Consider the following 559295-nt stretch of genomic DNA (forward strand, 5'->3'; position numbering starts at 1 on the left):
CAAATATCAGGTGTTTTGTTTTTGGGTTTCTTTCTTCCATTCTCTTTCTTCTTGTTATATTTATTTATTTTGATATTCATTTATTCATTGAGTAATATTAAAAAGACTCATATCACCTGTTCTGCATCAAGCCACTGGGAGGCGAACGTGTCTCTATTTTTAGCCGCCATTATTCTGAGGTAATGAGGTTCAGAAAATGCTGTTTGGTTATGACATGTAACCTGTTTTGTGTGGTTATGTTGTTAAGTAAAAATCAAGGTATGTGATTACTGTGTCTTGAAAGATGTGCAGAATGACTGAGCAGTGTGCATTTGATCACATTACCTCATTATATTTTCCATCATGTCTCATTATTCCTCTGATCAAATTATAATATAACTGGAGGCTAGTGTGATTATGTGTGTGATCAATGCATGCTATGTTTGAAGCACACACACGAGCAGACACGCATGTTTGGTATATGTTTTTATGGTGTGTAGGCTGTGTGTGTATGTGTGATGTGGTTTTGTTGAGGGAGGAGAGTCTAAAAGAAGGGCCCACAGTCTTCCAGGCCTTTACAAGAAGAAAATGAGAGAGTGAGGCAGGGACTGGGAGGAAAACAACATGTAACTACACCACAGTTTTCTCTGTGTGCACTGCACCCTAAGGTCTCCTCCTGTCCAATGTGTTAATTATGTTGACTAAAAGTTATGGTCTTAGTTTTCATTGACAATTTTTTTAAGTGACAATAGACTATGACTAATTAAAAAAAAAAAGTACATGTGAATGAAAACAAAATCACAATATATCTATTTGTTTTGTTGACGAATAAAAATTTAACTATAATGTTCACATTACACACGAAATCCAATAGCAACTAACGTGGGTCTGTCCAGTGTGTGCTGAATGTGCGCATATGTATATGTCGCATCATAATCTGTGTACCCTTCGTTCTTTGGTTTTTCCGTTTTTAAAACCAAATCAAAATAACAAATAGACAGTGTGGTTATCTTTGTTTTACACAAATTCATCATATTCTCCTTAAAATAAGTTTTTATACTTATTTATATAACAGTGTGGCACCATTAACATGTCAAAGTTAAAATAATAATAGTAATAACAACATGCCAGTGACACTTTTTTCCCCATCTGGTTATAGTTTGTTACAGTGAAAACAACTGATTTAAAGCCATATTTTTTGTCAAATTAAAAACATATTGCACTGTAATAATTTAAATAAAACAACTAGATGCTTTTTTTAATCACTCACACAATTCCAAGTCTTACTCTTTGTTAAATGTTACAGAATGGTTGTTCAATGTGATGGATGTGACAATTGTCCTGTTTATTTTCATGGACAGAAGCTGTTTTTTTCTGTGTGGATGTTATTTTCCACTACAGTAAATATTAACAGTGTTTAGGTATTGGCTAGGACAGGGGTCTGCAACCTGCAGGTCTGGAGCCTCATGTGGCTCTTTGACTCTTTTTGTGATGGCTCCCTATAGTTTTCAAAAATATATTAAAATAAGGAATTGTTATTTCTTACAGTAGGTATTGATGATTCAAATATAAATATGATAAAACCATTTGTTAACCTAAAGATAAATCATATTGTGCAATAAGTCTGCCACCTTCCTACTTCACCTCCTGCAACATCTACAGACCATCAACTTTTCTTGCACCTGTGGCTAAGCTTAAGTTTTAAATCCCTTGTAATAAAACTAAACTAACAAAAAGGCTAATCTGGAAGAAAATAGAGATTTTATGTGTGTGTGAAAAGTTTTATTTACAGTAACTGCCAACATGTCGGCTTTAAATGCATGCTTGACATGTTGCAATAAATTAGGAATTAGCATGTGTTGACCGACATGATCATGTGTTATCTAATTCAAGTTATTTTTTGTAGCCCTTCAAATACATTAACTCAAAAAAATGTTGTCCATGTAACATTATTCGATATAATCGTAACTGTAGAATTTTACACACACTTTTGTTTTAATTGAGATGGTATTTTTTTTGGCTCCGGAAGGATTTTAATCCAGGTGAGATTAGACAAAATGGCTCCTTTAAGAGTAAAGGTTGCAGACCACTGGGCTATAGGAGGTTCATGTCTATTCACTTCTGTGTGTCTATAAATCAATGTCTGTCAAAGAAAACATGGTGAAGATACTTTGTGAATCTCACAGAAATGAAGAGGATATAATCACTGTGCTTGTTCAGCAGCACTGATATGTGTCCATGTTTACAGAGAAGTTGATAATACCAGCACTGATAATTAGTATTTTCTGCATTCATTTTGTTTTTAATGATTTGAAGTTAATTTGCACAAACATTAACAATATTTTGGTGAAGCAATATTTTGTTTCAGTCTTTCCTTAAAGACTTAAACATAACACAAGGACATGTGACTAGTTGTGGTCAGTGCGTGTTCAGAAGAGTCGCTGTTGCAGCGATATTGCACACGCTCATTTTAACCATGCCATGAAACTGCATTCAGACTTCTTATACTGTGCTGTATACACGTGGCTGTCATTCAAGTGAAATTGATTGACAATGTTTTGTAATTCTTGTGAAATGGATTCAGTGCATTAGATACATTCTGAATTTCTTCAGTGACAGTTATTGTGATGTATCATGGATTTATTGATTATTTATTGATTATTGCGATAATATCGTTATCGCGGGCAAAAAAAAAACATCGTGATATATCGCATCGCAAGGTACTGGCGATACCCAACCCTGTAATTCAGTATGCTTTATGTACGTCTGCTATATGTTGCCACCTCTAAAAAATTCCTGCCCCCCACTTGCCACCCCATTGAATTCTTTCTAGATCCGCCCCATGTCAAATGTAACATATGTACCCCCCTCTTCAACCCCAGGTTGGAGCGTGCCCCAGAATTTCACTGATGACACACAAACTCACTCCAGTCATCAAAGCTGAGTGTTTCAGGAAGATGAAAACACACACATGCAGCCACTTGACGCCACATAAACCCAGTGGAGCACCACAAATGTATGCACACTCACACCACAGAGGCTCTTGTCCTAACAGGCAGCCGGCCTCATCTGCTAAGAGACAGACGCACTTTCATCATTCCAAGCCTTTGATTCCTTCCTTGCCTCTTCCTTCGGCCGTGCTTTTGAACCAGTTCCCCCAACATGACGATGGAGTCTGTCATTTCAGACAGAGGACTGGGTGGGACCAGATAAACTCCGACACTCACTTCTCCCTCCTCCAGTCACGCACATCATCTTTTATCCTTCCACTTTCTCCACATATCCCTTTACCTTCTCCTTTTCTCTTCCACAGGTTCAAATATTATTCTAATCCGCAGTGGGAGGCATTGAGTGTGAGTCACAGATTCCAGTGTAAAGATTCATAAGGTAACATCTGGTTCTGGATGCTAGAGGCAGCTGTTAATATCCTGCTGGCAATGACTCAATGCTACATCCCAGTGTGTGTGTGTGTGTGTGTGTGTGTGTATCAGCCCACCTAAGTGTGCCTTTGGACACACTGAGCACAGTCCATTGAAACCCTTTTAAGAAATCAAAAACAGGCAGACAAGCTAAAAACATGATTTGGCTTCAGTCGGAAATTAAGGAGAATGCTTTTCCCTTCTTCCATAAATGCTCTGACTACAATGCATCAATTTTATGGATGCCTTGGCGCTGTGAGTACAGAAGCAAAGGTGGTTTCTAACTGCTGTTTTATCTGTCATTTCTAAAGATGAATATGCTGTAACTGAAACCTTGTGGTCTATTAGGCTTTAAAAGTAGAATTGGCTTCAATGCAGGAAATAAATAAAAAGCCAGACATGGGAGACATGTGCATCCCACCCCCAAAGTAAATAAAGAAATTGAGAAATATACACAAATGGACAACAAAAACATCAGTAGCATACAGTATATAAAATCAAAACACAAAGACAAAATCACAGGAAAATACAGATAAATGTATAAAATGAAATGATAGCAGAAATACACAAACTTAACCAAAAGTTGCACAAGATGACTACAAATGCACAAAAATAACAGAAAAACAATTAAAACCATAACAAAATCACACAAAGTTGCTCTGAAAACAAACAAGAGAAGAACCAAAACACACAAAAACTCTTCCCAAATTAATGCTCAGATCGGTCATTCTTCAAAATGCGAACATGAATGTTAATAATCACATGTTTGGGGCTCCACTGTGATAAAACTTGCTCCTCAGTTTTGGAGGGTTTGGATGCAAAGTAAAGGCCCTGCATCTGGATACAAGTGATAAGAAAGACTCAGCAGATACTTGTGCAAGGGGTTTTTGTGCATTAGTGACAAAATCTGAAATTGTATTCACTGTGATGAATTAACAAAGGATCTCATCGATGAGTTGAAGGCTTTTTCTAAGTACTGTATTCTGGTCCCAGGAAAAGCCAAGAAAGCATCTAAAAACATAAAGGTAGAACTGTTGCAAATCTTTCCTCAAACAAGCTGGTGGTTTAATATCAATGTGTCAAAATTGTATTTGGCAAGATACACTCTCAGGCTGGGTGAATATGCTTCTTTTGGTCTTGATTTGATCACTATACCAATTTTGATATACTGTATATATATATCTATATATATAGATATATATATAGCGATTCTACAATCGATATTTTTTTCCCCACCCCTAACAAATTCCATGGACCCTAATGAAGGGCTGGTGCTTTGCATGGCAGCTCTGCAGCTTTTGGTCTTTGGTGTGTGAGGAGAATGCTGAGCTTCTACAGGCAACCTCAACTTACAATATCATTATACAGAGGTGAAAAAAGAGAAGATGATGCTGGATCGCTCATACGCTCACGATGTAGCAATGTGCAATTCCCGCATATTCCCACATAAAGATCCAGAGTACGGCCTACAGAGAGTTGGCGACAGAGAGTCAGTAGAGAGAAACGAGAAGAGATTCAAATTCCAATGTAGCTGGTAAGGATTTACAGTCCGCATAAACAGGACTGAGTCATAACCTAACCTAACCGCTAGAGCGGATATGGGCTCGTCTGTGAACGGTCGCATTTACAGACCTTGAGTCGCTGTTAGTTTACCAATAAACGGGAAGAGATTCGACACCTTTATTATAAGTGTTGACCAGGCCACTGGGAGTGAGGCCCAAGGCCAAGGCAGGCTGACTTAATAATACTGTATCGTGTTTTTCTGCAGTCAGTGCCTTCTCCTCGCTCTTTTCTCTCTGCTCTGTTTCAGGTGTCGTGAAGCTGGAGATGGCGGTTCCTGATCTGTGGTTCACGGCTCAACTAGTCAGGGACACTCTGATGTTCTATTTCTCTATCCTGTTCTGTTGGTCCTTCTGTCCACTAACCCCAACCAGTCGAGGCAGATGGCTGCCACCTCTGAACCTGGTTCTGCTGGAGATTTATCCCTGTTAAAAGGGAGTTGTTTTTTCCCACTGTTGCTAAATGGATCTTTTGGGGTTTTTTCTTTCTTAAGGGGACATATCATGGTTTTAAATCCTTCCTTTTTAGATATAAATCATACAGTTGTGGTCTATATAAAGCGGAACTGCACTGCTTGGGTCTGAATTCCTCATTATTGTAGCTCCACAGGCCCCTTTTCTACCCCTTTTCTGATGTGCTTCTGAGAGCAACTCGTTTCGGTGCGGTCTCTTTAAATGCAAATGAGACACTTCATACCCCGCCCCCTCTCCAGGTTCAACTCCACCCTGCTCGGCCATTTTTGTAGTTTGATAGAAGAGCTATGGCTATGTAGCGGCGCAGAAAAAATTTATTCACACGTTATTTACACAATGTCAACAACGGAAGACTTGTCCATCCAGCCTTACATGTTTGAGCCAGAGTCTGACCCAGCGGAGCGAGATGAAAATGAAGATGATGAACCTGCAGAACCCTAACAAGTGAGCTAACACAAGCACCGAGCTAACGCTAGCGCCAAGCTAACGTCACGAAATGCATTTTAATAGTCTTTTCAAAGACAAAAACGGCAAAATGAAATGACTAATGAAAACTTTAGACTTAAATTAAATCACGTAGGCCATATCATCAAGGATCTAAAACGAGCACACAGCGCTAACATATGAAGACGGTGCAACTGCTAATGCTAACAAAACAATGACAGTGTTATCTGACAATGTCTTATCATCACACTTTTTAGCGTTATTTACAGCTTACCAAAGTGCTCTGTTCCTCGTCCCCAAAGATAGAAGGAATTGAACCCTCAATCAGACCAAGTCTTTCGGCAAATCCCTCTTTATACTGGCGGAGGTTGCTGAAGCAGTCATCCTTGAAGTGCTTCGCGCACACAAAAATGACCTTACCCACAGACGTCGGTACATTTCCGTGAAAAATAAAACTCAACCAGGCACTTTGAAAAGGTTCTGATGCTGGGAGATGTTGTAATGAAGCGTGTGGGTTACTACATCCAACAAACCGAACATTTTGACTTATCCTCTCGTAACTTCTGCATCCTTGAGCTTGGACTACAAAATAAAAGCGAGAAATAAAAATGGCGGATTGCTCGAAGTGTTGGGCCTGGAGTCGATGTCCTAATTTGGCAGTTCCGCTGACGTTATTGTTCAAAAAACGTAATAGAGAATCGAAAAATCGAAACAGATTGAAAAATATGACCAAAACAGAATATAAAATTATCAACGGAGCACCTGAAGAGATTAATTTGAACTTTTCTGTGCTTCTAAACAATCTAAATATACATCAAAATGCATTTAAGGGCTAAAAAAGTGGATTTAGCATGATATGTCCCCTTTAAGAATTTTATATTTTGATAAGCGCATTGAGATGACTTTGTTGTAAATTGCACTATACAAATAAAATTGAATTGAATTGAATATACAAAACCAATAGATGAAACAGTATGTTTCTCCCCAAAATTAGATTACATTATCATTTATAAATTATAGAAACTCAAAGAACACTGTCTCAAAATGTTGTGTGAGTTTAGATGGTATCCTAAAAACTTGAAATCACTTGTCACTGTGGAGAGAAAGGAGAGAATCTGTCAGGGTTTGGTGTCGGTGTGGACCTAAATGCAGAGAGAGATGGAGGACGCAGGCAGGTGTAGCATCAGTAGCAGTCCTTTTTTTAATAATGAAACCAAAAATTCCAAAAAAACAGAAGGGCAGCACAAATACACCAGGGAATAAACGCAGCAGGACATGAGGAGGGTAGACATTGACATAAGACAATGAGCTAAATAGTGAGGGATGCTTTAATGGCAATGGGCCACACCTGGATGGAAAACATGAGGTAGCTAATCAGTCAGAAACCAAGCACACAGACATCACTGGGGTACAGCCACAAGCAGGAATACCTGAAACACAAAGGTAAGAGTTAAAGAGTTAAACACAAGAGGCCAGACTCAAACAGAATAAACAAAGACACAGAATTACTGAAAGAGGACCACAAAGCACTAAACAACAAAACTAAACAGAACTTGACAGCATCTCTACCTTTGACTCCTTTTGTTTCCCGTGCGTCTTCACTGCAGCCATCACTGTGTGTCTCGCTATGACTGTTATGACCTAGCTTTGGGACATGCTAAATACTACAATAATGTATTCATATTTTCACCTCCCAATATTTAGCGCTCCACAGCTGAGCCGCCCACATATGCATTTTCACACTCTCGGAAATCTCACTCTGGTTCAGTTCTCGCATGAGGTCAAAGGTCAAGAGGTGTAAACTCGCCATGGCTGACAGTGCAGGCAGGGAGTCTGACAGAGATCTAGATTATTTTTCCCTTTGGAGCGTTGATTTCTTGAAAGATTTTTTTGCGGAAACGTGGTATCGGTCTCCAACGCAGTCAGGCAGAGTTAGCTGCCAAAGCTTATTCTGCACACAAGCTGAAAATTCAGATTTTCCCTGACTTTTCAAACAGTGACCGGGTGGTTAGTCCAATTTTGTAAACATGAAGCAGCTGATCAGTGCTGTTTCGCTTATCGGCCTGTCCATCTTGTACACTTCCTTCAAATTTGTAAATTGAAAAAAAAATATAGATAAAATAAAATAATAGCTTCTCCCATCGATTTTTAAAAGTGCTTGGATCAAGAGAAATTCATACCTAACCCTCCCCCACCCCTGAGTACAAATACAGTATGTGCATCGTTCCCGGCTAGAGTCCAAATTGGAGGCCCTCTGTGTTTTCGGCGACCAGGGCTAACCTGTGTGGAAGCAAGGGGACTGCCGTTGCTTCGATACTGCTGCTCCCATCGGTTTTCAAAAGTGCTCGGAAGGGGCCGAAAGTGGTATCAGCGGAAAGCCGTGGTCCCCCACGAGTCTGAATATGTGTAATATGAATAATATAAACACTTTTAAAACACTAAAGATCTCTGGACTAAGATGGCAAAAGCCATTCGATGGAAATGTCAACAGACCGACCGAGTTTGTTGACGTTTTTACACCTCTCGATCCTGCAAGTCACGCATGCGCAGTTCCAGAATGTGAAAAGGCTTATTGCGTCATCATCCGAAACAAACACGCTAAATGAATTGTGTTTTATATTGCGTGTTTGACGAACATGTAGATGCCTTACAGCATCTATCAACATGCGTAGTGATGTTTGCACACATTTTTACAGGCGCAAACCTCTGGTTGGTCTGCCCCTTGGTGCTTTAACAGGAAGCAGATGCTATGCTAAGCCTCAGAAAGCCTTGGTCATGTTTTCATCTAGTAAATAAACTGAGAGGCCGCTACGCCAAACTTTATCCCATAACAATTATTATTGTTCCTTCCTTCTGGTAATTCATTGTTTTATATTATTTCTTTGTAAATGTCTCATACAGCAGACTAATAAAGAAAAGTGCAACGTGATGCAGCGATGAAAGGGTCAGCAATTAGCTAATGCAACTTGACTCGTGTTTTAGAAGGAAGCGACGCTGCAGAGCAGTTACTTATAAATGATGATGCAGCACTTTTTCACCCCAGTGCTTAGTTTGTCTTCTGGCACAGTCTCACTGACTTGGCAAGGATGGTAACAGACATGCACCCACACACACTCCCACAGAGTCAACGTATCAGTAGGTTTACCTATAGGTAAATATAGATCAAACTACGCTAATCCAAAAATTAGAGTGCAGGAGAGCCTATGGGAAATTTATGGAAATTAAATTTCTCTTTGACATTGAGTTTCTGTAGTTTAAAAAGCTTTTTTCGCAGAGGTGTGGAACCAAAAGTATGTGCTCATCACTTTCATTACAAAATCTATCTTCCTAAAAAAATATTTTTAGCCCAAGATTTACAATATCAGACACAAACAAGGTGGCGCAGTTCATAAGTAGTGAATCAGAATAGTCAGTTTCACAATAAAATAGGAGCTCTGGCTGACGAGAACAGAATACAGAATCAGCTGAGCAGCAGCGGCTCAATCACCCAACATCAGACAGGGTTAGATCTCGCTATTCATCTACAGCCGACTCATTTCCTAATGGATTCTGGTGAGCACCTGCCAAAGAAAATGCTGGGAATAAATGAACGACTTCCATTAGACAAAATGGTAAAAGGCAGGCACTTTGCATAAAGAAACTTAGCTGGGGCTGGATCAGACGCAGATGGATGGAGAGGTCTTATAAATAGCTAATGGAAGCAGCAGAACTATAACTCAGTGCTTTACTTTTGCCATTCTGGTCAGTGAACAGTTAGCAACTGGATTTAAAAATCAGCTTGAGAATCTCCTGATTTTAAAGATCATGGTTTATTACACCAATATTGGACTGTGGCTTACTGGCAAGACGCCAAGGTATGGTACTTAAAAGTGTGTTAAATGGCTGGTTCATGGCTGGTGAGGCAGTGAGTGTTTCATAATCTGATTTACAAAAATATGAACACAACAGAGTAGCTAGCTAACTCACTATAAGATTGGTGTAATGAACAAAAAAAAACATGTTAAGGTTTTACCCTTATAATTGAAGTCCATGTGCCAAACTTTCTGGACAAGAATACCTGTGACAAAAATAAAATTGATGGCAATAGACTAAAACCTTGTTTGAAATGACACACTAACGTACCATAAACTACAAACTCAACGAGTATATACTGTAGTGTCTCCTATATATTATAAGTATGATTAGGACAATGACCATCCTCATTGCAGTATACTTCCAAGTTTCCCAAGCCTCAAACCTACAACTACAAAAACCTGAAGCACACTAAATATCTCCATTGATTTGCCACTTTTGAAAGTTCAGAAAGCATTTAACCCGAGAAAGTGACCAAGTAGAATATCAACATTTGATGCATAAAACTTGTGTATACACATTTCATTCTGACATTTTGGAGATTCCATATTACCCGCCATTATTCTACTAACGAAAGTAACTTTAAAACAAGAGCCCTATTTACAAAAGCGTTGAAAAACTAATGGAAGACAAGAAGAGATGCTTTTATTTTGAAAAGGGGATGTTTGATATTTAGTTGGAAGCCGGGCCCAGGACAATCTTACACACTGCTTGCAATGCATCATGGGCCGGTTGGTTGAAAAAATGTCCCAATTAGTATGCATAGGGGTATTTCTTGCACACTCAATGTTTTCATACTATTTAATGTGAACACACTACGTACTAATTTTAACGTCAAACTTAGTATGAGTAGTACGTTAGTATGACATTTACAACCATGCCTAAGATCGTAGCTTGCTTACTCTGAGGTGGTATAGTAGAAGAAGAATTATTGGGCTCAAAAGTGTTCTTACTGGCTTTTTATGGTGAATATAAGTTATTCTTTCATTATTTGTTTTTGGTTAGATGTAATCTGCAAATAGTCTCAATATTACATGGGAGTTAGAAAATAGATCATGGTTAGGACTACAGGGTGCATTCAGCAAAGTAAATCACTTGTCCGTCTTTTTTGTGTTGGGTTGATTTTCAACCGTTTTCAATGGGCTGTGGCTTTCTTGGGTTTGGGAATGGCTGGTAAAGTCATTATATCACTGTTATAAGCATGAGAAATACTATTTAAAATCTAACTGATGGTTTCTTGACTGGAAGGGCAGGATTCTAGGTAAGGATTAAAATTGAATAAAAGTAGGGTGTGATATGTTTCTGTTTGGTGAAACTATACATGGAGATTAGCACAACAATATACGTTATGGAGACTTTAATACAAAAGTCAGAAAACTTCTTCCTGTCCTCAGTTTGCAATGCTTTATTTATCATTTTATCAGAACAAGGTAAAAGAAGAAAAGAAAAGAAAAACAAATGTGTAAAATATACAAAGTGACCAGGCAAAAATGTAACAATTTCAAATCAACATAGAGAATCATACCTTGAAAATCCCTTAGAAATATGCAAAGATAGTGCCAATAGGTTTAATAGCAGAATGGGAAGGATAGACTACATCTGTACTGAAACATAGGAAGTAGAATCTATGCTTTTTTGTCATTTCACTGCAACTTATCCGAAATGTCTCATGTCATCATGCTTAATTTGAAGTTACATTTCTGAAGGTTAAGGAGTGTTTTTACTTCAATCTTAACTTGATTTCATGTGTTTGCACACCAGACAAGAAAGACAGTGGTTAGTTTGTTGATAGTGTTCACTGTTATCATTAAATTCTGGCAGTTTTTGGGTGTTCCTGTGGAAAGCGGAAAACCACAATATCGATATCCGCCATGGTTTTGGGCTGGCACTACTTTCAATCTGTAAAAACACCATAAATGTGTCACTTTGGCAAAGTTTAGAGGCAAACTGGCATCAATATTAGATGAGAAGAACTTTTGGATGAAATACACGTATGGTTTAAAAATGTTAGGGATCGTCGGCAGCTTTAAGTCCATTTACCTGGTGTTCCTCAATGACACTACTTTATCTTGTCTCTTCTCTGGCTTATCTACAGCAATTCACTGAGATAAGATAATAATGCAATGGGAAACCTGTGAACACAACCGTATCTGCTGTGTTTGAAATAAATACTTGGAGTGGTAATTTGTTGCTTTGCATCAGGAAGTGAACAGAAATGAAAGTGGTTGGTTAGAAACTCCACATTTCAAATAAACAGCTATTTACGAATGTTCAAAACTCTACACATTTAAAAAGTAGACCACTGAAGAAAAAAAACACTCGTTAAATGTATCTTACATTGCAGTTCAATGGAGAGGGTAAAACCAGGTGTGAAGACACTGTTCCTGTTTAGACTTGACAGGAGAAGAAAGAGCCATCTGGAAAATTACCTGTTACCTGCTCTGGCTTCTCTACATCATGCTGTGTTGGGAAAGTATAGCTGATAATAAAATAAATGTTTAAAAAAATGACTTTGCTACCGTACTCAAAATGCCACTCACTTTGTTGTTGTTTTCTTCTTCTTGTCGCTACTTCTCTGTTATTTGTGAACGGATCGGGCTGAAATTGGGTAGGTATAATCTATGGATGTGTACGCATCTACTACTCCTTCGTTAGTTCTCGTTAGATCGGAATGCAGTTTGGTATGAATACTCTATGAATGAATATGATGAGACGCTCAGAGACCTTTTTTGAAATGGTAATTTCCAAATTATGGGAACATAATCGTATGATATATCATTTCAAAGGTAATTCAACGTAGATTACGATTATACCTCGCACAATTCGATTAGGGCCCTCTACCCCCCTTTTTTCGTCAATTTCCATTAAAGTAGTATACTCCTTTATTTGTGAGTCAAATATTACTACAGTTGGTGGTACTGAATCATTGATGCATACCATTATATGAATGGGGGCCATTAACCTTTATGTGCCAAGGGGGTGCCAGGTTTTCAAATGACTTCTCCTCCATTAATGCTTGTTGAATCAGGCTAAAATTTTACATGGATATTCTATGAGCGGATATCAAGAGCCTCTTGGAGACCTTTTTTTACTTGGTGGAACCAAGTTATTTGACTGAATTCTCAGGAACGTGGTACACGCTATTCGGCACAGAGACGTTCTGTGGGCCCGGCCGTAGTTCATCCAAACTTGTTTTACATAGAATGAAGCACTGGGCTTAACTGTTTGTAAACAAACTTTATCGTAAGTCAATGTCGTGGTCAAACATCTTCAGTGAAGCTTGGATTTGAAAGCCAGACGCTACTACTTTGATGTTCCAATGGCAAATGTTAAACATTGCATACCAATCTGTGATGTATCGATTCCGAAAAACTCAATTCATCCTCTGTTGTATTTGCTGTGTTTCATCGGTCGCGACAGTAATACCTTTGATCAAGACCTTTGATCAATCAGTCCCATTTCAGCTGCCTCTGATGGACCAATAAAAGACCGACATTCAACACTGGAAACAACGAAACATATTAAACATGGGTCAAAGATGTAAGTTTCCAAGAATTAAACAGTTTATATAACTCCAAACAATGCAGCAGTTTAACACTCTTGCCTCAATATAAGAAGGCATTGAGTTCATGTAAGAGACACTTGGAACCTGGATCACATCATTAAAAGTGCTTTAAAACACTCAAAAACACTTTACAGCATAAAAACAACAAGTACAGTAATTAAAAAAAATATGAAGCCCTCAGTCTAATTTTGTGCACAAAATGACTCTAAAAACACAAAAAAGAACAAAAACACACAAAACAACAAAAATACATACAGTATATATGACAAAAACTACATATATAAAAAATAGATAGAATGACAGAAATAGCAGAAGACCACCAACAAAACCCACCTCGTACCCTAGTGGTTAAGGACAGCGGGCTTGTAATACGAGGGTAGCTGGTTGGAGTCTCATCTGGGCCAACACTGTGGGATGCTGAGCAAGTCCCCCAACCCCCAACCGCTCCCCGGGTGCCACACCATGGCTGCCCACTACCCCCCAGGAATGGGCCAAATGCAGGGAACAAATTTCGTATATGTGTGGAAACATGACAATAAATAAAGGCAAAAGCTCTGATTCTTCTTCTTTTTAAATACACAAAATGACTGAAAAATAGACAATAGAAATACACAAAATGACTCCACACAGAACAACAAAAACTACCAAAAAAACAAGAAAAATAACTGAAAATGACAGGAAAACATGGAAAATGACAACAAAAACACACAAACCCTTTATTCTTTCCTGTATGAATGCCCTTGTTTGTTCATTATCCTAAATACTGACATGAAAGTCAACATCAAAGTGTCTTTATTTGTGTCTCTTGGCAGAAATTTGTCTTGGGCAGAGGGTTCTGCTACACAGACAACACCTTTAATACCTTTCACACATCATAATAGATATACACAAGTATAAAATGTAGCCCTTGGATCAGAGAATTCCTTTATGTGTGATACAAGTTGCCTCTGTTTGGTATAACTCTTAAAAATAAATTAAAAAGCAAAAAAAAAACCAAGACGCCGTTGTTTACTTGATCAATTATTGAAGAACTCCCTTGTCAATTAAACAGGACCATTGTAAAGATTTGCCCTCATTTGTCATTTACAGTATCAGATTTCCGGCATGTATTATGAATGAAACAGTGTAACCTGATCACTAGTTCAGCCACATACTCGCATCAAAGAGCAGATATCCTGCAAGGCTCCAATATTGTTCTCATAAAGACTTGTGTTTGCTTCCATTTGTCCATACACATATACTGTAGGTTAACAGGCTCCACTCATGTTTCTTATGGTAAGTGCACAATAAGATGAACAGCTCGCAGACAGCTCCACAACACCAGGAGACGGCAATGATAGGTGGAGCACAGCGCGGGAAAATCAACACCTAGTCAGTACTCTCAGCCAGAGAGATGACCAGCGGCTGAGACACCAGTCTCCAGGCTGATACCTGATAAAAACCAGTGGGTGTGTCCTAAAGGAAAACAGAAGAGCCACAGCTTCTTTGATAACACTGGAATGTCTCAGTGACTTGCATTTGATGATAATACTAAGTGTTTCTCTGCCTGCGTTTAGTCTCAGAGGGTGATGCAAAACATGGCACTACTGAGAGGAAGGGGTGTAAAGAGTACTGATATATCCTACTCAAGTAGAAGTACTGTTACTGGGTTGAAATTGTGCTCAAGTGCAAGTAAGCCATACATAAAATAAAAAGGAAGAGACCAAATCTTGCACAATTGGAACTTAATTTATTTTCCACAAAGGCATCTGTATAAAATAAAAGGTTTGTCAAAATGTACAATTCTTTTTTTTTAAATGAAATAACACCAACGAATTCAATTTACAATAAAAACATTTCTCAGGCTCTAAGTATAGCTACATTTATGAACTCTAAAACTGAGAAAACAACCAGCGATCAATGCTGTTTTGGTGTGGTGCATTACGTTTAATCTATTCTATTCTATTCTATCATATTCTATGATGGAATAGAATAGAATCAGCTTTATTGGCCATGTAATGTATGTTATACACATGAGAAATTTGACTTGGTGAACTGCGCTGTCTCTAATAATGTAAACATTAAATAATAACAATTAACTAGAAAAAAAAATATAAACATAAATACAAACAGTAGTTAGACTAATATGTGCAAAACTAAATAAAATAATATAACAAGATAACAAGATAATAATAATAATAATAATAATAATAATAAGAAGAAGAAGAAGAAGAAGAAGAAGAAGAAGAAGAAGAAGAAGAAGAAGAAGAAGAAGAAGATAATAGTGCAGTAGTGCAGTGATGATGTGATGCATTTGATTTTTGTCTGATCATTTCATTTTTTGTAATTTCACAATGTCCGTTGATCATTTTAAAACAAAAAAACAAAAATTTGCTCAATAACGGTTGGGTGTAGAAATCTAACAAATGACTTTATTTCTTTGAAAACGTATTTCAGTACAAGTAAAACTACTGATTTAGAAATACACTCAAAAAAGTACAAGTACCCATTAAAGCAACTCAATTACAGTAACATGAGTACTTACAATCTGTTACTTTTACATCCGCTGAGAGGCAATGAGCTCAACAGACAGAATAACTTCATCAGGCGTGGTGCATTATTTATACAGTACACACTGTGTGATATCACTTACATGAACACAACCCAAGCCCAGAGGTGACACTGATGTGTTCAATACAGCACTAGTATACACAGCTCTGAGGTTCGGTGCAGCCGTGCAGCTGCTTCCTTGTCCAAAGCAGCCCCTGGGCTCTTTGGCTGCTAACGTCACATCTCCAGTTACACTCTTTTCTTTCCAGTGACACACGCCTGAATGAGGAGTGGACTCTTTCCAGCTGCAGCAATTCCTCTGTGTGGGTCATCAACTGGGGGAGAACTGATGAAAATAGACTTTAATGAGAGGCTTCATCTGCAGCAGTTACAGTATTATGTGTCAGGATCAATGAGGTAAAAACCCACCTGCTAAGACTTTATGGAAATAAGGACATTTACGGTTTTAACTTCCCTCAAATTCACTTTAAAACTGACAATCCAGCTTTTCACTAACAGCCAATAATAAGTACTCTTTTAGATCTCCTAACACGCAGTGATTTCACACTTTAAATGCACAGAAATGTGCCTGGGTCATGGGATTTAGCGTTAGCTCACTGATTGTTCTGCCTCCATGGAAATCTTTTCTAGTGACTTGTGTGTCCTACACCTGGAAAAACATCCGTCCACCTTATTTCTACTCAGAAATCACTTTGAACACTAATTTCCTCTTTCGCCTGGCAAATAAACATATTATTTTCAGATGTTTAAATTAATTCTGGACTTATCAGTGGCTTTTAAATACATACAAGGATCTACTTTTTGCAATAATTTAGTTGAACAATGTTGTTAAGATTTGAGATTTTTGCATGTTGTGTTTTGAAAGAGTTGCAGACTTCTGGGCCAAATGCGGCCCACGGTCAAATATCATGTAAAATGTATAAAATGGCTCTAAAAAACAGAAAATCACAGAAATGTACACAAAAGGACAACAAAAATAAAAGACACGTACATAAAATAAAATACACAAAATGGCAACAAAATACTCAAAATAAAAATAAAAAAACATACTAAATTACAGAAAAATGGACAAAAATTACACAAAAATGTATGAAATAACAACAAAACTAGACAAAATCAATGACTAAAAAGACAAAAAATGCACAAAATTATTCCAAAAACACACAAGACTAGAAAAAACCCAGAGAAAAGTAAATAAAACAACAATACAAACACACAAAAATGACTCCAAAAACAAAAAAGCTCAGATTGGTCATTATTCTAAATGCTGACATTAAAGTTGCTAATGTGGCCCTCAGATCAGACAATCACATGTCTGTGGCTCCACTGTGATAAAGATCGCCCTTCCTATGGTCAATAGAAATCTGTGTGTTGAGGAACAGCTGTCAGATTGTATCCTGATTTTTTCAATGATGTCCTTTGTTAGATTAAAAGGTAATTAATCTTTACTAAGTGTTGTTTTAACTGTATGAAGAGATGTTACCCATAATTGAATCACAAGCAATTGTGTAAGTTTTGTTTTATACTAAAAGTAAGGGGAAATTATTTTGTCATTTGACACGTTTGCCTTGTCCAAACTAAACAGTCCCTGCTGAGAGGTACAGTATTTTGACAAATACAGTATCTGCCTATCCGCTGCATGACCAAGCCTGTCATTTTCCCGCCTAGAATAGAAGGCTAGTAAAAATTATAGCCTGGATGGAGTGGAAATTTACGCACTCTGTTCTTTTCAGAGAAACTCCAATAAAACAAGCGTATGGCTTCCTTCACTGATTCAAACATGAGATGTTTGCTTTTCCAAGAGGATCCTTGAATGAAATACGACACACGGAGTGTTTCACCTCCATTTAATCCCAGTTTTATGAAGTTGTTAACTCATGTAGTTACAAATCATTACCATGGGTAAGGACAAATGTCAGATCAGAGATGATGATGTTTAAAACTAAGCAGGTTTTTCCTGAAAATACCAAAAGTCATAGCAGCTGTTATTAAATACGATGATCAACAGAAGCATCTGTTTCAGGATAAGATACTTATTTTTGTTTTTGTGGGGGGGATGAAAATGTCTTCAAAGAAAAGAATAAAGCAGACAGATTAAAAGAATAACTATGAAAGACTTTAATGCCAGTAAGTTACCGGTCAGTTACCAGAAAATCTATTTCTGTAAGTTATTATACTGTAATGTCCACTTGTGTTTTAATGCTTAAGTTAACACATTTGATTCGGATTTATTTTTTAAACTATGTCATGCTGCGACACTATAGTCCCCTGTTTCAGTGGCATCATTTGCATGTCGATAAAGTCTGATTTACATTTTTTTTTTAATAAAATAAGAATATTTAAATAAAAAAAACAGTAAACTATTTTAAAGTGCTGTCACAATTTTTTATTATCAATGTATGAGGACCATCTGTGCGCGAGGAATAATTTGCCCTATAATGGTAGTTCTTTAGTTTGACAAATGTTTCTGTGTACCCCAAAGGCAGTGTTTTTCAACCTTAGGGTCGTGACCCAACGTGGGGTCGGACGAGGTTGCCTGAAATGTCTAGTAATTCATACAAAAAAATGACTGATTACATTTTTTTTTTAACTTTATTAAAATTATTATTATGCAAAATCTTAAAACAACAGGAGTCTATACTTTTACTTCCTAAAATATAAATACAGTTCAAATACAGTATAAAAAATATGAGTCCGACGCATCTTGTCACTTTGTGCACTAATCCAGGCACAAACATGATCAAAAAGAATTCTAGAAGAAAAAATTGTCGGGAATCACTGCCTTAGGGCACACACATACATTACATACCCCAGGTTGAGAACCGCTGGCTTGGTTCAGTGGTTCTCATACTTCTTTGGCTCAAGTAAACCCTTTCTCTTACTTTTGAATGCAAGTACACCCTTATTAGAGGTCGACCAATATGGGCTTTTCAAAACACCAATTTAAAAAAAAAAATTCCAGCCAATGGCCGATATCTTAAACCAATTTTGGAAGCCAATATTTGAGGCCAATATACTTTTTTTTTTTTAAACAACATTGATTATGAAAGACAATTTAAATTTATATATTAAAAATTAAATTAAATACACCAATAGAACTCAAGTAAAACAAAAAGTACAGGACGGTGAGTAGCAGTAAAGCATGACAACAATATACAATGTGCAATGTGCAAGTAGTCGGTTTAAACTAAATACCTGTTTTTGGTATTACCACTCACTCCTTCCCTCTGTTCACACACACCACCATTATACCTAAGCTTCACACTTGTCACCATATGCACAACTAGAACATCACATCTCACTCTCACTTTAAAATAATCAACTCTTCCCCACCCTTTCCATTTCCTTCCTTGATTCTCTCTCCCTGTTCCCTTCCCCCTCACTTAGGTGTAACACTGCCCTCTCTTTTTACATCCCTCCTATGATACAGTGTTTCTTACCCTTCCTTAGGGAGGGCTGGTGATGGTAAAAAAATAAATAATAAAAAAAAAAATATATATATTTTTATTTATTTATTTTTTTTTTAATTTTTTTTTTTTTGGCAGATGGCCAATCTTGAATAAAAAGTCCATAAATCAGCCTGATATATCGGCCAGCCTACCTCTAACCCTTTTGTCCTACTACTACAATTTGCTCAAAATTCTATAAAAAAACAACAACTATAGAGCAGAATGATGGAATGAATGAGTGATTACATTTTGTAAATGGCCGATCTTGAAAAAAGTGGAAAGAAAGCGTATTTAGTGTTTTCTGAATAAATGTATTTCTATAGTTTTTATCATTTCCTGTCATCTCCCTCCTGATGTGGGACCAAAACTGACTGACTATGTTCTAATCAAGATCATTTCTATCATCTTTTTGTGTGTTTTTGGTGTCATTTGATTGTTGTTTGTCGGTTCATTTTATTATTCGGTATATTTTTCTCTTATTTTGTGCGTTTTTGTTGTCGTTTTGTGAGTTCCTGGTAATATTCAGTGTGATGATCATTTTAACTAAAAATAAGCATGATGAAACTCCATAATTGCAATGTTTTCATTTGTTAGTTTTCCCCTCTCTCTCTCAACTACCCCCTGTAGTACCAGCACGAACCCCTAGGGGTACACGTACCCAGGGCCGGCCTTCCCGACAGGCAACACAGGCGGCCGCCTTGGGTGCCTGCTGGAGGAGCACCAAATTGCACCCTCCATGTATTTTAAATTTTTTAAATAATAATTTAAAAAGGTATAATAAACGTGAAACACGCCCGTTACAATCACTGTACATGTTTTGTCTTAATTAAACATTAATATTAAAAGTCTGTAACTATACCTGCTGATCTTCTGCCAATACTAATATTTGTTTTATTTTAATTCTTGTTTTATTCTATATAATTCTATTGTGTTGTTTGCACATTGTGTTCTTTGGTTTAAAGATTTGTGTTACTGACTAGTAAAACCAAACTGGAAAGTAGAAATGTCCTTATACTGAAGTGTTTACATTTTATTTTAACTTTTGATTGCACTGTTTTGCATTGCTTTTGGATTTTGCACCATTTTTGCTATTGTTCCCTCGAGACATTTGCACTATACCTGTAGGAATTATATTGTATTATAATGCATTATTCTAATTTTTAAATAGGTTGTATTTTTTTTAATGGTTTGTTGTGTCACAGAATAATGTGTACACACTGTGTATTAGGAGTGTGACAATATCTCGATATGATCGATTATCAATATGCTCGCGCTAAGTATCAATTTTAAAAACCTTTTCTGTTTTTTTACTAAAATGTGCAGGTAGGTCTTCACAGACATTTTGTCACTGTTTGTTGAAGGAACCAATATATTGTTTACTGGAATATTGCACTATAATGGTGTCACTGGTAAGAAAGACCCTATTTTTGGTTTACAGAAAGCACTATTGGAGATACTTATTCATTTACATTGGTATGTTGACACTTATTTACAGAAATGTTGCACTAAAATAGTGCGACTGTTCATAGGACACTTTTTCTTTTTATTGTCTTTCAGAGTAATGAAATAAAAATTTTATTTATTCACTTCATCTTTTTTTCTTGATATGTCATAGATTATCATAGATTGATTTCTGACCAATATATCGATAATCGCAGTATCGTAAGAAAAAACTTTATCTATTTATATTCATTCATGGTGGTGGGGTGGGGTCAAAGTCCACTCTTGCCTAGGGCACTGAATGACCTAAAGCCGGCCCTGCTCGTATCCCCTTTTGAGAAATACTGGCTAGTTTATCAGGTGATGGATTCCGCTGACTGGGAACAGCTGGAGATGCAACATCTGTCCAAATGGGGGCGACATTGGACAGCGTGTTTCCCTCCTCTCACCCCCACTTTACTCAAATCTTCCTCACTGTGTGTGTGTGTGTGTGTGTGTGTGTGTGTGTGTGTGTGTGTGTGTGTGGGGGGGGGGGGTAGTTACATTCCTGGGAGAGAGAGAGCTCTCCCTCTCTTTCCTCCTGGTGTTCTCGCTCGCGGCGGCAGTGCGGGGATTTTGAACCCGGGTTGTAGATGCGAGGAGCCGGCCTGGCACCCTGAGGAAGAGTCGCTGCTCAGCACACACCGGGGGAAGTTGCACCGGAGCCCCCTCAGCCTTCAGTCACACAGTAGAGAGTTTGGAGTCACCCAGCGGACCCTCTTCATTCACATCTGAATCAGGGGGGAACTTTTGGTGGTCATGGGATCCCAGCGGACACTGCTGCTCTGCTGGCCGGCTCTGCTGCTGCTGCTGGCGGCGCTGAGCGCCGCGAGCTGCCCGGAGAAAGAGTTGGAGGACCGGGAGGAAGAGGCCAACATAGTCCTGACCGGCACCGTGGACGAAATCATTAACGTGGACCCGGTGCATCACACCTATTCCTGCAAGGTGAGGAAATCCACCTGCTGGTAACATGTGAGGATACTTTGACTCACTGAGCTCTGATCCTAGTTAGACACTAATGGAACTTTTTCTGTTGTTCAACTTAGCAATGATTGAACTAAACATGTAGTCATTCAGAACCGGGTCCCTCTCTGACTGCTTGCAATTATCATAAACTTTAATACAAATTAATTAAATTAATATTATCTTGGCTATTACTATTTGTATTGATGAGGTTCTTAAAATGTAATCACCACACATACTGTATGCACTACTGAAGAGAAACAGCAATTCCACAAAAAATTAAATAAATATATATATATATTAATAACATTAATTTACAATTTAATCCCAAAGTGTTAAAAGCATGTAGTGATGCCTTACATCAGACATGCAGAATTCAGTCTAATCTGCCCTGCATGGATTACTGGGGAAATGTTGACCATTAGGCCGATGAATGTTCTGTAAATATTAATCTACATGTGTAGGTCACCTAGGTTAAGCTATAGTGGTGAAAATGCATTTTGTAATAAGAAGAAATAAAAAATAAATAAAAAAATGCTAGAATTACTATTAATCACAAAATGTGACAACATTCATTAAACTGAACTGAACTTTCAGATTTTCCTGCCACATTCCAACTCATGTCTGATTATAGGACATCATTTGTTACAATAACTCAATCCTCACACACATACATCATGTAGAGGAAGCAGACGTCCTCCATTCACCTCCTTGCAGTCATTCACTGTGAAAGTCACTTTTTGCACAGGCTTGTGGTAGACCGCTCTATAATCTGTGAAAAATAAACAAGTGATGTTTGGTCAGCTCTGGATCTGCCCTCTTCCTTCAGCGCCCACTGGCTTCCCGTTTCCCCCTGCACTGCACTGACGAAGGAGGACTAGATTAAGATTAAAGGCACACACAAGATACCCCCCCCCCCACCCATTCTACTCAGCCCCACCACCAGCCAAGGCTGACAGTAGTCCAGACAGCAAACATGGAGCGGAAGAGCCAAGCTTTCCCATGACTGTGCAAAATGCTGCCTGTGTGTTATTAGTGCATCTGTTATTATTATGCAGAAGTCTTACTGGGAAACAACGAAACAAGTCTGCATTAAAGGAAATCACCAAATGGGTGTATAACACACTCATTTTGGAACAAGAGAAGTTTTAGAAAGTTCTGAAAGCAATTTCAACATTGTTGTGCCCTACAGTTTGCATAATAAACTGTATATAATGATAATCTATCATTTAGAACAGCCCTTGCCCTGCAGTTCTAACTGAACCGTTTACAGATGTCCACTGCTGGTTTAGTAAAAGTTAAAAAGGTGAATTTGTCTTCCTGTCTGAATTGCCTTTCACATCAGGAGCCATTGAGTTCAAGTCCATAACTCCTGTATAACAGTAATTCCTGTTTACTGTCACAACATGATAATATAGCTTAGCTTACATACTATACAGAATCACATTTACCCCCCAAAAATGCAGTAATTTCTTAGTTATTTATTGTTACGTCTTCTATCAGGGTTCCCGCGGATCTTTAAAAAGTCTTAAAAGGAATTAAATTCATGAATCTAAAAATAAGGCCTTAATTGTCATTAAAATGTCTAAAATCCTTTTTTCAAAAAGATAAAATTTTAACACATAAGTATGATTTTTATGATTGTAATTAGTCTCACATTTCAAAATAAATGGTGACATTTGTTTGTAAAAAAATATATAACTACAAAACAGTGACGGCCTTGGAGCGGGACTGTGCAGATGCTTCAATGGGAAATGTAAACTAAGATTTTTTTTTTTTTTTTTAATGATTTTTAGTTTAGTTTTTGTTGTTTTATGGATTTCTGGCTGATTTTGTAGTCATCTTGTGTGTTGGAATGATTTTGTTTATTTTAGTCAGTGTTTTTGTGTATTTACTTACGTCTGCATTAGACCCTGGAAAAAATTGACCCTAACCCTATGTAAATGATGTGGCATTTTTTTTCTCCCTCATTTGTGTTTACTGTGAAGTTGGTCTTGAATTTAATTTGAAATGGCATTAAAAAGTCTTAAAAAGTCTTGAATTTAATTTGACTGAAGCTGTCGGGACCCTATCTTTTCTGTCGTAGCATTAAATAGCAGTGCTTTAGTGTCTTCGTTGCTTTTACTGTACAAGCTCTACTAGGTGTGATTCGGTGCAGCCTTTTACACACTCACATGCCTTAAATCAGCACATTTTGTGACTCTCCTTCCTAAAGGTCAGAGTGTGGCGCTACTTGAAAGGGAAGTCCAACGTCAACCGAGAAATTCTCCTGGACGGCGGCAACAAGGTGATGATCGGAGGCTTCGGCAACCCTGGTATTTGTGACAACCAGGTATCCACAGGCGACACTCGCATTTTCTTCCTTAACCATCCCTCGGAGCCCATGGGAACAGAACACAAGAACGAACTCATGCTCAACTCGAGCCTGATGAGGATTACCCTGCGCAACCTGGAGGACGTGGAGCACTGCGTCGAAGGTAAGCAGCCACACTGATTCCCCAATAGAATATCTTTATATATTGTGTGTGGAAGGTTCCATTAAGTGCAGAACTCGTGCTGTGGTGTGATTACAGTGGAATCATGGAAATCATTCAGCCCCAGGTTACAAAAATGTCTAAATTCTGTGTCTTTTCCAGTCATTTCCAGTTCTATTTAGGGTGTGCGTGTGTGTTTGCACGTGTGTAAAGGACTGGAATTTAGTTGTTCAGGAATTATTTCTGACCTTTGCACTATGAAGGAGGTCATTTTAGTAGAGCAGTGAGGAATCATAGGAGTGATACAAGATCTCACAAGTTCCCACATTATTATTGTTATCATTATTTAAATAAGGAACTCTCACTATGTCAATGTTATAACATCTGCTATTTGTCATTTATTCTCCAAATCTCTTTAGTCGACATTTTAAGACCCGACTTAAACTTTTTCCTGAAAACAGCAGAGTTATGCATTTATCCTAAAATATTTTAAGGAATGTTTATTGTTGCAGATTGTTTTTTTTGAAGGCATGTAATAATCTGATTGCTCTCTGTTTCAATCAAAAAAAGAAATACATTCTTCAGTGATATGCATTTTTTTAAAAAATCCAAGTATTACATTTTTTTTTTTGATAAATAATTTGACGTGGAATATGATCTTTATCCTTGAGTTTTTCAAATAAAACAATGTATTTACACAGTGTTTGTTCTTATGAATCTGAATAAGGTTGAGAAGTTCTTTGTCAGGTTTGTATGAGATGAAGCACTAAGCCATGACTAATAAATGTCAGCGTCAACTGTGACTGTAACACTGTAGCACCCTGTGCCCCCATACCAGCAATCAGCAAGCTGTCTCCTTGTTTAACTTCTACTGGTGCTTGACAATGTTGGCAGCCATTCAAAGCCTGACTCCAACACTTTCATTAGGGGAAGTAAATCAGAGAATTCCTCTTTTAAAGTGTTTTCAGAGGCAGATAAGATTTTTTCAGTCGTATGTTCTTAGGCCGGATTTCTGGGGACTGTTCTGGATGGAGTGATGTTTCAATGGATAGATCTTGTTTGCAGTGTTAAGTTGCTTTTGGCACACACATAAAAACTTCTTCTGTTTGTCTGTCCAGGCACGAAACACTGCACTGCTAACCTTTTCATTCAGAAACCCTTTTCTTCTTCGTGGACTCATGTTGAGGAGAGAAGAGTTTCTTGCGTCTGACAAATAGTCAAGAATCTGCACTTTTTTTTTCTGGAGTTATTTAATAATAATGAAATCAAAATGTCCACATATTGCACCACAGTTAAACAAATGTTTTGAGCATCTCTTTAAAAGTAGTTAGAAATCTGTTAGAAATAAATCTGAAAGATGTTGATCTGTTCAGATATTGGTCATCTTATACGTATTAGTAACTGCAACCTTCACCGTATACACCTCCATCCAAAGCACAAAGCAAGCTGTGAGGCAAGGGTTTTAATTAAGACCAGTCAAGTCCGATCCCATCCATTCCTTTACAACATCTACCCCTGGAGATTTTGGGATGTTATAGCGCAGTCGGACAAGACTCTGCCTGCCACAGTTCTCATTGCAACGTCCTCTCTTTTCTAGTCATTCTTGACATTTTCGATAGCTAGGATAGACTCAGGAATGCCTGGCAAGAGTGCAAGGTGAGAAGGCTCATTGTTTGAGGTGGAAAAAAAGAGCCTTTTGCGAGTTTGGAAAAAGAAGGACTAAATGGAGAAAATTAGATCAGTGATGTTGACGTTTTTTTTTTTCCGAGTGGCAGAATTATGAAGTGGAATCTGGGCTGCTTGGGTGCCTTCAGGCATTGCCTTTTCATACTTTTTCTACGTCTCGGATCTTTGCTTAGGTGGGGCCGCATTAAGCTGCTTGATCCCTGTGTGCGATTAGGTTCTGACTTTGATCTACTATTGGGCGGCCCTCCCTCGAGTGTGCCAACAAGACTTCCTAAAACACATATAGAGCTGAGAGGCTTGTTGACATTGGTTGATCTTGTTTTGTATTTTCTTGTTGCTTGAGGTATTTCTCATCAATAGGAAGTACAATACTAAAAAGCACTACGTCTGTATTTAGGTCATTTGTGCCTCGTTACTGGAGATAAGTATCTCAGTCTTTCTTTGGTCTTCCGTTTGCCGTTTTGTAAATTTACCACTGTCTCAGTCAATGTTTTAAGGTAGAGGAAAGGAGATAGTTCAAACAGCTCATTAATCCTCCTGAGTCCATTAGGTTTTCTGCTATGTTTCTGTCATGTTTTTCCATTGAATAAGGCAGCGATGTTGGTGATTTAGAATTGGAAGCCCCCCAATGGAGAGGTGTTGAGTGTACAGGAAGATCTTATCTGCCTCATGCTGTTCATCAGGTGCTTTTGTTTCAGATTTTGGTGACTCTGTGCCAAAGTCATTCCCTAAATTTCCAGACAAAGTGCATCGACAAAAAGCTGTTTCTTCCTTCAGTCATGATGTCTTCATTTCCGTCTCCCTAATATTTTAAAGCTCTTATTTATTCACGGATGAATGTGTGTTTGTTTGGGGAGGGGTTAGGAAGGCAAAAGGCAATGCACAGTCATGTAAAAGCTGCATCAAAGATGGTGTCTTTGTTCCTTTGTGTTGAATCTATTCAAATGCTTGGTTGCTCAGTGCAGTCAGTGTGCACCGTGCCCTTGCAGGATGGTAATGAGCAGCGTTTTAATGCTCAACATACCACTGAGTCTTTATGATCTGTATGCAAGCAGCAGTCCAGAGCCCAGCCGCTAATGGGAGTTAGCCGGGCTTGTTGAGAACATGATGGGGGTCTCTGATTTGCCAGCAGGTGGTCTTGCCTAATGATGGGCGAACATGCAGTTTTGTGGAATGCACTTCGGGGTGGGTGGGATTGACCATGATGCCCCCCCCACCCCTTTACCTTCTCGTCTCCATTTTCTCTTCTCTTAAGTTAATGAGGTCGAACCTTTGGAGAAAACTTTGTGTCTTTCCCGCCTTCTGTTTGTCCAAGGAGGAGGCTTCAGAATAGCCCGGAATTTCTAACCTGGGAGCCTCAGCTCTCCCTCCTCACCTTCATGATATGTGAGTAGATAACGGACAGGGAGATAAGTGATAGGGTAGAGGGTACATTTTTAGTTTTGACTTGCAACTTCATAATGCTCCTGCCAATCACCTACAGGACATTTGACTCCCTTGTTTCAAAGAACAATTTCAAACTTCCTGAAAAGTCTTTTCCTAACTGCTGTTAATCAGTGAGTGATGGCCCCTTTAAGATTGGGAGTTGATGAAATTCTAGCTCATTTTCTATTGGCAGGTATTCCTTTGAAATTATTAGAATTAGTTGTAGGGTCGACACGGTCATGAAATTCCTGAAAAAGTTATGGAATATGAAAAAAAGATTTTCCAGTCTTGAAAAGTCATGGAATATTTGAACTACTTTGTAAATATAGCCTCTTTTATTTTAATGTTTAAAATATGGTAAACCCCAAAGATGTTAAGCGTTACTTCAAAGTGAACGTGCCCGGCAGCATAATTGAGCGAGAATCACGAGATCTCACAAATTCAGTCAAATTCACTTTCCACCCTATTTATAAAACTGTACGTAGGTAAGATCACTTCAGCTGGTGTAGGCTATAAACCAGGAAATGCATCTGCGAAAAAAAGATCCTCGCGCTTCAGAGCTAAGTCATGGAAATTTGGTAAAATGTTTTGGAAAAGTTTTGAAAAATCATTGTGAAAAAAAAGTGTGGGAACCCTATAGTTGTCATTGGCAACCTCCATCATCACAAGTATGAAGTCAAAAAGCCATGGATGCACTTTTTCAGCCATTAATCGATGACCCTAGAAAGTTAAAGAAAAATACTAGTTCACCCTTTTTTATCATCTGTTAGTAAAACAGATACATTTAGCAGAGAGTGACATTTTGGCTTTAAATATAATGTGTTAGAAGAAGTTAAAGTGCCAAGCAGAATGATTTAAGCGAGTTTGCCAAGGGCTAAATGACTAAATCAATAGTTCAAAGCATTTCTATGTCTGCAATGATCACTATCTTTGAAAAGTGATCTAGGGATGGAATATCAACCTGATCCAAGGTAATTTGCACTCTTGGCTAAATACTGTGAGGTAAGGCTGACTTATAAGCACTAAAAATCTCTGAATATGTGGTAACATCTGGCATAATACTCAGCAAGTGGTCATAATGAATTACATTGATAAGTTAATGAGGATTTGACTAGAACTTTTTTAGAGCCTCAGAATTTTCGTTTCAAAGTTCACCCATTTCCTTGTAATCTCTGCGTCAGTTTTATTATTATTAGAAGTCATTAAAGGTTATTAAACTGAAATTGTGCCAAACAAACTTAATATGATTAATGGAGTTAACTATTGTCATTGTCACAAGCTTTGACATCCAGCCGTCTTCTTTACTTGCTTAAGCCAGAGTTTAGACCAACTGTTTTATAGTGAAATATATTGGCAAAATGTGTGATATTATGTCTTGAAGGGTTTAGTCCGTGTCATATTGCTATTTCCATTTCAGTATGTAAAGTCAGTCGACTCGAGAGAATTGGATTTTGTTTCTCTGGCCACCCGTTTACAAATGTGAGCATATATTCAGTGTCAATTTACGAATAATTTAGTTTAAAGAATAATTATAAAATTAAATAATAATAATAGCAAATATTGCCATTTTTGTTTCAGGAAGTAAATTCCTTCATTTTCCTTTATTTTCTGCCATCATTTTACTTGGTTTATTACGGTATAATGGATATAATAATAAATACATTTAACAAACTTGAATAAAATTTAGAAAAAATCTAGCCCTTACATGCTGGGATTTAACCCCCCCCCCCACTTCCTCAATTTAACACATCATAGACATTTCATGCATTTACTGAATGAATAATTTCTCACTTCAGAGATAAACAGCCTCCCTAAAGTTGGCCTCAGAGCAAGAAGGTCCTGGGTTCAAGCGCTGGGGTAGACGCTTGAGTCCTTTCTGTGTGGAGTTTGCATGCGCTCCACACAGAAATGAATGTGAGTGTGAGTGATTGTCCGTCTGTGTGTGTTGCCCTGCGATGGACTGGCGCCCTGTCCAGGGTGTATTCCTGCCTGAAGCCCTTTGAGAGCTAGACATATAGCAGACCCTAAAATAAGGAGCAAGTTGGTCTGAAATTTGAGAAATGGATGGAAGTGGCTTCACAATTCTAAAAATCTGCAACAATATCATGACTCATAATTATTGAATTTTCCCAGCAGCACCTGCTTCGGTCGTCCTCTTATCAAGAAACTCCCTGTTTCACAGTAAAACATTACTACCTTCTACTTTCCCAGACAGGTAGACAAACATACGGCATTTGGGTAATTCCAACGCAGAGGTGGAATTTATTTTATTGTGGCTTTGGAAAGTGTGTGAGAACACAACACAGCCGCACCCAAGTGACTGAACCTAATGCGCTGGGGTCTTTATCCAGTCCATGTCTGCACAAGCAGCCTTTTGTCTCCCGGGAGTCATGGGAAGTCAAGAAGAGTGACTTTGAGGATTGGCTTTTTCTCAGGGTTCTTGAATGGATTAGGCCGTGGTCTAAGAGTGAGAGTTCATTTTCTAGCCGTTGAGCTATTCTCCAGAGGTGTACCCCTGGTAAATCTGTGTACCCTGTGTGGCTTATGTCAAATACTCAATTCACTGAAGTGAAGTGAATAGAACAAATGGAGATGCCTTTTGTTTGGCTTTGATTGAGTAAAAAACAAAAGCTAGAATGGGACAAACACCAACAGATCTGTTTTGTAGATGTCACTGACCCACTAGAGTTGTTACATATTTTACATTTTAATTAAGAATGTGGAAGCGGAGAGCCTCCTTGGCATGGCAATAAACGAGTGCGAGAAATGAAAAAGCAATGAAAGATGGAGGACAGCAAAGGAGGGATGGACCACTTAACCACAGCCGGCTCACCTTGGCTTTCCTCCCAGCCTGAATCAGTAGTGTATCACTCCACTGCTGATAATGATCACAGATGGTGCTGATAGTACAGGCATGTAGTGACATGCCTGTCACTTCATGTGCTAAATTAACATGACCAGAGTTTACACACAGACATACTGTGCCATATTCAGTCATCATTAAGAAAAAAAAAAAAATGCCTCCGGCCTCGCTCAACATAACGATTACATGCATTCTTTTGTTTAGTGAAACCCTGTATAATTTCATGCTCTGCTTTAAAACACCCTTTTTTTTACTAGCCTGAAGGTACATTTCTTCCAAAATATGTTCATACTTGTCATAAACCAGTAATTGCCCACAACCTACTGAGTTTTAAAAAGCCTTGCATTGAAGAGCTGAAGATCTTTGCCCGAACCCGACGGGACTAAACAGGCCAGGTCAGGTATGGGGGGGCGCTGCGCAGTAAATGAGCGGTCAGGTAATGTGTTTCGATTAGCATGAGAAAGATGTGCAACTGGATGCTAAGAAGGTGAATCAATGGTTGGCTTCTGGAAAATGAATACATGTATAAATGGTTCTTCAGCTGTGTGTGTGTGTGTGTGTAATTGTCTTTTGATCCATATCGGTTCCCTTTGGAGAAATCAGCAACAATAAAAACATTGTAGCAGAAACATTATTTGAACTTGCACTTGCTACTGATGATGCAGTATTGTGAATAATTGTTGACCTGCATATTTTTAAAGAGTAGAAATGCCAATTTCCTTTTCTTCGTCTTTGCCAATTTAGATGACTTTAATGGATATTAAATCTCCCAAAATTGTACCAAACATGCTAAATAGGTTCAATCGAATCAACTAATGTTTTACATTTAGTATATTTATAAATTATTTCATATTTTTATGCTTCAGATGAACAATGCTGAAATGATACAAGATTACGTTGCAAGAATTGTCCATTTGCTGCAATTGTGATATAATCCCAAAACATGTAAGTGAGGGTTTGGTCCATGTCATATAACTTTTTCCTTTTCATTTTGCACAAAATCAAACATGTTATTACGTAGCGTGAGATTTTGAATTAGATCCTGAGCAAAATTTGACATATATCTGTTTGCTTACTTACACTTCTTGCTAGACATTCAGTCTCTCATTTTCTGTGGAAAATGACCGTGTAAATGTGTGACATTGCCTTAAAACACTTCTTTTTGTGTGAAAGTGTGGGCCTGATTTTAAATCGAGGAAAAAATAAACCCCAATCAGATTGTTTTTTACTTTTCAGAAAGTGAATTATGTGTTTTCTGTTAGTTTTTGTGTCCCTAAAAATGTATTTTTCAAAATTAAACCTCTGAAAATGAAATGCATCTAATTTTTGAAAAAATCCTGCAATTTTTTTTTCAAATTATTCCACGAAGTTTCTTCAAAATAAAAACTAGAAATAAAAACTGGTCAATAAATCAATAGAGATTTATTATCTGTGCAATAGATATTTTACATATTATTTATATTTATACTCTACGTGGACGTGCAAATTACAGCACATTGGTTATAAAATTGCTCATTTTCCTCGCCTATAATCTGTGGCCCGCTTGAGATCAAACGAGTCAGTTTTGTCTCCTGAACTAAAATGCGCATTATGCCCTCAGTGAGGGATATCATTGTAAAAATTCAGTCTTTAACAAACTGCTGTTTTGCTGCTAATGAAACTGCAAAAAAGATGTAAAGTTCTCTGGTGTCAAAGTCCCAGTTAAGCAGTTCTTTAGTTGTGGGACCAGGGAAGTTAAATTGACCCATGGGGCTCTGAAAAGGGGCTTGGACGTACAGTGACCCGGAAAAACTTGCGCCTCTATCTCCAGTATAAAGAGCTCAGGGCAGCAGTCTGATGAGATCTGGACGCTCTCCAGGGAGTGGGGGCGGAGAGGGAGGAGCTGGAGCCGTGACAAAATTCCTGCTACCAAGGCCGCATTTCTCGAGCAGGGCATCTGTTGTGGCGAGTATGGCTGTTTGCTGTCAACACGCCAAAAACATCAGGTTTAGTAAAGGAGGCATTTGGTGAGAGGAAAGAGGGTTGATTAAGCTTGATTGTATGTTGTATTTAGGTCAAGGAAGAGCCTCTTAGTTGGTGGAAAGGAAAGAAAAACATTTATTCCACACGCTAGGGCCTGGGTTTTAGGTTTGACTTTATTTACATGCAAACAAATGAAGAAATGACTCAAACCAAATCATGCAAAACAGAACGTAACACGTCTGTTAAATTATCCAGTAGTCTGCATGCAAAACAAGTCTTGACCCAACCCTTTGATATTAGAAAAGTCATGTCTATTGGTAAACACCTGGTAAAGACCTACTGACTGTGTACCTGTCATTGGAGCTGCTATAAACCTCCAACCTGTCATAACTTTATACCTTTACACGGTTACTTTTTGTTTGCGTAATTTTTTGGATTGACATTAGTTTGTCCTGTTTATGTTTGATCAGACAAAAGCCAAAATGCACTTGGGTGCCGAATTGATATACAGTAGTCCCTTCGCGGCTTCGGTGTTTCGCTGATTTTTTTTACAGTGCAACTTTAGATGCATTTTTTTTTTACAGCGTATGAACGTGCATTGTGTTCTGCGTTCTGATTGGCTAATGCTTCGTTCACCCACCAGTTGTACATCCAACTCGGTGAGTTTCACTGCCTGCTGAAGCGAGGAGCTGCGCTCTTTTTTATCCTCTCACAAACATAAACCACCAGTGAAAAAAGCCGGTGTGCCTGGCGGCTAGCTCAGTGCTACAGAGAGAACTTTTACCTGCTACTACCACCTCCTCGCTGATTCTTCTCCACGCCTATTCCTTCCTAGTCCGGTCCCGGTTATGAAGGCAGTGTCATACAGCTCCAGGTGGTCACACACAGCTTCTACTCCATGGTTGAATAGGTGAACAGACCGGTGTCCGTGTTGACGGCCTGATGTCATCGTCAACAAAGACTCTGAATGCGTTCGGCATCGATGTCTGATTGCTGGCAGTGTGACTCTGAAGTGCTGTATGTTTTAAAACAGGTTTATGTTTTAAAATCTATGATGGTTTGAACTTCGAGAGTGTTTAAACAAGAGTAATGTTAATTCCTGTCTGAGAAAAGTGTATAAAGTGTGTGGTGAGGGGTTTTACAGCCTTAAAACATGTATAATAATTACTACTTCATGGATTTCGCCTATTGCGGGTTATTTTTAGAACGTAACCCCTGCGATAAATGAGGGACTACTGTATTGCGATTTTGCTTTTTTGAAATTTGATAGTAATGATTATTGCAATTTTAGTTTTCTTAATTTCCACATCCAAAAACAAAAGTTGAATCAGACACTTCTAGAAACAGTATATGAGTCATAGTTCCCCAAAAAAACGCGTCAGTCACGCTGACATTGGTTTCAATGACAATTCACTACACTATGGGGCTGATTCATTAAGATCTGAAATAATGAATTAACTAAGATAGCGGCGCAAAGTACACGTGGTTGAGACTTTCCTAATTAAATGAACATTTTGCTTGTTCAACGTGGAGAGGTGAGTGCACAAAAGCACAAAACGACATTAGAAGAAGTTAAATTTGAGGCAGGTGTGCTGCACAAACATTCAGTAATGTAGAAATCAACAAATACAAGTGTTGTTTAATGAAGTTTAAAACCTAATGTTATTTTTCCCCCCTAATTTAATGTGGCTGCTCCATCAGGTCCTGTAACTTTGCTCTTATCACTCAATGGAAAACAGGAGCAGCTTTGGACAGAAACCATCCTATTGATCTGTTGATGCTGTTGATCTGAGTTAATGCAGCAACAGAGAAATCAGTCTGCAGCACTTGAAGATGATCTGCTGAGCATCGTCCAGCAGGTCTGACCTCCTGAGTAGGGCTTTGTCTTGCACATGCCCAGATGGGAACCATGTGCCATAGCTGCGTAAATTACGCAGCTGGTCAGCTGATTTTGGCCTGACACTCCTTACCATTTACGCGACACAAGAGTCAAAACATAGAGAGGAAGACACAGCTCAGGTGTGTCTGGAGCGTCATCCATTGAGCTCCGTGCACAGCATCCTCTGTTTCCCAGCCATCTCAGGCTCCACACGGGCTGCCTCAGGAGTTCAGCTCAGGAGTTCAGCTGTTTCTCTCCCTCACAAACAGCCCTTTTTTCATCTCCGCTGTGTATTGTGTCAAAATTCACAGCAGCTATGATGTCTGTGTGTAAAGCTGTTAATTTGCACCTGAATGTGGGTCGTACTATCTTCCAGCGAGGAAACGTCACCTCAGACAGTTCCATATTTGATAAATTGCATTGTGTCCACTGCATGAATTTATTTGCATTTCCTCCTCCCATTTTTTTGCTTTCCTTATGAGATCTGCCTACATTACATATTCATCAGAGGGAAACGCGCTACATGAACTTTGGGCGCATTGTGACGTGCTGAACACACGCAGACCTGATTCCATGGGGTTTGTACCTTTTTTTGGCACGTGGAGTGACGTGTGCACACGTTTTAATACCCGGAAACCTTCAGTGAATCCGTCCCTATATGTGGTGTTAATCGATGGCGATATTTGCATATATGCTAAAAAAAAAAAAAAAAAAAAAGATTCTGGGTATAAATATTAATATTTGATATCATCACAAAGAATAAAAAAATATTGCCAAACTGTATTAACACGTTAGTTTGATATAAAGTGAATAGGTGAAAAATGTACGTTTTGTGCTTGATTAGTTAGACTTATCCTCTGAGATGATCCTCTTTTCATTCATCAATTGAATAATTGGACCAAAAGTGGCCTTCCTTTGCCATTTTCTTCCTCGGACCACACTTTCTTCCTTCCTCTCATCCATCCTTCAGAGTTGTTATAGTGCCTTGTCCACTGCACTTCCTTCTGTGTTTGCCATTATCTGTTCATATGTGCATTCTACTTTTAGTCTTCAGTCATCTCTCCACATTCCTTTGCAGACACGCACGTGTCTGTTTGTCTTCATGTCTGTCCAACGTTTCCATGTCGCACCCCTGTGACAGACGTGGTTGATATGTGGCCTATCATGTTTTAGGTTTTATGTCCCCACTCTTTCCCTGGACCACCACATGTTTAAGTCTTCTGTCACCCCCCTCTTATCCAGACCTCTTTCTTCTGTATTCTCACAGTTGTCATCTCCCTCCTCCCAGTGTTCCTATCTCGCTTCACTTCCACCTGTAATTAGACTGGAATCCCAAGCCCTGTAAAGCTGTCACAATCCTAACAACCAGGTGCACTTTGCTCAGCCTCTGACCGAATTCCACACACTACTATCTTTCGCTCCCTACCTGTTCATGGAGCAACAGAGAATTTACAAAGTTACCTAAAGGATTTTGCGAGTTGCCTCTGAAAATATGAAAAACACTCCACAAAGATAATTTTTGTAGTTTCAGAGGAAATTGTTTGGAATTCGCCTTCAGTTGGCTCTCATTTGAAACTTTGCCAACAGGTGGTAAGAGACATACAGCTAGGAAAACATTAGCTTCTTCTATGAGCCGTGCACTACAGTTTACATAGACATAGCTTTAACTGCAAGATTATCAAACTCCATTCAGTTTAATAGCCAACCAAGGCCAGGTTTGCTCTCTTCAGGGCCAAACTGGAGTAAATAAACACATTTCTAAAGTTGTGACACATTAGGCCATTTTACAGTGAAAAATTGGTGAACTCTGTAATATTGCGCCATCTTACATCATATTTAGTGTCTTTTTATGTGTGCTAAATTAGTATGTTCCCTCACATGCATGCACATGTTGCCATTTTTGCTTCAGGAAGTGAATACCGTTTGATTGTATTTTTTCTGCAGTCACAGAAAAACGAAGCTCCTACCTGTGACTGTAGGCTTTCTCCTTTCAATGAAAAGCTGTTTACAGAAATAGACTTTGGGGGCTCATCTATGATGCAAATTCTTAACTAGGGTGATCACTCAAATGCATAATTCAGAAATCAATGGACCACAGAAGCAGAAAAGCGTAAAACAACAGTGTGCGTCAATGAAGCTACAGATTGACCCCTACCGATGGTCGGTGTGGGATGTTGAGCTAGTACCTTAACCTAACAGCTTGTGTTGTACGTTGCATTGGATAAAAGCATCTGCTAAATAAAATTGTAATTCAGAAACACATTTTGGACATGTCAAGACTATATAATGCCAATGATATTTAATCAGTGATTCTTTTTCAACCTCATGTACTAAACCTTTTATTATGTGCTCCAGTCTTGCCTACTTTTTGTTAGCCATTGAGAATAACTTCTATTGAAGTAGGGATTACACACTCACAAAAAATTTTGCTTAGAGAAGATGTCATCAGGGTGTTTTACATTTTTAACTCCAATAACTTTTTCATGCCCCAGGTACCTTGGGATTTACGGTATTGAGGACCACAATCTTGGTATGACATAAAAGGTGCAGATGCTTCTCCGCAACGTCCAATTATAAAGGTTACTATATATAGAAATTAAACCAAAACAAAATGTATTGCCAACTTTGTCTTTCTTAGTTTAGGATTTGTTTAAGCTGCGTTCCCTTACAAACCTCCACAGATGACAGCTCCCCTGGGAGATTAACCCTCTCATCCCTTCCCCCGCTCTCCCTCTTTGCCCACCTTCCAGGCTGACAGATTTGTATTTGTCTGACTGGAGGGAGGTGTTCCCTTTGCCCATGTTGTTTTAGCCAACAGTGGCAAGGACGTGATGGCTCTCTGAGACAAACGAAGCATATCTCACATGCTTGAGCTTGTATCTGTAAACACACACATGCACACACACACACTTGCCTATCTGAATGAAACATAAACATAGGGCTATATTTTGGTTTTTATCACAATTTTATTGTGATTAGCTTAGTCAATGATTAGTTTTCCATGTTTTTAGAACTGTAGAATCCAGACTTTACAGCGTTAGTGCAATCAGTCTCCCAGAGATTGTCCCAAAGGGCTCGTCAGCTTTTGCATTATGTCATAAACTTATCAACAAGCTCAAGAGATTTTACGAGTAACTACTCCAGAAATATACTCTGGGGTGTATCGAATGCCTTGCCCCTGAGACACGTTATTTCAGTATTTCTATCATCTCTTGTGTTCATATGCTAGAATATTTATTAATAGGAAGCGCATGATTGGGCATGTTAACGGCGGACTTAGTGCATTAGAATGAAGGTAAATAGTATAGCATTCTTACTGTAGTCATACAGTGAGATAAAATGCTTGGGGACCTTATACAAAACCTAAGGTTACAGATGAAGCCGATATTCACACAGTCCTAAAATGCATGCATTCAGAAGTCATTTTGTGTGTGTGTGTGTGTGTGTGTGATGCTAAATCATTTAATTATTGTTAATTTTTGGGAAAAACTTTATTTTATTTTATCATTATTAGTTTATTTATTTATGTATTTATTATTGTTCTTATTTTTTATTTTGTTCCTTTTATTCTACTTTCTTCTTAGTGGTCTTAAGCCTTGGCTGGATTCTGTATTGATGCATGGGAGGGTGTGGGGTGGAATGGGATGATATGTACAGGAACAATGGCTTCTCAATGTGACCAACCACATGCATGGGTAAGAACCCAGTATGTAAAGAACTGCTTTCCTGTACCCATTGTATAAAATATAAAAAACAAAAATAAAATATTGATCACAGAAAAAAAAAAGTAATTTTTTATTCTTGCTGAAATGCAAATTTTTAGTGAAAGTCTGCTTTGGATGAAACCATCTGCTAAATGAATTTGTTCAATCACCAACACCAGCATTCAGTATAGTTAGAAGAAGTTGGTAGGCAATCCTTAGTATTTGGCTGCTGTCCCATGTAATGCCTGAAGGAACATCACTCAGTACTGAGATTGGGTTTGGCTGATTTTTAGGTAATGAATTGGTTTTAATCTGGTACCACCCTCACCCAACAAAAGGGAAGCAAATGGCATGAAGCAGTTTTTTGGCCTTTATCAGCAGAAGCCTGGCGCCTAATAGAAGCATGGCCTTAGGTAACAAGTTTTATCAAGGATTTTGAGCGGTGCCAAAGGTATGCCAAATTCTTTCATGTAGTTGTCACACTTCAGGCCCTCATATGGTAAATCACAGACATTGTGGAAGTGTTGTTTGCCAGTTTGCAAAGAAGTCTATCAAGCCGGCAACTATAACTGCAGCAATTTACAGACAAAAGTTTGTCCTTCCATCATTTGGAAAGACGATTCTCTCTCTGCTCAGTGAGTGGGTAGAATGTGCTTTGTAAGAGCAGTTGAAGCAGACATATTTGAAAGAGCTCTTTGAGAAATGTATGCGCGCTGAGATGGATGGAGACACGAAGAGTGGAGAATCTGGGTCTATGCTTTTAGAGTTGTTGAACAGTCAAATCCAGTCTTCCTTTTGGGGCTGTGTTGCACAGGCCAGACTTATATTAGTATGTAAGACCTGTGCAGTGTTTGATGATCATGAAGCCTTGGCCTAAGTAATTACCTTGGTTGTCTGAGCAGAAAAAGGTGGGAACAGAAGTGCCAAATCTCAGGAGTCTAGGGACTTTTCCATTTAAGAATTTAGGCCATTTCTGTTTAATTTCCGTTTCATCATCTTTCCCGAACTGTACAAAACATGTTAAGTAAGGTTAATCAAGTTGACGACTGTGAAATTATTTTTCTTCAAAAGATTTACGGAAGCCAGGAGCGTTATGCTGAAATAACGCAAGATTACATCGCGATAAATTTGACTTGTATGTTTGCTACACTTGCAGACATTCTGATGCCACCTGATTTATGGGGACAATGCAATGGAAATACCTGGTAGTGTGACAACATTTTTCTTTTTTTTATGGTTCTGTTTTTATTCATGCAATTTGTCTTTATGCTGTGTGTTTTTTAATGTTGCCTTACCAGTTTTAACACACTTTGGTCACCTGAGGCTGTTTAAAAGTGCTTTATAAATAAAAAGAACAAAGGAAATACTTTGGACACTACTTTATATATAATACTATTTCAAACCTGACATTTTTTATTTCTACTGCAAGTTGGTGTTCAAATGAACATTATTTAGCAAACCTAACTTCAGCTTAAACCAGACAAACTCTGATTACTGTAGTTTGATGTTTGAGGTTGAATTGACAAATTCCTTTCTATCTGAGTTAATACCATACAAGTCAAAAGCCAAATATGTGCTGAAAAAAATCTGGGAAAAGGTTTGAACTCAACGTGTACAGGTGAAGAAGTAGCAAACCTATAAGATACATGATATGCACAGTTTTGGGGTCAAAAAATACATTCAAGATCCCACAAGTCTTTGACTTTTTGAAGTTTTTTACCTTGAGGTGTCCTGCCTGCTACATTACTCATCAGGAATAGGACATGCTTCGGCAGGTCAGTCCAATGAATTCAGAAAAGGGGAAAATTGTGAAATGTCTTGTCTTTTATGGACTGCCTGCAAATATTTGCTTTGGCTATGTCTCCGTTGAATGATGTGAATTTGCAAAGGTGCTCCAAAGGTCGCACGGATCCATCTATGTGGTTGTTTAAGACGTGCATCATTAATGAATCTGATTATTATGAGCTGGAAAGGGTTATAATGTTGATTAGAGGTACTTAGTAAAGTAGATAAAGTCACCTGGTATTTAGCGGGGAAGGATTTTCTTGGTTGAACTTTATCATTGCACTTATGCCAAGTTCTTACTAGAATTCCCCCATGGTTTCCCTTTCACTCTCTGACTTCCCAGCCTGAGTGAAAGGCAAAAGGTTACTCTCAAGTTAGCCTTTACCTGAGGCCAAAGGGAGTGTTGATCTCAATATTTGCAGAAACTCGTCACATGTTCCCACTATAAAGATTGGAATTATCCAACCTGGGTTTACTTTTCTTCTTTTAGGTTAATGAAAAGTTCTTAGGTTTTCACATTTTTGGCACATTGTCTTACCAAAATCAATTTTAAAAATATTTTTAATTGACTTTTGTTGATTGGCTCCACCCACTTCTTTTTTTTTTTAGTTCTGAAGTGTTTCTTCTACTTAGGCCAATCTCTCTGCTTTTGTCCCTTTTTGTGTTACTTCATGTCTGTTCGTATGTGAGTCACTCGTCTCACACTGTAGCTGTTCACGTTTCACTTTCTCTCTCTCTCTCCCCCTCACTCTGTTTGTCTCTTGCTCTCTCTCTCAGCATGCTGGTGGAATCTTGATCAGCTTCAATTTACATGAAGACAAAGGCTAAAGTTGAGCGGAGATTTCTCTCGTTTTCTGCCTCCGTTTTCCCATCATTCAGCATCCCATCCCTCGCTTTCTGTCGTCCACTCTGCTTCTGTGTGTCTGCCAAACACCGCCCATCCCTCCTCCCTAATTGTGTTTTTTCTAACATGGGAAAGAAAAGGATAGAGAGGAACCTACTTGACAGTAGACTAAACTGAATGCTTCGATACTTCATCTGTGCTCCTGAGAACACAACACTCTAGATAATGAACTGCACACACTTATCACAGAGCACCCTAACACACACACACACACACTCGTGTTAGTTTTAAACCAACCTTTCAAGACCGTGTCACCTTTTATGCTGAGCCATCTGCCTGTAATTACTAAGTGACATTGTACGTATTGGACATGACATTGCAGGGCTGTCAGTTAGCATTAGCTAACATTGGACTCTATTCTAGCATAGTCTTTGGAGATTGCAATTCCATTACTAATTATTATTGTCATAATATGCCCTTACAAACCACAAGCTGTTCTTTGGACAGGCAGGAGGAACATTCCAAAGTAACGTAAACTGTAACCACCTTGGCTAAGTTATCTTCATTATATCAATTGTCCTTTATTGTAGACAGCCACATAGAAATACTTTCATATTTTCATACTAGACGTATGCATAGTATTGACTAAGCTTAACAATTGGGACAACCCTATATGTAGAGATGTATGATATAAGCTTTTTGCCGATATCTGGAATCGGATATTGTCCAACAGTTAATTTATCAATATATACAGTACATAGACCACTTCCCCCCATCCTTATTTTAGGTTACAATGTATTAGGGATGCACCGAAATGAAAATTATTGGTCGAAACTGAAAACAGAAAATTAGAAAACCAAGGCCGAAAACCGAAATGCCAAAAGAAATAATATTAGTACCAACTACCATACACACTAGAGGTGTGTCAAGATGGCACCAGTGTGTTTTGCCCACTGTCTGTCACTGCCTGCACTTTTTTGTTAGTTATTTTGTTGTTTCTGTCAACTGTCACTTAGAATGTTTCATCAGTATTGGTTTATGATCGTCAGATATTTCTGGATTTGCGATTTGCAACCAACTATACTTTGAACTTTCATCAGGATGGGCAAAATACTTCGCAAGCCTCATTCTTACGTTGAGTCCCATCCTACCTGCTCCGTACCCTGGCTCCACCTCCGCGCAGAAGGCGGCGTGCGCATCGTGAAAGACGCAGCGGTCGGCTGGTAAAGCTAAAGGCTAGCCTGGTACGCTCTCCTCTGCGGGCCTCGGAGCATGCTTTCGTGGCGAGCCCTGCATACAATCGCCCCGTGCCTTGTTCCTGTTGTCGGCTTGGTAGAAGGACCCGTGCGACGTCGCCTCCCGTCCCCGCGCGGGCAGTGGATCACCATAATCTCCAGCCGCTTGTCTGGTTGGCGAGTGCTCCTGCTAACTCTTCAGCTCCAAATGCTAGTATCAGAATAGCTGTGGTGAATGCTTGATTGCTTGGAAATAAAACCTTTATTGTCAAGGACTTCTTTACGTCCCATGGATTTGATTTTCTATGCTTGACTGAAACCTGGATATACGTGGGTGAGTCCAGTGTTCTCTGAACTTTTACCATCCGCTTGTTCATTCTCCAATTCCCTGAGGCAGTCGTTTACAGACCTCCTAAATACAATAAGGATTTTATTAATGACTTTTCTGATTTTCTTGCTGATGTAACGTCAAAATATGACAAGCTATTGATTGTTGGAGATTTCAACATCATTGTCAAAGGACTTTTTAAGTCTTGTTGTGACTTTTGATTTAGTGCAGCGTGTGTCTGGCCATAAGCAGGAGCGTGGGCACACACTAGACCTTGTTTTAACTTTTGGTCTGTCTGTTGAGAATCTTCACATACGTACTTGTTGCTTTATTCTCTGACCATATGCCTGTGATTTTTGACATTAAATTGCTGTGCCTAATGGCCAAACCGTGCGCCCCAGTGCTCCGCTGTCGGGTTCTTAACCCTTCCACTACTGTTCAGTTTGCTGCAGCTTTTACTATCAACTGCTGTTCAGTCAATTTTAAACAGCAGCTTGTCAAGCAGTGCTGTCCCTGTACATTTTAAACATGCAGTAGTGCATCCCTTGCTTAAAAAACCTGGATTTGATTCTGCAACTCTTTCAAACTTCAGGCCTAGAGAAAATTGTTTTTACTCAATTTAAATAATTTTTTAGAGGAACATGATATTTTAGAAACATTTCAGTCTGGTTTTAAAAGTCTTCACAGCACAGAGTCTGCTTTTTTACAGGTTTTTAATGACATTTTTATCTCAATCGATGTTGGACATTCTGTTGTTCTGGTGCTGCTTGACCTGACAGCTGACTTCAATATGGTTGACCATGGGATCCTCCTCTCCCGGTTAGAGCACTGTGTGGGGATTCATGGTTCAGCCCTGGACTGGTTCAGCTCATATTTGACTGGGAAATCATTCTGTGTTGGTCTTGGTGAATACGTTTCCTTCTCGGCCCCATTGTCATGTTTGGTACCACAAGGATCCATTCTTGGACCTTTGCTGTTTTCCCTCAGTTGCTCCCTCTACGATCCATCGCGAGTAAACAAGGCATTGCGTTCCACTTTTACATTGATGACAGTCAGATTTTGTCATAGTTTGAGAAGCCAGTCATGTCAAATTTGGGTGTGAAAATAGATCCTGATCTTATATTCGATAAACACATTTCTAGTGTTGTCAAATCTAGTTTCTTCCACTTAAGACAACTTGCAAGAATCAAGCCTATCTTGTCTAGGCCTCATTTTGAAACTGTGGTTCACGCTTTTGTTACGACTTGACTCGACTATTTTAACGGCATTTACGCTGGTTTGAGTGAAAATGCACTTTCACAACTGCAGTGCGTTTAGAACGCTGCAGCTCGGTTTTTAACAGGAACACAGAAACATGAACACATCTCACCAGTTTTAGCTTCACTTCATTGGCTGCCAGTGCGTTATAGAGTTGAATTTAAAATTATTTTATTTACTTTTAAATGCTTGAATGGCTCGGCCCCCTCCTGCCTGTCTGACCTGATATGCCCCTATGCCCCTTCTCGTGCTCTCAGGTCAGCAGATCAGCTGCACCTTGTGGTCCCAAAAACCAAAAGGAAGCTTTGTGGGGACTGTGCTTTTTCTGTTGCTGCCCCTAAGCTGTGGAACACGTTGCCTCCAGGCTCAGTCTCTGCCTGTGTTTAAATTATTTTTAAAACAAACCTTTTCTTGCAGGCTTTCAGTCATTAAGTGAGATGTGGTTTCAGTTTTCCAGTTGTTTTCATAACTTTTTTTTTTTTTTTGTTTTTTTTTTTTGTTGTTTTCATAACTAAAATTGTCTTTGTTTTATTTATGGCTGTATTTGTTGTATTTACCTGAAAGTTTTGTGTACGGCACTTTGGCCAACTGTAAAGTTTTTAAAGTGCTTCATAAATAAAGTTGGTATGGTATGGTAACTTGACCCCATTCCTATGTACATTAATAATAATGAACAGGCCTTTTACTGACTGGGCTGCTGAAAGATATTTATTAAATATGTTCTCTCATCAAAACACAAAGTGTATGTTGTTGATGAAAAGCAGTTTCTCTGCTTTATCACAGTGGTCTGTTCCTGACAGTCTCTCACTGTCTCTGATCTGATCTTCTCTCCGTCTCAAAACGGCTTCTCCGCCTCCATCGTGCTGTGGATCATTTCTTGTGCAGGCTGCTTATTCCCACATTCAAGCAATGATTTTTCCAACGCAGATCAAGTACAGTGGCAATGAAGTATAGAGGATTTGAATAGATTAGGGCGAAACGTGCGCTGGCTGACATTGAAGCAGAATTTATGCTTCTGATGTGTTGTTTGGATTCTTTGGCAGCGCATGTCAACCTCTGCTTATAAGAAGCTTTAGGGTTCAGATTTGTTGAAATGTGCCCACTCCGCTTCGTGTCCGTATCCAGACACGGCACGCTGACTGGGATGTCGCGTTTTGGCAGCGTTTTTTCTGTGAAAATAGTGTTTTGTTTTGTTTTTCCCAAATTTTCGGTTCATCACTACAATATACAGTATATACCGTATATACGTACCTCTCCAAGGAATTGATAGGTTAAGCCTACTTTTACACTTTTAATGCTACGCGCCACTGGATGTTTTCCACAAAAACATTATCCGTGCAAAATAAGAAAACAAATTAAACTCCAGTTTTTACATCTTGTCTCAACAGCACAATAAAGAAAAGCTGAGAGGAGGGAGGAGGGTTTCCTCCAATTACAGCCCTCAGTCAGCATTGATTGACAGTTTTATTGAGGAAGTCTAATGTTCCATGTGTCGCGGTGTTGTTTTTGACTCTGTGCTTCTTCAAAGAGCAGATTCTGCGCTAATCAGAGGGTTCATCAAGCTATGTGTATATGTACAGAAGACATAGTGTGCATATCCCCGTCTGTCTCTGTGTGTGTGTGTGTGTGTGTGTGTGTGTGTGTGTGTGTGTGTGTGTGTGTGTGTGTGTGTGTGTGTGTGTGTGTGTGTGTGTGTGTGTGTGTGTGTGTGTGTGTGTGTGTGTGTGTGTGTGTGTGTGAGAGAGAGGCCGTGGTGTTCTGAGGTTCATGGCGAGAGTAGTGCAGGGACAGTTTGTGAGTAATATATATTGCTTGTGGGGCTGTGTGTGCTGTGTGGTTATGCTTGTGAGCTGTGTATTAAATTATATATAGTAGTTGAGCAGGCAGCGGTCTGTCACTGTCAGCACTGACCTGGCTGTCCGAGTGGGTGTGTCTTACTGTGTCTTAATGGCAAGTCAGCAGAAAACAGGGGTTTAGTTACTCTTTAAGTATTTTCCCCAATTAAAGTTTTTCATAAAAGAGAGCTGGTAGTGTTTTAGTTTTGTCGTTTTTGAAAGTAAAAACATGCATATTTGTCAAAAACAGATTGCACTACATGTACTGTCAACCTAAGACAACAAATGCATAAATAGGAATACAATAATTACCTTTTTTTATCTGTGAAAAAACTAATACCAAAGTCAACCGATATAACATTTTATGGGAAATATTGGCCGATAATGTCATTCACCTCTACTTGGTTTAAATTGTATGGATTGAGTTCTTTTGCGCTTCACCACTGATTGTAAAAGCATTGCAAGATATTATCTCTTCAAATAGTTTTTAGCCACTTCCTCAGATTTAGGGAACAAAGCAAATTTAGGATAGATATTTAGGCAAGCTTTTGTAATCAGGTAAATAATAGTTGGTTTGATTTGTATATTTTGTTTCTCTGTAGGTTCACACTTTCTAAATTCTGTTTTTTCAGAATCAGAAATACTTTATTGATCCCAGGGGGAAATTACTAAACTGAGTTGTGCTCTACAAGATACTGTAACTTGTAATGTGCAAAACAGATTTAGATTTTTTTTTTCTTTAAGGTTTCAATCATTAACATGCTTAACACTTGCATGACATGCATTATCCCACTGTTGAAATCAATAGCTGTACTAACTCAGGACATTAGATCTTTGGGGTAGGAGATGTACTTCCCGGAAGTTTACACTTGGTGGATTACCTCCAGTCAGTCACGGCTGCTGTATTTTGGATTCGCTTACTTTAACCCTGCAGTCATTTTGCTGAAAAGTTAAAATGAGATCCATCATGCAAATCAAACCCGCCTGATGTGAGATGAAATGCTGATAAAGAGTGAAGCTTCATCGCCTCCCCATTCCAGACAATCGATGGAGTGTGTGGTTTATTAAAAAGTCTCGTTCCCGAGAGTTCCCTTTTTCAATTTTTCAATTTTAGCTTTAATAACAGAGATGTGCCGATGGGTGATGATGCTGAATTATGTGTGTGGGCATAATGTGCTGCTATCTGAGTATATGATTGTGTATATTGTGTGAGTGGTTTGTGCATTTGCATATACACACACAGATAAAGGTTATGGGAGAGAAAGTGTAGCTGGGTTCTCTCCAGCATTGGGGAGAGAAATAAGTGATATTTAATCTTGGCTCGTTTCACCAAACTGAATTAAGAGGAATAGAAATGTGAAGACATTCCCAGACTTCCCATGCAGCATTATCAGACTCTTGTACAGTATTTATTGGGCATTAAGAAGGAGGTCGACTTCAGCTATTGAAGAAACGGATGGGAGTGCCGTTATTGTATGTGCGGGTGTGGCACTTAAAAGCTGCCGTACTCTCAGTGTCGGAGCAGATTGTAAATTACAAGCCTCTAGACTCTGCCGGGGATTCTCCTTTGTAGATCACTGTTGACAAAAGCTCTGAATCAGGCTTCTGGTGGGGTGTGGATGCTTTGGGGTCGGGATGAGGGGTAGCCTTTGTTGTTGATTCCTTGTCTGTTTGAACCCTCCTCTTCCAACCACCTGTCTTCTATGGTAGCAGATTATCAAACCACCAAAGACTGGGAACATCAACTCACCTACCCACCCTGGAAACTTTGAATAACTTCAGATTTTATGCAAAAAGTGGATTGTTGTCATGCCTCACATGGAGCTAACGTACTCAGATTTGTAAGGGGCGATACTGTTAGAAGGCCAAAGGCTGAAGTTTGAAGAAACCATGGTGCCTACCTATCAGGGTATTGGGTCTTTTTTCAAAAAAAAAAAAAAAAAAAAAAAAAAAAACACTTTAAAGCTAGAATAGAAGATATTTAGAAGTTATTGTCACACATTATTATGAAACGCAAAGCTGGAAGTTCTATTACTTTTAATATTATTAATATTTGGTCAAGACCCTTTTGTCAATGTTTGACTCTGTTTTTAAACCTTCTAATTTTGTAATAGTAATTTGAAAGATGTAACATACAGTATCTAAATACGGTACTAATTAAGCCTTTTAATGCATGCTCATGAACAGATTTACCTCCTTTGTCTCTCAAGAAAAGCAGTTTAAACAATTTAATGTTAAACTTTACATTAAAATAATTAAAAGAAGAAGGAATTAAACAAACATCCTTTTTCGATTTTCTGGATTCCTAATCCTGGCACTGGAACGAGCATCCATTGTATTAGCTAAGCTTACTGATAGCAAACCAGCAGTAGCTGTGTTTCTATTACACCTTGGAAATGCGCAAAATCTAAAAAAGTTTTGAAGCTTTTGTGAAGATGGTTTTCAGACGTGTCGATATTGAAATGTATCGCAAAAGCGCAATAAAACACTTTGCACTATTACATGTCACAGGGCGTGACTTACCTGGTCCCATGACCACTTCTCTCTGATAAAACATGGCGCACTGCATGTAAACAGAAGAGGAGACTGAGACATTCCTTAACATTATGTTAAAAAAATATTACTGACACATCAGACAGCAAACAACAAAGGATTGCTGTTAAAAGACTCATAAGGAGGTTTAGAGCGTCCATCTTGCTGCAGCGAAGTTTGGCGGGATGAGATTTCATGGGAGTTATGAGGCTCCAAAACAACCTTCAATGGAAGGCACAATTATACTTTGTTGAACTTTTTGAAATATCGCTATTGCTAGTGATACATTTTTCCCCAAAATATTGTCATTAGCTACTATATGGTTGAAATATTATCCAGTTAGGGATTGTAAGGGATGCACCGAATATTCAGCCACCGAATATATTCGGCCGAACATTGTAAAAAAAAGCAACATTCGGCCTTCGGTTTTGTGAGTTAAAATCAAGGCTGAATAGTAGCGTGTGACGCAATGACGCAATCAAACAACGTGCAGTGATTTTGAGTTGAAAAAGTGTGTGCACGTTGCTGCAGGAGCACAGCAGCAGGAGCAACATCTCCTCCTTTTCACACACAGCAACACAGCACGACTCTCTCCTTACCGCTCTCCATCGTATGTCACCGCATAATAGTTGGAAACCATCCAATTCCACAACCGAGTCCGTTGTTAGCGCTGTGAGCCACGAATCCGTAAACATCCCCATCGTTTTGTCCTTGCACTACAATGGGTCTCGCTGCATAAACTGGTGTAGCATTAGCACGGAGTGCTAACAGCTGATGTGTGTAAACAATGGGTCCGTGGCTCCAAGCAGTGACTTTCAACACGATCGACAGCAGAAAAAGTAGTACAGTTTGCATTTACATATATGGAAATAAAGTATTATACATATTTTATATTAAACAGCAGTGTTGTTTTAGCTGTTAGATAGTTGGAGAGGGAGGAGCTCACATTCTAGGAGTCGTGTTAGGTGACGTCACCTGCCAACGTGGGCAAAATCCAACTCGCCCATTTGGAGCTGACTTTTTACAAAATGTAGAATAACAAGGGAGGGAGGAAACAACTTTTTCCACTTTGGCCCTCTGAAGAATGAGGCTAAAGGGATGTATATCACTGTAGCAAAACCATTATAAAGTGTTTTTTTTCATCATACCTCCCCTTATTTCACTTTAGCTTTTTTTTTGGAATGCATGTTTTGTTTTATTTGAAAGGCTAATATAAATGGAAAACTTTGTTGTGCTTTTTATGAAAAGCAAAGGCTACTGGAATATTTAATGTAATTAAATGTCATAATATTCAATAAACATTTACTTTCTTTAAACAAAACATGTTATGCACTATTTGAAAACATAGTGAAAAAATCAACAACCGCATTTGATATTCGGTATTTGGCCAAGCGTTTATATTTCATTCTGCTTCAGCCTCAAAGTTTCATTTCGGTGCATCCCTACTCGTGTATACATTGACATTTTTTTTTAACAAAATGCAAGGGTATAGAGAACATTTGGATATTAAAAGCTAACTTTGAAAATAGTGAAGAAACCTGTAAATAGTGAATTAAACCCAGAGAGGAACTGTGACTATATTTTGAGCCACAAAGCAACTCCTATTTGATCTATTCATTTACAAAGAGCTTAAAAACACAGGTATGACTGTCACTCAGAGCATTAATGTGAGCGGCAGCTACACCATACAGGGCAAGTTGAGACGTGTTTCAAAGGAAGCAGCAGGGTGGGCGACTTTAACATCTTTAAATCTAGCTGAGAATCCTGGATCTTTAGAGCATCCGATTTTTCATTTGAAAATTTCCCCAGAGTTCACCCATTCCTATTAAAGACATACAAAACATGCTTGATATGTTTAATGGAGGTAAATATTAAAATTTCCTATTTATACATAGCAGAAATGCATCAAAACAAGCACACGCTGAGATTCTGTCTGATTTTTTAGGTTATTTGACATCCAGCCAATTACTACTTGACATTCCTACCTAGACATTAGACCACCTTACAGGGAATGATATTGTGGACATTTGTGATGTTGTCCCAAAACATGTCAGTAAGGGTTTATTCTGTGTCACATAGTCTGTCATATCATATTTGGTCACAATTTGCGTAATGATGATAAAAAAAACTACTTTTCTCTGAAGTGAATTTTCTATTTTTATGTCCATTTTACGTGAAAAATCTGAGGCTGTAGATCTTCCACCACACTATTTTTTGTTAAACACACAATAAAATTCAGCGGTAAACAAAAACAAAACACCAACCACTAAACTTTAGCTGAGTGGCTAGCAGCATATGCTAACAATGATGGCAGTGACATTGTTGCTTTTTGTCTCTGTTGCCTCATTAGTGCAAACTAATAATGCCTTTATGTCTAAATACAACCGTTTTCTGTGAAATTTCAAACTAATGTGTTATTCTACATAACTACTGATGGTTGTTAGCATCAACAAACATCCAATGTTCATCTGAATCAGTCATACATATGATAAACAGTGTGCAATCATTTTAGAAGCTTATGCTGCGTTCACACCGGATGCGTCACAAAATGTCCATACGTCCAGAATACATACAAAATCAATGGATAGATGCGTCCCGAATGCCAAATCTTTCCTGTGCGGCGGTGTGGTCCGATCCGCATGTCAAGTGTGTTGGCCGTGCGAGCACGCTCCCGATTTTATGCATATCCGCGCATTCGCAAGAGTTGAAAATATTGAAGTCCTGCGACTGTTTCGCATGACGAAAGCCAATCAGAGTCTTTGTTGACGATGACGTCAGCCCGTCAACACAGACACCGGTCTGTTCACCTATTCAACCATGGAGTAGAAGCTGTGTGTGACCACCTGGAGCTGTATGACACGGCCTTTATAACCGGGACCGGACTAGGAAGGATTAGGCGTGGAAGAGAATCAGCGAGGAGGTGGTAGTAGCAGGTAAAAGTTCTCTCTGTAGATTTCATCTTTGGAAGTCGGCACTGAGCTAGGATAGCATTAGCCGCTGATCACACCGGCTTGGATGTGTCGCTGGTGGGCAGAGCTTCGCTTCAGACGTGTGTATGATCCTGCGGACCCTGCGGTACGTTTCGTGTGGCAGATGCGTTCGGTGCCGCAGAAGACGCATTCGGTGTGAATGCAGCATTATTCTATAAGTTCATGTCACGTAATTATTCAAATGATGAAATACAGGTATTTTAGATCATTTTTAAAGGAATTTTGCTGCATTTAATATCTTTGACATCATAGCATTCATTTATCTGCATCATGGATTGAATTTTATTGGTTGATTTGTTGGGTTTTGGCACAGATCATCCTATGAAAGTGCTCCCTAAACACTTGTGCTTTATTCTGCTTACTTTGGCACAGAGGAGACAGGTTTCCATGTCTGCTGATGACTCACTGGCACTTTGTTCTAAATGAGGTGAAATTATTGCTCCTTGTAACCAGGAGTCACTGCCACAGCTGCTGGTGCTCATTCTTTTTGTTCCCGCTTACCTTTGTTGGTCTCTGCAGTGGAGTAACCTGATCCCCAGACTTGACAAGAGGAAAAAAAAGGCTTTGCCTATGAGTATCTTTTGTGATGATTTGGTAAAAATGCATCCTTGAGAATATGCAAACAGTTACATGAGAGCTTTAATTCCCCTTTAATTCAGAATAAAAATAAAGTCATCTTTAAAGTGACCTTGTAAACACTGAATTCCAAATGAAAATGGCTATTCCAAATTAAACTTAAATTTGAATTAAGTGGCTGTTTTTTTCTGCTTAAAATTAATTACGATTGTTCTGAAACAGGCTTCATCAAAGCATATCACTTAAATTCTGAATTATTTGATTTGAAATAACTAGGTCAAATAACTAGGTTCAAATAAAAAAAAAAAAAAACATCATGTAAAGCTTCTCCTTCAAAACTACAAAAAAAAAATACAAATAGTAATTATTATGTGCTCTTCTTTTATGTTGTGGCAGAAAAAAAGGGATTGTTTTGTGTTTTTTTCCGGTAGATGTGACACGTTTTCACCCCCTGTCCAATCAGAACCCTTCCCAACCCCCAGACCTAAAGCGGAATTGAATAAAGGCGAATATACGTGTTTTCCACCGAAACCTGTTACTGTTACCTGTTACTGTTTCCATGCAAACACGAAGCAAAACACTTTAATTCCGAATTAAAAAACATCCTTTAACTGTGGCCATTGTTAAATTGAAACAGGAAATAAAGAAATCTTAAACCAAAATAATGACATTTCTCCTTTGTGCACACCTTAACAATTACTTCTCAGTGCCTTTGAGTAAAGAGTTTGCATGTCGCGCTCTTTTACTTGATGCTGCAGGCTTGACTTACTGCTGTGTGAATGTATTTCTGCTACTGTAAAAAGCAACTATGATGGCTCAACCATCGATTTATACAAACATTGAAAAAGGGGTCGACTCAACAAGCATGGGACTCTGCATTTCTTTGTGCACTTGCAGCATATCATTAGGGACGCAAACACACGACGCACACACACTCAGCGCTTCCTCCCACTTCTCAAACACTTCTTCCAATCATCCGGCCTCCCAGTCATCTGCAAACATCGTTAACGCAGTTGATGCTATGGCTGTCGGCCCTCTCCCAGATGGCACTGGTGGATGTTTGCGCAACACGATTATCGGCTCCAGCACACATAAATATTCCCGTTACTTTACCAATACAGATTTATCTGCTTGCTTCCTTTCATTCCAACCTGTGAGAGTCTTGTTTCATCTGATTCGCACAGACAACTGCAGTGTGATGTTTGTTTGGCTGAGCCAGGCTAACTCATGGGTCTTTCTCTGGTTTGGGAGCATTGGTGGTGGTGGTGGTAGGGGTCGGGGGGGGGGTGATTACTGCTAGTTGGGGGTGTACTCCTGCTATTTGCCCTGCCCTTTTGTCTTCCTAATGACCCGACCGCGTAAAGTTAGCTGGTCTATTCAGGAGGCATTAAGGGTCATTTTACCTGATGACGACTGTTTCTCCGGTCACCACCCTGGGGGATGGGAAAGGTTTTACAAGTGCTTCTGCAGCAGGGAAGCCTTGGTGTTGTTTTAAAGACAGTAGACAGGATAGTTTTGAAACTTCGGCTCTGCCACTATGACTTTTTTTTTTTTAAACTTGTCCTCATTTTAAAAGTTTTACTAAATGGTTTCCATTTCGTTTTCATAATATCGAAGGTTTGTCTCTTCTTCCTGTTCTTTTCTTTGAGATCAAAGGTCAGGGTTTATTTAAACATGGCAGAGATTTACCATGTACTTAACAGGACTTCAATGGGACAGACACTTACTGACCCAGAACTTTCCACAGTGGTCAAACCAGTAACAAGACAAAATCCCAATCCTTTATGACAAAAATGGACAAGACCCTAATCTCATTTTTACATATAAATTAATGAAATTAATTAAAAATTATTTTATTATTCATTAAATTAGAGTTATAGGTCGGTGTGGGCTTATAATAGAATAGAAAAATATGAAAACTTAGATTTTATCCTTTTTTTCTGTTTGATTTTGGCCTGGATTCGAACACTAATGCCCAGGATTCAGTATTGTGTCCATTTCAAGAAAGATTCCCTTTCTCTAATGCAAAACAGGTGAGTGCAGTTAGTCAGTAAAGACGATTCTAATTCTATAGTCCAATGAGTCCATAAGAATACGCATATTTTTTCCAACTCACTGAATTACGTTCTTGAAACCTTAATGTGGGAAAATACCAGGTTTTTGAAAATCCTCGCAGGAGTTTAAAGCAGATTGAAATCATTGAAGCAGACAACTTAGACTTATTGATTCACACTGAATATTGCTTTGAAACAATTTAAAGTTACTCTTGAGATAAATTCAGATAGTGAGGGAAAGTGCAGCTCCTCTCGTTGAATTAATAATCAGCATTTTAGTGTTGATAACAAACGAAGATGGGCTAATTGTCAAAGTCTTCAACATATTTATTTTAAGAGCTTCCTATGTATGTGAGTGTGTGTGTAGAATCTTGTGATGAAGGAGGTACTGTGTCCATGATTTGTATTGCTCAACATACATTTACAACCCAAGCTCAGATGTTAGCACGGCGGCGCTTGCGTCGGCCTCCTCATTAACATTCAAAGAGCTCACGTACCTGCTCGGTTGCTACGGAGTTAGCACTTATGTAATGAGATGTGCTAGCTGACACTGGCACTTGATTGTACTCAGGCTGAGAGTGGGGGGCCAAGGGAGAGGGGGGTGGGCGTTTCGAACAAGGGATAGAGCCTAGGAGGATGATCTGAAATGAACATCAATCTCACCATTAGATGAGAGGTTTGATTTCACTGACCACAAATCAGCTATAAAAATATAGCATTAAATGTAACACCAACCTGCATTTCACCCTCCTGGTGAAACAGAGCAGGAGAGATGGAGACGAGCTTAGAGGAGAGACTGGCAGACGAGCTATGACAGTAGCGACACCTTCAAAACACGTCCCAGGAGTACAAGGGCTACAGAGAAGCGCTAAGAATCACGGGACATGTAGGATTTTAATGGATACCACTACGCTTTGGTGCGCTCAAGTATGTAAGCCCTGAGAACGGACACTCTGAGCAGGTGAAACAGGTCATGTTTTCACGGAGCGCCGCTTCACGAGAAACGGGCAGAGACACATTAAAGTTAAGCGGGCACTGGTGGCGCCGTATTTTAGAGTGAGTGATGAGTTACGTAGTTTTTTGGCAGTTTACATGGTGTTTAGTACGGTTTAGACGGTGTTTGAAGCAGCCAGGACTGGATGGGGGGGCCTGCGGTGCACCTAATGAGTAGTCCCCAGAAACATTTCCCCATAAATTCGATTTTCATTAGTCGATTTCGTGATTCCGTTTGCAATTTCGCTAACATAAATTTTATAGGGCCCTACGTAGGACACAGGATAAATTGGTGATATAAAAATCAAAAGAACTTTAAAGATCAAGAGGAGTCCATGTTTCGATGGGTCAGGCCGGTTTTGGCTGCAAAAATATGACCTAGATTGTAGGTTCCCAAAGTGAGGTACGGGTACCCCCAGGGGTAAGTAAGTAAGCAGTAAGTAATGTTTATTTATGTAGTACCTTTCACAGACAGAGGTCACAAAGGGCTTTACATATCAGCTCATTCACACTGCCATGCAAGGTGCTAGTCAACCACTGGGAGCAACTTCAGTGTCTTGCCCAAGGACACTTCAACACATAGAGCGGTATAGACATTTCACAGAATTCTGAGCAAATTGTAGTAGTCGGACGTAAGGGGGTACTTGGATTCAAAAGTTAGAAAAAGGGGTACTTAAGCTAAAAAGGTTTGAGAACTGCTGAGTTAGAAAATAATGTCATTTTAGCAGGTGACACATTGTTTCTACCACTTCCTTAGTTCAGTTTTCTTCTATTTATTTGTGATTACTGAGGCTTTCCTCATGTTTCTCTCTTTTTCTTTTCCTCTCTTTCTGTTTCACTTCTACCCGTTCATCCCCTGCCCGTTTATCTTGTTCCCCTTTCACCCACTGACAGCTCCAATCTTTCTTACAACCTCAATACTGTCCACGCTCACCTGAGTGTGAAAAACGCACACATGCTCATTATCTCATTATCTTATGGAGCTTCCGCACCATTAAGGTCAGGCCTCTCACAATCCTACATGGCTTATATTTTCTCACCCTTGTTCCTTACATTGACCACTAGTACTATACCAAAGGCAACAGGATGCATTGATGCACTCAAGCTTAACAAAATAGACACAGCAGGACATTTTATGTGTGAGTGAACTGCTTTTTTTTGGGAGCCGGAGTCATGCGATTTTTGATTCTGTTGCAGCAATAAGTAACGGTTTAAGTTAACAATGAAACCAGGGTCTGCCATTTAGTTGAGCATTTGCACCTCTGTTGACTTTTGGACATTTCTCAAATTCCTTCCCTCATTCATGTTGTGTGTGTGTGTGTGCGCGCGTGTGTGTGTGCTTGCATGTGTGTCGTCACATGTCGGTGCTTCCCCGGCCTTGTTCTGGTGGAACTTCAAACGACACAGCGTGTCTTGCACTCAGGTATAAGTGAGGCCATTGTCCTGCTCTCACCCATCATTTCCAACATGGTGTTGGGGAATCCTTGGAATTCTCTTTGAATTGTGACAGTCAGATACTTCATGGTCATTCGTCATATGAACTAAACTTAACTAGAACTTTTCTGTTGATTTATTTATCAAAGAAAAGAGATAAAAAATCTGATTATATTCCATTTTTAGTTCAAAGTTGCTTCGAGCATAATGGCCATGTTTACATGGGAGTTTTAATTCAGAATAAAAGTTAAATCATTTTTAAACTGACCTAGTTAACACTTAAAGCTGCAGTTTGTCAGTTTTTCTGGCCTCATTTGGTCAAAAATCCATAATCATGTTTGAGCATATTGTAATCAAAGTGTTCCGAGTGGACAGTGACTTTATTCTCCTTCTCTTGGCGTTGTAAATGAAGTTTCTAAATCAAGGAATCTGGATGTCAGCCAATCAGAGATCTTTCTACATGTGCTCCATGAGCTGTTTTAGGCATTTTTATTGGCCGTTCAATTAAAGTCAGGCGTGTTCAATTACTCTCGGTAGCAAAAGTGTAATGACGGACGTAGTTAACGTGCATTAAGGACGTTCCAGCAGAAGTCTTCATAACCGCGTAAGGCACAACAGTTAGACGGAAAATCAAGCAGAAAAATGTAGACCGAGGCGGAGAAGCAACAGAATAAAGTCACAAACACTGAGGAGGAACGGACCACTTTTGCTTTGCCTCCTCTGTGTGTGCTTGTAGCGGGGACGAGCAGCTGCTGCTCGGGACAGTAACAGAGTACAGAGTGATACATGCGTTCATGTCAGAGTCTCTGGAACACCAGAAAAATCTCCACTAATACAGGATAACATCCTTACCTTTGTCACTAGTCTCTATTGAGAAAAAAGTCACTAAAAACGTTCACAAAATTTACTGGTAAGGGAGGTTGGATTCTACAAATTGCAGCTTTAATTCTGATTGCAAATGTAATTCCGAATTAAACTTAAATCCAAATTAGGTGGCTGGTTTATTCCGATTTTAAGTCCAAGTTTACAATTCCTCTATCTTGTAAACGTTTAAGTCTGCTTTAAGTTAATTACGGTTTTTCTGTGCATTCCCGTCCAGTCGCAATGACACGCGGTGATGACTTAATCCAAGATGGCGGCCCGGACTAGAGCCAATATTTATTCTTGGTTATTGTTTTCCGGAGTTTTTCTGGCCTTTATTTACCGGCGATTAATTCCTGTTTACCTTCTATTGCTTAGCGGACCAAAGTGAAACAGTACAGTATGTTATTGTCCAGCTGCTGTATTCAAAATTACAATCAAAATAAAAGTGAAAGCAGTTCTCTTGTAGTTTTCTATGTTGTAGCCAAAAATAAAAGGTTTGTTGTGCGTTTTTTCCCGATAGAGTTGATAGGTCACGTTCGTCGACGTCCAATCAGAGCCCTTCCCAACCCCCAGACCTAAAGTGGAATTGAATAAAGCCTGATATACCTGTTTTCCACGTAAACCTCAATTCAGAATGACTATTTCTATGTCAACACGAAGCAGAACGCTTTAATTCTGAATAATTTTATTCGGAATAACTAATTCAGAATTTAAAAAAACGTCATGTACAGTAACTGTGGCCATTGACTGATGAAACTGACGCCTTCAACCACATGGCCAGAGCACATGTTTCTCCTCCTCACTTCAAACATCAGGGGTGAACTGATAAATTGCTACCTGTACCACGCAGGTGTGAATACAATGCTGAGGTTGGTACGCAGGTGTGTTCTTTTTTGCGGAGGACAAGGAGTGGGTATAAAGGAGAGAGTCTGAGAGTGACATTCCTAGTACTATTTATATGTCGAATCGGATTAGTCGCTTTGAAGAAGACACGTGGATAGAAATCTGGAAAAATATTATATCTGATTTTGTACTGTTTGGATTGCCTTTTACAGAAGGATGTGTCCACCCTTCACTCAATATACGTAACTCCAAACATGTCAACCAAATTCTTTCGCTGTACCCAAATTACTATCATTGGCTGTCATTGGTCTATCAGCTTTCCTTTTTTCCTCTATCGGCCTCATCAACACATATCTGGATATTTCTCAGGTTTTCATTTTCATGCAGTTTTCCCTCTGCTGTGTATGTTAGGGTTTAAAAACTGTTCTTAGATATCAGGATATATGCGAATGACACCTTTTTTAGACATTAGTCCAGATTAGTAGAAGAAATAACATTGTTGCAATAAGTCACAGTTATTGAAGGTTAAGAAATGCAGGTGCAGTGACTCAGTTTGCTCATTTGGATTTGTTGATTGGTGGTGATAAGAAGAAAGGAAAGCTGGAATGAGAAAAAAAGAGTGGAAGAAAGAGGGAACAGAACTGCCTGTTTATTAATGATTTACCAGTGCACAAGAAACACTTGCAGTCAAGTGGGCAAAGTAAAACAAGGATCACAGTGTTGAATAAAAGCTGCCCTGTTTGTTCAATGTCAACTTCCTACACAGAAGAACCTGGATGTTACACCAAGGTTATAATACTATATCACTCTCATGTTACTGTGTGGCAGTGACCAATGGTGTTTGATTGTGGTGAAAGCGTTACAGATCTTCCCATACCAGTAACTCTACAGAATCTATATCAGCCTGTAATTGAACCCCAGTCTTCTCATTTGATAGATTATGATAAGAGGACTTGATTTATTTAACACTTTTATAGGGACTCTGATTTTCCATTTTAAAATATCTGAAATTCAGTTTACTCTTTTCCACATCAGATTATGCAAATCCATTTTGTTTTGGTTTATTCGTCTTTCCCTGTTTAGATGACTTTACTGTAGTAGTGCAAAGATACACTCAACCGACGATTTGATTCGAATCCCAATATTGGGTCCACGATTCGATTTTAATTTCAATTTCATTTTTTTTTTTTTTTTAAAGAAACTCAAATCAAAGATGTAATGATGCACCTAACTCCTTTCAATTTGAATACATAGATATGATATTTTGGAGGAAAAAAACTGATTAGACAAAATAAAAATTGTAATTCTTTTATTTAAATTGTCAATATTTTTTTTCATTATTTTCTTCTTATAACTAGGGGTGTCCCGATCCGATCTGAGGCTGACTGGGAGCCAGTGTAAAGATTTTAAAACTGGAGTAATGGAGCAACGCTGACGATTAACAAAACAACTGTTATTCATGGCCAGTATTCAAAGACAATGCTTTTTTTCAAGTTCACATTTATAACTGTTTGTGCCGTTGTCATTGCCTATTCATTGCATGAACAGGGGAGACCGTAACATTTGGTTTATTCTTCACTGGTTTATCTTGTCCAAATCAATGTTACAGAAAATGTATGTAGTGTAGTAGCTTTTCATTTTCATGTTTTTCATACAACAGGGCTGCAAGAAATACGTTTTTTAGAGTTTGTCGGAAAATGTAGTTAGGGGACTATTTATGCAATAATTGTTTGTTCTTGGGGAATGGACTACAATGATTTTAACACCTTAAACAATACTCTGTCATGTACATACTGACGATGTTATGGACAATCTTGGACAAAATTACTCCCAAAGCCAAAATATTTTTTACCGCTATTTTGTCACTTTTTATTATCTGATGGCCAAATTAGATTAAGAAGTTACCCAAATTGATTTGTTGAAGATGTGTCTCGTCTTTGTGGACATTTTGGTACCAAATATGACAAACAGATGTTTTAAAGTAAATTGATTTGACAATTACATGTTTTCTATACATCGCAGAAATCTTCCTCAGGGTATTTCATCAGCTTTAGCCGATGACCGATACGGACTGCCAATTTTCTTGAGCCGATATTTGGAGCCGATACTACTTTTACTCCCTCACGTTGCGTCATAGAACTTACACAATGATGATAAATGGTACGAGTCACAATTAAAAAAATAAAGAATAAGAACATTTATTGAAATTAACAAAGGTGAGGTAGAACGAAGTAAAAAATATTTAACAAATATTAAAAACAGGTGATGTAGAACAAGAACAAGTAATAAATATTTAACAAATATTGCTGCCGATACATGCCGATACATGTAAAAAACACAAAAATCGGCCGATAATCATCTACGTCTATGGAATAAATCATTTTCTTTGGAAATACTGCAGTGACACAGGTGGACTCAGATTTCACCTGGGAGGAAAGCTCTCCCAACTCGTGTTGTAATCTCTCCCTTCTGGATTTGGATGCTCTAACCACAGCCGCACACATCTGGCTATATTTTAAACAACATTTCAAATTGCATAATAGGATTAGCCTGAGCCAGCAGCGAGTCCAGGGGCTCATATTGATGAAACTGGATTTCTGAGCCTGTAGTGGGCAGAGAATCCCTCCTGACTTTCCCAGGGCTCATGGAGCAAACTCTACTTGTCCTCTGTGTGGTAATGAGCAGCTGCAGAGCACAGGTTCAACCATGGGAGCGAGTCTCCAGAACCACCACTGGCCTGGACTGGAGCCCAAACCGTGGAGCACTAAGTCCAGTAAGCTCCGGGGTTACACTATGAATACAAACCAATAGAAAACCAAACTCGCAAAACAAAAACTTTTCCAATCTCTTGCAGAACCCTTTGGTTACAGTTTCGCTTTAGTGTGAATACAGATAGTCTCCTCTTCTATCAATTCATCACCAATCATTCCATGTCAGGTCATTGTGACACATTGTGGTTATCTCTTTATGGCACATTTTCTCAATGACAAGTAGCTTTTGTGTTGTCACAGATTTTAAAGATACACACTAGTGGACAATGACTGTACAAAAAGCATTTGCGGTAAATGACACAACTGATAGTCAGGCCAAATTGAGTTTTTATCCTTTTTCTAAACGCTTGCTGAATTCCGTTTCAGAGTTAAGCCATTTCTGTGTAATATCCTCATCAGTTTACCCATTTCTATTTCTGAAATCATATAAAGCAAACACTACTGTTATTAATTTATTTTACATTTATCTTCTTTAGATACAGTAACTCCTTTACTTTACTTTGTTACCCACAAGTCACTCAAGATTGCAAGAAATTTGACGTGTCTGTTCGCTACACTTGATAGGCACTCAGTCACACGTTTTAAGGGAAAACACCAAAGAATTCCATGATATGGTCCCAACACATGCATGTCATATAGCTTTCCCAATTCCATTTCACGGGAATTCCCACACAGTGTGTCACCTTGTGATTATGTTGTACAAGATTTTGAACAAGATAATGAGATTATGAGCAAAATTTGACATTGTTGTACGTTTGCTACAATTCTTGCTCGACTTGCAGTCGCCCGTTTTCGAGTGTGTAATTAGTGATATTGTCACAAAACATGCATGTGAGGTATTTCCGTGTTATATTAGGTCCTGATCTGAAATAAAGAGGATAGTAAAAAGATAAATACAAATTTTTCAGGCTACTTTTTCTGTTTCCGAACGTGATTTCTGTGATCACTGAAAATCGGCATCCTTTATATTTCAAGAATTGTCATGAATTTTATAGCAATTTATTTACTACCGAAGTAGCTCCTAAGTCCTTTTTCAGTATCAGACACTTTCACATTTACACACAAATGGTAAGAGAGTTTTGCTAATCTACAACTCGGAAGCGAACCATCAGTGTCTTGCTTCGGGGCACTTCGACACATAGACATTTATAGCCTTGGGATTGAACCAACATTCGAGAACCATCTAAGGCTGCACAATAAATTGCTTGAGCATTGTCATGTGCAATGTTTTTGCTCACACAAACACTGCACACATTTGTCCAGTGAACCGACCATCCCTTGCCGGATAACTGACCCAGCGCAGCCACTGGACATCTCCGTGAACCAAGCGTTCAAAAACAATCATAGGAAGTTGTGGGAAGTGTGATGGACTCAGGCAATCAAAGTTTTAGTAACATAGGACTGAAAAGAACACAAAACATCTGCAGAAACATCGGAAGCATATACAGTATAAAATGACAACAAAATTACACAAAATGACTAAAAACATGCACAATTACAAAAGATTACGCAAAAAGATGACAGAAATACACACAATTTATTGCACAAAACTAGGAAAACACAAAGATAACAGAAACACGAAACACAAAACCCTTTGTTCTTTCCTGTATTAATGCTCAGATTGGTGATTAAATCCTGACATGAATGTTGATAATGTGGCCCTCGGATGAAAAAAACAAAGGTAATTCCCAGCGATAACAATTGCTTTCACTCGATTAGTAGCTTCCTTTTATGAGTAACTTGTGCTTGTAATAATATCCTGTTCATTGTAATCTGACTTCAGCTATCTATCATCCAAGCTCTTTGTAGAAATGCATCTCATTTTGCTTTTTCATTAATGGAAAGACTTCGTGATGAAGAATCTCTGCTCATAATGGCTCCTACGGAATTAGCTGAAATGATGAGCGCACATTGTATCTCATCAATTGAACCCTTCTTCAATGATCTCCCAAGTTTCAGCTCTCCCATCTAGAAAGACTTGATTTTGATCTTGATTGAGGCCTTGGGTGACATCGACAATTACCATTAGAACAAAGATAGCCAAGGCTTGTCATTCCTCATTGTGTCGAGGTCATGTCCTTGGTGGAAGCCATAAAGCAGCTCTTTATTCAGTGGACGATCCATTGGGAACCTCCTACGTGAGTTTGACCATTCCTTAATGACTGTTTGAGTCTAATTTCATTATATCGTAAATATTTTTGTAAGCATTAAGAAGTGTTTAAGTTAAACATGGGCAACTGGGGCCACATGTAGCCCTGAGGCTTAATTATGTGTGCCCCCCCAAAATGCCACAACATTACAAAAGGAGACATAAAAAGACACAAAATGACTCTTTAAAAAAGGAGCCTAAAAATGTACAAAAAAACAAAGTAAATACACAGAATTACTATAAAAACACTAAACGACATTGCAAATACACAGAGATGCCTCCAAAAACATAAAATAAGAAAAAACCTCAAATTGAATGCAGAATAACAACAAAAATACTCTAAAACCATAAAAGGGGCAACAAAAATGTGCACAATGTGTCCATAGATGCACAAAATGGAGCTTCTTTTCATGTTCAAATTAGTAATTATTCTAAATGTTGATAATGTGGCCCAAATTCATATTTTCCGGGCTCCCACTGTGATATAAGTTCCACAACGCTGGTTTAAGTAATAGCACCTTAAGGTAACTGGTTAAGGAGAACAGAAACATGCTGTGTTTATGCCACACTAACTGTGTGAATAAAGTAAAGTCTTTCAGCTCTTACACCTAATGAAACATATGGGTCTATAGGATAAACTCCCAAGAGAGCAAAAAGGAAATGTTGTATTTCTAAGTAATACCAGTGGTTATGAAGCACTTGTTAGGTTGTTATTTTTCCATTTGAGCTGCTTTAATTACATTACACTGAAACCACTGCTGTGACAGACAGCTGTATACATTGAACTTCACTAGTTCCCTTTAGCTCTTTATACTGCCGTATGTTTCTGATTATAGGGAGGTAACCTACATGCATGTCACATTTAACACACACATGCTCTGAATTACAGGGCTGTCAGTGAGACAAAGTCTAGCCACTTAAACATTGAATGAACTACAGAGAGCGCTCGTAAAAAGTTACACCTTCCATATTCATGTTAATAAACTCACGCTCACTGTTTAAAAACTGATCAGAGAAATCCAGCCGTATCATTTTTGGAGAAATAAAAATCCCTTGTGGTAAGTGGGTCCAATTTACAGCCCTGTCACATTGGCTTATACAATTTCTAATTGAAATAGCAATCCTAGCTCGATCTGTTAATACGAAATGTCATTGTAATGCATTTTTAATGAAACACATTTGACGATTACAACTAAGTCAGATCATTACCAAAGGATCGAGAATCAGTGTAACAGGAAAGACACAAATAAGAGGGGATGTCAATGCCTCGTAGTAGTTATTATAATATTATCAATCAAGCTTTATTCTGTTTGTCACCTAGTGTGTTTCGGGAGTCATTCTGTATACTTTTGTTGTCATTTGGTGGGTTTATGGAGTAATTTCTGCACATGTGCCACATGTGTTCCCCCTGGCTGCCAGTTAAAGCATTGCTGACACACTACCTAGGGTCTGGTCTTTCTGGGTTTAGAAAATGAATGGATGGATGGATGGATTAAGGAAAACTGCATTGCTAGATTACGTTTGAAATCATTGTGTGTTTTAAAGTGTGATGTTTTGCCATAGCTTGTGAACTTACATTTCACAATTGTTGGTGGGTAAAGAGATCACTCAGGCTGGGCAGCCTGTGTCAAACTCAAGGCCCGTGGGCCAAATCTGGCCCTTTAGAGCATCTGATTCACCCCATAGGAGAAAGTGAAAATTACCGAGAAAGCGTGAATCATTGTGTAGATTTCCATATCATTTAGTTGTAAATTGTTGTTGAAAGAACTCAAAATATTTCCAAAATCCTGCAATTTTTCTCCATTTATTCCCCAAAATCCAAATTAAAATCTCAAATTAAATAGAAATTGGTCAAAAAATAAATCAATCAAAGGTCATTGAAGTGTCTGTCACTTACTACTTAGATATTGTTGATGCCTTCCATTCTTTATGTCTAATTTATAACTGGAAGTGCAAACTTGGGCACATTCATGTTGAAATTTTTAGTTTTAAAACCTGCAGCCCACACTATGATGAGTTTGACACCCCTGCCTCAGACCATCGATGGAAAATCAAATACCGGCACTTTTTCCTGTGAAATACAGTCTGTATTTATGAATATTTCTTATGATCTATAAGTTCTGTGAAACCGTGCATCCAATAGACTTTTCTATTCAGAGTAAAGGACTCATTGCAGCTGTTATCTACTTTTAGCCATGGCTGGATCTACAGGAACATCTAACTGCTCTTGGGTCAAAAAGGCAGATGAGGGAAGACAACGTCTGTGATTAAGAGTAGACGTCTTTGGGTCAGACGTGCTCTCTGTCTGTCTGGTAAACTTAATAATAACGGTATCTGGAGTTATTTGGAGTTTTACTTGACAGTTATCAGAGTGAGTGATTTTGTTGCTGTTGGTTGATTGCCAAGACCTACAGCAATGCAGAGATTCTTCTCATTTCCCTCATTGGATTTTGCTCATCCAACCATTGTTTGGAGGTTGATGAAATACACAGAACTGAAGAACAAATGACCAAGATTGTCCTCAGTGGAAATGCTTTGAAGCCAATGATCCGGCAGCATCTATAAAGTTGGTTTTATTATGACCTTCATTGTCTTATGAAAATCCCCTATTTGCATAACATAAGCTTACATGATGCTAATGATTTTAGAAATGTGCACTGTTGTAGGCATCAGGGAAACATTGGTTAACGTTTGTTAATTTTTCTTTTTCTAATCTGCACACATGAATTACAGTGTACAATGTAATGCTGTAGACTTGAATCTATAAGAAAGCCAACTTGCTTTGATTAAATTGTCCTTGATTGTGTTTGGCTGCCTGATTAATACCTAAAATCTACTCATTTCACACAATTTGGAAACTCTAAATGATGAGAAGTGTGTATGTAATCATATCCAGCCTTATCCCGACTCAGTGAGATGTAAACCGACCATCCCTTTACGGGATAACTGACCTAGCGCAGCCACTGGACATCTCCGTGAACCAAACGTTCAAAAACAAACATAGGAAGTCGTGGGAAGTGTGATGGACTCAGGCAATCAAAGTTTTAGTGACATAGGACTGAAAAGAACACAAAACCTCAACAGAAACATCGGAAGCATATACAGTATAAAATGACAACAAAATTACACAAAATGACTAAAAAACATGCACAATTACAAAAGATTACGCAAAAAGACGACAAAAATGCACAAAATAAACAGGAAATTAGATTGAATGACAACAGAAATACACACAATTTACTGCACAAAACTAGGAAAACACAAAGATAACAGAAACACGAAACACAAAACCCTTTGTTTTTTCCTGTATTAATGATCAGATTGGTGATTAAATCCTGACATGAATGTTAATAATGTGGCCCTCGGATGAAAAAAACAAAGGTAATTCCCAGCGATAACAATTGCTTTCACTCGATTAGTAGCTTCCTTTTATGAGTAACTTGTGCTTGTAATAATATCCTGTTCATTCTACTCTGACTGCAGCTATCTATCATCCAAGCTCTTTGTAGAAATGCATCTCATTTTGCTTTTTCATTAATGGAAAGACTTAGTGATGAAGAATCTCTGCTCATAATGGCTCCTACGGAATTTTTCTAATCTGCACACGTGAATTACAGTGTACAATATAATGCTGTAGACTTGAATCTGTAAGAAAGCCAACTTGCTTTGATTAAATTGTCCTTGATTGTGTTTGGCTGCCTGATTAATACCTAAAATCTACTCATTTCACACAATTTGGAAACTCTAAATGTCACTTTAGTAGTGGAAGTGTGTATGTAATCATATCCAGCCTTATCCCGACTCAGTGAGATGTAATTGGATAACCAGTGCTGGTCTAATGGGAACACTTGAATCAGCGCTCAAGCATTCTTGTCCACGTTTTGAACAACTTTATGCTGGAGACCAAACTATTTCTTGACAGCCATTGTTAGTTTGTTCAACCGATCTTCAGAGAAATACTGTAAAATTTCGACACGGGCTGACAGATTAATTACAACTTTGACTACTTGTTAATTCAAAAGCATGACATTGTTTCTGGCTCAAGAATGAAAATGATTTACACGGCTGATGAGATGTAAATACTTTTGAATCCCTAATGAGAGCGATTCTCACGCACACCGTCTGTTGGAGGCCACTGTAATTAATTCTGTCAACTGTAATTGTACCTGAAAGTTCATTACCTCCAAACAGAATCTTGGAAGCAGTACAATAACTCATGTTGACAGTGTGTCAAGAGGTGTTTAAATGCATGTGTGAGACTCTCCTTGACAAAGCATAACTGAGGATCTCCCCTATGTGCCCCACAAACATCAAACTGGGCGAAGCCATTCGGATCGGTAACGCCAGGACCAACACAGGCCATTAATTAGCTTTGAACAACTGTACCCATTTTCTGTCTGTGGCTTGACTGTTTCAAAGGCACCATAGCAACCATGTGGACAATAGTGGTGCCGGTCACGGCTACAAACAGTGGGACAGTGTGTGTGTGGTCCTGCCTCTCGTTGTAAGAACAGGCAAAGACAAAGCAGCCAGTAAGTACTAGCATTAGTGTGGGCAGGTCAAGCTGTGTCTTAAAGGTGAATGTATGAGAAGCAAGTGAGAGGAATGCAGCCACAGTGACTATGACTCGGACATAGTCACAGTTGTGTATGGTGAGGCTTGTTACTGTCTCTCTGACATGTGATCAATGTCTGACCTTTGGCATCAGCCTGGCCTGAGGCGAGCCCCTTCCTGTCTGGTCATGGAAAAAGTCAATGGGTCATCTGTGACCACTAAATACCAAAGCACCTTTTTGTCTTCAGGAAATAGTTCAACTAATGCACACGTTTGATCGTAAATTTATATCCACAGGCAGGGTATGAAATTATGAAAATATCATGGGGACAATTTTGGCCCCCGTAATCTAAAAAATGGAGGCATTTTTAAAATGATTGCGGGCCATGGAAAAAAAAAATTGCTGCAGCTTGGCTATTTTTATAGATTAACATGCACAGTAGCTTGAAAAACACCCTTTCCTTTTCAGAGAGAACCCTGGAGCCCACGTGGACAGTGTTCCACAACCTTTTGCGGAGCGGCGAATAATAAGTTGATGACAAAAAACTTAAGGGCAATTTTGGCCCGTGGAACAAGGTTTTGGGGGCCTCCTTGGCTAAATTGAGGGCCAAATGGCTCCTGACCTTTGCTAATTTCCGACGCAGGTTTTTTCATTTAACTTTGTTATAGTCAGTGTTCATTTTGGTGACTAATCATTTTCATCAGTTTTTGTCGACTAATTTTTTTAACTGACAAAAAAAAAAGGTTAAGAAAAACTGTATCAAAATATATTTATATTTTTATCGACTAATAAAAACAAAAAATTTCAGCACATGGGACAAAATACAATCAGAGCTCATGTGATCATGTGTTCTTATGCATTGATTACATCAAATCTGTAATTAATATCATTCAATATCAGGTTAATTAAAGGTCCCATATCATGCTATTTTTCACCCATTTCCATTTGTTCCACACCAAAAACATAGTATTTGAAGTTTATTTTCCCAAACTCGCCTGTTTTCCAGAGTTTTCGCCTCTGAAAAGTCTTTTTCTGAGCAACTCTACACAAACAGGCTGATTTGCGGCCTGCTTTTGCATATTCATGAGTGGGCGTGTCTATAGACGGGACACTGACTTCCTCCTCCCCGCACGGTGACGTAGGGCCAGAGGACGGCCCACCCTCCTCCCACCCACCCCGTATCCGAGCTCATGCTGCTTTATAAACACGAGACAGAGCGTGGGGGCGGGGCGTTCACTGGTACATACATAGATTGTAGAAAATACATACATAGCACTGCACGAAGGACGCTGAAATGCTCACCTTTGTGGGCGTGTCTGTTTACATGTCAATCACGGCAGAGAGCTTCCTGGAGGTGCCTCGTCAAATTCGTCATCAAAGTGGGAATGCGTCATCAAATTGTAGCGAGGTGTTTGTGCTCACCCTGCAGTAAGAAAGGAGCAAATCACCCTCTAACTAACGATTGAGGGGATCAATGATAAAAACACTGTGGGCATGTGTATGAAGTCCAAATAGCACTTTATGATGTTTAAAGCACAGAAAAGTTGATTTAGCGTCATGGTAATTTAATTAATTTAATTGACTAAAACTATACCATAACTGAAATAGTCCTTATGACTACATTTGGACTAAAACTAAATTGTATTTTAGTCAAAAGACTATGACTAAGACTAAATTAAAGTTTGCCATCAAAATGAACACTGGTAATTATAGTTACGTACAGTTCTAAAGGAGGGAGGCCATCCAATGCTGATGGAGATCAGTCGTTTAACATTCTGGTTGCTCAGTTAATGTATGAGCTGCTCTTTCTATTCAGAAGAGGAATAGTCCCATCAAGCTGTGCTCAAAGAGACAACTTCATTTCTCCACTTGTAAAGGGATCACCGCTGCTCAGAAAAGCTCATTGAATCCCCAGTAATGAGTCAATGCTACTGAACATCTGATAAAGAGAATGGAAAGGCATTGAATGGAAAGGCTGCTCTTATTTTCACATGTCAGTTTGTATGAGAGTTTCCATAAAATGTTCACTTTGTTTATTTTCTCAGCGATATCTAAAGTGCAGGAAGTGACCTCTTTTTCACCCACCGTCCTCATTCCTTTAATCTTTCAAGTTCATATTTTTCCTTCACAAACCGACCCATTATATTAACCCATCAGTAATAGCCACTAACTGATTTTAGGCAGGGGTGTACGTCAGTAAATGGTAAATGGATTTGATTTTATATAGCGCTTTATCCCCACACTGAAGCAGTCTCAAAGCGCTTTACATATCAGCTCATTCACCCAATCACTCTCATATTCACACACCAGTGGGACAGGACTGCCATGCAAGGCGCTAGTCGACCACTGGGAGCAACTTAGGGTTCAGTGTCTTGCCCAAGGACACTTCAACACATGGTCAGGTACTGGGATCGAACCCCCAACCTCTCGATCAGAAGACGACCCACAACCACCTGAGCCACGGTCGCCCCAGTATAAAAAACAATACAATTATTCTCAAAAATACCTAGCACGAAAGCTTTTTACACTTTTTGCACTTCCACGTATGTCAGTATATAAGACGCAGACAACATCCGAACAATAAGTGACAAAAATCAATGCTGGAACTTCTCTTCCAAAAAACATGATATTATTATTATTATTATTATTTATTTCTGTAATTCTTTGACCATTTCTGTGTAATTTAGGGCAGTGTTTTTCAACCTTTTGTCAACCAAGGTACATTTGTTCATTGAAAAAAATCCCAAGGCACAGCACCAACCAAAAATGTAAAAAAAGAAACTTTGTAGCCTATATGCAGTCAACATGGGACTGAACTACATCCTGCATCACATCGACTCCCCAGGGACCTACGCTAGGAACCGGTTTGTGGATTTCAGCTCTGCGTTTAACATCATCATCCCGGACATCCTCAGCTCACAGTGCCGGCCTCCACCTGTCAGTGGATCACCAACTTCCTGACTGACAGGAAGCAGCAGGTGAGGCTGGGGAGCATCACAACCAGCACCCGGTCACTCAGCACTGGCGCCCCCCAGGGGTGTGTTCTCCCCCCACTGTTTTTCTCTCTCTACACCAATGACTGCACCTCAGGGGACCCTTTTGTGAAACTCTTGAAGTTTGCAGACGACACCACCGTCATCGGTCTCGTCTAGGACGGTGACAAGTCTGCTTTCAGATGGGAGGTGGAACAGTTGTCGCTCTGGTGCCATAAGAACCATCTGGAGCTGAACCCACTCAAGACTGTGAAAATGACAGTGGACTTCAGGAGAAGCCCCCCCTCACGCCCCCACTCTCACCTGAACATCACAGTGTCTCCTGTGGACTCTTGCAGGTTTCTGGGATCCACAATCTCACGGGACCTGAAGTGGTCCTCCCACAAAGACACAATCAGACAGAAGGCACAGCAGAGGATGTACTTTGTGCGTCAGCTGGGGAAGTTCAACCTGCCCCAGGAGCTGCTGATCATGTCCTCCATCATTCAGACTGTTCTGTGCTCCTCCATCACTGTCTGGTTTGGATCTACAACCAAACTGGACAGACAACGGACAATCAGGACTGCAGAAAAGATCATCGGGGTCAAACTGCCCCCCATCCAGGACTTATATTGGTCCAGGGTCAGGAAACAAACAGGTAACATCACTGTAGACCCCTCACACCCTGGACACATATTGTTCAAACTCCTCCCCTCCGGCAGATGTTACAGATCACTGTACGCCAAAACAATTCGCCATAGAACAGTTTCGTCCCACAGGCTGTCACTCTGATCAACACTAAACAGTCCAAGAGTCTCAGACCTGTTGCTGTGAAATAACTCTGGAACTAAACTAACACTGTGAATGTACATATATGTATATTATTTAATGTAAATTCTGGAAAAGAAATTGCCTCATGTTTACTTCATCATCCTTTTTCACTATTATCCTATTATATTATCTTATTATATTATCCTATTTAGTCTTGTACTTATTAGTCTTTAATTGCTGTTTCTAATTTAGTTGATTGTTATTATTATTGTTTACATTGTTCATTGTTCAGAGAGAGCACAGTCTACCAAAGTCAAATTCATCTTCATTTTAATAATACATAAATAATACATTTATATTAATCAGGCTCTCTCTGTTCAAGAATGAACTGACTCTAGTTTATTAACATGAACGAGGAGAACTGAGTGGTAGTTGTGTTCCGTTTTTTTCCCCATGATTTTATTCTTTATGGCTGTGTTTCACACAGAGGCAAACATAAGCTCCTAATCTGTTCCTCCTCAGAGTGAGAGCTGTCCTAAAGTGCACCAAAGTACACACACACTGCTTATAGTGAGCAAATATCACAAGTTATTAAAGTTTTAGCTTTATTTGCACACATCCACGGTGATGTGGGTCTCCTCACCGCTCTGACCTGTAGCTGGTGTCGGGAGCTGCTGTGAAGTTGACAGTCAGTCTGTCTGGGATGGGGAGGGGCTCACGGCAGCACAATGGCATATTTGCAGACAATAATTCATATTTTTTTTCCAAAAATGTTTTTCATACCAGTTAGGTGAAATTGAATAATTTCCTACGACGGACCTGACGATCTCTCATGAAGCACAAGTGCGCCAAGGCACAGTGGTTGAAAAAGGGTAGTTTTGAGGGATTGTTTGTAAGGATTTAAGAAGACTGGAGTGTTGTTTTGACGGTTGTGATTGAAACATTGCAGTCGTGATTGAAGCTAGGGTAGGCGATTTTCTCCAGATACGCTTTTTAAGTTTTTGGTTGAAATTGTCTTTATATCCTGACAGAAATTAAGATCTTATGTGCTCTGAAAAAGGAACGAAGAAAATCTGTCATTTGTAGAAGCTGTAAACCTGTAATAACTTAACCAATCACGTCTCCCTGCTCGTTCTCCTCCCCCTCTCGCATGCACAAGCTCACACTGAAAGCGCATCACCGCTGACAGAGTTAAAACAGAGTTTTTGGTCACGTTTTTTAACATATATAATGGTAAAGTTTATTGTTTGCTTACTGCTGAATGAGACAACGACAGCTTCTCTTCTGCAGCAGCTGTGTGCATGCATATGAGTGAGACGGAGCACAGAGGGGAGGGGCAAGGGGGGTAAAGGCGGAGCCATCAGGGAGGCTACATTCAAAATCATGCCAGCTTTTGAAAATCGCCTACCCTACCTTTAAGGTGTTGGAAAATTGAGAGCCCTTGAGAATACTGTTGTGTTTCAATGACTTTGTTAATGTGAAGGGACAAATATCTACATTTGAATTATTTGGTAAGTTCCAAAATGTTTTCGCTGTCATTTCTATTTTCTCCTGAAGGCAGATTTTAAAACTCTAAGTAGTAAGTTGGTTTTTTATATGTGAACTTAGGGCTGGGCAAAAAATCGATTTAATCGATTTATTGAATTTGTAGATAAAAACCATTTTTATTTTGCAAATTCGAGTTTTAAAAATTTTTTTTTTTCCCCATCAGTTTTTTCAGACTTTTTCCATCCTTGTGGGTTACCGTAGCATGATGTGAGCCAGCCCCCCTCTTTGTTTACATTTGTTTAAACCTGGGTTAAAGCTTGAAATTGTTGAATGACAGTCTCATTTACTTTTTATTTTGGGATTGTTCTATGCATTTTAAGGACAATCACAGTAATAAAGTTGCACTTTTGACAATATATCTGATGACTGCAGTTATTTTTAAGTGCATTGAAAAAAAATCAAAAATCGAATCAAGACTCAAATTTTTCTTAAAAAAATCAGAGATTTTTTTTTTTTTTAGGCAAAATTGCCCAGGCCTACGTGAACTCCTATTTTAGTAAAAGAAGAAAATGGTAAATGGCTTTCAGGATGCCATGTGGACTACTTAGGAAATACTGTTTCTCAGGACAAAAGTTTTGGGTTTAATTGGATTGCTGTAAAGGACCAGATTTGGCCCCTGGGACTTGAGTTTGACACAGGAGTAAATGTGTGTGACTGATTCTCAAACTAAGGTGCACCCTGCCTTGTGCTCTTTGAGAGGCTCACTAACCATGTGAAAGTGATCAAAGGTGGATGCTGATGGCCACATGCGCATAGCTTAATCTAAGCATCCTTGAGGATCAAAAGCTCCTGCAGGAAGCAGATTACCCAAAGCGTATCTTCCCCAGTGCACTGGGACTTGGAGGAGCTTTCACAGCAGTCTTGTCTTAAAGGGTTCAAGCTGGATATTCAGCGGTCATGGGGTCAAACTCCACCGACTGTGCCAAGGTCAAAATCCAAGCAGTTGTTTGAAGGCCTGCGTGGCTTCCCCCTCTTTTTTGGTCTATTTTTGTGTGCCAATGTGAAGCTCCATGTGCACAATGCTGGCCTTCTTTTGCAGAATACCTGTGCCAGGGTGCCTCTGCACTCTTATTCCTTTGCAACAATGGGATCCTTTCTCATTCCACTCCCTCCTCCTTCCGTTTGTTTCCCACAAAGAGCCCTGGCCTGCAGACAGGCTATGCAGTTGACACATTCAATGCAACCGATTCATTACTGTAGGTCAATGTCATTTTGGGCTTGATATCTGCACAACTTTGACTTAAATAATACAATTCTTTGTGAATAGATGCTTTTAGAATATTCATTCTAAATTTGACGAAGGGGCCAAATGGCTGCTGCTGTTATTACAGTAATTGCTGCTGACAGATGGAACAAGGCCGTATACAAGTTAAAGACACAGAGACAGCCAATCACATTCACACAGCAATCACTCCTCGGAGTGATGTAAAGACTCAAGTTTAACCACAATGTATGTTTTGGGTACTGGGAGGAAACTGGAGTACTTGTTGATGACCCAGTTAGTACAAACTCAACATATTCAATGGCATTTCTGACGTTCGGAATATTTTGTTGAAAACAACAAAAACATATTGATTGACAACAGCTAATGAAGTGATCAGAGAAAATACATGGGCTGAATATTAGTATCACATATAGAGTATCAGTTTAAAAATATTGCCAATTCTGTTTCTGAGTCGATCCATTTCCGCCTCAGTTTACAATGTTTCCGTTTCACCGTCTTTCTCTCACCAGATGTTAGTACTGGCTTTTAAATGTCCCAAAAAACATGCTAACCATGCTTCATACTAAATTTAGTTAACTATTGTAAACTGTATGAGTGTGTTGAATGCACAAGCTGAAATCACACAAGATAATATCTGTCGCTATTGTTATTACACATTAGGCCACCCATTTTATGGTATAAAATTGTGATATTGTCTCAAAACGTGTAGGTTAGGGCTTAGTCTGTGTCATGTAGATATTTACATTTTAAGAGGTAAACTCTGGCATTTTGCGTCATATTATGTCAGATGTTGCACAAATATTGACTTTTCTGTCTCCTTGTCCACCTGTTTATTATGGAAAAATGTGTATATATATATACATATATATATATATATATATATATATGTATATATATATAATGTATTGTCCCAAAACATGCATGAGGATATGTTTCCTGTTATATTGCAATTTCTGGTGGATTAGGTTTGAAATAAATAGATGAATAAAAATAACGATATTGTCATTTTTTGTACGTTTAATGCGATCAGGAAAAAATTAGAAGCCTTACACAAAGTGTTGAGTTATTATTGCAGATTTTGTAAGAAATAGTGTTAACGCTGTCACGTTTTGTGTCCTACTTTCAACGTATAGGTCATTGAATTGAAGTTTGTGGAAATCCTTTTGCCAAAGGTTTCCTGACCTCAATTCAGTTGATCCCTCAGCCTGAAAGGGATAGTCCTTGTTAGAGGAACCTTCTCATCTCATTGGGTGTTCAAGGGTTCTGCTGCTGCTCTGATCAGCCACTCTGAGCTGTGTGTATAGGGTTGAAAGAGTTGGTCTGAATAATGCATAGCAGCAAGCCTGTGTGTGTGTGTGTGTACGTGCCTCCCTCTGTGTGTGCGTGCGTTCCTGTGGGTTCATTGAAGAGGACGTACGAGCCAACCGTCCCAACTTGACCCAATTTGGCTTGATCACGTGATTACAGATTCAACATACCACTACTTACGGCGAAGTGACTGGTGGGTGTTGGCTAAATGAAAGAGTTATAACCCCCCTCCCGCCACACACACACACACCCCACATAAACCCTTCCTTTTCATGTATAGACACACCATCAAAAAAAAACACTTTTATGTGGTTGTCTTGAAACTTGGAAAACAGCCTTGGGATGTGGTGTATAAAGCTTCTGCGTGAAATTTTATTTTGAAAAACACAAATAAAAATTAAGTCAAGATGAGAAGGAAATCAGTGATTTGTGAAATTCTGTTTATAAAGGTTTCTGTCTTTAACACATTTGCCAAGTTAGAGATACAAAAGGGATTGAATACAGAAATGATCATGGTAAATACCCCCCCCCCCAAAAAAAAAATATAAATAAATAAATAATTGTAATAAACACAAAAGGAAAACTTATAGCACAGCACCTGATACCAAGTCTCTTGGCTCGATATCCTAATCAGACAAGGCTCGGTTGGTTAAGGTACAACAATGGTGCGTTTTGAGTCAGATTGCCAGAGACAATTCTCAGCGTGTGAGAGAGGGGAACAAGAGAGAAGCAAGTTCAGAGAGCCATGAAAGTTCTTACTGGTAGAGGTCAAATGTTAGAGCCTTGAAGGGGTGTGGATGGAAGGCATGGGGCCTCAACTCAGGTATTCCCAAAGGCTACCAGTCTGTGGGAATAGACAGCACAGACACACACTGATGCTATTCGCCAACACATTGCTCTGATTCAAATTAATTTCCTGTTAATAACCAGAACTGTAGCTAGTGCCACTACCTAGTAACCGTTGGTTCTTCACTGGAGTCTAAACCTACAATGTTTCAAACGGTAACCTAAGTATTTTTTTTTCACATTTATTTTTTATTGAAGAGTCAAATAGTTACAGATTTTCTTTCAACAAAGGCATGTGATTTTGCTTTTCCAATGAAACTTAAAACAAAACAAAACCAAAAAAAGAAAAAAAAAACAATAGAGAAATAGGTGGGGCGCCTTTTTGGTTTACATAGCATTATCAACAGTAGCAATTATCAGTATTTATATTTCAACATTACATGAAATCAGATCTTGTTGGCTTAACATATTCTGTCCATTTTGACCATATTCTATAAGTCCACTTTTAACTGAAGTGAAATTTTTTCCATGATGTAGATGTCTTGTACAATGTTGATCCAGTCATCGCTCATTGGTTTTTCAGGCTTGAGCCATCTTCTGGTGATGGCCTTTTTACTTGCTGCCAAGAGATTGTACAGTAGTTTCTTGTCTCCCTTGTCAAGTCCATCCGATTCTACGCTCCCAAGATAGATTGCTTCAAATGTTACGGGGAAAACAATTGAAAATACATTCTGTATATGTTGATGAATCTCTACCCAATATTCTTGAATAATTTGGCAGCTCCAACAAACATGGAAATGATTCGCCCCTGCACTACCACATCTCCAAAATGCGTCTCCAGTTCCCTGATATCTTTTTTGTGCTGGTGTGATGAAAAATCGCATTGTGTTTTTCCACCAGAATTGACGCCATGTATTTGACCCAGTTGAAACCTAAGTATTAAATTACTGTCACCAAGACTACCAGTTTACAAATTTGGTTGTGTATGACGTCAAATAGCCAAGTTGGGGATTCACTCCCACAGCGAATTCAGAGAGCAAAGCCTCACTGTTCTTGGTTTTTCCTGAATGTACATCAATTTTCTAGCTAATGTGTTTCCAGATACGTTTTAATTATTTCGTCTACGATTACGTGAACTGAAGAAAAGCTAACACTTATTACAGAAGCCATCCAAACTGGTACCCCTTAACAACTCCGTGCCTCCCCCATCGCCTCAGCTTCAATTTTTGGCCACAGCATTCCCCTCTCTCCCTCCATTACCAACCTTGGGGTGAAGTTTGACCCCCACCTCTCCTTCGACAACCATGTCACCCACATATGCAAAACCTCGTTCTTTCACCTCCGTAACATCTCAAAACTCCATCCTTTCCTCTCCCTTTCGGCTGCAGAGAGGCTCGTCCATGCGTTTGTCTCCTCCAGGTTGGACTACTGTAACGCACTCCTCATCGGGATCCCTGGCAGGAACATCCAAAAACTCCAGTATGTCCAAAACAGCGCTGCCAGGGTCCTGAGGAGGGTACGGAAATACGATCACATCACCCCCATACTCCGCACTCTCCACTGGCTCCCCATCTCCGCCCGCATAGAGTGCAAGGTCCTCCTGCACACCCACCACTGTCTGCACGGTGATGCCCCCACCTACCTCACTGACCTCCTCACACCACACACCTCAACCAGGACCCGGTCAGGCCAACAGCACCGTCTGCTCACGCCCAGGACGCGGCTCATGACCATGGGGGACAGGGCTTTCGAAGCTGCCGCTCCTCGTCTGTGGAACGCCCTTCCTGACCACCTTAGGTCTCCACAGACGGTGGATGCTTTTAAAAAAGGACTAAAGACCTTCCTATATAAAAAAGCCTATAGCTAATTTTAACTTGTCCTCCTTTTATTGTTGTATTGTATTGAATTTTTATCCTGTTTTACTATGGAGCACTTTGAGATTTTATTTGAAATGTAAAGTGCATTATAAATAAAATTCATTATTATTATTATTATTAGTAAATTAAATCACACTTTTAAAACCTATACTGTAAAGCCGTGTGGACTAAGTTACGCAATATTGAAATATTGAAAGCAGAGCAGATATCGTCATTAATGGAGTTATTAAAGAAACCTGACGAAGTGACAAATTTGTTAGTCTCTTCTCGGTACATCAATTTTCTTTGTCTTAAGAAAGCATTAGCTTATAATGCTAGCATTTCAGTTAGCTAAAGCGACTTCTGTTTTGACTGGAATTACTTCCATAATTATTAAGCTTCACAAGGAGTGTTTAAAAAAAAAAAAAAAAAAAAAAAAAAGTCTTTTCAAGCATTTTCCTAATGTATAGCATCAGTCAGATAACACAAATAATTTTTTTTAAAACAGTTGATCGCGTCAAAAAAATTTCTTTCTAAATTCTGCGATGGCAAAAAGCTGTAACTGATTACAGGCAATTGCTGAATATTTGCTGAATCATCATCAGACTCATCCTAACATTTTTCTGCACAATCCTGAAATGCACCAAGTTCGTCAGGGTGTTTTATTTCGGTGGAAGAAGTCAGGAAATTGCAATCTTTCAGTTTATCTGTGTAGGGAAGAGTTCAGTGAGTCATAGCTGTCACACTAAGACAGTGAATTGGTCATAAAATGAAAAGATGAGCTCATCTCTAATGTCAGCTGTGGGAACTTTTAAAGTTAATTCAGGTAACATACATAAATCTGTCAGTGCAAGTTAGGAAAAAGCTTTCTTTTTGTCAGCTCCTTCGTCCTATTTTATGGACCAGTAGATCTACACTCACTGGGGTGGATGAATTAGATACGGCACATAAAATACATCACAGCAGCAGACAGCATCCGGCAGCACTATATCCGTGACACCATTTGTTTTTTTTTTTAGAACCAAACATTTACCTTCAGAAGACGAAGGCGATGTTTTTTTCCCTAGCATTACTAAGCCTCAGTATTGCACATGAATCCAATAAGTTGGCCCTTTGACAATTCATTTAACAGTACAGAGATCAATCTAATTTAATCCAGTCTGTCCATAGCTTTTAAATTACATCACTAAGAAACCCTTTTCCCTACATGATAGATACCCTGCTGTTCCAATTGCTTTTATTCTAAGCTATTCTATTTACTGTATAGGCAACTAACTGCAGCAATGAAGATCACAACCTGAATCATTAGGTAGAGGCCAATTCATCCCTACCCTGTGATTCTTCTCTGCTTAAGGGTTGGGAGTTTGAATCTTGGATTTAGTTCTTTTGAAGTGTTGAATTTTAAGGTTTTTCTAGATTGTAGGGGAAATTTCATCTGAGCTGAGGTACGGGCAATGTTATCGGCCGATACTCGGCATAAAATGTAATATCGGTTGAAATCTGTATCTGTTTTTTCCACCGATATTGAAAAACCGATATGTGCTTTTGTTTGAGTCAACATATTAAATATGAATATGGCACTTTTTTCTAATTGCTAAAGTTGATTAAGTGTTTTTATTTGGCACAGATGATGTTTATTGGTAGAATACATCCAGATGGAGATATTTATAATGTGTTCTAAAATTTGATTGGGGTAGAGGGAATCTATGCATCTATCTGTATCGATTAAAATCGGAAATTTTGTGTTGGACAATATCGGCACATTGGATATCAGCAAAAAGCTAGTATGGAACTTCTGTAATCGGCACTCCTGACAGATCTGTCCATGGCCGATTTTCTCTATTGTTAACATTGTGGTTACTATGGCCACAAGATGTCTCTGCCTCCCCTGTGAGAGACAAGAAGATAAACTCCTTTCTTTAGGTTTTTAAAAGGCCAGTTGTGAGCCATGATGTCCACCTGTTACATCGACTACAAAATTTCTAGCAATCTTCGGCACCCAAGCATTCCGTTTTGAGTTATTGTCGATAAGCATCTAAAACTTGTTGGAAGTAGTAAACTTACCTCCCAGACCTGCTCAATACCAGCAATTGTAATTTCTTCCTAGATTTACACTCTCTTAAGGCAACTGCTGTTAGTTCATTAATGAGAATGAAAGTCTGTGATAAACCTATTTGATGGTTTTTGCTCACTTAGCTTAAATCACATGACATACTAGAGTTGAGTTTAAAGGTATTCACTGCATAAACCAATAGAGTTCAGTTGACATTTAGTAACAAAAATCAAAAGTGGATTAAATCACGGCACACGCAGAGCTATATTTTCTCACACTGTAACTCTACGCGTGTCCTCTGTGCAATGTAGGCTAATCTGTGCTTTACTTTATTGTTTGGGGTTGAAATACTCGTGCCGCTCCAGAAAAGGAAGGCTTCAGTATCCCGTTTCTCTGCTGCTTGTTCTCTTGTCTTCTTTTCATCTGATGTGCTTCTTTCCCTCTCGAGCTTAATTCCTCCATTGTATGATTCCTATTTAAGAGCTCTTTGGGTCATTGAACCCAAGCAAACTGCTGTCCAATCAAAGCTCTCCGCTCTTTAAATATGTTAAATGACCCTTTGCTTTTGTAATTCTGTTATTATCCAGAACACAGGCTTAGTTTATGATAACAACTGCTACTACTTTTTTTTTTCCTCCGCTCTTCTGCTACCTTTCATCTTTTAATCTTGTCACAAAGAATGTAATTTATCATGTTCTCTTTTGTCCAAGTATGTGTCCCGTTTCACTCTGTTGCTTCTAAAAAGGCATTGCAGAACATAAACTGTGGTGACAATCCATGTCTTCCACAACACAAATACTGTGTGTCTTGTGTGTAAGTGATAACATATCAGGGCACTGACCCCAAAACATCAGACGGGTTTACACCTGGGGCGCGATAAGCCTGGCTTACTGTGTTGTGATCCGAAGGCGGTTGCGTTCGTTCATAACTCAGAGGGAACTTACTTACCTGAACACCTGTTCGCAAAGAAAGAACAAATCATCTCAGTATGTGCTCAACGCTCACATACATCAGTTAGGTTTGTCACACACTTAGTGATTCACTGCTCCTCCATTCATATCCACTCGGCACATAGATCTCAAGAGTGTGTCAGCCATAGGTCAATATGTTCCCAACAGCCACATCAGCTCTGACAAACGCCGAAGCAGCCAAGTGTGCTGCCACTGCAGTGAAGAAGAAACAATACATATTACATGACCATCCTTTGGAATAATGGAATGAAATGCACACATGGTGTTTGTATCCAGTATGGCGATGCCATGAACGTCATGAGTTCAGCCTCTGTCGTGTCATCGCCGCGTTCGTATATACATTTCTGTTTCCTTTCCGTTTCATTGGCTTTCCCTAATCTCTTATTTACATCTTCAGCACTTAAAGTCCAACGTATGAGCTAAGACCTTTCACAGCCAATGTTTTTACCTGAAATTAATTGCATGGTCAAATCTTTTCTTTTTGCAACAGTGACCACGTTTACATGATGTTGTTGAATTCGGAATTGATTATTCTGAATGAAATAATTTGGAATTAAAGTATTCTGGCTCGTGTTTACATGGGAATAGTAATTCCGAATTGAAGTTTACATGGAAATATGTTTATTTGCCTTTATTCAATTCCGCTTTGGGTCTGGGTGTTGGGAAGGCTTCTGATTGGACAGGGGGCAAAAGCAACGTATTCTTGTCTACTGGGAAAAAAACACAACAAACCATTTATTTTCTACTACAACATAGAAGACCACGCAATAAGAACTATTTTCACTTTTATTTTGATTGTAGTTTTGAAACAGCAGCTCGACAATAACATACCTCTTCACTTTTGTCCTCTGAGGAGGAGAAGAAAGACAGAGTAACAGAGAAGGGAGGTGGACAACCATACTTTGGCATATCAAAGCCAATGGTATGCAATGGCTGATTTACCTCCATCTACAGGATGGAGAACTTTTGGATGACTCGCGCATCATTTGTGAAGCTCTAGTGGCCTGGTGCAGGGCTTTACATCCCCGATGAAGCCTGGTTTGTTCACCGATGTCCGTGTGTGTAATATGTTCGTATGTTTATGCTTCCGTCCATCCGCTCTTTTCATTATATCATTATCCATATATTCTAAGTCTCTTATTAAATAAATAGTCTTGGCTCGAGTCCAACAATTGATAGCAGATTGAACATATAAAAGTTTGAGAACTTATTCAATTCGGTATTAAAATTGCAATAAACCAGCCACTTACTTCAGATTAAAGTTTAAATTGGAATGGCCATTTTCTTTCGGAATTAGGTGTTTAAAGGGCCCATGTTACACTAAATCAACTTTTCTGTGCTTTAAACATCATAAAGTGCTATATGGGCTTCATACACATGCCCAAAGTGTTTTTTCATTGATTTCCTCAATCGTTAGTTAGAGGACGATTTGCTCCTTTCTTACTGCAGGGTGAGCCCAAACACCTCGCTCCAATTTGATGACGCGTTCCCACTTTGATGACGGCAGAGAGCCTCCAGGAAGCTCTCTGCCGTGATTGACATGTAAACAGACACGCCCACAAAGGTGAGCATTTCAGCGTCCTTCGCGCAGTGCTATGTATGTATTTTCTACAGTCTATGTATGTACGGGTATAGCCCCGCCCCCACGCTCTGTCTCGTGTTTATGAAGCAGCATGAGCTTGGCTACGGAGTGGGTGGGAGGAGGGCGGGGCCGTCCTCTGGCCCTACGTCACCGTGCGGGGAGGAGGAAGTCAGTGTCCCGCCTATAGTCACGCCCACTCATGAATATGGATAAGTGGGACACAAATCAGCCTGTTTGTGTAGAGTTGCTCAGAAAGTGACTTTTTCAGAGGCTAAAACTCTGCAAAACAGGCGAGTTTGGGAAAATAAACCTCAAATACTATGTTTTTGGGGTTCTTAGAACAAATGGAGATGAGTGAAAAAAAAAATGATAGGGGACCTTTAAAAGGTCAGATTAAAGAGGATTTAATTTTTATTCTGAATTAAAGGGGAATTAAAGCTCTCATGGAAACATAGCCAATGTTGAAACTCTAATAATTTTCTTTGACAGATTGTAGAAAACACAGAGATCAAAAGAGTAATGTGATGTTTTTTTCGCTCTTTGTCAGGCCAATTTTCTTCATTTGCTCAAGTCTCCATGGTCTTTACACAGGTGTCGGAGGGGGAATTGAAGTCAATATGGCTCCAGAGAGCAGCACACAGTATTTATGGCCCTGACCCAACAAGTAGAAGGTCAGCGAGGGGACGAGCAGGGGTTGTTTCAGAGGTGGACGTTTAAGGGTTAGAAGAGACGACAGAGGTGTCGGTGAGTGTCGTCTGGTTGTGGAAGCAGAGCAAACACCTGGAACACATGGCCTGTGACAACAGCAGCTTTGACCCAGCTCTTATTAACTGTGTGTGTGTGCTTGGTAATCTCCCTCTCCCTGGGTTTGGAGGGGGCCTTGAATCAGCTGCCCTACAATAAGAAAAAGAGGTGATTCATGTGTGAGAAATGGGCAAACACTTCTCCAGCATAAAGTGTCAACACTTGGATTTACTGAGCAGCAGCGTACTGTATGTTTCCTCTAATCAGTCATTAATCGATGACAAACTGTTGCTTCTTCACATCATCATAAAATGAGTTTATTGCCACTGTATTACTTACAACTTTGTTGAAGATCACTTTTCATCAAATATTAAGTTAAAAATATATATATGTACAAGTTGTATACAAAGCCTCTGATTTTTTGTGATCATGGAAAACAGATGGAAATTATGGAATTCACATCCTGAAGCGGAAAAGGCTTATTGTCAGTATTGTTATTATTATTTTTAATTTTAAATTGTTATTTAATCTAAATATCCAGCTGAAATTGCAAAAAAAAAAAACACTGAATAAACCTTCACATTCTTGTTTTGGTAAAACATCACACATTTACACAGTTTCTCTTCGAAAACTGGAGGTCAATGAGAAAATTCAATTCTCGTGCAAAACCTGGTCTAATGTGTAGCTTTAGCAAGTGTAATTTCAGCGTGTGCTTGTTTTGGCAAATTTCTGCTGTGCATTGATTTAAAATGGACATATCATGCTAAATCCACTTTTTTAGCCCTTAAATGCATTTTGTTGTATATTTAGAGTGTTTAGAAGTACAGAAAAGTTCAAATTAGTCTCTCTTAGTATCTTTATATTCTGTTTTGGTCATATCTTTAAATCTGTTTCGATTTTTCGATTCTCTATTACATTTTTTGAACAATGACATCACAGTATTTGCAGCAGAACTGCCAAATTTGGACATCGACTCCAGGCCCAATACTTCGAGCAATCCGCCATTTTTATTTCTCGCTTTTATTTTGTAGTCCAAGCTCAAGGATGCAGAAGTTACGAGAGGATAAGTCAAAATGTTCGGTTGTTGGATGTAGTAACCCACACGCTTCATTACACCGTCTCCCAGCATCAGAACCTTTTCGAAGTGCCTGGTTGAGTTTTATTTTTCACAGAAATGTACCGACGTCTGTGGGTAAGGTCATTTTTGTGTGCGCGAAGCACTTCAAGGATGACTGCTTCTGCAACCTCCGCCAGTATAAAGAAGGATTTGCCAAAGACTTTGTCTGATTGAGGGTTCAATTCCTTCTATCTTTGGAGACGACGAACAGAGCACTTCGGTAAGCTGTAAATAACGCTAAAAAGTGCAATGATAAGACGTCCCTGTCATTGTTTTGTTAGCATTAGCAGTTGCACCGTCTTCATATGTTAGTGCTGTGTGCTCGTTTTAGATCCTTGATGATATGGCCTACGTGATTTAATTTAAGTCTAAAGTTTTCCTTAGTCATTTCATTTTGCCGTTTTAGACTGTATTAAAATGCATTTTGTGACGTTAGCTTGGCGCTAGCGTTAGCTCGGTGCTTGTGTTAGCTCACTTGTTAAAATTCTGCAGGTTCATCATCTTCATTTTCATCTCACTCCGCTGGGTCCGACTCTGGCTCAAACATGTAAGGCTGGATGGACAAGTCTTCTGTTGTTGACATTTTGTAAATAACGTGTAAATAAAAAGTTTCTGCGCCGCAAGACAATCGTATCTCTTCTATCAAACTACAAAAATGGCCGAACTGGGTGGAGTTGAACCAAGTGTCACCGCTGCAACCTGGAGAGGGGGCGGGGTATGAAGTGTCTCATTTGCATTTAAAGAGACCGCACCAAAACGAGTTGCTCTTAGAAGCACATCAGAAAAGGGGTAGAAAAGGGGCCTGTGGAGCTATAATAATGAGGAATTCAGACCCAAGCATTGCAGTTCCGCTTTATATAGACCACAACTGTATGATTAATATGTAAAAAGGAAGGATTTAAAAGCATATATCTCCTTTAAAATTTATGACAGCAGTTAGCTTCATTAATCGTATTACGCATGTTTGGCACAATTCCAGGAAGTTCTATAACCTGTGATGACAGCTACGGTAATTAGGGAAAGCTGATGAAACAGAATCAAAACAGAAACGTCTAACCTTACAGGTATGACAGAAAAACTGGCTAAACTGTAAAGGGATTGGTTAAAATGTCTTTGAAGTAGAGCTCTCCTGAAGGCCTGATTGGTGTTAATATTCCGTGTCAGATTTAAAGGTTGCTGTCAGTGTCAGGATTGTGTGTTTGGTGTCAGCTTGTCTTTTTGTGCTCACCCCTACATTTTGCTTTTCCGAGACCCCCTCCCCTCTCTATTTCCCCACTGAGCCCATACAGCATGACTGTAAAGAAAAATCTAATGAAATTGTTGCTCTGGATCCTGTATGCTTATTGCATTAAGTGCAATCAATAAATCCTTTCTGTATAGCTAGAAACCTCCCTCACCCTGAATCTCAATAAAGCTGAGTGCTCTCTGTATAATGAAGATTGCTCAGGAACTTGATTACTGTTGGTGCTATTGAGCTAAAAGGGGTTTGGCTTGGCAATGTCCCTAATAAAGCTCAGGCATCGCTGTGCTTTAAAATATGGGTATGGCTATTAAAGACAAGATGCTGTTTCATTGTAGGCTGTGTGCGCTGAGTCAAGCTGTGTCATGGTTGCGTTATAGCCAGAGGATGGGAGGTCTCTTACACCGCATCTTAACAAGATCCAGTACTTTCAATGGGAAGCCAACACTGTGTGCCACCATGAATCATACAAGACTTCCAGAGCATTGCTATGCGTACTAAAATCAATGTTTTACACCTTCATGCTAGGCTGGTGATTAGTGAACCTGCTTTAATGTGAACTGTGTCCTGTAAAACAAATAAGACATAAAGTGTAAAGTCCAATGGCAGCAGTTATCAACAGTTATCAGTTTCTGCTTTAATATCAATTTTAAGTAAATAAATAACAGGTGAGATTATTAACTCAGACGTGAAAATCCTGCATTTAAAAAAAAAAAAAAATGATAATATGCTGTTTTGAATCTTATCTATTAATGCAAGAGTTTGCACACTTTCCTGCACAAATGTCAAAACGTTTTCAACACTCACGTTAATAAAATATTTTACAGCTTTTATTTTTAACTAAACATTTTATCAAGCAGTGGTACAGTGATGTATTTAGTCAGTTCATTGGTGGGATAAAATATTATTCTTTGTGACAGTCAATCATCAACTCCAGTACCAGTGCACTAAGTCATAATATCCTTAAATTAAAAGCATATTCATTCTCTTTTGTGAGTTGTTTTTTAATAGTTCCCTGCTCAGAACTCAATGCAATTAAAATGCTACAAGAGCGAAAGTCAGACATGGGCCTGGGTCTAATTTTGTTCGGCCCCCAAAAATTGTAATTTATCAAGTTGGAAGGATTAGGAAGTCCAACATAACAGTCAAAATCACTCAAAATAACAGCATAATGCCCAAAATGCCAGCAAAAGTACAAAGTAATAACATTAATAATTAAAAAAAAATCCCAAAATGGCTCATAAAACACACAAAATGTCAACGAAGACACACAAAACCACCCCTTTAACACATATACAAAATAGCAAAAAAGATCCACAAAATGCCAAAAAAATCACACCAAAAGACTCCACAGAACACACGTAACGACTCCAAACTTATAAAACAACAACCAAACCTCACAAAATGACAATAAACAAAAACCAAACCCTTTATTCTTTCCTATACTATATTAATGCTCAGATTAATAATTATTCTAAATGCAGTCATGAATGTTGATAATGTGACCCTTGGAACAGATACAATCACATTTTTGTGATTAAAGTCGCCTCTCCCCTCCCCAAACTCTGCCTTGTTGTGTGATTAAGGGTCTTTTTCTCTTCACATCTGCGTTCTGATCACTCTGCCTACTTGGAACGTGCTAGCTTTACCTGCTGCTCTCGTGACCCACAATAGATGGATAGGACCGGATACCGCTTTTGCCTGGAGAAAAGAGTGACAACACAGAAAAGAAGGCAGAGTTGTTTTGTCTAGAGCTCTTTTCCTACCGCGGGGTATCTTCCCATCAAGGCACCAGTCTGTGTGATAAACTGAGAGCTCTTCTTATGCCCTCTCTTTCTTCTTTCTGTCATTCCACAGTTTTTATAATTCAGGGCAGATGGGAAGCTTCTTTCTGAAAAAATAAATAAATAAAAATACAGTTTTGTCCTCATGTCACTGTTTTAGGCTTGTGTATCTTTAGAAGACTGGGACAATGTTTTATCCAAGCTAAGTGTGTATTTCTTGATCAGTTCATTGTGGAGGATTCTCAGTGTTCATGTTACAGGCTCCCCTCGGCTGCATCCCCTTTATCTTTCAACATGACTATGAAACGTGGATGAAAAATGAAGGAGACCTGCGTAGCGTGATCCAGGGCGACTGATTCTCAGGCTCTAAATTTTTCATCACTTGTCACAGAGCTGAAAAATAGCCGTCAAAGACAGGAAGGAGTATAACAAGGACAGTTTCCTTCTAGGGACCTCTAGTTGTAATTTATTGTCTGTGACACTGTACAAGGTATTAGTCAAGGCAAGAAACCACTTTGTTACTCTCAACATGCACATTTTGCTCAACAATAGATAGTTTTGTTTATTCAATTTATTCATGAGAATATTTCTTCATATGGGTAATTTTTATATATAGGTATATGTTTAATTTTTATTGATTTTTAGGGATGTAACGATTAATCGTAAGGCAGTTAAAAATCGATTCATAGGTATCACGGTTGATATCGATTTTCTGAAAATTGAATCGCAGTACTTTTTTTAACCAGCAGAGGGCGCTATCCACAAGTGTAGGCGGCGGGCGGAGTCTGCTAATACTTTCTTTCTGGCCGCCTTCTACTCTTAAATAAGTTAATAAATGATTCATTACCCCTTAAGCACCGAGAGAATATCTGTAATATTACTTGAATATCTGTAAAAGTCACGTTTTTCTATTAGGTCTGTCTGCTAGCATAGCATTTCTTCTTCACTGCAAGATATCTGTATGCCAACCGACCACTGTGTTACCAGCGCCCTCTGCTGGTCCAAACAAATATGACGTAAATCAGTGTAATCACGGTTTGTTTTGTTTTTTAAGTCCAATTGTTAAGGCACTAAATACATTTTCAGTTGCACTTTTAAAAGAAAAAGGACTATTTTGCAGTTTTGCATTGTTTATTATAGAACCAGAATTTAAATTAATAGGCTTCACTTTCATTTGTATTATTCCTTTATTTATTTCATTCAAGATTTATTTTTAGTTAAATTGCATTGTTTTGAATTGTTTATCAAGGGATTCTTTTGACAATGAAATATAAAAGGAAAATAATAACAGTATTTTTGTCTACAGTTCCATTTTGTAAAATAAATCGTGAGAGAATCGTATCGTGAACCCAGTATCGTGAATCGAATCGTATCGGGAGTTGAGTGAATCGTTACATCCCTATTGATTTTTAATGCAGCTGGATGCTGGTACATAAATACAATGTATCGTACTGTATATAATTGTGTGTGTGTAAAACTGTCGGTTATTCAAAAAGTTCACGAGACAAACTGATGCCCACACAAATGTTTAATCTTCACAGAAGAATTGAAGGGTGGAGCACCGTGAAAACTGAAATAACAAGACAATTCACAGTTTGAAAGAAATTACTGTATAAAATGTCACACATACATTTTAAAACACTCATAAGCATCAATAAACAATTTTTACCGTGTTCGCCTGATGACCAACAGAAAAAAAGAACAAAATAAGACATCGGATGTATATTTTTATTGTTGAAACTCTCGTAAATCTCTGAATCCTTTCCGGTAAATCTCTGGTTGCACAATTACATCACTCCCAATAGACTTTAATAACAGGACGAATATCATGGACAAAAGAAATACAATAATACCTTGACATTGAAAAGACAGTACCAATGCAGACATTTTTTAATTGAGTACAAAATTAAATAATCTGACAACCGTGAATTAAAATGTGGGTATCTCAACCTCTCATGTTGTCATGGCAACTTAAACAGACTGACAGTGTCAGCTACAGTGTGTGAAAAAGAATCTTGAATAACAAATTATCATACATATTCTTCTTAGATAAGGTACGTCAGATACAGTAAAGTGGGTTCCTGCATTCGTAAATTTAAAATACAACCTCTTGCCACATTATGAAAAGAAGCTTTTTAGCTGGTGTCTATCTGTCTTTATTTCTCTCCAGGACATTGCCATAAATAACACAAAACCTTTTAGAGACACTAACGCTGACTTCTAATAACGTTAGATAAGCTAAATCTATCCGTCCACTACAGAAAAGGATCAATACGTATTTGGTTACAACTTCCAACTCTGTTGTCACGATGCTTTTTGTTGGATTCAAGTCAGTGGTTCAACTTTGGATACAAGTACTGTAAAGACTTTGAACCCAAAAATGGCAATGATGGATGGTTTCTGCCATTGAGTGCCTCACAATGGTAGCAGATGGAACCTATTTATTGCAAGTTCTCCATTATGGGACAGTTAAAAAAGCCCATTGGTGCTGCTGCCTCGACAGCACTGATTGTACACTCAGTAAATCTACTGCTATGTGACTTAAAGCTTGGTAAACACTGATGTTTTTTCTTTTTTCTCCTTTATGTGCTGCCTCCCTTTTTGTTGTGCCTACGCCCACCAGGTAAGACCACTCCTTTTCTTTATTTTTGCCTTGTAGCGGCTCATTCCCACCAACCACATCTCCTACCCCACTCCCAACACAAGATCCATAAAAATTCAAGTTTTTACTTATTTTTTGATAAATGTTTACGTCACGATCTTTCTTTGCTTTCCATGTCCTTCAAATAAGCCTATATTTACCTGTGTTAAGTCCCTGCCATTTCCATGTATCATAGTGTTGCTCTACACTTCTCCAACTGTTCTCTGCACTAAGTGCTGTAAGTTTTTATGCTGTTCTGGTGGCTTTGTGTTGATTTAGTCATTTTTCAGTATGTTGTGTCAAGCCTGTGTTGGTTTCCAGGGCAGAGAAGTAGGCATGTCCCGATACAACTTTTTCACTTCCGATATGATACCAATCTTGCGGCCTTGCGTATTGGCTGATACCAATATTGATCCGATACGGTATCAGCACAAATCAATCATACATACTTTTATTACTTATTTTGTACTGTGAATTGTTAGAAAAGGCTTGATCAAGTGATGTTACTCAGAACAATAGTCAGCAACAGTAGGTTACTTTGTTGGAGTGTGAACCACAGTCATCTATGGATAGAAGTGCTGGAGTGGAAAAGTTTATCGGAGAGCTTATATCGGTGATTTTAGATGCAGTCTGATAAAATCTGATAGTTGTTTTCTGGCCAATATCTGATATCAATATCGGATTGGGACACCTCTACAGACAAGTAATCAAAAAAGAAGTATCGAGTAAAAAGCCTATTGGGATGCAGTTGCAGCTTCTTAGAAACAGAACGGTTGCACTTGTAGTTTTGAGCGTAATGTGCTTAAAAAGCACGGACTTCAAGTGTCTCCAAAGGGCCGGGGAGAAGGGGACCTGCTTTGAAGGAGCCTTGACCACCATCATGATGACAAGAAAAACAACAGGAGATTGTCAACATCAGGAGATCCAAAAAGGGAAGCCTGGTGCCATGCATATTAAAAGAACTCTTCAGTCATTACAAGCATAGCTGCTTGGGTCTGTCATTAAAGCTTCCAGATGACGAAGTCGTCCTTTCATGTGCTCCCCGCACACAGGGCCCTCTCTTCCTGTTCAAGCATCCTTTCCAGCACAGTGGCTTTATGAACCCACTGGTTCTGGGCTGAAGGAATAAAAGAGGTGGACTAAACTCAAAGAGGCTGGAGCTTAAAGCTGCTGGAGACAAGTTATTTTAATCAAGCATTGTGTAGGCCTCATATAACAGTAAATTGAAGATTGTTTGCTCAAAAACAAAAATTCAAATTCAAATTGCTGCTTAAAAGTTCATTGTCATCGCAATGGTAAAGACTCTCTATTGAAATTTTCTAAAAAGCTTCACAAATTGCATGTATACGTAATATGTATATGTAATTGCATTTTTGTAATTGCATTTTTTTCTACTTCATTCTTTCCTTGATTTCTTGTGTTTCTTCACCAGACAAGATTGACTTCAAACCATTGTTGTTCTAGTTTGTTCCTGGTATATCTCGTAATATCACGTTACTTTGTGAGATTTAGAATTTTGGCCGGATTTGGATCTTTCCGGAAATAAACATCTGACATTTTTCTGCCACAACCTTCAGTGAAAACACCAGAAATGTGTTATTATTATGAAGTCACTTAGGTTTTTGGGGCATACACAAGATATTACGATAAAAATGAAGTCAAAACGCTTCTATGTATCCGTCGACGGGACTCCACATCCCACAATGCAATGGACAAACATTTTCAGACGATGCCATTAAGAGAGCGTTTGCATTGGAGATTAAAACAAACTTTTGAGTGACACTTTCAACCTTTTTTTTTTTTGAGCAAATGATTTATGATGTATTGATCTATGAGGCCTACGCTTTGTGTATGTGAATGTTATTTTCCTCCAGCAGCTTTAATTTAAAAGTAGATCTGCAGATATTGATTTGCTCTTTTTCCTCTGAATGGACTCACTCAAGTAATTACAGTTGTCAATATCAACCAAATAGGACCTGACTTGTTGGATTTTTAGACTTTAACAGAGAAGGCAGTGCTGCTGGTACCAGTAAGCATTAGTCTTTAAGGATCTTACAGTGTTCTGGACATAGCTGGGAAACAGTAGAGGCTTTGTGCATGCTAATAGGATTTTAATGCCTTCCTTTTATGGCTCACAGAAGATTTCTGCTGATTAAATTCCAGACCAGCCTGATCAACCAAACTCACTTTTCAGAACACACACCTGAAAACCCCAGAAGTGCAGACCCGTCACGGTGCGCCTTTGATGTGCTCCCTTTCAGAGCTGTTTGCACCTCTTTATTGTCACAGTGGCTCACAGGTTGATTGATGAGTGAATTTTATGTGGACTGCAGTTTAAAAGTCTAAAAAGGACTGTGTGCAGAGTGACTCCTCAGAGCTTTCAGTGGAGGTAGCCACCACAATGTCCAAACCGTGTTGCTCTCAGCGCCACAAAACACCTGTCAGCAGGAGTCACGCCTCATCAGGGCGCCTGTAGAAGTGGGAGGTCCTCCTGTCACTCACTGATGTACCCTCATCCTTCCTTTCAGACTGTGTTTTGGAGGAGGAAGCTTTTGAAAAGCACTCTTCCTCTTTTGTAGCCTCTGATTTATATTCATCTTTCTCCGTCTACTGTTGACTTGCTGAGCTCTGGTTCAAACGTGTGTCCTGTCTGTGGACGGACATTGAGTTAGATAGCCTCAGCCTCAGCCCGTCATCATGTCATGCACAGAGAGATTCCTTTGAAATGAACTATGCGTGTGTGTAGAGGCAGGAATGCAGATTTCATATCCTTTCAGATAATGAGATTAAAGACGTGCCATCAGAGGAAGGAATTCCAGCTATCCTCCTTCCTGGAGACCTGTACGGTACCAACAAGGAGGCCGAGTGGAGGCTCTTGGTTCCCCATGTTCACCCCCAAATATCAGTTCTCACCCAAATCTAACTTTTTAATATCATCAATTAATCAAATCCATGTTTAAACACATTGTGATAGCATTTTTATTGAAAAAAGACTCTGAAACTAACTCTGAAGAGAAAGAAAACTAACATGTTAGGATGCATTATTGAATGTACAAGTGACATAGTAATAATAGTAGTATTTTACACATTCTACCACACACCAGATTGTTATGGATTGTCTCTATTTTATATATTCCCATTGAGTTAATAAAGGTCACACCCAGAGTAAGTATGTCCAGAGTTAAAGTCAATAAAAAACATGGTTTTTTTTCCGACTAATTTTTTTTCAAATTTTGTCTTTTTCCCTGTCAAAAAATACTGTATTGTTACTAGGGCTGTTGAAAAAAATCAATTCGACGATGTATCACGATATTACGTTGCGCGATTCAAAATGCCTCAATATCAAATTTTTTTTTAAATCTTTTTTTAACCAGGAATGTCTCGTTGAGATTAATCTCTTTTTCAAGAGAGTCCTGGAAGCAATTAGGCCCAGGGGACTTCCTTAAGGTCCCACAGTGAATTTGAACCTGCAACCCTCCGGTTACAAGCCCACTTGTGTAACCACTAGGCCACCACTGCCTAATGCTTACATTTTTGGCCGAAATATGCAATGCAGCGTCGTACTTTTGTGCTGCGCTTGCGCTCCCGCTCACTAGCCCAGCCCGTCAAAGAAACAATGCTGAAGATGAAGTGAAGATGTTCAGGATGGAGTCCCCTTTGCCCCTGAATGGTGATCCTCTCACTTGGTGGAGGGAACATAAGGGAGCCTATCCTCATATTTCCTCTGTAATCCGTCGATTCCTCTGCATCCCAGGCACAAGCGTCTCAGCAGAGCGAGTCTTTTCTACTGCAGGAGACACTGTAACTGCACAAAGAAGTGCGCTGAAACCTGGGCATGTTGACCAGCTTGTGTTTTTTCAATAAAATCTAAAAAGAAAGTACTAACTTTCTGCATTTATTTGTTGTTCTAGGCATATAGTTCAGTTAAGTTGCACTAAAGAAAGTCATGTTGCTCTAAAGTCATGTTGGTTTAAAAGCCACAGGCAGATTATATGTAATTTTTTTTATTTTAAGTTGTTGGCACATGGCCAATAAAACATATTTCATACATAATGTTCTCATGAAGGTGTACAAATTTACAGATTAGTTGTTTCTTAAGTCATATCAATAAAAAAATTACAATAATCGCCTTATACTTTTATATCGGGATATATCGCACCTATGTATCGGGATGCAAATCGTATCGCCAGATGCCAGGCAATACACACCCTTAATAGTTACCATAAGCCCATTATCGTCAACTCGATGTATAGTGTCATCCCAACTAATGAGTAGGGATGTCCCGTTACAACTTTTTCATTTCCGATATGATACTGAAATTGCAGCCTTGCGTATCGGCCGAAACCGATATTTAGTCGATATCAGCATGAGTCATACATTCTTTTTTTTTCTCTCTCTCTCTCTTTTCTTTAATTAAAAAAAACAACAAAAACTTATTTTGTAATGTGAAGTCTTGATCAAGTGACGTTACTCAAACAGAGAACAATAGTCAGCAACAGTAGGTATGAGAAAAAACTGACCCATTTATTATTAACCAATTGTTTGCATAATTTTTAACCTTCAACATAATATCTACAGTATTCTACAATTGAATAAAATAAATAAAAAATTATTTGAAAATAAAGAAAATGAAAAAAAATCCGGAACTTTGAATCCGATATTTGTTTTCAGGCTAATATCGGACCGATATCCGATATCTATATTGGATCGCTACACCCTTACGAATGAGTTTAACAAACATTCAGTCTTTTCCCACCCAGTGAGTGTCCTGAAAGTGATATTCGCACCTCCCATTGAATGCTCATGATTTGTTGTGAAAAGAAGAATACAATTTTCTTACTCATTTTTGTCAGATATGTCTTGGGAGCAGTGTTAATTTGGTTGGCAAAACGTTTTCGTCATAGTTTTTTGTCTACTACATTTTTAAGTGACAATAACTAAACTATACCGGTGTTCAAAATCGCAACTCAATGAGTATATACTGTATACTACAAGTATAATTAGGATGATTGTTCCCACTAAAGTATACATCCAAGTTTCCCAAGATGCATTTCGAACCTACAACAACAAAAAACGGAAGTACACTGAGTCTAAATATCTCTGTTGATTCGCCACCTTTAAAAGTTCTGAAAACATTTTAAGCGAGAAAGTGACCAAGTAGAATATCAACATGTGCTTTTTTGAGTTTTGAAACCCGAAGCACATTTCATTCCGACATTTCAGAGATGTTCCATCATTGTGAAACCATCATTGTGTTATTATTATTATTATTATTATTATTATTATGAAGGCTTATTAATTGAAACAAAATAGTCAGATAAGTCAAACTTTATTCAACTCATTAACAATAACTCTCAACATTGTTCAGGTTTAACACATAAAATACAGAACAATACACTCACTTTTTCAGTTCAGTATGTTGAAGCACAGTACAGGTATATATCACTCCGCGAGGCGCCTGACTACGGTAGCCCTGAAGCGCCAAAAATCCATCAAGCGGTGCAGCTTCATAGTTTACCAAAGTTGTACTAAAACATTTTGACTTATTAATTTCATACATAAGGCGAACCTGATTAAAAGGCGCACTGTCGATTTTTGAGAAAATTAAAGGATTTTAAGTGCGCCTTATAGTTCGAAAAATACGGTAACTTCAAAACAAGAGCCCTATTTACAAAAGCGTTAAAAACTAATGGACACAAGACGAGATGCCTTTATTTTGCAAAGACGATGTTTGATTTTCAGCTTGAAGCCGGTCCCAGGACGATTTAACAATCAGCTTGCAATGCATCATGGGACGGTTGAGTCTAACTACTTAAAAAATGTCCCCACATGGTGTACATCTGGTTATTTCTCAAGTACTCAATCTTTTCATACTATCTCATGTGTACGCACTACACAATAATTTTGACGTCAGAGTCGACTTAGGACTGAGTAGAAGGCTAGTATCCAATTTCCAACATGGCCAATGACTTATTAAAAAAAATAAAAATATGAACCAAAACTAAATACAAATATGCTATTTTTGTTGACTCATAAAAAATACTTGTGTTACGTGGAAGGCGGGACAAGCCTCAATTTCAAATTCAACCATGTCAGGTTAATCAATGTTAATTGAAGTTTATTCTTATGCTTTATATTTTAGTTGACTATAGGGGTGTGTATTGCCTGGCATCTGGCGATACGATTCATATTCCGATACATACAGTAGGTCACGATACGATACAGTATATCCCGATAATAAAGTTTAAGGCGATTATTGCGATTTTTTGTTTTATATATGACTTAAGAAACAACTAATCTGTAAATGTGTTTCTGGGTTAAATAAAGGTTTTAAAAAAAGATTATTATTTTTTGTTTTTAATTTTAAAAAAATTGAGCAACGTACTTTTGTGATATATCGCCAAATCGATTTTTTTTTTGGATCTGAAAATTTCTCTTTTTGTGCGTACTTTGAAGAGCAACATTTTTTAATTACAATAAAATTTGTATCGAAAAATAAGCAGTGTTTTTATTTTTTTTTTATATAAGGAGCTACTTCCGAGTTAATTATCCAAATGGAAAAAAGAAACGTTGCAATACTTATACTTAATACTAAAACCAGTTAATGGAAAGCACAATCTGGTTCACAAGTTCATTAAAGGAAAGGAGTTCTATCCCTATGGGTAGTCGTTGCTCTGACATGACTGCTGTTGTGTTGGAATACATGCTCGTGTGTGTGAGGTGCAGCATGGTACGGGACACCCACACTGTGACTGGCACGGGACACCGACACACCCCGGTTTAGCAGAATGTGTGGGGACTTTAGCTTTTCCACGTGACGAGTCCAGTCCCATCCTGCCTGTTCACTCATAGTGAGAAGGTTCCCACACGCATGCATGCACACACACGTAAGATGAGTGACTTCTGACATGCTGCATTTTTTTTTGTTGTCCCGAGTGGAAAAAAAAGAACGATGTATGGCCGTGTGTGTTTTAGTGAGGCGCGTCTCAGCAAAGATGTCATGTAGGAGTCGTGCAGCTCTTAGAGACCTTTGCAGAAAAACCTGGCAAGTTCTCACATGTATGAAGCTTATCTTGTGCCGACCTGCACCTACATTCCTCTCCCTCTCCCCTTCTGTTTCACTAATTGTGTGTTTGCAGGAGTGTAAAGGCTCCCTCCTCCATGATTTGTTTGGTGGACTGTCTTTTTTTGTTCTAATGCTGTGCGAAAAGAATTAGTGCCTAATGTCCTTTTAACGACGCAGTAATATTGTGATAATGAGTCGCCAATAATCATCATTTGCCTAATGGGCAAAGCTTCGCAGCTAATGACTTGGACATGGATTTGGATTTTAGGCTTTTGGGATATTCCTCCCCCTGTAATTCTCCTCTTTGCTAAACACTACAGTAACATCAGATGTCTTCAACCTCTTCAAACCAGTTGGCGATTGATGATCGCTTGAAGGAATAGGACAGTTTTATCTGCTTGGTGTGTTTGATGTTCTCATTCAGGTTTTCAAGCTTCTGATGGTCAGGAACCAGTTTTGCACAGTTGCACCATTAGGGGTGTGAAAAACAAATTATTTTAGGTGCTGATTTGAAATCGATTTTTTTTGTTATATATATATATATATATATATACAGTATATATATCGATAAAAAAAAAATTCTGATATTTAATCAATATTTTTCTGATTTTATTTTTCACAATTTTGTGGACGTGTGTTTTCTACTCCTGGAGACATTGTCACTTCTCAGCGGAGCAGCTGAACTACTGGGCATGTTGACCAGCTCCTGTTCCTACACAAAAACCTTGAAAATTGTGCCGCTTCCGCACCTCCACTGCGGTAGATGGCGCCGTAGAGCCACTTTGCTGTGCGGCGCAGCACCATTTCTGTAGTCGAGGCAGTCACAGTGGCAGAAGCAGACTGACTCCAATCCCAACATGGCTAATAATATAACAACACCTCCACAGTGCAAAGCTGACGTTTGGAAGTACTTTGGCTTCTAACTTATCATGAGCAACTTCCGACCCATCTCCAACCTCCCCTTCCTGTCAAAAGTTCTGGAACGCGTTGTTGCCTCACAAATCACATCCCATCTCAACAATAATCAACTTTTCGAACAATTCCAATCTGGATTACGCACCAAACACAACACTGAAACAACCCTTCTCAAAGTGACCAACGACCTCCTCCTCTCATCTGACTCCGGCTTACTCTCAATTCTCGTTCTTCTTGATCTCACTGCTGCTTTCGAAACCATCAACCACTTCATCCGACTTTCCCGCTTAAAATCTCTCCTTAATATCACTGGCGATGCCCTCACCTGGTTACAGTCCTACCTCACTAACAGAAAACAATTTATCTTCATCAAAAACTGCTCCTCCTCCACTGCCCCCCTGTCCCAAGGAGTCCCCCAGGGCTCTGTGCTTGGTCCTCTCCTCTTCACCATCTACCTCCTCCCCCTCGGTCAAATCATTCGTCGTCATGGTCTCCGTTTTCACTGTTACGCCGACGACGTCCAATTATGCATCTCCACCAAGTCTATCACCCATGAAACCCACTCCACACTCAGACTGTCTTTCTGATATCAAAACATGGCTCCAAGAAAACTTCCTGGTCTTAAACAGTAACAAATCAGACATACTCCTCATTGGTCCAAACTCCCTCACCCAAACAGCCTCTGACTTTCACCTCACCATTGATAACTCTACCCTGTGTCCGGCCTCTCAGTGCCGTAACCTTGGTATCATTTTTGATAATAACCTTTCCTTCGACCACCACATCAAACAAATCATGAAAACCGCTTTTTTCCACCTCAAAAACATCTCTCGCCTTCGTCCTTCACTTTCCTTCTCCGCCGCTGAAACTCTAATTCACGCCTTTATCACATCCCGCCTTGACTACTGCAATAGCATCCTCTTTGGTACAACCTCCACACTCCTAAATAAACTCCAATACATCCAAATTGAAGCTGCCCGCCTCCTCACCCACACCCGCTCCCGTGACCACATCACCCCTGTCCTCCAAAACCTCCACTGGCTCCCCGTTCCTCAGCGCATCGAATTCAAACTCCTCCTTCTCACCTATAAAGCCCTCAATAATCCGGCCCCCTCCTACCTCACAGATCTGCTCCACCACTATACTCCCTCCCACAGCCTCTGCTCCTCAGATGCAAACCTTCTCACTGTCCCCGGGACCAAGCCACATCCACAACTGCACCAACCTCTCATCCTTCAAATCATTTCTCAAACTCACCTGTTTCACTCAGCTTTTAATGTTTAAACCACCCACCCACTCACTTCTTTTCGCTGTCATATTTTCTTGTTGTTATTATGCTGTAAAGTGTCTTTGAGTGTCTTGAAAAGCGCTTTAAATAAAATGTATCATTATTATTATTATTATTAAAAGGACTTCGATAAGGACAACGCCATCTTCAAGATTTGCCTCGTTCTCGTGAAATATTGTGGGAACACGACAAACTTACAAGCTCACCTAGCAAGACATCATGCCAAGGTGTTAGCAGAGCCGCATCTCTATGTTTAATTTTGATATTAACTGGGTAGAATATGACAATATATTGTGATACGTTTTGTATTGTGACATCCTTGCCAATACTCACCCCGACTGATGCTGATCATGGGAATACTTTGAAAGCAATGTAAAGGGACAACATAAAATCTGTTGAATGGATGGGTTGCCAGATTGTTTTATTGAAACTGAGATGATTTTTTGTTGATGCCTTGGATGCCAAACAGTCTTTTCAGGCACTTCTTCTTCTGAGATGTTAGTCAGGTATGAATCCAGCAGGTCTCTCAGATCTATGGACACAGGTCAGATAGTGGAGCCCAGAGTTCACAGCAAACATGGTGAAGCAGCTTTTAGTTGTTATGCTGCAAATAAGTGAGAACATTTTTAAACCTAAGTTAAAACTTCTCCTTTCCTCTGTTGTTTATGACTGAGAAGGATATTTTCCAATCATTTTGTTGTTGATTTCAAACTTTGTTTAATGTTGTAATTGCTGTTCAGCGTTTTCTGTTGCACTTTCTTATCATGTACTTATTGCAGGATTAGTTAGTCATTCTAATTAATCCCACAACAAATATAACCCGTGACTAGTTTACCATTAATTCAGACACTCATAGGTAAATCACTTTAGGAGATATACAAAGATATATATCTGCTCTTTTTTCCTGGTGTCCAATAGTTTCGAACTTTGCGTCATTGTAGTGTATGCCTTTTTATTCATTGATGAGTTTGGATGATGTTTCCCGGTTTAATAAGTCTAGGAATTTGGCTCCACCCACACTCCAAGACGAATATATGTTAAAATTCAAGACAAATGTAATAGTGTTAAATTCCATCTGTGCGTGAGGCCCTGGGATGAACTGGTAGCTTGTTCAGATTGATCTAAATCCAACTTTATAGTATTGTCTTTGGGGTCTCTAGAAATTAGTGACATATAAAAATGGAGTCACAATCCAAAAAAAGGTTGGGAAAGTCCTGCTTTAGAAGCAAATGATTGAAATATATGTGGCCTGTGTTTGTATTCCTTGTAGGACTTACTGTAATGGCTAATGCTGTGGTAATCTTGGTAAGAAAGAAACTTTTATGAACGGCCAAGATTTAAAACTTGAAGACCTTGAAGACGTGCCCTTGAATGAGTATCTCTTTAACTTACTTCTCTGTGACAGATTTTGATTCTTAACCTTTTGAAAACCCTGCCTGTTGATGTTTTCTCTTGTGCGTAGTCAGGTTGTTTTCACATGCTTCCGTTCCATGTCTCTCACATCACATCGTCCCTCAGCTCCCAGAATGATAAAGCAGATGGCTTGAGCAGATTGTTCCTGCCTTTGGCATCCAGTATATCCCCATTCCTCACACTGTATGTCAAAGACACGAACGCTGTAACAAACCTGAAAATCTCAGAAAACCCCAGCGCAGACATAAAGGTGTGATTATTTGCACTCTTTATTGTGGCCAGTCTATAAAACATGTCTCACCTCATGAAAGACGACATGAGGAGGGAACTGTGACTGTGGAAGTAGACCGTTATATTGTGTATGTGTGTGTGTGTATGTGTGTGTGTGTGTATGCATAGAGGCATCCCATACTCTCTCTGTGGGAACATAGGTGACCATTGTTTGGTGCACAGGCCGACTGGCAGATGAGGGTTAGTTGCTGACGTAAAACTGGACGAAAGCCCAATTATTCTGGGCCAGTGTGTGTGTCTGTGTGTGTGTGTGTGTGTGTGTGTGTGTGTGAGTAATCTTTGGGGTGATTTAGTAAACCAACACACACCGCACCCCAACCATCATCTAGTTACGCATATACTGCCTTCTGTGTTGACTAGTTAAATTGTCTAGGTGGAGAAAATGTTGTTGGCAATCCCTTAAAAGTAGGGTAGGTGATTTTCAAAAGCTAGCATGATTTTGAATGTGGCCTCCCTGATGGCTCCGCCTTTACCCCCTCACCCCTCCCCTTTGTGCTCCGTCTCACTCACAGGCAGAAGCAGAGCTCAGCTTATCGCTTGTATTGTGTTGAAACTTTGTTGTCTCATGTCTCATTCAGCAGTAAATAAACAATAAACTTTACCATTATATATGTTAAAAAACGTGACCAAAAACTCTGTTTTAACTTTGTCAGCAGTGACGCGTTTTCAGTGTGAGCTTGTGCATGCGAGGGGTCGAGAACGAGCAGGGAGACAGGGAGACGTGATTGGTTAAAAAAAATGGTTCCTTTTTTTTCCATTCGTCGAAGTTATTACAGGTTTACAGCTGCTACAGATGACAGATTTTCTTCGTTCCTTTTTCAGAGCACATAACATCTTAATTTCTGTCAGGACATAAAGACAATTTCAACCAAAATCTTAAAAAGTGTATCTGGAGTAAATTACCTCCCCTAGCTTTAAACAAGTATGTTAAGTTGAGGTTTTGTTCAGACAAGGTTTTTCAGGAAATGTTTTATTTCCTGACATGTTTCGACTGTCAACTGCCAGTCTTCGTCAGAGGAGCTCTGCTGGTTGCCTTTGATGGTTCCTTTGAATTTTCACTTGACTTCTATGATAGAACCCTCAAACAAGGCTGGGTGCAAGCAATGGATTATGGGAAACGTCATCAGCATCCATGTCTAAACACATTTTTCGTTTTCTGACACTACAAATATCACATTACCAAGAAACTCCTCTTTCTCTCTGTGGTTGATGTATGTCATGACAGCTCCTACGAAGAAGTCTGACATTGTGGGAAAAGATACTCAGTGCATCCACAGATGGTAAAAGACTTGGGATAATGCCCACGAGCGTTTCTTTTCCTACTTTCTCCCGCTTGTCAAACAGCTGGAAGTCTGGCCGGTGCTCATCCTGGGCCATCTGCTGCTGCTGCTGCTGCTGCTGCACAAAGTGAAGAAGCTAGTGAAGGTTAAATAAAGATTGGACTGACCAACACTGAGGTCAGCACTGAAAGTTCTCCCACATCATTTTTCAGTCATTTAGAACTCAGCTGTTTCTCCATCAGTAGAAACCTTGGCCTGAGTGGAAGGGAAGCTGTCATTTAAAATAATTAGTTCTTTTAATCAGGATAGTTTAAAAACGTTCTTACTTGGTTGATTAAGATACTCAAAATACAGTAATGGATGAGTGTGTGATTGACAAAAATACAACTTTTTTACAGTTTAATTACACACACAAGGCAACAGCAACTTTTATTACAGTGGGAGTCAAAAACTGTGATCAGAAGGTCACATTATCAACATTAATGTCAACATTTAGAATAATGACCAATCTGAACATTAACATATAGAACAAATAAATATAATATTATATATATATATATATATATATTTTTTTTTTTTTTTTCTCAGTAGATTTTTGGTATATTTTTTCATTCACAGTTTGTGTATTTTTGTTGTCATTTTCTATAGTTTTTGTCATTTGTGGGTCTTTTCTTTGTTGTTTGCCTGTTTTGATTAGTTTGTGTATTTCTGTTGTTATTTTGTGTATTTTTTTGACAATTTGTGTGAACTTTATGTCAACATTTAAAATAATGACCAATCTGAGCATTAACACATAAAACAAGAGTTTTTAAAAAATATATTTTTTCAGTAGATTTTTGGTATATTTTTCTCACAATTTGTGTATTTTTGTTGTGATTTTGTATAGTTTTCTGTCATTTTAGATTATTTTCTTTGTTGTTTTACCTGTTTTTGAGTCAGTTTGTGTATTTTTGTTGTCATTTTGTATATTTTTTGCTTGTTACTTGATAAACAATTAGTAGGGTAAATGAGAAAGAGCAGACAGTGATTTATTAACCACTGTTGGAAAACGATAATCAGAAGTCATTCATTAGTCAGACTTGATCTAAAGCTCATCTGCTGTTAGCAGTGCTCAGTCTCCACATCCAATGGGAGCTCTGTGCACACCTGCTCCAGCCCCTCATGCCACTGCTGCTGAGAGTTGGACGCACACACATACTGTACACACACATCATCGTCATCATCATCATCTCAGAGTCTCATCGCCCACGCCCTTATCGTCCTAGCCCTCAGGCGTGGTTTTTGGAACGCAGCATCAGAGGCGCAGTATATGAGGCAGGATGTTGATCAGAGCATTTAATTCTTGGTTCGTGACACGGCTATTCTGTGATGCTATTAAATCCACCCAGAAGCAATTAGTTTGATTATACACCCTTCTCCTGCTGCATTATACAAGAGGCTGGGGGTGTTTGCCAATGCAGCGGTCTGTTGTTTCGGGGACTGAAACCTCGAGGGGAGATTGCTTCATTTTTTTTTAGCCTTGGGTTTCACAGTATGAAAAGCAATTATCATTTGAATCGAGCTTTAGTTCAAACGAGCACAGTGGTGAACGCAAGTCCCAGACAGATGTTAAAATGTGAAAATAAACAACTTAAAGGGACACGTATTTTAATGAGTAACTGTGAATTACTTATTCAGTTACATCTATTTTGCTACATTCATTTTATGTCTGATTGATTTACCACTGGGAGACAATTCAACAGTGACGTGCCGTGACCACTAGGGCTGGGTAGGCACGATGCAAATCGAGACCACCAATGACAATTTCATACGTTTCTGCTGTCAAGTGTTAATTCAATTCAAATCAATTTTATTTGTATAAAGCAATTTCCAAAGTCATCTCAATGCGCTTATCAAAATATAAAATTCATAATAAGAAAGAAAAAACCCAATAAGATCCACATGAACATGTGTTTAGCCATCTAACAAAATCAACATCATAAAACACCATTAAAGAAACTTAAACAATTATTTAATATAGCCTCCATACTCTCCAACAAGATATATCTCATGACACGACAGCACATCTGTTGTTTGTATTGGAAACACAGAGAAAATGACAACTTAGAACAGTCTCAGTGAGGAGCATCCACAAAGCCAATCCTTCCTTTTGTACCATTCACTGTGAAAAGTATGAAACATGTTCTGACCTTACCTTTGCTGAAGGTCTGGTAGCTCAGGTGTTGGTCTCCATCTTTTAAAAGCTGTCGTTTTTCCTCAAAACAAAGTTTCTCTATCGTCTCTAGCGCTGTCACCCGCCCACTAGTTAAAGAACGTAGCAGCAGCAGTCACGTGTCATCTATTCACTAATGTGCTGTGAACTTACGTATAGCATTTAGCATAGCGCAGTTACGTGCAAAGGCAGCTCTCTACGCTGCCTTTACGCGTAAATTGATGTCACATTGGGGACCTGACTGCGCATGCGCAAACACATAAAATCACGCAATGGGAACGGAGGCAGAGGAGCGACGTGCCTTTGGGAGGGGGCGTGGCCTCCCTCTGCCTTACAGCGGAGCGAAAAAAAAAAAAAAAAGACTGTGCAGCTGTTCCAGGAAATAGCGCTGTTTAGTAATTTGGGCTATGAAACGCACAAAATGCGGACACTTTCAAACTTATAGGTACTGTAGGCTGTTGGAAATGGAAAAATAAATAATTTATAATTAAAAAATAAAAAAAAATAAAAAAATATATATATATATAATTAAATAATCAAAATATCAATTCACCCTTGGGTAGGCACTGTCTACCTTGCCTACCCTGACAGCACGTCACTGCAATTCAACATATGTTTTGCATTAAATTATTATTATTAGTACTATTATTCGTATTATAAGTACTCAGTGTGGTTTGCAAATACAAAACATCATTGACAAACTGATGCATTTTGTTTTGCAAATAAGAAACGTACCTATCAAACATATACAGCATGTTTTACACCTAAACGATTTGTTTTTGTCATTTTTTTGTGTAGTTTTGGAGTCATTGTGTGTTTTTTTTATTATCTATTGTGTATTATTACATGTGTGTGTCATTTTGTTCATCTTTGTTGCCGTTTTGCCTATATTTTTTTCATTGGCAGTTTCTGTATTTCTGTTTTAATTTTGTACATTTTTGTTGTTTTGTGTATTCATTTGCTATTTTTCTTTATTTTTGAAGTCAAATTCTGTCTTCTGTATATTTTTTTGTATGATTTTCTCAAGTCAAGTCTCACTAAAATAACTTGTTGATATCACACCTTCTGAGGGCCAGTGGGGTCCATGGCTTGAAGGTTCAGGACTGTTTTGGCAGCAGAGCCGGAACTTTCCCAAGTGGTCCTAATGTTATGGCTCGTCGGTGTGCATCAGTCAAACACAATTCACTCATTTGAGTTGATTTCCTCTGTGGCTGTCATTATGGTGGGCCAGTTCGAGACTGAAGGCTTCAGATCACACTCGATCTGAGAAAGAAGTTCATACACAGTGGACACATTATTTGCTGTCTCCAACTGGCACGATTTCTGACTCCTCTGGGGTTACTGGGGCTTCGTTTGAGAAACAGATTCCATCAGCTATCCACAACATTACCGGTTTTTGCATAAAGCTGACCGTGCAACAAACATAAAAGTTGTATATTGCAGATATCGATGCTCAGGGCCGAAAAAAGTATCCGAACAATCATAATGGACAGAAAATGCTGACTTGCAAGACATTTTAAAACTGTCTAAAGAGGACCATGAATAAATCCTCCAGTAGACCATATAGAGGATGTGTGATGCAGTGTTTGAAGGCCTAAAAGATTTTCTCTTTTCAATCTTTTACACATTAGAGAAATATGTTGAGGATATTCCACAGGATCCCAAAGAATGTTGTAGTAAATCCTATTCAAATCCAGTTTCAGTTTCATTTTAGTTTATTTCAATAGGGGACAGTGCATTTTAATAAAACACGATTAAACATGAGTAAAAAAAAGCCAGAATTAGCCGAGGAGGCTTTTCTTCATCTGTAGTCCCCTGTCCATGATGTTACAAAAGCAAAAAACATGACAAACACAAATGATGGAATAAACAAATCAGGACAACAGTAACAACAAGTTGACACATTAGACAACATGAATTTTAAAAGAAAAAAAAAAAAAACACTTCACAGGATAAACAAAGCATACAAACATGACAGTTCACAGTTAATGATGGCTCACCAGTCATTCCCTCAGGTGGTTTGTAAAGCCCTGTATGTAATGGGCTCTGCTGTTTAACAGTCTCTGGTTGTGAGTTCCACTCCCTGGCTCCTCTAACTGAAGGTTCTGTTACGCAGAGGGATGACACAGTCACCTCTCACAGAGCCTCTAGTGACCCGCTCACTACTGTTCCTCTGACTAATGAGACCTGCACGGAGGACAGGAGCTAAATTATGTGTTGCTTTGTACATCAAGCATAGATTTGCAAATTTGTGAAGATCTGGCCAACTTAAAAAACAGTACTTTTCAAGAATCAAGTAGTGATGATAATATTTTGGTTTTTTGGCTTCTAATGGCCTTAAAGGTCCCATATCATGCTATTTTTCTCTATCTCCATTTGTTCTAAGATCCCCAAAAACATAGTATTTGAGGTTTATTTTCCCAAACTCGCCTGTTTTACAGAGTTTTAGCCTCTGAAAAGTCGCTTTCTGAGCAACTCTACACAAACAGGCTGATTTGCGGCCTACTTATGCATATTCATGAGTGGGCGTATCTATAGATGGGACACAGACTTCCTCCTCCCCGCACGGTGACATAGGGCCAGAGGACGGCCCGCCCTCCTCCCACCCACTCTGTAGCCGAGCTCATGCTGCTTTATAAACATGAGACAGAGCGTGGGGGCGGGGCGTTCACCGGTACATACATAGACTGTAGAAAATACATACAGGACGCTGAAATGCTCACCTTTGTTTACATGTCAATCACGGCAGAGAGCTTCCTGGAGGCGTGGCTTCTCCAGCTCAGTGCCGCGTCAAATTCTTCATCAAAGTGGGAACGCGTCATTAAATTGGAGCGAGATGTTTGAAAGGAGCAAATCACCCTCTCACTAACAATTGAGGGAATCAATGAAAAAGACACTTTGAACATGTGTATGAAGCCCATATAGCACTTTATGACGTTTAAAGCACAGAAAAGTTCATTTAGGGTAACATGGGCCTTTTAAAGTACTCTGATTAGCTTGGGACCAGCTGGTTAGACAATAATTAAAATCTGCTCATTAGATTCAGATTTCCTAAAATCCCTAGTTATATGACCGTAATGGCTTTTAAACTTCCCAAAATCATGTCGAACTTGCTAAATAGGGTCAATAGAGTCAACTACTGTTTCAGATGATTTACAGGTTACACTGAAATCAAGCAAGATTAGTCGAGAAATTCCACGTTCGTTTGCTTCTTGCTGGACACTCAGTCGCCCGTTTTACAGGAAAAATACCATAAAAAATGCATATCATTGTCCCAAAACATTCAAGTGAGGATTTAGTTTGTGTCATGTAGCTATTTCCGCTTCAATTTCAGCTAAATTTTGTCTTGCAAGTATTTGTTTTTTAAAATTCAACACACAATTCTAAACGTCTGTTCATAGGTGGCGGTAATACACCAAAACGCTCGATGCCAACGGCTGTTGAACAAGAAGAAAAGTGCCAGAATTTGAACTAAATTATGAACAAACTTTGAAAAATGTGTCCATTTGCGACAATTGCTATACATTCAGTCAGCCATTTTCTTTGATAAAACAGCATAATATAATAATAAAAATTATGTAAAAATAAAAATTGTCCCAAAACATGCGTGTGAGGTATTCCCGTGTCATATTGGAGCCTGCTTTTAAATAAAAGGAGAAAAAAGGTTTATGCTTTGTCCATTTCAGAACATGAATTTTGCATTTTCTGTCCGTTTTCCATAATTATGGAAAAGTGGAGGCCCTTTCGTTCTTCATAGTGGTAGTAATGTCATAGTAATGTCCTTTTTTTTTTTTTTTTGCTTGCATTATTGCCTACATTTTATTAAATGCTGAGTCATTTCTCATCGGTGACACTCATTGAATTGCAATATTGAAGGAAGCAGGATCAATGAGTTGATGAGTTATTGTCGGCCTCAGTGCGCCTACAGGCGTTTAGTGGTCGTTTAATGACCTGAGTCACTGCCAGAGGAAACGGCGCTCAGAGGATCTCTAAGTACGAAAAAGTTCATCGAGTTACAGCTGTCAAGATTTTACACGTGTCACGTGCTTTGCCAACAATCGTTGTCAGTGAGGGTGTTATTCTGGCACTGTGTTGGGTGGGTGGGCTGTGCATGGGCTTGTCAGAAGGCCAAATCATGTTTGGAGCAGCTTGAAGGCTGAAGAAAAAAAAGTCCTGCCCGCAAGTGTTTTTTTTTTAAACTTTCGACAGCTGGTTTTGGAAAGATGGATAAGGACAGGTGGTTTATCAATATCATGTAAATCAATCATCAGAGAGCTAAACAGTCCTCTGGCTGCTTTCTACGTCTTCGGTGGAAACACATTGATTGATTTTTTTTTCCTTTATAAATCAAACAGCTGAACCAGCATCTCATGCTGAGGTGGTCGAGGGAAACATCTGCCAAGTCAGCTATAGGTGACCTCTGTGGCTTATATCATATGTAACAACCTCCATAAGACCCACTAGAAAAAGATTGGGTTGACATTGAGTGGACCATGACCTTCAGCATGGGAGCAGATTCCTCACATTTTAGTGACGCACCAGCAGAAATGGTGATGCTGCCTTTCAACTTCAGACCTCATTGTTGCTAGACGTCGGTGGAATGACGTATGTGAGTGAATTAGAGAGCAAACATTTGGTCCCATTAGGGACTCTAATTGACCTAGACATGTTTCTGGAAGCAGGGTACATTAGAAACGTACACAAGCACTGGGAGAGCGAGCAAACTCCTCTTACGTTCTGATGTCCCTCATATCCAAAGAAACATTAAACCCACATGTTATCATCATAAACATCCAGCTTTTCACAGGTGTATCAAAAGCTGAGCCTTGTGTAACACAAGTCATATTTAACATCTAAAATGTGGGATCATTTAATGATTCATTTTGATTAATATTTGTATGCTTTATTCGTGTTAAAATGCAATTATTAAGGCTTTATTAATGTTACTAAGCAATAGTAAGGCTTTATAACTAGTAATAAGCATTAATAAGGTTTTGTTTATGTTAAAAGGCATTATTCAGGCTTTAATTATGATAATAAGCATTAATAAGGCCTTATAACTAGTAATAAACATTACTGTTGTGTTAAAAAGCATTATTAAGGCTTTATTATTGTTTATATGCATTAATAATGCTTTAAAAATGAATGACTATGAATGAATAAGGCTTATTTAATGTTAATAAGGATAAATTACTAGAATTATTCAGTAGCATTAAGAATTTGTAGCATAATAAGGCCTTACCTTTATGTTTCCTAAAATCCTTAAACACTTCCACATTCACTCTGTATTTTACCTTCATATTCAATGCATATAACCAACTGTTTTTTTCACCATCTTTAAAGGAATATATTTACTTTATATTACAGCCTAATGGTGCTACCTACTGCCACCAACTGACATGAAGGAACATTTATTTACTCATAATAAATGTGTTGATTGTATAGATAAAAATCCATAACATAGATATATAATAAAGGTGGGATGATGTGTGGTGCAATAAGATATATCGCAATATCAAAACTTCACAAGATGTTTCATGGCGGATTTAAGTCATATCTCAAATATATCTTTTTTCCTTTCCCAAAAAATATTGTATCGTCATCACAAGCATAGTATTGTCTATTGTATCGTATTGTGAAGTCGGTGTGTCGCCCCACCACTAGGGATGGGCGATATAGACTAAAGCAATTATCCCGAGAATTTCTGGTGTTTATCACAATACTCTGCACTGGCTTCCAGTCAAGTTTCGAATCGATTATGGTGGATGGAAACTTCAACCATAAATGATAAGAACAGAGTGGGCAGAGGAGATCTGGCCAACACGAGCAGGACGGTTTCTGATCTGCGCTCATCGTCAGTCACAACACTTAAGACGATTGCTTCCCCGGTGATCTGAAATGTGTGGGAGGTTGAGATCAAAGCATGTGGAGAGAAAAAAGACGGGGTGCAGAGGAGACTGAGCAGAAAGGACAAAATAGGTAAGACCACGGTGATGGTGGGGAGAGAACTACGATCTCCAACTGCTCCACATCAGTTATGCTCAGATGTTGTTCAATTTATATTCATTGGAAAGTCAAAGTCCTCAATCCATTTTTTCTAACCACCTTCATTTGGTGGAGGACGAAAGGTGGACACGCTTCATCAACCTCCGCAGCACTTACAAAGCATGTACACACCAGCACGCACACACAAGGAGAGCAGAGAAAGACACGGGCTACATGGAGGGCGGAAGTGGCTAAAGCACATGGCAGTTGGATGAAGATGGATGGCAACCTTTTCACGGGGGGCTTTATCGTGGCCCACACAAGGCAAACATGGCAGCTTTGTTCTCCTCCTCCTTGGGTTTTCTGTAAAGGAATAGGATGACAATGTCTACCAAATGAAGGCTTGACTTTTATGGATATTAATGACACAGTGCTTGTTGCTTCAGGTGTGGGCGGCAATTTGTTTTTTTTGGAAGCTTGAACAATGTGACAGCTCAGAATAGCTTTGGGGGGGCCCTGTAAATTTAAGTGTGGTTGCATGTTCTCCAAGGGTGTCTTGATCTGATATTGAATTTGTCGGATATAAGCAAAATATCATTTCATCAGCCTGCGTCTAAAATCTCAGATAAATGCTGTCCATTCGAGACTCTTCTTCGGCACTTCTGTCCAGAAGCTGACAGAACAAAGTACTGACTACAAAGTAACTGTTATTTTTGCGGTTTAAAAGTACAATTTTTTTCAGTGTGACATCAAATTTTGCTTTAGTTTTAGTCATAGTCTTTTGACTTAGTGTGAGAAAACATTTAGTCATCAGGACTCTTTTAGTTGCAGTCTAGTTTTATTCAGCTAAATGACATTGAGATTTTAGTGGACTTACGGTTACAGATATAGTGTATAAAATATAATGCTGCGTTCAAACCGGATGCGTCACAAAATGTCCGTACGTCCAGATTACATACAAAGTCAATGGATAGATGCGTCCCGGATGCGAAATTTTTCCTGTGCGGTCCGATCCGTGCGTCGTGTGTTGGCTGTGCGAGCGCACTCCCAATTTTTTACGTATATTCGCAAGAGTTGAAAATGTTGAACTCCTGCGACCGTTTCGCATGACAAAAGCCAATCAGAGTCTTTGTTGACGATGACGTCAGCTCCTCGCTTCAGCAGACAGTGAAGCTCACCAGTTGGATGTGTCGCTGGTGGGCGGTGCTTCGCTTCAGACGTGCATATGAAGCGAATGGGGACATCTTTTGATCCTGCGGACCCTGCGGTACGTTTTGTACGGCAGATGCTTCCGCAAAAGATGCATTCAGTATGAACGCAGCATTAGGCATAAGAGTTTATGCATTTGTTCAAAAGATTAAATTACCAATGATCAACCTGATATTTGATGGTATTAATATTTGGAAATACACTGACACATTTGATGTTGTCAGTGCGTAAGAGCACATGATCATGAGTTCTCGATGGATTTTGTCCCATGTGACAAAATTATAGTTTTGTTTTTAATAGTTGATGAAAATATGAATATATTTATAAAGTTTTCTCATACATGTGTTTTCCTTAAAGAGTAGCTAAACCCTTGATTTCTGCTGACCTGCCACTCGGAGGGAAATTCAAAAAAATGCCTTGATTATGGGCGTTATTGCAATAGCAGTACGACACGCCCACTTAAACAACCCATAGCGCTGTGCGCAGACACAGATGGTAATACACAAAATGATCTCTGTACACACACACACAATCACAAAGTGAAACTCACACAGCCCTGCTCTCCCACTACCTCACGCACACAGTGATAAGACGTACACACGTCTGCGCACACACAGAGACAGACGGGAATACACACATAGCATAGACGTGTCTGTAAATACACACATAGCATGGACGTGTCTGTAAATACACACATAGCATAGACGTGTCTGTAAATACACACACAGCATAGACGTGTCTGTAAATACACACATACCCTGATGAACCCTCTGATTAGTGCAGAATCTGCTTTTTATAGAAGCAAAAAAATTCACCACTACAGCAGGTTGTTTCACACGGAACACAGTGGAGTTCCTTATTTAGGCTGTCAATCAATGCTCACTGAGGGCTGTGATTGGAGAAAACCCTCCTCCCTCCTCTCAGCTTTTAGTGGAGAGGCGGGGCCAACAGTGAAAATTGATGACACAGGGGAATCCAAAGATTCCTTTTCAGCCAATAGCAAAATTGAATTGTAATAACCCTTAGAGGCCAGTAACTCTGACATTTTACAACTAAATATGCAAAATTATTAAAAATTAAATACTTTTACTAAAATGTGAAGAGTGGGACTAGGATTAATAAACAGCACTACTTAATACCCAAATACATATGCATTCAGCAGAAAAAAGTGGGTTTGGGGTTTAGTTACTCTTTAGATTAGTCAAAGTCTAGTTATTGTCACTTTAAAAAATGTAGTCGACGAATAGTTTTTGTCGATAGAATTATGTTTTTATTGGTTTTAAGGATTAGGGTTTGTCTTTGTACTATATCTTTTATTTGTTTTATTCAATGGTAGAACATTGCTATGTTGAAGGTTGAAATGTCTGTAACCCATTGGTTAATAATAAATGTGTCAGTTTTTCTCATCCCTGCTGTTGCTGACAATTGTTCTCCGTTTGAGTAATGTTACTTGATCGAGACTTTTCTAACATTACAACAATGTCCACTTGTTTATGTTAAAATAATTATAATATTAATATAACTATATTGTCATTAGAGTTTCGGGAGGTGAATTTCGTATTTTCCGTCTGTTTTCCGCGATCACGGAACATTGGAGGCTCTATTAGTATTTAGAATTCCGATTGCAACATCCGAACAATCCTCTTGAGCAAAATGAATGCATAGGTCATGACCAGTCCACTGTTCTCTCTGCTCATGAATCAAATTGTAATATTGTCCGAGCCCTTTCGCAGTCAATGACGTTTCTCTTCTTGATTACAGACCTCGGCTCATCCTCAGACTGCTGTCTAATCACTTCAGCTTGCATCCATCATCTGTTTAATCTCTCGCCCCTCATGTGTGGGTCCAACTTGGTTTGATTCCAGCTGGTTTTAATCGTGACACAACTCTAGAGCTTCTGCACTAGATTGTGGTTAGCTGGTGTTTTCCATATCCACTCATCTAAATAATTTATTTCACAAACTTCTAACTCTAGTGATAAAATGCTTGGGAATCTGCCAAACTAAAAGCCATTTTTTGTTTAAGTGAGCACTTTCCGAGAGAATTACAGAAACAAAAAGACACCATGTGCTGAAGTGGGACAAGGATAGATGATTCACTGGTTTCACTGGCGAGCATGGATGCACTGAGTGCTGCGTGAGGGGTTTTGATGCATGAATTAGCCGTTCTGACCTTGACTGAGGTCAACATTACCTTTTGGATTGAATAACGAGAACCATCAGATGGCACAGCCATGCCAAGACTGTACTTAATAGTCCACTTATGATTGCGATGGCTTTGATGAATGTGTCTGAGTATAGAACGTCAGTGCTCAGCTGTCAACGAAGGCCTGAGAGCTTCTTATGAGTATGCACTTTTTGGAGTGTGTCTTCTACTTTTTCCACAGTCAGAGTCCTTTTTTTCAACCTATAGTTCATCAGAGGTATTTATTCATTGCACTTTCCTGCACTGTTCACAAATATGTTGGTATCTGTTATTATTAGTCAAATAAGTAGGTTTTAAAAAAGTGTTTAATATTAAAATTCACTCAAAAAGAAGCGACTTTCCTCTAAAACTGGCACCCTTCACTGCAATTTCTTCATGTGTTAATTTTCATCGCTTTTTACCTGACTAAAGCTAGACTGAATACAAATAAAGCCAGGATGACTAAATCTATGACTACGTTGCAAGTCAATTAAATGAAGAAATGTATGGTAGATAAAGCATCTTATCTTCAAGATGGAGGATCTTTATCCTCTGAAACAGACATGGGCAACTGGCGGCTCGTCGACCACCTTTATAATTTTGTGTGGCCCCCAAAGTAAGCACACAAAATGGCAGTGAAATGCACAAAATGACTCTAGAAAACATACAAAATGACAAGAAAATGCACAAAACAACAACAAAGACTGACGATGACTCATAACACAAAAAACAACAACAAATATACACAGAATTACTGAAAAATATAAAAAAAATATTTCCTAATGCTGACATTAATGTTGATACATTGGCACTCAGATCAGACAATCACATTTTTGGGGCCCGTGCTGTGATAGAAGTTGTCCATCTCTGCTGTACAAGGTCACATGGGTCTGTAGGAACCTATCCCACCATGGTCAGGAGGCCAATCTGTCACGGTAACACTAACTAAACACTAACTTGTGTGTTCTTTGTCTGTGTGAAGAAACCAGACTGCCTAGAAGAAAGCAGGTAGATGAGCACATTTAGACCACACAGAAAGGTCTCAGGTACTCCTAGAAGTAGGACTTTCTTGCTTTGTAGCTAACGTGCTAACAACTACAACACTGTGCTGCTTCATTTAATAACGTCTTTCAATAACTAAGCACGTTAGTAACTGCACACAGTGAATATGTGTTACGCTTTGAAACTTTTGCACTGATACGTCCATAACCTAGTCCAACAGAGGGCACATTGTGGCATTTAAACCATTATTTTGCATCTAAGTGCAATATCTTCAAAGAACGTTTACAATGTTTGCCAGTAAGTCTCACATTCCTTTTCACTTTATTCAGTGCTTTTGAGTAACAGATGAGACGTGTTCAGGCTACTCCACCTGTGTGTCATCATTTACACAAAGTTGTGTTATAATGCATTCGAAGTTGTAATTATCCTTTTTATTTTCATGTTGTTGTTTTTTCAGAGTTGCTGAGTGAATATTCAGCTGGTATTTGCTGTAATAGCTAGCTGTTGACTGCAGCCAGCAGTCAATGATGTGTTTTTCAGATGTAGCTGTAAAAATGGTAGTTTGAGGATTCGGCCACATTTCACTATAGCTGGAATGTGAGGAACGCCGTGCCTGTCAGCCTCACACCTCGTCATAATGTCATCAGCTGCAGCAGGGCTAAATGTACAGCCTGGGAGTGGGAGCCTCCTGCTTAGGATGCAGATAACACTGCTCAACCTAACAAGGAGACGAGTTTGAGCTATCGTCGTGATGAGTTGTTAAAATGATCTCGTTGGGATCTAGAGAGTTAGATGATTTAATGAATCCAGAAACTTTCTGCAAAGAGCACACTCTGCTCACAGATAAACATACCAAAAGTTTAAATTACTTGAGGCAGTAACTAACATTTTTTTAATTGTACCTGCATGTCATCCAAAAGTTGTTTCCATAAATCCTCTGACCAACAAATGTCTAAGGTTGAAATTGGTGCTTGAAAGGTCATTTTTGACTGTAATGCAAACCTTGGGTTTGTTCGTCAATGCTCATGTGACTTGAACTTTAGAAAGGTTTTTGCGTATTGCATCGTGGGATTGGGAACAATGAAGATTGCAAAGAAAAAGTAACATTTCTTTAAGAAGTGTTTTAGTTGTGTTGTTTTCGTGTTTTTTCATCAGACAAGTGATTTCTTTGATGCCGTTTTTGTTTTGTGTTTCCTTTTGACGTATTCGGGAGTTTACTTGAAAAGCCAAAATATCAACATCCGCCATCGTTTCTTCTTCTTTCAATCAGTGAAAACACCAGAAATGTCTCTTTGACAGAGATTTTGGGATGATACTGACATCAGTAGTGCATGAGAACAACTCTTGGATTAAATAAAGCAGGTACATTTTACTGATCAGGTCAGTCATAGTGCTGAACATCCAAATGGTTTATGATGACTGAAAAATAGATTAAGTCATACCAAAGCAAACAAATGTTAGAACAAAAGCAGTCACACTCCTAATACGGAGACACATGGTTTGCAGTCTCGACTCGCTGGTTGTACTGAACGTTGCAGGCTTATTACAAAAATAAACAGAAGGCATGAGTACAAGCAGTGATTATTCTACCCACTTGGTGTGACTTCATCAAGTTCAGGCTCGTATCTCCTCAGCTGGAGCAAATCTATCACAGTAAAAATAAGCAATGTCAGCACGCCGCTGTTTTTCTCCCTCTCCGGGCCAGCAGTTGTTTGGTAAAGTCCACCAGGGCCACGTAAATTGGGGCGACATGAAGGATGTGTTGCATGAGGTAAACAAGTACCAAAGGAACCTTCCCTCCTCTTTTTGTCTTCTTCTCTTTCCCCTCCAGCACATTTCTCAGCCTTTATTTATTCAAGTGCTAAAGAAAAGGAGGGACAGTGAAAGGGTTGTATACACCTCACAGCTGGACCCTGATAGGACTTTTTATAACCCACAGTGTCCTGTCTGTGAGAAAATGCTGCAGAGGGTCCAAGTCCCCTAAAAAGCCCCCTTATGTTCCCAGTTGTTGGCCCTGTTTGTGGCTGACCCAAAGGCGCTCTGGTCCACACTCACATATGTTGTCTGGACTTCCAATGTTTAAGCATATGAAAGGATCGCTTTCACTCCTTAATGACCACATTCACCTCAAGCTTATAGGAATGAATGAAAGTAAAAGCTTAATGGCATAATTTGACAGCAGCGTTGAAATAATATCTGTAGGGGCTCTGATTTTCCTAACTAAATTAAGTGTAAATTCTAATATGATGTAATATAGCATCACATGCATGTGTTGGGAAAATATCATGCATTTACACACAATTTTTCAATGTAAACTGGTTGGAAAAGAGAAGTAAATATGACGTACAGAGTTCACCTCCTGAAATGGTAATAGCTAGAGGACGCGACCCGTGCAAAATCTATTGTGTGTTTTGTGTGATTTCAATGCCTGCACTCGTAGCAAATTCAGCAGTGAAATAAGATATTAAAAACAATAGTTAACTCCATTAACCATATTCAGCATGCTTGGCACACATTTTGTGAAGTTTAAATGTGTAAAGATGATGAAAAGAAAATGGTACACGGACACAGATATTAGGCGGAATAGGATAAACTCTGAAAAGGAATATGGGAAAGTTTTGAAACAAAAATGTATCCGTATCAGCTACTTACCAACTGGTCACTTTATCTGCTAAACTTAAAAGTACCAGGATGGACCCAGTGTTGCATTCACATCTGTTGTTGGGGTATAAATTCAACAAAGCAATGGGATTCTTGGCTTTTGATAACTGTCAAATTATCGTTGTTTGGATTTGGATAACCGCTTTCTTGACATTATTCCTACTCGTTATAGTGATGAAGGTAAGCTACATCAGTAGCTGCTGTTGCCCTTGGGCATTGTGAATGTACTGTGGCTGCTAATTTTAACCAATAGCCATCCTGACATTCATTGGCAGTCATTGAAGGAGAGGTTGGTACAGCGCTTTGCTCAAGGAGACAATGACAATGGCTGGGTTGGAGCAATCCTCCAAGCCTTTGGTTGTTAAACCTGCGTCCTCCCCCCCAGGGAAGGCTCCTTCAACCAGAGGAGGGGTGACGTCCTGGCTCCCAATGTACCATTGATCCAGGGCAGGACTTAAGGATGGATGAGATTCACCAGGACCAGGCAATGCTTGTAAGATTTTGTTGAGCCTCTGGTTTTGTTGGAACTCTCTCCAAACCAAGAGACGGTTGTGGGTGAAAACAAATCATTGGTTTTTGAAAAGCCTCAGACCAGCCTGTTTGGCACCAACAACCCTAAAGGTTTACAAGCACTGAAATCTCATCATCAGCATCATCATCAGTTTAAACATTAGCAGGTCACCCTGAATGGTCTACATTAAGTACATGTATATGGTGCCATGTGCGGATTCGCTGTCAGGTTTAACTAACAGTTTTATTTGTGTAATTGATAAAGTCATAGAGGAAGTGACAGCTTTAATTCTTTTGCCAGTTTAAAAAAACATCTTGAATGTCTTTAAAGTTGAACTTGATCTCCAGAACTTGTTGGTGTCGCTTTAGTACTGTACTGAACTAGTGATTTGACCTCTTCCCCCGCCCTTTATTTTTCTTTTACAAGCAAACCAGAAGGTTTTTGAACACGTACAATGGAGTTGAAGAAGGGGAGGGAGGGGTGACACATATTTCTTCCTGTCTGTAAAATCCTTTCTTTTTGAGGGAGGGGAAGTCTTTGGACAGGGACCATATTCTTTAGATCTGTGTGTGTGTGTGTGTGTGTGTGTAGTCTCTTTTAATGGATACAGTTGAGTGACAAGGACAACCCCCTTCACCCTTTGCAAACATGCTGACTTTAGATCTCACACATAGTGTATTTAACTTGAGGAGAAACAGCTCAATACACAAGTGTTATGTTATCTACAGGCATTATTTATAAAGCATCATATAATAAACAAACCCACAGCAGTAGCATTTTTAGATGATCACTGTTTGGTAATCTTGAACATATACATGCACGTACTTGCATGAAGCTGAGGACAGTGGGTGAAACGGAAAGAGCGAGAAAGCTAGCACCGTCCGGAATTATTTGGAATCAAACATCAGAAAAGTTTTTTGCAAACTGCCCATTCATTCTGAAATTCAACCTGGTCAAAGCAGGACCAGGACGTCAGCCAGCATGCTCACTTGACGTTAGCAACAACAGGATAACCTTAGCATTGTCATCGTTGTGTAGAAACAATGTAAGGATCTAAGGGCAGAGAAGTTGTATCTGTGGAAAAAAATAACTGAAGTAATTACTTTACGAGGCAAAAACTATCGCTCTAGAATTAATCTCTTTGATCTGTTCTTGACGGTTTGTGTGTTCAAGCTAGATTTCCTCTTATCGTGCTAACTTCCGGGATTTAATTGGTGTGTGCTATATTACAAAGCTGGCTAATGTCTTATGGGACTAAATCACCATGGTAACAGGCTGAACAGCTAACCTGATCGGGACCAGGTTTTGTTCTGGCTAGGATCTTTTTTTTTTTTTTCAGCAGAGCCCCCCCCACCCACGGAGACCACCCCCAATCACCCCAGCGCCGACATGAGACACCCCCAACGCCAGCACAGCCCGGAGGACAGCAGGCCCCAGCCAACAGCCCGACCCCGCCCAAGGCGGCGCGGCACCTTGCCGAGCCGCAGCCCGTCCCCGGGCAGACGGTGGGAGGGCGCTAGGATCTGAGCTAGTACTAAAGCCCTGCCTCCTCACCAATCAGTTGTCTTAGAAACTGACCTGCCCACTAAAAGGTGGAGGATCATATTGTGAACATGTCTCTGTGGATCTGATGTGACGTCTACAGGAGAGAGAATATTTAGACATTGATGCAATGCATGCGTCGAACACATTCAGATCAATAAATGAATTAATTCATTCATGCATTCTGTGGTGACGCAGAGAGCCTCAGTCCTGTACGATAATATAAAATATAAATATATTCCACCTTATGAGCATCAGAGCTACAGACAAGGTAAAAGTGAAAGTGAAACTCACCAGAGTGTGTGTTTATTCCTTTATAATCTCACTAATTTAAGCATTAACACTCGTCAATTTCTGCATTCATCCCTTGCTGCTTTCATTGCAGCAACAGTCTTGTTTTTGTTCTGAATTATGGATTTTAATTAGTGATATTTTAAAATAATTATTCCTCAAATGTGATGTAAATTGCTCACCACAGTTTATCTGTGTTTGTGATTGGTCTGACGCTGTAATCTCCACCCATCACAAGAGCGCGCACTTAGCCAGACTCAAATCAACTTGGTTTGGTTAGCGTGTTGATATCGAGATTCGTAGGACAGTTTCACTCTGACGGAAAATGTTTGGTCAGGTGAAGCCCGCTAACGGAGATAAATCCAGGATATAATTATCTAGCTTTGTAGTATAGGCCCTTAATGATTACATTGCTGCTTTTTTGTATAATTAAGTAGTCAGAAATAGGTGGATATCCCCTTCTTCTGTGTCTTCTTTCATCTGCCGGTTGATGCTAAATTCGAGGCCTAAAGGCTGTTTTATTTGTTGCCTTTAGTGAGTTGCCATCGTTTAATGTGAATGTTGATCACATTGATTATTGATCAATAATATCACTACTGTTAGGACTATTTGTTACTCAAATGTTTGTTGTTCAGTGCTTTGTTTAAACTACAGAAGTGCTTGGATATGTCACACTTTGATTCCAGTGTGGTTTCTTTTCTTTGATTCACCACTGAGGTGATATCTTCATGTTCAGCTGTACATAACTGCACATTTCATAGTATTTGAACCAATAACTTTGTATGAAGAAGACGGTTTTGGATAGATTTCAGTATTTTTTAGGACAACATCTTGCCGTTGTCGAAGATTTTGTGCTAAAGTCAAACTATTTTATTAAAACCTTGTGTAACAAAGGTAGTCGACTGAGAAAACATTAGCGTAGAAAACTAATTGTTGAGGCCTTTCCTGCTGATTCCGGTCTAGGTGTTTAGGGTTTGGGTTCATGGGGACTCAGCCCACCCAATTACCTCCAACTGAACATATAACTCTTTACTGGGTGTGTTCAGGTGAATAGACATTAATCTTATTTCCATTGGCATCACAGATATCAAATTCTAGTACCCTTCTACGGAAGGGCACCTACATGCTTTTTCCTGACAATTTCAAGTTTGCGGTTCAAGAAATCCACAGAAATTGGGTGCAGGTTCAACTTCCGGTATTAGAATATATGCCAGTTTAAAAGCAAAGCTCAGTCTTAAGCACAGAATGTGTGTGTGTGAGAGTCCCAGGATGTCCTGTGACTGCCCGTATCCTTCCTTCGCCTCCCCCAAAACGAATCACTCAGTGCCGACCCACACTCTGAACTAAATGAACTCTCCCTCTCGCTCACCCCTAATCACATTAGCCTAAGTGATATGGGAACGCTCGGCCAGACACACACTCCCTCCCTCCCGCTCCGTCTTTCAAGCCAAATAAATAGCCACTCCTCCAGAGCTTTAAGTTGCCTTGAGCTCCATCTTTGGATAATAGAGCGTTTGCTCCCCCATAGACCCCAGTGTGGAATAATGAGGATCAAGGCAAGTGCAGAGAAAGCAGGATAAGAGAAATGCAAGAGGGTTTAACAGAGGAGGAGAGTTGACACTCGGCTAATACCGTCGCTGAGACAAAATACATCCAAACACAAGGGGCTGAGTTTGTTATAGAGCTGACTGCTATCAGGATGCTGTTTGAATCAGATTTGATGTCAGAAGATGCCCTGCACAGTGGATCAAACACAGTGTTCATAGGAGGACTGCTGTTCTTCATCTGCTTTAGTTTTACTTTACACACACGTCTAAGTGCTGATGACATATTTTAAAGCATCTCACATTTTGGGAGACGTTTACGAAACATGCCTACAAGGTTATATTCACTGCCGCATTGCCATTTCTGTTTGATATTGTTTAAGAAAAATACAAGCACAAATTGTTTTGCCATTGCTTTAGTTACCAGGGTAACAAAGCTTTCAGTAACTCACAGGATAGATAATCTAAAAGATGTGTTAAAAAAACCCCAAAACAAATAAAAAACATTACATTCGTCAAAAGTACAAACTGAGCCAAAGTTTTAAACTGTGTCAAAAACTTGGGCTATAAACTACCCAAAAAATTAGCAAATATAAAATGTGACAGTGCTAATTGGGTTGTTTATTTATTTACTAAAGATCTTTAATTTATCAGAACTGATGGGACTGTAACCTGGCAAGAGCCAGATTGATGTGTAGTGGTGAAAACTTTCTTTTGGGATAGTAATGCTGCGGTCATTACGTCGTTGAGTGACTTTTGCCGTGTTTGCAACACGAGTATGTGAGTTAAGGGTACGTTAACCATCCTCCTGCGTTGACATCTTTCTATTTTGATTCAGAGTTATGTTAATTGCGGTAGCCCAGCTAGTTCCTCCCCCCGCAACTGTCCATGTGCCAGTTTTGCTTCGGCGCTTCTGCCTTTGTCACACCTGGATATCCCGCCCTAAACCACAGTACTGCCTCATGATTGGTTCTAACCGGTCCGGGTTGGATTCGAAAGGCAAAGGCGGGAGCAGCATAAGATGGATTCTGGTGTTTGTGAACACCAGGAAAATCCATCTTGCTGGCAAGGTTAATGGGACTGTACTGGTGTTGGAGTTTTTAGATCCCTCTGTGTTACAGTAGCTGCCTGGGTTTGGCTCAGTTTATCACTGGTCAGCAGGATTTTGAGGTTTAATGCTAGCGTAATGCTTTAAGGTTTTTTTTTTTAAATCATAATCTGACCTTATTTAAAAAATACTAATAATATAATAATACTTTGCCAATAGCAAAGGTGGCAACAAAGTGTGTTTGGTGTTTGTTCTTATTTCTGCCTTAAGCTTCTTCACCATCATCTTCATCAGCTCCTGTCACTCATCCATCCCTGTCTTAACTATTCATATTTCACTTTTTGTGCAAAAAACCCTAAAATTCTGTTTGTGTACCAGTTTGTGTGTTCTGCTGTCTAATTTTATATTTTCTCCTTGTTTTCCTCTTCTTCCTTGCTTACCTAAGATCGCAAATACATAGTTGCTGGTAAGTATGTGAACTTTACTTTCTTATGAGGAAAAAGTGAAAATATTGGCAAATGTTAAAATGAGTTTGTGTTAAGGTGAAAGACTCCATCCCTTCTTAACACAACGGTTGAAGTGTGAGCATCTTTGCCACACACAGACGCACATAAAAGCACACTCTTCCCCAGGAGGTCTGTGTGTGTTTACAGCCTCTGCTGGGAGAGGAGTTGAGACTTGGCTGAATGGCTGTGAGGATTCCTATCAGTCAAAAGGACAGACAAAGAGCATCTGAGTGTGTCTGCGTTGTATGTGCCGGCTTTAATTCACCAAGGGCTTGTTAAGTCTTCCCTTTGAACGACTTAAACACCTGAGGCATGAATAAAAAAGAAACATTCCCTCAAATATGCCCTCCTGTGCTCGCTACCTGTGTGTGCTGACAGAATTAAAGGTTGCAGTCTTTAATTTACATGCATGCCAGATGTATGTAATTTGGTGAGCCATAGGGGCTGCGGGGCTGGGCGGGGGTCCTATTTACACCACAGTGTTTCACAGACTTCTGCAACACAGAAAGTCACCTTTAACTGATTTCCTGGGCTTTGTTTTGCAATTATTGTGTAAAAGCCCAACTTTAAAAATATCAGTAAAGCACACTTCATTCACATTCAGCACCAACTTAAACAACTCAACAAGGCCAGGCATTTAAATATTCCATATAAACAGTTACCATTCATAAGATTCCCCTTATGATTGTTAGCGTAAATACGAGCTTAAACAGGCATGAAATAAATAAATAAATGATTGAATTCATGAATAAACTCATAGTGTGACATACTAGTACATTTTCTATCTTTAAGGCTAATTGAATGACAAATCAAAGGAGAAAAGTATTGGTTGTGTTGCAACATTTATTAATTCAATGCAAAAAAAAATAAAGTCACAATTTCAACAACACATTTGCCAGTTAGTACGACACACCTCCGATTTTCCGTGATCGCAGAAAATAGACGGAAAATATGAAATCCACGTCCTGAAACGGAAATGTAAAAAAAAAAAACAAATTTTAGCCTCACATGAACGTTTCGGGAAAATATCAAACAAATAAACACAATTTGTCTTCATAAACGGAAACGCCAATTCTTGCGCAAACTCTGTCATAATGCGACGCAATATGATGGACTTGACCTTCTGAAATAGAAATGACTTTATGACACAGACTAAACACTTACAAACACATTTTTGGACAACATCACACATTTCTACAATAATTTTCGCTGTAAAACGGGTGTTCTCATGTGTAGCATTAGCACGTGTTGCAAACAGCTAGACGTCAGATGGCTGAGATTACGCAAAATCTTGCGATATCTCAGCGCTTTCTTGTTTCGTCGCATTTCTGCGGCGTATAAATATAAAATGAAAGACAATAGTTAAATTGGTTATCCGTATTGAGCTTGTTTGGCACAATTTCAGGAAGTTGTATAGCCTGTAATGGAAACAGAAACAGGGAAACTCTGACATGGAATTTGGGAAAAATTTGAAATGGGAAGTTGTCTTACAGCAGGGTAGTGTGTCACGGCAGTGTTTTATCAAATCTGTCTAATATTATAATGAATGGATGGGACTTACAGATACATTTTTTGCACTTAAAAACAAAAAAGAGGTACTTGCTATTTGTTGGATTTATTGTTTTCCTACTCCTAATGAACACCCCTATAAATGTGTGTTGTCTCTTCTGTAAACAAACACACCCATTAACAGTTCACATCATGTAGACACTGATAACTTATCGTCATTATGCGTAGTAGACTACAACTACACAAGCGTTTGCATCACGATGTGTGGTAACATTACTCAAGCCGAGCCAAGACTAACTGCTGTGACAAGGCAGAGAAGGGATGAGGTCAAAGGTTAAGCATGGCGGGGTTATGAATGCTGTGGCGCTTGCGTCAGACCGTGACCTGCTTAGCGCTAGGTTTCCATGGGGATCTCATTAAGAGTGGTACACGCTCACACACCTGCAGGAGGCTGAAAGTGGTTTCCCACACCTCGCCTGTGGCTTTTGTGTTTGTGTTTCCTGTCCTGCTTCGCTGGTGTCACCCAAGCATGTTGTCGCTCAGCCAGAGGGTGGCAGGTTGGATTAAAACCTCGTCTTGGAGTAGTTTGCGTGTTCTTCCTAAGTGTGCTGGGTTTCTCTCTGGCTACTCGGGTTTAAAGAAGTCCAAAACAAATCCTGTACTGTATATAAAGTGGAATTTACTGATTAACCCTCAGGAGTGAATGCAAGTTGTTATAATTTTACAAAAATCGACTGTACTGAACATGGAAATACATCTGTCATGCTCATATATAGGAAACAACTGAATATTCTATGAATAAATATTTTTATTATTATTAGATGTACGGTATTATTATTATTATTATTATTAATATTATTATTATTATGTATGAATATATTATATTTTAAGATTAATAAATCTCTCACAATGAAGGTACTGTTAAGGTTGCTTGCATGCGGCCCTTTAAATTGTGTGCAGCCCCCCCAAGTTAATTGCACAAAATTACAGTAAAAAAATATTTGAAAAGCAACAGCAAAAATGCACACAATTACTCAAATGCAAGACAAATACAAATATACACAAAAATATACAAAACGACAACAGAATTCCACAATAACAGACAAAATGATGACAAAAATACGCAAAATCTGACAGAATTGTTGTTATTTTTGACCCTCGGATAAGATAATCACAGTTTTCTTTCCCCTGCTGCGATAAAAGTTGATCAAATTTGACACCAAATTACAAACAAACAATATAAAAGTATTACCAAGAAACAAATACATGTGATTAAACCAAAAAAATAAATAAAAAGCAGACTGAGTGGAGCGGGGAATAGTGGAACAAGATAGGAATAATGGAACCAGGAAATGAGGGACACCTGAGTGGAGACAGGAAGGAGAATTTTTTTAGAAAACCCACTTGTTAGCCTTAGCATTTAGCTTGTCTAGAATGTTGACTATAATCACACATTAGGTGTATGCATTCCTCTTGTAATATTTATTTTCAGTTTGCAATCTTCATAATTCATTATTTATAAATAATATATATTTACAATATTTATATGTATATAAGTAATACTCTTTATTAATGATTTTCTTTTTATTATTATTTTGCCATACTTTTTTCTGCACGACTTGACTCCTTCAGCATGTGTCCGATGTTTACAAATGGGGTATCAAAATGTTCAGAAAATTCATTGCTTCTGCGTTAGCTAAAAAGGTTCCCATTCAATCCTTTTGAGACTTCAGCTTCTCCTAATTAATTTTTAACACCTTTGAATGATTTTATTGACTCAGAGCGATTACAATATACATTATATTACTTATGCTATATTACAGTACAATATATTATAATATATTACATTATACTACATTACATTATGTACACACAGCATTTTTACTGGCTTTTTCTCTGTGAATTCAGATTTCTAGTTATGATTCATTCCCATAGTTTCTGTACCGTTTAATTTGAATTCAGGTTGGTAGAACCTTGTCACGGCAAATTTGCGGTTGACCTCATTTGGAGACATGATTTATTGCTCTGGTTGAATGATGGAGTCCAGGCGAGGCATTGATGATTTTATAAAAAAGGTTTATTATAAAACTAAATAAAAAGGAGTACAAAGATGGGCAAAATTAGTGACCGCCCCGGGCGGACGTCCGATGACAGAGTGGCACAGTTCTAACTCATCACGTATATTCCCCCTCAGTCCCCCTCCCTCCTCCCCCCAGGAGATAAAGAGGACAGGGTGGAGTGAAAAGAGGGTGAAAAGAGACAGTTTCTTCTTTAGGTCAAAACAACCAGTTCTCTGGTATCTCCTGATTGTCGTGAGTGTTGGAGGTGTGTGCATGTATGGTGTTTGTGTGTATGAATGGATGTGTATTGGGTGTGTATGTGTGACTATGTGAGTGTGTGTAGGCATGTGAGTGTGTGATGCCTCTGTGTCTGAGGAATAAGATGTGTTTTGGGAAGCTGACCTTGAGAAGAGAGCAGAAAACATGAGACAGCAGAAATGAAAAGTCTCAACTTAAAGCCTTAAAAAGAATAAGGTCTATGAGTAAATATGTTAATAAACATAACTAACAATTTTGCCCTGACAACCTCAACCCTATTTGTTATCTCGCTCCTATCTATCACTGGTATCTCCCCTCGTCACCTCCCTCTCACTCCCTTTTCCCTGTTTGGCTTCCTCTCTGTCTGAGGTCAGACTGGGGCCCTCAGACTCCTGCATGAGCCCCAGTTTGCATGGAAGACCTTGTCTATCAGTTAGATAAAACTTGCAGCCTTCGACCATCCTGACCCTCCTTGTCAGCCCTCCCTAAGATAAGGAGTTAATGGTTTGATATACTGGAGCCTGAGCAGAAAGCAGCAGCACAAGTGTTTCTCCATGTTTAGCTCAGTCTGTTTTACATTGTACTTAACCCAGGGGTGTTACTGTAAGTACAGTAACTCATTTTTTCTCAGGGCTCAAATACAAAGCAGTTTGATCTCAGCTGGACCCTAGTTTGCACTTCCACTTATAATTGATATATAAAGTATGCAAGACTTTCTGGATTTCTACTCGATGCGTAACTACTCCGTAACGTTTCCGCTGCTGTCCGTCAACTTTCACCTCCTCTGTCTGTGATGCGTATCTGTTGCAGCAAGGAATCCGGAGATCTCCCTAATTCACATGTAATCGCGCGATATAACGAGTTGTAGTCAATACAAAAAGAACCACAAAGCCATACAAACAGTCAGTGTCCTTCGAAAGGAGCAGAAGGAAATCGGCTCGGTCCTGCCCTGTTGATCTTCTGCTTTTGTGGAGATTATTGTGATTCATATGTGCAATATCTATATGTGAAATGCGATCCACTGAAGAAAGCTGGAGATCGGCACCAGCAGAAAAGAGGCAAGAGGGACGGAAAATGGATGGAAATATGATCTGCCTTTGAAAATAAACCAGATATTTTATTCTATGTGTGTGCACTACTTCCTGTCCCGCACGGGCTTATCTTTGCTGGATTTGTGCAGCATTGCTGCGGCGCTAGCAAAAATAGAAGGTCTGCGTATCGGTTGTGGAAGGCTCCGGCATGAAGGAGTCGTTACGTGGCTGTGCTGGACCGCATGCGCATACAGTGGAAATTGACACATTAACTTTAATGGAAAAGTATCAGCTCTGTTGCTGTTATGCAGCAGTTATGCATCCAGTGGAAATTGGGGGTAAGGGTGCATTAACACAGAAGAATTTTCGTTTTGCCTCGTTTGGCTGGTGTGAACATGCCAACAAATTCTTGGGCGGACCAGGCAAACAAATTCTCGAGCGATTGTTTTCGCTGGAATCGGAGCGCTGCTGATCAAAGTCTGCTCGGAGCAAACACAGGGAGTGTTAAAGATGTAGAACACACAGCTTTGTGGGTAGACTGGATAGTGGCTACAGCGTGAAACAAAGCATCAAAACCACCAAAATCACTGGACTTAGGCCTTGTTTACGCAACAACATTTTGTTTCTGTTTCCAAAAAGTTTCACATTCACACGCCAATGTTTTCAAAATGACCTCTGTTTGCATTAGACCGCAGGAAACATCAGAAACAATGTAGTATACATATCAAGCCAATAAATGGTGGTGTGATTTTGCAATGAACCACAATAAGCACATGTGCAGAGACGCTTCCTCTAAACTCAAGTAAGAGTAGAGCTTTAATCAGACCCACAAAGTTAGACCCAACCCGGCCTGAGGTTGACAGAATACGCCCCGAACCTGAATAATCTCTCTTTAAGCACGAACCCATTGCTGTCCAATACTATTCTAATCCATGTGCAGCGGGCACATATAGAAATATCTGAGGTGAGTTTATTTGTGGTAATACTGCTGTAACACACAACTCTGCAACCTGCTCTTTATATATGTGACAGCACACAGCTCCCCAACGTGTCAAGAATGAGTCGTTTATGCATTTTTTACGTGTCTGAGCCGAGTCCAACCAGAGTCTGTTAAAAAGATTCGGGTTTGGACAAATATTTACAGCTCTGAGTAGGAGTGTAGCACTGTGATTGTCGTCAGAATCTGGTGCAGGAATGAAATACGTCTGATCCAAGCGATGGTGAAGTCACTCAACACTTTGTTACCCGGCCGTGACATAGAAAGTGCCGGTTCCTTCTTTATATAGAGACGGAGAGGCAACCATTTTCAAAAATATCCACTCTGGAGTCCATTTTTAAAAAGTTACGTTTTAAAGCACCAAAAAGTGCTGTTGCCATGTGAACGGACAGACAAAACGCAACAAATGTTGAGGTTTTGTTTATTCAGACAAGGTTTTTCTCGCTGGAACTATTACGTGGAAGTCAAGTGAAACTTCAAAGGAACCATCAAAGGCGATCAGCAGAACTCCTCTGACGTTCCTCTGACAGCTCCCTGATGTTTCGACTGGCAGTTGACAGTCGAAACATGTCAGGAGATAAACATTTCTTGAAAAACCTTGTCTGAATAAACAAAACCTCAGCTTACCATACTGTTCAAAAAGAAAACAAAATGAATCTCGCTGGAACTAAAACGCAACAAAACTTTTGTGTTCTCACTTAAAAATGTTGTTGTGTGTAAACAGGGCCTTAACCCAACTTTTTTGTTTCTGAAGGTCTTTTCCTTTTTAGTTCTCATATTTTGTATCATTTGCAAACGGTTTTGGGAAGAAGCTTGAGTTTGTGTGAAAGGAAAATTTCAGCTGCATTATCTGCTTATATTCACATCTCACTGTTTATCCCGGCCTTAAACATTTCTGCTCGTTGGTAAACATCACCTTTACCTTTGTGCACACACTGTATTCTTTTTAAGGTGTCGAGAACTATTACTTGTTCGCTCTTGCCTACTGGCATGCGTGAGCATATACTTCCAAAGGATTGCCAGACTGTTTATTTTCACACACAGACAAGCACTCAAGACTGTTTATTTCCTGCTACATCTAAGAGCGCATTTCCCAAACTGTCTGAAGAAACCCAGTTCCCATCTATGCAACAGATGTTTGGCAGTGTGAAAAAAGGCTTTGGCTTGAAGGAGAAATAGTGGGATGTTGCACAAGAAGAATCCGTCACAACCTGTAAATTGTGCATGATATTACTAAGTTGGCTGCTTGCACGGTGCTCTTTATGAAGCAATGGGATAATATTTGGACTTCTGCACAGCTTGGATCTTGAGAAAGTGCAGAGTTTAAATAGGGAGCACATATAGTCAGTGGTGAGGAATGAGGTTTTGCTTTTCTATTGGAGTCATAGTCTGTGACTTCCTGGGCCATTGGCCGCTGCAGCCCATCCCGTAACACTGATTACCACGGCTCATAAAATCAGTTTCACACGGCTTAACTTGACAAATCTCCATCCTTTCTCTGGCTGCTACCTCATGTAACTTCATGTGCAATACATTGATGGAGGTGAAAAAGTTTGTATAGCTTCTGCAACAGTTGCTTAACACCCACATTCCCCTTCTGGCCTTTCACAACAAGAGCTCAGCAAATATATTTACAATTCTTCACAATTATAATTGAATAGGGCTCTGATTGCTTTCATTTGTTTTTAAAAAAAGCAAAACAACCACTGACAATTTCCACTGGATGCGGCTCCGCTGCGTTACGTCTCCGCAGCGCCAGCGGAGCTGATAGGTTTCCACTTTAGTCTTTGTGTTATTTTCCACCAGGTCTGCTGTGCTGCTTGTCCTTCGCCTTTACCATCACAACACGATTTAGTTGGGGAAGGTGAGGAAAAAGTATTAATTCACAATATATCAACAAAAAAATCTTTAGAATCAATATAAAGATATATATGTAACTTTTGCGTATATCCGGGTACTCCCGCTTTCTTCCCACAATCCAAAAACATGACAGTTAGGTTGATGGAGTCTCTAAATTGCCAGTAGGAGTGAATGTGTGTGTGAGTGGCTGTGTGTGTACGCTGTGATGGACTGGCTCATTGAGAGGTGGAGATAGGTGACAGCAGACCCCCGTGACCCTGAAAACAGGAACAATGATGGGAGGGGTTCTCAAACTTTTTCTGGTAAATCCTCCCTTTGAAAGAGGAAAAATGTCAGCAAAATTGGTAAAAAAATAAAAATAAAAAAAAATAATGTAACCTTCATTGAAATAAGTAAAAAATGTGCCTATTCTTCCTCATAAATAAAACATGCACATCCACTCTCTAAATAACCAACACACACCATAGACACCAGCATCATCACTACTGATATATGAAAATGAAATACTGTCTCTTTTTAAATTTTTACTGTCTCTTTTTAGATTTTATACTATGCACTTTTATACCGATGAACTCTATATACCCATGCACTTTATACGGATGAACTTTTATACTGATAACATTTTTATTCCGACAGACTTTTACCGTACTTCATGTTGTTTTTATGATTACTGTGTCTGTCTGGCTTGAATCTTTGAAGTGTACTTGAATGTTGTTGGGAGAGGCATGTGCAACTTTGTTGTACTTTGTGCAATGACAATAAAAAATGATTCTAAATGAGTTCAGAACAGAAAACAAAAATGTATTTGAATCCAAAGAAAAAAATATCTTTAAGCAAGGCTGTTCTTGGTGGCGCGACCCCGAGTTTGGGAACCACTGGGTTAATTGGAGTCTCTAAATAAATTGAAGAATGGTTCTGTTTGTGTTTTGCCCAGTGATGGACTTGCACCCCCCACCCGTCTAGTGCCCGTCAGTGCTAGAGATAGACACCAGTTGACCTCTGACCCTGAACAGGAATGAGTGAGTCGGATGAGGATTGAATAAGTGATATTTGGAACGATCTCCTGAGTGTAAAGTTGATGATGAGTTCATTCATTGGATTTTTAGTTAGACTTACCACTTCAAAGTGTGTTTACAGAGTTTTTTTCCCTGAGGTCATAATCCTGTTCTTATCGTTTCTGGAACAGAGTTTGTCTCACACGCACAAACACACACAGCTGAAACTTCCCCGACAGGCCTGGAACGTAGGGATGGGAATCAAAAACCAGTTCTTTCTGAGAACCAGTTACCAGTAAGCCAATTCCTAGAAATCGTTTGTTTGCTTGCCTGTCAATTCCGCTTATCGGTTCCTCTTACGTCACAAATACGTAACGTAAACTCCTCCAGGTCCTGTATATTGTGTGTTTATGCTAGCACCAAGTGAAGCTCCTCCCACCATATAGTTCTTTGCTGTCCACTGTGAAGAATCCACCTCCTCCACCCGCAGCTGTGCTCTCCTCTGTTCTGTGTTTGTAGCGTCTCTGTTGCTACCAACAGAGCAAACAAAGTTACGGGTTCTGTACACTCGCGCTAAAGTTGCTTCTTGCACGGACTTTTCTTCCGAAAACAACAAACTTCAGCAAAAACTCAAACCTCGTCACCAGTTTATGTCCTCATAACAAGTAATCAGACACAGGAGGCGGACTGGTACTGATCGTTGTCTTTAGTCTGCTCTTTCACACACAGCGCTGATGACGTCACATGAAACAATAATAATAATAATAACAATAATAATAATAATTAATCAATTTTATATAGCGCTTTTGTATATATTATTATCCAGTGAAAACAATCTATACCTGTGATTAAAAGAGCTGATATTCCTGCAGGAAATTAAAGAGACAAAGATAAAATAATAAAGAGTTAAAGCAAACAAATCCATTTGTATTATTTCATTTCCTCACCCAGTGAGAATCGATGAGAGAATTGAACCGATAAGCAGTATCGATAATGGCATTGGAATCGCTAAATTCTTATGAATTCCCATCCCTACTGGAACGTGACCGAGGTCCCTTTTCTCCTCATCGTCTCCCATACCCACAGAAAGCTCCTTGGCTGTGAGTTCCTGCTCTGCAGGTGTCTGACCCACCTGCAAACTCTTCTTATCTTCAAGGCCCTAGTGAACTTTGTGTGTGTGTGTACGTGCACTATTACCTCAGACTGTTTTGGTTCTGACCTGTGTCACTAAAAACTTGAGTGCACCTCGTACAATATGATGTGTGCACAGTGGTTAAAGTAGATTTATGGTTTCCTGATAGTACTAGTGAACAGTTAGGGTGCAAAGAGACATGTACACTATGATAATCTGTCATTTACTAAAGTGATTATTCATGCAATAGGTGAAATGTGTCGTGGATTTTTCTGAAAGATGAAAGTTGATGAGCAGCTTTGGTTTATGGTTTTATAAATATGTTGATGCTGGTAAGGTGATACTGTGATGAACTCCTTTTTGTCTATGAGGGGATCAGAAGCAGGATGGACTGCTCTTTGGATTTGCTGCCATCTATTGGCTGCAGCCAGCCTGTGTTCACAAACACACACAAACTGTTCATTTCATTTTAGTTCAGGGGCCAAACACGGAGCAGCTTTTAGGCAGGAAAACAAGTAATTGCAGTATTAATGTGCCCTGGTTTGCACTTCCATGTGTAAATATTACGTAAGGTATGTAAGGCACCGAGCATCCATGCAAAATAGTAGAAGTCTTAGAATCTTGTTTTTTAGGAAAACATTTAAACATTGAAAAAGTGATTTCAATTCAATACCTTTATAACTGTAGGGGGCGTGGCCTCTACACCCCCACAGTAAGCAGCTGTATTAGTGTTAGTAGTGTGGTTAGTGGAGTGTTAGTTAGGGTGTTAGTGTGACAGGAATAGCAGAGATAGCAACCTTAGTTGCTATAGTATTGTAGATTAAGAGATTTTCCTTATAATGAACTTTTTTGTGACTCACTTGTACCCGAGACTTAATTTGGGTTTATTTTATTTATTTATCTAATTATTTTGTTTATATTGTCCATGCTGTCGAAGGTCAACACTATACATAGTACAATCTTTTTGTGACAGCAAGGCATGTTTTATTATTGCAATTAAACAAAAGATTTTATGTCATTGCATATTAAACAAAAGATTTTATGTCATTGCATATTTGTGCCAAAATGTCGATACAATATACCACGATATTTTGTCTTGCGGTACATTATTGATTCACTAGCGCTGAATATCGATTTTTTTTTTTTTTTTTCTTTTTACACAAGTCAAGTACTAAGCAGAAGTTAAATGTTCTCAGGTTTTCAGGTTCATGAAGAACAAATTGATATGACTATTAGCACTGAAATGTATGCTCAGTCTGCAGTGCAGGTTTAAGTAAAAGTTAAGTATAAGTTCAAATGTGTGCCCAGGTTTTCATAGACCACCCAGTTGTTTATATTATAATGCACTGACTGAAGCGTTTATTTTTCATATGCTGTGAAATGTTCCAGTTGTGTCCATGTTTACAGTAAAGTTGATAATACTAGCACTGCAATGAGTATTTTCTGCATTCATTTTGATTCATTTTTCATTATTTTCTATCAGTCTACCCTTAAAGAAGACACAAGAACATGTGACTAGTTGTGGTCAGTGTGCGTTAAGAAGATACACTTAGTTTTACTTGGCTGTCATTCATTTGAAATTGATTGACAATGTTTTGTAATTCCTGTGAAATGAATTCAGTGCAGTCAATACATTCTGAATTTCTTCAGTGACACAGATATTGTAATGTATTGGGAATTAAATTTTCCACCATATATCAATTATTGCAGAATCGCTGAATTGTGATATTGTTATTGTGGGCAAAAATATCACGATTTATTGTATCGCGAGGTACCTGGCGATACCCAGCCCTAATTGTGACCATCACCAGCACTCCCTAAGGAAGGGTAATGACTAATATATATAAAGTGAGAACAGTGTTACACCGAGGTGAGGGGGAAGGGAACAAGGAAGAGGGAGTCAGGGTAGGACAATGTAAAGGGTGGGGAAGAGTAGAATATTTTTTAGATGCAATGTGATGTTACAGTTGTGCATGTTATCTATTTATTTTCATAAATTTCTCTTTCCTGTCTAGCTAGGTTTTGGCTGCATAACTTTGTGTATATCCCTTCTTTTTAATGTTTTATTTGTTTATTGAACGTTTTGTAGTATTTGATTGATCTATTATTTTGGCTTTTTTCTGAGCAACCTGGCTTTATTTTTTACTGTCAATAAGAAAAGGGGTAATATGTGGGATAACTTATGTGTCCACTATTGATATCCCAACCAAAAAAGATTAATAATAATGAAAAAGATAATACATAAAGACGTTAGGTTGATTGGAGTTTCTAAATTGCCCATTGGATTGAATGTGAGTGTGAGCGGTTTGTTTGTGTGTTGCCCTGTGATGGACTGGCACCCTGTCCAGGGTGTACCCCCACCTACCGGCCATTGAGGGCTGGAGATAGGCACCAGCAGACCCCTGCAACCCTGGAAAATGTGTCACATGTCAGAGTTGAGGATGAGGACCCAAGCGCAGAGGGAGAATCAGGCAGAAGGCAGGAGTGATGTTCAAAATAAGAGTCCATTTTAAATCTTACAAAAACTCCAATCCAAAAAGGCACAAGGAGACCAAAGAGGACATTGTTTGCACTGTCCTCTTCAGCCGGACACAAAGAGGGTAACATAGACATTCACAATGACCCAGCTATCATTCTGTGTCCAAACACAAGGCAGCTACTCAGTCACAACCCAAACACACCCAAAACAATACCTGGAAACACAAAGACAAGAGTTTCTACATAAAACTAGAACTATAATGGAAACTAAACAGAACCAACAAAGACTTACAGAACAAAAACTAAACAGAACCTGACAAAAAGGAGCAAGCAGGTCAGAAAATGGATTGATGGATAAATAAAAGAGAACTTTTATTTTTACCCTAACATGCGAAAGAAAATTCTTCAGTGGTTTGTTACTACCGTAGGTTATAAAGAGTGAAAAGGGCTTTTATTTGATTCCTAACCTTTTTCTCTCCTTTAGTTTCCTACTTGTATATTTGTGTATTCTGCTGTTTTAAAATCTGTCACCACTAGGGGGCACTCATAGTCCAGCCCTGAGTTCACGCTTCCATCCGCTTGCCTTCTTCATCCAGAAGTACAAGTCCAAAAGCTCTGGAACCCCCCCCCCCTACTCTCAGGTGTCACACTCATCAGCTGCTCACATCATAACAGTCACAGCAGAGCACTGCATGAATGATTATTCTAATACACACGTTTTACACACGGATCTCCAAAATAAATGTGCTGTCACTGAGGTATTGCAGTTGTATTGCTCTTCACAATGAGAAACACAGGCGAGAGTGACGTGAGTGAGCAATGAGGGGGAGGGTGGTCGGGGGAGGCCAAGAGGTGGTCGCTCATAATCAGCAACGCCCCCGATCGTTAAAAGAAGGAGGAAAAGCTGTGGCAGGAGGAGGGCGTTGGTTCGTGCACGTTTCATGTTTCATTAATCAGTGAAGCTGATGTGGCCGAGATGTCTGCTGCTCTTTGGCCTCTGCTGGGGTTGTTGTGTATTGTGCAGCCGAGCGAATGTAACCCAGTAGGTCGCAGGGGGTGAGGGGGGATGTGGGTGAGCTTTGGAATATCTGGGTTATGGTAATACAATCTTTTTCACTCATGATCGCACTTACTGTATGTGAACGGAGGGGCAGGAGTCATGCACGCACAGTGAAGGCAGTTGGTCCCATCTGGTCGTCATGGGTGTCGACCCCCCCCCTCGTATCTAAACCCCACCCATGTCCATCTTCAGATTAAGTTGCCAGTGTTGACCCAGAATTCCTGCCACCACAACAACCAGCACCTCAGTTTCCACCTCCACCACAGACAGCTCGCCTCATGGGAGAGAGGAGTCCATTAGCAGGTTCAGCCCGGCAGGGGTCCCGGGTGTGTTGCATCATGGGATACACACTCAAGGAAAAGGAGTGTTAAAAAGGACAGTGGCATCTGCGGATTTGGGTAAAGAGGCTTAACACATGAGAAGGGGGAGGGGGGAAGGGGGGGGGATTGCTCATCGACCACGGTTTAGGATTCGCTAACAATCACAGGCGATTCTTTGGTTTGAAAGCGAGAAAATATGATTTCACGTTTTTTTTTTAAAAGCTATTTAGACTTTTGCATATGTTTGATGTGATCTTGATCCACTCGGACTGATTGTCGTCCTGGACCAGTGTTGTTGTGCTTTTTTCTTTAGATGGCTGCCAGGGTATTCTGATTTCCACTGAGCAATAACACAGATTCCTACACCCCCTTCTGAGCCTCATATATGTGGGTCTGGGATCAGATAGTACTTGTCAGTCTAGCATGCTTCACTTTTTATTAAGCTACCGCTAACACTGTATTTTACCTCATAAATATATATTCACCAAATAAATCATGTGCTTTGTATTTAACACTTTTCTATTGAACCCTTTCACAATTGTGATTTGCAGATGCACTGATTTTCTTGATGTCACAGGGTCATTTGTGATCAAAATAAAAGAGTACGGCCTCCAATTTCCCGTTATAGCAAAAAACGCACGGAAAAAACAGAATGCACGTCCTGAAACACGAAAAGCAATCTGACCCGTTTCTTTTTTTAAAAAGACAAAAAATTGACCCCTCTTTATTTCAAATTGAGCCCCACATGCATTTTCTGGGACAATGTCACATGTTTACACATTCCTTTTCACTAGAAAACAGGCGATTGAATGTCTAGAATAGATAGTGTGACAAAAAGACTAATATGTACAATTCTGCCCATAATCCCATTCAAAATGTCTTGCTACATGTTACTGTTTGAACGGTGATCATGTTATCCCGTGATCGAAATTGAATGCACATCTGAAGTGTGTTTTTAATGTACTGTGATGAACAAGCGCTTCAGATTATTACGACTGAATTCAAATTTGAAAAGGCTCTGGTACAAAGACAGGTTCAGCTGTTGGTGTATTAGCTGAGCTGGTGATGAGTTTACCTGGTGACACGTGTCTAACATCGTCTTTGTGACTGTAATCTCGCGCGGTTTCAGCGTAACAATTCTGTTTGTGTTTTTAATACAGGATCCCCATTAGCTGGTACCGTAGTAACCAGCTAGTCTTCCTGGGGTCCACAGAGACAACAATAAGATACAAACACAGTCGCATCAACTTCGATATTTCAAATTACAAATACAATAATAATATACTCAATAAGAAATTTGAAGACACACATTTGATAATTCTCATGAATAAAATAGATACAAATCAAAACAGAACCACTCAACATAAAGCCATTCTAAAATGTGATGTAAGTTTATTTTTAAATTTCTGTTTACGAGGCAGATAGTAAGGTAGACCATTCCAAATAGTTAATGCTCTGTAGATAAAAGATCAAAATATGGCACTTGTTTTTGGGTTAGGCACGTTCGTCTGACCATTGCTGGACCCCCGAGTGCATATGTGTCAAACTCAAGGCCCGGGGGCCAAATTCGGCCCCTTGGAGCATCAAATTCGGCTCGCAGGAAAAAGTATAACTGACAGACAAAACATGAATCATTGTGTAAATGAAACTCAACAATATTTGCAGGTGATCACAGTTTTCCTGGTGCTTATATCACATGTTGGCAGTGCTTTTTAATGTTAGACTATTGAAAAAAACCTCAAATCTAACAAAATCTTTTAATTCCCGTCAAATTATTACATTTTCCTTAATTAAATAGAAATTGGTCACAAATCTATAGGCCATTTTAAGTGAAGATCCTGTTGATATCTGTCACTTATTGCTTGGATATTTTCTTACATATTTTGTATTTTATGTATACGTACAAGTGCACACTAAGGCACAATAACGTTGAAATCACTCGTTTTATCACATAAAACCGGTCCTCTTGAGATCAAACTGCTTCGTGTTCGGCCCCTGAACTAAAATGAGTTGACACCCCTGCTCTATTGCCATAGTCATGGACAGTGTTTTAAAAAACTATTTGTTTGAATAAGAAGTCATGTGTTTTTCCGATTAACTCATTCACTGCATAATTTTGTTTCTAGCTTGTTTCGTTCTTTTGTAATCAGCTGTTGAATGGAGGCAAGTTTCACACAAATTGCCAGTTTGTGACAAAAAGCTGAGAAAAACTGTTTTTTTTTGCCTATTTGTGACTTTGAAGCAATTTTTTTTTTTTTGCTTTAGTGACACCTCATCATTTTGGTGGCAAAATTATTATTATTTTGCTATCCAGGTCAGAATTGAATGGATTTCTTACTGTATTTTGGCATTCCTCCAAGTCTCTCCCCCCGTCATTCTCCCCACATGCAACTTCCTCCTTCTCCCGGACATGCCAAGTCTCACCGCTTTCCATGTTTTCTCTCACATCACGACACTTTCAATAGTCCACTTAGTTCTACACATGCTCTGGGCTGAGCTGCTGTGCGCTGCTGGGAGCTTCAGCATTAACTCTCGTAGCGCCATTTTCTGTCTTGCAAACTCCTTTCCTCTGCCTCTGATCTCTGTCCATCACGGGTGAGCTCTCATCCAAAGGTGTGCTGCTGCCACCTACATGTCACCAGTTGGTCACTACATTATTGTACAAGCTCAATATTCACAGGAGAGCTTTGTCACACTGTCTCCTAGCAACCCCAGCCGAAAAACACAATTAATGTCTTTCGACGTCTTTGGCAGTCAACTTTACAAAACCAAAAGACGTCTGTAGACATCTTTTCGCAGTCAATGAATTAACACTGATTTAAACATTACAGCTGTGCTTTAGACTAACCAACTTCCTATCATCAGCCATGAGGGAGATTCATGCATACGCTTAATGTTTGATTATGTAGAACAGCCCAACAACACCAAACGTGCAGCCTTTCAGCTATCTGCACTTTTTTAAGCTGACGTTTGATGACGGATTCCCAAACCACAGAACAATAATCAAGGTGACATAACCAATCTGACACAAGAGAGGTCGAGCAACAATGGATGCACATTTTCTTAGGCTACAAGACCACCTACTATATACAGTATCTCAAACCTATTAAACTGCAATAAATTTAATAGTGATTAAAGTAACCTTAACAGAGAAGGAAGATGATTCACTTTTATACTGATGAACTTTGTATTCCGACAGACTTTTACAATACCTTAGGTCGTTTTTATGATAACTGTGTCTGTCCTGGCTTGAATCTTTAAAGTGTACTTGAATGTTGTGGGAGGGGCATGTGCAATTTTGTTGTACTTTTGTACAATGACAATGAAAGGATTCTGTTCTATTCTAAACGGAAAAGTGTGAAGTGACGCAGACTTGACACACAAATGGGTACACCTTGAAATGGAGCTCCGAAATTTTGAAAGAGAAAATCGGAGCCCAGTATCATCTATTCAAATCAGGAACTCAGTGCATCACCCCACCCTAACTGTTAGTGTCAACCAGGGCTTGGCAATATGTTAACATAATGATACATGTAATGAGGTTTTCTTATACCCGATACAGAATAAGACCATTGAATTGATATCGATAAAGCTTAATTTGAAAGCTTATTTTGCAACAAAATCTTAGTTTAAAAAGTCACTCACTCACTCACTCACTCACTCACTCACTCACTCACTCACTCACTCACTCACTCACTCACTTGATTTTATAGAATGTAAATAAATTGAATAATGAAAATAGCTTTAATGGTTTTCTAGATTTAAATATCTGAACTCATATTATACTTCATTCTCAATTATTATGATCACCTGCATTATATTGTGGTGGTTCTCTTTCTCTTCTTGGGGCAAACAGTAAACATATACTATGTATTCTGTCAGTTTCTACATCAAAATCAGCTCTTATGACTCTAGAAAAAAAAAGGTTTTGTCAGCTCATCTGTTGGATCAAACCACACAGCCAGCATTTGCTCCCAGCATGCACCGATGAGCTTCCTCCAGCTGTACACGTGTTGACAGCTTTTCTCAGTATCCATGATGCTCTCATGCTTGGTGCTTTTGGTGCATTTAGGGACTTCACGATTGTGCAGAAGTAAGATCCAAAAAACTTGTATAAAACTTGTTGAAAATGCACAATTTTTGCTTTTGGTGTAATGGTGTTTTCGGGCTAATATGTTCAAGAATGGAGTGTACCATTTTTAGTGTACATTTATAGAGCTTCCCATTTTCCTTTTCAAAATTTCCCCAATGCCGTTTCAGAGTTTATCCATTTTACACATATTTCTGTTTTGTTTTCATTTCAGTACAGTTCCTACAGTCATTACAGGCTGTTTGACCTCCCTAAATCATGCCAAACATGCCAAATATGGTTATTGGAGTAAACTACTGCAAAATGGTGCCTAAACAAGCAAGCGCTGAGATCACGTAACATTTTTTGTGAGATTTGACGTCCAGCCTTGCTAAAGTTGCTACACATTATATCAAGCATTTTACGACCAAAAATATGGTGGAAATGTGAGATATTGTCCCAAAACATGTCCGTGTTAGATTTAGTAGGTTCAGTCCATGTCATAGCTTTTTCTGTTTCAGCTGGGGAGGTCTGTCAAATTGAGCCACATTATCGTACATCTCTTTTTGCGTGAGAATCGGACTATTAATGTACAAAAACAAATTGCATATAAATGTGAGAACATGCATGTGAGGCTAGATTTAGTGTCATGTTCCAATTTCCGCTTGATTTTGTTGGAAAAAATATTCAAAAACTTGAATTCCGCGATATTTTTAGTGATCATGGAAAATCGGAGGCCCTACATTTCTTATTCATTTTCAAATTTAATGTTTCACACTTGTTTCATTGCTTGATTACTGACAGTCCCTGACATTTAATTTTTCAGCATTGGTAACATTTAATTAAAAGGGGTTTTAAAAAGAGAGTCAACGCTATATGTCAGATTGACTTCACCCAGTGCCCTTAAGCGTCAGTTATAATAAAAGCAGTGACACATTTCTTTGACCCACTCCAGGCTTTGTATGAATCCAGGCCACACCCAGCCTAAAGATCCAGTTTTGTCTTGTTTTTTAATGACATTGCTTAAGGCCCTGGTCCTTCACAATCACCTATTCAGCATCTACTCATGCTCCAGTACTCAGTGAGCACTGTAAAAACAGCGTGCGATGGTTGAATGTTGACATCTAGATGCATAGATGTCCCAATTGATAAGGAAGAGAAAAGAAAGCTTCCCCTAGCATGCGTGATGCCTTTAATCATCCCAGTGGAAGGAAGTAGGGAATATGGCTTCCTTTGCTTCCTCAGCAGCAATTAGCATCATCAACTGTGATGGCTTTCTACCTCGACGGGTTGGATTTTCAAGCGCCCCACACTGCTGCACCCGGGGGGCTTGTTTACGATGGAATCAGGAAAATAGCAACAAAACATGTGGGGCTTCATCATCAAACCTTAGGCATCCAAAATACTTTAATGGAAAGCATGGTCCATCAAGTAGGGTGTGGGAGGCGGCACGTAAAAGCCATTATCGGCCAGGCTTCCACTGAATCCTTAATGACGACGGCTGGAAAAACATCTTGTCCAGAACTGTGTCAGAGCGGGAACGATTGTTGATCAAGCTGTAGAAATGGCAAACTGTGCCCTTTAGCTCCCACTCAGTTATTGAACTTTGTCCGAACGACTGTGATTCTTTGCATAATCTCTGCTTATGTCTCTCTTTGGAAGTGACTTGCTTAAAGTTCGTTTTTTTCCCCTTTTGTGTCTACTCTCATTATCGCCCCAATTAGACTATAATTTATTGTGTAATAAATGAAATACATTTGGTTTAGGGAGTTATTTATGAGGTAATTTCTCTGTGTGTTTTTGGGGAAAAAAGATACAGTTCCTTAATTGATAAGATAAACAGGGTATTACTCTGTTTCGTTCCAAATCCCATTGCAAAAGGGAGCATTTTCCTTACACATCATGTAACACTAGCCAATCCCCACATTTCCTAATGCAACACATGTATCAAGGCAACATTCTTATCACACCCCTTCAATTATAATGTTTACTCCAGGCTACATAATTATCCCAGTGCAGAAAGAAGACGTCTATTGCAGTGTTTGCACTGTCGTATTAAACTAAAAGCTATTAAAGATTCATCTTTGGTATCATACTTGCAATGTAACTGAGGAAAATAGGAATCCTTGAAGAGAAAGACTGGCAGGGAATATCAAAAAGAACATTTCGGTGAAGAAAGTGGGAAAACATTGGGAGGTGGTTTTAATGGGGGACGGAAGAGAAGAGACATGTCGCAGAGGTAGATGGGCATATTTGGCCTTTTGGACTGCCTTGTCACACACCTGCTTAATTGGCCTATCTCGAGGGTCGGTGTGGAAAATCCATGCTGGGGCTCAGGGTGTGGGATTCTCTTTGTATGCATGGTGGTTCTATCAGGGTGCATCTTTCTGGGAATCAGAGATACAAACAGTGTCATCTTATCAGCACAAAGACATTAAACATTTACACTGACCTACAAATGCTGACAATCCATGGCTTCATTCAGTCACACCCATCACGGCTCTGCCTTCCCCTTCCTATCGTCTGTTCTCATCTCCTGGTCCCCACTTCCACACGCTCGCACTCCGAGGCTGCATATCCGCTCGATTTTCTTTGATTCATAATGAACATCCTGCAGAAAAACACTCGGGAAATGAAAATGGAAGAGTGTTGTGTGTCTGTGCTGTTAATAATTTAAAAGACACAAGACTTTAGTCAAGCGCGAATCTTTGCACTACAGAACTAGAGGACTCAGTTACTCCTCATTTTCTGTTAAATATCTTGTTAAATGAACATCTTGTTTTTTTATTTGTGTGTTTGTGTTGTACCAAGGAAATACTTAAAGACATTGTCTGTCCCGTGGTTACGTGTTGGTGTTTATAGGAAATTAGGACTGGCCTAAATTTGACCAAAATTGGTTGTGATTACTGTAAACTTTAATGTGTTATTGCTTTTTAGTGTGTTTTTTCTCCCGTTACAGAATTTTGTAGCATTTCAACTCCTTCAGCGTTTGACGGATTTTGACAATTAAGATATCAAAACGTGTCAAAAATTAAGCAGAGGGGTGTTTGTACTTTTGTGATTTGTTACTTTTATCAATTTTTTAAATATTTGTTTTGTTCCATTCATTTCCATTTGGAATTTCAGCGTTTTAAGATTTAACGGCTACGTATTTCAACCATTCAACTTTTAATATATTCAGCTGTCTGATGGCTAATGCTAGGCTAATGCTATTGCTAGGTTAATGCTAGGCTAATGCTAATGTTAGGCTTTTGTTAATGCTAGGGTAATGCTAATATTAGGCCAATGTTAATGTTGATGTTAATATTAGGTTAATGCTAATGATAGTTTAATGCTAGGTTAATGCTAATGTTAATGCTAGGTTAAAGCTAGTGCTAGCTTATACTAGGCTAATAGTAGTGCTAGGCTAGTGCTAATACAGTGTTCAATGATGCGGGCCATTATCTGCATCCTCACTTTCTTCTGCAAAATGCAAATATTCTAGTTGTTATTCGTCTTTAACAAAATGGCCTCAAAAATTAAAAATCAGTAATCCTTGATAGAAAGAGGTGCATTAGCACTGGTTTCAACCTGATTTTAGTTATCGTGCATTTGTTATTATTTATGAATCATTCATATAAGAAAAGTCTGTCATTGTGTTTAAAATTGATTACTTATCAAACCAATTGATGTTACAGCACATTAACATTTAGAAAGTGTATTCACCTCTGTGAGATAAGATTCACCAAAGAAGTAAACGCTAAGATTAGAGTATGTTTATGGTATTTGGCTTTATTTGCAAAGGCCTGTGTTTATACAAATGCAGTAATTTATCTGCTGTGAATGAAGTTATTCACCTAAGAAATGTATAGCTATTCTGCACAATCTGTAATCTCTCTACCCAAACAAAAAGCTACAAGCTGTAATAGTAGGACTCTGTAATCAAATATGGGCTACCCTAAATGAGGCAGAATACACCTTAGCTTTATTAGGATTAGGGATGGGAATTGATGAGAATTTAGCGATTCCGATTCCATTATTGATACTGCTTATCAATTCGATTTCTTACCGATTCTCTTGTCGATTCTCATTGGGTGAGGGAATGAAATAATACAAATTGATTTGTTTGTTTTAACTCTATTATTTTATATTTGTATCTTTAATTTCCTGCAGGGATATTAATATATACAATATTAGATACTTTGGCTACAAACATTTGAGAATATTTATAGTGCTCCTTTTGAACTTGAACAACCTGATCCAAAACTAATTCAGTAATAAAACAAATAATTCTTCTGTAAAAAAAGAACATATTAATCAAAACTACAGCTGCACTTATCAACTGTGCTAGATTAACTATTTTTGTGCAGAAAAAAAAAGCATGTTTGCCTTGTCAGGAAGGATACAAGATCGTTCTGGACTTAGGGTGTCTCCAGCTGTGGTGAACACCCTTTCAGATGGTGATGAGGATTGTTGGACAGAGAGATATTTCTCAGCTAAAGCTGACACTATTGGCAATGTGGTCCTCTTCATCCACCACCAGAGGGTGGCGCTGTCTTTGGTTGGGATGGGAGGAAGGCTTCTATATAGTTGGACTTCTTCATCCACTCTTTGGACTATGTAGGGCCCTATAAAATCCACGGTAACGGAATTGCGGACAGAATCAAGGAATCAACCAATGAAAACGTAATTCACTGTTGAACGCGGAAATGAATAGAATCGGCATGAAACGCTGTCATCGGAATGTTTTATTTTTTATGGGAAAATGTCTCCGGGGGGACTGCTCATCAGGTGCACCACCGCCCCCCTCCCATCAAACACGTTCAAACAGTGCCGAAAAACCACCCAAAACACTGTTTAAACTGCCAAAAAACGACGCAAATCATCACTGACTCCTAAATACGGAGCCAACAGTGCCCGTTTAACTTTACGGTGTCTGTGAATCTCTGTCCGTCCAACTTTAGCAAATGGACGGATGTGATTTCAACGTGTGCATTTCTTTAGCGTAAAGAAATCTGTAAATATAAAGCATTTCATGATGATTATATGAATAAAATAAAACAATACTTTTGTGACTTAAGTAAAACTGGAGTTAACACAATCTGAACTCTTTCCTGACAGATTGAATAACTCTTCACTGCCACCTAACTTAACAGAAGTAGTACTCCAACACCATGCTTTCTATATCACAGGAAATCTTTTTCACAAGTAATAGAGCTGCTTTGTTATATGCTATTAAAGAAACATTATCTCTTTACGTCATTGACGTCTAACAGAAGCCACCTGTTTCTAGCTCTCTCCAAAATCTTCTGACCGATCTGTCATGTTTTATTTTCTACTCATAAATAAAACCAAATTTTGAAATACAGTTTGTCTTGTCATTGTAATTAATGACATAAGTGCATTTGCTGCTGAGCTGCCCAAGAGGTATAACACCAGTGTTTCCATTTCCAAGTTTCTACTTCTTACATCACGATTGGTCGTGTATAGCAGTTCATCAAGGGCATGCAGCTGTGGCTGTAACTCATGCTGTTCATTGGTTTTAAAGGAAACAAAGAGTGAGACACCGACTGTTTGTCATGATCGACTGCAGTTGTGCTCCTGTAGCAGTGCCCGGCTGGGGAAATGGTTTAGGCTGCGATGGAGGGAAAAAAAAACACAGCCAGAATTAAAAAGTGGGAAATGAAAGAGCGCTCTTTGTCTTCTCATTTGCTTTTCTTCCCCAGCCCATTCCAGGTCTGTAATATTGATGGATATTGATTTCCTGGTGATTTATTTCACGAGTGTATCAGAGTTGCTCAGATTATATTCTACAATGGCTACTGCTCGGTTCTTCTCTGTTATCCATCCTTCAAGAGACGCCTGCCCCAATTGTTAGTTTCAATATTCTCGACTGTGCTCTCAGTAACTCTTTCACCTTAAGCCTTTGCTTTCGGTATTGAGCACTACCGGCCTATTAGGCAGCAGACTGGCTGAGGTGGGGGTGGGGAGGTTAGAAACAGAACAAAGTTCGGCTACGTAACGTATGTATATACCATTATGCCCTTAAATAATGATAATAAATGTAATAAATACACCAGAGAAAACATATACATTATGTACAATTTCACAGCAGCATTAGTAGTTTGTACTTAGTTCGAGAGCCACAGATTTTATTTTCTTATTTTTTTTATTTTTATGCCCTAGTTCAGTGGTTCTCGAACTTTTTTGGCTCAAGTACCCCCTTTCTCTTATTTCTGAATCCAAGTCCCCCCTTTATCCGACAATAATATTTTGCTCAAAACACTGAAAAAACAACTATAGGTCTTAATGATGGAGGGCAGTATTCTCCCATGTACGTAAGTCCAAAAAACCGCGCAGCTGCAGTGCTATTCTCCCCCTGTACTTAAGTCAGCTGCGATCACTCAGCTGCTGCTGAGTTAAATCTCTGACAGACACAGACTTCTGTCCACGTTGGTCAAAGTGATTTAACTATTTTCATACTATGTCCAACGTAAAGTCACAGTTTTGATCCACTACAGAGTGAAACCAGCTGTCATATGCAAATGAGGATTGACCACAAACTGTTCCCACACATATTTTAATGAGGCTCAGCTCAGGTCACTTTAAACAATTTATATTTAAAACTGCGTATTATGGAAGATAATAGTTCTGTTTCACTGCAAACATCCCTCTGTATTAAAGCAGGACGCTCTGCGGCCGCGTTATTTCCTCATATCTCCAGCATCTAACTCTGTCCCCCTTATAGCGATGACGAAGATGATGATAATGAAGGTGATGATGATCAAGGAAAGAGATTTTAACGGTGAATCAGTCACACTGCAATAATCTATTCAATGATATGATCAAATCAACCTGTTACATTGTTATCAATCAAGGCGTTTCAAATTAAAAGTGAAATTTATCATTTTCACGAATTTTAATGACATTTACAAGCGTTGGGAAAACGCCACGTTCCGTGATTTCTAGACAGCCCAAAAATAATGACATCACCGCCTCCTTTCCTTCAGCCCACCTTCATTCACACATATACGGTGGCTGGGAAGTGTCAGGTGAATGCATTTACAGAAACGAACACAAATGCAAACAGGTCACAACACGAATGCAAACCGGCCACAACGGAAGTGTTTCCGACGGACCGGTATTACAGTCGGACGGGTATTTTGATATGATAGCCTGATACGAAAAATATGAGTATCCTAATCAACTTTCACTTACTTTCATACGCATTTCGATGTCTTGTTCTTGTTCTTCTCTGTTCTAGTGGGTTAAAAACATCCGCCAGAAACGTGTCCGTCTGTAATACCGGTCCGTCGGAAACACTTCCGTTGTGGGCATTTTGCATTCGTGTTGTGACCTTTTTGCATTTGTGTTCGTTTCTGTAAATGCATTCACCTGACACTTCCCAGCCACCGTACACATACGTGCTTTTGGTCTCCTTACATGCGGTGGGCGTGTCAGCAGCCTGGACCGGAGAATACGCGTAGGAGAGTAGCGCGTAACTGCAGGCGCGTAAAAAAACACTTAAGTCCAGACGGAGGAATAGACCCCTATATGAATCCTTAACATATTAAAGGTAGGAAATGTTTCAACTTGAAACACTTTATTTCATTACTTTTTATAAAAAATCCACCTTGTGTTTTTATAAATATATCTTATAATGTCTATATCATGTTATATATAAAACATACCACTGACCATACACCAGATCCGCAACATTTAAAAACATTTGTCACAATGTTTCAGTGACAATAAACATTTAAAGATGGTTAATTTGATACTAAAACTTTATCAGCAGTATTTAACTCTACTAAGTACTAACTACATACATCTCTCAGATGTATTCATCTTTGTGATTTACAATCCTGGAAAGTAAATAAAATTTTAGATGGAGCTCATTGGTGACTAGAGCTTCTGAGGGCCCCTTACATGGTTCATGCGGGCTACCTGGTGCCCATGGGCACCATGTTTTGGGCCCTATAAAATCAGTTTTCCTTTTTTCCAAGTTCTGTGTTTTCCACTTAAATTTTTTAAAATTCCTTTTTTTTTTTTTTTAGAAAATAATAGTTTTTAACTCCTGTGAGGAAACAAAATAAATACTAATGAATAAAAAAAAAAACATAATTAAACAAAAATGTATGTAAAAAATAAAGTAAGATACAATTATAAGGTAGATTTAAGTTGTAGTGACATGGATTATTCTGACTGCTCCTTTTTAATTTTTTATGTCATGTGAACAGCATTAATGTCACAGTCACCCAATTTTAGACAGTGTTTGATGTGTTTTAGGCAGTGCTTAATGCAGCCAGGACAGGAGGGTGGAGAGTAGGGCTGCTCAATTAATCGAAATTTGATTACGATTTTGATTATTACACCCAACGATTACAAAAATAACATAATTGAGAAAAAACTATTATTGGAAAAAAAAAAGAAAACACATGTTTAAAGAATACATTTTATGTTTTTTTGCACAAAAAAATAAATTACTTTAACAAATAATGATTTGAATAATCGTGATTATAATTTTTTTTATAATCGAACAGCCCTAGTGGAGAGCGGTGTACCTAATGACCATCCCCGGAACATTTCCCCATAAAAAAAAAAAACGTTCCTTGCCTCACGGTGATGGTGTTTCATGTTGATTCGGTCCATTTCCGCATTTAACCGTTTTAATTGGTCGATCCCGTGATTCCGCCCGCGGCCCAACATGTTGGGATCCCTGCTTTAAAGGGCCAGATCTCATGTGGTCTAACAGCTTCAGGACGTTAGCTGTTCCTAATTCTGGTGGTCCTGATTTTAAAGTTTAACCCTGCATGCCATTTCATTCTATCTCCTATCCAACACATTGTCTTTTACTGCTAATGCACAAGGGGGAAAGCTTGATTTTTGTGAGTATTTGAAATATAAAAGAAAGAAAATCCACCCCAGAGTGCATGAAACGTTATCATCAGCATCACCCCCCCCCCCCCCCACCTTGATCAGTCATTTGCTTTGTTTCTTTTTTCTGAGCCAAAGGAGAAGCTGAAAGGCTCAAGTGTGCTTTAATCGACAAAAGAGGAGAGAGGTGGTCGATGAGTCAACATTATTGACCTGGGGATATGGGACTAAGCAAAGATAAACTCTGCTGAACGGATGATCAAGCTTACTCTAAGTTATGTCTTGCATCATCAGCTGTTTGAGCTTTGAAGTCAAATCCTTGCTTTCAGTCACGGTCCAAAAAATCAGAGCTTCTCAGGTTCTGCGGTGTTGCCCGTACACCGCTCAGGTATAGACGAAAACAGATCATAAAGTTTATTTTCGTTTGTTAAACCACTAAATGTACATAAAAACCTTCTTTTTTATCACATCGTCAACATGTAGACGGTCCCTATCTGAATCAACTTTCTGCTGAACCCTCAGGACAGTCCTCAAAGGAGAAGAAGGATTGTTTCTTACCTACATTTTTTATCCCCCTCATGTTCATCTGAGCCAGCACTGCTGTAGATGAGCAATTTTCAGTCGTGGGGTTATCCTGTCTCGGCTCCTAAGTCACGAATCATTGTTAATACTCCCGTCTGGACAGCACACATTTCAGGAGGAAAAAGGAAGGTACTGGTGGATAAAGGTCAGCACAGTGCAACACTGGGATTTATATTTTCGTTTTTTTTTGTGCTGTGTGGTGTTTAATCAAACGAAAGTTTTTTTTTTATTTTGAAATGTCTGAGACTAATCATTATTATGGTGGTGTTACTAGATCCAGCCTTATCTTTATGAGTGCTGAGGATGCTAGTTTGTACTTCCTGATTTAATCCTCTCATTAATTCACAGGTCAGACTTAGTTCAAGTTTGAGCAAAACATTACCTAAATCAAACTGATGTTAAAGTGTACTCTACATTTGATAACGCAGCATGATGCTGTTTTTCCTGTTCTTGTGCTCTTTTACTCAAGGCCAGTGAGAACCAAGTATATATCACACCAAAGGAGTTAGCAGGTGTTAGTATAGAGGGTTTTCACGGCGCGTCAACCCGGAAGTCGCCATTTTGGAGATATGCAGCAGGTTTACACACAGCACAGACACAAGCAAATCCCGAATTTTGAGAGGAAATGGTGAAATATTGCCGTGTTTTTGGCTGTAGTAATCGCTCAGAACGTGAAAAACATAGTGACATGAGACTAGCTCACTGCCCCTGTCCGACTGAAACAGTGTTAGCCCCTCAACACTAACCGCCTCATCAGCCACGTTTCTGTGAGAAATATAGCACAGCAGTCCCTCATCTCCTGTCTTTCATTTAAATCCAGCTTCAGGCAGTCCAGTGTGTTCTCCAGGGAGCGGACATTATAACGCAGGATGGAAGGAAGCAGCGTTGTCTGAGGATTAGCTTTTAGCTTTGGTTGCTAGCCCCGCTCCTGCTTCTGATCACACCGCTTACGTCTCCTCCGCTGGTACGATGCTCCACTGCTTCACAGGCCGCTAGCTGGAGTAACAATCCGAGGCTTGAGGTCCAGAGTATCTAACGGACTATAACTGTTTGACATGCCTAAATCTAAGATTGCCTGGCGGTCGTATACCCTTTTAGAGTAACTACGCTGCAGGTTCACTGTGAAATTATTAGAACTGACTGAGTTATCTGTCGATATACAGTATATCCGTTGCTAACGTGAGCTTCTGCAGCCGACCTCCAAACTTCTATAAGATTTAAGATCTTTCGCTGTGTATGGGGTTGGTGAAATCCAGGTTAGTTGACGATATCAGGATACATAATAGACCGAAGACTCTCCGGGTCGTCATTGATCCAAGACGAGGAAGCCGACTCGCATGGATCTGCACCACCAATAACCCATATCTTTTCCAAATATCGTGTCCTTTCCTATGGACCAAGTCCTTCCCTGTATGCCTTTGTATTCATCACATATATTTTGAGGAGCTTTTAGTGATTTATCCATGCAGAGTACATCTCCGTGCGCCTCCACTATGTAGTGTCAACATCCGCTTACCTCCAACATGGCCGCGCATCCAGGTTACTGCCTAGAAAGTGACGTCGGTGAAAACCCTCTATAGTGCAGGGATACCCAAATTCTTTTCAATGAAGGGCCATTGGGCCATCATTGGGCTTCAGCTTTAGATTTTTTTTTTTCTTCTTATAAATCAATGTACTGTATCAATTTTGGTTGAAATATTAACTACAGAGAGCAGAACGTGCTCCAACCTGACAATTGGTGCATGGAGAAACATGAAATCCAAAATGACCTTATGGGGACAAAATGCTACATTCATCACTCCAAGGAACAATCATTTACACTTACAGGCACACAATACTCTGTGCACCTGCATAAGGCTGTTTAGTAGGAGACATGATGCCTGTCCTTGGTTTTTAAAAGTCTCTCAGTATCAGGCTCCAACTGAGTTAATGACAAAGTGAGAATGTCATGCAGGTGAGAGTCAGACAGTACATTTCTCAAGTGTAGATTTACAATTGAGATTCAACAGGCTGAAAACCTGCTGACAGACATATACAGTATCACTGCCAAAGAGGATCAGCATAACCTGCATGTTTGCAGATGTTGGCACACCTGTGTGCAGGAACACATGTGTAGAAGTCCTGTAAGGGGAGCTCTGAAGGCCTGAATCAGCAGTTCCATTTGAAGCTCCACTGACTACATCCACATGTACAGAAAACGGCTGCGCTAACAACTCAAATGCTGTTGCATTTTCTAGAAAATGTTGGACTCGTGCTCCATCTCAGATCTGACGAGAAGCCCCTGACTGCAGCCTGCAGTTCAGGGTGGCGCTCAACGGTCAATAAACCAATTGCGTTCAGACTAACTCTAACCCTAACCCATATCTATTTTGTATGCCTATAGAATTATGTAAAATATAAAATTGTTTATATGGCACAATGTATTTATTTTAAGGTTGATTACTTTTAATTGTGTAAGAACCACACAGCACAATAGCACGCCGCATTGAGCTCCGCCCCGAACTGCGGACTGCAGTCAGGGGTACTTCGATCTGATCCCCAACATCCTCTCACTCTCTAGTCATAAACTTACAGATCTGAGCTGACGAAAGCTTAACAGCGCCCGCCTACCCCTAATGTAAACCAATGGCACTTTGTGGTGATGAGAGGAAGTGCAACAAAAAATACATTCAGACTGCTGTTAACGGGGGAAAATTAAAAAAATAATAAAATAAAAAGTTAAAATTTAGGCAAAGGACCAATACCAATCGCTCGCGGGCCAACTTTGGCCCACGGGCCCCAAACTGGACAACCCTGGTATAGTGGATAGTGTATCAAGGGCGACCGTGGCTCAGGTGGTAGAAGGTCGTCTTCTGATCGAGAGGTTGGGCGTTCGATCCCAGCACCTGACTATGTGTTGAAGTGTCCTTGGGCAAGACACAGAACCCTAATTTGCTCCCAGTGGTCGACTAGCGCCTTGCATGGCAGTCCTGTCCCATTGGTGTGTGAATGTGAGAGTGATTGGGTGAATGAGCTGATATGTAAAGCGCTTTGAGACTGCTTCAGTGTGGTGATAAAGCGCTATATAAATCAAGTCCATTTACCATGTATCTATTGGTGCATTGACATGAAGGAGTGGTAAAAAAAATCAATCACGATTTAATTATCGATGATTATGAATCCATTTCTAAATTTTGAGAAATCGATATCTATATTTTTCCAATTGTAATAAAAACTAGGCTAGTCCTCCTAATTTAGATGTTTTACATATATTACACTATGCTCCTCAAAAGACTAACAATAATTCAGCAGCTGACGGATGTTTGTAATTGAATCAAGACAAAATTGAATAATTTTTTTTCTGATAAACCACCCCCTTTGACAGCGGCGAATCCTAGGGCTGTTAAAATGATTTAGCTTTGTTTGGGCTGGAGTGAACATGCTAGCGAAGTCTAGGGTGGATCAGACAGGCCTTTTCTAGAGCCTTTGTTTTAGCCAAAATCTGAGCTTTTTTAGTCAAAGTCTAGAGTGATTCAGGTGAGCAGCAGACACAAACGCTCTCAGCTCAGATTAAACTTAGGAAGTAATAATAATAATAATCCATTGGATTTCATATAGAGCTTCATCATTGACACTCAAAGCGTATTAGAGGTTGACAGAGGGCTCAGCATTGTGGGTGGGCTGGAGAACCGGCAATGTCGGGAAACAAGAAAACAACATTTATTGAGTTGGAAATGGTGCGCGGCAAAAACTTTGAGCTACGAGTAAATTAAGGCACTCAACAATATGTGATCTCATGGAGCTGATATGATGTTTCTGTTTGTCTGCTCAGAGAAGTCTCCAAGCGACCAACTAATGCCTCTGCGCCAGAGGCTGTTTGAAGCGAATCAAGAAGTGCACTGTGAATACAAACCGAGCCAAATCAAGGTGATAAAATGATCAGCTGTTCTTCACCCATTCGGCCAGAGTCCGGAACTATTCTGCACCCTTAATCCTCTGGTGACCCTAACTCATGTGATGTCAGAAGACAGCTGTTTGTGCTTCCTGTGAAGTTTTGGATGGATCGCAACTTTGAGCAGTGTTCCACATTACAGAGGAAAGGACACCCTAACATGCACTAAAAGGTTGCTAGGTCTCGTCTAGGAATCAAACACAGTTGTGCAGTACAGTATTTCCCAAGCAGGGCTGCACAGACCCCTAGGGGTGCATGGGAATATTCATCAGTCAATGTTGAATTAATCAATAAATGGACTTGATTTATGGAGTGCCTATATAACCGTCCATTATTCCAACATTTACCTTTACACACTGATAGGGAAAGACTTCCTGTAATAATAATAATATAATAATAATAATAATTTTCCATTGGGAGCGATGGAGGGTTAGGTTTTCTGCTTGAAGGCATTGCGGCACTTGTAGGGTTAAAGCCTTGGGATCGAACCTTGATCAGGAGACGACCCCTTTACTACCTGAAGCACAAGCACCTATAACATAACTTTCTTATGGATTTTATGATATTCATGGCTGTGTGGAATTTTACAAAACATTTTGGTACAACTATTTAAAAACATGAATAAATGGGTTAATATGCTGGTTAGTGTTTCTCAAATGGGGGTACATATAACCCTTTTGGTATGCAATGACACTATAGGGGGTACTTGAGAGAAAGAAAGTGGAAAATTAACCAACAAAATTATAAAAAATAAAATATAAATAATAATAAAATATTGGGTTTCTAATGTTTATTTTTAGTTAAAAATGATAATCATAATAATGATGATTGAAATGATCTTGATTAGAACATGAACTGAAAATACAAATATCTGTCTTGATCCCACACCAGGCGGGAAACGGGGTGTCAACCAAAATTGATTATGAGCATGAATGCGCGTGAATGCGCACTACCGGAAACTGAATTTTTGCTTAAACAAAAATTCAGTTTTGTTTATTTTTGTTTTCACAGTGAACGAACATGTTTTATTAGTTTTTGGATTAGGTTAGGGTTAGGGTTGCATGCACATGTGCATTTATACTCGATTATAATCGATCTCAGTAAGAGGTAAACTCAGTCCGTGACACAGTGCATCTTCCCGGTGGGCCATCGAGCCGAAGTTTGCCAGTCCAGTGCCCCCGGTCCACTACGTTTTTTTTTGACGAGCGAGTGGAAGCAGACATGGTATCAAGTGGCCAAAAATAGTGCAAAAGTGGTAAAAACATGGCAAGAAAAAAGTGTAAAGTGACTAAAATGGGCCAAAAGCAGTCAACCGTGGCCAAAAAATGGGCAAAAAGAGAAGAATTATGTTACGTAAAGTCAAAGGGTAGCTTAAATGGGCAAAAAGTGGCAAACATTAGTGAAAAAGGGCAAAATGGGGAACAAAAAGAGGCAAAATGTAAGGGGAAAATGAATCAAGTGGTATTTATTGGTATGTATAGCTTATTTGGATGAAAAGTGGCCAAAAACATTAAAGAAAGGACAAAAATTGGACAAAAGTGTCAAAAAGAACTTGAAAAAATAGACAAAAAATGGGATAAAAACAGGATATTTATTGGCAAAATGTAGCTAAAATCCAAAAAAAGTGGTAAAAGGGTTAAAAGGTTTCCCCTTTTAAGGTTTTCTGGGAGAATAATAATTTCATTTAGAACATAAAGAGCCACATGTAATGAAGAACAGATTCTACGTAGTGTAGCTGATAATGTGGTGAACTGGTCTGGACACAAATGACCAGAAATGATAAAAAACTATAACAATAAATCCATTCAGGAGTTACTAAGTACTGTTTCGTTCCACTTATTGACAAAGTTAGATTATTACAAATGTGTGTTATCGCTCATTCATTCCATTATGATGCTCTAAAGTTGTGTTTTCATTTTATTCTGAGCAAAACGTTGGAGTTGTGCAAAGGGGGATTCAGAAATAAGAGAAGTACTTGGGCCAGTTTGGAAACCACTGTTCTAGACTAAGGACAGTCTTTTTGAGCCGACTGACACATGCAAACCGTATAAAACCAATATGACAGGGTATTTACTAAGGTTAGGGAGCACAGCTGTAGAAGCTTCAAACCTCAGTGGTTCAGGCAGGCCTTGTTTTCCTGAATTCTTTCAGTTGCTTCACATTTCTTCCTGTGTATGAGAACACTGCCTTAGGATGCGCTGACTGCTGACTCCATACTCCAGGCCTTGAGACTGTGTTCATCCAGCTGCCTCTCACTCAGAGAGTGGAGGCAGCAGGTTGGGTAAGCAGGCAGGAAAATGCACCGTCTCCCCCCCCAGCATAAGGAGCTCCCCTGGGGAGGCATTGCTCTTACAAGCCCTCCCTCCCGATATTAAGCATGAACAAGGCAAGGAGCTCTGACACCAGTGCTCAGACCTGCCAGAGCAGCGTTGCAATATAGACTCACACATGCTCGCAGCGACGCACACACAAACACACATTTATATTGCACCCTTTTCGGCAGACAGCAGGGTCACGGAGGTTACGCTGCTCAATTCCTCTCACTCGCCTCTCTCTCCTGTTCCTCTACTATCTTGGCAGCAGCTGCTCGTGCCTCTCCCACCAGCCATTACCCTCTCTGTCTCTCTCCTCGCTGTCATTCCAGCTCCCTTGTGTTTTGTTTCCTCCCTGTGCTCGTTCACCCTTTTTAAACCCTTAACATCTAATCCCTCTTGCTTCTTAACTTGCTGCACCTGAATCTTTTCCATAGATCGCTCCCGTTTTTTTTTAGTTTTTTTTTTTTACCCCTCACACCTCTCCATCCGTTTGTTATCTTCAGAGCTCATACGAATCCTCACTCCACACTTGAAGCAGACAATCTGCTCCCTCCCGTCTGCCCTCCTCTTACACCCACCCCCCCTCTGAGACTTGTGCCTCATTCTCAGTCTACCACTCTGCTCTCTCAACTCAGCTCTAATATGGCTCCTACTTCTCAGAGCTCAGGCCTGACTCGGGAGATGTGATTGCCTTCACAGTGTTGGTGTGTGTGTGTGTGTGTGTGTGTATGTGTGGGTGCAGCTTGGATTTTAAGAACACTATACAATAATGTAGGTGCTGGGAGTCAAATAATTCAGCATCTGACTCTTCAAATGGAAGATCAATGAGACTTCAATAGTCAGATTTCAAACTAGGAACTTGGGCTGATTAATCCTCTCTATTAGGGGTGGGGGGAAAAATCGATTCATCGTCATTTTTCTTTTAACCAGGACGTTCTAATTGAGATTAAGGATCTTTTTTACAAGAGAGTCCTGAAAGCAGTTTGGTTCAAGGGTCTTGCTCAAGGTCTCACAGTGAATTCAAACCAGCAACCCTCCGCTTACAAGCTGGCTTCCTTAACCATTAGGCCCCACTGTCCCATAGTAATCAACAATAGATTCCCAATCATCAGTTATTTAAATGGTAGGTAAAGCACTATACGGCTGAGCTGCTGATTTAGTTGAAGGTGGGACTCGATTAAAAAAAAAAAAAAAAAAAAAAAAAAAAAAATCTTTTTAATTAGATAATCTGTAATTATTTATCTCGATTAATCTGACTTTTTCTCATAACAAGCAACATTTTTCCAATTAATGGATTTTGGTATTTGACTGAATCAATGAAAACAATAAATAAGTTTATAACAACTAAATTGTGTTTTTTTTTTTTTCTTTTTTTCTCATCATTGAGTGCTAACGTAATGTACAATATGAATAAAGAATATTATGATTGCATTGTTCACAAAGCACAAACTAAAATTTAGGTATATTCATGGTTTTGTGGATTTTTTTGTTTTTGTGTATTAAAATAAAATAATTTAAAAAAACAGACAATTACAGAATATCTATGGCATGAAATAAATTGCCAACCGATGAAGCTGATGAATTGTGTTTGAAATGATCTTTCCACCTAGTAGTTCATAAGTTTTTAACAGATGACTCTATCTGTAGCACCACATCCTCTACCACAGAGAGTAGTTGTTTATTTAGCCATTGAGTTTGTTCATTTTTCAGTCATGGATTTACTCCAGGGTTCTACACTAACTTTTCCAGTGGTGGCACATACAGGTGAAATTATATAGAATAATGTTTGATTTAATTTGACTTGATTTTTATTGATCATGTAAATGGAAACTACATATAAAATACATTTACATCAAGAATTAAAACAGTATCTTGTATTTTCAAATTCTTATGCATCTTAGGTTACATGAACACAATGTTATATAAAGAAGATTTTTTTTAGTTAATGTATTTGAAAGACTACAAAAATAACTTGAATTTGATAACATGATCATGTGGTCAACACATGCTAATTGCTCATTTCTTGCCACACATAAAGCATGAATATTAAACCTGCACATTAGCGGTTAAATGAATCTGTTCCCACACAAATAAAATCTCTATTTTCTTCCAGAATAGTGTTTTTGTTGGTTTAATTATCTTACCAGGGATTTAAAACTTAAGGTTAGCCACATGTGCAGGAAAGTTGTAGGTCTGTAGATGTTGCAGTAGGTGAAGTAGGAAGGTGCTGAGTTATTGCACAACGTAATATATATTTTAGGTTAACAAATTGTTATATCTTGATTTTATTTGTCATCAATCATTAATAGCCTCTGTATAAATAACTATTTATTTTGATAGTTTTTTTTTTTAAAGCTATAGGGAGCCATTGCATAAGAGTCAAAGGGCCACATTAGGCCCCAAAGCCGCAGGTTGCAGACCCCTGCCTTGGGAGAATCACAGCTGAACAGCCTGACATCATAGTCCATCAGTCTAGTTCCTCCATGCTAGTTCTGATGAGGTCCTCCTCTTTGGTGTGGAATCGTGTATGCACTGCACGTGTACGCTCTCCGCTCGGCGCCCCACATGCACTCCGTCACTATGCCCGGTGAGCTCAGCGCGCTCTCCCACTCCACTACCATCATTAGCATTAGAGGTTGTAAATGAACAGATTAGTGCACTAGAGCCCCTTAAAATTAAGGTCAGGTGTAATTTCTGGTATACACAATTGTGCCATTGTCATTTATTTACAAAGTCTTGCGGCCCATGAGCGCGATCGACACAAATTGCCTCGCCGATCGACGCGTTGGGCACCTCTGTCTTAAAATGATTCCTAATCGAATGGCAGTCCCAGTACTCGTATTCGAATGGAAACGTGAGCCTCCTAAAGATTCCCAGCCCTAGTTTGTGTGTGTTTTCAATGACCTATTCTTTACCCGTGTATTGGAAATGATTGCGCTAGCAGCACATGTGCATCTTGAAAATGATTGCGTTAGCAGCACATGTGCCAAGGGACCTTGATAGAAGTTAGCCACAGGTTAAATGAGCATCTCTCCTCGTCTACCACACACATACACACACGTACAGCTCTACTGCTACCCTCGGGGCAACTCACCAGATAGCAAATCATTTATCACACAGTAATGGTTCTGATGATCCCCCCCTGTGCACCCCCCCCCCAATCTCTCTCTCTCCCTCGCTGTTCTTAAGGGGTTTGTCCTAGATTCTCAATCACGACTTCTGCCGCCCCTACACACATGTATGTTCCCAGAGCATTTGCACACACCAAAAACATTACACATGCAGCTCAAGGCCCAGTTCCTGCCAAAAAAACATGCCTGTCAAATCAGCCCCAGTGCTTAAATCCATGCTTTCATGCAAGAGCCGTTTGCCAAAATGAGCCGAGCGCTTTCAGATGTGTAAATCAGTGCTGGGATGAGTAATAGTGAGGAAATGATTACTTGCTTGATGGAGCAGCAGAGGCAAACATTCATCAACAGTTTTTGACTATCATTCTTTATCATTAAAATCACAGTAACTGGTTTGATAAAGTCATTTTCATTCTAAGCCAAATGTAATTAAAGTGACCTTGTCATTAAAATGATCTGTAAGGTTATTGAGCCACACTCTGTGACACTAATGAAGGGAAAAAAAAAAAAAAATGAAATTTCTATTAAATTATTAAAAAAAAAAAGTTAGTTTAATGATTTGTGTGGTAACCATGTTCAAAACTTTTTTTTTTTTTTTTTAATCACAAAATGAACTTCAGACTCACGGTGGTTCTTAGAACACTCTTTGTTTAATGACAACCAGCAGAAACCATACAGAGAAATCTGTGTCTTCAATGATTTCCATCTACAAATTTAAAGATGAATACATTAATCAAAACATGCATTTCAAGATAAAATGTAAATCTAATTTTCTGAATATTGAGGTAAAGACCAAATACAATTTTGCTTAAAACAAAAATGAAATGAAATCACTCCCAGCATTAATAAAGAAAATCAATCAAATAAATAATGGTTCCCTCAGATATTAATGGGTCATATCCACTATTAAGTCTTTCTGACTTTCTGGAGTCTCCATTGCTGTCCTGTATTGCAGGGAACATTTAGCGGTTTGTTTGTTTTTCCAGATTATATATCAATACTTTTCTTTATATCAATTCAAGATCGCAACCTGTAGATCCGAGCAGCATATCCATGGATTTTTCACTGGTCAGCACCATCTATTGAGTAATAATGCGTATTGTATGTCTCTATGAATGCATAGTGATTGGATGATGGATTAATGTGAATGGATAAGATGCATGAATACATGAGATCTCCAATGAAGTATCCAAACCACTACCGGTACATTATAACCAATGAGTTTTTGTCTAATTGTGTAACCTGACTTAGGGGCGGAGCTAAAAAGCAGACTATGGTCTCGACTAAGGATGTAACGATTAATCGGAAGGCAGTTAAAAATCGATTCCTAGGTATCACAATTGATATCGATACTCTGAAAATTGAATCGCAGTACTTTTTTTTAAACAGCAGAGGGCCTATTTATCTATTTATCCTTCTCTTGTCCAGAAGCGAAGGCGGAATCGCCTACTACTCTTAAACATGTTCATAAATGATTCCTTACCCCTTTAGCACCGAAAGAATATCTGTAATATTACGTGAATATCTGTAAAACTCACGTTTTTCTATTAGCTCTGTCTGCTAGCGCATAGCATCTCTTCTTCACTGCTGCGTGCCAACCGACCACTGGGTTACCAGCGCCCTCTGCTGGTCCAAATAAATATCTGACTTAAATACAGTACAATGACTGGTTTTTTAAAGTCCAATTGTTAAGGCACAAAACACATTTTCAGTTGCACTTTAAAAAAAAAAAAGCTATTATGCAGTTTTGCATTGTTTACTATAGAACCTATTAAATTAATAGGCTTCTTCTTCATTTGTATTATTCCTTTATTTATTTCATTCAGGATTTATTTTTAGGTAAACTGCATTGTTTTGAATAGTTCATCAAGAGATTCTTTTGACAATGAAAAATAAAAGGAAAATAGTACAGTGTTTTCTAGTTTTTCCCCGAAAAAAAAATCATAATAATGTCATCATTTGTCTATACAGTCCCATTTTGTAAAATAAATTGTCAGAGAATCATAACGTGAACCCAGTATCGTGAATCGAATCATATTGGGAGTTGAGTGAATAGTTACATCCCTAGTCTCTACCTTTCAAAATAAAGCTGAAGGACTGATAGTGGAGCAACATTTGTAGATACTTAGAATAGAGTGAACCTATGTTCCTCACATGGGATTGGTTCATAAAACAGGCTGCTTCCAGGCATGCTCTGATTGGCTGAGTTGTTTGATTGGCTTTTCTTAATAGTTTAGTAAGATCTCGACATAGATTTAAGGGCTTGTTATTTCCCATTAGATGATTTATAACTACACTTGCCACATCTGGAAGAAAAAAAACAAACAAAAAAAAACAACTAAACAAAAAAACTACCTGTAATTTCACATTAGCTTCATCGTGTATAAAACTTAATGATTTCCCCTTATGTGCACAGCTGCTGGCCAGCTGTGCTGTAGTGCGCCAGCAATGCTTTTATAAGAAAGACCTGATTCCCTGTGGAGCCATAAATAGGGTTTGTGCAGATCTGGTGACGACCTATCCCTTGAGTTATTGAGCTCCTGCTTCATTTGTTTCTGTGGAAATATGGAGACATGGAATCTGGCCGACAGCCTCCCATGGGGAGTCACCAGAGCTTGCAAGGGCTTGTAGGGGTCAGATGGCAAAGATCTGGATTTGATCACAAGGTGGAAGAGATTGTTGCTGTAAACCTGAGTGGTGCAGTGGGATTTGAGGTAAAGCGAGAAGAGAAAGAAAATGGAGATGGGGATTAAATGTGTCCCCCCTACTGATTTGATTGCACTCTGTGTTGCGTCCTGGCTAGGACTGCCAGTGAATTATTATTCAGCAAATGCAGAGGCAATGTGGAGAAATGAAAGGAAGTGGTAAAAGTGACAGAATGCAAATAAATTGCAGGTGTTGGAATGGAAATGGGTGGAATGGCAGTTGATGTGTTTATGCTCATTTATATTAAAGATACTGTGACCCATATAATCTAAACCACTGCAGTGAATATCTGAAAGTCAAGCTTGGCTGCAGGCTGTATCTGAGCATCTGTTTTCTCAATCTTCACCCCCCCCCCTGTAACATGTGAACTTCCCCACTGTGGGATAAAATAAAGGAAATCTAAATCTATCACCAAAATCATGTGGGATAGTTTTTGAATACAACAGTAATAATACAATATCTCTACATTGTGTTTACTGCATTGTGCAGTGTTCCCCACAGGACCAGAGTTTATTTGTGGTGGTGGTCAACATCCTGTCTGGGCTGTGTAGAACGTTTTCTTCTTCCGTGCTGTCACAAATAAATGAAAGTGTGGGAAACACTGCAATGTGTTACCGTAGCAACAGGGCAATTATTAATCCCCCTGTTGTGTCTTAAAGATCATGCTACATTCATTGAATACGACATGTATGTATGGCTTCCTGCTTTTACCTGTGCAAGTAGCCTGAGGCAGCTGTTCCATAAAGATTTGTAGTCTCTGTTGGCAGACTGACATTAGGACTTTCAGAAGGTGTTGGGGGCGCTTGCAGATGTCACCCAACATACTGTAAGTCATTTTGATATTGAACAGTAGTGAATTAATCCTATCTTTTCCCGACCCTGTGTCCAGATCTCGTTGTTTACTCTCCATATTATTTGCCTCAGGAAACCACTGTTGGTGCTGCTTTCCAAATGTCTCCTTTGGTAGTTGTTCCTCTTCACTTAGCTTGTTTATCAGTTTGTTGCCCAGATGAATAATTAATGAGTATGTTGTTACATGCCAAGCTCATCAATGTCAAGTGCCATGTTTAAAAACTAGGTTTGTGTCCTTCCAACCCTATACCTCCTCAAGTGAAGAAGAAGTAACTCAACGAACCCCCAAAGCCATTTTTTTCCTGCTGAATACAAATGTATTTGGTTATGAAGTCGTGCTGTTGATTGATCCTGGTCCAACTCTCAACATTTTAGTCAAAATATTTCCGTTTGGTATATTTTATTGTAAAATAAATAGAGTGACTGCCCTCTATGGGTTGAAACCAGGCTATTACAATTGATTTTTGCTATTGGCTGAGAACAAGATCATGTGATGTTTTGGGACCATCTTGCAAACAACTGTTAACCCCGCCCCTTTTATAAAAACTATCACCTGTGGGCTCTACAATCTGTGGTGAGTAGGTTGGATTGAGAGAAGAGTGAATATAGAGGTATATTGAGTAATGCGTAGCTAATTAACATAGCATAGATTGTTCATTGGAGATTTTATAGTATAGACTAGGCATGTCTTATTAGCTCCAGGAGCCCCGCCCATAATCAAGGCATTTTTTGAATTTCCCTCCTAGTGGCAGGTCAGGAGAATGCAGGGGTTTAGTTACTTTTTAAAGCTGCATAAATCCTCTGATAATGGTTTCGACACAAACAAATCTCAAACAGAAATTGCAGCTTGATGACTGGTTTGTTGACAAATGGTCATCATGTGACTTGAACTTTGGAAAGGTTTCGCACATTGCATTTTGGAATTTGAAGTACCCTAGTAGAATTTAATGATTTCTTTAAAAATGTTTTTTTTCTTCATTTTAATTGTGATTTCTTTGCCGGGCAAGGAAGACATTTTTTGTTTGGTTTGGTTTGTTTATCGTGTTCTCTTTATGTAAGCCACAATATCAATGTCGTCATTATTTTGTCACAGCTTTCAATCCGTGAAAACAGCAGAAATGTGGCTGTGGCAGAGTTTTTTTGTCTCACGCTGACATCAGTAGTGAATGGCAACAACTTTTGGATGAAATACAGGTACAGTTTAAAAAATGTTCGTTATGTGGTTAAGTACTGTAGGTAAAGGATTTTCCAATGTGTGTCCAAACACACACATTTGTCAAAATATGTCAAAATTGTGATCGCAGACTTTTCTGCATATTGAACCAATTCTTCAGATTTTTAGGTGGCCTCACAATTTTATCCAATCGCCTCAACTCTCTCGCACTTTTCTCGCTCACTTTGTGTTTTGCCATGCAGCAGGCAGATTTAACAAGTAATATCGCCACCTTAAGTGGAAATAATCCACATTGCATCATTTCAAATGTTAGCAAGAGTGCCAGTCTTACACAAAGAAGAGCTTTTATTAGCCAGAGTGATGTTGGTGTCATAATAAAGCCCTACGGTTCCCTCAGACTGTCTTTCGTCACCTTTCAGCACTATGACTACATCTGTTGTCTATTCACTTTAAATGTCTCAAGACTCTGTGTCCTGGATACTTTAGTCATGGTAGCTCGAGTTTAGGATTATATGATAAGAACAACTCTTTTCATGTCATGATGACAAATCTGTACAGTTCCTTTGCATTACAATAATCAAGAACAACATGTTAGCTGTTTGGTCCAAAGTTTTTGCAGTCATATTTGAAGTGAGAACAAACAATGAATATCAATGACGTGCTCACAGACACTTACCAACAAGACTAATGGAAGCCAGGTCAAAGTTGAATATAGATCACTGCAAGGCTTTTCAAATGGCTGCTTCTCCACCTTTGTCGACACCAGTTAGAGGCTAAAATTGGATCGAAACGTTAACAATGATTAAAGTTTTTCTGCCGTGATCCAGAATCAGAAAGAATGATGCTTCATTGATCCTTTAAACCAAAAACTCGTATTTTACCTTTCTTTTTGGAGATTGTGGTCAGAGGTCACCCACAACCTCGAACAACGCTCAGAAGTTGGGTATAATTCACAGTTGAACTTGGGAACTTTTCTATGAATCAAGATGTCAAAGTCACAAGTTTTGGGATGTGTACTTAAAGATAATTCCTTTTTGAGCAGTTAGAGTAAGCACATGAGATATAGATATTTACCACATAGTTGTTTTTCACCTAACAAAAAGAGGTTTAAAGATATGGAACAATGTGGTTACTTCCATCATGTTCCCGTATTCTCTTTGGTTCCACATTTAGCAGTCCATTTGTTTTACCCTTTCGCTCCTCGTGACATTTGAGGAAAGATATGTGTCTCTCTATGTGTGTAATTACCGAGACATTGTGCTCTTGACTGTGTGACATTTGTTTGAGAGGATCATTGTGTTACTACTGGAAAACATGTGGCTCACATTTTGATCCCAGGGTTATACCATTTGTGTAGTCAGATTGTTGTCTGGGTTTTCTGTGGTTTACTTACCCTCTACACTGACCAGTGTCGATTCATAAAAAGGGTCTACTGTCTACACCAGGGGTCATCAACATGGTGCCCGTGCTCGTAACCAATGAGCTTTGTCGAAAATCTGATTTACTTGCCAGGCTTCAAACTCTCAAAGATAAATAAAGGGGACGGATGTAGTCAGATCTTTAATTGTGAAGTTTGCCTCCAATATACCTTTTTTATGACAATCGGAAGTAGCGCCTCCTGGTGCCGAGTAACTCCTTGTTATTGCGGGTTTAAGGGAAAATGGCTCTTGTTTTTTCAACAGTGTTGCTCAACTTGCCAGCTTTTTGGTTCGCTGATGCGGAGGCATAGGGTATAAGTTCTTCCACGAAGAATATATCCACATCTATCAAGATAAGAAAAGAAGTAGCTTTGTGAACTAACCGCGTTCTACAACATATGAAGTATAAACATTGTAATAAAGAAACCTAATTTAGTCTGCTAAAATATTCGGAATGTTTAAAGAGGGGCATGTTATAGACTTCTAAATTAAATTTTAACATTCTGATATGCACCTGGGTCCTTTCTGTGTAGAGTTTGCATGTTCTCCCTGCTGCGTGGGTTTCCTCCGGGTACTCCGGCTTCCTCCCACAATCCAAACACATGACTGTAAGGTTGATTGGAATCTCTAAATTGCCCATAGGAGTGAATGAGAGTGAGTGGTTGTCTGTCTGTGTTGCCCTGCGATGGACTGGCGCCCTGTCCAGGGTGTACCCCCGCCCAGCGCCCAATGAGAGCTGGAGATTGGCACCGGCAGACCCCCGCGACCCTGACAAACAGGAATAAGTGGGTCTGAAAATGGATGGATATATGGATGGATGGCATTCTGATATGTGTTTGTCTTATTCACCTGTGGGTGGATGTACCATAACAGCATTAGCCTGGCTAGCTTGCTGTGAGAGGACAAGATGCCGTTTCTGAGCCCTCTCGAAGGCTTTACGGTGGTGCGATAAAGTTATTCCAGGGAAAGAGAGATGAAACAGCTCCACTTTTAAGGCGGTTGATGGTGACTGGATTCGCTGACAAAAACCTCCTGAGTGAAGTGCCGGTGTAGGGTAGAATGCAGGTTCCGGACCCTCATCCCTCCTAACTGCTAAGATCCGCTGCCTGCTTTGGTCTGGGTCCGTCGGAAAAGCATGGTTGGACAGGTATGGCTGTTTTCTTGCCCCACAAGAGCAACCAGGAACAGAACAAGAGCAGCCACGCCAAGACTGAGCATTGTTGTCCCCGTCTAACGCTAAAGCTATAGCCACAGAAAGATGTTGCACACCACTTCCGGTTTAAAATGCGGAAGTGTGAAAAAGGTCTATTGGAGAGTCTGTCACTTGATACCAGCGACAACTTTTGGTTTCTAGCGCTATTGCACAAGATACAAGTATTAAAATGTTACAGATCGTATTTTCCAAATGTCCCGTGCACAGAGACGGCCAATAGCATGTCCCGGTTTGATGACCCACGCATACGGATGTTAATACAGACACACAGATTGGATTACACACAAACAGCTTCATTTACAAATCCTAATTTCAGTGTCATGTTAGGGCCCAGTTTTAAATAAAGAAAGAGTTAGGGAGGGAAATAAAGCTTCAAATTGTAAAATATTTTTTTTTTGTGCAATCATGCAAAATCAGAGGACCTACAGATGCAAAGAAGAGAACAATACTTTGACAAGCTTAGACCAGAGAAACCCAAGAATTTGATTTGTTAAGTGAGGAAAAAAAAACAAGTTTTAAAGTGAAGTCACATCAGAGTAGGACTTTAATGAGTTAAGAAGAAGTCAAACATGAGTATGTAAGATTCTGATCCAAGAATAAAAAGTAGCTGCCTGCTGGGGTGAAAACCCAAAGTAGGTTATTTATTTTTTTACATCCTATATGTATAAATGTATGTTCACCCCTCTACTCTGAAATGACTTTGAAGTTTGATATAGCCTCAGTCTTCTCTTGAATATTGCAGAATACACAAAATTGCAGTTTGCAGCTGAAGTTTTCTTCAATAGCTTATAGACCCCTTAATGGGCTGGAGGCAAAAACATTATAGGACAAAAACGAAGACAATTGTGGTTTGGCCTCCAGGCTAAGCTCCGCCCAACACAATACATCACAATGTTTCCAAACAATCAAAGGGTCTATAGGAAGCCAAATATTTTTGGCTGATTTGATGTCTTAACTGCCTCAGGTTCTTTAAACTGCACAGAGATAATTACGTAAAATTATCAGAACTGTGTTTTATTTAGATTAAAGATACAACTTCAAACTGCGAGGTTGGCACTAAAATGATTCTCACTTGGGGTGTTATAGGTTATAGGAAAAGTGTTTGTCTGATGGTATGAAGTCAAAATAATTTATTTGGAATTACAAGTCAAATCTATTACAGTGATCCGGCACTTAAACATAAAATTAAAGGTAGGGTTGGTAACTATCTCCAGATACACTTTTCAAGTTTTTGGTTGGAAATGTTCATTATGTCCGGACAGATGTGAAGATCTTATGTATTCTGAAAAAGGTATGAAGAAAATCTGTCAACTGTAGCGTCTGTAAATCTGCAATAACTGCGACGAATGGGATTTTCACGGTTCGTTTTTTTTCAACCAATCACGTCTCCTGGTCTTCCTGCTCGTTCACGGCCCCGTGGAAGCAATTCAAGCTATCATGTCATATTAGCCAGATGTTAACGTTAGCGATGCATGTCGCAAAGTATTTCTATTTTTGGATTAGCCCGATGCTACTGTTGATTCTCTGTTAGTGCGAGCTAGTTTAGCAGCTACAGTGTGTACAGTATACATGTGTGCGTGTTTGAGCGTGTGTGTTGTGTTTGCTTTCAGCAGGGCGGTCAACAGCTGTAATGTAGGATATTTGTGATTCTTTTTAGCTATAACTGTGCTCCGTCGACTTCAACGCCGTGGAAGGACTCACTTGTGAGACTACCTAACCCCGCTGTGTCAACTGTTGCTCCCGAGTCACTGTCTGAGAGGTGCGTGTAACTTTAGGCTGATAATGTCGCCCTCTTTCTAAACGCTTTACTACCGGGTAACCTAATGCTAACATGCTAGCTTGGCCGCCACCGTTGTTAGTAAATTAGTCACTTTTTTAACATATAAAATGATAAAGTATATCTTACCGCTGAATGCGACATCATACGCTTGGCTGAGGTCTGCTTCTGCGTGCGCGTTCATGTGAGTGAGGGGGGATGGCTTCAGAGGAAGCACAGGGGGGAGGGGGAGTCGGAAGGCGGCGCTGTCGGAGCATGCTACATCGAAATCAAGCTAGGTTTAGAAAGTTACCGACCCTACCTTTAATCCAAAACCAAAAATGAACCAGAGAAAGACTAACTAATGAAACTAAACACAAAATCAAAACTAATCTCACTAACTAAAGTACAAGCAAAAACACGAGGTTCCTTCAGTCCTCAGGCAAACTGCAGGCAGCTGTAGATCAGCACCACCTCAGTACAAACAAAGGTCCGCTCACACGACAGAGCGCTCACTCCACTCCTAAACAACGATACAAAAAAACAGAAGTTCCAATCCTTTTTACAGTCAATCGTTTTCATGCACTGGAGGCTCAATGTTTGATGAATCAAAATTTTTTTTAAATCGTTTGTGTGGAACAGTCATCACGTTTGATGTCAATTGAGCAAAAATTGTGGGAGGAGACAGAGTGATGAGTGACTTTATAATTTGCAGTAGGTTTAAGTGAACAAAGGTTTCTTTCAGTATTGGGGCTACATTTTGGAAATCTACAGTGGTTCCCAAACTTTCCTCAGACCCGTATTCCTTCAGAAATTTAACCTGAACTCCTGCACACTTAAAAAAAAACACAATAATGTCATTATTAAGTAGTAAGTAATGTCATATACAATGTTATATTTGTCCCTCTCCTGTTGAAAAATAATATATAATAAGAAAGACTAATAATCTGTAATCACAGATCACAAGAAAACATCTTATTCAGAATTAACAATTAGTTTATTATTTATGGCATTTTCAATGAGAAACCATTTTCTTTTGTTTTGGAAAAATAAATCTACCAAACATTTGTTGATTGAACATACACCAGTAATACAACATATTTTTCACCCTGAAACTGTGAAATACAGCTAACTACAACTTTAATGAGAAGGTTGAGATGATGCCCATAACTCTGTAATGTTTGACTAATTTGTGGAGGCTCCTGACTGCTGGTCGATTTATATTGTAGTTTCCAATGTTGTCATGCTGTTTTAAATTTGTATTGATGACAATTTTCATACCCCGGAACCTACACTCTAAAATATGTAGTAAGTAAGTAAGTTTTATTTATAAAGTGCTTTTTGCAGATAAAATCACAAAGTGCTGTACAGAGTTGTGGGAAAAGTACAAGTGCAACACAATAGAATAATAAAACAAGAGTGCATACACATCATAAGAACAGCAACATTAAAGGATAAATAAAAATTAAAATCCAGTTAACTAGAAGCTTTACTGTAAAGTGTAGTCTTCAGCAGTTTTTTAAAAGTGTCCACACAGTTGAGCTCTCTGAAAGACTGGTGCAGGTTATTCCAGAGTCTGGGAGCTACAGCCTGGAACGCCAGGTCTCCTCTGGTTTTAAATTTAGTTTTTGGGGTCTTTAGGAGATCCTGACCTGAAGAGCGAAGGCATCGCCCTGATGAGTAGGGGCACAACAAGTCCGAGATATATTTAGGGGCCTGACCATGTAATGCTTGGAACGTGAGAACTAATATTTTATATTCTACGTGAAACTTAACTAGAAGCCAGTGCAGAGTAGCAAGAATGGGGGTGATGTGGGATGTTCTAGAAGCACCAGTTAAAAGTCTGGCAGCAGCGTTCTGAACGATCTGGAGTCTGTTTCGGGTCGACTTATTAAAACAAGTAAAAACAGAATTACAATAGTCAATACGAGATGATATAAATGCGTGTATGATCGGTTCCAGATCTGATTTTGATAATAGATATTTCTCAGGTGGTAAAAACAGTTTTTAGTCAATTGACGACAATGTCCCTCCAAAGACATGGACTGATCAAAAACAACCCCGAGGTTTCTCAGGCTGGTTTTAACAGATGAGCCCAGATCATAATGGCGCATACACACCAAACGCGTCGAAAGTGTCAAAAGCAACAGGTGTACATTCACAATATATGGTGGATGCGCTTCTAGGGAGCGTCAGAGGTCCCGCTGCGCGTCCCGCGCCTCCTTTGCGGCGCGTTTTGAAGATTTTTGCGCGGCGTACGCTTTTGACGTGCGTCCGGCGCCTCCAACGCGGCCGACGCTGGAGTTGGGATTGTTGAACACTCATGATAGGTTCATCGACCTATCATGAGCGTTCCTCAACCGTGACATATTCAGAATAATGAAGGAAAAAAAAAACAGATGGACAGGCGCGCTTCTGCTGGCATAGAGCACCTGTAGTTGGTGTGCTGGTAGGAGATTTGAGCGCCGATGCAGGTCAGCAGGTCGTCAAACTTCAGTAAGGAACTCCAAACTTGATTTTCCATTCAGCCACACTTCTCTATAGCCCTTTAACATCACAGTCACACCAAAATACATCCGACCGGAAACGCCGCCTTCTCAACACAATGTTTCCCACCACTTCACAGTCACTGGGTGAATTATGAACGTAACCGATCGCCAAAATATCATTCATTGTATGAACACCACCATCAACAGAGAAGCCCCTCCCCTAAACGAGCTGGGCGCGTGTCCTGAGCATCTTCGATGCTGGTGATAAGCATCTGTATTCAATGAGCACGAGCGTCCAACTACGCGTGTGAGGCACGATTTTGACGCCCGAAACGTGTTTGGTGTGAACGCACCATACGGTTGATTTGTTGGGGATTTTCCAAATTTAGAGGCTTGCTGTGGCGCCACCTTTAGGACAAATGGCCTGTTTTTGCAGCTGTGGCAATCTGGGATGGGACTGGACATTTGTGCAAAATTGGGGGATTTTTCACTCAGGGGAAGTAGGATTTTCTTGGAAGAAGAAGAAGAACATGCAGGATAACAATAGGTTGGTGGCAGCCTTAACTGACTGGCCCCTAAAATCCAACATATACAGTTGTAGGCAGTTGTCTTTTAAAAAGAGCTTCGTATTCACATGACATATCAAACTTCATTTGGACCTGCTGGTGAGGGGCTTAGTTTATGCAAGCCGCTCGATTTGTCCACATTGTCTGCTTGGATTTGTTCCTGCTGAGTATTCTCTGCACTCCACGGATCAGTCTCATTTCATTCACGTACGTATGGTTACACCGTGCACCCTTTTGCTTTTACTCGCAAACTTTGTCTGTCTGTTAGTCTCTGTTGATGAATTCCAAACACTAGATGCATTTCAATACCTGCTGCTAAGCGGCTCATTCATTTAGCCGATGGTGATTGCAGGCAGAAAACAGTTATTTCGTCACCACTGCACCATATTTTCATTAGACTTTTTCTTTTTTTTTTACTTTGAGCACAAAGCCTCGTCTGACGGCGCTCCCATCAAAGGGAGCAAGATTTATATAACGGGAGGAGAAAAACAGCGATGGCACCCAGAAATCCTGGTCCACAGTCTAACTTAAGCACACGCTGTCTGATCAGATGTATAAATAATTTATAGTCGTTTCATTTATGGGCTGCGTCTCAACAAGGAGCTATTGCTCGCCAATTAGTTTCCCCCCGTGCCCTGTGTCTGAATAAATCCTGCTTGATGGTGACGGGCGAGAAAGGAGAAGAAAGGGATACCATGAAAAGGTTTTTTTTTTTTTTTTTTTAAACAACACAATACATACAAATGAAAAGGCTTTACTGTATAATTTCCTGTCACTGCAAGCTCGGCTCGGGGGAAAGCCAATCAGGTGACTCTGCATGTAAATCTATATGTCACAGTATTGTGAGCTGAAATGGGATACTACAGTTAGAGGGAAGGTAATGGTTAGAGTAATTATACGTTCATGAAAAAAAAAAAAACAGAAATACGAGTAATCTGCAGCATCAGGATCATGAGCTGGAATCTAAAATACAGAAATATATTCAAAGTGAATGTCATGGAGCGTAAAGCCAATGTTTCACATCAGAAGGTATCTCCATCCATCCATCCATCCATCCATCCATCCATAGGGTGGTTAATCAGCCATCGATTCGTTTCCGATTATTGAAGTCTCGATTCAAACCTGATTTTCAATTATTAACAATTATCATTTCAATATCCAATATTGATCTTCCATTTAACATTAGTCTGCTGCTGAATTATTTGACTTCTCTTTTAAATAACACCTCACACTCCATCATTGTACAGTGTAATTTAAATATCCAAATTAGGAGGACCAATGGTTTTCATTACATATTGAAAAATGTAGATAATCGATCCTTGGAAATGTACAATTGCATTACAATTAATTGAAGCTTGAGGAAAGTATCGTTAGTATGAAATGAAAAGTTCATACAACATGTACTCAGTATTTTGAACCACATTTTAGTGATTCATGTTTGCAACATTGCATCAATGGACAGACTAAACATATTAGATGCAGTTTATCATTTACATAGCTGCTGTTAAACATCTCTGAGCCATAAACAAACATTAAATACAAGATGGCTGATTATGATTATGTGTTTTTCCTCCACCTCCTGCTGGCTTTTTTATGCCAGGAATTGAAAGATTGTGGGGCTGCATCACACATTCGACTCTAGAAAAGAAAAAATATTGAAAGATGAGTTCATTACAGAATAAAAGTCAATCTTCAGGTTTGTTTGTGAATATCAAAGTGAATTGGTTACCATAGTGTTAATATAAAATACAAGCCTTTCCTACTACCAAACTCGTCATTTGGTACAATTGTGTGTGTGTCATTGTGCTAATATGAGTGTCCGTGCTGCATGCTAAGCAGACATTAGTAGATGCAAATATACCGAGTGTGAATTACAGAGAAGACATGCTTCTGCATGTTAAAATCCTTGAAACTTGACCGAGATGAGAAAAAAACATTTTGATCGAAATCCGTCATTATCCGCTCTCTTTGTTCCAGTCATTGGGAAAAAGGCTGGGAATCACAAGCATCCTGTCACCTTCTGTGTGTCAGCGTGCTGCTGTGGTTTGGCCTCTTTCTCCTGACAGATGGGTGACTTGGCTTGAGACGGACATCTGCATTGTCCCTCAGCAACGTCGGCCCTGCCTATTCCTGTGTCACTGCTACGATTGGCTCCGTATGCCCGACACATGGAGAGGTGTCGCTCTCTGCTAGCTCTGCACGCAGCAGCCAAAGCCGCAGGCTGCTTTTTCTCTGCTTTTCCCATTTTGCCATCTTCTCTCTCTGTCACTCTCAGTTTTGCCCATTCCAGTTAGCTGCTCATTATTTCCTGTGCCCATTCGTTTGTGTAATTTCCTACTTGATTATTAGGGGGACATTTTGCTGTTGAAGACTTGAATAGACGGGGCAAGGCAGTGGAGCAGAGAGGGTATTACATCCCTGTAATCATTGTTGTTGTAGATGTTGATGTGCTGGAGGGGGCTGGCTTTCAAATCAGAGGTGGTTAACAACAACTTCCTCACTGCAGATTAAAGTCTTCTTCAATTAGAGGAGGAACAGTTTGAGAACATCGACCCCTGCAGCTACAAAAACCTCAACATGGCTACAGGCAAAGACTGCCCCCCCATGCTGAGGGAGAGGACTGAGTGTCCATCAGGTGGACAGGTCCTGGTTTGGGCCTCAGGCTAAGAGCAGGTCGGATTGGATGGAAGTGGAGAAAGCAGCTAATGCAGCCAGCAGTGTGCCAAATGGATCCCATTATCTGTGAATGGCTCACGAGCATTAGGTAGAGGGAAAGCTGGGAGTCCAAACACTGTTTTAGCTCATTTTAGACTTAAATTAGTTAATACGTCTGATTTCAGGGTAACTCCTAGTTATCTGACGGGGTTAAAAAAAATCTCAGGAATTTTCCTATTACAGTTGTTTTTTGTTATTGGCTGAGAACAAGATGGGACCTTCTTGTGTCACAAACAAGCAGTTAGCCCCGCCCCTTTTATAAAAACTAGCACCTGTGGGCTCTACAATCTGTGGTGAGTAGGTTGGATTGAGAGAAGAGTAAATAGAGTAATGAGTAGCTAGTTAACATAGCATATGTTCATTGGAGATTTTATAGTATAGACTGGGCGTGTCTTAACTGCTCCAGGTGCCCTGCCTATAATCAAGGCTTTTTTTTGGATTTCCCTCCTCGTGGCAGTTCTGAAGAAGGTGGAGATTTTGTTACTGTTAAATAAATACAGTTTGGAATCTATATTTCAGCATCATCTTGACTTAAACAACCAGATTTCATGCCAGTATACTTAAGAATATGTTTCTTACTCAATAACATGCACATGGCTCACTGCTGACTGCTGACTGCGGAGGAATCGAGGCCACGCCCCCCCTCATCAGGACATCAGGGAGGTCAGGCAGATGAGTAATATTTGACTCATCTTTGATGTCTTTGTTGTGAAAGAATTGATTGTTCACTCAAATCATTTTAAACAGTGCAGTTTGTGCTTGCAGAGCAGTTATTGTTATCAGTGCTGCTGTTTGTGCCACTTCGATTTTTGGTTATAAAGGTGTTGAGATGGTATCACATTTGTTACATTTGAGATCATATTATTTTCTGCGTCCTGAAAAACAAGATGCTGATGAAATAAAAGTAAAATAAACTTCAAAACCACTTTTTTTGGGCTGAAAACAAACACGTTTGGGTATGAAGTAGTGTTTATTCTGTGACATGTTGTTGTAAAAATGTAAGAGTGACTGTAAGTGACTGCCCAAGCCTCAGGGTTTAGTTACTAGATTTTTGATTGGATCATTTTGCGCAGATGCTATAATTAATGTTTGCATATGATACAGTTATTTAGAATTTTAACAATTTCCAGTTAATTTCAACAGATAATTCCAATGAAGTTTCTATTTTTAAATAATCCCAGAATTCCAGAGTTTATGTTCTCATTGAAATGTCTCGCCCCTTTGCAACTATTTGCTCCGATCCAAGAATCTGAATGACATCAATTCATGGTTATCTTACATTGTGTGATGCAAGTGTTCTCCTCCATCTAGGTCAAATGTTTTTTTTTCATTACCTAATGACTGTTGCATAGATTGGCTGTTGCCATTACAGTGTAGAGGACAGGAGTTCTCAGTGAACTCATCGTTTGGTCAGCACAGCCATCAGCTTAGAATCCAAATAAATGATAAATGACACACACCTCCCTCATGCATTTGGCCTAAGGACGCACACATTCCCTCTACTAATGGAATCATTTTGCAAAAAAAAAAAACAGCTTTTATATCAAACAGTCAGTTTTTTTCTGCTAAAATGTAAGTAAACTGGAAACTGAAAACGACTCCTCACAGAAACTTAGTAGTGATGTATTATTAGCTTCATATGTATGATTGTTTTTCAGTGTTTTCTCCTGAACAATGATATTTGTCATTAACACTTAAATGCACATTTACTATTCCATTATTTTATTTTAGGAAAGTCCCAGTTAGATTCCAGTTGTGCAGCTGTTGGACCTCATAGCCTCTTCTTTTTTTTTTGACTAAATGGGCTACTGGGAGGTCTGGGAATGATTTTGATATGATACGCAACCCACCACATGATCGCATGATGTATGAATTTGTGAAAGTACGTATCACACATTCATGAAGAGTTTTCCACCGTAAAACGTAGCAACTTTAGCAAACGCGTCAAATCTCACGCAAGATCTTCCTTTATTTCAGCGTGTGCATTCGGAGAAAATATAGCAGAGAAATCTGAAATAATAACAGCAGTTAGCTCAGGTAACCTTATTAAGAATGTTTGGCACAATTTCGGAAGTTCAAGAGCCAGTAATGAGATCTTATTAAAGCTGATATCCGGAGTATCTGAGAAATCTATCTTTATGTATGATTCTTTTGAAATGCGAAAAAATACCTAACTAGTCTTTTACTATGGTGTAGTGTGAGTGGTCATTCATATACATTAACGTATACAAGTCCCTCCTTCGTCCTATAGACCCCTATACAAATGGAAACAATTGCCAATAGGCTTTGACTTCCTGTTTTTGGGACTGTCAATCAAAGTGAATGTGGAACTGTGCACGGAAACACAACAACAAACAGGTAAATATGATTTTGGCTCTTACCTGACCCATAGACCTATATCAATGCGACCCGATGTGACCTTGTTATGTTCCGCGATGTGCATGCAGAAAAGTAGAGGCGTGGCTTCAGGTAGATTGCAGGGGGAGGAGGAAGAGCTGTTGAGGGCGGGACATCAAGACGTCCTCTCAGAAACTTCTGATATCAGCTTTAAGGAAAGCCGATGTAACGGAAGCAAAAGGGAAAAGGGTAAACTCTGCAACTGATTGTGGGAAATTTTGAAATGAAAAATCTGTGCTACTACCTTTGTATGTGGGCGGCATTTGCATATCATGTTGTTGTATTTTTTCACTGTTACTCTATGTTCTATGGCTGAGCTTTGTGACAGAATGATTTGACTGCTTATACACATGCACACGCTGCAAAGCTAGATAAACACCGAATCACAAATACAGCAGGAAGTTATTATGGATTGGAGGCTGGCACAGATTGTTAAATTGTAGAGGCTGACCAGGAGGCAAGCTTTAATGTCAGCAATTACTTAATTGGTTGTCAAATTTTTGCCAAGCATTATTTTTTGCATCAACATCATTAAAATGCTCGTTTACAATGAACAGCAGGAAAGGACCATCGATAATGCCATTAGTGAGGGGAGCAGCATTGCTTTTGATAGCATCGGCTTTGTAAAGTGGCCTGAATCCCACTCTAATGGGGTGCTGGTGTATTCTTTTATACAAACACTCGTATGGACAGAGCTGATGTTGATGCATTTGGCGGTAGATTGTTGGACTGTTTTTTTTTTCTTCTCCTCTCTGTCTTTCACTGACATATTATTCAATGAAGGACTCAGCCAAAAACTCCTCCATGGATACTAGGTTTGTGTGAGTAAGCTCTGAAAAGTAATGCGGTGATAAATAGAGCCATAGGTTGGGTGATTTCTGTTCACTATCTAACAAAACTTGGACTTGAGTGGAATTGCCTGGTGATCATCATCTACCTTTGAAACGACTCTCTTAGAAAACATACAGAATACATGCTGTGCATAGTTGTTTCAAGTTGTCCCCATTTACGAATCAGATTATACATTTCCGTTTCATCAGCTTTCCCTAATCCGATGTCATTAACGGCTATTAAACTTCTCGGAATCAAGCCAAACATGCTTATAATGGGAAATGGAGAATTGATTATTATCATATCATATCATACTCATACACATGAGAAATGCACCGAAACAAGCACTACACTACGCAAGATACTGCGCGACCGCTTTCTACCCTTGCTAAAGCTAAAATGTAGACCACCCATTGGTTTAAGGGGGAATAATATCTTGGAAATGTGTGATATTGTCCTAAAAATGACAATAAGGGTTTATTCCATGTCATATACAGTAGCTATTTCCTTGAAGTCTGTCCTATCACATATTACATCATATTTTTTTAGATAATTGACATTTCTCTCTCTCTGACCCCTCGTTCAATGCCTGATATTTTACCAAAACATGAATGTGAGGCTTTATTAAGTCGAATATTACAACTTTCGCTTGGTTTTGTTAAAAAATGTAAATAGATAAACAACAATTATATGATAATAATATTGTAATTTCCTTTTTGGAAGTATATTCCGCTTTTTCCGTTGGTTTTCTGCGTTCACGGAAAATCATAGGTGTTATCCTTGCATACAATAGATGTGTTTTAATTATAGTAAACCTTGAATGTTTGCTCTAAACTACAGAACCAGGGTTACATCCATGCTATGGCAGCTTCCATTAGGAGGTCTAAGGATCTGTGCACGTGTTTAGCACTGGAGCAGGTTGGAAACCTGAAATGAATTTGTGTGTATGTGTCTGTGTGTGTGTGTGTGTGTGTGTGTGTGTGTGTGTGTGTGTGTGTGTGTGTGTGTAACCCGTCTACGACTACGAGCAGTGTGGGTGATGTTCTCCAGAGGTGACCATTTGCAATAAGTGCATTAAAGCTTCCATTCGTCACTCAGTTTATCGCTTATAAAAATATAAAGAATAGAAAACTGATTTGGAAGAATAGGTGATTTGAAAAAATCATTTGGGATGATTTAATTTCAGACACTGTTCATCATAGTGTCATAAACTTTAATGTTATGTTTGCCTGATTATCAGTGTTTTAAGTGGCCTTCTTGCATTTAGGAATAGATACAGTATGGGACCTGTATTTTGACTACAAGCAGATAATAAGTTATAAAAAATAACACAAAAGAACCAGGACGTAGACGGTGTTTAGGGTTAGAATCCCACTTTCATCTAACATAGTTTTAACCTGAGCCCATTATTCTCTAACTATGCTTTTTGACATCGTGTAGAGTTTGACATTTGTTCAAAATATGGCAATTACGCTAACAATGCAAGTCTGGATGTCTGAAGTGACTCATGGCGTAACCTATTGTTAACAAAATATCACATTATTCTCTTTGTCACACAGTTACTTCACACCAACTATTGATTTATTGGTCAAACTGTTTTGGGTTTTAGGAATTTCAGTGGGGTTTTCTCTTAAAAATGTATCACACTCTATGTTACTTTAATAAACACTGGTTATTGTTACAACATTCATTGATTTATGCTATTATTTTTTTCTAAACCTAAACTCTGCTGTGATCATTAGTTATTATCACCCTACATTGTGTTCAAGTGCTCATTTTTTTGTGAACTTTGTTTTTAATTAAGTTATTTGAGGTTGAAATTTGAAGTCATAGATGACGATGATTGACAACCTCGGATCTTGCGTAGCTCTGTTTGTGAATAGCGTAAGCAGTTACGTCGTGAAGGAAAGCCGAGACACCATTAAACTTTTCCGTTGAGTTTTTTCATCTTTTTTGAGCTACTAGAACTAGTTTTAACCTCTATGATCTGATCATCTGAACAAGACGTTGGTAGAATTTCCAGTGGGAAAGATACTTAAGTTTGTTGCTGCGTAAGTCATCAGGGCAGTACACTAATTAGGCGGAGCGTGTTACTAGGGCTCCTCCCTTCTGACCCTACTGCACAGACTCTGGCTCTTAAATGATGTCAAATTTGCAAGATGGAAGGGCCCCTAAGCGCCATATTTTGGCTTCAAGAACGTTGAGTGGGAACAGCTACAATGCGCGCCCACTGGACTTTACCCGCTATTACGCCCTCTACAGGTTGGGATGAGGTTCAGCGCCCTGTGATCGTTATTATGACTCATTGTCCCCAACCCACGAGTCCTAACAAATCTCCATCTCTTTATTTTAGGTAGATAAAAAAAGAGGAATTGAGTTGTTTGCTGTGGTGACCCCAGTGAAAAATGGATACGCTGTCCACGTCTTTAAAAAATAACTAATGCAGAGAAAAAAAAAAATACACCTTTTTAAGTTCCAATTAAGTCCTCCCTCCCCCCATTTTTTCTCTTTTCTATTCATTAAGTAATCCTTTTGGCTTTTGTTGGAAACATTGTTATTCTACAAATGCAACAACTGTTTTCTCTAAGATTAGCTGGAGGAAGGTGGCCCGGCCAGAAGACCGGGATGTGCGCTGACTGGTCTTACACACACACACACACACACACACACACTAAATGAAGCATAACCGTGAAGGAGTTATTGAACAAGACAAATATCTCAGCCTTTGCATAAAGCGCACCACACACACACACACACACACACACACACACACACACGCACACACACAAATTCATTTCAGGTTCCCTCCTAATGGAAGCTGCCATTTCAAAGCCCTCTGAGAAAGATGTTAACCTTGTGTGATACTTGCAGCATCAAATATGAATCAAAGCAGCTCATCTTTGATGTCAATGAAAGAGTTTCTCCAGGTCGAAGCAGTGGAAGAGGCTCCTTTGCCGCCCTCTGTTGGAGAGACATGGCATTTGTTTCATAATTGCATGTTGAAGCTGTGGGAACTCTTTTTGAAAGTTTGCAGCATTTGAAAATCCCTGCTGGCGATAAGCGTAGCGATAAAGATGAGAAGTGAAAGGAGTGAGAACGCAGCCGTCTGCTTTTACCTTTTCACTCAGCCCATCAATCAGGCTTCTGTTATGTAATATGAGATGTGATGTGGACTGTCTGGAGTATCATGTTTGGAAGAGCAGAGAGGGACAGGTACCTCGGGGATGGCGGGGCTGCTCATTATGTTTTGGGAGGGGGTGAACTTTTGACCCTCAGCAGGTGGTCCTAAAACCTCAAGCTCCAATCGTGCTCGAAGTCTCGTCTCCTTACAACAGAGCAGAGCTTATGTCTGGGACTTACTTTTTAAAAAGGATAAATGACTTCCAAAGGGCAGTGGGGAAGGCAAGCTCAATTACTTACAGGTTTGTTTGTTTATGTGAGTGTGAGCCAGATTGCACTTAAAGTTGTGCACATTTCTGTAACAGAAAAGCCAAAAAATAACTATTCTTTTTTCGCTTCTTTGTGTATGTGCCACTGACAGACAGTGTGTGCAATCATGCAATTCTTCCCCGGACGCACCCGACATACGCATTCCTGTCAGTGCGCAGTCTTGTGTAAAGCAAAAAGAGAGACTGTGTGTGTGTGTGTGTGTGTGTGTGTGTGTGTGTGTGTGTGTGTGTGTGTGTGTGTGTGTGTGTGTGTGTGTGTGTGTGTGTGTGTGTGTGTGTGTGTGGACTAAAGATGGAGTAGAAAACAGAAAAGAAGTGAATAGAAAAGATAAATAATTAATGATAGATACCGCCTTGCATCTGCCGCCTGATGCCGGCTGCTGTGGTGCTGCTTTCTTCAAAGTGGATATTGATGCCGGCTTTGGCTAAAACACAACCTAACGAACTATTCATTCTGGTCTCATTATTATTACATTAGCTTCAAATTGCTGCATCGCTTTAATAAAAAATTACAGCACATGAAATGGGTGCAGATGTTTCAAATCCTTTGCCAAACGTGCTGAATATTCACCATTTGGCGTGTTGGAGCATAGTGGAAATTAAATTCTAATTGTCATTCAAGTGAGCCAAGAAGGGTACAAAATCTAAACGGGCTCGTTGATTAAGTGAATATTAGCTGATTAGTGGGGGACGCATGTGGAGTTTCTCAGGCTTATTTGTGCACCGGTTGCACGTAACAAACAAGTGGCTTTTTTGAGAGTCTCAATATGTGATTGACTTTAATGTGTTTACGTTTGGCGCCCTTTCCCTCGTTCCATCCACCCACAGGCCTGTTCTTTCCTCTGTTTGCCTCATTAAATCTTTGTAGAAATTCAGCCGCTCTTGTGCGGGAGACTTTCCTTTTGATTAGGCGATAAACACATGGAGAAGTTGGTTGACATCTCCCAAGACTGTGGCCCTCTTTTGTTGGGCTGTTGCTGCCCTTCTCCTTGCTTTGACACAACTGAGTATAATTCCCTAAAGCCTTTATTCTTGCCCGTTCCCTCCCCCTCTGCCTTTGTTAAAGACGGCCCCTCTTCCACTCCCTCTCTCCTTCTCTCTCACTTTCTCATTATGTGCTCATGTGTTTCACCGGCTGAGGGCTGGGAGAGCGGCGCTCACACGGAGAGCGTTCTTTCGGTAGACCCACGACATGCCGTTGAGGGAAACACAACTGGGCGGATTTAAGTGACAGGGACAGCGTTTTTCCTCCCTCTCCTTCTCTCTGTCATTCTCCACCACTCTTCCATCTCCACCTCTCCCTCTATCGTTCTCTCTCTCTCTCTCCTGCCTGCCCACTGACTTCTGTCATTGACTCACACCTCCTTGCTTCAGCTGACTGCCTGAGTGCGCTGACACCGGGGCTACTACTACCTGCTGCTTTGGGATTACGGGCTCCATGAATGAGCACAGTTTGCACCCTGGACCCGGCTCGGAAACAGGACTCTATACTATCTTCGTGGCCAGGATAGCAGGAATGCCTCTGGACTGACTGACACATCCCTATAGAACTGGAGGAGAACTGGATGCTTGACGAAGCTGGGGAAAGAAAGACAGGAAACATCCAGGAATCAACTTTCTCAAAATGCTATTCCTGAGCTAAATTAGCCTTTAACGAGTGAGGGCTACAAAAGAAATAAGAAGCTATTTTTTCTCATTATTTGGTTGGAATTCTTCTTCTCTAGTTGCTGACACGAGAGAATACAGCTCGACGAATTTTTGCCTGGAGCAGTTTGCTTTATTTGTGATACAGAGGCTTTGGTTCTTTTATCCCCGTGGAGAGTTGATTTCATTCAGAGTATTTCAGCGTTTTGCTGCTCATCCACCACAGCTGCTAGAGGCGAGCCAGCAGCTGTGGACTGACAGGTCGAGAGAGGATCACCACTGTTCGTAGCTCAAACTTTTCTCTGCCACTTCTTCTGACCTGCTTTCGGCTCACTGGGAGTATGACAAGGGGGGCATGTGCAAACCCTCTTCCATCAGATGGGAATTAAAGGTTTGGAAGCAAAGAAACGCGTCGGAGAGGGGCATCAGATCAACGAACCAGGCTGTGAGCGTCAGTTTTGTTGAAGGGTCATTGGGCTGCTTTGAAGACACCAGTCCGAGCGCTCTACGAAGAAAACAAGTTTTCAGGGACAACCGTGGCTTTGGAATTATTTTGGGAACAACACTTCACCTTCTTCATATCCAAAAACTACAGTGTTGTTTGGAGATAAGGAAGTTGTTTTGAGTAAAAGGAGAAAGTACAAGGATTTACTTGTGACTTGTTGGTGGATCAGTTCTAGATTCAAATTGTAACATTAGCAAGAAAAGCAGGAGGGAAAGAAGGAGGAGCTCTGCTGGAGACGTCACCTTTGACCTCCTTCACAAATCACTAATGACCATTTGGGGTCACGGGGAAAAAAGAATGGATTCCTGATATGTGGATTTACTCTTCTGGAGGCTTTCTTTTGTGAATCTTTTTTGTAGATGTCTGACAGCCTGAAACCACCTACGTCTAATCAGAAATATCTGGCATACAGGTGGATCTCACACACATCAATTCCCAAAGTGCACTAATACACATTTCCAAACAAATTATCACCACCCACTTAAAAGCTCACACATGTCTACACTGTAAGTATAAACCACTTTGCACACACTTGCACATTAAAATCCCATTAGTTTGTTTTTTTTTTTTTCCTCCCAGCTGGCCCTGACAGAAATGGAGGATGTGTGGACAGGCGGAGGGCTTTAGGAGTCCAACACAACCCCACGTCCATCCCTTTTCCTGCCCAAATGGATGTTATTATCTCTAAAAATGTGTTGCTTGGAAACCGTTGATAGCCTGCCGCCGCGATTCCCTGACAGAAACAGTCACAGAGTCCCTGTCACAGCACACAGCTGGAACCACAGCTGAAACACCAACCGTCTACTTAAGCCATTTATTTCCTCACTTTCATCGTTGGCTCCCACCCCTACCGCCATCATTTTCTCCAACGGGTCTTTGGGGGCCCCTCGGCGTGCTCCACGTCCCGTCGTCTCCTCCGCCTTGGAGGGGAGAGGGTCGCTGGAGTGGAGCATGAACGGGTGCCACTATCCCTCCACGCCGCCACAGGAGCAGGAGCGCAGGTACCAGCACAAAGTGTCGCTGGTGGTGCGCTACTTCATGATCCCATGCAACATCTGCCTGATCCTGCTGGCAACGTCTACACTGGGCTTCGCTGTGCTCCTCTTCCTTAACAACTGTACGTTCACCTTCGCTCTCCTCACTCTCACTTTACTGCTCATTGACTCATCTAATGGCCACAGATTGGTCAATACATCAAAGTCTGAGAAAGTTTTGGTTTCCTCTTCATATTAATGTTTCAATTCTTACATAAGAGTTTAAGACGTAGAGCACATTAAATGTGTTTCACAAAACTTTAATTTCTGTTTTAAAGTGTGCAAGACACTGGAAATCTCATTTAACCACTTATGACATATCCCCCTTCCTGCAAAATTCTCTCCTCACTGTGTGTTGGCAGTGTTGATAGAAGTGTAGCTGCCTGTGTGCATGTGCGTGCGTGATTTTGAGAGAATGTTGTTTGCTGGCATGTGCCTGCTCTAAGAAGCAACTTAATTGCTGTTGTTTATCCTCTATTAACCTCCAAGCTGGGTGTCACACACACGTACTCGGCCTTTCACTAATCTGAGATCCCAGTTTTCCATGGTCCTGACCTGCAGAGACCATATTTTGAAAGGCTTTGAATTTAAATATACATGTTAAAAAATGCTCTTATTTCAAAGTGTTATGCGGTCATTTTGTGCATGCTGTGTGGTGGCAGTAAATAGATCCTTGCAAAGCTGATGTGACTAAAAAGCACGAGTGAGCAGTCAGTTTATTTAATCATGATTTAGCCTTTAAAAATCTGAGATTTAACACTCTTTTCATAACCAATGCTATACAGTTTACTTGTTCTCAGTAAGATTTTTATGAATATTAGTTCATTCGAGAATGCTGCTTGCTGCATGCATCAAAAACAAGTTCTCCTAAACCCTCATAAATAAGTATAGATAGAGAAAGTACAGTGTATATAGAATAAACAACTGTAAAATGCAGTAACATTTGAATTAATTGAATTTAATACTAATATTTAAAAGACAGTGTTCTTTTGTGGTTTTTTGATCATACTAGAAATTTAAAATTCCAGTAAAAATGCAGTGATTTATGGGCAATTAATTGCATGATTCCAGTGTTAGAAGATACAATTACCTTGATAAATGCTGTAAGAAATATGAAAAATATCATATAGTGAAGTACTTTAACAGATGGCCAAACTCTCCAGATAAAAACTTTGACTTCCAAGCTTTGAAAGCAAGCATCTATACTTACATGCTGTGTAGTGGTTTTTAATAGATAGCTAATGACTCAACATAATGAAAGCACTTGATTAATTTAAAATAAGCATAAGCATATGGAGTGATAATATTTTTCTAAAAGTCACCTTTGGTTTTGATTTTTCTACTCAGTTTTTGCTACTTCTACTCTGATTAACTCTGGTCCAAATCATATGGACAGTTGTGTGAAAAAGAATAAGCAATATTGTCATTCTAAACTAAATGTTAATGCCTTGTTTTAGACTATCACTTGTTCTGAGACCTAAAAACCTAAAGCTACAGATTTTTCGTTTAAAAATTTCCTCAATTCCATTTCAGATTTTCCTTAATTCCATGTAATTTTCTTTTCGTTTAATCGGCATGTCATTACATGCTATTAAAGTAAATATGGTAACTTAATAGCTCTATATATTGTCTTTAATATCATACTTTTACACATAAATGCACTGAAGCAAGCACAAGATATGGCAATATTTGGTCTTGTTTGGTCTTGTTTTACAGCAAGAAATATTGTGTAAATCTGTTATACTGTCATTTAGCTATTTGGAAGTGAGGTCCGTCATATCTCACATTTCATTACGTTGCATGAGAATGGACATTTTTGTCTCTCTGACCACACAAAAGACAAATTGCATATAAATACTTCATGTAAGGCTATATTCAATATCATATTGCAATTCCCACTTGATTTTTCCTGAAAAACTACCGTTAATACAAAATAATTTTGATATTAATATTAACAATATTTTAATTTGATTTTGAGAAGGTGAATTCCATTCTCCACAATCACAGAAAATCAGAGACTCTATAAACCACAAAATGTAATGGTCAATGAATGCTGTACAACGTTCTATCTATTATTTATCATACCTAATGAGTAACACCACAAAAAACCCCAAAAAGAAACGCGTAGTCTTCAATGCCAGTTATTACCCGTTAAAAAATATCTGAAGGTCGTTTTTCATTATTCAGATTTCCATTAGAATTGATTTTTTTAAAAGTCCTTACAGTATTTTCAACTGTTTTCCTTTAAGACTTAAAATAAACACTCATTAGTCACCTTCTCTAAACACTAGTAATTCCACATGATCAGATGTTCCATCTTTATAACTTGTCAAGGCGCTTACTCATCTCTGAGCGACGTGCACTCATCTATTCCTGAAAGCTTTGCCAAAATAAACTGTTATTTTCTCAATCACCTCAAGACGCCAGTAAATTATGCAACACTTGCACTTCATTATCAGTTTTGTCTCATAAGTAAGAAAAAATGTTTAATAAACAGAATTTATTAATGGTTCGACTTTTCCAGTGCTAGACTTTATTCACACTGTTTTCATCCTGAAGTAAAACTTTGCCTGGATTTCTTCCAGATTCTCATCAGGATACTGGCTTCTCAACCACGCATGCAAAGTTTTTAAAAAAGCATTTGTAGCTTGGTTTGTTTCTTTCACAGTCGATTCCTCTGAATGCGGGGCATTGGTGCATTGGTACGGCCATTGTCAGTTTCCGTGAGTGCTCAGGTGTGCGTTTCCCTTTAAATGTTGTCACCGCAAGGAATTGTGGGTCAGCATTATCTCGTCTGCTAGGCTAGAGGAGGTGAAAAGCGAAGCATTGAACCTCTTTTCCTGACCTTAAAGAGAACTCGGACGTTCTTTATCACGGCCGCCATTTAAATACTTCCGGGGGTGAAGGAACAGTGGATAGGATAGGAGATAGGAGGGACTATTCGGATGCAGCCTCGGTCATTGCCCGGCACTTCATTTAAAACCTTTCGGTGTTACCAAATCCAATTTGAGCATGACAGATTTCATCACATTTAATAAAACCTCGGTCAAATCCAGCCAATCCTCACCTCTCAAGAACCAGAGTGAGAAAAGAGAACACGTGATAGAGAAATAGATGAGCTGAAAGAGGCTCTCTTATTCTTCCAGAAGGCTTTGCTATGCGGTCACAAGGACGGTTGGATGGCATCGTGATGCTGCTGGTAGTGAGTACTGTGTAGAGCTGGAGGAGGGGTGTTACAAGAATCACACATCCTCCGTTTTTTTCATTTCTGCTGTGACCATACGGGGTGAGGTTTGTCCACACAACCCCCCCAACACAAGCTTCACCAGCTCCGTCCCACAAAGTTCTCCGGCCTCATCATAAAGCCGGACTCATACATCAGCCCCGATAAAAGACGCAAGGTGACACACATACAAAGATACATCCACACGTCCACCTTCTGCAGTACGTGGCTAAATGTCACAGGACGACACGTATTGATTGGCTTAGGATATCTTGTGAATGATGGTCTTGTAGTGACATTCAAACAGGCTTTGCCAGCCTCGGGAGGAGATTGGAACAGCTGATACGGTCACGGGGAGACCTTATCTTGTCCCTCTGTTCTGGAAATGGAAATAAATTGTTGCCCTTACTAGTGCAGCTGCTTCCAATTTCAAAGTGGTACAATAGGCATTCATCAACATAAAAGAAATAAAAGTGCAGGATTATAAAAATAGCTTATTTTTAACCCTAGTCCCCTGGCCGATCAACGCAATTACTTAAAACATTAAAAAATAATTCACATCACGGTAATGGGCATGCCAAAACAATATGATATTTTTGGAAAGGAAAAATAAAGATAAAAAAATCATGCTTCTGTTTGACTCTAACTCTGGACAAACTTACTGTACATACTCTAGGTGTGACCCTCGTCGATACATCTTGTGACGTTTTGATATTGCGATATCTTTAGCCGCGCGATGTATCGTTCAAGCTTTTTCACTAATATGCTTGTCGTGGCAGTGGGAGGAACTTACTAATGTTTGTTTGTACCTGTGCCGTAGAGCCCGATTGATAACAGCGTTTTTGAGCTGATGCCGATATTGTTTTTTGTTGCAGCTTATAATTCAGAAAGTACAGCACAGCCACAGAATCTACACGCAGCAAAAAAGTAAATACATCAGTTACATGTTATTGCACAACTGATTTATCACCCAGGCTATTGACCAATGTTGATTAATCGATAGCTAAAATTGAACGGTGGGGCTCAAAGTGTGAGATACCATGTGTGTTTGTGCTACATTGGACTGTTAGGAGAATATGTTCTGTTTTCTCCAAAATCCTTTCTCTTTACTTCCCTCCCACCCAGATGGAAATCAGTTATCGTCATGACTGACTGGGAAACACTTTCAGCAGACACTTCATTATACACCCCGAGCACCGACACTTCCCCCATCACATTTTTCTTTGCTTTTGTCCTTCACATATTCACATATTCACCGACTATTTTCCTTCACTCTGTCTCCAAGCTTTGCTGTTGATGAGGTGTCTTGAGCGAACCCAAATCGAAATCTCAGTTGCATCTTGGGATGCAAAGGAAGTCCTAGAAAGCCCTTGACGTAGCAGCTTGATGGTAACCCAAGTAAAAATGTCTGTGGGGGTAATTGATGCACTGGGTTTTATCTCCCTCATTATCCTCACAGCACAGACATGTAGGAGGGATGGCTGGGCGGTCCCACAAGCCCTGCTAGAATGTGAGCACGTTGCTGTGTTTGTTTAGTGCAGGCAGCTCTGACAACTCACTGGGGCTTTGCTTTACTGAGTCAGACAAGCTGGAGCTGACTGCTAGAGTGCAGATGGTGGGTTAGTTGGACTGTGCTCGGTGCTCCAGTGTTCTGGTACACTGGGACACGTGCGTCATGGTCACAGGTTGAATATTAAGTTGGACAAGGCTCCTGCCAACCCTCCTACTGGTAGAAAGTGAAGTGAAAGCAGCCCAGGATATAAAAAAAAAAGTGTTTCCTTACTGTGGTTGCAACAATCACCTGTAAATATTCAGCAGGGAAGAGCCATTGTCACATGGTCACCTGATTCAATCACTGTGTATTTCTCAAGCTGTCAGTTTTGCAGGTTTCATTATGCTTTTTTTCCCAGCTGCAGCCATTACTGTATGTCAGTGGGTCGTCTGCAAGTCAATATGGCTCCTCAGCAAAACTTACTGCCCTGAATGCCTTCAGGCGGATAGATCTTGTTGCAGACCGAAGAATGTGTCAATGAGCTAATTATTTACTCACATGCTGCATATTTTTTTTTATCATGTTGGCCCGCTGGTAAATGCAGAGATAAGTAAAATGTGATAATGATGTAACATCATTAATCATTACTTGTGCAAAATAAGAAAAATACTTTACCTTGTGCTCCTTAAAACCATATTTAATCATGACAATTGAGTTTAAACAAAACAATAAAAATACTTGCAACCTATTTTTAAAAACATCCAAGCATTTTGTGTCATAGCAATATATGAAAATTTTTTTTTAAAGTGTTTGGAAATTGATAAATTAAATGAATTATTCCACGATGACATTGTTGAGTGTCTCTTACCTTCGTTGATTTACAAGCGTTCTTTCCGTCTGCTGCACACACACAAGATGGCAGGGTGTAGTCATGCCTCTCTACGGGTGATGAGGCGCCTACGCATAAGATGTCAATGGGTTCATCAAGGACGCAAAGCCTGTTACTTTATCCATCCATTCATTTCTTAACCCAGGTGTTCCTGTTTTCAGGGACGTGGGGGTCTGCATGTGCCTATCCACCTGTTACTTTATCAGTTATTTATATCGGCGGAATGGCCGATTCCGATGCTTAATTTTAAAGCCAATATTGGCCGATACTAGCTATGTTACCATTACCTTTGGAAATGCGCAAAATCTAAATAGCACAAGAAAAACTGGTAATGGACACACCTGAATTTTGAAAAAAACGTTTTTACGCTTTCATGAGGGATTTCAGACGTTTCAATATTGAAATGTGTCGCAAAAGTGCTGTGGAAACACTTTTTCCGCAAATACACGTAACAGAACGTGACATACATGGTCACACTTCTCGCCGAGAAAATATGGCGCGGTACGTGTAAACAGAAGACTGAATGCTGCTACATTAGATGAGAAATAACAAAGGAATACAGAGTTTCATAAGAAGATTTGGAGCGTCCGTCTTCCTGCAGCGAAGTCTGGTGGGATGAGATTTCACAGGAGTTACAAGGCTCCTGCTCAAAACCACCTTCACGTTCAAAGCGCAATTATACCTGGTCGAGATTTAGAAATATCGCTTTTATTTTGCAAAAATCTGTAATGGAAAAGCAGTTATGATAACTTGCCAATAATATTGTGCATCACTACTACATCATCAAATACTGCTTGTGAAGTTCTGCATTTTCTATGAAGAAAAAGGCGAGCATACCTCAGCAGTCTGTCTAGCTTTGTAACCTTTGTCAGTCTTTAAAAATGTCTGCCTTTTCTCACTTCTGATTCGGTTCACTTGTTCAACACATTAGTCACGCTAAACTTTTCACTTCTTTTTCACTCATGATTAACTTCCTGTTACAAATGGAAAGCTTTCAAACACTCAAGCTCGAACAGGTCACATTAAAATGTTATTTCCACTTTTCCTAAAATACCGCTTTCATCAGCAATGACAGTCATTATATAGTAAAGTGCCATCCCGGTTTTGCAAAACTTACTAAAATGCAAAACATAAAATCATTTTTCCAAATTTCCAAACAGCAGTATTGTTTTTTTGCAGCTTTATAAACAAGCCGAGCCTTGCGTTCATTTTGGTACACAGCGCCGCTGCCATATGTTCGTGGTGTCACTTGATTAGCTCGCTTGATGGGTTGTGTTCACTGCAGACAGGATCGGTTGTTTAATCAGCAACTCAACCCACAAAGGACTAATCTATCATGTCTCCATTAAGTCATTGCTTTGTGAAAACACTGCGTCAAAATGAAAACTAGCTTAATGTTTGAAATTAAATATTTGGTGTGTTTTTTTTAAGCTTTTTGTACATGAATAACAACAATTATCATAAATCTTCCGAGGTTGTTAGAAATCAATTTAAATATTATCATATTTTGTTAATCATTGAAATAGAAGTTGATACCTTATACTAACTCTTTTTATTTGTATCTTTTGTTTTGACTTTTATTTTGTCAAATCTGGTGTCTTCAGATTTCACCATTAATAGCAAATAACAAGACACAATCAGTGAAACACATTAAAAGTGATTGTGTTGAACATATTGATGAACAGATTCATATGTCAAGGAGTTAGACTGCATTGCAAATCGATTAGGATCATTTTGTTTAAGCCGTTTAAATGTGCGACAAAGCAGATAGTCATTTGTCCAAAAAGAAAGTTTAGATGTCACTACTGGTACTTAGTTAATCAATAACCTCTGCTTTGCTGATCAGCTTACAGAGCATGTTCTACTATGTCTACTTCTGCAGACGTTATGGCATTAAAACAGCAGAAGTATTAGATTGCATCAGATATTTTCTGCCTTGGTTTTCTTCCACGTTTGGTAACTTGACGCTTGTTTTACGGATCCCATGAAACTGCAAGCCTTAAGTCATCGTCTGCTGGGTGTTGACCAGTTCAGCAGCATTACATCATCCAAAGCATGAGGCGAACAGATCAGTTCTGTGTGTGGTTGAACAGGAGAGCTCTGGGTTAGCTCTATGTACTGTAATGTCTTTTTTTCATGGAACCCAGTTAGATCCCTTTCATCCTACAAATCTCCCGTTAGGGCTGCTCGATTATAGAAAAAATAATAATCACGATTATTCAAACGATTATTTGACATCAAAAAGTTATTTATTTTTTGTACAAAACAACGTAAAATATATTCTTTAAACATAAGTAAAATCCTTCAAACACTAAAATCAAGTATGTTCACTTTTGCACAAAACAAAACACTTCATACATGCTTGAGGTCAGTGATTACCAAACTTGGGTACATTTACCCCTAGGGGTAATTGAACACCCCTCAGGAGGTACACAGAAACATTTGTTTGTTTTTTAACATTATACATTATTTTTTTTATATGCACACAGACTTTTTTTCTCATCCATCAAGAATAATTAGTGGCACAACTGTTTAAAATACACCAAAAGGTGAAGTTCAAATTCCAAAACGAGCAAAACATCAGAAATGAATAAATAAAAAAGGCCTGAAGTCAAAGTTAATGTTGGACGAGACACGAGAAATAATGTATGACATGAGCTAAGGGGTTACTTGCGGTAAGAAATAAAGGCTAAGGGCTACATGGGGCAATAAAGTTTTGGAAACACAGCTCTCGGTCTTCATTATCAAACCCAAAGTGTTCCCATATCAGAGAACTTGACTTGCCTTGTTGTTTTTGCTGCGTTTCTCCTGCCATGTTTCAAGACCACGAGCAACAACTTTCCTCGTGTTGGCCTGCAGGCTAGCTATAGCTTTGGCGTTGATAGGGGCGGGGCGGAGGGGAGGAGCTTGCATGCGTGTTCATTAAACAACTTAAAGTTACGACTACTTATAATTGTTGTTTTCTCGTGTGTGTCATGCTTTATTCTTTGTAGACAATCTAAATCGTTGAAGTTTGTTTTATTTAGCAAATTAAACATATTTACAATATATGATTTATTCATTTTTAAGTAATTATTTTTCCCGATTGTGTTATTTTTGTAATCGTTGAGTGTAATAATCAAAATTTGGATTAGTTTCATAGCCTTATCTCCCAGTTACTAAATCCCATGATACAAAAAGAACCACCATGTGGTTTGGGACCAGAGGACGGTGGAGGTGATGAATGACAACACGGTGGTGATACCGCTGTCACTGAACGGGCTTCTGTCGATTAGCTCAGCTGGAGTCCCGCGGGGCCCGTTCACTCCATTAGAATGTGTTAGATAGAAAACCAAAGCCCGCAGACACAAAGTGTCTCTTTTTAGGAGCAACTCAATTACTTGGCTTTGCCCCCTCTGGAAGCGTCTGAATCTAAAACTAAAAACCTATTTCTGTCTTTTTTTTATCTCTTTCAGACAAACCACCTCACTTCACACCGGTCCAGCCTCCTGATGGTAAGTCCTCTGTGCTTTCTTTCCTTCTCTTTGCTCGCCTTTGCTGACCGCTGAGGTTTCTGGGGAAGGTGCTAGCGAATTACGACCGCAGACATCAGATCTCCTGCCTTTGATGTGGGCAGCCGCGGTATGGCAGGAACAAGTCTATGTCTATCAGGGCTTTGATGTAAGATGGATTTTTTGATGACTTGATTTGATCACACTGCTTGTTGGGCTAATGTTCAGTAACTGTAGCCACAGCGGCGCTCACATCCTTCTGACAGGACCTAATAAGATAATACCCCTCCTGTTTCCTGTCCCTATGCCACATTATTAAAGGCTGCTGTGGCTTTTGCAGACTACACCCCTGCAAAAGACCCTATTACATCTCCTTGTTACATCTCCTTGTTATCCATACCCTCCCGTCAAAGCCGTCATATAAATCTTTTGCAAAGAGCGCTTGGTTGTTTTTACGGCTTTCTGGCCCACTAACAACTAATTAATTTAAAAAGTAACAATTTATTTTCAAAACAGCAAATATCTGGAAGTGCTAATTGGAGGAAAACAGCTGGTTTTCATGCTGCCGTCATGAATATTTATCAGAAGCTGCACACCCAGGCAGATTTTGGTCGACTTTGCTGGGATTCTTTCGTCTTTGCTGCATTGCCTGACAGCCGTGGATGGACTCCCACGCGTTCTGAAGGTGTCGTATCATCCGAGCTTTTTTTGCCAGCTTCAAAGGCAAATGGTTCTATTGAGAGAAAAAGAAGAAAAAATGTTTCTAATCATCGTGGGGCCGGCAAACGTCTGGGACAAAAGGCCACAGTGTGAGCTCGCCGACCCTGATTCTGATAATTGGTCAGTCGCCCACTGTTGTATGCTATCTTTGGAAAAAAAAAGTCAGAGTCAAAATTAAAATAGGTTGAAGTGTTAAGGAGGTTTGTGATAAATGTGATTACCTGGTAAAGTTTGAACAGTAGGCGATGTAAGTGTCTCCCTGACTGTGAAGATAATGCATATTCACAGCACTGCTTTGTTTCTTCTTTAATGACAGAAAAAAATGTAATTGACGAAGAGGTTTTGTCTCACCGAGAGGTCTTTTTTTAAAGAAATGGCACTATAGGTTTTAGTCTCTGAAAATGAGGAGGTAAAGCATTCCATTTTTTACTGAAAAGTCTCCTTACGAAAAGAAATAACATCTTGCTTATCGATTGTGAGAGTCATTTCCCATGTGGTAAAGTTTTTGCTGTCTGAGGGGCACAGTTTGTTTCTGTGCTAGTCAACCATTTAAAAGCTGCTGCTTCCTGTTAATTACATTTCCAATAGTTCTGTCGGCTTTCCATCAGCTGCTCATGCTGTTTTTTTTTTTTTTTTGTTTTTTTTGTTATGCCAAGCAAAACAAAAAAGCCAAGTCTCCAATCAGCACTTTAAGCCTGTCCTGTGGGAACCAGTTTCTCTGGGTCATTAAACGCTACAGATTAGTGAGACAATTAGTGTTGGGCCAAATATGGCAGTGTCCCACTACAATAGAAGGGTGATTTAGAAGATGCTGCAGTTCAGCAAAGGGCTAATATAGCTCCGTCATTAGTCAAATCTTCTCAAAAAGCACAGGACTTGTTCTACTGAACCTCTGCTCAACGTCAAGGACACACTGCTTTCCCAGAGCCTAATTACAGGATATCAGAAAAGATATATACAGTAGGAGCTGGATTCCCAGACCAGTCCAGTTCATCTCTGAAACTCCCTTGATGAGGCGTTCTTATTAACATTAACGAATTATAAGTTTACAGAAAAGGCGAGGTATTTACGGTGTACGCCACACTCAAATAGCTGGTAAATCCTCCCCAGTGGACGACCTATAATCACTAGTCAAAAAAGTGACAAAAGTCACAAAGCTGGCTTTAATTAGCCTCTTTCTGGGAGATTTCAAAGCAGCCACTGCTTGGCTTGGGCGACACTCATTATTGGCCATCGTCTGCCGATAATAAGACAGTTGTTATGCATTTGGCCAAAGCTGGAGAGCCAGTAGAATTTGCAGCTTGACAGATTAGTATTGAGAAATGAGGGCTGACTGAGAGAAATGTTGGATGAAAGAGAGTCTTTCCTACAAGCTGTGAGTTTCATCACCCAGAGAAAACAGATCAAATGGTTGTCTTCTGGTGGAGCTATCAGCAGGAGGTTAAAGTACAGAATAGATTATGAACTTTTTCCAAAGAAAACACTGTTTTAAAAAGATGATTTCAAATCCAAGACTGTTAATTGCAAAAGCAAAGCCTTGGAGATTCTGTTTGGCTTTCTTGTTTGAAGCTCTCCACACACAGAGCGGATTCTGTCGGAACGGACAGGACCAAACATTCTGGGATGTTCACTGCAGTCCTAATCACACGCCAGGTCCTGGACCAGGTTGCCACACACAGAGGATAGGACTGTTTAGTATTTATTTCAGCTGGTATTCCACATCATTTCTACCAGCAGTTTGCAAGTACCGCTTCTGTTTTCATGCAGTCTGTTTGTTTCAGCTCGTACAAAGCCACCCCACATTAGCTTTGTTTTGCAGTGCGATGGTCCAAGTAATAACCAAACAAAATCACTCAGATAGCACCAAGCTCTGCCAAGTGTCAAATCTCCTCTGCTAGATATTGGCAGTTATCTGGATCAGTGATCCTGATCATAATACTACGATCAGGATCATTTCTATCCATTAATAACAATACTGTAGGTCCAAATGTATGGACATCACCCAGTTTTTCAAAAGATCGCGATGAAATATGCAATCTGGATCCGATCAGGATGAAATTCATTGGGGTAATTGAGTAACCACCTCGATGTAATCAGGTCCTCGGTCATTACGAACCAAATTATGGATTTATTATTATTATGTGACACACCATGAGAAAACCAGGGTTAATTTGTTATGAGAGAAAAGGAAAAAAAGGACAAAAACCAAAATATGGTAGTTATATTACCTCCTTGGTAGAGGTAATAACCTGCTGTGTTGCTGGTGCGAGGCTAACAATAGATGAATTGAAGAAATTTACAATTAAAGATTTTTACAAGGATCAGTTCTGAAATATCCAACTTTTTGGATACGGCCAGGATTTGCACATGCAGCATGCTTAAGTCTTTCACTCTCTCTCCAGAGGACCGCTCTCACTGAAACTCCGAACAACCTCTGGAGTGAAATGATCAGAACTCATAGATAGTGACGGTGAGCTCACTTCCACTGCAAAAAGACTTGCTTTAATATCTTAGCAGTCGGTCAGCTCTGGGGCTGCACTACACACCAGTCACTCCACCCATTTTGTCGAGGCATGATGGCAGACATTCAAAGACAACCCTCTTGCAATTTATTCCACCGAAGCCTTTGCTGGTTCTCCTGACTGTAAGCCCGATTAGAAGAGAAGCAGAATTAATTAAGACTCCTCGATCTATCTTAATTAAATCTTTTCACATCATAGGTTTCACACAATGGAGCAAAATATCCTCCTCATCTTTTTGCCATGGCGGGGGACACCAGCTGACAATGTCTCACATCCAGATATCAAAGGTGCCCTGTAAAGTTCCTGCTCCAGGATTAGGATTTCACAGACGAGCGGTGCTGTTTGTCCAACTTTAGCACTGCGCAGCTTGTTAGCCTGCCACTGCCGCGGGCCAGGCAACCTTGACTTTATCAACACAAAGTTTGTTGCACTTTGAGAGCACACACAGCTCTCAGAATTGTATCTTCACCTTGGCCTGTCTCTGATCCATGTCTGTGTATCCACCAGGTCTGTGTAAGCCCCTCTACAGGGAGCATGTTTACTCGATCAATGCATTCTGACCTTCTTTTAGTACTTATTGAAATGTTTAAGTCAGAAATGGGCATTTTTTTATCACAGCGGGAGCTTTCAAAACTGCCCCTAAGCAAATATTTTGTTTAATGACGAAATAGTTTATTGTATTTTTGCTTAAAGCAGTTATTCTAACAAATAAATCATCCTTAATAACCATGTTTTATTTTCCAGCTTCAGTCAATTTCACTGTCATAAGAGACGGAAGCAAAGCAGGTTATTTTGTACTCCATTGAAGGGTCACTATTATTTTTCAGCAAAATTGTTCTGTTGCTTACTACGATAGATGTGTCATGAAATTTAAAATGAAATAAAACAGACTTGACTCTCTGTGTTTTAAAAATACACACTTAGAGTGCCTCGTTTTGGCGGTGTGACAAATTCTAGAGCAATTTTTTTTGTTGGTCTCGGTGCGTTTGCAATCGAAGCCTTGAGCGATTAGGAGCACAGCCGCTCTCAGAGTGGATCCAACACAGGAAGTATCGGCGATGACGTAGGGAGCACGGCATTGTGGGTGATCAGCAGAACCGGCGACGGCGCAGAACAGGGCTTTAAAACCAGCAAAAGCAGGGCAACTTGTTGTTTCTGCAATCTCTTAAGTTAGGGTGACCTGACCAGATCAAAACAGGGACAGTAATTTAACCAAAAGAGACAGATTTTCAAAAGAAGCTACTTGCATATGCTTTTGTTTGTAATAAAAAATGAATTACATTTCTTATTTCTTTAGTTTGGAGGAAATGGATTATTGCAACGGCTGAACCAGATTTAAAGTGGCCATCAGTCAAAAAAAGTGCAACATTTTAAGTTAACATAAAATTGTGTTGAAGGAGAAAGCATGAGGAAGTGAAACGAGCATTCATGTCATTGCCATCGACCAATGAGCATCGAGCTGCAAACGCGTGGCAGACTTTTGCACTTTTGAATTGGTTTATATTGCAAGCGCTACTATGGCAACTGCTCTGATTGACAGCTGACAGTCCACAGAGATCACGTTTTTAAGAAAAATGTGCTGCTGCTTTCAGGATCTTCTCTGTCAGAGGCAAAAGACGTTCATTTCTTAATAAACGAGACAAACGGGACTGAGATTGTGAAAAACCGGGACAAATCAATGGTTTGGGGAAAATCGACCAGGACGTAACTCTGAAAACCGGTACTGTCCCTAACTTACAGTATGTGCTCACTCTGACCCATTGTTGAGAGCCTCTTCTTCAGGTTTCTATTTTTCTGCCTCAATAAAAGTCTCAACTCCAATAGCTGAAGCGGTTAGCTCATGCCACTTTCACCAGATGCTGTTTGGAGTGAATCAGAAGTTGCGCTCTGAACGCAAACAATTACCGAAAAAATGATCACCTGTCCTCCTCCGCCCATAAGGACCCAGTCCGGGACTAAACCGGTGTGAAAGCACCTTTAGAGAACCACAATGTCTGTTCTTGTCTTTTACAACAAGAGCCCTACAATAACGTGACATGACGTGGGTCACAAACGCTTGACCTTTGAGCTAGCCGGTAGCATGCTAACCTTTGTGAATCCATGCAATAGTGTCTACTGTATTTGCTTATTACAGCTTTGTCAACATCGAATGACGCTGCAGCAGAGTTGTTGAAAGGCCACCCCTCCCACTCAGTGCTTTAACACATATTGAGGTAATTAGTATGTAAAATTGATTCATGTCACTTTGACCAAGTAGTCAATGTTCTCTGCATAAGTGCATATAGAAAGCAACGCTTGCCGCTCGGCAGCAGCAGAGGCCGCTCCCTTCGTTCTGTCTCATTAACACTGTGGCAGGGTGTTTTTAAATTAAGACGGAGCCATCGTTTCTCTTTAGGCCATGATAGGCAGGTGCTAATTTAATTGTTGAGTGGCTATGGCAGAAAATCACCCTGCTGAGCGCACACAACCGCCGCAACAAATTTTATTGTCAGGCTGTTAATTAGAGGAAAATACATGGCTGGCTGTGTCAACCTGCTTTGAAACGATTCAAAGCTGTTAAATTCCTTTCATGAGCAGAGCCCTGCGTCACAGTAAGTTTTACAATTAAACAAAAATTGTTTTTTTTTTTTTCCCTGCTGGCTTGCCTACAATTAGTTTATCAATCAATCCGATAACTCAATATAGTTGGTCACGTACAATATTAATTTGTGCTTCTATTGTTTTTGTGCTGCTTATATTTTTGGAATAAATTGCAACATATTTAATAAAATCTGTATTTCTCAGAACACACACACACGCGCGCGAGTAACATTTCCTCACTTTTAAAGCAGTCACTGTTTGTTTTATTGGTCACACAACAGCTCATATATTGAATGTTGCTATGGCAACCTTGCACAGCCAGTGTGTTGACTGTGTGGTCAGAGTAAAACAGCTGATTGATGATTTCCTGTCGTATGGCGTCTCCATCTGTAGTGTGTAGAGAACGTCACCTCCCCTGCTATCGCACACATAAATAGAGCAAACACTAACACACTAAGTGCTTTTTGACGCCATGGTGACAGCGTTGAAGAAGACTCTCCAATTTGACGCTGATCCCAAACTTGTGTAGGTTTGTGTGATTTCATGTGTGTGTGTGTGTGTGTGTGTGGTTAGCTTCACTGAACACAATTACAACACATGGCCACAGCAGCATGTCAGTGACAGCGTTTCAATCTTTTTTCACAGTAAATACTCACACACTCGCAGACACATTCTTTGCAGAAACGGGGATATCATTAAGTCAGGCTTTGGTTTGCGGCTCACTGATCGCTGCCCTCTCACTGAGCTTTAATAAGATTTATGATAGCCGCGAGCCTGACGCAGGCCCCAAGACATTGAGACAAAGAGAGAAACGAAACGAGAAAGACTGTGGATCATCGTTACTCAAATGTTTCTGTTTACTCCACTATTCCAGTGGTATAGAATGTTGAAATAGGACCTAGATGTTCTTATGCTTCCTAAGCAGCAGAATCCAATCACAGGATCAGCTGCAGGTGTTCTGTTCATCAGCTGCAGGACATCCTCAGACAGAGGCCGAAGTCGCATACTAACGTACTATACACTACAAACTCAATGAGTATATACTATCTACTACTGTATATATTAGGGATGTGGCGATACACTCATACATTGGGTTTGCGAGAACAAGACGAGACGAGATTTTAAGAAAACTACAATGACAAAATATATGACTGGACCAACGGACTTTTATTTAACCGAGTTGCACATGCATATTGAAATGTTTTATTATAAGTCTTTACATGCATGATGTAAACATGAGCTTTGAATAAACTTCTTCCACAAATTGAAACTAAACCAAACATTTCTAAAAGTTAAAATAAAATGAATTAAAAAATAAATTTCTCTCTTTTTTCAAATGCAAACAATATTATGTGCAAAACCAAATCAAAGTTCTACTCTGTCAATACAGAGTGCAAATAGTGCAAACAGAGCCTGACCAAGTGTGTCATTAACAACATGCTGCAACTACACAGCCATGCTCTTTTTAAAACTGTTAATAAACTTCTTCTTCCACAAATTGAAGCTCGAACTAAAATTTACACTTCTTCTCTTCTTTTCTTTCTTCTGCTTTAGGTTCTGGTAGGCTAGACGTAGAAAAGGAGCATTACTGCCCCCACAGGTCACAAATAGAAGTATGGATAGCTCACAAAAAAATAAATCTCGTGGTACGAGATCTCGTCACACCCCTAGTATTTACGATTATACTATTATATTACTATTAGGATGATTAGGATGGTGACCGTTCCCACTGCAGCATACTTCCAAGTTTCCCAAGATGCATTTCGAACAACGACAAAAACCAGAAGCACACTGAGACTAAATATTTCTGTTGATTTACCATCTTTGAAAGTTCTGAAAGTATTTTCAGCGAGAAAGTGACCAAGTAGATTATCAACACATTTGATCCATAAAACTCACGGGAAGCGCATTTACTTCCGACATTTCAGGGATTTTCGGAGCCATTATGCTACTGACTAAACTTCCGTTTAACTTCAAAACTAGAGCCCTAAAAGCATTACAAACTAATGTAAGAGAAAAAGAGATGATTTTATTTTGAAAAGGGAATGTTTGACATTTAGCTTGAAGCCGGTGTCATATACTGAGTTTACATCGTACTGACAATGTATATGCGCATGCGTGCACATGCGCACTACCAAAAATGAATTTTTGCTGAAAAAAATTAATTCATTTTTGTTTATTTTTGTTTCCAAAGTGAACGGACATGTGTTTTATTTGTTTATTGGATTATGTTTGGGTTAGGTTAGGGTTAGGTTTATAATCTCAGTACGGAGGTAAACTCAGACCGTGACAGCGGTCCCAGGATGAGTGTACATTCTGCTCACAATCCATCATGCTGTGGTTGAGTAAAAATTAAAAATGTCTCGATATAGTATTCATCTGGGTATTTCTCGCATACTCAATCTATACTATCTAATTGGAATGCACTACATACTCATTTTGACGTCAGAATCAGTATGAGTAGTATGTTAGTATGCAATTTTGAAGGCAGCCAGACTTTCAGAAAGAGCAGGAAGTAGAGGAACGAAAGGTTATCCTTACATAAAATGTACCATCAGAATACATTAAACCCCCATTCATTCACATCCTGTTAATATATTTATTGACGAGTATGTTTTTGTGATATTTATGTGCATTACTTTCTCACATGACAACTATGATGGAAATGCATGGAATCTGTGTAGCAACAAATAGTAAGAAGACTTCTGCGAATGGAGTTTTCTTAGTTAAACTAGCTCCGTAGTCTAGGGCTGGGCAATATCGACCAAAGCTCATATCTCAATATTTGTTCTCAAAAAGGCGATATACGATATAACGCAATATTTTTAACTGAATAAAGTCGAACTAAAAACACAATCATGAAATCTGCAGCAAACCTGAAACTGGATGCTGGGCAGCAGTGAAACTTACGACATTTAATTGAAAGATTACAGACAAACCAAGCTTTGTTTGGCTCTTTTATTACCCGATATCTGAAATTGAATGAATTGTATTTCATACCATTTTGTACTTAAAGATGAGATTTGTGATTATTGATATGGCAAGGTATATCATATTATTTAGTATTAGAATATATCATATTGTGACATGGAATTCGTGAATCATATTGTATCGTCAGATTAATGGTAATGCACACCCCTCGTGGACATGTTCTTCTTCCACAAATATATTAGCATGTCTGTATATTTTGGCAACAATTGAAACCTTTGGGCATTAACTTTGTGTGCTGCAGTTAAAAATTGTGATGCATCGTCGCCCTTTTTATCGTCCCAGCTTTTTATCGTCCCAGTGTCTACAGACTAACCCCCGATTTCCACCGGATGCGGCTCCGCTGCGTTATGTCACCGCCACGCCACCGGAGCCGATAGGTTTCCACTTTAGTCTTTGTGTTAATTTCCACAGGGAATTAACAGGAATTAAGCACTTAATCCGCAATAAAATATCCGGTTACTTTTCAAAATAAAACACTTCAGAATATATTTCAAGTAACTACATCACCAAAATGTCATAATATGTAAAAACAAAATCACATTCACTATTTTGTTTCCTCTCATACTGTAACTGCACTGTAAACTGCAGCAACTTTGATTTAGTTCATGTTTTACTGTTGCAGTTTTATCTCCTTCGTTAGGAACACTGACCTGTTTATCTGTTTATTGTTGCGTTTAGAGGCAAAGAAGGCAAGGCAAATTTATTTGTATAGCGCATTTCATACACAAGGCAACTCAATGTGCTTTACATGATAAAACATCCAACAGCTTAAAATCAATAAGAACATTCATAATCATCAGTAAAAACAATTAAAATCATCAACAAACACATTACATCAACAATATGACCAAAAATCTCCCTCTCAGTAATACGCAGTAGAGAAAAAAAAGTGCCTTTAACTTTGATTTAAACCATTAGATGCTGACTTCAGCATGTAATGGTTTTTTTTTTTTTTTTTACTTGTCTGCACATGCTGTCAAAGGTCAACACCACAGGAAGTGCAATCATTATGAGACAGCAATGCATATTTTGTTATTGCAATAAAATACATTGATTTATTTTATTGCTTACCCTAAGGAAGGGTAAGAAATCTTTTATTATAGGGAGGATATAAAAAGGGAGAGCAGTGTTACACCTAAGTCGAGGGGAAGGGGGAAGGGGAGGGGAAAGGGAGCAGGGAGGAGAGACTCAAGGCAGGAAATAGAAAAGGTGGGAAAGAATAGACTGTTTTGCAGTGAGGGTGAGATGTGAGGTTGTAGAATGTATTGTGCTTATTATGTTGTGTAATCCAGCCAGTATGGTGACAAGTGTGAAGCTTAGCTATAATGGTGGTGGCTGTGGACAGGGGGAATGAGTGAATGGTAGTACCTAAAGCAGGTATTTGGGATTAACGTGTCTAAGGTTAAGCCCAGTATGAGTTTTATCCCACATCCCAAGGCGTGCCAGTGCATCGTATACCAGTATATGTGCAAAAACAAAACCGCTACTGCAAGCCCAGGAACTGCCCTGGGCCCGCAGTTGCAGCCAGGCCAGCAGAAAGAGCGGAGGCCAGGGAGCCCCAGGCAACCCCCCCGCGGCCGTGCAACCCCCCAGATGCCCCCAAGATCCCAGGCCGAGAGGCAGCCACCGCTCCCCATACAGACATCCGAGGAAGCCCCAAGCAGCCGAGCACCCAGCGCATCCCCCACCGACCCCAACCCCCAACCCCAAACCCTCAAAACGCAACCGGTGGGGATTACCGGACGGCGGACAGCGGGGCAAAACCGGATCGGTGCCGTGGCGCAGCGGAGACGTATCCAGTGGAAACCCCCAGTACGAGTCAGAGCTGTTTTGGTATTAAAACGATGTCCTAAACAATGTTAGACAGTGATCATAAGGAGACTTTGGTCCGATACTTTTAGCTCTTACTAATTACTAAATTTTAGCAGCAGGTTCTGCGTTCCTTACAAGCTCCAACCAGCAGTCATAATTCACAACTAATGAGGCTAATGAGAATGTGCTCTACACTTGGAGGTGCATATGGTCCAAGTTAATTTACACCACTTAGACTCTCCTGATTATGCACAAAACGTAAGTCATGCTGCCAAAAGGCTTAAGTGGACAGCACCCGAGCTGCTGCCTGTCATCTGGTTTGTTGTCATTGGAAATCGTCGTCTTTCTCAGTCGGTTGTTTGCATATTATCTGTTTACTTCTTCCACCTTCTACTTGTCGTCGCTTCTCCCTCTCAGGTTTGTAGCCTTGCACCTTAGAGATTGACACGCTCAGGGAAGAACAAACCGAATGTGCTCAGCATTTCAGCAGCCTCTCATCTCCACTGGATTGCTCATTTTCATAATGAGACAGAAAGAAAGCAAGGAAAACAGGAAGTAGAATAAGAAATTGAGGATAATGTGTACAATTGATGTGTTGTGTTTATTTTTTCGAGACGGGAAGAACGTTATTGTGTGTGTTTACTGATTATACACAGTGAACAAGCTGTGTGTGCCACTCAATAATTTGGTTATTTAAATACAATTTGGTTTGAGCAGTAAAGTTTCTCAGAGAATGCCAAAAGGTTCCTCATAATAAGCCGACAGGCAGGCTGATATTTCTGTGTTTGCATGTGTGCATTTCTACTCGGCACGCTTTCAGTCGGGCTTGTTTTCGCTTCACAGTTTCCTACAGCCCGGTACAGGCTGTATCTCCATAATTAGGGGTTATTGTCATGGATGGCAAACAGTGTTTGGAAGAGACTGTGGATAATGTGTCTTTTTCTCAAATGTTCTTCCTTCTAGAATAAGTAAATCTTCTTTTAATCTTCCTTTGCCTTGGGTTAGGTTACAATTTTTTTTTAAAGATTTTAAAGAGGCAATTTTTATTCAATTTATTTTCAATGAAATGTTGAATGTTTTGCAGCTTTGGACCTTGAACCTCACATCAAGGTCTTCAGCAGTGTCCTGACTGCATTATGGGTCGTTTGTAGGGCCTGAGCGCAACGATGCGTATGAGCTTTTCATTATTATTTTTCTTATCGAGGAAATGACTGCATTTTTGTGGGCCTAAACACGTTCAAAAACTCGTGAAAAATTGTAGGCATATTAGGACTGGCAAAAAATGTGATATTTTGCGGGCATTGCACATGTGAATGGTAAAATGACTCAATAGCGCCCCCTTGAAAATTATATTGTAATTCTGACATCATCACTGTAGAGAGTGATGATGTCAGAATTCCTCAGTGTACTGAAGAAATATTACTTCAGTACACTGAGGTAATTACAGCTGTTTCTTTCTACCACACTACCACAACAGGGTTCTCATCAGGAATTTTTCACAGTATAGGTGAATCGCTTGGTGCGCGAGCGAGCGCAAAGCTTATGGTATTTGTTAAGAGTTTGCCAAAAAAATTAGTTATGGTTTAACCCAACCATCATTCATAGTCATAGCACCACCTATTGGTAAAAGGAAATCATAGGCTTTATATTTTCACAGAACATTGCAGGAAAGTTTGTGATATAAACACCTCAACGTACGCCACATCCCGACATGCGTGTGCCCGTTCAGCGCTGCTTGCAGCTTCTATTTATGTTTATGTTTTTCTATCTGTTGAAGCGTCAGTGTATGTTTTGGTCATTGAATTTTCTGTTCAGAAAAGGAAATAAAAAAACAAAAAAAATATTGGTTATTTGATTTTCGGATTTTCAAATCAAAAAAACTAAAACAGAAATTTAAGGCATATTTCAAAATAAGAGGACATATATGAGAACGCTGCTGTTTTTTTGGTGCCAAAATATATGAATTATCTCTATATTTTCCCTGCTGTTTAAAAGACTTTAGAACCGTACTCCCAAATCATCTGAAGTGGCAAAGCAAGGATTGGTAATTAATTACAATTATGACGTAATTATAAATCACAGTTGAAAAAAAAACATGTTGCTGTTGTAATTGTAATTGAGTCCAGATAATTGACTTTATAATTAAAAACTGTCATTTCCAATGTAATTACTGTAAATCTATGGGTATAATGGCAGAAAAAAAGCTCAGACGCCTACACTAGAACTATTAATACCATTATTTTTATTGTTTAGGAACAAGACAACCAAGAGATGAGAAACAAATTGGACAATATTTTTAGTGTGTTTTACAGCTGATTTAAGACACAATTCTAACTGACTCATAAGAGATGCAAACACAAAAGGAATGTTAAGTTTTATGGGGTTATTTATTAAAGGCTCAGTAATTGAACTTTAGTAATTGAGAACGTAATTGTAATTTACTTTCAGGGGAAAAATAATAATTGTAATTTGAAAAACACAGGTCAACATAATTAAGTTGTAATTGAAGACATAGTTGTAATTGTAAAATGTAATGTAATTCACCCCAACCCTGGCTTCATCTTACATTTAGTCAAGCTCTTGAGTCTTTAGACTCTGAATGTAGCCTGTTATTTGTCAGTTATAATTTTTAAGATACCACTATTTTCTCTTGTTTATGTGGTCTGACCATCCAATGTATTTGTATAATAGCTAGACGGTTGTGTCTTAATCCAAATTTATTAATAAAACATCTCTCGTACTGTTTTTTACGTTAGACTACATGTGCCGGCACTGCTGATTCTGAAGGTCTCAAGGCTTTGTTTTTACTCTGGCTGCTCAAGATGGCTTACATATTATTTAATAAAACCTGTAACCTATACTGATTAGGGTTGCACAGCAAGGATAAGAACCATTATTCATTACATATTAATTTGAAATATAATTAAAACAAGAAGAGCCAGTGGTTCTGATAGTAATTAGTTCAACCTTACATTACATTGCCTGACAAGCAAATCAATGGTAGTGAAAGCAAAATTCAACATGAATGCAGGTATGATTACTAATTTATTCTCTTTAGACTTCCCAGAAATGAGAAATCTCAAGGTAATTCATGTGCCTGTTAAGTTGACAGCAGCAGTAGGCCTATGGGTTGTTACTGTTCTCCCATTCTTTGCTTAAAGGTCCCATATCGTGCTATTTTTCACCATCTCCATTTGTTCTAAAAAACCCAAAAACATAGTATTTCAGGTTTATTTTCCCAAACTGGCTTCTCCAGCTCAGTGCCGCGTCAAATTCGTCATCAAAGTGGGAACGCGTCATCAAATTGTAGCGACGTGTTTGGGCTCCCCCTGCAGTAAGAAAGGAGAAAATCATCCTCTTATAATTGTATTATTAAAAATCTGTTGCTGTCCTAATTGTAATTGACTTGTAATTGAGTTTAGATAATTGACTTTGTAATTGTAATTGCCATGAAAATTCTATAAAAATTGTCAATTATAATTTAACGCAAAACTGGGGAACTATGTTCTATGTACAGTTATGCACATATGTTACCGTTTTCAAAAATTGAAATCGAGGGGTATACTGAGACACCCACACCAAAATAAACACATTATTCCATTGATTAGGAAGCCTATTAGTTACCAAGGTTGGATGAGAAATAATGATAGATGACATATATTTGTTTTTAGTGTATTTTACAGCTTATTGAGGACCCGCTATCATAAGAGATGCTAACAGAAAGCTAAGACAAAAGGAAGGCAAACTTTTATTAGGTTATTTATTTCAAGCTCAGCAATTGTGTTTAATTGTAATTGAACTTTTGTAATTGAGATTGTAGTTGTAATTGACTTTTTGTGTTGAAATACAAACAAAATTCAAAGTAAAAGATTTACATGAACATAACAGAAAGATAATGAAATAATACATGTTTAAAAGAAGCTTGCTTCACTAGCCGAATACTGTTTAGTTCAATGACAGATGTTGAGTGGATCTTTAGATTTTCTTTTCAACACGGTTTGTTTTTTTTTTGCATTCTGTTGCGTTGAAGGGAACAAAAAAATGTGCGTGCAATCTTCTGTGAAGATGTAAAATGAAATCACGTCAGATATATGATTGTTGCTTTTCCCACACATGAACAACTGCTAACACTGAACTGACAAAATGAAATGTGACTGAGTTAACTATTATAGCATTATACAGAAGGAAGAAAGAATAATAAACAAAGTATACCGACATCTGTTTTGCTGGAATATCATTGAAATACGTTGCAGTCTTTCTGATTACTGAGAGCCACTGGGGGTGGAGCCTCTCCCTGAACACGCATGGCTTGTGTACAGCTTGTTTAGTTTCCTTCCACAATAGTATAATGGGTTGACCCTTGGAGTGCATGTGTGTCTCAGTTTGTTAGTTCAGTGTTAGACTGCAATACACCCATCACCCAGTTACCATAACCAGCATAATCAGGTATCAACGATGGATGGATGCATGAACAACACACTCACTCACACAGATGGATGTGGCACTCGGGAAAAAAGCCATTTTGTCCTTCATGATACATGCTGGAGCAGGCTGCGCGTCCAATAAGGATTGAAATTCATGAGGAACGCGCTCGCACATGCACTCAGCATGTGCTGCACATTGAGCTTACGTCTCTGTCTCACACACAGGCCTCTACATGTGATATGTGTAGATGAGCGATGGTGTTTTCTACCAGTGTCCACCTGTTATTGTGTCACTACGTCACAAATGATCCTTACCTCCAAAAAATAACCAGTCTTAAAGGCCCATGTTAAGCTAAATCAACTTTTCTGTGCTTTAAACATCATAAAGTGCTATATGGGCTTCATACACATGTCCAAAGTGTTTTGTTCATTGATTCCCTCAGTCGTTAGTTAGAGGGTGATTTGCTCCTTTCTTACTGCAGGGTGAGCCCAAACACCTCGCTACAATTTGATGACGCGTTCCCACTTTGATGACGAATTTGACGCGGCACTGAGCTGGAGAAGCCACGTCTCCAGGAAGCTCTCTGCCGTGATTGACATGTAAATAGACACGCCCACAAAGGTGAGCATGTCAGCGTCCTTCGTGCAGTGCTATGTATGTATTTTCTAAAGTCTATGTATGTAGCGGCGAACGCCCCGCCCCCACGCTCTGTCTCGTGTTTATAAAGCAGCATGAGCTCGGATACGGGGTGGGTGGGAGGAGGGTGGGCCGTCCTCTGGCCCTACGTCACCGTGTGGGGAGGAGGAAGTCAGTGTCCCGTCTATAGACACGCCAACCCATGAATATGCATAAGTAGGCCACAAATCAGCCTGTTTGTGTAGAGTTGCTCAGAAAGTGACTTTTCAGAGGCTAAAACTCTGGAAAACAGGCGAGTTAAGTAAAATAAACCTGAAATACTATGTTTTTGGGGTTCTTAGAACAAATGGAGATGGGTGAAAAATAGCATGATATGGGACCTTTGATATGTAATACTTAGGTTTTTACTTAGCTTGTTGTTGCATATTGGCTGAGGTGAAAGTAATTAATGACAACTACTCACGTTACTGTAACTGAGTTGCTTTTATGGGTACTTGTACTTTTTTGAGTATATTTCTCAAATTTTACTTGTACGTTTTAAAAGAATTAAAGTAGTTAGTTCAGTTTCTACACCCAACCGTTACTCAGTGAATTATTATTTTTTGTTTTAAAATGATCAACGGACATTGTGAAACTCCTAAAAATGAAATGACCAGACAACAATCAAACACATCACATCATAGCCGACCAATCAGATTAAACGTAATGCACTGTGTCAAAACAGCATTGAATGCAATTTTTTTTTTTTTCTTTTCATTTTTAGAGTTCATAAATGTAGCTATACTTTTTTGTAAATTTAATTTATTGGTGTTATTTTATTTAAAAAAAAAATAATAATAATAATAATAATTGTACATTTTGACATACCTTTTAGTTTATACAAATGCCTTTTGTGGAAAATAAATTAAGTTCTAATTATGCAAGATTTGGTCTCTTCCTTTTTAAGTTCATACATGAGATGTTTACTGTAGGGAACCGTGGAAAAATGTATTACCAAACATAAACATGGGGGGGTGAAAGTAACTAGTAACTTTTACTTTGAGTACTATTGAATTGAACTACTTTGTACTTATACTTGAGTATTTTATGTATGACTTATTTGTCCTTGCGTACAATTTAAATCAAGTAACCGTACTTCTACTTGAGTAGTATATATCAGTACTCTTTATACCTGTGCATATTGGCCACCTAATTAGAATAATGGTGTTGGTCCTTATTTAAATTCAAAGTGTGCATCAAGGTGTTGGTGATCTAAAAAGTTTCATTCAGTGACTCATCATTTCACTTTTGCTTAATACAATAAAAACTTTGTTTCCCAATTCAAGGACAGATTGTGTGAGTGCAAGAATCAGGTTGTTTTGGCGTCAGCTACAAGGATAAACACGTGTCCCAAATGTGACAAACTCCTGCTTTTAGAGCAAATATGTCTCTAACCAACTGTAAACCATAAGGGATTTACATGTGAGGGTTATTTTTTTCTTTGAACTCTGCATCCTTTAATACCAAGACAGGCAGAAAGACAAGCACCACTGCAGACTGGCGTCAAACCCAAAGCTAAACACACACAAACCTCCAGCTGTGACTAAAACTCTCCTCTGTGTGTTTGGCTGCAGTAAAAGCTGCCCATTGAATATGTATGCATGGCCTGGTCTTTTAAATATAAGGAGTGTGTTTAATCTAGTCCATTAGCCAAGGACGAAAATCATGCACTATATTCTAGGGAAGGGAATGATGGAATAAAGAGAGTGGCAAGACTGATTTACTGTAGCTGTGGTTCGTGAAATGCATTTAAACATTTATGTCATGTGTGTTTGTCTTCTCTTATTACTGTTTGGCCATCGCCCTTGAATAGCAGCTTTTTGATAAATAGGGGAATTTATTACAGACATTGGTTTAAGGCAGTGGTTCTCAAACTTTTTCTGCTCAAGTACCCCCTTTCTCTTTTTTCTGAATACCAGTACCCCCTTTGTCCAACTACAATATTTTGCTCAGAATACAGTGAAAAACAACTATAGACCATCATGATGGAATAAATGAGAGATAACACATTTTAAAGGTCCCATATCATGCTATTTTTCTCTATCTCCATTTGTTCTTAGAACCCCAAAAACATAGTATTTCAGGTTTATTTTCCCACACTTGCCTGTTTTCCAGAGTTTTAGCCTCTGAAAAGTCACTTTCTGAGCAACTCTACACAAACAGGCTGATTTGCGTCCTACTTATGCACATTCATGAGTGGGCGTGTCTATAGACGGGACACTGACTTCCTCCTCACGGCACGGTGACGTAGGGCCAGAGGACGGCCCACCCACTCCGTAGCCGAGCTCATGCTGCTTTATAAACACGAGACAGAGCGTGGGGGCGGGGCGTTCACCGCTATATACATAGACCGAAGAAAATACATACATAGCACTACGCAAAGGATGCTGAAATGCTCACCTTTCTGGGCGTGTCTGTTTACATGTCAATCACGGCAGAGAGCTTCCTGGAGGCGTGGCTTCTCCAGCTCAGTGCCTCGTCAAATTTGTCATCAAAGTGGGAACGCGTCATCAAATTGTAGTGAGGTGTTTGGGCTCACCCTGCAGTAAGAAAGGAGCAAATCACCCTCTAACTAACGACTGAGGGAATCAATGAAAAAAACACTTTGGACATGTGTATGAAGCCCATATAGCACTTTATGATGTTTAAAGCACAGAAAAGTTAATTTAGCTTAACATGGGACCTTTTAAAGAATCTCATTTTGTAAATAAGTGGATGAAACAGAATTTAGTGGCTCCTGAAGAGATGTACTTTAGTTTCTTTAGTTTTTATTGTTTCTGGTAATCTCCTTGTATTTTCAGTTTATGTTCTAATCAAGATAATTTCAATCATTATTATTATTATGATTAGCATTTTTAACTCAAAATTAACATTATGAAACCCCATATTTTTAATGCTTTCATTTGTTAATTTTCCTCTTTCTCCGTCTCTCTCTCTCTCTCTCTCTCTCTCTCTAAAGTACCCCCAGTAGTGCCATCGCTTACCCCCGGTTTAAGAAACACTGGGTTTAGGTATTGGTAATAAAGTGAATTTTAGGAATGGGACGATGGGCAAAGGTCAATAAAACACGATCCAATAGACAATAATGATAGAATATTCATGCAATACTCAAAGTTTACTTGTTTTTTCAACTCAATGGGAATATAAAAAGCAAGTGGCAACAAGTGCTACACTACTTTGTTTTTTTTTTCTTTTTTTTTTCTCTGCAAATAAACCACAAAAACAGAAACAGAAACAATCCATGTCAGTCTAATTTTAAGATATACACATATCAACAACGATATATAGCAATACCACTGGTACAATAGATGATAGATCTAGTGACGTTTTAATATAGCGATGCATTGTTGGACGATACTGTATATCGTTCCACCTTTAGTGACTTCATAAAGCTATGCTACCAAAGCTAACACCTTTTCCCAGATAACATACGCTTTTGCACATGTAAATAATCTGGACAACTATTAAATCCATTACATTAAATAACCATTTTGTGAGATTTAGCAATATGCAAGACTTCTGATGTATTAGTAAATAAAAGACAAGTGTCTAGTTGTTTTATTTACATAATTATAGTTTGATATTTATTTTATATTGTGAAAAAACACAATCAAAAGAAATGGTGTTTATCTATATAGTCAAATATATTAGAAAAGGTTAATATTATGTACTATGGGATGGGCCCTCTAGGGAGGGTCATGACATCATGACCGTATTATTATTACTTATTTATTATTCTTGTAAAATATGTTATAGTTGCAATTTTTACCTTTTTCCAAAATTTTTTTTTAACACATTTTGTTCACATTTACTTGGGATTATTATTATTATTATTATTATTATTATTATTAATAATAATAATAATAATAATAATAATGTATTATTGTATAGTTAGTTATAGTATTATATATAATGTATACTATATATTATAAATTACATACTGTTATAATGTTATAACAGTATATATTATAATAGCACTAAAGTAATTTTTGTATTTAACTATATAACAGTGTTTGTTTGATCTAGTTACAGATATACAGTGAAGACCACTGCTTTGGATGCCGTTTATCTTCAATATTAAATGAATATTACACTATAATATGGCACTAGACACTTAGATTCACACTTTAAAACTCAGCTTTGAATGGAAGACTCCCATGCACCTTTAATATGTGTATCAGTGAAAGGTTGTGTGTATTTGTTAGTGGCAGATAGGAAATTGTAATTAAAGCAGCGTCTCACAATGCTAGTATTCTCTGTGTTTGGGTGAAGCTCAGCTGTTATATCAAAGACAAACATTCAGCAATGACTTTTAATAAAGGATGAAAACGAGGCTCCATCAGGCCTATCATAGCACCCTAAGTGAACAATCATTGAAGTGTGCTCCTACTGGGGCTTTAACTCAGCATGTGCTCTTTGCATTTACTCTTTCTGAGGGGGGTCGGAGTTTAATTTGGCAACGTGGAGCCATCCTGCACTCATCAGTCGTCCCTGAGAGGCAATACATTGCTCAAAATGAGAATTTTATGAGGAAGCTGAAGCACCAAAAAGAAAGGAGTCTGCAATTACTTTCACCGCCATGCTGGGCTGATCTGATGCCATGCCATGATTCAATCACTCCCCCCCCACCATCTTCCAGACTGGCTCCATTGTAGCTGAGAGGACCAGGCTTTGGTTCAGGTGATGATGTCCTCCTCCCTCCTCCACATTTGTGTCTGTCAATCACATGGAGGAGCGCTGCCTTTTTTATTCACCCTGTCGAGCCGTGTCTCGAGTGTGTCTGAACTGGAGATTGTTAGCGATGGCAGTTGGGTTTAGCCGTCCTGTTAGAAGGTTGGGCAGGTCATGAAGAGTTACCACAGTGAGGAAGGTTGGCAGAGACGAGGGCAGATGGCAGCCAATGCGCACGCACGCACGCACGCACACGCACACTGTGCTCCTGGGGCAACGTTAGATTGGTCACACTGGTTCGCCTGCATAAGATGAGATAGGGAAGGACACCTTGAGGGGATAAATGTGCTAACACACATACACACCTGCATTTGAAATCATTAATTAGTATTCTCAGATGGAAATAGAGATTGCTGTTTGTCAGAGGATGAGTTTCTCTGACATCTTCAATGCTGAATCCCAACAGCTGACAACGGACTTCTCCCTCTTCACCAGGGTTGGGCTCAATTACATTTTTCAGTTACAGTTACATTTTCAATGATCGATGTTCAATTACAATTAAATTACGATTACAGTGACCACCAGTGGTGGACCCCTTTTTACCTCTTTCCTTTGGCCATTTTGCAACTTCCCTTGTCCCATTTTTGACCCTTTTCAAAAAATTCCGAAACTTCTTTCAGATTTTAGCGCCTTTTGCTAATAAATCTAATTTATTTTTCCTATTTTTTTGTCCATTTTTGTGAGTTCTTTTTGACACTTGTATCCAATTTTTGTCCTTTTTTGATTTTCTTTTGGCCACTTTTCATCCAAACTTTTGCCCAATAAATACTTGTTTATTTTTGAACCTATATTTTGCCTTTTTTTGTTTCACCTTTTTCACTATTTCTTCCCACATTTTGCCCATTTAAGCTACCTTTAGCCATTATATACCACCTGGTTCCTCTTTATTTGCCCATTTTTTGGGCACTCGACTGCTTTTGGCCCATTTTAGACACTTTACATTCTTCTTTCCATCAATAACTCATCAAACAAAACAAAACGTAGAAGACTGGACTGGCCCACTGGGAAGAACCCCCTGTATGGCAGATGGCCAGTCCACCCCTGGTGACCACCATTTTTTAACAATTACAATTGAATTACAATTATTTTTTATCCTCAGAAAGTCAATTGCGATGAAGTTCTCGATTACTAGAGTTCAATCACAGTTACTGAGCATGACATAAATTACCTAATAAAAGTTAACCTTCCTCTCGTGTTAGCATGATAACGGGTCCTTAATCAGCTGTAAAATACACTAAAAGCAAATATCTATCATCTAATCTATTGGTTACCATGTTAGGCTTCCTAATCAATGAAAATATAGCCTTTTTTGTGTCAGTATACCACTCGATTTCAATTTGTTTTAAATGGTAAAATGTGGGAAAGCTTGACATGAAACATGTTTTAATAAATGTTTTGTACATATGTGTAGAACTGTACATAGAACTATAACATGGTTCCCCAGTAGGGCTGTACAATTTTGACTAAAAAACCTTAGTCAAAATTTTTCGGACCAATATTGCGATTGCGGTTCGATTTGCGATTTTTATATTTGACACGTTTAAATGCTAAAATGATGAGTGAAGGAAGTAATGTTACTTGTAGGCTGTCAAACTACGTATTCTTGCTGAAATTGCCCCAACATTAGAACAAAACATATTAATTTACTTTCAAAAATATTTGGTTTTATGTGGACACAATCACAAATAAAAGAACAAAACGTTTAACAAAGACGGAAGAACGTTAAATACGTGCATAATTAAGTAAAAGACTGTTAAAAAATAAGGATCAGATACACACACATTACAGTAGTAAAAAATAAAGTAGGATTAATAATAATAATAATAATTATAATAATAATAATAATAATAGAAATATACAAATTATATCTGTTCCAGCTGAATCTGAGATTGCAAGCCTCCACCATTCTGATTGGTGAACATCACTCAAACGCCAGAGACAGAAGAAAAAACCTCAGCGTCTTGAGGTTACGTTATTGCAGTCGTCAAAACCTCGATTGTGATTCGATATCGATAAACCTTGCAGCCCTATTCACAGTTTTGCGTTAAATTATAATTGACAGTTTTTATAGAATTTTCATGGCAATCACAAAGTCAGTTATCTTAACTCCATTACAAGTGAATTCCGATCACGACAGCAACAATTCCAATTCCAATTATGCCATAACTGTAATTAATTATCAATTACAATTATAATTGGCCCCAACCCTGCTCTTCTCTCCGTCCCACATGGAGCGACCTGTGATATATGCTAAATAGAACGACAATCAAAGGCGTTATTTTTATTGGAGGATTCAGAACATCAGATGCTGTTTTTGAAGGGCAACAGTCATGCATATTTAACCAACACAGATGCACATTTGAGAGAAACACTTTAAAATTTTAAAAGCGACAATCTGCTGCATTTTTGATGTCATATACTCCTCGTGTAGATGGTTTTCTTGCGCTCCATGATGTTCCTGTGTTGTATTGTTCAGTTTATATTCTCATCAGAAAAGGGTTTTCATTTGCGAGTGGCAAGACTCTGTATTTAGTGTTACTGTGCAGCATACTCCACATGGTTATGGTTCTCGTGTGAATATATATATATATTTTTAAAAGCCAGAGAATCAAAATGAAGAAAACCATTGACTTGAAGGAAAATGAAAATAATCTATCATTTTATGATTGATGGTGCTATACTGAGACCCTGTATGTACACACCACAGTCCTTTGAAAAGACCCTTTTATTATTATTATTATTATTATTATGAATATTATGATTATTATTATTATTATTATTAATAATATCATTATTATTTTTATTATTATTATTATTATTATTATTATTATTAATATTATTATTATTATTATTATTGATAATAAAGGCACACTGTTTAACCTTTGGCCACTAGGGGTGCTAGACCTGTAACTTTCACGTTAAGCGCCGCAGCACTTTCGCAAAAATCAACAAACTGTCAGTCGGGCCAGCCTCCCTTCGTCTTTTGATTGTGTATGCAGACAGTAGTTGACCTGTAACTTTGGAATAAGGATTGGCTCTAAGGGCTGGGGTGGTCGGGCTGGGGTGTGAAGCAGGGCTGGGCTCACGCCGCCCTCCTCTCCCCATCGTCGGAGGCCAGGCGTTTGGAACTCCTCACCACGTAGGTGACCAGGATTTGAACAGGTGCAAACATAGTAGCAAAAGCCTTAAGCTTGTGGTCACATGACTGCCGTAAAGTGATACCAGGCGTTCTCCAGGTCACATGACCTGGCCAAAGACGGTCCGTCGGAGCCTCCGCTCGGAGCATTGATACTGTCAAGCGCTGTATATTGGCCTGAGGAATCATTTAAAGTAACTCATATGGGTCAACTCTTTAGGTCAAAAAGTCAGCGATGTGCCTTTAGGTAAATGGCAATAACTGTAATTCAAGTAATAATACCAAAAACAAGTGCTATTATTTATCAAACTGTCAAATTAAATTTTTTAAAAAAGTTAAATTTTTGCTTCTCCAACAGATTCTGATTCTTTTAAGTTCTTAAATTAAAAAAAAAAAAAAAGTATCCACACGTCTATAAAAGTGTCCAGTATGTTTTATGAAAATAAACTTCCAAGCTAAAATGCATTGAGAAGTGAGGTAGTGGATGAATATGATAATAGCGCAGTGAAATATTGCGACATATCGCCCAATCGATTTTTTTCAATAGCTGAGCTTCCCTTTTAGTTTTTTTTACAGTATATAATACATTATATATCAGAAGTCACTATGACCTGTATAGTTTGAGTTGTCGTGCATAAAAACAAGCATTGTGAACGCACACCTAGACAAACCCAGGTGATACAATATCAGCTGCTCTCTGGCCTTTTGGCCCCACCCACTTCTTCCATGTGACATTGTACAAATGCGATCTTATCATAAAATTTGGTTTTGCCACATATTTTACCTTCATTGATGTAACGGTGGTGTAAATGAATAATGGTTTCTGTCTGCGCTTTAGGTTTCTTCTTGAAAATGTAAGCCCAATACGTCACTACTATCCATCCTTCGCTCCATTGTGAGGCAGTGGAAGTGATCCCAGGTGATTTAGTGAGCAGGGCCGACCGTTGACACCTCACCTGAGCTGACTTTGAGAAATAATGTCTAAGTTATGATGGCTTTCAAAGAGCTTAACGGCTGCTATCTTCTTCGTCTCAATCTCACCCATTTCCAACGCCGAACACATCATGCTAATGGACACAGGCAAAGCCTCCCCTGTTAAAGAGCTGGCTGCTGCTGCTGCTGCTTTTAGAGGGAGTGTTCAGCTTTTTCAAGTTTTAATGAGCCGTGAGAAAAATCGTGGGAGATACGAGCAAAGTCAGTGAACACCCGGGCACATCTTTTCCCCTGAAACTACAAACAGCACTCAAGAAAGGCAGCGCTGTCAGCCATTTAGGATTTCTGCAGCTGTCATATTTATTTAGGGACTTTAGCTTTTAACCTAGATTACACATTTCATAGTGCACATAATTGCTAACAAATTCATCTTAGTAACGCATTATGTTCTGTTGAAGAAAAGCTGTGTGATTGCAATGCAAAACTGAAGCTTTTAACTAAGTTTTCATTGGGAGTGTTTGTCCTGAAAAACTAGTCTGGACAAAGCAGGTACAGTATTGGCCTAATGCCACAGTTATTTCTGGTAAAGTGTTTGGATTGTTCCTTCAGGACTGTTTTTGTTCTTTGTAAACCATGGCACAAGCTACATTTTCTTAAAGGGAACTGTAAGTTAGATATATTTGATTGGCGTGGTGTAGATTTCAGATAAGATAGGGTTATTATTAGGGTCATTTTTGCAGCAGTGTAGACAAACAGCAAATAGAAACCTTCAAAGATAAATGACCACAAAGCTCACAGGTCGGTTTGATGATTGCTGTGGCTTGTTATCAATCTCTTTGTTAGAAATCGCCTTGATGTCATTTTCTAACGCTCAATTTAACCCTTTATCTCTAATCGTCAAGCATATTGGTCATGTTGTAGAGGCAGGTGCTGCAGTTTTCTCCCTTCATGTATTGTTTTTTTAATACACAAAGCTCAGCACCTAAATACCACCTATTTCCATCTTCATAAGCTAATTGTTTCCTTTATAATTGGTTTACATTCACACACAAACGCCACAATGAAGACTGTGATGTATTTTAAAGCAGAAGAAACAGAAAACAGTAAAAGTAAAGGTTTCACTTAAAAAAAAAAATTAAAAAAAATGTATAAATCAGTGAAGTGATAAAAACTATTTGAAAACACAAGTCGGTAAAAGATGTAACATTAATTTTAACGTGGCAATTACAATAGCGTACGAAATAGAGAAAATCAATAATTGACCAGTGTCTAGGCGTATTTTTCTTTTGAAGAACATTTATTTTTCTTTGCTAGTTTTTTTCTTCTTCTTCATTTAAAATCAGCCATTATTTTCAGTACACACAACCAAGACAAGCGAGGACAGTTGTTTATATATATATGTACTGTATTATATACGGTTTGTATTTGTGATTTGTGTCAGTGCAGCATCAACAGAGGCGTTGATCCAGCTTTACTGTATCCAAACACAAACACGTGTCAGCTCGAGTGGAAAAGTAAAGCCATTACTCAGGTTGTGTCATCTCTGTGAGTTGCACCCACCTTTGAGGAGACTGTGGAGAAGTATTATCCTCTTTACAACGGCGCTCACACAGTATGAGCTTTACTGGCACTGTACGACCGGAGGCAATATCAGTAAGCAGAGTTAAAACTCAGGATTGGGATTTCTCCGCCTCATTGCCTTGAGGCACACACACGCACTAAATGAGCCGTGCACACCATTGGTATTCACATTGTGGGCTTGTGCTATTTGATATTAGGTGCATTGTTGCCAAGAAGATTGTATCTCACATAGATATATAGATTGTCATGTTGTACAACAGAAAAGTACTTGTTAGAACATTCTGGGCTTCCCCTTGTGTCTCTGAATGAGTCGCTTTCTAGTAATCTGTCTTTATCGTGCCTCAAAAGTGAAAATGAACATTAAGATGAAACTTATATATGAACAGCACGCAGTTTTACGTGACCGCTTTAAAGTTCTAAACAAGCACATCGGTACATACATTATGTTACATTGAAGTGATGCTGGTGTTGCACCCTAATATGTTACCCATCACATTCTGTGACTGCTGGTGCCAAATGATCAACATGTCTTTGTGTGGGTGGACAACATATAACAACAGCAGCATGACATAAAAAAATGTAATTTAAAAAATGCACATTTTGTGTCAATTTGGGTGTTCCGTAATTTTCTCTGTGTTGAGTATCATTTTTCAGTTTTCCACAGTTCCTTGTAGTTTCTATAGACAGAGGAAACTGTTACCAACTCCAAAACACCACAACCTGTTTTTCCCTTTGTGTTGATGGTGCAGCTGTTATTCCAGTTTTGGATGAATAAGTAGAGACAGAGTCAAGCTTTAGAGTTGGTTGGTTTAGTATTTCTAGGTCAAGGTAAATTGATGTTGATTCAATTTACATTCTTTGGACAAGACAAACCATGAAACTTATCGCGACAAAAATTGGCACGGTGCTCTGAAACCCTAAAGCGGTTAATACACTCTAGGATTTGCTTTCTTGGGCAGCATGAACACATAAATGAAGTCTAGAGCGGATCAGACAAGGTGAATACTAGAGCATTTGTTTTGGCCGGACTCAGAGTGATTTCAGTCAAAGTCTAGAATGATTCTGGTGAGCTGTAAACACCAACGCCCTCGGCTAGGACCAATCACAAGAAGTATCTAGATGACATGGAGTGCAAAGCATTGTGGGTGTGCAGAAGAACCGGCTATGGTGCGTAACAAGAATGTATTGATGTATTGAAAGTTGGAAATGCTGGAATAACTTAAGACGGCTATTCACCGTCTATTTGGACCGAGACGGTGTAAAAGTGGCCTGAAGAAATGTATAAAACTACTGTTAAAAAGTGATGGATAAAAACAATATAAGCTGAGTGAACCATTTCGATGGCTGAGCTTACCACCCTGGCTCGGAAGGTCAGGGCTGCCAATCTGTGAAGAAATCTAATATTTGCAGCTTGTCTCTGTAATTTCATTCTTTAGGCCTGACATATTTAGCCAGCCCTGTCCAGTCCAGTGAAGGCCTTGCCGTAACTATGGGACAAATGTTTAAGCTTTTTAATATGCAAGGTGTGACATTGTAGTCCTAAACATAGTTATTCTAATTTCTTTCTCCTGCAGTGTGTCAATGATTAAAGACAGTGTGTGTCTTGAATCAATGTATATTCCTTATTGAACACTTCCATCCAGAGTTGTGGACAATGTGAAGAAAAGCTACTTGTGAGGATGTATATAGTGAGACTAAGACGTGAGGAGAATAAACTACCTTTACTGAGAAGAATCTTGGGAAATGTGTTAATTATTAAAGCTTGTGCGTATGTGTGTAAATGCTTGTGCTAGGCAATCGGGGAAACCTTTCGGTTGAAGAGGAATGTGGTGTAAAGATGAATATTGAAAAGGTACGGTGTCAGCAAAAGCAGAGAGAATAAAGGCGGAAAGACTAGTAATGGGGTTGATGATCACACAGTGGAGAGGTTGAGCGTGTAAGTGGACAAAGTGTTCTCGCACTTTGGATTGAATGCTTCTTAGTGCTGACACTTGCCTGGCGCTTAATATTGAAAATAGTATTTGACTCTTGTAGCTTTTTCTGGAAAATATCTTGTTTGCCTGTTTTGGAAAACCAATTCGTTTTTGGTTGATTTTGATTAAATAATTTTAAATTTGAACACAAACAACATCATTTTTGGGGTTCACCTAAACCCAGACTAATTATCCGAGCAGTTAAACAGTTGTAAGAACTCCACAACAAACAAGGAATCATTGATGTTTATTGTGAAAATGTAACAGAACAGAATAACCCTTCAATATAGTGTAACATTTCTATATAGTATGTGGTACAAGTCGATGAAAATAGCTAGCGAGTTAGCATTAGCTTGGTGGTTAGCAATGAGCTGGTTAAAGATGTACAAAACCAAGAACAACAATCTATATTACAGCGTAAAAAGACTGAAACATATCATAAACAGTGTCCACCAGCTGAAAACACTTACAGACATTGTTTTAGCCACAGATTGAAGGTTAACAAGACTTTTCGACGTTCCAGGCTTGGACAGGAAATAACTTCTATTGAAAGGTCAGGATGGGAAACCCAAATAATATTATTTTCCACCATTAGTTAACACTGTTTTACCATAAACAAAGCAAATTCAGTAACACAAAGCTTGAGGAAGAACAACAGCACACATTCATTTTTCAATCTCGGTGGAAAAACGGATACCGTTGCCGAGCATTTTATGGAAAATATTGTCCGTTTATATTGGTGGGCTAATAAGATCGCCCATTTCTCAATCTAAATTTGAAAAGTAATTGTTTCTTGTGCTTATATAACTGAAGTGGGACGTTGATGCACATACTGTATAAACTGTTCTTGGACGTAGGACTGAAGTCCATCCCACTCAGATCGAAGGCTTTTGGAAATATTCCTTTGTCTGGTAATAAACCACTATTCAAGTCATTCCCTGATTAAAAGTTGCTCACATTTAAATTTTCCTTGGATGACGACAGTTTTACATTTTTCCATGTGTAAAATTTACAAATGATTTACACTGGATATCCTTGTATATACTATATAACTTGATAGAAAAAAAAGTTGTTTTGGCTTAAAAGGGTTCACACCACCTCGATTTCCCTTTTTTAAGGTCGAAGGTGTCTCTGGTGTTTGAACCACACTGCAACACTGACTTTTGTAATGCATTCTGAGGACCTTATCTACGGTATGCCAAACAATCAGAGTTGCTCTTTCGATTTATCTTCAAGCTTGGGGGATTCGTCTTAAAGCACAGCGAGATAAGGCTTGGTTTGAGAGGCTAGGAGTGTTTTCTTCGCCTGGAAAGTAAGTTTTTTTCATTTGACAACTTTGAGAAAACCTTATAAAGGTCGTCTACATGTTGGTCTTCAAAATCAACCCAATCGTTGAGGTGAAGAGAAAACCTAAGCCTATTTTCGCAGCCTTGACTGAGGTCCAATAGAGGTGCTGAGGACTTGATGCAGCTGTGTTCCCTCAGTCCAACAGCCTCCTTGCATTTAATAAATCAACCTGACAGAATGAAAACATTGGCATGACCCTTAAATATCTTCTTAAATGTTCTTGTATTCTCTTTTTGAAACACCTTTCTAAATACCTACCAAAGAAACAAAGGGATAGCGTACTTCGAATTGGTTTTGCACATTGACATGGATACAAAATAAAGATGGAAACATTCATAGAGACTGAACATTAAAAATGTGGTCCTTGGTTTCTCTCTTGCTCTATTTATTGTTTGAAAAACCCTCAAAATAATGTTATTTTGGTTTCAAACACCTACTCTAATACATTTGAAACAATTATAATTATATTGTTGGTTCTTCTTTGGTCCCGAATAGCATAATTTTACCAGTGGATGAGATGATGTACACTGCTGTAACAGTTATGAAAAAGGCATTAAGGGCAACAAATTGACAAAACTGTTACTATTTTTGACACTTTCTGCTTTCAAATATACAAAGGACTGAGGGAGAACAAATTGGCCAGGCGGCAGTGGGAATAACGTTTTCATTGACACCATCTGGGTAGTATTCATGTTAATGAGACTTCAGATAAACCCACCTACTCCCAATCAAGACTCTTTTATCCAGCCCTTCCCCCTCATACTCACATATGCAGGAAAAGTGAGGGTCGAAGGTCACACCCTTAACCGCACGTCTCCTCCCATTATTTCCAGTCCAATTTCCAGGAAGTAAAGGGTCTCCTGTGGTGCAGAATACAAATGGGAATGGTCCAAGCATGAATATGGAAGAGATTGCCACTATTGGACTTACTAATATGCACACAGACATCCACAGACCCACTGCTAGGACTGACCCATCCCACACACCTAATCTAAACCAGCTGGAGATAATCTGCAGGAGTGTGATAGACACTGAATGCCCTGACCTCAGCCACCCCGATGTTCTATTCATGATGACCTTTTTACCGGCGCCTCCCACATCCCCCAACAGGCACGCTTATGTGCACACAGCCATCATGGAGTCCGCCAACCTGTGGCCCCAGGCTAGGTGGGTGTGTAGCAGTTATTGTGTGTTTTTTATTCAAGGTGAGGGAGAGATAGATGGGTGGGTAGATATTAAGACTGATGGATGTGAGCGTTTGCTGGATTTAGCTCTATAGTGTGAATTTTTCTCACATGATGTCAAAACGCAGGAGCTCAAAGGGAATGAATGGCACAAGGTGCCCTTAAAGCAGGCAGCAGCTCAAGGAATGTGTGGGATGGAATAATTGTGAATGATTGAAGTCAGAGTGGAGAGAGGAAACCTGCAATCAACCTACAATCAGTATAAATAATGATTAGACTAAAGACAGGTGAAGGTTAACTCTACACTGTGCTGTATCAAAAAGCATTAGCTGAGTTAGACTTCCACGTGGTTTATTTGATGCGACTCTATGATCTGCCCAGCACAAAACATGTTTCTTTACAGCCTCGGTGAAGAAGACAAGATGATGCTTTACAAGCAGAGTCTACGTGGGCCGTGTGCTCATGCATCCATATTGAATTACTGGTGAGGTTTACTGGGCGCTGTAGCACTGGGAAAGAAGTAAGGAAGAAATATGTGTTAGTTACTGTATAGGAGAGCGTTGTGACCTTATAGCTTCAGTTGTACGGCTATAAACTGCATTACTAATGAATATTTTCTTAGTTATAGGTTTCTAAGTAAAGTAATTTTAGTTCAAAATGTGGAGCTGATGGAAACCGTATATTATACTATACTCCCTTTATCAAACAAGCATTCCTTTTAAAAATAATATATATCATTTTTTTTTTTTTGCTGGGCACATATTATAAGCTAAATTCCTGTATTTTTGAACACTATATTGAATTCTTAGTTTTCTATGATTTAAATTGAAACTTGCACTTCTTAAGCAACACTATTAACTGAGTTCTGTTTTTCTACTAGGGTTTTATAAAGTACCTTTCATTGCAGCTTAAGCCTTTCATGGGAATAGTTCTTGTGAAATGATAGATATTAAAGTAGAAATTGTCAGTGGGCCTTAACAATGGTAAATAGTCCCAGCGGGGTTTTGCTATAACGCGTTGAAAAAGCTCATCATTTTATGCATATTGTTTAATTAAACTATTCAGTGTGTGTGTGTACACATACAAACATGCACACATACATACACACACACACTGACTTATTTCTCCCTGCAAATGAAAACACTGCATACATAATGGACAGCAAGGTCTTTGGGTCTGTCTCTTTTTCTGCGTAATATTTCCCAATGAGGCAGCAGTTGTTACTTTTCATATCTTTACACTGCAGATATCCATAAATTCAAGCCAGAAAAATGACACACCTTACTTCACTTACCATATGAATGGGCTTACATTTAGCGTAAGTGATTCACTCTGGCAGACCATTAAATGGAAAGAGAATCTGATGCAATCTCAATTTCAAGGCTGCATGTATAAAATGTTCTGGCTTCTTTTTCAATGAAAATCTCTCCAAACATTTGCTTGGTTAAGCAGTAACCTAAGCTGTCGCCCTTTCCAGGGTTTCAGGTCTATGGGAGCTATCGTGATTCCCATTTTGAGCCAATCAATTTTGTTACTATGAGTTGGGTTGATTTCAAAACCTCCGATTCCCAACTTCATGAATTTGAAACTTGAGAAGCATTTTAACTAATCCTGCTCTCCCAACAAAGCATTTCATCTTATAGACTCAAAGTCAGTCCCTAAAAGTGATTTATTTCTTTTACATTTATTTCATTTTTTTTACCTGGGTAAGTTTTCACATTTGTAATGTTGAAGTTATAAATCATCTGGTTTTCAACCCCCATCATTTTTTTTTTTTTTTTTTTTACAACAAAATTCGTCAGATTTTAATACTTTGACTAAAATGTCAAGAGTTTTACAAGAATCAATCAACAACACTACGTCATACCCAAAGACATTTGTTTTCATCAGGAAAAGAGTGGTTTTGTAGTTTAGTTACTCTTTAAGAAGTGTTTTATACCAAATATATTCTTTTGACGATGATATTGTCGGCTATCTCAGTAAAATTTATACTTCATATTAATTTTTCAAATTTTTTAAAATGTATTAATGTTTATTAATGTTTGTTTATTTATTCATTTATGCAATGTCTGCATATGTCCTCAAAGGTAAACACTACATGTGGTGCAATCTTCTTGCGACAGCTACACCTGTTTTATTTTTGCAAAAAAAAATATTTTTCTACATTTATTATATTGCCATTTTATAATCGGGAGGACAGCACAAAGAAGGATGAGAGCCTGTTGTTACTATAACTTGATTCCACTATTGTGCAAAGGAGTGAATTCTGCTGTGAAAGTGTCGTGACATATGTAGAGAGAATATTAGGGTTAAACATCCCGATGCTCAGACACACTATGCAGATCAGAGTGAACAAGGGGAGTGAGTGTGGGCTTGAAGTTGAGTGAAGTTAACACTTTATTTTATCAATGACACTTGTGCAGTCGATGCAGATCTATGGAGGTCATTTTTAGATACTTATTTGTACAAGGCTATTTCACTTGTATTGTACAACAAAATGACAACAAACTGTCCAGTGCAGTCGTCGAATTGATTTATTTTTATTTTTTTCCACTCATGGGCGAAATACGAACCAACATGGTTGGACTTCCACATGTAAATAATATATGCAGTGTGTAAAGCACCAATGTCTTTCAAACAATAAATGATTGATATCAGTCTCTGCAGGATCTTCATTTTAAAAAGTATTGATTTTGTGATCAATGTTGGTGTAATTTAGCGGAATTTTGTGGGATTGTTTGTGGGAAATTGCAGGATTCTGTCCATGTGTTACGGTTAAAAATGATTGCAGTCACGTGATAAAGGCAATGTACATGTGTGATCCCTGCAAATATTGTCCAGTTTAATTGGATTTATGTGTTTGGATGGAAATGCATTTCTACGACTAAATTATTTTATAATTCACACAATGATTTATTTCATTTTCATGTCATTATTTTCTCCCGCAGGCCTTATTTGGAGTTGAACATGTGCCATAATCCATTGTTTACTTATTACAGCATGATCCCAAAAGTAAAGCCATTCTATTGTGATCAACGGTTTCATTTATCTCTTATTCCCCCTTAAAGTGTTATCAATGGCTTCATTATTATTCACAAGTTCAAAACTATTTTAGGAAATCTTAGTCCTCCATTGGCATTGATTAATCTCTTGCTAGCTGTTATCTCTGCTACACTTGAATAAATATATTATGATTAAAAAGCTCAGTTAATTTTGTTGATTTGAGACTTCAAACAGTGACAAGTCCGATTTACAGTTAGTTTGGAATGAACTCATAAGCAAAAGAGTCAGAGAGTGAGGCACTATCACTCAAAAGGCTGGCATGGAAGAACACATGCTGGAATGTTTGTCTGAGCCAAGCATATCTTCTATCAAAGCCCAAAAGATGATTTTGTGGGATATTGCACAGTGACCCACAGGCCAGAATACCACACAAAACTCCAGCATGTCTGCAATCACAAAAACCGAGTCAACCATCCAGGCTCATTGCCGTATGAGATGATCCATAAAGTCAAAGCTCTGATGCAATTCCACTTGTCTCACTGCCAAAAACTTGCGTGCAGCCCACCTAAGCGGAGCTGAACTAATTCAGGCTGACACGTTCCCTGATGATCTGTTGTCAGGATTTGGTGTCTGTAATCGGCCTGGAAGGCAAGTCATTCAGGCTGAGGATCGTGAGCGTGCCCTCCAGGGGGAACATCAGGGAAGGGAATACTTTCCAAATGCTCACTCATCCCACCTCTTCAAACAAATGGTGTGAAACCGAGTGATCGTTATTCTGATGATGACACAAAGAGCAATATTTATCTGTACCTACATGTATGTGTGCGTCTCTCAGCCAAAGTGACTTGAATTTGGAGCGTGTCGATTGCAGGCAGGGTGTTTGAACGAAACTGACAGATTGTCCGTGGGTCACATTATCAACGTTCATGTCAGCATTTAGAATTACCAATCTGAAGATTAACACAGGAAAGAACAAAGTTTTTTTTTTGTATTTCTGATGTTTTGTGTGGTTTTATTTGGTGTCATTTTGTATATTTTTCTTTCCTTCTATGTGCTTTTGTTGTTGTCTTGTATATTATTCAGTTATTTGTGTCTATTTTGTGTATTTTTCTTTAATTCCGTATGTTTTTTGGAGTAATTATGTATATTTCTGTAGTAGTTTTGTGCATTTCTGAAGCTCCCAGAAGTGGCTGCACGCCCACGTCCCCCAGCGGCTGGAAATCCTCTCCTCCTCTCCGCCCTGGCCCCAGCCCCCAACACCCCTCTCCCAGACCCACCACCCACCCACCCGCCCACGTGCTATGGTCTTGAGCTCTTTGTGACTGTGTTTTGCTTTGTGCATGTACGTCGAGGAGGTTTTCTCCTAGTTTTATACTGTCCTCCGCAATAGGGAATTCAGTTTAAAACCTGCCTTTTCCCCTCACCTCTCCTCCCATTTTTTAAATCTAAATACGGGGCGCCGCCCTTGTGGCGGACCACAGTCCTCCTACTCCTGTTCTCTCATGTTATAAGATATAAAAATATGAAGCTGAAATGAAATCTTGTTGCTCTGTAACGAGCAATGACAAATAAAGCCGATCATTCATTCATTCATTTTGTATTTTTTTTTTACAGTCAATCTGTGTATTTCAGTTATGGTTTGTGAGTCATTGTATGTGTTTTTGATATATTTGGTTATTTTCTTTTGGTGGCCGCATAAAATTTGCCCAAAGGTCGTATGTGGCCCCAGGGCTGTCAGTTGCCCATCTGTGGTGCAGAACATGATAGATAAGCCTAAGGAACAGAACAAGGCACCAAGTTGGCATAGGAGCACCACAGTATCTGTGAGCCATGTACAGCTTTACTAATGTAGCATTTAAATCTAGGGCGAGTCACTGCATTGTCAAAAGAAACGCTACTTTCAAAAAAAAAAAAAAAACACACATTTGTCTTGTCGCACTGTCTTGGTACCATTTGTCATCTTTCTCCATGTGTTGTGACACGACCCAACATATTGTCGAATAATCCCTAAAAACAGGTGGCACACACCTGCAGGTGATCATGCGTGACTTCTGTATAGCAGAGAAAACGTCCAGGTTGGTTGATTTTCATTCTGTTACAATGACTGAAAAGCCCACTTGAACACACGCTTGTGCACACACCCACACGTATAAAGAGTGAAATGCCATCACACACACAGACGCACATTTGCTGCTACAGAAACAACAAACGGAGACTAACGTGGCCTTCCTGCTTTTCACCCTGCAGCAGGGCACAGTGAAAAAGTGTTACAGTGATGTGTATGCTTTGGTCATATCAGAGAGAATTATAGCACTCATAAAGGCGTTAAGGTTGCACTAGTATCCCTGATTGTGCTCCAATGTTTGAAATCCCCAGTGATAAAATTCTTGCCTTGGTGCAATAAATCCAAACTATTGGGTTGATGCAAGCGATAAGGTTTGGATTTTCTCCCACTATTTCTCACAAAAAAGTGTCAAATTTGTATGACTTTTAATGTTCCATCACTTGGAGCTGGTGCTGACACCTAATCTCCGATCACCTGCGCTGTTTTCTGAAAATGGATGAGGGTAATTGTTTGAGTCACCCCAATTTATGAGGAATCCAAGCTTTTACTCTGCAAACTCAGCCCAGCACTCCGTTTGGCCTTTTGGTCCTTTGCTCGAGTCTGAATCCAGATCCACTCTATCGCCTTTTGTTGAGTGCAGGTGATTTGCTGAATATAAGGTTCTGTTGAATGAGTACAACAGGCCTTTTAAAGTCACACACTGTGGCTGGCTTCATTTGGCTCAGCTCTGCTTTTACTTTCATTTCAGCGGCTATAGGGAAGGCATTAAATGAACTTTTGGTTTAGTTTGCTACATCACTGCTTTTGTCTGGAGGTGAAATTGGGAGAGGGACCCCAGATGTTATGAAGGACTAACTGAGTAGTGAAATGACGGCAGATGGAAAAACAGATTGTGAATGACGAATAAAAAAAAAAGTGCTTTACCGGTTAACGAAACATGCAACAATAGTCTAAACATTCATGCTTTACTGTCCTTTTCTTGCTTTTCGGATTATCTGTTCCCATTCCACAACAAACTATTTCTATTTTCTACTTACCGTTGATTACTTTTCATATCAAATATTGTCATGACTCAGCGACTAACCTCCACGGAATGTATTGTGGTTGTAAAAAGTCTTATTTGCTGCTTGCCCCTGAATCTGCTGCAGAGCTGTAACCAAAGGCAAAGACTTATCGGGTTTTGGCCTCATTACTATTTATAATTCAGCGGTATAATAACCTCGTAAACTTGCAACACTACAGGGTCAACGGTAAACTGCATACCTGCCTGAAGCAGACGTTAATATTTGCTTTTTAATGATGGCCAGTAAAGAGAGTGTGATTAGTTGGTTATTGAAGCATTTTATAGTCTCAGTGTGCAACGGAGTGCAACTAGAGTTTGAGTCATACCCTTGAGTCAGTGTTACGATGCTTTATTATTTTTGGCTTTTTCAATGAAGCTGCTGTGCTTGAGCTGCCTTTTCAAGTTTAATCTATGCTGTTAGATATTGAGTAAACTAGATGTTGGTCAGTGTGCCATAGTCAATTGTATGTTCTGCTGTTTGTGAGCCTGTGGATAACTTATATCAATCATTAATGAGTAACTGGACCCTGAGATTTTGGCTGACATGCATCTAGGCTGGGGAAAAAAAAAAGCTTGATCGTCGGCATGGCTTCTGGAGCTGCTGAGACACGCCCATTCTTTGCTATAAAACACACATAGACAACTGGCAACACGGGGGACACATGGGACCATCAGTCTAATGTCTGGTTGCCACCAAAGCAAATCCCCAAAAATTGTAATTCAAGAAGTTGGAAGGAATGTGAAGCCCAACGTAAAACACAAAATAACTCCCAAAACACACAAATCAGCAGCAAAATGCACAAAGTAAAATGGTAAATGGACTTGATTTTATATAGTACTTTATCACCACACTGAAGCAGTCTCAAAGCGCTTTACATATCAGCTCATTCACCCAATCACTCTCACATTCACACACCAGTGGGACAGGACTGCCATGCAAGGACTGCCATTTTAGAAGCTATCAAAACGTCACAAATCACCAAGTTCAGCCAATAGAAGGATTCAAATGTAATAGCCAGGTTTCAACCAATAGAGGGCAGTCACTCTTACATTTTTACAACAAAATATGCCAAATTTGTAATATGAAAATATCAATAGTTGGACAAGAATCAATCAACAATTTTACTTTATACCCAAATATCCAAATTTGTTTTAGAGTTTAGTTACTCTTTAACACAAGTAGTGTTTAAAAATAATCCAATATAATCATGCAACCCTTATAACTGCCTAACCACACATTTAACGTTTGTTAAACTCTACCTGTGTTTTATCCAAAAGTTGTTCTCAATCTACTAATACCAGTGTGACCCCAAAAACACTGCCATGGTGTCATTTCTGTGGTTTTCATGGATTGAACGTTGTTCACAAAACAATGGCAGAAACATTGGAGATATTGGAGTGTCGTCCTTTCACAGAGTTAGGGAAAGCAGGACAACGACATCAAGGAATGCAAATAGCAGTGAGAATATAATAAAAACACTTTTTAAAGAAACTTTTTCTGCTTCAGCAACATTTTTCTATGTTTAATTTTCTTATGTGGGACTCGAAATCCCAGAATGCAATTGGTGAACATTTCCAAATCCCAAATCACATGATTGTTTGTCAACAACCTGTTTGTCTATTGTGGGGAGCAAAAAAAACTTCCAAGCGGCCATTTCTACCTTCAACATTTTATCTGTGAGTTTATGGAGGATTTATGATAAAAACTTTTGGGTTTGAAACATTTAAATCATTGGTAGAGGGTTTATTGATTGTAATGATTTAATCCTCAACTTAGTCAATCAATAGACCAAAAAACGAAAGCTACGAATGTAACTACATTTCTATGAATCTCGAATGACCGCCAGAGGCGGTGCTTAACGCACTGAATTTTTTTTTAGAACTATTTATCATTTTTTAACAAAAAATATTAGTTTTTAACTCCTGTAAGTCAACAAAATAAATACCAATAAATAAAAAAACACATAATTAAACAAACATGTATGTAAAAAATAAAGTAAGTAGATATAAGTTGTAGTGACATGGTGACTGCTCCTTTTTAATTATTTATATGTCATAAAAAGTTGTATGAAAATAGCAATAATGTCACCCAATTTCATCAATGGTTTACTGAATCTGAGCAGGTTTATTGATTAAGTTTTGATCAACTTACTTTAAATTAATCTAAATTAAATTATCCTATCTTCTGTAGCTCTGATGAGATGTTGTTCGAATGTAACATTCTAATAACGATGCTCCAACGGACTTTTATTTTGTAAACTGGAAGTTCTCACTGAAACGGTTGTACTTGAGGTAGCTTGCTGAATGTTGCTGTGATGCTGTGAATGTGTACCTATGAGCACGGACAAAAGGCTGGAATAAAAAGAATTAAAGGACAACACGGACTGAGTTGTTCTTAGTTAGAATAGAATAGAAGTGCGCAACATCACTACCTTCACCAGCTACCATTAAACCTCCAGTCAAGAGAAATAGAGACAGATAGCAAGACCAATAAGCCTGGGGAAGAGGTAGACTGTAATCTACAAACACGCGTTAGCATCGAGCAGTGCAGTGCTAACACCAGGCTAACCGGGCCCTCACTCCAAAGTGGGTTTACGGGTCACTACGGCGCCATAAACATACAGAAAAAGGGTTGCGGGAAGCAACACTGCCGTCACCGTCTTACCAGTAAACTGAGGTAATGTGATCCTCGGGAGAAGAAAGCGCAACCAGTGTCTACCCGACAAATCACAACTTAAAAACCATTCATCAAAACTTATAAACAAATTGCTAACCTTCTTGTGCACCGGGTGAGGTTAGAGCGTTGTCAGACCGGGTCTCAAACCAAAATAAACACTGCAGGGGCATTAAACGAGAATAGAGCAAGATACTACCGTTGCAGCCTCTGGAGGGCGAAAATCCGCTGCTCCGACCTACATGGTTACAAGGCTCCCAGCGACAGAGTGATAGAGCTGTAGGCAATTCCTTTGAGCTTCTTCTGTAGCAGTATACACAGCGGTATGCGTGGTACGCAAGAAGAAAAAAGGAAACAAACCTCGGGTGACACCGGAAACCTTTCTTTGGTCACCCAGGGGTCACAGGTGACTTTGGTGGTGTGCATACTCTGCGCATGCGCGAAGGGAACATTAAGTGTTTTAAGCACCGCCTCTGGCGGTCAGCAGGGATGAAATAGAACTATAGCTTTAAGCTGTGATTCAACACAATTAGTCATTTTGTGGTGATTTTTTCATACTTTACCCATTGGTTATTTTATTCTACCATGGGAACTAAGTTTGCAAGATCCTATTGCTTCTGGATAACGATGCTACCTGATGGTCAGTTGGTACACTGCTGTGGAAAAGACTTTCTTTAGTGTTGTAAAGTTTGCCGTACAAGGACACATTTACAAAGCCAAGCATGAAACAGGCCGGCAGTGAAAAAGGTTTAGGGACCACTTATTCAAACCTTATCATTACAGCCTTAGTTAAGGATTCAAGCGAGTAAGTCATTGATTAAACAGACTCACAATACCTCACTGCCTCTATTTTTTATTGTGTGTTTCTTATCCACTATCCGCTCCTTCTTTTCTTTCTTTCGCTGCTTTTATGGAAAACGTCAAAGCTACTGCCGTTAGCTTTTAATCCAATCAGTCAAGGAATCTGTATAATTTGCACATTATGCATTTATCTGCAGCATGTTCTGCAGATGAGATGTGGTTTGTTAAATTTACCAGGTATTGTTCATGGCCGTCATCAAACAAGAGCCAAAAAAAGAGAAAGAAGAATAATAGTCCATATACTTATCAAAACAAAGATACTGTACGTCACACATTCTTCAGTTAGTTGGACTGTGTGCATATACACATACATTTGTAAAAGTGTGTGTGCTCTGGAGTTTATTTGCACATGCACAGTTTCTGCTCATTTCCCCACCAACGAATGGTTTCCTTCAACACCAAGACTTTTGATTAGAGTTAATCTTGCAACAGTGGGCACATTTTCACACGGCTGTTGGTTCCTCCATCCAGTATTGGTGTTAGTGATTTGTGAGGTTCCCTTCAGGCTATACTGAACAAATGCAATGAGAAGCTAAGGCTTGGCCGTACCATTCAGCACTGAGGTTTTATGCAGAAACGGGCACTTTTCATGCAGAAAATTAGTGGGTAAAAAATGGTCTCCATATATAACTTCTGTGCCAGGGCTTATTGGATTTAAATGTAGTTTAAAGGTTGTGACGGAAGAGTCTTTGTTTGAATCCCCACACCAGCCAGAGAGCGGAGTTAGGTCGGAGAGAAGCAGCCCTTACCCATATTCTAAAATCACTTAAATACAGAACTTCATTTGCATGAAGGATGAAAAGGCATTTTACAAGTTCTTAATACTGGCACAACACCATCATTTCAAATGATATCCAACCAATGTAAGGTAGCTGTGCCTTTAATCATAAAATAGTTCCCTTGGCAGTCCCTGACACATTAGTAGTTCCTATAGTGGCCCTGTGCTGGTGATATGATACAAAGCTAAGCTAGCCCAGGTTAACAAGCCCAGTGATGTGTAACCTATTAGAACAGCAACCCTCTTTTACCCAACAGAGATTTCCACATAATCTTTTTCCTCTCTCCATACATCCCCCTTCTTTGTCCCTGAGCAAAACCATTTCAGCTCGAGGCTTTGGCTCGAGCCAAGAGACCTGCCCAATAGGGAGCGATTAGGTTATAACATTACTGAGGTGACAGAGAGTGATTGAGAGTTAACCTTGTAGAGAGTGGATGTCCCAGCATGACCACAGAGCTCTTAGACTCCATGGACCTATATTCTCGTATCCACTATGTTGTAGTACTCAAGACCAGTATTGGACTTGAGACCACATTTTTAAGATCCTGGTCTTTTCACAGCCTCAAGCTGGTTGGATTTAAGATTATCTGTTAAAACAAGTGACCAGCACTGACCTGCTATTCTTCAACTTCATCAATGTGACAATAAAGAAAAGAAATTGGAGCATTCATGTTGTAATTTGACTTCAAGCATTTAGCAATAGCTCACTGAATGGAAATGTTTTCCAGTGCCTCATGTGTCAGACACCTGCAAAAACTCAGACATCAAGGGACACACGGATAAAGTATCAAAGAGAACAAAGTCATCATACAGTGAATATAGTGTTTGAACTGTTCTAATGTTCTTACTCATGTAGTATAAATGCATGGAGACTATTAATATCCATATTTACCTTTATATCGTTCAAGTTTCTGATATCTGTGAAGGTTACGTATTCTTCAGTTGAGCAATAAAAATTGTGAAAAGGTGTACCACACTTTACTGACATTATATTGACTCACTTATTGGTAGATATGTTCAAAATGACAATAGGAACAAGGAAATATGCGACCTGGCAAAATTTGGAAAACTTTTACGTATATACCATCATATTGTGAACCACCATAATGGCTTTGGACAGCAGCGAGGAGTCGGATGCAGAGCCCCCTAATACAGCCTCAAACAGAAGAACAATCTCATCAAAAAAACGCAAATATGAAATTCAGCCAAACATTGCAGAGTAATGTGCATCCTCTCAACCTCACCCTTTCCATTAAAGTTGTAGCGAGTCATATTACAGGCTGATGAATATGTTGTATTACTGGTTTATGTTCAAGCAACAAATGTTTGGCAGATTTCTTTTTCCAGAAACAGAGATTTGTTTCTCACTGAAAATGCCAGTAGGCTAATTAATTAATTTAATTTAGCAAGTGATGATTCTGAATAAGATGTTTTCTTGTGTGCTTGTAGATTATTGTTTTTTTCTAAATTATATATTAATACTCAACAGAATAGGTAACATTCAGGAGAAAACTTCACTGTAGCGCTACATTGTGTATGATGTTTCATTATTATGTTTTTTTTTTAAGTCTGCAAGAGTAGGGGTACATGAGTTAAGGTTAAATGTATGAAGGGGTACAGGACTGTGAAAAGTTTGTGTACCACTGCTTTAGGCCTCATTCACCTGAGAAAAAAAACATCTTATTTTCAAATATTTAAGATAATTATGCATTTATCAGTGTATTTTGTGAACAAAAATTTCAAGATTTGAGATTTTATCATGTTGTGCTTTGAAAGAGTTGCAGACTCCTCGTTTTGTCTGTTAAATGTATGAAAAAGAAAACTTAAATTAGAGAGTGAATATCTTTAACTGTTCAACCTCGTGATGGTTTTAAAATAGATTTTGATGGTCTTGGTCTTGTCTTGGTATCACCTTGGTGGCCTAATGGTTGAGGAAGTATACTTGTAACCACAGGGTCACTGGTTCTAATCCACTGGCCTTGAGAGTGGCCCTTAACCCTTATGACTCCCCCAGATGTCTCCCAATGCCAGCCCACTGCTACCTCTCAGGGAAAATGAATAACACACAGATGCTAATTTCACTACGGTAATCAGTAAAGTATGCATTATTGTTTTGGTCTTGGTTCAGTGTCGACTCCTAAAAGTCTTGGCCTTGTCTTGGTCTCGATGCATTCTGTTCTTGGTCTCGGATAGTGTGGTCTTGAGTACAACATTAGTCCTCACATACAAGGAAAGAACCAGTTTGTCCATATGCTGGTACTGTTGCTTATTATTGTTTTGTTAACTTTTTTATGTTCAGAACATCTGAATGTCCTTGAACTAGACGGTGAAGCCCTGCCAGCTGCTCTCCAGTGCTCAGCTTGAGAGCTTTCCAGAAGACGCGACAGTGAAACAAACGAGAATGAATCATGATGAAAATCATGGGCCTACACAGAATGCTTAAGATCACACCATTAATTGTATTGCATTACTACATCGTGTGGTGCCACACATGTACACACATACATACCTAAATTATATTCTTGATGATTTCATTAGACTACGTCTCTTCCATTCTGTGCATGTTCAGACCCCCAGGAACTGAGCCTTATTAAAGTGCTGTGCACATTACTCACTCTTGTTTTTTGTGCATACATTAAATTAATGAAAATATGGATTTGCATTTTTTATTATTTATTTTTTTACTTTCTCGAAAGAATTATGTGGATTTCTCCACATACGTACAAGCATTTTTAGACAACAAAACAGATGGGTGTTTCAGGGGCTTATTCCTTACACTGATTAAAAAGTCTTCTTCATCTTTTCCCCTCAATCCTCCCACAGTTTCCTTTCATTTTAGAGCTTCTTCACGCATTTGCAACCCTCAGTTTTTAATAGGCAAAGCTTGCAGTAGTGTGTGTGCAGGTATTGGTAGGGCACAATGTTCCACAATGTGGGCTTGCAGGGGGGGAAATGTGATAAGCACATCCACCGACATGCCAAGGCATATTCAAAGACATAGAGGAATGGAGAAAAAGATGACGTGTGAGCAGCTCTACGGTAACAGTTGAGCGGTTGCTCGGGGTAACCGCATTGAACTGCTCACTACTTTGTGTTAGGCTGTGCAAGACCATTTTTTTTTTTTTTTTTTGCAGAAATGCCTACGGTTGCCTTTAGTTGGTGTCTTAGACCTGGAAGAATGAGAAGTATTGTTGTTAAGTAGCAGACTTCCCATGATCCTCTAGCTGGGAAAGCAGCACCGTTATCTTCTTTGTCAATCAAGCAGTTTTATCTATAGAAAATATTGATATGAATTAGTTTGGCAAAAATCATTTACTATGTGATGTAAAGCCTTTTCTCTTTTAATTGTTCCTTGCTAGAAGCGAAATTCATTTTTCAATAGGAGGAAAAGAGAAGTAAATCATAGAATAATTTAACACACATTGCTACAAATTTAATAGTAAAATAGTTTAATGTGTATCTGACTTTTGACCAAAAAAATAATAATTTTGTGATTAAATATGTGATGTACAAAATACCACATTTGCTTTTTTCTTGTGAAAATAGAGCAATAAAGTTACTATTCCTACATGTTAGAGAGATTCGAGATAAGTTTTTTCCCGATGTCAACTAACACTTAATTTCTGATTTCCGATATTAACTTAGACTGATTTTAGGTCACATTATATATATCTTCATAGAAATAACACATTAAGCCTATTTTTAATGTGTGTTGTCAAATAAGCACCATCTGTGCCAAATAACAATATTTTTTCAACTTCAGTAATAGGAAAAATGCCATAGTGGGTTTTGTGAATCTGTCTCGTCCTCAGTAGTCACCCAGACTTTATTACCCAAGCAGTTAAACAATTGTAAGAACTCGACAACAAACATGGTGTCCTTGGTTTATACTGTGAAACTGTAAAACACTTTTACCGAAAAGAGGGGATACGCCTGTGATTTGGTTACATTTTGGGTTCAAGAGGTTCGACACGGAGCAGAAGACAGTCATATGTAAACTTTGCTACAAGACTGTTCCCTCCCCCGACGCCAACACAACAAACCTCTTCTCTCCGACAGGGCCACGGCGGTGTTTGCCACGGTACCAACGGTAAGAGACCACCGTCCACCCGCCCTCATATCCCCGTCTATCCATAATAGGAGTAAAACAGCCAAAAGGAAGAAAAAGCAAGCTGAGAACGCGACATTTCAGTCTTTAAAAGGACCTTCAAGCAGGCTTGCTTGCTAATACACGTTTAAAAACATTCAAGAACAAAGTGTAATAGATGCGTCTCTCTGATCATGGAGGGAGGAATGATAATCTTTGATTTGAAGGGGACAAGACATTTATTTGAGGGGGCGCTGTCCCTCTTGCCCCTGCCGAGAGCCGGCCCCTGGCCAGAGAGGGACTGTTATTGACCACCTGTGTCATGTTTGGGGGTGTCATTGTCATAAACATGCTTGCTGTAAGCGCTAGCAAAGCATGCACCTTGTTGTGTGTACACGTGCACAGCTGTTATGTAGCATAGTCACAGAAATGCGGGTCACGATGCACTAAGCATTCCTACGCGACCAAATGAAGATAAATGAACAAAAATCAGCGAACCACTTCTCCAGTCTCTACATATTATTTATCACCAGCCTTCCTTCCTCCTCCGCTGCCTCCTGCTATTTTCCACCTCTCCCCACCCCCCCTACAACAATACTACAAAGGCACACAAAAAGACTCCCAGCACGGTAATAAAAAGTGCAAAAGCGTGGCACTTTTTGCTACTTGTGTGTCACCGGTAATTAATTCTTCAGTGGTGGCTGGCTGGGGCTAAGGTGCTATAATACCAACATTAAAGCTGCCGGTGCATTGCCTATAAATCTGAATATACGTCAGGCACTTCTTTTTCCAACTCATTCCTTCACTTTTGCCCATTTGCTCCGTGGGTAACATTGTACATTACATGAGCTGACGGCCTGCCTGGGACCTCAGAGTAAATTTTGTGCTTGAAGAATGGGCAGTTGGTGACGGCCTTTGATTTTATTGAAAATAACACAATCGTATGCTACATTCACCCTTCAGGGCTTTAACGGAGTGCAGGTGTGTAGGTGGGTGAAAATATTGAGAAATTACAATGAGCTGAACTGTTCTGAAATACAGACCTCAAGCAAGCAAATTAGAAGAGTAGTAGAAGAAGGAAGAGGAGGATGAGGTCATCATTACAATGGCTCCACTTTGATAATTTGACTTTTCTTTTAGTTGAATGGGAAAGGAAAAGAAAATGAAGTGATCCGTGCCCCATATTGATCTACAGGCCAGGCCTATTGATCAGAGGGAGGGGGAAACGGTGTCGTCTTTCTCTGGCCACAAGGAAAAGCAGCCTATGGATGCCTGGAAAGGCCTGTGGGGTTCATTATTGGTGTGCAAAAGTAGGACACGCATGCCTCATCCGGCTCCTTTCATCAAATCCTCGTGAAGTGAAAGTAGCTTGGCGCTCAATATCCCTGGCAGGAGCGTTTCAGCTGAGAGCATCAATTGAGAGCATCAATATCAATCTATATTCCTTAGTGAAAGAAAATGCCCTTCACCTTCTGGATCAAATTTAAGCTCTGAATAAATACATCAAGAAGCATTTCCTTATTTTGTTACCAGTCCGAACCAGATGGTAACACTAATGTGAACTGGCAAAGTCTAGCTTGTTTAAATCACTGTTTCATGTTTTTTTTTTTATTTTGCAAAATGCTTATCTTTTATCCCCAACTGTCCTTCCATCAGGTTACAATGGCAGCCATTCTTCGTTGTGATGAGGCGTAGCAACAAAAAGCATATGGAAAAGCCCACCTTTCTTTTTATCCAGCACTGAGCTGCTCTGCGCTTCAGAGCAGCCGCTTCCTGGCTCGCCTTCCAAGCTCTCCCCAGGTTGTCTCTGAGTCTCATCCTGCTGCCATCTGCCACTAACTTGGGTTCCCTCCAGAAATTCTTGGGGGGAAAAAATCCAGTGCCTCCTCATTATAGAAAACCAGCATGAAGGCCCAGTTTTCTCTGGAGCTTTTTAAAAGAAATAAAGATATAGAGATTTCCATATCTGTTGGGATCTAGTGACTGGGAGAGTTATTCAAAGTTTCAAATGTGTAACGTGATGTGGTTGAATGTCTGTAGTTACATTCAAGAAACACTAAAGGTTGTGTTGTTGCTGCCAAAAGAACATTAATAGAGATATTTAATGTGTTCTAATCAAATAACCTGATTGTAATATTTTCACTGGCGTTTATAGCAGGATTACGTCAAAGTTACTTAAGAAATTTTGTCGAAGATTTTTACCAAAGACAGACCTTGTGCCATGGAAGGTTCCATTAAATTCTGGAGGGTATAAAGATCAATATACTGATTCTGGATCAGTTTGGAAAAAAAAAAAAAAAACAGAAAAATGGCCATTTCTTATCTTTGGCAAAATTTAAAAAAAAAAAGTAATATCTCAGAATCAGAATCAGAATCAGAAATGTTTTAATGGCAAGTACAGTTTTAAGGTCAGTACAAGGAATTTGTCTTGGTAGTTGGTGCACGAAACAAAAAACAAAGAAAGAACAAAGAACAACCCAGCAACAATAATAATAATAATAATGATAAATATAAAGGATGAGGGATAAATAAATAAATAATATCTTGATTTGTAAGTGACCGATCGTCATCAGCATTATTTATCCTGGAGAAATTTTTTTTTTTTTACATAGAAGAGATTTGGTGCTTCACATACATTAGTTACATACTCTGTTTGCACACATACACTTTATCCATATCGCACTGATTGTCCTGCATTGTTTACTGTGCCTTTTTACTTTATTTATTATTCCCCTTTACTTCAGTTTTTCATCTTATTTCTCTAAATATATTTATACTTTTTTTATTGATTGTGAATGCATTTCCTTGGTGGTGTACCGTCCTATTGATCGGAGGATGACGAGCAAACAAAGTGCGTTTGCCAATTTCACTCTGTGACTTTGGTTTAGAGACCTGTACACAATTAGAGGAGTCCAATCTATAGACGTGTTTACAACTGACCTATAGATCCCGCTGTGTTGGTTCTATATGCTTTTTGTTCATTCCCGCTGGAGGCTGAGGGAAGTGAAGCTGCCAATATGTTCCCAACCAGCGGTAAATTAATTTATACATTTACATTAATGCAGCAATGGAACTGAAAGTGAAGTGTCTCACTGATTGTAAATGATTGGATATTGGAATGGAGTGGGATTCAGTTATTGGATAACTAACTTCGGAGGCTGATATTTCCTACAGTCACACACCTGATATGAAGTGTTTGCCAATACAGTACAGAACCTTCTCTCTAAATGAGCAATGTTTATACACCATTAAGACAGGCAGATCACATACAGGCCCTCGTGTGTATTTAAGGCTCGGGTAAAGTAATTAGCTCAATCAATAACATCTTGTTAACGCTAATTCAATTTCATCCATTGACCTCAGAAATGCTATTATTGGTCTTCTTTAACTGCGACTTGGGCTTTGAGATGATGTCACTAAGTTGTTGGATTTTCTCAGACAAAACGTGAACGGTGTGTGGCACTAATGAAGTGTAGAAAATGGGTAACAAAGTTATCTCTCTGTGTATTCTCAACTTCATGGTGTGTGTGTTTGTCAGTGGTTTTTAATGTACTATGAAGTGATGGGAAATGCAACACTGATGAAACATTTGATGAGAGATGGAGTGAAAAACAGGCGGGCGTGTAGAGGGAAAAGTGACGTGGGCTTTGTGCTCGACATGAAGCATCATGTGCCGTGCGTGGCTGTACATCCATTCCCTTTTACACCCTCATGGGGATTTATTATAAGAAACACAATAGTCTTCCATATGGCCAAACAATACCTCCCAGCAATTAGAAAGCTTGTGTTTTTTGTGTGAAAACTAACAGGTTTTTTTCCCAAGAAAAGGAGTCAATGACAAATCTCTGAGAAATGAATTTCAGCTCGGCCGCTAAACCGTGGATATGAACAAAAACAGAGTCCTCCTTTCCTCATAATTCTGGTTTTGGTGAATAATTAAATTGCAGGCTGGTTTTTCTTCATGCATATTGCACTGGTGCCGTAATCTTTTCTGGGAGAGAGTTTCTGTCTCCCGCTGCTAAGCTTGTGGAGGAGATGTGAGGTGACAGAATCGGGCTCTGTCACCAAGGCCTCCATTATTGATAAGCTTGAATAAAGGAAAGCTTAGAGAAAGTCAGAAAGGAATGGAAACACTGAGGAGAGAAAAGCACACAGTAGCTTCACTGTGGCCCATGTGACTCTAAAGGAAGAGATGCAGCCGATGTGGTTGGAGGTTGAGTTCCTGTAAAACACTTTGGTTGAGTGAAACACCATTGGTGGTTTAGGATAAAACTGTAACCAGGGTTTAGAGTTCTGCATCTCTATTCTCTACAGGTAGATTTTCCATTTCAACAATTCCCCAATTTCCATTTTAGTTTAACCCATTTCTACATCAGTTTGTGTCCATTTCATCATCTTTTCCTAATTACATCTCATTACCGGCTTTTAAATGTCCCGAAATCGTGCCAAACAGGCTTAATAGGGTTGATTCAGCTCATTATGAATATTAATTTGACATTTGTCCTCAATATTTTGAGTTTGAGATTGGACGTCTGTTCGTCTGCCTAGGTTGCTACACATTAGTGGGTATGGGTTTGTTCTGTGTCATACAGCTATTTTCATTGCAGAAGGTAAAGTCCATCATATTGTGTCATATTACATCAGATTTTGAACGTGAATTTATGTTTTTTTTCTTTTCCCACCATCTGTTTATTGTGAAAATATATATTACCAAAATGTGCATGTGAGTTATTCTTTGTTACATTGCAATGTATTGATTTTGTTTAAAAAACAAAAAAAAAAACAAAAAAAACAATTTAGCCATTTCTTTTTCAGGAATATTATTAATTCTGTCCACTTTTTGTGATCATGGAAAGTCTGAGCCTCCATTAGCTACATTAGCATTCGTCTAAAAAGACTGGTACAACTAAAATATGTTCCATCTCTGCCACTGTCACTAGTTCAGGGCACTTATTTTCCATTCATCCATTTTCAGAACTGCTTTGTCCTATTTCAGGGTCGTGGGGGTCTGCCAGTGCCTATCTTGGGTAACGCTGGGTGCTAGACAGGGGTACACCCTGGACAGGGCGCCAGTCCATTGTAGAACACTTATTGTAAATTATTGTATATTTTTCCCCGTCTCTATGTATTGGTTGTTGCTCCTTCTGGTTTATTGCCCATCTGTCTTGTTAGTGTGTTGGTGCAGACACCATTAGTAGTGTTCCCTCTGTCGCTCAGGTCTCTTAGAGGTGAAAGCCATTTTCCTGATTACCCTCCCTTCTTAGGGGGTGATACTGTTTGTTAGTTCGCAATAAGCACAAAACATATTTTTGGCCTGCCATTTTCAGAGCAGCCAACCCCTAATTGCCAGGCGTTTTAGATGATTTTCACTGATTTTTTTTAAGACCCACAGAATATTTTGTACTATGACAATCTGAAATCTAATCTCCGAATTCTGAAATAATAGACTCTCTACTTTCATCAGAAAACATAATTTAGTTTCTAGCTTGTTTCGTTCTTCTGTAATCAGCAGTTGAATAGCGGCAAGTTTCACACAAATCGCCAGTTTGTGACAAAAAGGTGAGAAAAAAAGCATTTTTCTGAAAAAACCCATTCGTGACTTTGAAGCATTTTTCCTCTGCTGTTTTATCTTTAGCCGCTTATTATTACAAAGTTTGAACAACAGAGACACATCACACCAGCTTGTGTTACAAAATGACATGAAAACACAGATTACAGTAAATTGGAGGATATAGTAATTGTAAACTAAAGTAATCACGGGAATCTGATTGAAACAATGTGGTGATTTTAGAGTTTTTGTTCACTGTGGATCTGAAATTAGATTATTAGAAGAATGATTCAATTTTTGATTTTCTATAATAAGAAATTTGGAAATTTGATATTTCTTTTCACTTGATTTCCAATCAGTTTGTCATTGTTGTTTGTTAAAATCTTGATGAGAGATGAGAATGTTGTGTGTGTGTGTGTGTGTGTGTGTGTGTGTGGCATGTGTAACACCTATTACTCTGTCACTCTCAGGACTTCTCATAAACTTACTGCTCCAAGCGCTTTTTGATCTGCTGCACTGTTGATACATTGTTCCGTGTCTGATTCATCATTGTTTTCTGTCTTCACTCTTGCTTCTGCCTCATCAAGACAAACAACTACGCATTGTTCATATGGCCGTCATGTTCCTCCTCCAATAACAAGCGTGATTAGGCAGATGTTCACGACTGTCACGAGCTGTCGTATTTCAGACCTGATTTATGAAGATGTTGCATCTGCCTAAGTCAGAGATAAAAAAAAAAAAAAAGACAGTGAGAGTGAAAGGGAAAGGGTAATAGACTCATCAGGTTTAAATATATCACCGCTGGTCATTTTAGGTGATAAATATCAAGATTTTTTCGATACCCACTTTGTATTCACCATGTTACACTTATTGATAAACGTGTCCATTGTGGTTGCAGAATTTCAAGTGAATCGTCACTGATCCATACCTCTTATTGAGGCTTTTATTGATTCCATATAGGGCTGGGCGATATATCGAATATACTCGATATATCGCAGCTTGTAGTCTGTGCGGTGTTGAAAATGACCATACCGTTAAACTCGCGGACTTTTTTTTGTTTTTTTTTTTTTTTTTTTTTTTTTGAAATGTCATCTTAATGACAACATGCACAAAAGGGCACTATTTGTTTTAAAATATTGTAGTGGCATTATGTACAAAAAGTGCACTTTAATTTTGTGTTTTGAAATGCCATGTGAGTTGCATCCTGCACTAATGTCTTGTTTTGAAATGTCTCTGTGACAATTTTGCACAGAACGTGCACTTTCTGTTGACAATTTTATGTTTGAGCCACTCACTGTTTAATAAATACAGTTATGTCAACTTTGACTTAGTTGTGATATCCCCTTTTTTGCATGAAAGTTTAAAATTGGCATATATTAATGCAGTATGATCAAGAATGTTTTAATGTAGACATATAGAATCATCATACTGGTGTGATTTTGTGCATCAAAGTGTTAATTCAAGGGTAATGCAAAATATCGAGATATATATCGTGTATCGTGACATGGCCTAAAAATATCGCGGTATTTATAAAAGGCCATATCGCCCAGCCCTAATTCCATACTGTACAAAATGACCCCAAAAAGCAGAAAATACACGAAATGACAGAAAATACACAAAATTAATCCAAAAAACATATAAAATGACAGAAAATACACAAAATGAATCCAAAAAACATACAAAATGACAGAAAATACACAAAAAACAGCAAAATACACAAAATGACTCCAAAAAAACATACAAAATGACAGAAAATACACAAAAAACTGCAAAATACACAAAATGACTCCATAAAACATACCGATTGAAAGAAAATATACAAAAAGGACAACAAAAACACACAAAAAGGAAAACAAAATTTCTCCAAACTCACAAAGAAGGATAGCACACAAAACAGCAATAATATATGGATTGACAAAATATGACAGAAGTATGCAAAATGAATGAAAATATACAAAACAACAAATGAAATAGACCAGGCGACAACAAAATAAATACAGAAATGACAGAAAAACACACAAAACAACAACAAAATAGTCAAAAAATAACAAGAGCATAAAGACAAAACAACAAAAATTACAGAAAATACATAAGACAAGCAGAAAAATAAACAATACAACAAAAATACACTTGTAGATAACAAAAAATATGGAAATGACACAAGAACACGCAAAACAACAGCAGAAATTGAAAAGAAACAACAAAAAAATTATGGAAAATTACATAAGACAACAACAAAAACACACAAAAACCTGTATTCATGTACAGATTGGTCATTATTCCAGATGTTTCCACGTTACGCTTGGCTCTGAACATATTTTTCAGTGTTCTCTAAACAAGGTTTCTGTTTAAACGCGTTGGCAAGCGTGGAGCACATTTATAGCCAAATGTAGAGAACAGAAGCATAGAAAGGCTCCGGGATTTGAAATGACTTCTCACATCCAAATAGGTGTGAAAAAGACATTTGCTCTGTTTGAATGCCAACGCAGTGGGATTAAGTGGAAGAATGGAGCCTCAGTGAACAAGGTCAAAGGAGTAAGGCGGCAAGACGTGAATAGACATTTTTATAATAAGCAAAGCTCGCTAATGAGTTTTTAGTTGTTTTGTTTTAAAGGCTTTATTTGAATGAAAATGTTGTACCTTGTTACAAATGTAGGAAATGTTTAAAAGATATGTTGTGTGTTTGTCCTTATTGTACCAAAGCATAAATATGTGTAACTTAAACCATCCATCCATCCATCAAGTATTTTTTTTTTTTTTGTATAATGACAATGTACATCTCTAAAATGAAAAAAAAAAACCAAAAACAAAACATGAATTCCTTAACATTGCAATATATGTTTATTGCTCTTCAACTCAAAATAAAGTTCAAGAATTTAAAAGTACGAAATAATCAAAGGTAGTATTCAATAAAAAATGATGCGTGTACGCATGCTGCTGCCACTGATGGTGGGTGTTTCCTCCTGCCGCCCTGTCACACCCGCTATAAAGGTCGAGGGTTACGGGGAACAGCTACCTTCAACGAACGAGTGCGTGCCTTCACTGCCTTGCACTTTTGAATCTCGGCGTTAGTTATTCTCCGGCGCCGCCATCTTTATTATGGTCGGATGACGCATTGCCGAGCACTTTTTGCGTCGACGTATGTCATTGATGAAGTCGACGCTTCGTCCCGGCCCTACTGTATATATATCCTACTTTAAACATGCGCCTTGGTATTTATTTTTACTGATTCAGGGGTGATCTCCCTGTTTAATTTCACCATCTTTGATTATCTGTATTTTTTATCTTTGCATAAAAATGTAAAGATGTTTGATTAAGTTTGGTATTTTCCTGCAGAAGAAAGGAAATATTAGTTTCACCCCAAGTAGCACACTGGATTACATTTAGCGTCAATATAACAATGTTATTACTTAACAGTGGCATGTTTCTATGGTACGCACAAAAGGTACAGTCTACATTTTTTTTTTTTTTTTTTTTTTAAAGGCAGGGTCAGTGTAGAGACTGGTAGATCTAGTTATCTATCACTTAGGATGTTGGTGGTTTGATTGAAATTGATTTCCATTTTGTTTAGGTCAGATAATGGCAGCTCGATATGAATAAATGTAGGTAGGCAATGCATGGAAAATAATACAATTATTGGGAAAGCAATCAAAGCAAAGGCTTTCAAATCATCACACAATGTATTTGAGAACGTTTCACAATAATGTAATATATTTATTTATTAAAAAAAAAAAATAGAGCAATACTTACCTTTTGAATTTTTGTAAGACATTTCATTTTCACATTGTTTTTTGTATTACTCCTATAATGAAGCTGAACCATGTGTTCTCACTGTAGCTTTTTTTTTTTTTCCATGGCTTGTTTATTTACACTTATTACCACTGGGACGTCATTAAAATAGAAAAAAAAAGGTAACCATAGCCAAGGGAGAGCAGAAATAGCACCGACAAAGTCTCAGATCCGGAATTACAAAAGTGGTAGCTGAGGTGACTGAGCTCCAAAGCCAGCAGGGAAACATCTGAGGATCTGCAAGCTGTTTGATTTGTTCTGAATATGAAAATCTCCTCTTAATAAGAGAAGCCATTCTATATTCAGAGTGTGACCTATTGCTGTCCCACTGAGATACAAATAGGGACAAAAGACAGACCCAACAAAGCCGTTCCCGGAGACCAATTGTCTTTGTACTTGTATTCATGCGATGATGGGAGTGAAATAAAAAGTTTTTTTTGCCTCAATTATGGACAACTTTTCCAAGTTTATAGTGAATAAAGCATGCATGCTGAACATAAAAAAAAAAGATATTAGCTTGTAGGTATTCTCCGTTTGATGCTTGTATTTTTTTCTTTTCCCTGTGTTCTCTCTCCATTAAAACAAACTGTTTTTTTTCCTTTTTGCACATCATGGCCGAGAGATTTGATAAATAATTTCATCAAATGCGTCAGATTAGGTCAAGGCACGGGCGTCCGTCTGGTTGAGAGGCGCCGGTTTCAGTCTGTGAATAGGAAAATGGATTTCCCTCCATCTGTGAGAGAAAGAGAAAGTACCGTATGGAAGCAGAGTCTGTTCCAGTATATTTAAAGAAAAGGAACACAAAATATCAGCTATTGCCCTGCACATTATCTCCTATATCTACCTAAAAGAAATAAAGGCAAGCAAGATTGTTCTTTGTTTGAGCTACTTACTTACTTCTTTGCATGAAAAAATAAATTCTAAATAAACTGAACCTAATTTATTCAACTAGATTGAACATAACTAAACTTTGTGTGAATTACACAAAGTTTTCAATTCAGAAAACATTATTTTCAAGTACACACAAATTGATTTCATGAAGTAGATGAAACAAAACTAATTTTTGTAAGAATTACTTAATTTGTTGACAATACATAATGACATTTTTAAGTAAAATCACCAAAATTATGTCATGTGCATTAAGCATTACTATTTATATGTGTTTTTGTGTTTGTTTGTATGGTTTTTATGGACCCCAAGTCTGAAATACAGCTAGCTATCTATATATCTGTCCATCTATCAACCAATCAATCAATCTGTCTGTCTGTCTGTCTGTCTACCTGACTATTTGTTGTATTATTACAGCTTATAGATATTAAAAAGCCAAATTTAAACTGAGCACAAATAGACTTTTTAATTGCATTTTCTGTTAAGCAAGTATTCCTTCTAAAACATCTGAATGGTATTTATTAGTTTATTTACTTTAGAAAATTATCCTCTGACCAACTACTTTGTTGCAGTGATAATTGGATTTAGTTAAAATGAGTCATCAGGACTATTTCAGTTATAGTTTAGTTTTAGTCAACTAAATGACATTAAGAGTCTAGCCAACCAAATCTGTTACAGATATAATCGACTAAAATATATAAAGCAAAAATAGTTCATGCAGTTTTTAAAGGTTCAACTCATTGATCAACTTGATAGTAATGGTATTAGGGTCAATGATATACTGTGTAAAGATTTCACCGCATGATATTTCATAAAATGGGCATCATCGGGGAAGGTTTACATGAATATTATGATGGAAATAAAAATAGAAACACTTTGAAATCTAATGAAGGACTATAATATACGGTCGGGGTGTGTATTGTCTGACATCTGGCTATACGATTCGATAAGACGAATATTGGGATTTTTTTTTTAAATACATGACTTAAGAAATAACTAATCTGTAAATGTGTACACCTTCACGAGAACATTATGTATGAAATATATTTTATTGGTATATTTTACACTCAAAACATTGGCTTTAACATTCCATGTGCCGACAACTTAAAATAAAAAATATATATCATACAATCTGTCTGTGGCTTTTAAACCAACTTTGACTTTAGTGCAACATGACTTTAGTGCAACTTAACTGAGGTATATGCCTAGAACAACAAATAAATGCAGAAAGTTAGTATTTTCTTGTTAGATTTTATTGAAAAAACTTTATTTGTGCAGTTACAGTGTCCAGAAAAGACTTTCCTGGTTAAATAAAGGTTAAAAAAATATATTATTAAATAATAATATATATATATATATATATATATTATTTTTAATTAAAAAGGAAATCGATATGGATGCATTTGGAATCGGTCCGAGACACGCACGACGTAATTTCGCGATATATCGCCAAATCGATTTTATACTAATAATGTAAGATTTTTTCAAAACAGCAGCCATAGCCACAGACAGTCGCACCACATGATATTTTGACACTTTGAATAACAGAATAAATTACAGAAGTCATTTAGTAAGAAACAGAAAAACATCAAAGTGAGCACATTTATATGAAGTTACTACATATTTGGTGTATTTATATGCATTTAAACTTCTTTTAACTAAAAAAAAATAATGCAGTTGGACAGCGCTTTGAGATGACTTTGGTGTATTTTGCACTATATAAATAAAGTTGAATTGAAATGAATATTAAGGTGTCACAATAATGTTAAATGAATTGACGTGATCAATGCGTTCATTAAACCACATGATCACATGAGTTCTGATTTCATTTCACCCCTTGTTTAGTTTATTTATTTATTTATTTATTTATTTTTTTGTTGACAGTTTTAATACACGTGTTTATTAGTCATAGTTTTGGGTATTTGGACATTTAGAATGATGTAGTCCACAAAACCTATGAGGGAAATCTTAAATTCGACAAAATAAACACTGCTTTGCTTTTTTCCTTTTTAAAGCCCAGCCCATAGTAACCAAGCTGTTCCCCATACTGGCGCGCTCCATAGTGAGCAGCTGTTTTCTTCGTTTCTCTCCGGTTGTTGTATGATTGCGTCTCGATCAATAATTGACTGAATTGGTCCCCTGAGGACCGCTAACCAGAGATCAATAATAGCCCGCCCTCCCCTCACCTGTTATAACAGGTAGGTATAGCTCCCGGCTACCTCCAGCCTTCATTGATTCATGATAACACTGTTTATTGTAGACCAATGCTCCTTCATGTCAACGACAGGTTTATAGGTTCTCAAAAGTTGAGTTTTTTACCAAAGCACTGAACGAAACGGGTGTTTTCAGACACACGTTACTGTATATGAGTTGCTTCTATGGGTACTTGTACTTTTTTTTGTATTTTTCTAAAACAGTAATATTACTTGTACTCAAGTACATTTTAAAAGAAGTAGAGTAATTCATTACATTTCTACACCCTATAGTTACTGAGTGAATTATTATTTTCGAAGTGCCTAGAGTTAAGGACCTGGAGCTCAGACAAACCTAACTATAGTTCCGGCACTTCCTGTGCGCATGCATGCGCACAGGAAGTACCGGAACTATAGTTAGGTTTGTCTGAGGTCCGGGTCTGGACCAATAGCAACAGCCTATTATTTTTGTGATTTTTTTTTTTTATTTTTTATTTCCGTTTCATGGTCTCTGGCACATTGAACATAATCCATATGTTCTTCATCCAGCCATTTTTTGATCAACACCCACCCACTTTCTTCAGTTCAGGTTGTGGTTTCTACCAATTATGTTGTGCCACATGGTACATTTGGCATGGCCCTGTTTTAGAGTTCATGAATGTAGCTATACTTAGAGCCTGATAATTATTTATTGTTAATCTAATTTATTATCTATTATCTATTTTATTTTTTAAAAAATACATTGTAAACCTTTTATTTCATTAGATGCTTTCGTGGGAAATGAATGAAGTTCCAATTGTGCAAGATTTGGTCTCTTCCTTTTTAAGTTTATACATGAGATGTTTACTGTATGCAAGGGAACCGTGGCAAGATTTATTACCAAAAATAAAAGGGGGGGTGAAAGTAACTAGTAACTTTTACTTTGAGTGCTATTTTATTTAGCTGCTTTTTATTTGTACTTGAGTATGACTTACTTGTACTTGTATTTTAGTAGAATTTCAATCAAGTAACAGTACATGTAGTTGGATAGGATATATGAGTAGTCTTTACACCTTTGCTTATTTTACATCCGTGTGTGCGTGCGTGTGTAAACAACGTATGTTCAGGATGGAAACTTTCCTCTCTCAGCCGGATGATAGCGGCTCCCCTGCGCCAGTTGCATCATTGCCGGTTGCCATAGTAACCAGTCCCCTCTGGAAGGTCCTAGGGTGATGGAGGGACCGGAGCCCTCTCACGGAGAGCAGGAGAGCGCGCTGCTTAAAGCCGCCACAGCAGAGGAGCACATCTGTATCACTTAGTGTCAGCTGAGAACAGAGGCTCCTTTTATTCATCAGGCGTCCCCCCCGGGAGCGCTCAGTGTAATGAATTTGAACTCATCCTAACGTTTACGCCACGATTGCTCGGATGCAGCCGCGCCTTTTCTTTCTCTTCCCGTCAACTTCCCCTCCATTCTTCCGTCGGCGTGTCATTAGTCAAGCCGCCGCGTGCGCGTTTGATTCATCAAGGCAGGCGTGTAAAGTTCAAGGTAGCCAATAATTCATGAATAACTCCTTTCACCTGCCAACTACGGCCATTGTCTTATGTAACAGGACAAAAGGTGTCAAATAATGAATAGTATGAACAGTTATCACCTTGTGGGGGATAGATCTCCTACCTTAAGCGCTCATTTAGTTTCTTCAAGACAGCTGTGGTCGAGCCTTATTGGGTCTGATCATGTCCATTGTCTCCACGATTGCACATTTCGCCCCTTTTTTTCATTTTCTTTGATATGAGTAAACGAGGCAGCAGAAGAATGAGAGTGATTTCAGTATTGCAGTGGAAGGAGTTTTTATCTCAGTCTCAGAGTAATGGACTCTTTGGTTTTGCAGCTTTTGTATTTAATCAGTGTCGACTAGAATCTGTGTCAGAAAGTCAATTAATAGAACACACGCACATGCACACACACGCACACTCACAGGTATTTTACTGATGAGTAAATGTGTTGCTTTTCCTACGTTTCTTGGCTTGTGACAGTATTTTAAAACATATTGTCCGGCTGTTCCTTAGCCCATAGCAAACAGTGTGGGCAAAAATAAAAATGAATGTGAGTGTGTGAGAACTCTGAGAGTCTGAGAACTACTGAACACTTTCACCTTCTAAACTATTGTGTCCTCGGTGAATTTGATCAGAACAGCATTCTCTTTTTTCCCGTCACGAGCAGCTGATGTGCTGAGAGCATCCTTAAGGCTCTGACACTACATCGTATTTAATAGATGAGTCATCCAAATGTTCGCTGCTACCTGGAATCGACTTCAGGCTTTGAAAGGCATGAGCTGGTCATGCTGCCTTTTCTTCCCAAAGGGATCATGTACACCCATCCTCTGCCTTGGATATGAGGGAGAAAACTTCATGTGAGGGAGATTTTTAATGCCGCAGGGCTGCACAGAGATTGCAGAGTTGGGGAAATTTTCCGTTTCAAAAATTGCCCCATTTCCTTTTCAGAGATTATAATTTCCATGATAGTTTGCGCATTTCCAGTTCATTGGCTTTCCCTTGTCAGATGTCAGGAAAGGATCAAGCACAAGCTGAGAACACACAAGATTTTGCGCGAGATTTTGGCATGTTTGCTACTAGGGATGTCACTCAAATCCTGATACTGGGTTCACGATGCGATTCTCTCATGATTTATTTTACAAAATGAGACTGTAGACAAATGATGACTGAAAAATATAATTTGTTTTTTCTTTGAAAATAAAAATAAATATACTGTACTATTTTTTTTCTGCATTGTCAAAAGAATCCCTTGATAAACTATGCAAATTAATTAAAAATAAATCCTGAATGAAATAAATAAAGAAATAGTTCCAATGAAGAAGAAGCCTAATCATTTAAATTCTGGCTCTACAGTAAACTATGCAAAACTGCATAATTGTTCCTTTTCTTTTTAAAAGTGCAACTAAAAATGTATTTTGTGCCTTAACAATTGGACTTTAAAACAAATTCCATATCAAAGAAATAATATAAATAAACAAACTATGGCTTTCATTCTCTCTCTTGTTTCTCCTTTTCCTCTCTGTGCTCCTCTTACCTTGGATTTCACATGTTCTTTCTTTCTCACCTCTTTCATTTTGTCTTGGAGAAGTCAAAATGCTTCCACACTTGTGATTTAAAACATGGTGGTGCGTCCTGAATTTCAAATTCTAAAAAAATAGCACCCTCTGCTGTAAAAAAAAATAATAATAATTATAATAAATATATATATATATACATTTTTTTTTAGTATTGCGATTCAATTTCAGAGTATCGTTGTGAACCGTGACACCTTTGAATCGATTTTTAACTGCCTCACGATTAATCTTTACATTCCTATTTGCTGCACTTGCTAAAGCCACACATTACATTATTGGTTCTTAAGATATCATATAACTGTGTGATATTGTCCCAAAACACGTAGACGGAGGTGTAGTCCCTCAAATTGAGGCTCTAGTGGTTTGTTTGCCGAGTCTGAAAGGTTGGCCTATCACTGAGTGGTAAGCATCGTACATGTTATACATACTTTGTACATACATTTGTATAATTTGTTATGTTTAGTTGACGAGTCACACAAACCAAACAGAACCTTGTCTTTCTTCATTTTAGAGAACTGTAATTACCTCCACCAAGGAGGTCATATTGTTTCTGGCATTTATTTATTGAAATGCTTGTTTGTTTGTCTTTTAGCAGGATTATGTAAAACATACTTTTGACAAACTTTTAATCAAAGCTAGACCCTACACAATAGAAAATTCCATCAAATTTTGGACGGGATTTGGATCAGTTCCAAGAATCAAATAATCCTCATCTCTCATCATTGGCAAAAGGTGAAAAATTCATATTTCATTGACAGATCTTTATGGTATTTGACTCAGTTACAGTATGCCAGGCTGCTTTCTCGATTTCCCTACAGAGTTTCATCTAGATTGGATTTCCATTGCACGTTACATTACAATTTTTCTAAAAAACGAAGAAAAAAAATGGGGGTGCCCATTAATTTGGACCTACTGTATAGTTAATATTGATTATTTCAAACATGTAAAATGATAACAGAACAACAGTGTGAATGATCATGGTTCCATGATCAGGATCAGTGATCCAGATAACTGAATATCTGGCATAGAGAATATTTGGCACTTGGTGGAGGTTTGTTTTTGTTTATCACAATTAATGAGCTTCTCATTTTCTTAATAGCAGCTCATTCTTTATTTATCAGTTAGTCTTAAGTCATATTAGTGTCATCCTCTTTAGCATTTCTTTACCTGAATGATTGATGAATGTAAAGATTGCAAGTCAAAACCAATCTACCAATCTCCACCGAGGAGATATTCATCATCGGGAAAATATGAAGTCTTTGGTATAGTATGTTGAGGTTCTATTTGTGATGAAAGGGCAATTTTTCCAGGATATAAATAACTTAGGGTCAGGGTCACCTTGCTAGAAATTCTATTCATGCTCTTTTCCTTTGAGCTCCACCAGGAGATGTAGCTCATTCCATCCAAGAAGTTCTTCTTCCAAAGATATTGTGTGTGTGTGTCAAATCTATTCTCCCTGGTTGGACTTTTCACTTCACATGTGCACCATTGCATCCAAACTCCACGGTTTGAACTTGATACCTTGACTCGGAGACTGGCCTCAGCTCTGCTGTCAGTCTTGTTAGTCAGCTTAGCTTGGAGCTAGTGGGAGATTTATAGAGCTAGAAAAACATAGAGTAGGAGGCTGCCTACTGCTCACTGTAGCTTCCATTCAGACTGTCATTTTTCTGCTCTTTTTTGATGACGACGATGATGCATTCACTACCTCTCTTTTCAGTCTGCCATTTTCAAACCAATGACAAGTTGAGATTTCAATTATAGCAGCATGGAGATAGTAATGCTGCCATTTGAGTACTTCACCCTCTTGAATTGGTCTGTTTTTATGAACATTCACTCTTTGTTCTACCTCTCACAGCATGAAGGTCCTGGGTGCTGAGATCTGTGTGTGTGTTAGAGGTAGCAGAATGTTTATTCATGCAGGCAAACAGTTAGGAACAAGTTCACCAAGGCAGCCTGACAAAAACAATGGTACTTGGAGGAAACGAGAGAAAAAAACATCTACCTAAGTATGTCATTTTTCATAGTTGTAGAGGGTTTGCTGCACGCAGTTAAATTCACTAATGCAATTACATCGTCCAAGTAGTGTATAATAAATGAAAGACAGATGGAGGAAAAAAGAGAGAGGAAGGAAGATGTGGAAAAAGAGTGAATTGGGGGGAGCACGATGAGCTGGATGAATGGGTAATGATGAGATTGGTGATGGGTGTGTGTGTAATGTGTGAGTGGGAGGCAATTAAGAGCTTCGGCAGCCAGTTATGATCTGTTGAAGATTATGAGTGATGTGAATACAGGGAGTTTAGGGATGCAATAATAACAATACACTGCAGCGACTCAAAAGGCGTTAACGCCAAAGGCAGAGCAAGAGGGAGGGAGGAGAAATAAAGCTGTTTGTTAAGCAGGGTAAAGGAAGTCAGTAATGATGTAGGTGTCACGAGATGTTCACAGTAGAGAAAACAGCTCAAAAGTTTCATTAGAATGCAGTAAAGACTTCTAAAGGTACAATTGTTTCAGTGTTTGTGATGCACAGATACCTTTTGTTTTAATGGGTAAAGGAACTTGATGTCTGTATGTTGGATTGATTACCACAGAAGTAGTCCCAAACCACCCAACAAGATCAACACATTCACCCTACTTTCACACACTAATGGGACAGAACTTCAATACAAGGTGCTAGTCGACCATTGGGAACAATTTAGGCTTCAGTGTGTCCGCGTAGAACTTTCCATGCTGGTGTTTCCAATGACCTCTTTCTTTCATCACCTCAGACAGATGACTAGCTTTATTAATGTCATCAACAATAATCCTGATACATGTAAAGCTACAAGCTCATCGAGGTCCTCTGCTTCTTTCACAGCAGGCTGCTGTAGATGCTTCTAGATTAATCTTTCAGACTCCATCTCCATCTTTCCACCTACAGTTCAGAGTCCAGGGGTTGGGGTATGACCCCCCCCAGGTCCTCCAGGACCCTTTGCTTCCTGCTCCAAGAATCAATATTTTCTACGTCCTTGCATGGACTCTTTTTTACAATGCTGTGTGTGGGGGGGTTTATATATTTACCAAATCTAGTTCCACCAATAATGATTCTACTCTAGCATTCTGACAATATTTAAGCTTAGCTTCTAGAATCATTGTACAGAATCTGACAAGTGCCTTGCCCAAGGATTTTTCAACGAATAGCCAGGTACAGTTTTTGGGATTGAACCCTCAACCTCTCGCTCAGAAGATGACGCCTCTACCACCTAAGCTACCTAAGCCATAGAAAAATGCCTTTCGTCAAACAAAGTTTAAGAGTGAGTGTTGTAATGCAGAGAGACTGGCTGACTGAATAGAAGTCCCCATACAACTTTCTATAATGATACAAATCTTTTAGCCCTCAGTATAAGTCAATACCCATATTATTTCGATGCAATATCAGCATGAATCATACATACTTTTATGATTTATTTTGTATTGTGGAATGTTAGAATAGACTTGATCAAGTGATATTATTCAAACAGTGAACAATAGTCAGCAACAGGTATGAGGAAAAACTGACCCATTTATTAATAACCAATAGGTTACGGACATGTAAACCTTAAACAGAAGAATATTCTACAATTTAATAAAATCAAAATAATGAATTAGATGACACTGGAAAAATAACTTAAATAAATCAATTTAAAACAATATAGATCAGAGATTTTAGTTGCAGCCCGATATAATCTGATATTCTTTTTTTTTTTTTTTGCTAATATCAGACCAATATCCAATATCAGTTTTGGAAGATTGAACATCAATGATATAGTTTAAGAAAGGGAATGGCCCTGTGATTAAGCTCTGATGCAAACCTGTAGGGCCTGAATTGACATCTTTTTAGCTAACTACTTTGTTTTTTAACAACTTTTCTCTCCACGCTTCATCAACTCGTCTGTTTTTGATTAAAACACTTTTTATACATATTTTTTATTGCTTGTTTCCCTTATGGGAGACCACAGGAGCTGGTGTCATTACTGAGAAGAGACAGGTTTTCTCTGGTGACCTCACTACTTAATGTGTGTATGTTTTTTTTTTTTTTTTTTTTTTACCCATCTCACTATCAGACACCTTTTTCCTCTCTCTTGTACACATCTGACACAGTTCGATTGAATTTCACCTCTTGTCACTCCTCTTGCTTCCCCTCTGAGCCACAGGCAGACACTCACAGGTACACACTCATACACACACACGTACACACACACACACACACTTCATCTCGCTTGATACTAAAGAAAGTAAGCCCAGGTTGCTGTCAGCCAATCCCCTACAGGGAACAGTGGGCAAGTCAAAATCTTCCTTCTCGCCTGCCACTCGAAATGAACACACACACACACACAGCAACTGCATGCACGCACACACTTCAGTGTGAGAAGTGAGACAGAATGAGATGCTTTAGGCAGATGGTGGACAGGTTTTTTTTCTTCTTCTGAGCCACACATGAGCAACTGTGTGTGTAAGTGCCTAAGCCTGTGTATGTGTGAGAGTCAACAAATCCACCTGCTCGCTGCCAGCACGTCCAAAAGGACATGCCTCCTCCCATTTATTCTGGAAGCCAGCGATAAGAATTAGTCACATGTGGGGGTATTTCTGTGCGTTTGTACCGGTATATTAGCACTCACGCCACACAACCATGAAGGGTTTATTTTTTTCTCTCTCTTTTTGAGTTAACTCGAATTTTTGGTTTGTTTCATGCATTCGGGAAGTCGGGCTCATGGCACAGATGACGTTTGCGGTAGTAAATAAATGGTTGCTATCTTAAAATGTGGGAAAACAACTTGTTCGCCTCCTGTTTGTCCGATGACAAAAACGTCTTTATTTCAATACAGGAGCGATTTATATCCCGGTATGGCATACAACTATCAAGAAACACTACCAGAAGAGGTCAGATGACAATAAAAGGCTAAATTATCAGTGCTAGGGATATCTGAAGTGTTTATACAAAGTCCCAGCCAACACTTGGATGAACAATCCAAAACATTGGCCCAATTTCACCGACCCAGATCTTTACAATTACTTAATAAATGAACCCTGTGAGTAACCCACACGGTTAAAATGAATCCCAGTGTACTTTATAACGGAGCTACAACAGATATAAATAATATATTGCCATCTAGAATGAAAACTAAAGCCACCGAGATGCCTCTAAAATCCTCAATTCTCATTTCAGATCTTAACTGTTCACTTACCGGTTATGAAATCTACAGAGCACAAGTAGAAATGGGATGTTTTTGGAGACCAGATTTTACCCATTTGTCCTACGTAGGAAAGCCAGCGTTTTTTTCTTTTTTTTTCTTTTGGGATGATAGAGAAAATGATATCTGTGTTATTTTTTACATTGGACAAACAGCCAAACACAGCTCTTTGGCATGGTGAAACCTTTTCTGTTACAATGGGAGTCAATGTGTTGTTATTGTTGTTTTACTCCCAAACAAATATGTCGACTGGCGTTGCTGGGCAGAAACGTCACAACTTACCCGGATGCCTGACTTCCCGAATCGATTTATTTTCAGTTGGCTACCTGTGAGCGCCTGGAATATCTTCTAACACACACACACACGCACACACACACTTGTAGACGTGCCGTCTTATGGGTCAATTAGTTGCCTCGCTGTTGTACAGACACTTCCTCCCTGCTTTTTTGGTGCATACAGCCTATTAAACCTTTTTGGTTTGCTGTTTAATGCTTGATCAAAGCTCACCAGTCAGTGGGTGGTTTGGGATCAAAGTCATAGGAGTTGTTAATACTTGGCTTGTGGAGTCTTAGCTTGTATTTAACCCATCTTGTTGTTGCTCTCTTTCTCTGTGATTTTCTTTTTGATATATTGTTTGACATGTCATAGTTGGAAAGACTCAGCCTATGGAGCACCTGTCCATTTAATGCACGGATCACTTTACACCCCTTTAAAAATCAATGTCTGACATAAAATATGCAGGATTGTGCACAATTTTCCAAAATTATTCAATACAGGTGTCTTCCAATTATAGGGGTGAGTATTGGCAAGGATGTTGCAATACAATACATATTACGATTCTTGGGTCACAATGCAATATTATCGCGATATATCACAATATTCTACCCAGTTAATATCAAAATTAAATGTGGAGATGAAAAATCAAGTTGCTGTATATGTCCATCAGAAGATATTGATCATTCAGAGGACAAATTGAGGTAAAACTGTTTGCTTCAAAACATCCTATTTGTTATTTATTATTAGTGTTTTTGTACATTTTCACTGAAAAAAAGGCAGTGCAGTGTTACACACTGCCATCATAAAATAAAGTACATCAAGTAACCATTGTAGCACATTGAAAGCATTGTAACTACTGAAATATTGCACAAATACACAAAAATATTGATTAAAAAATGACATATATAAGTATATATATATATATAGATACAGTATATATATATATATATATATAAGTATATATATATATAGATACAGTATATATGTATATATACAGTATATATATAAATATTTATTTTTTATTTTTTAAATAAAAAAAATAGATTTAAAATTGGCACCCAAAAAATCACGAGATATCGTGAAATTTATTTATTTTTTAACACCCCTATTCAATTCAGTAGATAATTTTCTGTTGTTGGTCCCTAAATGTGTGAATCTTCTGTGTCACAGGCTGTCGAGGGATGCTGTGCGGCTTCGGTGCCATGTGTGAGCGTGACCCGACTGACCCGGCGAAGGCGGAGTGTGTCTGTAAGAGAATGGAGTGTCCGTCCTTGGTGGCGCCCGTTTGCGGCTCGGATTCATCCACCTACTCCAACGAGTGTGAGCTGGAGAAAGCTCAGTGCAACACTCAGAGACGCATCAAGGTGCTGCGCAAAGGACCGTGCTGTAAGTACTGATCAATGAACTCATCCTGCTCTGGTTTCAATCTTTGAGCTGATGTTACCATCAACACATAGTGGAATACCATTATTTTTAATTGTGGAAACTCATGAGAATACTTGCATAGCATAACTTCTAGCAGGGGCCACAGAAATGTGATTGTCTGATCCGAGGGCCTCATCATTCATGTCAGTGTTTAGAATAATGATCGATCTGAGCATTAATATACAAAAGAAAGGGTTTGTGTGTTTTTGCTGTCATATTGTGCATTTTTGTGTGTTTTTTTAATTATTTTTATGTGTTTTTTTAAATATTTTTGTGTAATCATTTGTGGTTTTGTTTCTGGAGTCATTTTTGTGTATTTTTTATGTCTTTTCATGCATTTTTCAGTAAGTTTGTGCACTTTTGCTGTCAATTTTCTTTTATTTAAAATTATCTTTGTGTGTTCTTGTAGTCCTTTTTATGTATTTTTCTGTCATTGTGTGTGTTTTTGGAGTCATTTTGGAGTATTTTTGTTCTCCTTTTGTGTATTATGTGTGTTTTCGTTGTCATTTTGGGTTTTTTGTGTATTTGTGTGTTTTGTTGTTGGAGTCATTTTTGTGTTTTGTTTTTGTTCTTCCTTCATGTGTTTTTTTAGTCATTTTGGTTTTTTTTTAATTTATTGTTTTATTTTTTGTATTCTTGTAGTTCTTTTTATATATTTTTCTGACATTGTGTGTCATTTTGTGTGTTTTTGCAGTCTCTTTGTGCATTTTGTTGTCATTTTAAGCTTTTTTCCTGTCATTTGTGCATTTTTTGAATCATTTTATGATTGTTTTTATCATGTTTTTATGCTTTTTTTTGTCATTTATGTGCTTTTGAAGTAATTCCTGGGCATTTACATTGGATCGAGGGCTGCATGTGGCCCCCGGGCCTCCAGTAGCCCATGTCTGGTCTAGACTTAAACTGGCTCAGGCAATGGCTGTAGTAATACCTAAATTGGAAAGCTATCAGGCTGTCCCAAACTGCAGCTTTCAGCTTTCAAGTAATGTCTATGCACATTTGTTTTTATTTTCGTTTTTTTTTTTAATTGTAGCTCTGATTCTTGTGGTGACTTTTTCAATGTGCTTTGGAATTAAAACACCTGACTAGTTAAACCCTTGAATGGATTACAGTGTGCTGCTGGATGTGCACTGACTGTGGTTTGGAAATTTGCTTTTCAATAAGAGTAGATGGCCCTTAGAGGTCAGGTCAGCTAAAGCTTTAAACCCCTGAGTGACACTAAATGCCTTGTTATTCTGGAGTAAATGGACACCCTGGCCTAATTCAACTGCCTCTGCTTTTCTATCTTTATCCCTCAAAAGCCAATCTGGTTCCCATTTTGCCTGATCTATTGTCTTTCCAATGTGGCTTTGCTCCCAGTGCTTAAGCACCACCTGTCACCTAGCAAACACAAAGTGTGCCATTCTGTGGTCCCGTTGGTAGCCATCCAGTGTGGGTTTTATCCCTTAGCTGCTGGTGAGGGCCTGCGCTCCCCTTGAGCAGAGCCCGTCACAATCCAAGGCTCTGGAGCGACGGATTCCTGCCAAAGCTGCAACATCGTAACCACTTCAATAACAGCCATCGTGTTCTGTCAGCAGCAAAGCCGCTGCTAATTCCAGGGGTCTGATTACAGTGTAGGCTTTAACATGGCACTAATAGCAAAGTTGGTGACTGCCTGAAACTGGCAGTGAGGAAGTGAAAAGATAGAAAGGACATGGATAAGACAAGAAGAAGAGCTGCTATCAGAGTTTACAGCTGAGCACACAGCATCTTAAGAGGAGAGAGTGAGTGCTAGAGTCAGTGTGTGATTGACTGAGTGAATGATTGAATCAATTACAGGTTGTAGGATTCAATCCACAATGTGAGAGCAACACGGCAAGTGCTTAGTGTTGGTTTATGACTGGCCAAGAAAGTGGACTGGACCGAACATTTACCCCTGACAATGACTGGCACTGAAAAACATCATTGCTGATGCCAACGAATGCATTCATGATCCAAACAATAGCAACATATTATTTTAATTTTAGACTGCAATTGTGTATTTTCATCTGAATTTTTCATGCTCTTTGATTGATGCCAACATAATAGGTAGGTTGAGTTCTTTTCTTACTAAAACAGCAAACACAATGGCATCGTACAAAGGGAAGGATTTTAAAAGGATGTAAAATAGAGGTAATTGTCCTAATGACTTTCAAACCAATTGATTAAAGAATCAACAAAATATGAAGCTCAGCTTGTTGTTCAAGTAATTGGGTGATGTGTAAAACTACCAACCGAGTTCAACACTAAACCAAAGAAATGACTTAATCATTTTCAACCTCATGATGATGTGTTGACTCAACATTGGTCAATGAAATAAATTCATTTATTTAATTGCAATAATAAAATATGCATTGCTGTTAAAAGATTGCACTTCTTGTAGTGTTAACCTTCAACAGCATGTGCAAACAAGGTGAAAAAAAAAAAAAAAAAAAAAAAAAAAAAACATTGGTCAACCCTTGACTGTGACAAACTTTTAACTTCTGACAAACGTAGTTATAAATTATACTCACACTTTATTTTCTCATTCAGTAGCTGTTAATATTGACTATTGTCTTATTTGAATTATTTTCTTATACTTAACTGAAGCCTTTTTTTCCATCGCCGCTGTTTTTTGTGTAAATATGTCATTTACTGCAACTGCTTGTCAGTCGTACTATTTTCCTGTGCTAAAACAATCACCGCAAACAGTTCCAGATTTGATGAATTGCGTTTTGCCCATTTGCATTAATTTATTTACAAGTCCTCCTCCCGTTTATTTGCTCCCCTTGTGAGCTCCGCCTACTATACATATTCATTAGAGGGAAACGCGCTAAATGGATTGAGCGCGCATTGCGACGTGCAGCAGCCGCGCACTCCTGATTCCCTGGGGTTTGTACGGGTTATTAGCGCGTGGAGTGACGTTTGCACACATTTTAAACATTTAGTAAATCCGCCCATGAGAGTAAAATAAGACATTTCTGTAAGTATCTACTTTAGGGCCACAATGTTTATGTGATCGCGGAAAATACAAAACACAATTTCTGAAACAGAAATGGAAATATTTTAAAAAAATTATATTTTAAAACAAAACCAAGCCAAAATTTAGCCTCACATGCATGTTTTAGTAAAATTTGACGCAATTTGTCTTTATAAGTAGGTAGTCAGATAGGAATCTAATGTAATTTGATGTGAGATGACAGACTTCACCTTCTAAAATGGAAATAACTATGAAACAGACTAAACATGGGACAAAATCACACATTTTGTCCCGTAAAACGGGTGGTCTATTGATTAGCTTTAGCAAGTGTAGCAAATGGCTGGATGTCAAATCTCGAGCAAAATCATGTGATCTCAGTTTGTTAGTTATCAATATGTTTGATTAAAAAAAAAGATAGTCCTTGAAATGTCCTCTTTCAATCAGAAGACGAATAAAAACAGACCAGAGTATATTGTATTCAGGATAGAACTACAGCAAAGTCATCTGAGTTTTTCAGAACAAAACCAACTTTTTTACTCACCTCATTTGCCCATAATGTCGTATTTTTAAGTGGAGATAATTGTGTGTTACCATAATGCGTTGTTTTGTAAAAGGCATAAATTACCTACAGTGTCTATTTAGTTTGCTATCTTTCCTGTCATATTTTTTCCTTGTTTCCAACCAGTCAGCCAAAGTGTCATGCCCTATTATTATTATTATTATTATTATTATTTTTTTTTTTTTCCACAGCCTTGTTTAGGGCAGATCAAGTATATGTCATTTCTTGCCATTGACTATGGCTGTATTGGATGTACTCAAACCTATATTGTAATCAATCGGTTAGGTTGTGAGAAAGCATTGTCAGCAATACTACAGTAGTTTTAAATATTTAGTTGGAGTTGGATTTTCTAGTTTTGTGCATGTTTTCATTACTAATATCTAATTGTCGAGTAAGATTTGAGAAAGGAGTTTTGGTACAACGACTTTGGTCGTGGCGGATTTTCTATCATCCATTGATGCTGTAGTTATTTTTGTAGCATTGAGACTGATGTGAAAGAATATTACATAATGAATATAATAACACTTGTTGAGAAAGCTCTGAAGAGCCTCTTTATACTGTGTCAAATTATCAAGAGATATTATTCATAATTAGATTTCATAGCGGTACAGACAAGGCATACTTTGAATACATTGTTATTAGAAGAAATCTTGAAGGGAATTTGAAGTGTGGTGGTTATCAGCCTTTTTTCTCTGTATAGCTAAAATCAATAAAAAAGATTAAAAAAATCAGGTTATTTGTGTTTGATTGCGTTGTGTTCAGTGCACATACGTACATGTGTTTTACGCCATGTGTGAAAATGAGATGAGGTCAGAAGGAGGCCAGTGGAAGCCAAGTGAGAGACTCTCATTCTTTTCCCGGCTTCAGTAAATTCAGCCGCTATCGAAGGTCCACACGGGTCACTCTACCTGAGATTATGGAGCCGTCAGAGCTGATGGAGGAGGAGAGAGCAGGCAAATGGAGCAAATGGAGAGAGTCAAAGGAAGAGCACGAGTAAGAATGATGTGGGTGGAATGGATGAGCGCATGCTTTGACTAATTTGATATGGTGAGAGGATAGATTACCTTTCTGGAGAAGCTATAATGTCTAATTCTAATTAAATCTGAAGTCTCGTCCTGCACAGAGGAGTACAGCCATAAAACATGGATGATATTAAGATAATATGCGGTTTTATTCACACATGTATTCAATGATGACAGGTTTGGATTAATCAGGGTAACTTTAATGCTTTTTAGTTTCTGCTTTACGCCGATTGACAATGATAATGAACTAACCATTTTATCAAAGATGTGAATACACTGCTAAAGGTTAACTTAATGTAGAAAATGACGTCTTTTTTACGCTTAGCCTCTTTGTCTCATGCACTACTTGCACCTTTGTCTTGTTGACACATTTTTGTTCGTTACTGACTCAGAGACAAGAATTCCAATGCACCTTTTTTAACTTGTTTTTAACTCGTACAAATGGCAATAAATTCTATTCTACCCATTAGCATTTCTCCGATTAGCATAAAATTGTCTATGACTCGTAAACCAACAATGCTTTCCCACATGCTGACTGAGTACGGTACACTTAAAATATTTTTGATTGAATAAGAGTGTAACAATAATAGTAGAGACTTTACATTGTCTTTACTACTGTGACACGGTTATGTTCCTATGCGTTTGATTGGCCAGTGTAGCTCAGCACTGTTTGCATGTTTGGGGTCAATTACATTTTTCAATTACATTTGTGTCTTCAATTATCCATGTTCAATTACATCTCAATTATGATTACAGTGACCAGCAGTTTTTCCAATTACAATTAAATTTACGATATTTATTTTTACCCTGAAAGTCAATTATAATTACATTCTCAATTACTAAAGTTCAATTAGAATGAATCACAATTACTGAGTCCTCTTGTGTTAGCATCTCTTATGATAACGGGTCAGTTTGACCCATTATCTTAAATCAACACATTCTCACTCCCAACTCGTCACATATCGACGTTCGGGAGGGTACCTTTGGCGTCACTATGTGACACTAAGGGTTGGTCCGTGGAAACAATTGTTTTTATGACATTACTAGTGAGAACTTTACCCATAACTTATGGTTAGGGTTATGTTGGGGTTTGGTCAGGTTAGGGGTAGGGTTAGAAGTCTTATTTTGAAAAGTTGTGGTGAAAAAAAGCTTACGTACCATTAGCGTCACATCGTCATTCCGGAACGTCGATATGTGACGAGTTGGGAGTGAACTGGGTTGCTTAAATCAGCTGTAAAATACACTAAAACATATGATCTATCATTTAATTTGTTTTTCATCTCTTGGTTACCTTGTTAGGTTTTCTTATCAATGAAAAATATTGTTTTTTTTTTGGTGTGAGTGTCTGAGCCTTTTTTGTCAGTAAAGCCCTTATATTTCTCTTTTCTTTTTTAATGGTAATATGATGCTCAAGAGAACTGACAGGTAAACCATTTTAATCACTGTTAACTATGTACAGTATGTGTAAGCCATAGAACTGTAACATTGTTTAATTAATTTGTAATCGACAGTTTTTATATCATTTCCATGCCAATTACAATTACAGTCAATTATCTGAACTCAGTCACAATTCAAGTATGATTACAACAGCAACAGATTTTTTCAGTTACAATTACAATTATAATTATGTCATAATTGTAATGAATTATCAATTACAATTGTAATTTACCCCAACCCTGACCATTTGTGTTGAGAATGAAAAAAGTTCTGCTTTTCTAACACCTTCATTAGTTCATTTAATGTGTTACTTACTCTTCACTTGGTATTCTACTGTTGGAGTTGTAAGGTAACAGTGTTAATGCTCACATGGGGGCAGGATGAAATGAGGCATTTTAGCTTTAGCTTCCCTTGTATACTCATATCTGAGTAACCTGCCCATTCCCAGTCCAGGCAGTGTCCATACTGGCTCATTATTGCCCTTTTATTCTTCGTGGATCATTAGATGGTTTTAAATGAGTTGGGTTGTATTTGCCGTGGTCAAGCAGGCAGGTGGTGAGCGCATAATGGCGTCAGCTATCGTGTAAATTATGAGACAAAGACGCATTTGAAGTTGTCCCTGCAGGAGGGAATGTTAACAGCACAGGGCGTGAAAAACAGGAGAGCTGTTGCAAAGAAAGAGCTCATAGAAGTGGGAAAAAAAAACAAAAAATGAAGAAACTACTTGAGAGGAGACATTTGGAAGCCTCCGCATTGGTGTGGTGTGCGTACGTGCACACTCAACAAATGGCTGAGGAGCGTGCTCATAGTTAGCTCTCCTTATCTTGAACTTGGAGAGTGGTAAACAAACTCCCTCTCATCTCACCAATATGAACTTTTCCCCTTTTTTTTCTTCTTGGAGAAGTACAACAACTAACACAAAAACGAGAAGAGGAGAGCGTGTGTGTGAAGTGACTGAGTGTGTCGCAGTGATCGATGGAGATTGATTCTGTGCGTGTGTACGTGTGCTTGAGAGCGAGCTATCAGCACAGCCTCCTGCCTCGCACTCCGGCAGTTCTTTCTCACTCTCGCTCTCGCAGGGATTTGGAGGGAACTTTATCTCTCCAGCACCGACACTCTTATGTCCTCACAGTGAAAGGGGAAAGGCATCAGTGTCCCACACCTGCTGCTCTTACTGCAGGCAGTCACACTCATCACTCGCAGGCTGGGTCACGACTATGAAATGTGATGATTACATAAGCAGACCCCAGGAAGGGAATTTCTATTATCACAGATTCTAGATATTTTTAAACTGAGAGTGAGAATTGAAATTGGTCGGAAAGGTTGTCTTTATTTTAAACAGTGCAGTGCCCGTCGGAAGAAAGTATTCATATAGTGCAGGGGTCTGCATCCCTGGATTAAAGTCCTTCCGGAGCCAAAAAATATATATTTTAATGAAAATAACATAGTCTATAAAATTATATCTGATAAAGTTTTGTAAAGAATATTTCTTTTAGATAATGTATTTGAAAGGCTAACACACAATGTCAGTCAACACGTGCTAATTGCTAACTTCTTGCCACATATCAAGCATGCATATTTAGCAGTTAAATTAATCCGTCCCCACATAATTAAAATGTATATTTACTTCCAGAATAGTCTTTTAGTTAATAATAATCATAATGGTTTGGATTTATATAGCGCTTTCTTCAAGGAGACTCAAAGGGCGCTACAGAAACTATTATTCATTCACACCAGTCACTTATACGGTCATACCAGTGGTGGTAAGCTACAATGTAGCCACAGCTGCCCTAGGGCAAACTGACAGAGGCGTGGCTGCTATTTCGCGCCTACGGCCCCTCTGACCACCACCAACATTCATGCACAATTCATACAAAGCAATGTGGGTAAAGTGCCTTGCCCAAGGACACAACAACAATGACTCGGTTTGGAGCGGGATTTGAACCCCCAGCCCTTCGGTTGCTCGACAACCCACTCTACCACTGAGCCATGGTTGCCCACTTTAATTTAGTTGTCTTACCAGGGATTTAAAGGTAATGGTCTGTAGATGTTACAGTAGGAAGGTGGCTGAGTTATTGCACATTGTGATTTATTTTTAGTTTGACAAATCATTATATCGTGATTTTATTTGGTGTTAAAATCATTAATCATTAATACCGTCTATGAAAGGTTCACTTCTCCGACACCCAAAGTTCCATATTACACCTTTTAGGCATTGTTACAGCATTATTATTTTACCCTTTTAATGCAATCAACTAAAATAAAAACTATTTAAAGAAACATGAATGCTTAAATCTATTCCTTGGCACTCATAATGTAGTTTATTTTCAACTGAAAAAAAATGTGGCTGGTGGAAAATGTGGTTGGCTGGTAACTTTAAAAATCTACTAGCCATGTTGGCTGGTGATCTAAAAAGTTCATTTAAAGCCCTGATGGTGATGATGATGATTTGGCTAATTTAGCTTTTTTGTGTGTAATGAGTTGTTTTTGTGTATTGTTATCATTTTTTTTCTTCTGTATTTTTATATGTTTATGTATTTGTGTGTTTTTCTGTCATTTTATTTATTTTTTTAATTTGGGAGCTGCACATTTTAAAAGGTCTGGTGACCGTAATGAGGTAGAATTTAAAAACCAAAGAAAAATGAACTATATCTGTATGTTTTTCTGTTGTTTACTGTGTGTTAATGAAATGATGTCAATTAAAAAAAAGAATAAATATTGTTGGACGTTTATCCACAGCAAACAACAAGCGCGCAGCAGGTCGTTTGTCACCAGGTAACACGTGCACAGACTGAGACGTAACACGGGTCCTATCTTACTTCTACTCTCTGGGTAAATCTGAGAAATCACCAGCCTGAGAATATATATTGTTTGTATGAACTTCAATAGCTTCCACACACGTAGGTTGTCTAAAGATGCTGTTAATATCGGGGTGGAGTGTTTGACCGTCTGTGGGCTGGAGGAGTTAGAGGTTGTAAATGAACAGATCGGTGCGCTAGCGACCCCTCACACTGAGGTTTCATTTCTGTTGAACATGAATGTGCCGTCCGGGCTAAATAAAATTAGAATAAACGTTTTGCAACACCAAATAAGTCCAAAATAACAAATGCACGTGCTCGGGGTATGTGGAATATGTTAAAAACTGCAGCGGGGCAAAATTTGCTCCACAAACACACACACTCACGCACGCAGAACTTCCTTGATTTATTAGAGAAGATAGGTGTTTAATTTTTCTTTTTACCTCTTTGAGTTTCTCTAATCTGAATTTCTTTAAATGGAGAATTATAATGTCTGTATTGTTTGGGCATGTGTGAATGGGTTCAATGTGGCTGACATAGTTATGGAAGTATTCTGAAAATGCTGGATAAGTGTAAAGCAGTGTTCATTTTGACGGCACATTTGGATTTAGTTTTAGGCTGCGTCTGAAAGGTTTCCTTAACCCCGTGGATGACATCACAGGGTTATGGAAAGGAGTTAGGAGACGTCCTAAAGGAGTTTGGAAAAGGCCTACATGTTTGTTTTGACAATCAGACACACTAGATGACGTAATCATCCAACGGTGGCGAAGGTTAGTGATGTCTGCCGTGGTGAAAAAACTGCAAGTTTTCGAAAATGGACGACTAAACGCACATTTATAACATTTTCTGCTGATATAATCTCAAATATCACAAGGTTTCAATGTAAATCAAAGGAAAAGAGGCTACCAGCCTACAAGGAACAAAAGTGCTCAGACTCACCTTCCACTCAGAAATCAAGATTAATCTAAAAATATGAAAATTGTTACATTTATGCAAGATATAGGCCTACATAACGTCGTAGGCATACACTTGTACAACTGCACAAAAGCGTTCCACGGGGAATGAAATAAAAATATGAATAAAACATAATGTGGCCAAAAATGTCACTGATCCCTTTTTCTTGAACGACAGAGTGCTCTGTTTTATGTCAGTTATAATCTGATAATACGGCTTGCATACCATCAAATATGGGTTTCAGATTATTTAAAGTTGTTCAAGACATATTATTGCATTGGTAACTTACATGATCTTTGTCCCTTGAAGCATTGAGCACCCTTTCCTTAGCTTTAAGAGAATTAGAACGCTCCTTATCATGGCCGCCACTCAAACACTTCCGGGGGTTAAGGAAAAGTGGATAGGAAAGGAGATAGGAGGGACTATTAGTCTTTTGACTAAAACACAACTAGATTTTTTCCGTTATCATCTAGTTTTAGCAACTTAACCTGATTCGGGGTGGTATTAATGACGTTTGTAAATACACACACAGATTTGATGTGATCAATGCATACTTTGTTTTTTTATGTATTGTATTTATGCAATGCAATTCAACATACAGTAGATACAAAATATAGCTAGTGCTAGTTTACAACTCCTGTCTTTGGTTGGGCCTTTCTACACCCCAGTGAAATAGAGTCAAAACAATAAAACTTACCCACCCAGAATACAAAGATTATAAAACATTCTCCCGCACACACACACACAGCTATTTATAAATGGGTACATATTTGTAAATAGGTGTGTGAGTGTGTGTGCGTGCGTGAGAATGTTAATAGGACCACAAGCTCTGACTGTCCCATTCGACAAAATTATAGTTTTGTTTTATTAGTCGATAATATCAATGTATTAATATTATCATCCCTACTTGAAAGAAATTTAGTTGAGGAAAACTATGACAAGGATTTTTCTCCATCATTTTTCACTAAAATCCAATAAAATGTCATACATGTGGAGAAAATATTTCAAAATGCTATCACAAACAATTACATGTACACAGGCGTGCCAAGAATAAATAGACTTCCTTCCTTGTAGAATAAACAAAGATGTTTATTTACTTTACGCATGTGTATTCACATGGTCACTCTTTAGTTTTTAGGCACTCATTCAAGACATCTCTTTGTTTATTCTCAGATAAGCCAAATCAAGAATCTTTTTTTCTTATTTAAATGTCAGGAAAATTAGTTTGTTGGATTTTGCCATTTTGTTTAGACCAATGGTTCCCAAACTGGGGTACATGTACCCGTAGGGGTACTTGAATATCTCTCAGAAGGTACACAGAAACATTTTTCAGTTCATTTCTTAACTTTATAGATTTTTTTTTTTACATGCACGTAGACTTTTTTTTTCCTCATCCATCAATAACAATTTCTTTTTAACTCTTTAAAATACAGCAAAAGGTGAAGTTCAAATTGTAAAATGAGCAAAACATTAGAAATAAATGAATAAAAAATACCTAAATTCAAGGTTAATGTTGGACAAGACACAGGCAGGAGTTTAGAAGAGCCTGCAGACACAAATAAATAATGTGTAACATGAGCTAAGGGGTACATGACAATACAGTTTGGGAAACACTGGTTTAGACCTTATACACTGTAAAAAAAAGTGTGACATTAATGCTACTCAAATCTTTTTTTTGGCAACATCTATCCATTTTCCAACCTGCTAGCTCCTTTTCAGGGTCATAAGGGTCTGTTGGTGCCAATTCCAGCTGCCATCGAACAGTAGGCGGGGTACACCCTGGACAGGGCTTTTAGGCACCATTTTCCAATTATGTTTTTTTTTAATTTTGGGGTTTTTTTTCTCAAATTTGTTAAAACCGTTTACCAAATATATACCAAGTGATTAGGTAGAATTTACAAAATTACAGAAATGAAATTTGACAGAAAGTAATAGTTAAAATCAAAACAAAAGAAAAGTTATTTTCAACAGTTTTTAAGTTGTGCTTAATATTAAATATTAATTCACCTTGAAACATGTATTAAACACAATGGAAAGAAATAGTATCAAGATATGTACATATTGTCCTGAAAACATTTGACTGTTTTTTTGGGTTGTTTTTTTTTTTTTTCAATTTTATTTTCAAGATAATTGGACATGTCTCTAAAAGCGTTACACATTAACACATCACTGTCGTGTAAAGTAATGCAACATGAATTAGTATTAGTATGTTTAAAATGCCGGCTTCCAAATTCCTCAGATCTCAGTATCTCCAGGAGTCTGTGGGATGTGGTGACAGAGACTCAGTCATTCATGGGTTTACTTTGCGTGTGATCAAATAAAAAAGAAAGAAAGAAAGAAAGAAAGAAAGAAAGCAATGGCATATATAGGATAAAACATGCAAAAACATATAAGTGACCCTTGTGCGTCATCAATCCTCGACTGTGTGGAGCATTGCTTGGAAAGGTCTTCATCAGGCATCAGAAATGTTATCCTAAAACCATAAAATGTTTCAATAATACATATTGTTTGTATAACTCTTGTAATAGCACCAAATTCTACTTAAATATTGAATCATGTCTACAATCATCAGATCGGTGTTTCTCTTTACTAAATTAAGTCATAGACGTCTTTTCTACCAACCTGTAAGTGATGCTGTGGATATGTGCAGTCAGGGCTTTAAATTCACTTTTTAGATCACCAGCCAGCATGGCGAGTAGATTCTTAAAGTTAACAGCCAACCAGATTTTCCACCAGCGAAAATAAATTACATTATGAGTGCCACGGAATAGATTTAAGCTTTCATGTTTCTTTAAATAGTTTGTAATTTAGTTGATTGCAGAAATACATTAAAATGATAAAAATATATACATTTAATTTAAAAACAATGTTGTGCAATATGGAACTTTGGGTGTGTCGGAGAAGGAAACATTTAATAAAGTATATTCTCATCACTTGATAAACAAACTTAACTGGAACACTGTTTGAAAATAGAAGTAATCAAATACTAACTTCTCTTTTATCTTCATTTTTCCCTGTGTTGGCAGCAGCCTTCCTTTTTTGCAGTTTAGGTTTTTCAACACCTGATAAAGATATTTACATGTTTGTTTGTTTGTTTGTTCCAAACTAACTTTACATCATCATTCTGTCCGACTCCTCCGATGACGAACCATAACAGTCGCGCAAACGTAAGCACGTAGCCAATTGTTGAATGACACGTCACGACGTAGTGTTCATGAGAAATGTAGGATTAGTACAACCAGCAGGGTTGCCAGATACACATTACGTTTTAAAGTCTAAAGACAGAAAAAACCCTCAAGTTTCTTGGTGGAAAACAGCTCAATCTGGCAACAATGTTGCAACGTCGTTTCTGCCGATTCAAACAGAAGCAGTGGTATTTGTTTCATTCTTCACCAGCCAAAATGGCTAGTTACACTACAATTATACCCGCCTAAGTTCATTTTTACCCGCATTTGGTGGGTTGGCGGGTGTTAATTTAAAGCCCTGTTTGCTGTGTAAAGCATTGACTTTCAGTTCAGGCGTGAACACATTCTGTCTTTAAGGTGGACAGGCTTTTTTATCTGAAGATGACTTGGCATTCCAGTCAGATGCCACACTCCCCTCTGGTTCCCTTTGGTTCATTTTTATTTATTTCTTTGTCCTGTTTTGTTGTAAGGGAGGGCTCTCTTGTGGCTGAAGTCTTGAAAGTAGCCTGAGCTTGTTACCGCTGCCCTTTGTGTGGCGATGGGCTGGCTGTAGTTAAGGTGTCTGGGCCGAGCAGATTAAAGCACTAATTTATCACATCGTAGAAGCCAAAGGCGGTTGGTGGGAATGGTTTTAGAAAGTGTTCCAGCCCTTGTGTTGGAAAGATGCAGACTTACCCTCGGGTGACCTAAGCTGCCCTCAGGAATCAGCCTTTTCCCTTTAAATATCCTCTGTCTCTATTTACAGGGAGAATGACGAGATGAGGAATACAGTACAGTGTATCAATTCTAACATGCACTTTATTTTTAATATTTTACTTTCCATATTAATGTAGTTTGTAAAAAATAGTAGTTGTATAATCATAGTTGAATTTTGTTTTTTTTTTTAAATAGTCAGTAAATATCTTTGATGTGCTTAAAAATACTGAAATGTTTTCAAATTCATGTTAAAGATTTGAAGCCTGTCAAAGTCAAAGTGTGAGAATTATTCCCTGAAGGCTGAGATTGACTCAAGTGCCCAGATGATGGATGGATGGATGGATGGATGGATGGATGGATGCATGGAAGGATCAGAAGCTGACTCAGTGAATACAGTGTTAAACATGAAAACAAGGGGCATATTCAAATTTGGGACAAATTGCTTTATGAATCAATGAAGCATGATTTTGATCGTTCCACTGACAGCCAGAAACTGATCATTAAATGTGTTTCTGGTTCCATGTAAACCACAGTAGTTTTGGTAATGAGGATCGGTGTCTTGCCCATGGACCTTCAACACAATAAATAGCATAGCTGGTAATTCCTGACCATTAGCCATTGGTGTTGTATCACAACATCTCCCATGCTGCGTTCACACCGAATGCAATTCGTATCATACGTGCGTCTGAAGCGAAGCCCCGCCCACCAGCGACACATCCAACTCATAAACATAAACCACCAGTGAAAAAAGCCGGTGTGATTCCTCGTCTGGTCTCGGTTATAAAGGCCGTGTCCTACAGCTCCAGGTGGTCACACAGCTTCTACTCCATGGTTGAATGGGTGAACAGACCAGATTCCGTGTTGACGGCCTGACATCATCGTCAACAAAGACTCTGATTGGCTTTCGTAAAGCGAAAGAGCTGCAGGAGTTCAATATTTTGCATCTGGGACGCATCTATCCATTGACTTTGTATATGTAATCTGGACGTATGGACATTTTGTGACGCCTCCAGTGTGAACACAGCATTACCAAATGTATGCAGAAGTTACGTTTATATTTCAGTGTCATTGCACAACTAGAGTTCCTTACTCTCTCTAATGTAGCAGAGGCATGCGCACTTAGGCACATGCACACATGCAGCTTCAGAGCTTTCAATGTATTTCTTATCCATTTACACCATAACTAACACCAGAGCGCTACTGTTTACATTCCTATTTAGAAGTGCAACCATGAAAAGGGTCCTGACTGATATATATACTGGTATGAACCAGTATACCGCCCAGCCCTACGCGGAGCCTACATGCCAAACGTTAAAAACAATCAGTATTGAACCGTGGATGTAGGGCTGGGCAAAACATTATAGATAAAAATGATTTTTAATTTGCAAATTTGAGTTTAAAAAAATAAAATAAAAAAAATATTATGATTATCATTATTTATTTTTTTATTTTTTTAAATTCCCACCACTGTTTTTTCTGACAATTCATTATATTATTGAGAATTGTCAGGTTTAGTGTGTACCGTGCTTGAATCTGCCTATTAGCAGATGAAACAAAGGTTTTCTGTCCAAACCAAATGTTCATGCTTTTGTTTTCAGCAGATTAGATTACTGTTATTGTGTGCTTGCAGGTCTAAACAGGAAATCAATCAGGCAGCTGCAGCTGGTCCAGAGACCTTGGTAACACGAAGACGATAAACCACATTACCTCGGTCCCCTGTCCAGCCATGTTTAAAGGTGCAGGCTGCACATTTTTTGCTGCTTCTACCCGAGCTCAAGGCACAGGGTACACTTGTTAGGTTGTCGGTTCAGTCACTGGGCCAACACACTTCGATGTACTTAGACATCCATATTCCACACTCACACCACTTCTTTCTGTTTCCTTTAAGCTCTGACAGAAATGCGTTAGTCACACTCGGCTTTTTCTCTCTCACTTGTTTTCATTCAGTTCCTTCTTCTTTTCCATTTAAAGGCAAAAGCTCTCTCGGGCCCTTGGTGCTGTTTTCATCACAAATAACAGTGGTATATAGACTCATAAATGTACAAAGTAATCAAATTTCTTTCTGTGATCACCAAACAGGTTTTTTACCACGCGTGTGCAAAGACGGGCCCTGACACTCTAACACACACATTGGGCGAGAGAGAGGTCATTGGAAATATCTCAGATTCCTTGCTTTCATTTCCCCAGGGCGCCGACTCAAGCTTGGTATTCATAACAACACCGTGCGAGACCTGAAGGACTGTGTGTGCATGCTTGCTGATGGTGTATTAATGCCCCCGCGCACACACGCACACACACACACACACACACCCTCCAGCTTAGTAAAAGATACACGCACTGCAGGCACTTTGCAAACAGCTAGATTGAAAAATATACATTCTTGTTATCTTACTGCAACGCGCGCACACACACACACACACACACATAGAGTGATAATGGGTCTCTCTGCTTTCCCATATCCATCTTTACTTGTTGTTCAGCTCGCCTGCAACCACTGATACTTGTAAGACAAATCCTATCTCTCTCTTCTTCATCTCTTTCTCCCCGCTGTCCTCATCCTTCAAAAACCTGTAGGCACCACAACAACTGCACAAACACACACACATCCGCATCCACTCACACACCTGCCTTATCCCGCAGAACGGGTTTTGTTTTGAAGATTCTTCAAAAAAATGCATTTATGCATTTGGCTTTTTTTTCTACACAATGTGTTGTTTTTTGGGGGTTTTTTTTTTTCTTTAGTATACACAAATACTGAGAGCAGAGCATGTAGGAAATAGGACGATAACGTCCAACTTTACAGATGTTTTATTTTGTTTTAGTAAATATGGAAGAAAAAACAAGCGTCACAGATATTGTCAATGAATTCTGAGGATAACTTGTTAAGTCAAGATGTGTACTGGTAATCAGGTATAAATTAGGGGTGTCCCGATCCGATATCAGACAGAAAACGAATATCGGATTTTATCGGACTGCATCTACAATCTCCGATATAAGCGCTCCAATAAGTTTCTGTTGTTTTTGTCCCCGCCCTCAGTTGTTCCCATCATATACTGACGTAAACTGGAAGTGAACTTGAATTGTTGACAATTGTTCTCTGATTGAGTAACATCATGTGATCAAGCCTTTTCTAACATTACTACAAAATAAGTAATAAAAGTATGCATGATTCATGCTGATATCATATCGGGTCGATATCGGTATCGACCAACACGTAAAGCTGAAATATCGGCATCGTATCGGAAGTGAAAAAGTTGTATCGGGACATCCCGAGTATAAATAGTGCATGTCTGCTCAACCGCAACCTTCCTTAGCTTTTGTTAGCTTCAGTTTCTTCTTTCTTCAAATGTAGGAGATTGAGAAATTCCATTAAGTGTATTAATCAAATTAGATCAGAGTGGTGATCCGCAAGTAGTCCTGCTTATCCAAGGAGTTTGTTATAATCAAAATCACTGATGCTCAAAAAAAGCTACATAATTGCGTAAATAACGGCTATTAACTGAGCAGGACTGTTTAACGCAGAACACCTATGGATTTCTCACTTCCCAATAAAGGCTGATTAAAGTTACAATATTCAATTGGAAAAAACAAACATCTAGAATTCACAACACAACACAACCATTACTCTTTTTGATGTCAAAGAGGTCCATGCAGGACTCACTATTGTGTGGGTGTTATTTTTGTTTTTGTTGTTGTTGTTGTGTTCATTGAAATCAGGAACGCTGTAGGAAAAGAAACTAACAAAAAAAAAAACTTATCTGATATTATTTCAGTGTTAATTATGATGAATAATAAACACCAGAAACAGAAAGTGTTGATCAGCTGGTGGTCGGTGTAGAAAACAAGTTTACATGTTTAATTGCCATAGTTGTGGTTTATTTCAAAGTTTCTAATGAGACATCTGATTAGTGTGTGTTTTATTGTTTTAACTTAACACCTTCTTACAAGGAGACTCCATTATCTTACACTCACTCCTGCTTTGATAGTGATTTCGGGCTCAGCCATTGACTCCCTTTACTCCCCAGGGTAATGCTGTGTTCACATTGTAGCAGTAAAGGGCAAAAGAGACTGTGCTGGTTTTCTCTGAGAGATTGATTGTAAATCATGTACTACGGGTGATAAATGAGCAAATGGATGTCCGACTCTCCAAAGTTCTCCTCAAACAGGGTCTTAAGATTGTGGGCCTCTTAAAAAAAAGGTCATGACTTCATTTTGTGTGTGTGTGTGTGCGTGTGTGTGTGTGTGTGTCATCTCAATGAAAACAGAGCTATCATTATTGACCGTCGTCCTAACTAGAGCAGCGAGGGTTTAAATTGGAGCTTCTTAATTTGTCTCAGTTTACATTTGAGTGGGAATCTAAATGTTGTTCACTGGTTGGCAAATGAAAGGCAAGCAGTTTCTGAAAAACCAGAATCGTACAGAGAGAGAGAGAGTTGCGACAACGGGAGTCCAAAATCCTTCACCGTCACGTGATTCATGTAAGACTGAATTTGTCACTGGTGGCGAGTGTTGGGAACGTTACTTTAAAAAATGTAATTAGTTATAGTCACTCACTACTTAATCCAAAAAGTAACTGAGTTAGTTATTGAATTACTCGATAATGAAAGTAACTCATTACCAAGGAAGGTAACTTTATGCATTACTGTTTTTAAAAAAAAGTTCCTATATGTCAAAGAATTCAGATTTTTTAGATGCTTGTCATTGTGAGGTGCTTCATTAAATTTGAGTTGCTTACAACGGATGTCGATAAAGTTTTCACTCCTGGATATAATGAACACTTCACATGCACGTTCTTGCCTTTGACCACAATTCATTTAAAGTAGTGTTTGTATCGCCACCTTAAAAATGCCAACTTTTCATCGGACTGCTCCAAATCTGTAGTGGTTGTGTGTGTGGCGCGTGTGCTGGCACATGTGTAAAAACACTGGTTCTGATTGGCTACCATGAAACATGACGCCGCCTTAGCCAATCATAATCGCTCACCTTGTTTCTAACCCACCTCCTCACTACAGCTGCGTATGAAGCCAGGGGTGCTTTTGGATAACAGTTTATTCAATCAATGCATGTAACGCACCGCATTTAATGTTCAGTAATGTTAACGGTGTTGTAACGCCGTAAAAAGTAATTCGTAAGATTACCCCGTTACTAAAAAAAAAAAACGCTGTTACCTAACGCCGTTATTTTAAACGCCGTTATTCCAAGCACTGATGGCGGCCCATTCAAATCAATTGACATCACTGGAATTTTCAGTAATTTAGCGTCAATAATTGCATCATTGACAATATTTTCAACATTGTTGGCCAATTTCAAACTTCTGTGTGTTTTCAATCTCACTTAGGGCTTCTAACTTCCCTTTCCCTCTGCCATGATCATAATTAGCGGAGTTTTTACATAATATTTACAGCTAGGAGAAACTCAAAGCTTAAAAATTCAATCCATAAGTTACCTCTTCAGCTTGCTGTTTAGAAATCTCAAATATTCAGTATAAATTCATAGCAATATCACAAAAATAGCTTTCTTCATTGTTGTTTAATGTTAAATTTATCTTCCTAGCTCGTACTCCAAAAATCGTTTCCTCATTTTTCACTCATCACTGTACAATAATATGTCCTGAAGTTATATTTAATTCATTAATTTGATTTCCTACAGCAAAATAAAAAAAAAGTTTACATTTTTTTATTCATTTTATTCTATTTATTTATTTCAAACTTATTTTCTCTAATTCCACATCATTGGATGAATTGGCATTATTATAATTGAACCTTGAGGTTAATGCTATGTGTTACTTTATACAGTAACGTGAGTGTATCTTTACCTGTTATCTGCTATTTATCCCTTAATCTACTAGTTTAGCGGGGGGATAATCCACTAACATGCTTTAATGCACACGTTAATGAGTTTATATACGTTGATAATGATAATATCCATTATGATTATTTAAATGTCTTACCGTTCAAAACTGCATCACAAACTCTCTCTCTGCTGTGGCTTCAGTAGGCGTCATCAGTGAACTGCTTACTTCCGGGGTACGAATGCGAGTCTGCATGAACCGCCATTGCTGTGAAAAAACTGAACCAATGGAGTGAACGGAGTTGACGCAACTTTCTTTCTCTATGGCTCTGTGAAAAACAATAAACCCTTACATAACCTTTCTCAGGGTGGTTAGGTGTTCAATGACTAAGACACAGAGCTAATGAAGGCTCCGAGCAGGCAAAAGGGAATGTTTACTCAGACGAAAACCAAAATGCAAAAATCTAAATAACAAAGGTCAAAGAAAATACAATAGAAAATAAAGTAGTTACTGAAAAACTAAAAAAAAACTCAAAGGTAAATCAACAGTAAACCATTGATCCCTGAGAGGAAATTGAGTGACATCAATGCAGTTCTCATACATCTTTATATAATATATGAATAATTAAAAAGAAGCAGTCAGAATAATCCATGTTACTACAACTTATATCTACCTTTGAATTGTATCTTACTTTATTTTTTTATTTATTCGTTAGTATTTATTTTGTTTCCTCACAGGAGTTAAAAACTAATATTTTCTTTTAAAAAAAAAAAAAAAAAAGATAAATATTTCTAAAAAAAAAAAAATAAAACAGATTTTATAGAGCCCTAGTAAAGGCTAAGTCCTTGCCTGTCAGCTCTGTGTCATTGGTGTGTGAATGTGAATGTGAAAGAGTGACTGAGCTGACATTGTAAAGCTCTTTGGGACTATCTCGTTAGTAATAATATATATATATATATTAAAAAAGCACTATATAAGTCTACCATTTACCATAAAGAATGATATTGGTGACATCATTTTATGAAACAGATAAAAGAGGAGAAGAAACTGAGAAGAAAGTTCTTGGTAATGGTTCATATGAAGGGGTTTAAAATCACCTTTGCCAATGAACTCAATCCAATAGATTGCTTACTTGAATATAATGAGTATCTTATTACTACACCTTCAGCAGAGCTGCCTAACTACACTTCATTATATCCAGGTGTGTTGGACTCTGCTGAGCAAGCTGCTTAATGTTTCGAATGAGGATATTGGAAATTGATGTCATGACAAAAGCAGATGATCAAGCTTTACATGGGCATGTTGTAATATTTTAAGAGTTGACATTTTTCAAATCGGGCAAGCATGAATAAAATCTTTAGTGATGTTAGTAATCAGACATTTTGTACATCCATGGGTTCATTGTGGGTAGCAGAAAGGGGGAAAAACAAGCAACCTAAGAAAACCTATAGTCTTTGCAGAACAACAGAGGCTGGATCCCCCACACAGACTCCTAAAAATAGCTTCTACTCAAATAAAAACGTGTTTTTCTTACTGGGAGGTGACGGTGCTGCAATTACAAAGAAAAGCAATAACAATCAAGACACTGTGAAGTGTTTCACTGCTGTGAAAAAGAGTTTTTACAGCACTTCAGAGATGAAACAGGGGCATTGTTAAAGCAATCTCATTTTTTGGCTGAGCTATTATACGAACTTGTTCAGTCATACTGAACAGGTATGGAAATTTACACTTTTGTAACCGACCAGCCTCATAAGCCTTCTGGTTCAACAAAAAATCAATATGAATGCAATACAGAGCAGAGATTCTCAAATTTATGTCAGCATCCAAAAGCTAGTGCAGACAAATACTTGATGAAAACCACCCTAAATATTGTTTAAATTGTGCTTTTGTTTTGAAGGGTGTGTATTTGTGCAGCAAAGTACAACCTGTCTTTATACTTTGTAGATGGTAGTAATAATTTTCTGTTTTCTTACTGATAAGAAGAACGATTACATTTTTATTGTTTTTTTTTTCTTCAATATTTTCATTTAAAGTTGTGGAAAGATTTGTTGGTAAACAATGGAGAGAGTAACCATTCTAAAAGCATCAATATGCCAGCAAATGTATTTATTTATTTTGAATAAAATAAGAGGACAACACTAAAAACTAAAACAGCTTAGCAAAAACTGCTGCTCCTCGTAGCATGTTGCAAAGAAGTCAGTCACCTGTTAATAAGGATGGGAATTGATAAGAATTGAGTGATTCCGATTCCATTACCGATACTGATTATTGATTCGATTCCTTACCGATTCTCATTGGGTGAGGGAATGAAATAATACAAATGGATTTGTTTGCTTTAACTCTTTATTATATTATCTTTCTCTCTTTAATTTCCTGCAGGAATATCAGCTCTCTTTTAATCCACCAGGTATAGACGGTTTTCACTGGATAATAATATATACAAAAGCACTATATAAAATTGATGAATTATTATTATTATTATTATTATTATTACAACATATTGACACATTTTGGCTACAAACATTTGAGAATATTTACAGTGCTCCTTTTGAACTTGAACAACTTGATCCAAAACTAATAATGTAAAAAGAACATATTAACCAAAAGTACAGCTGCACTTATTGTTATGTATATAAACGGTAAATCTTTAATTTAGCATTTGTTTACATTTCTATATATGGACCTTCAGAGACGCCGTCCCCTTTGTTACATGTGATGTCATCAGCGCTGTGTGTGAACGTGTGTGAAAGAGCAAATTAAAGACAACGATCAGTACCAGTCCGTCTCCTGTGTCTGATTACTTGTTATGAGGACATAAACTGATGATGAGGTGTGTGTTCATGCTGAAGGTTGTTGTTTTCGGAAGAAAAGTGCAACAGAGATGCTAAAAACACAGCACAGCTGTGGGTGGAGGAGGTGGATTCTCTGCGGTGGACAGCAAACAACTATATGGTGGGAGGAGCTTCACTTGGTGCTAGCATAAACACAATATACAGGACCTGGAGGAGTTTATTGTTACGTATTTGTGACGTAAGAGGAACCGATAAGCGGAATCGACAGGCAAGCAAACAAACGATTCCTAGGAATTGGATTACTGGGAGCCGGGTCTCAGAAAGAACCGATTTTCGATTCCCATCCCTACTTGTTAACGTGGGTACCAGCTGAAGCAGAACAGCGGTGCCATATCTACACGTTAGTCAATTAATTTCAGGGAATTCGATGTATGGAATTCAAACTGTTAGTGACGTTGTACAACAAAGTAATCCATATTTTGTGAGGTACTTTGGCAAATCGGTAATGGAGAAAACGAATAAAGGTGTTCGTTTTCCGTTTTTTGTTTTCTGTACCGAAGCAAAAGAGCTTGAATTTGAAAAAACAAGGTGTTTTAATTTTTTGATTTTGGTTTGGAAACAAATATCAAATAATGAGTGTTTTTTTTTTTGTTGTTTTTCATGTTTTTGTTACATAATGAAAAACAAATGAAGGAATGATACACGGATTCAGGCCATTAAACACAAATTATTTATTTCTTTTCATTAGTGTTAGTGGAAGCCAAATGCTGTTATAATAAACTCAAAAATGTTTTTTAGGCTGCCCCATAAACGTCACATTCTACATTTCGTAGTTACACTTTTCTGTGTTTCACTAAATCGCAGTTGTGTCAGAACATTTTTTTCTCCTGCCTGTGCTTCAGCTCAGCATTTTAGTGAAATCATAACGCAAAAAGTTCTACTTCAAAGCAGCTTCTCTGCAGACTGGATAGGTCATTTCTTTTAGTATTAACATCATGGGAGTAATTTGAGCCATAACTCCCCATGTGAATTCTTTACTTAGTGTGACTTTAACCACGACGTCCTCTATGGAAAAATCTCATGAGCTTTAGGGAGGTAGAGTACCGGCAGAGACCCACTTTTCTGCCTCTCAGCCAAAAGTGCAACAACAAAATCTGCACGAAAAAACGTCAGATTGAAATGCAGAGCCGATACCTCCAGTGGAAACCCAACATATAAGGGAACATTACTTGTGAGCTCATATAAACGACTCCAAAGACGTTTCTGATGCAAATTATTAACAAAGTTTTATTATTCAGCTTTAGGGCGATTCATTGGCCCTCTGGGACAAATTAAGGTTTTGAATCTTGACTCTACTTATGTGATGGGATGTGTATTGCTTTAACTGGATCTGTTTTTGTTTACACTGGTGAAAGACTTCATTTTCAGACAGTGTTTGTCACAACAAAGTGTCACAATAACTCTTGCTAAGTCCCTGTAGATTTGAAGTCATCGGCTTTAAAAAGAAAGAAAGTTACAAGTTGATAATACGATACATTTCAACCTTACATGTGAAACAGAAATATTCTGTTCCTTTACAGTTTCATTCAAACTTCTTATTTATTTTCATTCTTCACCACTTTATCAGAGTAGATGGAAATTATGGCAATGGTGAGGGTTTGTTCACGCACACTCTGGATGAGTACTGCTGATTTTAAAGTGCTGTAAAGATATTGTGCGGAAGCCTCAGTATCACTTTGTGATAGGAGACTACTGTAGAGTGCGATAAAGTAGAGTGCATTATCTACCCATTGTGCATTCACCCTGGGAGTGTGTTGCTGCTGTGTGTCCTCACACAGATACAGCGGTGTTTGTGTGATGGGTATCAATGCAACAAACTACTGTAGCTGACTTTTTAGCACCTCGGAGCAGCCTGTTGTGCCCAGCGGATAGCGCTCATTAGCAAGCACTCAGATGGCAAAGGCCAACAATGATTAGCTAACGCTCTGCTGCACATCATTGCTGATTTTGCCTCCCCCGCCACAGACTCTCGTTAATCAGAACCTAATGGGATGAAATCTGCAGCCTCCAAAATACTTGGTCCACATCAGCTCTTGTATGTCTTGCAGAGCCTTAAAGGTGTTTTTGCACACTTAATATATTCAGCTTTTAAATTAAACTGCATGCAAAAATATTTCTTCCTGTTTGTTGCTCGTGGTAAAGTTTCTGTTGAAAAAAGTAATGAATCTGTGAACTGTAGCCGCAGTGTAAATATGTGCTTTCAGGCTGTCTGCTATAACTGGATTTAACCTGTTTCATCCCGCTGCCTTTTATCCAGCGGTGCCTTCTGGAGTACAACTTAAGACAACGTAAATGCATTGATCTTAGCCTTAAAGAAGTCAACAAAAAAGTCTGGTAAAAGCATCTCTGATTGCGTTTGACGTGTGTGTTGCTACAGAGCTGTTCTTTGTCGCTTTCAAAAGACGCCAGTTCAAGAGTCGCAGGAGCTGGTACAAGCACTGACAGTTTTCCAATAGGTAGTAGCCACTGGGTCCCATAGGCTATTAAAGTGACAGGGAGGATGTGGGGTTAAAGACACTGTCCATCAGACAGTCCTTTCTTTCTGCCATATATCTCTTACAGCTTGTTTATCTAAACCACAGGTCTGAAATAAAGTAACTTGTCACACTTGAGCTGTCTGAAGTGCATGATGTGCCCTGTGTGGCCAGCCCATTGTTCACGAAAGGCATTTGGAGTGTTTTGGTCAAAATTAATGAAGAAGTGCAGTCATATACATGGTTTATTTAACACAATTATTTCACAGACCTCAACTGCACAAAATGACCTAAATAATTTGTGTATTCTTGTTTTCTTCACTTCTACTGTATATTTAAAAACATGAATCACTAAAAACATTAATAATGTATTGCACTACAATGATGAAAACATGCCGCAACATAAGAAGAGGCTATAACCCCTAACCAGACAAAGAGACTGGGAGGAAAACAAATGAACAAAACATGAAATCTGGAACTACGAAAAAAACAAAACCCTAACTGGGCAGCCAAACCAACAAGAGCACAAAGACTATTGTATTTTGAATGTAACTCCAATGACAGCTTCATAAGGAGCTCCAACACACATCATTGTGTTGTCCATAGTTACAGATAGAGCGATAGTAAAGAAAATATAGAGAAAAACCTAAAAAAGAAGGAAAATCAGAGATATCTGGTAGTAGTTAACGGAAACACTGCACCGTAAACATGGAAGCTCCACATGGATTGTAGACATTTTCTTAGAAAGGCGTTTTTAAATACATGTACACATATTGTGTTTATTGGTAATGGAATAAACACATTTTGTTATATACATGACGAGTACAGCTACCCTATAAAACCCAGTGCTTCTTCGTCTCTGTTTTGTTATGAACGCCCCATCCAGACAAGCTAATCCCAGCCTGCCTCCGCAGAATAAATGGGCCCCGTGTTGACATTTCAGCAGTTTTCCTGTGCTTTGATATATTGCTCAAGCACAAGAATCTGCAGCCAAAAAATGACACCAAAAATGAACACGTCTTCGCTAGATTTTATTTTAGTTTTTTGACACTGTGCAACAACATACAGTTGCTTTGTAAAAGCATCACATACTAAAACAAATAATGCTGATCATTTTCTTATTCTAGTTATAAGGTAAAGGCAACATAAGAAAGAAAACACAACTGATGTTTTCAGGGTCTGTGTCCAGTCATAGTATATAAACCTGGAGAGTGTGCCTGCAATAAATTGCATTGTGGCACAACATGCCAATCAGCAGATTTGGAATACATATAAACCCTTTCAGTGCTGACATCACAAGGATTTCCCAGAGTAAACACAGTGCAAAGTATAGGAAAGTTGGAAAATTCCCAGCCATAAGAGCAGAATAGTCAACTCCATAAGGGAAAAAAAAATGATGTTTGGTGTCAAAATATGACCAGAAGTTGCAAAATAAAGTGGTAGTCTAGCATGGCACAATTTGAAAGCGTACAGGACAAGGGGGAGCAGTGAAAAGCAACTATAAGCAAGAAAAAGTTGCAAGATTTGTTGCTAGTTGCTATTTTACGAGAGTCACTTGGAGGCAGTGCTTATTTTGTAAATCATGAGGTCCCTGAACAAATGGCGGGTGTTGACAGTAACAGGGAGACAAATATGTCACGGAATACATTTTTTAAAGCGTCTTTTGCTAACTAAATGGGTCAATAATATCACAAACAGCCAATTAACGTAAATGTTTAATAAAAGAATGATGAATCAGCGTTAAAGAACCACGGACAACAGAGCGCATCGTCTCTCACTCTGAGCGACAGCTGTCAAATCTGCCATGTTTTAGAGACAAGGACAGTGCAAAATCGGCGCTAATCTAGCCACTCATCACAAAGGTCACTATATTTTCAGAACACAAAACCCACAAATACAAACTTTTACGCCATAACTGAAAATGACATGCGTGCTTACCTTTTATTTGTCAAAAACAGCCATGGAGAACTTTGTATTATCGCAACTTTCTTTCCATATTTCACAGCCAAGGCCTGCCTTGTCTTTCAGAAGCCTAGAGTTGCAGCTCATCTTGGCTTTAAAATTAGCTTCTTTTCAAACCTCCCTGGTCTCAATGTCCATGGCAGAACTTTAATGGTCGTGTCCTTCTCTTCTCTCTGTCCCTGAGTCCTCCTCATGTCCCTGGATAGCTCTCCCGTGTCCTGTTTGTTGCTCCTGCATTAGCATCTTCGCAACAGGTGCTGCTACTGCTGCTGCTCACCTCCGCAATTTCCACAAAAACAACCTTGGACTTCTGAACCTCAGGCTTAGCTTCACATATTGGCTTAAAACAGCTCTTTGAATCCAACTGCTTTTTTTATTTCAGCCATTATCTACCATCTTCCAAGCTGAAAGAGAATCTATTTTTGCGCAAAATCACGTAGCGTGGGCGTGGCTTGACTTTGTTCTCTCTCACTTGGGCTCAGTTTTTACCTTCAATTTTGTGTGTACATACAATGACATTAAAAAATAGTAATAATAATAGTAATAATGTGTAAGATCCAATCAAATAAGTGCCGGTTAAAATCTGGGAGGTTCCGGATCCTGCTCCGGCAAGATCCGGCCCAAATTAAGCTCTGCTTGGAGGACCTGAAAAGTTGCTATTTGTAACGTCAATGTTGCTAAGTTGGTAACATTGTCGACTGACTAAGCTATTGACTGCAAGTAAACCTAACTTGTGGCTAAGGAACCTCTTGTCTTCATGCATGAGAGACAATCTAAATATTTAAATGCTCTGTATGACTCGGCCTCAATAGGTGGCGCTGTATCTCATTGACCCAAATAAAATAAGGAAAATCTGTCTCTGCATTTTTCTCCTGTCCATGTATTTAAGATGTTTAGCTCCTTTAGCTATAAGAGCATGATATTGGTTCCCTTATCCATTCAAAAGTGTGTCTTGTTTCAACTATCATACCAAAAATGGAGGTTATTGGCACAATAACAAAATGCACCAAATTCAAAGCATGGATTTAACTTTTTTTTTTACTGGTATTTGGTTGGGGGAAATGTAGACATGCACAACAATAGGCAGCATCTTTGTGTTGGGAATACTGGAGTCATGGATGAAGTGTATACCAGCAGTGTATAATTTTTCTGTTGCCTTGCTTGGTTCAAGGAAATAACTTTAGATGAGGCTTTGTGGGCCCTGTTGCTCTTGACCCTGAAATAATTTCATTATAGCGACGTGTAGCATAGGCGATCAAAAGATTAGCGTATGCTGTAATTTAAAGCCATCTTTATTTGCATTGTGATATAGTTGTTAGAAAAGCAAACCACTTGTTTTAAAAACTGAAAGAAATGGTAGGAAAAAAAAAAAACATCCAAGATTGTTCAAGAAACCAACAACTTCACCTTTAAAATATTTTACTTTACTTTTGGGGCATATCGTGGCACGTCAACCAATCAGGAGCTTTCCCCAACTGTGACGTATTCAGAATAAAAAAAAACTACTAACCGGAGACTTGGTGTCCTGGTAGGAGATGCAAGCGCTGATGCAGGTCAGCAGGTCGTCAAACTGGGGATGAGATGGAAGTAGCGTTAAAAGCGACTCTTGTCCGACTGCAGCTCTGGTGAATCCAGAAATGATGACGTTGTAAGCCACTCTCTCGATAATGTAGAGCCGATGAACGGGAGTCGGAGGCGGCGTGTTCAACAAGGAACTCCAAACTTTATTATCCATTCAACCACACTTCTCTATAGCCCTCTGACATCACAGTGCACACACTGAGTCACACCAAAATACAGCCGACCCGAAACACCACCTTCTCAACACAATGTTCCCACCACTTCACAGTCACTGCGTGAATTATGAACGTAACTGATCGCCACAATATCATTCATTGTATGAACACCACCGACAACAGAGTAGCCCCTCCCCTAAACACGCTCAATAAGCTCTCCTCCCAACTTGTTTGGACGCGCGTCCAGAGCGTCTTCAACGCTGGTGACAAGTGTACTGATTAAATGAGCGCAAGCGTCCAACTAGGAGGCACGATTTTGACGCCCGAAATGTGTTTGGTGTGAACGCACCATAATTGCGCTTTGAACGTGTTTTCATTGATTCCATTGTTTTGGGCAGGAGCCTCGTAACTCCCATGCAATCTCATCCCGCTGGAGAAAGACAGACGCTCAGAAAAGAACCTCCTTATAAAACTCTGTATTCCTTTGTTTCAAGTTTATTGTGGCTGTAATAATTTTAAAGTATAATGCTAAGAAATGTCAGAGGTCATGTGACCAGGTACTTTACGTCATGTGACGTGTATTTGCAAAAATGTTTCCATGACGCTTTTGCGACACAGTTCAATATCGAGTGCTTTTTCAAAATTCAAGTGTTTTTTGCACTATTTAGATTTTGCACATTTTCAAGGGTAATGGAAAAGCAGCTTGAGTGAGTGCCGTAGACTTTTTTGTTTTTGTTTAAATTAATTTTCTTCGCTCACGGATTAACCAACATTAGCATAATTCCAGGGTGAAAGGATTTGCCACCAGCTAAACTCTGTTGGCTGAAGTGTAGAGATGTTGGATTAGAAGAACAAAGTTGACCAAAGTGGAGCAAAGGAAGATGGAAGGAAGTGTATCTTCTTTTTGTGAGGTGGTTCAGACAAAAAAAAAAAAAACTTTGAGACTTCTGCTGCCCAATGATACAAGCCGACTTCTTTGTGAGTGCGACCCGCTACTGAAGGATGATGAGGGCTTTTTGTGGCTATTTCTCATTCTCAAGGGTATAACAGCAAAGCGTGTAAAAAGAGAGCAACAGCTGCAGTTCAGTGTGGCTCTTTGAAGAGCTACATCAAACACAGGAAACTTGCTGTAGAAAAATGATGGCGCTATGTATCTGTGTGTGCGTGTCTGAGCATGCAGTTGGAGAGGTGTGTGTGGGACTGTTAATCCTTTGGCTTTTCTTCAGCCCTTGCCTCCTGCTCTTCATCACTTGGTTGGGATATCTGGCTGCTTTTTCTCATCCATATTTATTTGCTGGATTTTGTAGTTTGTTGATTTTGTTTGTTGATTTTTTTTCTTCTCCTTTTTTCTCCCCCCTGACCATTCCATATGGCGGTCTTGTGCTCCCGCTGCGACCCAGTTTCTTATCTCACCTCCACACGCCTCTATCGTACCAGTTACAAAGCTATGCTTCATCTGCTATCTATCATTTTTTTCTGCTACTTATCGTACCTTTTTTTTTTTTTTTTTTTTTTTTTTTTTTTTTGCCTCTTTACTCCTTAATCTATGGCAAGTGCCCAATGTAGTCATCCTGCATTTCACACACAGATACTTCCCATCACTCCACTGTTCAGCACGTTGTAAGTTTTTTGATGAAAAGTAGCAACTAAATAATTTCTTATTAATCCATCACATCTATGAATTGAATACAAAGGTCTGTCACTGACTGAATGACTTATTGACTGCTTTTATTTTAGATTAGTTAAATGTCACAAGTTCCTTGTGGCTATTTCTAGAAAAAGCTTTCCTAAATACCAATCATAGTGCTGAATACCCAGCAGTCACATAGACAGGAACATGTATTAGTAACCTAAACACCTGCTGACCTACATAAAATCGTACTGAAGGGGATCTGAATTTCAAAGCACTAAAGTTAACGTACATGAAGAAAACCTGCACACGCTCTGACTGTCAGACTCAAGGTCTACCCTTTAGAACATCTAATTCGACCTCCAGGAGAATTAAAGAAAAAGACAGAGAACGCAATTATTATTGTGTAAATTCCAAACAAATTCAGTGGTAGATACCTCAGTCTTTCCAAATACACAAACTCTATGAAACTCCACTGTGTGTGAGATCTTCCTGTTTTCCTATGCTTATATTACATCAAGTACCTCCTTTCTCTAACTTTTGAATCTAAGTAACCCCTTTGTCCGACAACTACATTTTGCTCAGAATTCTGTGAAAAAACAACTATAGAACATAATGAGTGATAACATATTGGAAAGAATCTCATTTTGTAAATAAGTGGAATGAAACAGTATTTAGTGCCTCCTGAATAGATTTATTTCTAAAGGGACCTTCCAGTCACGTGACGCCGAGCCAAGTGTGAGCCATTTTGACGGTCAACGACTGAGCGGAACGTCATGTCGTCGCACTGTTTATCATCCAAAAAAAGCTAATCACAAGAAAAAAGATAAATGACTTTTGGTTTTAGAATAAAAAATCAACCGGTTTTTAATTGTTTGTTTATCCCGTTTTGACCCTGATGAAGAAATATGCCTTGAATTTGAAAAACGGAAATCATATAACCACTTGTATTTTGGTTTTCAGTTTCCTTTTCTGAACGGAAAATTCAATGACCAAAGCATACACTGACTTACCAGTAGTGACTCTGTAGCTAACTGAGCTGTTCCACGGCTCTCTTCTCTATGCTTTATTCTGTTTCTAACTAGTTGGTCAGTTTTTTTCACTGCTACCGTTAGAACCGTGACAAAACTCACAATCTTTTTATCATAAAAGGCGACAGCTAAACGTTTGATTAACAATTGATTTTATGTTTAAATAAAAGAAAATAGATTAAAAAAAATTGGGACCATGATGTGTCTGGCTAACGACAAGCTAACGTTATGTTGAATGTTTGATACGGCACACAAAGATTGCTGATTTCTATGGTATCAGTGAATTTATAGCATTAAATCCCAAACTCACAGAGAAATCATTCATGAGGGGGCCACTTACAGTGCCTGACCCAAAATAAAGACTGGAAAGCCATGAGTGTTGAGTTGGAAGCCAAACACCGCCATCAGCGTTTTGCCTGTTTATTGCCGCCAGCCACTTGCTTCTCTGTTTTGTTTCTTTTGGGATACGGTATAAAGATATTCCTTTAGTAGGATCACGAATCTGATAGCATCCAACAGCACAACATCGCTCCGGCATGATAGCGACTACCTGTAGACGGTCAAAATGGCTGCTCCAAATGGTGTGACGTTACGCGGGATATCCCTATAGATTTTATCATTTACGGTCATCTAACTCCTGATGTGGGACCAAGACTGATCCTTTGTATTTTCAGTTCATGTTCTAATCAAGTTTTTCCTGTCATTTTGTGTGTTTTTGTTGTCGTTTTTGTGTTGTTGGTATTATTCAAATTATTCTCTCTCAGTGTGTGTGTTTTTGGTGTGGATTTGTTGTTGTTTGTCTGTCTTTTTATTATTATTCAGTATATAAATATTTTAAAACCCCATTTTGTTAATTCTTCTCTCTCTCTCTCTCTCTCTCTCTACCCCCTGTAGTGCAATTGCGTACTCTGAGTACATTGTATTACATGATGGCAGTCATTTGGAAAAAAAAACACTTCAATATCGCTCAAATTATTAAACAATATGTCCCCCAAATAAAAAAATGAAGGAAATTTAAGTGAATATTCTGCAGGGAATGATATCTTCTACTTATTGTTTGTATATTGTCAGTGCATTACATAATATATCATCTATACATAGAAGTGCAAATTATAAGCCGTTACTGTTGAAATCACTTGTTTGCTTGCCTAAAATCTGCACCCCATTTGTGAGCTGTTCTTCTTGCTACAAGTGATACATTCAATCAGTTTTTAATTATTTCTTCTATTATCCCTAGGGCGGCTACTTATTCATCATGGGTGTAAATTCCTTAACTATAGTTTCATCAGGAATAACAAAGGAAATGCTTATGCTTCAATAGGTTGAACTCAACTCTTTGTCTAGCACTGGAAGTACTGTGTACATTAGTATCAACATTATTTCATCTTTTTTACATCTTTTTTGTTTTTTGTTTTTAAAGATAGAGCATCCACCATTATTGGGTAAAGGGTTCTCCCATAATCATATCTACTACCACTACAACCTTATGAATAAGACAGGATAATATAAAATTAGACTATGTATGGCACAACCTGTTCAAGGGCTTCATTCTGTATAAATCATCTTTATAAGTGCATCACATTACGATGTACGCGCACACACACACAAGCGCACACGTTCTCTCCATCCGCCTCCTCAGTGGTGGCATTTCTTTGGTGGTGGGGGTGGTGGTGTGGGGGGGGGTTGGGGGGGGTTGTCATTGGTCTCTTTTGATTAGAACACACACTGCCAAGTCTCCCCACATTGCATCATTGGATTTGATTAGCTTTCAACCCTCTGCTCTCTCCTTTATCTCCAGCAGCACAGCAGGAGAGGCTGCACACACACACACACACACACACACATACACTCCAATAAATATTGCTAACTTACTGTCTCACTCTGCCGATGAATATGAATATGCACTTGCATAGTGCATCGAGTGCAAACAGTGAAGTGAAATGTCCACATGGTGCTGACAGCTTACTGTCACTAATGAAGTGTTAATAAACCGATGCACTTAGCAGGGGAGTGAGACACACCTAATCAGCATCCTCCTCTGTTTTATAACCTGCATTTCACTATGACACTTTAGATCAGTCCAGTTTTAAAGGGAAGCTCAATAAAAGAGGGATGATTAAACTTCTACGAAGCCCCATTCTGCACATTCTGTGCCTTAGCATGCCTGGTGATATGGGTTTGGATTTATTGAGTGTAATTTCAGTGTCGAAATTCAGACTTTTAGGCTTAATTGCTCATATTCGCAATTCTCTGCAGCTTTTTTTCCTCCTTCCTGCAGCTCACATCTCAGCGCTGATTTCCTTGGTTTTTGTATCGCTGTAGATCTGATTACAGCGTGTCTTAGTGTTCGCACAGAATTTTCATGATTACTTAAAGTCCCATATTATACTGTTTCTCACTAATTTCACACTGCTGTCAAAGGTCCAACAACACTGTATTCGATATGCATTGCCCCAAACCCATCCATGGTCCTGAATTTCAGCTGTATTAAAGTTTCTCAAATAAGCTCTGCTGAGAACAGGCTGTTTCTGTGCCTGCACCTTTAAATGCTAATGTGCTCTGTCTGTCTTTTACCACTTTTAGAGCCCTGCTGTAGCTGGGACAGAATATAGGCACTTATGTTGATTTGTACAACCAACAACAGAGCAATTTGCATGTCTAGCTCTGAGTGACGACATTGCGAAACACTACTGCTATCTAGTAACATGCCGTGACCACTAGGGTTGGGTAGGCACGTTGCAAATCGAGACCACCAATGACAATTTTATATATGTTTCTGCTGGCAAGTGTTAATTCAATTCAATAGAACTTTATTTGTATAAAGCAATTTACAACAAAGCCATCTCAATGCCCTTATCAAAATATAAAATCATAATAAGAAAGAAAAAACCCAACAAGATCCACATGAACAAGCATTTAGCCATCTAACAAAATCAAGATCTTAAAACACCAATAAAGAAACATAAACAATTATTTAATATAGCCTCCATACTTTCCCAACAAGATATATATCATTACACGGCAGGGCATCCGTTGTTTGTGTTGGAAACACAGAAACACGGAGAAAATGACAACAACAACAACTCAGAACAGCCTCAGTGAGGCACATCCACAAAGCCTGTCCTTCCTTTCGTACCATTTGCTGTAGAAAGTATGAAACATTTTCTGACCTTACCTTTGCTGAAGGTCTGGTAGCTCAGGTGTTGGTCTCCCATCTTTTAAAAGCTGTCGTTTTTCCTCAAAACAAAGTTTCTCTATCGTCTCTAGCGCTGTCATCCTGCCTGTAGTGTGATCCCGCCCACTCGCTAGAGCGAGAGAGAACGTAGCAGCAGCGGTCACATGGGATCAATTCACTAATGCACTGTGAACTTACGTATAGCATTTAGCATAGCGCGGTTACGCCCAAAGGCAGCTTAGAGAGCTGCTTTTTTACGTAAATGGTTGTCATCTTGGGGAACTGACTGTACATGCGCAAGCACATAAAAAACGCTATGGGAATAGAGGCAGAGCAGCCGTGTGCTTTTGGGAGGGGGTGTGGCCTCCCTCTGCCTTACAGCGGAGAGAGACTGCAGCTGTTCCAGGAAATAGCAATGCTTAGTAATTTGGGCTATGAAATGCACAAAATGCTGACACTTTGAAACTTATAGGTACTGTAGGCTATTGGAAATGGAAAAATAAATCATTTATAATTATATTATAATTAAAATAAATAATCAAAATATCAATTCACCCTTGGGTAGGCACTGCCTACCTTGCCTAACCTGACTGCACGTCACTGCTGCTATCTCACTGTTGGACACACCAAACTTCACCTCAGGGATGAACGCCTCCCTCTCGGATGTCTCCTATCAACACTCAGAGGAGGTCGGCCTATGAAAATGACTCCTTTGGTTACGTAACCACAGGAGCTGAATCTGAACAGCCTGTAGGAGTGCTGTTTTACCAGTGGGTGGGCTGCAGAGACCATGCAGGAATCACTTGTTTTCCTCATTCTGGGAGTTGGCAGGCTCAGGGAGGACCAGTTTAGAGATGTAGAGACCAGGAAAAAATGTGTTTTTCATAATATGGGACTTTTAAAATGCATCAACTCATTACTATTCACCCTGTAATTGTAAGTCATCACTGCAAGAAACCGTGAAAGCAACAACCACAAAATGTCTTAAAGAAATGTACATTTATAATGAAACCAATTACATAGATAGTATTTTATATAAACATCAAACAAGTCAATTGACGTCAATAAACAATATTTTCAGTCTTCAAATTTGTATAAAATCAGAAAAAAATACTGTAGCTAATAAATTTTTTAAGAAAAAACCTATATTTATGGATTTATTGTTGTAAGCTAAAAGAAGACATTGACATTCTGTCATTTTTTTCTATCACAATAAATGTCCATTGTGACCAGAAGCTAATAATACATTTTGCTCATTCATTATAGAAAGATTTGCTGATTGAGGAAAATTGTAATTGATTATTTTTTCAAATCAAAACTAAGGGTGATCTGATTCGATATTGATATGGATTTGGTATCGGCCTGCATCTAAAATAACAAAATAATAAAAGCACTCTGCTGTTTTAGATTGAAGAATGCAAATTATGCTTATGTTGTTTTTTCGGGGTCTTCTAATATTTTTGTTTTAATCAATTGTAGAATTTTTTTTTTTTTAATGTTAATATGTATGTATGTGATTAATACATTGTTTCGTTTTTTCTCATACCTACTCTGTTCTCTGTTTGACTAATATCACTTGATCAAGTCTTTTCTAACCTTCCACACTACAAGATAACTAATAAAAGTATGTATGATTTGTGCTGATATCGTATCGTATGAATATTGGTATCGACCAACATGAAAGGAAGCAATATGTGAAAAAGTTGCACCCTAAAAAACCATGAATGGATTAATCATAATTACATTTCTACTTTCAATCAATAAAATCCACTCCAAATAAACATTGTAGGCTTATGACACTCCTTCTTAAATTCCAGTATTCCCACTTATTCTCTCCTGAAATCCTGAATCTAGGACACCGTAACAAACAACTTAGCCAGATTGCCAGTTTTACTTGGCGACACAGTTTGTGTTGCATTCATGTTCCAGTATTTATTTGTGGTTTATGGAAGCCCAAAGTCAAGGTTTGCACAACACATGAATTCCCAATTAGGCCCATAGTTAGCGGTATCTCTCTGACTGGCAGACAAAGGCCAGCCTCTGATTCCAATAAAGCAAAGCTGCACAGTGCAGATATATGAAGGAGTGCTGCACATTCACAGTCTGTGTGCTCGTGATTAGATGAACTGGAGCAATTGCTCAGTGAATGCAGAATCTCAAATCAACTCATTTGCAAGTATCAAAAAAATAAATGAAATAAAATATATATATATTTTTTTTACTTTAGGGTCGAAAACCACCTATAGAATCAATTTAAATAATAACTTTGAATTAAGCCGTCACAACAGTGTTCTCTCCTTCTGTGATAAAAATCATCAAACAGCATTTCTGTCTATCTGCCTGTGCTGTGCTGCACTGTAGATTCACGTCTTTATCTCCCAGTCTATCTGTGGCCTTATCTTTACTTTTCCCCCCTCATTATCTTTGCCGTCTAAACCTCGCCGTGCATTATTCCAGCAAAGGGGGACTGATCTAATTGGCAGTGAGGATCGTTCTAATTTAGCAAAGCAAGCTCTGCTCCCTACTCCCTGTCACCTTTCACATGATGATAACAAGAAACTTTGGGCTATAATTCCCGGAAGTTTTGCTGTGGTGAGCACATTTTGTTCCTTGTGTGTGTGTGTGTGTGTGTGCATGTGTGTGTGTGTGGATCACACGATCCAATCCAATATTTAGATTTTGAGTATCTACCAATCCTAATTTTTTTCTGTGGTTGTGTTTTTGTATATATAGATTTGCAATGCATATTTTAAAAAATGTTCTTTGAGTAAACAAGCTACTATTAAATGATTCCAGATCTTATATTGATATCGACCCAACATCAGCCAAGTATCGTATCGAGTATTGTAGAGTAACGGCTTGCATCTAAAATCTCAGTTTTTTTCAGGGTCCTATAATTTCTTCATTTATTCTGCATTTTTTTTATTGTTTTCATTGGATTCATTGAGGTTATTATTTAGGGTCTTCTAATTTATTATTTTATACATTTCATTCATTTGTAGAATGTGCTTATGTTTAAGGTTAAACTGTAAACCGTTGGTTAATAGTTAATGTGTCGGTTTTTTCATACTATGTATGATTCCAACAGACTATTGGACATGCACTTGGATCAGAGCTACAAACTCACACTTCACCTGTCACAGTTTATCCATCACCAATCCCTGAAATTTGCAAAAAAAATCAGCGCTGATTTGATCTAGCAGGACATCCTTGTGTGTGTGTGTGTGTACAGTATATAGATTTTTTTCTCATTTGCACTCATCATATGAATGAAATTTTCCCTGGGAATTCACCTGCTTATCTGGGTTCATGACTAGAGGGTTATTGCTTCCTATTCTGATTTGCTTCTTTTAGCAATCAAATCAATGCCCCTCTAAGTGCAGCTAACATGCTATTTGCCCGCTCTCATCCCCAGTCTATATGATGGGTTCACTCGCAGGAGAGAGCAGAGCTGTTATTCAATACGATCAAGAAGTGTAAAGAGGATCCTGTTCTTTGTCACAAAGCAAACAGGCTTTCCTCTCTGCTTCAAAGGGTCGATCAGTGACTTCTCTGCTTCATTCGCTGATAATGAAGATAACAATGTTTTCATTGCTGTAGAATGAATAAGGAAAAACCACACAACCCACGCCATGTAAAAGGCTTGTTGTTAATTTGGTAGTAGTAGGTAGTTTAAAGCTGAAGCTTTATTCAAGAAGAACCAACTATAACCTAATAATATCTGATTCTACTCTTGTTTTAAAGGTCCAACTAAATTTAGGAAATCTATGACTGTCTTTATTTTGATTGGCACACACTGCAGCCAACCACTTTTCAGTAGAGACCCATTGGTCCAAATTGGAAACTGATATTTACACTATGGGATTTCCCAAACTACTTTGCACTAAAGGAACATGACGTTATTGGGACTTTAAACATGTGTCGAGTGACTTGAGGGACATACAGCGTAAGTGCAGCAATCTTGTAATTTATCGTTGTTATTTTGGATTATTATAACCAGCGAGATGGAAACATAAGCTTCTAGTTGTGTGGCAACATTGCTACCCACTGGTCTGCAGCGAAGCATTGACAGATAATGTGTTTTTTAAAAAAGCTTTTTGACTAGAAATTGGCAGAGGGGAAAAAATAAGTTTGGATGGAAAATGTGTCATGAAGATGAAGGACGTAACATACAGAGATGTTCTTTGATCAAGAGCACTCCTCGTAGCACTCCTGTCTCCTTGCACATCCATAATACATCTTGGCACGCTCCAGGCTCTGTTTAACAAGGCACTATCATTCCATTCTGCGGGCAGATATTAAAGAAAGACAACTGAAAATACTTTCTACTTTTGTCTTCTCCTTGAATCAAGTACTTGGGAATGAAAAGCATTGGTTTGTGATGAAATCTACACTCTTTTATTCAATTAATTGATGTTGCTCATAACGAAAGCCGGTTATCAAACAACTCTATTAGAAGTTTTTAATTCCAATATCGCAGCCTTGATTATCGTCAATACTGCTATCGGGACGATGCAATACCAGCACGGCTCATACATACTTTTATTTTGTATTTTGTAGTGTGGAACAATAGAAAAGGCTTAATCAAAACCCTAAAAAATAATCTCAATAATCCAAGTTTAGAGGCAAAAAGTCACAAGTAGGTGGTGCTATTTATTTATTTTTTGTCTGCACATGCTGTGGAAGGTCAACACTTCATGTAGTGCAATGTTTTTGCAACAGCAATGCATGTTTTATTACTGCAATTAAATAAAATTATTTATTTTATTGCACAAATTTCATTTAAATCCTTTGATAACTTTTTGAAATGTCCTTGCTCAGAAATTTCTTCTGGACAATGTATCTACAATACCATTTGGATCATCTCCAAAATTGAACTCGCTCCTTCTTTTGACATGGTCTATCAGATCACCAAGTTTCATTTAAATTCATTCAGAACTTTTTGTGATATCCTGCTAACAAACATCTACTTTAACAGAAAATGGAAGGAAGGACAACATTCCCTGCTTGGCGATAACAATATATTGATTTATATATAGATTTTAGATGCAAGTCGATATGACACAATACTTTTTTTGTCTTTGTTGATATCGGACCGACCTTTGGGACACCTCTTGGACACCTTTGATGACATTTGTATAAAAATACTCATTGATAATGTTTGTAATCCCATCCCTACCTCTTGTCAAGCTCCTGAATAAACTCAATCCTTCTGTCTTGAAGACAACAGCTAGCAAAGCTGTATGATGTGGGTTTCTACATCTCCAATCTAAATGTGATAGGAGTTGTTTGTACAAGGAAGGGCTTCTTCAATGTGAGATGACAAGTCGTTCTTTTAAAGCAGAATAACTGTGCAGTGCCTCTGGAAGTGTGTTTGCTCTCACCTAAATATAATGGCCTGTCATCCCTGATGATATATTAGCACTGCTGCTTGACGGGTGGAATACTATTTAGCAGTGCCTGGAACACTTGGAGATCATACATCTTCTCTAAAATGGTGTTAAGGGATAGCCTTGTGTGGTAGTAACTCAAGAGATTGAGAATGATGTTTAATAGTGTCCTTGGGCAAGGCACTTGATCTACATTTCTTAGCATGATTGGGAAATAGTGAAAAATAAGCACTAGTGGTCATAGGCTGTGGCTACAGATTTAGCTTACCTGTTTTGTGAAAGAATGTTGCCAAGGTTTTCTGCACCACTAAAACGTAGTAGTGCATTTAGGGACTGTTTGCTGGTCCTTAATTAGTCTTTTCTGATCATATAGTTCTTACAGAGTAACTTAACCCTGAGGTTTTGGCTGACAAGTGTCTAGGCTGGAGATTAATGCACTGATTGTGGGCGGGGCTCCTTCAGCAATTAAGACAATTAAGTCTATGCTATAAAATCTCCAATGAACAATGTTTTGCTAACTTCCTACTCAATGCTCCCTATAGCTCTCTATTCACAATTCTCTCAATCCAACCTACTCACCACAGATTGCAGAGTCCACAGGTGCTAGCTCTTATAGAAGGGGCGGGGGCAACAGTGATGATTCATGATCTAAGAAGCCACCAAACCCAACAAACCTCCATTCTCAGGCAATAGCAAAATGTGATTAAAATATCCGGGTTTCAATCCATAGAGGGCAGTCACTTTTACATTTTTACAACAAAACACATCAAATTTTAATAATTTGACTAAAAGAGTTGGACAAGAATCCATCAAGAACACAAAACATGCAAAAGTGAAAACTGTGTAACATCTGTTCTTATAGATCAATGTCAATAAGTTGCAATGCAGACTTTGTCTTTCAAACTTTGATATAAACATTTTACTTTAGATAACTGTCCCAATCTAGCTTCAACTCAAGTTCAGTTTAAATATAATCTTATATTCATTGGCATGCCTTTACATCAGTGTTTCATTCTGCTTTGCTTTTTATGTCCATCAGCTCTCAAAGACCCCTGCACGGAGATAACCTGCAGCTACGGCAGCACCTGCGTCCAGTCGTCTGACGGCATGTCGGCCAAATGCATGTGTCCCCTCGGCTGCGTCGGCAAACCCTCGCAGACGGTCTGCGGCAGCGACGGGAAGGACTACCGCAATGAGTGTGAGCTTCATCAGTACGCCTGCAAGAACCAAAAGAACATACGTGTGCAGTACCCGGGACGCTGCGGTAAGAGCTCTTCTCATGTACTCACTGAGTTTCAACTGTTGGGAAACCGTCACTTTGAGAGGTTAACGTGGCCTTTATGAAGCAAAGCAATAGATGTGTTTTATGTTTCCCTGAACCCATTATGCTGTAATTTTAATCACATACTTTATTTGCCTTTTTCTTTGTGTTCGTCACACACCACACTTTTACAGCAAGGCTCCTTTAATTCTCATTTTCCTTTCTGCTTATTTTGTTTCATGAAGGTACTCCTGCAGTGCCAATTGTTGTTTTGTCTAACTAACTAAGTCTTGAGAGCTATTGTTTCTCTCTCTTTTCTTCTCCTTGTAATAATCGGCCAATAATTGTTTACTCCCAAGGCGCTCAACTTTACTGTTCTTCTTACTGGCAAAGCAGATATTCAGATAGGTGTTTAGCAGCAGAAGCTGAAAGGAAAAAGAACAGAGTGGCGAGCGAGGAGATGAATGCGATGATCCACAAGTGGAAGGTTGGACACATAAATCCAGGGAGACTGACCTTAGTTGCCCTGCTGTTCCAAGGCCCTGGGAACGAGGCAGACCTGATGGTCCCCTAAATCTTCCCAGGGCACTTTCATCAAAAGCATTGGGCGTTTCAAGTTCCAAGCCAGACAATAGCAGTTGATTTATCCACAGTGTTCCGTTTTTGAAGAAAAATAGACCCTCTTTTGAAAACATCTTACTCGCTAAGCGCAAGAAAAGCTGGAAGCTGTTCTTCTGTTAATGGGAAGTAATGGTTTCTCTCTTAGATAATGGTGTTGCTGGCGGGTGAGGCATTGCATCATGTGTAGATGCTGTATGCATTACGCTAACACCCCTGTTTCATTGTGCTAATGGAAAAGGGCCGTGCACTTGATCAGTGGTCAGCCTAAGCACGCCCTCCACTTCACGTCCCTGTCGTCTCACTCTTTGTTTCCCTGCCAGAAGTCCTTTTGAACAGCTCCCTCGTATTCTCCTCACCTTGTTCTTCTTCTCTACCCTTTCCTGGTGATAGTGTTCTTCATCCTTGGTGTGTTCTGAATGACTTGCCAGCAGCTTGGCAGTGATTCCATATGTCACTGTGCCACATAAATCCTTTGTCTTCCAACACGCTGAAAGCGTGGCAAACAGGATAAAGCCAAGCTCCTGTTTCAGGAAGCAACACGCCCATCTCCACGCGCATCAAAAAACCAATTTCAAACTGGTAGAGCCGGGCGTGTTTGACCAATGCTCCTCTGGAAGGAGAGGAAGACTGTGAGAGCAAATCAAATCAACACGCTCTTCCTCTGTTTCCTCGTCGCGCCTTCACAACCACAGTCCCACGCTGAGCCACTGTTCCACTCATAACATCTGGGAAGCTATTCTTGGTAACAGGACATTAAAGTTTACTTTGAAAAGAGTTGAACACACAGCCAACATAAGGCAATTAGCATGCATCACAACTTGATATATTGTCATGTCTTTTTTTCTTTTTGGCAAAGTACTGTTCCTCCATGCTGCAGTCCAGTCCTCAAGTGTCAAATTAGCACCAACTGAGTATTCCTACATCCTTTTATCAAATGCTTTATCTTGTTGTACTTTTAAGCAGTAGCTAATGGTGAATATCTGTTTCCACAGACCCCTGTAAAGACAGCGAGAACAGTCTGAGCACGTTGTGCCGTGTGGAGGCCCTCACCCGTCAGCCGCTCATCTTCAGTTTGCCAGAGTCGTGTCCTCCAAGCAATGAGCCCCTGTGCGCCAGCGACGGCCGCACATATGCCAGCGAGTGCAACATGATGGCAACAGGCATGCAGAAAGGTGTCAAGCTCAGGATGGTCCATGCTGGACCATGCAGGAGACGGGGTAAGGATCAAGTCAGCAAGTTTTCTTAAAGAGTAACTAAACCCTGAGATTTAACATTTGTCCACGCTGGATTTTTTTTTTTAATGGCCTTGATTATGGGAGGGGCTTCTGGAGCAGTTAAGACTGTCTATACTATAAAAGTCTATTCCATAAAATCTCCAGAAATCTCTGCTATGCTAACTAAATTGTAAGAACATCTCAAAGCATCGCAAATGTGATTGTAATTGCCAGGTTTTTCAAATACATTCTTCTTGAAGAGAAAAACTATTAAACATATACCGTAGTTCAGTATTTGGAACACAAGTTTTGAAGTACATCGTAACAATTAATCTTTTCTTTTTCGATACACTTTTTTAAAATTGCCTGAGACATTGCTTGCATTTCACTGTAAATAACTATGTTTTTTGATACATCTGTACATCAGTTTTTGAAATATATAGTTTAGATTTGCTATACAAGCAATAAAAATGATTCGTTAAAAATGTTTGTGACTTCTATAGTAAAAAAACCTAACTTTTTCCCACTCGAATTTTTGTTTTTATCGTGGTTTTAGATCCACTGTGTTAATACAGTATGCCATATTAAAGAAAAAAATGATACCAAACAAGCAAGGTTTATGGATTTCCTTATATGAAATATAAAGGTAAAATCAAACACAATGAAAAAACAGCAAAAAACGCCTTAGGCCCCAGAGGGTTAACTGACATTTGTTAAACTGTATTTGTATTTCACCCCAAAGTTGTTCTCATCCACTAAAAGTGACAACCGTGGTGTTTTTCATGTTTAATAAGTTGTGACAAAACAATGACGGATGTTGATATTTTGGCTTGCCACAAATGGATAAAGATGACATGAAGTGAATCACTATCTTCCTTGTCTGGCGGAGAAACACAAGAAATCACTCTTGCGTCTTTGCGTTCCTCTCTAAATCAACTTTGCCAAAGTTGAGGTCCCCTGACCAGTCATCAATACATTTGAGCGGCAAGTTCTACCTTTGACATTTATTTGTGAGTCAATCTCTATCAGATAACAATTGGATGAAGGTGAGTTATGTGGTTAAACAGCTTTAAGACTCCAATGTTGAAAGCGCTGTTCAAAATGACTGGATGATTTGATTAGATGCTTTGTTCTTTAAACCAGATTTTTTTTTTTTATTTAATTTTCTGTTTATCACAGTGGTGGATATAAAGGGACCTATTGAGGTAAAGGCAATTCTAGCTATACTGTAGCTCTTTTATAGACAAAATGGCGAGTGAAGTGGAGCTTTTTGTGTATGTACTGTGCCCATGCTGGCATGAGCCTCCTCCAGCCTGATAAAAGTCACGACGACTGTTATCTTTGCTATTAGAAAACAGGGTTTAAGCTTTAGTCAACAAAGAGCTGACAGCTTCTCCTATACACCTGATAACCATCGGTGGAAATCCAATTTTCCTGCTGTGATGTTGGCGGGGGTCCTACACAGGCACAGCTGTGCTGGTTTACTACAGAGATGTACATACACCCCCCAACAATGTTGTCACACGTCAGCGGTAAAGCCAGGAAAAGGTCTTAGCCCTGCAGCCAGCAAAAACAGCTGATGCTCCGTTGTTTCTATTGAAGAGTAGCGCGAGAAGCTTTGCGTCCCAGTCTGATGATCATCTCAGAGGTTTTTTATTGTAATATAGTTAAGTAAATGTACTCGATCGTCACTCGCTCCCATTTTAAACAGAAAAAATATTGATATTCATAATGTAAATCCGTGAAGTCCTATCCCCAAAGCAAGTTCCAAATTGGAAACTAATGAAAATGTCCATTTCAACTTGTAAGCATGCCATCAAACTCCCTCACTCTTTTCAGTCTGATTTAGCAGCAATGCAATTAAATGTGGCATGACAGACTTTTAAAGAAAAGAGAAGATGAAATTAAATTGCTGTTCAAATTTGATCCAATTCTGGGTCTAGTGAGCGCCTTTAGAACAGCGGGCTGCCTCAAATTGAATTTTCCCACTTCAGTGGCGAATGTCCACTCTTTCGTTCAAACACAAATTCTGCCTATTGTGTAAGAATGTTCCAGTTATCAGAGTTTTGATCATAACTTTAGCCATTGAAATAAAGTTTATTTTATCGAAGTGAGTTGTCAGGAATAAACTTAGTAAAGATGTAATTTGTTAAAGGAAGTGAGAGCTGAGCAAAACTCCCAAACTGCGGTGCAAATGCTAACTTTAGTTGTTTTTCCATGAGATGCTTGATCTGTTTTTTTTTTTTTGCTGCTCAGAGCCATTTCATGAGTCTCTGGCAAGCAAAGAGCAAAAATAATGTTTCTAAAACAAAACGGGCTGATTAACAGCGTCAGGTAAATGGAAGAAGCAGAAAAACAAGAGGCTATGAAAACAGTACAGCTCAGGGACAATCAGGGTTTACTTAGTTTTTCTCCATAATTTGGTTGAATTGAAAGTCTATGGCACCCACTGGTCTGCAATCGCTGCTTTTATTTGTAAGAATGTTTTTATGTCAGCCTTAATCTGTAAGTAGCTACTACTCTTTGTTTAGTTGTGGTAAATTGCAACAAAACATACAACCTGTTTACAGATAAGCCAGAATCCAGTATTAAAGGCTATTTGTTGGTCATTTTTCTTGAACGTGCACAAAGCCTGTAATGACCTTGACCATTTTGTGAGCAATAATATTGTAAATATAGCTATTTAGTATCCGCGTAAAACCATGTATTTCATTGAGTTTCTCTCCACAACCACCTTGATGCAACATGGAAATATATTTAAATGTTGAAAAATTGGGGTATCTTGTAGTTGAGGAGTTTCTTTGTGATGTTGAAGATAGCTACTGTATGATATATATATATATATTTTTTTTTTTTATCCCATTTCATCCTATTAATGGATTACTGTAAACATGTAATTATCTAGACTTTCAAATAGCTTTAAGCCTGATATATTTTACTGTAAGTTGCTAGCATCATGTTGCTAAAGCACCCAATAGTATTTTTATTCATTTATTGTTTTCAAATTAATTTTAACTATTAATCAGGCAAGTACAAGAAAACCTGGTTACCAATTAACATGGACACTAGTTAAAGCTAAACAAAAGCCTTTTGATAATATTATTATTATTATTATTTAGAACAGGGGTCTTCAACGTTTTCCAGGCCAAGGACCCCCAAACTGATGGAGAGATGGAGCGGGGACCCCCTACTTATATATATTGTATAAAATTGTGTTTTATATTAAACTGGTCCTATAGTGCCATGTATAAATGTACTATTGTACATTCAATACTAAGATATTCAAATAACACACAGGTTTATATATTCTTGTTTTTAGTTTAAACATGTGCAAGGTACAGTGAGTAGGGTGGCCATGCCACTGCCATTCATACACATAACATAACATAATAAACTGATACCTGCCAAGATCAACAATGTCTGTCAAATTGCATGTAACAACATTTTGCATAAAAGCTGTTCAAATGGACATTTTTGTTCAACATAAATGTGGAAACGAAAATTATTGATGCTTGTTAGTGCCACTGGCATGCATAAACATACCTGTTATCTTGCATACAATACTGAACTATTAACATAATTGACAGATTCATGTCAGCATTGCTGACTGAAAGACATCTTCTGCCTCCATTTATCTGTTCATCTGTTGGATTCATGTTAATGTGTATTTAAAGACATTTCAAAATTGCGGGGGGGGGGAATATAAAAAAATGTCTCATCAACCAAAACTTTCGCGACCCCCCTGCAGTTGAAGACCTCTGATTTAGAATATATAAGGACACAACATTTCTGAGAGTGTGACAATCTTTTAAAAAGCTAACTAACTCTGACACTGTAGGCTATATTAAGCGAATGCTACCTATTCACACACTGAATGATTGGGCGGGACTATCTACCATACAAGGCTCATATAATTACAATTTAAGACAAACAAAAAAGCACTCAAAAATATTGCCTTTAAACTGAAAGTAAATAAAACTTCAGATTGGCAATGCTGTCAACCAAGCCTAGCCCACTGTGCTAGCTAGCGGGTAGCTAGCAGGTAGCTAGCTCAAAAACAATGATGTTATTTACAACTTGATTGCATTATGAACATAAACTATGATGATAATCATGTTTAAAACTATTATACAGTTTAATGTTATTAATCGTACCAAAGAGATTAAACACCATTCAAACAAAGTGAGCTCAGATGCTTGTGATTAGCTGTGCCATTTAGCATCTTTACGTGGATTCATATTCTTTAGCACAGAAAAAAAACTTTTTAATGCAATTTTTTTTTTTCAGACTTCTTCTAATAATTATTTATTAACAAAGCAATCAACAAAGTGTTTGTTCTTATGGCTTGTTGCCTGATCTCAAAGTCACAACTTTTAATTTAAACAGAATTCATTCTTGTTTATGTTTTTTTTTAGGTTGGATTGTACTTTATTAGTCCCATTATCACATATTTACGTATATTACCTTAACCTCTGATGAGAGAAATATAAAAAAAGGTTTTAACTCACTTCAACTAATAATTACCATTTGGGTAAAGTAGATATACCAGCAGTGTTACATGCAGCAAAAACAGTTTTAACCTCTATTGAGCCTCCTATTGAGGACTTCTACTGTTCCATATTATGATAAGGTCTGTCTGGCTGTTATAATATCTGCTGTTGGTCTGTAAAGCCTAATCAGTGCCTGTAAAGAATGTTGAAAATTAAAGAAAGGCTCCACTAACGGGTGGATGTTCAGTTTTTGTAAAGAGCTTTTGCTGAAAGATTTCTGAAAACAGTTTGAGGTTAAGGTGAGGTTATTCCTCTCTGCTTCAATTCACAGCCGATCAATTCCTTTTTCTCTTCCAGACGATTGCAAGGAGGAGTGTCTCTTCAACGGTGTGTGTCTGGTGGAACTGCTCAACGCTCACTGCTCCTGTGAGCCCATCGAGTGCGACGGCACCTACAAACCTCTGTGTGGCAAGGACGGACGCACCTACACCAATGATTGCACGAGGCGCAAGGCGGAATGCATGAGCAGGAGCCTCATCCCCATCAAGCACCAAGGGCCGTGTGGTGAGTGAAGAGAAACGACTGCTCATGTTGAATCTTTCTTTGGTCAGTGTCATTTTTATTCAGTGTGCTTTTACTTCCACTTTGCAGGCTAAGTGTGTTCCTAAAATATCCTGAAACATGTTTCAAACTGTTTGATGGTACTTTCTATATGGCGGTTATGGGGTTTATTCAAAGAAAAGTTGCCTTCACTTCTTCACTTCTTCACCTCCATCCATCTCCTCATGCCTTCACGCCACAATCTGCATCACCAACACAAACGTCATGTTTCATTCACCCTCCCTCCGTCTTCAATTCTTCCACCTTGAAGGATTGTGTGTTATGTGTATTTCCGTCTCTCTGTCCCTTATGTCTCGTATGCTCTACTTGGATTTAAAAAAAGCTGTTCTTTCTTGTTTCAGTGTGTCAGTCCGTGTGTCTGTCTGTCTGTATCCGTGTGGCCGCCTTCCTCCCGGCAGTTTGGGCTGCAGGTGGAAAAGTGGGGTCACCCTGTGGGCGACCTCATCAAAGCGGACTCTGAGGGGTGAAGGCCCTTCCACCTGCCCTCGTGTGGACCTAACAGAAGGGGTCTTGTACTGCTGTCTTTTTCCTTTCCCTGCTGTGTCTCTCTGTGTCATTAATGTCTTTTCCTTTGTGTTTACCTTCCTGCAAAGACGTGATGTGTGAGGTTGGAGAAGTCTCCCTCTCTTCTTGCTTTTCTGTCTCTTATTTTTGTGTCTAACAAAACAAAGCCAAGCGTCCTCCCTACCTCACCACTGCTCACCTCTGACTCTCTTCTCACTGCATGGTGTAGTGCACGTCAAATCCTAACCCATAGCTCTTCTTTCTACCAGGGCTGTCTCATGAAATACTTTCCACTGCCCGATCACTGATGGAAGCCTCCTTTTCTATCGATGACAGCCTTCAGCTGTACTTTAAGTTGTTTGGTTGCTCCTTGAGTTTTAAAAGCATCAATCCATGCTTCTGTAGCTGCTCGTGATAATCTTGGTTTTGTTGCACCAAATTCCACCTCAGCTCCTGGTTTTAAAGCACATCAATAACCTAGCTCCAACATTTGCTTTGTAGATTGATCGGATTTATCTGCTTGGAAGATGAAGAAGAAAAGCCTGTACACATTATATGCTGGCTACACAAACAGGTAGATATCATAAATATATAATACATCCCTTGAAAAAATATCAAGGATTTTAGGTGTGGAAACAAAAAAAAATGTATATATATATATATATATTTATAAAGAGAGAAAAATATTCAATATGACAACAAAATTGCATTTAATGAACGAAAATTGTACAAAATTACACCAAAACCACCAAAAGGGCACAAAATGACAACAGAAATACCTGGAAATAAGTTCAAAAACACAATATATGAAGAAAATCTATACAAAATGACAACACAAATATATAAAATGAGATAAACATACACAAAATGACAATAAAAATACACAAAATGACAACATAAACACACAAGCGCTTTATCTGCTGGATAAACAAACAGGTGGATATTATTAATAAATATGTAATACATTCCTTGAAAACAGGTGAAGAAGTTTATGTGGGGAAACTTAATATCAAGTTGTCTATCAAACATTTGTAGCCATTACCATTTCCATGTCTCAATGTCTTTACTGGCTGTTCGAGTTCCTGAAATTGTACCAAATTAATAGTCAACAACTGGTACTTTTCTTAATTTTATATATGTAAATGCTTGAAATGACTTACTGGGAGAGTTACGCTGAAATCATGAAATCAGTCACGTGTTAGCTACACTGCTCGACACTCAGCTATCCGTTTTTAATGGAAAAATATAATACAAGCAAGTTTACTCTACATGATAAATAAACCCTCATCTTTGTCTTATAACTATTTACATTTCATTGTGCACAAAATCATGTGCAGCAGTCATTAAGTAGTGCAAGATTTTGAGCAAAGCTGACATTCAGTCACACGGGGAAAGAAGAGCATGTAATGTGTGATATTCTCCCAAAACAAGTCTTGGTGGTATTTACTGTAAGTCCATTATTAAGGGCATAATTTTAATGCAAAAAACCCAAAACAGAACAATAACATTAAGGCAGTGGCTATCCGTACGGTTTCCGTATTAATATTCCAACATTCTATCCATGCGCAGCGCCCTTATTTGGCCAGTTTTGGTCACGTGACTAAGACTAAACTTTACCCTAACCCCTAACTCTAACCCTAACCCTAACCTTAAACATTGTTGCGATATTGGGTTATAACCTAACCCTAAATCTAAGCCTAACCCTAACCCTAACCGTAAGACGCTACGTACTTCGGTAACCCTACCAATAGCACGGGGGGTTGTTTGTACGGCAATCGTACAAATAGACATTTTCTAATATTAATTGGTTCAGTTTGATTTTTCCATATCAGAACAGCAACACCGTGATATCCTCATGTTTTCCACAATCACAGAAAATCAGAGTTCCTACTTTAGTATGTACAACATGAGGAAAAGGTAAGATGAATTGATGAATGAAATTACAAACCAAAATATGCAATGAACTAAGCCGTGCACCTCCACCTGTGGCTGACCTTGAGCTACGTCCCTATCCTACATGTTGTGATGGTGGAGAAGCCAGATATGACCCATGCAAGCACAGGGAGAGCATGCAAACTCCACATGGAACAGACCTCCTTTTTAACTGAACAGGACCTTCTGTCTGTGACACAAGTAGGTTTTAAAGTTTACAAGGCTGTAGCGTCTTCACTCAATGTTTTATAGTTAAATGTAGCCTTCCTCCTTAAACAATCATTCAAGGCTTTCTCAGCTGTTTCAGCAGCTTTCATTCTTTTTAGAATGTGTTCAAGCTGTGCTCTTTTCATGGTTTTGGTTTGAGTTTTATTCTTGTAGGAAAGATATGACTTTTTTTTTCACTGGTTCAGATTTGTGACGTTTCTTTGAATTACATGCTTTTAAAGGCAGTTGGTTATAGGTTCCTCTACATTCCATGGTAACTGTCTGTTACAAGTGAAGTAAGGAAGCTTACTTCAAATACATAAAATGACAAAAATGACTAAAAACATAAAACAACAACAAAAGTACACACAAAAAACACAGAAAGGAGTCCAAAAACACAATATATGAAAGAAAATTTTACAAAATGACAACAAAAAATATATAACATAAAAGCAAGATGTACAAAATGACAACAAAAATATACAAGACAACAATAAAAACACCAAAAACAATTAAAAACATTCAACAAAAATACATGGAAATGAGTTCAAAAGCACAATATATGAGATAAAATTATATATGACAGCAAAAATATATAAAATGTGAGAAAGATTTGCAAAAGTATACAAAGTTAAACAGAATGACAACATACAGTAAATGCACAAAAATGACAAAACTACTACAGAAATTCACAAAACAACTCCACTCACATAAAATGAGAGAAATACACAAAAAGACAACATAAATATATCAAAGGACTCTAGAAACACAGTAAATGAGAGAAAAATATACAAAATGACTAAAATAATACACAAAACTAAAAATATATACCACAAAAAAACACTCACAAAATGACTCATAAAATGCACAAACTCCTCTTTGTTGTTCCCTGTATTAATGCTCAGATTGGCCATTATTCTAAATGCTGACATGAATGTTGATAATGTGGCCCTCGGATCAGAAAATTACATTTTTGTGGCCCCCGCTGTGATTAAAGTCTTCCATTTCTGTTCCCAACAAATACATAAGCTATTGCCCCAAAGAAAAATAGAGAACATGAGAAACATTAAGGAAATTGTTATCATTATCAAAAGTTTGGTGACAAGCATTAGCAAAGAGAACAAACTGCAATTTTCCATCATAGACAAGAGTTCCCCTTGTTTATAGGACATTAAAGGAAAGGGATCTTTTCCTTGATAAAAGTAACACGTTTTTATGAAATTTGTGTTGCATAATAATAGGTCCGGCTCAATCATTCATTATCAATAACTTGGTCAACCTTTTGACGTAGGAGGCCACATTTGATCAATTGCTCTGGTCTGTTGTTTGTCCAGCTAAAGTGCAACTCAAGACAAAATGCACATTCCTCTTCAGTTTATTTCAGTGACCATAACTGCCTTCTACTTTCTATTATACAATGTCTCACTTGGATCAAGACCTCATTGCTATAATATATATATATATATATATATATATATATATATATATATATATACAGTATATTGCAATAATCTCATGTAATTAGAGTACAAGTATACATGTTTTCAAACAGTATTGCAGCGTAGGATCTTAGTGCATCACACTTAATGTCATCAAAAGAGGTCGAGTGTTAAAAACCTTGCCAGCTCAATCAATTATAAATCGCTCTTTGCTAATAAAAGGGAAATGGATGGAAACAAAAGACTCAGCAGGAGATTTGCTGGCCTATGAGCTGTAGTGAACCAGCCTGAGGCTGCGCACGCTTCAGTCAAAGCACAGTGTGAGAGCGAGTTGGCAGTCTTTCCACTGATATCATCAAAAGTTCAAGACCCTCTCCGCTCGGCTACGCTCACATCCACATTATTCCCCGTTTTAGAGGTTTGACTGAAAGGTTTCTAGGTTCAATCCAATCAGTGCAAAGCCACTTTAGATTCTGAAATCCATAAGATATAAATGCTGCTGTTAGTTTGTCCTGGTACTCATCTAAAGCTTTCTACATGGGCGTGTTGTGTTCAGGTGCAACAGAAGGTGTATAAGGGATCCGACAATCCTCTGGCTGTTAGCTGAATCCCAAAGTTATCTCTCAACGTCAAGAAACCCGTTTGCTGTGTTATTTTGTGAATAAATTAATTTGTAGAAAAGGCAGCGTGAACGATTGTGTGTTTGTTCTGTTATTATTTCTGGCAGAATGTGTTTCAGTCCCCCTCCCCCTTCCCCCCAATTTGATCTTCATTCCAGCTCTGCATCCTTCCTCTCGTTCCCTTTGCGTCGCATCCGTCAGCAACTGGTTGTATGTTGTTTTTTTAATGCATTTTAATCTGCATTTGCATATTTTTCAAAACAGAGTGCTACAAACAGCACCGCCCCCCGACACGGTTTTAATTAAACATCAAAAGACGCAAACATAGGTGCCCATTGAGAGCGTTTGGTTCAGCCAGCCAGGAAAGAGCGTGCAAGTGTTTGTGTTTCTACATTCTTCCACTTTCTTTCTTTCTTTCTTGCTCTCGTTTGTCATCCTTTATTTATTCCCTATTTAAATCAATCACCCACAGCCTAAAAATTGTCTTTTCAGTTGCTTACAAGGGTTTTCCTCAGAAAAGCATGTATTACCACCAGTGCCTACCACAGTGCAAACCACTTTCTACAGCAGCCCGTTAAACTCATTTTTGTTTTTTGCTTTTTTTTTACCCTCAAAAATAGAATTACCGTATGACATTAAGGACAGAAAAAAATGAAGTTTTGTTTGTTTAATGCCAGGAAACCTGTGTGATATGCATTCAATGAAAGAAAAATGTATAAAATGACAAGAACATTTCACAAAATTCCACAAATTTGACTTAAAAACACAAAACAACAATAAAAACGCCAAAACACATAAAAAGATAGTTATGTCAAATATAGATGAAAGGTTTAGAGCATTTTTGTCCAAAATACTGAATTGTATCAGTCTCTTTAGTCTATGATTTTTTACATTTTAAAAACAAACAAAACTTGTGCAACAACTTACACTGCAGACCTGTTTTGAGCTATTTCCGAAAAAGTGCACAGCAGTATTTTGGTTTTACAAATAAAGAAAATCACACGGTTTGAAGTAGATGATAAAATAATCTGTAGGAAAAACTAAACATCTTAAACCACCAATAAAGTGTCCTGAGTTTTAGGTTTGCTTGTAGAGCAAAAATAAATAATGTCCAAATGCAGCAGCTTTGTGTTAGTGTGGAAGCTCGAACAGCGCTCTGCTCCCGCTAGCTTTAGCTTTAGCATTATTGATTGCTAGCTTCAAATGCGCAATACTCAGTGTTGCAGTGGTTTCTGAAATGGCAAAAAAAAAAGGTTTGTTGTAACGTTTTGTTTGCAGCATCACCACGACTTAGTTCGAAATTACGAATTGCGATCCTTTGTGCTCTTTTCTTGTGTAATACTGCCGAACTGCTTACACGCTAGGTTGACCATACTCCGGGTGACGGTTGTTGTTAACCCGTGTAGCAGAAGCATGCGCACATGATCTGGTGGGCGGGGCCTTTCAGTCATCTTACAGCAGAAGGGGACACTGGCTGACTTTAAGACCTTTGCAGAGGTAGAAAAGATCAGTGGAAAATATCAATTTCATATGCAAGGATTGGCCGATCACCGATCCCCCACAGTTAAGAAAAATCGGCACCGATCGACCAGAGCATCCTTAACTCAAAGTGCTAACCGCTACACCAATATTCCACCAACTTTTGATAGCATGCATTGCTTTCCTAAAGCACTGCTTACTGCCCATTATTCTTTGAAGCAATGTTAGTTAGGTAAAGGATTCAATAATTTGAAAAGTATTAACTAGGAGAATTAATAATTAATTATAAAAGTACATCACCATTCATTTTGTTTACACCAATATTTTATTATTATTGTACTATTTTACATTAAAGGATTTCATTTATTTTGTCAAAAAACATGAATAGAAAAAGTGAATTCATATAAGTTCATACTTTCACTTTTTAACTTCAATTGTTGCTTCATGTCATTTATATTAAGTGTTTTTTCAGCTTCAGCCACACATTCAGAAATATTGAATTATCTTGAATAAATAAATAATGATCTCTTTTCTCATTTCACTGGTCGAGTGCTGCGTGGGTCGCTGTGATCAATCACCGTGCCAGCTGTCCAATTGATCAAATTCTCCACTTGTGACTCAGTCATAAATCTCCTGTCACATGGATGACAGTGTCATCCTCCCCCCCAGCCAGTGTTCACCTTCACAGGGCATAGTCATTCCGAGCTGCTTCATACGTCTGCGATGCTCTTAAGAGCTGTCGTCCCTCAGGAAAAACAAGTTGATTGATATCTTAAGCTCTTTAATTTAAAGATGCAGACGCAACGACACGTTTAGCTAATTAACTTTTGTCCGGGCCAAGTCGCAAATCTTACCCGCGCATCTGAGACGACAAAAGCTTTTGAAGGACTTGCAGGAAGTGAGTCGACACAGGCTGCTGGGAAGAGGCTGAGTCGACCTGTGGCCTTAGATTCTGGGATGGAGTTTAAAGAACCTGTGTTACCGTTGACGTCCGTCGTCATCAGTTGATAGGAAAACAAGGTGACACACCTACTTTATTATACAGTTTTATACATGGTAAACAGATCAGATTTAACAAAATAGACATCCAAGTCTATAGTCAATAATTACGGTAAGTGAAACATGTTTGAAATTAGCAGAATGGACAAAATAGCAAATAATGCGTGACGATGAGTTCCTATCTTAATTTAGGTGGGAACAAAAAAATCTTATTTTTTCGATACAAAGTCATTCAAAATGGTGCCCTGTTGATTAGGGATGTACAGTAACGATATCTAAAGCTCACGGTTCGGTATTAACCTCACAGTACGATAATTATTGCAGTATTGTAGGAAAAGCTCACGGTTTTACAGGAAGGCACACAGTTTACAGCAATACCAACAATAACAAGAATGATGACTATTTTGACAGTATTTATTGTCATACGTTTACATTTTTGTCCAACTCATTTTGTTCAAAGTATTTCAAATTTGTCGTATGTTGTTAAAAACGTGAGAGTGACTGCCCTCTATGGATTAAAACCCAGCTATTACAATCTAATGTTGCCATTGGCTGAGGATGGTGGTTTGTGAGTTTTGGTGGCTTCTTATGTCACGGACCACCATTGTTGGCCCCGCCCCTCCTATCAAAACTAGCACCTGTGAAATCTGCGAATCTCTGGCGAGCAGGTTGGATTGGGAGAATTGTGAATAGAGAGCTAAAGTGACCATTGAGTAGCTAGTTAGCATAGCATAGACTGTTCTTTAAATATTTTATAACATAGACTGAGTGTGTCTGAACTGCTCCACAAACCTCCGTTTGCCTGGTCTCCACTATTACTGCATTATGAATACAGATTTCAACATAATAATGTATTGCCTGCTAATATTCCTCTTAATTACATGCGTAGCCTGCTCAGGGTCATTGGTTGCAGGAGCCTTTCACAGCTTGGTGAGCAACACTCAATACACCATAGCTAAATGCCTAGGTAAAAAAAAAGCAAAAAGAAATGTAAAGGCATTTCAAATTTAAAAACTGGCCAACAAACAATGATTAAAACAAAAATTCTGCCCAGCATAATCTTTAATCCAAATCCATACAAATGGATTGGATTTCACATTTCACTGTGACAGAGCACCCACACAGAGAGACAAGCTTACTTTTAGTCTGAAGGAAGGAAATCCTGTTTTTTCCATTCCTCTCCATGGGATGTCAGCACAGCAGGGAACCAGCACTGAGGATACAAAGCAGTGTCCATGCAGCGCAGGCTATTGTTACTGAATTTGTTGTTGTTGTGATTGTTTGGAATGGGCCACAGTGTTGTGTTGACTCCCCAAGGATTACAGGACTTTGTAGTCTTTCGGATTTGGATTGTGTGAAAAGTAACCATAGTTATAGCAAACCTGCTAAAGATTTGAGTTTTGCTGGGATTGATCTACAATATAAAATTAAAAACCGACAATTTAATAAAAGTATTTTGTCTTTAAAAAGAGTGAAATGTATGAAATTAAAAACAAGGCCAAATCAGACAATGATTATTCCTGACAACCGCCAGTATTTTATCCAAAAAACCGTTTTTGCGAGTTGAAACCAGTCTTTTTCAAAAGATAGTTCAAGTTAGGTGATGAGTAGCGGTGGGACGATACACTGAGTTCACCAAATGATAGACAATAATGGGCTCACAATAACAATACAATGTTTTTTTAAAAGGACAACAAATACTTACCTACTTAATAATGGCTCCATTCATGTTGCGTTCTTTGGGGTGATTGTGCGTTTCTCGTCTTAGTTTGTAAGTGATTCCCAACCAGGAATCCTGGTGTACCCTCCGGAGTATGTGAAAACAATGTTGGGTCTGTGACAACATCTCTCATTGATTTTTAAACACATTACGACAAATGTCTTGGCCAATGTTAGTACGTAATTTAAACAAGCTATGTGTCCACCCAACAGATATTCTGCTGTGTTTGTCATAGATTGTGGCAAAAGTATTTAAAGACACACTACACCAGGTTTCCACTGGATGTGTAACTACTCCCTAACATCGCCGTTGCTTAACTGCGGCGTAATCCATCAATCCCCACCACCTTCATCTGTGATGAGTAACTGTTGCAGCAAGGACTCAGGATATCTTGCTAATTCATTCGCAATCACACGATATAGCGAGTTGTAGAGAACCACAAAGCCATACAAACATTTCATTCTGTCCTAGGAGAGGAGCTGAAGGAAATCGAGATTATTGTGGTTCAACAATATATAAGTACAATATTCATATGTGAAATACGATCCACCCTGTCCAGGTTGTAGCCCCGCCCAGCAAATGAAGAAATCTGGAGATAGGCAGCAGCAGACCGCTGTGAACGAGCGAGAGGGTCGGAAAATGGATGGAAATACAATCCGCCTTGAACACGAAGTATTTTTTTTTTGAGTAGAGTCTGAATTCTACCCGCTGGAGACCCAGATAGTCAGTGTTTTTGTGCACCAGGTGTAATCTGCATAGAAACGAGGACTGCCTTGCTTCAATACTGCTGAGCTGCTTCCATCGGTTTTTAAAAGTGCTCGGATCGGCTGAAAGTGGCTTCAGCAGAAGTCCCTGGTCACCCCTTGAGTCCGAATATTTGTAATATTAATAATATAAACACTATTAAAACACTAAAGATCTCAGGAATAACATTACAAACGCTGTTTGGTTGGAATCATCAACTTTTTTACGTTTATATCCCTCTCGACCTATGACCCCCCCGGGTCGCGCATGCGCAGTTCCAGAGTGCGAAAAGGCTTATCCACAAAGCCTTTTGATGAACGTGAATTCAAACGGCCCCGTCTAAGTGATCACTGCAGCGAGGAGTATAAGTCATGGCCCTGAGCTCTCCGTCTCCTCACTAAATCAATCCGCTCTCTACTCACTTTATCAATCTTGGAAAATTGAAATACGAAGAGTGAAATGCTCTGCAGCTTTGGGCATCCGGTCCAGATGAATATCCAAGAAGAAAGCACGGCCAACAAAGGCCGTAGGAGTTAAGACATTCCAGCTTTAAAAGTGTCAGAGCAAAGTCTTTCAGTGCTGTTTTGGTCCTTCTAAAAAATATCCTCAACACTTTTTTTTTTTTTTTTTAAGTAGAAACCTGTAGTTCCAAATCACTTTACATTATCAGCCACGTTTGTGCAAAGACACAGACATTCACCAATACAACATCAGAATCTATCCAGCTTTATTGCAGTTCATCAATGTAATTCAGATCAATAATTTATACTCATAAAACTTATATATTACGACTTTGATTTTATGCCTTTAATTAACTCAACTTTGGAAATGTTATGTCAAGTTCATGTCATGCCATTATTATGTCTCCCACTGGCTTTAAAGTACACCTGTAATCAGTTTATTTGCACACAAAAAATAACTTTGCTTGAAGGAAGAGTTTCCTGCAGTTTGTGTGATCAGTAAAAGTTTAGAGACCCATATGCAGCCCACAGTAGGATTTTGTGCACCCCCTAAAATGGAATGAACAAACTGACTCCTAAAACACAATGACAGATACAAAGTTGACAACATAAATACATGAAAACAAGAGCAGTCAGAGGGAGAACAATATCTATAAAATGCCAAATCTCTTTGCCAGCTGTTGGCAGTTACTGTATATGGATCAGTGATCCTGATCATGGTGCTTTAAAGGCTTGGAATAAATATATATACGCCATTAAGAACAATACAGTAAGTATTAATGTTTTGAACTTTTGAAATTTGGCTCATGATGAGAGATAGGGATATTTAGATTTTTGAAATTGATCCAGAATTAGTATATTGAGCCAAATCCCCTCCAAAATGTAATGGAATCTTCCATAATGTAAGATCTATCATTGCTTAAAACTTTGTTAGGTTAAAAGACAAACAAACAAATAAACGCCAGTGAAAATATGACTTCCTTTGTAGAGGTTTCAATACAAACAGCAGAAAAACACAAGCAACAAACAAATGACTAAAAATGCACAAAATGACAGAAAATATTATAAATTATTATTATAAATCATTTATTATAATAAAAGGATTATCAATGTATAATATAATGATGTATTATATCTGTGTATTATAATATTGATGATATAATAAATGACATCGAAAACGCTTAAAATGGGAGAAACATATAATCAACGATCACAGAAGCCTGCAAAATGACATCAAAAACACATACAATGAGAGTCGAAATACCTTAAATGATACCAAAAACACACAAACAACAACAAAAACGCACAAAACGACAACAAAAGTATACAAAAACGCCCAATAATAATAATGGTCAGATGGTTATATTCTAAATGCTGACTTTAGATTCTTGATTCTACTTTACATGTGATTCTCGCTGACATCATTGTTGATTTTGTAACCCTCAGATAAGAAAATCACATTTTTGTGGCTCCTACTGTGATAAAAGTTGTCCATCTCCATCATAATAGCTAATGGTTTGATCTCATTAGATATACTTGCAATCTAAGGAGACCAAAGTCTATTTATTATAACACAGTCATTTATTACAAATGCCTGACTTTGAATAAAACAGGCCTTAAATGACCATCATTCATTCTGTCTTAATGGCCTTTCCTAATTACAAATACAAAGTGTTTTAATGATTTGTTAGGAATACAATGGCAAACAAGCCAAGGAGGAAGAACGAAAACAAAAATGTATTTTTTTTGCAAGCGTTTTATTCTGCTTAAATGCTGCTGTCTTTGGTTCTGATGCGACTCAGCAGAGCTCGTGTGTGTCACATCATAGTTCACGGCACAAAAAACTCATGCAAGTGCCTCTGAGCTGCATGAAGATGTACTGTCTCATGCCTCGGGAGGTTAACAGGAAATCACTCAGAAGAAGACATATTGTCATTGACAAAGAGCTCTGCAAGGCTGCAAAGAAACATCAGTCACAGAAGGAGTCGAGGCAGAATATTTTATCATTTGCATGTTTATTTGATGAGCATCTCTGCCGGCGTGTCTTTGATTGGATTTACAAACAGTTGTGTAGCTCGGATAAACTAGCCTAACATCAGCAGCGCACTTACTGCTAATCAAGTTAATTAGAGGAAGTGCCACGGGAGCTGGATTGACGGCAGCCAGGGAGCTCCGGTCCATTTAGCGCCGACCGCAGGCTGTCGCTGAGCGCAAACTTTGTGAGGTAGGTCAACAGGGTGTCAGAACAAAACTTGAAACACGTGGCCTTCGTGTGTTACCAGACGGCAATCATTCATGCACAAGTATTCCAACTTTCAACGCCTCATTTTGTTAGCAATCTTTGCAATCATCTTTGACGCCCCCCTGATGATAAGATCTGTTGACATCTCCCACCTTCTGCTTAACACGTGTCACAAGTTCAGGCAGCAGCTCTCGTTTTTTTGATTTTCTCCCCCTCATGCTGTGTCTGCATGACTTTATTTTGAAAGAAGAGCACGTTCGTCGTTGCAAATGCACAAAGAAGCTTTGCCTCCTGCCTGTGATAAGTATTCAGTGGTAGACAGACACAGCCTGCAGGTATGCCCTTGCTGTATGCTAATATTGCCTTTCCCCTGCACATTCCTTACCTTTGTCTAATCAGGTACATAAATGTCTTTAATGCATTAAAGGCCCTTCAGGTGAAGGCACTGAGATGAGGTTTGTTGCTATAAAAGTGGAACTTTGGCTTTGTCGATTTTAGAGTGGAATCATCACAGACGCTGAACAGAATCCTTGATGAGAAACATCTTCATTCCTCACTGATTTTGCTCTCCACTGACTGCCACAGCACGTCAAATCGGCCGCACCTGCTCAGCCAGTGCAACAATGCTTTGGCGCGCTCGGCCCTGCAGATGTTCCCATTTGACTGTCGAGCACATTTTCACACATAAATAGATCGGTTTAAGCCGAGCACCTTTGCTGCTTTCTGTACCTGCCTGACAGAAACACTGATCGGGGCGTGAAGAAAAGGATTTTGGAGGTTGAAGGAAGAAGCAGGCCTGGAAAAGGAACGTGAGCACCTTCCTACAAGGGATGACAGGCTGGCATTTGGGTGTAGTTTGCGCCTCCATCCATGAAAGAGCAGAGATGGTGTTTTTATCATTTGAAGGAAATTCTCTACTCTTTTTAAACAACACCCCATTCAATGAATTCATTTAAATTAAATAATGATGCAGATAATACTGTCATTTAGAGGTGAGTACTTCCATCATTAGAATTGTAAGCAAAGGCCTTATCGGAGGCTACAGCCGTGTTTTAGGGTCTCGTCCTTGAAAAGTGGTAAACTTTCCCAGAAAACAAGGTTCCACGGTCAAAACCTGGATTACAAGCTTACTGCAGTTAGGCTCGTAAACACATGCGTGCACCTGAAGGCACACGCAGGGTATTGAAATAAGATCATAGTGAAAGAATTGTTTTAGAGGTGGAACCAAATTAGGCTAGAAATGAGCTTCTCTACGTTTTCAAATCACGCCTCGTAGCACTTTTGAAATGCCATCTTGGCACCAAAACACAGGATTCAACAGCAGTGTGTTGGAAAGTCACAGTGTCCTTGTAAAAAGAGACATCCACCAAAACAACTTTCTGCATTACAGTCAAACGTTAGTATGAAAACTTCAGGAGAAACTGCCAATCCTGCAGCTATAATATCACATTATGCCTAGAATTCAGCCTATTGGAGGTTAAAACGGAATGAAAGAACTGCATACCCTAATCCTTCTAGAAATAGGTGATAAGGGTTGGACGATATCAGATATCGGCAAAAAGCTCATTTCGAACATATCTAATCCTTACCATGTTAACATGATATCGTAGAAGTTGTGAGTTGTATTTGTGTGGGGAATTGTGCAAGTTTGAGGCAAATAGCAATTTTCCCCACATGAATACTAGCTACACTAGTATTTTGTTGTTAGGAATGCACTTACTGTACACTGGTTATTTAGGGTGTTTCCTGGTCCCACAGTTTCCTCCTAAAGTCCAAAAATGCATATGTTTAGTATTTGGAGGGAATATTTGTATCAAGGAGAAACCGTTTAACTCTGAGAGTTATGTTTTAGTGGTGTCTTGTCGTGAAAAAAAAAAAAACCTTGAAAAATGTTTCAAAAACGGCTAAAAAGACTTAATTATCTTAAATACCAGAGCACTAAAGGCCTTTGTGCTCAAAAGGAAGCACTTGCTAACGGAGCCATTTGCTATTAAAAAGAGTGATGAGAATATAATTTCATTGCACTGAAGGCAATTCTGGCGATTCTGGATTAGTTAAAAAATAAACCAATGGCAAAATTTCAAAAATTCATATCACTTTATAAAATTTAACTCCGTTACATTGTGTTGGTGCCCATACATTTTGACCTACTGAATGATGGATGATGAAGATAGAAACCGTTTCCAAGCCTTTAAAATGTGAATGTTCATGATCAAGACAACTGACAGTATCTGACACCAATATTTTACTTTTGCTGAAATTTATAAATACGAATTTATGTAAATGTTTTGCTGGTGTCATCAACTGTGATGACGCTAGCTTAGGCTAACCTATCAAAGGCACATTAAACTGTATTAATCAGCTCAGAGGGCCTACAGCGGTGATGGAACCATGTGACTTTGATAATAACTGTGCTATCTCTCACTCTCCTGCTAATGCTTTAATCAGAGAGAAACTATAGCTAATTGCCGCTGCCTGTGTCATCACATGTTCATTTACAAACACATTAGCGTTACAAGTGAAACTTCTGTCTGCCTTTAAGCCTGTAAATGAATCACGGGGCTCCGAGTATATCAAGTCAGTCATTACCGCCCTCGCTGTTGCCATCTAATCACATAATGCTCTCCATAATGATGGATTCATGGGTGGTGTCATAACGAAGGGTAGCTTTTACTTTAATGCCTTCACCCTAAAGATCACATTTAGAATCAACAGAAACTTTTAGCATTTCTCATTAAAAGTAGGTACTTGATCCATCTTTAATGACTCAGTGAGAACCACTATAAAGCTTCTACTCCTTTGCCCCTAGGATTATGTAACACCTTCAGTGTTAAGCCAAGCCCACAGTGTTTATTTTATTAATAGTGACAAATGAACCTCAATAGATTTTAATGAATAACGGAGGAACTCGATGACAGAACATCCCACTTCTGCATAGCAAGGCCAAAGCTTGCAGTCATAGCCCGGTTTTTTCTGGCTCAGAGGAAGTGTAGCTAAGCTCAAACAATGTCAGAGAGAATCACAGGAGCAAAATCCAGTCCTCCTTTTAATGAAGTCATGCCGGAGTTAGAGACTGGCGCAGACACCTCTCTGATGTTCACATTTCATATCTGCCTCTGCCCAGGAGCTTGCTGTTTTTGAATTATTAATCAGTTGGATCTTTCTTCTCTTCACTCGTCTCTTTCTCCCTCTATTTTTTCCTCCCTGTCGTGCGAGTCGGTCCCTTTACTCCTCCTCCTCCTTTCGCTCTTCCATGTGAGTTCAGTCAGCTTCGGCTGAAGCTGTGGCTCTCACCGAGATGCAAATGGCAGCCTTTGAAGGGGCACACTGGGAACGTCAATTAATCCAGTCGTTTACTCTTCAAAAAAATGAGGGAGGGGGTGCTTTCTAGCTATTGTTGGTGAGCTGTTTCATCTCTATTGTGCAACCTGACCATGTTTCTATTCTGTCTTGTGCCGCTGAACTCAGTAGACTTTATAGAGGTTCAGCATACATAAGAATAGGGACAAAGCAAGGAAATGACATAGAAAGCAGAAGTGTCACAGGAGTAATGCATATTTCACCATAACTTATCCTTTCTAACACAAAACGCTACAGTTCATGCTGTGGTTTCATTCTATTTTGTGTCCCTTTCACCTGTGCCCTCTCCTGCCTCAGACCTTTCTCCAACCCTTGCTTTTTTATGACCCACATTTCCTCCAATATAAGCTGTGTGTCTTCGCTCTAACTCCATCTCTGTGTTCCCTTTGGGTGACAACTTTCAGATCTCAACATACCCAGCCCCTGCATGGAGATGGAGAAGGAGTGTGACTACGGGGCGGTGTGCGTGGTGAAGAACGACGAACCGGTGTGCGAGTGCCCCGAGGCCTGCCCGCAAACGTCCGACCCAGTGTGTGGGTCGGACGGACACAGCTACGGCAGCCCCTGTGAGATGCGGGCGATGGGATGTGCCCTGCAGAAGGCGATCCACTTACAGCACAAAGGGCCCTGTGGTAAGTCATATTACTGCAAACTCACTACAACCTCGACAAACATACATAAAACAAATGTTTGAACCCAGTATGTGGCAAATATTGAGCCCCTCTGGATATTTCACCTGAATTATTGCATCACCTACAGGCTAGGTTCCCAAAGTGGGGTACACAAATTGTCATAGGGGGTATGTGAATAAAAATTAAAAACAGTGTGACAACATTGGAAACTAGAACATAAATTGACCAGCAGTCAGGAGCCTCCATGCTGTCCTTCCACATGGCCTACTACCTCTATTCAGCCCACAGTTGAAGTGTCATCTGCCAGCAACAGCAATACGCAATAGGGCTTGAACGACTACATAATTTTAAAGGTCGACTCCATGTGCATACGAGTCGAGTCGACGTTGACTAGTCGATAAGTGCCGAGCCGAGTGCCGGTGTTGTGCCAAAATCTGTCACCCAAAAAAATCTGACTGCAGGTGGCGACAGTTCCAACCCCTGCGGCTTCTCGCCGGACATTTACTCCCCCTTAAACAGATTTATAATTCTTCTCCAGTCTGCATTTACTTCATCCACCGGAGTGTCATGTTTAGGGGGAGTAAATAGCTCCTTAATAGCTACGAAGAGGTTTAGCACTCTTTTTCTCTACCGCCGAGAAGCCGCAGTGGTCACAGATTTTTTTGGGTCACAGACTTTGGCACAATACCACCAGTCCCAGCAACACGGGACATGCTATAGAAGCTAGGGAAACATAGGAACACTGCTGCTTTGTGCCGGGCGTTTAGACTTTGTTTAGGCTGTTTTTACAGTAGCTTCGTAGCAATTAAGGAGCTATTTACTCCCCCTTAAACATGACGCTCCATTGGGTGAAGTAACTGCAGACTGGAGAAGAATTACAAACATGTTTAAGGAGGAGTAAATGTCTGCCGAGAAGCCGCAGGGGTTGGAATAGTTGCTACTTCCGGTCACAGATTTTTTCGGGTCACAGATTTTGGCACAACAGCGGTCTTATCCTGCTAACGGAGCCTCCATCCTGCGCTGCTGATGTTTTCCAGATCTGCTTAATACACAGACATGTTACCACTACAGCTAACGTTAGCATGTATATTAGCCGTAGAATCTGCCTACCAGCTGCAGTTGAAGAAATGCTTGATGTTGTGCTGTCTTGCCTGCAGGGGTACTAGGACCCTTATTTGCTGTGTTGCATCGCCATCTTGGGAAAAGTCAGGTACTGCGACTTGTCGACGTCACGTAGACAGACTCGCGAGACAACACTAAAGTCGACTGGTCTGTTTTACCCCTAATACGCAATATTCAGGGCGGACCAAGATGCTAGCAGTGCTACACTTGTTGATAGCAGAACTACTAGCATAGCCATGAACAGCAGCGAGAAGTCGGATGCAGAACCCCCTTCATGCCTCCTCAGACAGAAGAACAATCTCATCAAAAAAGCACAAATATAAAATTCAGCCAAACACTGCAGAGTTCTGTGCATCCTCTCAACCTCACCCTTCTCATTAAAGTTGTAGTGATTTGTTTTTCACAGTTTCAGGGTGATAAATATGTTGTATTACTGCTATTTATCCAATTAACAAATGTTTGTTAGAGCTCATTCAAAAAAAAAAAGAAATTGATTGGTTTTTCACTGAAAATGACTTTAGGCTAATTAATTAAATAAAGCAAACAAGTGATAATTCTGAACAAGATGTTATGTTCTTGATTATTATTCTTTTTTTATTATATATAATTCCTCAACTGGATTTCAGGAACACATTTCACTGTTGAACAACATTGTACATTATATTGTTATGTTTTTAAGTGTGCTATAGTAGGGGGTACATGGCTTCAGGTTAAATGTCTGACAGGGTACGGGACTGTGAAAAGCTTGGGAACCATCGACCGAAAATGTTAAAATGTATAACTCTCTGAGGGCCAAATTTTGTAAAGTAAAGCTAAAGTTGTTCTGTTTGTTTAATCTTTGTTACTGCCTTACTTGAAAGTAGGTGAATTGGTAAATACTCGTGATAAATGGAGTTAGAGAGCTACTCATGCTTGGTGTAGGTCTTCGACAAACAAATACTCAGAGAAAATGTATAGACAAGAAATTACATTTTATTCAAAAGACTGATTCGGGGTCCTCAGGTGAAGACGGGAGCATCCGAGCAAGTCGCTTGTATTAAATAGACGGTGCAGCTGATGTATCTGTTTCTAGGTTATGCAGATTGAAAAGAGAGTCCTTTTTGTGTCCCGGTGTGCAACAATTATTACGACGGTGCCGATTACAAAAGGGAAAAACAACAGAAAAGCCACCAACGCTGGTTGAAACACAGCGTAGGGGATCAAAATCACACCGTAGGAGGCCCCTACACTCAACAGCGCTGGCGAGAACCTTGACCTACTACAATGTTTTACAAGAACCATTGAAATGTGCACAAAAGGATGACAGCAGCAGTTTTTTTTTGATACAGTCGTGCATTTAGCGGCAGCTGTAGCCTTAGGTTTGTGTGTACACTACTGGGTTAGCTCCTTATTTACTCTTCGAATTCAGCCAGGTTGCAGGGAGATAAGGCACAAGCCACACGCTCTGTTGGATGGTGGTGCCGCTTTCATTTTATGGTTCAGCTTGTTTTCTTATAGGGAAAGTTAATCTTCCCCCAGGGAGCAGCTCTATCAAATGAAGTTGTCCATTTGTACCTACGTATCATTTGGAGGATTTATTGTATCTGTCAAAGCAAGAAGTCTTCCAGAAACTTCCGCTCTGAAGCAGCCAGGAGGTCATGATGGTACTGTGCTCTCCAAAGCAACGTTTTAAATTTTTTTTTTTTAATCTCTGATTTGAGAGAGGAAGCATAAACTTTTGAGACACAATGTATTCGGGTGAGCTCACTAACATTCAGTAATAGCTAGCAGTGAGACGATACACAACAATGCAACAATAATGGGCTCAAGATCACGATACGATATTTTTGTAAGTGAAAAAGACTACTATAAAAAAAAACGACTGCTTTTATTTGACTTTACTTTAGCTCTGGAAATGTTAACATAATTACTCTGGCAGGGATGTCCAGAAGCATAGGCGGCGGGCGGATTCAACTACTACTCTCTTTCAGGCCACCTTCTGCTCTTAAATATGTTCATAAATGATTCCTTACCCCTTTAGCATCGAATGATAATCTGTAATATTACGTGAATATCTGTAAAAGTCACGTTGTTCTATTAGCTAGCGCATAGCATATCTTCTTCACTGCCTTCTGCTGGTCAAAACAAATATCTGGCGGCTGCAACTTAAGGAAAATAAAATTCTCTCTAAACATTTCCCCAATAATATAACACATTTAGTTTGTTTTTGGAGACATTTGGGACATTTACTAAATTAAAACATGGGCCCCTTATGGCCCCCGGGTCACCAGTTGACCATGTGACTTTTTTGAGTAAAGGAATTCAGGTTTTCTGAGCTTGAATTTAAAAAATGGCAATTTATTTTTTTATTTTTATTTTTATGCTTTTATGAGTGTTTGTCAGCAAATGCATTTTTGTTTATATCGGCTGTTTTTATAGAACCAATCTTTTTTTCAGACGAAAGACAATACCATTATTAGTGAAAAATATTAACAAAACAGTCCAATGTCAGTTTATAAGACATGAAGGGATCTCTCATAATTAAATAAAACTGGCTAAAATGTATCAATAGATTTTCATTTCTGTAAGGAAAATTATGACCCACAGATTATCATAATAAATATTACCCTTCATCCCCAGGAGACATTTACAGTCCACCAGAGTCAATACTACTTCAGACACAGAAATGTTTTAATGCCTAATCTATTACTCCTTGTTCCCTAATGCTCTTTCAGCACTCAGGACCAGCACATAGATGCCCAATTTGTTAGTCTTGACCTTTAAGGCCTGATAAAATGAGCATGTGGTGAACACTTGTCTCTAATTGGCTGCGTGAGTTGCTTAGCTTTGTCTCAAAGTGTCTCAGCTAATCATTAGTACACTAGCAACAGGAGAGCTTCAAATGATAAAAATATCCACATGCAGGCTCAAAGCTACACTCAGAGAAAGACCTAATATTATCCATCAATGCCAGTTTTCCTGTAGACTTTAATTGGTGATGGACTAAATATGTTGGCCACTTTCACTTTGCACACTCTGCAGAGGTTCAACAGTAATTAGCCTCTTAGCTTGACACTCGGCTAACACAGTCATGCTATGTGACTATTGTCATGTGACTATTTTATTTATAGACTAAAATTCAAAATGACTTTCTCTTAGTGACTTTGTATGTATATAAAAGCTAAACATTCAGCTGAATGAAAATATTGCAGATCTTTATAACTTGAAGAAACGGTTTGGTACAGATATTCACTGTTAGGTGAAGAGGAGGCAGACAATAGCAGAATTCCTTTTCATTGTGCATAGTAGGGATGTAACGATTAATCGTAAGGCAGTTAAAAATCGATTCATAGGTACCACGGTTCACATTGATGCGCTGAAAATTGAATCGCAGTACTTTTTTTAAACAGCAGAGGGCGCTATATATTAATCCTTCCAGAAGCGGACGTAGCGGGCGGAATCTGCTACTACTTTCTTTCTGGCCGCCATTTACTGTTAAACATTCTCATAAATGATTCTTTACATCTTTAGCACCAAAAGAATATCTGTAATATTACGTAAATATCTGTAAAAATCACGTTTTTCTATTAGCTCTGTCTGCTAGCATAGCATCTCTTCTTCACTGGTGGAATATCTGCATGCCAACCGACCACTGGGTTACCAGCGCCCTCTGCTGGTCCAAACAAATATTTGACGTCAACACAGTAAAATGACTGTTTTTTTTTTGTTTTTTTTTAAAGTCTAATTGTTACGGCACAAAATACATTTTCAGTTGCACTTTTAAAAAGAAAAAGAACTATTATGTAGTTTTGAATTGAACCAGAATTTAAATTAATAAGCTTCTTCTTCATTTGTATTATTCCTTTATTTATTTCATTCAAGATTTATTTTTAGTTAAATTGCATTGTTTTGAATAGTTTATCAAGGGATTATTTTGACAATGAAAAATAAAAGGAAAATAGTACAGTATTTTCCCCCCAAAAAAAGGAATATTTTTCAGTCATCATTTGTCTACAGTCCCATTTTGTAAAATAAATCGTGAGAAAATCGTATCGTGAACCCAGTATCGTGAATCGAATCGTATCGGGAGTTGAGTGAATCGTTACATCCCTAGTGCATAGTGATCATTTCTTCTACAGATAAAGACAGTGTAGGCCTCATACATCAATAAGGTAAAGATAATTTACTCCCAAACAAATAAACAAAATCTGTTTTTATATTCACCGTAAACAGAAGCGTTTTGTGCATTGCATTGTGGGACGTGGAGTCCCGTAGACGGATGCATAGAAGTGTTTTATTTTATTTGTATGATTTATTTATTCAGCTTCGTAGTCTTGGCCCTTTGTTTTTTTTGTTTCGTTCATTTGTGTGTTCTTGCAGGTATTTTGTGTAATGTTGTTGTAATTTCGTGATTTTAGAGTCATTTTTGTTATCATTTTTTAACGTTCCCCCCGGGCCTCCAATTGCCCACATCTGGTGTAAGAGGCTGGGAAATAAGTAACCGACCCGTGCATGTTCACATAACTGTGTTTCCACATGGTGTGTGTGTGTGTGTGTGTGTGTGTAAATCTCTCTTGAGTCCAGTCATAATTTCATTTTCTTCCTCCTTTGCTGGAAGAATAATGGTTATCTAAAGGCACAGGTGCAACCTGATCACAATATGAGTGACGTTTGTTATTATCCTGATTGAGGGTTGAAATGGTAAGGTGGACCTGGAGAGTTGGGCTCAGCGTATTGAGTATTGACTGCTATGGCACACACACATGCACACATGCAGACGCCTTAAAAACACCAACCAGGCTAATCCTTCAGTTTATCCCTAAAGTACCCAAAGCCCCTGAGATACTGCTGGGGGGGAGGTCTTTTTGACTTCAGCCACTGATATGTTCAAGGACATTTTTATATAAACTCTCACATAACCTGGTGGGAAATGTGAGTGTCTTTGATGCATTTTGATGCAAAAATGACAGATTACGATGAAGCAACTTCATTGCATAGAAAAAAAAAAAACATTGTCCCCAAATTTTATTTGACTTACAACCCTGGAAAAAAATAATTTCCCCTCCTCCTAATAAAAACTCAGTCAAAAAGTAATGGGGCTCATTGATCTTAGCTAAGCTTTCAGAACATTCATTGAGGATCTAGAGCAGGGGTCTGCAACCTGCGGCTGTGGAGCCTCATGTGGCTTTTTGACTCTTTTGCAATGGCTCCCTATAAAGGGAGTTTGCTTGATTTTGCATTAATAGTTGCGATCGCAACATCTCAAAATCCTGGAGGGACTGTTTCATTGGGCTCATGTTCTTTGATGGAAGCACCAACAAACACAAACTAGAGTACCATATAAGCCTGTCATTGTCCAATCACATTAGATCTTGGAAGCTAAGCAGATCTGGGCCTGGTTAGTAGTTGAGAATTCCAGGTGCCACAGTGGGGTGGCAGTCGCTCTAGTAGTATCTGTCATTGTGTCTTTTCCTCACGGTGATGGCGTTTCATGCCGATTCTGTTCATATCCATTTTCAACAGTGGATTCCGTTTTTATTGGTCGATCCGTACTTCAGTCTGATTCTGTTAACATGGATTTTATAGGGCACTAAATAATAATGTATGGTTGTTGTCCCAAAATCCCACGGCACACCTACGGCTCACCCACATTGCCTCGTATGAATGTTGTGTGAGTGAGTGTTGGTAGTGGTCAGAGGGGCCGATGGTGCACTATGGCAGCCTCGCTTCCGTCAGTCTGCCCCAGGGCAGCTGTGGCTACAATAGTAGCTTACCACCACTAAGTACGGCGTGAAAGAATAATGCCTTAATCCTGTAAAGCGCTTTGAGCGTCTATGAGAAAGCGCTATATAAAATCCAATGCATTATTATTATTATTATTATAGATACACAATATGTCTGACACACCACAAATGTATGCTTTTTAACTTCTATTCAAGCTTTTTACCCAAACAACCCTGCTCCCAACTATTATTGTAGCATACCAGACAGGGTATGTCAAAATAAATGACCCAAAAAAGCCCTTGAAATAGCTTTTTTGATCAAAGAATGCTACAGTAGAGCATGATATGAAAGTCAAATCACAGTAATCGTAAACATATCATCCTTTCTTTTTTCAACACGTCTTCGTGTCATCATTTCTACTTGGTCCTCCTTCTTTTCTTATGAATTTTTTTATTTTTTATTTAGTCATGTCACACTGTGTGATGTGATTGAATCAGAAATCCCAAAAACAAGGACTGGAACCAAAGAGGCAAGTTTTCGTTTTCTCCACTTGATTTTGAAATGAAGCACTTCTCCTTTTCGGCCCATGAATGCTGTCTAGAGGAACGGGCAATGTGCAGAGCCAGGTGCTGATAAAGAAGCAAAGCTACTATCGGTACACGGGGCCTGATAAAAGACACTACTCAACACAACTACTTTCTGATTTATAGCTGATACAACAGAAAAGCTGTTAACCTTAGCTTTCTCACCTTACTCAGACTTTATATGTTTATTTGCTTTTGTCACAAAAACACTGCGGATGATTGATCATGCAGTTAGTTTTTCAGTCAAAGTAACCAAGTGAGATAGATAAAACAATGAAAATGTTTGTTTTTAGTCTGAATATCCAACTTAAATCATCAACAATGTGGTAGAAACACAAAAACCATTTGTACAATTGTATAATTTACATTATCATAGTTTTTTTGGGGAGGGGTTTACATCTATCAATAAAATAACTTTATCTCACACAATATGTAATTGTTATACATCTTCAACTTAATGCTGCTATCTGGAGTTTCAGAGAAACGTCTCGATGTCCCGCCCTAAACAACCTCACTTCCTCCCACTGCCTCTCCCAATCTAATAGAAGCCACGCCTCTACTTTCCTGCACGCGCATTGTGGAACATAACAAGGTCGCATCGGGTCGCATTGTTATAGGTCTATGGGTCAGGTAAGAGCCAAAATCATATTTACCTGCTGTTGTGACGCGCGGCCTTGTTTTCGTGCACAGTTCCACATTCACGTTGATTGACACTCTCAAAAACAGGAAGTCGAAGCCTATTGGGCGCAGTCTGCGATCACTTTTGTATAGGGGTCTATAGGACGAAGGAAGGACTTATATACATTAATGTATATGAATGACCACTGGCAGTAGACCATAGTAAAAGACTAGTTAGGTATAATTTTGCATTTCAAAAGAATCATAAATAAACATAGATTTCTCAGAAACTCCAATTATCAGCTTTAAGGTCTTCATACTGCAATTTTTGGTAATCTCTGAAGTGAAGTTTCCATCATGATTGTCTCTAATTCAAACAATACGGAACACTTGTAATTTGACACCAGCCTCACTTTCTGGTGGGCTGCTGCTGAGATCAAAGTTAACCAGAAAAAAAGATGAAAAAAAAGAGAATCTGATGAATTTTTTCAGAGTTCAAAAGATTTTGAAACATAAAGTCCTGGACTTGTGTACAGAGACAAACATTTAACTGTAGAATTTAAGGCTTACTTATAACACTGGGTGACAAATCTAAAAGTGGTAACTTTAAAAAATCATTCCTAAACCCAAAGTGTGAATAAACACTTCAAAAGACCGCCAATTATTTATAATTGTGGAAGTTTCCTCACATTGGGTGCAGAAGTTTCCTCCTGCAACACTAGATTGACTGTTTTAATGCGTTTGTATTGGTTCAGCCTGTGTTAAATGGCTCTGTAAGTTGTGCCTTTGATGAATAATGATACAAATGTGCACTGACTGTTAGAGAGTCGAAGGTATAAAGATAAATGCTAAATGCCCTTGGATGCTTCACGATTAAGATTTTTCCTTATTAAAACTGAGAGCGACTCATAAAATAACCATCTCACACACCCTCGTCATACGAGGAAATGTTTTTACTACTGCAATGCTCTTTCAATTGAACACATTTTACTGAAATAGAATGACACATTTACTGCAATGAACATAAATCACAAGTCATGCCACATTCAAGATTGTAAAGCTAAGAAATGAGGAGATGCTTCAATTAGATGAAGGAAATGAAAGACTAATAAACAGATTAATAATGTGGAAGGTCCCGGTGGGTTGGCCTCGCCTCTCTCAATTAGTGCTAAATCAGCAGCTGTTATTAGCCTGCCATTAATTGAATGTGGTAGTGGCTATGCTAATGCAATCTTTCTGGTGTGATTACTGTCAGTGGTAAAGGTGTCGACAAGACCTCACAATTAGCTTCTGATTTATTCGCTGAACTCGTGTGACATCAGTGGCTCCGACGTGTTCTGTCACACCAGCTTTCTCTGTCAGGAGAACCTTTGGCTCCAGATGAAGATGAAGCCTCAAGAGACGATTCAAACAATTGAGATTCTATAGAGTTTGGTCACTTTTAGATGTAAAGAATCTACCTTTGGTAGGGCTGTCCCATTGCAACTTTTTCACTTCTGATACAATACTAATAATGATATTGATCTGATACAATACTGGCATGTATCATACATACATTCATTATTTATTCTGTAGTGTGGAATGTTAGAAATGGCTTCATTAAGTGATATTACTTTAACTGAAATAAATTGTAGGTATGAGGAAATAGTAACTCTTAACTTGCCGACGTTACGTTGTCGTTATCTGTTATTAGCATGAATAAGGTGTCATAACAGCTGTCATTAAGTGCCTTCACTAAATTATGACACCTTTGGAGCTATGTTGGCATTTTTGGGGCTAGGTGGAGGGATCTAGTGAGGTTAGGTAGAGTTAGGGATTAGGGTTAGGGGTTAGGGTAACGAATGATGCTTAATGACGGCCTTCAATTATTTATTTATTTTTTTTCTTTGTTTGCACATGCTGTCGAAGGTCAACACTATAAGAAGTGAAATCTTTTTAAGACAGCAATGCATGTTTTGTTATTGCAATTAAATAAATGACTCTATTTTAATTTATTGCATAATTGTGACAATCCCCAGCCCTCCCTAAGGTGGGTAAGAAACACTTTATTAAAGTGATAATCAAATTAAATGTATTCTTCCATGTAATCCTGCTCACAATATTAGCATTATAATTGACAGTCAGTACTTTTCACATGTCAGAATAGGTGCATGTTAATATAAAAAGAGAGGGCAGTGTTGCACCTAGATGAGGGGGAAGGGAACAGGGAAGAGGGAGTCAGGGTAGGAAAATGGAAGGGTTGGGGAAGAGTTGACTGTTTTGAGGTGAGTGCAATGTGTATAGTTGTGCAGATTGTGCTTGTTGTGTTATGTAATCAGTTCAGCCAGTCTGGTGACAAGTGTGAAGAAACTGAAGCGGGTGTCGCAGCACCCAGCTCAAGTATAATGATGGTGGCTGTGAACACCTTTATCATGCTAATGACTGGTGTCATGTCATAATAATGTCAGCCTTATGTATAAAACTTCAAGTAAAGTGGTATTGAGGAATTTAACCAATGTGTTACAGACATTTAAACATTAAACAGAAAAATATTTTGCAAGTGAATAAAATAAATTCTAAATAAATTACAAAACCCTAAAAAATAACCTCAATGAATTCATCACATATTTCAGATGCAGACTGATACAATCCAATTCCCTTAACCTTCGCGATGCAATAATTTGCTCTAGTAGGTGAAAGCAATCCGTTGTCGTCTAATCAGAGACAGGTACAGTTTGTAGAGCGCTAGTGCGAGTAGACCTGGACTGTTTGTCAGTCCATCACAGGGTGAGAACATAGAGATGGGCAAACATGTTTGCCGGGTGCAGTCAGGTCTCAAGGAGGATGGGGCCGGGCTCCTTGGGTCCTCTTGGGGGCCGTCCGCCTTCACTGGTCTTTGTGTCCAGACCTGTACAGGCATGTCTCAGGGTTTGTGACAGTGTACGTTGTAGTGATGTACCGAATATTCAGTAAAAGAATATATTTGGCCGAATATTGCAAAAAAAGCCACATTCGGCTTTTGGTGGAGTGAGTTAAAAGCAAGGCCGAATAGTGGTGTGTGACGCAATTACGCAATCAAACAACGTGCAGTGACACAATGACCTCTCCCCTTCGGGAAAACATTGGTGGTGTGGAGATATTTAAAAGTGTTGGAGAGCGAAATGCATTTTTTTGTTGGAATGCCTACAGTAGGGGTCAGCATAGGTTCAATCATGGACCAGATTTCTTAAGCATTTTATTTGGGGCTTGACATACAGACACAGGTGTTAATGTTTGTGTCTGTATAAAACTATTTTAAGATGTCTCAGATGTCATAGTTTTCTTCTTTTTATTTTGAAGCTGAAGTACTGGGATATGTTGTGTACGTGTATAAGTGTATGACGTTACAAGCACACACTTATTGAGATTTACTTGAGCCTTTGGTTTACATTATTAGCCTATTATTATTTATTGCGGCTAAGCAGACTTGTGCCAAAAGGACAATAATTCATTTTTTGTGGGTTTGTTTATCCACTTTAATGCACTTTAGTGTTTTTTGGAATGCATGTTTTGTGTTGTTTGAAGGGCTAATATAAATGAAAAACTTTGTTGTGCTTTTTTTGAAAAGCAAAGGCTACTGGAATATTTAACAAGTGTCAGAATATTCACTAAACATTTACTTTCTTTAAAAAACATGTCTAAAAATGTATTCTAGGCTATTTATGCACTATTTAAAAAAATAGTGAAAAACCACATTCGGTATTCGACCAAGCGTTTATATTTTATTCGGCTTCGGCCTGTCACGGCAAATTTGCGGTTGACCTCATTTGGAGACATGATTTATTGCTCTGGTTGAATGATGGAGTCCAGGCGAGGCATTGATGATTTTATAAAAAAGGTTTATTATAAAACTAAATAAAAAGGAGTACAAAGATGGACAAAATTAGTGACCGCCCCGGGCGGACGTCCGATGACAGAGTGGCACAGTTCTAACTCATCACGTATATTCCCCCCTCCCTCCTCCCCCCAGGAGATAAAGAGGACAGGGTGGAGGTGAAAGAAGAGGGTGAAAAGAGACAGTTTCTTCTTTAGGTCAAAACAACCAGTTCTCTGGTATCTCCTGATTGTCATGAGTGTTGGAGGTGTGTGCGTGTATGGTGTTTGTGTGTATGAATGGATGTGTATTGGGTGTGTATGTGTGACTATGTGAGTGTGTGTAGGCATGTGAGTGTGTCATGCCTCTGTGTCTGAGGGATAAGATGTGTTTTGGGAAGCTGACCTCGAGAAGAGAGCAGAAAACATGAGACAGCAGAAATGAAAAGTCTCAACTTAAAGCCTTTAAAAGAATAAGGTCTATGAGTAAATATGTTAATAAACATAACTAACAAATTTTCATTTCGGTGCATCCCCAGTACGTTGTGATATAAAGATGGATTTAGTGTCATATTTAAACACTGCAACACATAGCACCCTTTGCATTATTGTTAGCAAACAAGTTGGACTGACATCAAACTGTAGTTGGCAGTGAATGGACTTTGGTTTTTTCCATATAAAACTAAGATTTGAGTGTAAGAAACGTATCAGTCACAGGTAAAGGCATCTGTTCTCCTGTCCGGGGATTCGAACCAGCTTCTCCAACCTTTAGGTCACGACGAGTTGAACAAATTTGTTATTTGAATAAACTTTTAAAACAATCCATTTGTAATTTAAGAACTATTTGTCTTTGCTGCACAGAAGTTTCAAATTAAGCTTCGAAACGCTTTGCTTTAAGATAATGGTACACAATAAGTTTTTGTTGATGCAACGATTACCATTAGGACAAGAGAGATCTAGCCACCTGCCTCATCGATGCAGAGAATTGGTTTCCTCGGGCTTTCAGAATACGTAACGTGTTGATCAGCCTCAGCATACTGATTAAGATAAAATACAAAAACTAATGTTTCAAATAGCAAAATACAGCTGGTCATTTTTACACTTTCTCCATCAGTCGTTGTTGTACCTAAAACTTTAAATTGTCTATCATATATAAGGTGAATCTAAGACTAACGATGTTCACATGATTTTAGTCATACTGATCCATTTAAATAGTGTGTTTACCTACAAAGTATTTTGTATCACACACAACAACTACAAGGTGCTTCAAATGAAACCATAAAACACATCCTTTACCTGCATTCATTTAGAATAGAATGGAAAGGAATTGAATGGAATTGAATGGAATAAAATAAAATAGAATAGAATGGAATGGAATGGAATGGAATAAAATAGAACGGAATGGAATGCTTTTATTGTCATTATACACAAGGTACAACGAAATTAAGAGACAACGCTCGTGGTGCAAGATACAGAGAAAAATAAAAAGAAAGATAAATAAGTATATTTACATGGGGAGCCACTTAGATGGTAAATAAACAAATAAATAAACAGTGAGAACAACAAGGATAAATAAATTGCATAGTTAAAAAAAATGTCTAAAATGATTTTGGGGGTTTTCTTAGACTGTTTAGGCTTTGTAATGTTGGAAAAAAAGTCATTTAATTCTACCTGATAAAAATGGCTTAACCCAATGGTTCCCAAACTTTTTCTTTTTTTGCACCCCCATTTGAAGAATGAAAACATTTCATAAAAATGAGTAAACGAATAATTGTGATATCACCATGAGAAAATTCTGATTTTACAATTTTTATTCAATGCGATTTACAATGACCCAACTCGATTCAATTTGCGATTCAATTCAATTCGGTAAAGGATGTTTCAGTCACTGTAGCAATTTTAGTTGAATATGGAAGATATTCTTCCAGAACTAATGATGTAAATAGTAGAACGTAACTCTGACTTGGTGCAGTATTAAAGGTCCCTTGTCATGCTCTCCATTTGTTCTAAGAACCCCAAAAACATAGTATTTGAGGTTTATTTTCCCAAACTCGCCTGTTTTCCAGAGTTTTAGCCTCTGAAAAGTCACTTTCTGAGCAACTCTACACAAACAGGCTGATTTGTGGCCTACTTATGCATATTCATAAGTGGGCATGTCTATAGACGGGACACTGACTTCCTCCACCCCGCACGGTGACGTAGGGCCAGAGGACGGCCCACCCTCCTCCCATCCACTCTTTAGCCGAGCTCATGCTGCTTTATAAACATGACAGAGCGTGGGGGCGGGGCGTTCACCGGCACATACATAGACTGTAGAAAATACATACATAGCACTGCGAGAAGTATGCTGAAATGCTCACCTTCATGGGCGTGGTGTCTGTTTACATGTCAATCACGGCAGAGAACTTCCTGGAGGCGCGGCTTCTCCAGCTCAGTGCCACATCAAATTCGTCATCAAAGTGGGAACACGTCATCAAATTGGAGCGAGGTGTTTGGGCTCACCCTGCAGTAAGAAAGGAGCAAATCACCCTCTAACTAACGATTGAGGGAATCAATGAAAAAAACATGTGTATGAAGCCCGTATAGCACTTTGATGATGTTTAAAGCACAGAAAAGTAAATTTAGCGTAATATGGGACCTTTAAAAAGTAAGTCAATAATGTTTAAATGAAGAATTAAGCTGAGCACTGCTGAAAAGACGCATTAAACCATGGATTTTTGGATTTAATTAATTGATTTCGAGCCAAAGGCAAATTGATTTAAATTGATTAGTCAATAATTTTTTTTACCTACCCCAAATGGGAACTGTTCAGTCACACAAGGCTCTGCTTGTAGTTGCCTCCGCTTGTGTCTTCATACCATTTGACGAGGAACACCTAAATACAAGACTAATAATATTATTACAACCAATAGAATATGCTTTCAATTTTTCTCTTTTTTAATCAATTTCTTGCTGCAAATTGTTGTGTCGACTGCGAAGTTGCTCCTTTATGACACGCGTAACTATATTTAGGCTTTACTTTAGCTGTCGTTAAGCCATCTCTATGGAAATGTCTTCAGCTTTCTGCATTCACAGAGCAGTCACTTCAGAAAATGCCATCTTTCTCATTTATATCGTCACTTTCAAAGCCTGGCTGCATGGGAAATAAAATGTAAACAACAAAGGCAAGAGATAGAATGAAAAATATCAACGCATCCATCAGAAAAAAAGCTTTAGTTATTTCAACCATTTGGAGACAACGTGCCATATGGTAAGGTAGCATTCTTGAAGTGGGCAACTGGCAACCAAAGTAAACAGACAAAATGACGGAGAAATACACAAAACGACCAGGGAAAACACACGCAATTGAACAAAAAAAACACACAAAAGGTATGTACAAAAAGACAACACAAATGCAGATATTCACTCCTAGACAACTACAAATAAATACACCAAAAATATTCAAAACAACAACAAAAATAGACATAAAGGATGAATATTAGACACAAAACCAACACTCAAAATTACAGAAAAATACACAAAACAACAACAAAAAACTATTAATGCTCAGATTAGTCATTATTCTCAATGATTGTGTGGCCTTAAGAACTGACAAACACATTGTTGTGCCTTTGGTCTGCAGAGATGCTCATGCCACTACTTTAACCACAGGGAAGCCCACTGTGATGTAGATGGGCAATGTTCCAACAAACTCAAAGGCTAGTGTCCAAATACACATTTGTGAGCACATTCAAAGGACTGCAGACTCCAGTTTACATAAATATGAGCAAACATTTACACATTATATTAATCGGATGGTGCTGCTGCAACCAGATGCACTGTAGATAAGAGATAAACCCATGGATAAACGTGAATATAAACCCACAGATAAACGTGAATCCAGTCATAAGCCAACCTGAAAACATTTCCATCCACACACACACACGCACAGAAACCCCTCACTGACCCTTCACCCTCTTTTTTATCTCCATCTAGACGAAGCATGTACCAACTGCTCTTTCGGAGCGATCTGCGATGCCCAGAGCAAACTGTGTGTGTGTCCATCCGAGTGCGTGGACTCGCACCATCCTGTGTGCGGCAGTGACGGCGCTACCTACCACAATGAGTGTGAGCTGCATGTGCGAGCTTGCAAGGAGCAGATGGACCTCCGTGTGGTCAGCCAAGGAGAATGCAGTGAGTAACATGCAGCATGTGGACACTCACACAATCCATGTTGTGAAATCTTGGTCATTTACCTGATTTTGGTCCAAACAAGGGATTCAGTTTGCATTATAAACCAAAGGAAAGTCTTTGTCCAGTCAGATGTAGCGATCTAGCCTGACCTTCAACTCTTGACAGTCTCCTTACCAACAATGACAAGCTGAACTCGTACTATTATTTTTTTCTGGCCTGCTGATGGATGAGTGACACTTAGAGCCTCTCACCTAATTGGCTCCATGATTTGTCACTGAATCTGGAAAGCCGTAGTCTCACATTTATTAAGCTCACTCCTAACGCATTTCTCACTTTGACTCTTTTTACGATCAAGGTCAATAATGGAAGAATAAATTCACACCAGTAAGCAGCACAGGGTTTACTTCCTCAGAAGTGCCACATTAAATGTGGAAAATAAGAAAATATGAAAGTGCAGCTGAGCAGAGACGTTATGGGGGAGTGTATACAGGCAGCTCAGACACTAACAAACGACCAGACTGGAGGATGGCTCAGCGACTCTAATGTATTCTGAAACGTATTAGCATTTTAATATAGGAAGAATGAAAGCTCTTTTTAGGCTCTGACCTGTCCCTCGGCTGTTTGTGTAACACAGAAACATGCGGCAGCACCGTGTGCGCCTGGGGAGCCCGCTGTGTCCAGAATAAGTGCGAGTGCCCGGAGTGTTTGGACGAGCCATACTCCCTTGTGTGCGGCAGCGACGGCAGTACGTACAACAATGAGTGCGAGCTCCGCCTCGTCTCCTGCATGCTGCAGAAGAGAATCGACGTGACCAAGTCTGGCAGCTGTGACGAAGGTGAGAAATAAAACCCAAAAAGGATTTGATCATGGTAGCCAATCAGCCACTGAAGTGGTTCAATTATCTTTATCAACTGACCTCAGCTAAAGTGTTCAGTCATCTGTGGAGTTTCCTAATGGAGTCGGATGCCACCCGCTGCATGCCAACTGAGGGACTTTACATAAAGGGAAGCAAAAGTCCACAAACAAATCTGTTGAGGGACAGAGTTACTTTTGTGGGATTACACTCAGGTCAGCTGGGTTTTTTTTTTACATTTTTATTTTAAATCAGTTTGTTACAATAGTGGGTTTTTTATGCCTACAATAAACAAATGAAAAGAATTTATTGATAAAGGAATTGATTATACAAATTCAGTTTATATTCATCCTTTATGTGCAACTACAGGGAAAAAATGGGCTTTGGGTTTTATGTCCATATTATCCAAATTTTCTCTGATGGATAATATTAAATGTATTTACTATAATATTTTTAAACAGCCAGACGGATGAGAATTTGATTAGTATTTCATATGTACTTAAAAATGCTATATTTCACATGTTGGTAAAAAAAAATTGTGATGTTTATGAAGTGAATGAGAAAATGGGCCTCATGCATCAGTATTCTCTTACTTTTCTCCTACTTTTACCGCCGCCAAGGAAAAATATTCAGCTGTGTTTATGAATTTGTTTCAGTGTTAGGCCATGGAAGATTCCATTACACTTTGGAGGGGATCTGGATCAGTTTGAAAAATCAAACGATGCCTGTTCCTCGTCATTGGTAAAATTTAGAAAATTCATATATCGATATGTAATTGATTGATCTTTAGAAAATTTAACTTAGTTTTGTTGGGTTGGTTTGTGAATTTCTTCACCGAGTTTTATCCGTATCAGATTTGGATTGTCCATTTCATCGCAGTGTTTTGAAAAAAATGAGGTTGCTAATACATTTGGAACAACTGTATTGTTATTAATGAGGATTTAAATTGTGAATCTCATGGTACCGTGATCAGGATCACTGATGCAGATAATTGACAAATCTGGCAAAGAGGAGATGGAGGTTTGCGTCTATGAATACTCTCGTTAATTTATTTTATTTTATTTTTTGTTAAGAGGAAGAAAAAAACTAAACCAACACCAAATACATCAAACATTCTTAACCTCCAAATCCACACAAACCCATTTGTGCTTAATCTTAAACCCCACTTGATCGTACAAAACAGATTAGCATAATATGACACCCACTTCACACAAAATAAGGTGTTGTGCCGTGTGCAAACAGCTGACAGGCTGAGAGATATCACCAAAGAATGAAGTGAGGAAAAAATAACTTTAGCAGAAGTCAAATGAAATACTTTGGAAACAGAAAATGTTTGTGACAAAAAGATGAGAAAAATGACTTTTTCTGAAAAAACCTATTAGTGACTTTTGCTTTAGTGACACCTTGGTTTCCTTCTATAAAACTACAAAAACAACACTGAGACTGGGCTTGTGATGGCAAAATTATTATTATTATGCTATCTGGGTCAGAATTTAATGGTTTGCGTACTGTATTTTGGCCTTCCTCCAAGTCTTTCCCCCTTCATTCTCCCCACACGCAACTTCCTCCTCATCCCAGACATGCCGAATGTGACCGCTTTCCTCGTTTTTTGATCGTTTTATCTCACCATCGCCACACTCTCAATAGTCCACTTTGTTCCACTCATGCTCTGGTCGAGTGTGAGCTGCTGGGAACTTCAGCATCAACTCTTGTAGCGCCATTTTCTGTCTCGTAAACTCCTTTTCTCTCCCTCTGAGCTCTGCCCATCACTGGTGATCTCTCATCCAAAGGTGCGCTGCTGCCACCTACATGTCACCAGTTGGTCACTACATCATGATACAAGTTCGGGAGACCTTCGTCACACTGTCTCCTAGCAACCCCAGCCGAAAAACACAATTCACGTCTATAGACGTGAATGGCACTCAGTGAGTTAAGATTCCCATAAAATAAAAATTAATGTAAGTTAAACCATATTATGTTTTTTTTTCTTCATGTTTCAAATATTAAATATGCTGTGATGTTTTGTCTTATCTTTGTTCAAGCCCTCATGGACACTTGTTGAATTTTCTCTTACTTAAGATAATTTGAAGGGTAAGAAAACTCGAATCCCAAAAATCAATGAATACAAACACAATCCGAGATACAAACAGTATTTCTCTTATTTTCATTGTTATATAGCTTTTTGTTGCATGAGGAGAATTGACTTCTGCCGGTCAATTTAGACACTCAAGCATCTGAGAAATCCTAGAAAGCTAGTACGCAAGTAGTAATAAGGATTTGAACACGTTAAGCGATATGTTTGAGTGAAGTTGCACTTTATACTCACATAGTGATGGGTTAAAAAGAAAATGCATTACATGGCCAGTGGCCCTGCTCTCACATAGACTTGCATGAATGTCATTGATTGATTTACACCTATGACTGACTTTAATGGATCTTATCTTCATAACAACAGAAGGCTGATGGTTGTTGCATGTACATTTTTAAATCTGCGTTCTGATTTGTGATAACAGCAGCCTTGTTATGCAGCAACAATAGCCGCGCACAAACCTTTCTCTCTAATTAGGCTCTTAAAAGCGTGACCAATGCAACTTGAACTGTCACCGATTTCCATGGCTGCAGCAGTGTTCTTACCTCACCTCCTGAATAAATCCATTCATTGCTCACCATCTTTCCTTATAAAGCACTGACAAAGCAGGGCTGGATATCACCGGTCCCTTATGCACACAACGTTGAGGTTGACAGCTCTGCTGAGCCACCCTCCAACCTGTGCTTGTAAAGCAGACGATGGGATGCCGTTTCCCTCGTGGCCACTGGGACATCATGACAAACACAAGCATTCGCTGACAAGGTGTGAAGGAGAGCAGATTACAGCTGCCAGCAGGAGGGATGGCTGGAGAGAACGCGGGTGGGTGGAAAGGTGGAGGAGAGGGCAAATGAGATGAGGGGAAATCCACTTTCATCCTGATTGCTTCCCAGGGGTGTTTTTCTTTTCATTTTTCCTCTTTTTTTCTGACCACTGGCTAGCACATTAGCCCAAGGCCTGCGATCGGCAACCTGACCGAGCTACAGAAGCTTCTTGTGCTCAATTTGACATGGTTTTACTCACTAAGACAAGTGACATTATTTGTGTTTAGAGCATAAAGAAGTCAGAGGCTGTTCGCCCTGGGTGCAGATTTGCTTTCACCACCTATTCATTTTTGTTATTATTATTATTATTGTCTTGTAACAGGTAGAAATGTTCTCTTCTGCCTCAGCAAGGGTATTGCTTTGCTCCTGGCAGCTGATGTCTTAGTTTTTCTGCAGGGTTCTCTTTCTCTCTCTCTACTTTTTTCATCTCTGGCTCATTTTTACTTCGAAGGAAATGAATAGATTCCTTTCTGTTGGTTTCCCTCCAATCACAGCGTTTCCAACCCACTCATGTCTCTCCATTCTGCACTCTTCTACTTCCAAATTGTGTCTTTTGACAAAAGAGGCAGCGGTGCTTGCACAGATGGAGTGGGGCCAGACGTGCAGTAAATCAATAAATTTCAGCCATGTCAGTTCAATCTTCTTCTTCCACCTCCCCCATTTCTTCAAATTCGACCCAGACAGGTAGACGTAACTGTAAAACTGTCACAGACATTGTGCTGGTTTTGTCCCCTAAACGTTTGCTACTCTTTGGTCACCATTTCTTTGCCTCCGTAGACGTACCCTGTTTTATATGTAGAGCTGTGTTTTCTTACTTTGCTTAGAGAAGCAGACTTAGCAGAGGAGCTCTTCATCACTTGTAAGCAGAAAACCCTTAAAGTCTAAGATAAGCCTAGAGAGATGATGTGGACACGTGATTTATTTGCTTGCTCAGACCTGCTTTAAAAACCTCCCTCATTAGTCTTGTGAGGAGGAGGAAAGCATGCTGCATAAAAATGGAAGTTGTTTCCTCCCGCCTTTTATTTAGCAGTAATGAGAAATGACAGCGGTCCCACTGTTGCCCATACAGGGAAATTTATCACCTGTTTAATTTCACACTCGGGTAGTCCTGGCCTCAGCTCCATTTCTCGACACTGACAAAGCGGCATCTGAGAGTAAGTGCATCAGCTACGGGGGTCCAGGCTCCCCCTTTTTTAATTGAATAGACATTTAATAAACAAGATTATGAACATGACATCACGCTGCGGCGCATGGCCTGTTTTTTGTTCTTCTGGATTGAATGATCGTATGGACCTTAGAACGCCACCAAGGACAAAAGCTAAATAGGTGCAAAACAGGTGATTGAAATCAGCAAATTTCTTTTTCTTCTAGTCAAATCTATCACAGAGCTCCAAACTGTCTTAAATCCCTTTGCCGTTTTTTAAAAAAGCACTCCGTCCTCTGACCAAGTTTGACACTCTCATCACTCTTTCTTCAACTGATCTTTATTTGGACTGTCAACAACAGTCAGAGGCAGAGAGAGTGAGCAATGATGAATGGAGCAAAAACAAAGAAGAGCTATGGCTAATGTCAAAGGGATGTTTAGTTTTTACTTCCACTCTTCTAGACCTCGAGATGATTTATTATGGAGCAACTCTCAGGCTCTAATGTCAGAATAATGATAAAGTCATCAGCCCTGCTACAAGTCACATCGAAAGTGCAAAGGGTTTTAATTTTGAGTTCCAAGCTCACCCATGAAATCCTTGGTCCACTAAATCTAACTCAGCTCTCCACCAACATCACATGGACTGCACTTCTCTTCATGTTTACTCCAACCACATCCCAAATGTCTCTATGCAGGTTGGACCAGTTTCTCTACTTCCACTAGATAAAAACTGATTTTTGAAAAAGAAAAAAAAAACACTCCAATACAGTAGTCCCTTGTTATATCGCGGTACACCTTTCATGGTACACCTTTCGTGGATTTTTTTACAGTACAATTTCACAGTACATTGTGTTCTGCATCCTGATTGGCTAATGCTTCGTTCACCCACCAGCGACACATCCAACTCGGTGAGTTGGATGTGTCGCGAGGAGCTGCGCTCCTTTTTCTCCTCTCACAAACATAAACCACCAGTGAAAAAAGCCGGTGTGATTAGCGGCTAATGCTATCCTAGCTCAGTGTCGACTTTCAAAGATGAAAACTGCAGAGAGAACTTTTACCTGTTACCACCACCTCCTCGCTGATTCTCCTCCACGCAAATCCTTCCTAGTCTGGTCCCGGTTATAAAGACCATGTCATACAGCTCCAGGTGGTCACACACAGCTTCTACTCCATCGTTGAATAGGTGAACAGACCAGTGTCCGTGTTGACGGTCTGACGTCATCGTCAACAAAGATTGAATGCATTCGGCATCAATGTCTGATCGCTAACAGTGTGACTCTGAAGTGCTGTATGTTTTAAAATCTACGAAGGTTTGAACTTTGAGAATGTTTAAACAAGAGAGAAATGTTAATTCCTGTCTGAGAAAAAGTGTAGAAAGTGTGTCGTGAGGGGTTTTATAGCCTTAAAACATGTATAATAATTGTAAAAAATAAAGCTGACTGGTTATTTTTAGAACATAAGCGAGGGACGACTGTATTACTGTATGCTTTCATGAGGAGGTTTTTCGATATTGAAATGTTTCGCCAAAGTGCAATGGAAACACTTTTTTTGCAATAACACATCAGAAGACAAGTCGTACCTGGTCATATGACGTGACGTACCTGGTCAATTGACCGCTTCTCTGCAAGAAAACATGGCACGGTACTTGTGGAGAGAAGAGGAGACTGAGGCATTTCTTGGCATTATACTGAATCATTACTGCCACATTAGCCAACAAAATTATATTTTGTGGACATTTACAAATATTGCTTTTATTTTGCAAAAAACTGTCAAGGAAACACAGCTATTGTCTCCTGTCAAATGCTCTATGTCTTTCTCAGACATTCTTCTTGCAATTTTTACCAAGGATGTCCCAATCTGATATTGATACCAAATATTGGGCCGATATTAGCAAAAAACGAGTATCAGTATCTGCCTGCTCCTAAAATCTCCGTCATAAACAGTCCGATACATACTTTGAGGTTATGCTTCAGGGTCTTCTCATGTTTTTTTTCATTGTTTTATTAAATTGTAGAATATCCTTTTGTTTAAGGTCAAAATGTTTGTAACCCACTGGTTCATAATTAATGGGTCAGTTTTTTTCATACCTACTGTTGCTGACTATTGTTCTCTGTTTGAGTAATATTACTTGATCAAGTCTTTTCTGAGTCAAAGGGAAGAACGTGTCAGAGCTCATGCACTCAGCTGGTCATTTATTAATTAAAGGTTCACATTCAGCACTGACGGTTGCTGCATCAAAGAACAACTACTAATTAGGACCCCCCCCCGCCCATCCCTTTACTTTTATTTACTGAGTTCCAAAGTCTCACGTGTTTGTTTATTTATCTGGTCTCTGTGGGAAGCTTGAGGGGTGTATGATTCCACTCTTTGTGACTTTCTCATTTATTGTGTCTTGCTGGGCTAGCGTACAGTAAACAGATGGAGGAGGCCTGCCAGCTCGTGTTTTCGTCTTCTGATCTATTTTGGGCTCAGCTGATTCTCTCCGCTGAAGCCAAACACCTGCAATAATGTCTTCACTAGACAAGATCCATTAAGCGATAACCGCCGTCACAAAATGTTACGTTTAACCCAGACTGCGAAACTCAATCAATACGCTGCCTCAACAGCAACCTCAAGTGAAAGGATTAGGGTCAGAGTTCGCACTGTTGTTAAATGGAGACCCAGTGTGTTCCTAATGAGTTCTGATTTTAGCTCCAACCGCTAATGAAGTGAAGGCTCCTCCACCGTATCGACCACTTTGAGATTTCACAGTCCAGCACAGTGACCGACTCCATAATCTTCCCCAGAACACTGCTTATGCTAAGTAGTACTTCCATCTCCACATCATTGATTCAAACATTAAAAGAGCCACATTTCGACTCTCGGTTGAATGAATCAGTGAAGCATCCTCCAAGTTGCAGGAGTACCTTCATTACCTGATGTTTGGCTGCACTTAGAGCTTTGAGTTTGCGGGGTTTTTTTTTTTTTTGTTTTGAATAACAAATTTGTTCCGAATGAACTTTCTGCTAGCCCCCTGCGGTGCCTTTCTTGCTCTGTTTGATTTTTTCTCTTTCCTTTAATGTTGACTGAGTTCATTCCCTGCTTTCACACACATTCACCTTAACTCCTTGAGGAGTATGATTCCAGCTAAAACTCATAGCTATAGATGTTGCAGACACTTCTTTCCATTAGCCACTGATTTATTCCTTTAAGTGAAACTCATAAAAACTCATTCCCATTTTCTTCAATTTGCATTTTTTTTTATACATTTTGCAATGCTACATTTCAAAGGTAATGACTTCAGGGATTTTGAGAGTTCTTACTAACCTGTTTTACAAATGACTTAAGGTCATCATGACATGGAGCTTGAGCTACAAGTTCCTATCGAGTAACCAGAGGGCCACTAAGATTTATCTGAGGAATATCTTTGAAGATTGAATTTTAAATTTCACAAAACCCTCTTGATTATTCCATCTCTGTTTTCTAAAGGATCATCGTCACAATCGTTCCCATTTCCCTCCTCAGCACATTACATTCAGAATGTTATTTTAACCTTACGGTGAGGCAAACAAAAACCCTTCTAAACAAGAGCTCTTCCAGGCTCTTAACAACCAAAGCCAAATTAGACTTTTTGAAATACTGTATCTATAGGGATGGGGCGATACACTGAGACGGCTTTCTGTGAAGATGTACCTGCACATTTTAGTGAAAAAGAAGAAAAAGTTTTGAAAAAATAAATAAATAAAAAAAAAAACAATAAAATAATTAAAAAGAATTGCTTAGCGCAAGCTTTTTTCGCGCTAATTATGAGAGAAAAGAATTTTTTTTTAACTGATCCAGAATCAGAATATTAATCTGGATCCCCTCCAAAATGTATTTGAATCTTTCATGACGTAAGGTCCATATTTGGTTAAAATTTTGTCAAAATCCATTAGAACTTTTGATGTAATCCTGCTATCAGACAAAGAAAGTGCCTATGGTATAAACAAACCATGCCGACCCTGAAATACGCCTGTAACATCTTGTGTTTTTGCACAATATATGTTGTCCTACCTTTAGTAACTACTTTTATTCTTCTAACATTCACCTTCTCTCATCTCATCAATAACTTCAGATTCCATTGTCCGTGTCTTAGCCTCCTCCATCAGTGTCACTAACACTTTGTAAGGTATTGCCAGATTTGTGAACATGAATGGTCGCTCAGGCAGTGTGTAACAAAGTGTGTCATCGCAGGCTGTTGTGCCTCCCCCTCACTGACCTATTACCTACTCGTGTTTAATGATGCTAATCAATGGCATGATAATAGCAGGTCTTTGCACTGATAAAGTGGACTTTTCTTCATGCTGTGCACTTGGAATCTGAAGTTAATACTCCTTACCCTGATCTCACTTCCTCTTTGTGTCTAGTAAGGAATGGCTCGCTGAACGTGGCAGTGTTGATGTATAATTTACTTCGTCGATGTCTAGTCTTCGTTACAGTTGCTCATTATCTTGCACTACCAGCGGCGCCTTTGGTGTCCTCTTTACTCAAACCGTGTGAAGCAGATATAAACCATCCATACTCCAAAGACACTTTCCCTAAGTTGTAAACGTTGTGTGGAGTGAAAGAGAAATAAATCCACAGCTGAATTTTCCCCCATGCATCGATAAAATGTTTCACGGCTTGTGTGTGCTTTTTATTAACCACGGTGTGCCTTCTTCACGGTGTTTATGTGCAGACTGTGGTTCAGGGGGGTCGGGCTCAGGCGTAGAGAGCTGTGAGCAGGACCGCTGTCGCACGTTCGGAGGCTCATGGGACGAGGACGCAGAGGACGAGCGCTGTATCTGTGATTTCACCTGCCAGAGCGTGCCTCACAGCCAGGTAGGAGCCAGTCATTTCAATTGGAAAAGTGTCGTCCAATGAAAAACAATTACACATTCATCTGACTTCAAATGTACTTTTTTCCATTGTCCAAACCACACATCATAACCATTACTTTTTGGATTTAAGGTATTTAACTTTTACCATTAAATTCTGATTTTGGTGGATCTAAATCTTAGCTTCACAAATAAAAAGATCAAGAAAAGTCTGTTTGGTGTTAGTGATGATATTTTACCCAAATCTCTAAAGCTAAACTTCCAACCACGTTATCGTGTAGCATTACGGCTAATATTTTTCTCATCATCAGCAGCTTTTTTATATTAGCAGGGTTGGGGTCAATTATAATTGTAATTGCGTAACTGATAATTAATTACAATTCTGGTGTAATTATATTTGTAATTGTAATTTTAAGTAATGTGTTGATGTTGTAATCATAATTAAATTGTAATTGAGTTCAGATAGTTAACTTTGTAATTGTAATTGCCATGGAAAATTATAAAAATTGTCAATTATAATTTAAAGCAAAACTGGGGAACCGTGTTACAGTTCCATGTACAGTTCTACACATATGTAGGTAACAATTATTAAAATATATATTTGTTTTTAGTGTATTTTACAGCTGATTTAAGACCCGTTATGATAAGAGATGCTAACAGGAAGCTAACACAAGAGGAAGGTTCACTTTTTATTATGTTATTTATTTCATTCTCGGTAATTGGGAACGAAATTGTAATTAATTATCTGAGGATACAATATTTCTGTAATTTAATTGTAATTGTAAAAAATGGAAGTCACTGTAATTGTAATTGAATTGTAATTGAACATGGGTAATTGAAAATGTAATTGTAACTGAAAAATGTATTGTATATTCGTGTCTTGAGCTTTTTAAACCCACTGCTGAAAAACGACTAACCAAAGTCAGTGACGTGACTTCATTTTGACGGAAAGTGAAAAGTTACATTTGTAACCAGAATTGACCAATCAGAAGTTTACTTTCATGATGTGGGTTTTATACTTGGCTGAAAGAACAAAACTACTCGCAAGTCAGCAGGAAGTACAGTTTGTGTTGGCGAGTAATTGTGTGAGAGCAGTAGATTCAACACCGTGCTGTGTCATGGAGCACCAGTCATCAGTTTTGTAAAAGCCAGAGGGGCACGTGGGAAGGTTTTAGAATTGTGGCGGACTAAAAGAAATACATCAAACTGATCGAGAGGTTGGCGGTTCGATCCAAGTCAATCTCTGTCTATGTGTCGAAGTGTCCTTGGGCAAGACACTGAACCCTGAGTTGCCCCCCAGTGGTCGCCTTGCATGGCAGCTCTGTCCCATTGGTGTGTGAATGGGTTAATGTAAAGCGCTTTGGGACTAGTTCAGTGTAGGAATAAAGCGCTATATCAATCAAGTCCATTTACCATGTTGTTTTTGAATACCAACTTATTTACCACACACACATTCTACCTAATGTAATTTGTGTGTAAAACCCAAACAGATAAAAACATCTCGTAGGCCTTGTCGAACATAAATATCAAAGATAATTTACTCACAAACAAATGTAGAAGTTAAATTGCTGCTCCAAGTTCTGTTTTTTTCTACATCTACGCTATTACACTATAAACAATTGCATTGTGGGATGTAGAGTCCCTTAGACGGGTGCGTAGAATTTTCTTTTTACTGCATTCCTACCGTATATTTATTAAACACATTTCTGGTGTTTTCACTGAATTTGGCCGAATTTGAATGTGTGGCAGAGTAAAGTGATTTTACGTGGAATACTGGGAACAAACAACAACAAAAATGGAGTCAAGCGAATAAGAATAAAATGAAAAGACTCAGGAACTGCACATCCCACAATGCAATGCAAGAAACATCAAAACAGACTTTTGGGCAGCATTTTCAGCCTTCTACATTTGTTTGTGATTAAATGATTTTTGTCTTTATTGATCTATGAGGCCTACACCATGCCTTTATCTGTTAAGAATTATCATCTCGAGCAGTCTTGATACAATAATTCATAATATTTGTCAAAAGTGTAGAATTTTAATAATAACCTGAAACACTGTTTCACTGAATGGTGAGGCTTCAGTTTGTGACCTCAGCTGAAAATCCCATTCTACATAGAAATGTACATGCTGTAACCACGCCCTATCCTAGCTGATGATGTGTTGATGCTGATCAGAAGGTTTTGTGCTTCTGCTTCAAACAGAGAAAATAGTACTTCTCCTTCCTCTCATCCCACAGGTTTGTGGCTCAGACGGCAAAAACTACAGCAACGAGTGTGAGCTGAAGAAAGCCAAGTGTGAGAAACAGGAGCACTTGTTGATTCAGAATCAGGGACCCTGTGCAGGTCTGTATGTTAAAGTCATTCCAGTCAGGGCGCATTATCACCAACATCTCATTCTTCCTCTCATTCCACCCATTGATGGGGCTGTAATTGCCTTTAAGAGCAATCTAATTTTGATAACACCACTGTTGTCTCCTTCCGACATGACCATTGTAGCCTCGGGCAAGCAACAAAACCAAGGTCAACGTTTAACAAGATGTTCATGTTTGCATAATCAGCTCAGGGACGGTTGACTCAACGCTTTTTTAACATTGTTCTCAAGTCTGGAAACTGGCCAATCCTCCTGAGGCCAGGCTAAACTCCACTAACCCCAACAATGGTTCACTTTCTTCACCCAGACAGTTTGAACCATTTAACCTCTACACCCAGTGTTGCCTCTTAACCCCAGGATGCCCATCTGCCCACTTCATTTGAATATAAATCAAATCTTTGCTTGTAATGGAAAGCCTTTGAAATCCTGGATGGTAGGGATGTAACGATTCACTCAACTCCCGATACGATTCGATTCACGATACTGGCTTCACGATACGATTCTCTCACGATTTTTTCATTTGCAAAATGGGACTGGAGACAAATTTTTTTTTTGGGAAAAAAACTAGAAAATACTGTATTATTTTCCTTTTATTTTTCATTGTCAAAAGAATTCCTTGATAAACTATTCAAAACAATGCAATTTAACTAAAAATAAATCTTGAATTAAATAAATAAAGGAATAATACAAATGAAAATGAAGCCTATTAATTTAAATTCTGGTTCTATAATAAACAATGCAAAACTGCATAATAGTTGTTTTTCTTTTAAAAGTGCAACTGAAAATGTATTTTGTGCCTTAACAATTGGACTTAAAAAAAAAAAAAAAAAAACCGTCATTGCACTGATTTACGTCATATTTGTTTGGACCAGCAGAGGGCGCTGGTAACACAGTGGTCGGTTGGCATGCAGATATTCTAGCAGTGAAGAAGAGAAGCTATGCTAGCAGACAGAGCTAATAGAAAAACGTGACTTTTACAGATATTCAATAATATTACAGATATTCTTTCGGTGCTAAAGGGGTAATGAATCATTTATTAACATATTTAAGAGTAGAAGGCAGCCAGAAAGAAAGTATTAGCAGACTCCGCCCGCCGCCAACACTACCGGATAGCGCCCTCTGCTGGTTAAAACAGTACTGCGATTCAGTTGTCAGAAAATCGATATCAACCGTGATACCTATGAATCGATTTTTAACTGCCTTACGATTAATCGTTACATACCTACTGGATGGCTGTGAGATCTTTGGCTCGATGGTGAAGGTATGCATTGGCCAAACGAGGGACTTTTGCTGCGTTTCGTGTGATGATTTCAGCCTGTTTGATTCCCCTTGGGTCTGAAACGTTGCATGGAGGACAGTGATGGTGTGAAGCTACCAGTGTTTTCACACACACATATCCCTGCAGATTTTCCTTCTTCCTAAGCTGGCCTCCTTGGGCACTGACTGTCACGCTTCTCTGCCATCCATGGATAATCAATGCTTTTTAGAAGAACCCTCCATGGACACCAAACCTCTGGGCTCCTGCTTCCTATTGGCTGATAAGAAAAAAACTCGGATCTTAGGGAATTTAGTTGTGTGAGGAGAAACCACATTTGACCTTAACTTCAAAACTTTTCACCAGTTCAGTTCATACGAGTGGAATATGAACGCAACTTTCTTTATTTTTCTTTCAACAATACATACCCAGTTTAGACGCGCACACACACACACACACACACACACACACACACACACACACACACACACACACACACACACACACACACACACACACACACACAGTATTTATAATAAAAATTTACTAAATGAGTAAAACAAAACAAAAAACTAAACAATATTTATGCAAAATGTACTCAAAACGACAACAGAAATGCACAAAAATATACAAAAAGGCTCCAAAAACACACAAAATGACAACAGAAATGCACAAAACTACACCAAAAAAGATACAAAATGACACAAAATGACTCCAGAATCACACTACAATGGCAAAAATAAAACAATAATTATACAAAAAATGCACAAAAAGACAACAGAAAGATACAAAAATACACATAATGACTCCAAAAAACATACATTACAGAAAAATACACTACACAAAAAATATATAAAAACGAGTAAAAAAAAACAAACACATTCATCATGTGCATGTCCCATAGAAATAAACCAGGCAGATTGCACACACTATTTTACTTTGCACCCGCAAATATACCCCTGTATAACACTACAGAGTACAGAGTATGTACACCTCTTTGTATGTCCAACCTTCAAACACATACTCATTTGGGCATAATTGACAACTCTACTTATGCTCCCACATGAATACATAATTACGACGGGCACTGTACTAATATTAATAATTTCACACGTTCCAAAGAATAGGACTATTTGCCTATTAAGTAATTAACTGCGTTTACACCGAGGAAAAGCCACCAGTTCATTTTACAGCTAAAATTAATTTAAATTCACACAAACATTTACTCTACTGGTCTCAAACTCCATTGAAGGTGCAGTCCACAATGTTGGAAAGCTAGCATGATTTAATCTTGCAAAACCTCCTGTAGACTCCACCTTTTCCTCTCCCTCCCGTGTGCTTTTGTCACAACAATGTCCAAAACCCCGCCCCCAAAAACTTGAACGCGCATCTGATATCAAGACATCAAGCAAGCAAAATCATTAAGTATCTGTCCAAAAGAAAATTGTGCTCGATATTTCCGAGTGTGCCGGCAGGATGAGACATGAAGGCATCTGATTGGTTCTTTACATTCGGACCGAATGGTAGGGATTGATCAGAAGTTTTTACAGGATTACGGCTGCTACACAGGTCTGACTCTTGTATATATTATTAACAAGGGGTGTTGAAAAAAATTGATTTGGCAATACTGTTATACTGCTATATTACATCGCGCAATTCTCGGATCGATTCTAAATGCATTCATATTGATTTTTTTTTTTATAGAAAAAATGAAAAAATGAAAGCCTTTATTTAACCAGGAAAGTCTTTTCAACTGCACTAAACATTGTAACTGCACAAAGAAGTGCACTGAAACCTGGGCATGTTGACCAGCTTGTGTTTTTTCAATAAAATCTAAAAAGAAAATACTAACTTTCTGCATTTATTTGTTGTTCTAGGCATATACCTCAGTTAAGTTGCACTAAAGTCATGTTGCACTAAAGTCAAAGTTGGTTTAAAAGCCACAGGCAGATTGTATGATATTTGTTTTATTCTAAGTTGTTGACACATGGCATGTTAAAGTCAATGTTTTGAGTGTAAAACATGCCAATAAAATATATTTCATACATAATGTTCTCATGAAGGTGTACACATTTACAGATTAGTTGTTTCTTAAGTCATATATATAAAAATAAATTGCAATAATCACCTTATACTTTAATATCGGGATATATCGTGTCGTGACCTATGTATCGGGATACAAATCGTATCGCCAGATGCCAGACAGTACACACCCCTATTATTAACTATCTTGAGGATGGAACGATCATTTCACCTCAATAACAAATTTTTTTTCTGAGAACAGAAATGCAGACTCACCTTTAAAAGATCTGACATCTTTGAGTACAACAACTCCACTCATTACCTTAGAACTGAGAAGCAGGAGCTAAAAAGGGGTTTTTAGCCTGCAGGTTTACTTGAGGAAATAGAAGGTAACTTTTTCTTCTCCTACTTTCTGAAGCTCTAAGAAGACACAGACCGACTCATTTAAACCCTGGATTTCAAAGCAAGTCAAATTCACTCGAAAGCCTTTTAAGGGATTAAAACAGATGTGATACCATTCCCCTTCCAGACATCTGTGCTATATTTTCACATCTCTGAGAAAACACACTGCAGACTGACGCTGAAGATTCAAAGAAAACTTGCTCTTCTTCCTCTGTGATTTTGACTTTGTTCTGTCACACCATCTGCAGTGGAATACAGCAGCCTGTGCTATTTAAAACAAAGGCTTAATAAATCATTTTTCAATTGATTTTAGTGGAGTTAATCAGTCTTTGGAATGCCAAACTATGAAGAATAATGAAAAAAATGCAGCCAGGTAAACAAATATCAGCTCTGCCAAATGCAAAGCAAATATCACACATCAGCTCATTGTGCCAGTCAGCTGCCACTTAGGAGTAAAAAACAAGTGAAATTAAAAGTTCTCATCCTGATCGTTGGAATCTGGCACGTTAAGTGAACTGTGTTCGAAGCCCGTCTCCTGAGTGGGGAAAGCACCGGAAACAGAGCGAGTCAAGTGATCACCATCAGGCTCCCACAGTAACAGTGTGATTTATGACCTGCTGTATCTGAGGCCTCCGAAATCCCAACAAGATTTGGAAATACACAAGAGACTTAGAAAAAAGTGGAGAGTTTCAATTTTTCATTCTGAGGAGCAGTGAGTGTCTGAAAGTTATCATTTTGGCTACTGCCGACAGCTTCTCCTCCTTCTTCTCCACCCACTGTATGTTTTGTTGTTTTCCTCCATTGTATTGCTGAGCTCCAGATTTAGGAACACATTTTGTTTTTATTCTGGGAAACGCCGCTCTGCTCCCGGTGCTGTAATACCAGTTTAGAGGCAGCTTCGTCTTCCGACAAAGGAGCCCCCCGCACACAGTGGAGCCTGGTGCATTCCTTCACACTGTGCAGCACCCTTCTTTTGTCTCTCTTTCTTTTTATGAGGTTGTAGGGCAGCTGTGCAATTCTGTAATATTAGACAAGAACAAATGAATACAACATGCCTCCTGGTTGGTGGTTAAAAATGTGAGCTGCCGCACATTCACCACCAATACCATTGTTTGTTTACACTGGATGTAATAGCATCATTTCCCCCTGATTTTGTGCCATTGTGGGCAAAGTAGCTAATAGAATTGTTATCTTGCAGCCTCCTGCCAGCCTCCGCACCTCCAGCCAATCTTGTTGCTGGCAAAAAAAAAGTTCCTTGTTGCTCTGAGATTGTCTAATTCTCATCCCTCTGCCCTATCCACCGTACCCTGCAGTAATCACTCAAACGCTGGTGTTTTTCTGTCTCTTCTTCTCTGACCACTTCAGTGATTCCTCAGTCCGAGCTGGCGGCGCCTCAGCACTGCAGCCTGTCTGTGTACGGCTGCTGCTCCGACAACGTGACGGCCGCCTTAGGAGTCGGATTGGCCGGATGTCCCAGTAAGTCTGATGTCCCATTTTGACTTGAATGTCTCCTCATTTTGTAACAAAACAAAAAGGAAGAACCCATCAGAGATACTATCAGGCTGCTGCAGCATACGGAGCTTATTGTCTTCTACTGCAATTACAGAACTGTCGTTTGGGAAGCAGAAAACGATTCATGTTAATCCAAGGAATAACTACGATAATACTGCAGACGATCTGCAGAAAGATCTTGTAATCTGATGATCTTGACAAATGGAAGCTTGCACGTGGAGAGGAAAAATGCTCTATTCAGCTGTTAGCCAGAAAATGTAGGATAAAGGCAAGATTTTACAAGAACGTGTTCAAAGTACCGCTTTATCCACGTTTCTATTAGTCTTTATAATTTCTACCCCAAAACCCCAAATATCAGAGCCAGCACTACCGGCTTTCTAAAGTTATAAATGCTCACAGTAAACATAGTGCTGTGAGTGCACAGTTGTATCTTTAAAGTCGGATTCAGGTTATTTTTCATTTCCGAGGTGAACCTCGGTTCCTTTAGTTTGCGAAAGAGAAATATGTGCTGCCACAAGTCTGTAGGTTTTTTTTTTTTTTTTTATGAGGTAGCAGGAGATGGTTCTAAATAGTCATCAAAGAATAAATGATGAAAGGTCTTCACTTATAAAACACTTCATCACCACCAAAGTGCTCGGGAAGTGTTTTACACACGCTCGTTCATACACGGACGGCAGCGGAGCCGCCATGTGAGCAGTTAAGCATCTGTTTGGGTTCAGTCGCTTACACAGGGAAGGTTAAAGGACAGGAATCAAACCACCGACCTCTGGAACAAAAAACACTAGTCTGGCATTTTTCTTCCACGCTTCTAATAATAAAACTAAGAACACTAATCCTCTGCTGTCTTCTGAAGAAATAAAAATGATTTGATAAAAATTAAAGTCATGAGATGAAAACAGTCTCATGCTTATTGGCTTATTGCTCACATTTTTTAAATTATAATTAGATAAATTAAAATAGGACATCTGCCCAACTAATTTATATGCAATATATCCCAGATTATTACAATTATTTGTGTAAGAATGTAAAGTATTGCACTTTATTTCATGAAGTGGTAGAAAATCGGATATATTCATTGATTTAAATTTAGATTAGAGATTTAGATGAACACAATTAGCATGTTTTCCTAATTACTCTGCCAAAGAGTTTGTTTTTTCTTAAATCTGAGATACAGTAATTGGCTACAGCAGATTTTCTGGGTTTCATCTGTGCCTCTTATCTCCAGTAAAGGGCTGTCTCCATATTTCAGCATACCAACACATTCTGGACAAAGTTATGCTTCCACATTTGTGGGAACTGTGATATGTTCTTACAGAACTCTCTCCTGGTCATTTCTGGTCAGACTGCCCTAAGCAGGCCAGATACCAACGTACACTGAGAGCACACACCTAGGCCTCTGCTTGAGGAGGCTCCACTATGTTATGACTACAGCAATATGCATAACCCTGAGAGCACTGAACAGCAGCAGATTCACACACACGCTGATGGCTGGTTAACCTCTGAATCCCAGAATAGTCTGTTCACCACCAAATCATTTGACATATTAAGCCCTGAGTCAGCATCTGACCAGCAACCCTAAATTGACTCCTTCTCGTTCATCAAAACCGCTTCAATAGACTGTTTGTGGGAAGAGCCTTTTTATTCCAACATAACTGTTTCCCAGGAGCAAACAGACATAGGAGGATTAGTTTGGATTTTTTCCTGGTATTTTTAGACATTGCCAGTACTTATAGTTAAAGTGGAGTTACTAGAAACCTTCTCAACTGTAAACTTTACTGTTCCTATGGAAGGATTCCGTAAATTATTTCACTTTCTTGCAGGTTTTTTTAGGGAAACTTTCTCGACTGCCGCCCACGTCCCCTTCACACTGGGTAGAGTTTCACAATCACTTCCACGCTTCTCTTCTCTCCTCAGGTATCTGTCAGTGTAACGTCTACGGCTCCTACAAAAGGACCTGCGATCCCAACACTGGACAGTGTTCTTGCAAGCCGGGAGTCGGGGGGCAGAAGTGCGACCGCTGCGAGCCGGGCTTCTGGAACTTCCGTGGCATTGTGACAGAAAACATGAGCGGCTGCACACGTAAGAAGGGACATGTCTGCTTTTCATGTGGGGAATGCATGACAATCACTATTATGAAGAAGTGCATATCTTTGATGCTGTCAGTGTCACGCAGCCATGCAGAGAGGCTGTATTTAGCTTGGAGATAGCTTGGAGCAGAGTCCTTATTACTCTCACATCAGGGCTTCCCAGTCTTGACTCTGTTTGACTCCTGCCTGCTTGTTTTGAACAGCTCCCCGCTGCAACCACACCTGATTCATATGAATGAGTCATATCAGTGTAGTGAAATATGTGAGACATTATCTACGGCCCTCGAGGACCGAGATTGGGAAATGCTGCTTTGAATAATCAACAGAATCCAGCGCTAATGGTTTTCATACATTTAGGTTCTATTTTTTGGAGCTGAATAAGAAAAAAAAATCCCCCTTTTTTTCCTCTTATGCGCTTGTTATTTTTCTTTCCTATTTATTTTTTACGATATGTCTTAATGGGGAGGTTGGGAGTCCTACAAAAGCGATATAATTAAACATTTTTGTTTGAAGCATATGAGCGGAGCTTGATGGAGGTCTGACTAAACTCTAAAGAATCCCGTCTAATAGAGGAGAATCATCTGAAAAAAACTCTAACCTTATTACATTTCCAGCTCTACCAGATAGAGCATGACCTGGATGATCAATGGCCTTTACAGACATATTTCAGATATTTCCTTGTAGTTCAGGCTGTGCAGAGTAAAATAGATTTTTAGTAGAGAAACCTGAGGTCTTATGTCCTTCATTTCTATCAGAACCATAAGGATCGGGCATTTCTCATTTGTATTCAAGCAAGTAGTGAGGTTAGGACCCCGTGTTTGTCCTGCTGTAAAGCAATATGGTGACCAGCTTGTTTCCTGCCACTGAGGTATCATTGGACAGTACGCTCCTAAAGCCATGGACGGAGCCCTTTCAGTCAACAGCAGGCACCTCACACGTGGCCTGACCTTAACAAGGTTTACTTAAAGCAAGCGCTGCCATTGCTTGCCTTGGGTACGGCAGGTCAAAACCAGGTTCAGCAAGAAAAAGAAGCAAATCATTGATTCCAGGAACATGATGGGCTTGATGTCCTTCCCTGGGGTTGTTTTTTCTCTCCTTCGAGTTTCTGACACATCCTCCTCCTCTGTGGCCCCTGAGGCCATTAGATAAATTCAACATTCAGCGTCTCAGGTTGCCTCAAACACACATTGCCCATTAGAAAGACTTTCTATTCTTGTCCATCCTCCTTTCATCAAACCTAATTGACTTGCTTTTTTTCCCATCAATCTCTCCACGATAGCGTGTAACTGCGACGCCACAGGCTCGGTACGAGACGATTGTGAGCAGATGTCGGGACTGTGCTCCTGCAAGACGGGAGTGAAGGGCATGAAGTGCAACGTGTGTCCAGATGGAAGCGAGATGGGCATGAACGGCTGCGACAAAGGTAATGAGAGGGACTGGCGAGGAGGCACATTGTCCCTCTGCCGTCATAACGTCATCTGTTAATCTAAAGTGGTTTTCTGTCACTTATCTGAAATGCAGATTGGCCGCTTCTTCTTCTTCACATCCATCAGGTTTATTGGCAAGAGAAGAAGTGGCTTTAAGATGGCTAATCGATATAGATTAGGAAAATACCGTAGTGTACAAACAGCGTCGAACACCAGCCAGTTATTTTTCTATTTTCTTTAAATCATTCTCTCTATTGTTGTGCTCCATCAGTTGCATTTATGTCTATACCACCGTTTAATTAAAGGTTATTGATTGCATTCACCCTGAGTGGATGTACCGGCTAAACGGCGGTTTAGGCAAATGTCGGTCCCTGCTGTGGTGCCCTGCAGCTCTTTGATTAAGATGCACCGTCAGATATTGACAGGAAGTCAAATGTCTAATGAAGCACAGTGGTTGGGCATCCTGCCACACACACCCTCCGAGATAAAAAAGAAGAGTTGCTCACAGGGTGCACCACACAAAAGCAAAAGCCAAAGTGTCGGGGGTGGCACTCTGAGCCTCTGTGATGTAGCAGCAATGCAAAGACCACACGCTTGGAGCCCTGCGGGTGGATTGAGAGGCACCCTGGTTGCGTCTCCCACTGAGGCAACTTCAAGGACTCAAACAAGCTTTGGCAGTTATCTGTTGGCAGAGGAATAGGTAGAGCCCCAGTACACACTGTCGAAGAATTCAAAATGTGCTTAAATGAACAGTTTTGTGGTTGCATTTCCACGGTTGCTCTGAGAAGAAAAGGCAGCTTAAAACAAGAGTGTCCCTTAGGACAGAAACAGTAGCTGAACAAAGATTCAGCTTTTGTTACCAATAATATTGGACCACCCAGAGAGACAGGAATGATGTCATGCTTCTTGGGCACAGCACTGCCTGATATTCATAGACTAAGATGATCATCACCATTTCATAAAAAGCAAAGTGTTCTAAAATCAGGGGGTGTCAAACTCATTTTACCGCAGGGGCCGCATTACAATTTGATTCAAAATAATGATCTAAAAATAAATTTCACTCTAAATGTGATAAAGTATTTTGACATTATTCAACTATCTTTTTACAACATATATTACATGTCAAATTACAACTGAGAGACCCCAAATGATTTTTACTTCATTTATTTAACCAAGAAAGAAAGATTAAAATGAAAACATTGCGTTTTACCTCTTCTCTCACGATAACAACAGTGCATCCACTGTTACTTTCTCATATCTGGCAACTTCACCTGGCCCACGGGCCGCATGTTTGACACCCGTGCTTTAAATGAATAAGACTGCTAGTTCATGACCTTGAGAATTTTCTCATATGCACACACACACATACACACACACACAAAATTTGCCTATTGGAATTTCAAAGCTACCTAATTTATTTCAGATAAAACTCATTTTCTTTAGCCTAAGGGCTCAAAGTCAGTGTCTGGAGAACCGCAGACCTCCGAGTTTATAACGTCTCGACGCTTCAACCCACCTGAATAATAATCATATTGTCACCGAGCTCTGCAGAAGGCCTGATAATGAGTTATTCGTGAATGTTAGAGCTGCAGGTCATCGGCCCTTGAGGACTCTAGTTTGACACTCGTGTCTGTGTCTCTTCTAATTGTGGATATTAGAATCTGAATGATTATTGTTGATATGATTCAGAAGCCCAGAGTTGAAAATTTGAGAGATCTTTTTTGTTATTTTGTTTAATTAGCTACAGCCTCACTGTTTGAGATTGCAGCAGTGAAAAGAAATCTCGTCTAATATCTTTCAGTTTAGCCCTTGGCAGAACAGTTAAGAATCATAATAAAGCAAATTTCCCTCCAGGATTGTGTAAAGAGTTGGCCCAGACTAATGCTTTATCTATACTTCATAACATACTTTAAACATTGTAAATGAACTAATGCTCCTATTACACAGCCCCTCATGCTATCTGTAGCATAACTTATCTTAATTATTTCTGAAGCGTGTGATGTAAAATCCCACTCCCTCTTCCACAGGTCCTGATACACCAACCTCCTGTGATGAGTTGGTGTGCAGTTTTGGTGCTGATTGCATAGAGTTGAATGGCCAAGCTCATTGTGAGTGCCCGTCACCTGACTGCGATCTGAAGGACAAAACCAAGGTGTGTCAGTCAAACTCAGGAAATGGGATATTTTTGTTGTTTTTTCTTCAGAGAGTTTGAGCTCAGTAGCCCTGTGGAGAGTTTTGATGTGTCTCTGACTTTCTGTTTGTGTCGCGGCGGAGCAGGTGTGTGGCTCTGATGGGGTGACCTACGCCGACCAGTGCCAGCTGAGGACCATAGCCTGCAGACAGGACAAGGACATCAGCGTGCAGTATTTTGGACAGTGCACAGGTGAGCATGCTCAATGGCTCCATGCATCATGTGTCATACTGATGGCCCTTCTACCAAAAGATAATGAGCAGTGCTGCTGGGGTGAATTATACCCACTGTCGTGCTGCTCCCTCTGTTATCCATCACTGTCTCACATTTGAAAGTCACAGACTCTTTGAACTGAGCTGTTTAAACACTCCACACACACACAGCAGATTCACTCCTGTGTAGTCCACTTCAACCCTTTTCCCTCCCCAGGTCTTGGACCAGGTTGAGGATAGGATTTATTTCAGCTGGTATCCCACATGATTTCTACCAGCAGTTTTCTGGTACCACTCCTGTTTTCATCCACTCTGTAGCTGAGTTTCCATTACAGATTTTTGCAAAACAAAAGCGATATCTCTAAATGTCGACAAAGTATAATTGTGCTTTGAACATGTTTCCATTGAAGGTTGTTTTTGGCAGGAGCCTCATAACTCCCATGAAATCGCATCCTGCGAGTCTTCGCTGCAGGAAGACGGATGCTCCAACTTCTTTATAAACCTCTGTATTCCTTTGTTGTTTGCTAATGTGGCAGTAATATTTTTTTTTTTGTATAATGCTAAGAAATGTCTCGGTCTTCTCTTCTGTCCCATTGTTTTCTCGTAGAGGAGTGGTCATGTGACCAGATATGTCACATTCTGTGACGTGTATTTGTGGAAAAAGTTTCCATAGCGCTTTTGTGACACATTTCAATATCAAAACATCTTAAAAATTCTTTCTCATGAAAGCGTAAAAACTTTTTATCGATATTTGAGTGTTTTTTTTTTTCGAAATTCAGGTGTTTCCATTACCAGTTTTTATTGCGCTATTTAGATTTTGTGCATAGGGTAATGGAAACGCAGCTTGTGTGGTTTCCGCTCATTAAAAATCCTGCTCACGTCAGTTTTGTTTTGTGGTGTTATGGTACAAGAAGTATCCAAAGGAACTGGTGACTGATGTCAACTGTGTTCCTGGTGCAAGGCAGACAATAGATGTTAGAACAATTACGATTAGAGACTTTAAAAACAATCAATTACTCAACATTTTCTATGTTCTAATACTGAGCGCTAACAACAGGCTTCAACACACACACACAGTCGATCACAAGAAATGAGGGGCACCAGTAGATACTTAACACCAACTCGCGTTCCTTTAATTAGATATGCTAAAGTGTTTTCCGTAATTTACACATTTTAGTTTAGATTTATTTATGTATTCACCGGTCATGTGACTTTATGCTTCGCTATTAGCCATCGTGCTATTCTGGAAAATGAGTCCCTCCAAAGTGTATCTACACCAATGCAAACAGGCAGGATCAGTTCTGAAATAAAAAAAAATATATATACAGTATATATGGCCAGGAAAGTTACAGACTTGATGCAGCACCAGTTAATATTATCCGCTTACATCACAAACAGAGCGAACCGGGATGGATTTCTTGTCCAGGACAAAAAAAATAAATCTGTCCTGGTCCGATCTGTGTGAACCACGTTTACTACAAAACATTGGTTAGAAAAGGACTGATGAGAGTAGAACATGCCCCACATTAGACCAGTGTCTGATCAAACCCAAGAGGTGCACTGCTGGAAGGGCTATGAGCTGTCTGATGAATACTCATGTGACCATCAAAGGTTAAACTATTGCTGCTCGGTGCAGATGCTGGTTGAGCGTTGTTCTGATCAAGGCTGGGAGCTGCTCTGAGGCCATAGCTTCCCTGTAACCATGCTGCAGCCTGCCAGCTTGCATCACAACCCCATTCCAGCTTTGCTACTGGCAAGCACAGTGGGGTGGAGCTGGGGGGGGGAAATGGTCGCGGCTCCAGCTGTGGAGTTGTGTCCATGAGCCACTGCCAGGTGCCACTTGTGCATACGAATATATTTCCTCAGCTCATCCCTTAGTGGGCATGAACACCAGTTGCCTTTGATTCATCCCAGTGGATTGGGTTTACTCACACCTGCAGGTTTTATCCTACAGGGGGTGCTGTCTGCTGATTTGCAGCTGCAGGTGAAACGATTAAAATAAGAGATATTCTCAGCTAAAGATTAAGAAGGCTTTGATAAGTCCCACAACATCTGTTGACAACAAATTTACTGCCGTGGGTTACCAGCAAAAGGCGAACCAAAAATCCGTTCCTCTGTAAATGTGTTTGTTTGTAATCCCTCACCTTGCATTTCTGCACACAGACGGCAGGAAGTGGCCTCACAGCAGACTCCTCTCTATCTACACCTCAGGGGAGAAGCAGACGAGACAGGCGCTCCCTTCGACCCCACCAACAGCAAAACGGGATCTTTTAATTTCTTTTCCCGAATGCTGTTGCTCCACGGGTAGCTGTAGCGCCGCGGCTGATGACTCCAGGGTTAGATCTGGAGCTCATTTCACGTGTGGCTGGGTACAAATTAGCATTTGATTTGCCTCCACCCCTTGCCGAGCTACAGGCTTGCCCGCTTCTTCACGCCCTGCCCTCTGCACCGTGGCATGCTAATGCTCACCAAGCTGAAGCCTGGTTTTCATCAGAGAGCAGAGCCAAAGGGCTTCACTAAATGAGCCATTATTGATCTTTTTGAATGCCATTGATCCTTGCAACTCTTTATCATACCACAAGAGTTAAAGCTGCTGTACCCTCTGGTACGGATGTGGAAGGCTTAGAACAAAATCACAGCCCTGCAGGAAAAGTTCTTCAGATCTTTTCCACTTGTGACAGGAAACTTGCAACTAACTCTGATGTTTGTCAGTTTGGAAATACTTTTTCCAGGCGATTTTTCCCTCAATTCTCAGCAAAAGATAAAGCATTACCTTGGGAGAGTGAAAACAACTGCCATTGGTGGAAAGTTTATTTAATAGGTGAATAGTTAGGGAAACTTGTTCCCCAAAGTCAACAACAAAAGTACTTGATATGATAGACAGAGTAAGAACTGTTTTAGATGCATACCTGTATGTATTAACTGATCTCCCTGGACTTGTTATAGTTCACTCTACTAACTCTGAAGTACAGACATTCACATGCAAATCAGTAATTTGAATTTAAAGCAGCAGGCGACGATCCCCAACATTTGTATAACTCAGATAAAAACATAGTGTATGCCTCAATCGATCAATTTCTTCCAAAAATTTAAAAATGTACTCAAAAGTGAATGTTTAATTGCAGCTCAAAATATTCTTTTGTTGACAAATGGTCACATGTATTAAACCTCAGAAAAGTTTCACGCATTGCATTGTGGGATTGTGAATTGGCAAAGACAGACCCGAAGCTCAAAAGTTTTGTTAAGAAGTGTATATAAGCATTTCATTCTTATCGTGATTTGTTTTGTTTCATGGTCAGACTAGGAAGACAGCGACTTCTTTCTCTGGTTTGTTGTCTGTCTGTTCAATGTGATATGATGTAATTTTGCGTTTTCATGTAAAGTCACAAAATCAACATCTGCCATTGTTTTGGCACAACTTTCAATTTGTGAAAAAGGGGATTGTCCCCAGCAGCATCAGTGAAGCATTAATACTATATATATATATATATATATATATATATATATATTTATTTTTTTTTTGTGTAAAATCCAGCTCACCTAATAATTGTTTGGGTTAAATTCAGACATTTTTTATAATGGATGGCATGTTAAACCTATCAACTTTCAACCTTTGTTTCCCATCTGCTTTGCCATCACACGTCACGTTTTTTTTGTTAGTAGGGGAGAGCTGGTATGGAAGTAACATGGGACAAAATTAACACAGCCATTTACTCAGACCCAGCTGAACATCGACGTCCGTATTAACATCAACACTCTACCGAGCCAGGAAAAAGTTAGTGATAGCTATGGCTAAGTTTCATCTGAAAGAATGTTTTTGGGGAGTAAATTCATTCAAGTGGTGAACTTTTTTGATTAAAAGGTTTTCTTCAATGTCTTATGTTTAATGAAAAAATAACAGATCCTTTAGTCTTTTAACACATTCTGTAATTTGAAATAGCAGTCATTTTAGTTTGGAAACAATCCTGTTATCATTGCCATGAGTGACTGTCTCTGCAAATGAGGATGCATTTTTCATTAAATGTTTAAATGTTGAAAATCATTATCTGTTGAGGAGCATGCTAAAATAATACATTCATTAAAAAAAAAATAAATAAAAAAAAAAAATAGTACAAATAATCCAAGTTTATACTATACGTTACTTTTTCAACATTTAAAGCAATTAAAAATCAAAAATATTTTTTTTTTATTGTTGAGATACTGTATGGATTATTAGCTAGGGCATTGTTATTGTTCTTTATTAATTTATTTTTTTTAAACTAAAATTAAGTAATTTTTTACAAACTATAGAGTTAATTTTGTCCTACCCCTGTGGTACTTTGCGTCCTGACTGCTTATTACACATTTGATCAATATAGCAGCTGGTATTGACAAACCACACATTTAAGTAGTTTATCTCAATTAATTGTGTGATGTTGTCTTTTGAAACAACGCTTGGTTACTTTTATAGCAGCTCTGATCTTGGTTTCAGTTCACAGGAAAGAGAAAACACAGACGGTAGATGTCACTGTAATATATTAAACAAATGACGACAGCGCTACATGTGGTGTAGGTCAGAGGTAGATCCCATCTACAGCCCTGTCCCACTTTACCTGATGGATGTCCTTGTTGACAATGACTTGTCTGTAAGTCAAGGTCGTCTTCATGGAGCTTTGATGGCCTGGATTGCAGGTGCTGCAGATGAAATTTCTTTAGCCCAGGGGTGTTTCTTTTCCTGTATTTCCTGAATGTTCTCCATGTCTCCATGCACCTCCAACACACTTGAGTTTAAATAAAGTGAAATCAGCCTTTTCTGCACAAGGCCTGATAATCAGCTACTCCTCCCGATGCTGCGTTCACACCGGATGCATCACGAAATGTTCGTGCATCCAGATTACATACAAAGTCAATGGATAGACACAGCCCAGAGGCTAAATCTTTCCTGTGCGGCGGTGCGGTCCGATCTGCGTGTCAAAAGTGTTGGACGTGCAAGCACTCTGCCAATTTTTTTGTCATATTCGCGCATTTGCTCGAGTTGAAAATATTGAACTCCTGCGACTGTTTCGCATGACGAAAGCCAATCAGAGTCTTTGTTGGCGATGACGTCAGACCGTCAACACGGACACCGGTCTCTTCACCCATTCAACCATGGAGTAGAAGCTGTGTGTGACCACCTGGAGCTGTATTACACTGCCTTTATCGCCAGGACTAGGAAGGATAGGGCGTGGTGGAGAATCAGCGAGGAAGGTGGTAGTAACAGGTAAAAGTTCTCTCTGTAGCACTGAGCTATGATAGTATTAGCCACTAATCACACCGGCTTTTTTCACTGGTGGTTTATGTTTATGAGAGGGAAAAAAGGAGTGCAGCTCCTCGCTTCAGCAGGCAGTGAAACTCAACGAGTTGGATGTGTCGCTGGTGGGCTGTGCGAATGGGGACATTCTTTGATCCTGCAAAACCTGCGAAACGTTTTGTGCGGCAGACGTGTCCGGTGCCACAGAAGACGCATTCGGTGTGAACGCAGGATAAGGCAGGAAGAAATCTAAAACAAGCATAAACTCCTTCCAGGAATAAGGACACATTCCTCACTCATCTTCTAGATTCCAAACAGGACTATGAAGGAAACAACAGAGAAACTGTTTGTAGCACATTCTGGCACTGGGAGAAAGTGACCATGTTGGCAATTACCCTCCTTTCCCATATGTCAATTTTACCTGTAGGTTTGCAGCAAATTGGCACCAAGTGCTTCCATATGGCACGGCCATCCGCCCCACACACACCCTTTCTCACACACTTTTGCCTCACCATCTTGTCTCACTGCTTCTTGGTTATTAACCTTTTTTCACACTGAATAACGTCCTTTTTATATTCTGTTGTTTTATTAGCAAGCCTTCTTTATTAACTCGAAGCAGCTTGTGCCAGAAACGACCTTAAACACTACCTTTTAACAATAACTACATAGCTGAGAAAAGTCCAGGGGATAATGGTATTTTTTTTTTTTTGCTCTTTCTACACTAATGGTACTGCTCACTGCTCCACTGAGAAAAATGGACCATAGTTAAACTACATTAAGAGAAGCATCAGCCTAACAGAGAGTGTTGCCAGTCCTTTTTTCACACCGACAAGTCTGTTTTTCCTTTACTTCTTATCCCATGTAACAGAGCTAAAGATATTCACGCACAACTGGATTAGAACGCATTAGACACTTCCAGGGAGCGAGGGGCTTGACACAAAGCTTGCTACCTGATTGGCAGGTGCAGCCAAGAGGAAACGGGAAGCACGTGATACCATCACCTCTGTACGCTCTCAATCCTAATCGCTTTTTATATATACAAAATCTCCGCTGAGCCTTAAGCTGATACTTTGTCTCCGGGGGTTTTTGCCGTCTCGGTAGGTAACACATTTCATACCTCAATGAGTAATTGCCGATTAGCTAAATCATTGTAGCCATGTAATTAAGACATACAAATAATGTTGGGTAAAGCCTAATGAAGCGCACACGTATGGTATCTCCTATATATATTTTGTTCACCCTTCACTCATCTATACTCATTGAACGGAAAGCAGTGAAAAGAGAAAGATGTTAGTCCCACGTTGGAGCTTTTTGTCCCACTTTCAGTTTTTTTGTTGACACCAGCTGGCCCTTTTTGAATCAGTAACGACCATCTCTTATCTCTCCTATCACGCTTTCTCATTTGGATGCAGTTGTTTTTTCATGTGTGTGTGTGTGTGTGTGTGCTCGTGTGTATGTGGTGACAGCTTTGTGTTAATGGCATCGTTGATAGATCCTCGTGCTCCCTGCCTTCAGCAGGCTGCTGCTGCTGCTGCTGCTGCTGTTTGAAGGCGGGAGTTAAAACCAGCTTTTTCTTTGCCCCATTTCTATCAGTCATTCATCACTAGAGGCCTCACTGTTGGTGATCAAAGCTTCACTACTGGAGTGCAGCATTTGAATATCGATTTATAATTCATAGGCTCTTGCTTACACAACACCAATAAGTTGCATGGAAATGTATACTGCTTGAGAGGCCTATATGCAGTTTGCCAACAACTGTAATGTAACAATTTTGCTGGAAAAGAATTAGCTTCTAGCTCTGTGAAATAAAGTAAAAGTTATCTCATCCTCTGCACCATTTTAAACAGAGGCTGCTTCGGTAAACAGGAGCCCATGTATAGTAGGTTTTTAATGAGATTAGAGTAATGGCTCTATTGTAGGTTTTTATAATCAGGCAAGTAGCTTAACTATGTGTAGGTGGCATTTAAAAATGTTGTATTTAATTTTTTTAAGGTTCCCACTATGGTTAGATGGGTTGTGTCTGGTTGTTTGGTGGTTTAAGAACTAGTTTTGCTTGACAAGTTCTCTTAAGGTTGCTTTGTTGCCATTTTTGTTTATGTAAATGTTACTAACAGTAATTGTTGACTACAAAGGCAATAATAAAGCAGTTTTTTAGTACTCCTACATATGCTTAGCATTTTTGCTACTATTAATGTAAAGATTTCTGAACCAGCTGTAGCTGTTTGATGCTCTTTTGGGGGATTCCTGTTAGACTACCACTACAATAGTCCAGTCTGCTGGAGATAAAACCATGGACCAGTTTCTCCTGATCTTTCTGAGTCACTAAAACTTTAACTCTGGAGATGTTCTTTAGGTGGTAGAAGCTGTTTTTGTGATAGATTTGATCTGACTGCTGAATGTCAGGTCTGAGTCAATCAGAACACTAAGGTTTTTGACTTGGTCTTTAGCTTTTAAAGATTGAGACTTAAGGTACCTTTTTCCCCCCTCTTTTCCTTGTTACCAAAGACAATCACCTCCATCTTGTCATGATTTAGTTGAAGGAAGTTTTCACTCATCCAGCAGTTTACTTTTTCTAAGCAGACACACAACATCTCTATGTGACCATAGTCATCTGGGTTCAGTGATAGATATAGTTGTGTGTCATCTGCGTAGCTCTGATAATCAACCTTACAGTTCTGTAAAATTTGTCCTAGAGGGTGCATATAAAGGCTAAACAGAAAGGGTCGAAGAACAGATCCCTGAGGAACCCCACAGGACATTGGTAATCTGTCAGATTCAAAGTTTCCAATGCTTACAAAATAACTTTGCTTCTCCAAGTAGGACTTAAACCATTGCATTACTTTTTCATTTAGTCTAAACCATGTTTGCAATCTGTGCAACAAAATTGTATGATCTACAGTGTCAAATGCAGCACTTAGATCCAATAGAATGAGAACTTTTCCTGAATCAGTGTTCAACCTTATGTCATTGATCACTTTGATAACAGCTGTTTCTGTGCTGTGATGAGCCTGACTGAAATTTATCATATATTTCAGTATAATCAGAAATGAAATATTATAGCAAGATAATTTTTATTTTTATTATATTGCATCCATGCCATTATTTGTAACATTGTACATGTATGTAGATCTACTGCTCATTGGGTTCCATTCTCATTTCTTTGATCAAGTGGATTCTGTTCGATCAATGTAAATCAAACATTTCCATCTTTGCTCAGTCATTCATCCATTCCTTGCTTCCTCCCCTTCCCTCCACCAGAAATTACCTCCGAGCCGACCGACCGACCAACCCCCAACCCCGCCACCGCCAGCCCAACCGCTGCTCCCATCACCACCGCCGCCCCATTCCACCCTAACATGGTTTGGGCCATCCCGCCGCCAAAGACAGAGACGGTGGAGCAGCCAGTGGGCACAACCCATTTTCCCACCCTCATCCACAACCACGCACGCAACCACCACCGCCCCATCCACCGCCAGCTGCAGCCCACCGATGCTGTCATCGCTGCCACAGCGTCCTCATCTCAAAGCAGTCCCTCCCCCTCCAGCGCCAGTACCTCCTTCGATGGTTCGGGCAGTGGAGATCCGAGTGGTGACGACCAGCCTGAAGAAGAAGAGGAAGAGCAGGAAGAAGACGGGGGGAGCGGCATCCCAGCAGAGGCCAATGGGGGAGACGAGCCTGTTGGTAAATCCTTGCTTATTCATTTCATTCTCCATTCTGCTCTGGCAAAGCCTCTTGTACACAAAGAGGTTTGATGATCAGTAGACATCATACCACACTCATATCATAATCAGCGGTTTCTCTATACATAATGCTTCTACGAAACAAACGTCAAGCACACACAGAAAGGAAAGACGGGTCTTTGTAAACAGATGTGCTTTGAGTTGGTTCCACTTGAAAAATAGATGTACATGCCAATTTCAGACAAAGAATGTATTTGCACGGTTTAACGTGGCTACATCACCATGCCTTTACCAGTGTTATCATTCGCTGCAGGTAGAGTAAACAAGCCCAAAGTCTGGAAGGCCAGATAAAAAAGACGTTTGGTTCACATCAAAGGATCTTTGACAGGCTGAAGGGAACTAAGGTGGGCTGCATTCTGAGAGTGCATGTGTGTGTGTGAAGGTATACCATCGTAACATGGATGGTCCTTAATCTTTGTCGACACGCCATCCTGAAAATAACAGCAAGCTTTGCCTCAGGCATGGGATTACGGACTTTTCAATCATACCTGTTTTTCTTTCTTATTTTTTATTTTTCTTATAAAGCCTTCTGTCCAGGCAGTTCTCTGACAGTGCAGAGTAAACCAATGGGATTGATGGAACAGCCTGACCTCAATGTACTCCTCTTCAGCTCTTCCTCCTCCTTCTTTATGCTTCCTCTCCTTGAGTCTTAGATTGATTTTCTCGTCAAATGCTGACCAGAGGGCTTGACGACATGAGAGCTGTGTAGTCTGCCTGCAAAGAAAAAGACTCTTGTGTGCTGCATGTCTGAATGTGTGTGTGTGTGTGTGTGTGTGTGTGTGTCTGTGTGTGTATCCTGATATACCATTTACATAACAAATACAAGGTGCAAGTTTTGACTGTAGATAAGGGTTTTTGCTAGAAAAAAGAACATTTATGTCCAATTGTAACCTCTTTGGTGTTCCTGACAATTTGAATATGTGGACAAAATTAGGACTTTTTTTTGCTTTGCATTTAAATTACTAAGTAAACATGATGGGAAAAAAAAAAAAAATGAATCCTCGAGTAAGTTACCAACTAATTTGTTTGTAAATATCTCAGCACCTCAAAATATACAAATTCAATGAAACTCTACAATATTTACAGGGCTCACAGTTTTACCATCCTTATATCACATAATGGCAGTCATTTTTAATTCCAAATTGTGACAAGAACTCCCAAAATTTGTTCTAATCCAGCAATTTTCCCAAATTTAAAAAATGGTTCCAAAATTAGGGAAATTTAGGTAAAGATCCTGCAGTGACTGATATGTCACCTATTGCTTTGATATTGTCCATACATACTGTATGTATCATTTATACGTGGAAGTACAAACTAGGACACATTAATGTTGAAATGTCTATAATCTTTGGCCTTTTTGACCTCAGACTGCTCCATTTTTGGCCCCTGAACTCAAATAAGTTTGACACCCCTGGTTAAAAGTAACAGCATGTGTCTGAATCATCAGCTCATGAGCGAGCTGCACCCTAATTCACTGTGTGCAACAGAGTCGCGATGCACAATGAGCTGCGCGTGTGCAGAAAAAAAACTGCTTGAAGTATGTTTGTCTTTAGATGTAAGAAAATCTACTTTTGTCTAATTTGTAGTAAGCTATATTAACAAGCAAGAAACAGGGCAAATACCATCAACTTCTTTTATAATAATAATAATAATAATCATCATCATCATCATCATCAGAAGAAGAAGTAGAACGAGGAGAAGGAACGAACGAAAGAACGAAGAAGGAACGAAGAAGAAGAATGAAGGAAGAAGAACTTTTCTTGACACCCAAGGCATCTTTGCACAATGATAAGTTTCAAGAAACAATAAAAACACAATAAAAAAAATACCAAAGTAGTACAACAGGGCGAAAACATACAGAGCAGCTGTTTTCAAGTGGAATAAGCAACTTTACCACCTACTTCAACATGAACTCTAACATAATCACCCTGCTGCCATTAATTGGCAGCTTAGCCTAAATGGCGACTTCTGTTTCTAAGCAACGATGTTACCCTAGAACACCCTCATATATAAAATCTGCTCTGCTCTTGGGGTTAAGAATAGATCCAAGTTTTGTTTGAGGATAGTTGGGGGAATATTGACTGTTTATCAGCTTGTGACTTCTATCACCTTCACTTATGGGAAACTGTATTATTGACCTGCTCATATCAAAGATTTGCATAGCTGCATTAAACTAGAAGCCACGTATAGTTGATACTCTAACCCGTTTAGTAACACAGGATTCAAACTGTTGCATGAATAATGGGCTTTGTACATCTGGCATTGGTAGGATAAAAGAAAGGCAATATTATAAATCTGCATCTATTATAGTTGACCCTCTTATGTGTGTGTGTGTGTGTGTGTGTGTGTGTGTGTGTGCGTGTGTGCGTCCATTTCCACTTAACATCCTTCTCAGTCCCCTTTGCTCTCCTGTGCTTCCCTTCACAGCTCTCTCCTCCCTTTAGACAATCATGTGTAAATCGAAGGACCACATGCCAACAAATGCCCCATAAAGCCAAGCCCCCCCCTAATGTTCCTCCCCTGTCCACTTCTCCTGTCTCACATGCTTTGACCGTGAGTCCTTGAGCTGGATGTCCCCCGCCGGCGACGTTTTTACGACTTGTTTAGCCACTAGCTGTTTGCCTCTACGATTATTTCTAATCTCTGGGCAGCCATAAACTGCACAGCTTCGAGACACAGCCCCCCACTCCGACACCACCATCACCACATGCAGCATCATTAGAGAAGGATGGCGGCTTGCTTCTCATGCTCACTCTCATCCTTCACAGAGAGAAAGCCTGGGTGCTTTTATGTCCCAAGATAGCCAGTTATACAGTGACAGTAACACAAACACGACACTATTTCTTTTCTTTGGACGTCTTGATGGCAACTGTCAGCCAATCAGTCGTGACCAGTTATCACACACGCACACCCTATCATTTCAAGTGCTCTGCTCGCAACGTGACTGGCAGCAGTGCCAATTAAGTGGTCTCTGCCCAGCAGAATGAGTTCCGGGTGGAAAACCATTTCTCTTGAAAATGCTATATAATCACTCCTGGCAGATTACAGGCCAATCAGTGGTCAGTGTATTGGAAAAAAACACACACACACACACATCTGGAGAAGAAACAAAGGCAGAAGTAGATGAGTTCTGGTTTTAAGAACATTAATGTTCAGCTCCTTTTTGGAGATAAAATGGCGTTGACTTGGGAGTTATTAAGTATATCATGAATTATTATGAGTACCTTTTGTATTTCCTTCAGCTCCTACAGAGGCAAGCGACTCTGTGCTCGCGGAGGAAAGGTCACCCTGTGACAACACTGAGTTTGGCTGTTGTCCAGATGGCAAGACATCCTCCAGTACTCCAGAGGGCGCCAACTGTCCCCGTAAGTCACACTGCCAACATTTCCTGTAATGATATCGAACATGTGCCTATGTTTTTTTCCTTTTATTTGTGTCTTGTTCTGGTTTCTGTTTCACTGCTTCCCTTAACGAAGCATGTCGCGTCATTACAATTATAATACAATAAAATTGGAGGGAATTAGCCTTATATCTATTCAGTCAGTAGAAAGCAGTTTCCTAGTTTAAATGAACGTTAGGGCTACAAAGACCTAAAGGGACATTATCTCCTGAGTACAAGCAACTACAAATTAAAACTAAAGACATCCATTTTTAAATCATACAAATTGGAATGTGTCATGTCTTCTTAGTTTATTTATAAATGTCTATGCACTAACTAGAGTGTCCTGCTCAAATATAAGGCCCACAAGAAAATGTCAACATGTCCATTGACTGTGCAAAGTGTAAATAATAAAGGAAAAAAGAGACTTGTGATTAAATAATTAGCCTAAAGACATTTACTCTCTGATTCCCAAAAGCATTTCAGGTCTTGACAAGAAAAATAATTACATTTGATGGCATTTTAGGCATGGAATATCAACCAAAATCTACACAGTGTGTAGGAATACACAGGAATGGCTCCAAAAATGATAATAATACAAAATAAAATGAAAATAATACAATTTTAACATAATAAAATACAATATAAAATGGGATGTTGCTATGGGTACGTTAAACGTATGTGTAGACTGCCACTCTATAGATGCGCACCACCCCTCATTGGCCAGTTTGGGTCACGTGATAGGTGCACCACTAGACTTAAAGTTCCGTAATTTTAGCTCATATTTATTTTTAGGTACCCCGCTAACCCTTTTAATTTAGCCCTAATCCTAACTGTAACTCTAACCCTAACTTTATCCCGAACCTTAAAATCTTTATTTTTGTCGGATATGTATTTTTAAAGGTGGAATTTGCCTTGTTAAATATGTTAAAATGAAAAAAATTATTTGTCAAAAGTGGGATTCAAACCCAGAGTGTGTGTGGCGCTTAGACCACCCGGCTATCCTGGCTTGGTGGTGACACAGGCACCACCAAGAAATGTAGCTGTAGTCCTGGGGGCTATGGCTACGTTTAACGTACCTCCAGACACTTTCTATAAAGAAAACAAAACAAACTAGGCATGCGTCCAATTCTTGAATATTTTTTAAATTTCACAAAACTTTTTTTTTTTTTTTTGTTTAATGGTTTTCTTGATTATTTACTTGACAGAAGCTAGCTGCTGTTTGCAGTGAGGATCTGGTAAAATGGCATTCATTTTCACACCAAATGTGTCCTATCTCCTGTTTTATTTATATATATATATATATATATATATATATATATATATATATATATATATATATATATATAGTATGTATGTATTATGCTTATAATAATATATCCTTTGACTAATCCCAGGATATACAGCCAACATGACCTTAATGATATACATTTCTCTATTTACCAACACAGCCCTGATCTTATTCCTCCAGTGAGTTTGGACTTTTTTTCCTCCATTCCAGTCTTTGGATGAGACTCATCTTGATCTTCTTGTGGCCTTGTGCTGTGCTTTAGCAGTGATCTTATCCCTAGCTCTTGCTATATCAGTCCTCCTCTTTTATCACAACAAATCCTTCAGTGCCAAAGTTGTGCGTTTGTGTCTTAGGCAGCGCACCACTCTTTTTAACTCAACACACCAGACGCGCTCACTCGGGGCTTGCATCACTTCATTTCTCGCCGGAGTTGAACGGCTTGAAAGTAGAAAGAGTTTGAAAAGGTTGACGACTGCTCTGGTACTAATCAGTGCATTCTGCCACCACCGTCTCATAAAGATAAAGGCCTGCTTTCCTCATCTGCTCCACATTCCTCAGTTGAAATCTCCTCTCGTTTTATTCTACTATTTGAGCTGAATCTGAAAGTAGGGATTCGCTCTGACTACCAAAGAGCGCTCTGGGTCATGACTCGAAATGAACCAACACTGCAGATTAATTCGTTTTTTGGGTTGCGGTTCAAGTATTCCACGCTGTTCTGAAAACGCATTGCCACCTTTGACCTTTAACAGAGTTCACAGCCAATCAGAATCTTCTTATCAAAATGCAGCAGTGACAGAAGCACACATGTAGCTGGAAGATGATCATAAAAACGAATCTGTCCGAGTCTGTAAATATTTATCTCTGCTAACAATAGTAGTTCGGCCAGCGGTCGATACTTCATTCAGTGTAAGAGTTGCCAATAAAAGCAGGCTGTACAATAGGCTGATCGATGCACGCGATACTTTCTCCTCTTCAGAGGGTCTCGGGCTGATCTTCTCTGTCACTGAAATGAGCGTTTATTGTTTTTTCAACACTTCAGGCTGAAAAAAATCAGGACAAAATAAACAATCGATAATAATCCTTAAAGAATGGAACAAAAACAATTTAAATGTTGATTTTATTCAAACTAATTGCATTCTATTAATGTTGAATCCAAATTAGTGCGAAAAGGCAGGACTTCAGGAAGAAAATAAAGAGAATTGCAGTCAATCACATCCTTTACTGATTTAGTTGACTGAAAATGGATGAAAACAAAAAACAATTATCATAATTTCTGGGACTTAAGTCGCTGTCTTTTCCATTTAAAATTGAGGATGTGAATTTATACAATGACCCAATCTACATGTCTGTTCAGTTTTTAGGCCTGCGATGGCAACTAATGAGTAAATTGTGGATTCACTGCTTTCGATCCTTCGAAATTTCAAAACTTATTAATGATGGGCATGTCCTCTACCATGTGTAAATATCAAAGAGTCCTGACTGACTTGTCTGTGGTGAACAGAGTGCACAGGTAACACTAGGAGTGTTTAGTAATGAGTTTATTACATTCCATTGCTCCAACACTGAGGAAGTCGACCCGGAGCAGCAGCAGCTTCAGTTAAATGCCAGATTATAACACCTGAAAATAGTAACTCAGGTTCATTTGTAGTATAAAACCACATTGGAAAAGAAGGTGCAAGTAGCTCAAAGTGCACTGTCAAACATTCATTCATAAAACAATGAAGACGGTCTTAAAAACAAACAAGACACAGTTAAATAAGCTGTAACAGGCCTACATTATGAACTATTGGATATGTTATTTATAACGATTTGACTTGTTTGTTGTTGTTCTGCAAAAATTGTACATTTCAAGGAAATCGACCTACAGTCTGCTGTACGTTTTTTTGATCAAAATCGCATTTTCAGAAAACACTATCGTGATCGCCAAATTACCGTGTTTTGCAGCACTCCTGGCTGACCCAGGATCTGTTGTTAACTGTTTTTTGCATACATGCTGTCTCCCACCTCCTCCACCAAGCTCACCAATCAGAAGTGGCCTGCTGCTCGTGGACAGGTCACGCTAGCCAATAATTAGGGCCCTATAATTTCCACGTTAAGGAAATCGCAGATGGAATCCACTGTTGAATGCTGAAAGTTACAGAATGTGGATTAAATGCCATCATCGTGAGGCAAAGAACGTTTGTTTTGAGGAAATGTTTCTGTGGACCGCTGAGTAGGTGCACCGCCCGCACCCCTCCCATCCTGGCCGCTTCAACATGTCGAAGCAGCCACCCGAAACACCGTCTAAACTGTAATGTTTGTAAATGTTGCTATACATTCTGAATATTGCACTGAAACTTAATTTGAAGAAAATCGTGAATGAAATCAAAATCGCAATATGTGTATATATATATATATATACATATATATATATAGAGAGAGAGAGGGAGAGAGATAATTACTGTATTCTTAATAATTAGGGATCTAAAGTGAGATTTTGTTCTATCACGACTAAAGAAAGCAAAACTTTTGAGATTTTAAACAATATTTATGTATTATTGAGACAATGTTAACATTCTTAGGGTTAAAGTCTTGCTGCTGTAAGCCTAATCTCTTTCCTTTGCTATAGAATGCCTGACTCCTTTAGATTTTCCAGTTGATTTGAATTGAAAGTTCAAACATCTCTTCTCTGTTTCACATTCTCTCTGTCTCTCTCTATGTCTGTCATGGCAATGGGCTGGAAAATCTGGCTCTTTAATGTCGTCCTTGCAGATTAAAAGCCAGTGCCCGTATTGACAAAGCATCCTAAGGCTAAAAGAAGCTCTTAGTGATGTCACTCTTAGAAATCCTCGAATTTTAAGATTTTTCTTAGAATTTTTTCTTGTTAGGATAAAAGTAATTCACAAAGCATCTTAGGCAAAACTGTTAGGAGTGGTGAGGAGAACTTTATAGAAGCCTAAAAGTGTCTTAAACAGACAGAAACAGAGAGAAAGACAAAGAGGACGGCAAGATATTCTCAATATGTTTAACGACAGTGATTTAATAACGGCTTATATTTATTTATTCATTTATTATTATTATTATTATTATTATTATTATTATTATTATTATTATTATTATTATTGTTATTTTGTTTCTGGTTTATTTACACCAGATAGTTGTTTGGACCAGCAGAGGGCGCTGGTAATCCAGTGGTCGTTTGGCATGCAGATATTCTTGCAGTGAAGAAGAGATGCTCCGCACTAGCACACAGAGCTAATAGAAAAACCTGAATTTTACAGATATTCATGTAATATTACAGATATTCTTTCAGTGCTAAAGGGGTAAGGAATCATTTATGAACATGTTTAAGAGTAGTAGGAGATTCCGCCTGCTGCCTACACTTCTGGACAAGAGAAGGTTTAAAAAAAGTACTGCGATTCAATTTTCTGAGTATCGATATGAACCGTGATACCTATGAATCAATTTTTAACTGCCTTACGATTAATCGTTACATCCCTAGTAAATCAATATAATAATCGGCATGTGAACCTCATTCACATGCCGATTATTATATTGCCGATGATTTTTTTAATTTATACACATTTTAAGATGTGTATAAATTAATTTCATTTTACTGAATTAAATTAATTTCATGATTACAGATTTCTTAATTCAGTCCAAGTATCATCAGTTTATTTTACTCTCCATTCACTACCAGGAGCACAGAGTTTTTTTTAACAACCAATCACAGCTCTTATCAAACTGCATCATACCCAGCAACAGAGTCAACCACACCTCCTCACTAAGATAAACATTTCTGTCAACTCGTTGCTCAGAGTTGCTCTCAGAAACTTCCTCAATCACTTTTAAGCTAAGCTAAGTTAGGAGCTCTCTGAGAGACTCTGAGAAGCTTCGTGAATACGGGCACAGATCTTTATCAGTGTCCACTCTCAGTGTTTCCCTATTCTCTCATCCTATTGGCCAGACTATTTACAGCTGCTTTACTCTACTACTGTACACTGTACTGTAAAGATTATGGAGCAACAGAGGGGACGCCTGAGTGGGCACCTAGCAGCTGAAGAAGCCCTTTGCTAGCAGTTGTGTCATTCCGAGGTCTGGTGTATTACGAAGACAATTAGGACTATCTGTTACGATAATCATACAAGTTCTCGTCTGGGCCTCGCTGCTGCTCTGCAGGCTGGGGCAGCCATGATTGATTTGGGCAATTTGCTCTGCTGATTACGAGCAGCGTGGAAGCCCGGCCTCAACGCCTCACATGTGTCTTTAATCTTCACCACACACACAATTCAACTAACATTGAGCTTCGTTCTGCGGCTGTGCATCTCTCAGTCTTATAGAGCTGATAGATGCTGGCTATCAGAAGCCCCAAGGTCGCACAAGGAGGCTCTTCCTTTGCTGAGGAGGCACTTTTCAGGCTGCCAACTAGCCGTTTATCTGTTTGTGTGTGTGTGTGTGTGTCCCCTCTGTTTTTGTGTGTCTAACTGCTTGTCTTTTTACCCAGCCCTCCATGCCACGGCCAGCTTTTGGGACAAGTCTCGGTCTGGTAAAACTGGCCCATTCTCCCACTGTTTGTCCACTTCTCTTCCTCCCTCATCTTCATTATCTTCACCAGCCAGTGTTAAAACAACCTCATGATCCGTCACACACTCACCTATCAGAGAACAAACAAACACAATCCATCACTAACCCCAAAACACCTAGCTGTCCCCAAACGAGCACCGTGTGAAGGCAGCGACTACTGAGTCACAAAGGAAGCTTTCAGTGTTTCATCTTTGTCCTCTCCCTTTCCCAGCAACCATGAAGTTCACTGGATTCGTGCACCTGGACCAGGTGGATGGACAGGAAATCTTTTACACACCTGAGATGGAAGATCCAAAGTCGGAGCTGTTTGGAGAGACGGCCCGCAGCATCGAGGGCGCTGTGAGTTCTGTGCAATACTTTAACACGTCAGATCCTGTGTATAGAAAAAATTATATTCGTTGATCATTTTGTGATGAAAAGCCTCAAGAACAAGTTTACGCTCTATAAGTTGTTGGTGAAATAGTTTTTTCTTAAAGACCGTGTAAAGCAAATTCTGACATTAAATAGGTCATAAATGTATTTCCTTAAAACATGTAAAAAACCATTCAACCATGTCGAATTTAATTGTTGAGCGAGGCTTCAAAAACTGTGTTTCCAGTTTCTGTGTTCAGGATTTAATGGGCGGGTCAGAAATCAGGGCTGCGTTACGTAACGGAGCCCTGATTAGCATAAACCCAACCCTGCTGCTGAAGCACACCAAACTTCCGTGGACTCCAGGGGGCGAAATTCGGCCACTAGCTGAAAACAAACCATATATTCGGGCTAGGGGGATTAAAACGCATCCGCTCGTGCCACATTTTCCTTGAAATGAGCACTTTTATACACCGCAATATTTTGTTTTTTGCCTATAGCGTGCGCAGTTTTGAGTCTAACCGGGAGGGATGGACATATTCGGGTGGAGCAGACCTTTCCGCTGATATCTCGTTTGGCCCGATCCGAGCACTTTTGGAAGCACTATCGACGCTGAAGTCGCTTTCACACATCTCTCTGCCACTGTAAGGAGGCGGCGCGCTTCTCGCGTGTTCCAGCGCCTTTAACTGACACGCCCAAAGCGTCTCAGAGCAGAGAGAAGAGCTTGTTTTTCCATGATTTTGAAACGCATGTTTCTGTGGTGTGACAAACTCAAAACATCAATATATTTCTGCTTTACACTAGGAGGGAAATTTAAAAAAATGCCTTGATTATAGGCAGAGGGTCCTGGAGAAGCAAAAATCTATTGTAATAGCCGAGTTTCAACCCAGGGCAGTGACTCTGACATTTTACAACAAAACATGCCAAATAGAAATATTTCAACTAAAATGTTTGGAGTTGGACGAGGATCAATTAACATTACTACTTCATACCCAAATATATTCAGCAGAAAAAAGTAGCTTTGGAGTTTAGTTACTCTTTAAGTTGAGCTCCAAAGGGTGTCATGTTTTATTAGCTGTTTGTTATCAACATCAGCTTCAAATAATGAAATATTAATAATAAGAAATAAGAGATTGACACAAACCTGGCTTACGTGTTTCCTCTGATTATCAGATTTCTCTTTGAGTAAAAAATGGGGGCAGGGTTAGGATTAGTGTGAAGGTCAGCCAAACTCCATGGCTACACACAGTGAAAACAAGAAGGGTTTGCTATCATACAGAAAGCATCTGCTACTGGAAACATACTAACATTTAATAATAATCTGAAATGCTATGTTTCCAAAAGAGACATGACCGCAATGTAGGAAAAATGAGTAGCTATGGAGAGTAACGTGTGACTGTGAATCAGACACAAAGTTTGTGCAAGTAACATCTAAATCAGGGCTTACAATCTTTCTGACACTGTGAGCTATGTCATAGGAACTGAATAATCCAAAGGGCTACCAGTTAGAGATGCACTTCTTAAATACTAAATGTTCACGGTTTCACTTTAGTTAGAGGGTAAGATAATAAGGTAGGCTAGTAGTAACATAAAAAGGTAGGAAATGCTTAAGTTTTAACATGAAACACTTTTATTTCTCCTAACATATGCAATTGTTTCCTTACATTTTATAGAAAAGTGATTTTAGATTGCGCTCATTAGTGACTAGACCTCCTGAGGGCCCCTCACGTGGTCCATGAGGGCTACCTATGGCCCGTGGGCACCGTGTTGGTGACCCCTGATCTAAACTATATTCCAGAGCATCTTGTATTGCAAGAGGAGTCATGGGCAACAGGTGTGGCCCCCAAACTAGTAACTCCAAACACAAAAAGTGACAAAAAATACATTGAATGACGAAAAACGCACACAAAATATCAGTAAAATACACAAAACAAACACTAAAGTTACACAAAATGACAGAAAAATATACTAAATACAAGAAATGACTCCAAAATCACTAAATACAACAGAAATACACAAAACAGCAAAAATACATAGAATGAAATAAAAATGTACCTAAAATGACTGAAAACACACAAAATGAGAGCAAAATTTAAAAAAAATGACAACAATATTACCTTGCGACCCTAAAAAGCTTCAGAAAATGGATGGATGGACAAAAAGAATACACGAAAAGACAACATAAACACAACAAACAACAACAAATGTATACAAAGACTGCAGGAAAATATAAAAAAAACAAACAAACAGACCAAACCTTTTGTTCTTTCCTGTGTTACTGCCTGGATTGGTCAATTTTACAAATGTTTTGCATTTACAGTATGTTGATGATGTAAACATTTCTACATACAAATGAAAAACAATGGGGGAAAAACCAAATACATAGCATGTGCACAAAGACAATGAATATCACAGAGAAATCAGGGAGCGTTTATCAGATTTCAATCATCATAAAAATGTTTTTAACTGATAAAAAATATCACATAATATTTTTGCTCTGCCATCCCACACAAGTTACATTCTTTTCAAGTTTGAAGCCCTTTTCTGCCCTTGAGTGTTCAAACCTAAATGGTGCTTTTATTCAGCTTTTACCTTTTATCTGTGTGACCTGTTGAAAAAGCACTGCTAGTCCAGCTGTATATTTCGCCCACAATGGTCTCGACAAGAATGCAAAAGCTTCTGAAACAACATTCAAAGCATCACGACACTAAAGGCCTGCACTGAGAGCCAAGACTAATCAAATTTTCTCGACTCCTGCGGTCGGTTTCACAGCGCGTTTTTTTTTTCCAGAGCTGACACGCCTGAAGCGGCCCGGTAATATTCTACCATGCAGAGCCGGAGTGATTTCTGCGGTCAGAGCCCTGATAGGAAAACAGCATTGAGGGTGAAAGAGAAAAGATATTTGCTTGCCTCTACTCTGCTCAGAAAATACATCATATCAGAGGGAGAAAACAACCTGCCTGATGTTTGTTTTTTAATAAAAAAAAAAGGGGATCATATTGGAGGTGAGCTGTAGAAATGTGATTGAAAGCCTTTTTTTCAACCTCATCACATCAGACAGGACCAAATAAATAGGATTATGTTCTAGAATATGACTTCATATTATTATACTTTTGTCGTTTTTGGATTGTAAGATATTTCTTTCAGACATGATGGTACAAACATGAATATGAACAGTGCCATCATTCCTTCTTTTGATGATCATTGGCTTTTAATTGAGGAATTTTACCGAATTTCAAAGCGAGTTTAATAAAGACAACTACAAGGAAAAGCTGAAGCTAATGGCTCTCTGCAGACTCTCGCTGATGCTAAGTTGGCAATCGCCTGCCTAATTCCTGAGAGGAATATTTCAGCTTTTTGAAAAATCATGATGCTTGAAAACAAAACCCCTACAATAATCAGTTAGCCAGGGTGACTTTCTCCTCCTGGGTGTTGTTTTTGTTAAACTCAGACTTTTGAATAAGTCCACTGTTGTAGATCCAGTGTAAAATAAATTTGAAGTACTGTACTATTTTCGAGAATCTGTATTTTACTTGAGTATTATTATCTCTCGCCACAATGTGTGGAAGGGGGATATAGGTTTGAGCTCCGTCCGTCCGTCCATCTGTGTGAGTTAAAGGGGACAGCTTTTCTCAGAAACTGTTTAAGATAGGATAACCAAATTGTGTGTGGCTTCAGGGTATCAATACCTTGATGGAGTTCGAAAATGAGAAGTGCGCAATTATTTTTTCCAGAGTTATTGCCCTTGTTCCGTTTTTCTTTACTCCGTTCAAGGTACTGTATCTTCAAAAGGGACAGCATTTCTTAGAAATCATTTAAGATAGGATAACCAAATTCAGTGTGTGGCATCAGGGTATCAATACCTTGATGGAGTTCGAAAATGAGAAGTGCGCTTTTCTTAGAAATGATAGTTAGTAATTTTATATTCTGATGTGATAATATTTTCATATGCATCTGAGTTCTACGATTTAGGACATTTAGGAAAAGGTTGTGAGTTATAATGACAACCAATCTGGCGGGGGATGTTGACGACTGTCTTATTTAAATTAAATGTTGTAGATTTCTATTAATGCCCTCGTTACTTTTCCACTCAGGTTTTTCCCATTGCTTCAGTTCTGATACTGGAAAGTTTCTGCTGATCCTCATACGGGTTTTCTTTTCCCAGTTCTACCAAACCTTTAATATGTCAGGCTCCTCAATGCAAAAGCCAATCAGAGAAAGGGAGGTCACGTATAATAGTGTTGTTCTTTCAAGGCTATAATATATATTCTTTTGTTTGTTTCATTACTTTTAATTTTCTATACCGGTTTGACTTTTGTTTTTAAATTCAGTTTTTAGAGCGGGTTTGCCAGTTTTTAATTGGTTTTTATTTGTTTTGAAAATGCTTAGTTTTAGATTATTTTTCATTCATTTTAATGGTAGTGTTAGTTTTTTTGTTTTTCTTTAAATATATAAATTAATGTATTAGTCAGTAATTGTCAGAAAAAGTTTTATTTATAACAAAAAATGATAAAATTTTAAGAAATGTATTTTTTTTTTTAAAAAACAGATTGGGACACTCTTATACAACACTAATGATGACCTCAGAAGTAGCTGGATATTCCATAATGGACAGCATGGAACAAATGGTACCAAGGAGTAATAGCATTGGGGTACTTGAGTTTAAAAATGTCCTTTAGTGTATTTCATAATGCTTGGCTCCAATACAATCTGTGAGATGCAGATGGGGCTTATGGTGGAGCACGTAATGGAAACTACCTAAGTGGCCACTCAAAGGAATGAAGTGGGTTAACAGGCTCTCTAGCTCCTGTGATTCTAACCAACAGCTGAGACGAGGACAAAGCTGGCTTTCTTTGGTTATTTCCACCTCTGCAGCAAAGAGAACATCATCCATAAAGTATCTGTGAGTGAGACGTTAGGCAGTTGGACTACTTCAGAGGTCACACGTTGGCTAAAGGCGACTCTAGCACTAAAAGTTAAGTGAAACGTCCTGTTAAGCTATTGCAACCTACACACAATGAAAGAACTGTGGATGAAGCCAATAAGAATGTTGGCACAGCAGGACGTTTGTCTCAGCTCTTCACTAAGATACTGCATTTTCCAAACGGGTTCCTTCCTTCTCTCGTTTTTACTGTAATTACCAGCCTCATTTATCCGCTTCTTTTCTTTTTGTTTCTCTTCCCTTTTAGCTCAACGACTTATTCAGGAAGTCTGAGGTGCGCAAAGACTTCATGAGCGTCCGCGTTCGCAACCTGGCGCCGAGCAACTCCATCCTGGCATTCGTCGAGGCCCACTTCAAACCAGGTGGGACACCAGTGAAGAGCATTTACGAACATTGACATCATCAACTAACTTGAATTAACAAGGCGATATTTCTGGGCCATTGGTTGAATTAAGACCTATTTTATAGGAGATGTCTAGTTTTTTTTAACTGAATCTAATTTCTTATTCATCTTTGGCTCAAACAGAGGCGAGGAAGTGAAAATTAGTCTGTCTGTACTCGGTCCTGCACATCTCTACTGAGCTCGAATGTATTTTATTAGAAGTTTCTCCGACTGCTTTACTTCATTCAGTACATTTAAAGGCTCACATTGTCCCAGCCAGTGATTAATCTGCAGTGGATGTGACCTATTTTACTGTTCTTTTAAGAAGTTTAAAAGCTAAAAAGTGTATATATGCATCGGATATATTTTGCTGATGTAGCTACTGTATATGGAAGGCAGGTAAAGCATTTTGTTTTTTCAGCCTGGTTCAATTGGGAACAAACATGCTGTTACCATGGTGTTTATTGATTAATGCTTTCCAGCTAGAAAACAATAATCCAGAAGCACTTGCATCGTGGAAGGCTGTTTTTTTCTTTGCCAGTGATGTGATCATTGTTTTGTGCATTTTGTTTGATCACATGCCTTTTCTATTTAATTTGGGTGCCGTTAAAGTGGAGAAAAACCTGGTTCATGTTGCTAACCTTGTGCACCAATAAGTATAGCCTAAACATGGGCCATGAATAACTTCACCTATAGGTAGTCAAAATGTTTTGTACTGTGGTGTATCTGGCTCTCTGTGTGTGTTCTGTCTGTGGTTTTATATTTTTTATGAGCAGCTTTTAGTGTCCTTCATACACAGCGTACGGGGCTGTTAACACAGCGCTCCTCCATGGCCTGTAAAGCAACATCTGTGCACGTAATGAGAACAGTTCATCTGGAAAAAGTCGGACAGGTGACCGTTAGAGGACAAGCGGTCTGCTGAGAGCTCCCCACAGACGGCCTGATGCATCCGTGGCACCGTTAAAGACGTCCTGTGTCTGCGTGCGAGTGCTCCTCTGAGACCTCTCCCTTCAGTGGTTGTACCTCTTGTTTATTGTAGGTACAAGATGCACAGTGGAGGACATCGTTGGAGCCCTGCTCAAACAGCTGAAGGCCTCCAGGGACACCAGCATCTCTGTGAAGAAGCCAGAGGACGAGAACATTCGCTTCACCAATTATGGTGAGTGTGATGTGGCTGGAACAACATCAATGAAATGAAGTTCTAAATCTTATTCCCCTGCTCTGTTCTCAGGCCTGTCCACCATCCCCATCTTCACCACCACCACCACCGCATCAGTCACCACCCTCGCTCCCACCACAACCACTCCTTACTTCACCCGCCGCCCACCAGGAACCACCCGCAGAACCTTTTACAGACGCACCACAACAGCAGCACCGGTTACCACACCCAGCCCCAGCACCACCACCACTGCTACACCAGTCACCACCACCAGACTGCCTCTCACCCCAAGCATCAACCATGCCAGAGGTCAGCACCACCACAGAGAGCAGAAGCCCTGTGACTCGCACCCCTGCCTCCACGGAGGCACCTGTGAGGATGAAGGCAGTGACTTCAGCTGCAAGTGCCCCGCTGGGCGAGGGGGCTCCGTGTGTGAGAAAGGTAAACTTTCATTTCTCTGTCAGTCAGGTCACGTTTCCAGTTAAAGTGGGGAATGTCTAAACCACAAGTGTTAAACTCAAGGCCTGGTAGCCAAATCCGGCGCTTTAGAGCATCCAATTCGGGCTGCAGGAGAAAGAAGAAAAGACAACGTAAATTATTGTGTAAAGTACTAAATAGTCCATTTGTAGATATCTCAAATTCACCAAATAATAAATAATAATGGTTTTTTTTTTCGGCACCTTTCAATGTACACAAGGTCACTGCACAATCAAAGAACAAGATAAAAAAAAAACATACAAAGAACAATAAAATGTACAAAAATAAGGTGAACAATGATGGAAGAGCAGTTGATCAGAGGGAGTAAGCGAGTGTACAATTTCTCACAAACAATTCCACAAATTTACATAAAAATTGGTAACAAAATCAATTCCTGAATTCCTAAAATCTCCAGCCCACTTGAGATCAAGGTCCGTAATTGGCTCTGAGCTAAAATGAGTTTGACTATGGTTTAGACACTTAACGGAGCTTTAGTTTAGTAGTTATTTTTCAATGGTTAAACTTGGGATAATGGCTATATAAACACTTTGGGGTTCAACTAATGGCTTGTAAAAGAAAAATAGGTTAGAATTAAATATTTAGCGTTTATAAGCCATATTTTTCCTCTCTTCTTCGGTGGTTACATCGTCTGTGCATCAACCAAGGTACAAACATAAAGATAAACGGGTTGTGTTTGTCCCAATTTCTCCCTTCATGGCCAAGGATGGCAGACATGTCTTTTAAGATTATCCTATCAGATGATCCTGAAGTCTGAGGTGTGTTTAGACTGAATTTGTCCTGAAACGAGTGGGGGACAACAATCGTATATATTGAAATTATTAAGTATTTACGAGCAAAACTCCTCATGTGTGAGATAAAAGCCGACGACTACCAACTCATGACCTGTCACATGGAACAGAATGTAGCCAATCAAGAAGCGAGCTGACTGAGGAACACGAAATGCTGGGTTCAAGGCAACTCAGAATTCAGCATTTCTGAATTTTTCATTTTCAAGTGTGTGGTCTGTAAACCAATAAAAAATATCTTCAAATTCAGAAAATCCTTATGTGTGTGTGCCCAGCTTGAGTTTGACACACACCATCTCCAGAGCAAAGCATGGCTGTGGCATCATCATGCATCAAAGACTCCCCAACAAACCATTTAAGGGATGTGAGGAATAAATGTTATGTTTTGCGTAAAAAAAAAAGATTTTTCAACAATTTATTAATTAAAGTCTTTATGTGAAGTCAAACCTTAATGATTGTCCAGCACGTCGCAGGACTCAAACACATTCATACATTTAGAGTCCCACCATAGATTAAAACCAGACAGCTGTTTTAAACAAGTTCAGATGAACTCCGGCTGGGCCCGCGGAACATCTCCGCGCAAAATATTATGTACCACGTTCCCGATAATTCAGTGAAATGACTCGGTTCCACCGAGTAAAACATATCAAATTGTGTGACTTAAAATCTTAATCTACATTGAATTGCCTTTGAAACGATATATCACACGACTATGTTCTGATAAATTTAGAAATTACCGGAAAAGTGTGATAAATCATTACCTTTGAAATGATTTATCTCACGACTAAGTTTCAAAAAAAGGGCAAAAGGGCTCTGAGCATCTCATCATGTTCATTCATAGAGCATTCATACCAAACTAGGGCTTGAAAGACTACATAATTTTAAAGGTCGACTTTATGTGCATACTAGTCGAGTCAACATTTAGTCGAGTCAACATCGACTAGCCGAAGCCGAGCCGAGTGGCAGCCGAGTGCCAGGGTTGTGCCAAAATCTGCGACGGCAGGTTGCGACAGTTCAAACCCCTGCAGCTCCTTGACGGACGTTTACAGCGTCATGTTTAAGGGGGGGTAAATATCTTCTTATTAGCTACAAAGAGGTTTAGCACTCTTCTTCTCTACCGCTGAGAAGCCGCAGCGGTCACAGATTTTTTCTGGTCACAGACTTTGGCACAACACCACCAGCTCCTGGGACACGGTAAATGCTATAGAAGCTAAGTAAACCCAGGAACACTGCGGCTTTGCCTACCGTGACTCTACGGTAACTGTGAAGCCCCGAGGATTCCTCAGAACCGGGGGTTTAGACTTTGTTTGGGCTGTTTTTATGGTAGCTTCGGCCTCCTTCACCTGAAGGAATATATTGGTATGTGCCAAAGATTCGGTACCACCAACCGTCGTAATATTTGACTGGCAAATAAATGAGAAACCGACTTTCGTTTTTGTGTTTCTTTTGGGCCCCAAATCAAATATTGGGCTCCGAGCGTCTATGCGTACACATCCATAGATTATACCTACCACATTTCAGCCCGATCCATTCATGAATAACAGAGGAGTAGCGATTTTAGCTAGTGTACAGAAGTTTAATTGTGTTTTCAAAAAATCCAGATTTTTACTTAAAAACAGGAATGCTACAAATTGGATGGTTCTGCTGATTAAACACCAAAACAAAATGAGAGCACGTTTAGTTCATTTTACAACATTCATGCTTCTTATTGGTCTCTACAATAACAGGAAAATATTCAGTCATGCACTGCAATGTTCCTTGTGCTCGATCGTGCCTCACAGCTGTTTTACAATCACTACCAGCCACATTCACATGCTTTAATGTATTCTTTGAATTGCATAATCATTATAGAGACAAAATATGAAAGGAGCCTCTTGGAATAAATCTTTGATTGGAATAAAGCATAAAAGCATTATATTTCTGCTAATTGTAGCAAACGCAGGCTGAGAATGATTGTCAGTTAGCGTTTGAATATGCAAATCAAACAGAATGTGGTCACAGATGTGGATTTATGAGGTGATATAAATCTTCTCGAACCACCAGTGATCACTGACCTGGACAGAGAAACAAGTTCAATTCTACGTGTTTGAACAAAGCGTTGGGCTGCGGTTGCATCAGACACAACATCTCTCCTCAGCGACTGCACTTCAAACTCATCTGAAGCGTTGCAGACACGTTCGACATCCCCGAAGCCAGCGTTCACGCAGCCGCTCACCAGTGGCGGCGTGTAATCCAATCAGCGCTGCGGTGAAAACTCTGAAATCAAGGGGAGCTGCTCGAGACGCAAGACTCCTTTGTTCCCGTCGCTGTTAGCTAACTTTCAATCTTTTTGGAGCAAACCTCACACAGCTGCGACTGAAGATGACACTAATTGCTTTGATGGGGATTAGCTGCTGGGAATCTGTGTGTATCTGTTGAGTTGGAGTGGTTGAATGAATTTATCCACGCATGGGGGGGGGAAGAAAAAAAAACAACCCCAACTGCACACGAACCTTCGTCAGATCAATCAAACCATTAGGAGTAAAGGAGCTCATCAGCTGGCGTTCCCCTGAGAGAGACAGATGGACAGAGAGGAAGAGAGCCCATGGAGGAGAAAATGGATGATAATAATCCTTAATGTTGAGTGAATAAAGGAAACAAAGGTTTTCTGAGAGCTGTACTTTCTTATGGATGTAAAAACGGGCGCTCTGATGCTACTGAAGCATGCTGGGTAAAAAACAAACCGTTGTTGCATATTTTTGAATCACACACACTTGCACACGTATTTCTGCTGATTAAAATCTTTTTTCCACTCATCCATGATAATGAAAGGAGTCGCTTTCTTGTCTTCGTTTCTCCACAGTGATCAAGTACTTCATTCCATCCTTCGGTGGCCAGTCCTACTTGGCCTTCCAGACCATGAGCGCGTACCACACAGTCCGCATCGCCATGGAGTTCAGAGCGTCTAACATGACCGGCATACTTCTCTACAATGGCCAAGAGGGGAAGAAGGACTTCATCTCCTTAGCTCTGGTCAACGGCAGAGTGGAGCTCAGGTTAGCTTTGTTAGCTTTCAAATGAATCCAAAGCAGTCTGATAAAACATGGGCAGTCCCTTAGAGCAGGGGTTCTCAACCTTGGGGTCATAAAACACTTGGAAGGGGTCGCCAGATGCCTTCAAGAAACTAAGAATATTTTCTGAACAATTTGAGCCCATTTTTTCTCATTTATACAATTTTTCTGAGAGACAGTGAGAACCTTCTTCAACTACACCAAACTTGCCATATACTAACCTATTTTCATCACTTTTTCTTTCCATACTTTAGCTCCTTTTAATGCAGTTTTCCTACATTATTCTCATTTCTGCCTCTTCTCCATCACATTTCAATACCTTTTCTGCACTTTTTTTTTCCACTTTCAAGACATTTCTGGCACTTATAAACCCTTTGTTGCATATCTTGACCCATTATGCTTATTTTTGCCAACTTGAATACATTCACGATTTGTTATGCCCATTATTTGCCAGTTTAATCTAATTGTTCTTAGCTGACTTTATGGAGCTCTCCCCTTTATTCCTCCTTATAGATAGCCCTGTCTCCACATGACTCACTTGAATGTTCATGCCTGTGTTCAACCTTCAGGTACAGTGTGGGTCCCCAGTCTCTCGCACCTTTATTTTGGGGGTCGCGAGTTCAAAAGGTTGACAACCACTGCCTTCGAGGAGGCAGCGTCGTAGCAGTGACTGAGGAAACGTCTAACTTAGAAAAAAAAAAGAAATCTGTATGAAAAGTTGCTAATGAGGCAGATAATTATGAGCAAATCTGTGGAAATTGGCAGTGAATGAAAATGAGTAAAGATACAAAGCCTCCCTGACAGATTTGCTGGTTAACATTATGACAGTATGTTGTCTTAAATATGGTCCATCTTTAAATGTTGGCTGCTCGTATCCTAACGTTTACAGCTGGTGGAAACATATGCACAGAAAACACTTGAAGGTTTTGGAATAGAGTACGTCCAATGTGTCATTTTACACAACCGATGTTCCATGTGTGTGATGACCAGATGGAGCCGTTCGTCTCTGAAACTCATTTATCTGCTTCAGGGATGGGGATGCTTACCACAGCATGGTCAACCTATGGTCAACACACATGTTCATGCCTAGGGTCAATATAAAGACGCCATTTCACCTGACATGGATCGTATTACAGCAAAATAAACCTCTGATGTATCTGAATGAAAAACAATTTGGGTTGCTTTAACGTGTAAGGAATCATTACAACATAAATCCTAAAACCGTAAAAAAAAAAAATCACGTTCTACATGTTAAATGATCCTAATATTTTCTGATATTTTTCTTTTTAATTCAGTGTTGATTAATAAAATCTATCCAGCTAATAAATTATATCAAAGTAAAAATACATTCTACCACAAGAGGGTAAAATACTGTATTTCTCTAAGAAAAACAAAGAAGCAGCATTTGGTGAAGGATGGCAACAACGTTTAGAGGTTACGCTGTGTGAAATCAATAATGTTTTTAGGTTGTTTTAAGATTACAACCTAAAAACATAAACATGAATGTATGTTTGTGCATACATTTCTGAATATCTAATCCAAATAACCTTAAGAATTCTGAATCTTTTGGTTGCCGCAGCTTGATTTTTGGTGCTAACGTAGCTCAGAGATGGTCAACTTTTATTCCAGTGGCCACAAAAATCAATCAATTTATCAATATCAAATAATTTAGAATAATAACCACTCAGCATTAATTAAATGATAGAACAAAGGGTTTTGTGTGTATTTGTGTATTTTTTGTTGTGTTTGCTGTGTTTTGGGATTTATTTTGTGCATTTTTGTTGTATTTTTGTATTTTTTTTTTTGTGGTTACATTGTGTGTTTTTGGTGTGATTGTGTGTTTTTCTAGCTATTGTTTAGTGTACTTTATTGTTATTTCTTTGTAGTCGTCTTGTCTGTTTATGAAGTAAAATTTGTTGTCATTTTGTCTATTTTTGTTTATTATTTTCGTCCGTTTGTGCATTTTTCTGTAATTTTTTATGTTTTTAGAGTAATTTTTATTTTTTGCTGTCTTTGTGTATTTTTCTGTCATTTTATGTATTTTTAGAGTGATTTTGGATTCATTTTGTTGGGGGCCTCACAATATTAGATGGGGGGCTGCCAGTTGCCAATGTCTGGTGTAACCTAAACTATCACACAGTATCTTACCCTTTATTGCAACTGGAATACAAATGTACAGACTGAGTAATGCAATATTTTTTATACATATAATCTTGTTTGTGTAGGCTGGACATTTTAAACAACTCTGTGGATTTTACACACTTGGAAATGACAGTTCTTGAGGATTAACGCTCTGACTCATTAAGTCATGGACATTCACGCTTGTCAAATTCAACCCCTGCGGATCAAATTCCGCCCGTCCGAGCTTTCAATTGGTCTCGCTAGAGGATTTTATTCATCGTGAAAACTACAGAGAAAACATAAGTGAAAATCATTTTCACTGCATAGTTCAGTTCCTCCAAAATCACAAATTATCTCGCTAATATACTGTATGTGAGGGTTTGCCATTTTCCTCTGCCTATATTATGTCTGGTAATAACTACATCACAAATTGTTTGTTACAACTAACTCTTCCTGTAAATAGACATGTGATAATGCTAATTTAAGAATTCAAAAAGCCAAGATACTTGATCGGGGCTGATGTTGGTAGCTTATGGCTTTACACTGAAACATGCTGTTTACATCGTTTACATGTTGTAAGTGAATACTAGAGCCCAACATTCATGTAAATGTTCTTTTTCTGTAAAGTAATCTTTTTATATTTATTTTGCCCTTTTGAGATCAAACTGTGTAGTAGGTGGCATCTGAACTAAACGCTACAAGGCCTGTACTACGAAGTTAGATAATTATATCCTGGATTTACCTCCATTAGCAGGCTTCACCTATCCAAACATTCTCCATCACAGAGAAGCTGTACTACAAATCTCGGTATCAACACGCTAAGTTAACCAAGTTGATTTCAGCCTGGCTACGTGAGCGCTCCTGTGACAGGGGTGGAGATTACAGCGTCAGACCAATCACAATCACGGATGAACTGCAGAGCAATTCACGTCAAAATTGAGGAATAATTCTTTAAAAATGCGAAGAATTCAAATCTATAATTCAGACCAAAAACAACACTGTTGCTGTAGTAAAAACAACAAGGAATGAATGCAGGAATTGACTAGTGTTAATACTTAAATTAGTGAGATTATAAACAGAGAATAAACAGACACTGTGGCTCTGATGCTGCGTTCACACAGCTCAGCTTCCATCATAAAGTGGAATATATTTATATTTTATACAGCCTGTATATTGTTAGATCGCTGAGGCTCTCTGCGCCACCACAGAATACATAAATGAATGAAATAATTAATTTATTGGACTGAAAGTGCCTGATGCACTCAGGCTTTATCAGCTGACTAATGTAGGTCAGTCCATCAGATACAAATCTATGTTTCCTATAGGATGTCATCGGTAAATGAAAAGGTTGCATCGATGTCTAAATATTCTCTCTCCTGTCAGCGTCACATCAGATCCACACAGAGACGTGTTCACAATGATCCTCCTTTTATTGGTCAGGAGGCGGGACTTTAGTACTCGCTCAGATCCTAGCCAGAACAAAACCTGGTCCAGACCAGGTTAGCCGTTCAGCTTAAGTTACCATGGTGATTTAGTAATAGAGTTTACTATTTAGAAGTTATCCAGCTTCGTAGGACAGCACACACCAATTAATCCCAGACGTTAGCGCGATAAGAGGAAATCCAGTTTCGTAATACAGGCCAAAAACTAGCTAAAGCTAAAAAAACAATCATCTTAAATGAGGTTAGGATCCAGATCTGAAGTTTGGGTCTTCTCCAGTTGTACAACTGGCTGACCTGGCTGTGACCTGTTAACTTCTGCGTCATCGTAGACACAAAATAGCTAACACTACACCCAACAACAACAAAATAGCCTTTCAATATTTTGTTATGGCAACGCACGTCTCAACAGGTGATTCAAATTCAAGTCTTTGTGTTGTTAGTTTGGACTAAACATGATTTATTTATACCCAATTCAACATTAAAGATGGAAATGTGTGTGGTACTCATTTAAATCCTTACTTAGTTTCAGATGGAGACTCATTTTCGTTGAAACTGACAGTAACCCAAATTGTGTCATCCAGTGTGTCAAAACAGATTTTTTTTGGGGGGGTGTATTAGAAATGCAAAGTATTCATTTAGTCTTGTGCAGAGGAATTGTATCATTAGGGGAAGGCGGCGTCTTCACAGGAGACATGAATGAGGTAATTAGAGCTGCAGCTCTGCATCTGTTCTGAATGTTATTATTTCAAACAGCCTCTCCTCTCACATCTCCATGTTTCACTCTGACCCCTCCAAGCCTTTTCGGTCCCTCTTCGAACTGAATGCTTAGATTTTTCTACTCAGAGTAAAATCAATGGTAAACTAAAGGAGATCATTAGTCACTCGAGCTTAAATATAACCCCCATTCCCCCCCACTCGCCTCGATTCTGAAAATCCAGCTGTGCGCTCACCGCCCACGACTCTACAAATCTAAGACATTGGGGGAAGAACTAATTAATAGTGGCTCTTAATTGCTCTCAGGTTCTGGTAACAGCACCATACGTGTGGGTGCAAATACCAACTGCTCCGTTTTGTAATGATGTGCCTTTTTTTTCTCTCCAACAAAACCCCAAGAGATGAAAGGTTTAATCAAAATCAGCCAGTAAAAGACACTCTTAAGTAACTAACTGCTTCATTCCAGTCACACGCTGTAGTATTGAATTCCAACACTGCAGCTTGGTCCCTTCTTCCTTTTATCTGCCTGTTAGTCTGTTAGATATACCAGATCTTTAACATTGTTTAATATGTATCTGTATCTCATCCACTAATGATGCCAGTGTGACCCATAAAAAATACCAAAGTGACATTCCTGCTGTTTACAAGGATTGAAAGTTGTGCCAAAATGATTTCAGATGATGTGAGTTCCACCGAAACCTCAGATTATGGCCGAAACTAAGGAAATGGCATACTATCGTACTACACACTACTTTTGACTCAAGTCTGACACCAAAATTAGTATGTAGTGCGTTCACATTAGATAGTATGAAATGATTGAGTCCACGAGACATACCTGGATGTATACTATATCGGGACAGTTTTTACTGTGCACACCAGTCATACTAAACCGCCCCATGATGCTTTGCAAGCGGGATGTAAAATCGTCCTGTGACCGGCTTCAAGCTAAAAATCAAACATTTTTCAACCCTTTTTCAAAGCAAAAAGCTTTTGTAAATAGGGCTCTTGTTTTGAAGTTGTTTGTCAGTAATATAATGGATCAAATGACCACATGTTGATCTTTCACTTTCTCACTTAAAATGCTTTCAGAACTTTTAAAGGTGGTGAATCAATGGAGATATTTAGACTCAGTGTGCTTTATTTTGTTGTAGTATCTTGGAAGTATACTTCAGTGGGAAGTGGAACAGTCGTCATTGGTCTCCATCCTAATCATACTTATAGTAGACAGTATATACTTATTGAGTTTGCAGTGTGTAGTACGATAGTGTGCCTTTTGGAACACAGCCGTATTTTTATAGCACCTTTCACAGACAGAGAAGTCACAAAGTTATTCACAAAATTACAATATGTATCTTTATCTGTGTTATAAAAAGTGTTAGCTATTGTCCCCAGGAGCTTTAAGGCTCAGTTCTTGTTGCCATTTGGTGCAGCTCAATAAAAATCTACCTAAAAAGTCCTAACTCTGATTAATTGTCCTTTCAGCCTCTTCTGTTTTTTGTTGTGTCTCTCCACAGGTTTAACACCGGCTCGGGCACGGGCACTTTAGTCAGCAAAATACAAATCAGCCACGGACGTTGGCATCAGCTGGTGGTGACTCGCAATCGGCGTAGCGCCATGCTCAGTGTGGACAACGAGCCGCACATCGATGGCGAGAGCCCGCGTGGCACCGATGGCCTCAACCTGGACACGCCCCTGTTTATTGGAGGAGTGCCTTTGGAGATGAAGCCAGAGTAAGACCCTCCATATTTACTGCCACATTGGAATGCACTGAGGGTTTTCAGCCCTGCTCACACATATGAGGGGGAATTATCGTTCATTTCCAGATCAAAGTGGAAACATGTTTTCTGAAAACGAGACTTCATTCATTAGCATTTATTAAATCCAAGTAGTTTTAGAGGGGGGGGGGGTTACTCGTTCAATCTCATTTTTAAAAGGTCTGCACCATAAAGTAGATTGAGTTCCTTGTCAACATCAGAACTGGGAGAGCGTAAACTCTCGGCCAAATGCCAAATCTTCTCTTTACCGGATGTTGTTATTCTGATCAGTGATCCTGATCATGGTACAATGGTCATTCACACTTTAAAGACACCATTAGTAACAATACAGTACGTCCAAATGTCTGGGCATCCCCATGCGATGAAATGCACAATCCAGATCCGATCTGGAACCAAGTCGACATAACTGAGTCAAATTTAATAAAGATCGGTCAATTAAGGATGATTGTGGATTTTTAAAAACTGATCCAGAATGAGTATATTGATCTAGATCCCCTTCAAAATGTAATGGCAAGGCAAGGCAAGGCAAGGCAAATTTATTTATATAGCGCATTTCATACTCAAGGCAACTCAATGTGCTTTACATGATAAAACATTCAATTGTTTAAAATCAATAAGAACATTTAAATCAATAAGAACAATTAAAATCATCAGTAAAATCAATTAAAATCATCAGTAAAATCATCATTACATCAACAACATGACAAAAAATCTCTCTCTCAATCATATGCAGTAGAGAAAAAAAGTGCCTTTAACTTTGATTTAAAAATGTTCACATTGGATGCTGACTTCAGCTCCGCTGGCAGTTTGTTCCACTTCTTTGCAGCATAACAACTAAAAGCAGCATCACCATGTTTACTGTGAGCTCTGGGTTCCACTATCTGACCTGTGTCCATAGATCTGAGAGACCTGCTGGGTTCATACCTGACCAACATGTCACTGATGTATTCTGGACCAAACCCATTCACAGATTTATACACCAGCAGCAGAACTTTAAAGTCTATTCTGAGGCTGACTGGGAGCCAGTGTAAAGACTTTAAAACTGGAGTAATGTGCTCTGACCTCTTTGTTCTGGTTAAGACCCGAGCTGCAGCGTTCTGAACCAGCTGTAGCTGTTTGATGCTCTTTTGGGGGATTCCTGTCAGAAGACCATTACAATAGTCCAGTCTGCTGGAGATAAAAGCATGGACCAGTTTCTCCTGATCTTTCTGAGCCATTAAACCTTTCACTCTGGAGATGTTCTTTAGGTGGTAGAAGGCTGTTTTTGTGATAGATTTGATCTGACTGCTGAATGTAAGATCTGAGTCAATCAGAACACCAAGGTTTTTGACTTGGTCTTTAGCTTTTAAAGATCGAGACTCAAGATAATTGCTGACAGCAGTCCTCTTTTCCTTGTTACCAAAGACAATCACCTCCGTCTTGTCATGGTTTAGTTGAAGGAAGTTTTCACTCATCCAGCAGTTTACTTTTTCTAAACAGTCACACAACACCTCAATGGGACCATGGTCATCTGGGTTCAGTGATAGATATAGTTGTGTGTCATCTGCATAGCTCTGATAATCAACCTTACAGTTCTGTAAAATTTGTCCTAAAGGAAGCATGTAAAGGTTAAACAAAAGGGGTCCAAGAACAGATCCCTGAGGAACCCCACAGGACATTGGTAATCTGTCAGATTCAAAGTTTCCAATGCTTACAAAATAGCTTCGCTCCTCCAAGTATGACTTAAACCATTGCATTACTTTTCCATTTAGTCCGACCCATGTTTGCAATCTGTGCAACAAAATTGTATGATCTACAGTGTCAAATGCAGCACTTAGATCCAACAGAATGAGAACAGATACTTTTCCTGAATCAGTGTTCAACCTTATGTCATTGATCACTTTGATAAGAGCAGTTTCAGTGCTGTGATGAGAACGAAAACCTGACTGAAATTTATCAAATATTTTGTTGAATGTTAAGAATTGACTCAGTTGGTTGAAGACCACCTTCTCAATGATCTTGGCCATGAATGGAAGGTTGCTGATTGGTCTATAGTTAGCCAGTATAGAGGCATCCAGTGTTCTCTTTTTTAACAGCGGTTTCACAGCAGCTACTTTCAGGGATTTTGGTACGGTGCCTGATTGGAATGAGCAGTTAATTATCTGACACAGATCAGTGACAATTGACTTTACAACAGTTTTAAAGAAGTTTGAGGGTATTGTGTCAAGGCAACACGTTGATGGATTCAGCTGCTGAACAGTTTCCTCTATTGTTTTTGGGTTCACTGTAATAAACTCTAACATTGTAATTGACTCATCCCTCAGTGGTTGAAGCTGTTCAAGCTTTTTGTGATTTTGCTGGTTTGTTCTGATGTTTGACCTTATTGATTGTATTTTTTCATTGAAATATACAGCAAATTCATTGCATTTTCCAGCTGACAGTAATTCAGGGGCTATCTGATCTGGGGGGGTTGTGAGCTTTTCAATTACAGAAAACAACGTGCGAGAGTTGTTGACATTTTTGGCAATAATTTCAGAAAAGTATTGCTGCCTTGCTTTGAACAAGCCATCATTGAATTTTCGCAGACTTATTTTGTATAGTTCTAGATGAATTTGGAGTTTTGTTGATCTCCATTTACGCTCAGCTCTTCTACAGTCAGATTTCAAATTCTGCATTATCTCAGTCCTCCTCCAAGGTGTTTTCTGTGTGTTTGGTTTTCTCTTAGTTTTGATTGGAGCCACCACATCTATGACATTACAGACGTTTCTATTATACTCATCCAGAAGATCATTAACTGTCTCAGCACTCAATGTTGGTGTCATTGCTATGGCTTCCATAAACTGTGCACTTGTGTTCTCATTTATGTACCTTTTCTTTAAACACACATAACTAGGGGGAACAGATGTTACAGTCTCTAGGTCAAAAAAGACACAGAAATGATCAGATAGAGCTAAGTCTCTTACATCAACAGCAGAGATATCAACACCTTTAGAGATAACCAGATCCAAAGTGTGACCTTGAGTGTGTGTCGGACCAGTCACATGTTGTGTAAGACCAAAAGTATCCATTAAAGCATACAGTTCTTTGGAAGTATTGTCCATGTTATTGTCTACATGAATATTTAAGTCACCTGTTATTATTAAAAAGCTGTATTCAGTGCATACAACTGACAGCAGTTCAGCGAACTCATCCATGAATTCTCCAGAATATTTTGGGGGTCTATAAATGACTAAAAACAGAACTCTTGAATCACCCTTCAGTAAGAATGATATATATTCAAAGGAGATAAAATCACCAAATGTTATTTCTTTGCACTGAAATATTGATTTAAAAATGGCAGCAACTCCACCACCTTTCCTGCAAGTACGACACTTATTTAAATAAATAAAGTCTTGTGGCGCACTTTCATTGAGAATAGTATTACTGATACCATCATTCAACCATGTTTCATTAAGAAATAAAAAGTCCAAGTGATGTGTCAAAATAAAATCATTAATTATTAGTGACTTGTTAACAAGAGATCTAACATTAAGAAGAGCTAATTTTAAAGACTTTACTGGAGACACTGGTGGACTTTTTGGATGACATGTTATAGGAGTCAAATTTTTATCTCTATAAAGCTTTTTGCTTTTCTTTAATTTCACAATTTTACCTGTGTTACCTGTCACCACAGGAATTAAAGAAGCTGCATTAACTCCATAGGGCCCTGACTTTTTCTGGTTGTTCCTAAAAATAGAGCTATTGCAGTCTGGACCCAGCACACATCAGGCCTGTGTCGCTCTAAGTTGAACACAGCTGGCCTGAGGAGAAGAGTGATCCTGAGCCTGGTATCTTCGAGGAGGGATGGGTGGTGCAGATTGACCATGGTGGGGTAAAGGGTGGGGTGTTAGTCTTGTGCCAGCCAGAACCAGCTCGTTCATCTGGGCAGTTAAATCCAAGAAGGCAGGGGTAGGAGAGAAGCTGGATGAGGTGGAAGTAGGTGAATTTTGGGGTGAAGCAGGTGGGTCCTGAGATGCGGGGGTTGGGTTGACCTCTTCATTTTGGCGATTTTTATTTCTTGCTGGAAGCTCATTGACTCCATGTTCTTTCCTTGTTGTTTTGTTCTCCGATGGTACATGTTGTCCTCTGTCTTTATCAGAACTGATAGCAGTGTGACTGGTGAAGTAAAACAAGTTGGATGTGAAGAGTTTTACTCCAGCCTTGTTTAGACACAGTCCATCTGCTCTAAAAAGATGACGACGTTCCCAAAAAATAGGAAAATTTTCTATAAAATTTAGTGAAAGGGCAGCACAAGCCGAAGACAGAAATTTATTCAAAGAGTAAATCCTTGAGAATTTCAGATCTCCTTTGCGGACTGGAGGTATCGGGCCACTGATGAACACTTTAGGCTGTATACAGCTCACAGTTTTTAGCAGATGGGTGAAATCCAGCTTTAACACCTCAGACTCCTCCTTGGCTAAATCATTTAACCCAAAATGAATCACAACATTTTTCAAATGTGGGTAATCTGCAACGATATGCAAGATTTTGTCAGCCAGGTCTGATACTGTGTCATTAGGTAAGCAGATCACTTTCACGTTGCTGCTAAACATCTTCTGAGCATCTTTAACAGAAACGTCTCCCACTATCAGTGTGTGAGGTTGTTGCTTTGGCCTACCATGTCGCTTTTGTTTTCCTGAAGCACTTTCAGTCTTCGCAGTTCCAGAAGGTTGTGTGTTGTCCTCATTAGAGCCAGATCCTTGGTCATTCAGCAGTGGGGCGAATCGATTACCCAGTTCTACATGAAACTGGGTTTGTGACTTGGTGATAATCCTGCCTTTAGCAGATGTCCACTTTTGTGCCTGGGCAGACAAGGGAGTTGATGTTGAGGCTGCAGTCTGCGAAGCCAGTGCAGGCCAGTCCGTCTCATTATTGATATCAGGGCGCTTTGCTCGGCCCGTTAGCCTTTGAAGTGGATATGACTTTTTCTTAGGCTTAGCTCCCAGAGTATTCCAGGGAGGACTCGCACCTGTTGGCTTATCAACGGGAACAGGATCCTCCCTAGGCCTGATAGCTTTGTTAGCACGGGCTGGTAGCGAGTTAGCTTTATCCACTCCGCTGTTTTGAAACAGCGGCACAGTCGTATCATTATCATATCCACAGTGTCCATTAACCTCAATGTTTACTTGTATTCCTCGCACTGTAGTCTCCAGTTCAGTAATCTTTTGGAGAAGACTGCTGTATTCTGTTGTGGAAAGAGCCATTCTTCTGCTAGTTAGCTTGCTACTTGTAGCTAGCTAGCTTGCTACTTAGCTTTCCAGTTGAGCCAGCAAATAAAAAAGCAGTAGATGATTACCTCAGAGCCAGAGTCAGATGGTAAATGATAGAGTTTGATGTTGAGGTATCGTATCATTTCTCAGAAGAAAAAGTTCATGTTTAGTAAATAAATTCCTCTGTGAGCTCCGCTCTGCTCTTTTGCTGCTGTCAGCTCAATGTCAACTTCTGTGGCTTAAGGGTTAGTCATGTTGCACTAAAGGCAAAGTTGGTTTAAAAGCCACAGGCAGATTGTATGTTATTTATTATTTTAAGTTGTTCCCACATGGCATGTTAAAGCCAATGTTTTGAGTGTAAAATATGCCAATAAAATATATTTCATACATAATGTTCTCATGAAGGTGTACACATTTACACAGTTGTTTCTTAAATCATATAAAAAATTTAAAAAAATAATTGCCTTATTCTTTAATATCGGGATATATCGTATCGCCAGATGCCAGGCAATACACACCCCTAGTATAAAGTAATGTAGTTTATTGATCCTATTCCCATTCTTCACATTTTGGTCAAAGTCTTTAAATTTAGCGTTTTTAGTTGTCAAATGTCAGAGTTAATTCCTTCTATGGGTTAAACGCCGCCTATTGCAATTTCATTTTGCGATTGGCTGAGATTAGATCAGTGACATCACTTACTGTCACTGTTGGCCCCGCCCCTTCTATAAAAGATGGGAGGAGGGACTAGGTTTCCTCCTCTCACAGCCCTCACTGATTTACACTCCATGCAGAACTGTGCAGTGCTGTGGAGGCGGGGCTGTTGTGACGGGCATGTTTTAACTATTCTAGGAGCAACGCCCATAATCAAGGCATTTTTTTTTTATTTCCTCATAGTGGCAGGGGATGCACTTACACTTTAAGTAGTTTTTGACGTAATCCTGTGAACGGACAAACAAACAAATAAAAAAACTTGGGTGAAAATGTTTTCTCCTTAGCGAAATAACACCATATTGAACTTTTTAACACAGCAGCATTATTTGTGTGATCTCCCTCTCATTGCTCAGCGTCAGGGAACGAACCTCTGTGGCCACTGGTCTGGTCGGCTGCATCCGCTTGCTGGATGTCAACAACCGGGTCCTGAACCTGCAAGAGGACGGCCGCGACCTTCTGTACGGCAGCGGACTTGGTGAATGTGGAAACAACCCCTGCCAGCCCAACCCGTGCCAAAACGGTGCCATGTGCCAGGTCAAGGAGGCCGAGATGTTCCACTGCAAGTGTACCAAAGGATTCTGGGGTAAGAAAGCACATCGGCACTTTTCAAAGAATTCAAAACCAGGATTTCTGAGTAGTTGTGGACTTTCTGAGACTATAATCCCATGTTATTAAAAGCAAAGGATTGGAAATATTTTTTTACTCTCATGTGAGTATATGTCTCTATTATACCAAGCTTGACAACCTAATTTGACAGTGAGGCTCTTGCTTTCAGATGGAGCACTGGAAGTAAACAGCAAACCCATGAAATCTACGAGAGACTGAACATTAACACCATAAACACAACCAGGAAACTTCGAATGAGTTCTTTGTGATTAGCTTTCCATCACTGACAGCTACCGCAGTCCTCTCTCCTCTTTTTCGGCTTCTAGCAGATGGCAACAAACAAGCAATCGACAGGGAATGTAGTTAAGAGCAGACACCATGAGGATCCAGCCGAGCGCAGCCTTGGCCGTTTTACTGCAAAAAAGTTTGTTTGTTAACTTTTATGCCTGAAGTGTAACAAAGTTTTAAATCTGCAAAGGTGTGTGGCAGTGCTTATAGAAGCCACACATCAGTTTTAGGAGCTCCATTTTACAGCGTGAAAGTCCCACATAACAGTGTTCTACCCTTTAATGTAAAAGCTCTTTTTATGATTCTGTTATTGAGGATCTTAAGAGCGACTATAGATTACACAGTGCAGTGCTGTGATGAAACTTGTGTTGACAACATGGTGTAAATTGAACACTGATAATGAGATTTGGGCCGATGCCTGTGGACTTTTAATCTGTTTTGTCGTGATGCCAACTTTGGCAAGATTTGCTGTCAGTTCAAAGGAGGAAGGAGGGAGAAAAAGAAAAGAAACGAGACGGGAGAGTTTTAGCGAGAGCAAAGAAATGTCAGGCGAGTAAAATAAATGAGGGAGGGGAGAATATTTGAGTTAGAGGATGGCAGGAGAGGTAGGAAGGAAGTGAAAGCAGAGGATAAAAGAGCCTCCAATGTGAGTGTTAGGAAAATGGGGCAGTGCAGTAAGCTCAGCAGGACGAGGTTCATTAAAGCGCTTCTCACCACAGGATGTGACTGCCGGAGTAATGACGGGTGAACTCACAAAGGCTGCGGTAGAGGGCAAAGGCATCATCCACCAGATGCTTGCGTATCTTCCCACAGCCGGCGTTGGTCCAAAAACACGGTTAAAGCAGCGGGAAGGCTTGCCACCGATTAATCTAGATGTGTACCACTGGCCAACCTAAGGCACACCTGTGCAATAATCAGGCTGTCTAATCAGCACCTTGACATGCCACACTCACTAACACAGATGTAGACACATTTCTGACCAATATTTTGTGTATTTACAAGTTTTAGATCTTTGGGTGGAAAATGGGAGCACAAACAAAAGTGTTGCATTTCACATCAAACATTTAATGTCACATGAGCTCCAGAAATAACCTGCAGACACGCAACAGCAGTCCATCTATCACTGACATTAACGACACATTATCATGGCACTCCAGTGTTAAATATACAAATAAAACCTTATAAATAATAAATACTTGTTATAATCTAGATTTAGAAATTAGGAATGTAACGGCATTGTGAACACAGTGGTGTTTCGGTTTTAAAATGCTTGCAATGATGCTGCGGCGTGTGACGGGAACTCGGAGCCCCCTGGTGGCATCCCCACACACAAATGTACAAGTAGCTGCAAGCATGTGACTCTTGACTGCAGCGAAAGCATATGTAGCAAAAATCACGAGTAATTACGCATTGAGGAGATTCTTAGAGGAAAAGTGCCACTTGTTTATTTTAGGATTTTTTGGTTTCAAAAAATTAAACAACCACTGATTCTCTGTGCAATATTCTCTGCACCGTAAACCTTTAAAATGTGACGGAAAAGATCCATATTTTGTTAAATTGTTGTGAATGCTAGTCCCCGACTTTATTGTTATGAAAGGCAAAGGTTTTAGCCCAGTTTATGCAAAGTCATAATCTCTCTATAAAAACAACGAAGTTCTGCGTGTGTGTGTGTGTGTGTGTGTGTGTCTGTTCGACCTGAAACTTTATGAACAGCTTGCACATAGCCCGAGTGTGTGCATTCGTTATTTTGGAGTAATTTGTTTTTTGTAAACATTTGTTTTGAGAGCGCTATTGAGAGCGCTATTGAGCGCGTTACCTCCGGTTCCGGTTCAGGTTCATTGGTTCATGACGTTACTGTGTCGCAGTTTGTTTGGGTTTAAAAAAGAAAGTCAATATTAAAAATGTTTTTGTACTGCTAAAAGTTATTTAAGTTAATATTTCATGGTTATTTAAAATTATTCCCTTGACCCCAAACTTCCTGAATATGGTTAGAACTTTAATACTCAGCATTCCTGCCACTTCATGTTTCACACTATGGCATTTTTTTTTTTGGTGGGGGGTATAACACAGCAATAATACCATGAAATAATAACAATGACGTGAAATTTTAATATTGTTGCATCCCTATTTAAAAGTAATGTTTTTTTTAAGAGAATTTGTTAATGATTTAATTTGGACAATAAGAAAATTCAAAAACTGGGTCAGTTGTGGTAAACTGCTAAAAACAGTAGACACAGAGAAATATGGTGTCTGTTTTGTGTGAAACTATTGACTTGCCAGTTGAGAACAGTGACCACAACTCCACTACTTGTTGTTACCCTTTACTATTAACTGGTTGGAGTTCTGAGTGGGTGTGTTTTTTTCCTCTTTAGGTCCAACATGTGCTGACATCCACGACCCATGCGAGCCCAACAGGTGCCATCCTTCTTCACAGTGCCAGGCCCTTCCAGAGGGAGGCTACAGATGCGAGTGTCCCATGGGACGTGCAGGAAAGCACTGCGAGAAAGGTACGTAAACTAAATGGGGAATACAGAAGTGTTTGATCATCTCCTACTTTCTCTACTCAAGTTCAACCTTTTGGTCTACGGTCAACAAAGTTGTTTCTTCCTTTAGTTGGGCTTCTTTTCTTCTATTCTTTCTTGTCTGTGAAATGACTTCACCCAAGAAGGAGATGAAAAGGAGCAGTGGGAGGGTTGTAGGGGATGGGAGGGCTGAGGGCGTTCCGCTGCGCCGACTCAACCGTACTTGTTAGCTGTCAAACAGGAGCGAGTTCGTAGTCTTTCCCTTTTTTGTTGTATCTTCCTAGTCTCCTCACACGGTGGAACCAGGGCACTCTGGGGGTAAAAACCAAAGCAGGACTCAGCTGCGTTTGAACTACATCATTAAAACGTCTGGTGATGTCGCACAGTGACGTGTTCTCCCTCTCACTGCCTTTGTGGACTTTGTTATGAATGTTTGAAGTACTCCACCATGTGTAATGCTCAATACTAAAAAAAATCTGATTCATTCACTTTCACATAGCCTTCCATGCTGTCCCTGTTAGCAAGTGATTAGAATAAATTGAGGTGAACCGAAATCAATGCCATGTTAGTCAGAATCTCTACCATGCCAACAGGGCTATTTTTTTCCACAGGAATCAATAAGATGACTAATCGCAAGAGTCTTTCCTGCCAGCCATGATTAATGTGAGCGTCGTTCAGCAAAGGTGTCAGGCCGTCAGTAGCTTATGAGATAAGGCAGTAGCCGTGTGGACGATGCACAGACCACTGTTAAAAACACAGTTAGCTTTGAGCCCCTTGAAGATGAATTGGGTTTTAACATCCAGACTTTGTTTACACTTGGGTTTATTTCTACCAAGGTCCATCAGTGGCGCTCACTGCTGTAATATTTACTCTCAAGGTCTTTTTTTCCCACGGCTGTGAGAGTTTACATCATTACAACTTACTGATGAAAGTTGGATCACATGGAGGGAGTCCATGAAAAACCAACTGCAGGGGAGAGTGTAGTGTCTTACTTCTCATCAGGGGTGGACTGGGACAAAAATTCATCCCTGGCATTATGTATCCAGACCATCCCAGTCAGCAGACATCATGTAGAAGCCATTATTAAGTCAGTGATGCTCAACATGAGGCTCTTTATGTCTAAATTTGAATTATTACTCCCCCAGAAAACCTTAAAACGATGAGACTTTTTAATCCATTTTTACCTAATTCCTTTGGCAATTTTGCAACGTTCTTTGTTCCATTTTTGCCCCTTTTGACACTTTTATTCAATTTTTGTCCTATCTTAAATTTTTGCTCCACACTTTTGCCCTTTTTCACTATTGTTTTCCACATTTCCCCCTTTTTTTCACTAGTGTTTGCCCCTTAAATCTACACTTTTTCATTACATACATACATACTTGTTTCCTCTTGGTTTGCCTATTTTTTGGCCACACTTGACTGCTTTTGGCCTATTTTAGTCACATTTCACTCTTTTTTTGCCACGTTTGGACCATTTTTGAACACCTGCTACCATGTCTGCCTTCACTTGCTCATCCAAAAAAAAATTGTAGTAAATCAGACCGGCCCACTTTGGGTCGACGGCCCACCGGGACCATGCCCAGTATGCCAAATGGCTGAAGTCATTGAGCATCATTAGCTCTGGCATTTCTCTACCTACCTTTACTAGGGAATAGGACTGATTGTTGGACATTTAAAAGTAGGTTTCACTTTATTCACCCTCAGTTGGGGAAATTTGGGCATCACAGTAGCTCAAAGATAGGAATGAAAAAAAATCAGAGGAATTGGAAAGAACAGTGAACATTAGATACAGTATAAAAATTGTGCTTTTTCCTCTTTAAAGAAACATCTCACACATTTAAGAAATGTACAAGACACAATTATTGGCAATTGTGGGCTGGTGTTGATTTTGTATGATTAAAAAATATATTTTTAATGAGTTTTTCTGAATAGTAACAGTGCTTTACTCACAGGGTTATATTTGTTTTTGGGATTTTCTTTACTTTTACAGGATTTTTATACTAATTACAATAGGTGAGATGAGAAACGTAATGTTTGTGTTAAACACCCACTTCAGGAACTGGCTTCTTGTTTTCATGTAGCTAAGTTAGCTTGCTATGCTAACTGTGCTTGACTCCTCTAAGAAGCGTTCACACATAATTCACATAATTATTAATAAATCCAAGCTGGGCTGGAGCAGCTCTGTTACTCACTAAGAATTCACTTTGGCACATAATTCCTCATTGTGTGCTCGCTTTCATTTTCCCTTTCCTTTATGAAGCGTGCCATCACCATTACCAGTCTTCTGCACAAGGGTTAATTAGCTTCTCTTCTCCTGCTTTTGCCACCCTGATTCCACTCGATTATTCCCATCCAATTACATATAACGGCTCACTTCTTGGCTACACATGGTCATTTGTTTCTGTTTGTGTGTGTGTGTGTGTTAACAGCATTTTCTGTCTGTTCAAATGCATAGTTCGTCATGATACTAATGATTTCAAATATAACAATATAAACAAACCCTTAGATGAGATTTGAATGATTTTTAAATCGCAGGCTGGTTGTTGCAAGCATGGCACAGTGCCCGTTCTAATTCCAGCCAGAAACAGGACAGCCATGCCTGCCGCCTGTCACAGGGACAGGAATTTAGAAAGAAAAGGACCTGCCAAAAAAGCAGTAAATCTATTATTTTACAGGTCCCAGTTATAGTGTTTAAGTCTGCATGTCACCAGTGGGTCTTTGTTGTACACTGGCAGGCTGTGTAATCAGTCTGACATAAAGGGGTTTTGTCTTCTGTCAAAAGAAAGTCTTAATCCCAAAGGCTATAAAATAGGAATCCATCTCTTTCCATAATGCTGACAGGTCTGTCAAAGATGTTCCCACTATCCTGGAATTCCTATTCTGTCAGCGACAAAGAGTCGACACCAGGTTGATTGTAGTCCCTTTGTTTTTTTTGCAGTAGCAGAGAGGAGCGCAGCTTACATGCCGTTATTCAATGGAGATTCTTACCTTGAGCTGAAAGGACTGCATCTGTATGGGCACGATCTGCGGTGAGTACATCATCTCCGTGTGAGCTCCACTATTATTCAAAACTAGATGGTTTTGGCTTGTTGGATCTACTTCTCGTGAGCTGGAGTTCAAAATATTTCTTACAGAAAAAGTTATTGTTCAGTAAAAGTCTGATTTCTTTGTTCTGTGGTAAATAAGCCACGTTGTTTTTCTGTCACCTGATTACCCGTGTTTACCTTGTGTTACTTTTAAAGCCAAAAGCTCAGTATGACAGTGGTTCTCATGGCCAATGACTCCAATGGCTTGATCTTCTACAACGGCCAAAAGTCAGATGGGAAAGGAGACTTCATCTCATTGTCCCTCAACAACGGCATTCTGGAGTTCCGCTACGACCTTGGAAAGGGACCGGCTACCCTCAGGTTAGCTTTACGTAACAATTTGCCGAAGATTCCTTAACTGAACTTTTTCTAACTCTTAGGTCGCATCGGAAGGACATTAGAGTTTGGTAACATCGTGGAAACATATTTGCATCCATTTCATTTGTCTGCTTATCTAGCTGAAGTTTGTTAAAATTACAAACCTACATTTAAAGAAGATTTAGTGCTACATTAATGTTCTTAAGAATACCACAACATGTATTATAGATTATTTTTCTTAAAGATGAATTGGTAGCATTTTACTTGAAGTTTTATACATAAGGCTGACATTACGCTGTCATTATCTGTTATTAGCATGAATAAGTCATTCGTTGACACCTTTTGTAGGACACCTTTGGATGTCTATGTTGGCATTCTTTGGGTTAGGTAGGGTTACGGTTAGTGGTTAGGGTTGGGGTAAGGAATGACACTTAACTCATTCATTAACTCAGCCATTTTCAAAATTTCTACCCCCTCGGTGCCAGCCGTTTTAGAGCATTTTGACTACTTTTTAAAGACCCACAGAATATTTTGTACTATGACAATCTGAATTGCTTTGTTCTTCTGTAATCAGCAGTTGAATAGAGGCAAGTTTCACACAAATCGCCAGTTTGTGACAAAAAGCTGAGAAAAATGGCCTTTTCTGAAAAACCTATTAGAGACTTTGAAGCAATTTTTTTTTGCTTTAGGGACACCTCAATGTGGGTTTCTTTCTAAAACAACACTGAGACTGGGGTTTTGATAGCAACATCATTATTATTTTGCTATCTATGTCAGAGTTGAATGGATTTCTTACTGTATTTTGGCATTCCTCCAAGTCTCTCCCCCGTCATTCTCCACACACGCAACTTCCTCCTCATCCCGGGCATGTTGGGATAGTATAATCTATACTTCATGTAAAGTTTTGACTAGCTACATAATAAAGAAAATGATCGGTAGCACTTTACTTGACGTTTTATACATAAAGGTTGATATTACGCTGTCATCATGACATGACATGAATAAGGTGTCATGTCGTAATGACAGCGTAATGTCAGCCTTATGTATAAAACTTCAAGTAAAGTGTTACCGATCAATATCTATTAGGTAGCTAGTTTCAACTTTACAAAGTATACAGTAAAGGAATGTTTTGGGAAACAAAAGAATAAATGAAAAACCATAAATCTATTACAACCTGTTGAAAAAAAGAAAAAGCAAAAATTCAAAAGCTATGGTTTACATTCCCTCTTTTTAAGAGTGTTTAGACTGTGATGCCTTTAGTGATGTGGTAAATGACAGAATTCTCTCTCCTAGTCAGTTCTGGTCAGAGTATTGATTTGTATAAAACATCTAATCTACTATAGATAATAATATATGTGTTTGATTCAGGACCAGGCAACCAATCCAGCTAAACGTGTGGAACACAATCAACCTGGAGCGCTCCAACCGCAAAGGAGAAATCATGGTGAACAACAAGGACGCCGTCCGAGGAGAGGCGCCGGTAGGAGACAAAAAGCCAGCTCATGCTAACGCTAATTCCGCTAACAGCATGTGCAGCTGTTCGGCCTTTTACCGTTTTTGTGTTTTGCTGTGTGCCCTTGCTTCGTGCCTCGATACACTCATTCATGTACAAAGCCACAGGTTTTAAGCTTTAATGCTTTGTAAACATAGCCCATGTTAGCACTTGAGGCTCTGACAGACTGAGGTCTCCCACTCATCTTGGGATGATCCTTATCATCCTCTGTAAGTGAAAATATGCAGCTACCTCTAGACATCTGTCAAGGAAAGGAGAAGGCTCCAGATGCAGAAGCGTTATGACAACCTGTCTTATTTTATACACCCCCTCCCCCTTCTTTTCCTCAGCTTTTCAGCTTTCTGACTTACAGCGATAAGAAAGAAAACTTTGTGTTGCACGGAGGAATGGAAAATGAAAAGCAGCCTTACCGCTGGTTTATAGTCAGTGTAAAGTCAGCGTTAAGCCTGTGTCTGTGAAGGCAGAGGCAGATGTGTAAGATAAGAGCAACAGAGTGAGTGAGATGTGTGTAATGAATCCTAGTGCTTTAACCAATGGAGCAGGTACACACCTCCCCCAGAAGGCCATCTAATACTGGGAGAAGTCCATAAGTTGTCCAATTACACCCAACAGTGTAATTTGTTATTATGAAAGTGCTTTCTGTCAGATCTGTCAGTTTTTACAAAGATGCCGCTCTCTCCCACTTACTGCCTCTTCTATTCCCCCAAATGCTTCCCCGTCATTGGTAATTGTGTTTTACTTCAGCAACAGGAGCAGAAAATCATATTAAATGAAGAAAGCAAGAGAGAGAGCTAAGTGTGGGTGAAAGGCATGAGCCAATAATGCTGCTTTAGCTTTAAGTGCTGAGGACGGGGGGAGGGGGGGTCATATTGATGATGGCTCGCCCAAAAAAAGCATTGTGGGGAGTGACCTTTATAGTAAAAATCAACTCAGTGCGGTATATCTAAAAGACGCGAGCACAGAAAACTCATTACTTTGTCAAAGATCTTTAACATAAAGAACATAAATAACTGTACGGCACAAAATCCCAATGGTCAGTGGACAAAATAGCCAACATGATCTCACAGGGAAATGTGACACTGTCACTGTTTTGTGCTGCGCATCACGACTATGCTTGAAGGGGAAGTTATTTTGTGTAATTACATGTTACTAAAACACTTCACTCAGGGTTTGGGTTACGGTTAAAGTGTAAGTACACCCCCAGGTTTTTGCTGACCTGCCTCTATAGGTGTAAATTTAAAAAAATGCCTTGATTTTGGGCGTTGCTTCTAGAGTAGTTAAGACACGCCCAGTCACAGCAGCCCCGCCCCCACAGCGCTGCACAGTTCCGCATGGAGCTGTCAATCATTGATCAGTGAGCGCTGTGAGAGGAAGAAACAAGTCCCTCCTCCCATCTTTTATAGGAGGGGCGGGGCCAACAGTGACGGTTGGTGATGTCACTGATCTAAAAAGACATCACTGATCTAATCTCAGCCAATAATAACATTCAATTGCAAAAGCTGCCGTTCAACTCTAACATTTTACAACTAAAAACACTGAATTTACGGTAAATACTTAGACTAAAATGTGAAAAGTGGGACTTGGATTAATACACTACATTACTTCATACATAATCATTTATGTATTCAGAAGTTGTTTTAGGGTGTACTTACATTTTAATTTGATAAATCTTATTGACATATATATATGGGTTTATGAATTTCGCTGTGCAGCTTCAAAGATTTCGTGCCACACAGCACGGAAAGAACTTCTTCCCTGCAGCATAAAATACGTGCAGAAATCGTGTCGTCGCACACAAAACATGACGCTAATTCATTTTTGTGACAGTTTTACTGACTCTGTGAGACTTGGCTGAAGTATCCATGGATAGAATCCCAACCCCATAGTAGAAAAGTGGACAAAATGTCATTATCACGCATAAACATGAAATAATGACATATATGCATACATATTTTTAATATAAACATTGAAATTATACATTATACTATGTTTTGACAGATGATCAATAGAATTATTTTGAAACTAGCATTTAATACAATGTCTGGTACTTTTTTCCAATTAAATTCTGACCATTGAGATTTCTTTTTATCTGTTATGATTTTGTTGTAAATTCATATATAACACATTAAATACAAACACAAAGAAGGCTGTTACACAGTCACAATTTAATTTATTTAGATGTTATTTAAATGACTAAAACATTTGGTGGTCCATAAAGATAAATACCATTACCAAACACCATACGTTATACACTTGTTATTAAGTCAATAATATAAATGAATAATTGACTTGATTTATATAGCGCTTTTATAACTACACTGAAGTAGTCCCAAAGGGCTTTACAATATCAACTCATTCAAACACCAATGGGACAGAGCTTCCACGCAAGGCGCTGTTCAACCACTGGGAACAACTTAGGGTTCAATGTCTTGCCCAAGGACACTTCGACAGGTATAGACTGGGATCAAACCCCCAACCTCTTGATCAGAAGACGACCCCTCTACCACCTGAGCCACTGTCTGTCTTATCCAAAGTAGTCAAACGTATTCTGATATATTTCAAAGAGAAAAGCAGTGTTCTAATCTTTTATTTAGGAGATTTCTTACATAGATGATTGCTTGATCTAAACAAACGTGATATTTGAATCATTTCCAGGTGAGCTGTCTCACAGTCACAGTCTATTTGTCATACAGTGGCTTTTAAAAACACAGCTCATTCTTATTAATGGTTGACAAAGCGGAGACATCTGAATATATAGACAGGAGAGATCACAGTATGTGTCTGATTGAGAGGCTATAAATAATGTTAGTTCATTTAAATCTCCTTCTGCTTCATGCATGACCTTAAACATCAGCAGCTTTCAATGCACACACATGCACTGAAGCATGTTTATGTGTACAAGTACAGTCAGACCAAAGTGCATATTCAAATTCCCAATATTCCTGGTTCAAATTCTTGTCACTACTCTTATGCAAGCCGCCGTTTTTTTTTTTTTTTGCTTGCAAACATTTGCATGAACGCGAGTGTTTGTGTGTTTTGTGACCTTTTGCACTTGCTCTGCATGCCTCTTTGTGCACAGACACTCTAGCAGCCTCCCCCTAATGACTCTCTTCCTCCCTATTTTCTTTCTTTCTCTATGATGTGCTGTCTGGAAATAAGAAATCACGAAAGGTAAATAGACAAATCTCTGTCACACCTTAGCCCGTATTTATTTTAAGTCATTCACTCACTTCTCCAGCACTGATTCAAAGAGGTACATCTGCCAACCTATAAAGGTTTCCACTTCTGTGGGAAAAATGTTGCCATCTCATAAGATCACATGCACTCACAGTGGAGACGAAATGCTCTTAAAGAACACGGTTTGGCTTTCACCTCGCTCAATCTGTTGAGGGGGCGGAGTGGGAAGGTGGCATGGAAGACGTTCCTTTGCAGCATCCATTGTATTTAACAGCAAGGAAACGTCTTTATTAGTCCAGCGTAGGTGGGAATGTTCACGCCAGGACAACGGGCGTGTTGGAAAAGTGAGAGCGGAGACGTGGAAAGGCGAGGAGAACGTCTGCCGTAGGAGATAGTGAGGTGCTAAACCGCGCCGGGCTGTTCTTTGTCATCTGTTCGCACTTCCCCACTCACGAACAATCCTTCATCATATCATGGAGTCACTCACTCTTTCACCCACACACCCCTTGGATGCTTTCTAGCCGGGCGTAGATTTTCACCTGTCAATCAACCTGTACGTGATCGACATTGCATTTAATCGCTTGTCGAGGTTACCTAAAACCAAGCCGTGCATTGTTCATGGTTACTTTGCTAAACTTAGAAAAGGTGAATGTACTTTCTCAGCTTTTTCTATAGGGCTGTTTAGCTCTCACCCTAGAGCAGAGGTGTCAAACCTATTTTAGTTCAGCGGCCGCACGAGGCCCATTTCAGTGTGAAACTATACTGAAAAGGATCATGGGTAGGGGTGTCCTGAAACAACCTATTCACACACGATATGATACTGACATTGCTGCCATGAGAATTGGCCGATACCGTTATCGATCTTATGCAATATCAGCTGTGATCATAAATACTACATTTATGACATTTATAGTTTGGAATGTTATAGTTTGATCAAGTAATATTACTCAAACAGAGAGCAATAGTCAGCAACAGTAGGGACGAGGAAAACTGACCATTTATGAGTTATAATTATATATATATATTACCAGAGGTGTAAAGAGTACTGATATATCCTACTCAAGTAGAAGTACTGCTACTTGAATGAAATTGTACTCAAGTACAAGTAAGTCATACATAAAACACTCAAGTACAAGTAAAAAGTAGTTCCAATAAATAGTACTCTAAGTAAAAGTTACAAGTTTATTTTTGGTAATGAATGTTGTCACGGTTCCCTTACATACAATTCAATTCAATTCAATTCAACTTTATTTTTAATAGCGCCATTTACAACAAAGTAATCTCAATGCGCCTATCAAAACAATAAAATTCATAATAAGAAAGAAAAAACATGATATGTGGACTGTAAAACATAACCAGCTACATCAGAACTTGATTTTCTTCCCATTTATAATAAATCTAACAGCGACTCCAATAACTGTAAATGCGACCGTTTACGGACGAGCCCATGTCCACTCTAGCTGGTAAGTTAATGCTATTATATGGTATACGCTTCCACATATAAGTAGCTTTTGAGTTTAGCCTTAAAGGTGGAGAGAGTAGCAGCCTCCTGTACTGAGACAGTAAACATCTCATGTATAAACTTAAGAAGGAAGAGACCAAATCTTGCACAATTGGAACTGAAGTTATTTCCCACAATGCATAAACTAAAAAGGCGGTCAAAATGTACAAACACCAATGAATTTAATTCAAAATTTTAAAAAATGCTCAAGCTCTACGTATAGCTATAGTTTCACAATGTCCGTTGATCATTTTAAAACAAAAACATTATAATTTACTAATTTACTCAGTAACGGTCGGGTGTCGAAATGTAACGAATTACGTGAATTACATTTTCTTTTAAAACGAGTAAACAAGTCAAATGACTGATTTGGAAATATACTCAAAAAAATACAATTACCCTTAAAAACAACTCAATTACAGTAACGTGAGTACTTGTAATCTGTTACTTTCATCTCTGCATATTAAATACATATAATAGAGGAAAAAAAAACAGAGATTTTTGCTGATATCGGACTTATATCCAGTATTAATATCAAAACGGGCCACCCTAATAAGGCGTACAATGGGACAAAAAAGGTTGGGACCCACTGCTCCAAAGTGCAGCACATACTTTGTACTATAATATTAGGGTTACACCATTGCAAAGTAATGATTCGAGTCATTTCAAGAGTAACGTGTCACGTGGGCTGACTTCACATCACTTACTGTTAACTGTTGACAGCTGGTATAAACAGCAGCTTCACTGGTTGGTTGGTTTCCTGCTCTGTATCTGTTGAAAGCAGCTCAGGGTGCACTGTGACACCTCCTGCACACTGAATCCCCTCTTCAATAAAAAAGCACAGCCAAATCCAGCTCGCTCCGAACAAAGCCTGTTTATTTGGCGTCTTCAATCATTTTTGCAGCAATTACCTCCACTTTGCCCCTCTGGCAATTACTGCCCAACATTAAATTAAGATCATTAATTTTGCTCCTTCTTAAGTGGGCCAGATTCTACTCACACGAATCGGAAAATGCAGCACCTTGTTAATGCAATGCAATCATCCCAACGGTTTGGTGGAGAAAATCTAATTTTATAGTCTTCAGCTGAAATGAAATGCAATTAATGCATTGCCACACTCAAGTGTTTGAAAGGTCGGTTCTTATAATCAACCGTTCATTAGAGATGTCTGCAAAGAGCCATTCATATTTCAAGTTGAGCCTGCTCCTGATTTTCTTTTGTGGTCTCGTTTTATGACACAAAGTTAGTGGATAATTGACCACTCTCTGTGGGAGACAGAGGAATCAATTATGTTGTAATGTATCCAGTGGATTGGTGTGGAGGGAAGTACAAGGAAGTGCAGTGAAATCCGTCAAATCCTTACAACAGGGATAAGTCTTTGGAGGGAAAAAAAGGAAACAATTCATATCAGACAGTGGTGTGTTCTCAAATGAGGTGTGTGTGTGTGCATTAGTCTGACTTTTTCCATCCAAGGTCGAACTCTCCAGGTACATACAAGACATCCTTCACCGCTTTAAAAGAAAAGCATATGAAGTCCTGAAAGGCGTACGGCTGAGAGAATGAAATGGTGTATGAGGAGCTTTTATCCTGGCACAGCTTCACCATCTAAAACATGTTTTTTTTTTTGTTGTCTTCTCCCATTAGAACCTTCATGTAGACCTTAACCTCAAAGAGTCTCTTTTCGTCGGCGGAGCTCCAGATTACAGCCGGCTCGCCCGAGTCGCCGCGCTCACAGAAGGTTTCAAGGGAACAATCCAAAAGGTAAATGTTTACACGCTGCTCTGTTCTTAAAGGAGCGGCATCTCATTAGTTCTGCTTGTGAATTCTGTGTGGTGTTTTAATGACTCCCGGGGCTCTAGGAGCACAGTAACAAAATCAAATGCAAATTTATTAGTTGTCCAGCTGTCATTTTGCACTTCCTTGTACGACTAATTTAGCATTCCAAGCTCCCACTGACGGGCAGTGGCTCTGCTCATTTAGATTAGCATGCACTAATAATAGAAAGGACATATTTTGAAGGCCCTTCATTTTGCTATTCTCAGATCTCCCTCTGACAGCTTTCCAGTTTTTTTCCCTCCACTTTCCAACAAAAAGCTCATCTCCCAGTGCCAAAAATAAATCCGTTGAACAAAGACAGGATGCAACTGTTTGTGCAAACTTGTCATTGGTTCTCATACACAACTTTCCCCTGACAGTCTCAGACAATTCAAACGCTTTTTGTGGCATGAATCCACAGGGAATAATTAAACACGAAGAGGACGCTGTGTATCCTCAGTGTGATTCACTGAAGATTCAAGGTGAGCGTGGAATTAACAGCGACTTTACAAAAAGCTGTTCCTCTGTGGATTTCACATAGAGAGAGATATGTTAAACCTAAACCTAATCTACTACATGATTGGTTGCTGCTTTTTGTTGGTTGGAGGGGTTCGTTTAAAAGCTTTTAGTCCTGAAAACCTTCAAAAATGGAATTATTGTGTTTTATGTTAAAAAAAAACCATAGCAGAAGAGGCGTGAACGAAGAAATGTTCAGTGAAACAAGATAACTCAGATAGCGCAAACCTACACTAAAGCCCTATTCGCACGGGATTAGTTTTACCTAGGGACCACATGTATTAAATAAATGACCCCCCCCCCCCAACTTTTGTTTTTTATGTGGCGCATTCGCATGGGAAAACCGAAGACTGAGATTTTTGCTGAAATTTACGGACATCCGAAGACGTGAAACAGTGTGTGAGTTGATGTTCAAACAACTTTGCAGGCTTTTGACCACAGCTCGGTGCTGCGTTACTGCTAGCGCTAGCCAGCTGTATTAAATAGAAGGTTACAAACAGTATGCACGCATACGGGTAATCACGCACCAGATCCCGCTCATTTCTGTTCAAATCACAGAGATGTCTATTCACATTGGATTAGTATTATCACAGGACCTCGGAGTTCAGCAAAATATAGTAGGTAATTTGCGGGGGAATTTTCACTTTACAAATTACTGACTTGGCCGTTTCGCACAGGATTAACGTCACAGACATTCTCTGCAATTATTACAAATCGCATGTGGTCCCTAGGTAAAACTAATCCTGTGCGATCAGTAATCCTGATCATGATACCATGATCATTCACTCTTTAGAGGCTTGGAAAAAATGTCTGTTCCCCTTAATAATTATACAGTAGGTCCAAATGTATGGACACCCCCATTTTGTCGAAAAATCACAATGAAATGCGCAATTCAGATCCGATCTGGATGTAACTTGGTGGAGCACAGAAAAACCAACCCGACATAACTGAATTAAATGAATAAATAAAATATCAATTATTAGAAATCGAGATATATATTTTTCAATTTTCACAATGAGATTTTTCGATTTTTGAAACTGATCCAGAATAAATATAATAATTCGGATCCCCTCTAAATTTTAATGGAATCTTCGATGGCGTGACGTCTATCTTTGGTTAAAATGTTCTCAAAATCTGTACTTGCGACGTAATCCTGCTAATAGTCAGACAAACATACCAATGAACCTGCGCTTGTTTAGCACAAACTTTCGAAAACGGTTGATCGGATTCGTACGTCTCCACGGAGACACTGTTCCAAAACAAAAACGGTTTTGGGAAGTATGTTGGTCAAGTTAAATTCAGTTCAGTCTGTTTGTGTGTGTGTGTGTGTGTCTCTGTACATGATCGTACACTGATGACATCCCCGTTGATGACATCATCAGTGTTCTAAAACAATGTTTAAACAGCAGTTCCACAGTGTGGATGGGAAAATGAATGGGATATATATCTTTATATTTTCTTTCGGTTGCCAGAACATCACCAAAATGTAATCAGCTGTTTCTTGAATCATTATCAACATTTCCTGAAAATGTAGTCAAAATCCGTTCATAACTTATCAAGTTATCGTGTACACAAACAAACACACACACACACTGAAACCAACTGACCAAAATACTTGACATACTGTACATACTCAAAAGTATCAAATGCTAGTGAAAATATGACCTTAATGGAGGTAATTATAATCCAAATTCATTTCCCCTTTGTTGTCGGTACAACCTTATAATCCTCTGTTATACACTTATATACAAGGTATTTCTATATTCTCATAATAATTCCTATTATAGTAGTTCATTGATAACTGTTGGTCTACAGTGAACCTCTATTACAGGATTAATTCCAATGATTGGTGAAAATCTGTGATTTTAATAAAAAGCATTATTTTCATAAAGTTGCAAGCATGTGTGCTCCCTTTGAGACAAAGGTGTGTGTGCTTCACCAGGTGTGTGAACTGTGCAGTGAGTTTACTGTGTGGTATACCAGAGATAAATGCACTATTGCCCACCAACGTACTTTCAAACGCTGTCTAATGGATTGCCCTGCATTACAGTAGCGACGGGAGCTAGAAGCTAATCAGAGCAGGCCCCCGTACCAATTGTGTGCCCCATTATTAGTGTATAACTCATTGAAATCATATACTTACACGAGACTACTATAACAGTTGAATCCATGATAATAACGCAGGGGAGCTAAAGGTGATAATTACAAAGTCATCTGTCTAAACTTTGTTCTGTGAGAAGGGAAATCGAATAGATTTTTGTCTGTTTTAAGAAGGTTTGTGTGAAACAGGTTCGTCTTTAAAAATCTGACTTTATTCCTGCAGTATAAACTATTTTGCCACCAGTCTCATTATATCAGACGCTCCATTAGCTGAAGACGCTAACCAAATTATTCTAATCCATACTGGGCCGACGTTATTTACACAGACTCAGTATATCCTTTAATCCCAGTGGATAACATTGACTTGAAACAACTCAGCCTTGAAAATTGCAATACATGACTGTGATTCAGTGGCCTATTTAGTAGAAACTGTAAACGTAATGTTGTGGTTAGACAAGCTTTGAGGTCCCCTGGCATTTTGCTTTGAACCAGGAAATGTCAGGTTTAAAGACGGAACGAAATCTAACATTTTGTCTGAAATAAGACTTTCAAGACATGTAAAGTTTAGTTTTTTTAACATGACCTGGAACGCCATCTCTTTGATGCCTTAAATATCTCAGAGGATTTGCTGTGAATGAACCTAAAATGAGGTCTTACCTTTCACACCTGCACAAAAAGATTCCATAATGCTATTTCTAAATTTCTAACTCCTTTTTTCTTTCTTTGTTTTTTATCCCAGATCATTCTGATGGGCACACCCATCCTCAGGGAAGAACATGCATTGCGCTCCATCAATGTAGCCACGTTCCAGGACCACCCATGTGCCCAGGAGGCCTGCCACAACGGTGGGCGCTGCAGTCCCCTGCTGGATGGCTTCGAGTGCGTCTGCCAAGGCGGTTTCTCTGGGGATCACTGTCAGAACAGTACGTATGTGGCAAACCTTTGAACCACAGGAAATCATTACAGGAACAGTTGTCACTGCAAAGCCTTTGTGTGAGCTTGTGGGTAACAATGCTGGGTTCGTGTGTTTGTAGCAGAGTGTGGTGGCAGTAGTTATTATCAGCAAAGCAATATGTAGCATTGTGTGTTTCTGGCTCTTTGAGTGAAAGCTACAATATGAGCTTTCATGTCGGTGCTTTGTGCATTGATTTCAAACCAACGTGGCAGCTACTGTATATGAAAACGGTAAAATGTGACACTCGAGTATTCATGGCATCTTTTTCATCATCTTTTGCTGTTCTTCTACGAAGTCTTGCAATCCGACCGTGGTTTGCCTCACGTACGCAAGTCACCGCTGATGCTATTAACCTTGAGCGCGTGGATGCTCGTCCCTTTTACGTTAATTAAAGCTACGAACCCTGCAGCTCTCCTCCACATTCCTCATTCGTCCACTCCCCATTGCCCTCAACGCAGATCACTGTACTTTTACTGTTATCGATTGGTGTGATCTCATCCACTTTCCATCTTCCAACAGCCATCTACGAGAAGGCAGCGGGAGAGACTGAGGCCGTGGCATTTGACGGTCGTACATTCATTGAGTACCACAACGCTGTTACTAAGAGGTAAGGGAGAGGACAGGGGGAGCATGTCTTTAGCTCTCCTCTGTAGAGCTGCTTTTAGCCAAGGCTGAGGTGACTCTATTCATAATATAATCAGTGCTGAGGTTTCAGGATGAAGTGGCCAACCTAATCTCATGTTTGTGACCACTTCTCTTTGGAGAGGATCTCTCTAATTAATCAGATGTACTTTAATGATCCCAGGGGGAAATTACTTTCTTACAGAGGCTTGAGAAATATTACAGATGAGAAGAATAAACACTAAACAAAGAAGAGAGAGAAAAAAATAAATAAAACATACAAAATTAAGACTTACATGCACACATTACAGGGGAAAAATAATAATACAAATGTACACATATACTACAGATATATACTAGTAATATATAATAACGTAATATACTAATTGACATTAACTGTGATTGCAGCCTGGCTAAGGAATAAGACAGTATAAATCTTAATCCAGACAGGGTTTGTGCTAACTGGATGATGACAAGCATACAGTAGTTTATAACAATTAAAGGAGGTATTGCGTAAGGGTGTCCCGATATGATATTGATATTGTAAATCAGTCTAATATCAGATAAAACAACAGACAAACAAAAAGAGAGTTTGTGTAGTCTGTTGGTGTTTTTATTCTATTTTATTTTATAATTTTTTTGTTCTTTTAATGTGTATTTCTTTTGCTAAATTGTTTATTCTTGTTAATGACAGTGACAATAAATATCTATTTTACCTGATGAAGGCTTTTGTAACCGTCCACACTACAAAATAAGTCATATTTAATTTAGTCGTTATCGGATCGATATCGTACTGGATGTAAAACCGTTGTATTGGGACTTCCCTAGTAATGAGTTAATGCACTTCTATATAACTAGCTTAGAGAGCAAGTACAGGAATAGATGAACTTGTCTGCTAATGAGATGTTTTTTCTTTTTCGTTCATAATGAAAGCTGAGAACACGACATTTACCTAATGAACCACAGACATCAGAGCAGCTCAAACCTCTCGTTAACTTACCGCTCAGTCTTTACACAAACACTCAGAGGTGTGAAAAGCCTGTCACACTTCAGTCAGAAAACTGACGGTTCCACGTGTGTGTCTTGGTGTGTGTGCTCTGGTGTTTTGTCCGAGGGTCCCGCCTGCTGGTCCTTCCTGTCCTTTGCTCGTTGTCTGCACCTGGTCTCTGTCTCACGTGAATGTCTTTCACTGTCTTTCCTTTTCACTCAAGCCAACTGACCAATGAGATCCCAGAGTGAGTAGATCAACCACTGGGGAACTTCCCAGCATCAAACTAACAGCTCCGTGCCCTAAAACCCCCCCATCGTTCTGATAGTTAACCCAAATAAGGATTCAAGTACATTTAGTTCTTTTTGATCCTGATTTTTTACTCACAGAAAACATCTTCAGTGTGAAGTCAGATTTTATTTTCTAGATTCATTTCACAGGTTTTATTCTTTCAAGCACTTTTTCTCAGTCTCATTCGGTCCTGTCTTTCCTTCCAGCACAAACAGGAAGCATGTGTGTGCATGGTCAGCATTGTGCTCGATCCCCTGAGAGAACCAATCGCTAAACAGAGATTTTGAAACACGTAGTATGCATGGTTGTAATGAAACAAAACGGCGTGCCATGCTGTATGGCATAATGCGTTTGGGAGGGAATGAAATCTGTGAGCGAAGAATTTGATAAATAGCCTTTAAAGGTGCAGTCCGCAACTCTCAGATCCCTCTCTCCCCCTCACTCGCCACTGCTCTCTTGCCCTGCCTCCAAACTTTCCAAAGTCTCTCCCTCAGAGGAGCTAACAAGCTAACGTTAGTCCAACAGCAACATCACAGTAATATAAAATGCTCTGTTAAAAGCATATTACTGCAGCGCTTCTCCCTCTCAATATGCACAAACCCCAGCAGCAGCAGCAGCAGCAGCAACAACACAGTGTCACTTACAGCAGCCCACATGAACACATGCGCTACAGAGTTCTAGTGTAACAGTAACAAATCAAACATAATGTAAATAAGGCAGCAGTAATTACCTTTCAAGCAGAAAAGTCACCAATTCCATGTTCTACTTCTCCAGACCATACACTGTAAAAAAGACTGGGCTCTAGCTCTAGGAAAGGGGTGGGGCCTGTGAGCAACAGCTGTCAGACAGCCCATCAAACACAATCCTGGCTCTGATTGGTTCTTTTTGCTCGGTCGTGGTGCATTCTGGCAATCTGCCAAAGGCTACAGTAGCAGCAGGGGAGCTCAATGAGTCTGTTTTTTTCACACAAACTATTAGTTTGATGTAAAGCTGTCATTACATAGTGACAGCTAAATAAGACAAAAACTCACTTTTATAAGTGTTGCAGACTGCACCTTTAATCTACTCTCGGTTTCATGACTTGGTTATTCATGGTTTTTTCTTCACTCTCATTAGCTCGGTAAGTAACCTGCTTTTAAAAAACGTCCCGCTAAGCAGCCAACCAGAATCCTCCTCAAATCACGCCGACTAGAATTACCCCAGAGTCCCCGATCCCTGCCAGGGCTTCTGTTGTCTCTTTTCTGCCAGATCTCTTACAGTAATTGTGAATAATTACAGTGTGTGGTTGAGAAAGGCTGTGACATATTCATCTCACATTTGTCTCCTCCTTTGTAGATTAGACCTCCAATTGAGATTTCTCCACAGAGTCCATCCGTAGGCATCAGTCTCACTTAGCAGGAGGGGACAGTGGTCCTTGAAGCCAGACTGTAAAATCTTTAATAGATGTCACGTTTACTGAGCACCAATGTAAGCAAAGCAGAGCAACGGTGCTACGTGATAAAGGGGCGCCAATCAATTCAGCACAATTTGTAAAGGAAATGAATAAAACTCCTCCCTGGAGGCGGTTAAATGCCGGAAAGGCCAAAATGTCACAGTCTCACCTTGGGTAAACGCTTCCCTCGTTATTTACAGCTGCTTTGATCACTACTCTTTCACTTCTCCGCCCAGATCTCAGAGCGCAGGTCGATTCACTCAAGCCCCATTATTCCTGTGACAAATCATACCTCGGCGTGACTCTGCAGCGATACGGCGCTTGACCCCATTTTTTAACAATCACCCATTTTTTTCTCATTCACCACTTTCATCTGGAGACAGGCGGTAATTGCCACAGCACTGCAGCGAGCAGCGCCATAAATTCAAAGGAGTTGTTCGATAATTGGACTAAAGCAGTTTTGTAGTTGTGTGTACGCTGACTGTGAATGCACTTCATCTACGCGGCTGGTTTTAGGAAGAAAGTAAAGAAACGCTCGGTCCTGATCTGAGGGTTTCTGTTCACAAGCTTTTTTAACCGTTGTGCTGTTTTTGGGGGTGGGCTGCACACTTCCTGTGATCACACAACAGTTGTTGTGACGCTTGACTCAATCGATGTTGCAGCAGAGCCAACAAGTTTTGCTTTTTTGCTGCTTCCGGGTCTAAACTAGACCTCTGTGAGTTGCCCAAACCCGGCTCACAGCATCCTTCCTCCCCTTCCCCTTTTTCTCCTCGGCGCTCACACTTGCATGCCCCGCTTCCTTCTCCATTAAGTCCCGAGTCTCTGGAGAACCCGTCTGAACAGAGGTGAGTCGCTCACAGTCTCTCCAGCCTTGCTGCCACCACCTCACCTCCACACTCCTCATTCTCTCCTTCTCTCCAGACAAACTCTCCATGATCTCTCACAGGGCTGAGATCATGACCCACATGCATGACACAAAGCCAAGTCAATACCTCCCCTCTCTCACAGGCTCTCTCATTATTCTAACTACTACTGCCACCTAGAGGTGAAACACAAGTATGCACTGTGAGATGCCTGCTGAGAAGCTGAGTAGATAACACTCAAAGTCTATGGACTGTAGTGGTTGTGTGTGAGCTCCAGGGAGCCGTGCACCGCCGCTGTTTTTATTCATGATAAATTCAGCACTTTTAATAACCTTGACCTTATCAGCAACAAGCCGCTTGGATGGAGATTTATTTTGCCCTGTGAGCTCTTTGAGGGTTTGCCAAGGAGAGGCTTCACTGAGCTCTACCATTGTTTGTTTCTTTTTCTCTGAGGAGAAAAAATATCAGACGCTTCGTAAGTCATGCTTTTTTTAACAATTTCCTTAGCAGTTTACCTTAGCAGTTTACCTTAGTCACAACAGTTTACCTTAGCAGTTTACCTTAGCAGTTTACCTTAGTCACAACAGTTTACCATAGCAGTTTACCTTAGTCACAACAGTTTACCATAGCAGTTTACCTTAGTCACAACAGTTTACCATAGCAGTTTACCTTAGTCACAACAGTTTACCTTAGCAGTTTACCTTTGCAGTTTACCTTAGTCACAACAGTTTACCATAGCAGTTTACCTTAGTCACAACAGTTTACCTTAGCAGTTTACCTTAGTCACAACAGTTTACCTTAGCAGTTTACCTTTGCAGTTTACCTTAGTCACAACAGTTTACCTTAGCAGTTTACCTTAGCAGTTTACCTTAGCAGTTTACTTTAGCCATAGCAGTTTACCTTAGCAGTTTACCTAGGAAGTTTACCTTAGCAGTTTACCTAGGAAGTTTACCTTAGCACTTTACCTTAGGACTTTACCTTAGCCTTAGCAGTTTACTTTAGCACTTTACCTTAGTCTTAGCAGTTCACCTAAGAAGTTTACCTTAGCCTTAGCACTGTACCATAGCAGTTTACCACCTTAACAATTTACCTTAACCATAGCAGTTTACTGTAGCACTTTACCTTAGCCTTAGCAGTTTACCTTAGCATTTTTAATTTAGCACTTTACCTTAGCCTTAACAATTTACCTTAGCATTTTAATTTATCACTTTACCTTAGCCTTAACAATTTACCTTAGCCTTAGCAGTTTACTTTAGCACTTTACCTTAGCCTTAGCAGTTTACATTAGCATTTTAATTTAGCACTTTACCTTAGCCTTAGCAGTTTACCTTAGCATTTTAATTTATCACTTTACCTTAGCCTTAACAATTTACCTTAGCCTTAGCAGTTTACTTTAGCACTTTTCCTTAGCCTTAGCAGTTTACCTTAGGACTTTACCTTAGCCATAGCAATTTACTTTAGCACCTTACCTTAGCCTTAGCAGTTGACCTTAGTGGTTTACCTTAGCCTTAGCAGTGAACCATAGCAGTTTACCACCGTAACAATTAACCTTAACCTTAGCAGTTTACTTTAGCACTTTACCTTAGCCTTAACAGTTTACCTTAGGACTTTACCTTAGCCTTAGCAGTTTACTTTAGCACCTTACCTTAGCCTTAGCAGTTGACCTTAGTGGTTTACCTTAGCCTTAGCAGTGAACCATAGCAGTTTACCACCGTATCAATTAACCTTAACCTTAGCAGTTTACTTTAGCACTTTACCTTAGCCTTAGCAGTTTACCTTAGCAGTTTACTTTAGCACCTTACCTTAGCCTTAAGTATTTACCTTAGCCTTAGCAGTTTACTTTAGCACTTTACCTTAGCCTTAGCAGTTTACCTTAGCCTTAGCAGTTTACCTTAGCAGTTTACCTTAGCCTTAGCAGTTTACCTTAGCCTTAGCACTTTACCTTAGCCTTAGCAGTTTACCTTAGCCTTAGCAGTTTACCTTAGCACTTTACCTTAGCCTTAGCGGTTTACCTTAGCCTTAGCAGTTTACCTTAGCAGTTTTCCTTAGCCTTAGCAGTTTACCACCTTAACAATTTACTTTCACAGTTTACCATAGCAGTTTATCTTAACAATTAACCTTAGCAGTTGACCTTATTACTTTTAAGGATCTGTTTTGAGGAAAGGCCTTAAATTGAGTTTGAGCTGAGGTACTAACCTGTGCTGTCCATTTTTTTTTCTTTTTTTTTTTTGATAATTCAACACTGATTATCAAAGGAATTCCTTTTTTTGCCGATAACAAAAAGAGCCGCTGCATTAAAGACGCCTCACCCTCTCCCATTGGTCAGTCCTGTGTGTGTTTGTGTCGTCTGTTGTGTCTAATCTTTGTCTCCAGCTGTGAGCTGCTGTTGATCTCTGTGTTTAATCCATATGTCATCTGTGCTCTTGTCTTCATCTTGTCTCTGTGTTGAAAATCCAAAAGTGTTTGTTGTGTATAAATCAAGAATTTAAGAGCTGTTGCACTAAATGTGTCTGTCCAAGGTATTGACCGTCTTTGGTGAGTTTTGCTTCTCTGGTTTTAAATCCAAAGGTACACCCAGGTGATTCCCATTTGTATAATATAGTGAGATTAGTCCCATTATTTGCTCTAAATTTCTGACTATTTTCACAAATATTGTATTTTTTTATTCTTATTTGTTGAAATCTGGTGAATACATTGGATTACTTTGTGTCGGTGAGGGTTGGGTCAATTATATTTTTCAGTTACAATTATGTTTTCAATTACCCATGTTCAATTACAATTATTTTTTTATCCTCATGAAGTCAATTACAATTATGTTCCCAATTACTAAGCCTGAAATAAATAACCTAATAAAAGTTAATCTTCCTCTTGTGTTAACTCTCTGTTAGCATCGCTAATGATAACGGGTCTAAATCAGCTGTAAAATACACACAAATATCTATCATGTGATTTCTTTCCTATCTATTGGTTACCTTGTTAGGCTTATTCCTAATCAATGAAAATATAGGTTTTAATATTTTTGGTGTGGGCGTCTGAGCCTTTTTTGTGACAGTATAACCCTCAATTTGAATTTTTTTTTAAATGGTAAAATGCTCGAAAGCTTGATCTGAAAAATGTTTTTAGTTATTGTTAACTACATACAGTATGTGTAGAACTGTAACATGGTTCCCCAGTTTTGTGCTGAATTATAATTGACAATTTTTATAGAATTTTCATGGAAATTACAATTACAAAGTCATTTATCGAAACTCAATTACAATTTAATTACGATTACGACAGCAACATATTATAAAAAAAATACAATTATAATTACGCCATAATTGTAATTAATTATCAATTTTGCGATTACAATTATAATTGACCTCAACCCTGGTGTCGTCCACTCTAACCCAGCCATGAAAAAATACAGGAGAGATATCTATTAGTGTGCACGTTATGCACGCTGCAGCAACGGCTAAGTGTAGCATGCCTCATGATAGCTGGAAGGCTTTGTATGTAAATCAGCCTCGCAGCAGTAAGCATTGGAGAAGCAGGTGCCTAAATCCCCCACACACACACACACACACACACACAGCGATGCTATACAACGACAGCACAAGATACAGGAAGCAGCACAACATTTGAAGCTCAAAAGGATGCGGGTGTGCAAACAGCAGAGCAGCCTCATGCTTCTGCTGGCAAACTTGCATCTTGATTTTTGCTTGCAGCTTTAGTAGCAGATCTTACGCTAACCCTGCAGCTTTCTGTCTGAGCGAGCAAACAGAGCCTGATGTCAGAAAATGATTTGTAATGTAACTAAAGTCAACACCAGAGGTTCTTCTTCTGCTTCTTTTATGCATAAAAAGACACATTTAAAAAAAATCAGCTGCACATGTTTTCTTGTTCGGTGTTACTAATGCGTGTACACTCTGTCCCTGTAGTGAAAAAGCGCTGCTGGTCAACAAATTTGAGCTGAGCATCCGGACCGAGGCCACTCAGGGTCTGGTGCTGTGGAGCGGGAAAGGCGTGGAGCGCTCCGACTACATCGCCCTGGCCATCGTGGGCGGACACGTCCAGATGACCTACGACCTTGGCTCCAAGCCGGTGGTCCTGCGTTCCTCAGTGCGCGTCGACACCAACCGTTGGATACGCATCAAAGCCAGCAGGTGAGCAGGCAAGCTGCGAGGCAGGTGTTGATGGATTTCACTAAAGCCGCCCTAATCCTGCTTGTATTTGTGCTGCTGCAAAGCGTGTGATCTGTTGCGTGTATCCGCCGCTGCACACTGATCCCTCGCACTGTGATGGTTGTGATTAGTCGCAGATTAAACTTATTTTCATGCCTGGTAATGCATGAGGGCGACGCATTCCGTGTCAAACTGCAGGGACATGACTGGGAATGTTTTAAAAGCATAAACATGCAGGAACAGCCTTAGATCTACCTATAAAAGCAAGGGATCTTTTGAAAGTGAATTAAGCCTTTAATCACAGAGAGAGAGAGTCAGAAGCAGTGCACAAATACATCATAAAAACTGTTCATATGTGGGGTCTTTCTCATTACATAATGACAAATGTACAGTAGCTGCTTTGTCTAAATTCTCTTCTTTTAAATCAACAACACTCAGGGCTTTCATGGCTTTTTTTAGGGGCCTGGCAACTTGTTATCCTGCATGTTCTTATTCTTTCTTCTTCTGAGGAAATCCTACTTTCCATGCATGAAAAATCACAAAATTCTGCCCTAATATCCAGTCCCATAGCCAGATTGCCAAAGCTACAAAAACAGGCCAATCATCCTACAGGTGGTGCTAGGGCTGGGCGGTATACCAGTTCATACTGAATACCGCTAAAAATTTTCGTTATGATAATAATTTTTAATATACGGCCTTACCGGTATGTTTGATTACACAACTTTCGGAACGCTACGCATTTCAGACCGGACCCTTTTTAACATTGCACCTCTAAATAGGAAGGTAAACAGTAGCGTTCTGGTGTTTGTTGTGGTGTAAATCATACGTGTAAATGTATAAGAAAGACACAATTGAAAGCTCTGAAGCTGCATGTGAGCATGTGCCTGCGTGCGCATGCCTGTGCTACAGGAGAACAACACTCACAGCACGGTTAGCTTACTGTAATACACAAAAAACAGAGCAAAGGATCGTAATTTGTAATTCCTATAACGCGGAAATACGCTGCAAACAAAACGCTACCTTATTCACCATAAGAAACCACCACACCACTGAGGATGCAGCATTTAAAGCTAGAAATCAAGCTAATGCTAAAGCTAAGTTAGCATGGCAAAGAGCTATTGGGCTGCTGTTGCAAACTTGTTTTATTACTAGTGTGGAATTATTCTACAATATTCACTCATTATGACAGTAAAATAGCTGTGAACACCTGATTATGCATGAAAAAAACATACCGTCATATACCGTGAAACCGTTAGAATTTTGAAAAATACCATGATATACATTTTGGGTCATACCGTCCAGCTCTAGATGGCGCTACAGCAAGCCTCTGAATAATACATTTTAAAAATTCTCCAGAAAAATCAACCATACATTTAAATTTATTGAAAAATGATTAAGTCCATCACTCTTTTTTTGTCTTGATAAACTGTAAAACGTAATAAACCTTTGAATATCTTCTCTTACAGTTTTTGGTCATTCGACACCAAACTTGTCCAACACACACAAACCATCTGTTAACATATACTTGCAAATTGTTGCTAAATAAATTGTCAATGTTCATGGATTTTAGAGAATGTTTGGAAAAATATCATCATTTCGTCCCAAATACTGAATTCTTTACAGCATTTTGAATTATTCTCTCATGCAAATAATTGGTGTTGATGCAAAAATGGCATTTTCAAACATCAGTTTTTCACTTATGGAGCCAAAAATAAATAATTGTTAAAAACAAATTACCAACGTCTTCATGCTGCCCTAAGTTTTTGTGTTAATAACGTGTGAAATCTGCCTTTAAACGCTGACAGCTGCTGCCTTGTTTTGCCTAGCATTGCCTGGCCCCAACCATCGCTGTGCAGCAGCTATAATTTTAAATGACAAACCAGTTTTAGAAATGGGGAACTGGAAAAGTATGTGGCTGCTTTGATCATTTGTGAAGCACGTTGAAGAAAGTTTCCCTAATGATGCATTCGGTGACCTTTTACCACAAAGACATGCAGCCGAGAATAGATCTCACAACCTACTCTGCCAAATGATTCAAACCCATAATATCAAGTGTTTTAAACAGTCATGAGCTCAGTCTAACTGTGAGACGTCCACGCTGAACTCCATCCTCATCCCACTACACACCAGTAACATTGATTATTTATCTTAAAACCAATCTAGTATACAACTTTAATCCCACCTCGATGCCACGTACATCTTAATCCTCTCCTAAAAAAGGGCATGGATACATTTTCTCACATTTCTCTTTTCTGAAAAAGTGGATTATCCAAATCCAAAGCACGGTGTTAGTATTTATTGGTTCTAATCCTGCTGTAGAATAAAGTGATCTCAGTGCACGCAATTAGATCTGCCTATTGATTTAAAACGACCACTGTTTAAAATGGGAAACTAATCCGATCTGATCAGAGGACCACATTACCACCATGTCTGCACATGTTGACTGAGTTTAACACAATAACAAGTTCAGTCTTTTTTGCCACATATGCTAATAATAATAAGTTTAATCTTTTGTTCAAGCACTTCATCTATGAAACAATTGAGCGAGGGCCACGTTATCAACATGTCAGCATTTAGCACAATGACTAAGCATTAATACAGGAGAGAATAAAAGGTTTGTGTGTGTTTTAAGGTCATTTTGGTCTATTTTTCTTGTCATTTGGTGTATTTGGTGTTTTCTCTGATTTTGTATGTATTTGTTGCATTGTTCTGTTTTTTTTTTGTTTTTTTTTTGTCATTGTGTGTGTTTTAGGAGTCATGCTGTGTATTTTTGTTTTTGTTTCGTATAATTTTTTCTGTCATTTTGTGTATTTTTGTAGCCGTCTCCTGTAATTTGTCAGTAAATTTGTGCATTTTTTTTGTCATATTGTGTTTTAGGAATCATTTTTGCGTAGTTTCGTTATCAATTTGTGTATTTTTCTGTCATTTTTTGCCTTAACTTTAAGGACGGCACAAAATGTGGTCCCTGTGTCGCCAGTTGCTACAATATTTGAGGGCTCACAGCTTCGTCATGCTTATATCACATGATGGCACTCATTTTTTATCTTAAATTGTTGAAATAACTGTAAATTATTTCCAAATCCTGCAAATGCCTCTCAAATTATTTCACAACGTTAAGGAATTTAGGTGAATTATTACTTTACATACGTTACATATCGTTGATACTCGGGCACATTAACTAACACGAGTCAACAAAGAAAGTTATGGTTTTGCTTGGTAAGTCAAAGTGTTAAAAAGTTGACCTAAACACGCACTTTGTGTCTTTTTCACACACAAACATAAAAATAGTAAATACGTTAAAAAAAAATAATAATAAAAAATGACATTAAAAGTCATCTTCTTAGACTTTTATACTGCATTTGTATTCCTTATTTGTGGTTTCAATGATTTCTTCATTTAAACATTGACCTCTGTATTTTAAGCGATCACAGCAGATTGCACACGGAGTCATTTGATTGGTTGAATCGTGCAAGGCAAAACTGAATCTCCTTTGGAAGCCACTTATTCCATTTCAGACTGGGAAGTGTAACTGGCTCACATGCTGAAGCTTTGCTGGCGTGATTGGATGAGGACCTGAAGGATTAGCTGATGTGGGTGTAAATCACAGCTCACAGTGTGTGCAGCTCATCCTCTGATGACACTCACTTCATCCAGTTTAAAGTCCTGACACTTTCTAAGTGTGTGTGCTAATGTGAACGTTTGCTGCTCCACACGTGCACTGAGAAATCTGCTCTGCAAAGGCAGATGTTTACATGCTTCATGTAGTGAAAGTGCAGAAATAGTCTTCTATACCAGTTGTTCTCAACCTTGGGGTCCAGGACCCCATTTGGGGTCACAAGACACTGGGAGAGGTTCACCAGATGCCTTCAAGAAACTAAGAACATTTTCTGAGCAATTTGAGCCCATATTTGCTTATTTTTACTGTTTTTCTACAACTACACCAAACTTGCTTATATTTTAACCTATTTTCATCACTTTTTCTTGCCTTAATTTTACTCCTTTTAATGCATTTTTGCTACATCACTCCCATTTCTGCCACTTCTCCATCCAATTTAAATGCCTTTTCTGCACATTTTTTTCACTTTCAAGTCATTTTGGACACTATTAAACCCTTTCTGCATACATATGTTGACCCATTATTGTCACTTTTAACCTCTGTCCACCATATTTCCTGTTTTTTTTTTTTGCCAATTTAACCACATTCACGATTTGTTAAGCCCATTATTTGCCAGTTTAAACTAATTGTTCCTACTCTTGAAATTGCTTTACCCCAACTCCGCTTTCACAATTTCTGCCACCTTTAAGCCAATATTGACACTTTTAACCCATTTTACCACTTTTTCTGTCGGTTTTTGCCCACTCTAATTTGCAACTTTTAACTAATTTCTGTGTTTTTTTAACATCCCATTTCAACACCTTTTCCACCATTTTTGGTCACTTTCAACTAGTGATGTAACGATTAATCGTAAGGCAGTTAAAAATCGATTCATAGGTATCACGGTTGATATTGATTTTCTGAAAATTGAATCGCAGTACTTTTTTTAACCAGCAGAGGGCAAGTGTACAAGTGTAGGCGGCGGGCGGAGTCTGCTAATACTTTCTTTCTGGCCGCCTTCTACTCTTAAATATGTTAATAAATGATTCATTACCCCTTTAATACCGAAAGAATATCTGTAATACTACTTGAATATCTGTAAAAGTCACGTTTTTCTATTAGCTCTGTCTGCTAGCATAGCTTCTCTTCTTCACTGCAAGATATCTGCATGCCAACCGACCACTATGTTACCAGCGCCCTCTGCTGGTCCAAACAAATATGACGTAATTTTTTTTTTTTTAAAGTCCAATTGTTGAGGCACAAAATACATTTTCAGTTGCACTTTTAAAAAGAAAAAGAACTATTATGCAGTTTGGCATTGTTTATTATAGAACCAGAATTTAAATTAATAGGCTTCATTTTCATTTGTATTATTCCTTTGTTTATTTCATTCAAGGTTTATTTTTAGTTAAATTGCATTGTTTTGAATAGTTTATCAAGGAATTCTTTTGACAATGAAAAACAAAAGGAAAATAATACAGTATTTTCTAGTTTTTTTCCCCAAAAAAAATTTGTCTACAGTCCCATTTTGTAAAATAAATTGTGAGAGAATCGTATCGTGAACCCAGTATCGTGAATCGAATCGTATCGGGAGTTGAGTGAATCGTTACATCCCTACTTTCAACCCATGTCATTAAACTTCCTGGATAACAGTGGATATTATTAAGATAAATAAATAAATATGGTTATCACAGATACTTAGAACATTTTGCTGATTGTTATCGAATGTTTATGTCTGTGTTCAACCACCTTCAGGTACAGTGGGGGTCCTCGGTCTCTCTCACCTTTATTTTGGGGGTCGCAGGTTGAAAATGTTGAGAACCACTGGTCTATACGACGTCTCTCACTCTTTCTCTCGCTCCCATTCAGAGCGCTGCGAGATGGTTCGCTACAGGTCGGCAATGAGGCAGCGGTGACGGGGTCGTCACCTTTGGCAGCTACGCAGCTGGACACGGACGGAGCGCTGTGGCTGGGTAGGTGCCTCTGCAACAACAGTAAACAAATAATCGACAGATTCAAGGACATGAAGTCAAATTTGTGTCATACAGAACAGTAATTCTCAAATGGGGGTACGTGTACACGTAGGGGAACGTGATGGCACTACAGGGGGTACTTGAGAGGGAGAGAGAGGAAAATTAACAAAGGAAAGCATTAAAAAAAAACACAAAATGAGAGAAAAATATACAGGATAATAAAAAGAACAGACAAACAACAACAAAACACACACAAACACACTAAGAGAGAAAAATACTTTCTATTACCAGCAACACACAAAACGACAACAAAGACACACTAAATGAGAGAAAAATACACAACATCACTACAAAAATAACATACAAAACAACCAAGCGACACCAAAATACACTGAGAGAAAATAATTTAAATAATATCCACAACACACAAAAACACACTAAATAAGAGAAAAATGTACTGAATAATAAAGAGAACAGACAAACAACAACAAAATACACAAAATGACACCAAAAACAAACTAAATGACACAAAATTATCTTGATTAGAACATGAACTGAAAATACAAGGAACAGCATTGGTCCCACATCAGGAGGGAAATTACCATAAATGATAAAAAAATATAGAAATAAATCTATTTAGGAGGAACTAAATACTGTTTCTTTCCACTTATATACAAAATGAGATTCTTTAAAATATGTTTTCACTCATTCATTCCATCATTATGCTCTATAGTTGTTTGTTCACAGAATTCTGAGCAAAATGTAGTAGTCGGACATAAGGGGGTACTTGCTTTCAAAAGTAAGAGAAAGGGGGTACTTGAGCAAAAAAGGACTATCTATATATACTGCATAAAGATGATACAAAGATATTCAATAATAGAATAAAGTTTGATCTTAACGTTCATTAAAACAAACAAATAAATAAATGTTAGCAGCTACGGCAAAAGCTCAGGGTCAGTTAAGATAGTCTGAATTGAACTCAAAGATTATGTATCGCGATAACGATATGTTTCTTTTCAAAGGAAAAAAGAGCAAAAGAATTGCTGTTGTAAAAATAACCATTTGACTTTAACTTACGTCGTACCCAGAAACTACATCTGTCACACCTGTTTGTATCGTAGCTGGTGGATAAAAGGCTTTAGAAGTGGACCAATGAGCTCTCTGGGATTACAGGGTTTTTCTGCAGAAAGCAGTGAAGTTTGAGTGAAAGAACGTCCCAGATCGCACGCATATGTCTTTCCGATGTCGGCCTCAGATCGTGTGTCGGCATTCTACTCCTGATACCACTTCTAAAATTGTAAAATGTCACTTTGATGAAGCTATTTTTGTGCTGGGGCTTTTTTGGCTATACTGCTGAAAATACATTTATGATCATGAACTGTGTCTCTCTTTATTTTGTCCACACATAATAAGCTATTTAGTGGTAGTATATTGTTTTTTTTTTGTTGTTGTTGTGATATTACCATATTCCTATCAAATTTAGGTAAATACTCGACTATGGATATGGAGATATTTATACTAATTGAATGATCCAAGCTAAATAAAGGATAATATAAACTGTAGAGAGGCCGCGCTGAGCATTTTTAATCCATCGTTCAAACACCGATGTCTCTGCGACGTCTGTCCAATGACCAACACTCTCCATTATACGTCTCGCCGATGCAACTTCATTCATCGTGCCGACGTCGGTGAGATGTACATGTGCTATCAGGGGTACAAGTCGATTCAGGTTTTGAGACTAACTGACAAACTCAAAACCCGTCTGCGTTGCTGAACCTGAAAAGACTAAATGGAACCCTGTTATCTGCCTTCAGCTCAGTTTGCTCTAATGGTGGCTGAGGGAAATTGTTCCTGAAAGAACACACACGGCAAGGCCGGAGGAAATGAACCAGAAGACAAGAGGCCAAATAAAGTGCGACTGCTCTTCTAAAGAGAAGAGGCGGGTCTGAGAAAAGAAGGGGTGAAAGGGAGCAAGGGGGGAACAGGTGCTGAGAGAGCAGCAGTGTAGCAACAATATCTGATCCTCAAACATTGTACTTTATCAATCACTTTTTCACTTTTCACCAGGAAGTCCTTAAGCCCCGCCCACTCCTCATTCAGAGGAACTCAATTTTATTAAAAGCAGCAGAGATAGAAGATGTAGGGAGCTTAACTCGGGTCGGACCAAACGGTAGCAATAGAAAACTATTTTAGGGTCCAGACCTAGTTAGTAAAGATCTGATCTATGGGGCCACATTATCAACGTTCATGTCAGCATCAGAGGAAAGACCAATCTGAGCATTAATGCGGGAAAAAAACAAAGAGTTTCTGTCTTTTGTTGTCATTTTGTATATTTTACTATAATTTTGTATTGTGTGATGTTTTATGTATATCTGTTGTCATTTTCCTTCTTCTTGTAATCATTTTGTGTATTTTTCTCATCATTTTGTGTATTTTTATTGTCATTTTGTGTTTTTGGAGACACTGTGTATTTTTGCTTTAATTTTTTCGTTTGTGTTTTTGTAATCATTTTTCTTGACCTTTATTTTTGTTACTTGTCATTTTTTTGTGTTTTTTGTTGCTGGAGAACCATTAGCTTTGATCCATTGCAGTGTCTCTTCCTGGTTCCTCTTCTCATCCCTCTCCTGTCATCCTTCCTCAGGTGGACTGGAGGAACTCTCTGTGGCTCGTCGGCTGCCCAAAGCCTACAGCACAGGATTTGTGGGCTGCATCAAAGACGTGCTGGTGGACGGCGTGGACCTCCACCTGGTGGAGGACGCTCTAAACAGCCCCAAAATATTACACTGCTCCGCCGCCAAATAAGCTGTCAGAGACAGAAAACCAGAGGAAAAATAAGAAAGCTTCCCATCCACTCCCTTCATTTTGCCCATGTCTCCTGCTGTAATTATTTTCTATTTTTGTATACTTTTCATTGCTTTTTATATGAAAAGAAAATTATTATGTTGTTTTAATTTTTTTGGTTTATATATTTTGCTCTTTTTTTAAAACTCTGCACCTGCATTCTCAGTTAACGGAGCTCCTGTTATACTTTAATTTGATTTTTCTTTTCTTTTTATTTCTTTTTTTCTTGCTCATTACTTGAACATGGTGGACCTTGCTGACGATCTCTGGGTACTGCCTTGTCTTGGTGCCATATCTATTATTCCATACCCCAAGCATGGCCTATTCATCTTTAAATAACATATTATTAATATTCCATTCCCCCGGGGAGAGCTGGATGTGCTACGACACAAAGGAACTCTGTATCCACTGCGGCGTGTTTTCCTATTAGAACTTTTTTGAAATATCCGTCAAGCTGCTATGGTGAGAAAGTACACAGTCAGAAGCACTTGATCAAACTCATCTCACAGCAACAACAACCAAGATCAAAAAGACTCCACTTCATGCGAGTCCCATCTGAGCCTTTAGTTTTGAAATATGACTCACTAACACAGCGAGAGAGAGAGAGAGAGAGAGAGAGAGAGAGAGCGCTTCATGCCACATCATTAGTCTTGACTCATAGACATGGAAAAATCATATAATATAGTATATAAATAATACCTGAGACTGTGAATATGTACGATGGAGAACTGTGTTCCTCGTGTACTATTGTGCGTTCTGTTCTACAATCAGCCGACGAACCAACGATGACCACTAAAGATGCATGCACTTCTGCAGTGTTGGTTTGAATCTGCTATTTCTCTGTTTTTGCAATTTTGCTTCTTCTTTTTTTCCCCCCCACCCTCTTACCAACTCTTTTTTTTAAAAGCCAACAGCCTAACAATCAAACAGCCCCCTTTTTTAATTCTTTTTAAACAGAAAATCTACAGATATTTGTGTCAGTCCCTTAGTCCTTTCTTTGTCTTGTTTGGGGTCTTTTGAGGTTTCTTTGGGAGCAGTTTGGTTCTGCAGGACTTTGTGGTGCTTAGGGAAAAAGGCTGATGGAAAACGGACGGACTGAGACGGAACGAGTCAACTAAACAACACACGCAAGGCTTGGTTTCTTTTAGCGAGAAATCCACGAGGAAACGACTTTTTTTCTCCTTCTTTCGGCTTTTTATGAAAGAGCAACAGTGATGTTCCCCGTGACCTTTTGAAGCCATAACAGCTGCAAAAACTGGGAACAGCTGGAAAAAAAAACCTACAGTACGAGCAAGTTAACAAAGCAACGCATGGGTTTGTATTACTAGTGCCAGTTCTGTAACCACCAACGAATTGTCGAGTCATCCGTGCTGGACCTCAATAAGCTGCGAAGACTGACCTAAAGACACTTGTTTTGATATGAGAACTTTGGCAATATCCTACGACATAATCATGCCTGTTTGTGGTTGAATATCAAAGGGTCTGGTACTTTTCTTTCTTTGTTCTGTTTCCCTCCTTAAATCATCCCCCAAACTTGTTTTTTTGTACAGCCCTGCAATTTGTACGTGTAAATTTAGCCAATGTGTGTTGTGTGGAGGTTTATGTTTTTAGTGCTATACACTGGAGCCATGTCAGAGGTGTGCGTTCACCCACTCAGTGATACACTTCTAGGTAACAAGGACGTTTGTTTCGGAGCTCCGAGTTCCTGCCACGAGGTCGGGGACTTCCTTCTTCTTCGGCGTCCCAGGAGGCTTTTAGATAACAGAAGTCACCGTTTTTAACTGTAGACTGCTCTTAACACACTGTTCTCATGAATTTGGACGGTTTCAGGTCAGATTCTGTATTTGAAAGGACGCAAGGACTGAACAGGAACCCGCAGTCCACGATTTGGATGGAATCTATGAATTGCCTTAAAAAACCCGGTCACCTCCACAGCGCAGATGACAAAGACGTCATTAGTTTTAATAGTTTCCCTCATTTAGCTGGTGTATTAGCCTCATCACCATTATGTAAATGAGTAATACATAACAATAACCACGACAGCTATATTAGGAATAATCCTTATACGCAAAGAAATGATGATATGGGGCCTCTGCAAATAGTCAGTTGGACTTTTTTTCTTTTTTTTTTTTTTTTTTTACAGAAATCCTTCTAGTTACTGTGTTATTTTCTGTTCCTTATTTATGTCGACATGTTGATTACCCTATGTGTCCGGCCTCTGTAAACTACTGTCAGCACAGACCTGGTTGATGGGCGGTGCACCGAGTACGAGCGGCATGACCTGAACATTACTAACTCAATGACCTTTGTCTTGTGTTCCTACCACCATGAAATAAAATGTCAACCAAATGGAGCTGTTGTTGTTGTTCTGGTTGGATTTTTGACCTTTTGTTATCATAGCTTTTTGTTGCTTTTATCTGACTGAAGCCTTCCCAATTACTAAACTGCATTTATTTATTTAGACAACCTAATGTCTGTATTGAACTGTGTGGAGACAATAAACTACTAGAAATGTTGTCAAATTCAAGGGCTGGGGGCCAAATCTGGCCCTTTAGAGCAGTGGTTCTCAATTATCCCTTTCTCATATTTCTGAATCCAAGTACCCCCTTTGTCTGACTACAACATTTTGCTTAGAAAACTATTTAAGAACAACTGTAGAGCATAATGATAGAATGAATGAGTGATAACACATTTTAAAGAATCTCATTAGGTAAATAAGTGGAAAGAAACAATATTTAGTGCAGTGGTTCCCAACCTTTTATGGATCGTGACCCCATTTTGATATCAAATTTTTTTTTTCTATAATTAGTTTTTGATCATGTTTGAGCTCAGATAATTTTTTTTTTTTTTTTTTTTTTACTGAATTTTAGTTGAACTAAAATGTATAATACACAAAGTGAAAGTATAGAAATACAGTTGTTTAAGATTGTGTTGTTTTAACTCTTAAAACAAACAATTTCAAAAATCTATTTAAAATTTTCATAAATTTCAGGCGACCCCACATGGGGTCCTGACCCCAAGGTTGAAAAACACTGATTTAGTGCCTTCTAGATATATTTATTTCTGTAGTTTTTATAATTTCTGGTCATTTCACACCTGATGTGGAACCAAGACTGACCCTTTATTTGTTAATTTTCCACTTTCTCTCTGAAGTACCCCCTGTACTGCCATCGCGTACCCCTAGGGGTATGTGTACCCCCATTTGAGAAAGACTGCTTTAGAGCATCCAGGAAAAGGTAAACAAAAAAAGGACAAAAACAAATTGTTGTTCAAATTACCAAATAATTTAGTTGTAGATGTCTCAGCTCAGATATAACAGATATTTGGAGGATTGCAATTTTCCCATGCTTTTTTCACGTGACTGCAGTCATTATGAATCACAAATTGTTCAAAGAACTCAATTTTCATCATCCTGAGAGCGTTGAGGTCTCACGTTGTTTTGCCTTCCAGAGTCCTTTTCTGTGGAGTTCTTGACCTTAAATATGACCTTGAGTGAAGGTCATGGTCACACATTGACCGAAAATGTTGTTCAATGGTACGAGTGGCCAATACAACACAACAGACTGGTGTGCTTTAGATTAGTTTCTTTGTTTGGGGCTGACCTTTGTCGTGCTGAGAGCGCTGAGGTCTCACTTTGTTGTCAAGGTCACACATTGAAAGGAAATGATGTTCAATGGTAGCAGTCTGAGCACTGTATCGCAATTTGTGGCCAAGTTATTGGGAAAATTATTTTCTTTTTTTGTGACATCATGAACTTTGACCCCTACCAATCTTTTTACTGGTAGGTTGTACAGCTTTGGTCCAATTTCATAAATGTAAGCATCAAACTTGTGGAAATTTTTGTTTTTTGACACTTCACGTGACCTTGACCTTGACGATGACATTTTGGCCAGGAGGAGTTCCACGACAAAGAAGTTGCAGAAGAAAAACAATAAGAACTCCTACGAGAACAATGTATTTGGCAATTTTCAATTCAAGTGTCCTTATGAGTTATATCTAGGCGTGGCATTCAAAAAGAAGACAGAATGAATTATTATGGGGACATTGATGTTGAAATTGCTTGTTGTCCCACCTAAAATCTGCTTAAGAACAATCTACTTCGTGTTTGGCCCCTGAACTAAAATGAGATTGACACCCCTGCATTAAAGGAATGCAAGGTTTCTTAAAGGGTGCGTGAGTGGGAGTCTGATTGTCCAGGGTGTACCCCAACACCAGCAGAGCCTCACAGCCCTGAACTAGAAGCAGTTGGTCAGAAGATGAATTGATTGAATGAATGAATGTCGAGCGACTGATGAGCTGAGTGATTTCAGGAGCTCAGAGAGAGTGACAACATGTTCAGATTTGTGGGTGGAATGGGGGTCACACTTTGGGGAAAGCAATTTGTTCCGAGGTCAAAGTGGATTTATGAATTATGCAACAAACTGGGTGAAGTCACTTATTGTCCAAACGTATTCCAATTCACCACAACAACATCCAGGAGGGACAGCAGTGTTCTCAGAACGATCCGTTAGTGATCCTTGGAAGAAGAAGTCATAAAAACTCTGAATTAAATGAAAGGCTGCCCCCATAAAGTTCCTCTCTGACAGTTTTTATGTCCACGTCAAGATAAAAGTTCTTTCTCTCTGCAGCCTCCAGCTGGCCTGTTACGTCACTTTCAGAATAAGACCTCTTTGTTTGCCTTCTCGCGTTTTTCATAAAACCTTGGACTGGCAGATTTTAAAGCCTCGAGCCCAATCAGGGTCAAAGGTCATCAGCTCAGAGAAGGAGCCACCTCGGGCTACAAGGGACATCCTGGTGTCTGGGTCTCTCTGGTGGAAAAATGGGCTTTGTGTTCGTTGGTCTATTTATGCCAACAAAGACTCAACAGGACGTCAGTCTGCTGGGTGACACGCACACACACACACACACACACACACACACACACACACACACACACACACACACACACACACACACACACACACACACACACACAGGCACACACACACACCAGTCCCAGGCCAGTTCTCAGTGGTTCAGAGTAGTTTGTAATGAAAGAAGAAGTGAAAGAAGAGATCCTATACTTTTATTTTGAAGATGATTTATTTATGTCGTACTGCTCATTCGTACTTTAACAGTAAGAGGAAGTAATTTGGTACTTGTGTTTCTCTGTTTCTAGCTGCTGAATTTATACTTTTATGTTGGAATTTAATTTCTTTTAAATGACTTTAGAGATTTAAAAAATTATTTTCATCAGCAAAATCCTGCAAAAAAAATGTATTTATAGCTACTGAAATCATGAAGTTAATATTATGTTTACACAATATACTGTATGAGCTTGTATTTGAGTCTGAACTGTGTTTGTAGGACTATAGCTTTAAGTACAGCAGCTGAAATTAGGTTTAAAATAAAGGTTCATCACCCAGTCAGAGTCACAGATTTATTCTATGAAGTTATTGTTTATGCGTACTTTGTTTCACGTTGGTATGACTGAACAGGTTAGGGTTAGAAGCCACAGGATTTGGAAAATAATCATGTCACCTGACATAGGCAACTGGTGGCCTGGGGGCCACCTGCAGCCCTTGATATAACTTTGTGCGGCTCCCAAAGTAAATGGACAAAATAAATCATAAAACACAAAATGACAGAAAAAAAGGACTCCAAAAGGAAACAAACAACAACAAAAATACACTTAATGCCTCAAAGACACGAAATGACAACAAACATTCACAAAATGATAAAAATGCATAAAATCACCTGAAAACACACAAAATAAGAACAAATACTGTCTATATCAAAATGAAAGGAAAAAGATTCAAAACAATCACAAAGGCCTTTGTTCTTTTCTATGTCAACATTATTCTAAATACTGACAATGTCGATAATGTGTGTATTTTGATTGGATTTATCACAAATGATTAATTATTGATTGACTTTTTTGACAAAAACCTCAATGTTTTGTCACATGTTTGCTTGCATTAAGTATTATTCACACAATCCATGACAACTGGTGCACTAAGCTGTTGCTCTTTATTAGTCGGTGGGTGATTAAATTCCACCCAGAGCCCGTCTGTCCAAACAGGCTGTCACAATGATAAGTCCAACCAACTCCAGATGACTTACATGTTGCCTGGATGACAGACGTAATAATCACAAGTATTTACTGTCCAGGTTCAGTGGCATAAGCAGAAGTTGTATGATGTGATGTATCTATTTCTCGTACATGAACACCAGAGACTGGAACCAGATCCAGATTATACATTCAGACCCTGCTAAATATATGGGGTGCTGATTGGAAAGTTGCACATGCTAAAATAAACAGCAACTTTTTGTAACATTTAGCAACAAACCACTTTAAAAAAAAACGTGTAATTTTTTTTTTAATATTTCTTTTGACCAGATTTACAGCAATATTTGTGAAATTTGTGATATTTCTTTTCTCATAAAAATATAATGTCAATGTTAAATCTAAATCTAAATTTTACATCTAAATCTCAATATGTGTTAAATATAAATGATAAACCAAAATTTAAATGTTAAGTCTAAATCTAAATCTAAATGTTAAATCTAAATCTAAATGGTAAATCTCAATGTTAGATGTTAAATCTAAATCTAAATAGTAAATCTCAATGTTAGATGTTAAATCTAAATCTAAATGGTAAATCTAAATGGTAAATCTAAATGTTCAATGTTAAATCTAAATCTAAATGGTAAATCTAAATGTTAAATCTAAATCTAAAGTATATCTAAATGTTAAATCTAAATCTAAATTATATCTAAATGTTAAATGTTAAATCTAAACCTAAATTATATCTAAATGTTAAATGTTAATCTAAATTTTAAATGTTAAATCTGAATGTCACAGGTGAAGCAAAATATTTAGCTAATAAGCAAATTTACCACAAGTACTAACATGAAAGCTCATTCTGGTAAATTTTCATATTAAGTAAATATTTAGTTTCATTGTGACATTTGATTTAACATTTAAGATTTACATTTAACATTTAGACTTAACATTTACATTTAACATTGATATTGTATTTTTATAAGAGAGAAAGAAAATCACAAATTTCACAAGTAGTGCTGTAAATCTGCTCAAAAGTGACATTAAAAAAAATTCACATAGGTTTTTTAAACGTGACGTACACTAGATAATTTCCCAAGGTGGGCTACATCAGGGACACATGTTTATTTTGAAGGCCTCCCTCTGCACAGTAACATTATCTTAACTGCTCACTCCATTTGAACATTAATGCTAATGCTTTCAACCAACTTTCAACCAGTCTGAAGCACATTTATCAGTAAGCGAAATACGTCCCACTGGCTCCTGTTAGTGATTGTCTGTATGCTGCTGCACTACACTGGGTCACGCTGTGGAAAAGCCAATCCATACATGGTAAGCCTACGGGCTGACAGACAATTGCATAAGCCCATCCATCCCAGAGTAGATTAACCTCCACTGATAACCACAGGCTCTGTGACGTCAATGCAGACTGCCTTGATGCTTACTTCTTCTAAACTGCACCAACACCACTATATCCACAGCTGAGAGCATTTGGGTACTGCTGCAGAACAAAAGAGCAGAAAAGGGCATAAAGTCCATCCCCAAAATACTGACAACAAATTAAAGGAGGGAAGAAAACACACTATTAATTTATCTGAATTAATTTGGTCTGATTATGTGCTGTCCCTAATGTATAAAATTTCAAAAATACACACAAAAATAACAATATGCAAATTAATAGCCGAAAAATACAAAAGGTAGTTAAAAAACATACACATTTATATATAAAAAAATACAAAAAATTGCCCCCAAAACCCCGCTGGAAAATTACAGAAAAACACATGAAAAGAACGACAAGTACACAAGACCACAACAAAGATACACAATATGTTTCCAGTAAACATACAACATTACAGAGAAACAAAAAACAAAATACTGTATAACAAAAAATACACAAACTGCAAAAACCCAGGAGTAGTTTTCAAATTTAAGGTAATTTACTAAAGGAATCCAAAGAAGCAAAGTAAATCACAAAAATACACAACTTCACTCCAAAAACATACAAAAACTGTTTTTTTTTTGTATTTGTTTTTTTTTTAGAATGTGACCCCCATATTGATATACACTTATATTTTACCAATTTACCATTAACATTTTAATCATTTGGGTTTAAGTTTAGTTTGATTGTGAAATACTACGTGTCATTGCACAGATCAGACATGAGCAACTGGCTGCCTCGGGGCCACATGTGGCTCTCGGTCTGATGTACACAAATTACACACGACAAAAAATACACAAAATGTACTTAAAGCAAACAATAATACTACAAAAATATAGAAAAGGACATGAAAAATATATTAAAATGACCCCTAAAATGGGTGGTTAGCACATCTGCCTCACAGCAAGAAGGTCCTGGGTTAAAGCCTTGGGGTGGACACTATAGTTCTTTCTGTGTGGAGTTTGCATGTTCTCCCCTCCGGGTACTCCAGCTTCCTCCCACAATCTAAAAACACGACTGTTAAGTTGATTGGAGTTTCTAAATGGCCTGTAGCCTAATGAATGTTGCCCTGCGATGGACTGTACAGAGTGTACCACAACCTAACGCCCAATGAGAGCTGGACATAGGCACCAGCAGACCGCCACGACCCTGAAAATAAAAAAAAAAGCTGGTCAGAAAATGGACAGATGGGTGACCCCTAAAACACAAAATAATAATAATGATTAAAAAATAAATAAAAAATTAAAACTGACTTTGCAAAAGACAAAACGAGAGAAAAATATACAAAACATAAATACCTCCAAAAGAAAAATAAATCACAAAAATACAAAACTTGACTACAAAAACAAGAAAAACATAAACAAATAACAAAACAACACAAAACAACAACAAAAATACACAAAATAACAGAAATATACAAAAGCCTTTCTTCTTTACTGTAATAATGCTCAGTTTGGTCATTAGTATAAAAACTGACATAAATGATGGACAAACCATCACATGCTTGTGCTGAGGACACCGCTGTATAAAGGTAGATGTGTGTCTTTATTATTCAACAAAAATAAAAAAAAATAAAAAAAATCAATCACAAAAAATTACTTCAATCAAAAAAAAACAAAACACTTTGAACACTTTTTTTTTTCTTTGATTGAAAATATTTATTTTTGATAGAAGTAAACCTTTTTTGATTGAAAAGTTTTTATTTGATTGAAAGTATTTTTTGTTTTTGTTTAAATGATAGAGACACAAATATACCTCCATACGCTTTAATTAAAGTCACCCAGGCCTTGATGAACCAACTGCTGCCAAGCGGGAGCGAGCTTTTGTTGTGAAAGGACTGAGCGGAAGTGCAGTCGGTGCTCCATACTGAGAGAACGGACGCAGGTCGCTCACTGCCTCACTAACAGCAGCTCAACGCAGGCAGCTCACAGCTCTGAGGACGCGGTGCAGCTTCACACACTGACACTGCTATGACATCTCGCAGGTAAAAAAAAAAAAATGCATCTTTCGCTTTTCTCACTATTTAATGTCTGCGTGGACTCCGCACGAGCACTCTGTAGTGTTTCCTGCGCTCGCGGTCGTAGAGACCCTCTACTTTATTGTTACACTAGTTTTCTGTTCGATAAATGTTCCTGAATGTTGGTCTTTTTTTATATTATTTTACTTTTTTTAACTAACTATACAAGCCGCGCTGAAACTGTAAATGATACTGATAGTTTTACTTTGTGCAGGGGCTTTCAAACTGAGGTGCGCGGTCCAAGGGCAGGTTTTGGTTAGGTTCTCTGAGAACTTCTGAAATGAATTTAATAGTATAATACTGAAATCCGAACCCATATCCTGAATAAAATTGCATCAAACATAAAAATAAAATAAAATTAAAAAAAATAAAAATGTTTTGCAGCTGTAGATACCTTAGGGCAGGGGTGGCCAAATTCTTTTCATTGAAGGTCCAAAAATGAATGTTGCAGTGCAGGAAATTACATATAGCAATAACATAACTGTGCAAAATAAAACCTTAAAGTAATTTTGAAATTGAAGAACAGGTTTCCTTTTAGTGTTTCATGGCATAAAACTATGAAGCATCTAAATGTCTTCAAAGACATTTAGTGCAATATAAATTCAACAAAATGGGACACAACATATTAACTATACGATCACAACACTATATTTTCTACCGCCTTAAACAAATCTTTAAAACTAAAAAAAAAAAAAAAAAATGTAATTGGACTTCAGCTTTATGTTTTTTTCCCCCTTATTAATCATTGTTCTGTATTACATTAATTCGTGTTGAAATAGAGAGTATATGGAGTATTATATGGGACAGAACCTGCTAAAAATAAAAATAAATAAATAAATGAATATAACATTTTCAAATATGGCCAGCGGGCCAGAACCAATCGCTTGCAGGCCCCAAATTGGACGGCCCTGCCTTAGGGTAAAATTAATATTTTACAGTAATGTCTTTATTATACAAATTCAATGTTGTAATACAACCTACTGTACACACTAATAAAGTAACCTGCTCCTGTTTAGAGAAAAATCTCATAACTTATGTTGGTTATTACTGGGACAACCTGGAATAATGTATTACATCCAACACCGCACTGTAGGGAAATAGATTATATATAGCAGCTGCAATTATAAATCTTATATTATATAGTGTTTTATCAAGTACATTAATACATAGTAAATAATAGCACATATTGGATTTTCTTTACTTTTTTTTGATGTAGCAGAAACCTGCAAACCTATTTTTTTTTTACATCCTTTGACACCTTTTTGTAAATGAAGTTTGCAGTTCTATATGTGAGGTGAAAACTGCTCTTAAACTGCTACTACAACAACATAACCTCTCTTTATACCTATTAGTTAACATATCAATCACCTGACCAGCACTGAGTAGAACGCACATGTGGCAAATCTATCAACCTGTAGTTAGCATTTAAAAGATGAAATAGAATCTCTTAACGGAAACTTCAGTTTAGTGACTATTTATCATTCTTTTTTCCCTTTTTTAATGTAGCCACAGAAATCAAGGATGTATTCAAATTAATTTAATATTTAATATACATGTACTTTCTTGACATTATAAATGGGTTTTGTTAATACTTTTGAATACTTGTAGAGATCTGTGACAATCATGATTGAAAACATTGCATTTTTATTTCCACAACTGTTTCTTCTCATTTCATTTGAACACATATTGGGTGAGATCAGTCGTATGTTGTGATTTTACTTTTGAAGTCCTTATAGTCCAGTTGTGACGGACAGATGCCTAAAAAAAAGCCTGTACCGTGAACAAAGTGACCACTAACTTGTTGACTGCAGTTATTGGCCACGTTTACATGGGAGCTTTAATTCCTCTTTAAAGCAGAATAAAAGTTAATACCTGACCTTGTTAACACTTAATTCCTAATGCTAATTTAATTCTGAATTAAACTCAAATCTGATTGAAGTAGCTGGTTCATTCCGTTTTTAATTCCGAATGAAATAATTCCTCCTTCTTGTAAACACTTGCTTAAATCCACTTTAAGTTAATTCCGGTCGTTCTGCGTTTGCGCGACTTGCGGCGATGACGCCCTGGTGACGACATAATCCAAGACGGCGGCGGCGGCCCAGACTAGAGCCGACAGCATTTATTAAGAGCCTTAAAGGAGACATATCATGCTTTTAAATCCTTCCTTTTTACATATAAATCATACAGTTGTGGTCTATATAAAGTGGAACTGCAATGCTTGGGTCTGAATTCCTCATTATTATAGCTCCACCCCTTTTCTACCCCTTTTCTGATGTGCTTCTGAGAGCAACTCGTTTTGGTGCAGCCTCTTTAAATGCAAATGAGACACTCCATACCCCGCCCCCTCTTCAGGTGACACTCGGTTCAACTCCACCCTGCTCGGCCATTTTAGTAGTTTGATAGAAGAGATACGCCTATGTAGCGGCTCATAAACTTTTTATTCAGAGGTTATTTACAAAATGTCAACAACAGAAGACTTGTCCATCCAGCCTTACATGTTCGAGCCAGAGTCGGACCCAGCGGAGCGAGATGAAAATGAAGATGATGAAACTGCAGAACCCTAACAAGTGAGCTAACACAAGCACCGAGCTAATGCTAACGCTACCGCCAAGCTAACGTCACGAAATGCATTTTAATACAGTCTTTTCGGAGACAAAAACGGCAAAATGAAATGACTAATGAAAACTTTAGACTTAAATTAAATCACGTAGGCCATATCATCAAGGATCTAAAATGAGCAAACAGCGCTAACATATGAAGACAGTGCAACTGCTAATGCTAACAAAACAATGACAGGGACGTCTTATCATCACACTTTTTAGCGTTATTTACAGCTTACCGAAGTGCTCTGTTCGTCGTCTCCAAAGATAGAAGGAATTGAACCCTCAATCAGACAAAGTCTTTCGGCAAATCCTTCTTTATACTGGCGAAGGTTGCTGAAGCGGTCATCCTTGAAGTGCTTCGCGCACACAAAAATGACCTTACCCACAGATGTGGGTACATTTCCGTGAAAAATAAAACTCAACCAGGCACTTTGAAAAGGTTCTGATGCTGGGAGACGGTGTAATGAAGCGTGTGGGTTACTACATCCAACAACCGAACATTTTGACTTATCCTCTCGTAACTTCTGCATCCTTGAGCTTGGACTACAAAATAAAAGCGAGATATAAAAATGGCGGATTGCTCGAAGTGTTGGGCCTGGAGTCGATGTCCTAATTTGGCAGTTCCGCTGCAAATATTGTGACGTTGTTGTTCAAAATACGTAATAGAGAATTGAAAAATCGAAACAGATTGAAAAATATGACCAAAACAGAATGAAAAGATATCAACGGAGCACCTGAAGAGACTACTTTGAACTTTTCTGTACTTCTAAACACTCTAAATATACAACAAAATGCATTTAAGGGCTAAAAAAGTGGATTTAGCATGATATGTCCCCTTTAAAAGCCATGGATATAATGATATAGTGGATGGAAGGAGGCATAAACATGCGCACATTCACGCGGACACACAGACTTATTATACACACACGGAGATCAGCAAACGGAACGGCTTCATCGGACGGGTGATACTAAGACCCAGAGACGGAGTAAATGCGTCCCCGTACTGCTGCACAGGCTGTAAGTTTATCATTGTACCGGTTGTTATGGCTACTGTCTTTACCAGGGAGCAAATATTTATTCATGGTTATTATTTTCCGGAGTTTTATTTGACTGGGTTTTATTTACCGGTGATTAGTCCCTGCTTCAAAACTACAGTCAAAATAAAGGTGAAAACAGTTCCCATGTGTGGTGTTCTGTGTTACAGCCGACAATAAAAGGTGTTTTTCCCAATATACGTGATACTGTCCAATCAGAGCCTTCCCAAAGCGGAATTGAATAGAGCCGAATAAACTGGTTTTCCATGTAAACGTCAATTCGGGAATTCCGATTTCCTTGTAAACACGAAGCAGAACACTTTAATTCAGAATGATTTAATTCAGAATGATTTAATTCAGAATAACTAATTCCAAATTAAAAATCATCATGTAACCGTGGCCATTGTCAACTCGTCTTTTGTTCATTATGATTGTTGTGGACTTGAGAAAATGCCGCATCGGCAGTTCGGGCAAGCAGGCTACCTGCTCTATGTGGGTGGAAAAGATGGCAGGTAGGTGCAATGGGACTCTTTTAATGCATCGCTCGTGTAATTTCTGCAACTTCAGCAAATGTCGTATTCCTGTATTTACACTTAAGGCGCTGAGTCATTGATGTGGATGGTGGTGTGTTTAGAAAACAAAGCGGCATGCTTGAGCAAAGACTATTGAACTCCTACACCATAGTGTGCACCACATTGATCAATAAATGGAAGATCATTTGCACGAAAACATGATTAAAATTAACACTTGAAAGTTTGTTTTTACCTCCTTTTTAAACACTCCGTTGACATTTGCGTGCATTGCATTATGGGATATTGAGATAAATAATAAATATTGATGAAAATAAAACTTAAAAATAGATTACGGTGATTACTTATTAAATAATGTACAGTTATTTGTTTAATGTTTACAGGAAGCTGAATGAGTTATTGCAGTGTTTCCCAAACTGTATTGCCCCATGTACGTTTATTTCTTACATGTTATACATCTTTTATTTGTGTCTGTAGGATCATTGACCTTGAATTTAGGCCTTTTTATTCATTCATTTCTGATATTTTGCTCGTTTTAATATTTGAACTTCACCTTTTGGTGTATTTTAAAGAGTTGTGCCACAAATTATTATTGATGGATGGGGAAAAAGTATGTGTGAATGTTATAATGTTAAAAAAATCAACTTACAAATGTTTGTGTACCTCCTAAGAGGTGTTCAAATACCCCAGTTTGGGAACCAATGAGTTATTGCAATAACTAGTTGTCGGACACGTCCTTAACAGATATTGTTGTTAAAACATATTGTAGCTACAGTCATTATCAGCCCAAAAATGTTACATATAGGTCAAATTGTACAATTGTTCTTTATTCTTGAATTTTTAGCACTGCGGTTCTGTTCATTTAAGCAATATTGTTTATTAGGCATTTATTTAAAATATACCAATAATAATAAGTGACGTGAAATATTTTTTTTAGATTCTTGTATTTTTATTGGTTTTTCAATTGTTGAGTCACATAAATCTGTTATTTATGGAATAAGATCAAAAAGCATAAAGAGTGCAAAGCGTGCAATTTCTCTAATATGTTTAATTAGGTAAAATATGGATAGATTTAATGATTACTGAAATAATTGTTTACTGCAGCCCTGCTTTGTCATTGCTGATGTTAGCAAATTTAACATCGTGTCCCTAAATAGTAACACAGTACCCCTAAAATGTGTCATAGTTGCACAATAAAGTAGTACAAAGACTGTGGTGTAAGTTGTTGCGGAGCGTATTGTTTCCATGATGTGTCTTTGGACGAGACTCGTACGACTGTTATTCTGCGGCTTGTTGTGTACTTCCTGAGCAGAAAAACCACAGGAGAACAAGACTACATTGTGTGTCACCTCTGTGTATCATACGTTAATCCATGAATATATGCAGTTTTTATATAACGGAGCTGTGCAATTTGGATTAGATCTAAGTTTTTTGGCAAATTTTGCGATTGGAATTTGATTTGAAAATACCAAAAACAACCCTAAAGCACCTTAACTGGAACAAGATTTGGACTTATTAATATCTTTAGAGTTTTTTTTTTAATAATTTTGTGTATTTTTTTATTCATTGTCTGTGTTCTTATCATATTGTGTGTTTCTGTAGTCATTTTGGGTAATTTTTGAGTGATTTTGTATATTTATGCAGATTTTTTTTTTAGATTTTTTTTTTGTCTTTTTTTGTGCTGTGTGTTTTTGGAGTCATTTTTTAGTTTGTTTTTCTTGTATTGTGTGCTTTGTTTCATGTGTTTTGAGGGCTTGTTGGAGTCATTTTGCATATTCTTTTCGAATTTTTTGTTTTTGGAGTACTTCTGTGTTGGGCTAGGCGATTTTGCCTCAAAAAATTTTTCGGATTTTTTAAAGAAAAATTTGAGTTTCGATTCGATTAGTGCAACTTAGCAAATTAGTGACTGTCCTCAAGAGTTAAAATGCATAGAACAACCCAAAAATAAAAAGTATATGAGGTTCAACAATTTCATGCTTTAACCCAGGTTTAAGCAAAAGTGAAACAGAAACTTCACAGTAGCTTCAATTTTCTGATTAAGAAATCAGATAACTACATATTTTATAACATATAACTTTACATTAAAAGAAATAATAAACTCTTCCCTTAGCATTTCAGCATAGCGCGAATAAAACAATAAACATGGCTGTGGCACACATATAGCCTACTCAAAGGGTAAATACATGTAAACAAAGAGGGGGCTGGCTCACATTGCACTACGGTAACCCACAAGGATGGAATGCAAGAAAGTCCGAAAAAACTGTGGTGGAAAAAAAAAAAAAAAAACATATATATATATATATATATATATATATATATATATATATATATATATATATATATATATAGTTTTTTTTTTTTGGGGGGGGGTGCACTAAACTAGAGCAAGGGCTGCATCATGTGTTTAAAAAAATAAAATAAAATCCCATTTACAGGAATTTACTTTTACAGAGCAACAGAGTAATATTAGTCATTTAAACTAAAAAGTTAGGACTGAATGTTTATTTTGTATGTGATGTACCACGTTAGGTGCTAGATTCAGAATGAAGGTATGTTTTCTAAAGCAGGTTGTATAAGTCTTCACATTGTGCTCCACTTGTTGTGGATTAGATCCAATGATAATTGATCTATTGGTTCAGGAGACATAACTTTTGCCTTTTTTGTCATTTTTCTTTCATTTTTAGACCTTTGTGCAATTCTGCTTGGAGATGGAAAATCTTCTGCTCTTCCAGTTTGTTCAAGACTTTTATTTCCCAATTTAATTAGTTGTTTTAATTTGTGTAGGTCTTTATTATGAATAGTCAATCAAAGCAACAGTGATAACATAAAGCCTTTCTGTTATATTATTGCGAACCAATCACATCACGTTCCTTGTTCTTTTTTTTAGTTTTGCCACTTGTTTTTGTGTTGTGCTACAAACGTCCAACTATTGTAAACCACCTCTGGCCCTCTTTGTGTGTGGAGTGTACCTCATCTGTCACTGAAACTCATTTAAACAACTGGGAACAGAAAGCCATTTTGTTTTTTTTACTCGATAAGCAGACAGGAAAACAACAGCCCATGTGGAGGAGTGAGATAGCGCTGCCTACATTTCCACAAGTGTTCACAGCTCACCGTTGATGTTTCTTTTCCCTCGATTCGTGTTTTGCATTCTTTCTTTCTTTCTTTATTTACAGAAAAAGCCCTGCTGATGGAGTACAGCAGACAAACCGTTGTGTGTCATTTAGCTCCACATGCCTACAGTTTTTGCACGTTTTACAAAAACAGTTAATGGGAAGGATAATATTAACCCTTTGAAATGAGCACACTATATTACTATGGATCATCAAACATGCTTATCAGTCTATTTTCATATCACTGGCAATATTGAGACTCAGAGCAAAAATGTCTAGACTTTAACATCTATCTTATCTGTGGGGATCCTGGTTCTTCCTTTGACCATCTTAAAGATATAAACCCTTTCTGAAAGTCATTGGATCAACATCAGCACTTTGTTCTTTCTTATTATGCTTGGGAGTCCTTGGCAGAAACACATTTTTTGATAGTTTTTGTGGGACTAAGGGGATTCCAAGCCTTCAGTCAGATCTTCAGAAGCAGAAAGTTCTAGAGCCAGTCCTGGAATATCGTTTGACAGACATTGTTTGCTGGCAAGACGAGTTAGAGATAGATGGAGCTACTGTGGCACTCTGCTGTCCGCTCTACCACAGAAAAGTAGTGAATGCTGACACCGGATTTCCACTGGATGCGTAAATGCTCCATAACGTCTCCGCTGCGTAACTGCTGCGTAATCTGCTGTCCTTCAATCCCCACCCCCTCCGTCTGTGATGTGTATCTGTTGCAGGACACAGGAGATCTCGCTAATTCATGCGTAATCGTATGATATAGCAAGTTGTAGTCAATACAAAGCCAAACAATCAGTTCATTGTGTCCTTCAAGAGAAGTAGATGGGAATTGACTTGGTCCTGTCCTGTAGATGTTCTGCTTTTGTGGAGATTACTGTTATCCAACCATAGATAAGTGCAATATTTATATGTACGATTCACTACCGCCCTGTCCAGGGTGTAGCCCCGCCTAGTGCATGAAGAAAGCTGGAGATAGGCCTCATCAGACCCCTGCCACACTGAAAGGGGGCAAGCAGGTCAGAAATTGGTTGGAAATATGATCCACCTTGAACATAGAGTATTTTATTTTGAAACTAAACCGGATATGGTGTAACTCTGGATGATGGCGGTGCGTGTTAGTGCAGCGGCTCTTTGCTCTTCAGTATGGTGTTTTTTCGTGTATGCTTGTTTTTGTGTGGAACTTTTTATACCTCATTCACTTTTTATACCCATGCACTTTTATTCGGGTGAACTTTTATACTGATCATCTTTTTATGCCGACAGGCTTTTACCGTTCCTTATGTACCTGTGTGTGCATGAATCTTTGAAGTGTACTTGAATGTTGTTGGGAGGGGAATGTGCAATATCCTTGTACTTTGTGCAATGACAGTAACCCTTTTCCCACTCTCGGAAATCTCGCTCGATTTCGGTTATTGCGATTGAGGTCAAGAGGGATAAACTCGCCATAGCTGGCAGCGAGTCTGACAGAATTAGATTATTTTTCCTGCTGGAGCTTCGATTCCTTAAAAGATTTTTTGCGGATTGTTTGGTCGTCACTGTAGCCTCTATTAAATATTATTTACACATTAAGAGAAAAACATCTGCTATGTAATTAATGAAGAATTACCAACTTTTGTCAAGACATGCAGTAAAAAACACCCAGAGCTGTGCACTCTTGCTTTTAAAGTAAACACACAATTTTCCCGAAAGCTTTCAGCCATTAATCATATCACGGTTACACTTTCTCATGGATTATGAATGTAATAGAGTTGTTAGAAGAAGCCTGCGTGTGATAACCGCAGTTAGTCCTTAATTCTCCTAAGCTGATGTGACACAGAGGACAGGAGTGAACTTCCAGTGGATGAGGGTTAGGAGTTTTTCACTTCATGTAAAGACCCCAGATCATCAGCAGGGCTAAAAATAACTGCAACGTTACCAAAACCTACACCCCAGGGCTCGTCTGTGACCAGTATAACCCCGACGGAGGCTTTCATGCCGCATGAGGCTGCTAAGTATATCATTTTTTTGTCAGCAGGGCCAGACAGTCGTGCTTTAAATAGCCAGTCGGGGCTATATTGAACTGGAGACGTTATGTAAGAGGATAGAGCGCTGGCTGCATGCATGCTCATTTTCAACTCCACTTGCCTGAGGCCTAACCTGTAGCTCCCAGCTGCCTCTGTCTTCCCCACTGTCTCCCAGGGTAGTTTCTTCTTCACTGTCAACTCTTCGTCAGATGCTACTCAGCTATTTGAAGTCCAGCTTACTTTGTCTTGTATGTCTTTGTCTTCACTACTCTGCTCAAGGCCACATCCAGAGAAATGGAGCACCTGAGGGTTGTCAAAGGGAATTCCATTCCTGCAAAGCCCTGAGTCACTCCTGCTCTGACAGCAACATCTGAGGCTTAGTACTAGTTGATAAATGTGGATGCAGTTCAAAAGCAAGCTTGAGCTGTTCACTCAGCAAGGTTTTTCACTAAAGAAGTCAATGTATTGTCCTTGATATACAGTACATGCCTTCAGAGTTCACACTATGGTGCATTCTGAGCATTATATTATTGCATGGTATTAAAATGAATTATGTAGCTTTTCACTAAAGTAAAAAAAAGGGTTTGCTGCAAGAAAAATGTTTGGTAACAGTCTAGTCTTTTGGTTCTTGAAAATATTGCATGAACAGTTTACATTGGTGGTGAAAAGTTCTTGTGTTTGAAGCAGAAAACAGTGACTGGTTTAAGAAACTCTAAGTCCTAGTTGGCTATTGATCACAGCAATGGTATTATGTAGGGATGAAACGATTAATCGTGAGGCAGTTAAAAATCGATTCATAGGTATCACGGTTGATATCGATTTTCTGAAAATTGAATCGCAGTACTTTTTTTAACCAGCAGAGGGCAAGTGTACAAGTGTCGGCGGCGGGCGGAGTCTGCTAATACTTTCTTACTGGCCGCCTTCTACACTTTTAATAAATGATTCATTGCCCCTTTAGCACCGAAAGAATATCTGTAATATTACTTGAATATCTGTAAAAGTCACGTTTTTCTATTAGCTCTGTCTGCTAGCATAGCTTCTCTTCTTCACTGCAAGAATTTCTGCATGCCAATCGACCACTGTGTTACCAGCGCCATCTGCTGGTCCAAACAAATATGACGTAAATCAGTGTAATCACGTTTTTTTTTTTTTTAAAGTCCAATTATTAAGGCACAAAATGTATTTTCAGTTGCACTTTTAAAAAGAAAAAGAACTATTATGCAGTTTTGCATTGTTTATTATAGAACCAGAATTTAAATTAATAGGCTTCATTTTCATTTGTATTATTCCTTTATTTATTTCATTCAAGATTTATTTTTAGTTAAATTGCATTGTTTTGAATAGTTTATCAAGGGATTCTTTTGACAATGAAATATAAAAGGAAAATAATAACAGTATTTTCGATTTGTCTACAGTCCCATTTTGTAAAATAAATCGTGAGAGAATCGTATCGTGAACCCAGTATCGTGAATCGAATCGTATCGGGAGTTGAGTGAATCGTTACATCCCTAGTATTATGTAATATACTGTATATAAATTGCAGTGTGATGTGGGTGTTCCTGGTCTGCAGTGAACTGTTTCTATGAGCCATGGTCTACGGAAGAAAAGGAAACCTGCGATCAGGTTTACTACTGACCTGCGAATGCACAAAGACTCAGAAATTTTGTCTGATCCAACAAATATGCTTGTGTTGCCTCATTGATAATGCAAGGAAAGCTGGATTCTGATTGGAATCCTTTAGAATACAGAGTGCGAGACATTGATCATCACTAAGTGTAGCCATGCTGCTCCTGTCCACTGTCAATAATGGCAACGATAGACATTTAAGCATTCAGCACAAAGCATTACAGTGCATTGATGCCCAACTATTTGTCCTGTCCCCATCTGGGATCTGAACGGAACAGAGATGCATTAGCATGAGAGAAGCAGTGTAAAGCTCTATGTTCTCTCTATAGATCTGTGGTTCCCAAACTTTTCAGTCCCATACCCCTTCAGACATTTAACCTAAATTAATTTACTCTCTGCTCCTGCCCACTTAAAAAAAACACAATAATATAATATCAGATACAATGTAGCCCTACAGTGAAATTTGTATCTGAATTTCACCAATCCTACTGACAAATAATAGATAATAAATTTTAAAAAATGCATAGTAATCTGTAAACACACAATAAAACATCTTCTTCAGAATTATCACACAAGTATGTGGTGACAGAGGGCATCCAAGCATGTTTGGCAATCGCAAAGCAATGTAATTCGTCCGCTCTGTGCTTTTTTGACAAGATTGTTTTTCTGTCACCACTAAAGGGTAGTCTCAGAGGCCAATGTGTAATTTGTGGCAATGCATGGAGGCTCCTGACTGCTACTGTTTATATTCTAGTTTCCAATGTTGTCTTCCTGTGTAGGATTTTTTGTTACGTACCCCCTATGACAATTTGCGTCCCCCACTTTGAAAACCTAGGCTGTAGATGTTTGACTTTGACATATTAGACAATTGTTCAAACTTACATGTTGACAGTGACCTCTTAAGCAGCATAATGTGCAATTCTCTAGCAAAAAAGAGTAGCATTACCAATTATGTGTGTTCCCTTATCCTCCTACTTCCCCAAAACTTTATTATTATTATTCATGAAGAAAGGTGCATCCAACCTACAACTATTTGAATAATTATTTTTTTTTACCCATGATCCTGCATCTACACTAGTTGCAGTGGGGCCACAAACGTGATTGTGTCTGGGGCCATTATCAACATTCATGTCAGAATATAGAATAATGACCAATTGGAGTTTTAATATAGGAAAGAACAAAAGGTCTGTGTGTTTTTGTTGTCATTTTGTGTATTTCTATAATTCTTTTGATTATTTTTGTGTATTTTCATAGTCATTGTGTGTTTTAGTATTTAACTTTCAATAAACAGACTAAAGATCCAAATAAAATAAAGGTCCAGTGATATGCTATTTTTCACCCAGCTCCATTTGTTCTAAGGACCCCAACAACACGGTATCTGAGGTTTATTTTCCCAAACTAGCCTGTTTTCCAGAGTTTTAGCCCTCTGAAAAGTGACTTTCTGAGCAGTTCTAAAAACAGGCCGTTTTGGGGCCTACTTATGCATATTCATGAGTAGGCGTGACTCCACACAACAGCTGATCACTAGCAATTTTTTTTTGCTATCCACAAAATTTTGTGATTGTTTTCAGCCAAAAAACTGCATTACATTGAAAAACATGGCTATTTAAGCAGCTATTGTGATTGTGAGTCAGACAAACACTGTCTCGGGGTGAGTGTGCGGCAGCAGCAGCGGAGTCAATCAGCTGAGTCAGCTGCTTCAAACACTCACTGGAGCTGCTATGTCACTTTTTTTGTCATCCTTTCCACTACTTATTACAGGAATAGTCCTTTCAAGGTGTTAGTCTGTCACATATTTTAATATAGGGAGCAGATCCTAGTGTGTTTGGGGATTGCAGCGGTGTTACAACCCTGCTTTACGGCAGCGTAAAGCAGGAAGCAGGAAGTAAAAGGTACTGGGAGTGAACACACGTGTTGAGAGCTGTATGCTAGAGCGGGAGCAGCAATAAAGAAGTGTTGTAAAAGCAGACCCGCTTCGGTTCATCTTACATGGTGTCAGAAGTGGCCGGTGTCACAGAAAAGTGAGCCACGGACTGCAGACGAGATGTCAAAGTTTAATCCACCTATGGACTTTCCTTTTGATAAGTCGACAGAATGGATAGTGGACAAAGAGCTCTAACGTTGACTGCAGCTAATGCCAGACCTGACGCTCGCACTGACGATACAGACAATCAGACAGTTCGAGGAGGTGGCAGCTCAAGTTGGCCAGCAGGGAGACTCGGCAGGATCAGTACAAGAGGTACAACACAAATGGAATAAAAATGGCGGGACACAGCAACAACAAAGCAAATTTAAAGACAGAAGAGGGGGTGTAAAGGACAATAAATGTAGAAAATGTGGAAAAGCACCACACAACAAAGATGAAAGATGCCCTGCAGGCAGATCCACATGCAATCACTGCCATAAAATGGGACACTGGGCCAGGGTGTGCCGCAGCCGCAACAGATCAGTGAATCAAATCACAGAGACTGAGCAGGCTGATGGAGCATCACTTTATTTAGGTTCAGTGAACAGTGCAAAGGAAAAAGAGCAGTGGTGAACTACTGTGCAGCTGCAGGTAGATTCCACCAAATTTAAAATAGACACAGGTGCTGATGTCAGTGTGCAAAGTGAAGAATCATTTCAGAAAATGAAATCAGCCAACATTTCATTAGACAGCCCGGGTGGTGAACTATTGTGTTTTGGCCGTATAGATGCTACAGTCTGCTACAAGGGAAAGAAATACCCACTAGAAGCATATGTAGTCCAGGGCCAGAGTGTCAACAATTTCATCAGCTAACCTGTTAGTAAAAATGAACATAGTACGGTGGGTGGATGAGGTAACATAGGCTACCTGCACATTTCAGCAAGCACCCTAAAAACTGAACCAGTGAAAATACAGCTAAAAGATGACACTCAACTGTATGTTTTGCATACTGTGTCTTTTCCAATGTTACAAAAACTAAAAGAGGAACCTCACTGGATGGAGAGAGACAACATCATTGAGCGGGTCACACAGCCAACTGAATGGTGTGCGTCCATGGTGCCGTTTCTGAAGAAAAACACTGGCAAAGCCAAAATCTGTGTAGCCTTAAAGAAACTAAATTAGTCTCTAAAAAGAAAATGATGTCTTACCCACCTCAGACCTCCGCATTGAGTGGAGCAGCTGTATTCACCTCTCTAGATGCTGCGAGCGGGTTCTGCCAAATCCCTCTTCATCCAGACAGCTGCAGGCTAACAACCTTCATTACACCTTTTGGCAGGTACTGGTTTAAAAGATTACCCTTTGGGATTTCCAGCGCGCCTGAGATCTTCCAACAAAAAATGTTAAAAACTCTGCAGTGCCTGGAAAGGGATGAAGTTTTCATGGAAGACATCCTTATGTAGCCATAATGGAACAACATGACGCTAGGCTCAAGAAGGTGATACAGGAAGTTGAGTCAGCTGGGTTAAAACTCAACACTCACGACGCTTTCTGGGACATCTTATTGACCAGTCAGGGGTCAGGCCAGACCCAGACCAAATAAAAGCACTCTATCAGTTAGCGCCACCAGGAGATGTTCAGGAGCTGAAGAGGGTCCTGGGCATGGTGAATTACTTGAAAAAGTACGTCTTTAACCTTTTCACAATAGGTCAGCTGCTGTATGAACTGCTGAGGGGCAAGAACGCCTGGGCCTGGGGTCACTCACCACAGTCAGCCTTTCAGAAGATCAAACAATTGCTGACAACAGCGCCAGTCCTTGCCTTCTATGATGTTGTTAAGCACACAGTGGTGTCTGCTGATGCTAGCAGCTACGGCTTAGGGGGTGTGCTCCTCCAATAGTGGAAGCCCATAGCCTACTGCTCCAGGTGTCTCACAGAAGCCGAAAAACACTACGCGCAGATCGAAAAAGAGTGTCTGGCTGGCCTGTGGGCATGTGAGAAGTTTGACAAATATTTATGCTGCTTAGATCGGTTCAGGCTGGAGACTGACCACAAATCATTGGTTCCATTAATCAATAATCGTAGCCTTGACAACGTCCCTGTGAGATGCCAACGTCTGCTGATGAGACTGCTATGGTACAATCCTGTAGCTGAATACGTACCAGGTAAAACTCTTGTTGCAGAGGATGCCCTGTCCCGCAGCCCTCAAACACACGCAAAAGATGGGACTGACACAGGATGGTGGAGGATGTAGCATGCTATGTGGCCACAGTACTGCAAGGCATCCCAGCATCCCCAACCAAGATGAATAGTATAAGAATGGCAACAGCAGCGGACAGTGAACTACAGGCTGTCACCAGACTCATCAGGTCAGGATGGCCTAAATATGCTGCCAACGTTCCTTCAAACGTCAGACGTTTTACATGAAGGTGAAAAATGAGTTATCAGTGGCTAATGGCTTCTTCATAAGGGGAAACAAAATCGTCGTTCTGAGAAGATTAAAAGCTGAAATCTTACAGAAGATACACGATGGACACCAGGAGCTGACAAAGTGCAGAGACCAAGCTAATGCATCAGTGTGGTGGCCTGGTCAGTCTGTTGAGGTTAAGAACACTGTAGTGTCATGTCAGACTTGTCAGGAACAGAAGCGAGCTCAGCAGAGGGAGCCTCTTATCTCCACACTGTTACCCAATCGTTCATGGAAGCAGATTGCTCTCGACCTGTGTGAATATGATAAACACAATTATCACTATTCACGTTTCCTAGAGATACTGCATCTTCCATCTACAACCAGCGCTCAAGTGGTGCAGAGACTGAAAGCGACCTTTTCTAGGTTTGGGATCCCTGAGGAGTTGGTGGATAACAAAGGATCTCAGTTTTCCAGTGCAAAATTCAGAGAGCTGGCACAGCAACTCGACTTCACTCACGTTACATCGAGCCCCCATCACCCTCAGGGAAAGAATCATGCTGAAAGTACGGTGCAGACCGCGAAGAAGATCAGAAAAACCCACTGATAGCTCTCATGTACTATCGCTCCAGCCCATGTTCCATTATGAAGTTCAGTCCTGCAGAACTGCTGATGGGAGAAAAATCAGAACACTCTCTATACTTGAGAGAAATATTCGGCCCAAATGGCCCAACAAGAAGACTGTTGAACAGAAAGATGCTAGTGAGAAGGCTAAACAAGCTTTCTACTATAATCAACGGTGCCAGACGTTTACAGGCACTTCGTCCAGGGAACAGTTTTCACAAAGCTGGACCACGAAAAGGCTTGGAAGATACCAGCTGTTGTGTGAAAAGAGTCTGTTACAACAAGGTCCTACATCATCGAGAAGCAGGGAGGAGTGGTACAGCTGCCAAATAGGACCCTCTTCAGCCTGCAACGTCTGACCAACCAGCTCCCATGGTGGGTGCAGGTGTATATCCTCAGTCTGCAGGTGTCGACACACTGTGACGGGTTTCCTCCAAAAAGAATGAAGTAACTGATCCTGTGTGCACACAAACACAGAGCCGGGCCTCCACCTGGTCAGGCTGAACTAGTAAAAAAAGAAGAAATTAGTTTAATGTGTGTGAAGAACAATGTTTCTGGTTGTCATGGAGCATTTTGTATTTGAAGCTATGTTGATATGTTTGAGTTGAGTGACATTTGCTGATGATTAATATCCTGAGTTTAGTTTACAGAGAAAACCAATTCTGACAAAAGTTATGAAGCTAACCTGTATTGTTAAGAAATTTTAAGTGTGACTTGAAACTAAACGTTTAAGTGTTGTTAAAGTCTAAAGTAGCTGTTCGATAAAATGGGATTATTACTGTTTATTTGTTTTCATGTTAGAGTTATTGAGAATAACTGAAATGGGTAGCTGTCACATATGGTTATGTGTAGTGAGCAAATCCTGCCAGCCGTAAAACAGGAAGTAAAAGGTACTGGGAGTGAACACACGTTGAGAGCTGTATGCTAGAGAGGGAGCAGCAATAAAGAAGTGTTATAAAAGCAGACCCTCTTCAACACTCTTTTAGTCCACTTTTGTTAATCCAACTCACCCGTTTGGAGCTGGCTTTTTACAAAATATGGTATAACAAGGGAGGGAGAAAGCAGAACTTTTCCAACTTTGACCCTCTGAGTGAGGCTAAAGAGATGTATATAACTGTAGCAAAACCTTTATAAAGTGATTTTTTCATAATACTGCCCCTTTAAATGTAATTGTCTACCCGGAAAATCGACTTCAGAGGGAGATAGTTTCACTTTCAATTGCATAAGTGACATTTCAGGAAAAGTGTGTGACTTCGACGGTAGAATTGTGAAAGAGAAAAGCTAGCGAAGAGAATATTAAGGGGCTAAGTGTCCTTTATGCTTTTAATGGCGTGAAGAATTTCACATCTGTCTATCTTACAACTGTAGAATTTTATTGTAGAAGTGGTCTTTGCAAATATGTAGCGAAATGACTTAAGTGAGCTAATGGAGACAAGCTATTCAAATTGGCCTTTAAGAAAACCAATGTCAAGGAAATATTCTTTCTGTCTGTCCTTAAAGGTCCCATATCATGCTATTTTTCACCATCTCCATTTGTTCTAAGAACCCCAAAAACATAGTATTTGAGGTTTATTTTCCCAAACTCGCCTGTTTTCCAGAGTTTTAGCCTCTGAAAAGTCACTTTCTGAACAACTCTACACAAACAGGCTGATTTGTGGCCTACTTATGCATATTAATGAGTAGGCGTGTCTATAGACGGGACACTGACTTCTTCCTCCCTTGGTGATGTAGGGCCTGAGGGCGGCCCGCCCTCCTTCCACCCACTTTGTAGCCGAGCTCATGCTGCTTTATAAACACGAGACAGGGCGTGGGAGCTGGGCGTTCACTGGTACATACATAGACTGTAGAAAATACATACATAGCACTGTGCGAAGGTTACTGAAATGCTGGAGGCGCGGCTTCTCCAGCTCAGTGCCGCATCAAATTTGTCATTAAAGTGGGAACGCGTCATCAAATTGGAGCGAGGTGTTTGGGCTCACCCTGCAGTAAGAAAGGAGAAAATCACCCTCTAACTAACGATTGAGGGAATCAATGAATAAAACACTTTGGCCATGTGTATGAAGCCCATATAGCACTTTATGATGTTTAAAGCACAGAAAAGTCAATTTAGCTTAACATGGGTCCTTTAATGATTGACCTTGTGGCTGTGATTGAAAATGGTCTTTATTTTGTACAAGGATAATAGTTACACTCAGTGTTTGACTTAAATTTATTGTCTTCATTTCAGCCAAATATTTTTCGCTGCATTTTTTATGAACAGGAAATTAAATGTTAAAAGGTAAAGCTGCTGAAGACGATAATTTCTTTTTATTGAATAAAGACATAGTGTAGGCCTCATACATCAAGATCATTTGCTTGAAAAAAGATATAAAAGGTTAAAAATACTGCTCAAAAGTTTGTCTGGATTTTCAATATAAACACTTGACATTGTCAGAAAAGTGACGTGCATTACAAACTAGAACAAAAATGGATTCCAGCCAATCACTGTCCTCCTTGAAGAAACACAAGAAATCACAGTAAGAATGAAGTAAAACAATCAATCAATCAATCAATCAATCTTCATTTGTATAGCGCCAAATCATAACCAATGGTATCTCAAGGCACTTTACAGTAGAGCAGTCTTAAGGACGGACTCTTCATTTTATGGATACACACATATGCATATATACGTATATACACATACATATGTATCCCACACCCAACATGAATTCATCATGGCGGCAAGGAAAACCTTCTGTTAAGCAGCAGGAACCTTGTGTGGATCCCATTCCTATGATGAACAGCCATCCACGTTATGCTGTGTTGGGTGTGTGCAGAGGAAAGGGTGGAGACAGAGCCGCTGAGACTCTGTAACTCCACACTGAGGATCCCACGGACCTGCAAGACAAAAGCCAGAAGGAGTACAGGAGCAAACACACAAGGGAAGAAGCAGACATAGAGGGAGTGTTTGAGAGAGGAATGGGACCCTCTCCGGTCCCTCTCTAGCCTAAATGACCTCTCTCTTAACGCCCTCTCCAACCTCTCTCCAACCGAGCATGCCAGACCCCCCCCCCCCCCCCAGCAACAACTTCTGTGCAAGTACGCAAATGTCTACGGGACTCCTCATTCCTCAATGTAATGCACAAAACTTTTCTAACTGTCAATAAGTGTTTACAGTGGAGATCAAAACAGACTTTCGAGCAGCAGTTTAAACTTTAATTTGTTTGTGAGTAAATGATCTTCAATTTATTGATCCATGAAAATTGGCCTTAAAAAAATAATCTCTTGCCAGCTCTGAATTCCTTCGAATATAATGTAATGTAATGTTGTGTTGAAAGATGAACTTCAACCTTCTTACCTGTGAGTTATGTGTTGAGTGCCTATACGTATAATGGTAAAAGTCAACACTGAAGCTGTCTTTGATTTTTATTAGTTATAAAATACCAAATGTAAATCTGGTGCTGTATTAATTTTCCAACTCACTTGACGGTCTGTAACCCACTCAAACACAAATATATAGTCCAAACAAAAAAAGGCTAAAATAGCTGAATTGGAGGTTTTAACATTGCAAAGGGCAAGGGCAACACTGCTGTGTAAAGCACCTGCTTAAGGCGGGCATACACTGTGCTCACTCGTACTCAGCTCCAACTCAAATTGTGCAACTCAATTGCAGAGTCCGAATGTTTGTAGCTCACGATTCATGTTCTCAAACTATACGGACCAACATTTTGACGTATCCTGACCGCTCACACTGTACGTCAGAGTCTTGTACCCGCAAATGCAGTGTAAAAATAACAAGAAGAACTCTGAGGCGTGGGCAGTACAGTTTGTCTTCTACAGCGGTCTTACGGTGTTCACACGTGTGCATTGTGCAGTGTCTTCCTGACACTGCGTCAACAGTACAGTGCCTTCACGAGAGGGGACCAGGATTTCAAATGAGTTTGATTTTCTCGCAAACATACGATTGCTGATCTGGAGCTGGTCGTGAGGTGTTAATCGCTTCTTGTGACTTCATGTATACTACATCTTGCATGACACACAATTTAGCCAAGACTCAGCCCGATCAAAAAATAGTCGTACGTGTGAAAAATTGGCTCAAAATGGGCTAAACATTACTGTGTATGCCCACCTTTATCAGACATGCTGGGAAAGCCTAATCCTGTATGGATGTGTTAAAGTCAGGATTTGGGGTAGCTCTATAATTGTGGGGTTGTTAAGGTAAAGACAGGGTGAAGCTGATGGACAGTGAGGGAGGAGTGTTTGTGTGTGTGTTGGGGGGGGGGGTTCTGTTACATTGTCTGTGAGGTCTTGCAGGTAGACATGTTCACGCTCACCCCAATCCCAGATTAAAAGCACCCACCCCTTTTATTTCTCCCCTTTTCAACACTCTCTAATTTGTTTCTCTCTCACTGTACCCCCCCCCCCCCCCGCCTCCCTCTACTCACTCCGTCTAACCCAGTAACACTTTTCCAAGCACTTCTTCCACCCTCCCCCTTTTGTCTCCGTGTCTCCATCCCTCCCTTGTGTAACAGTGCCCTGTATTGGATTACTAAAGTCTGAACATCTGAGGCTGTTGAAGCAGGAGGCGGGATGGGGGCGGGGGGTCGGGGATGGGGTGTGATGATTCTGTGGCAGACCTTGGACCACAATGGTGAGGTAGGCCTGTAATGATCCTATTAAATTTTAGTATATTTTATATTTTTCTCTTTATTTAACCTGCATTTGTGTCATTGTTGCACATTAGTAACGAGGGAAAAATATGGGTGGGGTGGGGTGGGGTGGGGTGGGGGGCAACATGTGAAAACCAGGTTTGGTAGAACTGCCTGCAAACAAGTGCACTGCCTTAGTCCTTCTGTTTGCGTGTTGCAGTAAAGGTTGTTGCAGAGTATCATACTGGAGTTCTCAGATTTTGTTTGATATTTGTTCAAAGACACTTTGTTTTGCCGCCGTTACCTCTTGTAAAGATGACCAGTTGTGCGGTTGTAGCTCCTGTTAGTTGTCTGAGACATAGATCCGCCGCCTGCCTCCATTGTTTTCTGATTTGACAGATGACAGCAGCACTCCAATGAGGGATTGCAAATGGATTAGCGACATAAGGCATTTTTGTGCCCGCTCTCATTGTTTTTTTCCCCCCCAGTATGAATTAGTGTAGAATCAAAAACAATACTTCAAGTAATCTGTGCACCAGCTGACACCCGTGACCTGTCAGTGGATCCAGAGGTCTGTAATTGTGAGCTGGTATTACAATGTTTGAGAATGTCAAAAATGGAATAAACCTCCAATACATTAAAATCACGCTTTACATTTGACGATGTGAAATAACTGTATTGACTTCATTGGAACAGTTCTTTGATTAGCTTTTAATAAAATTTGTAGATAGCTATTGCTTAAATCTGCAGTCCGAATACTCAACACACAATCCAGCTATAGTTGTAAATGGAGTATTTATAAAAAATGTCACTTTATGTATCAGATTAACTAAACTCCACTTAGTTTTTTGGATTGTACATTGTAGCTGATTTCTTTATTGAATTCAGCTATGACTGTTGTTTACCAACAGGCAAAGAGCAAGGAAGTACTAGAACAGAGAGTGCAGGCCAGGCCTTCTCGTCCAACATCAGTGCTTGATGCTCTACAACAGAAATGGGCAACATTGATCACTGTCTAATCTGAGGGTCACATTATCAACATTCACTAGTGCAGTGCCTGTAGGAAGTATGTCTTGCTATAGAACAGTGGGAGTTAAAGTAGCTTTTTCATGGTTGGTGTACATGGGAGCTTTAATTCCTCTTTAATTCAGAATAAAAGGTAAATCCTCTTTAAACTGACCTTGTAAACACTTAATTCCTAATGCAAATTTATTTCTGTTTTAAACACACACACATGGTTCACCCAAAGCAGGCAATAAGTGAAGCCACTCCAGCGGAGTGTTGGCGTTGTCCCGGCCGTGAAGCACCCGTTCCTCGAGCCCCCCGTCTCAGCTTTGCTAGTGTCCCCCCCTAAAATATTAGGAAGAAGCATAAGGACCTTGATATCTATTGTGAAAGTGGTGAAAATGAAGTTTTATTGTCACAGTCAAAATCTTATCCAATTCACCCTTGGCTCTTACATGTATTTGTGACTAATCCTCTTATTTTCATTAAGTATGAATCCCGCCCCCACCCCCCAAAATTCCCCATATAATCTGCTTCCACAACTTGTAAAATGAGAGGAAGTGTCTAGGTCAGACGCCTGGTGTGTGTGTTGGTCTGTCAGTCTGTCAGATGTCTTTGATGGCTCGGACTTACGTCAGCAAACCAGGAAGTTTTATACTGTATCATACAAGATGCCAGTTTTCCATTCAGTGGAAAGCTGCTGGTATTGTCATTCCTTCACTTTGTAAACTGGAGCTTGGTATCGCTGCTGCTTCTCCTCTTTCACTCTTCTCATGTTTCCCCTCGGTCAAAGCCCAAACAGGTCAGACTGCTCTATGACAGACAAGCTGTCAGTCACTTTGATTTATTCCTTTAGTCCAATCTCTTCATCTTTAGGACTGTGTGACAATTGAAATTATGCTGCCAAGCTGAGTTTCTAGTGTTATAGATTTAGATTTACTGAATGTCAATCGCTCCTCATTTAAAGGGACAAAAATATCTAACATATTGATGGACAGATAGTGATTTTTTTTCTTTCTTTTCTGTTATTCTCCAGCAGGCTTTAGTGTCAGAAAACATAAGAAATGGATATGACATAAATGCATTCTAAATGTAGTACTTGGCCTAAAAAGGTCAGGTATAATATTAAGGTCAAAGACTTTGAATCAGGGTTTCTGAGTAAATAAAACAGGCAGACCTTGCACAGGATAAATAAGTACAGTATATAGCCGAGAAAGTTCAAACCTCAAATTTGGATTCTTTGTACTCAATTATGCTTTACTAATGCGCAGGTCACTAGTACTACTAGTGAGCATAATATGCTAATAAGGGGGCGTGGAAAAACAAATACAGGCTTGCCATTGGCTTTCAAAAACATTACAACCAATCAGTGAGCTGGATTTGGTTATATTCCCTCCTACTTAATTTGCATTAGGCCTACTAGTACTACTCGTTCATCTTTTGGCTTTACTGGGAGTAAAGCCAAAAGTACTAATAAACTAAAATCAGCACTACTAAAGGTTTTTGGGGCACTAGTCTGTGAGCAGACCTTACTAGTAAAGTAAATCATCTACACTTTGTGTACTTAGTAGTACTAGTGACTAGTAGAATTTACATTTCACTGCCCCCTTATTATTAGTATATCAGGCTTACTATTAGTTCAAGAGAACTTAGTTTACTAAAAGTACTCTTGACTATTCACTGACTTCACAATACGATAGATGATAATGAGCTCATGGTAACGATGCGAAAGAATATCTGAAAAATAACCATAGATTTTATTTGATTTTAACTCTGGACATACTTACTCTAGGTATGACCTTGTCAACTCCGTAGGAATATAAAAAACAATATCAAACCATAACAATCTGGTATGTAGTAGATTGTATGTTTTTCTTATATATCGCGATACTACTCGTACTCGGTTTGAATAATCTTGGGACGTTTTAATATTGCAATATCTTGTTGCCCGATATGTTTCCCTTCTGCTAGTGAACAATTTTACATTTAGTAGTGCTAGTGTCACTTTTTGCTTCTCTCGTAAAGTGCACTCACCCTCTAGTAAACCCAAATTAAGTACTGTACATGTACTCTACAGAACAATACGTTTCAAAGTAATAATCAACAGTCTTTCAAAGCGACTCTGCGTTATAGTTACACTGTAACCAGACAGCAGCTGTTGCTTCATTTAGGTTGTAAAGTTGGCATGTTGACTATAAATTGCTGTCAGAAGCAGCAAATAGAAACACAATCTCCTAATAAAGTTTTTTGGAAGTTATTCAACTTTTTTTCCTGCTCTGAAAAGCTGAGTGACACCAGTGCATTATGTTCAACTTCATATGGCTGTCACAGATCTTTGGCGCACATGAATATCTGTCTGCTACCAGCCAGCATAGATCTAGAGTTGTCTATAGAAACCCTTTACCCTGCATGTTTCTGCTGCTTGAGAACTTGTTTTAAAGCTGTATAATCTACATCTTGGAGTGAAACACCTTATGATGGAGGTCTACAAATTTTACAGATATAAGGTATAAATCTACAGGCATCAGACAAAAGCAAAGCTTTTAAAAGCTACTTAAAGCTGCAGTTTGCGGAATCCTCTCCCCGTTCCGTTTTGAAACCGAAACTCAACCTCCCTTTCCGGTGTCTTTTGTGAACGCTCTTCTTGACTTATTTCTCAATATAGACTAGTGACAAGTGTATGGACTTTATCTTGTGTTATTGTAGATTTTCGGGTGTTTTAGAGACTCTAACATGAATACACGTATCACTCTGTAGTTACTGCCCTGAGCAGTGGCTGCTGCCGTCAGCTCGTCCCCACCAGAGATCACACAGAGGCTGCTGTGATCCCAGCTGCCTGCCGCTCTGAACGGGCTGATAACCACTCCGCAATCTGCATCCAGATTATAAAATTAATTCACCTTGAATAAGCTTCTTTTGGTTTACACACGATTCATCCCGTGTCATTTTACAGGGCCAGGAGAAGAGAGTCACTGTCCAATCAGAACACTTTGATTAAAATATGCTCAAAGATGATTATGGATTTTTGACAAAATGATGCCAAAAAAGTCGCATTTTGTCCCTTTAACAACAAAAATTGTATTTTTAAAACTGTAGTTGTATTTAATCCAAAGTTCTTCTCATCCACTGCTTATGTCAATGTGCCTGAGAAAACACTGCTGTTTTCTTGGATTGAAAGTTAAAACAATGACAGATGTTGACATTGTGGCCGAAATCAAAATGAACACAATAAACAAAGCAGGACAAAAATGACGTTAAACAAATCACTGTCTTGTCTGATGAAGAAGAAATCACGGTAAGAATGTTTAAAAAAAACACTTCGATACTGTCTTTGCGTTCTACCACGGGACATTAAATCCCACAATGCAATGGGTGAAACTTTTCTGAAGTTTACCATTTGACAACAACCTGTTTTCTTTTTTAGGAGCTTTTATCCTGTAAGCTGTTTTTTATTTGTAAAACCAGAATACTGCTGTGCACTTTTTTGGCAAAGAGCTCAAAACAGGTCTGCAGTGTAACCTGTTGGACAAGTTTCATTTGTTTTTAAAATGTGAAAAATGAAAGACTAAAGGAACTGATATAATTAAGTATTTTTTATTGTTCTAAACTTTTTATTTTCATTTGAGATAACTACCTCATGTGCAGTTAAAACAACAATTTTGTATCGTTTCATGGAGATTGTTCAATGTTTTACATAAACATGAAATAAGATGGAACATTTAAGGTGTATACTCTGTTATAAAAAGAAATCGGAATCGGCAGATCAGGCTGTTAAAAAATTGGTGAAATTTGCAATCGGTGCACCCCTACTTTTTTTTCTTTTTTAGTAATTTGCAAGCGACAATTTCTACCTTCACCTTTTGTTTGTGTGTGAATCCCTATCAAAAAGTTTTATGAGAACAACCTTTGGATGACATACGGGTACATTTTTAAAAATGTGAGTTATGAGGTGAAGCAGCTTTGGTTTGTGATAATGAGGTATATGTTTGGTCTGGTAAAGTCATTGGAAAGTAGTGAAAATTGCAGGTGGCTAATACGTTAATGACTTTTGTTGGTACTAAAAACCTCCTTGTGTGTGTTTGCATTATAAAACCATTTTTCAGAGCCCTTTGACCTAACCCTGTCCCCTGGATGGCTAATGGTGTATGGGATTAGACAGCAATGGCGCACGGTAGTTAGGGAGTTTAACCCAGTGATCCCTGCTTAAACACAAGCTCTAAATCCACACAGCTGACACAAAGCCATTCACTGGGACCTCCCTGCACTCCCGTCGCACTCTTTCCCCTCATGCATCACACAGCTTTTAGCTGAGGAGTGTCTCACTAACACAGGGTGCATGTGCTCTCTGGGTGTTTGGTCAATAATTAATGTGATCCACTTTAGAGAGGTCCCAAATGTATGCAGGCTAGCAGGGGTGCACAACAAAGATCAGCCAACATACCTAAGAAGAGGATAGGGTAAATATTTACCCATGGTGTTTTGCAACAACATGTAATAATTATTATCTGTAGCTTAGCTGCACTGTAAACGCTAGACTCTTTTCCTCTTGAAGCAGGTCACAACGTAGAGGTTGTGTGCAATGTGCAGTCACTGATTGGCTTTTGCACTCTTCCATTTCACTCTCTCAGAGAGCAGTACTGAACTCAACTGGTCTAATGTTGCAATAAAGCTTTTTTGTGTTTTGTGCATATTTGATATTTTTCTGTGTGAAAAATTTGTCTACAGTTCACTTTTAATGTGTCACCACATAAGTCATTAGATATTTGCTTTCTAAGAGTGACACACCTAGACTGTAAGGATTAGAATTTATCTGTAGCCCATGAACTTTTCCACATTGTGTCACGTTACAACCACAAATGTAAAGTATTTTATTGGGACTTCATGTAGAAGACCAGCGCAATGTGACGTCTGATTATAAAGAGTATGAAAAATAGTTTATATATATATAAAAGATAGAAAATTGAAAATTATGGGTTGTAAAAGTATTGAGTCCTTGAATTCTGATACACATTAGTAATATCCAGTGCACCCAGGTGCCTTAAGAAATCATCTAATGAGTAAATAGAGTTCCCGCTGTCTGCATTCTAATCACAGTTTAAATACAGCTGTTTTGTGAGGGATTTGTACAAAGATCAGTCGTGCAATCCACAAATCAGGCTTTTATGGAATCTTTGTAGAAACAGAGTTATAAGAATTCATGTTTGGAGCAGAAAGGTGGATGAAGGTGCTCTGATCAGATTAGAACAAAACAAAACTTTTTGAACTAAAATGCCCCAAATGCACCATCCCCACTGTGAGATTTGGTGGTGGCAGCATGCTGTAGTGATGCATTTCTTCAGCTGGGACAGAGAGGCTGGTCAGAGTTGATGGGAAGATGGGAACTAATACTGGGAAATGTTGGAGGAAAACCTTTTAGAGTCTGCAGAAGACTTGAGACAGGGGCAAAAACGTGAGTCTGTAGATGTGTTGAGCTGTAGAGATAAATACCTAAAGACTTTCTGCTGTGATTACGACTCTACGAAGTATTGACTGAAGACGTTACACTTTACAGTCAATCAGTACATTGTGTCCTATCACATACAATCCAGTGACGTGCCATGACCACTATGGTTGGGTAGGCACTTTGCAAATCGAGACCACCAATTACAATATCATATGTTTCTGCTGGCAAGTGTTCAACAGCATTGTAAAACACCTTTAAAGAAACATAGGCAATTATTCAATATAGCCTCCATACACTCTCAAGATATATCTCATGACAAGGCAGCGCATCCGTTGTTTGTGTTGGAAACAGAAACACAGAGAAAATGACAACAACAACTCGAAACAGCCTCAGTGAGGAGCATCCACAAAGCCAATCCTTCCTTTTGTACCATTCACTGTGAAAAGTACGAAACATTTTCTGACCTTTCCTTTGCTGAAGGTCTGGTAAGAGAGCTGCCTTTTTACGTAAATGGTTTTCATTTTGGGGAACTGACTGCGCATGTGCAAACACATAAAAACACGCTATGGGAACAGAGGCAAAGCAGCAATGTGCTTTTGGAAGAGGGTGTGGCCTCCTCCTGCCTTACAGCAGAGTGAGACTGTGCAGCCGTACCAGGAAATAAGAATGTTTAGTCATTTGGTGTATGAAACGCACAAAATGCTGACACTGTCAAACTTATAGGTACTATAGGCTGATGGAAATTGAAAAATAAATTAAAACAAATAATCAAAATGTCAATTCACCCTTGGGTAGGCACTGCCTACTTTGCCTACCCTGACTGCACGTCACTGATACAATCCCATTAAAATACATTTACATTTGTAGTTGAAATGTGTAAAGGTTTGGAAAAGATCTTAAAGAATATCAGCCACTGTAAATCTAGAAAGATGGAATAAGTGTTGGAGGAGAGCTTCTAACAGACGAGGCATCACAGTTGTGTACATTTATATTTCATCATCAATCATTTCAAATATGGTTACTGTCGCTACAAGAAGGATTATGTAGTGATTTTCTGTTTATTTACCAGGTGGTTCCACCCCAACATCACTGGCATTGAGGCAGAGCAGCTCCTGTTGAACCGGGGTGTCCACGGCAGTTTCCTAGCCCGGCCAAGCAAGAGCAACCCAGGGGATTTTACCCTCTCTGTCAGGTAACGTCTCCTTAAACTTCACTTTCACTCAATTTCTGCTTCTGTTTTTGATAATTAAGTTTGGCATTTAACCTCATTGCACTCACTTCATCAATGCGTCACTGCTACTTTATTTAGAATGCAGCTTATATGATGATGAGATGTGTTGTTTTTTACAATTCACAACAAACTGAAGGATCTGCACCCAGTTCTGCCTAACGGTGGATTTTAAAGGTCAAACATATGGAGAAGTGCAAAGCACATTTACAAGTGCAGCTACTAATGTAAATTTCAGGAAACAAATATACATGATTATAAAACAGATGTGCAAGGGTCTCATGGGGGCGTGTGCAGGCCCCATGTCGGCACTGGTTCTAGTCAAACACAGTCAAGTAAAGGAGATGTTAGTGCAAAAGCCGCAGTGACAATTTTTCCAAATAAAATTGCCGGAAAACATTCATAAACATTAAATAACATTTCATTTTTTAAATAGCTTTGATTTTTTTCTTTTTACCCGGTAGTTGAGAACCACTGTTCTTCATGACTTTGGCTGCTTTTACACTAGTATAGTCTTGGACTCAGGCTGAAGGGCTGGAGAACGGCTGATTTTGTCACCTTGATTTGGCTCGGTTTGAGTTCACAGGTTCACTGATTTGCTCCAAAATCGAAATCAAAAATATATGCAATTTTGACGTTCTTGTTGTGTGTGCGTTAGTTGACCAAATGACGTCCGAAAAAGACGTCTTCTCAACGTTGTTTCAACGTAGACTTGCTCAATGGGAGCTCGACATTAATTATTTCTTAAAAAGATCGCAGAGCATGAATGTTGATGAAGTACACCTGGATATATACTTACTGACTGTGGATAATACTGAATAATGATTTTTAATAAACAGAAGCACATACACACGTTTAAATTTCATATGTGAAATTGCGTCAAACGTTGAATGTTATATCAAGGTCCAGATGAGGTCGTGGTCATGACGTTCAGATGCCGACCTATTATGGACGTCATATAGATGTGGTCCAGACCGACCAATGCGTTATGAACGTGATCTGGACGTCCGTGGACATCGGATGTTTAGTGGGTAACTGAGATCAAACAGTGTGGATGTGATTTTCAGAAAGAAGCAGATGGAACAACAGGGTAAAGATAAAGCTCGCCATTTACTGGTGCAACACAGAAATCCTCGCTTTCCGCTGAGTTTCCTCAAACATCCACACGCACCTGACCCCATTCACTGCTTTCCTTCAGCATATGAGCTTTAATGTTTAATGCTTTTTAACTTTACTTGCGCTGCAGCCATCTGTCATGTTTTTGTCAGAGCTGTGAATTTAAGTGGAAACATTCTAACATCAACCAAATCTAGAATTTTTTTGCCTCATCCACTCTGGAATTTGTTTGTGCTCACACCATTCCAAATGCAGCTGCCTTTCTGAGCTAACGATTCCAAGAGCAGTTAAAGCGCTCCAAGATTCGCCGGTGTGAACGCACTGTTAATAGGAGAGAGTGATTTGGTAACATAATTGTGTTGAGTCACATAAGTCTAGTCATATTTTGCAGAACTTGCTCCCTGCCCCTTTTTCTGCGTTTTGGTTTTGTGATTTCCTAAATGTTGGTGTCGGGTAGACCTGGCACTACATACTGCCATGATTACAGAGAGCAGGAAACTAGCTGAGACCAAGAGGAGCCAGTTTGAAGAGTTTCTCTTTGACAGCGGAAGTGATGTTAGCGGAGTCGTGTGCCTGAAAGAAAGTCCAGACTATTTGTTGCAATGGCTGGAGCTGCCATAGTGGGTCATAGGCAGATAAAAGGTGTGTGTGTGTGTGTGAATGTGTGTGAGATGGAGAGAGGAATTAGAATTGGAAAAATGAGACAGGCAGCAACTTGAAGCTACCGCTAAAGAGTGAAAGGCCTGTTCAGGGTTTGACCTTCACTGCTTGTGGTTCTTCCATGGGTGTGTAGGTGTTTGTGGTGTCCTAAATCACACAGATCACATCAAGACTGGCAGGGCGCCTGCTTGTGGCTGCAGCTTGTGGTGATGACAGATGCACTCACTCTCAACTCTCACTCAGGTCAAGTGTCAAGTTGCCCCCTGCCATGAAAGGCGCCGTTTGTCACAGACATGAGAAGTGATCCTATTACAGCTCGCCTAACTTAAACATAGAGGAAATAAAAAAGCTATATTTGCTTAATATGGAATGTGTTTATGGTCAAATAAATTAGTTTTTTTCTGAAACAGTTTTGACTGTCTTAGATAAAAAAAAAGAAGCTTAAACTCTCCAATGAGAAGTGTTCAAACTTACCATACAAATACCACAATGATACTGAAAGTAGCAGCGGAACACAAGAATAATCAAGCACACAACACACTTATTACCTTATTAGGTAGGTAAAATATTCACATTTGTTTGTTAGCAGGATTACATCAAAAGTTCTTCAATTTGACAAAAATTTTAACCAGAGAGAGAAATGATGTCATGGAAGATTCCAAACCGGATCAATATACTGATTTTGGCCGACCTGAATGTAATTCAACTCATTTATGTCGCGTTAGTTCCTCACTTACCACATCTAGTTTCCAGACATGTAAAGAGTACTGATATACAGTATCCTACTCAAGTAGAAGTACTGTTACTTGATTGAAATTGTACTCAAGTACGAGAACAAGTAAATCGTACATAAACTACTGAAGTACAAAAGTAAAAAGTAGCTCAATTAAATAGTACTCAAAGTAAAAGTTACGAGTTACTTTCACCCTCCATGTTTATTTTTGGTAATAAATCTTGCCTTGCATACAGTAAACATCTCATGTATAAACTTAAAAAGGAAGAGACAAATTCTTGCATAGTTGGAACTTCATTTATTTTCCACAGACATCTGTATGAAATAAAAGGTTTGTGAAAAAGTACATTATTTTTTTAAATAAAATAAAACAAATGAATTCAATTAAAAATTTAAAAAAAATTATTAGGCTCTAAGTATAGCTACAGTACATTTATGAACTCAAAACTGAAAAAATGACCTATATTCTAAGCTGTTTTGACACCGTGCACTACGTTTAATCTGATTGGTCAGCTATGTTGTGATGCATGTGATTGTTCATTTTCAAACAAAAAAATGAGATTTTATTCAGTAACGGTTTGGTAAAGAAATGTAACAAATTACTTTACTTCTTTCAAAATGTACTTAAGTACAAATAAAATTACTACAGGAATAAATTCTGATAAAGAGGAGATTTGCCGCATGGCAGAGGTTTACGCTCAAATATTGACACAACCAAACGCTGATGAATCTGAAGCAAAATGACCAAAACAAAATAACAGAAGTCTTTATATTCCTGCTTGTATTTATTGTTTTGCTGTATGTGCCAATTATAAGTGAAGGCATTGTACTCACTTGGTCTTTCTGCGTTTACATTTTCCACAGCCTTCCAAATGATATCGAGTCTACTCGTCACAGGCTCTGAACATAAACACTGCCTGCTATGCTCATTACGGCTAACGGTTGAGTTCCTGGACAGCCGCTGTAATGAAGAAAAAGTTCAGGCTGTGATAGAAGCAGAGAATGTTAGTTGTCCATTATCTTCATCTTTATAAATGGTTTATCTCCACCTCTGCTGGTACTGTGCGTTATTTAAAGGAGGAGAAGGTTGAATAGAGCCACTGCTCTTGAAACACTGGGCCTGTGGAGCGTAGGTTAAAGAAGGCACAATATGTAACCATATTTGTCTCTTTAGACTTAAAAAAAAAAACCACCTCCCATTAATCATCACAATACTTTATCTCCCTTAATTTATCTCACTTCATTTGTTTTCCTTTTCTAAACTTGTGACTTTTTGAAAACCCTCCAGTTGGTCTAATTAGGGTTTCAAGATGAATTTCAAGCAACCTTTGTGGTGATTTACTAAGTCTGAGCATTTTCTCTTTCTTTGCATGTGTTTTTAATTAATTTGATAAAATTTTTGACAGTGTTTTCACTGATTAATTATTCTTGCCTTCACACTGTCATTTCATACTACATTTAGGTGGCTTAAAATGTGTGAACTTGCAGATGTAGAAGCCATGGTTCATTTGGATTTAATTGGTTTTAGACTTTTCCCAATTTTTGTTATTAATCTTAAGGGAATTGTAAGTCTTTTACGATAAGGCCAACACCGTTAAAAAACCTTTCATAAAGAATATTTTTCTCAATCCTTCTTTCTACTTCACCTGCCCCAAGATCTTCATCACTGGGGTTGAAATGTTATTATTATTCACAATTTGTTTCCAAATACCTTGTACATATCAGTGAAATAAATGTCAATAGATTAAGTAGTCGCTTTAATTTGTATTTATTTTTTTATTGGTTTTTAAAAAGGATAATACATATTCATAAACATTTAGTAAACGTGATGATATTGTAGCCTACGGAACATTTTCATCCATAGTCCTTTGGGCAGTTGATGTAAAACTTTAAGAACATATACATGTTCAAAACATAAACACTAAGTGAGACATAAAAATGCTTCAACCAGCATCTTCAAATACAGTGTCTAATTTAAGAAAGTGCTGATAGTTATTGCAAGGTGTTATTATGAAATACACACTGTCCTGAATTATATGTATTTGTTAAATGGTTCCAATTTTTCCCTTTCAGCAGATCTTTAGTGAACGACAATAGTGTTGCTGTAGATCCTTTATATCAGCTGGTATTGTATTACATGTTTGACCTGCTCTATAAGAAATTAACAGTTGTCCAAATACAACTTTTCTGAAAGGCGTCAGACAGTCACCTCTGCAGCCTGCTCTTGTATTTCTATTATTACTCTTTATCACATCTTTTTTGGGAAGTTTGAGCTAACCAATTAAGCTATATTCACAGTGACGTGACGTATTTCTGGTTGTAAATAAGACCACATGAAGTATTTCCTGTTACTGATGTTGGACAGTCAAAACAGTGGAGAAGTGAGCCGTCACACATTTGGAACGTGTTTTTCACAGTTTCGTTTTATTGTGCCTGTTTGTGTGGTTGTTTCTACACAATGACATTCAAAAGAAGGAAGTTTACCTTCCAAACAAGAGGAGGTAGCACATTAAGATACCACGGTTACGTTCCTAGGTGTACAGCTTCAGCAGGTTGTAGTTCTGCTTTGAGTTTTTTTACGTTCTTACAAGAGGATGAGCTATAATGAGAGAGTGCCGGGATGTGCATGCTGAACGCACACAGAGTCGTTTAGAGAGGAAGTTGGGACTTATTTGGTGTCGCGAAACGTTTATTTTTTGTGGTACTTCCGGGTCCGTTTTTTCTCTCTCAGCAACCTGTGACGGATTATGTGCATGCGCGTGGCTGACCGTGCGGCTGATGCGCGTGCGTGTGAGAGAGTCCCACGGAGGAGATTGGGAGAGAGACACACACACACACACCTCAAAAGACGCCCTCACCACACATAAGGTTTATATGTATATATATATATATATATATTTATAATAAAAATGTACTAAATGAGTAAAATTAAACTAAACAATATTTATTTGGGATGTAACGATTAATCGTAAGGCAGTTAAAAATGGATTCATAGGTATCACGGTTGATATCGATACTCTGAAAATTGAATCGCAGTACTTTTTTTAAACAGCAGAGGGCGCTATCTATTTATCCTTCTCTTGTCCAGAAGCGTAGGCGGCGGGTGGAATCGCCTTCTACTCTTAAAGATGTTCATAAATGATTCCATACCCCTTTAGCACCGAAAGAATATCTGTAATTGTTTTACTGGTGCAGTTTTATCTCTTCTCTGTTGGCTGTTGCTAAAAAATGTGGCTATGACAAATCCAGAGAGTCCAACCTTCTTGTACTCCTTCATTAGAAACACTGACCTGTTTATCTGTTTATTGTTGCGTTTATAACACATACATTTAACCGCGTTCTCGCGCGATTATATAAATATCGTGAGAACCCCTTTGTCTCGTGACGTCACAGTCATTCAACCAGAGCGCACCGCGGCGCACTCAAAACGCAACCGGTGTGAATTACCGGACGGCGGACAGCAGTGAAATACCGGATCGGTGCCGTGGGTCAGCGGAGACGTATCCAGTGGAAACCCCGGGTTAGTGTGAGCATATCGATAATATAAAAATGAAAATTTCCAAAATTAGGCAAAATAAATAAATACTTTTTTTTTTTCAAATCTAAATTTGTATGCTGTGATGTTCTTTTAGTATTCAGCATTGATTATGTGTTAAAAGCGTTGAAATACAAACATGGATTTAATTGTTTTTTCTCACAGTCACATAAGGTTTTTTACACAGATGTGAATGGAGTCTTATAGAAAATCAAGAAGTGAAGCTAAGAATTGAGTCTGACAATTCAAAACAATTAACATTATTTTAATCCATGCTTTTTTAAAGGTTATCATGTTAGCCTAATAGCAAACCTAAAGAAAAGAGATAGAAGTCAGAATTCTCACCAGGAATTCTTCACAACATAGGGGGGCATTGCGTGGCACGTGAGCGAGCGCCATCGGTGTGGAAAATTTTAAAATGTAGAAATCTCTGAGGGCTAAATTTAGTGAAGTAAAGCTAAAGGTGGGTTTGGTTTTGTTGTTTTTTAATCTCTGTTCCAGCCTTACTTTAAAGCTAAATGTTGTTGAATTGGTGAAGGTGATGATGAATGTAGTTAGAGAGTTACTCATATATATATATATATATGGCAAGCCGTTCCAACCGGAGTGCACCGTGGCGCACTCAAAACGCAACCAGTGGGGATTACCGAATGGCGGACAGCGGGGAAAAACCGGATCTGTGCCGTGGAAACCCCCAGTTACTCTGCTCCTTAAACGCTCACAGTCTTAAATGTTTCACATGCCATGTTGCTCCATTCCACTTGATTACACTGGTAAATATAGTGCCAGGTATAGCTGGCTGAGGAAAATCGAATTCAATTCACGTAGGGTTTAAAACATGCAGGATTGCAGATGTTATGTAGTGCTTAGTAAACGCTAATTTGAAGTTTTTATTAGAAATACAACTTTGGAAAGCTCTAACATGTTGCTTTAAAAAAAACCAACATGTTTGTTAGCAACTCCATTACAGCCTCTACATTTTTTCCTTATTCATCTGTAGTGCCATTTTCTAAAATAGTCACAGTGAATGTGCCTCCTCTTACTGCCAGCCTCCACCATGGATTACAAATCACAGCCCATCTTTCAAGATTGAATTCAGTATCCTGAAGTAGATTACATAGCATGTAATTGTTGGGAGAAACAATTCCGTTTTCGCTGGTACAGATTGCTGCATTGAGCTGGAAAAATTTTTGCACACGACTGGGCAAACAAATTCCTACATCAAAAGCAAATACTTTACATAATCAATCAGCGTCTGTGTGGGATGTTCTGCAAAGCTCCAAGCCCCAGTGTACAGCCTTCCTAACTAAAAATATATACAACAAATTATTTACCAACTTATTAAACATAGTTAAAAGGTAAGATGCTGACCGTGGACTTCTATTTCAATTTTAGGGGTTTGCACCTGTGAATTAAAAAACAAGGAGGCAAACAAAGTGAGGAAATGTCAGTGATTTAGTGTGGGCAAATCTTCAATTTCACAAAACACAGATTATCATATTAAGTCATCTGTCTTATGTCACTGCTGTCCACAGAGCGTGATCCAGAAAAAACAAAACAAAAGTGATGCTGTCAAGAGAACCAGCGAGTTGTACTGAACCCAAAAAGGTTAATAACGTCTCACTGTGGGAGAGCAGAAAAGAGAATGAAAATCTAATAGGATGTGTTTGCCTCAATCCGGAGTTAATGGTGTTAAACTCGCAGAGAAAAGGGGGCTTTGGGCTAAGTGTTGAGGAGGGGCCTTTAAAGGGGCCACGGACCTATGGCACCCTGCCAACAGACACTAATAGAGCCATAAAGCAATTACCAGTGAACACACAGAGAGAGGGCGAGGAGCCATAGATTATGTAGCGGATGAAGACACAAATGGAGACGAGGGCTTTATGGTGGGCTGAATGGATGAAAAGTACAAGGGGAATGTGAAAATCATTAGGGCAACAAGAAAAGTGATGCAGGAAAGTTGGGTTTGTGCAATTTGATATGACCATTAGCACATGAAGCATTACATGGGAAAAAAAGGATACTCTACCTCAAGGTGCAGATTGGATTCATTCCTGAAAAACTTTTTTTTCTCATGTTTCATAAGCTCCTATTCTACGTATAATGGTTATACACGCGTATAGAAAAAGAAATGTACATGATAGAGCCCGACCGTTGGGGAAATTCTAAAGCCAATAACAATATTAGGGGTTTTAAAAGCCAATTTGATATACACAGGAAATATACTGTACTGTACATGAACACAGATTCTTATAATACTCAAATATGATTTAAGACAAAGAAGCAAAACACGACTAAATTTAAATAAGGAACTTTAATTAGTAATCCTGACAACATAAGGACTGTAAACCGAAATTTGTTCAAACTGTATTTCTGGAATACATTGTAAAAAAACAAAAAACAACAATGAAGTAGTTGAAATCGCGAATGGTAAACATGGATAAATCATAAAAAGGGAAACCTTAAACAATGAACTGTATTGACTTCTTCCAGTTTTGTAATTTTTATTGCTGATTTGAAAGTAGCTGCTTATAATGCTTAATATACAGGATATAATTAATATATATTAATCAGCTGCACCGATTATTCCCTCGGGCTCTACTACATGAGAGTCGACAAGTCGGAATCTGTAGTGGAAGATGCCCCTTCAATATAAATCATATGTTTGTCAACATTTTGGGTTTCCTGGTGTCATTACATCACGATGTCACAGGGAATGAAAAATAGTAGTTTCTCTTTTTGTTCGTGCCACCACGACGTCCACATTTTTCATCAACAACTTTCAATCTCAATGTGTTTCAATCAAAAGTTATTTTCTGGGGGTTCCGGGGGTCACGTGACCAAGATGGAGGCTTAGCCGAGAAGCTCCGACGCCGTGCTTCACTCTTCTGAAAAATACCCTACCTAACTGCCAACGTTCTAGTTAAAGAAGGTCATGTCGAGGACACCAACAGCGAAACAGTGTGAGATTTAGAGTAAAATGTTTGTTTTGCACATTATAAATACCACTAGCCACTAATGGCAGCCGTCAACACACACGGAAGTTGATCACAAGAAACCAATAGCACCAGTAGATTAATTACACCACCTCTGGTTCCACATATCATGTGCATGTTTTACATAACATTCATTTTTGGTTTTGATGTATTTATGTATTAGTAATGTTTCAATTCACTGGTAATGTGACTTATGCGTTGCTTCTTTAATGTCCAGACCGGGAGCAAAAGTCCGCCCAGTCACCAGTTTGTCTTTGGACCGTAACACTGTTCGGTAAAGTTGGCAGATTTTCACAGATACACCTCTGCCATTGGTGTGAGGTAGAAAACCTGATACATGAACATTTTTATCAAACGCAGCAGAATAATAGTCAGTCTGTGTGTTTCCTCGTAAATATCCAAATATCACACAAACAGAGCCAGATTTAATTTCAAAACAAAAAAAACGCTGCTCGCTTGGTTTTTGGTTTTTCAGTTTTCCTGTTTCTGGTTTTAAATTAATAAAAAAAAAAAAACTACGTTCCAACCCTCACCTATGGTCATGAACTTTGGGTCATGACCGAAAGAACAAGATCACGGGTACAAACGGCCAAAATGAGTTTCCTCCGTAGGGTGGCTGGGCTCAAAGTAGAGTCGCTGCTCCTCCGCATTGAGAAGAGCCAGATGAGGTGGCTCGGGCACCTAATTAGGATGCCCCCTGAACGCCTCCCTAGTGAGGCGTTCAGGGCACGTCCCTCCGGAAGGAGGCCCCGGGGAAGACCCAGGACACGCTGGAGAGACTATGTCTCTCGGCTGGCCTGGGAACGTCTCGGGGTCCCCCCGGAAGAGCTGGAGGAAGTGGCCGGGGAGAGGGAAGTCTGGGCCTCCCTACTGAGGATGCTGCCCCCGCGACCCGGAAACAGCTAAGCGGGAGAAGATGGAGATGGAAAAAAAACAATCTTTTTCTATTTTTTATTTTGGTTTTGAAACAAAATAACCAAAAAAACAAAGGGTACATGGATTGTTCTGATATGACCTACATTTTTACACTTTTTTCCTCCAAATTTTCACCTTATATTTCGATAATAATTTTAGTCCACTGCTGAAATTTGTGTTTAATGAAACCATTTGGTTTGTAGGGCTGTCCTCATAAGAAACACAAATGTTTGATTCAGGATTCACTGAACCAACAGAAGGTGTTGTCATCGCAAAGAGAGCAGATGGGCTGATCAGCAGGTCATCTTTCCACTATGCATGTTTTTGCTCTGTGAGCGTAGGCGATAAAGTCTCCATCTTCTTCCTGTGAGTGTATACTGTATGGGCATGTGCGTAGGCGGTTGTATGTAATCAGCGCTTCAGTTTCTGCAGGGTTACTTTGTAAACTGCTTTACTTTTTTTGTTTATACCAAGAGGCTGTTTATCATGCATGTAAACAGCCTCATGATTAATTTCCCTCATGTTTTTCTTTTTGCCCAGACGCAATGATGAGGTGACCCACATCAAGATCCAGAATTCAGGCGACTATTATGACCTGTATGGGGGCGAAAAGTTTGCCACCTTGGCTGAGCTGGTGCAGTATTACATGGAACAAGAGGCTCTGCTGCGTGAGAGGAATGGCCACGTCATTGAGCTCAAGTATCCACTCAACTGCCAGGACCCCACCACTGAGAGGTGCTAATCAATGCCCACACAAACACACTCGCAAAGAGACACACACGTTTGATGTCCACACTGAGTTCATTCCAACACAAGCTCCAACAGGCTCTCAAATCTGTTTATAAGGCTTTGTAAGAGAACACTTATCTTTATTTTTTTTTAAAAAAAAGAAATAATCTTTTGTTGAATTTTGTTTTACAATGGAGTCTTTTTAACTAAAAACATTTAGGCAGGGTGGTTAAACTTGCATTTCTAGCATTTAATGACATTATCAAGGAGTTGAAGTCCTTTAACCCCAATCCAGCTGCTCCCCGGGCGCCTGCAATTGGCAGCCCACTGCTACCCCTCGGAGATAAATGGGTAAATTCACTACGGTGATGAATAAAGGTTATTATTATTTAAGTTAGGGCAGGTTTTGGGACTGCTACGGCACCAGGAAATAACTCTGTGCTCCACTGTTCGAGACTTGAGACGTAGTTCTTGTCACCTGCTGTAGGATGATCTACAACTACCAAGCTTTTTTAATTAAGCCAAGCCTTTATTAATCACCTCAAATATCGAATATTGTACTGCATGTTGCAGCTTTTGAGGAAGATACTTTTTTTAAAGATTTTTATCTGCAATTTATGGTACGTGAGATGTCATGTGTATGAATATATATGTGATATTTACAGCATTTTATGCTTTGTTTATAGCACTAACATGGTCACAAAGGAAGTTTCTAATGGAAAACTGAAGTTTTTGGAACTTGAATTCTCTTATTGTCGCTACAGCCCGAAGTTCAGGGAGTAAATTTAAATTAAAAGTGTTTCAATTATTGGTGATACACCATTCTTTCTGGTAAAGTGAAGGGGATATTTACAATGATTAATTATCTAATTTATGCGTGAAAGTATATATGAAATAAATGAGCTATGGATTATAAGTTATAAATACAAACATTTTCATTTGCTCACATCACAGAGAGTTACTAACTCCTCTTCTGAAACTGAGTTGCCATTTAAGTTATTTAACAACTTCTCTCCTGCCCTTTCAATGACATTTTGACATGATGTAGGTCGCTCACATCACTGTGTTTATAGACCCGCCCCGTCACGCAAAATCCTCTTTTGCTTACTTTCTTGTTGTTTTTCATTTGACTGACAGCGTCATAAAATCCGACAATAGAACTATGAATACTGTTGTGAAAAGGCTTTGTGGCGACTTCCGTGACCGATAAAGTTGTTGGTGACTCCCTGTAGAAAGGAAACTCTATTTGCAGAAGTCTTCTTAGTTAGCTGCTACACAGTATGGAGGACTCTCTGGGAGTAGTTTGAAACACAACAAGGCAGGCTGCATTGTTGCATTTAGCATTATTACTCACAAATAGGACTTTAATATCTTCACTCACCACCAAGTGGTCAGGGGTGTGAATTGCAATCCGTCAAATTAAAATGACCAAAGGCCTTCAGATTTTTCCATCACTGTTTTAAAAAAAAAACCAGTCAACGAAAATATTCAGTTAACACAGCCCCTTATATCTTACTAATAAGTACCTACTGTATAGCTCCAGCTAGCAAGCTCCTTGGACTAATATATGGTAATTTTTCAACAAACACATTTTAAAGTGATGTTTTTGTGTCCCTTTACCCTATCCAAGCAGGAGGAAAAATATGCAAACTCAACTCAACTTTATTTATATAGCGCAAATTACAACAAAGTCATCTCAGTGCATTTAACAAAATATAAAGTCCATAGTAAGAAATAGCAATGTTGAATCTAATATAACAATTTGAAACCACAGCATGCCAACGCAAAAAGCCAAACAAATCTATAAGAAACCATTGCTTTGATATCTCAAGGTTCTTCATGACTCGCAAAGCAAAGCTCAATCTGCAGGTTTTACAGTGATTTACCTCAGCTCCAGATTATGTTTTGGGTTTTTTCAGGTTCATTTTGTATATGTTTTTATTCCAAGCCCTAAAGTTTAGCTTTCAATAGGGCTGCTCGATTATAGAAAAAAATTATAATCATAATTATTTTAGTCATAGTTAAAATCACGATTATTTGTTAACCAAAAAGTTCTTTATTTTTTGTACAAAAAAGCATAAAATGTATTCTTTAAACATAAATAAAATCCTTCAAACACTAAAATCAAGTATGTTCACTTTTTGCACAAAACAAAACTCTTGTTGCGCGTGATGTGTCTTAGGTGTTCATCATCAAACTTAAAGTGTTTCCATAGGACAGAATTTGACTTGCCACTTGTTTACCAAGTGTTTGCTGCGTTTCTCCTGCCATTCAAGACCGCTAGCAACAACTTTCCTCATGTTGGCCTGCAGGCTTTGAGAGGAGCGGGGCGGAGGGGAGGAGCTTGCATGTGTGTGGATTAAACAACTCAGTTTAGTATTAATAACATATGTGTGCCAAGCTTTGATATTTGTAGATGTTAGAAATATATTAAATATTAATTTTAAAAAAAAAATTCTCGATTATGTCACTTTTATAATCGTTGGGTGTAATAATCGAAATTTCGATTAATTGAGCATCCCTAGCTTTCAATTTAGTTTGTCTCTGCAAACAGAAACTCGCTAGATTTTCTTTTTATATTCCATATCTCGTCCATGTTTACAGAATAGAGGCTGAATGAAATACCAATATGCTTTTAATTCAACACTAATAGACTCATTAACAGCTTTTACACTAAATATTAATCAATAGACCCTCTCCACCTGCAGGCGGCAGAACAATTTTTCTGCATTTTACAAGAAGAGTGACAAAATTATTCAATTGCCTCTAAGCTCCAGTAGCAACCTAAAATGTGTTTTAAGTATGTGGCTTTTCTCTCTGTTCTCATAAGCTTTACATGCAACGTGTGTGTGGTGAGGCATTTACTGACAATCTGCAGAGCTGACTGAAGCGTAGAATCATCCATGGCTCTGTAGTGATGTCGTGATTCAATATTATGAATGTGTATGTATATACTGTAGAAAGACATATGTTCAGATTTCACCCAGAAATAACTTCATTTTAGTTGAGTTTGAGTGATTTTAAATGAGGTTGGTATAGAAAATAACAATGAACAAAAGCACCAATGTTAAAGCAATATTATGTTGTAACAATTTACAGCCAACATGGGCATTTGGAGGCGTGGGGATCACGCGCAGCCTTCTGTCTGATTTTGTGGGTTCAAACACAAAGTGACAGAAAAATAGACAAAACAACAGCAAAACTGTGTAAAATGACTCCCAAAAACCGACAAAATGACAGTAAAAATAAGAGAAATGACAACAAAAATAGACAAAATAACTATTGACACACAAAGCAACAACAAAATACAGAGAATGACAAAAAAAAAACACAAAATAAGACAAGAACAGCAAAAATCCATTTAAAAAAAAACAACTAAACTCTAGAAAACAAACAAAATAACACAAAATATACAAAATGCAAAAAATTACTCCATAAACACAAAACAACAACAAAAATACACAGAATGACTCCAACAATACAAAAAGCAACCACAAAAACACACTATATGAGTGAAATATATACAAAATGACACCAATAATACACAAAAAACAAAATAAGCAAACAAAATAACATTATGCAAAGATAGCAGGAAAATATAGTGCACTAGTAGTACCGTATTAATTATTAATGCTCAGTTTGGTCATCATTTTAAATGCTTATGTGATTGTTGATCATAATAATTCAAAAGTATACAATTCTCAGAATGAGTGTGAACACATATGAACACACAAGTGGAGGGTGCTGCTGCATTCACACATCAAGTATCCACATATTAACATTACATGGAGATTACACACACACTGTCACTCTCACACATCCTGTTTGAAATGGAACAGCAGCAGCCATGTTTGTATGCCAGGAATCCATGCATGCTTTTTAAAAACACTTAAAAAGCACGTTTTTAAAATATAAAAATATTTTTTCATTTAAAAAAATAATTCATCTGATGTTTGCAAAAAGTATGAACAGTGCTAATGGTGCAGAAATGCCCTCTTTGTGATTTAAATGTCCCAGTTTTTCTGTAGGTCTAAGCTGGCCTTGAAAATTCATGGTTTTGGTTTGTGTGGCTTTTTGTTCCATTCTACACTTTTCCTGTTAGAACTTCCTCTGCATTTTGCTCACCACAGAAAACAACCTGCCGACCTGCAGGTTTTTATCTTCACAAAGAGCAATAGAGCGACGCAGCCGCTGCTAACTTTGCCGAAGCGGGGAGTAGGCTTTAAAAGTGCGCCTATAGCACAGCGGCATGTAAATATACTCAATATAATATCCATCCTCTTTGCTTTACCACAGGAAGCACATTACTCTTCCTTTGTCTTTGCTCCTCTCATTTTTCTCAATTAGGTTCTGCATTCATGCCTTTAGAATACATCATTAAACATTCACCCATTCTAGAAATGCAAATGGTAAGAGGAAGTATTGTGCTTCGAAACAAGTTTAAAGCACAGTTCTTTCTCTGCATGTCATTATATTAATCTAGTCTAAGAATAAAGATACACTGAATGGTACCGTGGTCTGAAATGTAACGGTGAACGTCTCTCACTCGTCTCCAGGTGGTACCATGGGCACCTCTCGGGCCGAGATGCTGAGAAGCTGCTCACAGACAAAGGCAAAGCCGGTAGCTTTCTGGTACGAGAGAGTCAAAGTAAACCAGGGGATTTTGTCCTCTCAGTCCTCACCAATGAGGAGAAACATGAGAATGTGGACCGCAAGACAAAAGTCACCCATGTCATGATACGTTACCAGGTGAGACGGCTCCTCAATGACTAATAGATTAAACTGTGCTTCATTAATCAGTGTACCATTCCTTATTTTGTCTCTGTGGTTATTTTGTTTTACTGACTTAAAACCAAAACCGAAATACAGAAAAATCAAAAACAATGTTCTTGTTCTGTTTGTGTGATATTTGGATATTTACAGGGAAATTAGAGCAAGAACCAAAGTCCACTGCACCTCGGTTCCTTCCACAGGTCCTGGAACTGGTTTCCACACACTATAGGACGGTGTAGGATTTATTTCAGCAGTCTGTGGATGTTTCAGCTCGTAAAAAGCTGCTAACTATGTAGTTTGGTGGTGTTAAGATCCAAATGGTATCCAAAAAAACTGGTGACTGACTATTGACTGTCGGCCTGGTGTGAGGAACTACACAACTGTTTTGACGGCAGTAAAAATATTTATTTTTTACGATTCTCTCAACTCCCAATACGATTCGTTTCACGATACTGGGTTCACGATACGATTCTCTCACTATTTATTTTACAAAATGAGACTGTAGACAAATGATGACTGAAAAATATTGTTTTTTTTTTCTTTGAAAAAACAAATATATATACTGGACTATTTTCTTTTATCTTTTATTGTCAAAAGAATCTCTGGATAAACTATGCAAAACAATGCAATTTAATGAAAAATAAATCCTGAATGAAATAAATAAAGAAATAGTTCAAATGAAGAAGAAGCCTAATCATTTAAATTCTGGCTCTACAGTAAACTATGCAAAACTGCATAATTGTTCCTTTTCTTTTTAAAAGTGCAACTAAAAATGTATTTTGTGCCTTAACAATTGGACTTTAAAACAAATCCCATATCAAAAAAATTATATAAATAAACAAACTATGGCTTTCATTCTCTCTCTCTTGTTTCTCCTTTTCCTCTCTGTGCCCCCCTTACCTTGGATTTCACATGTTCTTTCTTTCTCACCTCTTTCATTTTGTCTTGGAGAAGCCAAAATGCTTCCACACTTCTGATTTAAAACATGGTGGTGCATCCTGAACTTCAAATTCTAAATCTAACAAATAAAAAATAAATAATTTTAAAGTACTGCGATTCAATTTCAGAGTATCGATATGAACCGTGACACCTTTGAATCAATTTTTAACTGCCTCGTGATTAATCTTTACATCCCTATTTATTTTGCATGTTATAATACTGCTAGCCGCTAATAGCAGCCGTCAAAACACACGGAAGTTGATCACAAGAAACGAGGAGCATCAGTAGGTTCATTACACCACCTCTGCTTCCTTTAATCACATATCATGTGCATGCTTTTCGTAACTTCCATTTATCTGGGGGGAGGGATTTATTTATGTATTGCTCCTTTTTTTGTCAGGGAATAAAAGTCTGCCCCCGTCTGTGGGTCCCCTCTGTTTGGTGAGCTTAAAACATGAAGCTCTTGTCCATAGTTTTACCGTAAATATCCACATATCTCACAAACGGAACAAGATTTAATTTTAAAACTGAAAAACCTAGTCTGGTTTTTTCTTTTCCTATATTTTTGTTTTGGTTTCAAAAAAAAAATAACCACACTGTTTATTTGTTATTTTGATTTAGTTTTAAAATGGAATAACCAAAGAACAAAGGGCACACAGATTTCATTGTCTCAATGCAGTGTTCGGTTTACCTCTCATACTGTTTCTGCTTGCTGCTAGTTTTACTCTTGGTTTTTTTTTTTTTTTTTTGTAGCAGGTCATGATTTATTTCAGACCGTCTGCAGCTGTGGTTGAATTGTTTATGATTTTTTTCAGCAGGACGGTAAGTATGATGTGGGAGGTGGCGAGAGGTTCGACACTTTGTCTGACCTGGTGGATCACTACAAGAAAAACCCCATGGTGGAGAAGAGCGGCATAGTTGTGCACCTCAAACAGGTAGGATAGAGGAATTTGGTTTGAATTGTGAACAAACCTGGTAATAGGGCATGTGTGGTTACACCTTTCATCATCCTTGCATTGCTCTCTCAGCCCTTTAATGCCACAAGAATAATTGCCGCCAACATCGAGAACCGGGTACGAGAGCTCAACAAGGTAGCTGACAACTCTGAGAAGCCTAAACAAGGTTTTTGGGAAGAATTTGAGGTATGTAGTTCAATTTCATTGTACAAAATACAACCTACTCATCTCCAGGCTCTGAACACAGTGTTGTGAGACATTTTGTGTAATTAGCAAAAAAATCAACACATTTCAATAGTTGTGGACATAGATGGCACCCTCAGTAAATACAGTATGTGACATCTGCCCCTCAGCCTCTATAATATTCAGGAACTGTGTTTTTTTCTTTTTAATATAACCAATCAGCTGAGATAATTGTATCACTGATACTAGCTTTACACTCAATTTTGTAGTTTTTCTTTAACTTGTTTTCTCCCTTAAGATACACTCAATAAACGTTGTGTAGTTGCTCACAATCTTGCCTTTTTTTTACTTCGATTTATTCATGTTTACGGTTTGTGATTTCAGAATTTTTTTTTTGCATTTTATTCCAAAAATATAGTTTGCCCAAATTTGGCTTTTTCCTATTGATCAGTGGCTTTACATTCCTTTATGCTGGCAATGAGGCACAGGAGTAAGGAGAGAGAGAGAGATATTCTGGTGAATACAGGCAAAGTTTTGCACCGATCCAAAAAAATACTAGTGAGCTCGAGAGAGAGACAACGAAATGCCACTCAGGTAGGTGAGCAAACTCGCGCTGATGACGAGCACCAGCAAGGCTTAAATCCTGCTGCTGCTCATCAGCGCTGATTCCATGCCCGTGTGTTGCTCTCCTGCAGTCTCATAGAATCACCCCTTCCTAGATCCACACAAGAAATGCACAAAAGAAATGGAAAATCGAGGAAAGAACTTGGCTGCCTGCCTGTCTAAAACACTTTTTTTTTTTTTTTACTTACCGGTATGTCTGTTTGAAATTGGCAGTTTTTCATCGGTTTTGTTTCAAGAAAAGTACTTTAATCTTGTTTTTTGCCTTTTTAACAAATGTGCACGTCTTTCATTTATTAAAAAAATAAATAAATATGAAACATGATTAACTTATTCAGTGCCAGCCATTTTTAAAATTTCTACCTCCTCAGTGCCAGCCGTTTTAGAGCATTTTGACTGATTTTTAAAGACCTACAGAATATTTTGTACTATGACAATAGCTTGTTTTGTTCTTCTGTAATCAGCAGATGAATAGAGGCAAGTTTCACACAAATCGCCAGTTTGTGAAAAAAAGCTGAGAAAAACGTTTTATGTCTTTTTTTTTGCTTAAGAGACACCTCCACATTGGTGTCCTCCAATAAAACTACAAAAACAACACTGAGACCAGGCTTTTGATGGCAAAGTTGCTATCTAGGTCAGAATTGAATTTATGTCTTACTGTATTTTGGCATTCCTCCAAGTCTCTCCCTCGTCATTCTCCACACACGCAACTTCCTCCTCATCCCGGGCATGCCGAGTGTCACCGCTTGTCCCATTTTTTTGATCGTTTTCTCTCACCATCGCAACACTCTCAATAGTCCACTGAGTTCCACACATGCTCTGGTCGAGTGTGCACCGCTGTGAGCTTCATTATCAACTCTCGTAGCGCCATTTTCTGTCTCGTAAACTCCTTTCCTCTCCCTCTGAGCTCTGTCCATCACGGTGATCTCTCATCTAAAGGTGCACTGCTGCCACCCGTTGGTCACTACATCATGGCACAAGTTAGATATTCACCGGAAAGCTTCATCACACTGTCTCCTAGCAACCCCAGCCGAAAAACTCAATTCACGTCTATAGACGTGAATGGCAAACACTGTCACCCTTTAGCAAAGATGTTTTGGCTTTCACCACTTGGACCAAAATATTTTAGACATTTATCTAAACAAATTCAAGATATAAACAATATATTTTCCCAATTAATGTGGCCAAAAGAGTGTGGTATATTGTTGTTGCTGTTGTTGAAGAAGTGATTTAAGAATCGTGTTTCTGTAAAGTTTAATTGTATGACATGTTTTTCACCCTAAAAAGCTCTTTTGAAAAGACATGACACATGCATTAGTAAGTCAGCTTCTGTCGGCAAACTGTGTTTTTTCCTCACACTGAGTGATTCATTTTCTTGTCCATCCTGGGAAATGTGAATGTGGTGACCTTTGAGTAATGATGTCAGCCTCGGCTTATCTCGAAATCTTGCGTCGCTGCCGACGGATCATTATTGTGAATTATTCCCATTTGTGTCAGGGCACATTAAACAGAGTTTATTACTCGCTCCCTGTTGGCTCAAAGCAGTGTGGGTTTCTCTGATTGTTGGATAATCTGCTGAAAGTCTGAAATCCCTGTTGAGATGCATTGTCTGTCTTCAAGCGTGCATAAATAACATAATGTATACGGAGCAATGAAACTTTCGGGCTGACTCATACCTTAGCTACATGGTGTAAATTATATGCAAATAAGTTCAGGGAAATGTTAGAGTAAAATTAGAATGTGACTGGTGTAGTAATTATGACTCATACACTATTTTCTACTCCAGCAAAGGACGTGTTTATTGAAGAAATAATTGCGTGACACAGTCCAGCCTGTAATAGCAGACATGCATCTACATTTATTTCAAGTGTGAATGGGAATCTGTGCTTGTAATTGAAGAAAAAAAAAAAAAAAATCCATTGTGCTTTCTGAAAATGAGTGTTGTGACCCCTGCTGCATTAAAACCAACTTAACTGTTCAAAAAACTATTCAAAAGTTGTTCTGAGCACTATTGATATGTAAATTTCCTCAGATATAACATTTGTATTATAGCAGCGAAGTTTTGATTGTTTGTAAAAAGCAATTACATTTTTTTCCACCCCGTTTTTAATCATTTTGCAGGTACTGCAGCAGCAGGAATGCAAACTTCTGTATCCCAGGAAAGAAGGCCAGAGACCAGAAAACAAGAGCAAGAACAGATACAAGAACATCCTCCCATGTGAGTCACGCAGAAACGTGCCATTTCCCGTTGCTCCTACTTCCTGTGGAAAGACTTGTGCAAGCAGACAAGAGATGGCACAGAGGCCTGACAATGTTATCTTTGTTCAAACACTGACTACTGTTTTTGTGTTTTCTAATAATAGCTTTAATTTGGTCTTTCCAGTTGACACGACTCGTGTGGAAATCAAGGATTCAGATCCAGATGTCCCTGGCTCGGACTATATTAACGCCAACTACATCAGAGTGAGTCTGTTCAGCACAATGCAAAAAAAAAAAATATGCAAAAATAGGTTACATTCACAGATGTTTTTCATAATTCAAATGAGCCTGAAAGCAGTCTGTGCAATGAATGAAACACATTTATTTACCAGTTTCCTGTCTCTGCCAAATATCTGAAAATATATATACTTTTCTCCATCGGCTGCAAAAATCCAGAAAGAAAATTTTATGTACAATTGAATTAGTTAAACTACAGGTGCACTACTGCCCCCTACCAGTCAAATGGTATAATGTAAAAGATTGGCACATGGTAAAGAAAGAAAATGATCATGAAGGACAGCTTTTATGGGGAGCTCACCTTCTTAGCTGTTCAGTTAGTGGTTAATTTGTAGTGTTTTTACCTATATTTTTAATTAGAATTTTAAAGAAGATGAATAAATGGGGAATTAAGGATTATAGGCAGTTCTATTTAATACATTTCTGATTTACATACGAATTGACAGAAACCAAAACCAAAATGGCTACCTAAAACACCTAAAAGAAAACTAAAATCTAAAAAAAAAAAAATTTATCAAAAAAAAAAACCTTTGACTAAAATAAAAAAACTTCAAACTAAAAACAAACAAAAATTTTGCTTAAAAAACCTAACAACCTAAAAATTAAGGACATCCAAATCAAAAGAACAAGCAAAGGAAATTCTGAGGTCAGTTTTCAAAGCTTTCATAATGGGCTGTGCGGTAATCGATAATCGCCCATTGTTGCCTAACTGCCTACTGCCCCCTACTGACATGGAGGGGTATTTCAATTGCTTTTGAGAAATTGATATATTTTTGTAAACCTTCATTTAAAAAAACAAAGAAAGCAGTCATTGAAGATCTAAAAATTATTTTTATTTACTGACTCCAGCTTGTAAGTGGTACTTTAGTATTACCCAATTTTAAATTCAACCAATTATTTCTGCTGCAGACCAAAACATGCTGCTCTGTACCTTTTTCAACCCAAACAGAGTATGCAAGAAGAGCAGTGCCATGGAGAAGAAAGCAAAGTTTTTATTGCCACCCAAGGGTGCCTTCAGAATACAGTGGATGACTTCTGGAGGATGGTGTATCAGGAGAACACGCACGTCATCGTGATGACCACCAAGGAGATAGAGAGAGGGCGGGTAAGTCTGTGCACAGAGAGATTTTCCCTTTTCTTTTAGCGTTTAAATCTCTTATGAACTTAATACTGTATGTAGCACTTTTTAATAAATGCAAGAGTCAGATTAATTCAGTCACTGCTGTACGTCCAGAGATTTGCAGCTTTGTCAGTCGGTTCAGGATTATTAAATGCTTTGATAGTGGTCACTGATTGTGGGACGCTGGTGTGTCAGGTGTGGGGGTGGAGTGGGAGACGCCTGACAGGGATAGCATTACAGCTAAGCTGCTGGAGATGAGCTGCTTCTTAAGGCTGTAATATCCACCACCCTCCCCTCTGTCTCCTCTTTTCTCGCATATTTCTGCTCCGCTTCAGAACAAATGTGTCCGTTACTGGCCAGACCTCCATACAAGCAAGGAGTTTGGTACGGTGGTGGTGAGGAACGTGGAGGAGCAGCCAGCACAGGATTACATTGTCAGGAAGCTGGAGGTGACGCGGCGGGACCGGGTATGAGAAGCTGTGGCCTCAGTGACCTCACCCACTGACCTGTTGTTGGACTGTCTAACCCTACGCACAGCACAGCAAAGGCACACACACACACACACACACACACACACACACACACACACACACACACACACACACACACACACACACACACACACAGAGCACAGCAAAGGCACGCACACACACACACACACGCCCAGCAAAGGCACGCACGCACGCACACACACACACGCACACAAATCCGGGAGGAAAAGCTCAGTGATTATTGTATGACTGTGGAAATGTCAGAAACAGAGAAAACCTAAACAAAACCAGATCTAAATATTGCATTCAACCCCCTCCTTTTTTTTTTATTTTTTTAACACAGTCATATTTGTTTGTTTTTACAACCACTTATAGAAAAATAATGGATTGATTTATTTATTTTGGTATGAATTCCGCTAATATAACAGCATCTTAAAGGGATAATATTTACAGGGTCCCTTACGGTCATGAAATTCCTGGAAAGGTTATGGAATTAAAAAAAATGATCTTCCAGTGTTGAAAAGTTATGGAATAATTTAACTGTTTTGGAAAAGTTTTGAAAATATAGCCTATTTTATTCTAATGTTTAAAATATAACTGTTTACTATTTAATTCTTCCACAACAAATGAAGGAAATGGAACTTTATGTTGAAAGGACATAAACAGAAGACAATTGAAACTAATTTTCCATAAATAACTGGTCCCCAGTAGATGGAAGAATAGACCAATGAACATTTACCCCAGTGATTGACTTTAACCAGCTGCTTCCTGGACAAACCTGTGGGCCAATCAGAAGGAGCAACACATTTGGGGCTTGAACTGTAATGATGGGGCTCTGAGTCTGTAGCAAAGTAAACCAAAAATTAACCAGAAACCATTAATGGTGAATGTGGAACCAGTTTAGTTCTACAAATGTTATGGTTAACAAACTGAATCTTTCTGTGTTGTAGAAGGAACCTTTGAGGTACATCTCGCACTATCAGTACCTGACCTGGCCAGATCACGGGGTGCCCAATGAGCCTGGGGGGGTTCTGTGGTTCCTACAGGAAGTCAACCGCACGCAGAGCGCCATTCAGGGAACCGGACCCATTGTCGTCCACTGCAGGTACGCCTGAGTGCACGTGTAGGACCGCAGAACTGTTCAATCCCTTCATACAGCAATAGGCTTTGAAATATGTTCATGATGCTGTTAAAAGATGACAATGTTACAGTGTAGCTCTGATCAGGACAGGCTGTTGTTTTTATATCACTTATAATAGAGAAAAATACAGTAATTACTGGTTTTAAAGATTATTCATCTTTTTTCTAAACACGTGTTAAAAGGTTTTCTGGGGTAATAATAGTTAAAATAAAAACAATTTTTGTCCCAGTCCACCCCTGCCACTAGGGCGCGCTGTTATTTAGCTGCAAAACATGAATGTTACTTCAATCAACAGTACTACATTTTTTGCAAATTTTCCACCATTAATGCATTGATTTATTTCAGTATTTAAATACTTGATCCAAACATTGTGACCGTACAACCTGGGCTGCTCATCATCTATCACATGAGCACTCATTCATTCATCAGGGCAACTGTACAAAGTGTGTTGATCATGAGGAATAAAGCCTGCTCTCTCTCAGGGAGAACATGAACCCCGTTCATGAAGGTGACATTGGCAATAACGTGGTCTTCATTTATTCTGGTCTATAAATCTTAAAACTGTATCAAATTAGATTAGAAATAACTTAGGCATTAGACTTTATCTCTAATATGTATTTCTGTGGTTGATTGACCGGGTTAATGTAGATGTCTCATAAAAGATTGCTGCAGTGTAAAAACCTATGTTAAGTTTAATTTAACCAAAAGATAAAGATCCCTCTGTGCACATTAGTTACGTTCAGGAATGTTGCCTTTAGCTTTAGAGACCGGCAGGTTTAATACCATCCCACAGGAAGAGTTTGTTTGCTTTGTGATCTACCGGTAGATAAAACTGAAAATGAGATTCACTTATGGTTTTACTGTCCATTGTGTGATAACATAACGGATGTTCTTTTAAAAAAAAATATTTCAGTTTACGTTGAGTTTTTTTGTGAGATGATTACAAAATTCTTGGTGTGTTTCAAAAAAGGAACTTTTGCTGTATCAGATTTTATTTCTAAAACATGGGAAAAAAGGCAGAACACGTTGTTCAAGATTGAACTGTGCTTTGTATTGTTATGAAATGTTAATGTAAACCACTGTAATTTAATTTTCAGGTGTCTTAATAGCCCATGAGGGTTGGGCACATTGTGTGCACGACACAAAAATAAATTCAATCAATTGATAATTTCTCGTGGGTAACTTTTACAATGCGATGGTCTGATCTGAGGGTCATAATATCAACATTCATGTCAGCATTTACAATCAAGACTAATCTGAGCATTAATACTGTAAAGAACAAACGGTTTGTGTGTTCTGTTGTCATTTTGTGAGTTTTTGAAATCATTTTGTGAGTTTTTGAAATCATTTTGTGTATTTTTCTGTCATTCTATGTACTTTGGTTGTTGTTTTGTGTATTTATCTCTTGTTTGGTGTGTTTTTGTAGTTTTATGGGTTTTTTTGTTGTTGTTTTCTGAGTCATTTTTAGTGTTTTTGTGTATTTTTGTTGTTGTTTAGTTTGTTTTTTCAGTTATTTCGTGTATTGTTCTTGTCTTGTGTGTTTTTGCTGTCTTTGTGCATATTTTTCTGTCATTTTGTGTGTTTTTGGTGTCAGCTTGTGCGCTTACTTTAGGGGCTGCACAGCATTAGACCAAGGGCTGCACGTGGCCCCCAGGCCTCCAGATGCCCATGTCTGTGTTAATCAGAGGTCAGGAGTGTGTGCGTGCGTGCGTGTGTGTGTGTGTGTGTACACTCTGGTGGCTCTCTCTTTGACATAGGACATGATCATTTTTCCGGGGTTCATGGAAGTCCAATTTGAACTCACAAGAGAATGTGTGAGTGTTTGTGCGTCTGTGTTATCCTTGCGATGGAGAGGTAATCTGAGCAAGCTAGGATTGGCTCCATTAAGCTGCACTCTTGTCAGGCTAAGTGGGTTTAAAAGGATGATGTTGCTGAGGTTCTGTAACCGGCTCACACTAAGGTTTAAGCTTTTACTCAATTTTCTTGTCAGTGCTGGCATCGGCAGAACTGGGACCATCATCGTCATCGACATCCTCATCGACATCATTACCCGCCAAGGTAGGAGGAGTAATACCAACACACGTTTTAGTTGTTCTGTGTCATTACACTGTGTGTTTCTACTCAAGTAGAAGTACTGGTACTTAGGGCTGGGCGATATGGCCTTTTATAAATACCGCGATATTTTTAGGCCATGTCACGATACACGATATATATTTTGCATTACCCTTGAATTAACACTTTGATGCACAAAATCACACCAGTATGATGATTCTATATGTCTACATTAAAACATTCTTGATCATACTGCATTAATATATGCCAATTTTAAACTTTCATGCAAAAAAGGGGATATCACAACTAAGTCAAAGTTGACATAACTGTATTTATTAAACAGTGAGTGGCTCAAACATAAAATTGTCAACAGAAAGTGCACGTTCTGTGCAAAATTGTCACAGAGACATTTCAAAACAAGACATTAGTGCAGGATGCAACTCACATGGCATTTCAAAACACAAAATTAAAGTGCACTTTTTGTACATAATGCCACTACAATATTTTAAAACAAATAGTGCATGTTGTCATTAAGATGACATTTCAAAAAAAAAAAAAAAAAAAAGTCCGCGAGTTTAACGGTATGGTCATTTTCAACACCGCACAGACTACAAGCTGCGATATATCGAGTATATTCGATATATCGCCCAGCTCTACTGGTACTTGAATGAAATTGTACTTAAATACAAGTACAAGTAATTCATACATAAAATACACAAGGGTAAGTAAAAAGTAGCTCTTTTAAATAGTACTCAAAGTAAAAATTACTCGTTACTTTCACCCCCATGTTTATTTTTGGTAATAAATCTGTCCACTGTTCTCTTGCATACAGTAAAACATCTTATGTATACACTTAAAAAGGAAGAGACAAAATCTACCACAATTGGATTTATTTTCCACAAAGGCATCTGTATAAAATAAAAACTTTGTCAAAATGTACAATTCTTTTTAAGATGAAATAAAACAATTTTCAGGCTCTAAGTATAGCTACATTTATGAACTCTAAAACTGAGAAAATAACCTCTATTAAATGCTGTTTTGGCACTGTCTGGTCATTTCTAGTTTCACACTGTCCGTTGATCATTTTAAAACAAAAACAATAATAATTTACTCAGTAACGGTTGGGTGTAGATAAGAAATGTAACAAATTTCTTTGCTTCTTTTAAAACATACTTAAAACAACTCAAAAAAAGTACCTACAAAAGCAACTCATTTACAATAATGTGAGTACTTGTCATCTGTTACTTTCACCTCTGGTTTCAGGTCTGGACTGTGACATCGACGTCCCAAAGACCATCCAGAGGGTACGACAGCAGAGGTCAGGCATGGTGCAGACAGAGGCGCAGTACAAGTTCATCTACATGGCTGTGCAGCAGTACATAGACACAGCTCAGAAGAGACTGGAGGAGGAGCAGGTAGGGCATTCACACACACACACACACACACACACACACACACACACACTCATGCTGTTATTCGTTGTCACTTTTCAGAGGAGTAAAATAAAAGAGAGAGAATATTCCAACATCAAATTTCCTCCGATGACAAACTCGAGGTCCAAACTCAACTTGACGTCGTCCCGCTCCTCCTCTTTGTGAGTATCACAGAAACAGGTTACATTTTGTTTTTAAGTGACACTAACTAGACTATGACTAATATATTTACGTTTTCATCAACTAATAAAGACTAAACTACAAAATCCAATCTGAACTTATTTGATTATGTGGCCTAACGCAGTGGTTCCCAACCTTTCTTGTCTTGTGTACCCCTTGAGCCTTTTTGTCATACCATGAGTACCCCCTCACTCATACGTGTTTATGATTCTCCAAAAGTAGAACATAACACAACTGAATAATTAACGTCATTTTATTTCATCTTCTTATATCGAACAATTAATATTCAGGCATCATCTTCCTATTTAACTCAAATTAAACATAACATTATGTTGCTTTCAAGGCAATAAAAATTATAAATATAATAAATAATATTATAGTAAACGTTTGTGTTATTAATACTGTATTATTAATACTAATATATTATGATTATGTTGTTAATAAAGAAATAATGAAGTTGAAATGACAAAAAACAAGAATAAAAATATTAAGTAATATAAAAAAACAAATACAAAATAAATAATTAACCTGCCAGTGTTATATATAAGTTTTATGACATTTACCACAAAAGGAGCTTCTTTGAATATGTCCCCTTTAAACAGGCATTTAAACTTTAAAAAGAAGTCATTGCGCAGACGTACTATTTTATTGACGGACTTGTGAAATGACTGAGAATATTTTTTATTATCTTGGAAATAAATTCTTAATTTTTCCACGTACCCCCTGTAATGTGCTCTCGTACCTCTAGTTGGGAAACACTGGTCTAACCCATTGATCACATCAAATCTGTAATTACAAACATTATCACCCATTATCAGGTTGATCAATGATAATTTCATCTTTAAAAGAAATGCATAAACTATATCGGGAACAGATTTAGTGGATTAAAATCTACTTTATTCAAATTCTAGTTTTATCTGTTGAATACCCAAAATAGTCCTGATGACTACATTTTGATTAAAACCAAGTTGCATTTTAGTCAAAATACTACGATTAAAACTAAATCAAAATTCAAGCCGTGATCAGAGGCAGAAATAATTTTTCTCCTGTTGTAGGATGACGAACGACGATTCCTCGAGTGTGTACGAGAACATTCACTTTAAAACCCCTCAGACGTCTTTTAGCAGCAACACCAGGAGGTAGAACGTGCTCGTGGACGTCCACGTCTCCCTGTCTCTTGGTAAGTACCCGTGCTTTCTTTTTAAAGGGGACATATCATGCTAAATCCACTTTTTTAGCCCTTAAATGCATTTTGTTGTTTATTTAGAGTGGTTAGAAGTACAGAAAAGTTCAAATTAGTCTCTTCAGGTGCTCCGTTGATATCTTTATATTCTGTTTTTGTCATATTTTTCAATCTGCTTCGATTTTTCGATTCACTATTACGTTTTTTGAACAATGACGTCACAGTATTTGCAGCGGAACTGCCAAATTAGGACATCGACTCCAGGCAATCCACCATTTTTATTTCTCGCTTTTATTTTGTAGTCCAAGCTCAAGGATGCCGAAGTTACTAGAGGATAAGTCAAAATGTTGGGTTGTTGGATGTAGTAACCCACACGCTTCATTACACCGTCTCCCAGCATCAGAACCTTTTCAAAGTGCCTGGTTGAGTTTTATTTTTCACAGAAATGTACCCACATCTGTGGGTAAGGTCATTTTTGTGTGCGTGAAGCACTTCATGGATGACTGCTTCGCCAGTAAAAAAGAAGGATATGCCGAAAGACTTTGTCTGATTGAGGGTTCAATTCCTTCTATCTTTGGAGACAACGAACAGAGCACTTCGGTAAGCTGTAAATAACGCTAAAAAGTGTGATGATAAGACGTCCCTGTCATTGTTTTGTTAGCATTAGCAGTTGCACCGTCTTCATATGTTAGCGCTGTGTGCTCGTTTTAGATCCTTGATGATATGGCCTACGTGATTTAATTTAAGTCTAAAGTTTTCATTAGTCATTTCATTTTGCCGTTTTTGTCTCCGAAAAGACTGTATTAAAATGCATTTCGTGAAGTTAGCTTGGCGCTAGCGTTAGCTCGGTGCTTGTGTTAGCTCACTTGTTAGGGTTCTGCAGGTTCATCATCTTCATTTTCATCTCGCTCCGCTGGGTCTGACTCTGGCTCAAACATGTAAGGCTGGATGGACAAGTCTTCAGTTGTTGACATTTTGTAAATAACGTGTGAATAAAAAGTTTCTGCGCCGCCAGATAATCGTATCTCTTCTATCAAACTACAAAAATGGCCGAACAGGGTGGAGTTGAACCGAATGTCACCTCTGCAACCTGGAGAGGGGGCGGGGTATGAAGTGTCTCATTTGCATTTAAAGAGACCACCAAAACGAGTTGCTCTCAGAAGCAGATCAGAAAAGGGTAGAAAAGGGGTCTGTGGAGCTATAATAATGAGGAATTCAGACCCAAGCATTGCAGTTCCACTTTATATAGACCACAACTGTATGATTTATATGTAAAAAGGAAGGATTTAAAAGCATGATATGTCTCCTTTAAGGTTCGACACCTCACCAACAAGTGTTAATACAGGAAGCTGTTATTCTGTGAATTAAATCGATTTAAAACCTGATTATTTGTTTGTAGGGTGGTAACTAGAGGCTGAGCTCAATGTTTAGCAAATAGAGCTAAAGGTTTAGTTATAATATCAAATTGTGAATTTAGTTCTTTCTCCTAAATTCTGAAAAGTACAAATCATAATATATATTTCTTCAGTGTTGATGGAAAATAACTGTTTTTGGTAATATCAGGTAAAAGATGTACTAACTACTAGGGGTGGGTACCTCGCAATACGATACGACACACAGCTCACGGTAACGATTATCTCTTGATATGACAATACTGAGATTATCTAAATATTGGTCAGAAATCAATCTACGATAATCTATGACATAAGAAAAAAAAAACATTAGGTGAAAAAATACAATTTTTTTTTTATATCTCTGAAAGACAATACATTGAAAAAGTGTCCTATAAACAGTGACACTATTTTAGTGCAACATTTCTGTAAATAAGTGTCAACATATCAATGTAAACAAATAAGTACCTCCAATAGTGCTTTTAGTAAACAAAAAAATAGGGTCTTTCTTGCCAGTGACACCATTATAGTGCAATATTCCAGTAAACAATATATTGGTTCCTTCAACAAACAGTGACAAAATTTCTGTGAAGATGTACCTGCACATTTTAGTGAAAAAGCAGAAAAGGTTTTCAAAATAATAAAACAAATCTTAGATTAAAAAAAAATTAAACAAATTAAAAATAAAAAAATTGATACTTACCCTCAATTTCCACTGGATGCGGCTCCGCTGCATTACGTCACTGCCGCGTCACCAGAGCTGATAGGTTTCCACTTTATTCTATGTGTTAATTTCCACCGGGTCCGCTGCGCTGCGTGACAGCTGCGCTGCGTGTCAGCTGTGCTGCGTGTCAGCTGTGCTGCGTGTCAGCTGTGCTGCGTGTCAGCTGCGCTGCGTGTCAGCTCCTTCCCAGATGCGGTAGTCTGGTGCCCTCCGCCAGATATACTGTACGCAGGACTTCTATTTCTGGCGGACACCGGAGCATGACGCATCAATCAGCACAGAGCAAATTAAGCTAAACAGAAAATTAAGCACCTACTCCGCAATAAAATATTGGGTTACTTTTCAAAATAAAACGCTTCAGATTATATTTCAAGTAAATACATCACCAAAACGTCATTATGTGTGAAAACAAATTCACATCCACTATATTGTTTCCTCTCATACTGTAACTCACTGTAAACTGCAGCAACTTTGATTTAGTTCATGTTTTACTGATGCAGTTTTGTCTCTTCTGTCTTGGCTGTTGCTAAAAAATGTGGCTATGACAAATCCAGAGTCCATCCTTCTTGTTCTCCTTCATTAGAAACACTGACCTGTTTATCTGTTTATTGTTGTGTTTATACACATACATTTAACCATGTTCTCATGCGATTATATAAATATCGTGAGAACCCCTCTCTCTCGTGACGTCACAGTCGTTCAACCAGAGCGCACCGTGGCGCACTCAAAACGCAACCGGTGGGAATTACCGGACGGCGGACAGCGGTGAAATACCGGATCGGTGCCGTGGGTCAGCGGAGACGTATCCAGTGGAATCCCCGGGTTAGCGTGAGCATATCGATAATATAATAATGAAAATTTCCAAAATTAGGCAAAATAAATAAAAAAAAATTTAAAATCTAAATTTGTATGCTGTGATGTTCTTTTAGTATTCAGCATTGATTATGTGTTAAAAGCGTTGAAATACAAACATGGATTTAATTGTTTTTTCTCACAGTCACATAAGGTTTCTTACACAGATGTGAATGGAGTTTTATAGAAAATCAAGAAGTGAAGCTAAGAATTGAGTCTGAGAATTAAAAACAATTAACATTATTTTAATCCATGCTTTTTTAAAGGTTATCATGTTAGCCTAATAGCAAACCTGAAGAAAAGAGATAGAAGTCAGAATTCTCACCAGGAATACTTCACAACATAGGGGGGCATTGCGTGGCACGTGAGAGAGCGCCACCGGTGTGGAAAATTTTAAAATGTAGAAATCTCTGAGGGCTAAATTTATGACGTAAAGCTAAAGGTGGGTTTGGTTTTGTAGTTTTTTAATTTCTGTTCCAGCCTTACTTTAAAGCTAAATGTTGTTGAATTGGTGAAGGTGATGATGAATGTAGTTAGAGAGTTACTCATGCTTGGTTTATATATATATATATATATATATATATATATATATATATGAAAAACACCACACAGAACAGACAGACTTTTAATCTGCTGTGTTTGATAAAAAATTATCTTGTATCATGTTTTCCACCTCACATTGATGGCAGAGGCGTAATTTGTGTGTCGATGATTTAAAAGATATTGATGCTGGAAGTCCAACTCTGCGAATATCTGACAACTTTACGAACAGTGTTACGGTCCAAATATTATCCAGATAATCTGGTGACTGGGCGGACTTTTGCTCCCGGTCCGGACATAAAAAGAAGCAACGCATAAGTCACATTACAGGTGAATTGAAATGTTATGAATACATAAATAAATCAAAACCAACAAATGGATGTTACGTAAAACATGCACATATGTGGAACCAGAGGTGGTGTAATAAATCTACTGGTGCTCCTCGTTTCTTGTGATCAACGTCCCTGTGTGTTGACGACTGCTGTTAGCGGTATTTATAACGTGCAAAATAAACATTTTACTGGGTGGTCACTGCTGAGTGACTGCAGGGATGTTCACGTAACTAGTTACAAGATTCTGGAGCTCAGGAAGGTCAAACAAGCTGCCAAATTTTTCCAAATCATTGGAATTGGGGGAGTCTGTCAGACATGTGACTGAATGAGGCAATGTCTCCATCATGAATCCATGTAAACATATTCAAACTTTTCTTATATATATTCAGACTTGCATATACAGTATATATTCAAACTTTCATATATAAATATATTTAATTTCCTGAATGGCTTGCCATATATATATATATATATATATATATATATATATATATATATATATATATATATATATATAGAGAGAGAGAGAGAGAGGAGATGATTAACCCATCATCAAGCTCTGCAGAAGCCTGATAACGATCCTGGTCATTTCAATCAGGTGTGTTGGAAGAGGGAAACATCTAAAACATGCTGGATAGGGGTTCTTGAGGACCAGGGTTGGGCACCCCTGGTGTAGACCAATTAACTTCAAAGGAGATTAAATAAAAATAGTTGAATTACCAATAGAGAGATGTGATTTTGTTTTAGTTTGGTTTGGTAAAGCGTCCATGAAATAGAATACCCAACAAATAAATCCCCTCCCTATTGTTTTTAGTGTAACTGTTCTTCTTTGGTTGTTTTTTGTGCATTTTTCCAAAATGACAAATTTATCAGTGTTTGGGAAAAGTGTTGTCAAGGTTCACCAAATGAGATTTACCATTGACCAATGCTCCCCTTTTCCCTGTTTTTGTTTTTTTAAATTTTAGCGGAGGTGTTGCTTCATCAGCACCAGGGAACCCTTCATGTGGGGCGGAGGGAGTCCATTGGTGATATTTCTGCTCCACAGCCGTGGTCGGTGGCCTCAGTCTGACGCTGGCCAGCCGACTCTCCTCCTGCAGGGCCTCTGAGGGGCCAAACACGGAGGTGGAACTTTCTCAGGGCCCCGAAACCTTTATTAGCACAAAAACCACCTCCAGGGCTCACTCCTCACCTTCATTCCTCACACCTCTGCTTTTTTCTCACTCAACATTATCAAGTGCCTCCACATGCTGTTGCACCTCACTACTTCTAACATGGAAATGCAGACTCACTGAAAGATGGCCGCTTGTGTCTCAAGGGGCCAGAAACCAGGGCCAGAACGTGTCCTGAACTGATCCAATGTGGGACGAAGAGCAGGTCTCACCTGAGATGTTTGTCTGTTGGTGGACAGAAGGTTGTCCCTGTCCTGCTCTCGTAGCAGGCTGGCAAGTGAATCCGATCCTCCAAGGGTTTTCACCGTGCCTCCAGCTGGGACTGTCATTACTGTGGCTGCTGAGTGACTGCAAGGACACTTACGTAACTAGTCACAGGATCCTGGAGCTCAGGAAGGTCAAACGAGCTGCCAAATTTTTTCAAATAATTGGAATTGGGGGAGTCAATGGTGTCATTCTGTCAGACGTGGCTGAATGAGGCAATGTCTCCATCATGAATCCATCTCAAACATCTTTGTTGTTGTCCTGAAACTTGCAGTGGTCTCGTCCCTTTTTGATCCCTTATTGATTATGGAAACTCATCAGGTGTTGTTTTAAGCTTTTAAATACACTTCCCAGCACGAACAATCATTCTTATTTTGAAATGTGTTTATAATTGACTGGAAATAGGCCAAAGAAGAACCCTGAATGAATGGGTGAATCCACCCATGTTAATCAGCAGGTCAGATGTGGTTCAACATCTGTCGGAAGAGATCGTCACAAGGAGACGGGGTGAGAAGGGGGGGCGATTACGATTTGAGCCAGATGTTCTATCTGCCCCAGATTGAAGAATAGATTTGTCTCTAAAAAGTAATTTGAAAGATGGCAGTAATCCAGCTTGACGATCCTAGAGTCCCACGTCACTGATGTGATCGGGACCTGGCCTGGGACTCGGTGCTGTCCAGCAGGCTGTCGGCCTATTTTTAACCTCCACGTGGTGAAATATGACCCGCATCGTTGAAGGTGTAATAACTTTAGGGTCAAGATTCCTTGGTTTAAGACTTCAAACTAATACGTAAATGACGACGGGAGAGTGATTCCTCGTTCTCTGCAAACAGAAGCCACATCAGGTCACATTATTCATTCAAAATAGAGGCAGAGGAACAAAGTGAGGGCACATGTTAATCGCAGTAAAAGCAGAGTGTATCTCAGGGTGCTTTCACACCAGTTTAGTCCCGGACTCGGTTCGAATGGGCGACGGACAGGTAATAATTTTATCACCTTGGTTTGGCTCGGTTTGCGTTCAGAGTGCAGCTTCTGATCCGCTCCAAACAGCCTCTGGTGCAGTTACATGAGTGCTGCGTTACTGGAGTAGAGATTTCTCTGGGCAGAAAAACAGAAATCCGAAGAAGAAGCTCTCAACAATGGGTCAAAGCGAGCTCTTAAGAGTGTGCTGAAACTTCTGCCTTCTCTGTTTTGCGTCATCGCCGATACTTCCTGCGTTTGGTCCGCTCTGAGTGCGGTTGTGTTCACGGTGCTCCTAATCGCTCTAGACTTCAATTGGAAATGTTCCGTGACCGGCAAAAGCATCCGCTCTAGAATTCGCCTGTTTGATCCGCTTTAGACTTCATTTGCGTATTCACACCGCCCAAACGAGGTGGATTATCCGAGCAAATAAATCCGAGAGCGTTTTAACCGCTCCAGTGTGAATGAACCCCTAGATTGTAAAGCTCGCCAAAGTTCAATCAAACATTTCTGGTTATTTCAGACAAACCCAGCTCTGTCCTCAGAAGACTGTAGATGCTGCCTATCACCCGCCCCCTGTCGTCTCTCTTTAGGGTTTCCTTCAAAATGCACTTCAACATTTATCCGTTAATTCGTCCCTTTGTCCTGTTGTCTGTTACCTTCACTGATCTGTGATCTCTGTGTGACAAATGAGATGTTTTTTTGTAGGTTTTTTTGATGTGTTTTGCCTCTTTGAATAAGCTTGTGTGTAATTTTGTGAAACATCAGTACTTGAAAGTGTGAAACTGCTGAACCTTTGGCCTCAGGCTGCGTGTGGAAGTATTCTTGCTTGTGCACTATAGTTTTTTTGTGTGTTAGTATTTTCTCTCTGCTTCAGATGGATTGTGTTGCTTTTTGTATGGTGTCTGCTCTGTTATCATGATGTTCTGTTGGTTTGATATCACCGATTTAATTTGGATAACCAGCACAGAGGGAGTCGGCAGTCTGCTCACCCTCTAACTCTTACTTGAACATGATGTCTGTGTATTTTTAGGAGCTCCCTTTTTGTTCCCTCCTCTTCTTCCTTCTTTTCTTCTTCATGCACTGGCTCCACCCAGACGCCTTTTTGTGCTGTACAGGCTACAACTGCGGATGCAATGAGATGCCAGCAATGGCTTCAAAACGGTGTAATAAAATTTTATGATGGCACTATGCAAATTTACATTGGATGTTTGTTTGCATTTGTGGCTTGTGATTAAATCAATTTGTTTCTTTTAATATTTGTTTTTCTTCTGCGCGGGATGACAAAGATCTGCTGGAGCTTTATTACACATTATTACGCTGTTGTAAGGCAAACAGGTTAGAATCAAATTTAAAAGAAAATACCTGTTTTAGGAGTGGTTTGAGTGCAAAATTTTAAGAGTTACAATGTTGAAAACAAAAACACAAATCATTGAACAAATAAAACATAATTACAGTAAAAAAGGACAAAAAAATAAATAAATTGCAATTGTCCTCAGAAGAACTAAAGACTGTTTGACCAGAGAGACGAGCTTTGATGTAAATTTTCTGTGTTTTAAACAGGGGATGGGACCTAGATAAGCAAACTGCTTCTCTCGTCTCCTTTTTCGACATGTACAAAACAAAAAAAGAGAAATAACAAAATCTCTGTGAATGCAACCATGTCGGAAATAAACTGAATATATAAATAAATAAATGACCTTTTAACTTAATTTGCTAAAAATGTTGAAGTTGCTCCCTTACTTGAGTAAAAGTTAAAAAAAAAAAAAAAAAGGTACATGCTACTAAATCTACTTATGTAAAAAAGTAAAACGTAAAACAAATGTAATAAGACATTCCATGGTCCATGGAAACAAGTATTTACCTTTGAACACCTGGAGAATTTAGCATTTGTAAATAAAATGTTTCAAGAAAAAAATGCTAATGCTCAATTAAACCCAGAGCAGCTTTCAGTTTAACATTTTTTAAAAACTTAAAAATATTAACTATAACACTAAGGGACCTGCTTAACAGAAAAAACCTCAAACACCCAACATTTTAATTTAGCCTCATGAGAATCATGTTCTCCAGGGAGACATGCCATGTTTGGTCTAAAAATGAGTCGAGCTGCTGAAAAGCCTTTCACAAGCAGCAGAAGCAGGTAGTGGCGTGTTTAGTTTGAGTGACAAGGTCTTAAAAGTAACAAGCTCATTTTTAAAATGTAACGAGTATAAAGTACAGATATTTGTTTAAAAAAATAAGGAGTAAAAGTAAGAAGTCACCAAAAAAAATGAATACTCAAGTAAAGTTCAGATACCATATAAAACCACTCAAATACAGTAACAAAGTATTTGTAACAAAGTATTTGTAACAAAGTATTTGTAACAAAGTACAAAGTATTTGTAACAAAGTACAAAGTATTTGTACTTTGTTACATGTCACCCTACTGTTTATATACTGAACACATTAATCATATTGTTGCATTGCTTGATTATGAGTTTTATTAGTGGCTCATCCATTTTCACCATCCAAGACTAGACCTTTGAAAGTGTGCTGTAGTATCTGGAGCCCAATACCTTAGTTCAGGAATAGGCAACTTTTATAGGAGCGAGGGCCACAAATATAGGATTGTCTCATTCGAGGGCCACATTTTTCAAATTCATGGCAGCATTTAGAAAAATTACCAATCTGAGCAAAAATACAGGAAAGAACAATAGCTCTTGTTTTCTCATCATTTCAGTTAGTATTTGTTGTGGGTGTGTTGGGTGTGTGTTTTTTTGTGGGTTAAGTTTAGTGTGTTTTTTTTGTCTATTTTCTTTTATCTTGTATTATTGAAGTCCCTTTATGCAGTTACTTTAGAAGCCGTGCATAATTAAACCAAGGGCCACATGTGGCCCCCGGGTCCCCAGTTGCCTATATCTCTGCCCTAGTCGCACATCCTTTCAGTCTTTAGGTGGTGGCTACGTTAATCTCTTTTTATATCTTCCCTCTATTAAAGTTTTTCTTACCTTTCCTTAGAGATAGCTGGTGATGGTCACAATGATGCAATAAAATAAATGTATTTGTTTCATTGCAATAATAAAACATGCATAGCTGTCGTAAAAATGATTGCCAAAGATTAATGATTTGAAAGTAACGAGTAACTTTTACTTTCAGTTACTTTTCCGCTTTTACTTAAGTATTTTATGTATAACTTACTTGTACTTGAGTGAAATGTCAATCAAGTAACAGTAGTTCTACTGGAGTTGGATATATCAGTATTCTTCTTTACACCTCTGCTTATTGGATCAGGCCACCAGCCTTTACTTTTCTTTGCTTCAATAACCTTGACCTGGTTTTTATATATATATATATATATATTGATAAAAACTCACCTGTGACGATTCAGAAAACCTGACAGAATGTGTTCGTCTGGTCATCAATGGCTTTATTGTTCTCGGAAAATTTAATTAGAAGTTAGGTTTTTTTCCTGACTTTATTGTTTAGCGGAAAGTTGTTACAGAATGAAGGGAAATTAAATTTATGGCCACACTTGAGTGACTGTCATAAATCAGCCTCCATGTTCTGTACAGTAAATGTGAATAGGGGAAAAAAAAACCCTTGCCTCCCGTTTACCGTCACCTGACGAATCCAATCCAGGTCAAGAGTGAACTTCCTGTTTGGATGAAGCGAGTGTTTACTTTTTATAACACTGAAAGAACTGCAGAGATTGGCTTTACAATCCAATCTTTGCATAAATGAATATATTGTTTCCCATCATGTGTGACGTATTGAATGGATTTAAAACATTCCGTAATAGTCATTTTATTGACAGTGATTTAGGTGAGCCATAATCAACTTCATCAACATTCAGACCTGAAAACATGATTGGAGATAATATTTGACATTTTTATCACTGTTTTAGAAAACAAAGCATAACATACAATATACAAAGTCTTTACTTGGCACAAGAGGTGAACAATCATTCTCGTTAGGTTTGAATCGTTGCAGTCAGCAGCATTTTTATTTTCAGTACTTTCAAGCTTTCCCTCTTCATCAAAACATTACATTTGTTCATTTTTGACACAATCGGAACAAAAACAGTGAATGGAGGAAATGCCAGCAGATATTTAAACCCTAACTTTTATTAGTATAAAAAAGCAGATTTGATGTGGATTAAAGTGCAATGAAGTTGTGAATGTTTCTGACTTTAAAAAAAAACTAAAATAAATATTCTACTTACTCCTGGTACTGCTTTGTAATGATTGTTTGAACCAGTTAACATTATTTGTTGTCAAATGTTTTGACAATAGAAAATCAAGGTCATTGATTTTTAAAACCCTTTAAATCCTTATTGTTTTATTATTATTAGCTACCTCTACTTCTTCAATCACACAGAGCTTTGTGCCAATCATCGAATCTACAGTGTCACCTCCAGGAATAATGTGGATAGTACATTCATTTGGTGTCAGTGTTCACAGTTCAAATGAGTTAAACTGAGTTTTTTTACACTGTGTATAAGATGTTAGTGCAAAATATGCTAAGTCTGACATGATGAGACCAAATGTGACCCAGAACCACACAGTGCTATGTACAGGTCCAGTGCAGTCAATGTGTTCATCCCTTCGGATCAAACACCCTGGTGAGAGGAATCAACGTGGAGCTTATCGCAGTCGGGCTAGGCTGGATGGGTTCTCTCATGCATCGCATGTTTCCAGTGCTGAAAACACATTGCAAGGGCCACAACACAACCACGACCAGAAGCACCATGAGCACAAAAAAGAGGATCATCCTCTTCCAGTCTGACAGTCTGCCCATCACGCCTGAAGTCCTGCGCCTGGTCTGGACCGGAGCGGCCACTGTTTTACTGCCACCGATGTCGATACAGATGCAGAAGGCAGTGGGGCTGTCCGGGGGTCCGGAGCCTCTGTTCTGCTTGGAGCTTTTGTAGCACAGCTTCTCGCCTTCCAACCACACCGACTCCTCCTGCTGCTGGTGGATGGGCAGCTTGCAGAGGACCTCATGGCTGGTGGCCAGGGCCGGGGGCCCCTCTTTGGGAAGCAGCGTTGGGTGACGGCAAAAGGGACAATAGAGCTGAGTCGTTCCACCAGTGCCATCCTGATCTGCCAGGGAGATGGCCATGAGCCGGGAGAGGCACTCCAGACAAAAGGTGTGGGTGCAGTCCAGAACTTTGGGCGTCTTGAAGACATTGTCGTACGTGTTGTAGCAGATGGAACACTCCGGCTGGTTCACCACAGACACCTTCTTCGGTAGTTCTCCAGCCTCGTCCTGTGGTGCCATCTGCACATGCCAAACCTGTGGATTCTCATCCATCTTCAGACACGGGAGCTTTTGCTCTCCTTTGGCCGCTCTGGTCTGTTCCTCTAGGCCTTTCCTTCACTGATGGCTGATTGGAAGAAAACCAAAGAAAAGTAAGGGTTAGTTTACAAATAAAGATAGTGGGAATAGAGTCTCATATATGCAATACTCATGTTCACATAGAATAGTCGTTATGTTCTTTTATGGAATGGCAAACATTTTACATTTACAAAACACTGTGATTCTCTCTCAGTGTCAGACAATCTCATAACAAAGTTCTTGCATGGTTATGTGATTAGCCAATGGCAGCCTTTCTCACCAGCTTTTCCTTTTTATCCTATAAAAAATCTGTGCTGGTACTGTGTGATTTCCACTTTCTCTTTTCCTTAAGATACCTCTTCATCTGTACCTTTTTGTTCATGCCAGAGATCTGGAATAAACTCCACAAGTCATCTTTTGGTCCGATTTTGACTTTATTTTATCAGACATATAGTGTATACTCAAAGTTTCCATATCCAAGGGGTAAGTATTAAATTAATTTATTAAAGAAAATGAAATTCTGCTGCATTTTTAGAAGTTTTCCTCTTCTAAATGATTCGACTCAATATTAACAAAATCAGATCCCACTATTTATAACACGGACAATATAAAACATTGTATCTAAGCAGTGAGGGCTACAAACTAAAGTTCAATAGTGTTCTGTAAGCTGTGTTTTGCTTTTACTGTTAATCGTTTTCCTATTGTTGCCTCGTTGCAATCGTATCTCACAAAATTTTGTGACATTGTCGTGTTTCATGCGTTCAGTGTCACGTGTAGCTCAATTTTTGTTGGCTTCATGAATTTTTCTCACATTGCTAACTCCTAACTTTGACTTTCAATATTCAACAGGCTATATATTCATTCAAACTTCTTGAAATACAACTTTTGGGGATTTGTTTTGGGGGCTGCGCAAAATTAGACGACCGCCAGTTGCCTATTTCTGATGTAGTGGATCAGTTCTGGACTCAGAGGACGACTGACAGAGAGTCCTTGAGAGAATGTTGTGCTTGTTCTTGTTCACTTATTAATATGTGTGGACAAACTCAGCCAAGTTATTTTCCCCCCTTCTGACTCGATGTAAAGACGTGTCCAAGATCCCGCCCACTGATTGAGACCTTGAACAGATTGAGACGGCGGCCCCTGAAGACAGATCTTCTCCTTGTCCTTTGTATGTGGTCACTGATAAGAGTAGGACATGCTAATAAGCTGTTGTTCAGCACTTGAAGCCACATCCTTAAGGAGACTGTGTGTGTTTGTGCGTCGGGGACTGAGTGATGACAGCACACAGGTGTGCTCTCTGTGTCCTCTGTCCCATTAACACAAAGTGTAAGCTTGTTCTCTAGTAATCACCCCATCTACCCTTGACATTCCTGCACCTTCTGCTCTCCTCTCTGCTCAATCAAACATGTTCTAAATACTGGGAACAGGCAGATATCTCTTTAACAACCCCTGTCTTATCAGCTTCAAACATCCTTTATAACCACTGGTTGCGACTCAGATTAAATTAGAATTCTGTGCTTGTTTGTTCACAGGTCGTCCATCCCCAGTGTGGTTAGTGATTAAGGAAATCCTCAGTCTGCTTGTAGATTACCTTGAACTTACCATGACGTACTCCTTTATGGAACAACTGTTTAAATATTGCGTCTTTGTAAATGGTCAGCTATACCTAAGAAAATGAAAAGAGGCCGTTCCCTTTCAGTTATCAGACAAAGACATTATCAGACCCATAAATATCAAGTCCGTCATTTCAACCTTCGTGACGCATTGTTTGTGCAGCCAGTCCTTAGAATGTGTTTGGTTAGTCTTTCAAATGGTGATTCAGTGAATGGTAGAGTATCGACCCGCGGCAAAGTCTGTGTAGGCAAACGCGTGTGAAGGAAGACAACATGTATTCTTCTTCTTCTATGTTTATCTTTTAGTCTTAGGCCACGTTGATGTAGCTACACGACATTGAAAAGACTATCAAATGATGTGAAGCAATAACCCCTCCTCCACCCTCCACTGATTCGGGAAGTCGGGCATCGGGTTAAGTTCTGCCTAGCAACGCCAGTCGCCATTTTTGTTTGGGGATAAAACAACGTTAGCCACATATTGACTCCCGTTGTAATAGAAAAGGTTTCACCATGCCGAAGAACTGTTGAGTGTTTGGCTGTTTGTTCAATTTAATAAGTAATACAGATGGATTTTTTTACATCGTCCAAAAAAAAAAAAACTAAGAAAATATTGGCTTTCCTTCATAGGATGGTGAAAAATACTGGAGTGTGGTAGGGTGGAAATGGGTCAAATATGGTCTCCAATAACATCCCATTCCTACCTGTGCTCTCTAGATTTAATAACTGGTAAGTGAACAGTTAAGACATGAAATGAGGGGTGATGATTTTAGGGGCATCTCGATGGCTTTAGTTTTCATTCCAGATGGAATTATGTTGTTTTTATATCCGTTGTAACTCCGTTATAAAGTACACTGGCATTAATGGTGTGTGAGGGTTTCACTGCACGATAATTTAAAAAATGTGCTTTATCAGGCAAAGTTAGCATGAATATGTAGGTAATTGTAAAGATCTGGGTCTGTGATTGATTGTTCATCCTAGTGTTGGCTGGGACTTTGTATGGACAGATATCCCTCGCACTGATAACTCAGCCTTATATCATCCCTTGGCCTCTTCTGGTAGTGTTTCTTGATAGTTCTATGCCAAAAAAGAACACAAAATGACCAAAAGCTCCATAAGATCTTAGTTCACCAAGGGTTATTCTAAAACTAAGTCTGAAACAAAGAGGGGGAGGAAAACAAAGTCATGAGGGATTAAAAAAAAAAAGAAAAATTGCACAATACCCGCATTATGTGCACAAACACACAATAACCACAGATACATGGAATCTCTCTGAACATTGACGTGACCCCAGAACCAAAACCATTTTAAATATAACAATCACAATGAATATTAAGAATACTAAAATCTAGAGGTATTCTTTTATAAACAGGTTCAATTTCAAAATAAAGGCCATCTAAGCCCAGACTTGTGTTATGATAATAATAATGCATTGGATTTTACATAGCGCTTTAGAGCTTTACAGAATTCAGGGGTGGGTGAAGTGCCTTGCCCAAGGACACAATGACAGACACAACGACTGTACCCCCACTGTGGCCCCTGGAATTCTCGTGGTCTCCCAGCCAACTACTAACCAGGCCCAGAGCTGCTTAGCTTCCAAGATCTAATGAGATCAGGCTGGTATGGCCACAAATCTGACTGTGTCGTATGAATGACTGGTTTTTATTACCATGTTGATTCTGCAGACAATCAGGAATGAAAGAAGCCTTTTCCTACATTTGTTTTGTTCAATTTACTGACAACTTTTTTTCACCTTTCATTTTATCTGAGCTGTGGTTTGTCTTTAGGAGAAGTGATTAGTGTATCTGCACCGTTGTCAGATGTCACTAAAGCTTAATTACATTTTTGAAAATGTAGAAGTAGTGGATCACATGTAATGAAAATGTAAAAGAAAAAGAAAGAAATTCTCTCTGAAAAAAAAACAAAACATGAAAACGTAAGAAGAATTGTTTGTTAGTTTAATTTACTTTTTACTTTTCTGTTTAGTATTTAGTGTTTACTTAAATCAATACTCATGGGTTTGTCGTCGGACATCTATAGATAATGAGAAGCAAACATTAGCTTGAGTTCAAGGAGTTTGTAGAGTTCCTTATGTGTTGCGTGTTAGCATTCATTGTTAGCCAAAGAAGCACATGTGTATGGGGTGCCGATTGTAAAGTTGTGCATGCTAAAATAAACAGCAACTTTTGGCAACATTTAGCGCGTTTAAAAAAAGATATGTGAATTTTTTTGTGTTACTTTTGACCAGATTTACAGCAATATTTGTGAAATTTGTGGGGTTTTCTTTTTCGTAAAAATAAAATGTCAATGTTAAATCTAAATGTTAAATGTATATCTTAATGTTAAATAATGAATCTAAATTTAAATGTTAAATATTGAATCTAAATTTAAATGTTAAATATTGAATCTAAATTTAAATGTTAAATATTAAATCTAAATCTTAATGTTAAATCTAAATGTCATGAGCTTTTATTTGGCACTTCCAGGGAATTAGCATATTAGCTAAATATTTAGTTTCACACGTGACATTTAGATTTAACATTTAGATTTAACATTGAAGATATATAATCAACATAATCAACATTTATATCTAACATTTTGCATTTAGATTTTAGTTTTAGATTTAACATTTATTTTATATTTTTTACAAAAAAGAGATATCACAAATATTACTGTAAATCTGGTCAAAAGTAACATTAAAAAAGTCACATAAACGTGGTTTGTTGCTAAATGTTGCAAAAACAATTGCTGTTTATTTTAGCATGCGCAACTTAACAATCGGCACTTCATACATGTGCTTTCAGAACAGCTAAAGTTTCCGTCTCACCTTGAAGTGACAATCAAATATGAAGATTTAAAAGTCTCTTTACACCAGTGTGTGTTCAGTTTTAAGTCATTGTAGCTGTCCAAATCTGGGGCTTTGACTAAGAAGTCAAATATTAACTGTTAGCTAAAGACAGATTAACCTTAAGCTCTCGTTTATTGTTTTTGTACTTTTTTTTTAAACTCCCATTTCTGACCTCTGCTCACTATCAGTAGCAGGTGTTTGTTATCCCACTGACCCATTTCTGCAGAGTTAAAGGTTTGTTTATCACTCTATAGACCACGGGTCCAATGCCCTAAAAAAAAAAAAAAACCCCTAACAACCTGGACTCTCCTTTCTTTGCATTGTTCCAGCCTCTTTGTGAAGGGCTCGGCCGTTTGTAACCGTTGGCGTGTGTGTCCTATGTTCAACCGTCAAACCCCAGTGTTGCACTACCTGTTTTCAACCTGGAAAGAAAAACTGAAACTTGATCCTCCTGCTGTTTGAGCAGAGGGGAAGGGTGAGGGGCAGCAAAGTGAACCATAGGGGTAAACGTTGGAGCTGCCTCAGCGGATAGCATGTGTAAACACAGGAGATAAAGTGCAGACAGCCAGCAGTGTGCTGCACTTGGTTGGTTGATGGATGTAATCCGTGTGTGCACTGCTGACACACACACACAGAGTGTTACAGGTTCAAGAAGAGCTGGTCAGTCGGCCCTTTGACTTCTCCAGGAGTCTTTGAACTTCACTTTAAAGGTTTGCGTTTAAAGGGATTACACGTGTTGAAGCTTAACCAAAAAAAACTAAAACAGCATGAAATACAAAGGTTGACTTTACCAGATGGATGAAGAAGACGTCCAACGATCCGTCATTAGTGGGAGCCAACCTCGCTCACTCCTCCTGCACATGCATTTTTTACTCTTCACTCCTCAGATCCAAGCAATGAGCCTTTGACTGTGCGTCCTTCTGCAAGTCTGTGTTGGCTGAGTGAGTTACAGTCTGTGTGTGTGTGTGTGTGTGTGTCAGCTCGGAGCACCTCCTTCCTTGGTGTCTGTTGGCGTCTCACCTGCCCCACTCCGTCAACTCCCTTTTTAGTGCTCTACGCAAATGTCCAGAGACAGAGTCTGGGCCTTGGAGCTGTGGTTTGGATACAGGAAGGCTAGAGGAGGAAGTAGGAAGTTCACCATATATCCTTCAGGTTTATTTCCTTATCAACGATATTTATTGAATTGAAAAATCCCTGCAGGCTGCACCTTTTTTCTTCTCCTAAAAGCAAACAGAGCAGCAGAACCACATCAAACATGAACTACACAGCCACTGTACATAAGCATTGAAAGCACACACAATGGGTTTGTTTCCATTCACTCAGTGAAAGAGTAACAGGTGGTGACACTTGTTTCACAGAGCTCCATTCTGCAAGATATTCCCACTACATTCATCAACTTTAAGATCCTCAATCAATGGAAAGGTTTTCCCAGGAGAATTCCTGAAGTTCAGGGACACACGTTTCTGTCGAAGCCTGCACGTTCTAAACCGCAGCGCTGAGTTTTATGGGACATAATTATAGATTTCATTAATCACATTTTTATTCCCCCTCAGGATTGGAGCAGCCACATGATTCCTCAAAGCTGAAATAAACAGCCGACAAGAAACCGTGATAATGACAGGCAATGTTGGCCATAGGAATGAGATGGTTCTGCCAAAGTTGCAATCTTACAGTAATCGTTCAAGATTTTTGGAACAGCTTCCAAAACTTAATTTATAAAGTCTTCTGGTCTGAGAAAAACGATCCACACACTGTTTTATGAACCCAATTTACCTGTTCAGGGGTAAAACTGTGAGGATATGCGAGGACCTGTCACTAGCTAATTGACCCCTTAGGCACTTTGATATATGCAAAGTTTTCCTTTAGAACTGAAATGAGTTTGAACAGAAAAACATTTGGCTATGATGTCATTGTGTTATTCGAAAGCAGAAACTGCCCAATGCACATAGTTTTGGTCTGTCTTATGTTAGACATTGACATGTTTCAAAAAGTCCCAATCTGACTTTTTCCACTTCCGATACATTACTGATATTGCAGCCTTGAATATGATCAACTTCGACACAAAATTGTTTGTCTTTTTTTCCACACTTTACAAATAAAACAAACAAAAGCAAAAGTCTCTTTTCTGTAAAGCCAACTCATAATCTTCTCCTCAGGCATCCAAAAAACATCTTAGACAAATGTACACGTTCAAATAAATCAAAATAAAGTGGACAATACAGGACAGAATGAGACTCATCCTCCACCTCAATAAATCCAATCAAAACTAAAAAAAAAAATATTTTTAAAGTACAAAACAACAACTTGTTTGACTTCATCATTGGAATATTGTACAGTAGATTAAAATAAAATAAAAAATTGGAAGACCCGATACCCATAATTTCTACGGAGCCCCAGACATGACATGGTGAAGAAAAAAAATTGAGAAATACACAAATTAGTAATTGTTCTTTTATTATTATTATTATTTAGAAAAGATAAAACAAAAACAATGACAAAAATAGTTCTTTCAGGAATTTTTCTAATGCAGTTCCCCACTTTTTTTTTTTTAGGTTCTGTCAACTTATCAAACACCAAGAGAGGGTTTTGTTTTTTCCATTTTGTACCAATTGGACTTGTTTTTCCAATGAAAAATGTCCAACTCTGATAGCCTGCATGTGTTTTAGTTAGTTTGTCTCTTTACAGGAACTCAAGAAGGTTCTTTTCAGACAAAGAACCTACAACATGGTACTTCTGATCATTCTTGGTTATTCCTGTTATTTTTCAGTACTTCTTTGACATTGTTGTTGAGAGTTTTATATTACAGTTCAATTCCAACAAGTTTGTGTTCATTTTATATTGTTTTCCCAGAAAAAGAACAAAGTCTGTGCACTCGGCTGTTTGAATGTTATTTAAAAATGGACCTGAGCGGATCTGTGTGTGTTTGTATCCACAGTTCATGCACTGTTCCAGTTTTCACACTCATTGTGTTTTTTGGCTCTTGCTGATCTGTGGCTTTCAGCAGGGTGTGAAGTTCACTAACTTTTTAACAGCAGCCTTGTTACGTTGGAATTTTGACTCTTTCAATTTGACAGGGTGGGGCTGATCTAAGTTGGTGACACTTTGGGTGGTGGACTACTTAGTATTTCTTTCACCTTTCCTGATTGAAAACTGTCCAGGTATGTTCCAGTAAACCTGTTGATGTAAAGATGGTCAAAAACGTTGCACAGTATCACCACCGTATATCCACTGGTTTCTTTGCTTTAGGAACTAAAATAGTATCCATTACATCTTAGCGTTGACATTTTCAGTGTGCATTGTGATGTGTTTCCTGTACACTAGACATGGGCCCTCATGTCTAAATGTGTGTGGCCCCCAAAGTAGTGACTCCAAATGCACAAAGTGAAAGCAGAAAATATGAAAATTGACAACTAAAATACAAGAAATTACTTTAAAAACACAAAATACAACAGAAATGCACAAAATGACTTGTGACGGATGAAACAACAACACAAATACACAGACATAAAATGAAAATATACAAAATAACTACAATAACTACAACGAAAAGCACACGGAATAAGAGAAAAATATGCGAATGACAACAAAAATACACAAAGACAACATAAACAACCACAGACATATATAAAGATGACAGAAAAATACACATAAGAAATATATATATATATATATATTTTAATTTCCTGTAGTAATGCTCAGATTGGCCATTATTTTTAAATGCTGCCATGTAAATTGATAATGTTTTTGGTCCCACTGTGACAAAAGCTTCTCATCTCTGCTTGAGGCTATCCATGACAGAAGAGTGTTCAGACTAAATATGGTCATCTACTCATTTATGTTACTGACAAATTTTATTTAAGAACAAAAATCATCTCTAATTCATAGATTGATTTTGCCGTTGATCAGGGGTTTGGAGTAGAACAAATGCAACACAGTAATATCTTCATTCGAATAGGATACAGAGTTAAAGGTAACGCACCCACCAGAAGGAAGCTCCTGCAAATTAGGACGACATCAAAGCGTGTGTAGGAAGTTTTATTTGATTATTCTTTTTATTTGAGCAATGTGACTAATGAGCGTGGCCATGAGTAATAGCAGCAATGGAATAAAGCTGCCAGGATGACTCGGTTATTCAGTAACTCACATTGGTCGTATCATATCAGCAAAGTCATTTATTGGTCATTCAGTTGTGACCGCTTTCAGGAAAAGGTGAGTATAAAATCAGGTATTTGATTCTTTTTCCTGGAACCTGGAAGACATGCCTTCATAATAAATACAGCATTGTTTTTATATATGGTTGACTGACAGTAAGACTACGTAAGTAAGAGGGAATCAGTGCAGACAGAAAGGAGGGGACGCGTGAGCACACCAGCCATAAAATGACGCAATGTTGACCGACTCTCTGTTTTAAAAGGCATTTTCAGCCTCAGTTATGGTCTCTTCACCAAAACAAGAAATTACATAGAGCAATTTTTAGGAGAAAAGTCTACAAAGTTGTGTTCAGAGATGAACCGAGGACATTTACTCTTTGTGACATCACAACTGGGGCTGCAGCTATCGATTCTTTTTGGAATCGATTAATCTAGCACTTTATTGATTGATTAATCGAGTAATCGGATAGAAGAAGAAAAAAATCGCCTTTTTAAGCAACCAAAACAAATAATGCATAACGGAAATGACGTGGCTGTAAAATGATCAAGTATTTGGCTTTTACTTCTCAAAAAAACAATATTTGGCTCCAAAACTATGCTCATTTATTCCAATTTAATCATGTAGTGTTAATAAGTGCCAGTGCCAACAATTAAATAACAACTAACTACTAACAAATAATATATAATTTCTAGGGTGAGCCTATTTGCTATGGTAACCTGGTGTATGTGTTTGACAAACACTGGAATTATGTTTTTAGCAGCTGAGAAAATTAATTCATCTCAGGCTTAATAATGTATTTTTTATTCTATATCAAATAATTGTACTGCTGACATTATTAGAAATGTCACAGTGATGATCAGAGACAGTGTTTAAAATCCACAACACTTCAGAGCACAGGTACTGAGTCGTACCACAATATTTAATGCTACAATTTCTCAAATTTAATGCCCTTTTTCTCAAGTGTAAAGCTTTTAAGGCCTTAAATTTGGCTACATCAAATTTAATACCTTACCTTCCCACTGGGTGTAGCCGCAATAGCAATCTGAAGCTAGAGTTGCCACATCTACCAGACTATAACTGTTTGATTTACCTAAATCTAAGATTGCCTGGTGGTCGTAGACTATTTTTAGTTATCTGCTGTTTTATATCCGTTGCTAACGCTAACCTCTGCAGCCGCAGCCGACAGGTGCGCAGCCAAATACACATGCATATGTCAATATATCAAGGCTGGAAAACTTCCACTTTTGTAATCGAGTTAATCGAGTAACTCGATGAATCGTTTCAGCTCTAATCACAACCCTTACGTTTTTTTTCCCACCAAAAGGGATGAAAACCAGCAGATCAGGCCCAGCCATGTACAAAAAAGGTCAATACGGTGGTGGTGGAAAGTACGTATGACCATTAGAAATACAATAGAATATAGGTTTTTAATGTTACTTTAAATCTGTAGGACACAGGGCTTGTTTCATAGCTTTGCTTTGTGTTTGTACAGTGTGTGCTGTTCTTGATGTGCCATCATCTCTGAAGCTGAAAGCATGAATTTGTTATGTGACTAAATCAGCTGCACCTATAACCAGAGGTGAAAGTAACAGATTACACGTACACGTTACTGTAATTGAGTTGCTTTTATGGGTACTTGTACTTTTTTTGGGTGTGTTTCTAAATCAATAAGTTTACTTGTACTTAAGTACGTTTTTTTTTTTTTTTTTTTTTTTTTTTTTTTTTTAAAGTAAAGTAATTAATTACATTTTTACACCCAACCGTTATTGAGTAAATTATCAATCAATCAATCAATCTTTATTTGTATAGCGCCAAATCATAACCAATGGTATCTCAAGGCACTTTACAGTAGAGCAGTCTTAAGGACGGACTCTTCATTTTATGGATACACACATATGCATATATACGTATATACACATACATATGTATCCCACACCCAACATGAATTCATCATGGCGGCAAGGAAAACCTTCTGTTAAGCAGCAGGAACCTTGTGTGGATCCCATTCCTATGATGAACAGCCATCCACGTTATGCTGTGTTGGGTGTGTGCAGAGAAAAGGGTGGAGACAGAGCCGCTGAGTCTCTGTAACTCCACACTGAGGATCCCACGGACCTGCAAGACAAAAGCCAGAAGGAGTACAGGAGCAAACACACAAGGGAAGAAGCAGACATAGAGGGAGTGTTTGAGAGAGGAATGGGACCCTCTCCGGTCCCTCTCTAACCTAAATGACCTCTCTCTTAACGCCCTCTCCAACCTCTCTCCAACCGAGCATGCCAGACCCCCCCCCCCCCCCCCCGGCAGTCTATGCCTATTGCATCTTAATTATGAGCTATGAGCTGGTTCCTAACTAAAAGCTTTATCAAAGAGGAATGTTTTGAGCCTAACCTTAAAGGTAGAGAGGGTGTCTGCCCCCCGAACCGTGGTTGGTAGATGGTTCCAGAGAAGTGGGGCCTGATAACTGAAAGCTCTTCCTCCTATACTACTTTTAGAGATGAATGGAACAACGAGTAGTCCAGCATTTTGAGAGCGTAGTGTTCTGGGGGGATTGTATGGCACTACAAGCTCCTTGAGATAGACTGGTGCCTGTCCATTTAGGGCTTTATAAGTGAGAAGAAGAATCTTGAATTCTATTCTATATTTTATGGGAAGCCAATGCAGAGAGGCTAATACAGGAGTAATGTGATCTCTTCTCCTAGTTTTAGTCAGTACACGTGCTGCAGCATTTTGAACCAGCTGAAGTGTCTTAAGCGACTTGCTCGGGCAGCCTGCTAAAAGAGAATTACAATAATCCAGTCTAGAGGTAACAAAAGCATGGACTAGTTTTTCGGCGTCGCCCTGAGACAGGATAGATCTGATTTTAGCAATGTTACGGAGATGAAAGAAGGCAGTTCTTGAAGTTTGTTTTATGTGAGAGTTGAAGGATAAGTCCTGATCAAATAGAACCCCAAGGTTTCTAACAGTTGTGCTTTGTGCCAGAGTAATGCCATCTAGGGCAGTTAGGCTAGCATAGGTTTCTCTAAGGTGTCGCGGGCCCAGTACAATGACCTCAGTCTTGTCTGAGTTGAGATTGAGAATTATAATTTTTTTTGTTTGTTTTAAAATGATCAACGAACATTGTGAAACTACAAAACATGAAACGACCAGACGACAATAAAAAGCATCACATTGTTTTGGCAATTTTTATATTCATCATCATATCGTCAAATGTATGTTCATGTGTACAATTTGTCATGTTTTAATACATGATGACTCCATTACTCTTTGCACTTTTGAACAGCTAAATCATGTTAGATGAAACAGTACAGATCGTATTGTACTCAGTGCAACACAGAGTCTCTGCTGAAGGCCATACACACGAACACACACACTATCAAGGATAGATAAGAGTGGCGCCCAATCTTCCTCATAATATACACGTCTTCATCATCCGCAAATGTTTCCACTGTTGGGCATCTGACTCCCTCCTTCTCCTCACCTCAGGGTGGAACTTTTTCTGTTATCTGTATAAAAGCTGAAGCTGTGAAACTGTTAGTTAGAGTGGGTCTTGCCTTTTTGCTCTGCCACGAGCCTTTTGCCTTTCGTTCTTTCAGGATGGAAGCTTCTTTTTTACTTCTTTTTTATTTAATTTTATAATAAACCTTTTTTATAAAATCATCAATGCCTCGCCTGGACTCCATCATTCAACCAGAGCAATAAATCATGTCTCCAAATGAGGACAACCGCAAATTTGCCGTAACAACATCATAGCCGACCAATCAGATTAAACTAAATGGTGCTCACTAACATACTCTTCCTGCAATCATCTCATCGTCACTGCCAATAAGAGAAATGCTGGAGCTGAGAGAAGGTCACTGCTCAAATTAAAGTGTCTGCCTTCAATTAATGATATGTGGATACAGTCGGAGACGCCGATCCAGTCTGAAGAATTTCAAATGTGAGTCCTGTCCTTCATAGGCGTTATGACTCCTGCTTCCTTCTCATACTTTTTAAAAAAACCTTTCAAAAAAAATGTAAGACCTCGTCGCCATTTTAAGCTGTTGTTAGCAACACATCTTTAACAGTTGTACTTTGCAATTTAACAGAAATGATGTAAGCTGAGAAGGAATAAAACTTGAAAGAATAAATGAAACTAAAGGCGGGTTTATAGACATTCCCCACAGGTCACAACAAGTAACAACAGTTATTCAAGGCCAACTGGCAGAAAACAAAAACTTATTACAACATGATCAATGTGTGATTGGCTTTCCATCAGCGTCTCTGTGTCCATCAACTCTTTGACAAATTCGGCAAATTAACATTGGGACCATCCATACTGACAGAGACAAGCTGCCTCACATGATTCAGTTTTGCAACACACTCCTGTTAATCAGAGTCGGTGACAGGCGGTATTAAATGGGGGGGCATTAAGAAAACTGCGGGGGGGCACAAAAACCCCTCTCCTTTGATTATTTCAGATGGCAGATTCGCAAGCTTCACTTCCTGCCCTCCATCTGAATTTTTGCGCTCTCGCTTTGTCGCGATGCAGTAATGTGAGTGACGTCACGTGAATCAACAGAGCAGGCCATAGACATATACACATTCTATTGGCTGATCCTAACAACAGCTCTAGTGTACGTTCAATAGCACTAATGTAAAACAATTACACCACAGTATATTATATCTATGGAGCAGATTTCCGTCCGCTGTCAGTGAATGGACACAGTCAGTTGCGATAGCCAATCAGATATCTTTGATTAATAAAAAGCTCCCCCTGTAGTGGGAAGAATGTGTGTGGGGGTGGCAGGAGGGCACAGTAGGTCAGCTGGGGGGGTACTGCTCGTGAATGCCGCCCCATGACGCCGACACTGCTGTGAAGCAGACAATGAAGCAGAAGTCGCGGTCGTAGCTGTGTTGGCTAGCTCACCTGTCACGTTACCAGGTGGTTGTGTGGCTGGTGGACCACAGAAATATGCAATCGACAGCTGCTGCTGTCTGCAGCCAACAACAGTCTTCCTCCCATTTTTGTTTTTTTTTGTCTGTTTTAGTTCCAGAACATTAGCTGTTACGTAACGTTGCTCACGTACGCGTGCGGTCCCGAGGCAATCTAGCTCCGAGTACGCAACAGAGTCAAAGCTTGAATACCTCATAAAATCGCGATTCAGACTTTTTAATATTTTTTAAGGGTCTTAGCGTTCCCACAATTGATTCATCAACTTTTAATACTTTTTAAGACCCTGCGGACAACCTGTCATAAATATATGTATGCAATGGAAGATCTTCAGTAGCGTACGGTGAGACAATGTGGCCAAGAAAAAGGATTGGGTCAAATTTTACAATGACTAATGTACATAGACATGGGCCAGAGGGTGGCCTGAGGGTGTAAATTTGCGTGGCCCCCAAAGTAAACAAAAAACAAAAAAAATAGTCGAAACAATAAAAGTCTTCGAAAACACAAAGTGACAAGAAAAAATACACAAATTGACTCATAACACAAAGAAAATAGATAAATACTGAATTTGCGGAAATAGAGCTATAGAGACAACAAAAATAAACAATGACTCCAAAAAAACACAAAATTACAGAGAAATACACGAAAGGACACCAAAAATACTCGAAAATTACTTTAAAAATACAAAATAACCACAAATACACACAAAATCAACTCATATCTTAAAAAACCCGCTGAAAATATTTTAATTATAGAATAATATACAAAACAACAAAAAAATACACCGTTACTCTAAAAAAAAGCAAACAAACGTACAGAAATATACAGCATACAAAACAACTACAACAAAAAAAATATACAAAACAACAAAAAAATACAAACCCTTTGTTGTTTCCTGTATTTATGCTCAGATTGGTCATTATTCTAAACGTGATAATGTGGCCCTCAGATCAGATACAATCACATTTTTGTGGCCCCCGCTGTGATACAAGATGGGGCCACAGACAGTAGGTTGGGTTTTATCAGGGGGTCGAAATGAGAATCCTGTTCTCTTTTTTGCCTTTCACTGTCAGGTCTACACCCAACCATTACTTTTGTACTGCATTGTATCCTTTGTTGAGGATTGTGAGTTTTTGTATCACCCATTGGAACAGTGGTGTGTATCAGTGTCTCTTGGAGTGTAGCCATGGATTTCTTGTGAAATTATTACCGGTACACGTTGGTCTAGTGTGTGTGTGTGTGTGTGTGTGTGTGTTCTCCCACATGTTCTTTCCAGTTAGCACTAGTTGCGCTGTTTAAACACTGAATGTTTGTTTGTTCGTCATTCATCCCTCATCATATCTTTGTGCTCTCGACTTAATGACCCACAGCGACGCTTTAAGCATTGTTAACAACAAGAAGTTTGTTATTCCCACTGCTTTGTTTGTAATGAACTTTTCATTTTTAAATGAAATGGACTTAGAAACTCTAACACTGTACGAGCCACCCGTGCAAACCCACCTCACGTGTTTTAAACCTGTGAGAGGAAACCAAAGTATGCAGTGACCATCTGGAGACACAGCAATGCAATACAGATTAGTCGAGCCGCCGTTGGCCTTTAACTGAACCTGTTCTTCCACTTTCTGTAATCTAAACACGTCCAAACATAAAATGTGGAACAAGTTCTTAGTCACAGCTCAATCACCAGGATCCAGGTTTACCAGCAAGGGACTGAATGGGTTTTTATACCCACGCATGTATAAATCTGATGAGACAGTTTGAGGATCTGAACCTGCTGGGCAACCCTGAGTTCTGACATTCATGACGAAATCACCTGTGATTTATACACCACTGCAATACAACTGTAAACATTTCCACACGCATACACATGAAAAACACAAAAAAAAACAAAGGCGTGTATCTTCAAAAAACAGAGGCTCAGGGTGAAGTTTTAGGAGACACTGGGCTGCATGACATCCAAACATGAAAGTAATGGATTACAAGTACTGCTACTGTAATAGACCCCTTAATGGCCCACGTCACGAGTGACGTCACAACTCTAGCTGGAGGCAAAAACCGTAAACGCAGCTTGCTAAAGACTGTGGAGGCTAGTAATGTTCCAGTTTTGTTGTGTGACCGGGTGCCAGAATAGGAGGAATAACATTAGTGGACGTAAATTAAAGTTTTATAGGATTCCAGCGAACACTCGAGCTCAGAAAAAACAAAGACAATTGTGGTTTTGCCTATAGGCTAAGCCCCGCCCAACAAAATACGTCACAGTGCTTACAAACAAAGGGTCTATTGAGTTGCATTTAGGGGTATTTGTACTATTTTGAGTATGTTTCTAAAGCAGTCATTTTACTTGTACTTTTTAAAAGAATAATTTACCCAAAAACTACCAAAAATGAGATGACCAGACAACAATCAAGTAATCCATAAGTTCTTAGTTGTGCCATTTCTGATCAACACTTTAATGTAGAGTATGAGATTTTTTTTTAATTTATTTAAAATTGTATTCATTTGTGTTATTTTATTCAAAAAAGAATTCATTTTTTAATTTTATACAGATGCCTTTGTGGAAAATAAATTCAGTTCCCATTGTGCAAGATTTGGTCTCTTCCTTTTTAAGTTTATGCGTGAGATGTTTACTGTTTACAAGGGAACCGTGGCAAGATTTATGAACAAAAATAAACATGGAGGGTGAAAGTATCTTTTACTTTGACCACTAGCTACTTCTTACATGTACTTGAGTATTTTATGTACGACTTATTTGTATTTGTACATGAGTACAATTTCAATCAAATAACAGTACTTCTCCTTGAGCAGGATATACTGTATCAGTACTCTTTACAACTCTGATGATTCCTCACGCTAACAAACAATGTACCACTTATGACTCAACATAAAAGGAAACAGAGTGATATCATATGATTCTGGTGTGATTAAAAATAGAAGTGCTTCGTCAATGTTAGTTAGAACATAACAACAGTAAAGCTGTGTTTAATGTTTGACTAAAACATACCAGAGCTGAATCACAACGACAGCTTTGTCTTAATCTATACATACATGTTCTCCATTAAGGTGTTGACATTTAGGTCAATGTGTGACATAAACACTGACTGTCCATCAGTGTATATGCCAAAAGATATAGGTGAAGTTTATAAATCTTAAAGAAAAGTAGGAAAGAACATTAGTTTACAAGCATAACAAAATCCTTTTAATGGTTTATCATGAACGAGTTCAAGTCAACGATTTATCTTTATGACTAAAATACTGTCACGGTCCTTATGGAGTCATCTTTGGCCCCATTTGACCAACTGTAGGGTTTGTTATCTGTGTTTCAGGAAGGAAAAAAGAGTCTTGTTGTCTGGGTCTGGCTAAATGGTTACCTATTCCCAGAAGATATGCATGGTTTTCCTGCTAACTATAATAAGCTCGACATGGTGACTTGACAAAAAAAAAAAGTCACAATAGATGAAAACTGACTGGTAACCACTGTGATGAAGTCATCTCACTCATAAAGGCAAAGTCTAAGGTTTGCAAACACTGAGCATTGAATCAGACCTGCTGTTTACAATAGTTTCTATTACAGTAGCACTAATACCACTCTTTCCAAAACAAATACAAGACAATACTTGTGTGTGCTTGTCTATCCAGAGTAACAATACCGATACTTCTACTGCACACAAACAGACAACTATGAGGCAAAATGCATTATAGACGATAGATATTAATATTTTTTCATTGCTTGTTTCAACAAATGTTGACATATTAGATAAGCAAACGTTGTAAAAATGTCCTTAAAACACATTTCAATTAAAAAAGAAATATTTTTTTGTGAAACTATTGCATAGTTTGAATCAAACATAATATTAATCCAACTATTTGGCACTTTGGAACGTTCAAATTGACAAAACATGAGCCTGTTGTCCAGCTTCAACTCAAACTAAATATAATGGTTTCTGTCCGAACTATGCTTTTCTGATGACTTCCCGTATCTCGGCCAATCTCAAAAAATACAATAATAATAATAATAATACATTTTATTTGAACTTCAGCGCCTTTCAGGTCACCCAAGTTCACTTACAGGTCCCATGTTACGCTAAATGAACTTTTCTGTGCTTTAAACATCATAAAGTGCTTTTTAAAGTGTTTTTTTTTTTTTCATTGATTCCCTCAATCGTTAGTTAGACGGTGATTTGCTCCTTTCTTACTGAGCACAAACACCTTGCTCCAATTTAATGACGCGTTCCCACTTTGATGACGAATTTGCGCGGCACTGAGCTGGAGAAGCCGCGCCTCCAGGAAGCTCTCTGCCGTGATTGACATATAAACAGACACGCCCACAAAGGTGAGCGTTTCAGCGTACTTCTCAGTAGTGCTCTGTATGTATTTTCTACAGTCTATGTACAGTATGCACCGGCGAACGCCCCGCCCCCACGCTCTGTCTCGTGTTTATAAAGCAGCATGATCTCAGCTACAGAGTGGGTGGGAGGGGGAGGTGTGTAGCTCAGTGGGTTGAGCGCCCGCCCCATGCACTGAGGCCATAGCTCCTCACCTGCAGCCGGTCCAGGTTCAATTCCCGGCCTGGGACCCCTTGCTGCGTGTCATTCCCTGCTCTCTCTGATCCCCTTCCTGTCAAGCAACTGTCATATAAAGGCCACTAGAGCCCAAAAAATCCTTTAAAAAAAAAAAAAAAGAGTGAGTGGGTGGAAGGAGCACGGGCCATCCTCCGGCCCCACGTCACCATGCGGGGAGGAAGTCAGTGTCCCATCTATAGACACGCCCACTCATGAATATGCATAAGTAGGACGCAAATCAACCTGTTTTTGTAGAGTTGCTCAGAAAGTGACTTTTCAGAGGCTAAAACTCTTGAAAAGAGGCGAGTTTGGGAAAATAAACCTGAAATACTATGTTTTTGGGATTCTTAGGACAAATGGAGATGGTGAAAAATAGCATGATATGGGACTTTTAACAGTACATAATAAAACCACAACAGCATAATATAAAATCACAATAAAATTTAAGCTAAAACAGTTAAAAAACAACAATAAAAGTGAAGCTCAGAGACAGAGTGGGGGGGGGGGGGGGTGTCTAGAAATAACTCGACCACCATTCCAATCAATTCCATGTAAAGGGAATCAGTTGTGGAGTAAATTTTAAGCATATTAAGATTTGAAACGTGACAGTTTCACGATGCCACGTGAGACACTGTCGTATATAAACATCACGTGTACAAATCTTAGTGAGTTAGTTAGTGCCGCCAGAAAAGCTGCAGTCACCTTGTTGCTTATCACACAGCAAAATGAATCAGCCGTAAAAGTCTACTGACAGAGCTATATAAGAGTTGTTTAACAATAAACCATTGTTACTTGTCAGGGAGCTCAGCTACCTTATGCTTAGACTCAAAATCCTGATATTAACCTTGCGGGGAGAAAAAAGGTGTCCAATGTGTCGTTAGATAGACATCTACTACAGGTACATTTTTCTTGTCCTGTGCTGTTTATTATTATAAAGTAGGATCATAATAATCACTTAAGAGCTCTAATGAAATACAGTTCTATTGAAAAGGCTGTAATTATTATAGAGTGTGGGTCGACTGGGAAAAGGCACTTAGAGAGTAAATCTAAATGAAAAACCATGTTCAGCCAGTGATTATCAAAGTTTACCTGATTGTTCCAGTCATCCACTATAATTACTTAAGAGTTTACATATAATATGTATTGAGTTTGGCCTGGTGGGTGATAATAAGCAGTTTTCTCATCTGAGTAAGAGTGTAAATGAGCTCTGACTAAAATAAGGTCTAAAGTTTAATGAAAATGTAAAGTGAAGGAATGTGTTGGAGGGCGTTAAAATGTCAAACTGCAAAGAAGCGACTGTGAAACTGAATAATCAATCTGTTGAGATGTTATTTAGTCGTTCACCTGATGGAGAAACACAAGCGTGATGAATTATATATACTTACCAGGACACAAACAATCCTCCTGGGTTTGCTGTGTAAAATTGCAGCCCTGCAGGTATTTGTTGTTTTTTTCTTTTAGGTAAAGCTCCTCAATGAAGCAAAGGTTTTCTTGATTGCCTTTCACAAAGAGTCAAAAAGATAAGAAGAATAAAAACAAGAGGATAAAGTCTCTAATGGAAAGGCATTTTTAGCATGAATATCACTTCTATCAACAATAGTTATGCTCTATTACTGATCACATTTGGAGTACCTGCATGTACTCAATTTTGCTTTCCTAGTGTGTGAGTACAATTTACTAGTGAAGCAAAAAGTGTCACTAGCAGTGACGTGCAGTCAGGGTAGGCAAGGTAGGCAGTGCCTACCCTATGAGTGAATTGGTTATTTGATTATTTGTTTTTATTACAATATAATTATAGTTTATTTTTAAATTTCCTATAGCCTACTGTACCTATAAGTTTGAAAGTGTCAGCATTTTGTGCTTTTCATAGCCAAAATAGCAATGACTAAACATCGCTATTTCCTGGTACGACAAAGTCGCTGCACAGTCTCACTCCGCTGTAAGGCAGGAAGAGGCCACACCCTCTACCAAGAGAGCTGCTCTGCCTCTGGCCCCATAGCGTGTTTATATGTGTTTGTGTCAGTTCCCCAAGATGAAAACAATTTACGTAAAAAGGCAGCTCTCTACGCTGCCTTTGGACGTAACCGCGCTATGCTAAATGCTATACGTAAGTTCACAGTGCATTTGTGAATTGATCCAGCGTGACCGCTGCTGCTACGTTCTCTAGCTAGCGGGCGGGATAACACTACAGCAGGACGACAGCGCTAGAGACGATAAAGAAACTTTCTATTGAGGAAGCTTTTAAAAGATGGGAGACCAACACCTGAGGCTGGTCCAAGTTGTTGTTGTTGTCATTTTCTCCATGTTTCTGTGTTAATAGAATAATTATTTTTTTAAATAACACCAATGAAGTCAATTCAAAATAAATGAATTCTCAGGCTCTATAGCTACATTTATGAAGTATAAAATTAGAAAATAACCTCCATTTAATGCTGTTTTGCCACCATGCATTACTTGTAATCTGATTGGTCGGCTATGATGTGATGCATTTGATTGTTGTCTAGTCATTTCATCTTTTTGGAGTTTCACAATGTCTGTTAATCATTTATAACAAACAAAAAATACTCAGTAACAATTGGGTGTAGAAATGTAACATATTACTTATTTTAAAACATACTTAAGTACAAGTAAAATTACTGATTTAGAAAAAAAAGTACAGGTACCTATAAAAGCAACTCAATTACAGTAACGTGAGTAATAATAATCTGTTACGTTCACCTTTGCTACTAGTAGACTAAAAACAGCCTACTACAATAAACAAATCACAAAGGTTTTTAACCTTTATTAGTTGACCCTACTAGTAACATAACTGTCAACAAGTTAACACTTTTCTGTTACTAGTAGTACTACTAATGACTTAAAATACTGTATATTACTAGTAAAAACCTAAGCCAAAGACACATTTTCCCACCACCTTATTAGCATATAAGGCTTACTAGTTACTAGTAGTACTAGTGACACGTTTTACTTCACTAGTAAAGAGAACTGGACGAGTAGAGCTTAACTGTGGTTGATAACACTGATGTTTGATTTATGCTTAAACCAGGGGTGTCCAATTCCGGTCCTCGAGGGCCACTATCCAGCATGTTTTAGATGTTTCCCTCTTCCAACACACCTGATTCAAATGATCAACTCCTCATCCAGGTCTGCAGAAGCCTGAAAACGATCCTAATCATTTGAATCAGGTGTGTTGGAAGAGGGAAACATCTAAAACATGCTGGATAGTGGCCCTCGAGGACCGGAATTGGACACCCCTGGCTTAAACATACCAAACCAATAAAAATGAATGACATAAATGTGTGTGTGATTTTTCAGCTGTGTGTTAGCCCTGCTCTGTTAATGTGTCTGCCACCTGTCCTGGGTGTAACTAGAGTGCTTTTACTGACCTCACAATGGCCTATATGCACTCCCTGTACACCGCAGTGTTTTTAAGGGCAAACAAGGTCTCCATCTTCACACTCCACTCCATCAAAACAGAACTAGATTTGCTTCTATTTTATATATTTGTTTCAGTTGCATTTGACATTTTTGTGTTTGATATTTTATCAAATTCCCTGTGCTGAGTTTCTAGTTCAGACATGGGCAACTGACGGCCTGGGGGTCACATGAGGCCCTCGGGCTAATTTTGTGCAGCCATAAAAGTAAACTGACAAAATACAGGAGCATACACAAAAGGACAACAACAACAACAAATTATAAGAAAAATATTTATTTATAATTATAATGCCCATAAAAATAACAGAAAAATTTACAAAATAACGAAAACACCAAATGCCTCAAAGACATAGAAAATTACCAAACAAATACACAAAAGAACAACAGCAAGGAATCTCTGTCTGTCTGTCTGTCTGTCTGTCTGTCTGTCTGTCTGTCTGTCTGTCTGTCTGTCTGTCTGTCAACTTACCCTCCCACTTTTCTATAGCAATACATGCTTCTTACGGGCACTGCACTAATATATAAAATGATGAAAGAAATAGAAAAAATTCACCAATAGTTGTGCAAGATGTTGAAGATAAAAATACAAAACAATAAAAGAAAAATGAACATAATAACCACAAAATTACAATAAATTACTCCAACAATACAGAAGACAACTACAAAAGTAACAGAAAAGTTATTGAAACCACAAAACAAATTCACAAAAATAAAAGCAGACTAAACGACAAAAACCACACAAAAGCCCTTTGTTTTCTGCTGTGTTAATGATCAGATTGGTTATTATTTGAAACGCTGACATGAATGGAGATTGCCTGATCCCATTAGATCTTGGAAGCTAAGCAGGTCTGGGCCTGGTTAGTAGTTGGATGGGAGACCACTGAGAATAACAGGTGCCACAGTGCAATTTCAAAAAATTTCAAACACCTTGAAAACTGAGGTAAGGCATAAAAAGGGCAAAACATTTTTAAACACCTCAAAACTGAGGTAAGGCACAAAAAAAGTGTGAAAAATTTCAAACACCTCAAAATAGAGGTAAGCTTAAAATAAGGCGAAAAAATTTCAAACTCCTCGAAACGAAGGTAAGGCTATATAGTAAGGCACAAAAAAGGGTGAAAAAATTTCAAGCACATTGAAACGAAGTTAAGCAAACAAAAGGGGGAAAAACTGAAAAACACCTCAAAACTGAGGTAAGGCTAAAGTAAGGCATAAAAAAAGGATGAAAAAATTTCAAACACCTCGAAATGGAAGTAAGGCTATAATAAGGCACAAAAAAGGGGGAGAAAATTTCAAACAACTCAAAAATGAATTAAAGCTTTAGTCACCAACTGTGGCACCTGGAGTTTTCAGTGGTCTCCCATCCAAGGAGGTAAGGCTATAGTAAAGCATAAAAAAGGATGAAAAACTTACAAACACCTCGAAACGGAAGTAAGGCTATAGTAAGGCACAAAAAAGGGCAAAAATTTTTCAAACACCTCAAAAATGAGGTAGGACTATAATAAGGCACAAAAAAAGGGGGAGAAAATTTTAACCACCTCAAAACAAAGGTAAGGCTATAGTAAGGCACAAAAACGTGTGAAAAAATTTCAAACACCTCAGAACTGAAGTAAGACAATAGTAAGGCAAACAAAAAGACGAAAAACTTACAAGCACCGCGAAACGGAAGTAAGGTGTTTGTAAGGCATAAAAATAAGCAAGACATTTTTAAACACTTCAAAACTGAGGTAAGGCTATAGTAAGAAATGAAAAATTGCGAACAAATTTCAAACACCTCGAAACAGAGGTAAGGCTATAGTAAGGCAAACAAAAGGACAAAAAACTTACAAACACCTCGAAACGGAAATAAGGTGTTTGTAAGGCACAAAAATCAGCAAAACATTTTTAAACACCTCAAAACTGAGGTAAGGCTATAGTAAGAAATGAAAAATTGCGACCAAATTTCAAACACCTCGAAAGAGAGGTAAGGCTATAATAAGGCACAGAAAAAGTGTGAAAAGATTTCAAACACCTCAAATTGGAGGTAAGGTTATAAAAAGGCACAAAAAAGGGCAAAACATTTTTAAACACCTCAAAACTGAGGAAAGGCTATAGTAAGGCACAAAAAAGGGTGAAAAAATTTCAAACACCTCAAAACAGAGGTAAGGCTATAGTAAGGCATAAAAAAGGATGAAAAAATTTCAAATACCTCGAAAAGGAGGTCAGGCAAACAAAAGGGGGAAAAATTTACGAACACATCAAAAATGAAGTAAGGCTATAGTAAGGCATTAAAAAGGGCAAAACGTTTTTAAACACCTAAAAACTGAGATAAGGCTATAGTAAGGCACAAAAAAAGGTGAAAAAATTTCAAAACACCTCGAAACTAAGATAAGGCTATAGTGAGGCACAAAAAGGGTGAAAAAATTTCAAACACCTCAAAACTGACGTAAGACTATAGTAAGGCACAAAAAATCGTGAAAAAATTTAAAACACCTCAAAACTGAGGTAAGGCTATAGTAAGGCATTAAAAAGGGCAAAACGTTTTTAAACACCTCAAAACTGAGGAAAGACTGTAGTAAAGCACAAAAAAATATGAAAAAATTTCTAACACCTCGAAATGGAAGTAAGGCAAACAAAAGGGTGAGAAACTTACAAACACCTCCAAACATAAATAAGGTTATTAAAGGCATAAAAAAGGGCAAAACATTTTTAAACACCTCAAAACTGAGGAAAGGCTATAGTAAGGCACAAAAAAGGGTGAAAAAATTTCAAACACCTCAAAACTGAGGTAAGGCTATAGTAAGGCATTAAAAAGGGCAAAACGTTTTTAAACACCTCAAAACTGAGATAAGGCTATAGTAAGGCACAAAATAGTGTGAAAAAATTTAAAACAACTCTAAAATGAATTAAAGCTTTAGTCATCAACTGTGGCACCTGGAGTTTTCAATGGTCTCCCATCCAACTAGTAACCAGGCCCAGATCTGCTGAGCTACCAGAGTCTAACGAGTTCAGGCAATGACAGGCTGGCAAGGATATAGTAAGATACAAAAAAGGGCAAAAAACTTCAAACACTTCAAAGTGGAGGCAAGGCTATAGTAAGGCACAAAAAAGGGTGAAAAAATTTCAAACACCTCAAAACTGAGGTAAGGCTATAGTAAGGCACAAAAAGGGTGAAAAATTTTCAAACTCCTCAAAACTAAGGTAAGGCTATAATAAGGCACAAAAAAGGGTGAAAAAATTTCAAACACCTCAAAACTGAGGTAAGGCTATAGTAAGGCACAAAAAAGTATGAAAAAATTTCAAACACCTCGAAACAAAGGTAAGGCTATAGTAAGGCACAAAAAAGTATGAAAAAATTTCAAACACCTCGAAACTGAGGTAAGGCTATAGTAAGGCACAAAAAAGTATGAAAAAATTTCAAACACCTCGAAACAAAGGTAAGGCTATAGTAAGGCACAAAAAAGGGTGAAAAAATTTCAAACTCCTCAAAACTGAGGTAAGGCTATAGTAAGGCACAAAAAAGAGTGAAAACAATTTCAAACACCTCATAACTGAGGTAAGGCTATAGTAAGGCATTAAAAAGGGCAAAACATTTTTAAACACCTCAAAACTGAGATAAAGCTATGGTAAGGCACAAAAAAGGTTGAAAAAATTTCAACCACCTCGAAACGAAGGTAAGGCTATAGTAAGGCACAAAAAAGGGTGAAAAAATTTCAAACACCTCGAAACAAAGGTAAGGCTATAGTAAGGCACAAAAAGGGTGAAAAATTTTCAAACACCTTGAAATGAAGGTAAGGCTATAGTAAGGCACAAAAAAGGGTGAAAAAATTTCAACCACCTCGGAACTAAGCAAAGGCTATAGTAAGGCACAAAAAGGGTGAAAAAATTACAAACACCTCGAAACAAAGGTATGGCAAACAAAAGGGGGAAAAACTTACAAACACCTCGAAACAAAGGTAAGGCTATTGTAAGGCACAAAAAGGGTGAAAAAATTTCAAACACCTTGAAACTAAGGTAAGGCTATAGTAAGGCACAAAAAAGGGTGAAAAAATTTCAAACACCTCGAAACTAAGGTAAGGCTATAGTAAGACACAAAAAAGGTTGAATAAATTTCAAACACCTCGAAACAAAGGTATGGAAAACAAAAGGGGGAAAAACTTACAAACACTTTGAAACTGAGATAAGGCTATAGTAAGGCACAAAAAAGGGTGAAAAAATTTCAACCACCTCAAAACTAAGCAAAGGCTATAGTAAGGCAAAAAAAAGAGTGAAAACAATTATAAACACCTCGAAACAAAGGTAAGGCTAAAGTAAGACACAAAAAAGGGTGAAAAAATTTCAAACTCCTCAAAACTGAGGTAAGGCTATAGTAAGGCACAAAAAGGGTGAAAAAATTTCAAACACCTTAAAACGAAGGTAAGGCTATAGTAAGGCACAAAAAGAGTGAAAAATTTTTAAACTCCTCAAAACTAAGGTAAAGCTATAGTAAGGCACAAAAAGAGTGAAAAAGTTTCAAAACACCTCAAAACTAAGGTAAGGCTATAGTAAGGCACAAAAAAGGGTGAAAAAATTTCAAACACCTTGAAACTAAGGTAAGGCTATAGTAAGGCACAAAAAAGGGTGAAAAAATTTCAAACACCTCGAAACTAAGGTAAGGCTATAGTAAGGCACAAAAAGGGTGAAAAATTTTCAAACACCTTGAAATGAAGGTAAGGCTATAGTAAGGCACAAAAAAGGGTGAAAAAATTTCAAACACCTCGAAACTAAGGTAAGGCTATAGTAAGACACAAAAAAGGTTGAATAAATTTCAAACACCTCGAAACAAAGGTATGGAAAACAAAAGGGGGAAAAACTTACAAACACTTTGAAACTGAGATAAGGCTATAGTAAGGCACAAAAAAGGGTGAAAAAATTTCAACCACCTCAAAACTAAGCAAAGGCTATAGTAAGGCGCAAAAAAGAGTGAAAACAATTATAAACACCTCGAAACAAAGGTAAGGCTAAAGTAAGACACAAAAAAGGGTGAAAAAATTTCAAACTCCTCAAAACTGAGGTAAGGCTATAGTAAGGCACAAAAAGGGTGAAAAGATTTCAAACTCCTCAAAACTGAGGTAAGGCTATAGTAAGGTACAAAAAGGGTGAAAAATTTATAAACTCCTCAAAACTAAGGTAAAGCTATAGTAAGGCACAAAAAGAGTGAAAAAGTTTCAAAACACCTCAAAACTAAGGTAAGGCTATAGTAAGGCACAAAAAAGTGTGAAAACAATTTCAAACACCTCAAAACTGAGGTAAGTCTAAAGTAAGGCACAAAAAAGATTGAAAAAATTTCAAACACCTCGAAACTGACGTAAGACTATAGTAAGGCACAAAAAAGGGTGAAAAATTTTTAAACTCCTCAAAACTAAGGTAAAGCTATAGTAAGGCACAAAAAGAGTGAAAAAGTTTCAAAACACCTCAAAACTAAGGTAAGGCTATAGTAAGGCACAAAAAAGTGTGAAAACAATTTCAAACACCTCAAAACTGAGGTAAGTCTATAGTAAGGCACAAAAAGGGTGAAAAGATTTCAAACTCCTCAAAACTGAGGTAAGGCTATAGTAAGGCACAAAAAGGGTGAAAAAATTTCAAACTCCTCAAAACTGAGGTAAGGCTATAGTAAGGCACAAAAAAGGGTGAAAAAATTTCAAACACCTTAAAACGAAGGTAAGGCTATAGTAAGGCACAAAAAGGGTGAAAAATTTTTAAACTCCTCAAAACTAAGGTAAAGCTATAGTAAGGCACAAAAAGAGTGAAAAAGTTTCAAAACAGCTCAAAACTAAGGTAAGGCTATAGTAAGGCACAAAAAAGTGTGAAAACAATTTCAAACACCTCAAAACTGAGGTAAGTCTAAAGTAAGGCACAAAAAAGATTGAAAAAATTTCAAACACCTCGAAACTGAGGAAAGGCTATAGTAAGGCACAAAAAAGGGTGAAAAAATTTCAAACACCTAAAACAAAGGTAAGGCTATAGTAAGGCACAAAAAAGGGTGAAAAAATTTCAAACACCTCGAAACAAAGGTAAGAGTATAGTAAGGCACAAAAAGGGTGAAAAATTTTCAAACTCCTCAAAACTAAGGTAAGGCTTTAGTAAGGCACAAAAAAGGGTGAAAAAATTTCAAACACCTCGAAACAAAGGTATGGCAAACAAAAGGGGGAAAAACTTACAAACACTTTGAAACTGAGATAAGGCTATAGTAAGGCACAAAAAAGGGTGAAAAAATTTCAAACACCTCAAAACTGAGGTAAGGCTTTAAAAAGGCTATAGTAAGGCACAAAAAAGGGTGAAAAAATTTCAAACACCTCAAAACTGAGGTAAGGCTTTAAAAAGGCATTAAAAAGGGCAAAACGTTTTTAAACACCTCAAAACTGAGATAAGGCTATAGTAAGGCACAAAATAGTGTGAAAAAATTTAAAACAACTCTAAAATGAATTAAAGCTTTAGTCATCAACTGTGGCACCTAGAGTTTTCAGTGGTCTCCCATCCAACTAGTAACCAGGCCCAGATCTGCTGAGCTACCAGAGTCTAACGAGTTCAGGCAATGACAGGCTGGCAAGGATATAGTAAGATACAAAAAAGGGCAAAAAACTTCAAACACTTCAAAGTGGAGGCAAGGCTATAGTAAGGCACAAAAAAGGGTGAAAAAATTTCAAACACCTCAAAACTGAGGTAAGGCTATAGTAAGGCACAAAAAAGTATGAAAAAATTTCAAACACCTCGAAAACAAAGGTAAGGCTATAGTAAGGCACAAAAAAGTATGAAAAAATTTCAAACACCTCGAAACTGAGGTAAGGCTATAGTAAGGCACAAAAAAGTATGAAAAAATTTCAAACACCTCGAAACAAAGGTAAGGCTATAGTAAGGCACAAAAAAGGGTGAAAAAATTTCAAACTCCTCAAAACTGAGGTAAGGCTATAGTAAGGCACAAAAAAGAGTGAAAACAATTTCAAACACCTTGAAACTAAGGTAAGGCTATAGTAAGGCACAAAAAAGGGTGAAAAAATTTCAAACACCTCGAAACTAAGGTAAGGCTATAGTAAGGCACAAAAAGGGTGAAAAATTTTCAAACACCTTGAAATGAAGGTAAGGCTATAGTAAGGCACAAAAAAGGGTGAAAAAATTTCAACCACCTCGGAACTAAGCAAAGGCTATAGTAAGGCACAAAAAGGGTGAAAAAATTACAAACACCTCGAAACAAAGGTATGGCAAACAAAAGGGGGAAAAACTTACAAACACCTCGAAACAAAGGTAAGGCTATTGTAAGGCACAAAAAGGGTGAAAAAATTTCAAACACCTTGAAACTAAGGTAAGGCTATAGTAAGGCACAAAAAAGGGTGAAAAAATTTCAAACACCTCGAAACTAAGGTAAGGCTATAGTAAGACACAAAAAAGGTTGAATAAATTTCAAACACCTCGAAACAAAGGTATGGCAAACAAAAGGGGGAAAAACTTACAAACACTTTGAAACTGAGATAAGGCTATAGTAAGGCACAAAAAAGGGTGAAAAAATTTCAACCACCTCAAAACTAAGCAAAGGCTATAGTAAGGCGCAAAAAAGAGTGAAAACAATTATAAACACCTCGAAACAAAGGTAAGGCTAAAGTAAGACACAAAAAAGGGTGAAAAAATTTCAAACTCCTCAAAACTGAGGTAAGGCTATAGTAAGGCACAAAAAGGGTGAAAAGATTTCAAACTCCTCAAAACTGAGGTAAGGCTATAGTAAGGTACAAAAAGGGTGAAAAATTTATAAACTCCTCAAAACTAAGGTAAAGCTATAGTAAGGCACAAAAAGAGTGAAAAAGTTTCAAAACACCTCAAAACTAAGGTAAGGCTATAGTAAGGCACAAAAAAGTGTGAAAACAATTTCAAACACCTCAAAACTGAGGTAAGTCTAAAGTAAGGCACAAAAAAGATTGAAAAAATTTCAAACACCTCGAAACTGACGTAAGACTATAGTAAGGCACAAAAAAGGGTGAAAAATTTTTAAACTCCTCAAAACTAAGGTAAAGCTATAGTAAGGCACAAAAAGAGTGAAAAAGTTTCAAAACACCTCAAAACTAAGGTAAGGCTATAGTAAGGCACAAAAAAGTGTGAAAACAATTTCAAACACCTCAAAACTGAGGTAAGTCTATAGTAAGGCACAAAAAAGGGTGAAAAAATTTCAAACTCCTCAAAACTGAGGTAAGGCTATAGTAAGGCACAAAAAAGGGTGAAAAAATTTCAAACTCCTCAAAACTGAGGTAAGGCTATAGTAAGGCACAAAAAAGGGTGAAAAAATTTCAAACACCTTAAAACGAAGGTAAGGCTATAGTAAGGCACGAAAAGGGTGAAAAATTTTTAAACTCCTCAAAACTAAGGTAAAGCTATAGTAAGGCACAAAAAGAGTGAAAAAGTTTCAAAACAGCTCAAAACTAAGGTAAGGCTATAGTAAGGCACAAAAAAGTGTGAAAACAATTTCAAACACCTCAAAACTGAGGTAAGTCTAAAGTAAGGCACAAAAAAGATTGAAAAAATTTCAAACACCTCGAAACTGAGGAAAGGCTATAGTAAGGCACAAAAAAGGGTGAAAAAATTTCAAACACCTAAAACAAAGGTAAGGCTATAGTAAGGCACAAAAAAGGGTGAAAAAATTTCAAACACCTCGAAACAAAGGTAAGAGTATAGTAAGGCACAAAAAGGGTGAAAAATTTTCAAACTCCTCAAAACTAAGGTAAGGCTTTAGTAAGGCACAAAAAAGGGTGAAAAAATTTCAAACACCTCGAAACAAAGGTATGGCAAACAAAAGGGGGAAAAACTTACAAACACTTTGAAACTGAGATAAGGCTATAGTAAGGCACAAAAAAGGGTGAAAAAATTTCAAACACCTCAAAACTGAGGTAAGGCTTTAAAAAGGCTATAGTAAGGCACAAAAAAGGGTGAAAAAATTTCAAACACCTCAAAACTGAGGTAAGGCTTTAAAAAGGCATTAAAAAGGGCAAAACGTTTTTAAACACCTCAAAACTGAGATAAGGCTATAGTAAGGCACAAAATAGTGTGAAAAAATTTAAAACAACTCTAAAATGAATTAAAGCTTTAGTCATCAACTGTGGCACCTAGAGTTTTCAGTGGTCTCCCATCCAACTAGTAACCAGGCCCAGATCTGCTGAGCTACCAGAGTCTAACGAGTTCAGGCAATGACAGGCTGGCAAGGATATAGTAAGATACAAAAAAGGGCAAAAAACTTCAAACACTTCAAAGTGGAGGCAAGGCTATAGTAAGGCACAAAAAAGGGTGAAAAAATTTCAAACACCTCAAAACTGAGGTAAGGCTATAGTAAGGCACAAAAAAGTATGAAAAAATTTCAAACACCTCGAAAACAAAGGTAAGGCTATAGTAAGGCACAAAAAAGTATGAAAAAATTTCAAACACCTCGAAACTGAGGTAAGGCTATAGTAAGGCACAAAAAAGTATGAAAAAATTTCAAACACCTCGAAACAAAGGTAAGGCTATAGTAAGGCACAAAAAAGGGTGAAAAAATTTCAAACTCCTCAAAACTGAGGTAAGGCTATAGTAAGGCACAAAAAAGAGTGAAAACAATTTCAAACACCTCGAAACAAAGGTAAGGCTATAGTAAGGCACAAAAAAGGGTGAAAAAATTTCAAACTCCTCAAAACTGAGGTAAGGCTATAGTAAGGCACAAAAAAGAGTGAAAACAATTTCAAACACCTCATAACTGAGGTAAGGCTATAGTAAGGCATTAAAAAGGGCAAAACATTTTTAAACACCTCAAAACTGAGATAAAGCTATGGTAAGGCACAAAAAGGGTGAAAAATTTTCAAACACCTTGAAATGAAGGTAAGGCTATAGTAAGGCACAAAAAGGGTGAAAAAATTACAAACACCTCGAAACAAAGGTAAGGCTATAGTAAGGCACAAAAAAGGGTGAAAAAATTTCAAACACCTCGAAACAAAGGTATGGCAAACAAAAGGGGGAAAAACTTACAAACACTTTGAAACTGAGATAAGGCTATAGTAAGGCACAAAAAAGGGTGAAAAAATTTCAAACACCTCGAAACAAAGGTATGGCAAACAAAAGGGGGAAAAACTTACAAACACTTTGAAACTGAGGTAAGGCTATAGTAAGGCACAAAAAAGGGTGAAAAAATTTCAAACACCTCGAAACTGAGGTAAGGCTATAGTAAGGCACAAAAAAGGGTGAAAAAATTTCAAACACCTCGAAACAAAGGTATGGCAAACAAAAGGGGGAAAAACTTACAAACACTTTGAAACTGAGATAAGGCTATAGTAAGGCACAAAAAAGGGTGAAAAAATTTCAACCACCTCAAAACTAAGCAAAGGCTATAGTAAGACGCAAAAAAGAGTGAAAACAATTATAAACACCTCGAAACAAAGGTAAGGCTATAGTAAGACACAAAAAAGGGTGAAAAAATTTCAAACTCCTCAAAACTGAGGTAAGGCTATAGTAAGGCACAAAAAGGGTGAAAAAATTTCAAACTCCTCAAAACTGAGGTAAGGCTATAGTAAGGCACAAAAAGGGTGAAAAAATTTCAAACACCTCGAAACAAAGGTATGGCAAACAAAAGGGGGAAAAACTTACAAACACTTTGAAACTGAGATAAGGCTATAGTAAGGCACAAAAAAGGGTGAAAAAATTTCAACCACCTCAAAACTAAGCAAAGGCTATAGTAAGACGCAAAAAAGAGTGAAAACAATTATAAACACCTCGAAACAAAGGTAAGGCTATAGTAAGGCACAAAAAAGGGTGAAAAAATTTCAAACTCCTCAAAACTGAGGTAAGGCTATAGTAAGGCACAAAAAGGGTGAAAAAATTTCAAACTCCTCAAAACTGAGGTAAGGCTATAGTAAGGCACAAAAAAGGGTGAAAAAATTTCAAACACCTAAAACAAAGGTAAGGCTATAGTAAGGCACAAAAAAGGGTGAAAAAATTTCAAACACCTCGAAACAAAGGTAAGACTATAGTAAGGCACAAAAAAGGGTGAAAAAATTTCAAACACCTTAAAACGAAGGTAAGGCTATAGTAAGACACAAAAAAGGGTGAATAAATTTCAAACACCTCGAAACAAAGGTATGGCAAACAAAAGGGGGAAAAACTTTCAACCACCTCAAAACTAAGCAAAGGCTATAGTAAGGCACAAAAAAGGGTGAAAAAATTTCAAACACCTTGAAACTGAGGTAAGGCTATAGTAAGGCACAAAAAAGGGTGAAAAAATTTCAATCACCTCGAAACAAAGGTAAGGCTATAGTAAGGCACAAAAAAGGGTGAAAAAATTTCAAACACCTCGAAACAAAGGTATGGCAAACAAAAGGGGGAAAAACTTACAAACACTTTGAAACTGAGATAAGGCTATAGTAAGGCACAAAAAATGGTGAAAAAATTTCAACCACCTCAAAACTAAGCAAAGGCTATAGTAAGGCGCAAAAAAGAGTGAAAACAATTATAAACACCTCGAAACAAAGGTAAGGCTATAGTAAGACACAAAAAAGGGTGAAAAAATTTCAAACTCCTCAAAACTGAGGTAAGGCTATAGTAAGGCACAAAAAAGGGTGAAAAAATTTCAAACACCTTAAAACGAAGGTAAGGCTATAGTAAGGCACAAAAAAGTGTGAAAACAATTTCAAACACCTCAAAACTGAGGTAAGTCTAAAGTAAGGCACAAAAAAGATTGAAAAAATTTCAAACACCTCGAAACTGAGGAAAGGCTATAGTAAGGCACAAAAAAGGGTGAAAAAATTTCAAACACCTAAAACAAAGGTAAGGCTATAGTAAGGCACAAAAAAGGGTGAAAAAATTTCAAACACCTAAAACAAAGGTAAGGCTATAGTAAGGCACAAAAAAGGGTGAAAAAATTTCAAACACCTAAAACAAAGGTAAGACTATAGTAAGGCACAAAAAAGGGTGAAAAAATTTCAAACACCTTAAAACGAAGGTAAGGCTATAGTAAGGCACAAAAAGGGTGAAAAGTTTTCAAACTCCTCAAAACTAAGGTAAGGCACAAAAAAGGGTGAAAAAATTTCAAAACACCTCAAAACTGAGGTAAGTCTAAAGTAAGGCACAAAAAAGGGTGAAAAAATTTCAAACACCTCGAAACTGAGGAAAGGCTATAGTAAGGCACAAAAAAGGGTGAAAAAATTTCAAACACCTTAAAACGAAGGTAAGGCTATAGTAAGGCACAAAAAGGGTGAAATTTTTTTAAACTCCTCAAAACTAAGGTAAAGCTATAGTAAGGCACAAAAAAGGGTGAAAAAATTTCAAACACCTCGAAACTGAGGAAAGGCTATAGTAAGGCACAAAAAAGGGTGAAAAAATTTCAAACACCTCGAAACTGAGGAAAGGCTATAGTAAGGCACAAAAAAGGGTGAAAAAATTTCAAACACCTTAAAACGAAGGTAAGGCTATAGTAAGGCACAAAAAGGGTGAAAAGTTTTCAAACTCCTCAAAACTAAGGTAAGGCACAAAAAAGGGTGAAAAAATTTCAAAACACCTCAAAACTGAGGTAAGTCTAAAGTAAGGCACAAAAAAGGGTGAAAAAATTTCAAACACCTCGAAACTGAGGAAAGGCTATAGTAAGGCACAAAAAGGGTGAAAAAATTTCAAACACCTTAAAACGAAGGTAAGGCTATAGTAAGGCACAAAAGGGTGAAAATTTTTTAAACTCCTCAAAACTAAGGTAAAGCTATAGTAAGGCACAAAAAAGGGTGAAAAAATTTCAAACACCTCGAAACTGAGGAAAGGCTATAGTAAGGCACAAAAAAGGGTGAAAAAATTTCAAACACCTAAAACAAAGGTAAGGCACAAAAAGGGTGAAAAATTTTCAAACACCTCGAAATGAAGATAAGGCTATAGTAAGGCACAAAAAGAGTGAAAAAGTTTCAAAACACCTCAAAACTAAGGTAAGGCTATAGTAAGGCACAAAAAAGTGTGAAAACAATTTCAAACACCTCAAAACTGAGGAAAGGCTATAGTAAGGCACAAAAAAGGGTGAAAAAATTTCAAACACCTCAAAACTGTGGTAAGGCTATAGTAAGGCACAAAAAAGGGTGAAAAATTTTCTAATACCTCGAAACTGAGGTAAGACTATAAGTAAGCCATGAAAAATTGCGAACAAATTGGAATCTGTCATTGTGTCCTTGAGAAAGGCACTTCACCCACATTGCCTAGTATGAATGTAGTGTGTGAGTGAGTGTTGATGGTGGTCGGAGGGGCCGATGGCGCACTATGGCAGCCTCGCCTCCAACAGTCTGCCCCAGGGCAGCTGTGGCTACAACAGTAGCTTACCACCACTAAGTGTGGAGTGAAAGAATAATGCCTTAATTCTGTAAAGCGACTTTGAGTGTCTATGATAAAGTGCTTTATAAAATTGAAGCTTTATTATTATTATCGTTTTTTGCCTGAACGTGATAGTGTGTATATGTTTATGTTTAAAGAGTCTGAGGTAGAAGTTTAACAAAGTTCTCACATGAGCTTCAGCCCTAATGTGTTCATTACACACCAAAGTTTGAATGTCCTGAGGAACATCTCCTCAGACTAAACAAACACTATGAATGCATGAGGATTTGGTTTATTTGTAGAAGTTGCAATGCTGGAAAACATGTTTTTAACACGCCACCTAAGCATGGTGTCATTAATGACCTGATCTGAGAGATCAAAGGAAGTGAACTGAACAAACCGACTGAATAAGACTTATTAGAAGGGGATGATGCAGTGAGAGTCCAGCCCAGTATCACAAAAATGACTTTATGTAGTTTTTTTTGACACAATTTCCTAATATTTTTCATGCTGGTTGCCTGCCACACAATGTATTCGTGCTGAGTGACTTGATTATGTGTGCAGCTGCTAGAAAATAATGTGGAAATCGTATTGGTACATGCGAAAATAGCAACGTTTTTTTTTAAATTTTTTTGTTTTTTTGTGACACTGTCACGTTTCCTCGTGAGATTGTGTTTGAAAGGTAACAACAAAAAAAGATGTTGCTGCATGCAGGTAGCTACAGTTATGCTCAAAAGTTTATATATACTCTGAATAAACTGGAAATATATATGCTTAACACTATTATGCTTTTATTTTTCTGTTTTTTTCAGCCGTCAAATCTAAACCATTTCTAATTTATTTACATGTTTCACGTCAACAGTATTTTTTAAAAAAAGTCATAACTGATCCAAATGGGTCATTACTGGTTCATCAACAAATCATTAAACTGGAAAAATGTATATTTCTGATATACAAAATGCTTATTCGACACACATTTCAGCATTTACATGTACAGGTATATCTAAAAAAAAAGAATATCATGAAGAAGTTCAATAGTTTTTAGCACTCATGACATAAGTCACAATTTGAGATTAGCCATATTTAGAAAAATAAGGAACAACTTTTTATATTTGTGTGTCATGGATCTGTTGCACATACGTGAGTGGAAGACAGTGCAGATCTCTGTAGTCGTTCATCAAAGGATTCCCTTCATCTCCTCGGTGATGATGGCAGACAGAAAGTGTGTGTCAGTTTGTGCAGGGCCTCTGAGAGCCACACACATATTTGAAATTTTTGTCTTGGCACAACAAAAGACAAATAGTCTGTTCACAAGGGTTGGGGTCAGTAATTGTTTTTCAATTACAATTACGTCTTCAATTATCCATGTTCAATTACAACTCAGTTACGATTACGTTGATCAACATTTTTTCCAAATACAATTTTTTTTAAAAATCTAAAAAATCCCCTGAAAGTTACTATTATGTTCTCAATTACTATAGCTGAAATTCAAATATCCACAATTACTGAGCCTCAAATAAATAACGCCATAAAACGTTATCTTCTCTCGTGGTTCTCTTTTAGTTACTCCTCTTATTTTATTCTGATTTTCGAGTATGATCTCCTGTGTTTACTCTTGTTCTTGTATTTTCAGGTATTCCTGCTCATGTCTCCACCTCCCAGTGATGTCAGTGTGTTTGGGTTCTGACTGATTAGCTACCTCATGTTTTCCACCCAGGTGTGACCCGTTCCCAATCAAACTTCCCTCACTATTTAGCTGAGTGCTTGGACACAGTGTGATTGCTGGATCATTGTATTGTCGACCCTCCTCGCGTCCTGCTGCTCCCTGCACGGTGGTTTTCCTTGTGCCCTGTTGGATTTTGTTTTTTGTTATTAAAATTTCTTGGGTGTTATGATAGCCTCATCTAAAAAAAAAAACTATTCCAAAATGTTTACATTTTTTTTTCTTCCTAACAATGGCTTTACCTCTGATTTTAGGTGTTTTTCCCAATTTTTCATGCTTTACTGCATTTTCACCTTGTCATAATTGGGCTAGTTTTTAGGGTCCTATAATAAAAATAAAAAAAATAAAATTCCTATTATTCCATGGCGCTGACAGTTTTTATATAATTTCCATTACAATTACAAAGTAAATTATCTGAACTCAATAACAACCCATTTATGTTTACAATAACAGTTTAATTTTCAATTATAAATACGTCATAATTGTAATTATCAATTGCACAATTACAATTATAATTTACCCCAATCATGTTTTCCTCCATAACTTTATCGCAACCTAAATATGGTTTTCCTACTTGTACTTTACAAGAAAGTGTCATTCATTAGTTCAGACCACTTTTCTCTACTTTTGTATCTCATTCACTCCAGTTATACACAGATGGGCAACAAAATATGAGGGTCACATTATCAACATTCATGTCAGCATATCTGTTTGTCTTTGGAGACATTTTTTTTTAATTTATTTTTGTTGTATGTGTTGTTGTGTTTCATTTTAAATATTTTCCTGTTATGTTTTACATGTTTCTGTTCTCATTTAGTGTATTTGTGGCATGTTCTGCCAGATTTGCTTTACATGCTATTTTTTGTGCAGAATTTTTTTACCAAAAATGTTTAAACCATTGTGTTGATAAATTTGTCATTAGCTCCTTCAGTACCTGAAGCAGCTGACAGGGGGCAGTGTTTCAGAGATACATGATTTGTGTTAAAAGGGAGTTGTTTCTTCCCACTGTCGCTAAATGCTTGTTCATGTTGGGTTTTCTCTTTCTTATTATGAACTGTATATTTTGTTAAGCACGTTGAGATGACTTTGTTGTAAATTGCGCTATACAAATAAAGTTGAATTGAATTGGAAATGAACTCTGCCAGGCTTTAGACACAGTAGAAGTGTGTGGTAACAGCGCCCCCCCGTGGATACATTCACCTTATAAACTTTGGTGCGCTTTTCTTTAACCCTTTTGCACTCCTTAAAATGTACATACACTTACACCTTGTGTACACAAAACCTATCCATAGATGTTAAATGTATTTTTTTTTTTAATGTTTTTTATGTTATGTTTTATGTTTCTACAGACTTTTTTTTATTATGAGAACTTCAAATTCTTTTCAGCAGCAAAAACACTAAATATGCAGTATCTGTATTTCCAAAAATGAGGACCAACGTGTAAAATTTGTAATGAAAATATTACAGCCTTGACCGTGTCATTAATTGATAGCAAAATTGAATTTAATGCATTAGTATTTTTGGTACAAGGACAGTTTTAAAGAAAAAAAAAATACACTAGTATAGTTTGCAAGATAAGAAATCCAGGCCTTCCCTGAAATTTCCCCAAAACTTTATGTGATGGTATCTGGTAACTACACCTAAAACATATTTCCCTTCATTTGAAGTATAAAGGCTTAGATCTATAGGCATTATTGAAAAAGCATTACGATATGTCATGATTACAGTATATGAAAAACATGTGGTTACAATGGGAGTCAATGGGGCAAATTTACTCATGAAGTGTCAGTATGATGCATATCTCCTTTTCTATACACTTCAATACACAGGAGGACTTTGGTAACATAAAAAAATAAATAAATGTAAAAACAATAGTGGCAACATTTCATACAGCTCGCCTTTGAAATGACCAGAATATTGAGAGCCAAACAAATAAAAACACCAAAAATGTCACTTTTGGCAACAAAGATGCTCTGAGGCTTAACCCTCAGAGGATTCTGACTGAGCAGTTTTAATCAAATCTATTAATGTCATTACAATGTCAATCAGCAACTGTAAAGAAGTCACACAAATCAGATTTCAAATAGAAAAGATAGAATTCAAGGTGCCATTGATAACTGATGTTTCATTGCTCTGTCATTTTATTATTCTTCCATTTACAACAGTTTAAAACACTTTTTCATCATTTAACATGTTGGATTACCGGGTATACTGTATCTTATCCTTTCTCATATCTATGGTTACAGTATGTGCTACGAGCAAGGGGACAGTAGTATTGAACCAAACACTGTATTCACATTCAAATCAAATATTACCCACTGGACCCTGAAGAAAGTTATTTTACCCAGTTCGAGCTAAGTGATGCATGACACGATGGTTCCTGTCAGGAAGTAATGTTTGTGTAAAAGGATCGACAGCACACAACACAAATGCATTAAAAGTCTCATCAAGAAACCAATAAAACATGGATGAATCAATAAAACATTGACTTGCCTCGACTCCATTCACCCACTCACACACAGGCAGACTTTTAACACTGTTTATTGATTCTTTACGTTTAGCAGTAAAAAGATGTGGTTACTTTTAACGTTGCTTCTACATCTGCAGTATTTAAAAAGAAAAATACACATAAATTTAGTTTTCAAGGGCAGCGCTATGGAAAGGAATTTTAGCCTACATTTGACATCAGTGATGTCAACCAAAGTTAAGCTCTACTACTACTAAAATTTGGAGTTTGTTTACACTTTATTAGTGTACTTGCACTAACAATGCAGTGTGGATACATTAATGTCACCTTGTAAGATATGAAAAGAAAAAAGAAAAATGGCAATAACATGATATAAAAAAGTATCTGCAACAGAGTTTTTCCATGTGATTTAATTTAAGATAACTTAACACTGAACAAAAAGGGCATAAAATCAAAGTTTAATGTTAGTTAAATGTCAGACAAACCTGCAGGTTCAAATAACTCACTTTAAAAATAAATCAGGATTTAGATTTCACATAATCCTCCTCAGGAAAGAAATAATCTGTACATTATTGCTTTTCTTTAAAACTATCAGGGATATCACCCAACATGACAACATGGCTGAAATAGATGATTCCATTCATTTTCTGCCGCTTATCCGTGGTCGAGTCACGGGGGCAGCATCCTTAGTAGCAAGGCCCAGACTTCACTCTTCCCGGCCACTTCGTTCAGCTATTCTCGGGGGATCCCGAGGCATTCCCAATTTAGAAATATACACAAAAATTACAAGTACCCATAAAAGCAAATCAATTACAATAATGTGAGTACTTGTAATCAGTTACTTTCACCTCTGAGTAATACTACTATTAGACTAAAAACAGTCTAATAGTACTAACTGTGAAATTTGTTACGTTTAATCATTGCAAGAATTTGCAGGGGGGCATTGTCTGTTTCGTGCATACAAAGTCAAACACCAGTGGTGGTAGAGAAGCCCACCAGCTGGTGTTAAAAGTTGACAGGAATTTTGAAATGACGTGTTATTATAAGCCATTTATCAACAATACTTGAAATCAAACCTTGAAATCCGGTTTTAACAAACACACACACAAAAAAATACAATTAAAATAAATATTATCAATTGTTTTCACTAATGTTAAATCCTAGTGAATCTTAAAACAAGCCATTGCTGGTCACATTTAAAAGTAAAATAAATTAACATAAATTAAAATAAAAGTGTAAACATGGCCAAGGGGTAAAACCAGGAAACTCAGAAGCTTTAGTGATTGACAAGCCTACAACATGAAAAACGTGAAAGCTATTAGTTATTTCATAATAGATGTTCCATTTTAGTCAGTGTACTGTATTTACATCAGATATTTGTTTCGACCAGCAGAGGGCGCTGATAACCCAGTAGTCGCTTTGTTTAAGTGTTTGGTCTGCAGTGAGATTGAAAGATTTCAGCTAACTTTTTGTTCAGTGCTTACATTTGGAGTGTTTACCTGTGTTCTCTGTGTGCTTTACTTGACTTTAAAAGTACTTTACTATTTGACTTGACTTTTGACACATAATGATTGTATGTTACAAAAAATAAAAGCAGGAATTGCAGAATTTCTTTGTCTTTTCAGTTTAAATTGAGATTTGGAACCATCTAGTGTAAGTTTCAATCAACAGGAATGACAAATAAATTATAGGTGTATACACATCAAAATGTTTTGTTTTTTTACCAAAATAATAGCACTATGGGCCACATATACTGATTTTTCTTAGGGCCCCAAAATGACCTGGGACGGTGTAGTAAAAAATAATCCTACGTGTGAAATCCTCCTACAGGCGCATGCACACTAATAGCGTAGTAAATATTTACACGTATATGTACAATATTTTGCTACCTTAAATCCTACTATGAGAAACCCCAATTCCTTAAAAATTAAAGGAAAAATCATTAGCTTTTTTTAACATGAAGGACGCGCATGCGCAGTTCACCAGGCGCGCATGCCCACTGTCTACCGTAGAAAACGTTCACGGTAGGTTTATTCTACACTACACCGGCCTTGGGTCCCAGGGTGAGACCAGGTTAGAACCCCTAATGTAGAACATCATAAATATAACACTGCTTAATTTGAGCAACTTTATTCTCTCATTTTTTAAGTTACAGAAAAGTGCTGAACATGTCAAGCTGTATTTTGGATTGTAGCAGTTCATGTATAAAACGAAGCAGAAAGTAGCCACCGGCCTGATTTTATCATGAATTTACAACATTAAACGATGCGTCTACGCAATTTTTTGTGGTCAACATTATCAATTATGTTACTAATTGTTTTTGCATTATTGTATATGTCACAGTCATTGTGGTTGGCGCAAATCTCGAGACGTTCTATATATTTAATTCTATTTCATTTTATTTTCTTGCCCCCCCCCCCCCGGTTAAGAATCTCAAACTCCAGCTATGGTTTAATAGTAGTACTTGTAAACACATT

General features: G+C 38.7%; 3 protein-coding genes across 12 annotated transcripts; 2 read left to right on the plus strand and 1 right to left on the minus strand.

Moving 5' to 3' along the window:
* The first annotated feature begins 21288 nt into the window (after positions 1-21288).
* Positions 21289-442698, plus strand: agrn (agrin). Of its 9 annotated transcripts, XM_028452860.1 has the most exons (40): positions 21289-21715; positions 23949-24210; positions 122257-122277; positions 192707-192745; positions 260061-260276; positions 301021-301245; positions 302856-303080; positions 307925-308131; positions 324300-324527; positions 340361-340558; positions 341193-341393; positions 350162-350304; positions 352540-352645; positions 357718-357828; positions 359779-359943; positions 361231-361374; positions 363406-363530; positions 363656-363761; positions 372309-372731; positions 376033-376155; positions 382235-382362; positions 387564-387678; positions 388738-388857; positions 388930-389298; positions 392983-393175; positions 398982-399197; positions 405535-405764; positions 408448-408582; positions 411536-411626; positions 411840-412004; positions 413370-413481; positions 416674-416685; positions 419837-419953; positions 423363-423546; positions 424098-424185; positions 425411-425434; positions 427723-427755; positions 431694-431918; positions 437401-437504; positions 440146-442698. In XM_028452860.1, exons 1-40 carry the CDS (start codon positions 21530-21532, stop codon positions 440304-440306), a joined length of 6276 nt encoding a protein of 2091 aa, XP_028308661.1. In that variant the 5' UTR covers positions 21289-21529; the 3' UTR covers positions 440307-442698. The 9 variants fall into 9 exon arrangements, with proteins under 9 accessions (XP_028308661.1, XP_028308663.1, XP_028308669.1 ...); XM_028452862.1 differs by lacking the exon at positions 416674-416685; XM_028452868.1 differs by lacking the exon at positions 372309-372731.
* Positions 442699-449683: 6985 nt separating this feature from the next.
* On the plus strand, positions 449684-513739 carry ptpn11b (protein tyrosine phosphatase non-receptor type 11b). Of its 2 annotated transcripts, none has more exons than XM_028453091.1 (16): positions 449684-449810; positions 477840-477962; positions 488494-488688; positions 493239-493431; positions 495210-495329; positions 495423-495536; positions 498276-498372; positions 498538-498617; positions 499600-499755; positions 500106-500237; positions 501212-501366; positions 503393-503460; positions 504718-504869; positions 504948-505048; positions 506123-506247; positions 511055-513739. In XM_028453091.1, the coding sequence occupies exons 1-15, from the start codon at positions 449797-449799 to the stop codon at positions 506208-506210; spliced, it is 1788 nt and encodes a 595-aa protein (XP_028308892.1). In that variant the 5' UTR covers positions 449684-449796; the 3' UTR covers positions 506211-506247; positions 511055-513739. The 2 variants fall into 2 exon arrangements, with proteins under 2 accessions (XP_028308892.1, XP_028308893.1); XM_028453092.1 differs by having other exon boundaries at positions 495213-495329.
* Positions 513740-516249: 2510 nt separating this feature from the next.
* Positions 516250-523297, minus strand: rnf223 (ring finger protein 223). The gene is made up of 2 exons (XM_028454143.1): positions 523048-523297; positions 516250-517847 (listed from the first exon to the last, which is right to left on the minus strand). The coding sequence occupies exon 2, from the start codon at positions 517772-517774 to the stop codon at positions 517058-517060; it is 717 nt and encodes a 238-aa protein (XP_028309944.1). The 5' UTR covers positions 517775-517847; positions 523048-523297; the 3' UTR covers positions 516250-517057.
* Positions 523298-559295: the final 35998 nt, after the last annotated feature.

The sequence above is a fragment of the Gouania willdenowi genome, chromosome 7, assembly GCF_900634775.1.
Source record: "Gouania willdenowi chromosome 7, fGouWil2.1, whole genome shotgun sequence".
Taxonomy (NCBI): Eukaryota; Metazoa; Chordata; class Actinopteri; order Blenniiformes; family Gobiesocidae; genus Gouania; species Gouania willdenowi.

What these genes read in the sequence shown, in the direction of transcription:
- agrn (XM_028452860.1), top strand. Translation starts at nt 21,530, where the DNA reads ATGGGATCCCAGCGGACACTGCTGCTCTGCTGGCCGGCTCTGCTGCTG. An exon ending in GTCTGGCAGCTGTGACGAAG is followed by an intron (nt 341,394 to 350,161) that starts GTGAGAAATAAA and finishes GTTTATGTGCAG; the next exon opens with ACTGTGGTTCAGGGGGGTCG. An exon ending in AACGGCAGAGTGGAGCTCAG is followed by an intron (nt 393,176 to 398,981) that starts GTTAGCTTTGTT and finishes GTCTCTCCACAG; the next exon opens with GTTTAACACCGGCTCGGGCA.
- ptpn11b (XM_028453091.1), top strand. An exon ending in AGGTGACGCGGCGGGACCGG is followed by an intron (nt 500,238 to 501,211) that starts GTATGAGAAGCT and finishes TCTGTGTTGTAG; the next exon opens with AAGGAACCTTTGAGGTACAT. An exon ending in AGAGACTGGAGGAGGAGCAG is followed by an intron (nt 504,870 to 504,947) that starts GTAGGGCATTCA and finishes GTCACTTTTCAG; the next exon opens with AGGAGTAAAATAAAAGAGAG.
- rnf223 (XM_028454143.1), bottom strand. Translation starts at nt 517,774, where the DNA reads ATGGATGAGAATCCACAGGTTTGGCATGTGCAGATGGCACCACAGGAC.